This window comes from Sebastes umbrosus, chromosome 21 (genome assembly GCF_015220745.1).
Source record: "Sebastes umbrosus isolate fSebUmb1 chromosome 21, fSebUmb1.pri, whole genome shotgun sequence".
Classification (NCBI taxonomy): Eukaryota; Metazoa; Chordata; class Actinopteri; order Perciformes; family Sebastidae; genus Sebastes; species Sebastes umbrosus.
In genome coordinates this window covers 20625196-21200628 of record NC_051289.1, presented here as the reverse complement: position 1 = coordinate 21200628, position 575433 = coordinate 20625196, and the positions used below count along the sequence as shown (strand labels likewise).

The 575433-nt window shown below is 40.8% G+C and overlaps 13 protein-coding genes and 2 long non-coding RNA genes across 34 annotated transcripts; 8 read left to right on the top strand and 7 right to left on the bottom strand.

The window, feature by feature from the left end:
- Positions 1-104939: 104939 nt before the first annotated feature.
- On the top strand, positions 104940-106590 carry prmt6 (protein arginine methyltransferase 6). Its single transcript, XM_037756745.1, has one exon. The coding sequence runs from the start codon at positions 105230-105232 to the stop codon at positions 106298-106300; it is 1071 nt and encodes a 356-aa protein (XP_037612673.1). The 5' UTR covers positions 104940-105229; the 3' UTR covers positions 106301-106590.
- Positions 106591-107487: 897 nt separating this feature from the next.
- On the top strand, positions 107488-108862 carry LOC119480471. Its single transcript, XR_005204939.1, has 2 exons — positions 107488-107651; positions 107731-108862. It is a non-coding gene; the product is annotated as an uncharacterized LOC119480471 (long non-coding RNA).
- A 14176-nt stretch (positions 108863-123038) lies between these two features.
- ntng1a (netrin g1a) lies at positions 123039-251597 on the top strand. Of its 12 annotated transcripts, XM_037756744.1 has the most exons (10): positions 125331-126134; positions 135992-136645; positions 184251-184894; positions 213557-213729; positions 228818-228844; positions 233587-233631; positions 234727-234786; positions 236366-236533; positions 239527-239661; positions 249856-251597. In XM_037756744.1, the coding sequence occupies exons 2-10, from the start codon at positions 136397-136399 to the stop codon at positions 250110-250112; spliced, it is 1758 nt and encodes a 585-aa protein (XP_037612672.1). In that variant the 5' UTR covers positions 125331-126134; positions 135992-136396; the 3' UTR covers positions 250113-251597. The 12 variants fall into 12 exon arrangements, with proteins under 12 accessions (XP_037612663.1, XP_037612665.1, XP_037612662.1 ...); XM_037756735.1 differs by lacking the exons at positions 125331-126134; positions 236366-236533 and adding an exon at positions 123039-123540 and having other exon boundaries at positions 234730-234786; XM_037756737.1 differs by lacking the exons at positions 125331-126134; positions 236366-236533 and adding an exon at positions 123039-123540 and having other exon boundaries at positions 239554-239661.
- Positions 135239-148127, bottom strand: LOC119480473. Its single transcript, XR_005204940.1, has 2 exons — positions 148080-148127; positions 135239-135344 (listed from the first exon to the last, which is right to left on the bottom strand). It is a non-coding gene; the product is annotated as an uncharacterized LOC119480473 (long non-coding RNA).
- A 31711-nt stretch (positions 251598-283308) lies between the features above and the next one.
- LOC119480426 (guanine nucleotide exchange factor VAV3) lies at positions 283309-397131 on the bottom strand. 5 transcript variants are annotated; one of them, XM_037756616.1, is made up of 28 exons: positions 396679-397131; positions 376737-376853; positions 343130-343188; positions 342952-343017; positions 338775-338883; positions 337566-337667; positions 335133-335201; positions 334062-334165; positions 333849-333948; positions 333491-333586; positions 328908-328976; positions 327363-327449; positions 327153-327238; positions 326430-326562; positions 320904-321013; positions 315222-315323; positions 313555-313646; positions 311465-311487; positions 310231-310249; positions 307157-307287; positions 304283-304348; positions 303564-303598; positions 302375-302491; positions 300149-300236; positions 299408-299537; positions 292027-292107; positions 289650-289801; positions 283309-287367 (listed from the first exon to the last, which is right to left on the bottom strand). In XM_037756616.1, exons 1-28 carry the CDS (start codon positions 396883-396885, stop codon positions 287323-287325), a joined length of 2595 nt encoding a protein of 864 aa, XP_037612544.1. In that variant the 5' UTR covers positions 396886-397131; the 3' UTR covers positions 283309-287322. The 5 variants fall into 5 exon arrangements, with proteins under 5 accessions (XP_037612544.1, XP_037612545.1, XP_037612546.1 ...); XM_037756617.1 differs by having other exon boundaries at positions 337566-337658; XM_037756618.1 differs by having other exon boundaries at positions 337566-337655.
- A 12790-nt stretch (positions 397132-409921) lies between these two features.
- On the top strand, positions 409922-418439 carry LOC119480160 (crystallin J1B-like). The gene is made up of 10 exons (XM_037756182.1): positions 409922-409998; positions 410561-410627; positions 411505-411684; positions 413015-413113; positions 413679-413771; positions 413862-414018; positions 414109-414224; positions 416240-416317; positions 416635-416774; positions 418033-418439. Exons 2-10 carry the CDS (start codon positions 410561-410563, stop codon positions 418135-418137), a joined length of 1035 nt encoding a protein of 344 aa, XP_037612110.1. The 5' UTR covers positions 409922-409998; the 3' UTR covers positions 418138-418439.
- A 2982-nt stretch (positions 418440-421421) lies between these two features.
- On the top strand, positions 421422-434964 carry sh3glb1a (SH3-domain GRB2-like endophilin B1a). Its single transcript, XM_037757108.1, has 9 exons — positions 421422-421613; positions 421896-422037; positions 423847-423975; positions 424881-425014; positions 425983-426075; positions 430480-430569; positions 430887-430987; positions 431594-431828; positions 433677-434964. The coding sequence occupies exons 1-9, from the start codon at positions 421551-421553 to the stop codon at positions 433782-433784; spliced, it is 1095 nt and encodes a 364-aa protein (XP_037613036.1). The 5' UTR covers positions 421422-421550; the 3' UTR covers positions 433785-434964.
- Positions 434965-439059: 4095 nt separating this feature from the next.
- Positions 439060-445081, bottom strand: nrros (negative regulator of reactive oxygen species). The gene is made up of 3 exons (XM_037757320.1): positions 444667-445081; positions 442952-443066; positions 439060-441109 (listed from the first exon to the last, which is right to left on the bottom strand). Exons 2-3 carry the CDS (start codon positions 443051-443053, stop codon positions 439151-439153), a joined length of 2061 nt encoding a protein of 686 aa, XP_037613248.1. The 5' UTR covers positions 443054-443066; positions 444667-445081; the 3' UTR covers positions 439060-439150.
- Positions 445082-451285: 6204 nt separating this feature from the next.
- Positions 451286-454572, bottom strand: fbxo45 (F-box protein 45). The gene is made up of 3 exons (XM_037757326.1): positions 453847-454572; positions 452454-452810; positions 451286-452320 (listed from the first exon to the last, which is right to left on the bottom strand). The coding sequence occupies exons 1-3, from the start codon at positions 454177-454179 to the stop codon at positions 452135-452137; spliced, it is 876 nt and encodes a 291-aa protein (XP_037613254.1). The 5' UTR covers positions 454180-454572; the 3' UTR covers positions 451286-452134.
- Positions 454573-454845: 273 nt separating this feature from the next.
- fam168b (family with sequence similarity 168 member B) lies at positions 454846-460718 on the top strand. Of its 2 annotated transcripts, none has more exons than XM_037757328.1 (7): positions 454846-455020; positions 456929-457020; positions 457125-457199; positions 457449-457591; positions 457745-457943; positions 458409-458527; positions 460084-460718. In XM_037757328.1, exons 2-6 carry the CDS (start codon positions 456951-456953, stop codon positions 458513-458515), a joined length of 594 nt encoding a protein of 197 aa, XP_037613256.1. In that variant the 5' UTR covers positions 454846-455020; positions 456929-456950; the 3' UTR covers positions 458516-458527; positions 460084-460718. The 2 variants fall into 2 exon arrangements, with proteins under 2 accessions (XP_037613256.1, XP_037613255.1); XM_037757327.1 differs by having other exon boundaries at positions 454860-455020; positions 459252-460718.
- A 1174-nt stretch (positions 460719-461892) lies between these two features.
- Positions 461893-470873, top strand: rbbp8 (retinoblastoma binding protein 8). Of its 3 annotated transcripts, none has more exons than XM_037757321.1 (19): positions 461893-462094; positions 463072-463224; positions 463365-463407; positions 463534-463629; positions 463712-463803; positions 465122-465194; positions 465550-465731; positions 465815-465910; positions 466804-466877; positions 467022-467089; positions 467325-467616; positions 467859-468030; positions 468189-468277; positions 469565-469706; positions 469828-469974; positions 470095-470149; positions 470303-470390; positions 470473-470614; positions 470769-470873. In XM_037757321.1, exons 2-19 carry the CDS (start codon positions 463125-463127, stop codon positions 470864-470866), a joined length of 2049 nt encoding a protein of 682 aa, XP_037613249.1. In that variant the 5' UTR covers positions 461893-462094; positions 463072-463124; the 3' UTR covers positions 470867-470873. The 3 variants fall into 3 exon arrangements, with proteins under 3 accessions (XP_037613249.1, XP_037613252.1, XP_037613250.1); XM_037757324.1 differs by having other exon boundaries at positions 461906-462094; positions 463076-463224; XM_037757322.1 differs by having other exon boundaries at positions 461906-462094; positions 463058-463224.
- Positions 470874-471500: 627 nt separating this feature from the next.
- LOC119480767 (transmembrane protein 241) lies at positions 471501-478334 on the bottom strand. Its single transcript, XM_037757325.1, has 15 exons — positions 478110-478334; positions 477346-477392; positions 476385-476462; positions 476199-476280; positions 476007-476084; positions 475763-475788; positions 474618-474669; positions 474461-474509; positions 474244-474289; positions 473500-473535; positions 473096-473130; positions 472894-472963; positions 472438-472531; positions 471826-471890; positions 471501-471727 (listed from the first exon to the last, which is right to left on the bottom strand). Exons 1-15 carry the CDS (start codon positions 478179-478181, stop codon positions 471661-471663), a joined length of 897 nt encoding a protein of 298 aa, XP_037613253.1. The 5' UTR covers positions 478182-478334; the 3' UTR covers positions 471501-471660.
- A 2143-nt stretch (positions 478335-480477) lies between these two features.
- Positions 480478-503952, top strand: nsmaf (neutral sphingomyelinase (N-SMase) activation associated factor). 2 transcript variants are annotated; one of them, XM_037757318.1, is made up of 31 exons: positions 480478-480647; positions 485189-485275; positions 486220-486298; positions 486667-486728; positions 487316-487352; positions 487576-487626; positions 488174-488245; positions 488430-488477; positions 489281-489333; positions 489491-489620; positions 489708-489779; positions 489868-489976; positions 490276-490452; positions 490924-491003; positions 491185-491275; positions 492065-492128; positions 492461-492512; positions 494193-494313; positions 494436-494567; positions 494648-494690; positions 494802-494968; positions 496009-496120; positions 496551-496609; positions 497841-497908; positions 497997-498064; positions 498153-498276; positions 498992-499075; positions 499219-499369; positions 500114-500216; positions 501425-501534; positions 503356-503952. In XM_037757318.1, the coding sequence occupies exons 1-31, from the start codon at positions 480610-480612 to the stop codon at positions 503448-503450; spliced, it is 2739 nt and encodes a 912-aa protein (XP_037613246.1). In that variant the 5' UTR covers positions 480478-480609; the 3' UTR covers positions 503451-503952. The 2 variants fall into 2 exon arrangements, with proteins under 2 accessions (XP_037613246.1, XP_037613247.1); XM_037757319.1 differs by lacking the exon at positions 480478-480647 and adding an exon at positions 480951-481094.
- Positions 503953-504216: 264 nt separating this feature from the next.
- cngb3.1 (cyclic nucleotide gated channel subunit beta 3, tandem duplicate 1) lies at positions 504217-516572 on the bottom strand. Its single transcript, XM_037757609.1, has 17 exons — positions 516569-516572; positions 516010-516157; positions 512923-513083; positions 512525-512821; positions 512231-512439; positions 512079-512129; positions 510918-511004; positions 510752-510816; positions 510270-510392; positions 506519-506660; positions 506224-506383; positions 505926-506023; positions 505721-505804; positions 505474-505592; positions 505012-505164; positions 504719-504862; positions 504217-504512 (listed from the first exon to the last, which is right to left on the bottom strand). The coding sequence occupies exons 1-17, from the start codon at positions 516570-516572 to the stop codon at positions 504485-504487; spliced, it is 2073 nt and encodes a 690-aa protein (XP_037613537.1). The 3' UTR covers positions 504217-504484.
- A 3183-nt stretch (positions 516573-519755) lies between these two features.
- Positions 519756-563104, bottom strand: LOC119480952 (cyclic nucleotide-gated cation channel beta-3-like). The gene is made up of 19 exons (XM_037757608.1): positions 563042-563104; positions 562664-562888; positions 554413-554589; positions 535825-535879; positions 532442-532583; positions 528338-528498; positions 526592-527115; positions 526452-526502; positions 526286-526376; positions 526131-526191; positions 525119-525241; positions 523344-523485; positions 522854-523013; positions 522187-522284; positions 522013-522096; positions 521315-521433; positions 521036-521188; positions 520358-520499; positions 519756-520265 (listed from the first exon to the last, which is right to left on the bottom strand). The coding sequence occupies exons 1-19, from the start codon at positions 563102-563104 to the stop codon at positions 520239-520241; spliced, it is 2598 nt and encodes an 865-aa protein (XP_037613536.1). The 3' UTR covers positions 519756-520238.
- Positions 563105-575433: the final 12329 nt, after the last annotated feature.

Genomic DNA, 575433 nt, shown 5'->3' with positions numbered 1-575433 from the left:
CTTTACCTTCGGTTTTGATATTCCTGCGCAATTAAACATCAAATTAAATGAGACAACCTTGAACCCAGCCGGCTATATATAGACAAACTACTTTTGCAGTTACTGAGATAGGAAGTGAAAGACAACACAGCGTAATCCTGGTTTTTCATAATATATTCATTATCATTTGTAAGTGATAGCTGCTTAGGCTGGAACTAGATTCATTGTGATGCCTTGGGAACGCAAGAAAATCTGTTTAGATTAGAGAATGCAAACAGAGGCTCAATTTGAAAACTGAAGAAGTGAGCGAGTTTCATCTAAGCGGGGTGTGGAAAAGTGCTCAGAAAACAAAATATTCAATGTATATTTACAGATTGGAGACTAATGAAGTTTCAAACACCAGCAATTCACCTCTAAAATATTTTTAGATGATGTATATAATCTCTTTTCTACGTGCCCTCATTTATCCGACCAATATTTTACCTTTACTCAGCACCATCCAAAAGTAGCACACACACACACCCTCGCCCGTCGTCTTGAAATTCGGAAGGACAGACATCATGAATGTTGAATAAAGTTGCCCACCTGTCTGGCTCGGAGGTGTCGCGTTTAATGTCAGGGCAGCGAGCGCCAGTGTACAGACGAACCCCCGAGAGTTCATGAAAGAGGCAGCCGGAGCAGCAGCTCATTACACATGCAGCGCCTGCCGAGGGGAAGCTAACGCCCCATATGCACACCAAGCCAGAGTCATTATGGAAATACATTTTGTCTGTGCCGGCTGCATTTTTATGTAACAAGACAAAAAGAAATTTACATTTTATATTCTCTCTATTCCTCCCTGTTTAGAGGCCTCTAGAGATGGTCTTTGTGCTGTGTGTTGGATCATCCCCCTGGCATGTTGTGACTGCATGTGTAAATACACAGCCGCCGCTGTGTGTGTTTTGTTTAACTGAGTTGAGTGTGTGTGTGTGTTAATGCGGGCTATGTGATTTTGCCTGTACAGTATGAGTTCATGAATGAAGGAGTGTAAGGGAGGGCCTGCACTTGAATATAGCAGTAGTGTGTGAATTTGCAGATGTGCATGCTTGGAAGGGTGTTTGTTAGGGCTGGAACGATTCGCCTATCTCCCGATTCGATATGATTCTTGGGTGCCGATTCGATAGGTATTATGATTTTAGGTATAGGTATTGTGATTTTAAAAGCATTGCGATTCGATATTACGATTTATTGCGATTTTTGTTAACTTTTTTAACACTAGACCATGGGAAAAAGTTGAATCATATGCTTCAAGGGACTTTTACTTTGGGAAATATTTAAATAGATAAAGTGAAAATGTTTGATTCTCAGCATGTATGTAGTCAGAGATGTCCTAAAGTCAAATATATCAGTCAGTCATATATCAGAATTATTACATTTTTTCCAGCAACCCAAAAATCCAAGGAAAAAAGACATTTCCCTCAAAATGTAGTGGTATTTTTTAAAATTTCTAAGGGACATGTAATGTTTGATACATCTGGTGAATATAATCCAATCAATCTTATTTTCCGTATATGTATTTTGTATATACAGTTCCCTTTGTTCACACCTTATTTTGAAAACCGGACGTAGACACACGTGTCTACTTCCTCTAACTTCTCCAAGGTGGTCTCTAGCTCTCCCGTCAGCTCCGTTCTCTTTATCCATCCATGTTCAGCTCCATCGGGGCTATTTGAATGCATTTAACATAAATGTCAATATATGGGTGCTCTACAGTTGTAGCGTCCGCCGATTTGACCACGGAGATGAGAGTGGCGGCTGGCTTGACCGCACGTTACCGCAAAACGATAACATTACCTGTCCATGACAGAGTTAGCATGCAGCTTTAGCCATCATGTCTAGCTCTGCTCTTCCTGTATGTGTAGTGTTTATCACGTTGGATTTATAATGTGAGGTTGCAGGTCGTATCCATGCAGACCCTCTGCCGTTTTCTGCTTTGTCGTCGGTTTGTTTTGGTTGACGGATACGGAACAAATATGACGTCACGTTACTCAGACCACAAAGATAAAAGTGGTAACTTCCTTCTACCTCTGCATAGACTCAAATGAAGCCAATATATTGATTTTGGCAAAAATCGATTTCAAAATCGCAATACACTGGTGAATCGATTTTTTTTCCCACGCCTAGTGTTTGTGCATGTACTTGTGTGTGTGTTCCTCTTTGTACTTTTCTCTAGTACTTACTGTGTTGCGGTGCAGTGGAACAGAGTCAGTGCTGCACTGTTGTCTGGCGCTACCCAAGTGTCGTCCCCTGTCTGCTGACCCAACCACATCAGGACACCCCCGCCCGCTCCCGCTGAGTGATTTGCGAGGCACTGCTGTCCTTCAACAATTGGTTGCGTCTGCGACTGGAAGCATTTATTTCCCCCAGCCTATCAAGCCACTACTGGCCTCAGCCTGCTGTAATTGTGCTGACCACAGGACATGTTGCTGAAAAAATGCACCGGCTGCAAGGAGGAGAAAAAAAAAAAAAAAAAAAAAAAGACACTGAAGTCAAATATCTTTTTTTTCTCTTCCTGAACGGCTCGGCTGCAGGATGCTCAGATCTACAGAAACCACTATGAGACTTGTGAGGCAAAAAAGAAAAGGCACTTTCATGGATTTTGCTTCTTCTGCATGAAAGTCAAAATGCAAACCCTATAATAATTAAAAGGTGCAGTGAGTACATTTTGACTAGTCTGTAGCACAAATTGGCCATAAAATAATGATAATCATTTGGGGCCAGATGCTGAGATTTTTTCACTCTCTGGCTCACACTCAAACCAAAAGACAGTATTATTATTCCAGTATTATAGCATAACCATACAAAATATTACTTATCCAGAGAGCAAGCTGGACTGACCATCAGGCCCTTTAGCTTTTTTTCATACATGAAAATTATTCTGTTATTTAGCATATGAATTTTAATAATTTTGGTGATGCTTAAACTTCATCATCAGGTCAAATTTTCAATCTGTCCAATCCTTTGATTAATAAATAAATACCTGCAAAACTAATGACATTCCCATCAGCCTCAGCTAATGCTAATTAACAAATGTCATCATGCTAATATGCTAAACTAACATGGAAAGCATTATACACAAGCATGTTAGCATAGTCACTGTTAGAATGCTGATTTTATCATTTAGTACAGCAGCAGAGAGGAGACGAGTGTAGCTGCAGTCTCTCAGACTTCCCACTTCACTACACAACACCCCCCTGAGATCTTTCTCTAACCTTAACCTCAGCTACTGTGTGTCTGCAGATAGACCTACTTGCCACAGTGCATGGCTGGATAGACTCTTAGCTTTGTGTTTTTATTTTTTTAACAGGCAGCATTTGATATACAGCAAACACATACAGTGAGTGTGTAGGGAGCAGATGTAGTTTGTGTAATTTCACCACACCCAGAGATAATGCGGTGGTAATGACTTGTTTTAGGGCTGCTCGATTATGGCAAAAATCATAATCATGATTATTTTAGTCAATATTGAGATCACTATTATTTAACACGATTACTCATTGACTTTGGAACTAGGGATGCTAATTATGAAAAATGTTCTTAACCGATAACCGACCCTCATTAACCGATTATTAACCGTTAACCGACAAGATGCAGTGTATGAGCACAACAGACAACTGAGTCCCCAGTTCACCCATACGGGAGCGTTAACTTAGCAGCCGCGATGCTTTGTGTAGTGTCGCAGACATGCAGACACTTTCCCAATAGCAGACAGTGTGTGTACAGTTTATTTGTCGGTGAATAAATGCTATGAGGCTACAACTCCTCCTCTCAAGCGAGCTAGAGACGGGAGCCAACTTCCTGTATCTGTAACGCCGGCTCAGACTCTCTTAGGTGGGCTCTTAAGGTGGACCAGCTTTTCTCCTTTAAGTGACGAATTTTTCGCAGCTTTTTAATTAATTATCAACATTTCTTTTAACCGTTTTAACCGATAGCGTTAATCGGTTAAAATGCTTAATGTCGGTTAACGGTTAAACGGTTAAATGGTTAATTATTAACATCCCTATTTGGAACCATCATGCATTTAGAAGAACATTTTGCAGCCTACATTTTAAAGTTAAATGCATCAATGTGGTGAACTTTGAGAGCAAAATTAAGACGCTAGATCTCTGAAGAACTTTGTGCTCTTGTAAACAATTTAATCCTAAACACACTGGTTTTATAGATATGAATGGTGATGACACCAAAAAAAGTTGCACCCAGAAAGCATGATCAACGAGACGGGGTCCGCGTTTCAAGATAGGTTGGATGGGCTTGCCAACATCGCCGCACTGAGGACAGTCCAACCCGGTTGACAGTCGAACAGGTAGCCCCAGGCGAGGGGTGCTGTAAGGCGCCATCTTCTTCCCGGGCCTTTCCAGGCCAACCTAGAGCCGGTCGTGGGGCACCACTACAGAGGAAATACGCCCAACCAGCGCCAGGGAGAGTTCCCACGAGGGGATTCGCCAACATGGCTGTCTCTGGCCCCCCAAGCGGGGCAGAAGTGCACCGCTGTAAAGGAAAGGTGTGAGCTGGATTTATAACACTAGACAAAAAAGCGTCATTGCGAAACGGAATGCTGCACAATCATTTTTTATGTTGATTATCCTGTTTTCATAATCGTTGGAAGCCAAAATCATATCTGTAATTGAAATATGATTAATCGCACAGCCCTAACATGTTTGATGGAAGACGAAAGAACCACACTCCATATTAACAGCAAGTGTTTGGCACAGTCAACCCAAGTGACCAAAAACCTTTTCCAAAATATCTTTTTTAGAAAAAAATGTTTTTCATTTTAATGTGGCACTATTTTTTCACTGCTATCCCCAAACACTGCAGAGGGTAACATTTTTAATACCCAGAATAACAGAACAACAAAAATCAGATGTTCTTTTATGTTTGCAGTGTCTCACCTAACAATTGTATCTGCTGTTTTAGTTGGCCTCTGTGCCTCTGTTGACTGCAGCCTGCTCATGGGCTGTTGTTTGCCAACCACCCGGGCAGTAAACTTTTGACTTTCACAGCCAAAGGTTGCATAAAGGCAACAAACCATGAACCAAATGTCAAATATAAATATCAAAATCCACTTGAAAAGGCCTGTGAAAAAAAAAACATCCACTGATACTTTCTAGCCAGGAAAACACTGGCAAAACAATGAGCTGGCAGCGAGTGCTGCCTGGGTGTTAGCAGGGGAGAACATGCTAATGAAAATTATAGAGAGGTCACCATGTGGAGCAGTACCCCTTTCTGCACACATCTTTGTGACTATAATACCGGCACAAATCAAATCCCTCCACCACCATATTGAACCTGGATAATTGCAGACAGGGGTCTGATAAGCCCTTGTAATGGAACTCTGTCAATCAATTCATGCCATATACCCTCTCTCTCCTGGGTGTTTGCTCAAATTGAATGAAGAAATCCAGGAGCCACTGACATTTAGGTCTACTGCACTGCTGATTGTGAGAAGAATGTTCTAGTTTATCTTCATTAACTGGGGGAAAGTAAAAGCAAATTTGCCGTATGAAAAGCAATTATGGCGCCGCTGACTGGAGCTTTTATGCTGGGAAAAGGTCCTCCTCTCATTGTCTGGCTAAGTGAGAAGAGTTCCCACGATTTACCGCATGAGGTATTTATCATGCAAGTAAAACACAGGCCTCATGGTGGGTAATTATTTGGCCTCGAGGTCAGTGTAATCCAAACTGGCTTTCATGATAACTCTGCAACTCATCAATTGTTTTTCATTTAGTTGAAGTTGTTTAGATGATGTGTTGCCTCTGGTGTTCATGTGACACTTGCAGAATGACAAACACATGAAAGCAATGGCATGCATTTGTGCCCCGGTGGCCACGGTTTATCAGACACTGGACTACAGATTCATACTCGATTACAAATAAACAACTAGGACGGCAATAAAAGAAGACATTAAAGCTGAAGTAGGCGAGATTGGAGCAAATATGATTAAAAAAAGTTTTTTTTTATAAAACGGTTGCTCTATCGTGACAGTAGGACATGAAACAGGTAACCTGAAAAAAATCATGTGCCCCGTGTCCTCTGGTGTCCTCCGGTGTCCTCCTAACGGCATCTGCAAGATTTCCCAGACCGGAGGAAAACAAGCAGTAAGAGCTGATCTGAGGTCTGCCGTCTATGAGAGCCGGCTGTCATTCACCCGCAAACGGTCAAACTAGTCAGCACTGATCAAATATGAATCAATATTATGTTACGTTAATGCCTATTTATCTCCTCAAATGTTTTCAGAATCATCTTGTAGTGTACGGTTTAGCTGTAAAATGACAAATTTTGTAACGCCGCCGCCATTGTGAAATCTGGTGAAAGAATGCCAAGGACCGGTCACATGACCGGAGCACAGCCAATAGGAACGCTCTCTCAATGAAATGACCTGTGATTGGTCAAAGTCTCCCGTCACAGGCTCGATTTTCTAAAGCCTGAAAAGAAGTCAAGTTATCTCTCAGAACACTTGAATTACAATATGCTGAAAGGTTATTATGGAATTTTTGCCCAATGATGCCAAAAATATACTGCCTACTGCCACTTTAAGCAAAACAAAAACATGGATTCAGTACCGTTACAAATGAAAAAATGTTAACAAAACATTTTGTAAAACCTATACAGAGAATAAATGTAAATTTAGATATTTTAAATGAAAGAAAATAATACCCTTATTTATTAGAAATGAAGTGTATTACCAAGATAAATAATGCAGTCTATTTAACTTCTGTTCAGGAGGTAGAATCTTGAACAGGATCAAACAACTTTATTAGATGAGTGGATGTGTGCCTGATTATAGTTTAATAAAGCGGGAAGTACAGTTTGTCTCACCGTGTAGTACAACAAGAATAAAAGCATCAATTGATGTTGGAAAATTGTTTTTTTTAACTTAAATGACACAAAGAAAGACAGAATATAGCATTTTGTTTTTGTTTTTTACTGATACAAATATTGCAAGCGTAGTGAAAAACGGGTGTAAGAAAATATCGATACACATGAGTATTGTGATATTATGTTTTGTGATACTGTATCAATTCTCCAAAACGCTGTATACATTTCTTTATTATCCTCTGAAAAATCCAACGGCCCACTGGCAGACCCAGCCGCTATTCTGTCTTTCGGAGGTTGTAGCGGGCTCGGTTTTAAAGCTAGAGTGAAGGAATTGGCATAATATGAAACTAAAAAACCTAATCCATTGGTACCAACCATGTCATATGTGCCAAGGAGGCTAAATAATGCTCCAAAGTTACATTACATTTTGGCGAGGAAAAACTGGCATTGCCATTTTCAAAAGGGTTCTTTGACCTCTGACCTCAGTATATGTGATATATACTGTATATATAATACTGTAACTGTGTAATTCAATGCAGTGAAAGGGTAAAAACCATGTAGTTTTTTGCATGCCGTACAAATGTGTTATTTTTGCCTCTTCTAAAATGGTGTATTAGAAAATGTCTGTACACTCGGATCTCTAAACAGTCTTAGAATTGCATAAATTGGGTATGACTGGAAAGCTGAGACTCTTGTGGATCTTATGAGTCTAATTGTATTCTTGTGAAATCGTTAGTCCCCATAGTAACCATTTCATATAGTGACTTTTTCTAATGTGTTTATGTGGTGTGTCTTATATACAGTTTTCCTAAATTAGATTTGAAAATATCGCAATATAATACTGAATCGTTACCCCTTTATCATGATGCGTATTGTATCGCCACGTTCTTGCCAATACACAGCCCTAGTGAAAAAGCATTTACACTCTTTTACTGTAGCTGCTCCTTTATTGAAACCTGCAGTTGATCATCATTTGTAACCACAGCAGCCTTACTAATCACACTGAATTTATAGACTAAATTGTCATCTATTTCCATGAGCTATTAAATAATTGAATATCTGATGTATGCATGCATGCATGTAGATGATTAAAGATGATTAAAGAAAGCAGACCGGGAAGAAAGAAAAAGTGAGCCAGGAGTGGAAGTAGCTTGACGTAACGGATAAGACTTCACATTTTTAAAATGACAAATCATGGAAATGGAAAAAAAGAATCTTTGAAAGTCTCACGTGATATGCGACACAACAGCTCTCTTTCTAAAAGCGGTACTTCACGGGGAATAGATGACCATTATTCCCAAATGAGTATAAATGAGAGTGTCATTACCACCCTGTGGTACAGCTGTTCATTAACAGATTCTTTGATTGTAGGGGGGGGGGGGGGGGGGGGGGTGGGGATGCGTCACAGTACACATGTGACACCTGAACACTATCACACATTATGAATCTTCACTTGAAGAGGCCTAATAGCTGATGGAAGCCAGAGACTAAAGCAGAAACCAGGTAGACAAGAGTGAGCGTTTAATAATGAGGTTTTTTGGAAAGATGCTATTAAGTCAAACACCTCCTTTGGACACCCTGATGTAGACGCAGCAGACAGGAATCCTTTTCTGTTGGCTGCTGCTAAAACACGCTCTTAGGTGTTCAACACAGAACTAATTGAAGTCATGCAGTATCCTCACTATCACAAAAGCCATTTTATGTCCTGAAAACTGAAGAGATTTAAAACATGCGGGGGATGATAAATACCCATATTGTAAGATTATTTGTGTTAGTATTGACTAGATGCCAGACCCAGTCCCAGAGCAGGCAAATGTGCAGAACGCTGACAACCTGATAATGATCCCCAACATTAGTGTTACATGATTAATTACAGCACAGTGTTTTGATAGTTAATTAGTTAATTTATCAGTCAACCTCAACATTTTTTTTTCAGTTGTGCAGTTTTGTGTAACACCTGTGTAGCTGTTGAAAGGCCAAAATGACTGTGGTGGTGATGATGATTGAACGTCTGTTCTGGTTGGGGTGGTGTTGCAGATCATCTGCATGTTTACTCACTCACTCACTCACTCACTCATCTTCAACCGCTTATCCGGGTTCGGGTCGCGGGGGCAACAGCTCCAGCAGGGGACCCCAAGCTTCACTTTCCCGGGCCACATTAACCAGCTCTGACTGGGGGATCCCGAGGTGTTCCCAGGCCAGTGTGGAGATATAATCTCTCCACCGAGTCCTGAGTCTTCCCCGTGGCCTCCTCCCAGCTGGTCGTGCCTGGAACACCTTCTAATGGGGATGCCCGAACCACCTCAACTGGTTCCTTCCAACGCAAAGGAGTAGCGGCTCTACTCCGAGTCCCTCACCGATGACTGAGCTTCTCACCCTATCTCTAAGGGAGACGCCAGACACCCTCCTGAGAAAACCCATTTCAGCCGCTTGTACCCGCAAATCTAGTTCTTTCAGTCATGACCCAGCCCTCAAGACCATAGGTGAGAGTAGGAACAATACTGCCACCCGACCCCAGCGGTTCCTCCAGCAGGTGGTGAGCCCACTGGATGGAGAGGAGGGGGGTGCCACGTCGCTTCTTCGGGGTGTCCCCAGAGGGGCTCAGTGGCCGGCCCGGCCACCAGGCGCTCGCTGACGGGCCCTCCCTCTGGGCCGGGCTTCCTCCGGCCGGGTAACGCCTCCTCTGCCTCATTGTATCATAGGGGTTTTATGAACCATTCTTAATCTGGCCCCTTGCCTGAGACCATTTTGCCATAGGAGACCCTACCATGAGCACCAGGCTCAGACAACACTGCCCTCAGGGTCACAGGGACACACAAACCTCTCCACCACGTTAAGGTGATGGTTCCATGAGAGGATTCAAAGAATAGTAATATCAATGCACGCACACACTCACACACAGATTTGTTATTGGGCTAACGATGGTCGGTAGGAACATTTTAACATATCGCCCAACCCTAATATATATATTCCCTTTTCCACCAAATCATGACATACTGTAGACTGTCAAAGTGAATGTTATGTATATTGCTGAACTCTGTCTGAAAACCTTTGTCTGTCTGATTTGAGGCGTAGGTCTTTAAATTTAAACATCCCGTTAGAATTCATTAGATGGTATAAAAAGTAACAAGTATGCAGACAAATCCAATAGATTTGCTGAGGAGGAATGCTAAGCTGATTAAACTCCGCTCAGACAGCTCACCATTGCCAGAATCAGAGCATTTACTTGAATCTGCAGCATCTTAGTTTCAAGTAAAGCGCTTCTAATACCAACCCGCCACCCCTGTGATACCCCCCGCAACCACCTACCACACACATACACACGCACATTCATTCGCTTTGCTTCTGAAAATATGAACAATTGTAGGGGCCACAGGCCACTGCACTTTAAACAAACCCACAACAAAACCGTGAAGTGAGATGAGACGTATAAACTTACAGAAAGAGTGCTGAAAAATCAATCATGGCCTTTATATCCACAGCTTCAACTCCAAAGTATCCTGCTGCTTGAGTGCCATGGGCTGTTCTCTCCTTTCTTCCCGTGAACATGCCCCCTCCGAGGTGGTAGAATAGACTGAGTGCATGGTAGAGGTCACTACCTACCCACCTGTATTTCTATCAGAGTCACAACAGCTCCGGCAACTCTTACTGGTCTGAGAGAACACTGGATTAAAACCTGTTGCTCACACAGAGAGCTATCAGCACATATAGGTGAAAGAGAGGGACCAGGAACGTCTGAATGGCTCCCTGTGGCTGCACTGTGTCCAGGGGAAATATGTTGCACTGAGCGGGCTATGTGAGAACCATCAGGGTGCGGATATGTTTTTATACTTTCCTAAATGTTCTGGAGACTGAGAGGAATCAGTAGCAGACAGGTTACGGCAAACTGGTAACGGCAACGTCTTTATTTCACTGATGGCACCGTAATGATAACTCGTATCACTAGAAATGATTCTAAATCATGCACAAGATCATAGGATTCATGTTAAAAAACATCTATTGACAATGTGGGCTATATCTTTTAGACATATTCACACAAAACACACAATTGGTGGAAACCAGGCTGATGCAACCAAATGCTTACATTATGTAGGTGTGTGCATTCGACATTTCGAGATTTTGTGTTGTCTGAATTATGACAGAAAATGTTTCCATCCAGATGAGCCTGCCTACATTCAGGAAGTCAAAAGCAAAGGCACACAGAGGTTTCTAATTATACGTCACATACAGGGTCTGAAATAAACTTTTTTCACTTCCTGCCACTGTGGTAGGCACGTTTTTTTTTTCTTTTTCTGCCACTCAGAAATGGTATCTGCCACTTTGGAAATCTTTGCGCTAAATGAAGGAATAACATTTTAGATCTGATGTCATTCAATGTTCAATATATTTTACATAAAAAACATTATATGCATGGTAAATTACAGTGTTCGTATTACACCATGGCTTCCGGTGAAGCCCTATTTTTTGGGGCAGGGAGGGTAGTGCACACAGTACTGTAGTGTACTTTGCTATTGTCATCTATATTGGTTGTTTGCATAAAAACACACAATTCAAATGATTATTTAAATATTTGCTTTGATTAAAAGATATTGGCAAGCTGCTTAGAGCTAGTGTTAGGAAGTTAAACAGGTCATAATTCTCTCTCTAATATCTATTTTATATTGATGTGAAAACAACTGGTTTTATTCAAGTTTCTCACCAAAAACTTAATTTAACTAGATTACATTTAATGATAACGTTGTAATTTACCTTTGCCCAATAATCATTTGTCCTTAGCAGAGTTTGAACGCCTCATAATAATAACTCAATGGCACCTCCGTTAACATTAGTTGCTCCATTATTTAACCAAGCAGGACTGTGCTGCTCATTACTAACTCTCCCGCTGCTAATTTCAACACGGGTTTGTTGTTCACAGTGTAGCATTGTCTTGGAAAAAATAGGGTGCGCCCCTCAGGTTTAGTAGAACCACGCTGTTGGGCGCTTTTTTTTCTCTCCACCGTGGCTCCGGTCCCAAACAAAGTGGTGGATGGCCTGACGATTTTACTGCCAACAATTTGCCCACATTTGGCATGTGCTAATTTCAGTCCTTGGTCATATATAATTTAAAACATTCTGAGGCGTAAGTATAGTTATTGAAAATTGCAGCATGTAGTGACAGCTACACTGCTGGTTTGTAACCACTTAGAGAGCCCACACAGTCTTCAAAATCCATTCATGTTCCAGCATTGTGTGTCTGCTTGTTCTGTAGTGATCACAGTGAGGGTCATGTTTAGCTAAAACATTAACTACACCTCCGTGACCCGAGCCCCCGTACCATCACGATAGTGAATACATCGTAGTTCAGCAGCTTTCCCTCTCCGCTCCTCTTATTTTCTCTCCCACAGATTGATTTAGCCACTATTATCGCTCCCTTTATTCAGAAATATGCAAACCGCCAGCTCTCACAGAGTTCCCAGAGCTGAGAGCAGTTGCACCAGTCAGATGTCTCACATGTTCAAATAGTCGTCTTTAAATAAAGAGTGTCGATAAAAATGCTTTAAATGTGGAGAAATTCTGGAATTTATAGGTCTAGATAAGCAGCCACTGTCTGTTGTGGAGGACACTGACTTCAAACATTACATTTTGAAAGGAAAGTTAACATGAAAAGAGCTATAGCGCCAACTTAGTCTTTTGATAACACCAATTACACTTCAACAGAATCTTTTTTTGTTTTTAATTTTTAACTACAGTGCTGGTAACCTGCGGCGAGCGCGGTGCAGATTTTTAGCTTTATGGAATGAAACAGCAGCAGAATATTTCACAGGGGTAAATTGGAAACAGGTCCCAGTGAGAGGCCCTTGGGGCCAAACTCTGCCAGGTTGCTGGTCTCAGCACAGGCCATCCGGCTCGCCAAGCCTGTCTCATTAGTAACACAGGGAAATGTCACAGGACGGCTCGTTGGGTAAAGAGGTTGACCTGGCTCACCAGTGGAACTGTTCTGGGGACCTGCAGCTAGAATAAAGCAATGGGGGGAGGGCTCTGAATATTGTTTCACACTTTGTTCAAGTAGCCAAGTGGGGCTTTTGTATTTCTGTTCTTTTGCTCACAGTTGCATTTAGGAATTACGCAGGAGAGACCAACATAAGTCGGTGGTGCTTGTGTGGGGCTGGGTGGGATGAGGAGGAAGTAAGGGCAGGGAAAAAGTCCTTGAGAAGGATTCTAGTAATATTGCATCACTCTCTCTGTTCTAATTGTGCTTCGTGAAACACAATGAGGGGAGATGAGAATTCAAAGTGGTCCACGGCGAATGATGAGAGAATGATAAAACGATGCCCCGTGCATTCTGACAGAGGTTGAAATGAGATGCGGTAGCGCCGGGACACAGACGAACCTCCAGGGAGATGCCGCAGGAAACTTAAATGAATTCTTATTTTACAAGGCTGTCTATTGCGTCTCTCATGTCACTTGACAGGTGCACTAGTCACTATTTTGATGCAATCGCGTGAATTGACGCAATCTGTCACGCCATAGGGGGAGGAAAACAAGCCCTTTGTCACACAAAGAGATGGAATCAAGCTTGATGGAGTTTGTGAGTCCTCTGCTATCGTTTATGGACTGATGTGTTGTCAACAGATCTATTGAGCAATAAGCAGCAGTGGAGAGTGCTTCAGTATCTTCATGTAGTTGCTGCAGTGAGAAGCAGAGAATAACAGACAATATTGAACAATAACTAAATGACATAGGTCATATTTGCATTATTAAAAGCATTGCCCGCACCTGTCATTTCAGCTGAAAGTTTCACCTATAGACAGACTTGCCAGATATCCAATTTTGAAAACCGTGTTTGAGATAACATGTAGATATTATTGCGACACCCTAATTGAACTCCTATATTTTTGCACTAAATGCCACACTGCCCATCTTTCCTTTACTTTAAAACTCATGAGTTAAATGAGCCGAACGATGGTTTCTGTCATTTTAGGTAATTCTTATCACGCTGATGTATGTTCAGGTGTTAATTTTTCTGATAAGTTTGGTTTTAATCAGTTATTTGAAGCTATAAAATGGGGTGAGATGTCATGATTGACAGCTGTAAGTCTCGGCTCGAGATTGGTTCGGGCGGGTGACCTTGATATCGCGGCTCCACCCGCAGGCTCCAAATGACGTTAAAATCTCAAGATGGCAACTCCTGTATCCGGGATATTTTGGCTTCACTTCTGTACAGTGAAGGAAGTAGAGATGCATTTTTCATCTTTATATACAGTCTATGATTCAGACAGATAGTCTGTCGTTTTACAGAATGGACAGATATTTTACAGGGTAAAAAAGAAAAATAGATGATGTTTCGCAGGCGAAGAAGACAACGCGCTCAGCTGACGGTAATTAAAAGAAAATATGACCAAGTAGGGCAGCGCTGAATATTTCAAAGGTTCATTCATAACGTTGACATTCAAATTATTATTATTAATAACTTACAGAAACATAACCTTCCACCTAAAGTCCAAAAGTCAAATTGTTTTTTTAAAAAAATGGAAATAATCATTTCCAAAATTCCATATCTAAAAATGTTTTTATGTTGTTTTTATTCTGCTTCAGTATATTTGTTGCCATTTAGCCTTTCAAAAACAACATTTTCACTATGGTCAAATACTGTTCACCTTCCCCGACTCACCTGTATGAACGGGGTGGTCTAGCAGCAATCTAACAGCACCATAAATTACATTTATATAACAACAAGTTTAAGTAGAAGTGAGGGCTTGGATTTTTTCTTCCTCCAAAGGGGCGAATGGAAGAAACATTTGAGAACCACTGGTTTACACTATATGGATGTTCCAGTTGTTCCAGATTTTTTATAGACTGACCATATAAGGCTACTTTTTCTCTGATGGCACTCTTTTTGATCTGTTTGGCTTGTTGTGAGGTCCTGAGGTGGTGATACTATGGGAGAAGACAGCTAGCCAGCTTCAGAGGGCAAAGAGCCCAGTCAGATAAAAACACTGCATAAATCCCATTCAGCAAATGGCTGCTGCACACAGCTTCAACCAAGAGACAAATCCTCTTAAATGCTAGTCACAACACAGTGCTATAAGAGGTCAAAGTGCAACTCAGAAAAATGGACCGTGCCTCTTCAACAATCAATCAGATGTCACAGTGTATAGACGGCTCTTAAGGTAAAATTACTGGTGTCGCGTTGCAGCGGAAATGGCATATATAATAAGTTCAAGGCAACTGATTATTACAAAGATCTCAATGCCAGAATTCTGCCATGTGTGATTGCTATCATTAGTGTTCATTTGTCATTAGTTTTGAGAGCAGCTGACAATAATATGTTGATTTCTGGCGATGGCTCATGGGTCTTTTGAAAAGCAGTGAAGGCAGGTGGAAAGAAATTAGACATTAGCTGCCTGAATGGGGCTCTGTATTCATTCATACCAATGGAAATTACGTTTTATAATATAGTCAATCTCTTTGACCACTTTTACAAATAAAAAGTGCAATTGATTTGACCAGAAGGCTATTATTTTCAGCCAAGACTTTTTCACAAAGAGTCGAGCACATTTTTAAAAATCAGTTTAATGGTAGCTGATGCAGATAGCTCTGACATTTTCCGAGCTTCATTATTAAATCTTTTCCTTAGTATATGCACCACTGCTTTACAGTAAAAGGGAGTTAAAGGAATTGCAGTGAAACATATAAAATTACTTCGGCTTATGGAGGTGCAAAATGTACTCTACTCTACTATTTTTAACGTAAAGATCACTATTTTTGAAGCTTTGGCCTCCTGCTTTCTAGTTTAAGGTTTGCATCTGTGGCATGTGCAGACAGATTGGTTCAAATACCATTATCCCTGATATAATTGCCACCAGTGCTAGATTGAGCAGTCCTGCAAGCAATTAAACCTGTCAATAGCAAGCACGTCGTGAGATGGGTGAACTTGCTGCCATAATGAACGTGGAGAAGTTAGAGTGAGAGTTAAAGTGACCAATAGTGGGACCAAAGGAGGGGAGGGTTTATGAGATGGAAATGCACCTTCCACAGTTCTGTAGAGAATTCAGAAGACTAAAAATATAAGCAGTGTCAGCAGTTCTGACTGCTATATGATGTTTTTGGACAGATGGGTGTTTAAGACGGAGTCAGCAGCTGCTCTAAAGTGTCTAAAAGTCACATCTGGGAGACAATTGTGAGTTAGAGCTGATGTTCCGCTGTCTGGGGGTGAGATCACAGATGACGAGCATCATAGGAGACAATGCAGGGTAGACGGAAGGAATATCAGAATTACAGAGACCACACGACTCTGTTGTTGAAGGCTTGATAGGAAATTGGGAAGTTTTGTAGAATGTTCAAGGTTGATAAGATTGATAAAATGTTTTTGGTCTTAAAGGAACAGTGTGTAGGATCTGGCCGTATCTAAGGTTGCAGATTACTAACTTCTCCCGTGTGCCAAGCGTGTAGGATTGCTACGGTGGCCGACAAGTAAACGCAAATGGCCCTCTCTAGAGCCAGGTAAGAGTAGAGTTGCTTAGAGCATGTGTGTACGTGGGAAGTGAGTGGTGAAGCAAGAGAGAGAGAGAGAGCAGCGGCGACGGGAGCGAGTATGGACTCCAGCCCAAACAGGAAAAGTTAACAGAGTTTGGTTTGTTCGTTCTGGGCTACTGTAGAAACACGGCGGGTTCCGTGGAGAGGACCGGCTCCCTACGTAGATATAACCGGCTCATTCTAAGGAAACGAAAGCTCAATGACTCTTATTTTCAGGTGATTATACACTACAGAAAACATACTTATTTATATTATATTCAATTTCTGCCAATAGATCCCCCTAATTGTTACACACTGGTCCTTTACACCTAAAAGCATTATCAAAATATTCCTTTTGACTCGGCGTTGAAACTTTAGTCCTCTGTTAAAATCTGTTGCCTTAAATCCGTGTGCTCCAGAATACTTTGGACCAAATCTCTGATCTCTCTCCTGATTACCAATCACGTGTAACTCTGAGATGAGTGTTAAGATAAGTTGTCTGCGTGGGGTCTACAGCTGCTCACACACATACTTGATAGACATAAAAGATGTAGGACCCGCACAGGAAAGGATTAGAACCAGCAGGAAAAACAGCATGTGTAGATATCTCAAACTAAACTTTATGATCAGCTGTGCTGAAGACAAATAGGAAGTATCCCAACATTTTAAAATATAATACACTCGAATGTCAACTTTTAGGCAATTGAGGGTTGTAGGACATGTACTTCCATCTGTCCATTATCTATGTCCACTTATCCTTTCACATTTTTTCAATGACATCTATTAATGCAGGTTTGAGGCTTCGCACCCATTTCATGAAGTTTTTTTCAAATGACTTCTAATGTCATTGTTAATGTCTATTGTCTTTTATCAGCTTAACCGGCAGAGAACAAAAGGTCAGATCTTCATGGGTGGTGGCAGGTGATTGTGGTTATGGGATGTGTGTGTGTGTGTGTGTGTGTGGCAAAATGTATGATGTGAGGATTAAAAGCACAGTCTATATAAAACTCAGAGGAGTTAAAAAAAAAAAAAAAAAATCCCTCCCTTCTGCTAATCCACTCATCTGATGTGACCAGATGATGTGATGTTGCAAAGTCACTTTAATCAGTTCTAATGAAGTTTGAATAGAAAGGATGCAGCCCAAGCATCCACCGCCTCTCCAGCTGTGTGTCCCAGCTCACATCAATAAGAACTCAACGCGTCCGCGCTGCTGATTCATCCAATCAGAGACTTAACTTTCACTTTGGTCACTCGGGTTAGTTTCAGTGTACGAATAGAGGTAATTAAGGCTGTTTCTCCACAAGAGGAAACCGGTATCCTACCTTGAGCAGACATATTGCCTCTGGCTGTCTTCCCCGAACACTTTCAAACGGATTAGGAGGAAATCATGATCAAAGGTGGGGGGGATTATATTGGACGTTTGGGGCCGATGGGTAGGGGCAACATGTGGGCCTCAGCATACCTATGCTTCACAGTCAGGTCTTGACCTAGATATAGAAGGTCAGTTGAGGAGAGAGCCACCAGAGAAAGCAGCAATAATTGTGCCAAAAATATGGGAAGTGGCAATGAGAAAATGGATCACTCATGACTTCTCCAAGATCATGTGTGGGCGTGTCAAAAAATATGACACACATTAATGAAATTGGCGTTTGATGCCAGAAGCTTCAACACAAAGAATAATTGAACTGTGGCCTTGACAGACCTCCAGGGCTGTGCCAGCTTCCTTAAATAAAGTGAGTGGGCGACATGTCAGGTCAGCGTGACACAATTTAATCGTCTTCAATGTCGGATACAGGCTTTTACTGTAATTCAAAATCAAAGGAATAGCTTTGTCGCGTGGCCCGAAGCTTAGAGGAAGATTTCCCTGTAAAGCTCTGACAAACATTAAAACAATGTTGCTACTGTACCATCTCCAAATTAAAATGTTACTGCCCCGACTATCCTTTCATCCCCCTTGTATGGGGAGGGATTAACTCGGCAGAGAAGATTCAGACCATAACTCACCTCAGACAAACCCCATTCCATCAGTGAAGGACAGGACAAGTATAATACTATTGTTACATTTCATTAAATAAAGTACATTGCTGCATTTGATTAGTATTTACCTCAATAAAATAAACATCAACCATTCGACTACTGTGAATGAGAATACTGCTGACTCGAATTAGCAAAAAATCACCAGCACAGCACAGTGAGAGCTATTCAGCAAAAGAGGGTTGCACAGATTTTAGGGCATAAATTAGGATGGAAGGTTGTGATGAAAAGAAAAACTCTGTCGCTTTTTCGATTTATATAGTGCCATAGACCACAATAGTTTCATTAGCTGCTATAAAATCCAAAGTACTGAAGCACTGACCATGTAAAATGACAAAACAGGATTTAATAATATTAAACATTTAGCTAAATATCAAGTATCTAACCAAGAGTTTTAGCTCTTTAAATGTTGATCTTTGAATTTAAGTTCTAAAAGAAAAAGTTTGACATTTTAGTTTCAAGCCTGCTGACCTGTTTTGTCAAAAGATAACAAAGTCCAAACAAAAGCAGCACCTCTAAAGCTCACTATTTCTTACATTACATCTTAAACAAAGTGTTAAAATGTCAGGTAGTGGTTTTAAAGGGCTCTATGTGCTGGATTATTTCATGGCCAGGAGCGGGGACTTCCTGAAGTCTTTGACAGCGAGGTTGCCAGGCAACCAACGGAGACTTTTAACGCTCGGCAAGCGATAAGTGTCCTCCCCAAAATGTTAAACTATTGCTTTAAGTATTCAGTTATCAAACACTTAAATCAATCTGATAAAGGATTGTGAAAGGATTCAGATTTAATAAGTGGATCCCATACTGGATTTGAATTTAATAAAACGCTTTCAGACCTCACTCCTGTTGTGGCATGTGCACCTCCCACAACAGCGGTAAGAAAGTAGATATAGAGTCTGCTCCATTCTCTCCATTCATGCCTGAAGGCAGCAGAATAGATTAATTCACAAGTTAACCACAATCGTGGCTTGTGCCTTGACCGTGGTGGATGAGAGGCGGCTCATCACAATGCAATATTTAACAGTCAGCTGAAGACTGAGGCCTTTGTGTTTCCAGAGAACTCACACGGGGCATTCGCTGCAAAGTGCAGCACCACAACATCAATAAAATATGGGCTGTGCACGAGACAGTGGCAGACTCCTTCTGGAGGTTGCCACAGTATTGTCAGATGATTCCCTAAATATTAAATCAATTCAAATAATGGAACATAGGAAGGTTCAGTATTGGCAATTACATGGCCCTCAAATATCTGCAAAAAAATGGATGCTCTTTTTCCTTCTTAGCTTTATGTATTGTTATTATTAGGGCTGGCAATCAATTAACATATTTAATGTATATGTAATGTATATATTTATTACTGGAAATCAATTAACAACACAAAACAATGACAAATATTGTCCAGAAACCCTCACAGGTACTGCATTTACCATAACAAAATATGCTCAAATCAAAACATGGCAAACTGCAGCCCAACAGGCAACAACAGCTTTCAGTGTGTCAGTGTGCTGACTTGACTATGACTTGCCCCAAACTGCATGTGATTATCATAAAGTGGGCATGTCTGTAAAGGGGAGACTCGTGGGTACCCATAGAACCCATTTTCATTCACATATCTTGAGGTCAGAGGTCAAGGGACCCCTTTGAAAATGGCCATGCCAGTTTTTCCTCGCCAAAATGTAGCGCAAGTTTGGAGCGTTATTTAACCTCTTTCTCGACAAGCCAGTATGATATGGTTGGTACCAATGGGTTCTTTAGATTTTTATAGTCTCAGATCGATTGTGTTAATGTGTTAAAGCGTTGTTATCACGTTAACGTTGACAGCCCTAATTATTATTAAATTAAATAACATGAGAAGCACCATTAGCAAATGACCTTTTGCTTTGTGTCTTCTTGGCTTTAGCTGCCAGCTTTGCATCTCTTGATTTGGGATGCGTCTCCCTTTCTTCCCTGCAGAGCCTCTCAGGCTTTATCAAAGTGGAAGAGTGTCTGAGAGTGGTGATCCCTAGGTTTAGGTGAAGGATGTTTAGTCTAAATCACTGCAGTATTTTCCTGTCTGTGTGCTTCAGGTTATGAATCAGGGTTGTGCATGTTTTGGAACATTTGAGGACTTCGCTATATTTGACTGTTTGTCATTTCCCCATTCCTGACGTTTCCAATTGCATACCACTGAGTAGCATCCCCCACTAAATTATACTCCCCCCACCTTGCTTCGCCTGCAGGGTGGTATTACCTCGATGATTTGCCAGACTTGCATTCAGGCCACAGAGTTCAGTTCCTCTCTCCTCAGACCAGAGAACTCATTTGCCATTTTGCAGTCTCCAGACAGAATGTCACATGCTAGTTTTTTTATTTATGTTTTTTTTGTTCAGGAGTTGTCTCTGTCTAGCCACAACAGAATAAAGGCCAGATTGATGGATTGCTGCAGTGATGCTTGTCTTTGTGGAAGGTTTACTCATGTCTGCAGAGAAACTCTGAGGCTCTCAGTTCTTGGTCACCTCCCTGACCAAGGCCCCCGTTGCCTGGTTACAGAGTTTGGCCAGACTGGCTTTTAACATCTAATGTTTCACAAAGATGTGGCTTTCTGGACCCCTGAAAACATAAAATGTGTCAGCAATATATCCTTCCCCTTCCCCATATCTATAGTATATCACAACAATTTCAACTTGGAGGTCTATGGTAAAGTCCGTGGATGTGCTGTCTTTGCTTTTGGTCTGACCTACTCTGTGGGCTGTATGACCTTACATGAACAGGTGTGTACCAACCAAAGGCCTGGACACACCAGGATTTTAAAGGGCCAAATGTCAATCAATTCAGAATCAATTCATTCAATGGAATCGCCATGATCAGAGGAGATGAAATTAAAAGGTAACTTTGGTATTTTTCAACCTGGACCCTCTTTTCCCATGTTTTTGTGTCTAAATGACATTGGAGCTTGGCAACGTAACGAATACTCGCAGGGCTAGTCGGGGAACTGCTGTAGCTGGTCAGCTAACCGTGTACTTGGTAGCCAGTCATTCACAACAGCCCATGGAACTTGTCTCTATTTTCTCTATGCTGTTCTGTTTATACTATATGTATTAGTTAAATGTATCAATATGGTGCACTTTGAGAGACAACTTAAGAGGCTAGATCTATGAAGAACATTGTTCTCTAGTGAACAATTGAATCATAAACGTATTGGTTGTATAGTTATGAATGGTGATGACAAAGCCAAAAAGTCACACTGACAAAGCATGGTAAACAAGACAGGGTTTCAAGGCGGGTCGGGTGAGTTGCACTATTTTTGATCCAGACTATTTCAAATGCTTAAAAATAGCAATGTTATGTGATCAAAAAGTGGTGGTGAAAAAAACACGTTTTTTCTCCCCCTGAAGCCTGGAGCACACAGCGCGCTTCATGCTCGCGTGACGGCAACGTCGCGTGTTGTTTTTTATTTCGGCGTCCATGTTAACAGGTTAGAGTGGACACACTGCCCGCATGAGACGCACGTCAGACGCACGTCTATTTTATAGAATAGAAGGCTCGCCTATTTTACACGCTAGCCGCTTACCTCTCGGCTGCGTCTCCCAGCAGCAACAGACAGTGAAGGTGATCTATTGACAGTATATGAACATCATACCAGCAAGATTACTACAGTTTCCATGTCTAGACATCTGTAGAATATGTCACTGACCATCAATATTTTACACTTCCTATCTAGATTTCAAAATAAAAGGCCTCTAGCGTTTTTAGTGCACAGAATCATTCATTCATTAACACAATGCTTTTATTCTGAAATACTCTAAATAAAGCAGTTGTCTGCTTGCAGGTTTCCATCAAGTTAATATAGTACAGGCTTTTAATTTTGTAAACACTGTAGTAGTCATAGCAGAAACCCTACATATGCTATAAATATAATAGACTGGGTTAATAGGTTATAAGAACATCAGGTGATGGGCAGTATTTTTCCAATGCGCTCTCTCTCTCGCTCTCTCTCTCTCTCTCCCTCTCTCTCTCTCTCTCTCTCTCTCAACAAACACCACGTAACTTTATTGTTCTTTCTTTTAGAGGTGTTATTTAATTTTTTTAAAGATATTTAATAATAATTTTCGTTTTCTAAAGGTTAACAAATAACGAAACTGTTTATTTTGCTTTGTTTTATAATAATAAAAAAAAACCCACTTTACTTATATTTATCATTCTGAAATACTTCAGGTGTTTTTCTCCATCAAGGCGCAGTTCAGCAACAAGGTGGTGAAAAGCTCCAAGTTGCCTGAGATGTCGGAACATCAGCATTTATAATGTAAATTGCTGTCCCGCCCCAGATGTAAATTAAGTCGTTTTCGATAAAAGCCGCAACCTGGAATGCTGTAGAACAGGAACCCGAAACCCCCTGGAAATGTTGTTTAAAACTGTGCCAGTCAAAGTGAAGAGGGATTGCTGTAGGCTCTCTCTTACTACTAATGTATTTATTTATTTTTTTGTATTAATATATAGCCCACAGAAATCCCTCTTCACTGTCAATGAAGAGGGATTTATATATATATATATATATATATATAGCCCATAGAAATCCCTCTTCACTGTCAGTGAAGAGGGATTTATTTATATATATATATATATATATATATAGCCCATAGAAATCCCTCTTCACTGTCAATGAAGAGGGATTTATATGGGCTATATATTAATATTTATGTATGAATTTATTTGCTTGTTTTTAATAATATTTACAAATTACCCTTTTTTGTCTTAAATAAATATAAATCACATTTATTATGAAGTTAAATGGCCATTAAAAGGCAAACTCTATGTAGAAAGAAAGGGCTGTCAGCAACAGCAAAAACACAGCTGACAGGTAGCTGAGACGCTCCCGAGACGTGGGTAACTCGCGTCTAGTGTGAACACCCTAGGTGGGCATGACGTGGCCACGACGTGACGCTGCCGTCAGGCGAGCCTGAAGTGCGCTGTGTGGCCCGGGCGTAAGTCTAATAGTGGGGGTGTAGCTTCTCTGCTCGCTCAGTGCAAATGCAGAGGTGGAACAAAGAAGAGGGATTCTGTGTTTGGGTGTCAGTATCTCTGAGTCAAAGAGAAAGGGACACGTAAGAGCTGCCAATTGCTCTGGCGTTCAGAAATCACAAATTCACTGCAGAAGTAGACGTGCCATTATCTCCACCGGAATTGGCACAAACGGAACATTATGCAAAATACTTCCACTTGGGATTATTCTCTATTATACTTAGTTACCATGGGCCCTTTTTCACAGCAAACATCGGCCCATTTTGTGTCCACTCTAATCACCGGTCCCTCGTAGACTTAAACTGACGTCACCCGCATTATGTGCCTGAGTTAAGAGGGTGCAAGAGCTGTAAACGCTGTATGAGGAATGGGACAGAGCTTTGTCAATTTGCGAATTTGCACTTTACTGGCCATGGAAATGCTCAGGCAATGTGTGAATTTACAGTTTGTTGCTCACTGTCTGACTATAGCCTATTAAAAGTAGGGGAATCTATAAGGATGGATATCGGGACTGGGCCATTTTCTCGTTGGAGAAAAAGCACGTACTTCACAAAGATGTCCTCACTCCGTAGGATAAAGGCCGCAAACTTCCCTTCTCTCCTCTCCCTCTCTTTGTTATCTTCCGCGTGGTTGCTTTGTGACTGGCACGTGCTCTGATGCCACAGCACATGCCACATTTTTCTTTACACCTACATGTGTAAAGAAAGATGTCATTGGAAAGTCTGTTCCTCACCTCTCTGTTCTTCACCTCTCTGTTTACCAGCCTCCTGTCATTAGGACACTGCACATGAAAGCTATGACGGATATAAAGAAAAAACCTCTGAAATAGAAGATTGAGTTTACCTTCCTCCCCCGTTACCCTTTTGTTTGCCTTCCATTCCTCAAAAGTCAGCGTAATATCCATCTGCCTCTCTCTCACCTCAGCTGCATCTTCTTCCATCTCGCAGCTTAAAAGACAGAACAAGAAATGATTACCTTTGCCCAGAGATATCGGGCCCTGACTCAAATGTAAACTCATTTGGAAAGCAGATGCCCATACATCATATTTCACTCACCAGAATACAAATGTGATTACCATGACACCAGCTGAACCACAAGTGGCAAACTTAGTTTGAGGACTTCCTACTTTGTTGATGAACCGGCACACTATAGTGTTTTTCTACCTCGAGTACTGTGCAATCTCGGTCTATCTGTGAGGACAGGACATTACACTGGCGCTCATATATTCCACAGAAGTATGAGTTTCTCAATTCGAAAAGTCGCTTATAGCAGTGGCTGTTTCCACAGACTAATATAAGATTTCCCTCAAGGCTGGTTCATGAAACTGTCACTGGCAGCCTCTCTACAGTGTTTTATATGCCGGGGAAACACTTACATTTCTGAAGCAATTTACAGAAAATGTTAATAATTTTGACAGTAAGGAAGTTGTAATAATTTATTAATTATTGAGAATGAAGACCTACTGTTATACTACTGAAACAATGTGTTTATAATGATTATGTACATATAAAGACAAACTACTGTATATCCATGGTTTCAAATGTCATTTTCACAGTGTAATCCCCTTTAGGTCAAAGATGACATATTTAAAATGATGGCTATCTAAGGTAACTTTTGGATCCAAATCCATAGAACGGTTTGTCGGCTTGTACGGTTAAAGTAAAAATCTGAGCGGCTTGGAGGAGCGGCCCGTCACTTTAAAGAGAAAAGCTGGTCCAATTTAGCAGTCCACCTTAAGAGGCGGAGTCGGAGTTGCAGGATACAGGAAGTTGGCTCTTGTCTCTCGAGCTCGCTTGAGCGGAGCGGAGGAGTTATAGCATTTATTCAACAACAAATAAACTGTACACACACTGCTACACTTACGTTCACAGCTATAACGCCACCAACAACCTAACACTCACCGCCACACACACGGTCTGTCGGACACTCATTAAAGTTACGCCGTGCTGACGGTGCACCGGGCACCAGTTAAGAACATTTTTCAAAATTGGCATCCCTCGTTGTGTTGTAGGAAATGTTATTTTTTGCCTCTTGTCTCCTGTATATGCCACCACACATTATTTTCTTTCAGAGGCCCTGTGCCCCTGAGCTACAGTCCACTTGGGCAAATTCACAAAAGGATTGCACGGCTTTTGCGGCCGCTAAACCTGCGCAAATAGGACAAAAAGAAACCGTGTCATTCTCAAAGCACCCGCAAAGGGTGAAATGCACCCCTACTGTGCCGCCAAGCGAAAAGCATCTTGGTGGTCCTGTGCTATTTGCACGCAATGTTGGCCCCTTTCTATAAGGGATGTAAGAAAATATCAAATATCGCAATATTATGTATTGTGATACTGTATTTGATTCTCAAAAACGCTGCATCGATCTATTATTTAATTAATACTTTACATGCAAAGATTAACTCAGTCAATACTTATTTAATTTGCAAAGAGATGCGCCCTCTCAGTGTATGCACCCTCTCAAAATAGTGCTATGATGGATGTTACAGGGACTGTGATAAATGCAAATACTGTTCTGATTGCATAAAAAAGTAAAAAAAATGTTACTCAGATATTAATGCATATAGTGTTGTGTTCTTTATACTTTGACAGTTCTCCTAAAATTAGATTTAAAAAAATTGCAATATATCACCTTGCTTACTGTATCGCAGTATATTGAATCGTAACTCCTGTATCGTGATACGTATTGACAGATTCTTGCCAATACACAGCCCTACTTTCTATGCAAATGAGACTCATTGCAGACAGTCCAATTCACAAAGATCGGTCTTAATAGCCATATACAGTTACAGTGAAATTATTAGCTTCTTCAGAGAGTTGATGGAAGTTCATTTCTAAGTCACGCCCAGACTTGATCATGGCAGCATTGAATAATGTTTTTTCTGCTGTCCTCTGCCTCAAATCCTGCCATATTCTTTTATAGTCTGAAGGTGTGCGTTTGGAAACACCAACAGAACTGACAGACTGGGATATTAAATCTGAAATACGATTTCTCTCTGTCACATTTAAATTCCTTGCCTGAAGTTTTGAGGAATGCCTCTGCACCTTGTCGGTCAGGACCTGCAGCTCGCGGTCTGAAAATTTAATTTTTCTTTTTTTCTCCTCCATTGATCTGCCTTCTGTGCTCTTGGCGTAAAGGCAACATTTATACTTTGTCACATGGATAATTACAATCAGATGTAAAAACAGGGCAAATTGCACTCAGCTGCAAAACTTTATGGGCGTTTTTGTGCTGTAATATCATTAGCGCAATATCTTTTGTGAATCGGATCTTGAGATGGAGCAGATAGCGGTTGCAAGTGATGCATAGTTCACGGTGCTATCAGCGGCCGCAATCTATATCTTTGTGAATTTTTCCGTCATTGTTTACGTTGCAACTGAGTGTTGCCCGTCAGAAGAATCCTATTTGTATTGACCTTGTTGAAGTTTTCATATCACCATCCTTGTTTTGGCAGGACTCGACCCCGTCTTAGCCCAGTGTTCATGGATAGATTCATCAATCGTCCCCCAGGAAGTTGCAGGCCCTGATTGTTCCAATAATCAAATTTTGCTGTGTGGGGTGTTTTTTTCCAGTTGGTAGTGAAGAGAGCATTACAGTGCTTTGAATGGACATGCTTTTTATACCTCCGCACCGGCTACAACTGTTGTTTTCGGGTTGTCCATCGTCCGTCCGTCCGTCCGTCCGTCCGTACGTACGTCTGTGCTTACGTCCTGTCCATTCTTGTGAACGCAATATCTCAGGAACGCCTTGAGGGAATTTCTTCGAATTTAGCACAAACATCCACTTGGACTCAGGGAAGTGCTAAATTAGATTTTGGTGGTCAAAGGTCAAGGTCACTGTGACTTCATGTCCTTCACCTTCTCGTGAACACGATATCTCAGGAACGCCTTGTGGGAATTTCTTCAAATTTGGTACAAATGTCCACTTGGACTCAAGGATGAACTGATTAGAATTTGATGGTCAAAAGTCACTGTGACCTCACAAAACACGTTTTTGGCCATAACTCAAGATTTCATATGCTAATTATGATAATTTTACACAAACGTTTAATAGGATGAGATGATGAAGTGATGATATTTTGGACAGACATGGATGTAAACTGCCACTTGACTGGTTGGCGGAGGCATAGAACCGCAAGGTGGTATTTCTAGTTTCTTTGTGATTTGGCTGAGGAACAGCACCATGTTGACTCTGTGGGTGGTGGCGAAGAGGGCCATGAATGCTTTTCTGTGGCGGGGCTCGCTGCTGGTCAGTGGTGAGGTCTGTTTATTCCACATGGCCAAACTGTAGTTTGATGAGCAGCACAATTTACTTTTGCCTTGGCTTGAACATTTGCAGGATTGAAGTATCTTGCTAGTGTTGTCATTTTACTTTTCAGAGTAAATTAACAGCATGCTGAAAAGCTGAGCCCAGCATCACTAATGTGTGTGACTGAGTGTGGACAGATATCACTGGACAAAGGTGAGAAGTCAAACCACTGGAGGTCAGAAAAAACAAAATGTCCAGCTGTGGTTAAGTTGATCTTTATTGATGTTTTTTTTTTCCTCATCTCATTTTTGTTCTTTGGCCTTTGTTTTGAAGTTTTTGATGTGCCAAAGGCTGATCTCTGAGTGACCTGAGGCCTGTACTACGAAGCAGGATTTGCGGTTAGCGAGGTAACTTCAGGGTAAACTCTGGGTTTTCCGTCCTACGAAGGTGGATCACTTCTTACGGGGGAAGATCACCATGGTAACTTATGCTGAACAGCTAACCTGCTCCGGAGCAGGTCACGTTCCAGATAAGAGATCAAATCGTATAAAAGCATCGCCTACTGACCAATCAGAGCTCGGTGCAGTGATTGTATGGTAATATTACACACATATGAAGAAGTTTAAGTCATAATCCAGACTAAAAACAACACAGTTTAAACTGACAAATGTAGGAAGGACAGTTGGATTTATGCTGTGGGTGTTTACCGCTTTGAATTATGTTTTTATATTTATTTATTTTACTTGCTCTTGAGTCTATTTCACACCCCCAGAGAGTTGAAATAGTCACACGCCTCAACCTTGTCAAACGGCATAATGAAGTGTAATCTACACATCCATTACACTTCTAAAAGCTAGACGACTATATCTGACATTTGAGTATTCCGTTAAATGAATAAGTCTGTTAGTTTATGCGTTCACACATCAGGAGTTTTTTCTTAAAGCAGCTGTCCTTCCTGCATTTGGCAGCTTTAACTGTGTTAATTTTAGTCTGGATTATGTGTTTAACTTCTTTGTATTTGTCTAATATAGTTCGCTCTTCCTTTGTAAGATGTGCCGCTCTGCCTGTCTGTCTGCAAGTCTGTAGACTTGTCCATGTTTGTGATTGGTCAGATGCTGCAAACACCGCCCCGTTCATGTGAACACGCTCACAGCCAGATTGAGAAAACCTGGGTTGATTCACCTTCGTAGGACCGTTTAGCGGGATCTCGTTTGTCAGGGTTAGTTAAACAAGATAACGAGAAGATACCCTGGGTATGTTGAACTCACTTCGTAGTACAGGCCTCTGATATAAACTACCTGTTTGTATTTTTCTAGCTCATAATAATTAGCCTATGCATTTAAGAACATGACGAGCCAGAGCCACATTCTCTTGTGGGGTAATGTATTTAGTCCACTAGATCCCAACAGGCTTGGGATTGTGAGTCAGTGTGACAGAAGGCTTAAGGCTGTGCAGTGACAGCAGAGCATACATAGTAACAGGCATTCATCAACACTAGGTTTGATATGATGAAGCTTACAGACACACTGGAGTTAATCTGACATGCTATATAAAAAATCAATCATAATGTCAGGAATCCTTTGTATATTATCACCGAAACAAATGATTCAGCATTTCTAAACAAATAACTCGAGCAATGTCTTATATCAATGTAATTTAATTGCTTCGATAACATTATTGTGAATTTTACCCCGATTCCAACAATACAGTTTTTCAGGAGCAGAGACTCAGATTTGTATTTGTTGGATGATATATGGTAGTGTTTTGATATTAATTTGATTCCATTGCTGCTTGTGGCTTTGTGTAATATTTAGCGTGATTGCTGTCACATTGCTGCCGTTAGGGCATCGCTGCGAGCTTTGTCCTCAGACTGTGAGGGCAGCCTTCTCCTTAGGAAACATGCATCCACAGAGGGGACTTATTCATAAGGCCAAACATGGAAGGTCATATACGTGTTGGCAAATACAGCGGTACATGTTAGTCTAGTGAAATGCACTGCAATGTCATTCATGGAGGCCGTAGGGTACCCACATACATTACAGCTCAACATAGTGCAGCTATGAAGGATCAGTGCTGTAGTTCGTATCACTTTCACCAGTCCAGTTCAATTATTAGACCAGTTTCAAAGTCAATGCTGAGGCTAGATGTCAAATAACGTCATGGGAGACTTTAAACCAAAAAGAAAAATCTGTTTTTTTCTAAATACAAACTTAAAGATGAAAAGAGATGTGAATTCTGTGTTACAACTAATCCATACATACATAGGTACAGATTTGATAGGCCACTGTAAAATGAGGGTATTACGTCATCAGGTTTCCACAGGGGACATCCTTAAAGTCAAACTGATTTTTCAGTCAGTAGCGTGTATTTTCCTATGTTCAACAAGCCCACACAACACTGGCTATGTACTAGGGATGGGTCATGATTTTAGAATTTTGAATTTTGAAGTCATTAAATTATAAAAAAAATCAAATAATTTGTGCGATTATCGTTTTGTCTCAAGAAAATATATTTCCCCTTGTTTTACTTTATGCACCTTTAGCACTTTAAGCCGTCCCTTTACAGCATTGATCATTTGGGAGACCCCATTGTATATGGTTGACTTAGTATGCCACTCGGAAAGTAGAAGCTGCTGTAGCAAGCCAGGCTAATTACTTGCTAACTTTTCAGTCATGTTATATCAACCAAGGATGGAAATTAGCACCCGCCACTGGCCAAATGCGAGTGAATTTTGCCTATGGCGGGTGACTTACCAGCCATAGTGACAGGTAAACAAAAGGGGCATTTAGCAAACGATAAGCGGTGTTATAGTGTTGTTATTTACTAGCCTGTGCAGATGCTGTCAGCCAAACGTTAGCTACGTCTCCTCCTGTATCTTCTCGACCAATCAGAGTAAGGCTCTTCTTCTTGGTGTTTGTTGGCTGAATCGCAACAGCAAACCAACTTTACCGCCGTTGGCGGATCGCAATCAACACCTGCTGAGTCCAAACGATGGGGGTTCTATCTAGAGTCAGCTGTCTCTTAGAAACATTGTCAGTCAAACAAAAAATTCAAGTTTGAACTCTACATTTTGAAAATAAGCCCAATGTAAGATTCCCTAAACTCAGACAGTGCAAGACATGGACAAGCTCTAAATACTTTGTCTTTATGAAAGAATTGCAAACATTCACTGTAACTAAGAGCAAAGGGAGGCAAATAATGTGTGTCATTGCCACAAATGTGCCATGGGACTGTGCAGTAGTTGCACTTCCTCTTTAGCGTGCTCGTAAATTGTAATTATCATTATCATGGTGTTTCTGAGTTACTACTTTCTTCCCGTGATACATTTCTTCACTAATTGCAATGTCTTCCAGGATGACAACACTTTTATCTACAAGGCGTAAGTGGAGTGAACTGAACAGCATGATAATGATGTTGAAAATATACCAATTTATTCTCTCTAACCAGGCATCCAGGCTGGGGTTTAGAGACTGCTGTACATCTCCCACAATATTTATGACACACATTGTTTTACTGACAATGTCCAACAGAGGTAAAGTGACCGGATTCTTGTGTGATGGGGTAAAAAGGGTAGGGAACGTTTAAGGTGGAAAATGTCTTATTAGCCACCTCAGTTCTTTGATGAAAAATGTTTTTGTTGAATTGGAAAAGTGAACATAATCAGTAATCATCAATGACCTGCTCGCCTGGCACTGGTAAACATAATTCTGTCAGCTTTTGTTTGAAAGAAAAGAAATATGAAATATCAAAGCTCCAGCAACAAACCGAGCTTGACTGAAAGGCTGTTGCTCTGCATTAAAATTTTAACGTCATCTTAAATTTGTTAACACGTGTCGTGTGAATCTGCTGTCACCATACGGGCGTGTTCACGACGCACATTTGTCTCTTGAATCTGCAGTCATTCCCACCAGATGTTAGGAGAGGTTTACACAAGCCATAAAGTTTTAATAGTCTGGAAATACACTGTGTGAAAATGCCTCGACAGACAGAAGAGTGTTCCAGTCATTTTGTCAATAATCTCTAAAATGTGATTCAACATCGTCGTGGTTTTGTTGAGATGTGCGCTCTCGGGAGCTTCAATGGCGGGGACAATTTAACCACTGTGCCGCTTATTAGTAAAGGCAGATCGACTGACATTAAAAAAAAGACAGTATATCAGCAGTTTAAAGACAAAGTTTAGAAAACTTTGCTGGAGCCTCTGTTCAGCCGTCCTTGTCTCTTTCTGTCTCTCAGGCTCTGTTAAGGAGAATTAAGGGGAATCAGGTGCTCTTTGTAGTCACAAACTAACTTCTCTCCAATCCAGTACCAAAGCTCAGCTTCACCCCTGCTTGCCCCAAACGCCCACCAGCTGAAGTGGGCTCCTAATCTGTGCAGAACATTAGACCAAAGGGATACCATTAAACCATTCATTTTAACTACCCATTTCAAATGTGGAGGTCACAATGCAACCCGCCGTATACAGTGTTGAGCATCATTTTAGTGGTGTTTCATTGATGTTTACGTTGAGACTGACTTATGCTCACATTAAATTCCAGCAGAGCCGCGGGTTTCTTTTAGATGTTGACAGAGAGAGTGAAATACAAGAAACATAGAAGAAGTGAGAGGCCCACACCGCCTGAGAGAGGACACTGTGAATGCAGCAGCATTCAAACGTCTGAAAAGCAGCAATTTATAGCATTTCTTTGCATCATGAAAAAGCTCGGAGAAGTACGTTTTAGTGTGTGTAATCATACTGCAGGTAGAAGGCACAGGATAACGATATGTGTGGTCATGGTGGAGATCTTTGGCCCCTACGGTCTTTTGCTACAGGCATAACTCAGGAGGCAGCACACACAAACACTGAAACAATTTAGCTGATGCTGAGTGAGAGAGGAAGATAAAAAGAGGAGAGCGGGATGTAAATGTAAAGAAAAGACAACAAAATGATTGAAAGGACAGAGAGACTTGGAAAGAATGGCACTAAAATTATATAGAAACTAGGGGTGGGGAAAAAATTGATACAGCGTAATATCGCGATATTTTGCTTGTCAATATTGTATCGATACACGGACGTCAAGTATCAATCTTTGATTATATATACTATTAACCTTTTAACAATCTGCTATTCTGTTTTTCAGAGGTTCTAGCGGGCTCAGTCTGAAAGCTAGAGTGAAGGTATATATCACTAGTTAGAAAGCCTAAGAAATCAATTGGTACCAACCATGTCATGTTAGCTTGTAGGGCTGTGTATTGGCAAGAATCTGGTGATACGAATTGTATCATGATACAGGGGTAACGATTCAATATATTGCGATATATTGCGATACTGTAAGCAAGGCGATATATTGTGATTGTTTTTTTTTTTTTAAATCAAATTTTAGAAAAACTATCATAGTATAAAGACACACCACCATATGTATAAAATCAATGTAAAAAAAGTCACTGTGATAATAGCTACTATGGGGAGTAACATTGTTAAACATGAATACGATTGGACTCATTGGATCCACAAGAGTCTCAGCTTTCCGGTTATATCCGATTTATGCAATTCTAAGACTGTTTAGGGACCCCAGTATGCAAAAATATTAAAACACACTATTTTAGAATAGGTGAAAATAACACATTTGTACTGCATGCAAAAAACGACATGGTCTTTGCCCAAAACTGCATGAAATTAGCATAAAGTGGGCATGTCTGTATATTGAGGTGAGAGTTCAAGGAACCCCCTTCAAAAATGGCCATGATAGTTTTTCCACACCAAAATTTTGCATAACTTCGAAGCGTTGTTTAGCTTCCTTTGTTCCTTTCATATGATACCAGTATCTTCACTCTAGCTTTAAGACTGAGCCCGCTACAACCTCCGAAAGACAGAATAGGGGCCGGAGGATTTTTTTAGAAGTTAATTAAAAATCAATACAGCATTTTGGAGAATCGATACAGATATCGATAATATACATATAAATTATATCGCGATACTCGTGTATTGATATTTTCTTGCACCCCTATTAGCTTGTGGGAACGAGTGCTAAATAACGCTCCAAAGTTACGCAAAACTTTCGGCGAGGGAAAAATGGCGTGGCCATTTTCAAAGGGGTCCCTTGACCTCTGACCTCAAGATATGTGAATGAAAACTATGAACTCTTATTAGATAAAAAAGATGTTGACAAACATAATTTGCTGTTGAAAAAAAGTAATAATTCGCAAATACTAAATCATGAAATGTTTAAAATTGCAATAAGATCGTATCATGACTTAAGTATCGTAATGATATGGTATCGTGGGGCCTCTGGTGATTCTAAGCCCTAATAGAAACTGTTAAACTTAGTGTCCCTTGAACCAGCTGGAAATAAATGAATCTAAAAGGTTATACAATCACTGACAGATGGTTAGGCCATGATATGATGGAATTGGTATTAGGAAAAGGTAATGTGCCTCACCAATCCCCCTATGCTGGTCAAATCATTTCACTGATAGTCACTTATCTAATCTGTATTCTATATTTTCCATGCATGGCTAACTGCTATTAAACAGAGCATGGCTTACTGCAGGACAGCCCAGTCACAACTGTTTCCTCTAGTGATGGTTCCAATAAGCTCTGCACTTTCTAACTTTAACTGCACCCACAAGGTCACACACCGAGGACCTCTTTTGTCAGTCGCAGAGCTGTTGGTGAAAAAAAAAAAAAGAAAAAGAAATTGTGGATAGAGAGTTGTTATGAATAAGAAATGATAAATTCATGAAAGATTTAGCACTGTCTATACTGAGATTTTCGTTTCTGACTTTGTGTCACTTGCAATGTACCGTAGCCTCAGTGATGACTTCAGGTTTGGTGGCCTGGCAGCTCAGACTTTTTTCTTTTTGCGCCGTAAGCAAATGTCGTGGTACGTCAGTGGGCAAGCAGGACAAGCTGACGGGGTGAAGGTGTGTCGCTGACTCGTAGCTGAACCGTCACTGTGAAAGTAAGCCCTTCTCTCAGAAAGCCTATGGCTCATTCATGATTTCCAGTGGACTGTCTCCTATTTGACATTTTTTGGGAATTCAATTGTAACTGATGCAGATATGATAAAGCACTGACATCAGTCTGCTGGGGGGAAAAAACAGTCCTCGGATCAAACAGTGAGCAATGCCAGGGGTTTAGATCAAAAATAGTGATTGAAGTGCTTCCAGTTATAATAGGAGGACAAGTCAAGTCAAGGTTAATGTATACTGCTTTCCAAAAGTTTTGAATTAGTTGTATTTTAGGAAAAATATCAAATACCATCCATTTTTGTAGTTGGTTGAACCCATGGTTAGGTCTGTTTTACCAGAGAAACTTAAAACAAGGCTTCATACTTAAAGCTGAAGTAGGTGAGATTGGAACAAATATGATTAAAAAAAAAGTTATTTTTATAAAACGGTCACTATATCGTGACAGTAGTACATGAAACAGGTAACCTGAAAAAAATCATGTGCCTCTGTGTCCTCCGGTGTCCTCCGGTGTCCTCCGGTGTCCTCCGGTGCTCCTAATGGTATCTGCAAGATTTCATAGACCGTAGGAAAACAAGCAGTCAGAGCTGATCTGAGGTCTGCTGTCCATCTGCCGTCTATGAGAGCTGGCTGTCAATCACTTGCGAACTCCGACCAAACGGTCAAACTAGGCAGCGCTGATCAAATATGAATCAATATTATGTTAGTTTAATGCCTATTTCTCTCCTCAAATGTTTTCAGAATCATCTTGTAGTGCACGGTTTAGCTGTAAAATGAGAATGTTTGAGAAAGGGCGTCTTCTGGTCAAAGAGGTTGACATCTGTCCTCAAGATATGTGAATGAATAATGACAATATTTGTCATAATTTTGTGTTATTAATTGATTTCCAATAATACATATTTACATACATACATACATACATATACATATACAATCTCCCTTTAAGGTACATTTTGAACATAAAAAATGTGCGATTGATTTGCGATCAATCATGGACAATCATGCGATTAATCACGATTAAATATTTGAATTGATTGACAGCCCTACTAACAACATTTCTAATATTCTGACAGACGGACAGAAGCATCGGTGTGATGACATAACCTGCTGTAAAGCGCTTTGAGTGGTCGGAAGACTAGAAAGTCCATTTACGACATATCATGATGAGTGGATGGAATCTCAACCCTAATTGTTTATAGGGGTATTATCATTATCATCATAAAGGCTGTTGGAAAATCACAGCTAACAGCATGTTGAAAGCTCACTATCAAAAGAAGATATTTGCCATCTGCTAAATGTGCCACTTACTGACAGAATGGCTGCTTTCATGAAAAATGCATTCATTAGTGAATAGAAACTATCTTGAGTCATGTATTTACTAAATTAGAACTCTTCAGAGGATGCAGTGAGAAATGAAGACACACTCTTTTGTAGTTAAGCTTTTCCTTTTATATTCTCTCCAATGTAATGTTTCCATAAATGTCGCATTATGTTTATCACAGTTGACATACCGGCGCACACCTCCATGTTGTAGGGATGACACATGTTGATGCCTAACATTCCTGAGCCTTCACCTTCTCAGGAGGTGTTTATTTTCTTTAATTATAATCATGCGGATATGAAGTGAATAGAATTGAATAAACAAAGCCTTGAGCCAAAGCGTGGATTCTATTTACAGTGGATAATTGGTATGGGTATGTCTAGACTCTAGCCTATTAGACACAGCTTAGCCGACCACGCTGCCGCTGATACCATTGCTCGTATTAATCTGAGCAAATAATGAAACGGAGAATGAAAAATGCACCTGAGGCAAATCTGTGGATTCTCTCTGAGAATAATAAGCGGAAAACAAAGATGACAAGCACACTGCAGCGATGCATCAAGGAAGTGAGCGTGGGTCACACACCGATATTCATCACATCTGTTAAAAGATAGATGGATCCTTCATCTCTCTCTCATCTCTGTCTCTGTGTTTGTGAGAAGGACATACGGTGCGTGGCATACATACACAAGTGTTTGTTGTGTCGTTATGTAAGCTTTGTGGTCGGGTGTATCTGTCCTGTTTACACCCACATCTGCCCGTAATCTTCCCACATGTTTCCTATATTTATTGTTTCTTTAATAGGTTTGATGAGGTGCTGAAAACTCTTAACTGAATAGCTCGTGCACATGAGCTGCTGTCATGTGAAAATATAATTTTATCATTGATTCCATAAGCGATTGGATGTGTTAAATTCAGATGCAAAAAATTGTGTAAACCTTGGTCTTATGAAACAGGATTTACATAAACTCATATGGTGGTCGAGCTGAAAGTCGGTTTTAAAGCTTCTGAAAAGCTGGCATTGAAGACATGCAAGGTTTTTCCTTTACATTAACATATCTCTATAAAAGCTAGAGAACCAAGCCAGCAGACATTTTCGCATTAAATAGATATTGATGCATTTGCTTGAACTTGCATAGAAAAAAAACAGTGTGAACCAAAATAGAGTCAACATCTGTCTCTCTGTCTGACTGGCTGTACTGGCTGTGTGGCTATATCCATTGTTTTTGTGAAATCATCTCCTAATTGACCCTCCGCTAAAGCCCCCTCCAAACAGCAATTCAATTTAAGCCTTAGCAACCGTAACCAGGCATTACACGCCTGTGAAGCTTTGGATTTTTTTGCATGCCAAAGTGGAGTGCATGGGGCTGTAGTATGACTGATGTTCAACATTTAAAGGCCCCGTATTGTAAAAAGTCAGATTTCACGTCTTTTTTTTAATTATATTTTTATTGACACTTTGCAACAAACATACATAACATCATTTACAGATCCTGTATACATACACCACCCAACCATGTCTGTCTAAAGTGCCATATTTTAAGATTTTCTTATACACAAAAAAACAAACATTGAAAACAACAGTATGAACAGATAGGGTGTTATGATTTAGTTCCAAAAAAACGTGGACTCAAATGCAGCACACAACACGAGAGTTTTAAAGTATGAATCAAAAAGAATAATTTATTTTAACTACAGGGTTCCAGGTTGAGTAAGATCCGAGAGCAGGAGTGAGCAGGCAGGTTTGGAAGCAGCCACAGCTTGGCAGGAGAACAGACCTGCACACAGAGCAACAAAAACGAGGTTTAGTCCAAACCATCAAAAAACACAAGAGCAACCGCAAAGACTAGCAAAATTCCAGGGAGCCTGATATAGTATCTATCTCTGTGGGTGACGGAACGATCTGGCGAAGAGCAGCAGGAAAACCGGGGTATATATACTGCAGGTGTGGTGATTGGTGGCAGCTGCTCCAGCCGAGCCCGCCCAGAGGAGGAGGAGGAGGAAGGCCACACCTCCCGACACACTGACAAACTAGACAAACCAGGGGAAAACACACAAGAGACAAAAGGACAGAGAAACATAGGAAACAAAAGGAACTTCTAGACTAAAGGTAATGAACATGACAGGGAGTGATCTTTTCATTATCATACAATCATAGATTTGTAAAAATAAAATCTGGCCTGTTGGGTCTTACATAGTTGACCCAGTTGTCCCAGCGTGACACAAATAATTCCAGTTTATGGTTAGCATATGCTGTTATCCTCTCCATTTTATAAATGTCCATTGTAATGTCCATCCATGTATTCAGAGTTGAGCTCTCCTGTGATAACCACTTCCTCGTAAGAGCATTTTTACCAGCTACCAGCAATATATTTAATAAATATTTGTCTCTTTTCAACCATTCTTGAGGCATAAGTCCAAAAAAATTAAGTTTTACACTCCATGGGAACATGACATCTGAAAATATCTTGTAAGGCATCATGAATCTCTCTCCAATAATCTTGAACGACAGGACGATTTTCATGTCTTTTATATTATAAAGCAGGTTTAAGTGCTTTATAAATACTGTTAAACTATCAAAATGCTCAATATACACACAACCTACACACTTGAGTTCTTCCTTAAAGGAGTTTGCTACTTGTATAACACATTTTAGTTTTAAAAATTCTTAAAAATACATAGCTCCTCGATGCTTAGACACTCATTGTTTAGTCTTCATTCTTCAATTCTTTCTCTTCTAACTTTTAAAGTGAAAATGTACGATTGCGATACAAAGTATGTACGGTGAGCGGCTAAGCAGAGTTATGTTAGACTGAAAGAACAGTTCTCTGTCTCATGTTAAAGCCTTTCCAACAGTTTCTCTGTTGAAGGTGAGAAGTGTGTGAAAGCTTGTAGGCTGTCACAGCCTCAGCTTGGACCTCCCAGAGGGCAAACGCCAGTGCCGGTGACGTGGCTTCACAACGAGTGTGGGACTCCGCCTATTGATCCGGTATATCTCAGTGGGCTTTAACATGTTGGTTTTGAATGGCGTTGCTTAAAGTTTCTGCTGCCTGCAGGCTGGCTGAGTGAACACAAAGCTGGTTCATTTGGGAAAGGTTTCATATTTAACTGTAGATGGACTGGTAGGATGAGTTTAAATGATCACAATTTAGTTTATTTTCTATTTCTCGTGGGTTTTTAGAAATAAATATGGCAGAATTCTATATATTTTCTGGAAAATAAGATTTGCAATAAAGCTGCAAAACATCTAAATTTAAATTTTCATCAACCCTCCGTCGTGTCCTTTTCATTGAATATTTGACTCTCCTCCAAAACAGCATACTTAACATTGCACAGAAAGGATTCTTCAAAACACCACATGAAAATCTGTCCTATGATATACGGTACACTCTATTTCCCTAGAAACCCACAGCAGCGGTGGCTGTTTTTTCTTTGCCTCCAAGGGTCCGGTAACATAAGCAGTCACTTGGAGGGGATGAGGAAGCTGTTTTTAATGATCCCCAGAGACGAACCAATATATTTACCATAATCCCAAGCCTGAAGGAGCATCAACTTCTAATCACCTCCATCTCCCCTCCCCACTGCAGATAGAGATCAGGGCCCATTATAAAGCTCATAAAGCACCAGGCTTTAAGATGAATCTCTCTTTCTCTCTCCGCACTCAATGGCTTATACATACCGAAGGAAACACTGCTTTGTAGCTCGGTGTGTTTGATTACTGTTTTTCACACTATGTGTTTTCAGAGACATGATGTGATGGTAATGAGTTTGGGAAAACAATATTTTTTACATGTTGCTACATGTAGCATTAAAATATGTTTGTCAAATGAAATGTAATATATTATACTAAGCAAATGAAAACATCTTCTAAAATCTGTCTTGTGGCAAAGATACTGCTGCTTCATTTTCAGTCATGCACTTATTTTCACTTGAATAACAACAGTCCCTTCCTGTTTTGTGCCGCTGATGAAACCATCCACATATTTTATGCACATTTTGAAGTATCGCGTTAGAAAAGCTGTATAGAAATGGCAAAATTTGATAAAACTCAATTGCGTAAACACATTTTTACACTCGCTTGAGGTGGTTTTTGCCTTTAGCGAAAAAGAGTTGATGCGCTAAATGGATTGTGGATACGCTGAATATATTCTGATATAGTGGACATTTAACTCACATGACCGATCTGCTGTTTCTGCTGTCTGCGTCTTCTCAGATATTCCCATTGCAGCTTCAACGATTAATGGATTAAAGTTGTTACATTAATTGGCAACTATTTTCACAATTGATTAATTGGTTTGAAAAAAATTCAAAATTCTTTGATTGCAGTTTCTTAAATGTGAATATTTCCTGGTTTCTTTACTCCTCTATGACAGCAAACTGAATATGTTTGAGTTGTGGGTAAAACAAGACATTTGAGGACGTCATCTTGGGCTTTGGGAAACACTGATCGACAATTTTTCACCATTTTCTGACATTTTATAGACAATACAACAATAATTGATTAATCAAGAAAATAATCAACAGGTTAATTTCCAGTGAAAATAATCATTAGGTGCAGCCCTAATTCCCCGAATGCTTGTCTTCGTCTCTGGACAACATGAAAAATTGCAAATATTAGTTCACATGAAATGACAAAACTTGCCCAATTGAAACAAATTCCTGAATTTGTCTCTTGTACATGGGTTAGATGCAGGTTAGGTGGCCAAGCTGACTTGTTTTGTTTCCAGTTCACAACCTCCGCTTCTTCTACTGTGCTTACTGGCGGATTACAGCGGTGCATAACCTATAGCTTACTATATAAACTACGCTGTAGCAGAGTTTATTTGCTCGGTTATTCCAAACCATTTGATGGAATTTAGTCCAAGTTTTAGTTTACATCAACCTGCATAGCTGCATCGATCTCATAATTCTTATGCCTTTGCGCCTGCAACAGCCGTGGCCGGAGGCATTCTGTCTTCAAATTCGTCACAAACGTACACTTGGCTTCAAAGATCAACTGATTCGATTTTTGGTGGTCAAACATCAAGGTCACTGCGACTTCACATATTTTCCATTCTCATGATATCTCAGGAAAAGGCTTGAGTGAGCTTCTTAAAATTTGGCACAAACGTCCACTTGTATTCAAGGATGACCTGATTCGATTTTGGTCAAGGTCACTGTGACCTCACAAAGCATGTTTTTGGCCACAACTCAAGAATTCACATCCCAATTATGACAATTTCACACAAATGTCTAACAGGATAAAATGATGAAGTGATGATATTTTGGACAGGCATGGATGCAAACTGCAACTTGACTGGTTGGCGGAGGCATACAACCGCAAAGCACTAATTCCATTTGTGCCGTAGGAAGATCACGTCCCCAGTCTTATTCAGGCCTACAACACTCTGATTGGCTTGTTTTCACAACCATAGAAACCAGTTAGAAATGATCCAGAAACCAATTAGCTAGTACGATTGATAATGACTGTGTTCAACATGTGTGACATAGGTCTAGACAAATAAAAATGCCCACCTTGACAAAGATCTATTGTTCCATTAGGAAGATATCAAGGAGTCAAGCGGCACATGTTTGGGGTGTTTTCTGCCTCACCCTCCTATATCCAAATCTAGAAATGTGGCTTTGCTATAAACCCAAACGTCAGGCTTCAGATTGCTCCCTCAGAAGCTTGTGGGTGTGGCTATGTCCATGGTTCTCTGCTGTCTCATTCCTTCGAGCAGTAAATTGCTGTTTCTGTCATAAATAAACCCAACAGAAGATGTAGCACAACATCATGGTGTCTGATAGTCTCTGGAGGGTTTCTTCACGCAGTAACGAAACACATCTTTCAAAGCTGATGTCATAATAATTTGCTGACGATAAAATGCTACACATAGTACTTTTAATAAAACCATTCTCGCCTGCAAAGTGGATTTTAGTTAGTTCTCCATTTTTGAGTTTAGGAACTACTTTTTGAAATTATCATCTTTCATTTTTTTTTTTCTTTTCTTCCACTTTCCTGCGTTTAACATTAACATTTGTATTCAGGCTTTCACTTCCACTTTTGACATGAGTCATTCATCATTATGTCATTTCCATCTACCTTACAGCGATGACTGAATGCCAGCCACTGTCTGCTCTGACGGACCACTCGGGTTGTACCGCCTCACTTCCGTGCTCAATTAGTGTGACCTCACTTTACATAATTGCATGTGTGATACAGTAATTACCTAGCTCATTCAGACTATTAGAAAGTGTTCTCCACTTCCTGTACTGTACATATACGCTTTGATCGTCATATGCTTTGTGAACGGTTACATATTGTGTGGCCGGGGCATTTCAACAGGTGACAGATTGTGGGCGGATGGAGTGGAATAGTACCAGGTCAGGGCCAGCCATCAAAACATGATGTGGCCAAATTAAGTTTCTTCAGAGAATAGTAATTGGGTTATACTTCGGTTTGTACAAGGAGGAGAACATTTCACTTCCTGGGGGGAAAATTGTTGGTCCACCATATTGGCAGATCAAGCAAATTAATCCCTTCTTTATTCTTAATCCCTTTCCTTATCATAAGATTATGAAAATCCAGATCCCTCCCTCCTCTCAGATATTAAATTGCACCCACAATATAACTCCTGGCTTAAAGAGAAAAAGAGGACGTAAAAAAAAATATAAAAAATAAAAACACAGCCCAGGCCTTCAGCCGTTGCAGATCGTGGCTCAAGTGCTCTTTGTTTTGAATTTCTTTCAGTAACTTCTAATTCCTCCACTCTATGAGCCTGGTCCACTGCGCCATGAATAATGTCAGGGGGCAGCCAGGCTTTGGTATTCAGTAGTTGACAATCTGCTTAAACAGAAGCAAATTGGGAAAAAATTGCTTTCAAATGCACTTTCATTCCTGTGTGTGGGGGAGAGGTTTAGGCAGGGTTATTTTCTCAGTAGAGGGCGTTTTTACTCTGACAAGACGTCAGCCTCTCTTCCTCTAGCCACTCTGTGTGTGTGTGTGTGTGTGTGTGTGTGTGTTTCTAAGAACTACTCATTGCAAGTTAATTTAGACATTGCAAATATTTAATGTCAACTGTGGCCTTGCTTTTTTTGGTCACACACAAACACAGCATCTTGTCATACATGTGATCGGGGTTTATGCCAGACTTTTCGATATGGCTGTTAATATTCCAGAATTCTGGCCATAAAATATCTATATACTAACGACTGGACATTTATTTGGAATAGCCATATTGACATAATTTGAAAATAAGTTAAATGAGGATGGTTGGTCCGAATTCCACGTTTGTCAAATTCAAAATAGTGTGGCTCTGAATAGTTTGAAGCTTCATTCATAACGTTGACATTCAAATTGTTATCAGTAATAACTTACTCAAACATTGCTAGAGTATTTCACCTTCTCTTCCCCTCTCCCTGTCGCTCTCAAACACGCACACGCTCACAGTAAGCGGTTTATTCGTCTCAAGTCAAAATTTATTGAAAATAAAATATTTTTATATTATATATATATTTTATCAAACGAAAATATTGTGCTTCAATCCAAATTTGTTGCCGTTTAGCCTTTCGAAAACAACATTTTCACTGCGGTCAAAAAAACGTCATAAAATATGACGACAGACATTCAAAGCTTCATTCAAAAACCTCAATAGAAGCTTTGATTGCAAAAAAAAAAATAAAAATATATTCTGTACTTAGTGGCTTGGTCCGAGCCACTTTGTTTGTTTCCCATGTACACAGCCAGGGCTGTGTATGAACACCGACTATTTTTTCAGAGCACACACAGAACGGACCGCTAGCAGACCGTGAGGAGATATTTGCAAAATTTGACAAAAAGTGTGATTGGATTAGAAGCACAGCGGAGGCATGTAAATGTTTGCATAATACAAGTTTTTATTTAAGTTGTCTGGGCAACAAATCTTATAGGTTGCGCAATATTGGGCTATTTAATATGCTATTAATTAATTTATTTGGCATATTTCCCAACTAACATTTTGGCCGTAGATAATTTCATCTGCCGGACAACTACACGTGATATTGGCAAAAAGCTGGCATATGCCGGCTAATGTAAACCCTGCGTGTGATGTCTTGTCATGTTTGTCATTTTATCTCCCCTGACATCTTTCTCTATAAGTATTCTGTTGATGAAGTTAGTCTTAGTAAAAGTGGCGATCTTTTCTTTGTCTTTTCAGTTTATTAGTTTGTTAGTTTTGTGCCGTGTCATTTTTGTTAAAACATGTCAGCTGCCACACGGAGATGTTAAATTCTACTTTCTAATTTCTAGTCCCTCCAGCTATATGTGAACTAATAACATTTTTAGAATAAGATTGTTGCACTAAAATTACTGGAGAAAATCAAGCACACAACCGTCACAATGACATGGACACTAGCTTTCAATGGAACTGAACTGAATAAAAAATGCATGTCACCACCAGTGGCTTTTACTGTAGACAGACTGTTGGCACCCTAGTGACAGGAAAAACAGGCTGTATGTCAAATCACATGAGCACATTCTCTGCCGCCTTTTGTCTTGGGTTAACTTGGACATTAATTACGTCTTTGACTCTTTACAGAGGGCAAACAGGAGAAAGCTGCAGTACCTGTCATCGGTGGCATGGGGCAACTCTATGAAAATACTGCATCATTAGCACATTATCGCTGTGTCTAAATGTCACGCAGCCACGGAGGGGACACCGAACCACTGGGAAACAGCCTTCATACACAAACCCAGCTCTTATTTTGTGTCGGAGTCCGCTTTGACCTCTCAGAAAGTCACACCAGAGATCCTTATTAACCTTCTGCAGAGGGTGGCAGGAAGTGGAGTCTGCATGTTTCTGTGTGCATGTGGGTGTTCATATTTTCTTTTTTTTGTGTTGCTCATGTGTATGCACAATGAGACTGGAAGAGAGAGAGGGGGACACCCAGAGAGAGAGAGAGAGAGGGGAGGGATAAAAAGAAATGGAGTGTACTCATAAATCAAGTCAAGGTCCAGCCAGTTGCCGCCGCCACTGCGTTTTTTTTTTCTCCTCCGTGTTTCCCGACATTTGACGCTTCCATCCTCTCCTCTTTTAATCTCATCAAACCTCAACAAGTGCAGGGGGAGGAGAGGGGGGGGGCTCTGCGGCGAGCTGTCCGCTGTGTCAGATGAGGTCTGTCGATATCTCTCATCAAACAGGAGCTGATCAAAGGTCTGCCTGTGCCCATGCAGGCGGAAGGATTAAGCCACATCATGCACAACCTCCTTGACAAAAAAAGCCTCTCCACACGAATAAAGAGATTAAGTCGAGAGTGAAATCTAATTCAAGGGGAATTGTTAAAGGGAGGCCTCCAAGTCGCGCTCTACACCTGACTACGTCTGTGTGACTGTGATGCATTTGTAAGCTTTGTCGCACGTTAATAGTTGCAAGCTGATGTTTTCTCAATGGATGAACTCACTAGATATAACGAGATCAATTTTGTTTTCAGCTATTGTGGTGATTTAACAATACGTCGTCAACACCAAATGCATTTCTGTCCTGAAGGAAATATTCAAATTAAAGATACTAAATATTGACACAGAACTCCAAGTAATTAGGACTTATTTAATATAAGTGTGTCAAACATTATATTGATGGAACCCCTATTTTCACATTATTTATTATCTGCAGTAATGCAAAAAAATAAATGTGTCCTGCATCAACAAGGTTAAAGCAGCAGTAGATTGGAGATTGGAGCAAATATGATTAAAAAATATATATATATATTTTTATATATCGGTCACTATATCCTGACAGCAGTGCATGAGACAGGTGATCTGAAAAAAATCATGTGCCTCTGGGTCCTCCCGTGCTCCTAACAGCATCTGCAAGATTTCACAGACCAGAGGAAAACAACCAATCAGGGTCGAGCTGGAGAATGCCATCTCTGAGCAGCTGTCAATCACTGGCAAACTCCGATGAAACGGTCAACCAATAGGAAAGCTCTCTCTCAGAAATGACCTGTGATACACCAAAGTCTCCCGTCACAGACTAGATTTTTTAAAAGCCTGAAAATAAAGCCATGAGGAGGAGCAGAAGTCTCTCAGAACACTTGAATTACAATATGCTGAAAGGTTATTATGGGATTTTTGCCCAAATGATGCCAAAAAGATTCTGCCGACTGCCGCTTTAAAAGAGGCATTGCATATTTAAGTTGTGATGTAGGAAGTCGTCCTTGGAGCCCTTCCAGTAGTGGCAGACCATGGCTCTCTGAGGACCAATCAAAACATTATCATTAAAGGGGCCAATCAGCAGGTGGGATTAGTGAGGCTTTGATCCGACGACCGGGCTTTGCTTCCTCTGATCCACTCCCCACAAAGTATTTACAGGCTTTGAATTGCCAATCATGTTCTTGTACAATACCACCCCAACGTTGTAGTACAATGCCTTTCACAGAGTAGCTTGATTGCAACAATCGAGTGCTTCTATAGACCCACCAGACCGAACTATTATACTGGAGACATGGTCGAGAGACCACGCTCTGGTGTAGGCTCTAACTGGTGATCAGTATTTGTATACATTTGTTCCACAAATGTATTATTCTTTTTTAATGCCATAGATAAACACAGGCAATAGCCGGGAATGTAGTGGGGAGTAAACTCACTTTACCACAATGCACTTATCTTATTGATTTGTTAAATAGACATTTAACACCATAGACACAGAATTCATAGCATACATCACAGTCAGAGGTATCCAGTTCCTATAAGGGGGAAGAGATCATACATTAATACTCTCTGTTTTTGTCATGACAATCACCTGGTCACAGCCCATCATACAGGCTGACTGGAGCACATCAGAGACATCTGAGAGATAATAAGCGGAAGATGACCAGGGTCAGAACTTTCCTCACAGAGGCTGAGCTCATTGGATGGGAGGCGGCTTTGAAGCCAGCGCTCTTTGATGGGAACAAAATACATGAACGTCAAAAGCACGTTTGTTTAATTAGGTTAACAAAGAGCAGATAGCTTTGATTTGCCTTTATGGAGTGATATGATGCAGGGCTCGACAATAACCTGGACCCGTGGGCCACAAAAAGTTACTTGTGGTCACCAAATATCCCCTGTAGGTGGCCCCCGGTAGCCCCAAGTTTTTAAGAGATTACGGTGTGTGTGTGTGTCCTAACCATAGACTGTTTTCTGAATGTGACGTGAGCGAGCATCAGCAACACAATCTGTTTGATTACACTGTTTTCTATTGGAGTGTTCTAACTGGCTGCGAGTGACGCAGCGCTTTACAGAGCGACTGAACTTTTGTCGGACGCCCCATTTCTATTTATACCTTGCTTTGAAAGTGTCGCAATTGAAAAGGAACGGCTGATTTGTGAAATTGAAATGAGGATTTACCTTCAGGGATGTGATCGGGAGATCGGCATTACTGCTTTCTAGACGGCGTTAGCTGTTAGCAGCTGGTGGGCAGCACAGTCCTGCTTGGCTAACAGCTAACGTTAACGGAGGTTCCATTGAGATTCTTTATGAAAAAATGAGTATTGCGCAGAAGGTAAATTATAAGGGCATCATGATATGTTCAAATGTAATGTTGTAAAATGAAGTTTTTGGTGAGAAACCTGAATAAATCCAGTTGTTTGAAGGAGATATTTTCACAACAATAAAATAGATAATAGAGAGTGAATTATGACCTGTTTAACTTCCTAACACTAGCTGTAAGTAGCTTGTAATGCATAATTAAAACTACTAATGCCAATATTTTTTTTTTTAATGAAAGCAAATATTTGCATAATAGTACAATAATTGTTTCCTATCCTATTCAGTAATTTGAATTGTGTGTTGTTATGCAAACAAAGATAAACTGTATCTTTTGTAAAGTGTGCACTAAGAAGCTGTGAGAGAGCAAATACCTTGAGTTTTCAATCTAAATAAATGATTACATATTTTCATTCTGCTTATGTCACAGTTAAGGAAGGCTGTGTTAAGATGTGAGTTCTCTGTACCATGCTCCGTGCGGCCAGTGCTTCAAAAATATTAGCGTCTATCACTGTGATGTCATCTCTGTTTAACAGAATAAATGAAACACTACAGCTCTTATACATGTTTTGACATGGTTTTAGAATTGCTGTTTTTGTTATACATGATATTCATTATTAGGCTAAATATAGTATCCTGATAGCACCGCGAGATCCCAAAGTTTGCTCCCCAGTTTACGGTTTAGAAACGCGTTTAAAACACAACAGCGTTCATAAGTTTCATAACTGGATGGAACTTTTTGGATACTATTAAAATCAGAAAGAGTATCTAAAACTGTGATATCTAAAAGAAACATATGACATTGTGTATAATGATTGACCATTTGTTTTGAGGTACAGGGCAATTAGTAGGCAGTGTAGGTGTTCTTTTATGTGCCAAACCTATCCAAAAACACTCCAAAATGGCTTTTCAATATTTTCAGAAATACATTTTTTCAAACATAAAATCTGTTGGAGTTAATGACAAAAATATGTACAAGTACTAACCACAAAAAATAAGTAGTTTTAACTTCATATAGAAAATGGAGGTAGATATGTATGTCTTGAAAAACCTATACAAAATGTATCCAAACCTCTCTCTTCCTACCATCTGTAACATATGACTTTGTTTCTTCGGGTGACTTTACAGCTATTTAAAGTTGACATCAACTGCCTGGCATAGCTGAAATGGAGATCAGCAGTCCTCTGCAGATCATGCCACTCTGTGGAGCAGAGACGATCTGGGATTATCCAGTGTACATTATTTATTATGTGTGCGACACATAAAACCTGCACTTGAAGATTGTTCCGTTTTTTTCTTCTTCAAGGCAAGCTGGCGAACACGGTATTTCCTGTCAGTTGTCGCCTTGTCCCAAATATCTGAGGCGCTCACCTCAGTTACAGGCTCAGGAAAACATCCATCAGACCTCTTTTCAACAGCCTCCACCTGTGGCATTGAACAAAACAGAAAATTCTGTCACATTCCGGCACCAAAACCAACACAAATATCACACTGAAAAAGTTGTCAGTTAAGTCACAAGCCACAGAATCCTTTCTCCGGATACTTTTTGCTTTCAAATTAGGATTGCACATTTATTCCGTAGTTTCAGGGAGTTTTGGTCAGCAGAAAAACAGTGTTGATACACAAAAATTCATAATTCCATCACTAGGAATGACATTAGTTTTGCAGATATTTGGCCATCTCAATCAGGAGAGATTTCATTTCTTTGAGTGAAAAGTATTTAATTGACATGTTTACATAAGATGAGAAATGTGAATAGCCTTTGGCGATTAGACCCCATCAAAACATCACATATTTAAGGGGGTGATGAAGCCGTAAGTAGAATACGAAATCAGTTACAAATGTTGCCCCGATGGCACTAGATGAGCTAGAATCCATCCTTCTTGAAAATGTGAATTTCTGTACCACATTTCCTGCCAATCCATCCAAAAGGTGTCAAGAAGACATTTCATTTATAAAAGAGGAAATGTCAGGGGATCACCACGATCATTAAGCTTCATCCTCTGTGGACCGTGAATGTCTGTATTAAAATACATGGCAGTACAGTCGTTGTTGAGATATTTCAATCTGGATCAAAGCGGTGGACCGAACCACCCTACAGCGTTCAACAGTCAGACAGACCGACGATATCATTTGCTGGCGGCTGTAGCTCACTGGTTAGAGCGGGTCGTCCTTTAACCACAAGGTTGGCTGTTTGATCCCCGGTTCCTACTGTCTGCATGTCAAAGTGTCCTTGAGCGAGACACTGAACCCCGAGTTGCGCTTTACAGCAGCCCACAGCTGGGACGATTGAAATAAACATAAATAAATAAATGATAACATAAAGATCATTAAATCCTTGTGTTGGGACCTGCACAAATGATATCTAAGTTGTGAGTATCTGGCGTCACATGTAAAGTCAGAAATGGAAGTTAGAGCGTCTTTAGTTTCTGTACTGGGAGTATTCCCCAGTGAAACAGAATATTTGAGCGATGTACAGTTATAAGAGGGATTTCAGTCAAATCCTTTGCATTTGATTGGACGGGCTTAGAATGTAGAGTGATATGAGCTACAGAGGACTGCCCTATTGATTGATAGAAGGATGTCATTATATTGGTTGAAATTGGTTGGTACTAGCTTACCTAAGCACACGTCATATTTTGTTTCACAGGAAGAAAAGATGATTCAATTTTTATGTAAAATTCCGAAGTAATTTATTTTTTTTATTTATAAAAAAGGCATATATTGTTAAATAGGTGCATATTATGACCGGGGATGTGATCTAAAAGGGTTAGAAAGACTTTTCATCTTGGCTTTAAGTGCGACTCTTTGTCCTTATTGTACTTATAGCAGAGATACAAACATGTATTTCTGAAGCCACTAGATCCTCACACACCAACAAATTAAGATTCATCACAACATCACATTCTTCTTGGTAGACCTATTAAATAATGTACAAAAAACATTTTGACCTACACACAAGACTTTACATCAAAGAAGTGTACACAACAGTCTGCACACAACCCGTATTCTAGTATTCCCAAAATGTTGGCTTGGCTCCTGGCTACAATTTGTCAAACATTTGTGCTGAGATGTTCTCCGTTCTTCTCGGGTATCTTTTACAGCAGCACTTTACCATTTTTTCTTCTGATTTTATCTTTTTTCACTCATCTTTCTATTTTAGCCCTGCCATGCAATTACAGCGCCCATTAATGTCTCCATTCTCTCCCTTGCCCTCGACAAAATGCCCCAGATCAGTGTCAAATGGGGGGGGGTGTGGGGGGGGACTGAAATAGTCTCCCTGTGACACGCATGTAATACACCGGCCTTGAAGGATGATTCAATATTTATTCACAAATGTTGGAAAGCAGCGGATTGGAAGACTAGTAATGTTTCAAATGTCTTCTTTAGTTACACACAGGACAAGGTTAGCTGCACTTTAACCACTTTGTAAGGTTCAATATATTATTCAGCAGAAATCAGGGGGCAGGACAGTTACAATACCTGGCAGAAGGATTAGATATTTTGTCAATGCGAGTGAACACGCTTTATTAATCCGTCATTATATAGGGCCATTTTTGCGTCTTTATTCTTTGCCGTTGCAAGATGTCGTCTCTTTCATCATGCCTCATTTTTTTGACCTTCAAAGGCGCCTCGGCATAAAGAATGTGTACATGATAGGATGTTTACCAGAGATGACAGTACATGCTGAGGTGTTTGTGCACGATATCGCCACGGTAGAAAACTGAGTAATCATCCTGTTGTCATGTGTGGGCGACGACTCACCGGCAGAAGAAAAGGAACCGGAGTCCGTGATAGTGATGCATCGCACCAATACTACACATGAGATAGAAAAAGGGACTCGGCACCGCTGGCAATATGTCAAACTTGCACCAGTAGACACAATCTGAGGTTATGATCCATCCAGACCACAGTGGAGACTGGTGTGTCCTCAGCTGAGCGGATTTTTGCAAATGCTGTCACATAAAACTGTGATAAAGTTTTTTCATGTCGTGCCCAAGAGAGACTAGCGTGAAAGTGAAAGACACCTTAAAGGATAACCATAAATAACTGGGAAAAGGAAAGCTTTTAAACACAGCAGGTATATTATTTCCTCTCGACAGTACAGAGTGTGAAACAATCAGCTCACTCAATATATTGTCCACAGAAGCCGCTATGCATTAGGACAGCGGGCCTACATGAATACCAATCAAGCCTGAATGATCTTAGTGCAGGGATAAAAACACCACAGGGAGAGGAAATATCAACCCGCGAGCTGTAATAACCTCAGAATCCACAGGATCAGAGATTACTACACATAAAAATGAGACGTATACAGCACAACCTGATCTACATGCATGCGCGGTACGCTTCCGTACTTGATAGTCTTGGCATACCACCTCTGTAAGCATTGCTAAAGTACTGTACCAGCATGAAAAGGTGATGGAGTATGTAAAACATACAGTGTCCTCCTGTATTGTGTTTTATGAAAAGGAACATGTTTCGCTAGTTCGTGACCGCTGTAGATAAGAGCATCAACTAAAATCCTCTGTAACGTAACGTTCATCAGACTTTTTTTTTTGAATGAAGAAGGCTCATCATGGAAGTCCATCCTTTCCGAGGGGTGGCTGACACTAATGAGCAGTCATCCATCACTGTAATAAAACCAGCGGGAAGATTATTCCTGCAACTTTCTGTACTGCTGGTGAATGTCCGGTCATCAGCATGAGGTATGGACGACTCTCAGGTGGGGTTATGGGCTGCACTGCGTTCTCTTCAGTGTATAGCCTTTCATTTCAGGATAGCAGATTGTTGGCTCTATTTTTAGACTAGAAGTTAACCTCTGTATTTTACTGTAGCTATTAGAGGTCTTAACCAGACGCTAGGGGCCGCAAGGGATCAACAGTTGCTTCACTAAACTATCGTTTAGCAAATGTCAAACTGAACCGAGTGCTGACTACAACTGAGTCTTCTTATGTCGGTAGCATAAACTCGATGACTCTTTGAAGCCTCGAGTTTGGCATTTTTGCCTTCACCATCTTGGTTTTTGGCCATCGCCATCTTGATTTTTTGCAAAATTGCAAATTTTTATGTGACCAAAATGTTACAATTCATTTTCATGAACTCAAAACTTATTAGGTTTAGACAAAAATAACTACAGCTTCTTTAGGTTTCGGCAATAAAACCACTTGGTTAAGTTTAAGGAAAGACATTGTGTTTTGGTTTAAGATAACTACACTGTAGTGTACTAAGTGAAAGTCAAACTTAACACTTGTGAACACAAAGACGCTGTCATGTTCATCTATACCTTTGTTCGTTGATCTACCATGTGAATAGAGGATAAAACCTAATACTAGATGTAGTAGGCCCCTACTGACCCACATCTATAGTGCTTATAGCGACCGATAACACCTATTTAATAGCCTGACAACAGTCTAATCGGCTGACTGAGTGCACCTTTTTAGTTCTTTTTCATTCTTTCTGATATTGTACATTTTACTGCCGCTTATCTCAACACAAATCTTTCATCATCACTGTATATACAAGTCGAGGCTAACGTCTGATGTAAATGTAGAGGATTTTATCAGCATTCTTGCCCACTGCCACGCAAACATCAGAAAATACAGATAAACAGATGGTTATAATTCATGACAGGACCAATTTTTCAAAGACAGCCTGTTCAAAAATGTGCACGTTCTGTACAGTACATGCATGCACGTAAACATTCTGTGGAGTTTCAGGTGCCTCTGAACACTCGCACAGTGGGGGAAACATTTCCTCATCAAAGTCACTCGTCTCTCCATATCTGTCAAGGAAACCCAGTGGGATCCTGGGAAAGAGCAATGGCGGTGCTCTCGAGTGAGGGCCCATGCTGCTGCCTGGCTTTCACAATGAAAAGGAAAGCGTTCATAGTTTCTGGCCTGAGCTTTTCTCGCTGTCTTATGGAAATGCCATTGTGTTTCAAGTTCTTTGTTTTGGATAAACAAAAACAGTAGATGGAAATGAGAGTTTAAGATAAATGGTGGAGCCTAGTAGCTATGCCTCAGGGAGTGTTTTCAAACATGAACCCATTGAAATAAATGTCATTTTTACAGCTTTTATTGTAGAACAAACTGTTCCCTGATGAGCCCATTAAAGTATGTATTTTTTCATGTAAAGATGAACTAAATACTTCCCCCGTGTTGGCGTTGATGAATATAAAGGCTCATTGTTTTTAGTACCTTTTTGTTCTTTTGTCTCTGTTGTCTTCCTTTTGAAGTTCAAAAACTCTGCTGTGAAGTGGGAACTATCTTTTTAATGTTTTTCTGTAATAAATCCAGTGGGGGGGAAAAATACTTATTTTTCTTTTATCAATCTGCTTGCTGATCTTTTTGTGCGTGGGCCAGTGAATCCAATCAGAATGCAGCCCCCTAAGCTCTTTGATTCCACCAACAAAAGTTGATGGTCCCCCAGCTTGTAAGCTGCCTATCAGATAATAAGGGGGGACTTGAATACCAGCCGGTGTTCTCCGATCAGGGTGGTCCTGGTGTTTTCTACCTGACGTCCAACGTGTGTCTTTGCCGACCCTGTCTCTATGTTCTCTCCAGGGAAATCTCCCGAGAGCAGCTGTCCTTATCAATGTGCCGGCTCCCCGCTCACTGGATGCCTGTGCCGCATTCTCCATGGCAGCGGCACTGAGGTAGCGGTAATCTGCCAACACTTCAACAAAATTAAACCGCCAACCAGGCCACCGGGGGGGACGCAATGGGGAAAGATTTCCTGCTCACCATGATATGGCAACAGAGGCCACAGACGTTAATATGGCTTTGCATCTGCAAGAAATAAGCACTGCTAAGCGTACAAATCTGGAGCCCTTAGTGCTCCTACTGTCGCTTTCCGATTAAAGGGTCAGTTCACCAAAATACAGTAAAACCCTTTTTCTTTTTCCTTGTCTGTCCATCCAGATATCGTTGCTATGATTTGATTGGCTCTGTCTGTATAATGGGGCTCAATGCAATTTGGTTTGTTGTGTGCAAAGGATCAAAACTCAAGAAAATGCGATGTCTTTCCTGCAGCATCTTAATGTGAACAGTTTTACTGAGAACTTTGTAGAAAGAGACATCGCTTTTGGGTTCTTCTAATACAATGTGTTGGCACTTTAAACACCACAAATCAGTGAGCTGTTTCACGCTGGTGTGTTGGCAGACACTAATACAGCAGAGCAGACATCTCCAACCCTTGTCAAATCAAACTGAAACTACCTGGATAGACAGATAGTAGTTGTAAAAGCTAAAGATAAATGTTGTCATATCTTGCATGAATTGATCCTTTAAAGCAAATGTGAAGTGCTGAACAAGGGGTGCAGTCACAGGCACAGCTAGGCGGCAACCTCCGGCTCTGAAAGGTGAAGCCAATGCTGAAGTGCCTTAAACTTACATTCTTTCTAACAGCCAGCAGGGGGCGACTCCTCTGGTTGCTAAAACAAGTCTGATTGTATAGAAGTCTATGAGAAAATGAGCCTACTTCTCACTTGATTTATTACCTCAGTAAACATTGTAAACATGATTTTATGGTCTCAATCGCTAGTTTCAAGTCTTCTTCAATACAGCGTGATGTTCATTTAGTAAATTATGGTCCCATTTAGAGTCAAATAGACCATAAAGCAGGGGATGTTTGGGCGTGGATACCTTGTGATTGACAGGTCGCTACCACGGCGTTGTTCGGTCTGGAAGTTGTCCCTGTTTTGGTCTTACAACTTTAACCCTTTCACAGCTACTTTAATGCACCATTAGATGGAGAATAGTACACATTACCAACAAAACACACTGTTGTATTCATTTATCAAGTTTTGTTCTGTTGTTTTATATGTGCTCCCTAACATACACGAAAATCCCTAATATTTGGTGTTTTACACGCCTCATGTCAGATTAAGTCCTCTGGCTCACAAGAGATGATGTGCTTCATTTTTCATTTGTTTGGAATAAACAGAGGCGCTGCAGCAGCAGTAGCTCCTATGACTGAACAGATGGAGAAAAGAGCACCACCTACAGAAACTTTACACTTTAACATCAGTGTACTGTTGGCTGCATGATCCAATGCAGAAGACGAGAGGAGACAGGTGTCTTTTTTCATTTCTTTACAGATTGCAGATAGATTTTACGAATACTTTTTGAAACATTAACCCCCAAGACAACATATTATTCTGCAGATTGCAGTCACTGTGAGTTTCTTTCCATAAGCATCTATCCTGCGTTTATTGTGTAAGTTTTCATTCTTCCATCTGCTGCAGTTTTACTTGAGTCACCTTAGAATAATCATTACTGTTAACCTGCCAATTTAAAATAACTGATGTTTGTATGAAACTCACCAACAGGAAAGCTGAACCAAAAATGATTACCAAAGTACTAAGACCCAGAGAGGTAAAAATATCACCCAGTAGGGTCTTTTATAGCTCAATTGTACAATTTTTTTTAATAGTACTGTTGCAATATTTGATATGTTTTAATAGTTCAGGATACGACAATATTAATTGCAATATCTCATATGTTAACTGCAGAGAAATTGATTGAATTAGTCAAGAAACTTGAAAAGAAATTTACCCGCCAGTATGCTGAGGTGATTGAAAAGAATTTTATTTATCTGCTTATATTTTTAAAAATGTTTTAATGGAAAATAATCGCAAGAAGCAGCCAATGGGTGAGGGAGGTGGGGTGGCTATCAAAACCACTGGGAAGAATTAGAGAGGGCGAACTGTGAGCTTTGACGAAATTCCTCCACTGACAGATATAAAACATGCAATGTATCCGTACGCTAAGAAAACCGACACAACGCAGAACAACGGGGTCCAAACACAGAGCGGTGATATTGCGTGATACCATGCTGAGACACACTACATGGTGTGTTTTTGCTGAAGCGCTTGTGCCATTTTCAAGCTTTTTCTCAAGCCTTTTGTTCCGCTCCCATCCTGCTTGTTGAACCTCCTCGCCATGTCGTCAACATTATGAGCGGTTCAGGGTTGATATATTATTGCATATGAAACCAAATTCTCCTTATTTGAGGTATCTTGGGAAAGCAGTGCAGCTCATTGAGGGCTAAAACAAGGAGGGAAGAGAGGCATGAGGATTAGATAAAGTCTGGCACACACTGAGACGATAATAAGCCATGCAGGAAAGTGAGGGGAACGAGAGGGAAATGGAGAGAGAGAGAGAGAGAGAGAGAGAGAGAAAGACAAAAACAGATGAAAACAGAGAGGGGGTGGTTATAAAATGATTAAGGGCCATGCTATATAGAATTTCATGATTTGAAAAACACAAACAGGTCTGTCAGATGGCTCTGCCTCGCCGTCTGTCCTCTGCTGCCGAAATGTACAGCGGGGAAAGATTTGTGACGCTTCACCGTTTTAAACTCTGAACCTAAATAGCACTCTGATCCAGAACTACTGAGATATAAGGTAAATGTAGGACTTGTTCCCTTATGACATCAAATATGTATATTTATGTTCAGGCTGTTCTCATAAACCATTCGTAGCTATACCTACAAAATGGAAATGCAGTGTAATTTGTCTTTATCCCATGAAATCAATTCATATTTAAATCCACGAAATTGTGAAGCAGGAAGTATAAAAGGTGACAAGTAGGGAGGAGGTCGGGGTGGGTGGATGGCTGGGTCAAAAACATCGGACTTTCGCTCAGGAGATCGGTGTTTTTTGTCCCGTATGAAACCAGAAATCAACATTGATTTATTTGTCACGTAACTTCCATACTTAAGTTACGCCACTCCCAGAGTTATTTAAACCCACATCACGATCTTTTCCTAAACCAAAACATCTGACTTTTGCCCAGGAGACTGGTGTTCGTGTCCCGTATGAAACCAAAAGTCAACGTTGATTTATCTATCACGTAACTTCCGTGCTTAAGTTATGCCACTTACAGAGTTATTTTAACACAAACCACGATCTTTTCCTAAACCTTTTTGTCACAGAACATCTTCTACTTAAGTTACGCCAAGTCCGGTGTGGCGTAACTTAAGCACAATTTTTTTCCTAAACCTAACTAAGTAGTTTTGTTGCCTAAACCTAACTAAGTTGTTTCCTGTGAAGACACTTGATGCCGGACATAAATTGAGGCTGGATATTTGTAGGAAAATGCACGAAACATGGGGAATAACTTTTCGGAAGATATCATACGAACCGTTGTATGACAGTATCAACAGTATACAGCATCACCATGCAGGAAACAAAGCTGTAAACTGTATTGAGAGCTTGACAGCTAACTGTTATCATACACCGTTGAATGAAGGGTTAACGGCGTACAGGCTGTAAATACTCATCTGGTATTTTTGCTTCATGAAGCCTCTGGCCCCTTCCTGTCCGGAGCCTGTGAGTCTGGACACAAAGACTAAAGGGCCAAAGTGCTTCTGGCTCGCTAATGCTGCATGGACACACACACACACACACACACACACACATGCACACACACACACACACGCATAAACACTAAAAGAGGGACATCTCTTTCGCAAAACCCCCTGGCATGTAAAGTGCACTTGGTTTGATCACATATACTGTATACAGTACAAGAGGAGAACCCGATATTGACTCACAGTATCATTTAAAAACTATTGATTTTCTTTCTTTTTTTTAACTTTTCATAAGAGGACGGTGCATTATAGTAATATGATGCCTGCTCATCTCTGCAACATGATGAATGGCTGCGGAGAACTCCGAAAGCATTTGAGCTTCTTGCTTACTCTTAATGTGCACCGCCTCAGAGGTAATGGTGTGTTTATTTAAGGCTCTACGTGTAGCATTTGAACGTAAATGAATTATTATCATGGTCATTGTGATCCATCAGTTTGAAACAAGGGACCGTGAATGAGGCTCATTACTCATTGTGTGACACTAGATTCAGATTTGGAGGGAAATCTGCTCAACAGCTTTACAACACAAAACAGGAAAATGGCACAGGGGTTTCAGATTCGCTGGCACAGATACAAACAACATTGGACTTATTGCAGTAGTAGAGTAGGATAAAGCCAGACTAATGCTACACCCCATGTTGAAACTGGGCACCTTGAAGTTAGGGACCGTCTCAAAAGTGCAAGCGAAGTGGCTGAGAGACCTTTTAGGATTTTTGTTAATGGCTCTCTTTGGTCCAAAATTGGACCATTAACAATTACACAGCTTTTATTTAGACTCGGTTTAGTTTGACTTTTTTTTGGAGGTGGGTTTCAAAGACAAATCATGCTCTATTATATGATTAATTTAGGTACGTTGTTAGCAATCCATGTCCACTTCTGTTATACATTTGGACAAAGATATTATCGTGAAATAAACGGATAACAGTTTGAACAGAACTGTCGGTTTCATGCTATTCTGCCGATCATTTGGTGGTGATAACCGCCAAGAAACACGCCAAATTGACAAAATAGGCAGTGAAGAAGAAAACTGCTAGTAAGCAAACATGGATGTAAACAAGACAGCATTTAAAATATTTAAATAATTCACTTTACAGAGGTTTTTTGTATTTTTGTTCATTATTGTTCATGCATTCGACATGTTTGAGAGCTTTTCCGGCCTTGTTTGACATAGCCGGGTCGGCCGCGCGTGCTTTTAGTGTATGCTTGTGCATGTGAGCGTGCCCCACTTGCTAGCTCGCAGCCGCCACTCTGCACTGCTCTCATACGGAGGTTACAGATGATGACGCCCTCCCGACCGGCGCCGTTGTTGCGGAAGCATAGGACCCCCCCTTCGGTTCCCTCTCAGGTTAACACTGTTTGCTCTGTCAGCACTTTCGCTGTTGTTTCCACTGTTAGCGCTCTTAACACGGTCAGCTGCGAGCCACCGGCTTGCCTTAGCCATGTTGAGAGCCGTTGAGAGGCAATAGAAATGCTCCCAATCCCGTGTTTAGCACCGTTAATACTGTTGTGGAGTGTCCCATCGGTGCCTTTATTTCCCATATATTTCCTGAAAAAACTAAAAGCACCATAAAAAGGAAATAACCACAGAGACATATAATCAAATATATGATTCCTCAGTAAAACTAAATTAATTATTATTCACATTTCCCAAACACAACTAAGATTATAGGAAATTGCATTCTAAGCAGCACTGCAGATCAACAAAAAAGGGATCTACATAATCAGGCTATGACTGTTTAAGAAGAAGGCTCTTACTCAGCAGTATTAGTTTATAAGAAGTTATAATGGCTGACATAAAAAGGAGAGGGGGAATGACTGTGCCCATCATATTACAAGGGCTATTCCGATGCTGTTTTACCTTCATAGTCCTCCTGGATGATTACAACGGCAGCACAGTGGGAGGTGAAATAAAGCTGCACGGCTGGCTCTATAGCTAGCATCAGATGACTTAATCAGGCCATAAAGAAGGCCTCACTTACAGATGCTGTGTTGCCCCTGCGCTCCGCATTTCATCAGCCCCAGGGAAGGGTGAAATATGCTCCCTCTGAAGGTAATGTGCCCTATCTCTGTCCAAGCGGTGACAAATTTATCGCCGCCGCGACTATTTACAATCCATCCGAGCCGTGATGATCTGGCTTGTGTTATTTAAGCTGCAGAGGTACAGCCATGTTGATAATACTGCTGTTGTGCGGTGCCAACAAAGGGGCACAGCAAAAACGAGGGGAAAAGTCAAAAAATATATTTGTATCATGTGTGAGGTTTTTGTAGTCCCCACATGAGCCACCTTAGCTGGTTTACCATGACATGATTAAACCAAAAAACGCCGAGCATTAAAGAGCTGCATTCAAAGAAGTATTGCAGCTTGAATCATAAAAGCAGATGTATTGCAGTCGGTGTGCCTTACATCTCAAAGAACCCAGGGTGGGATAATCTCATGTTTCTACCACATTGTCATGGTCTTCTAGAGCCAAATCCTGCCAAGCCAACACTGCAAAGTGGGTGTAATATGTACAAGTCTTTTCCATTGGACAGTACTATGAATTGAACTACTATATAGTACTACTGAATTGAAAGTTAGAATATTTTTTAATTTAATTTTGGTATGAATCTGCACACTTGTATATATATATTTATATATTAGGGCTGTCAATCGATTAAAATATTTTATCGCGATTAATCGCATGATTGTCCATAGTTTATCGTGATTACTCACAAATTAATCGCACATTTTGTATCTGTTCAAAATGTACCTTAAAGGGAGATTTGTCAAGTATTTAATACTCTTATCAACATGGGAGTGGACAAATATGATTGTTTTATGCAAATGTATGTATATATTTATTATTGGACATCAATTAATAACACAAAACAATGACAAATATTGTCCAGAAACCCTCACAGATACTGCGTTTAACATAAAAAATATGCTCAAATCCTAACATGGCAAACTGAAGCAGTGCAGTGCAGTCAGTGTGCTGACTTGACTATGACTTGCCCCAAACTGCATGAGATTATCATAAAGTGGGCATGTCTGTAAAGGGGAGACTCGTGGGTACCCATAGAACCTATTTTCATGAGGTCAGAGGTCAAGGGACCCCTTTGAAAATGGCCATGCCAGTTTTTCCTCGCCAAAATTTAGCGTAACTTGGATCGTTATTAAGCCTCCTTTACGACTAGCTAGTGTGACATGGTTGGTACCAATGGATCCCTTAAAATTCATTTATAAAATCGTAAGCTGCCTTAAAATAATTAGTGGCGTAAAAAATTCATTTGCATTTGACAGCCCTTATATATACAGTATATATACTGTATATACATTTGGTTGAATACAAAGCTGATCAATTTACATCTCTTTTCTCTTGTATCCAGATCCTCTAATTTGATCTGGAAAAATAGGTTTAACAACTAAATAATAATGACAATATTTCATGTGCTCACTGTGTGACTACCTTGGTTAAATAGACCAAGTTTCCAGAAAGCAATTACAATGAAACCAGAGGCAGCGGATATTTCTCTCAAACACAACACTAATTAGCTACTCACATTTAATGAACCTAATTAGGCCCACTCCAAACTACTATTCACAACAGTATTAAAATATTGATTTACTAATGTGTCTAAGATGTATACAACCACAATCAATAAAAGATAATTTGCACTTGCTAAATTATGAATGATCTGTGATGGCTACAATGAATAGCCAACAATATTCTCATATAATGGAACACATCTCATGAGATCAAACTACTACTACTTAAATTGAACTGTTCAATCTGCCTTATTACAAAAAATATGCCCCCCGAAAAAATGTTTAGAAGGACTCGAGAGGACATGTCATGTCTTTTTGACTCATTTATACGTTAGAGGTTTGCACAAGAATCAAATAGCAAAATTTGCATTAAATAAAGTTCATAAGAAGAACGGTATCATTCAGTTCTACCTGCACACACAGAACACATCCTTTATGAACCATCAAACTAATTATCCACCTCAGCCAGTGTGCAGACTCATCACTAAATGTGCTCCATTATGCTGAACAGCCCCAGTTTGCATGTTAGCACAACACAACCTCCCGGACAGACCATAAATAGGAACTCCAGGTCGCTGAGAGGGCTGAACGGCTATTTGAGCAATTCTACTGTACATTTAACATGAACACAGTGCCGTGAGATGGTATAATTACAATTACCCACACACACACACACACACACACACACACACACACACACACACACAGTGCTACATTACTCTCCTGTACCTATATAGTAAATAGGGAGTGATTTTGGACAAAGCCCAAATGTTTATATTCAATCCCTTTGAATGCTAATGCATAGGGACTCTCAATCATATACACTTTGCTACAATAAGTCTGCTGATAAGTGAGTATGTAGTGGAGGGGAAGCCTGACAAAACTAGTGGGCAACCTCTGGTTCTGAAAAGTGAAGCCATTGCTGAAGTGCCTTAAACTTGCATTCTTTCTAACGGCCAGCAGGGGGCGACTCCTCTGGTTGCAAAAAGAAGTCTGATTGTATAGAAGTCTATGAGAAAATGAGCCGACTTCTCACTTGATTTATTACCTCAGTAAACATCGTAAACATGAGTTTATGGTCTCAGTCGCTAGTTTCAAGTCTTCTTCAATACAGCATGATATTCATTTAGTAAATTATGGTCCCATTTAGGATGTCACGGTGACTACGTCCACTTCTTATATACAGTCTATGGGCAAAACAAAGTTTTTGTTCACCATTGTAGCCGTGAATGCAGTGAAGCCTGCTTGCTACTGTTCTCAAACAACTTGTCTAGACAGACTAGACAGCTCAGATCTTTATCATGACTCCTACTGAACTGAGCTTTAAGTGTACGCTCAGGTGGAGTGATGAGGTCAGAGCCTCCTCACCAAATACCAGCTTTCTACATTCTCTCTGTCTAATCTGTGCCCCTCTGGCTGATTGAGCTGTTCATCAGATCAATTTAATGAGGGAATATCTGGTACTTTACATCAGTGACCAGAAGAATGGACTGAAGTCTTGATTCAAGACACCAGACACCAAACCTTTATCAAGTATGAGACCCTGCAGAGACTATGGTGACTGCTAAACTTCCCCTAGATGGCTCTTTGGGTCTGTTACTTTGGAAACTGTTATCAGATCTGCAGTTTAAACTGTACTCCCATATCTTCAAAGCTGTCTTATCTCAAATCCCTCATTCTTTTAATGTAACAGGATGCTAGCTGGATATCTGCCACGGGGTCATATTGTTGGGCTCGAATGCGAGAACACTGCAGTGTTAGCACAACTAGAAGCAATAATATTCTTCTTCTAAAGAGCAATACGTCTCTGATGGAGACCTCATGGTATAGGGCAGTTAAGTCTTCAAGAGTAAACAAGGATATCTCACTGCTGATGCTGATAACCAGACAAACAGATGATGATGAGGATGCTGGGAACAGCCACGTTATTACAACGCCTAAATGAAAGTTTAGATGTTCCTAAATATCTTTCTTACATATTTTAAACTACATTTTAATCAACCATCATACTGGATAATCTATCCAAATCTGAGTACTTTGGATAGACCCGAGCCTGTACATCATTATCACTTGGCTGTCTCCATACTGTGTGTGTACATGCTTACTGCCAACACCCATGTTCACATATTGTGGGATCATTTTGTTTTCCTCTACTGAAATGTACTGTGCAGGTGTGATTGTCACTGTAATTATAATTACCAGAGGTTCCGTTTCATTGGTCATTATAATTCTGGACACTTTCCTTTGAGGAAATCCTCACAGCCATTCACAGTATGTTTCATTATTCTGTCCAAGAGCAGCCCTTCAAGGCCTGAGGGACTGAGCCCATTCACTTACACACAATATTGTAAAACTCATTGCCCTATGTAATGATTGTCCTCATTATTATCACTTATCAGGCCATCTTAACAATTAGTTAGGTTTAGCCTTCCATTCAAAGACACTCATTTCTGCATTTGTGTGAAACTCAATAACGTTTTTGCTTTTTTTCTCCTTAGTTTTTTTTTGGATGGCTCTGTACAAGCAGACCGTGTCACCTGACCTGCTAGTTTGACTTTAGTTTCTACACATAATCGCTGCCCAGCCCATAGACTTGTCTCTGGGAGATTTGTTTTCAGTTAGTGATTTCCTGCATTGTTCAGGATGCCTTTTGACATCCCGTGGAGAACTGACCTTGAGCTTGTTGCATCACCTGTGGGTTATATACTCGATGTACTGGTACATGTTCCCCATCTGGCCAAAGAAAGACTGCCCTAAATGATACTAAATCAACAAACAAGGAGGTGATGCTTATTCTTTAGACTAAGTTCAACAAATACAAACCATAGCATGAAGAATCCCAGTGAACAGAGAACAAGGTGTGGTTACAGTAGTTTCTCGTCAAACAAGAGTACAGGCAAATTGTGTTTCTGTTCAATTTGTTTAGGACAACGTAAGATCTACATCTGCCTTGTTTGCACTTTTTGTTTGATTGTGAAGATGATGATTCATGGAAAATTATTTCAAAACATTTGACAGTGGATTTTTATTGGGATTGTGTCCTATTAAGCAATATATCAATTTGATATCTGAAGTTTGATCGGACTTGACTGTATAGTTTCGACACCATGCAGTCAGAAACTCCCCCATTCTCTAAAGCATTTCATAGTGACATTGATAAGCTGCTGGAGATGATGGATGTCCAGCTTATATTTGATTTTTTAGAATAAATTGATCTGGGTTTTTGTGGTCAGATTAAGCTTGTCAGTGGCATGTTAATGCACAACACTGCATAATGTTGATTTGATAAGTCAAGTCCAAGTCCCTTACAACTTCTTCACTACTTGGCCTCACAGTAAAGTTTAATATAGTTAAGCAAAGTAGTGGGATTTCTTAAACTTTATAGTGGTAAAGTCTGATAAACTAGCCATCATCACACTAAAGTATGGTGTTACATTTCTTGACAAATCCCAGCCATATTATCCCAGCATGACGATAGAATTAGAACATGTCACGTAGGGCTGTGTATTGGCAAGAATTCGGCGATATGATACTGTACGTATCACGATACAGGGGTTACCATTCAATATCTTGCGATACTGTAAACAAGGTGATATATTGTGATTTCTTAAAATAAAATTTGAGGAAAAATTTCATACTATAAAGAACACACCACCATATGCATAAAATCTAAGTAAAAAACTTTACTTTTTTATGAAATCAGGTACTGACTGAGTCAATCTTTGCATTAAACTATTAATAAAAAAATCAATACACTGTTTTCGAGAATCGATACAGTATCACAAAACATAATATCAGGATACTCGATATTTTCTATATTTTCTTACACCCCTAATGTCATGTGATGTTGTCCGTCAGTACTTGAGCTCTCATTTGTTTTTTAAGTATCTTTGCATATATTGATCTCTCAATAAAATGACACCGTTATGGGTGCATAAAGGGCTGGTGTTGGAGAGGAATTCTCATCAACCACCCCAGAGACCCGCAGTTTGATCTATAATGGCGATACCTCCGGTTCCAACTAACACAATTGGCCATTTGAGTGGGTGTGAAGCCAGTGAGGGTTCTTGTCCTTGTCACTGCACTAGCCGACCCTGCAGGTCGGTTGTGGTGTTAGAACAGGGGGGACAGTGTGAACCTCTCACGTATCACACATGCCCAATGACGCTCCTCACTGGCAGGTAATAAGGAGCAGCTCGATACCTTGTGTGATGGAGGAAGCACATTGCCGTGTACACCCTCAACAGTAGAGTTAGCAGTGTCAAGGACTTTGCAGTGCAAAGTGAATTGTGCATTCTAAATTGGGGTAAAAAAAACACTGACAACATTACCTCCAGTGGGTGCCAATCACATTTTCCTTCCTCTACAAACCAGGCCCAACATGATAGGCGCGAGGATAGCCAACATGTTCCACTGTGCACACACGCCCGTCAAACTGCCACAAAAATAAAATGAATAAATTTAAAAATCAATGGCTGGCCCTCAGTAGAATGTACCAATGTTTTAACGTCCCCTGTTGGATTGTCAGCCTCTCTCAACACGTGGGTTCCCAACATCCTTCGCCTCTTCCCTGTGTCAATACGATTCCCTTCCACTTGTCCTGCTTGCCAACTTCTCTCAGCAGTGGCTTAGAAATTATGATTGCTTATTGTACTGTGACTTTCCCAGCCACTGCCTCTCAGTCACCTACACACACAGTTTACTTCCTCTATTGTAGCCTCAGGTCCCTTGCCTCCCTCGCTCTCTCCATCCACACCCTCCCAATTCTCTGCTTCCTCTTGCTCTTCCTCTCCATCCTCCACTCACTTCAGTGCCTTTGTGATCGGAGTGACAGGCTTTACAATATGTCACTGCGGATCTACCTCACCTTTAATATTTCAATAAAATGCCAATGCAGGGTGGTGTAGGACCCTGGGGAATGACTGGCGGAAGCCTGTTCTGTCTTTCTCTCCCTCTCTGGGTCTCATTCTCTCTCATCTACCCTTTTCAGTCAAGACAAAAGGCTAAACAAACAGCCACAACCAGTAATTATCATAGAAAATATAGAGGAGAAATGGATCCGTGTTCAGTCACAAAAAAACAGCAGACCCTGCCAGCTGAGCTGTTGTTGAGAAAGCTAATAAAGAGAGGTAGTGAATAAAAATAAAACCTTTGAGAACCTTTTTATAGGTTGTGTCTGAAGTGTTGATAATTGTGTAAATAAGCCGTTAACTGGAGGTGATGAATTTGAAGTGAAAGCCACATCTATTACAAATAAAGTATAAATATCAACTGCAAATGCAACAAGTCACTTGCATGATGAATGAAATCCAAAAAAGCATAACAAAAAGGTAGATTGCAATATTCCATTCTACTTATATCACTGTTTCAGCCACGCTAGCAGCACGGCTCTATTGATGGCAATGTTGGGCAGTCGGAGGGTCGGACGGTCGGAGTCGGACGGTCGGTCCACCACTTTGGTTTAGACTGAAATATCTCAACGACCATTGTATGGATTGACATGAGATTTAGTACAGACATTCAGGGTCCCAACAGAATGAAGTCTATTGACTTTGTCGATCACTTTTCTTTTAGAGCCACCATGAGATCGATACTTGTGGTTCAGAGTGAAATATCTCACAAGATTTTGAACAGGCATTCATGGTTCCCAGACGATGAATCTGAATAACTCGGGTGATCCCCTGCTTTTTCTTGTAGCCGTCACCGGCAGCTTGACATTTTAGGTACAGAGTGAAATGTCTGGAAAACTATGGGATGTATTGCCATGGGATTTGGTACAAATATCCATGTTTCCCATAGGATTTCCTCTAGGGGCCAGCATGAGGTTGACTTTTTTTTATTGAAAGATCTCGGCAACTATTGGATTGATTATCATGGAATGTGGTACATTCATGTTTCCCTAAGATTGAATTTTTATGACTTTCGTGATCCCCTGACTTTTCCTCTAGCGCCATCATCAGGTCAAAATTGAAATGTGTCCAATACATTGATTTATGACGAAATACCTGCAAAACTAATGACACTCCCATCAGCCTCAACTGTACCCTATGCTTAGTGCTAATTAGCCAATGTTATCATGCTAATACGCTAAAGTAAGATGGTGAACATGGTAAACATTATACCTGCTTATCATCAGCATGTTAGCATTTAGCTCAAAGCACTGCTGTGTGTAGCCTCACGGCGCCGCTATCGTGGCTCTAGACTTGTTTGACCAAGAATTCTCTTTGAGATCGGCTATAAGAGCAGCATAACTGTCTAATACATCAAACAAAAGCACAACACTGCAACCTGAAACATAATCAAAATACCCCCAAGTGCAAAGCCATAATTTGTTCTAAATGCCCCCAAAAGGCAGTAGTTCAATAGCAGAGCAACCTATTAGCTTAGCTTTCACTTCTACTGCCAACAAAAAAAAGCAAACCACGGCCACATTTCGCATATCCTTGAACTGATGCCAATTACACAGCAAAATGAATATTTATTAAGGTCTTATCTGAGGCATCTTTGGGCTAAATGTGGTTAAATCTCCCCGGGTAAACTCCTTCTAACAGATGATATCTTTGCACCGTGACTAAAGAGCACATTTACTTTTTTCATCATTATCTTCCATCAGCATGTCTTATTATTGGGTTACTGTACAAATCTCTATTTATTTGCCTGACATAGATCTTATTTTTTTATTCAAGGATGTCAATTTAAGATTTAAACAGTCATTTCTTGTAGTGGGTGTGCCTGGGATACAGAGGGATGATGCCTGACAGAGTTTCCACGTCCCTGAGCTGGAGGATTTGTCTCCAGCATAATAACCACAGTGAAAAAGACCTCCTGCACAGGGATTCAGGATCAGTCCACAGACATCATTAGGGCACAATATCCTAACAGAGATCTAGAGAGAGAGAGAGAGAGACAGGATATGTGAGAGAGACAATGCTTCAGTCTCCAATATTAGAACATGGCCTGGGGATAATGGTTCGCACTGGGGCCTTTGAATTCTTAATCCAGAAGACAAGAGGCATGGATTAATCATGGAGGAAATCTATCTCAGCGACAGGTCAAGTATGTTTGATAGGCATTAGCAGGGGGCACAGTGTTAATACGCAAGGTTAGAGAAGCTACCGATGTGATCGCTTTAGCAGACGACGAGGCATTTTTAAAATGCATCCACTGGGCTTTCATGGTTGTGGAGTAAACAAAGGCATTTTAAAGTGTTTGTTGGGTGCTAGTATGAAACAGGAAACACAGTGTCTGAGGGTAAATGGCACCTTAGCCTGTTGAAAATGACACAAACTAAAGCATTCAAATGAATACACTTTGGGAATCAAAATTGACAACTTACAGTTGGAGTAATGACATGCATATTAATAATCATAATCACCAGTCCTTTACATGGAACAATTTAGTTAAACACTTCTGTTTTATCTATAGATTCTTATCATGAAATGTCATGATGAGTGCATATTTAGTGGACTACACACACTTCATGTGTTCTAGCTGCACAAAGTACGTGAAACAACTCATCAAACCTCAAACGGAAGTGAATAGGGGGAGACAATAATATGTCCTCATTCATATCACCATGTCACCCATACACACTGGTCAACGGCACCGAAGAGACCGTTGGTCTCACCATCTTGAAACTAGTGGCTTAACTACATTTTCAATGAGCTTAGAATAACATCTTAAAAGTTATAATCCTTAAGACTTTCATGAAGTTACTACATTTACTACAGTTACTACATTTCAAAAACCAAGATGGAGAAGTCCAAAATGCGGAACTCGAGGCTTCAAAACGGCAGTCCACAAACCAATGAGACAACACATGAAATAGAACATTTTTTTTGATGAAGCAAACATGGGGTATTAGGTTTGGATTTTATTCAGCTGTTCAGCTTTATTTCTCTGTAAAAGTCAACTTTCTTTGCACTCTCTGCATCTTCATGAATTTTCGATGAAGCTTTTTCATCATCAGCCCAACCTCCATGCTGTTGGGACCTCTCTCCTACAGACATGCAGTGAGTCTAGAGTCTGTGGAGAACTCTGGAGGAGAAAGGCGATACCTCTGTCGCCTTTCCCTCAGTTCATTCAGACGTGGAGTTGATCAATGCTTTGGCTCTGTATGGACTGGGACTGGTGTTCCTAGGCGTCACTGCACTCGTTTGTGTAGACTACCCTCCAGCCCACCTAACCCCCTTCAGTCCAATCACACTTCTGAGACTTTGAAAAGGAGCATAGTAGTAGTGGTTTAATGGACTCCCTGATTCCTGATAATGATATGCTACCACTATTTTAGCTGCTCCTTTTAGCTGTTTTCTTGTATCCTGTTTTCTTCCACACTCACTCCCAGCGATCCGTTCTGCTCCACTCCGTGTGACCTTAATGACAAGATAAGCAGCAGCTAGATCACCGGCCTCAGTCAGTCAATTGTTCAGTGATCAAGCATCGAGGCGACATCATTATGCGCCGAAATATTAGCCGAGCCCGGCTTTATCTGCCCGGTCCCACATTCCTGTCCCTTCTCCCTGGCCCCCCTTTTTTGCATATTCATCGGCGGTGCGATCTCCTTGACGTGTACCCGGGGGAATCGGGGATAACCTGAAGTGTTCATCTGGGCCCGTGTTTATCTGGGCCGCGGCACGGGGGGTGGGTGTAAAGGTGCAGAGCGGGCGAGCCGGGGCTCAACTGGGTGTGTGCATACATGATTTATGTGGCTTACACACAGAAAGGGGAGATAGAGACGACCTTCCTTGCAGTTGCAGCCAAAGCTCTCTCCCTATACATGTTAGAATGCACTTGATCATTGTAGGCATGACGATATTAGAAATGTCACATTACAACATATAAGGTGGGAGATGTATTGCTTTAAAGATTCAATCAGGGTTTCTCTTTTATAGCTTCTACTCTTGGGTTTTATGTCTGGACTTGGAAGTGGTTTTGCTTTAAGAAAAGGTTTGCAACTTCTTTATGTTAAAAAAAAATGTCCATTTTGCTGCTGTTTGTTGTTGACTGACACAATAGTGATTCAGCTCACAGCCAGTTCAAGGTTTTACTTTTACTCCACTAACCCTCTGCTGTAAACAACATGAGGCATTTTATATTTCAGGAAGCAAGAACATCCTTTCAGAGTAAACATCAAAGCTAGAAAAAAAGCTCATCAAGAAAGGCAGACACTGTAGTGAAAGCCACATGTTTAGAATAGAACATAGTTTTAAATATCACATATCAGGGCAGGAATTTCATGAGGGCCATGGCCGCCGTGCCCCTTCAGTTTGGCCTTCTGCCCCTCAAAATTCGATATGCCCTGCGGCCACAGTGGCCGTGATGCCCCGCCCTTACTGCCCCAGCTGATTTTGACGTTTCCACCCCCCCCGCCTCTTTCCTGTCATCCCGGTGTCTTTTGTTGTGATTCTCAATTCCAGCAGCATCAAGTGAAAGTCTTCACACATAACCAGTGTTGGGTTTGATTTCAAGCCTGGTATGAACCCCTGGAAACCCCGTCTATTTATGACACAAATGTTACCCCTTGATACCACTGGGCGCAGTCAGAGTTGATTGCGGCCACTCCAGATGATGCCTGTTTCCACCAGAAACGCTGCAGCGCGTTTCAGAAGCTCCACAAAAAATATGCACCTATTTTTGACGGAGCCGCGACGCAATGCACACACTGTCTCCTTAGCTGCTTGAGGGGATGCACCCAAAACTGTCTCCTTATCCTTCTACCCCACCCTCTTTCAATTCTCCTCCTTTTTACAGCCACTGTTATGAGGGTGACTGTATTTTCGGCAACTAAAACACAACCACAAGTTTTTGATCCATGTCGTTTCTAACTGGACTTTCAACGGTGTTAACTTTGTCTGTAAGCTAGAGCACAACAAACAACAACAAATACAGTTAAAACAGACACAAAACAAATCTAATGAACTACATATACTTAGCCTACTTAGGCTGTGGTAGATTGTTGTAGATTTGTTGATATTGACCAAATCAACAAAATCAGGCAGGCAAAACGATTATCGTTTTATTATTTTGTCAAATAAACCACTTTTTTAAAATGATTTATTTAACTGATAATATCACTGATATATTATATATTCACTGGTTATATTATGTTTTTAAAATAAAATCATCCTCAGCCCTTAAGTTAAATTCATTATTTCCGTGGACTTCAAATCGTTGCTTTATTTGATGGCCTTTGTGCTTTTAAAAACCTGACAACACCAAAGGCCAAGTAGCCTTGTCCCTCAAATAATGAAATTCCATGCCTGATCATAATGCACTAAGTGTTTTATGTGGTTTGGTGGAGGATGGCTGAAAGAACGAAGAGTAATTAAATGTCTATACTTGCATCAGAACACCCCCTAACCACATCTATTAAACTACATGTGAGCCTGTAATGGGGCCGCTAATGCCTGCAGCGCTCGCGTGTGGTTTTACAAAATGAACATGTTGCCAGTTGCTCCCTTTGCCCTTCGCTTCACTTTGACTACTCAATCCGAAATCAATCATCGTGTGCTTGACCGTGAGGACTTTTTAACCCATGTCAAAACACGGCATCGTGTGGGGGAAATGTTGCATTCAATTGTTGCGGTTGAAACCTTGTACACGTGAGTTCACAGTGTCATGATTGCAAACGGGACCTTGCATTGATTTGTGTTTTCAATCTGACACACGGGCCACTACAAAGCATGTCGAACTTGTCGCCTGACAAGCTTTAGATTACTCTGCTGCGTCTGAGCAGGCATATAAAGTAGCCCCAAATGTCTTTCCACTTGGCCTATTTGCATGTATGTGTGAGAGAATTTAGTCGTCTCCTTTTACTGCATTCAGATCAGCTGTTAATTCACTTTGCTGTTGTCATATTATGTTCCTTTAATTTCCCTGAACATTTGCTTGAATCTTATCAAATACATAAAACTGCAATTTCACTTGAATGTGGATGACAGCTTGTTAGTGCAGATTAAAGCCCTCCTGCTTGTTGACTGTACGTTTAAGGAGAAAAGGAAACCATTTACCTGTCCTTATTCACACAGAACCAATCACCCGCTGCTTATGAAATACATTGGATACGCTGTATCATATGTAGTTGTTTATGTGACAGCTCTGTCACAGCTGTCAAATATGGGTCATGTAAAACCCCAAACAGAATGAGAACGCAGGCAGCATGTTTCCTCAGACGAGATTGCTCCGCGGAGGAAGTAGGTGACATGTTTATCCTTAATTTATGGGTGAAATGTGTGTCTGTGTGTGTTCATTTACCTATCCTGCTGAGAAACTGTCGGTGTAAGTAGCGCTATACTGTACAGAGACAGCGTGTGACTTCACTTTTTTTCCGAAGGCTTAGTCTCGGAAGAGGACTTATGTTAGGCAGCGCCGTTTCGGGACAATTTTCAGCTTTTCATTTCCAAATAATTTAATCATATTTTAGTTTATTCCACTTCAGTCAACTTCTTGTCTGTGTCATGTCATAAACATGACAGACTAGTCTGTCAATGGGTACGTTTTAGGGCAGTCAAAGTTAACGCCATATTAACGCGTTAACACAAATTTGTTTTAACGCCACTATTTTCTGTAACGCATTAATGCAACTTGCGATTTTTAGGTTGTAGCGGGCTCAGTTTTAAAGCTGGACTCCAAAGTTACGCAAAATTTTGGCGAAGAAAAACGGGCATGGTCCCTTGACCTGAAAATGGGTTCTATGGGTACTCATGAGACAGCTGTTGTTGCCGGTTGGGCTGCAGTTTGCCATGTTATGATTTGAGCATATTTTTTTTATGCTAAGTGCAGTACCTGTGAGGGTTTCTGAACAATATTTGTCAGTGTTTTGTGTTGTTGTTGATTTCCAATAATACATATATACATAAAATTGCATAAAGTAGCATATTTGCCCACTCCAATGTTGATAAGAGTATTACATTCTTGACAAATCTCCCTTTAAGGTACATTTTGAGAAGATAAAATGTATGATTAATTTGCGATTCATCGCGATTAATCATGGACAGTCATGCGATTAAATATAAATACTTTAATCGATGACAGCCATAGTACATTTACATGAACAATAATGTCCCTGTTTATAATCCAGTCCATTCTCATTCCCAGGGCGTCAAATACCGATGCTTTGTCACGGCCGTCGGCGTTAGATACCGATGCACCCTTCAGGGTCGGTATGAGACGCACCAAGCTTTCCATTAACTACAATGTCAATCCATCTGCGTCGATATTAAACGCTCAGGGAAAGTGCACCAGGAGTATGGTGACGTAGCTTTAGAAGTAAAAGACACACATTGCGTGGGTGGGAGTTGAGGTGGATACGTCCAACAAACACAAGGCTTTCACCCAGGAGACCGCTGTTTGTGTCCCCTGTTTACAACATTCATCTTCATTTTCAGTGTACAAACGTAGTCGTTTTAAGCCCAACTATGTTGTTTTTTTCCTAAACCTAACTATAATGGTTTTATTGCCTGAACCTAAGCAAGTTTTTGTTTACTTCACAACATTAAGCATGTGTTCACTGCGACAAAAAATAGTGATGCCGAGGGGTCTGACAAAGCATCAGTAAAAGAACGTGAGAAACCTTTTTATTCGTATTCCTTATCCAGGTTACTGACTGTCTGTGACTTCTCAACACTTCCTCTTTAACTTCTTTCTGTACTGAGGTACCTGCTCCTCATTATCTGCCATCATTGTTTTAGGATCTTTCTCTTTACATTGCACAATTTACAGTACACACTTAGCCTACAATAGGCCTGCATTAAAATGAATAAAGCAATTTACATATGTGGGCTGAAAAGCTCTGCATGAAGAAAATTGAACCTGCATCACATCTTTTCTTTGATGGTTTCCTATAGTATTTTGCATAGTGTGACATAAATTATATAATATTTTGCATAATATCCCTAGAGGACGTCCGATCTGGACGAGATGTACTAGACTCCCTGCAGAGCAAACATCTGGCTTTATAGCCAATACTTAGGTTTAAATTTTAGGGTGTAGATCATTACAACTTTTATCATAATAGCGCTCCGCGAGTCCATCTGTCCGTCCTTCCGTCGGTCCTTCCGTCCTTCCGTCCTTCAGTCCGTTCACGTGTCACACTTTAGTTTCCGGAGCAAAACTCAAAAAATATTTAACTTAGGAACTTCACATTTGGTATGATGGTTAACAGTGTGGTTTAGTTTTGCCTTTCGGGGTAAGAGGTCCAGGTTGCCCAATTTTTTTTTTATTTTGGCCAAAAAAACGTGTTTTTTTTCGACTTACATTTCGTTTCCGGATCAGAACTCGAAAACTATTTAACTGAGGAACTTCAAATTTGGTTTGATGGTTGACAGTGTGGTCTAGTTGTGCCTTTTGGGGGTTAGAAGTCCAGGGTACCCACAAAGATCAGAAACTTTTCCACAAGGGCAAAACCTTTGGCCCTACTTTAGCAGGGGTCAAGCAGTGAGCGGGGGTATGTGAGCCATGCTCACTATTTCCTTGTATTTTTCAGTTAACTGATTAATGACTTGAGAGGAGGTCACACCTGCGCACATGTGTACGATACAGTTCGTACATTATCCTGATAATGAGTCTTATTCAGGATTTGATTATTTTTAGAATATAATGTTTGTATGGAACATAAGTAGCCTGATTTGATTATTCATGTTGCTGAATCTTACGCAGCGGTGAGAGCAAATAAACTGCATGGATCACAAAATATGCAACAGCCAGCAATTTCAAGTAATCATATGACAGCGAGTGTCATCCCCCAGTAGAGTGTCCACATATAGTCTGCGAATAGACTCCTCTAAAAATCAGGTGTATGTAGTGTTACCATTGGGTTTATTTAACAAGGTCATATATGCATAGGCATGATTGGGACAGGCTTTTTAAAGTAGATTGAAATAAATTACAAAAAATTGTCGACAAATGATATATCCTAATGTACTGTATAAAAACAAGCTGACATATGTGTCTATACTTCAAGGTTCTACTCCTGTGTGCACTTGTATGAATCCCTATGCATTCTCATGCCTATGCACTCACGCCAGTGCCTCGCATCCCCTGCTGCTACTCTCTGTTAAGCTGTAGAGTCCTAACAGGAGAATTTAATGTGATGCAAAGTCATGTTCCTGAGACCTTTTTGCCTTTCTAAATGGCTTCTCATCCTTATTTATACACCGCTGTCCCGCTGGCAGCACCTGCCCATGTCCACGCACCACGTCAATCTAATAAGGCACGCACCAACAGCCTGCTATTATTCAGCAGCGTGAGACTGACTACATGTAAGCGTGTTCATGATTTAGATTCGTGGTCACACTCAGGGCCTAAAGGCTTTTCTACAATGTCGGTCATATGGGTTGGCAGTGTGAAACTTTGGTTAGGGAGGCTGTCAAGTAGCCGAGAGGTTTCTGCAACAGCAAGGGTGTCTCGACTACTTACTGTAAGATACTGTATTTGAGACTATCCCTTTGGGATCACCACAAAATGTGTCACAGTATGCACATGCATAAGTATCTATATTCTGAATGTTCCTAAACAAGGACAAACAGATTAGTTCAGTAAAGTACCAGTTTTGTTTTTAGCAGATTTGATAAGAAAACAACAGCAGGAACGTCGTGAGACACGCAGCGAGTCCGGGGTGCACAGAGCTCTAACAAGGAGTTTCTTACAGTGGCTTGTTTTCTCACATCCATCTCTTCTTGCTTTACATCTGACAGCATGAGCAGCAGTAATTACTGGGGCTAAGAGAGGGAGAGTCCCATATGTAGGGAACTACGAGCAGTTTCAGATTTGTGCACAAAAACCAAAACAATTGCATTCTGCCAGTTCAGGTTTGAATATCAGAAGCTGGTTTTGGATTGAAGCTCGTTGCATTTGAATATAATACATTTAAAGCTAAAAAAACACAACAGACAAGGATGCTCTCTCCCAAACCTGTATTATTGTCAGTGTGAATAAGCCTCTGAGACCAAGACACGAGACAGTCAAACCCTCCATTGAAACTAATTAAGTTCGACTTTGGATGCTCTTTAAGGGGCAGGTCTGTTCATTTTTAGTAATAAAACCTTCCTCTTCCCCCTTCAGGGAGAACTGTGATCATAGGCCAAAAGTTTGACTCAGTCCCAGAGACAGAATTGCCGTCTCCAGCAGGATCAGATCACAATAGCAGCTTTGGCTGGACACTAATTTGACATGTTCCCCGTCGGTGGCAGTTGGCATCTAGGATTTAAACCTGGTAATTTTAAAGTAAAATGAGCACCTTTTTTTTGGGACTGTGCCTAAATGAAATCTCAAGTGTGAAGATGTTTTAGTTTTGCAGGTATTTCATTTCAATTTATTGCAGCCCACAATACAGCAGGTAGAGAAAATCCTCCATCACAAGTCTAAGGCAGAGGGAGTTTAGAGTGCCAGTGTCAAATTATATGAAAATAACCTTGTTGAGGGTGAGAAGGGGGCATGGCATTGAAAGTCTTGTTAAATAGAGAATAATTACAGTCTTCATGAGGCATAAGTACGTTTTTGATAAAGAAATAAAATCACTTCTGGGATCTTGACTCACTGATTTCTTTTTGGTACTGTAAAGGACAGCATCAGAGTAGCATCTGAGCGATCTGGGCTCTCCATGTGACCCGACTCAGCTGGAAGCCCCCGTTCATGCTGTGGCTCAAACCTTTTCCCTGTGATCACAGCACTGTCCAAGGGGGACACACTAGGACAGGGGTATTCAATTAAAATTCAAAGAGGTCTAGTTGCAAAAAAATCCTTCCAGCAAAAGTTTTGAATCTCATAATGTCTAAATTGCGTCCTATAGTTATACCCTACATCTATCTAATAAAATCAGCAACGTGCATTACCATATCATTTCAACAAAAGTAGAATACTTTAACATGCAGACACGTTGAACTTGTACGGAATACAATAGAGCAGGGCTTCCCAAAGTATGGTTCGATTTGGCCCCGCCAGATGTTACCGAGTTTTTCTTTTTTAATTATAAGACCTGCGGGATCGCCAGCCAACTGTACTGTCTTTCTGAGGCTGTAGCTTGGGAACCGAACCCAATTAATTTAAGGGGTTAGCTATGTAAAAGCTAAAAGAATATTCAATTAGGGGAACTTGGGATCCTAGTACCATTTTGCATCTTAACAATACATTACAATTGGTGTTTGCCTTTAGCCCATGGCCCACTATTAAGTTCCAGTTTTGGCCCTCAAAGGGAAAAGGTTTGGGCACCCCTGCAAAAGAGACATAGTCTGTAGCCAGAGAGTAGCAGGTCAGTTGCTTCATGCAGTCAACTCTCTCTTACGCCGTTGTTCTCTCCAGTGAACTGTCTATGCACGGTAAACAATCGATTTGATTGGGCTCAATTGAGTGAAACTATTGAAGTATTCACTGGATTAGCTGCACCCGCGGTCTATAGCCAAAAAAAACCCACAGCGCTCCGTGAAGATTATTTATTCTCATTCATTTATCAGAAATTGGTCACAGGTCTGGATAGAACCGTCATTCCGTCCGGGTCTGGACAGCGGTCCACCATTCGGTGATGCGGTGATCTCCCCCTCACCATATTGGCTGATCATTGATATACTGTATAGTTTTTATTTAAAGGTCAACATCAGCAAACATTTTCTCTCTCAATGCTAAACCACCTCACACGCCAGTATACAATATTCAATTTATAGGGTATTGAGTATATTTTTCTTTTCCTTTTTCTCAAACACCACTGCTGACATATCTGCTCCAACATCCCATCATTAATAGAGAAATATTCCCAGTTCCCACCACACCGCTGGTTCCAACAGGCCTCCATCCCCTCACGGCTGAGTGAATAGGGAACAGGAGCATAAAGAGTGCCGAGAGGCCGTGGAGGATTATCCATATAGACCCGCTTTTCTTCAGGCTATATTAAATCACCTGGCGTTCTGTAGCCAGCGCTTGAAGCCGCTCACAGGGCCACGGGCAACTCATAATGGCATGAGCTCTCTGGCTGAAACCTCCAGCCTGACGGTGCTTTAATAAGCTGCGGGCTGACACTTAGACTGAGGCAGAGGAACTCCAGCGCTCTCTCTGGGAACGACACCTCGTCGCGTGGTTATGAAAAGCGCTGCAGAAACATGCTGGACGAGGTGAAATCATAAGATTTTAAATGAGACGTCAAGAGTCATGCAGATGAGTCTGAGAGTAACAGACGGGTAATAGTGTAGTTACACACAATAATTGCAGAATTCTGAATAACAATTGTTTGACATTGTGAATGATCAAGCTGTGTGATAAATCTTAAAGTAGTTTACTTCAGTATTACCTCCCCATTTTACAATGGTGTGTCATACACAGTGATCATAGCCTCAAGCGAAACTAATCCCATGATGGGGGGGATAAATAAAATAGTAGATCTACATTCAAGTCACCTGCAAGTATCAGGAAGCCCTTTATTACTTGAGTCGGGGCGATAAGAATGCAGAACTATTACAGTCTCTGCGACGAACATGAAGAGAAATGGAACAAATCAAGGCGAGGCTTTCCTAATTGCAAGCGGGAGAGGCTGCGAGGACTGTAAATCCTGCCAGGGAATTACCTGGCTGTATGCATCTCATGAGCAGGACATATTTAATATCCTCTCCCTGAAGAGAGAGAGTATTCCAATGATCCAAGGTTTATCAACAACTGCTCTTATTCATCAGACTTTTACAGCCCATTTCCATTCTGGATTGTTATTACCGAGGCTCTTCCCTCAGGGCGCTGGAGTGAATCTCCTGTACATCAATGAAAAATGCAAGTGCTACTGCATCAAATTTGTAAATATGCTGGTAAGCAGTCTGATATGTTGGGTCTCCAGGCGAGCGGTGTCCTGAGACTTCCTGTCCTGCCGTGCACAGTGACCTAATGGTCTGCAGAGCTGTAACTGGAGCACAGATATTGTTTCCAGCTCGCCCTTCCTCACCTCCGTGTTTAAAAAGTTGCCTATATGCGACACTCTTGAATTGACTCGCTTCCCCCGGCTGCTGCCTCTTTATCCCCTCCAGATGAACAACTGTTGCAGCACTGGCCCGCGGAGCTCGGAAATAAATGACCCCCGTTTAAAGATTATCATCCTATCTTCATCCTATCAGCCATCCGTGCATTGACTGAGCTCCTCGCCATGTAAAAGAATGCCACTGCCTGTCCCCGATTAGAGCCCTATCGCACTGCGTTTCCATTGCAGGGTAATAAAATGTAATATACCGAGCTGTCACTCACAGGCTACATCCTGCTAAGAGAATATGGAACTGGCAGTTTTAAGGCAGAGAGATAAGCAAGCTGTAATATTGCAGGTGTGGCCCCTTCAGTAGCAGGTGTTGGAAAAGCTGTCCCTTGTAAAGGATGTCTCCAGCATTGAACATGATCTAACTGGACTGCAGAAGTTTTGAGGGATAACAAGAGACAAGTCGTTCTCCATTATCCATTTACATTACTTAATACCTTGTTTTTTTATACGTGGACTTTTTTTTACATTTATATACAAAATAAGGTCGGGGAGAAATTTGACTACTACATGTATACGCAGGTTTACAGTAACCAGGTTACACGGCATGTAAATAGACAAACTTACGTGCATAACCTGAATTCTCTGAGTAGCCACCCAACACAGTCCTGAGGAGAGGTGTGAGCAGACTATGGGTGTGTAGGGATTTAAAATTAAAGTACCCACACTGAAATTAGACCTCCCTTAAAGACAAGCTCTGTTAGTGACATTTTGACCAAGGCCAAAGGGGAAGAAGAGGAAGATCAACCTTGGATGTTGAATGTTATCAGCCAATTGATTGGGCGTTATCAGTGGTTATCAGCCTCATAGATATGGGTTAGAAGGGGCCTGTGCACCTACTAGTAGGTTCAGAAGGCTGTTATCATTTATTCACTTGGTTGATTACTGATATGAATACAAGAACACAACGGCGACCTCTAGTGGCTATAGTAAGTATGACGGTAGCAAAGGAGGAGGTCAAGTGGCATCGTATAAAGAGCAACAAAAGTCCACAAAAAGGGGGGGTGTTAGGGTGGATGGATGGATCAAACAAACACAGAACTTTGACCCAGGAGACTGCTGTTTGTGTCCCGTGTTAAACCAAAAGTCTATACTGACTTATTTTACCGTACTTTTGTTACACAACGTACAGGCTACGTAACTAACACCACAAAGGCTACGTAAGTTAAGTAACATAAGTAGTAATTTTAACGCAATATTGTCTATAAAAGCTAAATTCATTGAGGGAATTTAAGTGTGCAGGTACCCTTCTTTTTATTTCAGCGACCTTTGCATGAGTTTTTTTTCTCCACACTTTTGCATACACTATGTTGAATAATGCTAGGCAGTTGTTTTACATAAGATGACTGACCTTTAAGTATCCTTATCAAGTGCTCCTTATGCATTATGGCCTGTGGATATACCAATTATAAAACTGAGATACCATTACCTCAATATAGCTTATGTAGCCAATGGTGCTTCTTAAGAATCCAACTTTTCCTCTCTATATATAGTATAATATGTGTAGTTATTTCACTCAGATGACCTGATACTTCTCAGGATGTTTAATACAAAATACTTTTGACTGCGTTTGGTGGTTCAAAGGCTGGCGACCTACAGTAGGCTACTGTAGCAAGCATTCTCATTCAGATCTTTTCATCACCCAGAGCTTTTGTCAGGTATGAGAAACTGGAACATTCTCTGTCAAATTTTAAAGTACCACGCCACCCAAAATCAATCTTTTAACATCAAATACTTGGCCCTGAAGGCTTAAGAAGGTGGCTGTAGAAAGTTGGTAGTTTCATTCTTCTTAAAGAACAGCAGCTGTGGTCAGCTTGAAGTCATGTCAGCTGGATCACTGTTACAGCTACATTTAAAGCTTACAAGGGGGAGACTATCTGATACTAAAAAGAACACTAGAAGGACAAAAAAGTACTTTGGAGAAAGAGTGTTGTGAAAGCCTAAAACCTAGGGAACAGTACATTACAATAATGAAGACATCATGTGTTTCAAACTAAGACATAAGTGTCTTCCTGCTTGGTTTTAGTTCGAGTTAGATTCCCCGACAGTAAACAATGGCGTTCACCCAATTAAGTAGCATGCCAGCTCAGCCAAGCTGGTTCTGGAGAACTGTAATTACCGGTAGCCACAATTTGGCTGATACAGTAAGTGAAACGATTTAAACACCCCACTGGAGCATCTAATACAGGGAGCACTTTACCTCTCCTCTTTGCACAAATCATGCAGAAACACTGGGTCCAAATAATTATCCAAATAAGCTATACACTGTCAAAACAAATGTCCAATTAGCTATGATACACCACCTTATCACAAAATGTGATTTTAGTTTTTGACATAAAACTAACAAATCATCCTCGCAGAGGATTTGCTGACTGTGAGAGTTAAGTTGACATGAATAATGAAATACAGAAATAATGCTTCCTAGCCATTTAATGTCATTGTCTACTAATACAGCAGAGGAAACAAGTGGTACCCCGTAGCATATAAAGTATTTTAGATCATCTCAAAGAGCCACGTCTCCGCCAACTTTATACTTATTCCTACAGGGTCATGCGAGGCAAATCCATGCAATCTCAAAGTTCAATATGAGCAATTATCTGTTAGCTCAACGCTCATAGAAATGTAGCCTTCAAAATGTTACCTGCAATGTACTTAACCTATATACAAGACCATAGACAAGGCATTTCAAAGGATGAGCATGAATGTATGAAAAGGTAGCACTGAAGCTAACTGACACCAATGATCTACAGTGCAGCCGGTATCTTGTAACATTCATTTTATCAGATAATCGACATCCGTAAAACAGAATGATTACAATATATATTTGGGATGTGGCTCAGCACTAAGAATGAAAGCTGCCAGACATGAAACTCCCAGTGCTTTACAAATGCAAAGATAAAAAAGATTTGCTTGCTTGCCATGCAGGTCATTACCACAGACCACGGACCCCTCTGTTTCCCATGGGGAGCACACTATGCGTGGCGCACAGGAATCTCCCTGAATGCAGATGAGAGAGGGACAAAGAACTGTAAGCTGGCATTTTCATTTGTTAATAAGGCTCTTTATTGAACTGCTTTGGGGAATTTAATATTACATTTGTTCTATTACAAATTTGCAGTCGTGACTATTGAAGTTGTTTTTTTTTACCATTTGAAACATCTTTAACATGAATTATAGGTGGTTAGTGTCATTTTAAAAATATTAATTGGTTTTTATGAGATACAGTCACCGTGACGTCACCCATTGGTTTGTGGACTACTGTTTTGAAGCCTCGATTTTGGCATTTTGGCCATCGCAATCTTGGTTTTTGGCCGTCGCCATCTTGTTTTTTTGCAACCAGAAGTGACAGGAGAGGGTGGAGCTAAGTACAACTGAATGCTGAATAAGACACTTTTAGGGGACCTTTCACGAACCGAAAACACACTGTTAAAGGGTTAAAGTTGTAAGACGCAAACACAGACAACTCCCAACGCCGTGGTAGCGACCTGTCAATCACAAGGTAGCCCCGTCCTAAAGCATCCCCTGCTTTATGGTCTATTTGACTCTAAATGGGACCATAATTTACTAAATGAACATCATGCTGTATTGAAGAAGACTTGAAACTAGCGGTTGAGACCATAAACTCATGTTTACAATGTTTCCTGAGGTAATAAATCAAGTGAGAAGTAGGCTCATTTTCTCATAGACTTCTATAAAACCTGACTTCTTTTGCAACCAGAGGAGTCGAGGTTAGAAAGAATGCACGTTTAAGGCACTTCAGCATTGGCTTCCCTTCTCAGTACCAGAGTTTGTCGCTTGGACATACAACAAAGGTGAATATTAATCACACATATTTTGCATCATTCTACACTACATGGCAGCTTGAAATGAATACAATAGTAGTTATTAAAGCTGCTCGCATCCAATTTGATGTATGTGTACACCTCTTAAAGATACCGTTCTGAGTTTTTGACCACTAGTAGTGCTACTGAGCAATGTTTTTATGAGTGGGCTCCCATTTAGTTTGTTCTGATGCACATGCACAAGGAGGCAAATGAAACATGGACATAAACAATGCAGGATTTAAAATTCATCAAAATAAAATCATCTTTGCAAATGTTTTATGAGGAAGGAAATACACTCGACGTGTTTGTTCGGCATCAACGAGACACACAATGCCTTCGGTGAGAAAAAGTGAACGTAAACAGAAACTTTGTTTACCAGAAAACTCTGAGCTGTTCACTTCTCCGTGACCTCAGTTTGGATTTGACTAACTGCCACCTCATATTTTGTCTCTTTTCAAACAGAGAATGCTGGAAGTGCAGTAATGCATGTAGGGAAGATAAGATGAGATGTACAGCACAGTGCAGTACATGCAGTACTGCAGTGTTACATTTTCATTTGAGCGTGTAATTTCTTGAGCTCTGAAGGACACATTCTGGTCACATGCACACATGTTCTTATCGTAACTGCCACACATACTGTAACAGGACTGATACCGGTCTAGGTACCTTGAAGAAATCAGAATTACCATCGAATATAGTGGATAATGTTGTTAAAATCGGTTTTAAAATTCCAGGGGTCGCACCAAACCCATCTGCACAAGCATTTTACAGCACTTCGATGTATTGTCTCAGAACCTGTTTGTGCACAGTGACCCTCAGTCACACGAGGATCTCTTTACAGCTCACTTCACATTTCATCTGAGAGTCGGGAACATAAACCAGACCGCTACACTTGCTCTGTTTGCTGCGACTGCTGAGGCAAAGGGACAGGAAATCATTGGCATCAAAACAACTCTGGCAAAGGTCAGTCAAATCAGGGAAATTAAATTAGTCACCTTGAAGAAAAGCAGAGACCCTGTAACAGATGTGGAGGATAGGACAGGGAGGCGGCGACGAGCGGTAAACTCTACATGATGGAATGGATTTGTTTGTGGCTGAGTGTGTGTGTGAGTGTGTGTGTGTTTACTTGCTAATTAAGGTGTGTAATTGGGCCATCCCCATTTGTTAATTAACATGACACTAAAAAGGGATTAAAATGATTAAATACGGTTGATAGCCTACATTCGGAAGTAGATAAAAAAGACAAATCAACCCATCTACACTTTTGTTGCATTACACACATCACTATTAAGCACTGCAGGAATTTCTACAGCTTTTTTTTGAGTATGCTCTTTTCTAGCAAAGCGTTATATACATATTTTTTAGGGCTGTCAATTGATTAAAATGTTTAATTAATGACAAATTAATTGCACATTCTTTTATCCATTCAAAATGTACCTTAAAAGGGAGCTTTGTCAAGTATTTAATACTCTAATTAACACTGGAGTGAGCAATTATGATTGCTATATGCAAATGTATGTATATATTTATTATTGGAAATCAATTTACAACACAAAACAATGAAAAATATTGTCCAGAAACCCTCACATAACACTTCATTTAGCATAAAAAATATGCTCAAATCATAACATGGCAAAGTCAAGCCCAACAGCTGTAAGTGTGTCAGTGTGCTGACTTGACTATGACTCCTTTTACCTTGCCAAGATTTTGCATAAATTTGGAGCAACAAGCTAGTATGACATGGTTTTCTTATTTCATATGTTGCCAGTATCTTCCCTCTAGCTTTAAAACTGAGCCCGCTACAACTTCCGAAGATCGATTGCGTTGACTTACGTTAACGCATTATTATCACGTTAACTTTGACATCCCTAATTTTTTTCACATCGGCTCCGAAGAGAAGGTGATGCCAAATGAGCTGCTCGGAGCTGAAGGCTGCAAAGACTTAGCATGGGCGATATCTTTTAATAGCAGATGCATTTAATTTACCGACAACAGTGTGCAATCTCATCTTGCAGAAAGGTCTTGTTCATGCTATCGCAGGGAAATATGAGGAAAGGTTGAAAAGGTCGCGACTGTCAAATTTGTTCCTATTGTGGGAGACACAGAGGAGCTGCTGGCTCTTTTCAGAGAGAGGGGGATTCGTTAGACGAGCAATTAATTTGGTTGTTAGCGACGTCTCATTATGTCAGATGCACAAAGGCTGCGGCTGTATTCATAGAGTCATCAGGCATGTTTGCACTTGTCATACACCACAGGAGGTATGAAATAACTCACATGCATAGTGGAGCACTGGACTTTATTGAAAATGTGGTCAGCTATTTTTCTATAATATCAAATACTCCACACTGAATGCAAAACAGTCATTGTTCTTATTTATTAAGAGTTTAACACTCCATAGATAAAACCCATACGTTAGTTAATTGGTTTTAAATGATGCAGTTTGTGAATATGATGTTTATTATAGGTGGGTCAAACACAAGAGGACAATATGATTACATTATTTCCCAGGATTAAATTGGATCTAATGACTTCACATGGGAGTCCGCTTTTACATTTGGATTTCAGCAAGTCTGCTGTATTGGAGAGAATACATGAGCTTTTCTTATTTCAAAATAAATGATTCCCAAGTGCGAAATCATCACTATGTATTAAAAGCCAGTTGTGTTGCTGGATGTGATGGTGTTTTTATGAATGCTGGTGCTGACAGCTGCATATGACCCAGAGTATGAAATTAAATTCAATTGGTCTGAACCAATTTTACATAACAATTTAAACATTTAAAGGTGCTAAGTGCAGCACTTTGTGTTTCTTAAAAACTAAAACCACATTCCAGTCGCCTCTTGTTAAAGGAGGGTGTTGCTACTCGTCCGCCTCCTGCTCCGAAGCATCACTCTGTTTAATTTCAAGAGCCAGAGGAAGGGTAAGATAAGAGACAAGATGCATTTGACCAGATAAACTGATCTCAAGTGGAAACCAAGCAGTTAACATAGTGTAATTGCAATAAAGTTGGTTATTATCTAAAGTAAAGCAGAAACTGTTTTGTGCCATAAAGCAATAGGTTGTATTCAGGGTCTGAAATCATCAGGACATCTACCACTTTGGCAGGCAGGGAAAACGCTGGTGATGGGAATAGTGAACCATAGTTGTCCGCTTTCATCTCATGACTATCGATTCCTCTTACTGATGCTTTCCGACAGTTACGCTACACAAAGACGCATACGCACGCTGTATCATGTTTTCAGTTTCAGTCTGCAGTGGTCAGGACCTACCAAAAGTGGTCCAAGGAAGGAAAACCAGTGAACCGGAGACAGGGTCAGACCCCAGGCTCATTGATGCACGTGGGGAGCGAAGGCTGGCCCGTGTTGTCCGATCCAATAGAAGAGCTACTGTAGCTCAAATTGCTGAAAAAGTTAATGCTGGTTCTGTTAGAAAGGTGTCAGAACACACAGAGCATCGCAGTTTGTTGCGTATGGGGCTGCGTAGCCGCAGACCGGTCAGGGTGCCCGTGTTGACCCGTGTCCACCGCCAAAAGCGCCTACAATGGGCACGTGAGCATCAGAACTGGACCACGGAGCGATGGAAGAAAGTGGCCCGGTCTGATGAATCACGTTTTCTTTTACATCATGTTGATGGCAACGAGTTCGAGGTGTTGACTCGGCCTCCAAATTCTCCAGATCTCAATCCAATCGAGCATCTGTGGGATGTACTGGACAAACAAGTCCGATCCACGGAGGCCCCACCTCGCAACTTACAGGACTTAAAGGATCTGCTACTGACGGCTTGGTGCCAGATACCACAGCAGACCTTCAGAGGTCTAGTGGAGTCCTTGCCTCGACGGGTCAGGGCTGTTTTGGCGGTAAAAGGGGGATCTACTCAATATTAGGCAGGAGGTCATAATGTTATGGCTGATCGGTGTATACAGTATATATGACAATAAAAGAGGTGAATGAAGAGGACTCTTCATTTGTTTTCTGTTATGTGTTTCATGGGAATGTGGATCTTTCAGATCAATCTGAGGAGTGCTATGGTTAGCATGTTCCAAATTTTATCACAAGTGTGTCATGCAGTGTGGGACTCGCACTGGCCTTGTCTTTGTCTTGACTCGGTCTTGATACTCTCTGATCTTGGTCTGGGTTTACGTGGTCTCGACTACAACACTGCTGATTGGGGTGCTGTAGTTAAACACAGCACACATCCAGCTTTCCTTTAATTAGATTAATTAGATCCTAATAAGATTAGGAAACTATTATTGAAGCTGTATTAATTGATTTTATTTGGCTGCATGGGGGCAACAAGCTGTAAACACAACGCTGATATATTATCACGTCATAAAGCTGTCATGCAAATGTGTTAGCAAACAATTGTGTATTTTTACGTCCAGCAGATGCCGAACAACATTAGCAATAATTTGGAGTTGTGTTCCTGGTCCAATATGTGTTCCTGGTCCAATATTCACTCTCCTTTTAGCTCTGTATTGACTAAATGCTCCACTATGTTTACCAGCTAGTAGTGAACTTTGTGTGTTTGCCGTTTGGTGCTGGGCAGGTAGTGAACAGTCATTTATCAGAGAACAGCTGCCTGCTGCTGCTGACAATGACACCAATGAGAGCGGTGAGAGTGAACCAAAACAGTAAAGTTGCAGCACATAAAACAAAAACAGTGAGCTGAAGGACACTAAATTGCTCCGTAGCGCTGAGGGAAAGCGCAGAGTCGGATGATAATTATCTGTGGGTTCGTGTTCAAGCAACTCCGGTCACATTACATATAATCATTTGAACCATTGTTGATTCAAAAATCGATTATTGCAGCTATAAATATCCAAACTGCAAACTCAAACGTTATACCTAAAAAAAACACATTTGTGGTCGTAAGTAACACGTTCTAATAACCGTCATTTATAAATGGTAAATTGATCGTTCATTCAAATTTAGTTAATAGTTATTTTACTGTTAACAAACCATGAAATTATAATTAATAATATTTACTAATTATTAGTAATGCAATAACTTATGTTATTTTAACGGTTTATTGTTGCATTCATCATAACATTTTATATATAATATCAAGTTTTTGTTTATGATTATGAAATTATTTGTAAACCTTTGAGAAATTGTTTGTAAAACATCTATAAACATTATTTAGATAGATAATTAATAATTTATCAATGGTTAATATTTGGTTTCTGGTCCATCTGTCTATGGAATGTTTATAAATGCTTTACAAAAAAAATCTTGAAAGTTTACAAACCATTTAGTAATCACTAACAAATACTTAATAAAGTGTATACAATATTATAATGTGTATAACAATAAACTGAATATAAATAATTTACTAATGTAATCAGATTGTAATTGTTATTGTCTCCTATCAGCTATGATACAATATAAAATGTATAAACTAATTATTTCATATTACACAAAATACTGACAAGACAACAGAAATTATAGCATTAATTAGTAAACATCCTTAGTTATCATTTAATTTTTTAACAGTCAAATAATTAATTAACTAAGTTTAATTAACTATAACTTAATTTACCAATTATAAATGGTTATTATAAAGTACTACTGATGCATCTTTTTGCTGATTGTAAATTTGGTTTTACTGAATCTACCAAGCAATGGTTATGATAGTGAAAATAAAAACATCCGACAACTATCATTTTCCACAGAATACCAAACTTTAACAGAAATAACCTTCAAAGCCTTCAAAATATCACATCACAGGTATGGCAGACGATTCTGACTTCCCCTCGTCCCTGTTATGATATTTTCGAAAAGGAAAAAGCCAGCATGAATTCATATTGATTTATCGCAAAAACAAAGGTTCACTGAGAGTGTGCTGAAGTCCTGTTGTCTGTAATTTACAACCATGTTATGTTAAGGTAATGCTGCAAAACAAGGGATGCTCCTGGAGGGACCCATTCCCCATGCTGTTAAAAAAAAAGCTTGATCCAACTGAATATTTTCTTATTATGCCAGAAAGAATAGCGAGAAAAACAGAAGCGCAGACGATTATTTACAGCTTATTAGCCAGATGCAGTGGGGCATTACTTAGCTCCATGCTGTGCGGCATGCCATCTTGACTGCATCCAGGGACCTCACAGCGGAATCCTGTCATCTACAGCACATTGTACGTCTTTGCACTTTCTTCCCCGGCAATGTGGCAAACTCTTTACCGGCTCTCCAGGGAACGGCAGAATGACCAACTTTAACTAAATGTCCTGTGCAGTGGCCCAGAGTAGTCATTTAGGAATGCAGTGTAATGTCCCCTCTGGCGCATACTGCCTCGCCAATTAGAGGTCAGAATGGAGGTACTTGTGCAGAGCAGCGCTTTAGATAGACGATGTCATTGTTTGGGGGGGATGAACACAAAGCAAAATGAAGAGTCATGGCTCACTGGATCCCCAAGTGCAACTTTTTTTAGAGAGATCAAAGTAAAGCCAAATGCTTTTTCCCAACAGTTCACTTTTAGAAGCGCTACATCACACCCAAAGTGTTGTTATTAGGCAGCTATAGACAAGTCGAACTTTGAGGAAGGAAACCAGGCGATTCCCCTGCTGGGACACAGTGCACGCCGTGTTCACATGCCACAAAAATAAGAAACATTACATTTAATATGTGGCTTTAAACCAAACAGACAGACGCCGTGAGGTTTCTTTACATGTGAAAACAAGTGTGTTTGGGGGTGGACAGTAGCGCGTTGTTTACTCTGCCTGAGGACACTGGCTATATTTGCCCGGGGCCCACATAGTCACCATGACAGGTTCAAATAAGGACATCAAAAGCACCCAAGGCAAGACTGTACATTTTACTTTGGGTCAGCTTTTGTGTAACAAAAAGCCCACATGCCGGGTTAACATCACTGCAGCACACACACCACACTGCAGAGGAAAAGGGAAGGTTTAGGCTCTATATTAATACGACTTGTCACTGATAATGCTAACATTTCATTAGACTGAGTGATGCACTCCGATTAGAGTTCTTTAAGAATATTACTAAAGGGTCACAGCACTGTGTGAATGTTTTCATAGACCTCTTTCATTATTAAACAGGGAAAAAAGGTCCAGGTGGTTTAGTTAATATTTCAAAGCACAGTATAGGTTAATTGCCTGACTTAAGGTTTGAAATCACTTTTTTAATTTGATGTCATTTTAATTTAACCACTTCACAATCAATTCTCCATCAACACAAATTGATTTTTTTTTGCTACAACATTTAATATGGAAATTTGACTTTGTGTGTCATTATAGCAGTCTGAAAAGACGCAGTGTGGTGTGACTGCCACTGGACTTGCGTGGTGTTGCAAAGAATCGGTGGGGCAACACATAGCGTGTGTAGGGTTGTAATCATAAACTGCTACAATATTATTGCACAAAGTTGTAAATTATTCAGCTTCTTATCTTATTAACACTTAACTCTCAGTACTTTCCATCATGATCTTTCCCTAAATCTGAACAAGTCTTTTTTGTGCCATCACCTAACTAAAGTCAGTTTGCAACTGGAAGTGAATATGGGTGTTTTCACATCTAGTCCTCTTTAAACGAACCAAACTCAGTCCTCTTAAAGTGGACCAAAAAGGGGACCGACAGAAAAGGGGCTCAGTTATTTTTGCGTTCACATTGTCAGTTCATTTGAAAGAGGACTCAGTTCACTCTAATGGGGCCTCAGTCCTCTCTCTGTTCATACTATAGTTCCTCTGGAGCTCGGACTTTATACTTGCAGTCTCATATGAAATAAATTCATGAAGCCCATAAACATCTGAGTGGTGTATATGGAAATTGCAGCGCTTTGGTCGAGTTGCTGCCACCGGTGTTTTGCGGTGTTTTAGGATGTCCTTCCTGTGAAATCAGTGCAATTATTAATGTGTTTTGTCATTAATTATTACAATCATAACGAGCATTTGGGAGCAGGACTGATGCAGATTCAGTTCTTTTGGGGTGTTCACATGTACGCAAAAAATGCCGACTAATCGCTCTGAGTCAGTTTGGAGGGCTGAAAGGGACCGAGTGTGAAAACACCCTACAGTATGTCTCACCCATAATCTCTACAAAAGGATTGAGTCTAGAAGGTCATCCGCAAATTGTGAAAACTTGCAAAAATGTGCAAAAAGTCTCACGAGACTTGCTGCCCGATGACCTTTCCTAACCTTAACTATTCAAGGTCAATACCTTACTTAACTATTCAAGGTCAATGCCTAACCTTAACTATTCAAGGTCAATGCCTAACCTTAACTATTCAAGGTCAATGCCTAACCTTAACTATTCAAGGTCAATACCTTACTTAACTATTCAAGGTCAATGCCTAACCTTAACTATTCAAGGTCAATGCCTAACCTTAACTATTCAAGGTCAATACCTTACTTAACTATTCAAGGTCAATACCTAACCTTAACTATTCAAGGTCAATGCCTAACCTTAATTATTCAAGGTCAATACCTAAGCTTAACTATTCAAGGTAAATGCCTAACCTTAACTAGTCAAGGTAAATGCCTAACCTTAACTAGTCAAGGTAAATGCCTAACCTTAACTAGTCAAGGTAAATGCCTAACCTTAACCAAGAGTTTCCCAACGGTACAGGAGCTGCCATCTTGAGATTTTGACGTCATTTGGAGCCAGAGTCTGTGCATTAGTGATCGGGGGGGCTGGAGCCGCGGAATTGATGTCCCGCCCACACACCCGCATGAGCCAATCATGAGCCGAGCACGGCCGCAGCTTGCAAACGTGAGCCACCTAGCTGCTACGTTAGCACCACGCTAGCTGTTTGGCTAGAAAGACACGACAATTAACCATAATATCTCTATAACTACATTTATGATCAAATGGACACATGTTTTTATGACACAGACCCGTGATGGTTATGGAAAGTTAAAGTTAACATCTCCTCTCACGTACAATTTCCGAGCCTCCGGCTCCACGACTACTTCACTCAGAGCAGCTGTCAATCATGACGTCTTAGTCCCTTTTTATAGCATCAAATAACTAATTAAAACCAAACTAATCAGAAAAATGAACCCTTGAACATACATCTGTGTGATAAGAACTACCTAAAATGACAGAAACCATCTTTGAGAAAATGTATTTGACGTGTTATTTGACATTTTAGTTTGTCCCATCCACTAACATGGAGGGGGCGGGATTTATGACCTATACTGCAGCCAGCCACCAGGGGGCGATTGAGATGTTCTGGCTTCACTTTTGTTGAGCTGTTATGTCAGCCATCTTTATATACAGTCTATGGTCTCACCCTTTTCTGTATAGCAATGAATGGGAGGCGAAATCTGGCCTGACCACACCATTATGGTTTATCTGCCTTGATTGACAGGTCCCTTCCTGTCAAATTCAAGTATTTTTGTTTGACTCTTTGCTTCTTCCAGGTGTTAACCCGATGCAGACATTGTGATTTTTCTGGCTCTAAACAATGGAACGTTTGTCTCACGGTAAATTTTCACAAGCTTTAACATGCATGATGGGCGATTCCACAGATGTTATGCAATGTTGCAGTTACAGTTTAAGGTGAGCACAAGCAACTCAAACTTCACAATACTGTTGACAGTACAGCGGAACAGCAGCATCGGACCACATAGTTCCAAACCCTTGAATTAAAAATGAAAATGAGATCAGTGAGGCTGGATTAACAAATTAGTTCCAGAGAATTTTTTGGCTGCATTTGGACGGTGGATTTGACTTTTTCCAATAAGGTTAGAGAACAGGAAGGTTTTAAATTACACACGCATAGCGCAGGAGTGATTTGATTATGCTGAGTTTAAAATCTGAATAAAACCCACTACTGGCCTTTACATTCAGGCTTTATTGCGACTATTTCTGTTCATCATATCTGAATCATGTGGCTGAACGTGGCACAAAATCCTTTATCTGTCCACTTAGGGTCTTTAATTTCACAATTCCATTTCAACTGGAGGAGGTTGTGGACAGATCAATGTGTGCAATAAGACACACAGAGTCTAGCAATTAGCAGTTGTGCTAATGTGCTTGAATGGATTTTCTGATTTGGTTGGAGGAAAGCAATACTGTAGAGCTAAATCTCTCGCCACCTGTCCTCAGTCAGCGTCTCCATGACAGTACAGTCAGAGCACCTCTGCCTCACTACAGCAGTACACCTTTAAGCACGTTTGATTGTTCCTGCAGAGGTACAGCAGCAGTGTATATTTAAACTGGCATGTAAATCATTTTGCAGTTTTTCAAAGCTCACTTGTTTGTTGTTTTTTACAGTGTAGCCTAAATATACTGGAGAAACATTTTTTGGCAATGAAGGCTTGAGAAATGCTGAACTCAAAGTTTCTTCTGTATTACCAATCTGTCTTTAGCTCAGTGCAAATTAATTAGATAGCTTAAAAATATGAAATGTTCAATTAAAAAAAAAAAGATTTCCAAAGCACACAAAAGGCACGGGAGAGAAAAAAAAACTGCTGAGTTAGGGAGTTTGTTTTGACGCATTATTTCCTGCAGGCAGCGAAGTGGTGATACCCATCAATAGACTTTAATTTGAGCTAATAGAGATAATAAGTGGGATCAAACTACTGTGCACAGGATGCCCCAAATTATGATTTAGAGCCAATACAGTAGTTTACTTAAATTAACGCCTTAACAGCTTTTGAACGGAGACGGCTAACAATATCAAACATGTATTTATATTTATGTCACATTTGAGAAACCTGTTTTTACAGCCCACCTCTTCTCCTCTTCACCCAATTCTTTTGAATTAGTACTGCATCCCTTTTATCAGTGTTTTCACTATGGCTTTTTAAGGCATGTGCTGATATATATTTTTAGGGCTGTTAATCAATTAAAATATTTAATCACCATTAATTGCATGATGGTCCATAGTTAATGTGATTAATCGCAAATTAATCACACATTTTTTTATCTGTTCAAAATGTACCTTAAAAGGAAGATTTGTCAAGTATTTATTACTCTTATCAACATGGGAGTGGGCAAATATGCTGCTTTATGCAAATATATGTATATATTTATTATTGGAGATCAATTAACAACACAAAACAATGACAAATATTGTCCAGAAACCCTCACAGGTATTGCATTTAGCATAACAAATATGCTCAAATCATAACATGGCAAACTGCAGCGCAACAGGCAACAACAGTTGTCAGTGTGTCAGTGTACTGACTTGACTATGACTTGCCCCAAACTGCATGTGATCATCATAAACTGGGCATGTCTGTAAAGGGGAGACTCGTGGGTACCCATAGAACCCATTTTCATTCACATATCATGAGGTCAGACATCATAGAACCCTTTTGAAAATGGCCATGCCAGTTTTTCCTGGCCAGTTTGGAGCGTTATTTAGCCTCATTCACGATAAGCTAGTATGACATGGTTGGTTCCGATGGATTCCTTATATTTTTTTGTTTTACATGATGCAAATTCACTCTAGCTTTAAAACTGAGCCCGCTACAACCTCCAAAAAACAAAATAGTGACCGGATCTGTCGTCGGATTTTTAAGAGGTTGAATAAAAGAAAGAAATTAGTTGCGTAAAAACAAATTTCCGTTATCGCGCTATTATCGTACTATTATCGCGCTATTATTGCTTTAACTTTGACAGCCCTAATATTTTTTTGTATTCACAGCATTATGGGATGCCAAAAGTCTCTTTTAGTATTTAAACCTTCAGCTTTGAAGACATTTGAAGCAGCTATTGCGGTTCTTTTGTGTGCATTAGCAGCTCCATAAGGCAGAGGGAGGCAGCTTTTATTTGAGATAGATGAAGCTAACTGTTTAATACCTGACTTTAAACTGAATGCCACTATTGGTGAGCTATCCTCTAACCCTATCCTTTAATGTCTATGCCAGTGTCTCTGTGTGTATGTGTCTGTGTCTATCTGTTCAGATAAACCCTCCGCTGACACGCACTAACTAACACCTCAGGTTTTCTCTTCCCCTGTCTTGCCTTCTGTGGAAGATGCACGGTACCTTAACAGAAAGTGAATACTGCCTTCTGTCCTCCTGAAAGAGCATCGATTTTTACTTTGCAGCACCCAAGGTCAGCGCGAAGAACAAGCCGGGAGGATCTTATCACCTCAGAAGTACAGGCCTCTCTCTCAGTCTATTTATTGAAGGGAAAATAAACACAAATGAAGTTGAGAACACAGCTGACTTATTGTGACCTTGCATAATGGAAAAACGACAAACGGCTAAACTGTGAGGCGTTTCAAATTAATAGAAAATTGAACAATGCATTATGGTGTTACATATCTTTTCATTTTATGGCTTCTGCTGTAAGCTATGTTTTCAAATTTCTCTCTGGCTGTTTATCTACTCTTTCTCTGTCAAAAATGTAAATCATAACCTCAGACTTAGCGTTTCCTTGGCTGTTTGTGATATCATACTTAGGCTACAAAAGGCAACACACACTGCCTCGGAGGCAGTAAACAAGTAATGGGACTAATCATGGCAGGTGACAGCGTTTCCAAATTAATTCTTTCCCAGTGAATGACTTTAACTTGGCCCAAAGTACATGAGCAGAATTCAAACTGACAGCAGAACACAGGAGGTAACGTTGCGTCAAAGAGGGAATGAAGACTGTGCAAATTTTCCGAACACAAACATTACTCATTACATGATTGTGCTGTTGTTATTATGGAAATCCCCCTGACACATACAGTACCACTATGTAATGGATCACATTTTGAAAAACACCTGATTTACTTAATCTTTTTTGTAGTAAAATCATGAATAACATGCTCACGATGGATTCCACAAATTATTACACGTTGTTTTTTTCACTCACAATGAATATGATTCTTTGCATTTTGTCATTTGACAGTTGACAAGTTGACAGTCAGTTGTCAACGATTCATACAATACATACTGTATATAGTATTTTTCATAATTTAATAAACGTATGATCACATTTGATCGCTGTAAAAACAGAACCTTTAAGGCTACATGTGTTAAATCTAGGGCTGTCAAAGATAACGCGATAATAATCCGTTAACACAAATTTGTTTTAACGCATTCACGCAACTTGCGATTTTTAATTTACCTCTTAAAAAACCACGGGCCGCTGATCTTTTGGAGGTGGCAGCAGGCTCATATCAACCATGTCATACTAGCTTGTCGCAAAGGAGTCTAAATAACGCTCCAAACTTAAGCTACATTTTGGCAAAGAAAAACTGTCATGGCCATTTTCAAAGGGGTCCCTTGACCTCTGACCTCAAGATATGTGAATGAAAATGGGTTCTACGGGTACCCACGAGTCTCCCCTTTACAGACATGCCCACTTTATGATAATCACATGTGTGGGGCAAGTCATAGTCAAGTCAGCACACTGACACACTGACAGCTGTTGTTGCCTGTTGAGCTGCAGTTTTCGATGTTACAAGTTGAGCATATTTTTTTTATGCTAAATGCAGTATCTGTGAGGGTTTCTGGACAATATTTGTCATTGTTTTGTGTTGTTAATTGATTTCCAATAATAAATATATACAAATATTTGCATTAAGCAAGTTCAATGATAGCTGGAATTAAATAGTTTGTGAAAAAAAAAAAAATTGTACTACCAGTGCTGCTAAAAGGAAAAATAGAAATGAAACGCATAATTTTTCAAAATTTTGTCTAAATCTGATATATTGGTACAGATGTAATCACATCACATTAAAGAGGTGCTGGCAGGTGGATTTCTTTACATTTGGATAGAGCCAGGCTAGCTGTTTCCCCCTGTCTCCAGTCTTTATACTAAGCTAAGCTAACCGGCTGCTGGCTGTAGCTTCGTATTTAGCATATCAATCTTATCATGGAACTATTGGAATGTGAATACGCCTTTTTTCAAAGTGTCGAACTATTCCTTTAATCGAGTTTACTGGTAAATATGTCCTAATAGCTCGTGTTAATCCGTTGGCAACACTTGGCTCCTTCCATCGCTATCCCCACAGCGAGGGAGAAAGAGCTCTTATAGCTGTAACTTCCTCATCATGAGAAAGTGTGTGAAAGCTGCAAGAAGCATTACACAAAATGTCATCCTCTTTTGCCAAATGGATTGATCCTCTCATGGCAAACACATCATGCATTTGCATGAAGTTGACTGAATATTCAACTCATCTCTTGCCCTTTCCCTCAGGTTGCGTGCTTGCTTTGCACCGCTGGTGAATTACTTGCTTCTCATAGAAAGAAAATGGATGCGGAATTGATTTCTTAGTGGTCTGCAGTAGGTTTGGCTCGCTGGTGATCCATAGTCCTCGTCCTGATGTTATTGTAGAAGTAGAAGAAGAGTCAAAGTCTCACGTACGAAACAGGATTATCAGGTAATCCTGCCTTGTACAGAGAACAACTGGTTCCAGAGCAGAAAGTCCCAGATACCTAAATACAGACCTTTGTCTGCATATATTAGTACCACCAGGATTCACCCATTTTGAATGTTACCAGACCATTAAATGTCCGTTTTCAGTTGGGGCAAACTGCATTTAACTGCACGCTGTGAAAGTGAAACTGTCACAGTTTTAAACATGTGTTTAACTTTTTGTATTGAAACAAAACTACTTGGTTATGTATTAGCATACAGACATGAGACTGGGATTGAACTCTCTGCAAGACAGCAAATAAGTATAATTCCCAAAATGTCAAACTATTCCTTTAAGGACGTAAAGTGTTTTACAGACCTTTTTCATTATTTACTGGATTTACTGAAATAAGTTAACGTATATTTGAATGTAATTTGGTGATAATAAACCTTGTTTCATGTCTGTAAGCAAGCAGCACAATTACCGCAGACTTTGGGAATGTTATTTGCAGGATCCTGATGGGACTATTACAGTATCTCCTCATGTCTGTACTTATCAAATAACCTCCATTAACAAGCAGACAATATTTCCATTTTACAAATTGCGCAGTGGGTTTGTCGTGGAGTCAGCATAATACCCCCCTGACGCTGCCATAACGGCTGTCACATGCAGGTTGTTCTTAGTAATTTAATCTAATTGCAGTGTAATGTAACTGATACTGGGGTGGCATGAGGGAAGTGAGTCTGCAGGGAAAGGGATGTAATTAATGAATTGATTACCGGGGCTCTGGATTGACGGGCCAAGATCCTGTAAAGTGATTGGTTGGGGCAATTGAAAGGAGGTAGGCTTGGGAGTGGTGTTTGTGTGTGTGTGTGTGTGTGTGTGTGTCAGTGGCGGTTCATGGACTGTACAAACAAGGGGAATGAAAACGCCTGGGGCAGGAAATTTTGCTCTGGCCGTTGTTATAACTTTCCCACTGATAAGTACTGGCACACACTGTGTCCATATAGGGAGATGTCAAAGCATGAAACTAGATAACACACACTTGGAAAAAGGCATCCAGATGGATCCATGCGTGAAACAGTCTTTTGGGTGAGATGAATTATGTTTGCTGTAAGAAACAGGTGAATAAGGAGGCGCATAAGAGATGGGAAGTGTGTTATGACACACCAGCATTCACAGATGTGGGCTCTCTCTCTCTCTGGGAGTGAGATATCAAAGTAGCCCGGTATCGATCCCCGAGAACAATCAATATGAAGCCATTGCACCTTTGTATTTGTTGCTCAGCAGTCTGCCTTCCTCTGAAATGGGTGATCATGACACCAAAACCTGGTGGCTGTGTGTGCACGTATACATTATGTACAGTATGTGCATTTGAGAAACATGCCACTGCGGGTTGACGTGTCTTTAGGTGGCCTCTGCATGCTGTTTGTGCAGGTTGCTATGCATGCGTGTATACATATCTGAGTATGCGAGGTTGGGTTATTGTGGGTGTGTGTTTGTTGCAGCAGCTGACAGGTCCAGTAATACTGACAGGACGCAGGCAGTTCCCATGAGGCTGTGCATGCTGACAGCAGCTGGCCAAGAAGAAGAGCAGCTGCTGATGGGCTTCTAGTACAAAGAGCCCACACTGCGCTTCTCTTTATCTCCCTCCTCTCTTTAGACATCTACTCACTTATTGTTTATTTCATATTCTTTGTTTTATTACTGATATAGCCTCCCACATAGTGTCTTCACAATATGAAAACATTCCTTCTCTCCATTTAAGACACACACACACACACATGGCATGAATTCTTCATACAGCTTTTGGAGCTGGAGATGGGGAAAAAAATGAAAGCTGGTTATCGATTTTTCCACGACACCCCTCATTGACCAAAGCGATTGGGCTTCCGCCCGTCCCGCCATGCTCGACCAACCCTTTCCTGCGCCGCTTTCTCCGTCATCTCCCCCGCCTTCATCTTTATCTCTGGATATACAGTACACAACGTGTTTCATGCACAAATAGGGCACCGACACACATCCACGCTCAAGCACTCCTCTGCCCTTCCTTAGACCTCATCGTAATCCCCATCAGTTGTATGTGGGACTATGATTTGGATGTGCAAACAGGAATTGGCCCAAGTTTAATTAAAGAGGATGAGCTGTGCAAATATGTGGCTTTTTTAAAATCTCCCACTCATTTGAGAATGGGGAGCTATTCAGATTTTACAGGCAGTGTTTGGGACTCGATGGTAGTATAAGGTTAGGAGGTGTGTGTGTACATGTGTGTCTATTTTTGTGTTTCAGTTCATGTATATATAAAAAGACATACTGTTCAACAGCACTGTGCAAAAAACAGTAGGTATACTATGCTGGACAATTCCACACCTTATGATTTACGTCTTATACAAATGGGCTGTGCCAATGCAGAAAGTAGTGTGGTCTTTATCTAGTGAGGCGGAAAGTGAGTGTGTGGTGGTTGAGGTGCTGGATGAGGTGTAGCAAGTCTAACTTCCATGTAAAAGATCGAAGTTCACGTCCCTTCACAGACCTGCGATTAACATTCCCATTTTTATGAACTATAACCACAGTGTTTTCCTAACCAAGTGTTTTACTTTCACAACCTTTACCATACCGTAACCATAGTCTATATGCCATAACCAGGATCTTCCCCTAACCTTCACCTTACCGTATTTGCCATGTGCAGATGTTGTAGACACATTAGAATATAGATACTGAGAATTTTAAGGATTTACTTTGTTGAACCTGGCTCAACTTTTGCCATACTGCAATGCAACTAATCCGCCATAGCTCTACGCTGGCCAATCAAATACGTGCAAGCGTACGTTTCTCATAGATTACTTTGTAACAGACACAGATATTGGAATTGTTTTCTTTATTTTTTGTCAGAGCATTTGATTTATTGATTGCTGTCGGGATGTAAGGAGAATTTCAACAAATATAACCAAAAATGTTTTTGAAGAACACTACCAACCCTAGCTTATCAATGAAGTGCAAATAAAAACCACACTGAATTAAAGATAGGAATTTCAACATTTTCCGGAGTTCATTTCAAGCTCTTGTGGCAGCATACATGAAAACATCCTTCATAAGGTCTGTGAGTTCTAGAAACTGAAGCGACTAACTAGGCTGCATGTTGAAAATTAAAAAAGGATATACTGTAAGGAGGAGAGCAAAACGCCAATAATGTAGTCTCATAAGTAAAACTGTACTAAAAAAATCAATGTACGATTGGTCAAGGATAGCTAGTTTACCTCAGCATACAAGGTGCACCGATTCACTGCAGCCTTTTCGTGCAGAGAGGGATGCTGTGCCATTGTGAAATGTTTAATATGAGAAAAACGTCTTAACCTGGTTTCCCATAATCAGAGTATGATCTCACCGGGTTATTCCGACCCGACGTGCTGACCTAAACCAGGGTCAGCTGTAACAGCTCGTTGGATAGCAGACTTTTCTCTGCATGAATACAGACGTATTACTTACTTTAAGGATGAAGGTAAAGCGTGCCAGGCATCTCAGTGGGAGCTGGGTGTTGGCTGTGTCTGGGCCTGGCAGCACTTCTACCTGAAGCTTGAGAGGAGGAGAGGACAACACGGCCAACAGCTGCTTGTCTGTCTGTTATGTCTACCGGCTACATCGCCTCTTGCCAAGTGCATAGACTCACAATCTGAATTCCACTGTCTGCATTCCACGGTTCAGTAATCTACACTATTGTATATTTCCATTCCTCCTTTGCACTTGGTCCAATTTTGCTTTTGACCGGTCGGCGGTGGGTGTTCAGCTCTGATATTTAGCTCACTTTAGGATTACACTGCCTCTTTAGATAATGTTTGGCGTTATTGTGTTTCTGGTTTAACATAAATCAAATATATCCAAAAGGGAAAACTGGAGCTTTGAATATCAAGTCGGTGTTTACTACAAAGGTATGGCTCATTTCCCCTTGATGGTTGCTGTTTCCATTACTCAAGCTGAAAGCACATCAGTTCATGCAGAATTATTCCCCTGCTTTATTCTCTATATAATTTTTAAAAAGACTGAATTATTAAATGCACACATTTTCCCAGGAGTGTCTGTGCTTGAAAGGCAGCATTGGATCCAAATTTAGAAGAATCATGTAAATGTGAATGCACACACATACACCCACCTACCCAGCAATGTTTTCTTCTTATTTAGTAACGCTATTATTTCCCATTTCCTGCACTATACTGATCTGTCTTCTTGCTTCAAAAAAAGTCTTGAAAACAACAAAAAATACCTAGCGTCCCGCTGTATTTCTCCTCTCAAACTGCTGCTTCCTTCTCTCTTTTTCTCATCTTTATGAAATGGGATACAGCTCCCGCTCATTTGTCCAGCATCTTTTGCCAAAGATCTCTGAAACAGAGTGCAGCGGGTCCCTTAGGACCGTCTAGAAGAGAGGAGAGCTGAGCCACGAGCAGCTGTGTTCTCCCTGCCAGAACTTTGGGGAGAGCTCAGAGCCGGTAATGGCCATGCTGTGTTGTGCAGCTTGTTAGGAGATAGACACACAATAGATGTACTACAGATGATTGGAGCCTATATTCATTATAGAGAGTGAAGTGCTGAAGAGAATGCAGTGCTTCTGTTGTGCAAATTATTGCCTGGAAATTAAATCTGGCTTCTTAATGTTGAAGTTGCACTATACAGTGCTATTAACATGAAATGATTTTGCATATTGGCAAGCCCAAATGGAAGTCAAAACTAAAATATCTTCTTTTTTAGCATGTGGTGATGAAGAGGCTCAGGTGATGGAGCACTTACTTGTAGGCTTGTAAGTAACATCTCAGTCATTATAAACAACAAGGTATGAGATGGTGAAAGTCAGTTTTTGCATATTCACAGGCCTGCTTTATGATTCTAAAATTGCTTATATGTATGATGGTATATACACATTGAAATGGCTATAGCTCCTGAACCACCCTGACTCTTAACAGGTACTTGTCAGAAAGAAAACCTTTCAGAGTTTCTCAGGAAACCCTCTTTAATGTTACTGAACAGAGCAATGAGGGTTTAGTGAAAATATAAACTTACTGTCAAAATGGTCTTTTTAGCGTAAATCATCAGAGACACACTGGAGCTAAAAGTGCCAAAAAACTGCTTCCTTAAATGTTACCAATTGTAGCAGAAAGTATGATAATTAAATACTGTTTTAAAAGAGTCATATCTCTGAAAATAGTTGATACTGAATAACCAAATATTATTCTGTCATCCCCCTCTCTCCCGTTCCAAACAGCTGTGAATGCTTAACTGAGGCAAATGACTTATTAACACTTGAATAAGAATAAAATATAAAAAACTAAATATAAAGTATTAAATTATTCATTTTTAAAAAATACATAAAAGCGGAGGTAAATTAATTCTCAGGTTAATATTATTTAATTCACTTTCAGCTGGATATCACCTGAACTTCAGGTAGTAATAGTTATTCTAGCCATTCTTTTCATCCTTCTCCTCCTCTGAGGGACAAGCTCTTTATAAAGAGTGCATATTGTTTCTATCACTGTCATATTTTGTCCAATAATAAACAGTAGTCTCATGAAAATAAACGCAAATGGACAATAATGAATATTACATTCATAAAGGCTCATAATAATGAAACAAACACATACATAAAGGGAGTTTCTCAATGTCCAATTGGTGTTGAGGAATTTCAACATAGGTGTATTGTTCTCAAAGAAAAAGCAACACTACCGGGGTTATTTGTGCCAATAATTGTCGTACTATGAGGATGTTACAGGTGGCTTTATTAGCCCCCAGAAAAACCTAATTAAAGTTGATCTATTATGCCTATTTTCAGGTGTTTGTTTGTTTGTTTGTTTGGCGAGCCAAACTAGCCGCTAGGTAGGTATTATGCAAATGTGTTACTTGGTGACATCGCAACGTTACAGAAGAAAAGGCAGGACTTCAAGCGAGGCGTTTCATGCAGTTTAGGAGCAGGCCAGAGTTGCCAAGTCCGCTTATTATAAGCGACTTTGGGCTTAATACATTACAAATATTGGTAGTCGCGGGTTGCGTTCTTTTGGGCTTGTTTCTAAATTGTAGTTGATTATTTGGGCTTGCTCCTCCTGTCTCTCTCCAACGATTCAAAGGCAGTTTGCCGTAATTGTAAGATTGATATACAAGCACATCATGCCAATCTGGTTCAACATATTAGCACTGAAAAACACAAATAAAAACGCAGCACCGTTCTCTTTATTGAGGCTTACTGACATTGGATTCACAGTCTTTGCAAAAATACAAAAATGAAACGAAATGCAAAAATGTAATTAAATGTTCAACTTGTTAGATAACAAGAAAAAATTGTAAAGTTACAAGCTAAAAATGGATGCAAAAATGACATGAAACATTCAAGTTCTTTAAGTATAGTTGAAAAGAAAAATGTAAAGTTACAAGCTAAAAAATAATTCAAAAAAAGAAATAAAATGTTCTACTACTTTAAGGTTAGTTGACAAGAAAAATGTAAAGTTACAAGCAAAAAATGGATGCAAAAATGCAATGAAATGCATGCAATCCAAAATAAATTCATACATATGAAGTGATCAAGTTCCCGCCCCTCTCTCTCTCATATTGTGGTAGGTTGGTAAGGTCGCTTAGTTTGGGCTTTTCTTAAAGGTCCCATATCGTGCTCATTTTCAAGTTCACACTTGTATTTTGTGTTTCTACTAGAACATGTTTACATGCTGTATTTTTTTTTTAAAATCACGTTATTTTCATCATACTGTCTGCTTGAATATACCTGTATTGACGCTCTGTCTGAAATACTCCGTTTTAGTGCATTTCAACGGAATTGCAACAGAATTGCGTTGTCTGGCAACAGCTTGAGTCCATGTTTACTTCCTGTTAGCTGATGTCATTCACATACACTGCAACAGTATTTTGAGCGTTCGATACTTTCACAGTATTTATAAAACACTTAAAGGGACTGTTTGTAACTTTCAAATGCTTGTTAACAGTGACACCTGCGGCCGTTAAGTCAACGAAAGTCAGCGTTGGGCTCGAGCTTGCTCACTCTAAATAGACATGAACGAGCATCGCTCAACACAGTGAGGCGACACACGTCAGCTAAAACCACAATATCAATGTTAGCTGACCAGACGAAGGTCTCTCTATGAATCACTGCTGATCCTAGTGTTGGCTTTTCCTGCCTCAGCCTCAGGGGCTGAAGCAGGAAGAGAAACGTTATCGTCTCCTGAATGTGCCCGCAGGGAGACACCGGCAGCCGGTTGGAGCAATAACGTTTCTCGCTGCGGAGCCCCGTCACTTCACAAGACACGGGAAACCTCTGTTGGTCTGGAGGAGCTGCAGCATTTATTTCTGCACAAACGTCCACTCTACATTCACTAGATATTCTCAGAGCTACTAAATCTCCTGCAGTGTGTAGTGAGTGCACGTTCACGTCAAGAGGTGGAGCGAGACAGCGAGAACGCGCGCTGTGTGAGTGAAGGCAAGCAGGCAGAGGATGAGAGACTCCGGCCACACGCGAACGCGCATGGGACCCCGACCTGTAAAAAGTTACAAGCAGTCCCTTTAAAACTGCTTTATAATATAAAAGACATGAAAATTGTACATTTTATAATATGGGACCTTTAAACTGAGATTGCAAGCTATAGAGAAAGAAGAGAGAGGCGCTTGCTTCTGTACCAAGGAGAAGCTATATTTACCATCTCCCCCCCTGACAGTGAATGCAGCACTCCGACCTCTGCGTCATTGTCGTTTGATTGTGGGAGTTGTAGTCTATTTAACTAGATATCTCTCGTATTGTGTGCGGTGTGAAACTACAAGTCCCAGATCCCCACAATGCGGAAGGAAGTAGCGCAACAAAAACACAGTGAGGCTTGCAGCAGCAGCACCAAGAGAGAGCCGAGAAGATGTCTCATGTCCTTAAGAAAAGAAAACTGGATAAAACCCGACAGGAGCGCCTGTACTTCGACAGCTACACCGATGTGACCATCCACGAGGAGATGATAGCGGACCAGGTGCGCACCAACGCGTACCGCATGGCCATCCTGAGGAACAGCGAGTCCATACGGGGTAAAGTGGTGCTGGACGTCGGAGCCGGAACCGGCGTGCTGAGCATGTTCTGTGTTCAAGCCGGAGCGAAGAAGGTGTACGCCGTGGAGGCTTGTTCCATAGCGGAGCAGGCGGTGAGCATAGTGAAGCACAACGACATGGAGGACCGGATAGAGGTGATTAGAGGCACGGTGGAGACGGTGGACCTACCGGAGATGGTGGAGGTGATAGTGAGCGAGTGGATGGGCTATGCTCTGCTCCATGAGTCCATGCTCAACTCGGTGCTCTACGCCCGGGACAAGTGGCTGAAGCCCGGCGGTGTTATCCTGCCAAGCAAAGCCGAGCTGTACGTCGCTCCCATCAGCGACCCGGTGGTGGAGGACCGCTTAAACTTCTGGTACACTGTCAAAGACCAGTACGGTGTGGACATGTCCTGCATGTCCGATTTTGCCAGAAGGTGCATCATGAACTCGGACATCACGGTGAACTCGGTGACCGTGGAGGATGTGCTCTCACACCCGGCCCGCTTCGCAGAGCTCGACCTGTACTCGGTCACCGTGGAGGAGCTGCGGTCCGTGAAGGGGAAGTTCCGGTGCGAGTCGTTCGGCTCGGCGGCCGTGAACGCGTTTTGTGTCTACTTCACGGTCACCTTCCCGTGTCCTCCTGGGGACAAGCCGCAGCCGCAGTCCCCGGTGGTGCTGTCCACGTCCCCGTTCAAGCCGGAGACGCACTGGAAGCAGGCGGTGCTCTACCTCGACTCCCCGGTGGACGTGGTGCAAGACACGGTGGTTACCGGAGAGATCAGCATGTTCCCCTCGGAGCAGAGCGCCAGACATATATGTATTCATGTAGACTACACGATAGGAGAGCACAAGAGACAGTCCAAGACTTTCTCCATCCCTGACTGGAGCAGTGAAGCTCACTCATAGTCTTAATCACCATGAAAACACACTCAAAGGCCTGAACCCCTGTGTTATTATTACCTGCTCACTGTGAGGTCTGGAGGGAGTGGAGCAATGACTGTATTTGTGACCAGTGTGGTAAATAATCCAGATCTAAACATACATACATGCTCATACAAAGTTAGGTTTGGACCCATCTCTCTAGGTCAGAGGTCAGCAACCTGCAGCTCCGGAGCCACATGCGGCTCTTTTTAGCCCCTCTCCAGTGGCTCCCTGTGGATTTATAAAAATGGAAATGAATAAATGTTTTTTGTTTATATTTTCATTTTTATTTATCATTGTTGTAGGTCTATGGTACAGCGGTACGACGGAGTATTAGGGCCACGTAGAGGGGGAAAATAAATCTGATATTTTGAGAATAAAGTCATAATATTATGAGAATAAAGTCATGATATTTTGAGAATAAAGTCATATGTTTAAGAGAAAAAAAGTCGTAGTATTATGAGAATAAAGTCATGATATTTTGAGAATAAAGTCATATGTTTAAGAGAAAAAAAGTCGTATTATGAGAATAAAGTCATGATATTATGAGAATAAAGTCATAATATTATGAGAATAAAGTCATGATATTTTGAGAATAAAGTCATATGTTTAAGAGAAAAAAAGTCGTAGTATTATGAGAATAAAGTCATGATATTATGAGAATAAAGTCATGATATTTTGAGAATAAAGTCATATGTTTAAGAGAAAAAACGTCGTAGTATTATGAGAATAAAGTCATCAAATTATGAGAATAAAGTCATATTATGAGAATAAAGTCATAATATTATGAGAATAAAGTCATAATATTTTGAGAATAAAGTCATAATATTATGAGAATAAAGTCATATGTTTAAGAGAAAAAAAGTCGTAGTATGAGAATAAAGTCATCATATTATGACAAAGTCATATGAGAATAAAGTCATAATATTTTGAGAATAAAGTCATAATATGAGAATAAAGTCATAATATTATGAGAATAAAGTCATAGGTTTAAGAGAAAAAAAGTCGTAGTATTATGAGAATAAAGTCATAATAATATAAAGTTGTAATTTTACGTGTTATTTTATTTTTTTCTCTAAATTTGTGACTTAATTCTCGTTATATTACAACTTTTTTTCTCGTAAAGTTATGACTTTATTCTCGTAATATTATGACTTTCTTTCTCGTAAAGTTATGCCTTTATTCTGGAAATCTCATATGTTCTTTCCCTCAATGTGGCCCTAATACTCCGTCGTACATTTGAACTTGGGCCCTCACATCATTAGACTAAAACTATAAACTGTATTACCTTCATCACAATGCTCAAATGTTTTGCAGCTCCAGACAGATTTTTTTTGTTTGTTTTGTCTAAAATGGCTCTTTTGATAGTAAAGGTTGCTGACCCCTGCTCTAGGCTAAAGTCTCAAAATATTTAGTGCATTTTTTGAGCACACAGTGGTTACTACTAATCAGTAGGTCAACTGCAGTGCATGTTCTTAATTTGGAGTTATGTTGTTTTTATGCTTGTTTTTACACCGAATAAATAATTTGACACCTAAATTAGAACTGAAAAAATGCATGTCCTCAACATCTTTTTTTTTTATAATTCTTTTTATTAACCACCCTCAACCAGATCAATATGTGTTTGTGAAAGCCAACACTGATATGACCCATATTTTGCAGCAGTTCTGAGTACAGCTGTAACTAACCATTCATTTGGTCTATACAATGTCATTAAATAGAAAAAAAACAGCCCAAAACCCACAGATTGTTGATTTACTATCACTAATACTGTACTTACTACTGTACTATTACAGACAGCAAATCCTTACAGTAGAAGCTGTAACTATAGTTCAGAATAAAACAGAAAAAAAATAGTTGCTGATTGATTTTCTGATTTGAATCAATTAATTGACAAATCATTTCAGCTCTATTATTTAGGTTTTGACAGTTTTATTGTTATCAGATTGGAAAATCATTTGGAACTATATTCAACCATCAAAAGAAACTCTCCTCTTCACTAATGAATAGTTTTAGGTGGGTCTCTGTGGGGCATCTGAGGTTTTACAAATTGTTGAATAAATTCCACACCACGCTGCAGACATCTGATACTTTAATACATTTAATCATGCATATTGTGTGGAATCTGATCAAAACGCTGCATTCAAATGAGGATTAGACTGATATATTGACTTGGACTGGCTGCAGTCAGGCAGGAGGTGTTTCACATTGGCTGGCTTTCAGTTTTTAATAACAAACTAAATTGGCTCATTATTTTTTGGTTTAAAGCTAGCACACACACACACACTGTCATCTGTTGCCTGAAACCACTGACTTTAATTTGCCACTCGTCATTTATTGATCAAAGATATGTTTTCTGGTCACTGATCAGTCATTGATTCACTTTGTATGCTCTTTAAGAGTCGGTGGACAATAAGTGGGTTTGGATTTTGGCGGGTGATATTGCAGGGAGTTTGATGAACTGACAACTGTGTTTCAAGGAAAATTGTTTACCAGTTCATTATTGAACAAATGGGAACTAGACTCTTAATAAACAGTTTGACTGTTTCATGTGTGACGAGTCCTGACTGAAAACATCGCAGCGAACTACAGAAAGAAGCCTGAGCATGTGTCAACATCACTATTTAGTACAGCTTCATTCATACATCCAGAACTGGCCACAAGGAATCTGCAGGTTTCAACATCCATATTAAATGACTCTTTCAGGAGAACACATTAATTATTACTTTATTATATATTTTATATATAGGTTAATTATAGGTCTATATATAGGTTAATTATTACTTTAAAAAAAGAACAGTTTTTAGCATCTATAACTGTGAGATATAGTGATTTAATTTTGGAACAAGATACCAATACATATATTTTTATGTGGCATTATTATAAATACTGATAGTTATTATAAAAATGTGAAATGTGAAGGGCCACCATGACATCTTTACTGCTAAATGAATATAAATACATTTAAACAAACTACAAAATATAAATATTATAAACTTTTATAAGATTTCTACCTATTACGTAAAAGTCATAACTAATGTTAGAAAAAAAGTACGTAAAAGAAAAGTGACATTACGTTAAAAGGAATGAATAATACTAGTTATATTTATATTAATTAATATATATTTTTTCGTTAATATGATTAGCATTTCAGTATTGGCATTGACCTGCTAAACTATGCTGCTCTTTAGCAGTATTTCTAACTCTAAAATGTCTTACTATTTTTTCCAACAATCGCTATTTCTGCATTATTATTTTATTTCTTTGAATATCATGTTACTCCCAGGTCAAACCAAGGACAATGTGTTGATTAAACCTTTATGTAACTAAAGTAGACACTGTGGACTGTGCTGATTAAGTCTGCCTCAGTGTGCATTGAATTCAAGCCATAAGATGTGAATGAGTCTTAAAGCCTGAAGTACATTTGCTGCATTTTAATTATACAGCTGTTAATAAATACACATAGATCCCTGAAAACGTTAGATGATAATTCCTCTTTCACACCCCATCATCATTTGAAATATGGTGTTCATTTGTTTCCGTGTCATCAGTACTTGTGAAGCCACTCTGTAATGAACACATTGGGAATTAATCACAAGCTATACAGTAGTGTAGTGTCTACAAATCAAGGGCATTGTCTGTCTGTTTGGGAAAGAGTGAATAATGGCCGAATCACATGTTGAACTGCAGCCTCTGGTTTCCACTTGGATGAACTATGTTGCAAGATTTGGAACTCAGGAAGAGTAAAATAATTCTTCTAAATATTGTGTGTGAATCAGCAGAAATCTGCCTTTTGAGGATGACATAAAACAAGCTGATTAACTATTAGTTATGGTCATAAAGAAGAGGGAAAAGGAGACTAAACTTATCCAAACCTCAAATCAAACCCTCTTGGAACAATCTGAAGTTTAAACCTGGCCTTCAGCTGGTTTTCTTGACCCTTATCTTTTTCTTAAGGTGGAAGATTTGACACTTTAACTCCATTAATCCTCCATCTGATACGATGGTGATGTTTGTGTGAGACGTTATAGTTCCATACTGAAACGTGAAGCAAAGACACTAAAAACATGGAGACATGCTCAAAACGTTTTATGGGGGAAATCAATCATCACTGCCTCAACACTGATGACTAATTGAACTGCAACTGCACATGATAAACAGTACAGCTACAAAGTAGAAGTAGGAAGTTGTCAAGAAGAGAGCAGTTCTCCGTGAAGTCTCTCGTGTCACAGCACGCTGAAGACGAGTGTTTCTGTAGTGAGCTTCAGCTCCCTGTATGGAGCTAACGGACTAGACATTTAGTTACATATTGTTTCATATGTAACTAACGGGCATTACTTGAGCCTTCGGAGCACATTTTATGTAAATCAAGTACTTTTGATGGTCAATAAAAGCAGTGTGTGTTAGGACGTCTATGGAATACCAGATTTCAAATCTTCGCTTTGTGCGAGATGTAGGGTTGTCAAAGTTAACATGATAATAAAATGTTAACGCAAATTTTTTTTTATGCATTAAAGCAACTTACAATTTTTAGGTTGTAGGGGGCTTATTGGCATCATTTGAAACTAGAAAAAAACTTAAGGAATCCATCGGTACCAATCATGTCATATTAGCTCTTCGTAAAGGAGGCTAAATAACGCTCCAAACTTACGCTATATTTTGGTGAGGAAAAACTGGCATGGCCATTTTCAAAGGGGTCCCTTGACCTCTGACCTCAAGATATGTGAATGAAAATGGGTTCTATGGGTACCCACGAGCAGGGTCTGAAATTAGCACCTGCCAAATGCGGGTAAATTGTTGGCGGTGGCAGATAAAATCATCAGGCCACCCGCCACTTTAGCAGGCAGGGAAAACACTAAGGACGTCCTGTTGTCCCGGGGCCGAAAAAAAAGATGATCGGAGAGGATGAAAATTAATTTTGGGACGAATTTGGGTTGAGTATAATATATATATATGTATGTATGTATAATATACTTAAATCAATAGTGATATATCATCATTTATTGGTTGAGTTTTTCTATTGTAATATTAATCTGAAGTAACTAAAGCTGTCAGATAAATGTACTCTAGTGGAGTAAAAAGTACAATATATCCCTCTGAGATGTAATGGAGTATAAGTATAAACTGCATAAAATGGAAATACTCAAGTAAAGTACCTCAAAATTGTACTCAAGTATAGTACTTGAGTAAATGTACTTGGTTACATTCCACTGTAGCTTCTAGTGTCATTGCAATAGATGTGATTGCTGGTAAAACGTGCAGTATTTTAAAACATTTTTTTGGACACTTTTATGAAACTAAATGTTCTAAAATCGCATTCAAGCATGTTTGAAATCCAGAGCTGAGAGATGTTGCAGTCACAGCTGCTCTACTGTGTGTAACAGAGGTGTACTGACTCTTTCAAAAGTCAAGCAGTCAGAGCGACTTTTAAAGCCCTGGTTGTGACCACGTCTGACCAAGGTCAGATCCTTGTTGTCAGATGTCAAACAGGATCTTTCTCCTGGGTCATTGCTCTGTTGTGAAAGAACTGTACAGTATGAGGTGGGTCTTTCAGTCTCATTGTTGCCCAAGAAGCACTTTGGTGTCAGAGAGGCAGAAATAAATGAAATTCTACACTTGCAGCTGGCCTAATGTGCACGTACAGTGGCTGAAATGTCTCCTTCTACAGGTGCCGGCAAAAAAAAAAAAAACACCCGCAGACAGCACAAAGGAAGGTGTCCGGAGAATGGAAATGTCAAATGCAGCGCAGGCAGCCACTGTTAAGCCCCGAATCACGCTCATGCATGCGTGGCCACTCTCGGCTGCTAAATGCTAAACTAATTGTGATCCATTCCTGCCTGGAATGGTTTGGAAACCATTAGAAACAAGTGTAGAAACTTGAAATGGGATTATTTGTCTTGTATCGCGCAGCAATTTAGGAGCCAATCAATAGACAATGTGCTTAATCTAACTGATTTCAAGACTTATCGTTCAATGCGGGACTGGCGAACGAGACCGAGAGACAGCACGGTCCTGGACTCGGTGAACTGGAGTCACAATATATGTAGCTGTCTTTAGAGGCTGTGTTTCAACATTTGGACTATGGAAGTCATGATTAGTGGGTAGAAATAAGCACTTTTTGACTTTCTCCCATTCTTCCTTTTAGATTTGTTCAACCTCATTTAAGTTGGACAGAAAACGTCCTTGAACCACTTTAAATTATAACACACATTTTCACTTTTTGCTCAAAGACCTCCACATCCTTTTCCCGTTGATCCGTTTTGCAGCTATTCCACTGTTGACTTGGCCAGCCTTTATGCCTGAGGTCTCGTTGGAACACCCAGTCTGAGGTCTTTGGCATTCTGCGGCAGTTTCTATTTATTGTTTTCTCTGCTGCTTTGATGCTGAGCACTTTGCATTATGCCTGAAGTTCAGTTTAGGTTTCATCCGACCACAAAATGAGACAACAGCATCATGTTTACGTACGCGTGTCTTTTAATAGACTGTTTCCCTTCCGTCAAAATCTCCTTCTCATATCGAAGGAAGTTCAGTCAGAGTGGTCCATGATCACAATATTCCTGATCTACTTCCTGACATAGACATAGACATAGACATACCGAGTGCATTCTAAATTGGCAGGCGCGTGCCTGCCATTTTCAATCAGCATACAGCCATGCCTCCATATATCTATATAACGAAATACAATTGCCTAGAGTTTTATCATGGAGAAAGCGGTGAAGTTGTAGCATGGCCCCTGAAGCAAAAAAAAATAAAAGAATTTCACGACTGAACATTAGCTACTGTAAATATGCGCAATTTCATGGCACTAGAAATTGGTGAGTAGCTGATCATTATAGGCCAATTCAATAAAAACAATGAGAAACTTGCATTTCAATGTGTACATTCTCATAGTTAAATATTTTAACGATGACAATAATTGATGGGGATGAAAGGGTGTCAATTTCTTCTATTTAAAGGTACTATTGATAACATTGATAACATTCAGACTTTAGATGTCTCATTCCCCCCGTTCCATCGTATTTACTTCACAACAAGTCATTGCCACTTATCATCAATCTATCCTTTTTTTTCCACACTAACTGACGACACAGAGATACTACGCGATACCAACATTGTTTTACTATTGGCTCACAAGCCTTGTTAGAAGTGAGAACCAAATGTCAGATATCATTTTGGACCCGCCAACATTTTTAAAAAGATTAATTCACAATCTTAATCATTTTTTTTTTCAGGAAAAGCCATATTTTTAATTGGCACCTTTCTAAATGCTCTGTGGATGTATTCTTTTTTTTTAAGTATTTGTTTACTTTATTTTTATTTATTATGCTATGCATTTAGTTAAAAGGTGTGTGTTTACATTTTAAGACAGCCGGGCCGGATATCATTTGTGCGTACAAGTTGTCTGAGGCAGTTCTAAATTTGTTCACAGAGTACGAACAAATTCGGGTAGGAAACTATTGATGAATCCCAGATGTGTGAGTAAAGCGTTTGTACACACGGTTTAAGCACAGATTTGTACGCACTCACTGTTTGTGAATGACGCCCAATGTTTCCATCCTACGTGACGTCTGCAGAACACTGTGAGAACGCAGGCCATTGGCTTTTATTTCATATTTTATGTACACGGCTGAGGAGGAACCAGCCCAAGGAGAGATTCATCTATAATAACCACTGAGAGCATCTAAGCACACACAGCGTTAGTCACTCAGCTGAAGCATACAAATACAATAGTGTGCAATATAACCATAGCAGTAACAAAAGGCGAAGCACAGTAGTACACAGTGTCCAACATGTGTAGACACTGTGCAGGTGCATTCATATAGAGCAGAGCAGGAATGAAGAAGAGAGCTGCTAATAGGGTTTCGTCATTTACATACAGGTACATCCATGAAATTTAACCTCTGCATTTAACCCATCCTTAGGAAGAGTGAGCTGTTGTAAAGCGCCCGGGGAGCAACTTGTGGTTCAGTGTCTCGCTCAAGGACACCTCGACATGCAGACAGTCGGAACCGGGGATCAAACCACCACAGCGGTTAGAGGATGACCCGCTCTACCCACTGAGCCACAGCCGCCCAGGAATGAAGTAACTCACTAAAGACGTAAGTGACAATGTAATACTCAAGTCACAAGTCCAAGAGATATAGTCAGCCTCTAGAAAGATGGGAACACAGAGTACAGCTCCTCACATCTGTGTTTTGTTGACCACAGCCGTTCAGCTTGTTTTACAAGCATCCCACCGTATTGCCCTGGAAATTAGAATATTTTGTTCAATGTCTGTCTTAACAGCACTACATTCACAAACTAGAATGGCACTCGGAGAGCACAGACCTCCGCTAAGGTGCCTGCCTTTAAAAACAGATCACAGCTCACAGCTGGAGGTACCGTGAGGTGGTTGGCTTGTTATTAACACGGTGTGTTTCCGTGTAACGTATCGGCGGATGCCTCTCTCATTCAGCAGCCTTGTTATGTCTGTATAACGTTACAGTACATTGTCTCTCATCCCGTCATCTACTGTTTATTTCTTTCTCACCGTCGACGGCCAGCAGCTCCTGCACACACGTCCACACACGTATCTCTCTGCTCGAAGAAGGAGGCGGGGTCACGCGTCATCAACGCGTCATCAGTTATGGTTGCGCATGTGTTATACCCTGTGGTCATAATGTTGTGGCTGATCAGAATCCGTAAAAGAATTCCTGAATCGGGATCATGATCCGGATTGCCACCAAAATCGAATGGATTGTTCATTGTGCCACACCTCACCCCTCCAAAGAAATTAATTAAAAATCCATCGCAAACTTTTGGAGTAATCCTGCTAACAGATAAACAAACAAACAAAAAAAACAACGCCGGTGAAAACATAATAACAGCACTGACGTCACTGTAACACACCAACAACCTGACTATAGTAAAAAGTACATTACTGAGCTTTTTACTATATTACAAAAATGGAAATATGTGAACCAGTTCACACATCACTGGTGCCTTAAGTTGATGGATCTCAGAGTCTTTCACCTCCACATTCAATAACTCACTGTCTCAATTTGCTCAAATCAAATAGTGCCCTCTGTGACAAGAGTTATGAATTATGTATTCTAAAGTTAAAATAGGAAACATGTAAATCTCCATAATGTATTTTGGTTTGATTTGAGATCATTGTCAGTAGTGTTGGAAGCCCATTAAATTCCTGCAGTAATTTCTTCCTTTTGATTTTTGTAGTGACCATATTAAAGGGGAAATTTACCACCTTTTATTGACAGAGAAAGCTGGAAATCTGTTGTTCTTCCTGCATCCAGCACCGTCATTTCATGTGACAAATTGTGCTTGAAGTGGAGAAAAATAAGTGCCAGTACTCCCCTGCGTGTTTATCGGCCGGTATCAGCAATCTCTTGTGACTTATTCTTATTTATTCATTATTTCTTTAAGCATGTTATACTGTGTCAGTCATAATCAGCTGTGGTTTTATTGCTATATTATTATTATTATATTCGGGCTACGTAACTTCTATTGTTGGCCTATAATACTCCAATAATATTCACACTGGAACATTATAGGGTTGTGGTGGTGTGTTTATATATATATATATATTCCTGTGTTATTTGTAGCCTGTAGTAGAGTATCATTCAGTCCCAGTCAGGATGTTCCTACATATTATGCAGCAGGATAAAGAGACGCATTCTCGATGTCTACAGTGAATAAAAGGTACGAGGAGATATTGGGTTTGTGGATCCTTCCCAAAGAATTTATTTTTTACTTAAAACTCTGCAATTTTACATCTTTTTGCAAGTTAAATAGCTATTTTATTATTCATCACAACCTTCCTCTGAACATTCAATTCTTCTGGAAATGTTTTCCCTGTAAAATCATATTCTATAAATCAAAAGACCACTTCGAGCACTGCGTGGCGGTGACGTAGTTGGATGCGTAGCTGAATTCTCTGGGTAGCCGAGGGGTGAGCTCTAGATGCTCAAAAACAGAACTTCCTTGTTCTCTTTGCTTGTATTGCAAACTAGCTACGTTTCCGACAGCAAAGATAGCATCCCTAAATATGAGTGCAGAGGAAGTTATGGATGAGGATACATTTTACAGTATTTTGGCTGACTCTGATATTAAGCCGCATTTATTCAGGCCAGAGTATACGGCCTAAGAAACGCAGCGGAGAGAGGCCGAGGCTGCATTAGCCGTGGAAGAGGATATGACCGGCGGGAACCCTGGGCGTCAGAAGCTTGTGTGCAATGCATCCTGGTGCATGTAGGCGCTGCCGGCACGGCTCGGCGAGCTGGAGAACTCAGCTTTCTCGGTCAATATAGCACGCACTGAGGAATTTATTGCTCCAATTTGCTACTTTACCATCAACACTGATTGGATGTCTACATAAAATGTGGCGAATTTCCCCTTTACCATGCATATAAAAACTCTATGGTCCATACAGTATGATTCCTAAGCTTCACCCTTCACATTAAAACTGGTGCGAACTCATTGAACGTGTGTCTACAGAGCTCATTTTCGATCGCCGCTGAAATCCGACTGGACTCCGGTGGTGCACAGTATCTAATCACGGCCGCTCATTCATCCTTGTATGCTAATGACACCGTGAATAAGCCAATAGGATTCAATTCCCACACTCGGTTACAGTAACCAATATTTCTGTCAGCATATCCTGTGAGGACAATTTGGGAACGTGCTATTGACAAAAGCTAATTTGGTGACCAACCCCCTGAGAGATGGACCTCATTTTTCTGCGGCCCAGCAGGCCAGACCATTTGTCATCATTATCGTTAGCAACAGGAGCTGACCCTTGTGCCTGCTGCTAAACCCCAAAATAACTCTGTCCCACTGTATGTTCCTATATTTCTTCTCAACAGTAATAAAACTGTACACTTATTTAAATGAGGAGCAGTGTTTATTCTAGCCCTGAGCTGCAAATCTCGGCCCAGAAAAAAAAAAAAAAAACACCACCACTGCCTATCACGAATGCATCCAGCTGAAGGCACCGAGGCGTGACTTCATGGACGGACACACACCGCACAACAAGGACAGATCTGGACGGCGCCTGTTAAGAAAGTAAATCCCAAATCACTCGCAGGGGCACGTAAATCTGAACGGGATGGCCCCGATTCACAATCAGCCCGAGGCAGACGGCTCTCAGCCTGTGAGCAAAGTACAAATCCACCAAACCGTGTGGCCACATCCAACCCTCCCCCTCTCCTCCCCGCTAATCCTTTTTCAATCATGCACTTTTTGGATTATGCCTCTATGTAATTCTTCTCAGGTATTGTTTTATAACTTAATATGATATTTCAATGTTGGTGAGTTGGGTTATGGGTTTAGGACACCGTGCAGGATTGGATAAGCAGCAGAGGTCTGCAGGCAGCAGATTGGAGGCTGATAGAAGCGCGATAAACCTTTGACACAATGTCCAAATGGAGCAGGTGCACAAAGGTGCTGAGACTGACCTCATTCAGTCCTTCCGAGGCATATTGCAACGTGAACCCTGTATCTGTCCCGACTCTTACTAAATGTCTCACCTCCCGAGAGAAGTTAGGATGCTTTGCATAGTCAGGCAGTTTATGAAAGAAGCAAATATCAGCTCTGAAACCATTATCTCAATTCACCGTGTCCATGTCGGGATGCATCGATCCCACTTTTTTAATACTGACAGCGATACCTAGGCTTGCTTAATTAATAAGCTGTATGCGTCACTGTGTGGAAGTGACTTGGATCACTCTTTTATGTGTAAGGCAACATCAGGCTTGACTTAAACATTGCTTTCTTAACTTTGTAAAACAAAATGTAACAAACACAGATATAAATTTACTGAATTTTTATTTATTATTCAAATAATAAATCTTGGTAATTACAATTCAAGTGTAAACCTTTTTAATGCAGCAGCTAATTGGTCAAAACTTAAATAGGAGTTAAAATGACAGTATATAATGTATATATAGTGTATAATTGAGTTGAATGGATCGGCCCCATTTGTCACCGATACCAGATCCAGCTATTTGAGTCAGTATCGGCCCGATATTTGATCCGGTATCTGTATCGGTGCATCCCTAGTGTCCACATCAGATAAGCAGGAATTCAAAAGCTCACACAGTCAAAGTTGCATCAAGGTGATTACAAAGAAAACACATCCCTTCCATTTGTCTCCTCAGCTCTCTGCAGGTTTCACTTGCACAAAATATAGCCTCACTAAATCTACACAAGACTGAAAACTCTGCTCTAAAATGTGGAGATTCAAACTCTTAAATGCAATCCAATATTTTTGACTCAAACTTTATTCTATATATACAGTATATATACTTTATAATTTAGCTATTTTGTTATTACCGCCATTATTGCATATGAGAAGTTTGTACCAGCTGATATATTTGTCCAGGTCAGAAGTCATCAGTGAGCAGTTAATACAGCTTAATTTAACATGCAGATTGTACAATCAGTATTAGTAGATTAAACTAGCTAAAATTAGACCAGTTATAACATTAAACTTCTTACTAGGGCTGTCAATCGATTCATATATTGAATCGCGATTAATTGCAAATTAATCACACATTTTTGATCTGTTCAAAATGTACCTTAAAGGGAAATTTGTCAAGTATTTTATTCTCTTATCAACATGGAGTGGGCAAATATGCTGCTTTATGCAAATGTATGTATATATTTATTATTGGAAATCAATTAACAACACAAATCAATGACAAATATTGTCCAGAAACCCTCACAGGTACTGCATTTAGTATTAAAAATATGCTCAAATCATAACATGGCAAACTGCAGCCCAACAGGCAACAACAGCTGTCAGTGTGTCAGTGTGCTGACTTGACTATGACTTGCCCCAAACTGCATGTGATTATCATAAAGTGGGCATGTCTGTAAAGAGGAGACTTGCTGGTACCCATAGAACCCATTTTCATTCACATATCTTGAGGTCAGAGGTCAAGGAACCCCTTTGAAAATTACCATGGCAGATTTTCCTCACCAAAATTTTGCACAAGTTTGGAGCGTTATTTATCCTCCTTCATTACAAGCTATGACATGGTTGGTACCAATGGATCCCTTCGGTTTTATAGTTTCATATGATGCCAGTATCTTCACTCTAGCTTTAAAACTGAGCCCACTACAACCTAAAAATTGCAAGTTGCGTTAATGCGTTAAATAAATGAATGGCGTTAAAATGAATTTGCGTTAATGCGTTGTTAGTGCATTAACTTTGACAGCCCTACTTCTTACACATGTATGCATCAGTAGGGGAGCGATATGAATAAAATATTCTTTCACTAATTGTATATCATGATATATGTACTATCTATCACAATGTAGTGAATCTTTTAATTGAGATTACATTGAAAAAACGTATATAGATATAATGGCCAGATCAGAGTGTCCATCTCACTGGCTAATCCAGTCAATTAAAAATAGGGTCGACGATGTTGGAAAGCTAGCATCATTTTAAAGAGCACAAGCAGGGAGGCATGTGATTGGTTCTTTCCAAGCGGACCGCGAGGCAGTGATTGGTAGACGTTTTTACAGGATTACAGCAGCTACAGATGACGGCTCCTTTCCAGTCCTTTTTTCAGAGCTCATCAGTAATGGATCGCTGTAAGGGTGTAAAGACCATTTTCAACCAATATAACAAATAATGTAGACAGGATAACATCGTCAACCCTGCCTTTAAACATGAATGATCAAGAGACTTCAATGGATGGGTGCCAAAAACTCCATAAATCTAGTAACACCAGTCCCACTGAATCATTTGCAACATTGCTTGCAATGGTCTAATAAAGATAATTGCATAAATACGACAGTCTGGCATCTTCATCATATTGCTCAAACATATACATCAGTAAATACTCCATAATACTTGCAGTACATTTCCCACACACTTTATTAAATTTCTGAATGCAAGACATGTAATAGAGTATTTTCCATTGTCGTATTGATACTTGTATACTTCTTTCACTACTGGAGGTCACCGCTGTGTGTTCTGCAGATTTGCCTGAACTTGCATTTGTCTGCTCCCTTGCACTCTCCGATTTAGGTTGATGACACAGCTGTATCTCACCACATAAAAGTGTATCGAGCACAAGCTTAAACACAATATTCCTTTATGAATAACCCGCCCTCCCCTCCTCCTCCTCCCTCCACCCCCACACACTCCTCCGGATGAAGGCAACATTACCCTTCATTGAACAGGCGTAAAAATCCAATAGCTCTGTGCCTGGCGTCCGCCAGACAGGGATGTGCACAAAACAGCTTCACCCATCAATTTTCTAATAACCATCGTGAAATATGACAAGAATAAAAAAAAAAAAAAAGAAAGTTAACAACACACAAGGGTGGAGGTGAGACACTGGAACCCGGGGGCCACGTGATTATCGGCCTCTCAAGTAAAGAGCCATCTATTGAACCCACTGATGGATTTGAAGACACATGGCTCTTGTGTGTGTGTCTGTGAATAATCCTCCACATTCAAACATCCTTTCATCCTGACCTCTAGCACATCTTGTTTGACACAGTCATAATGTGTTAATATATACAAGATATCTATTGGTGTTTGAGCACCTTAACCTTTTGTTGGTGCCGGCTTCATTTACAAAGAGAGCCACTGTGCCTGAGCTCAGAGTTTTTAGGCCTTGAAGAAGAACTGCTTAACAGTCTGCACATGAGCTTCAAAAATGTATTGTGAGTGAACACATTATACTGTGTCATTGTCTTGAGTCAATAAGAGGGAATAAATGTGGTAGCTTTCCACTGTGCTCTCCTCTTTCTGGTCGCTGAGTGAATTAGAAAAAGAAGTTCATGTGAAGGCAAGTTGCCCTTGGGCTCTCAGAGAGAGGAGAGAGGAGGAGGAGGAGGAGGAGGGAGGCAGCTGTGTGAAGATGAGCTGCCTCCACAGCTGATATAGCCTTAACCTGTCCTGTTTCACTAACAAAGTCTAGGTAGACCTGAACAGCCCCACAAACCAGGAGGACCGTGTCCCTGTACTTTATATCTGTGGGGGGTTGCTTGGCTTTATGGATTAATATGCCAGTGACTCAACTCAATTTGGCTTGTTGTTGAGATTTCTATTGAATTTCTCCAACAGGTCTGATTTTCTGCTTTAAACCCTCTATTGTGGTGATGTTTTGTCCTTTACCGACTGCTGTACACTTTACCAGAGATCTGCCAATGTTTCATTATCTAGACCGGGGTTCTCCAACTTTTCGGACCCCTTACAGGAGAGAACATTTTCCACGGACCCCCTCTTAATCAGATTATATCCTCACTACCATTTGTACTCTTAGATGTAATTGGAACTATTTGTATTATAAAACTTTTCAACCTAAATACTTCAGAGCTGTTTCATAGTGAAACAGAAACACATTTCAATTTGATTCATGATAAGATGAGATCATCCTTTATTAAACATCTTAGTAGTGTACTGTTTCGCTGTAAAATGAGATCAGTCAAGGAAATACTAAGCACCGCCCACCAGCCGGAGCACAGCCAATAGGAACGCTCTCTCTCTCTCTGAAATGACCTGTGATTGGTCAAAGTCTCCCGTCACAGGCTAGATTTCTTAAAGCCTGAAAACAGAGCCATGAGGAGGAGCAGAAGTCTAATTATCTCTCAGAACACTTGAATTACAATATGCTGAAAGGCTATTATGGATTTTTTGCCCAATGATGCCAAAAATATACTGACTACTGAAACTTTAATCGTAATTATATGCTTACTACCATTTGAACTCTATTGAACTATTTGTATTATAAAACTTTCCAACCTTAATACTCCAGACCTGTTTCATAGTGAAACAGAAACATATATCAATTTGAATCATGATTAGATAAAGATGAGATCATCCTTTATTAGTCCCCAGTGGGGAAATTAGCAATATTGTTCAACATTAATACCACTTCTATACATTTAAACAAAGGGTGATTTTGTTCAAATTGCATTTGGACTCAACTTTTATAGCATTTATAGGCTACATTTCAAGTAATTGATCTTAAAATCTTTCAGAAAATGAACAGTATATACCAAGACTGGCATATTCCTAATACCGCACCAGTTTAAAGCTGAATTTCAATAAGTGCTTCAACTTTATACTAATGAACTTATTGCTGTGCATGTGTCACAATCATATCAGAGTTTCTATTGGCCCAAAGCTAACATGGGTGGGAGTAACGGACACAATGTGCTTGTATGAATGGAGTAAATGGTCCCCATCTGCACTGTTTACTGGTACAGCACAATTTTATTATTTGTAGCTAATTACTTCGCTCACCCCACATTGAGAATCGCTGATCTAGATGTCGATCATAAATATCCTCATGTGACTGTTTGCAGCATGATGTGTAGCAGTTTTAAAATATTGCTGTTAAATCAACTGTTACAGCTCTGAATAGTGACTCTAAACAGCAGTCCTATAATCCAGGAGAGTGGCAGTCCACAGTATATGGCAGCGGTTGCTCAAAATGTTACCATCATAACCCCCTCTGCTCTCTGTGTATGTGGTTTCAGTCCATCATTAGGAAGTTATTAGGTTTTCCTGAAAGCTTTCTCTGGTTTGTGCAATAAAGCAATTTCCCCCTTTATGCCATAAAGCAATCCCACAAATTCCTGCCCACTAATGCTGATGATCAGATCTGCCTGCAGTGCTCTCTCAGTGACTTGTTGTCACAATAAAAATATGTTTCAGTGGTAAAAAAAAAAAAAATATAAAAATATAACTGAAGGATTTATAAAAAAAATATAGGTGCTCCTCCAGTTCCAGATGTTTCTGTTCACACACTCAGCTGGCTGTCTCAACATCATCAGGCTTCAGCAAAAGGAGTAAAGTTGAGGTGAAAGTCAGCTGTCAGAGGCTCAGAGGCTCATTGTGTGTGAGAGCAGAGAGTCTGCTCACTGTTGCCTCTCAGGCTCTTTCTGAGGACACACCAAGAGTCTGATTTTATATCATTTCACTTTTTTTCTTATTTGAAATCGTTACAATCAGCGTGGAGGATTTTTTCTCCCCGTCGTCTCCTCCTCAGTTTGTCCGGCTCTAGAAGTGACGTTGCTGCCGGTACACCGGGAAGCTCTCTCCCTCCATTCACCGGGAGCGGCGGAGACGAGCTGGTCGCTTCTTCCTCCACGGAGAGAGAAGATAACATGTCCCGGTTTAAAGCGGATTTATTGGGCTGCAACAGGCGACACGGAGCGGCTGTCCTCGGCGGTATGAAGAAGCACTGAAGAGCAGCAAGGTGAGAGACTCATTTCTTTTCCTCCAATTCATTCCATCTCCAAACCGGAGCTCCGGAGCGCGTAAACTTTTGAAGCTCCAGCAGCGACGCGCGCCGAGTGGGTGGCCAAAAAACACAATGTGCGTCGTGATTAGAGAGAGAAAGTATAAGCCTATAAGACTATTTTGGGAACAGATGCTAATTTTTTTTTCTGGTTATCTTTTCTCTGCTTTCATTCAGTATTCTGCCTTTTTTTTTTCTCTGTGCGTGGGAATGTCCCCACTTCATCAGCGTTTGGTGCGATAACAAAAAAAAAAAGAAATCAGGTGAAGCTTAAATATAGTCTCCACTCTGTGAAGGAACGAGCTGGTTTTGTTTCTCAGACTAAACTCCTGCACTCTTACTATTATAACTCCTCACCTGTATGTATGTATATATATATATGTGAGGCTATAAAGGACACAGTGAGCGCACTGCATCTCCACATCTCACTCATTAGAGATGAATCAGTCATGCTCTGTGCAGATAATAACACATGATTCACAGTCATTTGGAGATAACACGGAGACAACGCGCTCCTGTCATCCAATTGACTGTTTTTTCTGTCACGCTGGATCACCACCTTTTTTTTTTATCTTTATCTCATCTTTTAAGAACAATCTGTGTCTTTGACGCACGTTTTCTGTGGCTTTCTTTCTGATGAATGTTAAAAGCAGCAGCAGCAGCAGCAGCACAGGTGATGGTGATGGTGATGGTGATGTGTGATTAGGGCCTCTCTCCGGGCCTATAGAGGCTGCATGCAGACACATTGAGCTGTGTAGGAGGTTAACCTGTGCACCCAGTGTCATGACCTGACTCCTGATAACACTCCTCTCTCTCTCTCACACACTCTTTGTGCTAGTCAGTTAAGGTTTGAGAAGAAAAAGAAGAAGAAGAAAAAGAAGAAGAAGGTGCACTCCTCTAGGATTGATCAAGTTATTCTCCTTAGCAATTTTATTGTAGAGTGAAGCAAAAAAAAAGTCGCCTCTATAGTCAGTTAGAAAACACATCACAGCAGGTCTGTGATGTGACATTATAATAATTGCAAGATTTACTTTATTTATTACCCAATCATCTGCGGCTTATTTATTTTTTAGAATGACACCTCAGCTCTGGAGTAACACCTCTTTTTTTATAGAGTTATTTCATTCAGACCATTTATTTGGAGTTTAAACAACTTATTGAATGAGGCGAGGATAGTAAAACTACATAAACCCAGCTGGGTACGCTCCTTTTTTTGTATTCACATAATAGAGTTAAACCACTTTTTTTGGAGACAATTACGCACCATTCTGAAGTGTTACACGTCAAATATGACATTTACTTTATAATATACATATAATGATTAGTAATAAAGCAGTAGGGTGTGCCATTTGGAGCCGTGCAGAACAGATTGTGCATCTGAAGAGACAGAAACACAAATGCTGTTAATAAATATCTTAGATTTTTTTTGTGCACGCTGTTGGTTGGCTGCCCAGTAATAATAATAATAATAATAATAATAATAATAATCGCCTATACTGAGAGTCAGAGATTTTTATCCTGCCTCTTATTTTACCCGGATGCAATAATTCCGTAGAGACCATTATAACGCGCGCATTTGTTGGATAATTGAACTCCACCAGAGAGAGGTTCAACTCCAGCTGATCCTCCGGAGTCTCACACGGGTCCCCACAGAGGATGGTGCGCGTGTGTGTGTGGATGTGTGATGGGTGTGGGTGGGTGGAGCTGGAGGCGAGGTGGAGGAGACGGGGCTAGAAGGGTGGAGGGAGAGAAACCATAGGTGTGCGTGTGTGTGGGGGGTGAAACCAGCTGAGTGCGCGTCTCCTCTAATAGAGCCTCGGAGCGCATCATCATCATCATCATCATCATCCCACCGTCAGCTCCAGTCTGTCTGGGCGGTCGGTGCCGTGCCGTGCCGTGCCGTGCCGAGGAGCAGAAGAAAGATGCGAGCGGATATTCTCTCAGCCGCCGAGTCTAATTGGTGTGATCCATGTCCCCGTTGAGTGGCTGAAACCTCTTCACAGCGAGGAGAGAGATGCGCGCAGAGAGAGATCCGGACTGTTTGGAAATGAAGGAATTATAAAAACAGGAGGGTGAAAGTTTCTTTTTGCAGAAGTGTGTTTTTTTTCTTCCTTTTTTTCTGCGGACATCACCAGATTGACGCTGTGATGGAATGACACTTGGAGAGAGAGCGAGAGAGAGAGAGAGAGAGGATGATGATGATGATGGACACTTTGGCACCGGAGCTCCGTTTCCAGCCGGCGCGGTGCTGACCGAGCCCTCAGGACGACGATCACTCATTTGTTTTGAAGTGGCAGGAAAATCCTCCTCTTGATCGTTTTCTATCCCCTCCCCCCCCCCCCTTTACAACAAGAAACCAGAGTGAGAGATGGAGAGATGGTGCGCACAGCGATTCCTCAGAGACTGACGTGCGCACTCATCACATTCCCGTTAAGGAGCGCGTCTTAAAGAGCTTCTTTCTCTTCATTCATGTTCATTCCGATGCTCTGAACTTGTTGAGTGGTGTTTTAATGGGCAGGGGGGAACAGGGAGTTACCTCGTACGAGAAATAAGTAAGTTCTTTATTCCTTTTGCTTGTAAACTTTACTTGTTGTTGTGTGTTGGAGCTGTTGAAGTATAGCTGCTTATTGGTGTTGGAAGTTGGTAAGGAGTGGGCATAGAGTTGTGGGTGTTTTCCTTTCTTAACAGCATAAACAACTTTTTAAAACAAACAAAAACAAAGGAAGACTTATTCATATTTACAAACGAGGCGACCTTGAACGCATCCAAAACTTAACAGCAGGTCATTTTTTTTTTTTTTTTTTAGAGGCGCCCCCTTGTGGAACTTATTACCTGATCGTTGCCTATCTATCTATCTATCCATCCATCACCCGTAATTACATTATTGTGTCATGCTGCAGCCAGTTGGCCTACCTGCTAATACGTCACTATATGAACAGCCTGTTACAGATCTGCTCTGGTACATGCTTTCATTCTTTAGCTTCTCATTTAGTGCCAATGCTCTTTTGTGCTTTAGATAGATAGATAGATAGATAGATAGATAGATAGATAGATAGATGTACTTTATTGATCCCAAATGGGGAAATTATTGTGTTACAGCAGCAGGTTATCCAAGCAATGCACAGGATCAGTACATGTCAACACTAAAGAAATATATCCAAGAATATATAAAGACTATTGGAATAAAGTAGCCCCGTTGGTATGACTTAAGGCTGATACTATTGCCCAAAAGTCTTCAGTTATGATATTATTCATAATAGTTATAATCTGCACTTGATTTTACCTTGGTTTTGTATTGGATAACACCAATTATTACTTGCTCATATCATAAAACATGCTGTCTTGAGGCACATACTGACTGGATGTGAACACACTGTGCATTTTGAAGTTTCAGCATTCAGAAAACTGTTGCAACTCTCATTTGTTTGATTATTATTTGACTCATCCTGTGAAATACTGACAGGTAATAATGAGTCATCTTCTGCGTGGCTGTTAGCAGCTGTCTCTTTAAACGCCGTGGCTATCCCCCCTGCTGTATATATATATATATATTTCCAGCGTGAGAGAGGAGAGCTACCTGGGAGGGCGAGCACATTTGTTCTCGAGCTAAAGTGGACATTTTGAGTATCCAGACATGTCACTGTGGTTGCAGAATAATGTGCTAGCAGCCTTTTAGGAAAAGTGTCTTTAATAATGCATAAGGTGCTCCTGTGTCGCAAAGAGAGGCATGCTTGGTGGCAAGGAGAGGAGAGGGAGAGAGAGGGGGGGGTGTAGATGGAGATGGAGATGGAGATGGAGGGAGGCGTGATCTTGTCTCACTGTCTCATTGGGCGCCCCGTGCACTCACTGCTGTATATGTGGCGCTGGAGTAACTGACGCCCGAGGGTGTTCAAGCTCCACTTGGGTCAGCATCGGCACAGTCACCCTGTCAGAAGTGCTGCTCTCGCACACACGGAGTGCATGTGGCAGGCAGCTCAGGGGAGGGGGTGGCGGCGGTGGTGGTGGTGGTGGATGGCGTTAGAAGGGACAGAGGGAGTGACGGAGGCGGAGGCAGCTGGTGGAGGCCGAGTGGAGCACGTCTTCGCCAGTCAGGGACTTGCCTTGGCCTTCAGAGGCCTGACCTGTCTGGCTCCAGCAGACGCTGGATTTGAGCAGAAGCTGCAGCCACATCCTGTTAAAGGAATGATTACCTCAGCAGGGTTCAAGCAAGGCTTTTTGATCGCCAGCACTAATAAAGCCCTTTCAGTCACTCTCCCAAATCTGTCTTGTGAGGGAAGGGAAAAGCCTCTCAAAATAAAAACTCCAAACTAATGAAATTCTTTCTCTTGTTATGGCTCCTATTTGTATTGCACAGACAGGTCGTAGTTTATCATATCAGAGGTAGAAAACAAGCCTGAATACAAGCTGGCTGTTTGTGTAACCCCCAGAGCAGAGCCACACAGCTTTGATTCCTCCTGAAGCTGCTGCCCACCCATCCCCAAAGCGCAGTCACTTAACCAGCTGTCAGCACTCCAGCCATTCGCTATACCTGCCGTCATTATTAAAAGATCATAAGCCTGCCGATTGAAGGCGGCGACATTTTAAGAAGTGGAAGAGAAGCGCTAAGTGATGGGCTGACTCGGAGGCGAGCCCCGGGGATGCATTATAGGCGTGCTCGCTGTTCCACGCTAAGGCTGGCTGTCATGTTTGCGGGGCCATGCTCCACTCTCCATATGTTTATTCATGAGGGCAGCGGCCCTATTGGCAGGTTGTTAACAGGCAAGATTAGGGATTCTGGAAAGGCAGGCAGAGAAATCTGGTGAGTGGAGCACAGAGAGCAGGCAGGAGGTTGGGTTTTTTTTTTTTCTGAAGCCGGGCCAGCTTCTATCTTTCTTTCATCTGTTTCTGACTGTCTGCCCTCCTGTCTTCCTGCCCTTCTCTCTCCTGCACTCTTGTTTCCCTTTTAGAGAGGCACTGGTGGGGAATATGAAACAGGTACAGTCAGGAAAGATGAAAGTAGGTAGAGACAGGACAGAAGCAGGGTCAGAAATTGCCCTTGAAAGTGCATAAAATGCGTGAAATTAAAAATGAAAGGGGGGGAATAGCGAGGATATCAGTGGTAACCTTGTAATTATTCCACCTTAGTCTGAGCCGAGCACACCCTTCAGAGCTAAAGTGGACGTTTTTGTCAATTTTGGAACATTTATTATCACGTAATTTGTCGAATTATTAAATAGACAGGCAGGTGTGTAAGTACTGCCCCCTGTGGGCCACCGTAGGTGATTCCTGTGAGATTATGACCTGACAGTTTATTCCAGTGTGTCCGGGGTGATGACAAAATGGGCCTTTTTGAATGCAGTCTGGAGCAGTTTACAATGTTGGCACCGCACAGCCAGCAGCAGGAGGAAATGCTGAACCCACACAAACCGCTGGTCAATAAAGAATAAAATGATCAATAATTGAAAAGTGGAGGGATGGGAGATGAAGTGGTCGGGGGACAGGAGGAGGAAAACGCTGTTGGTCCAAATCAACAAACTGTTGCTGTGCTTATTTGCCTATTTGAAATGTAAAAGTCAGATTTTGCAGTTTGATCAAATTGCCACCGAAAGGGTTCCAAATATCCTCCGAGTGAGAAGTTAATTACCTGGTTGACACTTGCAGACGTTTTAGGGATAAAGCGAGTAAGAGCTGGAAAAAGGGCAGAAATGAGGGACGTGCTCCTTCGGCTGTTCATTTGATGATATGCATGATTTACTATAGTGACTCCCACCAGTAGTAAAGAGCGGCTCTGGGGACGTGCATGCGTGTAACTTTTCCCCTGTGATTTGGAGAAACACTCCGTCACGCTCGAGTGGCCCCGGGGATGGAATAGAAGCGGACACCAAAGGGCTGTTTCTCAGCCCCAGAGACGGGGGAGTGGTCGGGTTCATGGTGGGGGATGGGGGGCTGTTTGGGTGCATGGGTGGGTGGCATGAACCCAACGGCCGAACAAATCCTCTCCCTTGTGAAAGATTCATATATTTAGATATAAAATTGAGCTTGCTGTTTGCAGCGCTGGCGGTTTGGTACCTTCAGTCCCCCCTGTCGTGTCGGGCAGGCTGTGATTGCAAACTGGTCTACTGTATGTGGTTTACTAGCACTGTGCACAGTGGAGGCTAAAGTTGATATATTTGGCCTGAAGCTGACAATCATTTTTTTTTTACCCTATTTGGATGTTAAATTTGATCATTTTCAAGCAGAAAAACATGCAAATATGCAGTTTTTCCACCATACATATTATTTATATGAATGAGACACTTAACTCTCCACTGAATTTATTATTTAGAATATTTTAATGGTTTATAACCTGCATAGGAGGATAACATTTTGGCTACTTTAACTTTCCTTCATAGTGTTAAAACCCTCCTTTTTGTGAATATCTTTAGTTGAAACCACTTTTACTTCCCTCTTTGTTACATCTTAAAATTCCTGCTTTAACTTTTTTATATTTCATGTTTTTTTATATTTACATTTTTCATATCTTTTTCATATTTTATTCATAAGTCCCCCCTCCACTCAAAAATGCGTATTGTTCCTTCACGGTGATGTTTGAGCTTCACTGTGCAGACTGATGTATGTGCAGTCTGACAAGAGAAGGCTGTTAAAGTTTCTCAGAGTTTAACATGTACTGTACTGTACTGTATGTACATGTTATGTATGTTACTGTTATGGTCCAGTATGCAACTTATACAAATGTGATGTGGAAACTTGAGAGGAGTTAAATTAGTCATGTGTCCAGTATTCAAACTTTTGAAATGGAAAAAAAAATATTTTCATATTCATAGATTCTGCATTTCCAACGAGGGAGAAGGAGTAGCTGTAATTTTAAGAATTTTTATGCAAGGTTATTATGGAAAAATCATTTCAACACACATTATTATTTAAAGCAGAGTGTTTTTATTGGTCTTAAAACGTGTCTGGAGGGGATCTTTAGTGGTTCTCATGGTTTAACACCCACATACATTTTTACATTTGAATGTGAATAACATTTTGGTTTACTCAACCCATATTTCCCTTTTTGCTACACACAAATTTTCAGCTTTTATTTTTATATATTTAAATATTTTATACCTCCATTTTTCATATGGGCCTTTCTCACATATTTTATGTTGTTTCTAAAACACGACAGGTAATGCCGTCGATAAAATGTGCTGGATAAATAAGTTGTGATCGGCTTCATTAATGTACATTATAAGCATTTTATTTATTACAAAAATAGTTTTGTGTGGCGGTCACACCGGGCGACCTCCCACTGTTACTGTAAGTGTTTACCGCTCCGTGCCTACGGTGCGTATATATTCCTGTACATGGAAGAATCTCAGACATCCTGTGAGCGTGCCTCCTCTGATGTCCTCGGACCTTGATCGATGGTTGGGGGAAGCGACCTGCCCTAAAATAAACCCTTTTCTCACTTAAAATGCACATCCGCACTTCTTCCATCTGCTCTCCTTTCCTCTCCCTCACCTCTTCTCCTCGGGGCGACGGAGGGTTATAAGCAGGGAGTAATGAGAGGAAGGGGCCGCCGCGGTGTCCGGGACGCCGTGGAGTGATAATGACCCCTGCTTTTGTGATCTCTATTGCTTGTTACCGAAGCTTTGCCACCGCTTGTTGTCTCATTACCCAGGACTTGAACCCCTCTTTATCCGGGGGTTGCACGTAGGGCGCACACACTTTTACACACACACAGACACTTAGCGGCCATCTCTTTAGTCTCCTCCGTAACACGGTAATATTATGTCTCTTAATGGGAACAGGGAGCTCGGTGCCAGAGTTCCTCTGGATAATTGGCTGCTTCCTCACCTGCTGACATCTCCCCCATTGACATTCTTGCATTTTACATTTAAGGCGCTTCATTTCTTTTCCCCCTTAACTTCTTCTTCTTCCTCCTTCCTCCGTCCTCTGACTTGCAATACCGGCTCTTGTATTTTTTTTTTATTTTGTACTGATTTTACAGTCTTTCTCCATCCTCTTGTGACAAATTGAATCCCAGTTTACAGCCATATCTGTCGATAATGCTTATTTCTATCGATGTGATGGATCGTTTTTTTCAGTTTGCATCCACTTTTAAGAGAATCTTTTTCATCTTATCGTGCCACGTCTTGAATACCTCACCTTTACCAAGTTTTTCTGCCGACACCATCTTGTTTCCAGTAGTATCAAAGGATGTTTTCCCTTTGCTGCTTTGCCTATGACATATTTGTATTAGGGCTGCAAATCGATTAAAATATTTAATCGCGTTTAATAGCATCATTGTCGATAGTTAATCGCGATTAATTGAAAATTAATCGCACATTTGTTATCTGTTCAAAATGTACCGTAAAGGGAGATTTGTCAAGTATTTAATACTCTTATCAACATGGGAGTGGGCAAATATGCTGCTTTATGAAAATGTCTGTTTATATTTATTATTGGAAATCAGTTAACAACACAAACAATGACAAATTAATTCAAAATATGCTCAATTCATAACATGGCAAACTGCAGCCCAACAGGCAACAACAGCTGTCAGTGTGTCAGTGTGCTGACTTTGACTATGACTTGCCCCAAACTGCATGTGATTATCATAAAGTGGGCATGTCTGTAAAGGGGAGACTCGTGGGTACCCATAGAACCCATTTACATTCACATATATTGAGGTCAAAGGTCAAGGGACCCCTTTGAAAACGGCCATGACAGTTTTTCCTCACCAAAATGTAGCATAAGTTTGGAGCGTTATTTAGCCTCCTTCAGGACAAGCTAGTATGACATGGTTGGTACCAATGGATTCCTTGGGTTTTGTAGTTTCATATGATATCTTCTATTTAGCTTTAAAACTGAAATTTTCGTTAATATGTTAAAGAAATTAGTGGCGTTAAAACAAATTTGCATTACCGCGTTATTATGGCGTTATCTTTGCCAGCCCTAGTTCGTCTGCTACTGAGCCTCGGCCCCTTCCTTAAAATGATGATTCACATCCCATCAGATTGAAACGGCTCTGAATGGCACACAGTTTCGGACACAGACTCAGCTCTAGATCTACTTGGTACAACACAAATTTACACTTTGAAGAGGCAAATGTAATTATTACTATCATCACATCCCTATATAGAGGCTACACACATGGAACTGCAGTACTGCAAATGATCCTTCATATTGTCGTTTTTCTTCTGTACGTCAAATCTCCACGTCTGTGCCTCTTATCACCGTCTCCAGAATCAAGTGAATCATCTGGAAGGTGTGTCTTCAGGCTTCGGGTAGACCGTTAAATGTGAACACAACTCCTGTACTGTACATACAGTATATTATTTTTCACTTATTGTCTTTCTCACACTCTCACGTTACACAGGTCACCTCCTCGCCATTCTGTCACAGCTTGTACTCGACTGATAGTGCTGCTTTTTTTTGCACATTTTGTACACGCTGAAATCCATACATTTTATACATCTCTATAAACTGTAATCTGTTTTTAGTATGCTAATATAATCCAATTTGCCCCCCCTTTTTTTCTACTAATACACTATTCTTTAATTTAATTTAATGCTGCTGTGACCTAGTGTCTAATCTAATCTAATGTTAAATTAAAATTGGAATTAATTAGCAATGTGTAACAGCATCTTTCAATAAACAAACCCTCTGTAGCTTCTAATTGATCGCTGATGACTGACTGGAGGGTGTATTGGTCAGCACACACACACACACACACACACACACACACAAACATACACTGACTCAGCCGACTGATTAAGCAGCACTAAAATGTCTACCGGTCTGTCCATCGACTCTACTCTCCATCAATCACCTGCTGTTTGAAGGCAGGAAACATACCACATACCCGTATCCGCGGGCTCGGCCAACTGGCTCACTGCTGCGTTTCTGGCTAGAGAGACATCAAGGTAAGGGCAGGTTGCAGACAGCCTCATTTAAAAGACTTTTTAAGGTCAATTCAAAAGCAGAATAAAGAAAAGGAAGAACGTTTTCTAAAAATAGGCATATATCTGATTATACTTATACACATTGTAGTCAATGGAAGGAGCAGTAGGAGGGAAAGAATAACAGACAGCAGAGGTATATGTTTGCCTGATGCTCAGCTACAAAAACTTGAGACAAAAGGAAAAAGTGAGGCCACCGCTCACAGCGGTTGGCAGATATAAATGGGTGCTATGTAGCCTGGGAAGTACAGTAAATCACTGTATGTGATAGAGTGCAGTGGCTCCTGCTACGGGCAGCTCCACCACTTAAGAGAAGAGACTTGAAAGCAGCACTATAGTCACAAGATGTTAACATATGACCGTTTTATCCTAGGCTGCAAAATGGGACTAAGAGTGGACACTTTATCCTGTTTAAATGAAAGTCTGATGTTGGTATTTTCATTTGTTCACTCTTGTAAAAAAGTAAATTAAAGCTGCTATAATCAATGTTTGTACATGAACTGTGGATCAGATCAGCCCGGTCGCACAGCAGTTCATGAAATAGTCACAAATTTAATGTATTGATTCATGTACATAGACATGAATTTAATTTTTTTTCGTGATAGTCAGCATGAAATCAATTTTGTATGTAATCCACGTAATTGTGAAGCGTGAAGTATAAAGTATCAGGGTCAAAAATCACAGAGCCGACCGCTGTTCGTGTCCCGTGTGAAACCAGAAGAAATCAACGTTAATTTATTTGTCACATAACTTCCGTACTTACGTTATGCCACTTCCGGTGTTATTTAAACCCAAACTGTGATCTTTTTCTCAACCTAACTAAGTAGTTTTGTTGCCTAAACCTTACCAAGTCGGTCTTTTCCTAAACCTAACTAAGTAGTTTTTATTTTGTAAAGACTGGAAATTGACATGTGCGTCACGTGTTGCTGGACATTCGTAGGAAAAGGCACGAAAAATACGTTATTGAAAGTCATGCTGTGTGCATCTATGTACACAAATAAAAAAAATTCAATTTCATGACTATTTCACAAACTGATGTGAGACAGTGTTGATCAGTTGACTGTGTGTAATGTGAAAGGTGTTGCTCATAGTGACAAACTCTCTGACAAATTTGCTCAGTGGAAACAGAATGCAGGTTGAAGTACATTTAGTCAAGTTCATGAGCTGAAATATAAAAATATCAATGACCTGATATTTTCATTTTTTGACACTTTATTTATGACGTACTAATTACTCCAGAGCAACAGGTTGTTTTTATACTGTGATAATAATTCAATGCCATTAACATCCCACACCCATTGATGACAACACAGTCATAATTATAAGTCATCCAGGAGTCTCTGGTGGACCGCTGACTCCAGTGCTCCATTATAGCACTTGATCTGAGTGATGGTAGTCCACTAAATGATCATGATCTGCTATTGCTGGTGGTGTCGCCAAGTTTTATTTTGTGAACCATTTCAGACACATTCATTTCCATTCACTGCTATATAGTCTCCCTTTCCACAGAACTCCTTTGGTTATAAACAATAATTTTTAATAGTAATAATATTCTTTAAGTTTTGTCATAGAACTAGTAGATTGAAATTCAATTTGGCATTCAATTTACAACATTAAATGAGCAGTGTGTAAGATTTTTCGGGAAACTATTAGCAGAAATGGAATATACTATTCATAACTATGTTTTCATTAGTGTATAATCCCTACAAAATAAGAATTGTTGTGTTTTCGTTCGCTTAGAATGAGCCCTTCATAGCTACATAGGGAGCGGGTCCTCATCAGGGAGTCCGCCATGCTGCTACGCCATGTTTCTGCTGTAGCCCAGAACGGACAAACCTAAACACTTTAACATTTCTACGTTACCTGAAGGCCACCGTAGTTCTCCGACGCGCTTGCGAAACTGCGGTAACGTGAGCGGCGAGTGAGTGCAAAACCGTGGTACTGCCAGCTGCCGTTTGACTTCAGTTGGTTGCAATCTGCAACCACACCGCTAGATAACACCAAATCCTACACACTGCCCCTTTAAGTGGAGCACCTCAAAGTACTGCTCATGATCAAGACGGCACCGTCAGATCTTAGATGACCAGGATGGCATAAAACAAAAAGTTTCTCCATCTTTTGTGATCTTGATCTCTACTCTTTATCATTGCAGCTCATACAGTGTGGGGTGTGGAGGGGGGGGGTGTGTGTATGGCAGCTGTATGTAACCCTGTAGGCTTGATACGGCTGAGTGAGATGAGGGTTCGGCGTGAAAGCAGCAGGATCCAATTTACCCTGATGGCCTCGCTGACTGATTTCCTGTGTTTTGATGGACAACAAACGCCAACATGGCACCCCTATCTCGCACCCATCCAACTTTCTGTTCACACATACACCTCTCACCGGTGCCACGGCGCCGGCTAATGTTCTCTCAGTGTCAAATTCTGCTCCCTTAAGGGAGGTATATTCACCCCCCACCCCTCTCTTCTTCTGTTTCTCCGCAGCACCAGATCGCCACGCAGGAAGAGGACCATGATTGACAGCCGGGCTAGCTGAGAAGACCTGCCACTCATCTTCCTATCAGCGTGTCAGAGGGCTATCTCCTTCTCGCCTTCCCCCCCCTCTTCCTCCTCCTTCCTTCTCCTCCCTCCCTCAGTCCTCTCCTCTTATCTTCTCAATGGGCTGGTAACCTCGCCATCCCTCGTAGTTATCCACCACTCCAGAAACCTGAGAGAGACAGAAATACTAAAGAAAAAATACTTCGAAAAAAACAAACTCTCGCTCCAACTGAGGGGAGTTTGGCATGCCTCCTCACTCCAGTTGAGTTGCAGTAAGCGGAAGAAGTAGAAGAGGGATCTCTTGTTAGCACCCCTTCTCCTTCTTGAGAAGGAGCAGAGAGAGGACCAGCCATGCGTTTCCATTTGGCGTTGGCGCTGCAGGCGCTGTGGACCAGTGTTTGCCAGGCGGGCATTCAGCACTACCCCGCAGCGTGGGGCCACTACGACGTGTGTAAGTCCCAGATTTACTCAGACGAAGGCTTAACCTGGGACTACATGGCCTGCCAGCCAGAAGCAGCAGACATGACCCAGTACCTGAAGGTTACTCTGGATCCTCCCAACATCACCTGTGGAGACCCTCCGGAGACATACTGTGCCCTGGTGAGTACATGCAAAAGTGAAGAAACCCCCAAATGTTCGCTTTAATTATACACACACACACACGCAATCCCAAGGCAGCTCTCTTATCTGTGTATCTCCTCGGCTTGTTCTGACCCCACAGCCGTGACAGACACTTTGAAAGCCTGTGTGACTCAGATACGTTGCCGGGGCTGTAGAAATAGAGGCTTGTGCCCATTGACGTCATGTTCTGCTGTTTAGAAAGCTGCTTCCGAGTGTGCACTGCAAACACTGTCTCATGGGCTGTTCACTTGCCGAAAACACAGCATAATGTGACTCTACCAATGAACACACACATCAGAGTCACATAAAAACACAGTTCACCTCAGTTCTTCGTGATTTCGGCTTCTCTGTTAGCGTCAGTGCGTGTGTGTTTTCGCCGAGCTGGATGAGTGGGTGGCCTAAAAATTCAAACAGTCTCTGGGTGAAATAGTGCACAGGTGGACTAAAAATACAACAGCATGTATGAGAACTTAAGTGGAGCACTATTTTAAGCTCCAGTACACCAATGTTTTTTTGTTTTTCTTACATTTAGCAGCACCTTTGCACATGCAGAGCTATAAGTGTTCATTCCTTTGTTTTGTTTTTTACTCAAACCCAAGTGGCCCAGCATTCACCGTCAGCATTCATTATTGGTCATGGTATGGTCATTTTTCACCTTTAAAGGGATAGTTTGGGTGTTTTGAAGTGGGGTTGTATGAGGTACTTATCCATAGTCAGTGTATTACCTACAGTAGATGATGGTCGGCCGCCTCCACCTTGGGGAAACAGGAGTACCAGCACGGGAGCAAAGCAATATAGTGCTGTGGACGGGGCCGGCTACAAAACTTATTTTAGACACCTAGACATCGTGTTTAGAATATTTTCACCGCTTTACCTTGCCGTCAGACAGCCCTTTCCGACCGGGAACCAAAGCCGTTATCTATGCTCTTGCCAAATCACCCAGACTCCGTGTTGAAACAAACAGTCATTTTACCTCGCAGAACACAGGAGTTGTTGGTCTACCGCTGACTTGATAGGTTAGTTTGTTTGTGTTATTTTGTGTCTTAGGTTAGTTCGGATTCACCAAAGTCACACAATAGCACAAACAAACTAACCGATCGAGGCAGCGGTAGACCAGCGACCCCTGTGTTATTTCAGGTAAAATTACAGTTTTTTTCAATGGAGTCTGGTGGAGCTTTGGTTAAAGCATAGATGGATACAACGGCTTCAGTTCCTCGTTGGAAAGGGCTGTCTGATGGCAGGTAAAATGGTGAAAATATTCTAAACATAGCATGCACTTAAACTGGTATCAATTTTTTTAAGTGGGCTTTTCTTTTAGGTGCATAAAAATACGTTTTGCTGCTGCCCCCGTCCACAGCAGTTCATTGCTTTGGTTCTGTTCAGTAACTCTTCTCTGTTTCTCCAAGCTGGGGGCGTGCCGACCGTCATCTACTGTAGGTAATACACCGACTATGGATAAGTACTTCATACAACCCCACTTCAAAACACCTGAACTATCCCTTTAAAAGGTTTATTTGGGGGATCCAGTGCCACCTTTTGACTGTTGCTTTCGGCATATTTGCCTTCCTGTGAGAAATGACTGTGTCTGTCTATGTCAGACTTTCTGGTATGGTGTTGTACTTTGACATAAAGTAGGAGGATTATCTCTTCAGCCTCAGTGGTTGTCAGCGCCCCTGCTGTCAACTCAGATCTATTTTGTGTTTAGTGCTAATTAGCAAATGTTAGCATTCTAACACGCCAAACTAAGATGGTTTGAACATGGTTAACGTTATACATGCATGTTAGCATTGTCACTGTGAGCATGTTAGCTTGCTGACGTTAGCTTTTAGCTCAACTGTGAGTGAGTTCAGCCTCACAGAGCCGGTAGCGTGGCTGTATAGACTCTTAATCCACATCCCAAAGGGGTTGTTGAGTCACTGAACAAATTTGCCATGATCGACCTGTTGATGAAGGGGTTCCACATTGCTGCACACTAGTTTCATGGTAACGACTCAAAAGTGATGTTTTGGAGGACGAGAGAGAGTTCGCATTCAAACGGCACTATAAAAAGCAGTGATTGGTTGATTGCTTTACCCTTTGAAGTTCATGTGGTGCTGTTGATTCTGCAAATTACATCGCAATCATGAAAATCACAAATTCCCCAGTGGAGCTGAAAATAAAATGAGCAAAAGATGCATATTAGGTCAAGTATTTAATTAGCAAACCGCCCTCCTCCTTATTCCGGGTCCTTTTCACTTTGAAGCTCACAGCTGGTCGCCTCAGATTAACGCTAAATGATGAATCCATTTTGGGCCGTCGTGTGTTACCAAGTCATCAAAGATTCTCTCAGAACAAATGCACTCCTCAACAGCTTCAAGAGCTCTTTAGATAAATAGCAAGATGTTCCAGGAAAAAGTAGTAACTTGAGGAGTATAAATAGACAGTCGCCATCAGCGGAAAGTCAGCTGAGAGGAGACACAGAGGAACAGAGAGGGATTAACAAAATACAGATGACAGAGACAGCGAGAGAATGATCAAGAGGGAAGCGAGACGGAGCGAACATGGGGGAGACAGACTCAGAGGACTATGTGCAAAGCATACGGCGACTGAAGAACTAATATCTCCTGCGTGGGGCGGGATGGAGGCTCTGAAATGTGAATAATTCAACATGTTTTGTAGCTAATGTGTTTTATTCATAGGACACATTATTCAGCCCGACATCTCTCAGGCACTTTTGAAAAATGCTGACTCCCCGTGATCGGCCAAGGTTGGTTGAAGGCGAAGGAGGTTGGAAGGGGGGAGTAGGAAGCCATATCTGGGAGGTCATCGTCAAAATGGGATCACCCTCCGATCTCCCTCTGGGCGGCCCCGTGACCTCCGATTGATCCGCGATTGAACCCGTAGTGTGTCTGGTATTTGCTGCTCGGCGGCCGTGTTGTGGATAAACTGGATGATGAACAGCGGTCATCCGTGTGTGACGCTCCAGTGGAGCCGTTCTATTTCTGGACGCACAGTTGAAACAGAGTTTATTATTATTATTGCCAGCCTTTTAACAGTCTGATGAGCGCTTATTGAATTAGTGGGGGAGTTTTCGCCGCGCTGTCGCCCTCGTGTCTCCGCCAGTCAGTGTGATAGGAGGGCTTCAATTAAACAGGCAGTGGTTAGCTCCCACATAACCATTTCCTCTCTCTGTTGTACTGTACTCATCGCGAATCACACAGACATCAGTGAAATGTGACCCCTGCCGCTTGCCATAGAGTCCAATTCTCTGCAATTGGTTTATGTTTACCCCCGGGCAGTAACGTGGCTCCGAATCAACATCAGAACAATTATCATTGATATTCCAGCTACTCCGGCTGCCAATACGCTGCTGCAATGCCAATAGTGGTTTGTATCGTAAGTCAGATCATTGCAGATTCGGGGCAATTATCATTAGGCCGCGTTATCGGAGAATTTCATCTCTCTGGTAATTGATTCTGCGCTCGTAGAGGCGGGTGTATTTTAAAGCCTCGCGTCTGCTTCCTGGAGCGCTGAAGGTAACAGACACCGAAGCCTGACGAGAGGAGAGGGAGACATTGAGAGATGCAGCTCGAGGGTGTGGTGCTTATATGAGCATGGTTACCTCAGGTTGCGGCCTTCATCCCCCCACACACACACACACATGCACACACGTACATTCACTCATACACACACCACGCTCCCCAGCAAAGGCTTTTTATTCTGCTTCTAGCCCGGTGACCTTTTCGATAGCAATAAGCTGGCATTCACTGAACTCTGGCACACAAATCTGCCATCATATGAGATTTCACTGTCCCCTCCAGTTTGACTCAGGCTGGCCTTTAAAAGCCTGGACAGGTCGCAGAGCCTAGACCAGTCGATGATTGACTTTGTGCCGGATTCAGGAGAGCAGATCTGACTTCATACAAAAATCATGTCCCGTTGCAGAATGATTCTCGTGAAACCAACTCGTCCAAACACAAATTGACCGATTATTGTGTTCTCAAAACCTCCATACTTGAAAAGTTACAAAATAGTAAATGCAAATACTTGTGTTACATTTCAACACAGTCTCACGTCAGTTCGTGAAATAGAAACAAAATTGTATCTATTTGATTCGTGTAGATAGACACGAATTTCCCTTTTTTTTTTTGGTGACGCTCAGCACAACTTTCAACAACCTTTTCAGGCTTTTTCCTACGAATGTCCAGCGACGCTTGCGGCAATTTCTGCTCCAGTCTTTTCAAAATAAAAGTACTTAGTTAAGCTTGGGAAAAGATTGCGGTTTTGGTTTAAATAACACTGGAAGTGCCGTAACTTAAGTACGGAAGTTATGTGACAAAAACTACTTGGATAGCTTTAGGAAAAGATCGTGGTTTGGTTTAAAATAACTCCTAAAGTGCCAGAACTTAAGTACGGATGTTACCTGACAAATAAATCAACTTTGACTTCTGGTTTCGTAGTGACACGAACACCGGTCTCCTGGGTGAAAGTCCAATATTTTTTGACCCACCCATCCATCCCGACCTCCCTACGCAGCATTCGCCGCTCTTTATACTTCCTGGTTCACAATTACGTGGATTACATACAAATTGATTTTGTGCTGACCATCACAAAAAAATGTGAAATTCTTGTCTATGTGCACGAATCAATACATTATATTGAGTGACTATTCCACGCACCACTGTGCGACTGTGCTGTACATTAAGACTAGTCTGTGCTGGCTAGTACAGGTTGATTAAATCGAGTAGTAGCCGTGCGTTCTTCATGTCTAGCTCCTGTACCATATATAGAAGGACTCTCAAGGGAATTATCAGTGGTTCATTTATTCTACCGCAGAGGTTTGAACTGAAGTAACATCCACTCAGTTATTCCAACACTCCAACACACAATTTATCAACCAGCATAACCTTGCATGTGTTGGTTCTTTCTTTGATGCACATGGCATTAAACATAGAAGAAGCCCTTTTCTAGGTAGAACTCCATAATTTATACTAACTATGCTTGTGTGCGTGTGGATGTCCTCATGCATTCCTGTGAAAGCACTGTGTGTCTCTATTTGTGCCATCAATTTACAACCAGGAAATGCTGATGAATGCTGAAACCTGAGTCCCGGCAGGCCGGTGCATTTCATAGCCAATCAAATCTAAATGAGGAAACCAAGGAGATTATTAAAAAGGTGCTGGAGCACAGTAGTGTTTCTTTTTTACCCCTGATGAAAGGTCATTAAATCTGTGCCATGATAAGAGAAGGTAGCTCACATATAGTGTCTTAATTATTCTGCTTAGCTATTGAGATCAGTAACATGATGCACTGATTTAAGCTTTGGAGCATGTGGCGAGCATGGTAACTGTGCACATTGTGTCTGTGTGTACGTGTTTGAATCCCTGAGTTTGACTTACACTGCCATTTACTGATGTTGGGAATGTTTTGGGTCATATCTGTGTACCATTTGCTGATGCAGAAAATGCTACAGTATAGTATATATGGTTGATGGATAGTGCAGTATACCTGTGAGCTAAATAAAATACAGCACACAAGTACTGCAGGAAGATATAGCAAAGATAAATCGACAAGTTCAAAAATTTATTCGGATTTTTTAAAACGGCTGTTTTGTACGACGGAGTATTAGGTCCATTGTAGGTAAAAAAATTATAATTACGGAGCCGACGGAGGGGGTTAACATTACGAGAAAAAGACGTGGAATTTTTTAGTTTAAAGTCGTAAATTTACGAGAAAAACTTGGATATTCTCTGATATTAACGTGGCAAATTTACAAGAAAAAACTCACAAGATTATTAAGTCGTAAATTTACAAGAAAAGAATTCGGGAAAATTCCATTACCGCGGTAAGTGTGTTCAGAGTCCCATCAACAGTTGATTTTTAGTGTAACTGTGCTGAAATAAAAGTTTGTCTCTACTCTCCTATAATTTCTACAATACTTTTGGCCATCAAGTGACACGAGAGGGTGGAGCTAAGTACAACCGAATGCTGAATAAGACAACTAGGGTCATTTTCTCATAGATGGTGGCTGGAGTTACCACGGATTTGCACTCCTCTATTTTTAAACATTTTTTCTTGGAAATTTATGACTTCATATTCTCAGAATTTTTCTGAATATTACCCCCTCCCCCTGGCTCAGTAATGATTTTTTTAGGTCCAACATTATCAGGGTTTTTTTAAGTGTTACATGATTAATTTTAGCACTGTGTTTTGTCAGGTAAACCAGTTAATTTATCAGTGATAACAAAGAAAACAGTGTGGTTCAAGTGGTGTAGTTTCTTCAGTGAGGTGCTAAAAAAGTTAAAAATACTGTGATGAAGATCAGGTGTGAGGTGTGTTTTTTGTCATCTGCTCATCTAGTGATGTTGGAAACAGGTGTGTATCGTTCTAGTCCCTCAGCAGGGGCTGGGCTCTGTCAAGTGTAGGAATGGTAAAACTGTTAAACAGTAGATGACACTCTTGTGTCCCATTGTGTGTGCTTATAGCTAACGATAGATGTCAGAAATATTGAAGTATCTTAAGTCTTTATTTAGTTATTAGTTATTTTACAGTTTTTGAATACTACCTGTTTAACTCACCCCTGTGCCTACCGGAGCAGATGGTATATTCCAGTTGAAATCAGGCTGAGATGCTAACGTGCTACTCACTTCTCTGCAGTGGGATGGAAGGTTGCAGCTATATGTAGAACTCTAGGTTTTGTTTGTTAGTTTGATGTTTTGTCAGCTTTAAGGTGTTGAACTTGGCAAGAGTTTAATTTTTTGCCCTTTGTCTAGTTTAATTTTTATTAATAAAACTCCCCCCTTTTTTTGCAGAAGTCATTAGATATTGCATTGTTCATGAGCCCTTTCAAAGATTCCCAATGCCCAAAGGTAACCCCAAACCTTTATATAGGGTGTTGCATGTAACAGCTGGTAAAGTCCAACGAAAAACGATTGTAGCTCACAAGGGCTTGTATGCTTCAATATTTTTTGCACTTTCACTAAGTAGATAAGCAACACTCATGATTGTAATGAATTAGAGCCACAACATGTTCAATATGCTGTCTCCATGATCAGCATAATATCAGAGAAGCCATCCAAGCACCATACAGGGGATTTTCTGGCCAATAAATGCAAGGCGTGGGGTGCCGTGGGCTCCCGTGGATTTACATTGCGATATACAAATCGGACCTTTTCCTAAGCTGATCCTGATTAGAGGATTCAGACAGATAAAGCGTCTGAACTCCCCCCTGTGCTCCGCCCGCCCCGCACTCTCAACAGGCTCCGCGCTGACATTTCCTTGAGAAACGAGTGCGCTGTCAGCAGCAATATGTCTCATTTCATATTGTAACAGTCAGTGCAAGGGTTAGAGGAGGTGCGAGAGTGAGAGAAAAGAGACGGTGGCTTTTTTGCAGTCCTACAGTCTTGTCTGTGACATTCTGTCTCATACACCTGTTTGGCTATTAAGAAGACGAAACTGCAAACACAAGCACAAAGGTGGCTTTCCAGACCTTCTGGCTGACTTTAAAAAAAAAAAGGTCAGAGTCAGGAATGTTGTAGCAAGTAACCAGCAGTGAAAAACTAATTATTCATTCAATAGAACTGCTTAGCATTAGAGGATTGAGTCAACTCGATTCATTTTATGTGTCGTCTTTCATCTTTACCAGACCAAACCAAATCAAAGGTTTATTGAAATTTGCGGCACAGGATAAGGACCAAAACAAGCTGAAAGGAAAGATGTGTGTAATTCACTAATTCTTGCAGCATAAGTCATTGTTCTTTGTTTGATTAGAGATGGCTATCTGGAGTGCAAAACAAGGCTGGAGTTCTTGTTTCTGCATAATTCACCAACAGGCAGCGTTTGAGACTTGACTGAATTGTTCACAGATGATCTTAATCTGGGCTCAAGGGAATTCTGCCTCTTTTTATGTGATTTAATTAGTCTAATCAACCCTCAACAAACAATTTCAATTTGAAGTTGATGTAGCAAACACTACACTGTTTCATTATTGCACTTGACGGATAACACGCTCCTTTATGGATAGAGCACTTTCATCATCTGAGGGAGCCATAAAATACACTGTAGTATTTCAACAAGACCAAAAGCTGGTTTTTGTCCGAAAAATTCACACGGAACCTCAGCAACCAAATAAAGGACAATGTATGGCTTGGTAATGTAGCTGATTTTATGTTATGGTCTTGGGTTAGCATCAAACTTAGGGTCCAATTAGTTTATATATTGTGTAGTTAACATTAGCCTCTTCAACCTGGTCTCACAGGAAGGTGTATGAATAGCATGACATTTCACTGACATTACACGTGTCATGAGGAAGCATTTTAGTCTTTTGTACACCACGCAACAAAACTATGGTAATGTCCGCAGTTAGGTTGAAGCAACAAAACCACTTAGTAAGGTTTTGGAAAAATGTCAAGGTTGGCCTTTAAATATGTACTTAAACTAAATAAAATATGTATAGAAACAGCATAACATAAGCACCGAAAATATGTCACAAACGTCACAAAAAAACACGTGACAAACGTCACTGATGTAACTTACAAAACACAACACCAGTCTTGAACACCTGTCTCTAGGGGTGTAAAAGTTTGAATACGATACTATACATATTGTTTGGACAACGATACAATTTAGATTCAATCCAGCATCGACATCAGACCTTGCCAGCAGCATTTGATGTTTGGTCAGCAAATAATGTGACAGTATGAAAACAGCATACCTTTTACTCACTGGGTGTGGCTACACATTTTGACAAATAATTGCATGTCTCAATTAGATGCGTTTATTTGACCTAGATTCTCCACAATTCAATTGTTGAGTTAATTTTACAAATGAATGATTCGTAATTGATATTTGATTCAAAAGCCTATTTCATTATAGATGCAATTCTCATACTGCTAAATAAACAATGTGATAGTATTTCCCATATTTGCTGAGACTGAGTTTTGTGCGAAAGGAACTAAGGCTTGTCCCATATAGACGGCTTTCCCAAATATACACCGGTTGAGTTAAGTGATTGAAGCAAATAAAAGCCTGGCTATTAATTGCAGTTTTACGTTAATTAAGAAATGTAGGCTGGTTTAGTCCTCAGTATAACTACACTGAGAGTTTTCACTCATGACAGAAGTGCTGCTGTTGGTTGAAAGCTGCATTTGAACTTTAATTTATTCTTGCTAGAGAGGCTGTGTGAAACCGGTCCAAACCTTCCTGCTGCAACAGATCAATGGGCCTACAGACAAATTACTACAGGACACTAAACAAAATACTATTAGGAAACCATCTGGAAAGCTCACGCTGCTCGTGATAATTAGGGCGATGTGTCTGCGTGGAATCTCCTCAGGATTCCACACAGAAGTGATTGATGGTGCATCAATCAACACTGGTCAGTGAAAACGTTCCTCAATGCGTGTGATGGATGCATTGCGGGCAGGCATTGCGCCCCAATGCCATTCATCGTAGTCCAAAGGAAAATACCATGCAATGCAGTAATATTAAAGTGACAGGAGGCAATATATTTTTGGGCAAAAATTCCATAATAACCTTTCAGCATATTGTAATTCAAATGTTCTGAGAGATAACTAGATTTCTGCTCCTCCTCATGGCTCTGTTTTCAGGCTTTAACAAATCTAACCCGTGAAGGGAGACTTTGGCCAATCACAGGTCATTTCAGAGAAAGAACATTCCTATTGGCTGTGCTGGGGTCATGTGACCGGTGCTTGGCGTTCCTTCAAGAGAATTCAACATGGCTGCCGGGTCACAAATTTTCTCATTTTACAGCTAAACCGTGCACTACAAGATGATTCTGAAAACATTTGAGGCGAGAAATAGGCATTAACGTAACATAATATTGATTCATATTTGATCAGCGCTGCCTAGTTTGACCGTTTGGTCGGAGTTTGCGAGTGATTGACAGCCGGCTCTCATAGACAGCAGATAAACAGCGGACTTCAGATCAGCTCTTACTGCTTGTTTTCCTCCAGTCTGTGAAATCTTGCAGATGCCGTTAGGAGCACCAGAGGACACAGAGGAACATGATTTTTTTCAGGTTAACTGTTTCATGTACTACTGTCACAATATAGCAACCGTTTTATAAAAATAACTTTTTAAAATCATATTTTCTCCAATCTCACCTACTTCAGCTTTAAATGATGCACTCATGCTGGTTTTCCTAACATGTAACTGAAACATGAATATATAATGTTATCCCCCCTCCATGCGGTTCCCCTAATCTGAACCCATAACAAGCTTTTATCTTGTAGCTTGATACGTTCAGCTGAAACACGACCAGTACAGTGAGAATAGGTCGGATATTGTCTAACACAGCAGAGAACTGTCAGACTGTATCTCTCCGCCCAATGTGAAGGTTATACACACCGCCGGTCACGGGAGGATCTCATCACATTCTCCCCGACCCATCCTGTGCCATAAACTTTGCATGAGCGTCGGGGCGCTGTCTGAATTTTTATCATTTTCTTATTTCCTCCAACCGCTCGTTCTTCCCGGTCTTCAGGCGCTAACACAGAGTTGTCAGCCTGCCCAGGCGAAGCTCAAGAGAAGTCCATTAAACAGGTGTTGGCAAAAGAAAACCACACTTCCTGTTATGGGCATGTTGTGGCCCAGCCTTGCATAGTCTAGTTTGGGTAAGACTGAGTGAGGGAACAGTATTCTTATACCACATTCATCTGTTTTTAATGTTGAACGGATTCCAGGAGGGTTTTGTTTCCATCTACTTCATTAATGGTGTAGCAACAGTAACTAAGGCGGGTGAGGTTTAGCATTGCCGTAGTGAATATTGCTTTTACCTGCTTCGTTCTCTATTTCCTATGCTATTATCATCATCATCGACAGCAGCATTATCACCTTTAACACGACCACCACATGAATATTTTGTGATGTTCATGGTTTAAAGCACCAGTGTGTAACAATTAGGGGGATCTATTGGCACAAATGGATTATAATATTAATAAGTATATTTTCTTTAGTGTCTAATAAGAATCGTTGTGTTTTCGGTAGCTTAGAAGGAGCCGTTTATATCTACATTGGGAGCGAGTCGTCTTCGCATAGTCCGCCATATTACACTGCAATGTTTCTACAGTAGCCCAGAACGGACAAACCAAACACTGTTACCTTTTCCTGCTTGGGCCAGAGTCGATACCGTTACTCGCTCCCTTCGCCGCTGCTCTCTCTCTCTTGCTTCATCACTCACTTCCCACATATACACTCACTGGCTCTGCTCCAAATGGATCCAGAGAGAGCCATTTGCGTTTTTGTGTCGGCCACCGTAGCTTGCTGGTTGGTCGCAATCTCCTCACCTCACCACTAGATACCGCCAGATCCTACACACTGGACATTTAAAGGATCAATGTGTAGGACGAGTAGAGTGTGTTTGTGGGATTTATTTGCAGAAATGGGATATAATAATCATAACTGTCTGACAAACCAAATACTGGCTCTAGAGAGCGTTTTTACATTACCTGAAGGCCACCGTAGTGGCAGACACGCTTGTGCAGAGTGTAAAACCTTGGTACCGCCAGCCACCCTCTGACCTCCGTTTCTCCTCAATAAGTGTTATGATGTTAAGGATGGCCTCTGAGCGAGGCCAACGGTGTTACCATGATTTTGCTCTCAGTGGCTCACATTACCGCAGTCTTGGAAAGGTAAGGGTGAGCGGAGGTGTACTCAGTTGGTTGCAATCTGCAACCACACCACTAGATGCCGACAAATCCTACACACTGCACCTTTAAGTATGAATGGAAATGAGAAAGTATTGTTTTAAAAAGTGCAAACAGGAGGAAATGTTTATTTCCAGGGAGAAAAGTTTTGCAAAAAGTAAAGTTGGAAAGCAGACAACATCAGGTGTTGCTGTGATGTTGTGTGAGTGTGTGTGTGACTCGTCTATCTGGGCTCCATCAAGGCGTTCAGTGTTGCCTCACCGTTTACGCTGCCATAACAAGATAACAGGGGGCCTCCTTGACTCCAGCATCCCGCAGGGTTTTCTGTTGACTCTTTTTTTTCAAAGTTTGGAGCAAAACATTTCCTCCTTTGCCATAAAGTATGGAGAGGAGAGCTTGGAGAAGCTGAAGAATAGATGTTTTTTCCCCCCTGTATTTAGATGTAAAACTCTAGACTGTGAAAGTGAAAAAATATTCTCTCGCACGTATGAGAATGACGTCAATAGGAGAAGGGCTAACGTTTCATTTTGGGAAACAAAAACATTGTATTTCACTGTCATTCAGCTTCGGTTTCCAGATACTGACATGATGAATTCCCAGAAAATCAGTATTGAATATAAGTCAAGGGAGGAATGATCTCTCATAGCTCAGATTTAGCCTCTAAATATCTTAAAGGCTCTCGCTATTGACTTCTAGTCACCCAGAAATATCACATTGTCTCATTGTTAAACGCTCACTGCGCTCACTGGATTTGAAGACCGGTGCATAATATGAACCGAGCATACGGGACTTCACAGTGTGAATTATATGACACAGGCATTTTTTTTTTTCTTTCTCTCGTGTATTTTATTTGACGAAGGCATTTTTACTCCGCCTTTTCTCTTCGATTGCTCTGTGGGCTTCAAATCCCTCTTCCAGTAATGGGGGCTTTTGTTGCATTTCACAGTTCATCACTCATGGAAAATTATGGTGTGGAACCCCCTGTGTCATCCCCCCCCCCTGTACTCCTTCCACCGCGGTGCACGAGGCTCTGAGAATAGGTGGAGAAACTCAGTACTCGGCTGCCGGAGAGATCCGTTGACTTTTAATTGCTCTTTGAACCTCTGGGGTGGATTTCCCCTCTGAGCTCACTTGCTAGAACACTGATTTTCACAACACCCCCATTCCCTCTGTGGGACGCGGATAACAAATGGCAAGCTCACACACACACGCGGGCCAACACAGACGAGCTTACGGAGCCCAAAGCATGACATACGGTGGCATTCATATTTAGAGGCACTCATGTTTTCATTTATTTGTGTTGGGGGGGCTTTTAATGTTAATTGCAGCAGATAAGTGGGAGTGTTGTGAATGGAGCCATCCCAGTGATCCCATCTCTCATTTATATCCATGGTGGTGGTGGTGGTGGGGGTTAAATGCTCCCACAGCCCTGGCAGACCATCCTGTCCCTTATCAGCACAATAAAGCCCTTTATTTTGTGGAGTGGCTGGTGTATGCGGCATGCATGCGTGTCTGTTTCTATTTGTGTCTGTATCTACAGCCACACCACAGGCTTTCATGAATTCTGAACTGCAGCACACACCGTGCTCTTTCAGATGACTGTTCGCATCTATTTCAGGATGTAACCTACTGTATACGCCGTACTAACGTGAACCGCTATGATGTGGAGAAAACAACGATGTTCACAATAACAAAATGTGCCTTCAAATTCTGCCTGCTTATTTTCACCTATCTTGTTTCTTTAAATCCATCGGCTTCAGCCAAACTGCCATTGTACCAATGTTCTAATAGTTGTCTCAGGTGAGCAACATATTGGCCGCATGCCCCTGGGATCAGTTTTGTATGATTGAAAATTGCAGCTTTTTTGTATTTCGTATCGACATCATCAGTTCTGTATCAGAAGAAAGGGAAACATTAAGAAGTGTTACACCCTCAGCTGCAGTATCAACACAACCTTTTGAAAGTGCAGGGTAAGAGATTTAATGCATAATTTCTTCAAGTCAAAACTAGACCATTTGCAAACAGAGGTAGAGAAAACCTGCTGAGGAAACCTCAAATAACAACTCAGCCTCATGGGAAGGTGTATAAATAGCACGACATTAGAAGGACATTCTGTGAGTCATGACGACGCATTTTAGGCTTTTCAAAAGCTTGTCATTTGTACAGCCACGCAACAAAACTACGGTAACGTTCGCAGTTAGGTTTATGCAACAAAACCCCTTAGTTAGGTTTATGAAAAAACGTCATGGTTGGCCTTAAAATAAGGATGTAAACTAAGTAAAATATGCATGGAAACAACGTTACAGAAGTACGGAAAGCACGTCACAAACTTCTCACTAAAAAACAATACTAAACATAACTTACAAAACACCAGTCTCCTGGTTGAAAGTCCTGTGTTTGTTGGACCCATCCCCCTTGTCTTCTACCCGCTCTAAGCAGTATGTCTCGCTTTTTATTCTTAGTCACTAGCTCTGAGCGTAGCATATTTACGCGGATGCGTTTACATTGCATTCAGTACAGACTACATGGTGTACACATGACACGTGAAAACCAAGAAAGGCGCTCTTATTGCATGCTAAATGCCTCTCGCATTATCGTGTCATTCATACGCATTTTTCTCTGAACAGGCTGCAAATAATTGACTGTTTTAAAATGCGGTATGACCTCATATTAAATGCTATATTTGTTGTTGTTGGCCCAAAGCATTAATTAGTGCCCATTTAACTCGGAGAAGTAAAGGGAAATAAAGTGGAAGCCACTTTCACAGGAGTTTGTTTTTCTTGTCTGTTTGGTCTGGCTGTGTTTCCTCTGAGGAGCGTTCCTCTCCTCTCAGACAGCTTTTAGGTCCGTTCTGTCGTCCTGCTTGTTTGAGGGAAATGTGAAGCTGTACTCTTCACCCTGACAGGCTCCGACGAAGACTCCTGGATTACCTTGACTGACAGCTCCCAAACCCCAGAATCTGTTGTGTCTGGCCCACACCGAGCATAGGGCAAACTCTGAATCAATAGCAACGCTATCAGTGATGGAAATTGAATGCTGAATGTGAACGCTGAGTACCAGCTCATGAACTGCATAAGAGCATTTTTTTTTTCCATCGCCCGTCTCAGGTATTTCTCTCTCTCCCTGGCAGATACGAGTACAGCCGCACAGCGTAGAGAAAGTGTAAAGTTTGTTGGGACGTGCACCTTTTTTTGGAGCATCAGAAATAGAACGCGGGGAGATGAGAGGCCACGGATGGAATTGTCTTCAAAGTACAGAGTCGGCAGTCTTTTAAAGTGATATTACGCTCTCGTAGAACAGTTCCATTTGCCTGTGCGCTCGGCTTGATCTGACACTGAGAGGTAATTTGACATTTGCTGCCATGTATCATTTTGGATGACTACTCATTGACAGTTGCAAACAGGCTGAATTACTAGTTCAAAAAAGGCAGCGGAGAACAAAACATGTAGAATAAAGTGACATTTCTGCTCTCCTATCAAACCCATACAGAAATATAGGAAGTGGGATTTTCAGCCGTGTGAACATTTGGGAGAGCACTGAAATGGCTCCTCCGTGCGCCGTCCCACACATGGCCGAGTTGCTTTGTAAGCTAACATCTGCTCAGCCGAGGGAACCGGAGCGGTCAGCGAGCGAGACGAAGGCCTTGGAAAATGTGCTCGCTTAATTAAAGAAGGGGAGTGCAGCTATTTACACCTAATTCTGACATAAATCTGCAGTTATCGCACTGGCGAGACTGTCCTCTCCCCCCAATTTAGGAAGCACCCGAGAGCTTCTCCTTAATAAGCAATCCTCCTGATTAACCCTAGGCAGGAGTTACGGTCTCTTTCTGTGGGAGAGAAAAAGGACAAGAGAAGCTGAATCTAACTAGAGGGGAGGTAGTTAGCAAAGTGCCGTCACGGATATTGAGATTGTTAGCATTTTATTAACCCCAGTCAGGACAGAGAGAGTAATTGGTAAATTGGGTGTAGACTTGCGGTGTCTGCAGGACGTTGGCCTAAGGGTGCTGGCATATAGACACTTGGCATTTCAACCTCTCCATCTCCCGAGTCATCCACTCAGGCAATACTGTCTGCCTCGGCCCATTGCTCCCCTAATTAGCAAGTTGTTTTATTTCCTGTGGCTGCTAAACTACTTTCAGTCAGTCTGCAACGAGAGGACACGCAGTGAAAGTATCTCCCGCAAGGTGCCAGCCACTTGTCAGAGACGTATCATGTGACAAGGGTGCAAACGGTAATCTGTTCATTATGTTCGCAAGGACAGCGAGCGATTGAGAGGCTTGGCGTGGAAATGCATTTTACATCCCCCCTCTGTCTGCACATCAGAGGCTCTAAATGAAATGATTTAGTTAGAGGTGCCAGGCATTAGCTGTTACTGCGGGGCGCGCATTGTTGTCACGTTGAAGGCTCTCTTTCAACGACATTCAGCACGGCTTCAGACTATTCCCCCACCGTAAACACGGGGGAGATACGCCAAGCTGCAGACACGGTGTGGCAGGGAGCGTTGGCGTTTGATATGAGTCTGCTACCCCTCTCCTCGCCTCAATTCCCTTGGATCTCATCAAGGGCTTTCTTCTACACGTATTATTAGCTGGCTGGCTTTCTTGCCATCACCCTTACTGCTTTGGAGAATATGAGAGAAACACTGAGCAGCAGACAATTACACATCAGTTGAGGATTATATATATGTATGAACACCTGGTTTTATATGGTTGATAGATTTCTCTTTGACCTGCCCTTTTAGAATGTCATGTCATCATATCAGAGTTTTTCCATCTTTCTTATGTGACTTTGCACTTTAATAGTGACTGTATGCCAGCACTAACTTCATGCTGCGTAAGGTGTAGGGGGGTCACTGTGAGGAAATCTTCACACCGGTTAATAAACCTGTGACAATACCGATGGTCCCGATTACACCGGACATTTTACAAGAAAAGACGGCGCTCTATATCTGTAGGGCGCCGTCGACGGCTGTGTGTCTGGTCTCTCCTGTCCAGCTTTCGCTGTGAGGCCGCAGGTTTCCACCTGGAGCCGCTGCACCGCGCACACCGGCTGGGTACGCTTCAAGGCAATTGCCTCATTAACGTTACGGTTCGCTTATGGCGTCGGGTTTAAATCCAAAGTATTGCCAAAGAGGTGCTTTTGCTTTTCGCTTTGACACCAAATCCTGCGCCATCATCTTGTCTGTCAACTCTCTCTCATCCCGTGGGTGAAATCTGACTCCTGCCACTCTGAGCTGAGATACTTTAACTTTGAGATTGTAGTGTCTGTCGTTCGACTACGTATTGATAACGCTGCGCTGATAAGCCAAAATGAACTAAATGATAAAATTATTGTTGGCTTCAATCCATTTAGGTGAGCCGGTTCCAGGACTCTGGTATTGTCAGTGCTCACTCAGTGACATGGCTTTACTGGAACTCACTGAATGGAATGGAGCCGTCGTTAATGTTTTTAATTCCACCTGTGCTTTCCCTGCATTGATGAGCCAAAATGTCTGCTGGGAGAAGGGCCTGTGATTATAGACCTAAGCTGTGTTAATCCTGTAAGATCATTGTTTATCGTGTCTGAGCTGCTGATTAGTCTTTACAAAACTTCACACGTCATTTCGAATCACACGTGCAACAGGTTCTCTTCCCAACTCGTCACACTCTCACGCTTTGTCAGACCCCTCTGTGTAATTTTGTATTCGCAGTAAACATGTGCTTGATGTTGTGAATTATACAACAATACTTGCATAGGTGCAGGCAATAAAACCACTATAGTTAGGTTTAGGAAAAAAACAACATGGTTGGGCTTAAAACGACTACGTTTGTACGGTGAAAATGATGCTGAACGTTGTGAACACATACGAACAGCTGATTGTAACATGACACGAACAGCGGTCTCTTGGATGAAAGCCCTGTGTTTGTTGGACCCATCCACCTCCCCTCTCGCCACCCTGTGTGTCTCTTTTGCCCTTTAAACTATGTCACAGCACTCTCGTTGCACTTTCCCAGAGCGTTTAATATTCACGTGGATGAGTTTATGAATGTAGTTAATGGAAAGCCTGGTGCCTCTCATACTCACGCTAAAGGGTGCCTTAAGTGTCGGTATCTAACGCCGACGGCCGTGGCAAAGCCTCGGTATTTGACACCTTGGTAATGAGAACGGGCTGATACATGACATCACTGGCGTCGCTGAATCCCTCCGAGGTCAGGCATGTAGCAACTTCTCACATACATATCTACATACTGGCTCTAAAAAAGAAGTGGATGTGCACTTTGGCTGTCAGTAATTCTGAACTCATTTACAGCAATTTGCTTTAGTCCCAGCTGAATAAAATACGTCCTGCTAATAATCCTAATTAGCTCCACTAATGTACTCCCCCCTCCTCCTCTAAATACTCCCTCTGGTGTGAGGTTGGAGCCCATTCAGCCCTGCCACTACCGCTCAGCCGCCACTATGGAAGGTGAAACCGCCGTTACTGTTGGAGGCTTTAGTTTAGTTTTTTCATCCATGGAAGGTCAACAGAGCAGCCATCCAAACACTAGAGATGATTTTTACCACACTGCCTCTCTGCTTTCGCTTCTGTACGTTTTGTAATCAGCATTTCATATGTCATGCTAGTTGGATATTTGGTCTTCATGCAGGATGTGAAAGTTGCCCATTTCAACCAGTTCTTCTACCTGTCACTGAGCTTCTTGCTCAGCTGCCCCCATCATTTTTGAATAATAAAAAAAACAAATATCTTTGTTCACTATGATGCAGATTATCTATGAGTTTACAAAGAGACAACACAGCCAGATTTAGATCAGATAACAAAAAGCAAGAGGAAACAACCACACTTGCATCTTGTACCATGATATAACGGAGCGAAACCTGGCTCCAGCCCCTGATTCATTGCTACTGACTCCTTTGAACCTGCGGAAGTGCTTTTGGGGAACAGATCATAAGAGCCAACGTGTGTCTATATGTGTGTGTGTGTGTGTGACTGTGTGTGTGACTGTGTCTCGCTGTGTATCCGGGTGCCATGTGGCACCGAGCGACTCGGCTTTGCTCTGCCAAGAGATAAGAACACAGGGTAAGCCGCTCGCTGCGCCAGCCTACTGGATTTCACCTCTGAATCGTCTTTGTTGGAAGTCGTAGGGCTGCTCTATTTCTAAAGTGACAATTCTTGCAGAGCGCCATATTGACTTTATATGCTGTACATGCTGAATGTGAGAACCTATTTGAAATAGATTATCAATGGCAAAGCACTTGAGAGAGAATAAAAAAAAAAAAAAAGTTAAATCCTGCAAGTGCTGGAAACCTTGTTCACGGAGATGGTTTCACATGGTGATTAGGGGATATTACCATGTAATAGGCTGGTCTAATTGTTTTGATTATGTAAGTACTCTAATCTTAAGCACTTTATATTATCATAGCGCCACAAAGATTATGTGAGAGATGCCGTTTAATCCGCTGTGCTATTGCAGATGAGTGCACAGTGAAATAAAGGTGTCGGACTGTTGTGCTGACTGGATGCACGTCTTGCAGAAGATTCCTGCCAGTGAAGCGTTGGCAGCAGTCAGCAAACAGGTCTGCAAGAAGAGGGCAGAGCCTGCTGGGAAGTGTAGGCGGAGGCTGGCATATGGCTGACGGTGCTCACAGGCTTTTGCCTCATCAGTGTTTACCCTTGTTAGGCTGCCTTTTTAGCTTGTTTCAAGTGTGCAGAAATGAGAGATTTCAATCCCCTTAGTGGTATTTCAGCGTCTTATATTGTTGGAAAAAAAGGGGTCAGTGACCACACAGTGTCATGACACAGAACAGTGTCCTCTTAATGTCTTACTGTCCTGCTGCCAAATTCCAGACAAGAGAAGATTCAAGTTGATAAAGATGCTGATACTCACCTGAGTCGCCTTCAGTTATTACTGTGTGCTCAAAGCTATTAGCATTTGCAAGGACTTTTTTTTGCCCCGATTGTCACCTCTCAGATGGTTATTGGGTAGGGCTGGGACGATACACGATCTCACGATTCGATACTATCACGGTACTTGGGTGCCGATTCGATATGTATTGCGATTCTACAAGTATTGCGATTCAATATTCCGATTTATTGCGATAACATTTAATTTCACGATAATGTGTGAAACCCAAAGTGTCTCCATATTTTACTGCATGTGTAGTGTTTACCACATTTAAAGTAGGAGGGTGCAGGTCCAATCTGTTTTGGTCCATTGCTGCTTTACCTGTGTTGTCTTGGTAACGTGCATATCAAGGGTGAGATGACTAATTGGCAAATCCAACAGTTCTGTTAGACTTTGTGTTTCCTCCAGACACAACAGCTGTCTGACCTCTGTGGATTGGTATCTGTGGTTGAAGGAGCACACTGTGAGACCACAAACAAACAGGCTTCTCACTTTGGTTCATTGGCGAAGCTCATTATCCGATTGCTTTAACTCCCTCGCTCCAGTCCTGGTTAAAAGCTTACTTATAGGCTATCACATTTCAAATTCATTACTTCCTCTTCAGTTGATTTGGAAAGTGTTCTCTTGGTGGTGTTTGAAGGATGGATATTTTAGGCGTTTGATTTTGTCATACTGCAACGTTCTGTTGGAAAGAGTAATGTGAATGTTGTTCTAAACAGTCCTTCATGCTGCCATGATATCTATGGTACCCTTGCCCTTGTGTTAAGCTTAAAGTATTTAGTCATAACAGACCCAGTGTTTCCTCTCTTACCGCCGCAGCTGCCACCCTGAAGCAATTATAGTAACTGTGAAAATTAAAACTTGCCCTGTTTGCAGCTACTGTACGCTGAACCAGTGTTTACCTTTGTTATATAATTGCCCGTGGCGTACTTCTTGTTTTTACCATTTTTTCGGGGCCGTTTTAAGTTCCACCTCATGAATATTCAGCACAGAAACTTTTACATAAAGGCCTGGTAGAAATACGATATATGTTTGAGTGACAGCCACTAAACATCCTCCCTCTTCCCAAACCTTGTCTTTTCAAATCCCTTCTGGACACCGCCTGGCTGCCTCCAGCATAACAATTTAAATCCCACCTGATAATACCTCCTTGTCACACTGACAGCTGTCATCAAGTCAGCCGTGTTCGCTGTTTAGTTTGCTTTTCAAATTAGCGAGTGGATATTCTCACAATGGTCTTTGTTTTTCCTCTTCTGAAAGAGGAAGAATACACCCTCAGGGACTGCAACCAGGCATAGAGTGAGTTTTGTTCATGTTGCTGAGAATTGACGTGCGGTTTGATTTGACATTTGCTGCAGTTTGCTGCCGCAATTATTGAAGTTCTGAGCGTTTCAGTTTGGATTTGTCTGGTGTGCTTTTGTTGTACACTGTACGGTACAAACTGCCTGCTGCCATATCTGAATTCATCCATTTCATTATAGAAACTATAAAGCTCCCAATGTCATTCTGAAACACCACTCAGTGAGATGTTGACAAGATAGTGCTGGGAAAGTCCAGAGAGCACAAAGTTCTCAGAGACAAAAGTTTTATTTCTGAATTTCTACGAAACAACTTCATGAAAATGTCCTCCTCTGATACCAGAACTGAAATTGGGCAAAATGTGTGAATTTTACAAGGTCTGATCAGAAGGCTTACTTTGATTTAGGTCAGTAAGACAGGTGTAGTTTTGCATCCCCCAGCAGTATTTGGAACCAAGTTGAGTCGTCATATCAGCATCTGTTTAGCATCACAATACTCGCAGGGAAGTATCATACCTCAGCTGCACGTAAAATTGCAAAACAATCATTACGTTGAATTACGCCAGCATTATGGCAATGATTTAAGCTCATTGTCGGCCATAAAACACTGCGTAAGTGGAGCCTGTGGAGTAATCAGCTAATGTTCTGAAAGCAGCAAACAATAATATTTAATCGGCTGACAGAGCTGGAGGGCTGAGGCGGTGCCAACCCACAATCACTCAACTCTCCGATTACCCCCAACCAGGCTTGCAGTATTCGAGCTGCAACAGCAGCCGTGACCTGTGTCGTTGGTTGTTCCCGTGGACGGTGTAAAGGCTAACTGGATGTACTGTGTGTCACCTCGCCTGGCGATGGTGCAGTACACGAGCCCAAGCTGGGCATTTGGAAGTGTTCTGGCTTGCGTGAAGCAGGCGGAGGTGAGGAGCAGACCGGCCTGAATTATTGAGATCCAGCCTGGCTGCTGATCACACCCTTCCTCCTCCCCTGGTTGAGAGATCCCGCTGTGACGAGAAGTAAACACACCAGGATTTCTCAGTAGCGCTCCTGTCCGACTCTTTCTTTCTCTGCATCTCTTTTGTTGTTGTTGCTCATAGAGAGCTATTACCTCTTTTGATTTTTATTCAGTTTTATTCAGCCTTTACACAAGGAGCTTCTATTTTCAGCAGAATTTTAGGGAAGTAGCAGTGCTTCGACCCCCACTTGTATATCCAGGCTCACACATGCATTTCTAAATAAGCGTACACAGCTCTGAAGCTCCCCTCTCAGTCTATCCTTGCTCTTTCCCACCTTTTATCTGTCTTTCTTTCCTCCACATCTGAATTCCTCCAGAGCACAAACACGCAACCTTTTGTTACCAAGCTGAACAACACACCGCCTCTCGCTGGAGAGCTAAGCCCTCGGAATCCAATCAGGTCGTCTCTTCGACCTGTTTCAGCACTACAAGGCAAATTGAAAGAGAAGAGTGTACTAATTATCTTTTGTAATTTGGAAGAAATCCTACCATATTGTATATGTTTGTAAAGGATGAACCTTATATTTTTAGACTTAAATAGGCTGTATTTATTGGACATAATTAGACTACAAAGGCTCATAGTCAGAGAGCAGGATTTGTAATCTTGGTTCAGCTTGGAGAATGTGATTGGAGGCAGCCTTACAGTTGTAGTTGTGCTGACCACATTTGTTCCAGAGCAGCTATAATGGTATATAATGCTTTATGCTGATGATATACCACTCTACAAAAACATGCCTCTGCTCAGCGTTCACTTTCCCCATCCTTTCGTAATAGGTTTTAAGGAGCAGTGTGAAGAATCTGGCGGTATCTAGCGGTGAGGTTGCAGATTGAAACCATCTGTAGCCTCTCTCGTGTAGGAGAACCACGGTCGACGCGAATGGCCCTTTCTAGAACTCAGTTGTTGTAAGAGTAGCGTAGGTCATCTGGAGCAGAGCCAGTGCTTAAAGTGTGTGTCTACGTAGGAAGTGAGTGGGGAAGCAAGAGAAAGAGAGCGGCGGCGTCAGGAGCGAGTAACATTATCAACTCTGGCACAAGCAGGAAAAGTTAACAGTGTTTGGCGGGTCCGTTCTGGGCTACTGTAGAAACATGGCGGCCAGCTCCCTGAAGAGGGCCCATTCATACACTAAATAAAACATACTTGTTAATATTGTGTAACATGTCCTGTCGGGTCCAGCAACGCGCTCATTGTGAACTACCATATTTCATTTGTGTTCCCCTGGACTGCAGTGTTAGGGGGTACAAAAAGGAGTATACTTTATTTTTTAGGTTGTTGTTGGTATTGGGGGGAAGGGCAGGTGGATGCTGTTCTTTCTCTTCTACTATTTTGTACTGTATAATACTCTGCTGCAATGATATCGTTTTGTTTCTTTTGCACTCATTCAATTGGTTGCTTATTAAGTTAAAGAAATGTACTTATTCGCTCTTAAAAAGGCGTCTGCTAAATGTCCAGTTTAATTGTCATCTGAAAGAACTGCTTCATCGTGGTCTAACTGTTCAGCTCCCCCAGTTGCATTTCAATTGACTGTTCAGTCAGTCAGTCAATGGTCGCCTATATATATATATATATAAATATGATGAGCAAGTATTTGTTATTTGACTTCAAGGCCTTGACACTAAATTGAAAATGGCTGATACACCACCTGTATATAGTAGCCGGTATTCCTTCCACATGAAAGTGCTCGGCTGCGTTTGAAGCCATTCAAGTTCTTCTACAGAGCTCAGGCCCAAGGTCAATGCACAGCATACTTCTCATCCTCTATTCAAGAAAGCTTCAGAAGAAACTCCACAATGGGAGCTTACCAAATGCCCTCTCGCTTGAAACCGCAGAGTGCAAAACTCAGCTTAACAATTGTTAAGCCTGCAAAGCTTCAACCTAATGGATTGGTTGTTTTCTGTTTGTTTACTCTGCCTTAATGGTTTAATTGTAAGAGGAAATACTCGATAAATGGCATGCTGACATACTTGGAAAGCTTGGAGGTCTGAGCATTTTGCCAGTACTTGGAACACAACTAAAACATAATTACACATTAAACACATTTGGTCAGACTTGTTTACATTGACAGTACTACTAGAACTGTACTGTAGCACTTACTGTATGGCAGTAGAACCTACTGACAGCTTCCAATTCTGTCACATTTCCACACAGCACCACGGCGTGTTTTCAGGGGTTTATTGATATTTAGGAGGTTTATTAATTCAGGTAGATTGGCTGTCATATGCCCATTAAGAAGTTAAAACTGGGAGGAGGTTTGGCAATGCTGTTCCATATCGCTGCCAACAGACTCCCTCCAAGGATTTCAGTCTAAGTGTGTGTGTGTGTGTGTGTGTGTGTGTGTGTGTGTGTGTGTGTGTGCCTGCAGTGCCACGGTGTAGAGTCAGTGAAACGAGACTGCTTTCACTGTGTGTCTGTGCACGTAGCCTCGTGTGCTCAGGCATTGTTTTGTGAATTAGTGGAGTAATATTACAACCCAACATTGTCAGTGAATCGTCAATGAATGTCCATTTAGCTAATTTGTATCACTTAGTGCTAAAAGGCGAATGATTCAATAGTCCACATTTTCTAGTCTTAAAGCTGAGGTAGGCGAGATTGGACCAAATATGATTAGAAATATATATTTTTATAAAACGGTCACTATATCGTGACAGTAGTACATGAAACAGGTAACCTGACAAAAATCATGTGTCTCTGTGTCCTCCGGTGCTCCTAACGGCATCTGCAAGATTTCACAGACCGGAGGAAAACAAGCAGTAAGAGCTGATCTGAAGTCCGCTGTCCATCTGCTGTCTATGAGAGCCGGCTGTCAATTACTCGCGAACTCCAACCAAACGGTCAAACTAGGCAGCACTGATCAAATATGAATCAATATTATGTTACGTTAATGCCTATTTCTCGCCTCAAATGTTTTCAGAATCATCTTGTAGTGCACGGTTTAGCTGTAAAATGAGAAAATTTGTGATGCGGTCGCCATTGTAAAATCTGGTGAAGGAACGCCAAGTTCCAGTCACATGGCCAATAGGAAGGCTCTCTCAATGAACTGACCTGTGATTGGTCAAAGTCTCCCATCACAGGCTATATTTTTTTAAAGCCTGAAAACAGAGCCATGAGGAGGTGCTGAAGTCTAGTTATCTTTCTTAACACTTGAATTACAATACGTTGAAAGGTAATTATGGAATTGTTGCCCAATGATGCCAAAAATAAACTGCCTACTGCCACTTTAATATCTGGGAAACATTTGTTGACGCAGAAGAAGTGAGAAAAAAAATTACAAATACAAAGCTATGTTGACATAGCATTTATTTCAGAACTGTGACATTGCGTCCGTAATATGACCGTATCTTTAGGCCTGAATCTGTGCATGTCAGTCAAATTCCTCTGCACCAAATCAGATGGCTACCTCTGGTTCTGAAAAGTGAAGCCAATGCGGAAGTGCCTTAAACTTGCATTCTTTCCAATAGCCAGCAGGGGGCGACTCCTCTGGTTGCAAAAAGAAGTCTGATTGTATAGAAGAAAATGAACCTACTTCTCACTTGATTTATTACCTCAGTAAACATTGTAAACATGAGTTTATGGTCTCAATCACTAGTTTCAAGTCTTCTTCAATACAGCATGATGTTCATTTAGTAAATTATGGTCCCATTTAGAGTCAAATAGACCATAAAGCAGGGGATGCTTTAGGGCGTGGCTAACTTGTGATTGATAGGTTGCTACCACGGCGTTGTCCGGTCTGGGAGTTGTCCATGTTTTTGTCTTAGAACTTTAACCCTTTCACAGTGTGTTTTCAGTTCATGAAAGTTAATTATAACCTTTATGGTCGCCTAAAAATATCTTATTCAGCGTTCGGTTGTACTTAGCTCCACCCTCTCGTGTCACTTCTGGTTGCAAAAAAACAAGATGGCGACGGCAAAAATGCTGAACTCGAGGCTTCTAAACGGCAGTCCACAAAACCAATGGGTGACGTCCCGGTGACTACGTCCACTTCTTCTTATTATTTTCCCAAACTGCTGCCAAAAAGTTGGAAGCGTACTATTGTCTAAAATATTATTGTACGCTCTTGTCATTAACATTTCCTTTAATTGAAGCTAAGGGCCCTACAGTAGCCCAAATCGTGAAAAACTGCCCCAGACCAAAGGAACACAAATGTTTATGGGCACAACCCTCCCGATCCAAGATCAACGTTCTTTTTGTTTATCAGTGCACCATTTAATCCTACAACTGGAGCTAAAACATTGTCCTTACCTAAATTTGAATTACACGTGATCTGCATACACACACAGTGATTTTACAAACCCAGTCAGTGGTGTGATAATGCCTCAGAGATTAGATCTATAAGGAAGGCTGAATTACAGCCAGCCCTCATTTCTGCCGATGCTGTTGAGTCAGAGGAAAGATTGAAGTTTGATACTCCGCAGTGATATGCATTAGGCTAACTTTATTTTTTTTCCGCCACCGCTTCAGTGACTCCGTATTTACATTAAAATGAAACAGCAGTTTGAGTGCTATTGACATTGTTGATCCTGGCTGTTCATCATAAAAAGCTGCTGTTTATTTCCTCTCCGTTCTGATAATGTGTCTTGTTTGTAGATGGTGTTTTAGTGTTGTACTCCAAACATACAAAAGGGGCCTGTTTAACCAAATACTGAACCGTGTTGACTTTGTTTATGCATCATTTGAACCAGGAATGTTTCCCTTCGGCATCCAGCGCTCACCTTTCCTCCCCCTTTTCCTTGCCACCACTTCCCCGCCAGCGAGCTCTCCCTCCCCAGCATCAGAACTAGGCCAGCTGAACAGGGTAGGCACACAACAGTTTGCCAGCGTAGTTGAAATGAGAGATAAAGGCTGAAGTCAAACAGGCGGCGGCGAGGCAGAGCACCGTCGCCGATTTCCCGAGTTGCATCCGAGGAGCTGTCGAGGCGTACGCTTCCTGCCATGTTTAGCGTGGTGACAGAGCATTTGTAACACCTCCCGCCCGTGGCTTCCACAACTCTGTCACGTCAGATGAAATCAACTTTCAGAGAGGGGAGGTAAAGGAAGAGGCGGCGGAGGGGAGGCGGTGGAGAGGCACGTACAGGAGTAAGAGAGAGATCTTTTTCTGCTCAGCGAGAAGGGGTTTTAAGACTTTGTTGGGGCTGGAAACAGAGGCGCTGCACCCTCGTTTCACTACGCGTTGTTATTGTTGTCAGTCACAGGCAAGAAAGCCTCGCCTGGTGGTGCGTGGACACGGGGGTGATACAGAATAGCTGAACAGGAAGCCAAGGGTGAGATTAAACGGAAATAGCACATTGAATGGTGAAACTATGTTCCTGGATGGAGCGCCTGGGAGTTAAACAACCTTGGTGTTCATATACATATACTGTCCTGAATGAAGACCAGCAGACTATCCTTAATGGTGAAAACAACTGGAGAAGAGGGCTCTCATTTAGCAAAGATTGTGTAAAACAAGTTGGAAATGTGTGTGTATGAGCAAGATAGTTTTGGTTTATCACAGATGTGCACGTACACCTTCACAAGATGTAACTCTCCACACCAGCAGGTATTTGTAATCTCTATTCGTCATTCAAAAAGGGAAACAGGGAGACCGAAGACTGCGGATATGCAAGCTGTTGTTATGATACGTACATGAAACAAAGCGGCGTTTGCCGACCATTTTCACACCGCTCTCACTCACCACTTGGCTTCATTCCAGACGGCTATGTCGATGTGAAGATATCAGTGTGTTGGAACGATCAGATGAGATGAAGATTTTATTTTTATTTATTAATATATTTAACAGGGACAGTACATGTAGGCATTGTTACACTTAATTAAAGTGCAACCGATGCAGTGTATATAGCACTTCTAGCCGTAGCTAATTTGCAGACCTTGTCCCTGGTTAGGCTTTTAATAAAAAAAAATAAAAAATGCATAATACCACATCACACATAAAATCACATATACGACATTGTACATTACAATCAATTTACATGATGTGTGTACCCAATCAATAATCAGTGATCACAGGTTTGGTTTAGTTTCAGCCAATGTTTCGCCTTTTCATTAAACGTTTTCAGGTCAGGTTGTGTTTTTATTTCCGTTGGTATAGTAGGGCGTTCCAAATATGGATTCCTGATGATAAAAGAAGATGAAAAATGAGAAGATCCTTCTGTGTTTTTCCTCTAGACTTTACTCGTTAGCTTGCTTTTCTCACTCCTGTTTCTGTTCTCGTGCGCTGATTCGTTTAAGCTGAACCACCAATCAGAGTGATTTCTCTCACCGACGGGCTCGACCGCCGATTCAACGTGCTGAATCATCTGAAAAAGATCAGATACAGGCAGACTAGAGCCGGCGGTGCGTTGACACACCGCAAAAACTAAGCCGACGGACGCTCACCGACGGCCCCGAACTGTTCGGCAGCCGACCGTCGACTCGGTCTGTCAGGGCCTTAAAGACCAACAAATGTGGCAAACTCCAAAGAAAATGCTCCTCTTTGCACAAAGATTTCCCAGCATCTTCTTCTATAAGCAAACCTTCCTTTGGAATTTGAAATGCAAGGTGAAATCTCACTGTGTTTGCACAAATTCGGTTTTGATTGCACATATCTCTGTAGGAGTTCATAAATAGTCAAGTACCAAAATAGGACACGGGGAACCTGCAGTCAGCACTGTTCATTTTACAAAAACTCGACTTCTAACACCTCTACAAACAAGGAAAAGTAGATCCAGGGGATATTACTTTACTTTCTGTCCCAGATCACACTGTACACTGTAATGTGCAGCTACTGTATATGTAATAAAAGCTGAAAAATGGCTGGTGATGGTACATTCCCAGGACATCCATCTTTAAAAAAGAGATTATCCTTGAATGCGGCAAGTCTTAATGTTTCTGTTTTTTTAGCTGTGAAATAGTAAAAAAGCCAAATGATATTTGTCACGTCGTTTCCCCAGAGTCACCCACTATAAAAACACACTTGAATAAGCCGTTCTGATTTTGTTCTAGTGTCTGTCAGGACATTAGACGTGCCTGAAATCTACCAATCAGCTCTAACTTAGTGTGACTGTCCTTTTGTGTGGCTCCCCAGCAACAACAAAATGGACTGTTCACTTGTGCTGCAGATGAAACAAACACCTTTCATCTTTTACTTCATGATCCCCAAAGGTACTTTTTATTCAGCCATGTTAAAATGATTCAGTATGTCTATATGCAAATGAATACAAATACAATATTTGGATATGAAGAGATAATGTGCTCTAAACAGCATCATTGTCACCTGACTGAGGAATAGCGGTTTGACATCTGAGGCAAATTGTGTCAGATTCATAAATCAAAACACACAGACATCACACACGCGCACCGCTACAATCAGTGAGTGACACTTCACTCTTTACGGCGGTGAAAGGATCTCTGATAATCTGTCGAGGATAGACACGCAAAAAGCCTTTTATCAGACGCAGATGTATCAAAAGTGTGAACAGAGACTCCAAAGCAGCATGACTTCTCATGATGTGGATTTGCCCAAAGGTAAAGAAATAGGAGCTAAAACACACAGTTGTAGATTGTTAGTGTTAAGATTTATATTCAGACATTTAACGAGGTTCATCCTTCATTCAACGTTATCCTGCACCGCTCATCAAATCTGGTGAAAACGGATTAAAAGTCATGATGTTGCACAGGTGTTATTTTTACTTAATGACCCCATATATTGGAGCCTGACACCGTGTAGGTGTTGACAGGAGAAATGAGATTGCATGCTGGTACAACCTGCTCTGTTAAAATGATGCAATATGACCCAATACGCTATTATGGCTATTTTTGTATCAATATGTTTTGTCTTTTTCAGACTCTTCATATAACTTTAACTGGTCCAATGCAATCCTGACTTAGTTTTTTAACCTCTAACTAAATTGTCCTGTTCTATTTCCATTATTTGTTACCACCTGGACCATAAACAGTTACAAAGCTTTTATTAAGGTTGTGTTTATGCTTTCTTATTTGATTAATTAAGTTACATGCTTTAAATGTTACGTTCATTTTAGGGCTGTCAAAGTTAATAACGCGTTAACACAAATTTGTTTAAACGCCACTCATTTCTTTAACGCATAAACGCAACTTGTAATTTTTTGGTTGCTGCGGGCTCAGTTTTAAAGTTAGAGTGAAGATACTGGTATCATATGAAACAAAAAAAATTAAGGAATCCATTGGTATTACTAGCTTGTTGCGAAGGAGGCTAAATAACACTCAAAATTACCTTAGATTTTGGCGAGGAAAAACTGAAATGGCCATTTTCAAAGGGGTCCCTTGACCTCTGACCTCCAGATATGTGAATGTAAATGGGTTCTATGGGTACCCACGAGTCTCCCCTTTACAGACATGCCCACTTTATGATAATCACATGCAGTTTGGGGCAAGTCATAGTCAAGTCAGCACACTGACACACTGACAGCTGTTGTTGCCTGTTGGGCTGCAGTTTGCCATGTTATGATTTCAGCATATTTTCTATGCTAAATGTAGTACCTGTGAGGGTTTCTGGTCAATATTTGTCATTGTTTTGTGTTGTTAATTGATATCCAGTAATAAATATAAACATACATTTGCATAAAGCAGCATATTTGTCCACTCCCATGTTGAGAAGAGTATTAAATCTCCCTTTAAGATACATTTTGAACAGATAAAAAGTGTGCGATTAATCGTGATTAAATATTTTTAATCGATTGACAGCCCTAGTTATTTTGTATATTTTGTCAGATCAGCTTTAACACGTTATATGTAATATAAATGGAAGTAAAAAAAAAAAATTTAACACAGAAAATGAGCTGTCAAGGTTATAATCGGCAACTTCTGATGTGTGCTTCGCCCACTACTGGTATAACTCTGAATACAGATACAAATACTTTTTTGTAAAATAAATATGGTAGGATTGCATAACATCCCTAATATACATATTTAGATTTAGATTTACTTGAAAAAAATAGAACATAAAATCATGAAAGTTCATGAAACACAGTCATCGTGCTTCTTTCTCTTCTTCTCCTCCTCGTCCTCCTACTGAACACATGAGCACCTGCTGCTGCTAACTGCACCACTAACTTCCTGAATGAGCCTTCCTTTATTATAGGCAAAATATGAACATTTAATGTGAAATCTCACTTTAAAATGGTTTCATATTGTTATAGTCCTGAGTGTAAACAAAGAGGTTCTCCTCCCTCCACCAATTGCACATATCCCTTTATTTCAGCTATTTTAAGCTTATGTGTTGACTGCTTAATGAGCACAGCCTGCGTGCAGCGATCACAAGATCAACCACTGCATCTAATCCCTCTCTAAAGTGGGTTGCAGCCTGAAACCGGTGTGTTTTCTGCAGCGTTTGGAGCCAGAAATGTACACTAAAGTTTTTACAGGCCACCCTACTGTCACACACACACACACACACACACACACACACACACACACTGCTCTGTGTGGTCTCATTAGTTTGAATCTCTTGGTTTAATTAATCACTAACAGAGTGCTTAATTCATCTATAATTTCAGCTGAGTGGAGTTGATTAGTGTAGTATTTCCCTCTGGCCCTGTTAAAGTTTTTGATTTCCTTTTCTGTATTTTTTTTTTCTGCCCCCCCCCCCCCACACACACCAACCCTTCACTTTTCTCTCATCTTTTCTAATGGCGGCTCATCAAGAGCTCAGAGACAATCAGCTGGCAGAGCACCCTTGACTCCCTTTTGAGGATTTTTGATTACGATGGCGGCGGAGATGCTTGAAGTTATTGTCGTGGAATCAAGTGGATCCACTCATGTTTCCTTGTTGCTGGCTGAGCTATTAAGAGTCTTCCTTTTTAGTTTTTATTTTATGGACTGCTGCCTTTTTTAAGCCCGATGATGAAGGGGAAGACTGCGCCGGGCTTTCAGACGATCAATGTTTCAAGTGTCTCTTGCTTTGGTGCTCTGTTGCCGGCGGTATTGACGAGTTTAATGATGCGTGATGACGGAGATTTACACATTTCAGAATTATTCACAGGCTTTTTGATGGCTGCCTTTGTATTTAATGTTGTAGCGACTGTTCACAAGTGTTTTCTATTATAGCTTTTAAACTAAAGAGAAAATTTGTCATGTTATCATGATGATACTACTCTCTCTCTTTTTAATCCCTTGACAATAGTTAGATGTGGTGACTGCACTCAAATATTTCCTGCTGTTACTGCTCATGATGCTGAGTTATTAAGCTCTTTTACTGTAAAATGCCCTCCAAAAAAGCTAAAAAAGCTAAGTTTAGGGGTTTCATTCATTTTTGTAAATATACTAGGGCTGTCAATCGCTGAAAATATTCAATATTTAATTGTCCATAGCTAAAAGTGATTAGTCACAAATTAATCTCACATTTTTTTATCTGTTCAAAATGTACCTTAAAGGGAGATTTGTCAAGTATTTAATACTCTTATCAACATGGGAGTGGGCAAATATGCTGCTTAATGCAAATGTATGTATATATTTATTATTGGATATCAATTAACAACACAAAACAATGACAAATATTGTCCAGAAACCCTCACAGGTACTGCATTTAGCATACAACAATATGCTCAAATCATAACATAGCAAACTGCAGCCCAACAGGCAACAACAGCTGTCAGTGTGTCAGTGTGCTGACTTGACTATGACTTGCTCCAAACTGCATGTGATTATCATAAAGTAGGCATGTCTGTAAAGGGGAGACTCGTGGGTAACCATAGAACCCATTTACATTCACATATCTTGAGGTCAGAGGTCAAGGGGGATGGTTGGTACCGATCGATTGCGTTAATGCGTTAAGGAAAGGACGTACGCATTATTATCGAGGAAACTTTTGCAGCCCTAAAATATACTAAGCAGTCAAGGATCGTAGGAATAGTGCCAAGTCGATGTGTGTGTGTGTGTGTGTGTGTGTGTGTGTGTGTGTGTGTGTGTGTGTGTGTGTGTGTGTGTGTGTGTGTGTGTGTGTGTGTGTGTGTGTGTGTGTGTGTGTATTTGTCCTTATTTTTCTTAAGGCTTCTGTGTGACTCGCCTTTGAAATGAATTTGTGTGTGTCTGTGCGCGTCCACTTTGCCTGTCAGTGTGTTTGAGTGTCATGATCCTGGGAGCTCGCAGGGAGGAAAAAGGCCCGAGCTCTTTTTCCCAGGAGTCATCTGCCAATCATTTCCTCTCAGATTCAGCGGTAAGAAGGAATGGAGGGGAGGGAAGGAGACAGAGAAAGAAGAATAAAGGGGAAAGAGAAAAAGAAGAAAGTCTCCCTGTAGAATGACTAAATAGACCTTCAGTGATCTGACAGAGAGGCCTGGAGCTGAATCCCAACTACGCTCTGCACAGTTAAATATCCACACTGGGAATGCCGCGCTTTACCACACTATTGATTTTAATCATCTCTTAAAAGCTCCGACTTTAAAAAAATAAATAAATAAATAAGAGACCCTAAAGACCGGAGTAAAGAAAATACAAATCCTGTGAATCCAGAAGATGACGACTGATTGGATTTTTTTTTTTTTTTTACATCCTCCGCACCCTCAGCTCCCCCACCTCATCCCGCGGACCCCTTTGAGATAATTATAAGGTGCTAAATTTACCCCCTGCTCTGGCCACCGCTGACCGAGTCACAGAAGCGCTCATTAACAGGAATAGATTCTCCATGTTCTCACGGCAGTCTGTAGAGCCACTAATGAGGGGTGAAGTTCGATGACGGGAGCTTGATTGAAAAAGCATCGCCGGGAGTGAAATGTGAGGGCACTTATACTGTATGACTGTGAGAGCGTTCGGAGCAAAAGTTGTGCAAAAGTCTGCTTATTCTTCAGGCAAGATGAGAAGTCATTTCTCCTGATTTATTTTCATCAGTAAAAGGTGTATCTGTTTCTTCCAAATCGGAACCTGTGGCAATCCTCCAAAAAACAATACTGTATCTCTCTATTGGCCTGAAGGTCGGAGCAGCGAGGGAATCAAATAATGGTTAAAGTAAAACACTCAATAGGCCTGATTTTCCTTACAGTCATTAAACCCACCCATAGAAACATGATCCTTATAGTCTTCTCTTCTCATCAGGAACCTCAATGTCTGGCTTAGCCTCTCTATATAAAGTTCCAAACCTGCTCATATACACTTGTGTGAAAGTTTGTAACTTGGAAGTGTGAACAGGGTGTTCCTGGAAGAAAACAAGACTAACACTGACTACGCAGGAAGCGTTGCAGCACATTTAGCAGAGCAGCAGCAGCATCAGTCCTCTTGCTAATTAGAAATAAACACAAAGAACAGCTGAGGCTGATGGGAATGTTATTTGTTTTGCAGGTAGTTGGTCATAAACCAAAGTATTGGAGAATTACAGTTTTGAGCTGATGGTGACGCTAGATGAAACATTAAGGGATTACCGAATTTGTTCAAATTTATCCTAAGGGAGACATGAATGTGTGCACCAAAATACTCAACAATCTATTCAGTACTTGCTGAGACAAAATCCTCAACCTCATTCCTCCATCTGGCACAAGAAGAAAAGTCAGGGAATCACCAAAGTTATTAGGATTCATCATATATTTCAGTCCGGAGCAAAGTAGTGGACGGACTGACCGACACTGACATCAATAGAGCCACGCTGCTATCGTGACTAAAAGGTATCTGGTTAAATGAACGTTAAATATAGAGCAATGACTGATTGCTGATTCAGATTTTTTGGTCAACAGGATAAATAATTGGCAATAATTGTTTATTTCAAACATTAGTAATCCAATTTATCCCCATGCTTAACATGTTTACTTAAGGATATGAAACCGATTGTGTCAGATTTACACCATTATTTAACTAGCTCCACAGACAGATGGTCTTGGATCTACATATTTGCTAGTTGGGGGTAGGGTGAAACTGAAAAGAAAAGTGCAACCTGATGAATGTATATTAATATAAAAAACAACATAACATAACATAACGCAGATGAGCTAATTTTAATAAAAAATGCACATACTCTTGTGGAAAAATAGGTGTGATGAAAATAAACCAATATATACAGACAAAGTCACCACAGGTCTTCACAGAGCACGTGGATTGTAAACTGACATCTACATGGCTGAATGGCTCTGTTTGAAATTGCATACTAACACACTGCATACTACATACTGCATACTACTAACTCAGTCAGTATGTACTGCATACTGCCTACTAAATGAACAGTTGAGTATGATTTAACCAGCAGACTGTTCACACTGAAGTATTCTCAGGCAAGACGTATCACGTCTGATGGCCGGGGCGGTCTCAAGGCTCCCCGCCGGCAGCTCTGTCCTGTGTCCAAAAACATCGCAGCAAATTTAAAAGCAGGCGTTATTTGAATAAACTGACCACATATTTGGAAAAAAAAAATGATATGCCAACTGCCAAAAACCAAGATGGCGACAGCCAAAAAGCCAAACTCTAGGCTTCAAAAGGGCAGTTCACAAAGTGATGGGTGATGTCAAGGTGACAATGTCCACTTCTTATACACAGTCTATTTTCATACTCCATACTCAGAAATCCTTGCTAATGTAGTGCACACATGCAGTGTGCACGCACTACGTACTCAATTTTACATCATACCTATTATGAAGAGTATGTTAGAATGCAATTTCGAACACAGACAATTTCTCTAGGACTCTGAACACCTACTTCCTAAAGACGATCATATGAGAATGATTAGAGAAATTATAACATTTCACCACGAGGAGGTGCTAAACACAAGCAACAACAAATTGGAACCGGACAGGAGGTGTAATTGCACCATTTGTATCTTCTTTTTTATTGCTCCCATTATTTGTGTTCTCGTCTTTCTATTTCTTTCCACTACATTTTTATTGCTTATGATTGCTTATTTCAGTTAGAAGTATTCAACCCTGCTACATTTACAGCTACAACAAAGCTGTTTCCCCATCAGAATCAAAGGATAGATGCATATGTAGTTCATTTTTAACATTGTAGTGTTGTAATGTCTTATGACGAAACAAAAACTGTACTTATTAAGGGTAAGGCATGGTTAGTCCTACACTTTGCCATACCAATTATAGCTCAAATATCCCTTTGTGGTGTACTTCTTTCCCCACTGACAACAGGACAGCAAATGATCTAGCACTAATTTGTAAGGGAGCCATATTGTTGCAGGCAGGTCGGGGTTTATATCCATGGGGAAGAAGCCGGGGCAGCTCCCTGCGCTGGGGTTAGCCTCTTAGCTCGGTCAAGGTGACAGTGATCCATGTCTCTCTGGAGGGCTTCTGTACAGGATATGTAGCGTTATTATACCATTAAAAACACCCGTGAATTAAAGGATGGTGTGAGAGGGAGAGGAATGGCGATGGGGGGGATGGAGCGGTAGTGAGAGTGTGATATAGCCTTTCTGCCTCATGATTTCAGCTCCTCAGCTAAAAGATGAGGGCTGCTCATGGCTACAGGCTTGTTTTCAAGTCGTAATGTAGAGTGAAAAATTCTCCATGTTATCTGACCAGACAGTTTGATTGAGAGATGTAGCAATGCAGCAGCCAGCAGATCGATTATGCCCCGGTGTATTGGCTCACTGCAGATATGTCATCTAAATAAACGATGAATGACACTTGTCTTGAAAATGGTGGAAAATAACAGTGATCCATTCCTGATTCGATGGGGGGGGGGCAGCAATGTAGCCGAAACTACAAAGAACTATATCTATTGTATATCTGGAAGCTGCGCAGTTTTCATCGCATGAGTCACAATTTTATATAACAAGCATAATGCATAATCCAAATGTCCATTTCCAGACAGCACTCAACCAGAACTTATTACTGTACTTTCTAACTTCTCTTGTTTAAATCACTCGTACATTAATAATGATCCGTTTTTCTTTTGTAGATTGGAATAAATGATTAGGCTTTGATTTGAAGCGGTACATACTTTTTCTCTTTCTATTTTAATGCGCTGCCGCTACCACTGGGTATTCTTTAAGTACTTGTCACAGATAATTCACTATTCTTATAGATCTTCTGTATTAAGACACCATCTTCTAAATCAGTGGTTCCCAATCAAGCCTACTACCCCGAGGGGTTACACTTGAAATTGCCTGCGGGTGGAACAGTTATAGCATCGCTTGACTAATTTGAAAACATTTAAATTCTGTTTTTTATTTATTTTTTAATGAATATATCCACATATCGATTCAGTTCAGCTGTAACAACTGAACACTACTGTTCATGTTGCGATTGGGAGTGTGTGCAATGTATTTAGCAAGCGAGTAGAGAAGTCTACAAAATTAGCTAATGGATAATTCGTCAAAATAAATAGCTAAAAGTAATGGATATGTGGTTGTAGTAGATACAGAAGAATAGAAGTAAGGCCTAAACAGTTGAAATAGTCAATAAATAAATGGATAAACAGTTGAAATAGCTAAAAAGAAATAGATAAATAGTTGAAATAGTGAGCTAAAAAATTAATAAAGAGTGGAAATAGTATAGTTAGCTAAAAAGAAAATGAATAAATAGTTGAAATAGTTAGCTAGAAATTATGAGGTTCTTTTTTACATTGAGATCATGAGGTCTTTCCACACACACAACTTATTTTACCCTAAAGAAAACAGTAAGATTGCATAAATAAGGATGCAGTGAATCGTACACGTTGGCACTTTAACTCGAAGTTAAGGAAACATATTCACGCAGCACAAAGTGCTGTGCCCATGTACTGTACCGTACCATTAACCGGTCAAGTTAACTGCCTGTGTTAACGGTATACTTGCAGCCATCAAACAACCCTCGGCTGTAAATCTCGATGTACTTGCGTTGCTCTCACAAATATACCATGTCTTAAGCAGCGGATACCGTCCTGTCCTCCAAACTATATCGCAGTGGCACCCGGTGGGTCCTGCACTGCCATATAAAAGATAATGGAATATAAAATTGTTTTTATATCCTCTGAATGTGCAGAGGCTGCATACCGAAGGCTTTCCCCACCATTGTTTTAAGGCTCATGAATCTTCTAAATCGCCAGCACTGATCGTGATGAACGCAACGCGAGGACATTTACACATCGTCTGGCCTCATAACCTGCCCTCAGCCGATTGGACGGCCCGCTCTGTGGTGCTTAAGGTGGTTGAACGGTGCAGCGTGTTGCCTTAGATCACTATTGGATTTCCCCCACCGGTGCCACAAAACAGCATATTTCATTTGCTGGACCCTTTGAGCTGTCGGCCTGCGGACCACTTCAAGCTGCTAAGGGATGGTGGAGCACCAATACTCTTTGTTTAGGTGTGTTTGAGTACAGGAGGTGTGCAACACATCGTTTCATTCTAACTTCATCATGGATTATATTTTGTTTCGTCTAACCAACAGCCCAATTATTCCATTTAAAAAAGAGAAAAATAACAAATCCTCTCATTGGAGATTACTTTAACAATTAATGATCAAAATTGTTGATTGTCGACCAAATTAATTCAATATTAATGTAAAAGATGAGGATCCATTATCAATGTTGCAACCTAATGTAAAGATGAGTATGTACAGTAAGAGAGTGTGTGTTCAAAGGCTGTGATTTATATTAATCTTTAACCCATGTCTTTGGCTCATTATAATATAATAATTTATGTTCTGCGCTTTGACTGGTTTGACCTAAAACTTACTGTAAAAATAACTAGTTTTGTCCAAAAGCGTATTTAAATCTATTAATCTATCTGTGCTAAAACCATGCCTTGCCACAGTTGGCAGCCTGGTGTGTGTTGGTGTGTGCATGTGTGTGCGTTTGTGTGTGTGCGTGTGTGTGTGTGTGATTTCAGGTCCCCCGTCGCCTTGTTGACCACGGTCCAGGCCGGTTGACCTCCGGCCGACCCTGAGCCATTTGAAAATATGATTGTAATCCTTGTGAGGATTTGGCCTGGGTGTCTATTACCACTGTAATCTGTCACACTGGCATCCAATATTCATTCCACGTCCAGGTTAAGCCCCTCTTTCTGTCTGCACCACCCATCACCATGTGTGAGAGAGCGAGAGAGAGAGGGAATCCAGTAAAGGTGTTGGCATGACTGGAGAGAGAGAGAGAGAGAGAGAGAGAGAGAGAGAGAGAGAGAGAGAGAGAGAGGTTTTGAAATTGAGAGAGCTCTGCTTCAATCAAGCCCCTGGGTCGGGGTGAAGAAATCTATTGTGGAACACAAGGTCTCATTAATGCAGCAGGGATAGCTTTAACCCCCACCCCCCATCTTACTCACATGCACACACACACACACACACACACACACCTCGCTGAGGAAAGAGAGGTAAAGACATGGAAGAGAAATGGATAGATGTAAGGAAAGAGATTATGAATGTCTGGGGAAAAGGCGGGAGAAAATCTATACTGTTGATGCAATGACACACACGTGGTACAAAGTTGTAATAGAAGCATATGTGCTAGAAAATACAGTATTTATGAGGGCTGTCAAAGTTTTAAAGCCACTAATTTATCTAACGCATTAATGCAATCGATCTTTTCGGAGGTTGCTCAGTTTTCAAGCCGTGAACATATATAGATAGATGAAGATGCTGGCATCATATGAAACTAGAGAACCTCAGGAATTCATTGGTACCAACCATGGCGTACTAGCTTGTCGCAAAGGAGGGTAAATGACACTCAAAACGTGTGCTGCATTTCGGCGAGGAAAAACTGCCATGGCAATTAGTCATCCCACCCTTGATATGCACGTTACCAAGACAACACAGGTATAGCAGCTATGGACCAACACATATATTTATATTCCATTTAATTGTGTTGAAAGCTGTCATCATTAGGAGAATATTACCTGTAAAATAGGGCTGTCAAGGTTTACGCAATAATAAAGCGTTAAAAGAAATTTAGGCTTTGTTTTTAAAGAGTGAAGATACTAGAAAAACCTCAGGAATCCGTTGGTACCAACCATGTCATTCTAGGTTATCGCGAAGGAGGCTAAATAACGCCCCAAACTTCCGCTAAATTTTGGCGAGGAAAAACTGGCAAGGCCATTTTCAAAGGGGTCCCTTGACCTCTGACCTCAAGATATGTGAATGTAAATGGGTTCTATGGGTACCCACGAGTCTCCCCTTTACAGACATGCCCACTTTATGATAATCACATGCAGTTTGGGGCAAGTCATAGTCAAGTCAGCACACTGACACACTGACAGCTGTTGTTGCCTGTAGGGCTGCAGTTTGCCATGTTATGATTTCAGCATATGTTTTTATGCTAAATGCAGTACCTGTGAGGGTTTCTGGACAATATCTGTCATTGTTCTGTTTTGTTAATTGATTTCCAATAATAAATATATACATACATTTGCGTAAAGCAGCATATTTGCCCACTCCCATGTTGATAAGAGTATTAAATACTTGACAAATCCCCCTTTAAGGTACATTTTGATATAACGATAACAACATGTGTGATTTATTTGTAATTAATCCCGAATAATCATGCGATTAATCGCAATTCAATATTTGAATCGATTGGCAGCCCTAGTATTTATGCATTCGCTTGTGTTGTGAATTCCTTTTTAGCAGTTTTTACTTACCTATACTCTAAGTTTATATTGGTGAATTGATATTTATCAATTTTGATATGTTGGTAAATGATGGGTAGCCCTACAAGAGGCCGCTGACCTGTCCAGGGTGGAGTGTGCGTCTTGTCCAGTGCATGCTGGGAGAGGCTCCAGCCCTCTATGACCTTGGACAGAATAGAAGATGGATGGCTGGATGGATGGATGGATGGAAGTTTAATTACAGTAAACCAATGAGATTTTGGTATCATTCAATATTTGGGTACAATACAGTATCTCATACCAGTATTATTATTGACCGTTTCTCTTAGGAATAAGTCTAACAGAAAAATGATATTTCCATCTTTTACTGGAAGGAACTGAAAGCTAAAAATAATTTAAAACTTTTATACACTCTCTCTGTTTTGTGCCACGAAGCATTATTCCTTTGTGAGAGTCTCCTTTAAATGATTGTTGTAATGATTTATGGATCATCCAACTGCAGCACATGATCTTTAATCTCTTTTTTAATCTCTGTGACAATTCAAAAACACTCCTCCTAACAGACAATTGAATCTTTAAAGACAGCCGTTGAAGATGCAAAGCAAAGAATAAGAGTGGGAGTGTGATTTAGAAATGTATTTCTAATAAACTATCGCGTGGAGAGTGTTTCTTACTAAACCTGTGAAGGCTGGAGGATGTGGTGAGGAAGCAATTTGTTGCTCTCATTAGGCGTTCCTGGGCTCTGGTATTGATATGTGTTTAGAGATAAACTCCTCCGATCACTCTCCATCTGTCTTTGTCTCTCTGTGCTACAATAACAGCAAAGACAGGATTGCGTGCGTGCGTTGGTTGCGTGTGGGTGTTGTTGGTTGGCTGGATGGATGTTTGTCTGCCTGCATTGTGTGGGTCCAGATGGCGTTTGAATAAACAAAACATAATATCCCTTTGAAATATCTTGAATCAGAAGGAACAATATTAGTGGCAGACCAGCCGTTCTACTAACAATAGCCAGTGCTTGAAGCTGACATGATTGACAATTTACTTCATATTGTAAATGACAATATTGATGTCAGTATCATAAATTGTATACGATATGGGATCAGGGTTGAAAACAAGGCAGGAAACATCTGTTTTTCAAATAACTATATTGTAAAATATCCACATTATTCAGCCCAGTTTGGTAATATTCATCATCACCAGGGGAACTGCTTCACATGTCAGTGTGTGCAGAATTATTATAAATCAGATGGGCAAAGAAGCTCATCGAAGCCACAGACTGTATATAAGAAGTGTACATAGTCATGATGTCACCCATTAGTTTGTCGACTGCCGTTTTGAAGCCTTGAGTTTGCATTTTGGTCGTCGCCATCTTTGTTTTTTTGCAATCAGAAGGAGAGAGTGGAGCTAAGTACACCTGAACGCTGAATAAGACATTTTTATGCGACCAAAAAGGTTCTAATTAACCATCCTGAACTGAAAACACACTGTGAAAGAGTTAAAGTTCTAAGACGAAAACACAGACAACTCCCAGACCGGACAACGCCGTGGTATTGACCTGTCAATCACAAGGTAGCCACGCCCTAAAGCATACCCTGCTTTATGGTCTATTTGACCTTTAAATGGGACCATAGTTTTCTAAATGAACATCATGCTGTATTGAAGAAGACTTGAAACTAGCATTGAGACCATAAATTCATGTTGTTGTAGACTTCTATACAATCAGACTTCTTTTTTCAACCAGAGGAGTCGCCCCCTGCTGGCTGTTAGAAATAATGCAGGTTTAAGGCACCTAAACATTGACTTCACTTTTCAGACCCAGAGTTGCTGATTGAAGCTTAAAGTGTAATTTTCATGGCAGTCACATTCATTTAGGTGACACTTTTCAAAATAGTTTAAAAGTTTGATTCATTTTCAGTCTGTTTGCCTCTCGTGTTACATTCACAGATTTAAAAGTTCTAAAGTGGTCAAACTTTAAAATGGGCCAGTACTGATTTTAGGTACTTTTACAATGTGAATCTTGATGCCAGCGCTCTTTTATCCAGAATGCACTGCAGGTCCAACATTTTCTAAAAGGTTAGGAGGTCCGATGAGTGAAAAAAACAGCTGATGAATAGCACTAAAATAACTAAAGTTTATTTTTTGAACAACACTTCACAACCCTTTTATATTTTATATTGTAGGGTTTTTTTCCCAGTCAAAAACAAGATTGAATCACATGTATAGATTAATTTGTTCTTCTTTAGGCGCACTGATCCCTTTTGAAATGAAATCTATTTTTGCAAGAAATAAAGAGGAGGAAGAAAAGAGAAGGAAAAACAGAAAAGGGGAATAGATGGAGGGTGGATTCAATTTGCTATCTGGGTTATAAGTCCAAGACATCTGTCAAACAAACGGGCTGGTTTGATTGGTGGGAGCCCATCTATCTAGATGGCTTGTCGGCAGTTAGTAAATTTATATTCCCCCAAGTCCCATCCTCCATCAGCGGTTACGGTGTGTCCGGGCCAAGACTGTCAGCCACCGCGCTCATATCTTATTTTAAAACTAGACACGGCAACTCATCTGCTCTACACTTCCTTTTGTATATGTAGACTCATATCTGCTTTTCATGGATCACATCTTTGACCTCTGCATCTGATTGTTGGTGCAAACACAATGATGAAAATTACACAAACACTCCCCACCCCCTTTGTCAGGGTTTTCTTTTTTTTTGTTAAGGTAAAGGTTGAATCGTATAAGATGAAACACCTCTTGTCTTAGAGTCTATATAGAGCCACTGTGAGAAAAACACGTGAATGGAGAACAAAAAAGAAAAAAAAAGAATCAATGCAGCATGGTAGGTTTGCCAGGAATGTACAGTAGTTATTCACATATTTAAGTCTAGTAATAAATCTTAAAAATGTGAGAATTTGCATAAAAGTAGGAAGAATTTCTCAGTGGGTAAAGTCCAGGTGCCTTATGTTATTTCATTCTAATGGATAACTAAAGAAGGTGCAGCAGAGGAGCCTGTTTCTAACTTTAAATTGAATTATTGTTCATTAAACTGTAGCAGGTCCAGAGGCACAATGAAAGATCTCAACACTGAACGTGTTAGATTGCTTCAGACAAGTGATATGAAGGCAAATTGTTCTATCTGCAACATGTCTAAAAGCCTTGGTTGGTAAAGCAAGGGAAAACCACTTCCACACAAACAGCGCTGGTCTGTGGAGTGCTGCTGAATGGAATTAATCTAATTTATTATCCTCTGCGTTGCTGCATTGTTGATTTTTATTACTCCAGTCGGCTGGTAAAATTAGCCTGAACAGTTTGACAATAATGGGGACAACACCAAAGGAATTTAGAGCAGCTTCCTGATGATTTGTGAAATCCACCCACATGTTGGTACACATGAACACCCACCTGCACACACACACACACACGCGCGCGCGCTAGCCCTCTCACTCTATCTCACTGCATCACAATGCTAATAATCGGATTAAGCCGCTGTGTTTTGGGTGGATCGACGCCATCTCTATTAGCACCAATTTAGCGTGACCTATCCGCTCCGGCAACCTCGGCGCTGGCTTTGTGATCTGCGATGGCTGTCCCCCTCCATCCTGACCACTTATCATCACGCTGGGATTAATAGAAACATCTTCTGTAATTACAGAAATGCTGCGTTGCCATGCCGGCCGCTGTCAACGATTTTAATGTGTGCCAAGCCATTAATCGGCTAACAGAGCCCTCAGCGGTGCCCTACGGTAAAACACAGATATCTGCCATTGATTTTCACGAGGCCGTACTCAGCATTTTATCGCCTTTCTCTTCTGACCGGTGAGGTTATTGATCTTCATAAAGGCAGTATTTTGTCATGAGGCGAGAAGCGGAGGAGACAGTAATGAAAGGTTTTTAACCTGTGTGTTCGGTGGGGAGCGCTGGACGACTGGCCGAGGTTGCCAGGTGCTACACGCAGCACATTTTCAGCTGCTCGGCCACACAGGGATCGATAGGGATACATCTTTGTCTGATTACAGAGGTGTGCTGTGAGGATGGCAGCTTGTGTGTGTGTGGGTGTTACACTAATAGCTGATCACTGGATCTGCCTGATTGAGACATAATGGAACAAAAAGCTTGATCTCAGATATGATAAAACTGCCCTCGTAAAGACCCCCTATGTAGTGTTTGCTTACTTTTACTCTTCAAGCCAAAGGTAAAGGCTACAGCTCGACTTTTTGTGGCTTAGGTTTTGGCGTATTATGGGTCGATGGTGGCATAAATGCATCACCTATTTTTTAGCTGTTGTGGAGAGTAACCAAGAGTATTTACTTAAGTAAGTACTTAAGAAATTTTGAGGTTATTGTACTTTACTTGAGTATTTACATTTTTGCTACTTTATACATCAACTCTACTACATTTATCTGACAGCTACAGTTATGGAATAATATTTTACATACAAAACCTGTGAACATTTAATCCAGTGGTTAGCCTCTTGGTCTGAAAAGTGAAGCCAATGCTGAAGTGCATTAAACTTGCATTCTTTCTAATATCCAGCAGGGGGCGACTCCTCTGGTTGCAAAAAGAAGTCTGATTGTATAGAAGTCTATGAGAAAATGAGCCTACTTCTCACTTGATTTATTACCTCAGTAAACATTGTAAACATCAGTTTATGGTCTCAATCGCTAGTTTCAATTCTTCTTCAATACAGCATGATGTTCATTTAGTAAATTATGGTCCCATTTAGAGTCAAATAGACCATAAAGCAGGGGATGCTTTGACAGGTCGCTACCACGGTGTTGTCCGGTCTGGGAGTTGTCCGTGTTTTCATCTTAGAACTTTAACCCTTTCACAGTGTGTTTTCAGCCTTTTTGGTCAACTAAAAATGTCTTAATCAGCGTTTGGTTGTACTTAGCACCACCCTCTTGTGTAACGTCTGGTTGCAAAAAAACAAGATGGCGACGGCCAAAATGCCGAACTCGAGGCTTCAAAACGGCAATCAACCAACCAATGGGTGATGTCACGGAGACTACATCCACTTCTTATATACAATCTATGATTAATTCTGATAAAATGTGTAACTCTAACTTCCCTATCAGTATATAAAGTAATTCAAATGAGCTCCACCTGAACTTGCAACAATTTTAAAATGCTCCATATGTATTTATGCATCAGTAAGAACAATTCAATTATATTTGATACAACAATATAAAACTGACAGGCATCATTCTGCTGTTAAGTATTTTTACTTTCAATACTTTAAGTAATTTTTGCTGATAATACTGACTGTCCCTAAAGAGTAACACCAGGCTGGAAAGCAGTGTTTCGTCTCCTCTGTGGTTGGAAAGGTGTGATTGGTTCAGTTGGCAAGGAAAGGTGAGAAGTCAAACCACTGGAGGTCAACAAAGACAAGACTTTCAGGGGCTGTTAAGTTACTCCTTAAGTAAGATTTTGTATGGATGACTTTAACTTGTAGTGGAGTATTTTTACATCGAGGTATTCCTATTTTTACTCAAATAAAGGATCTGAGTACTCCACTATTATAAGTAAGAATGAAGCAAACTTACAATAGAAACGTCTGAGGGTTATAAAAATAGAATATTGTGTAACTGAACTTGATTTCAAGGCAGAGATTTAATTAAAATATAAATGTCTCTCACAATGTTTAATAGGATTTCAAGCAGAGAAAGGCACCGTTTCAGAGGGGAAGTGCTAACCACAAAAAAAGCATGCAAGTAAGAGTACTTCTTCTGTTCAGAAATACAGTAGAATTAACAATAATTAATGGGGTCAATAAAAGGAACATGTTCTCCTCTCTCCTCCCCGGTCTACACCTGTGCTCCGAGCGGAGCGCTCCACCGTCGTTGAATAACAGTTTTAGGTCTCCCTCGATGGATGCACATTTCCAACAAGCCACAGCGACACAGTCAGCCATCCTGCATGCCAAGTGTGTTTTTTAGAGACTGTGCACACCCCCTAAGCAGGCATAACTGTCGCATATGAGTTATCACACATCTGTCTGTGGGATACACGGCGCACCAGATGCTGCAGTTAATGGCACACCTAACCTCCCACCATGAGATGGTACACTAAAACCTTAGTGGAATTTTCCACTGCCAGTCTTCCTCAGCCACGGCCGCCGTTGTCCAGCGTTAGGAGAAGCCTGTAGGGGACAGTCCCCCAGACAGGATATTAATGGGGCCCTCCAACAGACGGAAGGCCTGACATCAGAGCCCTGTTTCATTGTCACCTTGCCTTGGAGGACGAGGAAAAACTTGCAAAGCTTATTAGCCGAATGGAGCTGTTTCTCCCTCGATCTTTGCCTCAACGCTTCATTAGACTGCCTTACATCAGAGGCCTGCTCCTCTCCCTGTATCCTCACCACATCGCCACACACACACACGCACGCACACACACAGGCTACACGCACAGGGTGACATCTCCCACCTAATCAAGTAGTGGATTATCTTGTCCTGATAAATTGGAGCTTGTAGCACTTGAAAGGTCCTCGTGGAGGAGTGCCTCCTCCCCCTGACAGCTAGATGGAGCCCCCAGGGAGCAGGGAGAGAACATCGCCTGGTAATGATTTGTGGTAAATCGGACAAATGTTTTTGGAAAGACCTCTTTCAAGCAAAGGGGACGTGATGAATTTAAAGCTTGCGAAGAAATTCTAAAAAACCACAAGTCAAATTCAGACACGAGGGATAAAAATAAAACATCTCTACGAGTGAAGTTATTACGAACTGATTAAATGGTCCAAAAGATTCGAGTGAAGTCGGATGCACGGCGTGTTTTGAATGCGCTCAGTGTTAATGAGTCAAGTTGGGAAGTATAAATAAGGTAGCAATGAGCTCACTCAGTCTACAAATGTGTTCCTCTGGGCCACTTGATACATACAGCGCACTAGTCTTGTGATTCCAACACTGTAGAGCAGGAGAAAAACAGACTCCTTAATTCCAGGACTGGGAATGACGTGACAGTTGTAGTGACATGATGTAACAATGCAACAGAGAGGAAGCAAATGCGCTGAGATGACAAGAGTCAACAGAGGTGTTGGGAGACTCTTAAAAGATAAATGTGCAACATAAAGCGACCAGGCTTCAAATATTCATATATACGACTGCACACTACGCCCAGCAGAGCATGTGCATTCACACGATGCCCTCATTGAGATTCATCTTACAGCTTCACAGATCCCTATTTCCATTCTTGCATTGAGTTCTCTTCATAATCAACTCTGAAAATGACCTGATTCGTTATTTCTCGCCAAGACTAACAACCTTCCATTACTTTGTCTTCCTCCTCCTCTGTTTATTTCCCTCTCTGTGTAGGAGAACCCCTACATGTGTAATAATGAATGTGACGCCACCACAGAGGAACTCGCCCACCCTCCGGAGCTCATGTTTGACATCGAGGGCCGCAACCCCACGACCTTCTGGCAGTCCACGTCTTGGAAGAAGTACCCGAAGGCCCTCCTGGTCAACATCACGCTATCTTGGAACAAGACCATCGAGCTGACCGACGACATCGTCCTCACCTTTGAGTCCGGCCGGCCCGAGCAGATGGTGCTGGAAAAGTCGCTGGACTATGGCCGAAGCTGGCAGCCCTACCAGTTCTACGCCACCGACTGCCTGGACGCCTTCACCATGGAGCCCAAGACGGTGCAGGACCTGACTCAGCACACCCTGCTGGACATCATCTGCACTGAGGACTACTCGCGAGGTTACGTGTGGAAGTATGATAAAACGGTGCGCTTTGAGATCAAGGACCGCTTTGCGCTGTTTGCTGGGCCTCGGCTCCACAATATGGCTTCGCTTTACGGCCAGCTGGACACTACCAAGAACCTGCGGGACTTCTTCACCATCACAGACCTGAGAGTCCGTCTGCTCCGACCAGCAACGGGAGCTACGATGGTGGACGAGAACAACCTGTCCAGATACTTCTATGCCATCTCTGACATCAAAGTCCAGGGCAGGTAAGACCTGAATTCTTCTGGAAACATGTCATGTGCAAAGATACCTTCAGACCCCAAAAGTCCCAGGTGTGCATGTCAATTGGTTTTGGTAATCTGAATTCCAAATTGTTAAGTGAATTTGCATCAATCAACTAAAGTAGGACAAAGTGGGACATTTTTGCTCTGGGTTGTCCTGCCAGGTTAATCCAGCTGATTCCCCTGAAGGAACACGTTTAGGACTACCTCAGTGGTTTTTCTGTGGTTTTATTGCAGCGACAGTACAGCTACCCAATAGTGAAGAAAAATGTGTGCACCGCTACCATTCTTTCCAATAAGGCAGCGGATCCATAATGATGTGCGGAGTTCACCGGTTGTCAGCATGTCTTAATTAAGCGAGCTGCTCACGGCTTGCTGAAGCACTCCGTTTTGGACGCCAAATTCACTCAGCTGTCTAGTAGCCCGTGGAAGACATCTGAGGTAGCATTTCAGCCGTCAGGTCACTGCACGCCGTAATTAGCGCTTGATTTACGGAATCCACAAGAGGGTCATATAACATGAAAACAAGACGCCATTAGGCCGTTAGAGGAAAAGGCCAACAAAAAGCCTCCTTGGCGCTACCACAGGAGCCACTGGGGCATAAGACTTAAGTGGATCTGTTTTACACTGTGTGGTTTTTCAATTTAACAGATGTGAATATGGCTGTAGGGGTGAAGGGATGAAGATTTAATTACTCTTGTTTTGCTTTTCACACACGAGAGGCTCGCAATACAGCGGCGGAACGTCGCAACAATTCAAAGTTGGGTGAGATGACATGCTCAGTCACAGTCGCTCTAACTGATGTGGTTGTGAGAAAAAAAAGAAGTTTTCTCAGCTGAGGATTTAAATGTGTTTAGAGAGCTCTGTTCTCATGCTACGCCAGTTATAGTCGCGCTGTAATAATATGTTTGCTGCTGTGACATTATTTACATTAACATTGTCAAACGCCTTCAAGCTATTTAATGAATCTCTAATTTGTTGATTTCCTTAATATGCCATTAAAATGGAGTAGAGCCACACCAGAGCACGCATAGCTCTGTAACCCGGGCAGGTACCCTTGAGCGCAATAACTATGATAATGAATGCCTCGCTCAGAAATTGAATTTTTGACTTTTCCCGTGATTGAGAAGGTCATTCAGCGAAAATAACTGGAGGGAATTTACTAACACAAAAGAGCCGGACGGGTTATCCATTCAACACTCGCTGGAATGAAAGGGGCTGTCACGAGCGCAGATTATTTATTCTATCTGACTAATCATGACCAAACTCATACATCCCTGTGGGGCTGTAGATTTGAGCAATGGCTGAGCGCCACCGCCGGGCCGCCGTCGTTTACCAGCCTGCTGCTTTTAGAGTGACGCTCGCCTGAGAAATGTCCCCCACTGTTTACCAAAGGTAACGCACAGTTCAGCCATAATGAGATACACTCTACACAGAGAGGCTTCACTCTTCTTTTCCCCACCAACCCCCCCTCCCATGGCGAATCACTGCTCAGCCCCTTTCTCCATGCGTCGTACACGAGACATAAGCTCCTTAACCCCCGGAATACAGTTCTGTGAGACTCGGCGGGAGCGATTTTGCAGGGGCAGTGAGGTTGAAGCTGGCATATTTCACTGAGCTGGACTCGGCTGCCTTCCCCCCGGATCGGGAGCGAGAGGGGGAGCGGAGGGAAATACAGTAGGAGAGCTCGCAGATTTTCTGCCCTTGCCACAACAGTGTGAGAAACAAAGAAAGGAGCCTAAGCTCTTTTGCCAAAGTAGGTCAACCTAGAAAAAGATAGAAACGGAAAGGCAACTTCTGCAGAAGTAGACCTCTTTGCATCTGTAACATGCAGCTGAAGTTGTGCCAGGGAAGCCAGAGGTGTCACGCATGGACATTCGATTATGGTTGATTACGAGGGAGGGCCGCACCAAAGGCACCGGGGAGGAAAGAAATCGATGTAAAGAATTTCAAATCAAACGGAGCATGGAGCCGTGAGATGGATGTGAACAATGCATACTGCCCGGTGACTTAAATGAATTTGACACCCTCGCTGTTGTATTGTATCAGCGGGGCTAAATGGGTGTGTGGAGAGAGACAGTGGGTCGAGTTGGGAGGATTTTCTAATTATCTACTGTATGACTTTGGCATAATTGCTCTGGTTTTTTGACGTGCTTTACAGTAGCCACAGCCTGCAATTTGGTCAACTGTCTCCCCTCTCCGCTCGATCTCCCCCCTTCCTCTTCTGTGATCAATACGGTGTAATTAAAGCTGGAGAAGATTCAGGCTACTAAAGGATCTCTTTCTGGCTCTCGGTTTCTCTCGTTCGGCCTCTGTCCCCCCGCTCCCTGTCTCGCTCTGTTTCTCCTGTAAAGAGTAGACTTGTCTCTGAAGGGGCTCTGTGTCCTTGCCTTGAATTATATACGAAGACCCATCCCCATTCTATTCCTGTAAATGTGGGATAAACAGCAGCTACATATCTGCGGAAAACACAAACCAAAGAATACACCTAAGAGTAAGAGCTGTAGGTGGCGCTACTTTTATGCCATGCCACCATCGTGGCTTTTAATTGCCAAAATCTGCAATCCTTTTTATAAGCCAAAGATTTAAATAACCCTCCAATCTGGCAACAGACTTGTTCTATTAGTTCCAAACCTGTTTCTCCGCTGTCAGTGCATAAAGAATTATGTAAGCCCCATATCTTGAACTAAATTTCCAGCTTGTTTCTACCCTTGTTTGCTTACAACAAAAAAGAAGATGGGGAAAGGAAAGTTTGTTTCACCAATTTACTCTCGCGCCTGTGGGACTTGTGATTCCATTTCCAAAGCATATATGTGGCGCGGGGCATTATCAGGGAAGGTCAGAAACAACCTCAAGGGTTCACAGCCACTTTGACTGCAGGGGTAGACTGGAAATTCACTTGAAGGGGCGAATTGGTCATTAGATGCACCAACCTCTCTCTGGTCTGGATTCCCCATCAGCCTCATGGGAAGAGAATCCTGCTCAGTGACTGTGAATCCCCATGCTGACCGTGTAGCCCGCAACATCTCAGGATATTGCCGTGGACAACTCCCAGTCTGGTTTTAATTCTCCCCGGGTCGGCTATGGTTGAGCTCACATGCACTGTAACTTTTGCAATTTAAAAACTCTTGTAAAGATCATTTGGATGTTAAACAAAGTGAGGAGTGGGCTCAACTCATTGCATTTAGATTCAGTCTCTTGAAATGCTTTAGTGTGCTACCAAAAATAGTTACCCAAACATTTTTCTTTTTATTAAATCATTGGCAACAGTCCACTACACACACAAAATTTCCCAACTCTAAATCAATTGACAATACAATGCCAATAGCAGGAAATAGCATATTTGTACTCAGCTGATATCGGTGAATATGTAGAGACCGTCACAGTTGTGGCTGTAGGTTTATTTTCATTGTACTCTGACTGCACTTTGTCAAAACAACCCTTTAATGCAGATTCATTATTAATATTTTCTTCATAAAGCGGTTGCACAGCGCTTGGGCTTTATTCTTAAATTCATCATCACTACAACAGATTCTTCTGATTCTACGTAACTGGCTGTATAGATAAGTTCTACAGTCAAAAAGATTATTTCTGTCAGTGGGTTCACAGTAAACAGATGTTTGCCACTGCTCATCTCTGCTTGAGGTTAGCCGCTCGAGGCTACATTAGCCACTACTAAAACTAGGGCTGGGCATCGTTTAGAAAATGACGATGCCAGTAGCAATACCAGTACCCTTAAAAGTGACATCAATACCAATACAGTACTTCATTCGATACCCATCATGTGAATGGAAGCTGTGTGTGTGACCCACTGGCTTGCTAATTGCCGCCGTACTGCACGGCACTCATACAGCGGTTGACAGCGGCGTCCCCCGACCCACGGTTACGTGAGAAGTGAGCCCAATGGGAGTATGAGTCATAAGAGTGTCTGATCATAGTTTTCACTTCTGCCATGGTTATCTCCTCAACTGCAGTTGACAACTACAGAATTATAATATCTAACAACCAAAATCGTTTCAGATGGAGGTCCCTCCTGTAGCGAAATCTTATCAAATGGGGGTCCGTGAGCTAATCTGTATCAATTTAGGGGTACCGGACATGACAAAGGTTGAGAACCACCGCCTTAAAGGTATCAAGTACCGATACCCAGCCCGAACTATAACACACCTAAATCTACGACTGAGCTGTTAGCGGTCAAGTTGCATTATGTGTAATTTAGGTGACAGGTTTTTGACGAGGAAGAAGAATGCATGGAATGAAAAAGACTCTTCTAAGTTTACATTGACTTTTAATAAGCAACAAATGTGGACATTTCTACATATAAGCTAATCTGCTACTTTGTGAAACCATTTGGATGCTACATCGAGGAAATTGTTTGGATTTTTAAAACACTGTCTGGTTTGAGAAACATTCTCAAAATGTATTAAATAATATCTCAAAATGTATAGAAATATGTACTATAAATGGTATGGAATCCATCTGTTGCAATCATATTGCTATGCCACCGCCCACAGAATGTAAATATGTCATCACACTTTAGTCATCATTGCCACTAGCAGTAGGTGATATGTTAACCTACCATCCCCCTCCTCTCTATCCCCCTAGTAGCAGAGCGAGAGAGAGCAGAGGCAGAGGGGTTGTTTAGTTGAATATGTTAGTCTAGCCTGCCTGGCTCATTGATCCTGTATCTGACTGAGGTTTGAGCAAGTTACAATCTATGGCCGGGACCACGGCTCTGAAACGTCGGCAGCCTGACTGTGCTGTGTATTGATGCATCCACAGCGCTGTCCGTGGTGCTGAAGTAGCAGACGGATATGTAATTGGGACTTTTTCTCTGGCCAAAAGAGTCATTCATGCAGCACATTAAACATCATTGGGAATTAGATATCATTACTTAAAGGAATAGTTCAATAGAGAGTATTTATTCACTTACTTGCCGAGAGTCAGATGGGAGGATTGATACATCTCTCATGTTTGAGAGTGGTATTGATCTCCTCATCCGACCCTTGGCAAGAAAGCAAATAAGCATGTTTCCCAAAACTATTTCCTTAAGCACTCTCACTGCTCTGTTATATTAGTGTCGACTTATTCCAATCATATCCAAAAGTACCATAAAGCAAAGCTTCCGTCTGAGGAATACACAAATATAACAGATGTGAAAGATTAGACAGTTCCTCCCTCCCACGGCGCATGGGTCATACTATTGTGCATTCTAATTGGCGTGCAGTTCAGTGCATGTGTGCTTTGGATACAGCTGTTTCAACTACAGATCAGCAATTTGGTGAGTGATGGCTCTATCGGATCTCCCCTAAGGGAGGAACAAACAAGAAGTCAATCTGCTTTTTTCCCCTCTCCCTCTGCCTCTCCCTCCACAGTGCTTGGCTTGCTCTTCGGCCTGCCTGTAGTCGACAGATAATCTATTTGTGCTAATTTCATGTTTCTCCCTGCCCACTTCTCCCTTGAATAAGTCATTTCACTTGTCTACCCTCCTTAGTCTCTCTCTCTCTCGCTCTCTCTCTGTGCCACCTTAAGCATCTATTTACCTTCCGCTGTGCTCTGCATTTCCTTTTTTTTTAATCAGCAGTCTGCATTAGTCATTGTGTGGGAGAATGCCGCGTTTGTTGGACACGGCCGAGTCGAGACGTCCGGATATCTTTGGACCATCTGTTAACATCCACGCCACATGTTGTTTTTTATGGCAGTAATCAAATGACCCCACAGCCTTTTGTTAGACCAGCAAAAATGAGTTAAGTCAGGTATTAGAAACTTCAGATAGGCTATAAAAGTGTCTAATGTGTGTCTCTGTCATATTTACTGTAGAATGATGGGAGTGGAAGCGGAGCATCCAAGGATGACTCATGGTTGCCACTCAAAGGCCAGAGATGTAAAGTGGTTGTAATCATACACCCGATTCATTCTGCCCCCATTCATCAATCTGTCACTTTGCTGTCCACACTGACACTTTTTCCAAAAAACTCTTCCGGCTCATGCAAAGATGACATTGCCATTATTAGACCATTATGACCCAGACCACTCTGTGTACAGTTTTGTGCCATAAAGTAATGTCACTTTGTGCAGTAAAGCAATGCAGCAGATTGTCCATTAACGAATGTGAATGGGACGAATGTGTGATTATCAAATAGCATTTCACTGTTGTAGCTGATCGAGGTGGAGCTAATTTTAACTTTATACATAAATTAAACTTTATTTTTATCGTCACTGAAATTACATACATGAAATTCAACCTCTGCATTGAACTAGTGTTCAAATCCGGGTCTGAAAAGCCTTTAAAGTGCTTTAAACTTGCATTCTTTCGAACAGCCAGCAGGGGGCGACTGTTCTGGTTGCAAAAAGAAGTCTGATTGTATAGAAGTCTATGAAAAAATGACTATACTTCTGTCTTGATTTATTACCTCAGTAAACATTGCAAACATGAGTTTATGGTCTCAATCACTAGTTTCAAGTCTTCTTCAATACAGCATGATGTTCATTTAGTAAATTATGGTCCCATTTAGAGTCAAATAGACCATAAAGCAGGGGATGCTTTAGGCTACGTCCACTTCTTATATACAGTCTACTGTACACATTTAACCCATCCTAAGCATTTAGGAGCAGTGGGCCGACCTCGGTGTCTAAAGTGTCACAAGAGAAATATAGGAGGTTGTGAGTAAAATAACTAGAAGCCATAGCTGTCAAATAAATTTAGTGAAGTGTAGAGTAAAATATTTTCATCGAAAAAGTAGTGGAGTAGAAGTATAACATAGCTTTAAATGGGAATCCTCAAGTAAAGTACCTCAAAAGTGTACGTCGTTTGTTTCCATCTGCTTTTTAGAACACACAGTACTGAAACATAGTTTCTTTATGGTGTTTATATCTTCGCTTCATACTGTTGTAGTGATACTTATTCACTTTGTGATTAGATAACAAACACACATTGTAAAAAATAAATTAAATCCTCTGACCTGCGCTTGCCTTCTCCCCTCCGTGCTCTTGTTTATCCACCTTCTCACTTCAAAGTGTGCACAGAAATGTTTCTCTCTTTTATTTGTTTCTGCTGCGTTATGATTCGGTTGGGTTTGAAGCTGTGAGCTGCCTTCCTACACGCGTGAGTCCGCCGGGAGAGGAAGCGTAGGATGTTTTATTAACTGGTGACCTCTAGTTTGCAACTGAAATACCATCACTCCTCTCATTGGAGGTTCGCGGTTACCTGTCGAGATTTTGTATCTTTGTTTTTGAAGATTGCATTCAGCTCTGAATTTTACTTGGACTCGGATTTACTTGGAACTATTGTCATTTTTTGACCTGTTATGAACCTTCAATTCACTTCTTGCATCTGTGATAGTTGTTCCTGACAGAGCTCAATCAGTCAGTCTCTGACTCAGAGGCTACCAAGCAGTCCCAGCTGCCTCTATTCCCTTTTGTCTGCTTCTTCCTTCTTCCATCAACACCTACATCACCTGTCGCTCCTGACTTCCGTCCAGCCCATCTCTCCACCTCTCCACCTTTGATCCTCCTCCCTCGGATCGTCTCTAGCCGGCGCCCTCCCTGCTTGAGTCTGCCAGGTTGAGGAGCTCAAAAGAAATTTTTATCAGTTGGGGCAGAAACTTTCTACTCACCCTGTTCCTCTGGAAGTATGCTTGGGTGTTTGGACAACAGAGCGTTAGACAGTTTTGGGACCAACCTCCAGCTGCAGAGAAGCAGGGGCAAACATAAATCCTAATATGATGTATTAGTTCCATTTGTCCTTGTAGAGTTTTAACCAGTCTCAACACCTGCAGTCCCCTTTTTGTCCTCATGCAGCTCCTGCTGTGACCTCTCTCCTTTTGAAATTCTTAATGTAGATAATGAGAACAATAATGTGGAATTTGTTTCCAGCAGTTTACTTGTGTTGAGCGTTTACCAGTCACAATCATTTACTCAAGCATTTCCCCCCGTCTAGAGGCAGCTGTGGTGGGTGTGTTCCTGTGTGAGGCGGTATTAATATAGAAGCTGGTCCGCCTGTCCAATTAATTGGATATTCCCAGCTGCAAAAACCTCCCCAAGCGGTACACATGTGAACCGTGAAGGTAAAAAAGAAAGACTATGGGGAGAGGGCGGATTTGAAAAATGCGATAGGCGGAGGCAGAATATGAGTTTCATGGCGTTGGCGGCAGCAGAGCGTAGTAGTGCGCCATATCTAGGGGCCACAGCTGCCTGTGCACACTCATCTGCATAAGGCTGCTGGCAATAATCGGGCCATCGCTGCCACGTCTGTGTCCTCTATGGCAGTGGACAAAAATGGGGCATATTCCTGGATGGTGGGACAAAAATATTCTGCGTGATGATGTTTTTCCTGTCAATCAGGCCTTGGTTCAGATGCTTAATTAGCTCTCATTAAGGAGAGGGGCCATATTTTTAACCATGCCAGCAGCGTTGCTCTGTGGATGGCAATGTGGGGCCTGTCAGCCTGTTGGTCCACCACTTTGATCACTTTTCAATGGATTATCATAACATTTTGTACAGATATCCATGGAAAACTAATGACATTCCCTTCAGTGGCCAATTACCAAATGTTATCATGCTAACAGGCTGAATTGAAGTGGCCACGGTTAGTATTATACCTGCTCAACATCAGCATGTTAGCATCGTCATTGTGAGCATGTAAGCATGCTAATGTTACAGCAGTGCTTTGCGCTAAATGCTAAGTATACCCCAGATCTGCTAGCATGGCTGTAGACTGTAGATACTACAGTGGTGCAGGCTTATTACAACCATGTTCAACCATCATATAAATAGTGAGGGTAATATGAAGGTCTTTACGCAGCCATCCTTTGACAGGATTAGTCAATTAAAACAGGGCCAGCCCTAGGCATAGGCGGTATAGGCGAATGCTAGGGGTGGCCCAAATGAGGGGAGAATTTTTTTTCTAAATTCACAACTTTTACTATGTTTTACTTATACTATTTTAATACTATTATTTTGAAATATTACCCCAAAACCCAACAACAACATAACTACATAGCCTATTAAATAGGACCTATTTTTTCCTAAGGATTGGTGGTGGAATTAGCTGCGATGCAAGAGACACCAGCTATTTTGCCTAGGAAACCAAATTGGCACCAAAGAACAACATTTAGCAAAATCTACACTAACTTTATATGTAGAATAATTAGGGCTGTCAATTGATTCAAATATTTAATCGGGATTAATCGCATGATTGTCCAGGATTATTTGCGATTAATCGCACATTTTGTATCTGTTCAAAATGTACCTCAAAGGCAGATTTGTCAAGTATTTAATACTCTTATCAACATGGGAGTGGGCAAATATGCTGCTTTATACAAATGTATATATATATATTTATTATTGTAAATCAATTAACAACACAAAACAATGACAAATATTGTCCAGAAACCCTCACAGGTACTGCCTTTAGCATAAAAAATATGCTCAAATCATAACATGGCAAACTGCAGCCCTACAGGCAACAACAGCTGTCAGTGTGTCAGTGTGCTGACTTGACTATGACTTGCCCCAAACTGCATGTGATTATCATAAAGTGGGCATGTCTGTACAGGGGAGACTCGTGGGTACCCAGAGAACCCATTGCCCCGTCACATTCACATATCTTGAGGTCAGAGGTCAAGAGACCCCTTTGAAAATGGCTCTGACAGTTTTTCCTCGCCAAAATTTAGCACGTTTAGAGCGTTATTTTACCTCCTTCGTGACAAGCTAGTATGACATAGTTGGTACCAATGCATTCCTTATTTCTAGTTTCATATGATGCCAGTATCTTACCAGCCCGATACCTCCTCCAAATTGTGTTAGAGAAATTAGTGGCGTTATTTTCTTGTTAACTTTGACAGCCCCAAGAATAATATAATGTGTGACATGGTACAGGGACTTACTGAATAGTAGCTGTTGACCACATTTAGAAATACTCAAGACTACATGAAATGTATTTCTTGTTCCACAAACTGCTATTACCTTCCAACAGTGATTTTAATTAGGTCCTTGTAACTTTTCTTTTTAGCCACTGACCAGGTTTGCTGTTGAGCTGTTAAACTCCCACAGGGTCACATCAAAGCCATTTACATCAGCGGGTCTTGTTGAATTACAGTGATTTAATACCATATAAATAGCAGCACATGATTTCATGAAAGACGTTGCCATGTACCTGCCAAAGCAGCTGACAGGTACATGGCAATTCGTCTGAAATGTGACACAGTATTCTGCAACCTGTTCGTATACTTTGAATTGAAATGCCTGTTTAAGATGTGATTTTCAAAGTGGTATGTCATTATCTGTGCACTTTTTGTTGTAACATACACAATAAAAATGGAGCTTAAGAAGTGAATCTCGTCTAACCCAAGGCGTAAACAGCACACATAACGAAATTAATCAGGCGAGTTAAAGTAGGCATTTCATTTTCTTCACCGAGATAGTACCGCGTCTCACGGAGGAGCAATGAAATCAGGCACTTTTGTCGAATTTAGTTGAAAATCAATATGCTATTTCTAAGTACTGCAATCCTTTTAATTTGGAGAAAACTCACACGGGGTTCACACTCATTATTAAAAGATGCACATGCATTAAAGAGATAAAAGTCCCATAGAGCACCAATTGAGATTCATTTCATATCTCTCATATCGATAACTACAATGTGGACAGAAACGTGGAATAAAGGGAAAAACGTATATCCATACCTCCCTGGTCTTTGTGAAGGAAAACAAGTGTTCTGGGTGTTGCTGCAGTTATGAGAAAAATGTGTTTTGTTGCAGCAAACAAAACCGTTATTCTCATCGTTCAAGGCCATCTGTCTGAGCAGCACATTGTATTTACCCTGCGTGCCTTTAGAAGGTGAATATGAGTGCGAGTGCTAAGGTGGACTTCTGAGTCCCAGACTATTCCCATGTATGAACTACCTTTTTTCCAAGCGCAGATCCTTCTGGCTGCCTTTTTTAAAATCTCCTCTGTCTTTCCCCACGCTGACTACCACTCTCACATACAAATGGCAGGATGAAAGAAGGATGGATTTTGACTGCTTAGTCTCTGTTTGCTGAATTGCTCCTTTTCCAAAGACAATCCAGCTTAAACCTATTGTACTGTACTTTCATAAGTCCCGTGATATTTCATTTTTTTTAATATTCATAATACAAAAAGCGGAGTGTTTGCTTTGAGCTGTTTCCCGTCTGAATGAAGTTGCTGCATGCATTGATAAAGGAGGCCGCCTATAGAAACCCCTGAAGGTGTACAGTGGTTTATGTGAGGAAAGGCAACCAGGTGACATTGGCAGGCTTTGCTTTTGATATAGTGCTATAAAATAAAAAATAAAATATCCCTTATTTCTTATAATAGCAGTATTAAGTACTTCTCAAAGCCTAAAATTAACAGCTATTTAAACCATCACAATTTTATAAAACAAATTTCAAATACAGCTGGTAATGCTTGTAATAAAATCTTTACATTTTTTTAATTTTTGTTTGATATTTTCAGGGGGAGAATCAGATAAAAGAAACATTCAGTGTCATTTGTAAGTAATACAAATAACATTACTGCAAAATTATTAATTATAGTATTAAATATGACATGAAAAAAGCACTATGACATTATCACAAAAGGTTGCACTAAATGATATAGAAATGTGCATTTTTGTTAAAAGCTTAGTAAAGGAAAACCTGTAGCCTTTACTTGTAAACGAATAAAAGCAATTTTTATATTCTGTGATTCTTACCAAACGTCTAACAAACATGTTGTTACTCAAAAGATTTGCAAAGCCAATTTTTTATATCTATGTTTGCAAGCTCATAGTGTTTCACACGTAGACTTTGTATATAGATGGACGACTCGTCTCCACTTCCTCCCACTGTACAAAGGTGAAGCCAAAATATCCCGGAGCTGCCATCTTTAGATTTTGACGTCATTTGGAGCCAGAGTCTGCACAGTAGTGATCGGAGGGCTGGAGCTGCAATGTCGAGATCCCGCCCACGAACCCACCCTAGCCGAGCACAGCTGCAGCTTGCTAGTGTGAGCCACCTAGCTGCTACATTAGCACCACGGTAGCTGTTTGGCTAGAAAGACACAACAATTAACCACAACATCCCTATAACTACATTTATGATCAAATGGACTCATGCTCTATTACACAGACTGGTGACGGTTATGGAAAGTTAAAGTTGTATCTCACTCAGAGCAGCTGTCAATCTTGACGTCTCAGCCCCTTTTTATAGCATCAAATAACTAATGAAAACCAAACTTATCAGACAAATGAACACTTGAACATACATCAGCTTGATAAGAACTACCTAAAATGACAGAAACCATCTTTGGAAAATATATATATGACCTGTACTTTGACTTTTCAGTTTGGCCATGTCACGTCCACTAACATGGAGGGGGCGGGATTTATGACCTATACTGCAGCCATCCACCAGGGGGCAATCCAGATGTTTTGGCTTCACTTTTTGGAAGCTGTCATGTCGTATATACAGTCTGTTGTTTCTCGTCATTGCCTTTGTCAGCGCATTGCTATGCTTCTTCGGACCATTACCGCCACCAACTATTGTTCGGCGGAATAGCGCGACACTGTTTATCATAACACACTTAATGGCAACCCGGTCATAAAAACCACAGGGTCCACTCAAAAAGAGGATTTTATGGTGCCGTCTCTTACTAGAAACAGCTCATGTCGGTATTTCACAGGGACGATCAAGATGAAAGACAAATCCTTGCCACAGTGTAAATGGCACAGGACAGCTCAGTTGTGAGATAAAATCAAGTACACGGAGAGCTTTATGTACAAATGAAATCCAGTGATGAGCCGCCATGTCGCTGACATTGAACCCCGCAGAAGGTGTACAAGCCAATCCCGTGCTATTTATCACAGGCCAGAGGAATCGACCGAGTCCAAAGATATGAGGAGCAAAGCTACAAGTGAGAATGAAGATTTTATCAGCGGAGCAGAGGACAGGAGGCGCGTCGCCTCGACAAATCCCTCTCCCCGTTCTCAGGGATGAAGCAACATTCATTTCTCACCTCAGAAGCCGGAGTTTACTCTTCGACTTGATACATTTGTTTTCTCATGGAGTGCTGCATTGCTGATAATACACATCTTATATTTTGCGCATTGATTTCTCTCCCGATGGGTTTAACATTATTAGCGGCAGCGCAGACAACAGATTGGAATTATGTCGTGGACTGGAAGACTGCACTGCCGATGCGTCTCGCATGACGAGACAAGTCACGCTTCACTGGTATATATGGGCTGTGGTGGCATTGTATACAGTATTTCCACAACTACGGCTAGTGTGTGTGTAAATGGGCTGTCTCTGTGTGTGTGTGTGCATATCCTCCAGGCAATATCCATCCCATATTTGTTCCATAAATCCAAATCTAGTTCAGCAAGAATTCAATCTAAAATCCCCACACACACACACATATAAAGATAACGCAGGCAGCATCTTTGATTCCTGTCATGATCCATACATTAATACCCCCATACAAACCAAATGATTAATTACAAACTGTTTACCATGGAGTTGCTTTAAAATCATGACAATCTCAGAGGATACAATGAGCAATTTTCCAATCTGATTTCTCATAAAGCCTCTTTATCTCCAAGTTAGGGTGGCCAATTCTCCTCTATTGTGCAAGAAAGGGGTCTCGGACGCCGAAAGCAGCCATATCGGAGGCATTTCCTCTTCCTCGCTGTCGACAGAGCACATTCAACATTCATGTGGTGACCCATTTCATTAATGGAGAGGCCTTTTTGCGACGTGTCTTCCCCCCCATCTTTGTCGGCTACTGCCGCCCTCATAATGGGCCCTCCTGTCAGGGTTTCATGACTAATCCCCTCATTGACCTCTCCTTCACTCGCAGCCACCACCACCACCACCACACTGATGATTTGGTAACTGGTAGAGAGTGGGGGAGATGTTGGCAACACTCGCAGAGTCAATGCCATCTGGAAAAAACATAAAACACTCCACTCAGAAACACTTTAAACATGCTTCTATTTTTAACTCATTATGTATTGTGAGCTTGTGAATACGGTTATATCAGTGGAATATTTTCATCTGAAAAGTTACAGTACATTTTTAAAACAATCTACCAATTCAGATTGAGATATGATTTTAGGTGTGATAAATACAGAGATGAGTGGGAACCTCTACAGTGCCAATGTTTCTCCAAATTATACACTGTTAAATGTTATTTTTCCATTGACCCTTCCACCATCTGCCATCAGCTCATTGTTTGGGTTTTGCGGCCTGCAAATTCACTGTTTTGGTTCACCATTATTGTTCTCATAGTGTTGTTTTCAGCCGCAGCAGGCAGTTGTTTTCTGTGAAAAAGCTCTTAAAACTCCACTGTCGGCTTCCTGCCCAGCACCAAAGAGCAGACAGACAAAGCTGGCAGCTAGCTGGTGAACATAGTGGAGCGTTTAGTTGCTAAAGAGACCAATATTTTCCTCAGACATCTGAGGTCGAAAAACAGAGCTAAAAGGAGAGTGAACATTGGACTTACATCCCCCAGGTGGCCAGAGACACGACTCCAAATGAATGCTAATATTGCTCTGTAACTGCTGGATGTGTAAATACACAACTGCCTGCTAACAAGTTCCCCCAAATAAGCGGCCAGAAAAGATCTAAAAAAAAGAATCCCTTGCCATACTGCCCTCTTTTCCGCTGAGAACATGATGGTAGAAGTATATGATGTCCATTCCCATGCTCACTTACAGTATGTCTTATAAGTTGTTGCAGCAATTTAACCATTTTTAACCACTCAATAATTGATATAAATTGTCAAAAATCCCTCGAAAATACCACATTAAGACACCAAGACCTTGAGGAACATCATAGAATAAGCCATGCTGTGATTTGGTTTGAAAAACTTTTAAATTGCATTTTTCGGTGATTGGATGGCGAGCACTTCTGTTGAGTAAGCTGCTCATTGTTAATCTAGCTGGGAAAGCCATCCATCCTCTGAATGCTCTAAGTCTCTAGTTTGTGGCTGTAAAGTTTCATGAGGCTGTGATTATCCTAGAGGTCACCACAGGTCATTTTATACATTGAGGTCAAATTTAAAAAACTATATGTAATGGCTACTATGGGTAACATCATCACACATGCAATTGGACTCATTAAATCCACATGAGTCTCAGATTTCCTTTCATACCCCACTTATGTAATTTTCAGAGTGTTTAGGGACCCAAGTATGCAGACATATTCAAACATATAATTTTTAGAATAGGAGAAAATAACATATTTGTAATGCATTCATATAACTAAATTTTTTTTTACCCCAAACTGCATGTGATTATCATAAAGTGGGCATGTCTGTAAAGGGGAGACTCGTGGGTACCCATAGAACCCATTTTCATTCACATATCTTGAGGTCAGAGGTCAAGGGACCCACGTACCTCACCAAAATTTAGCGTAACTCCGTAGTGTTATTTAGTGTTCTTCCCGACATGCTAGCGTGGTTGATACCGATGGATCCCTTAGGTTTCCATAGTTTTATATGATACCAGTATCTTCACTTCAGCTTGAAAATTGAGCCCACTGCAAACTCTGAAAGAATAGGGGCTGGGCGTGCCAGCAGGCTGTCTGAGTTTTAAGGGGTTAACCAAGTATGTACATAACCATATTTTATTTGCCATAAACACAATCTTTCCCTAACCATATCATTTTTATGATATCTACAAGTTAGATCTTGTAGAAAGCAAAAATTTAACATCTTGGCATTGGATGTAAAAAAAAGAAAGAAAGAAAGAGAGAAAGAAAATCGTTGTTGTGGAAAATAATCTAGGATTTTGCCGAATCATATAATATTGGCATTCTTGTCTGGCATTAGGGTTGTCTGTTTTGTGCCATAAAGCAATCTCTTTCCTTGCAATAAAGTAATAGAGTAGATTAAAAAGGCCATAAAAAGATGACATGAGTTCTTATCTATGATCACATAACGGTACTTGTGTCTAAAATGACTTATCGATGTGATAATAGCATATGTAAGACCTGATAACTCATGTGCTAATGAACTCAAAACGTCAAGGGTACTTGAAAGGCTCACCTTGACCGAAGGGAAAGAAAGTGGTGATGAGTTGTAAAGTAGTACATAATCAAAAATGCCAAAAGGAGTTGGCCACCCTCTCATGAGTCAGACATCCCACTGAGCTAGCCATATCGGCATGGGTGACATTAGAAGAGAGCTACGTCAGTGAAGAAAACACCATATGGCAGTATTTCCCCCTCATAAGCTGAAGCAGATATTTCTAACAGAGGGAGAAGTGTTGACAGCGTCATCATACTGTTCCTGTTTGTCTAATTTGCCTCGTGTGCACACACACGGTGACGGCGCCGACGTGTTAAGATCCCCAAACCTCCCCAAGCGAGATATTTGATTCTGATCTGAAGACGACGGGGAGTGATGAATAAAAACTGCTTGATAATGGGATCATTGAGTCATGAAAAGCGATTCTGAGCGAGTTATCTTTTGGGGAGGCCAATGAATGCAGACGCTCATTATGTATGGCCATCCGACGGTGCTTTAGCCTTCAAGCAGAACAGCAGCATACAATAGAGCTGCACCTGACAAAGGACGGGAAAATAACAATCAAACAAAGAAAAGGTGCTGTACTGAATTTTCCAGACCTTTGCTCTCTTAGCAAAGTAATGTAAGTTACTGGAGCACGATGGCTCCGTGGTGATGTTGGGTGGTGATGACTGAGATGATGGTGATTATGATGCTAGATGATGGTGATTGGAGGTCTAAGCAAAAAATCATAGGTTTGACTCACTAAGTGGTCAACAAACTATCACAAGAGCCGCATATATTAACGTCACTGCTGGTTTTGTAGTATTAACTGACACTGCTGTACAGCAGGTGAGTTCATTTGAATGTACAGACAATAAATAAGACCTTATGGGCTATTTCAAGTTATTATACTTAAGATTTGGTTAATTTGGCACCAGTGTTTAATGGTGGTAAAATAGGAGTCCCAGAGTTTTGTCATTATGGGACGAATCCACACAAATTATGTGCAATGTCACTCTTGTCTTCTGAATCTCAGTGACTTACTGTAATCAAAGAATACAGTAAATGCATGTTGCATTTTCTGTGAATCCCTGGTGCATGTGCACGCCATTTGAATCCAGCATGTGAATGGCGGACTCCGCCACTGAAAATGAATGAAACCTCCTGTAAACAGAGGTTACTAATGATCATACATACTTTTACATGTAATGGCTGTATAGCAGATTAAATGCCAACCATAAGTAGTATCAAATGACAGTTTTAAGGATTGTAACCAACGGAATCAATTCGTTAGTAATCAATGTAATTGTGAACAAGGAAGTATGAAGAGCGACAAACGCCTCGTAGGGAGGAGGTCGGGGAGGATGTGTGGGTCAAAAAACACCAGACTTTTGCCCAGGAGACCGCTGTTCATACCCCGTGTGAAAGCAGAAATCAACGTTGATTTATTTGTCACGTCACTTCCGTGCTTAAGTTACGCCACTTCCGGTATTATTTTAACTCGAACCAGGATCTTATCCTCAACCTAAATAAGTCATTTTGTTGCCTAAACCTAACTAAGTTGTTTCCTGTGAGGACGGACGTTTATTTTGAGAAGACTGGAGCGTAAATTGACACATGCTGGACATTCGTAGGAAAATGCACGAAAAATGAGGAATAACTTTTCGTAAGATATCATACGAACCGTTGTATGAGGACACGTTGAATTTTAAAATGTTTTGTCCATATTTGGGAGGAAGCTGAGTGAAATAATGCTTTCTGCTGCGGACATTGAAATGTTGGTTAAAAAAACAATGTTGTGGAATTTCAATCACACATGCTTAGTGCAAGAAGGAAGGCTGTGGGAAGGAAAGCCTTTTTTCTGTATTCTTTATGCAATTAAGTGCCTGTATTTATGCACATATTTATAATGTAAAATCATCTCACATTTCTATATTCAGCGGCTCCCCCTCTTTTTTCTTTGTGTAAATCACTGACCTGTTTTTGGGAAGCCTTTTTCTACTGTACTGTTGAATAGCACTCAGGAAAAAGGTCAGTGATTTAGTTGAAAAGGCTTCCTTGAATTACAAAACAAATACATTTTTGTGATAGCTACATTTTTTGGATTTTTTTAGACTACGTGTTTGTGTCGCTGGTTTGACGAAATTCTGCTGCAAAAAGGCAAATCAGACTGCTCTGCTGGTCTTTTGGCTTGTGGTGCTGAACGGACAGCTCCTGTAAATTACACTTTAACTGCATCTTCTACTGCAATATTCTGTCTCTCAGATAGTTTTCATTGCAATATAGCTGGTTTATATAACTGAAGCATCGATGATGAGAAACTCTCTAATCTCTTTCTCTCTTTCTGCTCAATAAAACCACTATATGCCGCAAATTTTACGCCTGCGTTTCCCAGATGTTGAATCACAAATACATCTGCAATGATAAAACAATTCCAATCACCATTAGTATAAATTTCCCCCTCTCATATTTTGCAATCATACTTGAAAACGTCCTCCAATATTGGATTACATCGATGCAAACATGCAATTTTTAGCAGCGCTGCTTCTTTGTCATTTTGCCAGCTAAAGGGTTTAGTGTGACCGCATACTGAATATCATATATATGCTCATTACAGCCTTGGCTGAGGACCCTCTTGAAAACAAGATGAAGCATCTCAAGGGGGTTTATCCTCAAATAAAATCCTAATTTTTCACTATTTTATTAGAATGCATTGTTGGTCTGTTGGCTTGTGTTGCAGTTTGGTGGTGCTGAACGGACAGCTCCCGTAAAGTGCACTTAGTATGTTCCTTTTACTTTGCTACAATACTCGCTGTTTCTGTCATTTAATTTGCAATGTAATATAGCTGGTATGCGTCCGTTTTCTTCCTCTCTTCCTCTAAGTCTAGTCTCTATCTCGTGTCTTCTCTGGTTGCTCAATAACATAACTATGCCGCAAATTTTGCACCTACTTTTCACGGATTTTAAATCATAAACACATTTCGCCTGCTGAAGTGGTCAATCTGCAAAAATAAATCAGTTTCAGTGACCGTTTGTATACATTTTAATTTTTTTCCTCATATTTTGCAGTTGGTACGAAAACCTTCCAGTACAGATTACATTAAATCTAACATGCAATTTTTAGTGGTGACACTTTTCTGTCATTTTGGCTACACTAAAGTTTTGGGTGGCCCCATATTAAATATATACTCTTACTGACTCATTAGAGCCTAAAAACTGCCACAAATACAGAACCTATGGCCCAGATTTAAAACACACACAAACCCGATCTCTCCCGTCTTCTCTCACACACCTGCAGTCACTCCGTCAAGCAATTCTTGACATCCCGTTGCCGTTCTCATTAATCACCAGAGGCCATGCAGCTTCTCATTTAATTTAGTGGAAAACGTTGCCCCCTCTGGTCTATCAGAGGCTCTTATTTTCAACACAACAGTGAACACTGTCACCACCCCCAGCTACTGTACTAATGACCCCTCGCCCGGGGTTTAAGAGGGAAAAGAGATGGTAAGAGTTAGCCCCTCTTCTAGCTGGGAAAGTGCCAACATATTCTGTAATTACACCTGCTCTTTGGGTCCTACCCTGGTTTCAGATTCTGGCCCCTGGTGGGCGTAGCAATGGGGAAATGTCTGCCCCAGACATCGGTATTATGTAACAAGGAAGAAGGTTGCCAAAGTTTAATGGCTGGTGACATTAGCAAGCAGCAACGAGATAACAGAAGACAATTAAAAACAAATTACTTTTATTATTTTCCTACTATTGAGTAAATTTAATGGTGTTATTTCACTGCTCCTCCCTGAGATTGCTTGTCAGTCAAATGTTGACACCAGTAATGTACTCTACTATAGTTTTATTCCATACAAATTTTAAACATAACATTAAAAAAAAAGTTAAATAAATTGGTGATACTCGGCAAAAAAATATTAATATTTATTTGTACAAAAAGGTTAGAATATTAATGAGAAAATGTGTGCCTGTGGATGAGGCAAATGTTTAATGCTGCTGCGTTACACTTTGTTTCTTTCTACACTTACACACTCTCTCTCTCTCTCTCTCTCACACACACACACACAGAGGTCAAATGCAGTCTAACCTCTCGCAGTCTGCGGACTAGCTACCGACCCAAACGGATCAATGCAGCAGGATCTTTGGGGAGTTACTTCCTTTAAGGGCTCCAGTCAGTGATGTCGCTTATGAAATGACAAGATCGCTTAATATCTCTTCTCCACCTGGCCTCGCCTCGAATCTGCACGGCACCATCCTCCCACCGATGTAGCTCTCTCTCTCCCTCCCTCCTCCGCAGTGCATCTTCTGTCGCCGGGTCCACAGCCAATAGTCTTTAGCTGAGAGCAGTATCAGTGAGGCCCAGCATGTCGATTCTATTGAACTGGCTTGGCATGTCACAGGCAGTAAAGACCTCCTGATTGACTCCTGCTTGGATAGCATGTCCAACTGCATACATTAGTAATGCTGAGGATTCGATAGATGGATGGCCCGGACGGATTGATGCAGGCAGACGGCACATTTACCCCCAATGCAGGGAACCGGAGATGGACTGAACTGACAGTGCAAGGATCACAAAATAAATTGTTCTGTTATCTCGGCTGCTTATAAATAGTTTATATTTGTTATGACATTATATCTTGGCAATATTTTGATTTATAATGAATTATTTTGTGGAACGTACAACAGAACCGCTCATCAGCTCACCAAAACCATCATTAAAATAAGTTAAAGTGCTGCAATTTGGAAGCTAGCTGCCGTAGTTCAGCAGCTGGGTCACTATTCTGCGTGTCCCTCCAAGGCTTACGCTTAATTGGCTACTTAAGCAGCGGATCACTTTTCCAATATGTACTGTTGTTAATATGAGCACAGGCCAGACAGTGCAACTAAGCAGTTATGACTGTAGCTTCTGTATAGATTCAATTCCCATGCGTTAAGTAATTTGTTCACGTATGCTGCATTTAAACAGACTCTAATGAAAACAGTGCACCTGACTAAAACTATAATCGAAAAGAGCTTGGCTGCTGATAATCTTTCTTACTTTTTCTTTGACTTCAAGTATTTTTTCTGCGATCAGTTCCAGCTGTTACACACAGTCTTACCAGTCCAAAATGTGGAAGTTACAAATGATGGAGATGTTCTCGTATGATTGCTAAATACTCAAGAGGATCTGAAGCATTTTCTTCTGTGAGAAAGCTGTGTATTCTGTACTGCATACTTCAAATTAACTGTGTTCAGACAGAACGCAAAGCAAATTGTCTGCCTTGCGTCATTCGATTTGACCACTTGTGTTTATTTGCCCCAAACAGAAAACCGAAAACAGAACCCCCCGTTCAGTGTTCTCATACATTGTTCGTATAGCTATACCTACGAGAAGTAATGCAAGGCAATTCGTATATATCCCACGAAATCAGTTCACATTTAGTCTATGTAGTTTTGAACCAGGAAGTATAAACGCTGTGTAGGGAAGAGATCGGGGTGGATAGGTGGGTCAGAAAACACCAGACTTTCACCCAGGAGACTGCTGTTCGTAACCCGTGTGAAACCAGAAGTCAACGTTCATTTTTTTGTTAAGCCACTTCTGGTGTTATTTTAACCAAAACCACGATTGCAAGCTATCTTTTCCAAAACCTAACTAAGTCGTTTTATTGCCTAAACCTAACCAAGGTGAGCTTTTCCCAAACCTAAGTAGTTTTTGTCATGTAACACATAGCACACATCTGTAATTAAGTTACACCACTTACGATGTTATTTTAACTCAAACGACGATCTTTTCGTAAACCTAAGTAGTTTTGTTGCCTAAACCTAACCAAGTCGATCTTTTTCCAAACCTAACTAAGTTGTTTTGTTGCCTAAACCTAATGAAGTCGACTTTTTCCTAAACCTAATTAAGTTGTTTTGTTGCCTAAACCTAAGTCCTTTTGTTTCCTAAACCTAACCAAGTTAACCTTTTTCCCAAACCAAACTAAGTTGTTTTGTTGCTTTAACCTAACCAAATCAACCTCTCCTAAACCTAACTAAGTCGTTTTGTTGCCTAAACCTAACCAAATCAACCTTTTCCTAAACCTAACTGAGTAGTTTTGCTGCCTAAACCCAACCAAGTTGTCTCTTGTGAAGACGGAAGTTTATTTTGAGAAGACTGGAGTTCTCCTGTTGCTGGACATTCGTAGGAAAACGCACAAAAAATGAGGAATAACTTTTTGTAACATATCATATGAACCGTTGTATGAGACTACGTTTCCTAGTTTCTCCCCTTTGTTCACTAGTCTGCAGATAAATGAAGCAGATGTATTCATCCCCGTGTACATTCTGCAGCAATATCTGTAATGTTAGATAGGTTAAACTGCGTATGTATATACCGAACAGGCCTATAATGTCTCTTCAGGCAGCGGCTCAGTAAATGCGTTTTTCTCCAGCCAATAAATTGAACAAAACATTCAAGAGAGGAGTAATGCAGAGAATGTGCCATGAATTCTTTTCTCACAGCCTCCACTTTTCTCTAACTGCCCACTTTCTAGTGAGAGGAGAAGGAGGGCTGGCGAAGAAGGATATAATTAGGGGGAGGCTGGGGTCTGAGGTCCATCCCAGGAGAGTTGCTGCTGATATCTCACTCCTTCCCCTTCCCACAATGCACTGCAGGCCAGGGGGGAAAGAGGTAGAGGAGGCAATTAGCAGGTAACACGTTAGCAGACAGGCTGATCTGTTTTAAGCCAATACAGACGTGCACCTGCAAGCTATATGTCAATTGCTATATCGCTACAGAGGCGTGTGTGTGTTTGGGGAGATCAGGTGGGACAAATATATAGTACAGTAAATTCTATTGTGTGTGTGTGTGTGTGTGTTGTGCAATTATCCATCCAATGACAACAAATTGCCTATACACACACACCTCAAGGCCTTTTTAACAGCCACTCCTGTGTTTCTATTTCATTTTCATCATTAAGCCGGAGTGTTCTCTGAACCACCCCCCCAACAGCTTAAAAAAAGTGTTTATTAACAAAGTGTTTGACCCAATTGGCTCGCGTATGAAAACACCTGGGCGTTAGATTGAAATTTAATTGCTTCACTTAGTTAACCCACTTAAGGACCATGTTGAGTTGAGTCTGCTCAATTTGTTGGGATCAGCAGCTTTGTGCGTCGGGGATGTTGTAGGCTTGGATTATGGATAATTACTATCAATTAGTGGCTGATACTTTTGGCTTTGAAGCCGCGACGAGCAAAAATGGAGCAGTGTCGGGGAATGAACTTGGCTGAATGTAATTATGTAGATAATGGCTGAAGCGATAGTGAAAGGAAATGCCATTTTTCCCTCGGAAACGGGGCATTGTGTCGCTCTGTTTTTGTTTGTCGTTGCCGGCATCATCAGTGGGGACGGCAGCAATATGTCGTCCGCACCCACGGTGTCAATCAGAATCCCATTACTGCAGAGGTCATAGACACACTGCTCCAGGTGAGCTAAAGTCTCAACGGGCTCGCATTTCCACCAGGATAAAGAAAAATAATACAACAATATCTTCTGTCTCCCACATTTTCAAGGAGAACTTTAAACTGTTGTCAGATATGAGAATATGTTTGCTGTTTTTCCCTCAGACACAATGGAATCAAAACTTCAGTCAAGTTTTTTTTCCCTCTTTATTCTTTTTTTTTTTGCCCGTCTAGCAATTTGAGCTCATAGCCTCATGGGTAATTTTATGAATACATATCAGGACCTTTAGCTCACAGGCGGTGGCTGGCACTCTCAATAATGCCTCAAGCAATATCACTTTGAGAGCACCACACAAAAACAAAGATGCCTTAGCTCCATGAATATTTATTAACAGGAGATGCTGGAGTTAACAATGACAGACTAATAGGTGGATGGAGAAGAGAGATGTGAAGAGGAGGATACAAAGACTGATAAAAGTCAGGAAGAGACAACCCACAGAGCTTTCAAAGTGAAACGGGCCCAATAGGAAATGAAGACACAACAGTGTACGCACACGGGGAACCCTGGAGCAAATGTGCTATTAAAATGCTGTTAAATACACGTTTACTCGGCTCCTTCTTTGAAGCTGCTGTCGCTTGCGCGGCCTCCCCTGGTAGCCACATTCAGGAGCCACTGTTGATTGGCAGCACAACAACGCTGGTGGGTACGAGACCCTAAGGTCCCTCTCTGGCGCTCTCCGTCGTTGTGCCGACGGCGCTATCATTCCTGGACGCTGATTAAAATGTTGGCGATGTTAAAAGAAGCTGAAGGTTAAACCACAAAGGGCTCCGTGTGAACTCGTTTCACGCCGCATCCTCTACCCACTCCTCTCACACACACACGCACACTAACTAGGCAGACTTTTAGAACAGAGGAGGAGAGAAGAGCAATGAGCAGGGCTGTGTGGGATTCTGATCTTGGCTTGATTTAAGCAACTAATGGACACTGACTCAACTCAAAGTACTTTTTCTCAATCAATCTCACTACAGTACGTCTCACTGCATATTACTATGATAGCTGCTGAACATTTAATCCAGTGTTATAAAAGGATGTCACAGTTGAGCTCCTCAAAGCGGACTCCTTGAGAGGCTCCAATGATTTACAGTTTCTGCTCTTATTTCTTCAAAAATACTACTAGCAGATACGAAGGCCATTATTTTGTTTTGATTATTTCAGCCTCGGATTCCTGTGTGCTTCGTGTCTGCTGTTGTGCTTTGGTATGTTTTTCTTTGTGATGTTATTTGTCCCCGTTTGTACTTGTATATGAAACTCTTTCCTTGCTGCCCATCTTGACCAGGACTCTCTGGCAGAAGAGATATTGTATCTCAATGGTACTTTTCCGGTTAAATAAAGGATAAATCAAATTATAGTGGTATAACTATAAATGTATAGGTTTTTTTACCGCCACGCCGGCGACCGGAGGCATTATGTTTTCGGGTTGTTCTTCCGTCCTCCGTCATGTACGTATGTACGGTCCATTCTTGTGGACGCGATATCTCAGGAACACCTGAAGCGAACTTCTTCAAATTTGGCACAAACATTCAATCAGACTCAATAATTAACTGTTTAGATTTTGGTGGTCAAAGGTCAAGGTCATTGTGTCCGTTCCCTTCTTGGGATATCTCAGGAACGCCTGGAGCGAAATTCTTCAAATTTGGCACAAGCATCCACTTGTTTTTCTCCATAACTCGAGAGTTCATATGCTAATTATGACAATTTCACACGAATGTCTAAACGCTGGCCCGAACTAAAAGATTTTTCAAATATTAACAGATTTTGAAACTGTGAGAGACGCCACACATAACGACATGTTTGTGGTGAGCAATGATTTCGGCAAAACAGCAACAACACCACAAACTAACAGATCCCATTCATGAACAACAAGAGTCACGACTAAAAACAAAAAGGAAATCTCGCAAAATTTCTCGCAATCAAACTTGACTTAGGTGTAAACAAACATGGCAGAGGACAACAATGTTTGTTTTTGCACTACTTTGTACGGAAAATTCACAAAGAAAAAAATATGGATGAAGTCATGGAACACGTTAAATAAACACTTGTGTTGTTGTCAGAAATCAACAAGTTGGTCCTCCATTTCTCAGGTCCTTCTTACTACTACTTTATTCTTTGCATTTTGCATTAGCTCATGCAGTAGCTATTGCCACCATGACGGCAGTGGTTGTCCTTCTTTCTTCAGTCAGCTTGGTTCCCAGTTGGCTATCGTTCTTTCCCACGTGACTGCATCATCGGCCATCCTCGGAACAGGATATCCCATCGTAAATACTGAACATGTTTAATATTTACGATTTGAAATCGGTACGGTCCAGGATGGACTTCCATGCAGATCGGGAATATAAAAACAATCTTAACATAACTCACACCAGAGGAATATCTGGAAAGATAATCTGACCATTATTGGAAGGGGGGGGAATCAGGTCCAAAATCGGCTTGATTCTTGTGTAGTGTGTGCCGCGCATAATACAATTAAATGATGAAGTGATGACATTTTGGACAGACATGGACGTAAACTCGACTGGTTGGCTGAGGCATACAACCGCGAGGCAGCGATTCTAGTTTTTACCTGGGATGCTCAGTACCTAATTTAGGCAACAGAAAGCTGCCAGAGAAATGCCATCACATGAGCAAACAATGATCACTTATTATAGAGGGTCAGTGCAACCACACAAATATGGACAATTGAAATAAATAGGGCAGTCTGGATTGCATTTTATCAAATCTAAATCCTTTAGAATCCCTCATCTGATTGATTCAGGGTCGGCCTTCAACATTTGTAACCAGAGTTAAAAATAAAACTTAAAGATTATAGTGAGGTATGTGAGAAGACAGAAACACTACAGCTGTGAGTGTCAGCCTTATTACTGTTCACATCCTGTCGCTACAGCCTGGAAATGACATGGGCAGCATGAGATATGAAATGCTGATTAAAAATGTATCCGACATTAATAACAGGTGTAGCCTACTTACTTTTGCACACCTTATATTTCATGAGCTACTTACTCCCAATACTGCATGCCCCAAATCAGAACTAATGCGCTGATAAGGTTAATAAAAATAAAATGATATGCATGAAATGACTGTTACAATGATTGTGACTACTGAAATGGATGTAACTCTGTTGGTGCTGCTGAATTGCAAAAAGCACACAGGGCATCCGTGATCATAGAGTATTAAGACTTTTTTATTTCGTCGACCTGGAACAAGATCTAAAACGTAACCAGGTATCAGACCCGAGTGAGCTGTTGAACTGTTGAATTTGGTGCGAATAACAGAGATGTTGAGGGTCATGGTGAAGGAGTGGTGAGTGGTTTAAGACTGTGCTTTTCCTCCAAATTGTTATATTTCTGTGAGGATCAAGCTGAGCTGTGGTGAAGCAGAATGGGCAGGGTGAGGTTGGCGAACATAGTGGGGCTATCTGTGTCATCTCCTCGACACCTTTTCTTTTTCTCTCTCATGCCTGAGGAACGGATGGAATCCTGCCTTACACCTGACTCCTAGTTAACAACATTTTTTTGAAAATAGTCAAATGAAAGGGCACTTTCAAAGGAGGAAGACAGGCTGTATTTCATGTTAATTAAATGGCAAAACAGCGGTTCTTTCTATGGTAACAATTTGTACTTATATGGCAAAATCAGCAGTTTTAATATCATTCTAACATAATAAAGTTCTGTCCTATTAATTACGGTTAAATTCTGGCAACCACAGCAGCCAGTTTTTTACGTAACAACAACAGTGTATTTGTGTACAGTATTTTGTCTGCCTCTGAGCATTTTATCCTGAAATAAACAAACACAGCTACCGTTCCATAATTTTAGGATGAGTCATTGCGTGTTGGAAGTCAGATTTCCAGTTTTTATTTAAAGTTACAGCCAGTGTTGGCACCGGCACTGTTCCGTGACTCACGGTGCGCTTTGGAAACTGTAAGGTTATCTTTGAGAATCAAGCATCCTGGCATGGGGCTGATGTTTTGGAAGTGCATCGTGTCGCATTTCAGCATTAGATGTCAAGCAGGCAGTGTTTCCAGCTCGATCCTTATCTAAACTCTCTAATAGTAGGACACCAACAAAACAGCAAATAGACAAGGGGTAGACATTATATGGGAAACATTTTGACGTAACTTAATCACAGTTACAAAGAAAAACACCTACTGAACATACAAGATGTAGAAATTTAGATTTAATCCTCCTGTTTATGTGCTGAGAATATTATCCTATTTCTAATGTTAAATAAACCATTTGAAAACCCACTGGATGATCTTGAAATGCATTGTCACAAAGCTTCATCAAAACCTTTACTGTACGTAGAAGATTTTACAACACTCACTCATGTTGCTCACTATTGCAAAGTTCTTCAAAAATAGGTCTCACAATTCCCCATATTCCTCCGAGTACTTCATGCTGCATGAGGATCATAAATTAATTCAACAGATATAGCCCCTCAATGCTCATCTAGCCACAGCAGAAAATGAATTTGCTGAGTTTATTGTTAAATGAAGGTTCTGGTGAGCAGGATGTGAGTGAGGATTTAGTGCACCTTAAGGGAGTCCCTCTTCCAAAACTAAAAATATGCTTCTGAGGTCTCATCTCATATTAATTTGTCATAGCGAACGTACTTATAGCTGTTGCTCCATGCCGCCCTCTGGCTAACTCTGAGCTATTCATCGCCTCACGGAGCTACAAGCCGTCTGGTGGCTTGTTCCGCAATTTCACTTGGCTTGTTTTCCTCAGCCTCCCCTCGCACCTCTTTGTCCCCCTCTCCCTCCTGATCTTCCCTCGCCCGTCGACTGTGACCTTACCACAATTATGCATCCTCCAGTGGGACAATTAAAACTGAGCTACCTTCCCCGAGTGGAGGGGGTGGAGGGGAAGAAAGAAAAGGGAGGAAATAATGATGCCAGATTTGTTCGTGCCTCCCTTGAACTAGCTCCTATTGAAGTTGAAGAAGCAACTGTTTTAGCCGTTCTGACTGTGTTCCAATGCCACCGCCAGTCAAGGACGCGCTGCCCTTCAGCCGCATTGTCCGACCAAATAAAAGCTGTCTGTTGTTCATTCAGCGCCAGAAAATTCACTCATGTTGACGTGGTTGTCCTCTTTCAACTCCACCCCACCACCACCCCCTCCCTCCTCCCGACCACCCTTCTCCCTCTCTGACAGGTGCAAGTGCAACCTTCACGCCAACAGCTGTGTATTTGACAAAGAGAAGTTGAGCTGCGAGTGTGAACACAACACCACTGGGCCTGACTGTGGCCGCTGTAAGAAGAATTACCAGGGGCGAGCGTGGAGTGCTGGCTCCTACCTGCCCATCCCCAAGGGCACAGCTAATATCTGTGAGTACACATACACACACACATACATGCACACACACCACAGACATGTTGAGTAATTAAAAGAACTAGTGCAGTGCCCGTCCGGAGTGTGTGCCTGTCCGGAATGGGCCGATTTGCTTGGCCTCTGCATGCAGCGTTTTCAAGAACATCTGCTTCTACCTGCCAGATAATACTTCTTTTATAGTTAGATGATGTTGCTACAGTGCCACCTATTGGCCAAATAGCACCAAATTGGCACGGTCACTAAAAACAACATATCTTCACGTCCACCAAATGTGGTCACAATAGCACAAAGTGCTCAGGAGATATGAAATTTTTTGTAATTTAAGCCCCGTCCACAGCATTTGAGTTAACTTTCAGGGCCAGCTATAGCAAAACTGTACGAAACATACAACAATCCAAAAGAGTAACTTTTTCCAGCTTGGTCCAGAGATGTTCTCTACCAAATTTGGTAACGATTGTTCAAAAATTTGTAGGAGGAGTAGCAAAAAATCTGATTTGGAAACAATTCAAAATGGTGGAAAGCCCATCTATTAACAAATGGGCGTGGCTTATATCGATCGATTCGTCTGGATAAAACCCCCAGGAAGAGCTCCAGGCTTTGAAGCACATTTTTCGTACTGGCCAAACAGCAGTACTACAACTTCCATGTCCGTCACGTGATGCCATTGGGCCCAAAAAACTTTTTCCCATACACTTATTGGGAAGCACACGTCCCTAAATCAGCGGGTATTTTTTTGAGGTACATCAACTTCCCAGTTCAACCACTTGAATAGCCCTTATTTAAATCATTAGGTCCTAAAAGTTGTAAAATGCACTAATAGCTGAATCCAGAGTTATTTCCCTTCCTCCGTTTATGTGAATGAGACCTGAAGCGAGGGCTGGGAGGCGGGGTTAAATGAAACGCTACTACGTCTGCTCTATGGGCCCAATGGATGCGGAAGATCGCCGGATGATCTGGGTATTTTATCACTCGACAGTCGAGCGATTTTTGCTTCATGCGCCACTGAGCAACTCTCATAGGAATGAACGGGAGTCCGCCTCCAACGCTTTATCCGCTTCTCTTAATACGTCCATGGTCTGGACTCAGAATACAGGAAAATTAGCAGTTTCTGAGAGTTAAAGTTCATAAGTTAAAGACCAAAACATCAACAGATTCATTGTTATAGCGCCACCATCTGGCCAAATTGCACCACATTTGACACTGCACTCCCTTGGGTCCCCAGCAATACCCCCGCCAAGTGTGAAGTAGATCGGATGAGCAGTACTCGGATTATGTAAAGGACATACAGATAGACAGACATATAGATTCCTCGCTTTATAGTTAGATGGGTCACATGACACAGCAGGTATTGGTATAGGTCTTACAAGCGTCAGACAAAATAATGAAGATTTCTCATGAAATGTTTTAATCAAAATAACAAAAGGCATCCATCACAGACGGGTGATAAAAGTTGAATCCCAATTAGCAGCATCCTGTACGCCATCTACGAGACTTCTGACAATCACCACGTTAATAGTGAGACATTGAGTTGTGAGGTTTCAAAGCAACCTGAAGCAATTAACAATGTTTTAATGAGATAAAAGGTTGAGAAGCGAAGACACTGGGAAGACTTTTTTTACTCCCGTGGAAACAAATGTGTCTAAGATGTAAATGCAGTCTAGTCGTGTATACAGTATATACTATGTTCTTCTCTGTTCTGTAGCCCCATGTTGTGATTTAGCCTTGTGAAACAGGGATATTTTGATGTGAAAATTGTCTCAAGAGTAGCTGAAATACAATGTCATGTCAAATTATGCTAAATATGGGCATTGGCAAAGAGAGCAGTGTTGGCAGGTCATACTGTAAGTCACTAATAGGGAAACAACTCACTTACAACAACAGCAGAGTCACTAAATATATCAAAACTATACACAGAATCATTCAAACGTGCACTGAAGCAGTCAAACATGAGGGAAATCCCCGCTCCATATCGGCAACTTAATATGCAGAAAAACTGCTAATTTATTAGTAGTGAATGTTGCAGTGTACAGTTGGTGCAATGCACGTATTGCATCTGTAAGACACCGAGTCCTCCTACCTGACCTCCACGTCAACACAAATGTAAGAAAAGGCTGCCCAGCAGCAGCAGCAGCAGCAGCAGCAGCTGCCCTGTGTCTGACTTCACTCTTCGTTACCGTCTTCCTATCCTTTACAAAACACCCACGACATCAAGTCAGCGCTTTGACTGAAAAGACCATGCACGCTCTCTCCTCGGTATGTACAAACTGAGTGTGAAGGCTCAGGGTTTAAGTTCACTTTAAGTTACAAGGTTTTTTAACTGTATTTAAAGGAAAGAAGAAATAAGCATTGATTTGACTTTTGGCTCAACTTTAATAACTGAGAACAGTGTTTTAAGAGGTATAATAAACAAAGTAATGATTATATATGAATACATTTGAATATGAATAATTTGTAGTTTTAGTGATTTCCCCCTATTCTCCTGACTCAATCTTCTGTATTACAATCCTGAACGTTTGTGGTGGAACTAACTCAAATTTAGTTTGAATAACAACCAACATGCATGTAAACTGTGATGGACAGTGTGGTGCAAACGATATGGTGCACTTTTGTCCCAATTTTTAATTATTGTTTTCCGTTGTTGTTTTTTGGAATGCCAGCTATAAGGTGGAACAGTAAAATAAGAGATCATTCAAATGATCTTAAGTCTTCATTTCTTTTAAGGAAAATACTGTGCTTAGTTGTGCTGTTTTTTTTGTTCATATTTTCATCTACAAATTTCTTGGTATTTCAGAAATGTAGGTGGATGACTCAGCCAGTGCATGACTTTTAGATAAAAGTGGCTGAGTCATGACTTAGAAACACAAACACATTAGCAGAAGGCTTCCCCATGTTGCCCAATTTCTGGCTTCCACTCTTGACTCCAAGGTCTTTTCATGGAAGAATGGCATCGACAAACAGGATGTTATAAATAACAGTGCAGCAGGTTTCCAATCGTCATCATTGGGAACACTCTAATCCGTAATAAACCTAAAATAAACACACTTCACTACATCAATGTGCAGCTATAGTGGCCGATTACCATGCTTCCATGTATGATCCATTCATTCAGCAGACCGCATCATTATTAGGATGAAGTGCTTGTTGATGTAGGGACACAAGCATTGCTTTACACTGATACACTAACTGTATTAGGGTTAATAAATAATGTTCTCCAGCTGCAGCTGCAGTGCTAATGTAGGATAGAACCGGTTATTTATTCCTGCTTGAGCTGAAGAAAGTAGGCCGTCTTTACATTAGCCTTTGTGTCTAATGTTTTGTGTCGACATCACATCATATGATGATTTGTTATTGTCTTCTTCTTGAGCTTAGGTTGTGTTCATGCAGGCCTATTAAACCCAATGAGACAGCGGGCCTCATGCAAGAACCACACGTATGAACAGATTTGTTCTTAAGTGGTACATGCGGGTCATAAACCTGTATTAGTAATTGTTTTAGGTCCAATAATATGATTACTGACACTGCTGAATATGTTCCATTTGTGTCTGCTGATTTCTGATTTGAAGCTCTGCAGTGTGAATTCATTCTTTGTACTTGTACTTTTGTACTTTTTTTTTGTGAATGAAACTCTTATGTGTTATCAGAGGGGCAGTTATGCTAACGATCTGAGCACCCACTCATGAACAGTTGGCTTTAGTCAAGTTGAAACGAGCAATTCAACTTTTATACAGTTAAGAGAGAGTGCTAAATCTGACTCATCCTGTGTATGAGCAAACTTCATGGAAAAAAAGGAAGATTTAAGATAAAAAAAATCTAAGAATGTTCTTGCATGAGGCCGTTCCTTTGTGATATTAAGCTATACAGATAAACTTGCCTTGACTAGAGGAAGCCATGCAACTTTTGGCATATATTATAATTTCCATTCCTCCTTTTACTAAAGATTTTCTCTCCAATACATACCCAAACTCTTGCTGTTTATTATTTATTTGGATCCCCAACAGAAAAAGCAACAGCTGCTCTTCCTGGGGTGTACGAACAAAACAAGGACACAGTGTCACACAGTACTCCCTACACACAGTAGTTTAGTGGCACTGGAGTGAGGAGCTGAGCTATAATCCAGGTCCTCATGTGTAGACGTTTTCAATGACTTAATGGCCACCGGGGGGGCAGATAAACTGTTAGTGAATGAATGGATGATGGACCTGTGAGTAGATATAGCATTCACATTTCGCATAATAGCAGTCAACATCATCCCATTCTTGTTATCCTCTCCAGTTTGTCTGCCATACATCAGCTAAAACAGACACTCTGGTCTCATTCCCAGCTCGTCAAATACTGACGCTGTGTCACGCCCCTCTGTGTCTGGATGGATGGGTCAAACAGACGCAGGACTTTCACTCAGGAGACTGTTGTTTGTGTCCTGTGTGAAACCAAAAGACAACTTTGTCTTATTTTTAAGTTACGTACGTAACATACTTAACTTCTGTCATATACGTAATGCATTTAACTTCCGTCACGTACGTCACTTTCTTAACTTCCGTCATGTACGCAACACACTTAACTACCATCATGTATGTAACACACTTAACTTCCGTCACATATGTAACATAATTAATTTCCGTCACGTACGTCACACACTTAACTTCAATCACATACGTCATACACTTAAGTTCTGTAACGTACGTAACACACTTAACTTCCGTCATGTACGTAACACACTTAACTTCTGTCACATATGAAACATACTGTACTTAACTTCTGTAACGTATGTAACACACTTAACTTCCTTCACATATGTAACACACTTAACTTCTGTCACATACCTAACACACTTAACTTCCATGACATATGTAACACACTTAACTTCCGTCACATACGTAACATAATTAATTTCCGTCACGTACGTCACACACTTAACTTCAATCACATACGTCATACACTTAAGTTCTGTAACGTACGTAACACACTTAACTTCTGTCACATACCTAACACACGTAACTTCCATGACATATGTAACACACTTAACTTCAATCACATACGTCATACACTTAAGTTCTGTAACGTACGTAACACACTTAACTTCCTTCACATATGTAACACACTTAACTTCTGTCACATACCTAACACACTTAACTTCCATGACATATGTAACACACTTAACTTCTGTCACATACCTAATTTAACTTCTGGAACGTACGTAACACACTTAACTTATGTACGTAACTTAAGTTATGTAACAAACTTTTTTTGACCCAAACCATGATCTTTTCCTAAACCTAAGTGATGCTCCTGACCAAGCGTCCATATGTGAAGAGTTGGTTAATGAGGCAGGGTTGCAGCAGCAGCAGCAGGGAGAAGAGGAGCAGTGCTATAAGTTTGAGTGTGCCAGCATTCATTTGAAAGCCCAAGTTTTATCCCGCCCTGTGCCCTTATTGCATCCGCTGTGATTTCTGCCTTCCTCTGCGGTGCTCGAGGACTCTCGGCCACAGGCTGATGACTTATTCTCCCTCCCGGAGGATCTGTGTTATGAGACTTAGGGAGGGTTAGTGAAATGGCCATTCCCAGAGCCCAGATTGACAGCACATTATTAAAGAAAGGTGACACACACACACACACAGGTGCTCATCCAGACCTCCACTCCTCAAAGCATTCACACACACACATTCATAACTACTACACAAGGACACACACATTCCCTTTGCCCTGCAAGTGATGAAAAACAGTCTTAGTATAAAGTGCATTATTATACTTTGTCTTGGAGGGGAAGAAATCCATAATGTAATAACGCAGTGAAAAATCTATAGGAATGCAAGCCTATCCCTCCTGAATAGAAAAAAAATGCACAAGGCTGACAGAAAAATGCACCTTGTGCTGTTTTGTAATTTTCAAGTCCATTCAACTCCAATTCCAAAAGTCTCCTTCCCTCTCAATGTTTTCCCCCAAACCCAGTGAGCATATGGCAGCTCTTCGGAGACAAATTTGTCAAAGATGAAAATTTAATTAAGATTTAATTTCTTTTTACTATGCCCATCAAGACGTCTGATGCGATAAGGAGATCGATGAATCATCATCCGGAGGGGGTGTGGAGTCAGGGAGGCCGATATTTCGTCTTACAATGGCACGAAGAAGAAGAAGAGGATTTAAAAAGTGATGAAGAGAGAAAAGATGGTGGAGATAGAAGGAGGGGAAGTGGGCATCACTCTCTGTCACAGCTAACTCAGCCTTCTGGGGTGGCTCTGTCTCTCTCGCTTTCCCTCTCTCCATCTATGTCTCTCGCCCACCCCCCACCCCACCCGTCTCTCACTTCTCGCTTTCTCCCTCTGTGGAGACAGAAGGAGAGGGATCAGTTTGAGAATTAACCATGGCAGTTCATTTCACTGTAGGGCTGAGGATACTGAGGGAGATAGAAGCCGACGGTGGAGGGGGGGCAGTAACGGGTGGCCTTTGAAAAGTTGATTTCAAGTAGTAAAAATGTATCCTGAATGTTACATTGAAGGGAAAATCCTTAAATGCACTTTAAACTGATAACTGGATTTGGAGAATTGTACGTTTTTTTCCCTGCATGCAGTATGTAGTATGTTGAAAGAAGAGATTAACTTAGCTTAGCTTAGCTTAAGTGTTGGATGTCTGTAGGATCAGCAGCAACTCTGCTTAAAGTTAAGGTTTCAAGTAGCTTCAATCCAAACAAGTACAGCCATGTGCACACACGCAGACTCACATACAGAATGTGTACATACACTAATGGCCACTGAACAGAACAGATACTGGAAAGCAGTGACAGGCACGTAGCTAATATGCTGCAATCCTCTAAATTGAAACACGTTAATGATAGGAAATGCATCTGGATTTGCATAAAAGTTGTATTAACGGTCACATCAACCGATCAGTTCTTTCTAACTAATTTTATTGAAATATGTTATGTAGTTATTAGATAACAAATGGGACTTTAAAGAGAAGGTCCTTGGTGGAGGATAATAAAGCCGAAGATTATAAAACTGCTTTTGGAATACTTAAACATTTTGGAAAATACATATTTGTTTTCTTGCCTCGATACCACCACACTGTCTGTACGCTTAATATTAAGCTACAACAAGGTGACGGCTATGTTTCATTTATCACAAAGACTGGAAATAGGGGATAATAGATAACCTGGACCTATCCAAAGGTAAAAAGAAATGCCTACCAGTACCTCTAAAGTTCACTAATTAACACGTTGTTTCTCATTTGTGTTAAAAGGACAAGTTATGTTATCTTAAGGGAGATTATTTGCTGTTCTATTTCATGGCTGGGAGCAGTGACTTCCTGGAGACTAAAGGTCCCAGACACACCAAACCCACATCAGAGAACTAGCGGCAACGAAAGGCCAGATGTTGAGCTGCCTCACGTCACCTGTATCTTGGCCAAAAAGTTTAGTTCGAACACACTGCAAAGACTACGGCCAATAGCCAACTACCACGTACGTTCTGCGCCTGCATGAGAGGAAATAACTCTCCTTATAATATAATGTTGTGCGTCAACATGCTGAATCTGCCAAGAAGCCTCCGATGCGGGCAGACTATTGCCAACGGGGCAGGATACACCGCAAAAACTAGGCTGACAGATGCTCACCGGTGGCCCGAAATTGGCCGACCGCTGACCGTCTCCTGGATGTTGCTTAATATCTAGCATACAGAGATAGGGCTGGGCAATATGATGATATATATCGTCAAAACAATATAAGAATGTCTAGCGTATATATTTTTCTATATCGTTTCTATCGTGATATAGGCTAGGCCTATATTTAATCGTTTTTTTCTCTATAATTCCACTTAAAACTAATGTTCATTTTGTACTCAAGTTCTTAAAATGAGAAAATACTTTCCATTTGTTAAGACTTTAATTCACACAGGAGTAGGCTATATGAAATTATATATTATTATTGAGATATAAAATGGCCTATATCGTGATTGAAGATTTTGGCCCTAAAGAAATGTGTGCTTGGCAACAAAACAAATACATTTTCCAAAATGTAAAAAATTCCCCCAAAAGACGTGAGGTGCTGTTTCACATCTGGAATCATCAGAAGGCTAATCCAGAAACAGGTTGGCTTCATAGTTCCAAACCATAGCGTTGCTGATTTCTAATGAAAATGTTAATTTGAAAAATGCACAGAAACATATACATTATTCATCAAGAATTTTCAAATCCCTCTGCAGATGACCAACTTTATACTTATTCATCCAATTAAAGATGCATGCTGACCTCACCTAGGGTAAAGGTTTATATATATGCGGAAAAAAATTGTCACCAGTGAAAGACAAGCTGAGACTGTTGGAAAGGACAAGCTGCTGAAGGTTGTGACTCGTCTCTACTTGGTGACATAAGCTGTTATAGTTCTAAGTTATGTAAGAGGAGGGCGACCTTGCTGCATGGTGACAGCCCTGTAAATGTTCAAGAGTTGAGTTGGATGTCGACTATACTAAAAGATCCCACCAATCACCAGCAGCTATTAACGTTTTCTGATGATCACACACAAATTGAGTGTTTTTATGCATTATTTCAGAAACTTTTTAGAGATTAAGTCTTCATTTGTTCCGTCTGCAGCTCGATAGCATGAATAGATATCCTTGTCAGGACAGGATTAGGAGACACTTGTTCAGATTTAGCCGAAGCCAGCCTCGGAGTTTACGGATCTCCTTTGATCAAAGCAGTGAAAGGCGTGGACATGCAGTGGATTTCACTGTAATGATTCATCCCCCTGCCCTGGAGAGAAGATCCACATTAGCCCTCCACCATCTGACTGAAAACCCTGCAGCTCTAAGTCCCGCATGAAAATGAAAAGAAACGCCGTAATATCTCGATTTGACAGTCACAATAACAAATATTTTTTATGACGTACTGTACACATTTTTCTACCGTTGTTCTCTAATTAGTGTAGTTAAAGCTACCAGATGCTACAGCCTTATTATCAGTCCTCTAAGTCCAACTGGGAGGTGCTGATCATGGAAATGTGACCAAACACGCACACACACACACTAATTTGCGCAGACATATATACACACATTTAGACTTTCCTGATTCATCTTCCTTCTTGTGCATATAGGAAGTAGCTTTCTATACATATTTCAATGACAAAATCCAACAGGAGCTGAATTCCCCTGTGGAATAAATCTCATTCTTTTGTGAGTGAAGACAAACAACCATGACTGCATATGGGTCTCCCAGATGTGATATGGGACTGAAAATTGTGTGGTTTGCACAAGCATAGCAAACTGCATTCAAGAATGAGTTTTTTAAATATTTAGTATAGGCATTAAAGTGGTTTAAAGAGCCCTGGGTCGCACATTACTAACTAATGCATTAGTGTAATCAGAGTACTTTACTAATGAAGCACTCATGTAGTCACATGTAACAATACATGGGTTCCGGGTAGAATTTCAACAAAATGAATGTTTGATTTTGATCTTTTTTACTATTTTCTTAATAAAAAATAAAGTATTCATTGTAATTTGAGTGCCATTGCTCTTTAAATCTAAATGCAGACAGACTGCTCTGTGTTTTTTCATCAGGCTCACAGCTCTACTGTGTATTCATTTAGCGCCACGCGTGTATGCATCCACACACATAAACACGTTAGCTGCGCACACACAGCTTCACTTCCATCCTCTGCCTCTCTCGCACACGCAACACCCACTCATTTATGCCTTTATTCCTTTTGCCACAGCTATTTGAATTTCCATTTTACCCCCGTCCACTTTCTTTTTTCTCTGTAAAACTCATCGCCTGTTGTTTTTGCATCCCCTCGTTCTTTTTGCCCTTTCTTCCCCACCACCACCTTCTTCTTCTTCTTCTTCTTCTTCTGCCTCCGCCTGTTCTCGCTCCATCTCTTGGTGTTGTTTCATGCTCGCGTTTTCTCTCTCTCTCTCCCCCACAACACCCCCAACCACCCCAGAGACCGAGCTTGTTTACTCTGTCTTTTCCACATCTCGGCTCTGTGCAGCTGTGACGGTAATCTTTCTTTCAAATATTTGTTTCTTCCATCTCCAGATTTTTTTATTTTTTTTTTATATTCCTTCCCCCATAGCTACCACCTCCGACGTACACCTCATTCCTTCCCTGAAATCTTAAACTGTTCTTCTTCCAACTTGGCTCCTGGGCACTTTAAGACTTGCCACCTTCAATTCCGATCTACACATTGAGAGGGAGCGAGCGAGCCGGGCGATCCGGCCGAGGCAAGTCGTAATTTTGCTCCTGAGGAATTCAATCAGGTTGCATGCCCGGCGCTTGTGTTTTGGCAGGCTTTCCGCTGCTAACCAGTTAGCAATGCCTGTCGCCATCACTGGGTTCTATACAGCCAAACAGATGATGATGGATTGCTATAAAATGATGGCAGCCAGGGAAAGTAATTACCAACTTTGCCTGCGGTGGAAATTCAGCAGATAAGCCCCTTTCCAGAGTAGTCCAGGTAGCGCCAAGGCAAACAGGTGAAGCACATCGAAGGTCAAAGCGGAATGGATACTGACAGAAACAATGTAATGACTCACACACACACACACACGCCAACAAATAAATGTGCTCTTGACAGTAGAATCTTGTACATGCAAGGTTGAATAAATGACAGATTAGCTTGTTCACCAAAGAAATAGGATGTACGCCAAAGATTTAGAGCCCATAGACCCATGGGAGAACATTTTATTATTGGTTTCTGATAATCCATTAGCAAGGTTACGGTGATGGGCTTGGATGGGTGACAACATAACTGGAACTGAACCAGTGAAGGATGAACATCAAGCACTGGGACTCTCTGATGTGAGGCTTATTGTAAATCAGTTGAAGCCCCACATGACTCAGACTCTCTACTGTCTTTTTAATGCCCACATTTGTGTGTGTGTTGCATGTGCCGAACCCACATGCGCGCAGATCGTGTTCAGTGAATCGCACACCCCGCGGAGATCATGTTCACCGCCCAGTGGCTCGCGACCGTGGATCCCTGCACAACTCATAAAAATCAATGGAGCACACCGTCAACATAAGCAGCTCCTAATGCTCTTCCTGTGCGATAGGACAAAATTAGATTGGTCTGTAATGGCGGGGGCCGGGCAGGTGAAGGGGATTGGAAATGACTGTGATTGAAAATTAATCGAATGACCCGACATGGGATCCTGGACATCTGCTCGAACCCCACAGGTTGTTCATAAAGCGGCGAATAATTGCACCGACAGGCCACTGGTGTTCCAAATCATGACCTGGAAGAAAAGGTTATTTGGCCCTGAACTAGACCAATTGGCAAAGGGGTTATTTGTCAAATGAGTAGTCAATTAGACTTTGTAACATCACTTTTCTTACAGATGGGTTCAACACTTCCTGTCTCTGACATTTAGCTGAAAGCAAACAGCAGTTATTTACAGTCGGTACAGAGCAACACAGTGTACTTTCTCTTAATAAACACCGTTATGAAGTATTTTCTCAGCTCAAACGGTGAATTTGCAGTCTGGTGATGCACACTAATGGAAGTCACCTCTCTCTCTCTCTCTCTTTTTCTCTCTGGTTTTATATTTATATCCCTCTCCATTTAATGTGGGTCCCTTGCTAATCTGCCAGACTAGATGTAGATAGCGCCTGTGTATTATTGCACTGTCAGCTACTTAACCGGGCCCTTTTTAGCACTGCGCTACTGTTTTTTTCCTCTTTTTTTTTCACAGTTCAGTTAAAGAGCTCAAACACTTGCATTCTCACATTTCTGACTTTGTGAGAAACCGGAGGGACCTTGTATACTGCAGTGCATGCATACATAGAGTTTGCAGTAGCCTGCATGTGTTAATAGATGATACAGATGTCAATATCTGATATAATAATGCAAACTCATTTGTTACATATTTTACTGTAGAAATTGCATATTATTCAATTCAATTCAAATTTATATAGTGTCAAATCATAACAGACTTCATGATTTGATATTACATATATACATATACATAATTAACTGTTTGCTAAGCCATGCCCCCCCCCCCCCCCTAGTTACTTTTTAACTGCTTAGCTTAGGCTACTTGTTCATAACAGTGCGTTTTCACTTTTTAAAGTTACTAGAAAACAGGCTTTTAGAATGAAGAGAGAGAAGTAATGCTTGGTTAGGCTACTGACAACATTTGCAGCTTCTAAGCCTTACGTTATATATCTGATAAACAAACTGTTAAATCCATTCACAGCACTTGGTTTTGTGTTTCTGGTTTTAGAAATGCTTCAAGAAAGACACAACCGCTTGGACAACCCTGTCTCCTACAAAATTGCATTCCCATACAACTAAAGTGCATTCTCTATCACGTTTCGAGTAATTGAAGAAAAGTATTTTCTCCTTGATTACGGTCGCAGTTTTAAACAGTTTTAAACAGTTTTAAATACGTGGTTAACCTGAATTCAAACAAAACAAAAACACAACAAAAGTTAAAAAAAACATCATGGTTTGGCTTAAAATGACTATTTTTATCAGCTACGGACATAAATTAAAATAAGTGAACGTTGACTTGGTTTCACACGGGACATGAACAGCGGTCACCTGGGTGTGTTTGTTTGTCCCACCCCCTCACCCGACCTCCTTCCTCCTCGGACTTCCGCGGATTATCAGACCTACAAACATGATTGAACATGATGATGATTGTGAATTGCATATTACATAGATATATATTTTACAGTGAAATGTATAGCGTATATATGAATAGCTGTATACAATGGGCACTTTACTTGCATCTAAATTCATTTAAAGTATAAATTTAACTTGATTACAGAAACAGGCATGAATGTGGTTACTTCCTAATTAGCAGTATTAGTAGAAATACTAACCAGATAAAGCTTCTAATAGACCCGCCTGTCCACCAGAGGATAGCGTGTCAGTGTTACCTCACATGGATATTACTTGTGTGTATTAACGTGCAGTACCGGCAGGGAGCAACAAAGCCACTTCCTTAGGTTTAGGAAACAAAACGTTAGGTTTAAGAAAAAGTCATGGTTGGCCTTAAAATAAGTACGTAACATAATAAACGTATAATACGTACGTAACAAACTTCACCAACATAACTTAAACACCGGTCTGGAACACAGGTCTCCTGGTTGAAAGTCCTGTGTTTGTTCCCCTTTTTATTCTACCCCATTACATAACAGTCAGTACATGGCGTGAAAATGACACGCCTAAGGCAAGAACGTCGTTCTTATTGCACGCTTTTGCCTATTATCGTGTCATTCACACGCCTTTTTGTGCGACCTGGCTGTAAATACATATATTAATATTTATATTATCTTGTTTTTTCGACACCTTTTTCAGAGTTGGTTCAGCTAACTCATTCCAGCTAATATTGGTATTATATATTGGTGTTGTCCTTCACATCCCTTAATAATCAAACACTATGTCATGTTAAATTGAGGTAGAATGATATTTACTTTCCAGTTTTCACTGTTCCGTTGTATCAATATTGTGACACTCCAATGCTGCCAAATCAAACTGTACTTGGGGAATATGGTGATTGTGATTGTCCTTGCCCTTGTCCTTCCTGTCTCCTGGTTAACATCTGCCCACCCCCTTGAGGTTTGACATCCATTACGCTCCTCCTCCATATGTCAGCGTAGCCTCCTGCACTTCACAGCTCTCAGACATGTCACAGATTTGGCTCCTAAATACAGCTTGCAGGCAGAGATCAGAGGAGGAGTGATTGAATGACAGGAGTTTGATCAAAGTCCACGTACGCAAACACACACTCAGGAAATCCTCATGTTCCCCCCTGAGTACTTGGAGATATTTTGTGACGGCTCCATTAGATGAAAGGCCCCACCAAAAAACCCTGCACAGATTCCTCCTTGCCTCCTCGGCTTCCTCAGCCGAAGGTGCGCTGGTGAGCGGATGACGGGGAGAGAGACGGGAGCGAGAGAGGAAGAAAGCAGCCTTTTCATTTAATTTCTTCCTCTCTGGTTTACGTGGGCGCATTCCTCCTATTGCCCAGCATGCTTCCCCTTCCCGTGGCGAGGGGGTTGTTTGTTTTTGTGGGCAGGCTGCCTTATTGAGGGCAGGGGGTAGAGCGAACAGGAGGGAGGGCCTCCGTTCAAACAGATGATTAGAAAAAGTGGAGCTGGCGTCGACGTCCTGAAAGCAAATTCGTCTGAAAACGAATGGCGACCAAAAATACACCGCCGGTGTGCTCACGTTCCTTTGAAGCATACAGATGCAAACAGAGAGAAATGGCTTTCTGACGCCCGCCTGCGCTTCACGGCGTCTGACGCCGCCACCGCCGCCGTCCTAATTAATTCCCAAACCAAGACATCGGTGGTTGGATCAGATGGAGGAATGATCGGCGTAAGAAGCCAATGGACGTCTCAATCTCCTCAGATCTGCAGCCAGCCAGCGTCCTGGTGTGGGAGAGATCTGGTCACCATGGGGATGAGACAGACTATATTATCTGCTCAGTGGCTGTCTGGCACAAGGGATTGCATGATGGAAGGAAGGACAGGCAGGCAGCAGGATGAGACATGTCCTCCTATGGCATCAGAGGCAGAGTTTGCCATCTATGATGTCATTTGATATGTTATGTGTGTAATTGTGTTTCTGCGGTCATGTCTCGCGTCTTCGTCGACACATGTTTTAAAGGCCGATGTGCCGGGAAGTGTCTTAAAGCGGTATGCAACTTCAAAATAACTCAAATATTAGTTTGTCTGTGAGCCTGTGGTGTTGGCTGAAATTGGTTTTTCAGTGACGTTGGGGCATTCTCAGGCGTGTACCTTTTGCTGTGGGAGAGGGCAGCAATGACCTTTTCTGGCAACAACAGGGACATCAAAGCAGAAATAATGGAGGAAACCAGGAGAAACCAAAGAAGCGTGAAGCTAAACGTGCAGCAGACAACACTTTCCAGTCACGGCGAAGGCTAGCATTGCTTTAGATGCCAGACTGTGTGTCATTCCAAGTGTATACAGCTCATCAAGATGAACGGCGAGTATTGGGTTGAGACCTCAATCAACAGCGAGGGAGGATGGCGGGACTAACAATACCGTCTCAAGGAGAAATGTTGCAGTTGTTGCCTAAAAGCCAATTTTATACCCTAATTTCAGTTTTCTCTTTCTCTCTTGCAGGTATTCCTAATAACATTGGTCCAGTTAGTAAGTACACGTTACAAAGGAACTATATGAATGCTTGATGCTTTGCTTTGCCTATTGTGCCACCCTTACAACCACCACACAACCCTCAACTTGCTGCCAAGTGTTCATTTCTGATTCCAATCTTCCCCATGAAGGATCACCCAACAACTGTTGACTAGCCTTGTTTTTTTTGGGAAGACAGGAAAGCAATAGCTGGGGGCTATACTGTCATGATGTGGGCATATTAATTTACTTTATCCAGACTCAACTCAACCAGATAACACTTGCCTGGCTCTGCATGCAGAATGTCATTTTTATTTTTTTTTTCCTTCTCTCCCATGCATTATAAATAAATGGCATCTAGACTTTATTAAAGTGCCAAGACCTCTCTGGCAGTATAATGTCACAGGAGGTCATTTTAATATGAGCCGCAAGCGCCTCGGCTGGTATTATCTTCGTCAACCAGTAGCCCCTTAGGAGGGGGAGGAAGACGAGAGGTGCCATGTCTCAAGTTACCGCTGCCTGGAAGGCTGTGTGATGCAGCAACCATAGGATTGTATTGAACAAGTCAAAGTGCATTCACAGCCTGGCTCAATTCTCTTTATCTTTTTCCTCATTGCTCTGTTCTTAGTGAGTATCCTCTGTTCCCAGAGTAGTAGATTGATTAGCAAACTGCCCCCTCCCCATCTGATCCTGGACCCACATAGACTGAAGGTTAAAGAGACATGCAAGTTTTTGATGAATTGGCCCCAATGATCAACTTACCTGTTAAATGATGATGAAGACACAATGACACAAGTCATCTCTACTGTAGCTGCAATATTGTTGGCTCTGATGCTCCATGCTAACACTTTAGCATACACTGGAATGAGATATGAAGTATATTATGTTCATTAAAAGTAAGACAATTGACCTTCAGTAGTGAGACGTTGTTAGTGGCTTTCATGAAATTGTCTGTAGATTTAGCGACCCTGTCTCCTACAAAATTACGTTCCCTTACAACTAAACTGCGTTCTCAACTACGTTTCGAACATATTTTCTCCTGCATTATGGTTGCAGTTTTAAACAGTTTTAAACACGTGGTTAACATTGTAAACAAAACAAAAAACACAACAACCCTACTTAGTTAGGTTTCGGCAACAAAACTACAGGATTAGGTTTAGTAAAAAAAACCATCATGGTTTGGCTAAATGACTACGCACGTGAACGTAGCGTTCTTTCTCACTTGTTATACTCATTATTATTCCACATAACTTTCTTTAACAGTCACACGATATACTACATCACACTGTTCGTTTTACTACATATCTTGCTGCAGCCGTCCACGGCGCGGGTCCGCGAACCATCATTACAAACCAGTGCGCAGCCTCCGGGTCTGAAAAGTGAAGCCAATGCTGAAGTGCCTTAAACTTGCATTCTTTCTAATAGCCAGCAGGGGGCAACTCCTCTGGTTGCAAAAAGAAGTCTGATTGAAAATGAGCCTACTTCTCACTTGATTTATTACCTCAGCAAACATTGTAAACATGAGTTTATGGTCTCAATCCCTAGTTTAAAGTCTTCTTCAATGCAGCATGATGTTCATTTAGTACATTATGGTCCCATTTAGAGTCAAATAGACCATAAAGCAGGGGATGCTTTAGGGCGTGGGTACCTTGTGATTGACAGGCCACTACCACAGCGTTATCCAGTCTGGGAGTTGTCCGCGTTTTCGTTGTAGAACTTTAACCCTTTCACAGTGTGTTTTCAGTTCATGAAAGTCAATTATAACATTTTGGTCAGCGTTCGGTTATACTTAGCTCCACCCTCTCTTTTCACTTCTGGTAGCAAAAAACAAAGATGGCGACGGCCAAAATGCCAACTTAAGGCTTCAAAACGGCAATCCACAAACCAATAGGTGACGTCGCGATGACTACGACCACTTCTTATATACAGTCGATGTTATAAACTTATTTCTGATGTGTCAAAGACAAACGTAATCCATTTCCTTCCAAACGTAATTGAGAATGCAGTTAAGTTGTATGGTAACGTAATTTCAGGAGACAGATTAGATATATGTGTAAAAAAGAAGATACAAGTTCAACTTAATTACCACTTAGCTTAAAGGAATAGTCAGTTCAACATTCTCAAAATGTTGAACTATTTTAAAGCTCTGTTATCAGTGCTCATTTTCAGATTTTCAATATAATATTAGTGGCTTACTTCCAATCAATATCTATTTAAGTGTTATCAAGCCAAGTTCTACACACCAAGGGACACATGGACGACACATGCACACTTGTTTTCATCATTTAAGGGCTAAGATGATCGCTGGGCAAGTTTCCCAAAACGTGCTGTGTGAGACACAGATTATTCCCAGGTGGTTTTTAATCAGGCTTTAGAGCGGAAGTGAACACTGGTTGTAAAGTCTGATGCTATGTCATGAGTCAGAAATGGACATGTGGCCAAGAAGACCAAACACCCTCCCCCCTCCCAATCTTCTACAGCTTACCTCCCTCACCACCTCCAGAAATGAGCTTCCCCTCCATGCATGGCCTGACGAGAGCTCAGTGTGTGTGTGCATGCTCCTCATACATGCTGTATACACATGCATACATATTCACGTCAGTCCTCTCCGTCCCATCCAAACGCCAGGCCGGACCACATCCAAAGGCTGACCTCAAATCCTTCACGGGGAGAGTGTGCATGCCGATAAGTGTGCGTGTGCGTGTGCGTGTGCGCGTGCGCGTGCGTGTGTGTGAGCGTGTGTTTTGGGGGAGGGGTGGGTTGATGTAGAGAGGACACTCTGACAAACCAAAGTCTTCACTTCTCATCCAGATTGGCCCACAGGGATTTAGAGTTCTCACGAATGGCTGTCTTGTCACAGCAGCAGCCTCCCAAAGAACCGGCACAACACTAAAAACCTAATACACTTAAGAGGAGGATTTTCAGTGCAAACACAAACCAATTTGATGTCTGCGTTATTAATAAAGTAAGGATAGAGTGGACAAAAAAAAAAGGTTAGGAGGTCCTTGAGGTTCTTAAATGGACTGGAAGCAAAGCCGTTGTGGAAAAAGAAAGAAAGCACAGCACTTTTCATGTTGTTGTTTGAAGGTAATTGAATTCCTTATTGACTTTTCTCAATTCTATTTCAAGTTGATTAAGCCGGGCAGAATTGCCTAATGCGCACCATTAAAGTGAAATTAATATTTTAAAAAACAATTCTGGCTCTGCAAGATTGCATTCCATTACGGGTATGGCATTGATTAAAATCCGTCACCACTCATTTACCTGAATATTCTCCGTAACAAAATAATTAATGGAACCCAGATGTGTGTTACATCCAATCAATAGCCGACACAGAATCATTAAAAATGAACTTACTTTACCAATTAGACGTTATGGATCCGGACAGTGCAGTTTGCTCATGCGTGTTTTTAATTTTTTTTCTCCAGATTAGGCATACTTTGTGTCGTCGTCTTAGATTAATTGCTCGCGTCCTCGCGAGTCAGGTTTGTTTTTGAGCAAACAGCTTCACCGCTGAACGCTTAACAGAGGATCTAAATTCAGATAAAGAACAAGGGGACTTGACAATTTACAAGAGATAAGACCTGAGTTTGAGCGGTGATGTTTTGTGCCCTTTTTCTCTTTATTTGCTAATCTGTCATTTTCAAAGAGCCTCTCATGGAGCGACTCGAGTGACTTTAACCCGCCGGAGATGTCGCAGTCGTCACCGATGCCAGAATCCCCCAGCAGGATCCATTGTGAAACATTTTTTGGGGAGATAAAAAAATGAAAGAACAGGATGAGACAGGAGATAGTGCATGATAGTCTTTTGTTCGTGGCGTTTTGAAATCAATGATGTTAAAAGTGATTGTCACGGTGTGTAGACATGCCAAACTCAAAGCTAATGTATTATTTAATTCCAATGCAGTAGTAAAAAAAACGTCTAAAATGTTTTAAAGGATTCGGCCCGAACAGCAGCCGTGTGCTCGACTCACACATAGTTGGGTTAACAGGCGTCTTGCCAAGACACCGCTGGATGTTAATTACCCAAGATTGCATGATTCATGGAGTCAATAGGGAAAGGACAGAAAGATCAAGTGAAGAGATGAAGGGGGCACGACGAGGAAACTTATCCGTATTCCTCCCTTTGCTTGACTCCTCTCCATTTCCAACCGCAGAGTATTTCCCTGACACGGAAATACGGACTTGTATGTAATTATGAGGTTATGCTACCCACAGCAGTCCGTCATTCCAAGTCCCAACACCTGCCATTATTTATTCATTGTTATTCCTCCACCAGAAATACACTGTAATTAGATATTGATTGCATAGTCAATGTGATGAATTAAACAAAATGCCCCCTAACTTCTCCATTTGCTATACATAGTTTAGACCCGCTTGCATAAATCACGACTTAATGAGCTTAAGCTTAAGAGGGTTTTTTATCTTTTTTCTCTTCTTCAGTTTTTTCACTCATCATCGCCATGAACATACACATACACAGCCAAGCCCATGGAAGTCACACGAATTACATACAACGTCTCTCCAATGTCTCTTTAGCGGGTCTTTGGATGCATTTTGCTCGTCCATGTCAGCCCTGCCCCCATTGTATTTGCTGTTTCCCTGATTTTACTGATTCAAGTCATGCTGGACATGTCCATGTCTCCAGTTGTGTGTGTACACTACCACGTAGTCCCCCACCACCCCCCTCTAGAATATCTGTAAAGTGCACCACACAAAGTGCACATGAATAACTCCTGGTTTCTCTCAATTGCACGCAGTTCGGCCGAATGTGTCATCCCTAGGTGTCGCTAACCGAAAAGAAGGTAGGCATCTAAGAATATGCAACAATTATGTTTTTTCACAGATTCATTTGTTTGCATAGAAGCAAAAAAAATAAAAAAAATACTCTTAGAGATAAGTATTTGTGGGTAGTATCTTCCCCCGTTTCCTATCTTGGTTATTTTCCTAACAAACCACAAAAAAAAAAAAGCATCCTCAGCCTGCTTGTCTTGTTCATGATAAAGGGTTTTGGCTCCTTCAGCGGAGGCTTGTGCATTCACGGGGCACTCATGTTGCAACACGTTGCAGCGCCGTACATTATCCTCTCAATGTGTGCACTGTACATTTATACACACACACTCGATTTTAATTAGGTGCGGAGCTTCCAGGGATTCTCGTCCCCATCTTAGCGCATCGGGAAGAAAAGCAGGACAGGTTTCACTGTGAGGTTTTTTTTTTTTTTTTATGCAGATTGATGTTAGGCTCATCTCAGCTTAATCCAACGTGCAGATGTGATGTGCAGCCACCTCGCGAGCAACTAGCGCACAACCGCTCGGCTCTGTGTTTCCATGACTGCAGCCAAGCGCACACGGTGTATGTGTCAGGGGCTTATGTCACGCAGTACAATGGCAGAGGCTGGGCCCTATTATTTCTTTTTTTCCCTACTGTTTGTTTTATGACCGGAAAGGAATCGAGGGATTGATGTGTTCACTGCTAGCCAGTTTCCCTGCCCACGCTCCTGTGCACAAATTTATAGGGTGAGAATTCTTGGCTGGCCTCCACCGAGGTGGAGAGTAGTTTGTCAGGGGATAGTTTCTGTCTGGGGAAACATCCACAGAGGCTTTTGAATTATACAAAGCACTTGTTAATGAAATGAAGCATAAAAGAAGCACCATAATATTTGAATTGTTCGGCATCTTAGGCGTTTGTAACAGATTCTGCTACACGCAGCCAACTTCACTTTGGCAATGTCACTCCTTATTTCCCAAAGCCATCATTCATCCCTTTTTTTACAGTTACATTTATTATTATTAAGCATGATGCTCAGTATTCTTAATTCTCTGACATTACATGCTTTACGTTTAATTGCAATATCATGTTTTTTTTGTTTTGTTTGTTTCTTCTTTTAATTTGTCTAGTAGCTCCTCAGGTTGCTTTGTCCACTGCCCCTTCTGTCCACGTTGCAAACAGCAAGCGAGGTAGGAGCTGGAATTCATACATTGCCCACCCCAACCCCCAACCCCTAACCCCAGATGACACCCGAGCCTTCTCACTGTATGTTTCTGTTTAACTGTAAGCTCCCCTAACCCTTGCAGCACTAACCCCAACGCTAGGGCACGGTGTATCCATATCTCCAGCCCAGATCTGGACTGATGGGTTTCACCGTACATTGAGGATTCATTCGTCTATGGAATCGTTTCTAAACACTATAAAAGTCCCTTGGAATCCTGTTCCGGTGCAAATAAAGTGGGTGCTTGAGACAACAACTATTTTTGGGAAAACGTGTTTCCGAGACGCAAGAATTTTTATTCCCCGTGCGTGCATGATTTATGACCTTAGCCTGTTTCTGGAAAGGAGAGATTATTTGTCTTCTGAGAGTATGTTTGCGAGAGTGAGGCATCTAATGTAGGAGATCTTAGCTTACACTCGGACAAGACTTTCTGCATCAGGTGAAAGGTAGAGTGGAGTAGTCTTGCTGCTCCTTCATTTCCAAGCCTTGTCGGGTTGTTAGTGGCCGGACGGAGAGACCTGACCTCAATACAGATCCTTAATAACCACAATCCCTTGGACGAAAGCCCCGTCCGCCACCCCCCTACTCCCGATCCGTGGGCTTTCTGTCCAAGCGGCTGCCAGTGAGGCTTATGGGTCACATCTGTCTGCGCTGTGACACGTGGTGTCAGTGGTCACTCAGCGTGGCAGACTGATCCTCACTCGGAGAGAGCAGAGCTGGGACTGCACCCCTCCCATCCTGCACCCCCTTTAGGCCAGAGCTGCCAGGGAGTAGTCACAGACTGCAGCATGAGGTTTTACAGTCCAGCTCCAACTCCAGATATATCTAATTTAGCATGACATAACACTGCCTAGCAGGCGATGACACACTCTCTACCAGCGCTACTCAGCATACGCTCACTTGCCATATTGACTGCTTTCAGTACAAGTCCTAATAAGCCTTCAAAAACAACTATCCAGCCAGTTTTGGACATATTCGTTGGATGACAAATTTTTATAATTCATCATGCATTTCATCACAGAGGGTTTGCGATATGTAGCGCCATTGAAGGTTTCATCCCAAAACCATATCGACCATTCAAGAGATCAATCAGACGACAGTTTCAAAACTCCCCCAACACCATTCCCTGAGTTGAAGGATCCATTTCATCCATGGTTTGACGCTGCCTTTCGCTGTGTGGTGTTCCCGATGTGACCGTGTGTCTCTGTGTCATCATTTCCGGAGCCTCGTGTTGTGGTGTGCTTGACGTGATGTGACCTCTTCGAGTCCTAACGCCGTGCTTCTTTGTGTGATGTCTTCTAACTCTGGCTGTGCCCATGTCAGACTAATCATGAGTTCCCTCCCATCACTTCCCCGACATCGCCTCCCTCACAACGCAGTCTCCATATTTTTTAACCTTGCATGCAATGGCGTCTCGCTCAAATTCTTGCTAACCCCAACCGCCGTCGCACTCGCAGCAACAGCAACAATGCCAACACTCCCTACCGCGTCTCTCTCTCTCTCTTTCTTTCTTTCTTTCTCTCTTCCCTTCACACTCTCTTTGAAAGACTGCGAATGCTTCGGCCACTCCAACCGATGCAGCTACATCGAGCTGCTAAACACCGTCATTTGCGTGAGCTGTAAGCACAACACTAGGGGCCAGCACTGCCAGCTATGCAAGCTGGGCTACTACCGCAATACCTCGGCAGAACTGGACGATGAAAATGTGTGCATAGGTTAGTCCCCCTCCCGGCCCCTTTCACTGCTTTCACACAAACACTTTTCTGCCTCACCTCCTGTCTTTGACTCGTCACCAGAGAAAGTGTCATTTTTCATTTTCATCTTCATCATCCCTACACCCTCCTGCCTCCATGTCTTTCAGTGGTCTCCACATATTCCTGTTTTGCTTCTTCTTCTGCTTTCGAACAATGGTGGAGTGTTTTATGGAGGATGCTCGCCATTCAGCTTTAGTCAGACACGCACTATCATAATGCTCGAGTGATTTTCAGTCATTCCTTCCAGGCATGGTTTAAATAACTGTACACTGATTTGGGCTTGATACAATATTATGTTTAGCTAGATGCTAGCTTGTGTTTATTGATGTAGTGCACTTCAAGTGGTTTCTATAGCTGCCAGCTTGTATTTATTGATGTATTATGTTACAGTTGCATGATTCCAGCAGCTAGTATTTAAGGGGCATAAAGTGAGCCGAGCATTGATTAAAAGCTAGAATGATGTGATTTGCAGATAGATATAGAAAAATAAAGCATGTGCACAAACTAATGGAAACACCTAAAACTGTCTCATGTTTGTAGGTTAAACATGAAGCCAGAGCCAGCAGCAGGTTAGCATAGCTTTGCAAAGACTGGAAACAAGGGGAAACAGCTAGCCTGGGTCTGTCCAAACACTGGTGCTCCAATGTCCGAACAAACCGCAGCAAAAGTTCCCTCTTTGGTAGATAAAACATGATAAAGTGCCCTCTAGGGCGCACTTTCAGTATAGAAAAGATGATGAAGTGCTCTCAAGGGTGCCCTTCCAGTAGAGACAAGATGATGAAATTCCCTCAAGGGTGCCCTTCCAGTAGAGAAAACATGATGAAGTGCCCTCTGGGTGCCTTCTAGTGGAGAAAAGATGATGAAATGCCATCTAGGGTGCCCTTCCAATAGAGAAAACATTCTGAAGTGCCCTCTAGGGCACCCTTCTAGTGGACAAAACATGATGAAGTGCCATGTAGGGCGCCCTTCCAGTAGAGAAAATGTGATGAGGTTCCCTTCCAATGAAGAAAACATGATGAAGTACCCTCAAGGGTGCCCTTCCAGTAGAGAAAAGACGATGAAATGCCCTTTAGGGTGCCCTTCCAATAGAGAAAATATGATGAAGTGCCCTCTAGGGTGCCCTTCCAGTAGAGAAAAGACGATGAAATGCCCTTTAGGGTGCCCTTCCAATAGAGAAAAGACAATGAAATGCCCTCTAGGGCGCCCTTCCAATGGAGAAAACAGTGTCCTCTTGGGCAGTGGTTCCCAAAGTGGTGTCTGGGCTTCCAGGGGTCCCCACCAAAAAGAGGAATAATTTATTTTCACTATAATTCCATTCATCAAGTAACACAGTGGCCAAATGTATGACTATTTTGGTCATGGGTTTCATACATTTTCTGTAATAAAACATCTCAAAGGGAGGACCCTGGACAAATTCTTATCAAATTGGGCATAGCTGTTTCCTTCTGTTTCCCATCTTCATGCTAATATTTCCCAAAATGCCATCCTTAGTAACTACAGTATATCATTTGTGAGCAAGGGACATGTAATTTTATTATTCAGCTTGTAACCTCATCAATATGACTCACCTGTGAAGACGGATCACCTTTGTGATGTCAAAGTTAAAAAAGGCCATTTTCATCTGGTGTTTCTGTTATTTTGTCCATGACCTTTAAGCAGGCATTCATACACTGCATCATCTGTTTTTCTTATGTGTAAGAATGTGTGAAAATTGCATTTCACATAGTTCCTAAGGCAATAATTTGGTTCCCTATTGGATTCTTTAGCAAGCATGTGGAGTGTGAGTTCTCGGTGCTCAGTGCCAGGTGCATTTGTGAGTCCTGAGGGGGGGGGGAATCTGACAAGCGACAAGAGTTCTGAGAGAAATGTCGCAGGGAAGTCACACCGCCAGTCAGAGGTGTCACGCAAGTGCATATGTCATATACATGAAATGGCCTCAAGAGTAGCAGCTGAAAGCCGTCACAAGGCGGTAAGAGTCACCGAGGCGTTACCTTGTGCCAAGCTCGCCGTCACCCTGCCTCTCTCTCGCTGACCCCCCCGTTTGTCACTTGCCGTCACCTCTCCTCCTCTTGCCTGACCCCCGGATGTCACTCGGGTGCAGCCACGTGCAGCCAGCGCAGCCACAGAAGGTGCAATGTGATGGTCAGGGACTGTCAAAATAGGTGTCACTTTGACTGCAGAGTGCTCCGGCCCGCTGTGGAGAGCTGGAAGGTCAGTTGAGCGTAGGACACCAGAGACTTGACAGGTTGTTTTCAGAAAGAAGAGAAGGTTTTTAAGGATATTCCAAATCGAATTGTGACTACTTCTGTTAATGATAGAGGCATTTGAAGATGCCAAATTCTTAGATAACATTCACATCCGTTGAAGAGAGAATTAAAGAACATATTACAACAATGCCCATTTCAATGTGCTGTACTCTCATTCCTCTAAAAACCGTCACATTCACTCTGTCTTTATTTCTTGCCATTATCCATCTGATACCCTCTCATCACATTTCCTCTCTCCTCTTTCCATCTTTTTTCTATCTCTACCTATATGAATGACTCAGATTTTGGAAAAAGCATGTGCAGATTAGCCCACTTTGTTCATCTTAAATCAAAGCTACTGATAATGCTTTGCATATTTGCTCATTGCACGTTGTATAGCTACAGTATGTAACAGTAAAGAAGTTTCTATAAGACATACATATACGTAATATTACAAATATGCCGTCAGTCATTCTTTTCTCATTCTGTTTCCATTACTGTTGAAATGGTAGCATTTTTTCCTGTATGAGTCTTTAAATCTATTTGAATTTTTTTTGCCAGTTATAAATAATCAAGCACCTTCTTGTGAGCTTATTCGAGGAATGTGGTCCGCGCTGTGAAAATCCTAGACCGTGTGCCGGGAAGTCAAAGCACCACCCTGTTTCCAGCCTCTGTGTGTGTGTGTGTGTGTGTGTCTTGTTTTTCCAGAGTGTAATTGTAATCCCTCTGGCTCAGTCAGTGATCGCTGTAATGGCACAGGATTTTGTATATGTAAGGAGGGCACTACAGGGCCTAAGTGTCAGCAGTGTCTACCCGGCTATTTGTGGGACGATGGCTGCAAATGTAAGTAGAACCACAAACCTCCCCACGCAGCACACCTCTGTTCTCCACCTTCAGCTCTGCTATCTCTCTCTGATTTCCTCTTCTTCTCTCTCTGTGTGTGATTCCTGCTTTGCCTGGAAGAATGTGCTGCACATGCGCAGGACGGCCAAGCTGACAAATACAGACCTGTAACCCATAACCCGAGCTAACTCGATACACCCAAGCCGTTTGATTCACCTGCATTTCACACTTTCTTGCGGCTGCGTTAACACGATGTAATATCAGCAGGTGCCCTGTGTGGCTCAAATAGAGAGAGAAAAGCAACGGCATGGCGGGACGCATGCTGCTCGGTAACTCGGTTATCCAGCCATGTCGCACCACCAACAAAAACAACAGCTGAGTCAATATTGACTGCTTGACAGGCTGCCTGTGATCTGTTTGAGTAGCCATCGCCCCCTCGCCAGTCCACAGCAGGACAATGTCATCCAACACTAACATTTTTCAAAGGAGAATGCAGGTCATTTTGAGTTCCTGCCCATTTATTACTGTCCACCGTTTATATTTCCCCCGGCCATTTGGCAATGCATGCCGTGTGTAGTCATTTGTTTTCAAATGTCACCAATTTTTCATTGTTTTTTCAAGTCAAACTTCTGTGACAAACCTACAGGAGGTAGCCATAATAAAGTACACACCTCGTGAGGAAGGATTTCAGCTCTTTGGCAGTTAAAGAAAGAACTTTGAGATGCTAAGTCACCATTACAAACACTGTTTATGCTGCATATGTTTTTGACTAATGCACTTGCAGTTTTTGGTAGATGATTTGGCCTCTTTGGAGCAATCTTACTCGCCTTGTGCCGGTTGCAAAACTCACATCAGACCAGCTAATAATTGCCGCTAATTAGCATTTGACCATCGTTGTGTCAACTGTGATTAAGTTACTTCAGATTTATAGACCTTCTCCACAAGGTGGTGACATCTATTTGCCTCCCTCCTGTAGCTCAACATTAATCTCTGTCCGGGCTAACAAAGGCGTCCTAAATACGGCGCCTCAACATTGTGAGGTGACATGATTTTGAGGGATTCATTTCTAGTGGCGGCCTCTATTTCTTCCTATGGATGTAAGGGGATATAGGCAGTGTTATATTATCGTGGAAAATGTCAGCAATTGGTGAGAAGTTTATCACGTATCCATCCAATCACAGAGCCTGAAATGTTATCTGATCCAATCAGAGGTACACCCCAAACACCCAACTCAGGCACTCAAGCACAAGAAATGCACAACATAAACTCTGAGAAAAGATAAATGACGGCTTCATCCGTTTTGTGATGAATCATTTAAACACACAGAGAAAGGTATTGAGGGAAAATGATTTTTATTTCAAAGTATAGCAGGAAGAATGTAAAGAAGAGGAACCACTTGGCTATTGGCTCAAAAAATCAGTTTTTTTTGTATGAATATTGAAAAAAAGGAGGGCTTCCATAATTTAGTTAGAAGATTTCTCAATTTTAACAATACAATACCACAAAGGCTTTTTATTTAATGCTACATGCTATTGGTGTTCAACAGTATAAGGAGAAATCCATCATCAAAAAGGCCAGAGTTTTCTGCAGCCACAATACACCACATTAATGCACTATACAAAGCAGTATATGCCGCCTGACACTAACTTATTTAGAAATAATACTAGTCTTCAACTATCTGGCCTTTGTTAGTCTGCAACATGTAAATAGTGCTCTAAAGTCAGGTGCATATTTTAGCACATCCTGACACAGATGGATATTCATTAAGATGCACTGTTTTTGACTAATATATTCAGTGTGTATAGTGTGAGTAGAAACTGTCAGCACACACATCTGTTTCTACACAAAAGGTGGAGGTGATGGCATACAATAGGTTGGTATGGCTCATCACATCACGTGCTGTCATATGATAAATGGCTAACACTTTATAATAACCATCACTTAGCCTATGAATGTTAAGTCAAGAGTTATTTTACGGTTTAACTAACAATAAAATGATAATAATATTTAAAAATTATTAGTATTGCTATAATTTCTGTTTTATCATTAGTTTCTCTAATATGAAATAATTACTTTATGAATTATGTATTTTATCATAGCTGATAGCAATTACATTCTGATTACATTAGTACTCTATCATTTATTGTTGCACACATAACATTGTATATACTATATTAAGTATTTGTTAATAATTATCTGTTAATAATTTATCAATCATAATATTTAATTGCAATTAATTGCATTTTATGTGTTCAAAATGTACTTTAAAGGGAGATTTGTCAAGTATTTAATACTCTTATCAACATGGGAGTGGGCAAATATACTGCTTTATGTAAATGTATGTATATATTTATTATTGGTAATCAATTAACAACACAAAAATATGACAAATATTGTCCAGAAACCCCCACAGGTACTGCATTTAGCATAAACATATGCTCAAATTATAACATGGCAAACTCAACAGCTGTCAGTGTGTCAGTGTGCTGACTTGACTATAACTTGCCCCAAACTGCATGTGATTATCATAAAGTGGGCATGTCTGTAAAGGGGAGACTCGTGGGTACCCATAGAACCCATTTTCATTCACATATCTTGAGGTCAGAGGTCAAGGGACCCCTTTGAAAATGGCCATGCCAGTTTTTCCTCGCCAAAATGTAGCGTATGTTTGGAGTGTTATTTAGCCTCCATTGCAACAAGCTAGTTGGCACGAATGGATTCCTTAGGTTCTAGTTTTCTAGTTTCATATGAAGTCATCTTCGCTGTAGCTTTAAACACTGAGCAGGCTACAATCTCAAAATTGCAAATTGCATTAAAGGAATTAGTGGCGTTAAAATGAATATGCGTTAACGTGTTATTATCACGTTAACTCTGACTTGCCTAATAATTACCAAATGTGTTTTGTATTTTATAAACCTTTAAGAAATAATAAACATTACATAGATAGATGGACCAGAAACCAAGTATTAACAAGAAACCTTGATTATCAAGTTTTGACTATCTATCTAAATAATGTTTATAGTTGCTTTACAGAGTATTCTTTAACAATTTAACAAGGTATAATAATCATCAAATGCAACTTTATAATGAAAATAATGTTTATTGACAATTTACAAACCAATTATTAACCATCAACAAAGTGTTAAAAATATCTGGTCCATCTATCTATGTAATGTTTATTGATGTTTTACAAACTATTTCTTAAAAATTTACAAATAATTTAATGAGCAATAACAAATACTGACGTGTATAGTATATGAAATGTTATAATGTGTACAACAATAAAACTGTTAAAATTAGTAAACATTAATTATCATTTCATTGTATGATAACAGTAAAATAACTAATAACTAAGTTTAGTTAACTATTAATTTAACCATTTATAAATGATGGTTATTATAAATGCATATACACACTCACTACTCGGTGGCGTTCTGACTGCTGAGCTGTGCAACAGCAGTAATCAAGGTAACAAGAAAAGCAAAAAAGAAAAAGTGCAAAGAAAACATGTTGTTTTTACGCAGGGCCGAGTCCAACAGATGGGAAGTCACGGAGCACAGAGTGGATCAGTAGTTTTATTTGTCAGATTAGCTATGAAGCTGTGTTTAGAAAATCAAACAAACATTATTGTGTGAAGTATTTGAATGTTCTCAAAACTTCTAAGCCTCAAACTCCCACTCTTCCTACGATGAGACTGAAGAGGTTTAAGAAATACTGCAGAACTTGATGATGTGCAAAATATAGAAATGCAACATGGGGACGTTTTATTTACATGAGTAGAGATTCCTCAATTTATTTTTATTTCAGTTAGCATGTTTTACTACATTTCCCAGAATGCCTTTCAGGGAAAGGAATGTGTTCTTTGTGCTGCACATGTGTGATAGTGATCGCCATATCAGAAAGAGAAAAAGGAGATCACTGCGTACTGTAGTGTTATATTTGGCCCTAGTGAAGAGTACTCTGGGTTTTGCACTCTACTATACTGACAACCTGCAAAGATTAAAGCCCTGACTGCATTGCATTCTGGTCTACTGAGGCCACGGTGGAGAAATGAATATTTCTGCACGAGCTATGGATTCTTCCATGTATTGTTGTTGATGTAGCTAAAATAAATCCCTCACTGCTCTGGCAATAACTTAAAAAGCCAGTTTTCCACAGGAATTAGGGAAAAGAACTGGGACCAGAGTGGTAAATACACACAGGTGTTTAAGGTGAATTTGTTCTCACGTTGGCTGCACGAAATGTTTTCCACAAAATGGGAAACCCCTGAAATAATGCCCCAAGGAGCTCTCGTTATTCCTCGACAGAAATAGTTTGAAAACTTTTCCGTCTTGACCTCCCATTGCTTCCCCGCCGCTGCAGTATTTATGTGCATGGACAAGACTCGATCTGCATGCAGACTGAAGAATGCAATTAAAACTCAAATCTCTCATCAAACACATCGCAGTCCCAGACAGGCACACCTAGTTCATCGGCCCCCTCTCTAAATATTATCACTCATATCAAAAGCAAACGCTACAAATCTTGTCATTTACTGCCTGCGCCGGCTCTGTTGACATGCCGAGAAACGGTTAATGGGAGAGATTGAAGAGAGATAAAGGTGCAGAGCTCTCAGAAGAATTCATCTTAACATCAATTCTTCACTCATCTTTAGTGTATTAAAAACATAATGCTCTATGCTGGTACTGTCTGTGCCCTCAGGTTCTGCTCTCCCCTTCACCGTGTTATACCTTTAATCTCATTCACCCTGTTATACATCTTTGACAAACTTGCTACAGTTGTTTTTAAAAATCTATACCTCTGTTTCATTTTGGACTTCAGCATCGCTTAATTGGCAGCAAATGAAGCGCTTTGCCTGCAGGTGTCCGCCATTACCTGAACTTTGCTTTGAAGTCAACTGAACTTGCTATGCAGTGTTGAGCGTCATGCACAATTCATATTTAAAGTAGTGGTTGGGTTTGCCTTAGAAATGAAAATTCACTCTCAATATCGATATGTAAAACATAATAGAGTAATGCAGGGATGACGTATTTCTGTAGGCCAACCAGGAAGTTAGCATCGCCCTGGGTTCACTCCACAAAAAGCCAATGGGATTTTTGGATTATTGCAGAAAATAATCTCTGTGTCAAACACACATTTATGATACTTACACGTTGTGTTCATCAAGATAATCTTCACAAATGAACACCGCTTTTATGAGTATTGAAGTGTGGATGCAATCGGCAGAAGTAAAATGTTAGGCTATCAACGAACTACACCACGGTCACGGTCACATTAGTGCATGTACAATCAACGAGGCTGTGAAGGTGGACGAGTCAGCGTGAGGACCTTTAGTAGTCTCATTTAGCCACTTGTTAGCAACCGCCTTTTTGAAAACATGCAAAAGCTTCAAAATTCACAAGTGGGATATTTACCGACTTATTTTATATCATAGAACAAAACGTTAAAATCTCTCAAGCTTGTGTTAACTACAGACCTCATTTCAGGCATCTACCCAAAAACCCATTCAAAAAAACCCATTAACTTCCATACGAGGGAACCGGAAGTGCTAAAACGCTAACTCATTTCTGGATTTTAGGACTCATTCCTGCACCACTATATACACATCAGGCTAGCAAGGACTGCTTCCCCTTATTGGAAACTGACAACGTTTTCATTCCTGAATGACCCATGCCTTTAAAACTACCTCCCTACTTCTAAAAGAAATGAGCCATTTTCACCACTTCATATATTGCCGTATTTGGGCTTAGCCTACTTTCTGGAAGACAGTGAACCAGTTCTAAATTGAGGCTAAATGCAACCTGAGGAGAGTGTCCATGCTGCTGAAGATAGCTTGTAGCAGTCAGCCATTATAGCTATTGTTAGCTAACAGTTACTTCTAAACTAACTCAATTCAATGTCACTGAATTGATAATCACTGACATAATGCACTTGTCTGACACTGGAGTAATATTGTTTGTTGGCTATACCAGCTCTAGTTTGCGGTCATTTCTAGAAGGTAACCCGCATATTGCAGCTTGCAAAACTTGTAAAAATGTGCAAAAAACCCTTGCGAGACTCTCTGCCCCACAAACTATCCTAACCTTAACCATTCAAGGTCAATACCTAACCTTAACCATCTTGTGAAAGTTTCCCAAATTGTGGGTCACCTTCCCTTAATTCACGAAAACTTGCAAAAACTCTTGTTAGACTCTCTGCCCAACGACCTATCCTAACCTTAACCATTCAAGGTCAATGAGTAACCTTAACCAAGCAAGAGTTTCCCAAATTGTGGGTTACCTTCTAGACACGACCCTAGTTAGCAATAGGTGGTTTTAGCTAGGTAAGACTGCTGCTAAAAGTAGTTAAAGCTTGTTTGACCCTGGAGTCTTATTGTTTGTTGGCTAATAGCTCAAGATAGCAATACTGTAGGTGAAAAGACTGTTGCTGAAAGCAGTTTGCAATTAAACTTAAATAATACAACCAACTTGATTTGGAGATCACCAAGTTACTTAAACATTTCTGTTATTTATTACCAAACAATATGGACTAGCATCATTATTTAAAGCTACTCTTCAAGTTTAAATAAACAAGTCAGGGTCGAATTGTCTTCCAATAAGGAAATGCCATCCTGAGCATGGTGGAAATCAAATATTTTGCATATTACATTATGTTGTTGCGAAGCTCTTTTTGTGTCACAAAAAAATTCTGCGTTCGAATTTTGCGCTTTGACAACTATGCACAACGGGTCCGGTGCGAATTATCTGCGTTGCCGTGTTCCATTTTAATCGATGAGGTCCAATGAATTTCCTCCTTAATAGTACCGTGTCCAGTCCAAACAACAGAAACCTATCCAGACAGAGAATGTCTAAGGGGCTAACGTTACACAATACATAAACTAATCGGACCCCAATTTTGATGCTAACGCTAGCTGTTGAGGCCAGCCTCGCTCCGTGACCAACAAATAACGTTAGCAAGTGCATATCAGCTACATTACCATCTTAATCAGCTGCTGGGCGATCTCAAGCCATATATTGGCCTTTATTTGGTTGTTGAGGTAGTAGTGTTTGTCGCACATTGTTTGGTGTTGAGGAGAAGGGGACAGCCCAGTGTTATTCCGAAACACCAATAGTCCCATTGGAACGAGAAAAGCCCATTTGTCCGACAGTCCGTTACCCCAAAAAACAAACGCCCATTGTTCCAAAATTACATACTCTCCATGATACAAACATAAGCGCATGGCTACTTATTATGCGGAGTGACTGCGATCAGTTGGAACAAAGGATTTCATTGGTCAAACATATATTTCTGCTGGCATAAATCCACTGAAATCGAGGTCCATCCAAATATTTTCATTCATAAGAGCCCACAAAAACAGTTTTTATAAATTTCCGTGCAAATTTTTCTGATGAAAATCCGTGCTTGGTGTGAAACGGCTTGAAAGTTGCACATTTTAACGCTGCCATCATTTTGCATCTCTTATCAAAATATAGCATACCTTTTGCATAGCTTCCAGGTCCCTCATGCTCAAGCCTGTTGCACATGGTTGACCTTGGGCTGGCTTTACTTTGAAAAGCACAGACAATGCTGTCTTGCACATCATTTCAACTGTTTTTATGATACATTTGGAGCACAGGAAGAATACAAACCACTTTGAACATCCTTAGAAATACACGGCAGGTTAACATTTCATCATGAAAGCAAGGAGAGATAAGATGGACAAGATGAAAGGTCATTGTCTAATTAAAGGAGTCTCTCCCGTGTGCTGATCATATCAAGGCCTCTTTGGGAAAAACAGGATTCTTTAATACATTGCTCTTCCTTGTCATCTTGAAGGAGACATTTTATTACCAAGTTTAGCTGCCTCATCATCAGGAGAAAGAAACGATGGCTTTCCAAAGAGAGAAGCGGTGATTGTAGTTTTATATATTGACACATTACTCTAGTTTCTGCTGAGTGGCTGAATTGGTCATGAAATTGATATGTCAGCTGGAGAGAAAAAAAGGAGAACGATAGAGTTCAGATGTCTTATTTGGACCTAGTTGTGCATGGTAATTGGTGAGCGGTGGCCTGAAGCAGAATTTACAGAGCCAAACAGCAGGTCGCTTTACTCCTACAGAACAGACGTGGCACAAATAGGACTCGCAGAGTCAGTGCTTCTTAACAAGCCTCCCATCAAAGCCCTATTTGGCTTTTCCCTTGGAGACAGCATGCATCCAATCCTGAGTATTAGGAGAGAGGCCTGATATTTGTTATTGTGATATTTATGTCCCATAGAGTTCATAGATTGCTCACCACATTGTTTTCCACTCCCATAAAGGACTGAAATGGGCAGAAGTGGCCCCTGTGTTTATCACTGTTTATTTGTCTCTGTTGGTTTATTAGTTTGTGCGGCGCTGCTTTGTTTGCCTCCAGCTTGCTTGACAGCTTGCCTCCTCTGGGAATAGAGTGGCCTCGGCGTCCCAGCTCTAAATATACACCAATTTTCACCTGACGTTCAGTTTGTCTGAAGACAGTGCTGTTCGGGGGGGAAGCCTGTCAGCCTTTGAGGATTTCTGTGCAGTAACACGGCTGATGGGACGGGGCTTTAATCAACTTTGATATTAAAGAAATGTAAATGATTAAAAGGGAATTTGCTCGCACTGCAGACAGAATGATGACGTTTACATTACAAATGATGATCATTCTTCTTTTTTTATAACTTTTAAAGGTGCCATAATGTGCAATTGTCCTCTTATTATAGGAGGATGTGGAATTGTGTAGAGGTTTTATTTTTTGTTTCAAGGAAAAATCTGCACTATAAAAATGTGAAAATATGCAAGCTGGTATTAAATTCTTGAAGGGAAGTTTAAAATATAGACCTTAAAACTAGAATACTAAATGTGAAAAAGAGATCCCTTTAAACCCACTATGTGTATATGTTTGATGTATTTACGCCATCTTTAAAATTATTGAGTTTTTTATTGTAGAAAATGAGACAATCCTTGAATAAATTCTCCAAAAAATGTATTTTCTTTTTTAAACGACCACAGGGGGCGCCACAGGTAGACATTTTCAAATTGTACGCATGGTGGCTTTAACATGATTGCTTTTACCCTCAGATTTATACTAACATTACTAACCTGATGTAGTCAAATTACTGATGTAATTAGGATGAATGCTCGGCAGAGTTAACCTTTAAGAATAATATTTATTTCATATCAGGGATTTATTTTTTCAAATCCAGTGTATTGCATAATGAAATATTGAAGCATTTTTGGAATTCAGCTTATTTTCTTTCTTGCAGAGAGTAAGATGAGAATATTGATTCCACCCTTACATCTGTACAGTAAATATGAAGCTGGAGGCAGCAGACGATTAGTGTATAAAATGCCGATTTGATGTTTTACAGAGGTTTATGAGCCCATTTGTGACTGTTTCTTGGCTACGAGAAGTTACCAAGCAACCAGCAGAGATTCCGGTTTGGAATTACGGATTGAACAAAAGAGTTTAGAGCTGCAACGATTAATCGATTAGTTGTCAACTATTAAATTAATCCGCACTATTTTGATAATCAGTTTGAGTAATTTTTTTAGAAAAAAAGTAAAAATTCTCTAAATGCAGCTTGTTAAATGTGAATATTTTCTGGTTTCTTTTGAGGACGTCATCTTGGCCTTTGGGAAATCAGATCGACATTTTTCACTATTTTCTAGACATTTTCTAGACCGAACAACTAATCGATTAATCGAGAAAATAATCAACAGATTAATCAACACTGAAAATAATCGTTAGTTGCAACTCTAGAATAGTTATAAACTAAACTGAGCTAACCGGCTGCTGTCTCCATGTTTACCGTACAGGTGTGAGAGTGGTGGCGTTCTTCATGTCTAACGTGCGGGAAGAAAACAAACAGGCTTATTTCCTAAAATGTCAAACTATTCCTGTAAAAGTTGAGCTAAATCAAATCTGGAATGAAATGTGGTAACACTTTACTTGAAGAAATCATTTTGTGAGTTTTTGATTTGTTAGAATTAGAGCATGAGAGAATTCCTAATTTCCCCGCAGGGATCATTTTCATTTTAATGGAGCATCTGAATAGATAATGTAATGATATGTAATTAATTTGATTTGATTACGATATGCTTTTATACACTTCAAGTAAAGTGTTATCCAAAACTCTGTTGCGTGCTTGATTTCTCACTCCTCTCTCCTGTCTTTACATTGCTCCCGCCGCAGCCCGGGTGTGCGACAACGAGCTCCTGCGCTGCCAAAATGGCGGGGTGTGCGTCAACAACGTCCGCTGCAGCTGTCCCTCGGACTACTCGGGCCTGCTGTGCGAGAACTCCCGCTGCGAGTCGGAGCTGGGGGGCTGCGGGGGCCCCGACTCGGGCCAGGCCTCGCTGACGCCTCCATCTTCCTCCAGGCTGCTGCTGCTGCTGCTGCTGGGCTCGGCACTGCTGAGAGAGGCCTCCTGCTGGCCCGCCGTGCTCTAAAGAGACCCGTGACCTGGTGGGAGCAACAAACTCCCCGCCGCCTCCACTTTAACCCCCCCCCCCCCCACATAACCCCCTTTCAAATAATCAACAACCATTAAAACAAGAACAACCATGAGCTTTCTGGACTGTACTGTACTGAGCTTCTCCGCCGCCAGACTCAATGGACTCGCGATAAAGGGAATGTGCCAGAGTGCAAAAACTTTTCATTTAATTTCAAAGAATATATCGAAATAAAAAAAAAAAAACATATACTTCTAAAAATGCCAGATATTATAAGAAATAAAAAAGAGCCTAATAAGAGTAAAATGTGCAAAGAACAATGAGAGCCCCCCCCCTCCCCTTCTAAGCCATACCAGGTACTCGAGCTCCTTCCAGTTTGAGAAGGGATAACTGAAGATGACAGACTCGTTCACTTCCCCTCTTATTGCCACGGCAACAACAGCTGCGACCAATCAGCTCTCGAACGAGCCGGTAGTGGCCGCCGATCCCCCCGGGACGCTTCTTGCGAGTTAATGTTGGCTGGACTGACGCTGAAGAAATCTCAAAGACACCGTCCCCTGCTGAATGGCTGAGTGACTGGCCTCTGAAACATAACCGTTATGCTTCAATACAGCGACAAACAACAGGAGGAGGAAACACAGGAAGCATTCTTTGCTGTCAGTGCATTGTGGATAGAAGGAAATCTGTCCGGACTGCCACTTTGTGACACAAAAGCCTCGCCCACGTCGATCCCTCTCTAGCTTTCTGTCTCTCCTTCGAGCTCATCCTCCCTCCTGTTCATCCTCCCTCCCTCCCTCCCTCTCCTGCCTCCTATCCTCCCTCCCTCGCCATGCTGCCACAGACCTGTGCTTTCGTGAACGTTACTCTGTAAACCCTTGTTGGTTGAAAGATTCTTTTGTCCGATGTTAGTGATGCACATGTGTAAGAAGCCCCTTCCCCCTCCCTCCTCCTTTCCTCTCTTGCAAAAAGATACTCCAATAAAGCTGTCTGATTCTTTTTTTTTCCTATCTTAAAGGCCACCACGCTCCCTAACCGATCATGGTCCGAGGATAGTTTTCACCCGAGCAGACGAGAAGTGCATAGAAAACCATCGGTGTATTTGCAAGTTCTTTTCTCGACAGAGCAAACAAAAAAAAAGAGTCATGTAGTCCTTTTGTATCTTTGCCGAACTGTGATTGAAAAAAGGCAACCTTTAATGTACCTATTTAAAACATCCAAAATGCAGAAGCAATCGTTCATGGGTTTTTCTTTTCTTTTGTTTTTTTTCATTTTTCTTTCATTCACTTATTTTATTTGTTAATATTACTTTTAGTTGTGCAGTTGATTTTCCTTTGTATTGGCAACGTGCTGGCATCAAAGAATATCAGTTTACATATACAGTATTAATAAAAGTGTAATAAAATCCCACCAAAGGACATTATAAATGTTTTGTTCTTGCTTTAACACTTGAGAATTTAAGTGAATAAAAGTTTAAAAATTAAACCGTGTTGATCATTTGTTGATCGCAGGTAGGTGCGTAATTAAGTTGTTATTGAACTGAGATGTGAATTTTGAATTTTGAATTTTAACACTGTAAGATCATAGATGGAAGTCGGGATGTCCTGATTGTATTGCTTTGCTCCTGATCCTGATTAGGTTCTTTGATTTACAATCATTTGTTTTTTAAATTTCCTAACCATTTCCTCAAAAGAATTATGTAAAATCGTACCAGCTAAAGTGAAACTAAGACAGTGTTGGTGCTAGGAGAGAGATTTAGCTGGAACAAAAATGTAAAATTGTCTACAGGCACCATATAATTCAACATATAGAAAATAAAATTTAAAATAATAAATAAACTGTATTTTACTAGGGTTTTAATGCAGCTTTTCTCCCTATAATGCATTCCAAATGAAATTAGTTCATTCCCGGAAACGTCTTGCAAATTATTAGAAAATTACATACCTTTGAAATAATGCATTACCTTTAATCTAGAAAACATCATACAGGAATTTAGTGGAATTAATTCATGTTTTGTCATTAACTTTTCTCAAATATATAAGTTTGAGAACATTCCAAAGGAAAACTAATCTGACTGTAACATTAGTCGGCGTGACAGTTATTGATTTAACTTAATATCTTGAGTTTACTGAACTTGTTTTCTCGAGTTTGTTGAACTTACATTTTCACAACTGATTTTTATTTATTGATTTCATTGAATATGTATTTAATCAGGCTGTCTCATTGAGATTAACATTTCTTTTCCAAGAGAGTCCTGAAAACAAGAACACAATCAGCAAAACAGAAATCACACAACACAATAAACAGGAATTAAGAAACGACATGACTTTGAACTAATTATTCAAATTTAGTTCAGTTAAGCTTTTTAATTTTTTTAATTGAACCAGTTTAAAATGTTTTACAGTGTATGTTTTTGTTTACTTTAGCTACATTAACATTTTATTATAATACAGTAAAAAATAGTAAAGGAGTAGAAGCTGCATCTCAGGCTTTCTTTGATGGTTTACTACAATACTTTGTATAGTTTGCTGTAGTATTGTGTATCATATCGGTGCAGAGGAGGATCTGTGTGGATCTCGTCCTCTGTGATGTGAACTAAATACTGAAGTTCAGCTGCGGTTTTAAAACGAACATCAGCACCTGAGAGTTCAGGCTCACCTTCAAAATGTCATTGAAAGACAGTCTGGGGCCTTTTATATGTAGGTGCTCGGGGACCCATAATCTCAAAGTCTGTACATGTATAAGATATTGGAGTATTCATTAATTTCTCTTGATATATTGCTAACTAGAAATCTTAGTTTATGACTTTTATAAAAAACATTCAAGGTACATAGAGAGCCTTTCCTTATTGTATTGTCATCTAATTTATATCTGCACACATAATATGCGACAAACACTTGAGGTGCTGCTTAAGAAGTGCTGACACGTTGGATAAACCAACATGCGATCCGTGGAACAGAAACCACCCCAACAAGGCCAAACTGACAAAACGACAGCATAAAAATCTGTGTATCAGCTTTGGTGATATTTCCGTGCTATTTATCTCGAATTCAATCTGGTAAAGATTTGTTTCAGTGGCATGCATTGTCGGAGGCACTGAATTAAATATTTACAACTATCGATGTCTCCCGGAGAGCCTGTGTTCAAAGTTTATATAGTGGGTCTTGTCAGACACTCGACAGTTCATCCATAACCTGAAATATTCAAGCCGCAGCTCCGGCTAAACAGACTCCATGCTTTTGTTTTTTTTAAAGTTTGACTCAGAGGAAATGAAGGAACTTGGGAGCGTTTGTTACGCTAAAAGCTAATATGTTTTTTTATATATGTGGTCTTTTCTTCTCAATAGGGCAGTATTAAGAAATGAGATCGCACTTTTCCCCCTAATGTACCCAGTCCTAGTTTCATATAGAGAATCCAATGACAGCTCAGCTTTTTATGCTTAGACAACCACTCTTATATGGCAGAAAAACTAAATAAAGATTTTTGTTTCCCAGTATATTGTATCTTCTATGCCAAATTTATTGATTCAGATTTTTCATATCCTTGTTTGTGTCTGATCCAGAGTCACCAAATCCAAATCCCCAAAACAAATTAAATTCAAAACCTCTTATTTTGAAAAATCTTTAGTGTAATGTAGCAGCTTTAAAGAAATGAAAATAAAATTCCCTCTTTATTTGACTGGATTTAGATTGTGCTGGGGTTACGTACAAAAGTTATTTCAAAAATATAATTTTCCCTTAATATTTTCCTGAATTTCTTTTTATTTTAGTGAATTTAACGAAGATATTTAGTGTATTCTCTGCTTCTATAATGCTTAGCAGTAGTCTGAATAATAAAGAAAAAAGTCTCTATTACTATGAATCATAAAGATGATAATATTAATTCATTTCATAGCATACATTTCTCAAGCAAAAATCTTCAGAAACGTACAATTTCTGCTATATAAACGCAGCCACTTACCATTTATAATGCGTTCCATGTAAGTACATTTTAAAACAGGAAATGACTACTGAACACAAATTTAAACAAAGCTCTGTTTTCCTCCTCCACTGTTGTGTGTGTGAGAAGTGTCTGACTCCGGGGACGGCCTGATAAATTCAGTCAAAGTCACTTGTTTGTCAAGGTCCCCTGCAGTGGCCCTAATTTTAACCATGTGTTCAGCCCAGGTGTCAATGCACCATGCTGCGTGGAGAATTAAAATAGAGTTGACGTCGTTCGGGGAGAGGACTTCATCCCAGATATCTCACCTCGAGCAGCTGTTGGCTGACCCAACCACCAAGCATCACCGAAATACCTCAGAGCAAACCGTCCGCTGCCACTGGATTATCTCCTCCCCGTAATGTGCTTTGTGGAACTTCTTTATTTTTTGTTTTATTTCTGCCCTGTGGCAAAAACAGTGTGGAATCTAATCTGTGGGGAATCAAAGACTCAACAAAGGCATTTCGGCTTCAGAGGCAATGGATGTTTCCTTGGATCTATGCTGTAATTAGCTCGTATTCTCCTGGAACGTAACAACGGTTTGCGTCACTCACAAGCCACCGTAGCTCAAGGGGATGAGTCTCTTTGTCAGATAAAAGGTGATTGAGTCAAATCCAGGAACTCAAAACTTGTTGAGGACTTCTCTTGTCTTAAAGAGAACAAACGTCTAAAGAAATCACTCTTTGAGGTGGACTGTGTTGTTAATGAAGATGCAAAGTTGTCCATGTTTCTCATCTACTTCATCCAGTTCTGTACAGTAAACCTAAAGCTTCACTCATGCAGGGGCTTTTGAGGCTTTTCCCATTTGCTAATGAGCCAAATTGCCATCTGATGCATCCTTGGTTCTCTTTATCCGTCCGCCATCCTTGCATTCTTTTATTTTGGAGTCTGTCGGATATTATTCCAAACGCATCACAGAGGACACGAGAACGCACAGCAAGACATTTTGAGATTAATAAAAAATATTTGGATGGAAAAAAAAAAACCTGGATACAATTCATGTGTTACCTAAACACAAGGAGCAGCCTTTATGCTAAGCTAAGCTGACCATCTCCTGGCTTTAGCATAGCCTATTTAGCGTGAGTTGCTATAAAGCTCTGTAGAGATGAGGGGGTTGCAGGGTTGGGTGATAATTCTCAGTCGGTTCTCATCACATAGACTGTATATAAAGATGGACGACACGTCTCCACTTCCACCAGAAGTGCAAAAGTGAAGCCAAAATATCCCGGTTAAAGGAGCTGCCATTTCGAGATTTTTACTTCATTTGGAGCCAGAGTCTTCACAGTAGTGATCGGGGGGGGCTGGAGCCACTGTATCAAGGTCCCGCCCACACACCCAACTGAGCCAATCACGAGCCGAGCAAAGCTGCGGCTTGTTAGCGTGAGCCACCTAGCTGCTACACTAGCACAACTGTAGCTGTTTTGCTAGAAAGACACAACAACTAACCATAATATCTCTTTAATTACATTTAAGACCAAATTGCCACATGTTCTATTACACAGACTTGTGACGGTTATGGTACAATTCCCGAGCCTGTCGATCACAGCTGTCAATCATGACGTCTCAGCCCCTTTTTATAGCATCAAATAACTAATTAAAACTAAACTTATCAGAAAAATGGACACTTGAACATACATCTGTGTGATAAGAACTACCTAAAATGACAGAAACCATCTTTAGGAAAAATGTTTTTGACGTGTACTTTAATTTTTTTAGTTTGGCCCATGTCCAATCCGCTAACATGGAGGGGGCGAGATTTATGAGTCATACTGCAGCCAGCCACTAGGGGGAGATCCAGATATTTTGGCTTCACTTTTGGGGAGCTGTCATGTCGTCCATCTTTATATACAGTCTTTGGTTCATCACTATAAGTGACCCTTTCATGTAACAATATTGATTATAGCCAATTAAGACATACAGACCCAATCTGATACTACTGTGATATAGACAGTTCTACAGACTGTTTGTGGTACATGACTCTCTCACCGTGAATATCCAGACTTGGTCAGGCAAGTCATCATACGATGTGTCCTCGTTTATGTCCTGGATCTTTATCTTTGTCTGTTTTCTATCCCTGAGATTCTTTGAAAAACTACTGTCTGCAGATATCATGAAGGACACACAAATACTTCACTAATCTGAAAACTCTTCCTTGGCATTGGACTGCACAGATGTGGTTTTAAAGAGAGCTGTGTATCGAAGAGTCATATCCTCCAATAAAATATCACATCATTCTTTTCCCTCGGCTATCTTAGGATGTGTCATGATGTGAATTAACAGTAATTCACGATGTCATTGACTGTCGTGAAGGCGTCGAAGGATTCATTCACGCTGCATTCTCGGTCGCTAAAATTCTTTCACTCTGCATGTCTTGACAATTGACAGTTGACAGTCTGCCAACGTCATGCAATATAATCAGCATATTTCTTTTAAGAATTAAACTTTTGTGTTGAACATTCAGTGTTATATTGAGTTTCAGATGCTGACAGAGGGCAAGTGAAAACAAGCCTAAGCAGACTTACATTTGGTCGGGTTGAGAGGTATTGACCTTGCCCCAGCACTCTTATTCCCGCTATGGTTGTGATGTGTTTGTTTGTGTGATGATCAATGCACTTATTGAACCGCACACAGCAGTTATTGATCAGTGTTTCTTTTTCCTACAGTGGGCGCTGAGTGGTTTCTCCACACTGAAACTAGACATACAGTATGTCCATTAATGGACACTAAAGCTGCTACTCAGCTAGAAGCCTTCACGGGGCTTCACTGAAAATGTTCGACTTTCCTTTTAGAAATGGTTCTTTTGAGAAGCTAAAAAATCTTTTTTTTTCTTTTTTTTCCGGTCTGCCCCACATCTTTCCTTTTAAATCACACTAGCATTAGCAGGGTAATCTCAATGCTTGGCTAACTAATGAATACTTTCAAGGCTCCATTTTTCAAAAGGTACAGATACCTTCGGAGACCGGGACTCCTGAGAGTTTCCACGGTGATGTTACCGGGGTAATACGTCTCCCTGCTGGTGATTAAGTATTTCATGTCTAGGGTCCTTACCTGGCTGGAACATATCGGTGTTGTATCCTTTTCTTTCATGGGGGAAATGTCAAATAATCGGTTCCTGTAGTGTTTGGAAATACGGGTTATTCTAAAAGGGAGACAGCCTTTTGTTGCCATGAAGAAGAAATATTCAGGGTGTGATATTATGTGTTTAGTGAGCTTGATATGTATTCAAAAGGCACTTTACGATATAAATCTAATTCAACAATGCCACAAAAGTACGGTCTCAGAAAAGAGTATTTTGGCTTCACAAAGGCAGTATTTGTTGCAGCGTTATTGGATTCCACATATCCTCATACATTGGCTCGTATGATATCTTACAAAAAGTTATTCCTAATTTTCCATGCGTTTTGTCCAGCAACACGTGACACATGTTCATTTCTGCTCCAGTCTTTTCAACATAAACTACCATCTTCACAGGAAACAACTTGGTTAGGTTTAGGCAACAAAACTGCTTGGTTAGGTTTAGGCAACAAAACTGCTTGGTTAGGTTTAGGAAATTGTGGTTTGGGTTAAAAAAAACTACGGAAGTGGCGTAACTTAAGTACAGAAGTTACGTGACAAATAAATCGCAACGATGACTTCTGGTGTCACACGGGGTACGAACATCGGGGAATCGGAGCGATTCGGGGGAAACAACTCAGAAGGAATCGGATGTCCTTCGCGGGGGAAAGAAGACTGTTGTATAAACGTTGTAAAAAAACATGCAGGCTCACTGGAAACTCCTTCAGATCACTTCATCTCCGGCAGTGACCAGCCCGCCGCGAGCCGACTCAGATCCGGCTTCCAGGCAGTCGGAGCTTCGGTAGGAGGTACAGAGTTCGGCGCCAGGCAGAAGCGGCTCCTCCTCCAGCCAGGATCAGAGCTTCGCCTCGCTGCTCCGATAGTCCCCGCTGGGAGCCATCACGCTGCTGGAGGCCCAGGCCGTATTGCTGGGCCCGCAGGAGGGAAGGGAGGCACGAGAGAACCTGAACCAGGACTGAGCAGGGCAGACTGTCAGACCCTGCTGCAGTAAAATAAAAAATAGCTTTTTCTAAAGGGACTCTGGTGCTCGGAAACAATACAGCTTTTATCCGTAGGGACCGCCAAAATCAACACAAAATGAACATGAAATGAAATGAAATGAAAATGAAGATAATAAAAAATAACCTTGAACTTGATTCATGACTTCATTACATTATACAAGAACTAAAATCTAAAATAAATTACACATTAAAAATGTCACACAGAATTGCAAATGCAACCTTCCTACAAGTGTAGAGATGCAGGATGCCTGCAGAAGGAAATACATGAACACAAACTCTCACACTCTCAATTTTCTCGATTTTCACACAAGACGGATCCTTTCAAGCCATAACCCATCCGTCCCGACCGCCTTTATACTTCCTGGTTCACAATAACGTGTATTGTGAATTGATTTTGTGAGATACGATTTACAGTGCATTACTTTTCGAAGGTATAGCTACGAACATTGTCTGACAGCCTGTTGTATTGAATGTTTCTTTTCTGTACGCAGGACAATAGCTGTGAAGACTTGGAAAAATAGACTTCTTCATCATCTTGTGATTCCCATAATATCAGCACGATGTGTTTACCCGGCGCTGGGCCCCATCACATCAGCAGAGTGAGACAACACATGGGAGACAAAGTGATTGAGAAGTGAGACTGAGAGGTGACATCTTGCTGAAGTGAAAATATCGCGCTGCGGTACAGAGTTAAGCAATCGGGACTCCAGCTTTATCATGCCAGTAACTTTAAAATACTTGACACTCATGATGATTTTCCAGCTGTGAGCAGGGAATGTTTGAAATGTAAAGCGAGTAAATTCCATCGTGGCTCAACACGGTTGACGGATGTCAAATGCTGCTCTCATGCCAGCGAGAGTCGGGAGTGAAGGGGAGCCGACACCAGCCACCGTCACACGGGTAGAGAAAGTTTGATGTGACAGTTTGGCAACGACAACCTTTTCCTGGGCCATCAAATGCTGTAACTGGGAACCGCAGCCAAATGTAACTGGTAATCATTATTAAGATAACTTAACATTAGATATGATTTGATATTATGGTATATACTTACTGTGCAGTCCCAAATCTGGAGATATAAGACATAAATAATTGTTGTTTTTGAGGGACGATCCTGATATGGACCATTCAATCCTCTACAAAGACTTGAATGATCATGCACTGAGATCTGCCAAATATTTAAGCAGACGTGTTCCATAGCACAATGATGTTCTATGATTTAAGGCAGTGTATCTTAAAGTGTATTAGTGCAATATTGTGTCAGGTAAAACCTCAAGAATTAGATCTGTAATGTTTATATTGTAGACTAGAACTAACAGACTGTATGCAGTCTATGAGAACTATCTGTAATATTTGTAGGCTACTAAGTGTATTGAGCCTCTCTGACTGATAAAAGTCACTATCTGCCACAAAGCATTTATTCTGTTAGCAAAATAAAACTTCGTAATGCAAAATCCGACTAATAAAATCAAAATCTCACAGAGCTAGAGGGGGAAAAGATTGATGGTTGGGGAAAAAAAATATTTACTTTTGCAAAATATTGCAAAACCTCTGTGAGATCTCACAATTGATTTTTCAATTTAGGTCAATATATATATATATTAAAAAAAAAACAGGTCAATGTACTTTCGGCAGTCAAATCAGTGCAATGGAAACAACCACAATAATGGAGCGCACACAAGGTCCATCTCCACCGGAGCTAGGTGAGTTAATGTAGCTTGCAAATTCCTGTCACATATGTTGTCTGATAAACATCAAATTCATCAAATTCAATGCCTCTTATTACTATTTTCCAAGCTACTACTAGCTGTCATAGTAAATAATTATAAATTCCTGTCATGGTAGCTAAATGGAAAAGTTTTGCAGGAGAATGCATACGGTTTTTTTTCTCCATAAAATCTTATTTTTAGCCATCATTCATTTCAATATTTACACCTGTGCTTTTTACTGTGACATGTCTAAATGTCGACTCATTTTAAGTGTGACTTGAAAGACTCTTACAACAGGAAGGTTAATTGACACGTTTTTAATGGATTTATGTTAATCTATGAGGTTTGAACCAAGACTATACTATGTAATACAACTGTATGTTGATAATAAATTGATTTGGATTTCATTTTGGACTGTGTGGTTTCGTTTGTTGCACCAGGTCCATCTTACCAATCAACCTAATCTCTGCTAATGCCAGCCAGATGTGTTTGCAACAGGAGAGAGAGGACGATGTCAGTGTGGACACGCCCACATGGTGCTGATCAGGTAAAAGTGGAAACACCTGAGTGGGTGGAGCAGAGGTGAGCAGCAGAGCCTTCAAAAAGCCCAGAAGTCATCTCAAACAGACCTTTTGATGCGTGTGTCACAGTAAAGCAGAGCTCTATGGAGTTGGTTGTTTTCAGGGGTGGAATATGATGGGATGTTGTCCCAGTCTCACGTCACACTTCACTCAGTGCTCATGTCAAAGTCAAAAATAAAACAAATGACTGAATATAGAAGTGCTGAGATTTGAAGCAACAGATTGTGTTTGTTTTCTGTGTCACCGCAGTGTGTGTGTGTATAGTATCAACCTGAGTACACACTGGCCGTTTTCCACCGATGTAGTGTGTGCTGTGGACAAACGGCGTGTGCGACCGCAGTGTCAACACTCTGATATACTGATAGACTGAACAAACGCAGGGGTCAAATAAAAAGTCACAAAGCTCACGTCCCAAAAATAAAAAAAAATCCTGTGAAGCTAGATTTTGTTTTCTATCTTTAGTTTCTTCCTCATCTTGTCTTTTTTTCTGTTTCGCATCTAAAATAGGTGTAATCCTCTTATCTCCGAATTGTTGTCGTGTAGCTAATTAAATGAATCAAAGGTGTAAGTGAAAGTCATCTGTCATATTAACATCACAGAGGGTGGGTTTGTTTAGACAGTAATTTGTCAGCGCACCAGGTATTCATTCACATGTCTCCGTTTAAAGGCAGTTCTATCGGCGTTCACTGTTGTCTGTGTTGCACTAATAAGACCAGAGACAGCTGTCTCGTCAGAAATAGAAGTGATTCTTTGCCATGCCCGTGGCAAAACATCTGATGTGCAAAAACGGTTTCAGACATGTGAGACTTACAGCTCTGGCTTCTGTAAACCACTCTGGGAAAAGACAACAGCGCCTGGACTGGTTGTTTGAATGACAAATTAAAAATTAGTCAGTGATGGAGCTTGATGTTTTCATATGTAGGAGGTAAATAATCCGCTCCTTTTGAAAGCTGTTTTGCACCAGTGCAATGTGAAAATGCAGAGCGGGAATGCGGAAAATCCACGTACAAATTTTCTGCATGGCAACTAAGTACACCGGTTCCTTTGCAATTTATGTGTTGCCGTGTTCCATTTTTGTCAATGAGGCCAAATGAGTTTCCTCCTAAATCGAGAACCTATCAACAAAAACCTATCCAGACAGAGAACGTCTGAGGGGCTAACGTTAACTACACAATACATAAACTAATCGGACCCCAAATTTGATGCTAACACTGTTGTGGCAACCATTTAACAATGATTGGTTTAGTCATGTTGGTGGTAAACTGCGGCTGAATGCATCCTCAAGATATTCACCTACATTTTCCACCATGATTAACCCTTTTCATCGACCAGACCATACCAAAATTAAAAAATCCCAATTTTAAAGTCTACTGAATCTTCACCTCTTTCAACACTATCTCCTAAAAAATGACAATCCCAGACAACCAACTGCATTCTCAATTATGTTTTGAGGGAAACATATTTTCTCCTGGATTACGATTGCACGTGGTTAATGTTGTAAATTAAAAAAAAAAAAAAAAAAAAATACTTGATTATGTTTAGTTAAAAAAAAAAATCATGGTTTTTCTCAAAATGACTAAAAGCTATGGATGTAAATTAAGTAAGAGATAATGGGGGTTTCTTTCACAAGAATGACCCGCTAGCTGTACATTATCCCGCTTATTACACGGCTACTTAATTAAGAAATCAATAATTTGACACAAAAATGGTCCTCCAGATTCCGACATCAGAACTGTGCCCATAGCAACGGTCTGTTATACATAGCAACGGTCTGTTATAAAGAAATAACATACCGTAGAACGCTGTGATTGACCAATCAGAATAAAGTATTCAACAAAGCCGTGTAAAAAAAAAATAAGTTAATGTTGACTTTTAGTTTCACTTGGGACACAAACAGCGATCTCCTGGATGAAAGACATGATTTGTCACATTTTATATACCAAATAAAATTGTCAGCAAAGAAGTCAAAGGTTGATGAAACAGTTTCCATTAATAAGTTTGTAACACATTGAACATTTCCTCATTTTTGAACCCCGTTCCATGAGCAACATAGAACTTTAGCAAGTACATATTAGCTACATTACCATCTTCACTGTATCCCAGCTGCTGGACAATCTCAAGCCATATTTAGTCCTCTATTTGCTTGTTGAGGTCGTAGTGTTTGTCGTACATTATTGGGTGTTGAGAAGTGGACGGCCCATTGTTATTCGGAAAAAACACTAGTGCAAAAAATGTCCCATTGCACCGAAAGATTTGTCCAACAGTCCCCGAAAGCAAATGCCCATTGTTCCAAAGCCCATTGACTGTGCAAAAACTGAAGCACATGGCTAATTATTATGCAGAATGACAGTGATATGTATCTTAATGACATCAGTTGAAACAAAGGATTCCATTGGTCAAACATATTTCCGCAGGCGGAAGCCCGCTGAGGTCTTTCTGAAAATTGTTTCTCTCGCACGAATGTTCTGCAAGGGAGTGGAAGCATTCATAAGAACCCACAAAATCAGTTTTTATAATTTTTTTCGGACATAAATCTGTGGTTGGTGTGAAATGGCTTTTAGGCCTACTGTTTGCTTTCTCTCATTTTTTTTTCCTGAGAAAAATGAGGCCACATTTGACAGTCAGTGATATGTTCATTTGAAGTTTCTCTCACTTTAAAGAGACGGAGACGGAGGTTAGAGATATAGCATCAGCGTACATTGTTCACCTTCAAAGAGGCGGGCTAATTCCTGCTATCTTTGATGTTCCTGCAGGTACACCGTGTAGTGGGAGATGGGAGTAAAAGGGTGACGGTCTGAGGGAGAGAATGATGCCTCGTGCTGCCTGCTAACTACAAATGAGGACCAAGATGGTCATCCGTGCCATCATTAGCCAACATTCCTGTATCCTCCCTTTTATTGGGAGAACAAAAGAGCATCTCTGGGTGCAATAAATACAGTTTGCTCCACTGCTGGCATCCCTGCAGCTTTAATAAGGATGGGATAATCAGCCGTATTGTGGTCCAGCCCTTCTAATGGGAATAACTAAGCAAAGTCTCTGGCAGAGACTCAAACAAAAGGCGTTTTATTGGATGTTAAAGAGACAAATATGGCTAAAAGTCCTCCGGCCTGGCAACTTGACCACTGGGCAACCTCCAGGGTTTGGATAGCACATTGTGTTGGTTGGCAGCTCAGCAGCAATAACCGGGGAAAGTAAATGAAGACCTCCATTTGCTTCTCATCTACTGGAATCAGTAGATCAGTGCCCCTGAGCAAGCCACATCCAACCTGCTTCAGTGCGTCTGGTCAAATGCTGAAAAAGATGCATGAATAAAAATGGTTCCATATACGAAGATTAAAAACATTTTTAAGAGAGACACAGTGCAGGAAGTACTGACACCGGAGTAACATTTATATCTTTGAAGCCCACGGTGAAATAGGATAATGAGAGAATACGGGTTTGTTTCCTGAAAGTCGTGTCCAACCAGCTTAGAATCCCTCCTCTATCTGATTTGCGCTGATGAGCAAATGCAGTCGCTAACCCAGATTGTTGCCTAGGAAGACCTTCATTAAGGAGCCGTCACCGAGCATCAGAAAATACCTTTTTTGCTTTTGCGTATCCCCAAGGACACAAACAGGTGTGTGAATGAAATAATTATGCATGGCATGTTTGCTCTAAAGCCTTCTGCACAGCTTTGGTTTGCTGCGACTTCAGTGATGAAGATATAAATATATTTGCGCTTGCCATGATGGTGGTTATCGTTTCCTGTTTTAAAGCAGTGTCAAAATGAAACGTATGAACCCAGTGTGTAGGCTTGTGTGCTGGAAACTATCTCAATTCTGGTTTGGTCATGTTGGTGGTAAACTGCGGCTGAATGCATCCTTTAGCAGCTCAAGATATTCACCTACATTTTTCACCGAGACTAACCATTTTCATCGATCAGACCATCAACATTCAAAAATCCCAATTTTAAAGTCCGCTGAATCTTCAACTCTTTCAACACTGTCTCCGAAAAAATTACGATCCCAGACAACCAACTGCATTTTCAATAATGTTTTGAAGGAATTTTCTCCCGGATTATGATTGTGGGTAATCTTGAATTTTCAGCTTGGCATGCGCTTCTTTCAGTTGCCTCTGCAACTTTTCATTTCGTCGTAAATTTTTGGTCACCTCCTGCCGTAGGAATCCTGCCTTCCTTTCAGTTGACCGCTGCACCTTCACCATCCTGACCATCGTGCTTGAAGCCAGTGATCCGGCATCCACCATACGCCGGTAAAGGAGGTCCCTGCTTACCGCTGGATCCAGACATGAATACTGCAACACACATAACAAATAAAACACTTTATTATACAACCTTAGGGCTAACTACAGTAAACATGACACATGTTACCATAACCATAAATAAAATAAAGCACTCAAAACTTACACTTGCCAGCTGTAAAGCATTGGAGACCGCCACAACATCCTCCTGGTCGATAATGGAAAATTGGCTAGGCGATTTGAGAGCCATGTTCTGTGAACAGAAAGATTACAAAGTTAAACATATAAAATTCATTCACTTCATTAATCAATATACTGTATGTACCTTGCAAACATATATATTTAGTTACCTTATAAACTAGCAACAAACTTCATTCTCACAGAAAAAAACATCACAAAAATGATTTGTATAATAACCACTGTACTCTTCTACTTACTTTAGTTGTGGCAATTGCAGGAGAACAGAAAGACAGATGTAAAGCTGTGTAGCTGGGCATTCTGTTTCACCTCATCTTCACACCACATTTATACAAGAAACCAAGAAGCCCCTCCTTCAAGATGCTAATTACACTGGGTAACGTTGTAAATTGCAACAAAACCACTTGGTTAGGTTTAGTTAAAAAAAAACCCATCATGGTTTGGCTTAACATTACTACTTTTGTGACGTTATTTAAGCTACGGCTGTAAATTTAAATAAATTGTTTTTAGAGTCACACAGGACACAAACAGCAGTCTCCTGGGTGAGAGTCCTGTGTTTGATTGACCCACCCCAGCTTCCTCCATACACAGACTTCTGCGGACTCTCATACACATTTTTTTTTATGATATATCAAAAACAAACGTAATCTTTGACCAACATACATTTCCCTCCAACTCTTACGGATTCACTGTGACACTCACGTAATTGACACTTTTCACACGCTCTCCCGCCAAACATCCATTTTCTGATGGCTCATGGACAGAAAAGACGGAGCAATCAACCTAATCCCTGCTAATGCCAGCCACCTGTGTGTGCAACAGGAGAGAGAGGAAGATGTCAGTGTGGACACGCCCACACAGTGCTGGGAACAGGTCTAATCAGGTAAAAGTGGAAACACCTGAGTGGGTGGAGCAGAGGTGAGCAGCAGAGCCTTCAAAAAGCCCAGAAGTCATTTCAGACAGACCTTTTGATGCGTGTGTCACAGTAAAGCAGAGCTCTATGGAGTGTGATGTTTTCAGGGGTCTCACGTCACACTTCACTCAATGCTCATATCAAAGTCAAAAATAAAACAACTGAATGAATATAGAAGTGCTGAGACTTTCAGAATGAATTTAAAAGTTGTCAGCCCTGCCTATAGTACAGCCATTTGGCCATGCAGGAGTTAAAGCAGCTGTAAATGTGGCGGCAGAATGAAAAGAGACTCAGTTCTCAAATCCTGTCAATTAAACCAATACCAAAAGACATCTGGACTTCTCATTATCTCATACCCTCTTGTTTGGGTCAGGTTGACCTTTTTGGCAGGTCAAATGATGTTTGTGCTCACTTCTCTGGGAAATGTTTTGTATTTCGTCACAGTTTTCCTGGCATGATTTTTAACTAATGTTTCCCAGAGATACTCTATCACAATACTCTTTATCTTCTCACACTGATATCTTTTAAACATGTACTCATATCCTGCTTAATTTTCCTGCCATGGCTTTATTAAACAGATCTCACAGCTGCTTCTCTGGGAACAGTTGGTTTCCCACATCCCTGGGAGATGTTTTTTATGAAACCAGATATCCTGGGTTCAAAATGACAGATTATATGAGGTCACGCTTATTCTTCAACATATTCACACTCAACAGTTTTCCATGCTGACACACCGGTGACATAATCAATACTCCACCCACACATCTCATTCTGCTTCGCTTCACCCTGTATCATCTCTAATACATGGATTTCTCTTTTCACTAAGTTACTTGTCACCCATTGATATGGGATGCACAACTTTATTTTGTTGTTTGCCAATTCATATTCTAGTACTGTCATGGGTTCAGGATCACCATTATGCACTCATACTAGTTCATAAGTCATTCGGACTCCCTGTGAAGTGTCAATGTTTTTTATTTCCACATGTACATAATAAACATAATTTGGGTTCCACAGTCGGCTCATTCTGACCTCAACGTCAAGCTGATCTCCTGCCATTATGGTAATTAAACACTGAGCCAATCCCACTTTAACCCTTGCTTACCTGTACTATGCCCGCACAGCTTTGTCCCCTCTTTTTTCGTGTATTAGATACGTACATGATACCCAACATTGGGCGGCAATTATGTGGTGGCAGAATTAAAGGGACTATTTGTAACTTTCAGAATTGCTTGTTAACAGCGACACCTGTGGCCGTTAAGTCAACGAAAGTCAGCGTCGTGTTCGCGCTTGCTCGCTCTAAATATACCTGATCGAGCATCGCTCAAAACAGTGAGGCGACACACGTCAGCTAAAACCACAATATCACTCTATATTTCAGCTGCTTGGCAGTAATGTTAGCTGACCAGACGAAGGTCTCTCCATGAACATGATTTAGATCTGGTCCTAGTGTTGGCTTTTCCTGCCTCAGCGCAGGCTGAGGCAGCGGGGCTCTGCAGCGAGAAACGTCTCGTCTCCGCCCGCAGCCGGAGAGAACAGAGGAGACACCGGCACCCGGTCGGTAACGAGACGACAACGTTTCTCTCTGCAGAGCCCCGTCACTTCACAAGACACGGGAAACCTCTGTTGGTCTGGAGGAGCTGCAGCATTTATTTTTGCACAAACGTCCACTGTACATTCACTAGATATTCTCAGAGCTAAACTAACTCTTCTGCAGTGTGGAGTGAGCGCGCGTTCACGTCTAGAGGTGGAGCGAGCTGAGCAAGAATGCGCGCTCTGTCTGAGTGAAGGCAAGCAGGCAGCAGAGGAGAGGCAGCGGCAACACGCGAACGCATGTCCTGACCCGGTACATTTATACGCTTAAAAAATGTTACAAACAGTCCCTTTAAGAGGAGATACTCAGTTCTGGAGTTGCAACCAGCGAGGAACCATTTATTCTTATGCTCACAATGACAAGTTCACAACAGATCCAAAATGTCAGAGTTCTTACGTCTGACTTTTATACCTTATAGTTCTAGCACCATACGTCGCCTTCCACCAATCAAATCCCGTCGATTGAACCAAAAACAAAACCCATCTGGTCTTCTCATTATCTCATGCCCTCTTCATCAGGGTTTACATTTATGGCAGGTCAAATTATATTTGTGCTCAACTTTTCTGGGAAATGTTTTCGTATTTTGTCCCAATTTTCCTGGCATGATTTTTAACTAATGTTTCCCATAGGTACTCTATCACAATACTCTGTTTATCTTGTCACGCTCATCTCTTATAAACATGTACTCATACCCTGCTTAATTTTCCTGGCATGGCTTTATTAAACACCTCTCACAGTGGCTTCTCTGGAAACAGTTAGTTCAATGACAGATTATATGAGGTCACTACGCAACATTAGTCCATTAGCTGGACTTCCCGTGTTTGTCTTTATGTCCAAAAATCACAGAATTATTCATCTAACGTGAGTCATAGTGACAGTTAACTGTTTACTTGTCATCAGCACCATCATCAATGTGGTAAACATTATAGGAGAGATGGAGCACTAGGAGCTACTGCCCTGCCCCTTTAGGAGGCTAGCAGCATGTCCTGTTAACTCCAATGGGAGAAGTGAACGTGAACACAGATTAGAACTGATTCTTTCACCCTGTAGTCACCAAAGTAAATATTGGACCCATTTTTCACAAGCAGAACATTCTGGCAATAAAATTAAATTTTTCAGACAAACAGATCAGGAGAAAATTAACTTTCTCAGTCTCAGCAACACACTCTTGCGAACATCCTCGTAACTAATTTTTGTAATGCTAAATATAGCTGTTAGCTGTGTAAATATTTAATGTCAGCAAAAAAAATATAAATACATTATGCACCTATAAGCCAAACTGATTTCATCCATCCACATGACGCCACAACACTTCCAAACAAGGAGGGGGATATGGGGAGAGGCAACCCGCCATGACCACGCCGGAGACAGGAAGTGTATACCATTTCAAACATGGATGGATAAAGAGAACTGGATACAGCGTTGGAGGCGGGCTCCCGTTCATTCCTATGAGAGTTGCTCAGTGATGCCAAAATGGCCCGACCGCCGAGTGATAAAGTACCCAGATCATCCGGCGATCTTTCGCATCCATTGGGCCCATAGAGTAAGCACACTATGCAAGCGTTTCCTTTAACCCCGCCTCCCAGCCCGCGGTCCAGCCTCGGTTTGGGGCTCATTCACAAGAACGGAAGAATGGAAATAACTCTATTTAGCTTTCAGTGCATTTTACAACTTTTAGGACCTAATAATTTAAATAAGGACTGTTCAAGTGTTCGTAATGGGGAGTTGATTCACCTCAAAAAATTATCTGCTGATTTACAAACATCTCTTTCCCAATGTAAGTCTATGCGAAAAGAGTATTTTTGGGCGCAATGGCATCACATGACGGACACGGAAGTTGTAATTCCTTCGACTGGCCACTCCGAAAATTTGCTTCAAAGCCCGGCGCTCTTTCTGCGGGCTTGATTTCAAACCAGTGGCGGAGCTTGAAGTGCGTCATCTTTGTTATAGAGTATCTTTGATTATACCTGCTAAACTTAAGCCATGTTAGCATTAGTCATTGTGAGCTTAGCATTTAGCTCAAAGCAGTGCTAGTGCAGGTTCAGAGAGCCAGTAGCATGGCTGTAGAATCCCAAACAGCAACGGCTCAATTTAAGAAATTTAACAGAGTATATTGCTTGCTTGGCATTTTATACTTTACATATATTTGTATCAATGCACATACAGTACATTTCACTTTGCCATGTGACTGGAAATGCAATGTCAACGAGGTCACAATCCTTTTGATGACTCGTAAAAAGTAAAGTATATTTGATCTGTAGAAAGGAAAGTGAAAATGCACCATATGGCCCTGAAGAGATCCTGACAACATTGACAAAGGAGAGATGTACTGGGAACAAGTCAGACAAAGAACACCTATAGAAACTCCTCTCACTCACTCGCTCATACACACAGCAACATAACAGTACAGTACTAACGCTATAGCGCTGAGCCAATGTGTGCATTGTTATCCTTGTGATGAAACCCTATTACCTGCTTTACTAAAAAAATGCCTCCATTTATTCTCTATAACCTTGGACATAGAAAGCATTAGATGTTTAAAATAAAAACACATTCATCCTCTGGGAACTGCAGAGCAAAAACAACAATGACCGCTTAGCACCAAGGATTATATATATATTAAAAAAAATACATAGAACTCACATTAGCACTTGAAAGAATTTAAGACGGTAAGAAATCGTTTGGCTCATTTGCATATGACCTTGTGGAGTGTTTTGGTGTGAGACAGAAAGGTGCTCCTCCGTGCACGCATCTAATCAGACAGCTTGATTAAACCCGTGCAGACCCCCTGTTGCACGAGGGCTTTGCAGCTCACGTGTGTGAGCGTACACTCATTTAAGAATCACTTCTCCTGGTAAATGAGTGTCAGTTAGGAGATGATACACTGCATAGGTATCAGTCACAGTGTCTTTTCATTAATCCTTCCACCTTAAAGCTGTAGTAGGCAGAATGTTTGGAGCATCATTGGGCAAAAATTCTATAATAACCTTTCAGCATATTGTTATTCAAGTGTTGTGACTTCTGCACCTCCTCATGGCTCTGTTTTCAGGCTTTAAAAAATAAAGCCTGTGACGGGAGACTTTTCAGAGAGAGAGTTCCTATTGAACGTTCCTATTGGCTGTGCTCCGGCTGGTGGGCGGTGCTTGTTATTTCCTCAACTTATCTCAACATGGCTGCCGGGTCACAAACCTTCTCATTTTACAGCTTAACAGTACACTACTAAGATGTTTCTGAAAACATCTGAGGTGAAAAATAGACATTAGGCATTACAATATTCTTCAATTCAATATTCTGTTAATTCATATTTGATCAGCGCTGCCTGGTTTGATCGGAGTTTGCAAGTGACTGACAGGTGGCTCATAGGCAGCAGCTGACTGGTTGTTTTCCTACCTTATTACCTGTCTCATGCACTATTGTTAGGATAGAGTGACCCTTTTATAAAAATAACTTTTTTAAATCATATTTGCTCCATTTTTACTCACTGCTGCTTTAGGTTTTCCCACAATGTTCTGTGTCATGGTGGACATTTAGGCAGAACATGAAGTGTTATATTATAGTGGTATTTTTTCGAGGTTCCCTGAAATAAAAATAATGTTTTTTTTTAATGGAAAATGTAATATATTTGTCAAATGTTTGGACCCCATTGTTGAATAGATGTTTATGATGATATGAAGAATTAGCTAATGGGCTGAAAAAGTGTTTTTTCCATTTCACTGTGTCACTAATGCTTCGGATCAGCCCCCAGTGTACACAATATCTGCTAATTAACTTCCCTTTCTGGCCTCACTCGTGCTCCCACTCCCTGTCAGTCTGTCTCTTTTTTCCTCTCTCTTTTCTCCCACCAACACCACCTCGACCACCTCTCTCTCTCTGCTATCTCACTCTCTGTCTTCCTGTTTCGCTCGCGTTTTCCATCTTTGGTAATTTGGCCCAAGTTCATCTTGTCACCTAACGGATTCCTCTGCAAAGTGAAAAATGACATTTTGGGTCGGGGACTTCAAGGATGGTCAAGTTAATGAATGGCCACCAGATGGCCCTTATTAGGCTAATGTGTTCCCCCTCTCTGCTGCCCCAGCTCTCGCCTGGGGACTTAACTCGCTGGCAGCCTGTGCGTGTGTGTGTGTGTGTCTCTGTCTATGCTTGTGTGTAGTGTAGAAAGAAGGGGTTTAACATCCTAACTGTGTGTGTGTGTGTGTGTGTGTGTGTGTGTGTGTGTGTGTGTGTGTGTTGTTGTTGAGTTAAATCGGGTTAACCTGGGAGGATGGAAGGACGCCGCATCTCCACTTTAACTCAGCTGCTCTGTGTTTTGATGGGGTCAACTGTCCACTGCTGTCCCGGTCACTCCGGCACCCAGCTGACCCTCAGCCCTCCCTCCCCATCTGACAGCCTGACACCAGCCGCCGCCGCCACTGCACTCAAGTCTGAAGTTTACATGCAAAAAAAAGAAGCTGGTATTCAGAGAATGAGCAGCGAGGCTTTTTCCCCTCCAATCTGACAGCGTGTTAATTGCCTCATTTATAATCCCTGCTCATCAAAATGAATAATTGTTGTAATGCATACATCTATACCACAAAGACCTTTGTTAAACTCCGGAATTATGCTAAACATGGCAATTAATTGAGTTTAATTTATTAGATCGTCATCAGCGTAACGCTGCCGCCGGGCCTTTGTGTTTCCGTAGGTGGATGTTGTAGCTACGAGGGGATGAGAGCGGAGCTGTCAGAGCTGTTTCAAATGAGACGGCTCAACAAGTTACTGGAGGCCTCAACGTCTTCTCTCACCACCTGATGGGATCTTTCATTATGTGACAAGCCTCTCATACCAATCACATATCTTGTTTTGTGGGCAGAATTTAAGCAGTTAAAGATAGAAAACAATGTCTTCTGGGAGACATTTATTGAAATTTAATTCAATATTGTAGCCTGTTTATAAAAAAGGTTTTCTTACATGTTATCTGTCACAATAAGTTTGTGTTGCAGTCGTTACAAACTTTACTGTGTTTCACCTCAAGGCTCTTTGGGCCTCAGTTGTATGTCATCCTCCTCCCTTATGCTATTGGCTGATGAATCTGAGAACCAATCATTGATCATTGGGTGTATAAAAATAGCTAAGGAGCTGCACTTCTGGGCCTCTTGGCCGTTTTCTGCTGTCTACATTTTAAGGCCAGAGTATTTGTATAGTGAGCCAGTTGTGTCAGGACTTTGTGTGGAATAAAGTGAAGGCTTTGTAAAGCCAGGATTTGAAAATTCACGCCGTTGACCAATAGCAAGCGTTCTTGACAGTGCTGACCTTTGAGGGGACAGAGAGCCAGAGAGTCCGAAATAGAGGAAGCTATCGTAGCTTATTAGTTGCACCATTCACTTTCATTGAAAGCGGGAGTAGGCAGTATATTTTTGGCATCATTTAGCATAAATTCCATAATAACCTTTCAGCATATTGTGATTCATGTGTTCTGAGTGAAAACTACACTTCTGCACCTCCTCGTGGCTCTGTTTTCAGGATTTAATAAAAATCCAGCCTGTGACGGAAGACTTTGGCCAATCACAGGTCATTTCAGAGAGAGAGAGCATTCCTATTGGCTGTGCTCCGACTGGTGGGCGGTGCTTGGTATTTCCTCAACTGATCTCAACATGGCTGCCGGGTCACAAACTTTCTCATTTTACAGCTAAACAGTTCACTACAAGATGTTTCTGAGAACATTTGAGGAGAGAAATAGGCATTACAGTAGCAGAATATTGATTAATATTTGATCAGCGCTGCCTAGTTTGACATTTTGATCGGACTTTGTGAGTGATTGACAGCTGCTCAGACGGCAGACTCCAGCTCGGCTCTGATTGGTTGTTTTCCTCCGGTCATGAGAAATTTTGCAGATGCCATTAGGAGCACCGGAGGACACAGAGGCACATGATTTCTTTCATATTACCGGTCTCATGCAATACTGTCTGGATATAGTGTCATTTTATATAAACAACTTTTTTAAATCATATTTGCTCCATTTCTACCCACTGAAGCTTTGAAAACAGACTGACTAGCGAGTTCACCAACTAGCCCTGTGAGTAGTCACTACGTCACCAAGCTTCTAGCTCCATCTATCTACAAGCGGATGTTAGGCTACTTTGTGGTGTGACTGCTGCTTTGGTCCATAGCCAGTTGTTGTAGCCAGCTTGCTGCTGTTACAGTTAATTAAGTTGTGATTATAGTCCATTTAGGAGTAGGTCAATTAATTGGAAACACTTTGGGGAAGAGCTTCCAATTTTGATTCCTTGTCTTTCTGTTTTTTTTTTTTTTGTAGTTGAGGAGTTGGGGGCTAGTTCGTTTGTTATTTCAGCGTGAACTCTCCCTGAAGTCCCACTTAATCTTTCATATTTGGCAATAAAAAAATCACAAAATGTACAAACTGACTCCTCTTTCTTCATGTGGTTTTATTTTACCCCCCTAGACCAACTTGGGGTTGTAACACAACACAAACCTAGTTTAGATACAGCAGCAAAACATACTCCAGCTACAGGTAGCCTGAAGATTGAACAGTTGATATATATTACTCATGGTGCAGATGAAAGCAGCCTTTAACATGAATGAACTTCAAGACTGTACAAAATTGTCTTTTGGTCTATTGAAAAGTGAGGTATTTTGAGTTGTTAGGCATTTGATTCATGCCTTTTTACAGCTTGAAAATTACAGTTATGTCACACAAATGTTGCGAAAATGCTGACTCAATAAGAGCTTTTTCACACAAGACATCTTGACATGTCACAGTAGGAGTAACACTAAATAACAGGGGGGCTGAAGAAGTCAAATTGTTTTTGTGTGAAAAAGGCCTATTGTGCTGTAAGTTGCACTTACTGTACCGGTCTCTTCCAGTCAAACGTTACACTCCTACTCAGTTATAATGTTGGCATGCACCAATCACTAATAACAAGAAAACGGGTTATCAGTTTAAAGGGAAATCTGTGCAGCAAATTGAGCGTTGGCGTTGAATGTATACCGCTGTAGCTAACAGATCTATGAGAAGTCAGCCAGCACATAAATGAAATGCAACTGAATGAGCGGTTGATGCGTGAGCGTGGTTGCCACGGCAGGCTAAATAGGGCAACAACATCATCATTATCCATCACGCTGAAGGTATAAAACTGTAATAAGGGAGTAGGGTGACCTCAGGCGGGGCTGAAACTCCTCGTAGTGGTGGTGTGGTGCCATCAGTGGAGGTTGGGACATAACTGCTGACGCCACCACATTCCCAGGAATGACAAATGGGAGCTGAATACATCTGGAGGTGCTTCAGGGGACACTGGGGAATGGGCACATTGCGAATGGCACGATTGCCAGTTGAGGTTAGGAGGGAAAGAGAGAGGCAAAGCAAAGAGTGAGCTCGACTCAAAGACCCCAAAATAGAAGCTCTGCCTCCCACATCTCCATCATCCCTCTGCTACGCGGGAGGAAATAGGGGTCTGCATACATAATGTAGAGAACTGTATACTATCAGCTGAACTCCCTCTAGCCACAGTTATGCTTTGAGCCGTAAAGTATAATCAATGGCTGCAGCTGCGTGTTAAATAAGACACAGCCACACATTTCATACCGCTAATAGTGGATTTAAGCTTGTGTTAAGATCATCAGCACATTACTGTCCTTGTTGTTTTCATGTACTGCTTTTATACAGTAACATATTCAGCAAACTACTGTACATCGCCCTACAAAGCCAAAACACTGAAACTACATATTTGGTCAAAATTAGTTAAGACCAAAAAAATACTTTTTTTTATCTGTGTTACCATATAAGAAATATACCGTGCCATAGGAATGTGGAACAGTATGTAAAAAACAAACCAGCTGGTGAGATAGCCTTAGCTAAAGCTAATTTACCCACTTTTTCCTGTAATTGAAAAATTAAATTGGATGCTCCAATCCTTGTAGTAATTGAATTTGTTAAACAGTAAATAAGAAGACAGTAGCTAATAATGAGAAAAAGAAAATGAAGTAGCCGTCCTGCTAACTATCCTAGCTTAGCAGTACAGTAAATGCTATCTATGCAGCCTCTGACGGACCTCTGTAGTACATTTCAATCACATGTAATGAATTAAAGATACATTTATTAAAAATGGCTAATTACTTCCAAATCATAATAATTACTTGGACAACAAAGCTGAGGAAGAAATAAACAGTTTGTAGATCAGGCGGCAACCTCCAGGTCTGAAAAGTGAAGCCGATGCTGAAGTGTCTTAAACTTGCATTCTTTCTAATAGCCAGCAGGGGGCGACTCCTCTGGTTGCAAAAACAAGTCTGATTGTATAGAAGTCTATGAGAAAATGAGCCGACTTCTCACTTGATTTATTACCTCAGTAAACATTGTAAACATGAGTTTATGGTCTCAATCGCTAGTTTCAAGTCTTCTTCAATACAGCATGATGTTCATTTAGTAAATTATGGTCCCATTTAGAGTCAAATAGACCATAAAGCAGGGGATGCTTTAGGGCGTGGCTACCTTGTGATTGACAGGTCACTACCATGGTGTTGTCCGTCTCGTGTCACTTCAGGTTGCACTCTCTCCTTTTTTTTTAAAGGATTTATGTAAGCTGTGACAATGATTATAATCAGCCTAAAAAGAAAAAAAAAAAGTTTATAGCCTATAACTTATCTGTTAAATAGTTTGACTTTAAACCCTTCTTCTGCCTTTGCAGAGAGGCTGCAGCACAGTGCTCCAGATTTAAACACACATGCACACAAACATACTGTAAACTGCAATTTCTATGCATTGCACAAACAGTCCAGATAAATAATGGATGTGAAGCTTCCCAGCAGCACCTAAAATATAATTATGATTAAAACTAACGATTAAACAAGATGCACTGGGGAATGGTCGCATGGACAGGACCAAACCAAATGGGGCAAAAACAAGAGCAGACATTCAGGCAGTTAAAATGCCAAATTAGAAATGTGATAGTCGTGTAGATAATTGATATGTCTAGCCAATGATGTGTCATATTGTCTGCATGTGAAGATTCTGTGACACGGGAACTGCGTGATGCTGGAAAGTCCTTCCGGCCCCACGTCAGTAACACAAGGCATGATGAGCTAATGCATTTGGAACAGAGATGCAAATGAAATGTAACCGAGACAGCAGCTTACCATACAGAGTGATAGTTCCCTCATTTCCTCTGCTATATTGGAGTGGATCGGTGTGAGCTCCAGACTCCCGTACGAACCACAGGGGAGGGAAGACTTCCAGGAAGCACCTCGGCTGTGTTGAAATGTGTTCACTTGAGCACAAGTCAAAATACTGGAGTAAAAATAAGAGGACATCTGAAGTTCATTTACCCAGTTTAGACTTCATGTTATCGATAATTATCTTAAATTTCACCTTAGGTTGCTTCAAAATCAAACAACACATTTCAACATTGTTATCCAAATGTCTGTGCTAAATACAGTTGTCATACCAAGCTACTAAAAGACCTCAAAAGCAAAAGTTACAGTTCTGTGTTCTAAATAAACACACAGCGCAGTTTTTCTCCTTACTTATTAACACTGCTGGACATTTTTGCTGTTTTCAAAACCAAACATAAATCCTGCTGTCAAAATAGCCTCGTGGATGAACAAGGAAACTAGTAGCCTTAAAAGAACTTGCAGAAAAATTGAAAGCAGATAGAAGTCCAGTAAATTGCAGCCTCATTACTTGTACTGCATCAGACTTATTTACTGGGTATTTATATGCAAAATTGATTGCTATATGTATACATACAGGAATATCTTGACTTTTAGATGGGTTTCTTTTCTCTTATTGTTTGGCAATAATGAAAATGTTCTTTTTTTTTTAAAGTGTTACCACCACAAATATGTTACCTCTTCAAAAGGCTTGGAGCCAGCTGTTCCGCTTTACAGGATTGCATCATTACTGAATGCAACGTGCAAATGTTTTGGCTCATGTCTTCTGAATTTTGTCCAGTGCATGTATGCATTGTTTCCCATGAATCCATTGTGCATGTGCACACCATTTGAATCCAGTGTGGGAATGGCGGACCCCGCCACTGAAAATGCAAACTACTATATAGATAAGTAACTAATGCATAAATGCATCATTGTATGCCAGCATCTACTAATGATGTACATGCCAGTGCACAAATTATCTCTGTCATATAATGTGAAGAGTATTTTGTAATAATATGCTGTCCTTTAAGTAACCATGGTGACTGATACTGTATGTCAACCCATTGGAATAATTCAACAGATATTGGTGTGGGAACAAATTGTATAATAATGCAAAAACTGTAATAATAAAGCATAATACAACCTCACATTATGTATCATTGCACTTCCAGTATGACTAGGTCACAGGTGTGATACACACACCTACACTCTCCCAGTTTTTTTTCCCAGAGTGTGCAACATACAAGGTGTCATCACACCCAAGTATTTATTTACAGCACAAACTGAATGTGAGACTGAGGTATCAACTATACATGTGACTCTGTTGAGGTGCTTTTGTCAAGTCTGTTGTGTATTTCAGACTGAAATGTACATGTTTCTGTGCAGCAGGTTTGCTGCAGGAACCTGTTGACCTTGAGGGTGAATTTGGAAGGACATCGCCGTAAAGTCTTTACGTCCCCTCTCAAGAAGATACGAGCAGAATGTGTTAAATATTGCAAGTATAATGTGGCTAAATAAAACAGCTTTTCAGCACATTAAAGGATACATTTTGAACTCTTTTATGATGCTGATTGTTATTGAAGGCGATGTTTGTGCCACCATCTGTTACCAAAGTGTGCGTGTGTGTGTGTGAGGGAGACACATTCTGTACAGCTCGCGTGTGTTTGTTTGTATGTGCGAATTAAAAAAAACTGCAGCTCTGTAAAGTGCACTATAGTATGCATGAGTGCATGCCTTCGTTTCATGCCGGTGCCAGTTGGAATAAATGCAATCACCCTGCACACACTTTGCTGCTGAGAAATGCCGAGCCATGTCAACATGCACGCAGGGCTGCAGAGGACATACGCTCACTTGAATCAACACTTCGCGACTGCATAACTATGTATGAGAATAAACTAAAGTCAGGAATAATGTAGCTGCAACCTGTAAGGAAACATGCCGATACAGGACTGTGTTTCTGAACGGGCAAGCGTGTGTGTATGTATGTGTGTGTTTTATGGTGATGAGCTGTCTGAGTGTGTTCCGTAGACAGCACCTCGGTGTTTATGCAGTGCTGATAGTCTCCAGGAAAACAAGGGGGAACGAGTGCTGCTTGATATTTACACACAGCAGCAGCCATACCGTCTGGCAATGATGATGGCTCCCTCATGGCCCCAAAAGACAGCAATAAACCCGGAGAAAGCACGAGCGAGACGGAGGGAGAAATAGACCGGGATATATGGAGCGCAGTCGGAGAAGTCAAAACATGACAGATTAGATGAGATGCAGGGATTTGGGAGAGGGAGATGGAGGGAAAAGTAGACAAATGACTGCAGTGTTAAACTGAAACAAGAGAGATGTTCAGTTCATTGAGCAGGTCATTTAGTTTCAGTGGTCCTCGCTGGTGTTTTGGAATGATCTAGACAGTTAACTACAGAATGAATCATATTTACATCAGGATTGACAGTTTTCAATAGGATGCCGTGCACGCTGCCAGGCACCCTTAACCCATCATATTATATTTAGTATGATAAGGAAAAATGCCACAGCATTTGTTCTGATTGGTCAAAAGTATTGCAATTTGGTATGGGCATACTTTGCATAAGTATCTTATAGTACAATTTTAAAAATGTTAAAATCACATGAAAAATCACACTTTTATTGATAGTCAAAAACAGGAGGAAGACAGGGCAAAGTCAGGATTTTTGAAAAATGAAGAAAAATGCTAACATTGTCTTTATTAAATGTTTTTTGTATTAAATATATATTTTGTACACTGCACATGTGTGTATATCCTTGATATCCAACTTGTTATGAGTCCATAGATACCAAATACTTGATTGTGCTCCTTGTAGTTTCTGAGATACAGCCATTTTCTTTTTCATACTTTATCTAGTATTTGGTTGTCCCATGTGCCCAAATACTATATACAGTAGTATGATAAGGAAAACTCACTTTTCAGCCAAACGGTTTGACCGATTTTGAAAATGTATTCACGTTTGTGCTTAGGCAAGCCCAGAGAACTTAAAACATTTCAGTTGTGGGCAGAAATGGGTTAAGACAGAAAGAAAATCTGCTTCCAGTGGCTTAAAATTTGACAGAAATAGAAAACAGACAGTTTCTTTTGAGTCATTGCATGTGGCGTTCCAGTTGAGAACATGAACCATCCCCTCCGTGTCGATACTTACAAGGAACTATCTGAGAGTTAAGAGCCATGTGCCTGATTTTCACACCATTTCATGATCTCACAGGTTTCAGGACCGTCTTGGTGATACAGGCTCAATAGATGTGGGTCAGTAGGGGCCTACTACGTGGTAAAAGTGAAAGCGAAACTTAAAAGCAACACATTCTAAGATATTTTTTTTAGGGTAAATCATTGTGTTTTGTCCTGGGTGAAAACCCTGTGCTTTGTGTCCCATCCATCACCAACAACCACAAATCTATAACCTCCGACCTCCACCTTGTATGGAGTTTCACACTGTCTACACCACAGCGCCTGACTACTGCTTCTGCTCCTGTAATATTTACTACGGTCGCTAGAAGTTGCTGTTTTCTTTTATACCTTCTTTTGCTGATCTACCATGTGAATAGATGGTTAAACCTACTATTGGGTGTAGTAGGCCCCTATTGACCCACATCTATGGTGCTTATAGCGACTGAAAACGCCTATTTAATAGCCTGACAACAGTCTAATCGGCTGCTCTGGAGCAGGTGCAACTCGATGTTTACAACTGTAACTAGCTTGTTAAGCAACCCCTTGACTGTGATGTGTTTTGTCGTGTTGGCTCGAGGAATGACGGGACGGGAAGCTTGCGTCTATTTCTGTGCTGTCATTTATTATCTGGATAGGAACAGAATAAATATATATCACAAACGGGCCATCTTTTCACAGCAACCAGCAGCATTAAGCTACTGGGAGATGGCGCTCATGAGCCACTAAACCTCCACTGCAGAATCTGTCACAAAGTTTGAGTGTGTACTTTGACGTGTGGGGGCCACACACTGTGTCTGGGATTCTCTGATTTGAAAACAACCTCACTATAACGTATCAGCCACCCCTGCTCTTATACTATCAGTGACAAGAGCTTCTCGTTCTACCGGTCTCAACAACACATCTTCAAAAATCCATTTCCTATCAGAGCGGACTGCAGCAGTCCAAGAAAGTTGCTCCTAACAGTCTGTGAGTGCTGTGAAGAGGGCTGATGTCACCGGCTCTCACCAGCCATCTGTCACACTGGTGGTCCGGCCTCAGCTGGAAGTGGACCGGTGCTAGATCCAGTCTGGCCCCGGCCAAGGCCTGGTGGTTATTTAGTGCGGCGTCTCTCCTCACCCCTGCAGTGCAAGCAGCACCGACTGCTACGGCCCGCCACCACTGATCCTTTCGCTGCCCGAGCCTCGGTCTAGCTTCAGCAGCGGCAGGTAACCGGGCACCAGATGGCCGAAGAGACCACCACCCACACAAACACACACACGCGACCTGCGCATGCATCATTTTTTTTTATACCAGAAACAAACAGTAAGCACCAACATATGGTCTGCTTCTTGCACACACTTGTTCAACTATTCCCTGCATGTTTTCACACACCCACGGTACTGTTAGCGTTCACCTTTTTTTTTGCATTCGTTTTAACTCGCTATATTTAGAATAACTCGGGCCCATTATTGTCGGCAAGATAGCGGCAACAAGACCCGCCGTTTATCCCCACATTCATTCACACCTATTAGCCAATAAGCTGGTGAGAAACAGCACCCCACTGGCTGCAGGTTATTTAAGTCCTGTGGAGGGAACAGCAACAAAACACGGCAGTAACACCGCAGCAGCCATTTAATGAGCACTACTATACTTCAAGGACTCCTAATTTTAGCCAGGAAGTCACTTCTGAGTCCGCTGAGCAGACAGAGAGGAGACTGACCACGAACAAGGCCACAGACTCAATTACACTCTTCTGGGTTTGCTGACAAGAGTTGGCAGCTATGAGCAGTGTGCTTCCTGTTGCTGCTTAGCTGATGACGACAATATTAAAAAATCACAATCGTGAAATTATTCATTCTTAGTCCATCTTACTAAAGAGCTATTTAGAGGTTGCTCTCGAGTTTGAAAATGTATAATTATGGTTATGAATGAAAGGGGTTTATTCATTTGAATATGCCATTTGAAATTTGGATTTACTCAATAACTCAAAGTGATTCATTACTCTGACTCATCATTAAATATTTCACCCAGCACAATATGCTTCTGCATGTCCAGTGACTGAATTATTATTCAAAATCCTTGTGTATGAAATACATAAACTGACATTTTGGAAATTAAATAAATGTTATGCTGAGTGAATGGTTCATGTTATTTGTTATTTGTCAGGTTTGTAGTGATGGAGTATTCAGATACTACTAAAGGTTAAAGTAGTAATACCACACAATAAAAGTACTACGTTACAAGTAAAGATACAAGTAAAATAGTCAAGTCAATTTTACCCTGATTTTCAGTGGTGGAATGTAATAAGTACATTTACTCAAGTACTGTATTTAAGTATTTTGATGTACTTGTACTTTACTTAGTATTTCTTACGTAGCCCAATACCACAAATCACAAATTTGCCTCTTTATAATCCGTACAGGATACAACACCCTCTGTCCTTGGAAATGTCCTCAAAGTATGAAGAGTAAAACTCAGTAGCGGGAAATTGGTCCGTGTCTGAGTTATATTATTATTCATAATATTATTACAGAAGCATGTTATCTTGTATCAGGTGGAGCTCATTTTAACTACATTACATACTGTAGTTGCAATGCCTTATTTTTATAGATGTCCCTCTCCATTCAAAAATGTGTTTTGCTTATTGTTTCTTCATCTTTGAGCTTCACTGTGCAGAATAATAATGTATGTGTTTACATATTCATACATTCTGGGGTTTTCAATGAGGGAAAAGGAATAAATGCAATTTTAAGATATTTAACCAGTTAATTTAATTTTTATCGATATCGGAAAGATATCGGATAGAGAATTATTATTCAAAGCAGTTTATTCATATACGGTCTGAGGGGGAATTTTAATCTGTAAAGTCACTACAAACTACAGCTGTTTCATAAATGTACAACTTTTATATTATAAATATTTGTTTGAATAGTGGTGTAAGTGTATAGTAGCAGAAAGTGGTAATATTTGTAGAGTACAGGTACCTCAAATTTGTACTTAAAGGTACAATTGATAACATTCAGCCACTAGATGTCCCATTCTCCCTCCCCCTTTCCACTGCATTTACTTCACAACAAGTCGTTGCCAGACACTTACTGTCCACATCCGTTTGTCCACACTAACTGGTGGCCCAGAGATACCCCATGATACTAACATCATTTTACTATTCGCTCACAAGCCTTGTTAGAAGTAGGAACCAAACATCAGATATCTTCCACGGAGATAAACAAAACATTAAATTTGAACACGCCAACATTTTTACAAACCTAATTTTTTTTTCTCACAAAAAGCCTTAATTTTATTTGGCACCTTTCTAAAAGCTCTATAAATGTGTGTTGTTTTTAATTTTTTTTTTTTATATTTGTCTACATAAAAATGTTATCATAAGACCTTTAAGTAATTAACACATGTAGGAAGGTTTGAATGTCTAAACCTAAAACTACTCAACAGACGCAACATAATTCATAAGTTAAGGTGTCATAAAGTTTAAAAACAGACATTCTACATGATCTTCTGTTTGTTTTTCAGTGAATATTACTCATTTGAACACTGCTGATAACACAGTTTACGTTGGTTGCAAATCAAATATAACAAAACATTACAAGAAGCAATGTATATCTTTATTATGTGCTATGTACATATTTTACAGTATGGTACAGCAACAATACACGGTAATGCTACACAGTCGAGATTGCACGGTTTTAGAGTTAGGCCACAGCGGTCGGGTACCGTGGTTATGAGACGACGACAACAACACTGAGAGTGTACAGTAAGTACAGCATACATCTTTGGCTTCATAGGGATAACAGAGCGAGAACACAGTGAGCAATATAACACAGAGACGGAGGGGGGGATGATTTGTCAATGGATTAAGGATCGATTTTCAGCCCCAGAGTCAAACAAGTATTATATGACATATTTCCTTCATGTATGGCTGGTATTATGTTTCTGTTCAGGTTCCTGCAGAACTGTCCTCTCATGTCGGTTAAGAAGATTGGATCCTGAAACCCCCTACTGGGCTAAGACTTGCCCGGCCCTAAATCCTGTCAGAATGTTTCTCCACACGTACACGGTGTGTGCCTCTGCATATGGACATAATCTGTGCAGGCGCTCTATATGTGTAGAGAACAGAGCTGATTCTAATTCATCCTCTAATTGGGATCATCTCTCTCCCAGTCTATGAATTTGTGTTCAAATTAAACCAGTTCTCATTTTTGTGGTTGTTTATAGAGAATCAGACCGCCTCTCTCTCTCCCTCCTTCTCTCTGAATCGTCTCCTCCCGCCAACATACAGTTACAGCCTACAGAGCGTCGGGGGTGAGGGACAGAATACAGAGAGAAGACAGAGATTGGATGAAAGATAGATGGAGAAGGAGAGCAGTAAAGAGAGAGAGAGAGAGAGAGAAGGGAAGTGACAAGGTGAGATAGAGCGAGAGAGAGAGGAGCCGACAGAGAGATGGATGCAGCGGGGTCGCCGGGGTGAGGAGATGGTGTAATGATTAGATCACAGATACCCTTGAGCCTTCCTCCCCGTCCCTCCTGCACACACACAACACACACACACAAAAAAATCTGGAAGCGCACTCGGAGTGGAGGAAGGCCTCCAGTTGTAAATGGCCCCGCTGTCAGAGTTCATCTGGGCAGAGGAGGAGCGCGGGAGTGGATTACCGGAGTCTGCGATTAGAGAAGCCTACTCTCCAGTTCTCCCAAGACGGGAAAAAGCGCTTGAGCCGCCTCACCCAAGATTTCCCAAAGATGTTATAAATGTGATGTTTGAGTGTTCGGAGACTGCAGACATTTTGGGAAGCAGGAGGTGGAGGAGAAATATCATCCTCAGGGTTCCTACTGGACACACAATCCCTGGAATATCAGGACATTTTGAAAGAACGTCTGGTAGAAGTCTACCTGCATTACTAATGACTGTTCACTTCTTTAGAAAACTTCAATCTTGTGTGATTTGATACTTGTCTATTCGTATCCTCTCACTCACAGCAACAAGTCTGGAGCTGATGCTACATGCTTCCTAATCAGATGATGTCATCTCCAAACTTAAGGCTCGGAGAGGAGGAGGAGGAGAAGATGTGTTTAGGATGCTTCCATCTAGTGGTCACTTAATGACACTGTTGATAATTTGGAGACACATATGACACATTTCTCCAGTCATTTCTCCAGTCCAGTATTAAACAATATGACTGAGAAGAAAAACATATTCTTCCATACATATTATAATGGCATTGAGTGGCAGGGCTGGCAGGGGGTTATTAAGGAGTTTCAACCATAATGGCTCCATTAAGCGCATACAAAAGCATATCTTTACAATAAATTAGATTCCCAATGGCATGGCTACAATGAGGTGCATGGCAGGGGAGGATGACGGCTTTGAATGGGGGCTGTTACCAGAAGGCAGGCTCCACTAGTTAGCCACATGACAGCTGGTTAAACTTCTCTATTAGCGTTGAAACTTCTGACTTCATTCAATGTCTGATACATGTTTTCACTTAAGTTGTCAACTAGAGAATGAGTCCTCTTTGTAAACTATCCCAACATTGTGTTTTATGTACATTATTAGTTTCCCTTAACAGGAAAGAGATGGATGCTTTTTGTAAAATGTCACGCGTAGGCGTGTGTGAAAGTATTTGAAGAGCGAGGGGGAACAAAAAGAAGACAAATAGCCAAAGAAAGAGCAAAGACATTTTAAGGACGAGTTCAAAGAGTTTTCTTGCTTTCTGCCTGTTGTGTGAACAGAAACCATGAATTAAATAAAAAAATCTCAATATGTACATATTTCAAACACAGAAGTATGGTTTGTATCAACACCGTGGCTGAGATTAAAACATCGCTGCACAAAGCCAACAGCTGGGGATTTTCTGGTCTCACCTCCAGACATAAGTTGATCACTATTTGGATTCTGTGTACGCTGCCTCCATACTCCGTCTGTGACGGCACGCTGGTGTGTGTTAACACCACGAGTGTGTTGCGCGGCGTGTTTTGCTGTAAAGGTATTTATTCCCTCAAATGTGGGAAAATCCTCTTTCACTGTGGATTAAGGAGACAGTGTGCATAATGTATACAGGGGGTGAGGGTGGGACACAGAAAAGGAGAGGGGGTGAGAGGGAGGACATTTAGCAGGAAGATATAAGCTGCGGGAAAAAAGGTTTCTGAGAGCCGATATCAGTCCTTTTGGATTGAAGTGTTAATACTTAAATACCTTTTTTTAAGTTTGATGTTTTTCTCGCCGGAATAAATCCCCTAAATTGCGCGTGTTTCTGCACAAACTTGAGTAAAACCAGCCTCTAAAATAGCAGTTATAGGAGAAGACCCGGTCTCAACTAACACTTTGATGAACGTTTCGATGCATAATCTGGTGAAAATGTTGCAAAAGTACAAATCTGGCTAGATTCCACTGCAGTACTGCTCATTTCGCAAGAATGCAATCAATCGAACTGCTTCGTATCCATCATATCTGTAGATGATGACTAATCAATTCGAGACCTGCTGAGCAAAGCAAAGAAAATGAGACGGAAAATGAGAAAAAAAAAAGAAACAAAAAGAGGAACAAAGTTTGTGTTTCATCTGCTTTTCTTTTTATGTGAAGGGGACAGGTGGCTTCTAGGTAGTGTGGCTTGTTCCCCGACTAATGCCTCCGATAAGATAAACCCTCGGCGAATGGGCTCCTGTCGACAGAGCTGCCACCGATAAGAGCGGAGGATCGCTAACGGCCAAGACAACTGAAAAACATGAGAGGCTGGGCTGCAGATAAAGAATGTAGGAGGTGGGAGGAAAATAGGAACAACAGCGATCAATTGCTGGCACGGTGCAGCGATGCTATCCGACGCCATCCCTCTCTTACATCTCTCTGTAAGAGCGCGCGTGTGTGAGGCGATCGTAATCTGAAGGGGGAGGAGAGGTGGGTGGTGTGTGTGTGTGAATCTGGGTCATCAAGTCATCAATAACCACCTGCATTAGTGGAAGAAACGCACAGGCAAGGTCAAAACTGACTGAAATCCCTTCAGAGAGAGAAGGGGATGAAAGAAAAACAGGATACAGTGTGGGTCTTTGTCGGATCAGATGTCTCTATTCTCACAGGGGGGTGGTAGGGAGGATAGATGGATGGATGGATGGATGGATGGATAGGTGAGTGCATGAATGGAGGAACGCTGTTTGAGTATCTACTCTTGACAGTCTGGCGACGGCCGACTTGGCCGGCAGAAACAGGTGGGAGTTGAGGGCTGGCTGGTGCAGAGAGAGGAAGGGAGCGCGGGGTGAATTATGGATGGATGAATTCAGGAAGGGAGGAGGGGGGTGTCTGGCGAGGGCTTGTGCCCCGCTGACAAGCAAGCTGCTAGTTGGTGGAGTCACTTAGCCACACAGAGTCAACCAGAAATGATGGGGCATCTTCGCATCCGCGACGTACTGCGGACCTTTTTCTCTCCCAAAGGCCTTCGTCGGCGACAGGACTCCATCGAGGAGAGCGAAGCCGCCCGCTCTGCTCGGAAAAGTAACACTGGGGCAAGCAGCGGTGCAGAAGCTGTTTGTTACTGTTCACAGTTTGATTACTCCACTGCTGCTGCCGGTCTTCCTTCATTTGACTATTCTTCCCAAGTCGGACCTTTCACTCCTCACCCTCCTCTACGTATGTGGACGGGAACCAGCCGACCTGAGGAAGAAAAAAAATAGGAATAAGAAATCACACAGGCGTAATTAATGGTGTACTCCCTTTCCCTCATTTTTGCTTTTTCTACTTCAGATAGTGATTTCATACATTTACCAGAATGCCTTTTGGCAACCTACAGGGGGAGAGCAGTAGTAACAAAAACATCTTTTACATGCTACTGTTGGCGATACTAAAGGCATCAGAATAGTGAGCCTCAAATAAAATTAAGCCATTTGTCTTGCTGAGGTCCAACGGGACATTTATTATCTCCGCCAGGAGGATCGCGGTCCGCGACTAATCTCGCATACTGCTGAACCAAACGGCCTAATATTTTGGGGTCATTTACGGCTGCATGCTCAAGGACCTCTCATGGTTGCAGTGACTCACACGTCCTCAAAACACCTTTTATTGCCTGCTTGATACTGCCATTGATTGCCTGCTGACACCGCAAGAGACACAGTGGGGGGGGGGAAACAGTTTGCTCAGTAGACTTTAAGCCTAAATATACGCTTCAAGTCGTGGTTACACCCATGATGGTACATGTCTAGGGGCGTTTTTTTTATCGTGAGGGATCACCTGGTTTCCCAGCATTGGACGCGTGATGGGCTACCACTGGACACAAGGCGCCTGATTGGATGAACGCTTTCCCTCCGTTGGCTGCTGCTCCCAGCTTCCAAACCGGAACCAACATGGCGGCTTGTTTGGAAACTTTCTTCTCTTATATTATGAAAACAGTTCACCGAAATGTGTTTCTGACTTATTTTAGATCGACAACGTTTAGTTTAAAAGTTTCTAGGGAGTTTCCAGAGGCGGCGAATCGCGCCAGACGCCCCTGATTTGCATAAAGTAGCCTAAACCTCAACTTTATGCAAATGAGGAGCGGGCGACATGACGGTCCGTCTCTCGAATCGCGCCGCCACGCTACCAGAATGCATTGCACGGCTGCTTACATAGACAATGAATGGGAAGCGTGGAAAGGACGGTGCCTGTGGACATGTACCATGAGACGGAGGTGGGACGCGTGCATGTACAGAGCCATAGATTAAATGTGTCTGTTGCGTGAGACGTGCAAGTGGAAAACGCGTCTTGCAGTCTAGACGGGGGGGGTTAGCCAAATGTGGGCTGTATTCATTCAATCAAACATTACAGCAGTGGTCATCGCAGATACACCTGGTGGAGATCTGCACTCTACTGAGTGCACTTTTCTAGTTAATGACTGCTTTTAATGATAAACATACACGCTGGCAGTCATTTCGTACATTCAGAAAAAGCCAAATTATTATAGGCTTCACATATTTGGAGAGATCTTGTGCCAGTACGATAACTACACGATGAGAGCCTGATAGTACATAATACTAATTGAAAGGTTATAGTGATATAACCCTAAAGTGTTTTTCAATTGACAGATTCAGCCAGCTCTTTCCCAGCCAGCCCAGCAGCAGCACCGATTGTTTTCACTGGTTGAAGGCTCTAAAGAGAGTCTAACAGCTCTCGACAGACTCTAGTTTAGTTTTCACCAGAGCAGCATCGACACACACACACACACATCAGGCTTAGTAAACGAGAAAAGCTTCTTCATTTACAACAGCTGTTCACAAAACACACTCGCGGCACAGACACACTGCTGAGGGCTGCAGCACACACACACACACACAAACAAACACAGGCTGAATTTGTCACTCAGTCTCTCCTCCGCCGAGCTAAAACGCAGCGCATGTGAGTGGGAGTCGGTACATACATTTCACTGCATTTAGAAGCAGGATTTTGTCAACGCTGCACGGCTGATTATAAAGCGCTCTTGGTATTGGATGGGAAAAATTCATGCATTTAAGACACACAAGAGCAGCAAATGAACTCTTCCAAGCGATGATATTGGGAAACAGAAATGTTGGAGAGGTGTACATGACAGACTAAAGATAAAACAGGCTAAATCTGAAGAGTCCCTTCCAGGTACCTGTAGACAAGAATATCTGCCAAATCTTACTTCTTCAAAGAGACAGTTTTTAGCGCTACCTAAAATTGGATTTAAGGATTTAACAGCCAGGATGAATAAACAAAACTATCTGAGTGAACACAGCTAATGGAAGTTCTGAAACTTTTCTGCCCTGATTAAACATCACTTAATTTAAACATAAATGCAGTGCAAAGCTCCATCAAATGGAAACTAATGAAAAAGGGCACAACAACCTGCAAGCCAATACCAGCCCTCAGAGAAGATTAGTTTCCCCATTTGTATTTGGTGACGGGAGGCTGTGTTTTATTGGCATCTTAAGGCCGCCACTTACCCTGCCATTGACCTCGCCCCTCCACCAGCCGTTGGCTCCCGACTTCGTATAGATCTTAACCACGTCGCCCTCCTGCAGCGAGAGCTCCCGGGTGTCTCGTGAGCTGAAGTCGTACCGCGCGATCGCCACACCGATCACTTTCGGAGTAAACACTGGAAAGAGAGAGAAAGAGAGGCGGGTGTTAAAGAAATATATATAGGACATTTAGTCCATTCAAGGTTCGAGATGCGTTTGAAAGACATTTAAAAACAGTTTCAGTGTTGACATATGTACACACACACAGATGTAGATGGTTGATATTTTTTCATTCACCCTGAAAAAACTCTCACTATCATCCTCCTCTCCTTTCTCACTTTTCCTTAAGAAATGTGAAAACATCTGCCAACTTATAGTACTAGTAGTAGTGAAAAGTGAAGCCAATGCTGAAGTGCCTTAAACCTGCATTCTTTCCAGCAGGGGGCGACTCCTCTGGTTGCAAAAAGAAGTCTGATTGTATAGAAGTCTATGAGAAAATGAGCCTACTTCTCACTTGATTTATTACCTCAGTAAACATTGTAAACATGAGTTTATGGTCTCAATCACTAGTTTCAAGTCTTCTTCAATACAGCGTGATGTTCGTTTAGTAAATTATGGTCCCATTTAGAGAAAAGTAGACTCTAAAGCAGGGGATGCTTTAGGGCGTGGCTACCTTGTGATTGACAGGTCGCTACCACGGCGCTGTCCGGTCAGGGAGTTGTCCTTGTTTTCGTCTTACAACTTTAACCCTTTCACAGTATTTTTTCAGATCATGAAAGTTAATATTAACATTTTAGTCGCCTAAAAATGTCTTATTCAGCGTTCGGTTGTACTTAGCTCCACCCTCTCGTGTCAAGTCTGGTTGCAAAAAAACAAGATGGCGACGACCAAAATGCCGAACTTGAGGCTTCAAACCGTAGAGTCCACAAACCAATGGGTGACGTCACGGTGACTACGTCCACTTCTTATATACAGTCTATGAGTAGTAGTAGAATTTATCTGATACATTTTTAAAAAGTCTACTTCCGTTAGCATACTGTAAATTAGAATATAAATGTCAGTATTCAAATATTCAGTCAGTATTCAATATTAGCCTTAGCCCAGATATAACTTAAGCGTTTACTATAGAGGAGATTTACACATCACTAAATAAAAAAATGGGGTTGCACCACGCAAACTAGTTCCTACGTAGAGATTAGCTAGTTGTTGCCAAATGTTTCCACCCGGTAACTGCCAGGTGTCACTGTTGCGTAGCCAGTTCAACTGACAAAGCTAACGTTAGCTTGCTAACATATGAAATATAAGACTAAAGAGTAAGAGATAATATGGAATGTGGTTGACACGTGACCTGACGCCAGATAAAATACTGTTTGCTAGCCTGAGCGTTTCGCCATGACTTCGGCCCTCTATTTCGTTTCCCTCCTGACATTCTTCTCTTTGGAAGTTGTGCTGCAGCGTGTAACGCTATACAGTGACTTCCTGTGTATTACCTAACATTAGTTGATTGCTTTTAATTGTACGGCTCTACAAATGTCTAGTAGAAACTTAAAGTTACTAAAGTCTTCACTAGCTAAGACGTTTCCTCAGTTTTAATGGTGTAACCTGATTGAGTAAGTCATCGGTTTGAAACTCGACAGGACTAACTGATAGAGAAGTGTGGCCCGCAAGTCCTTGTAGCTGTGTAGTGCATTGCTTTAGTTGAGCCGAGTGTGCTGACAGCCGTGTGTGTGTGCGACTAGACATCCTGTCGAGGAGACGGCAGTGTGAGAGACAGCTGTGGAGACGGTTAGCTAGTTACCTCTGCTCCATCCCACCCTGCCGGCTTCCTACCTCCTTCAGACACTGACTGGTGGGTCGGACTGGGCTAAGCTGACAGGTCGAAATGGAATGTCAGACCTCTACAACCTGGCCGTGGGGAGAGAATATCTAATATAGAGGAGCTGTGTGTATTTGGACACCTCCACCTTTACTTTGACGGACAGACACACACAAGCAAACACAACCCGAACTCCGAAAACACCTCCTTTCTCAACAGCTTCTGCCTCACGCTCTGATATTTACATGCACACACAAATTAACATGCATTAGTAAAACAAACAAGTCCCTATTCTCCACACAGAATGGCATGTATGTGCACACCACTATGGAAGAGGTGAAATGGTGCAACGGGAAGCTGGACGGCAGATGTAAAGGCAGAGATTCAGAAGATGATGTGAATGCAACTGAGCTACAGCCAGCATGCTAAGCAGCCTTCAACATGAAAGGAAAGAGAGAGAGAGAGATAGTGTTAGAGAGAGAGTCAGACAGACAGACAGACAGACAGACAGACTGAGAGAGAGAGAGAGAGAAGCAATACCTGTACCTGACCAGAAGGGAGCAGAGGAAGGAGGTACAAAGCTGTAGCCGGCAGGAGTTACAAAAGAGAGGCCGCAGAGCAATGGGGCTATGGCGGGGCAGGCCAGGCAGGGAGCGCAGAGATGCGAGAGAGAGAGGGGAGAGAGGGCAGGGATGGGGGGAGGATGGTAGAAGGAGAGAGAAGCAAAGGAGAAAAAATAAAACATGTTTTTTAAAATCCCAACTCGGAGGTATAAAGAACACAGTTGCATCTCTGATAAAAAATAAATGACGACAGGCACAGGACGAGCTCCAGCGAGGTGTATGCCTTATCTACACAGCCACTGGTAGCGGTTCTTTCTCTGATGGTTAAAGGTGCTATTGATAACATTCAGCCACTAGATGTCACATTCTCCCTCCCCCGTTCCATTGCATTCACTTCACAACAAGTCGTTGCCAGTTGTTAGTTGTTCCACACTAACCGACGACCCAGAGACACCATGTGATACCAACGTCGTTTTATTATTCGCTCACAAGCCTTATTAGAAGTGGGGACCGAACGTCAGATATCTTCCACAGATATAAACGAAACATTAATTTTGGACCCGCCAAAAATTTAAAAATGATTAATTCACAATCATATACATTTGTTTCAGGAAAATCCATACTTTCATTCAGCACCTTTCTACCGGCTTTTTAGATATATGATGTTTATTTTTTTTTACATTTGTCTACAATAATGTTATCAATAAGACCTTTAATTGTAAAAGTATTTACATTGTTTGTCCTAATTGTGTAATTGCGTAATTGTGTAATTAAATTTAATTTAATTTAACTTGAATATGAGGGATCAAACTCTTGGTCTGGATTGAAATTTCATTGCTTGTGTTTAACAAAGACAAAAAAAAGGATTGAAAGGCTCTTACTTCTGAAACTGAAACACAAAATCCACAAAACCTGGCTTTTATAAATTTACATAATACACTTGCAGGAATGAAGAGGTGCTCTAAATTAAATAAGTTTTAATAATGTTTGTGACATTTCAAAATCTGCAGTTTGGAGTGCACTTTTTGTGTTTTGGTGTTGGAAAATTGACAGATCGTCTTGACTGTTTTGGACCTTCAATGTTTTCACCTTAATTCAAATACACATCACTGCTGAGATTTTGTTGAAATATAAAGTGATGTCACATCTTGTTTCCAATTCGCCAAAGGGATGTCTGCATCATTAATGGGCGACGACAGCTTCACTTGTGCATTTAATTGGGAGGAACATGCGGTGCACTCACAATTACAGCGTAGGGAATACATTTCTATTTGCATATTTATAAAGATAATCATCCAGCTGTAATACAGCCACAACTGCAGATACACATCTTCCCAAATGTCCACTGACAGATACATTTAACTTGACATCTTGTCAGACAATAGCGTTGCTGTATTTTGTATTTATAATTGATTTCTTTATGTGGTCTTTCTGAAGCTCACATGTCCACAGTGCAGATTTCTCTACTTTTGAAGGACTAACTGTGGCTTTACCTGGCAATCAACTTGAGCAATAACCCACGTTTGTATTTCTATCTCTCCTCCAGGCATTGATCTGGTTCCAACAATGTGAGTTGGCAGTGTCAGGGACTCTGGGGAATAGAAGTATTAGTGCCTTGGTCTTTATGGATAAATTTGAGTCCACTGGGTTATTTTGGAATGTCAACATATGGCGCAAGTACAGTCAGGAGAAAATGCTGATGCTACAAAGGTTTTCCTCAGTAGAAACAGTATAAATTCAATAGAAGTAGTTGGCTAAATGGAAGCCAAGGAATGTTTTTTTGTCCAGAAAAGTTTAACTGGGGTGAACAAAACATCCCAGTCCTGATGCAGGAATTATTTACACTGTCCGGGCAACGGAAAAGTCTCATTCAAAATACATTATATAGAGTCTAGACAGATGCAAGAAGTTAGAAGGTGATAGTTGGCTTATAAGTATCATGGATGGATAATCAAATGAGCCTACTAGGCACGGAGCCTCAGTATGAACATTTGTTGTTGGCAAATAAATTAAACAAATACAAAAAGAGACACAAAATGACTACAAGGACATAAAACGAACACAAAGAGAAGCAAAACAGCTACAAGGGAATGTAAAATGACTTCATAACAATGCAAAATGACCACAAAGAGATGCAAAGCAACCAATGAGAGAAGCAAAAAAACCACAAAGTGACATAAAATGACTACAAGTAGAATCAAAATGACTACAAAGAGACACCAAACGATTACAAAGACACTAAAAACAACTACAAAGAGATGCAAAATAACCACAAAGAAATGCAAAACAACCAATGAGAGAAGCAAAACAACTGCAAAGAGACAGAAAATCACTACAAAGACACTCAAAACAACCACAAAGAGACACTAGACAACCTCAAAGACACAAAATTACTTCAAAACGATACAAAACAGCCAATGAGAGAAGCAAAACAACTACAAAGAGACACAAAATGACTATAACTACAAGCAAAACAACTATAAAGAGATGCAAAACGACTACAAAGACACTCAAAACAACCACAAAGAGATGCAAAAGGACTTCCAAACGATTCAAAATGACCGCAAAGAGATGCAAAATGACTACAAGGAAATGCAAAACAACTACAAAGATGTAGGGAGGCCTTTCACATGTCACTGTCCAGGAGCCCATTGTCTCATAATCCGTCCACGGCTATAGGCTATATGGAGTTACAAATAGCAGCTATTAATTGGTATATTTAATTTCAGAATATTTAAAGTTGTTTATTTTTACATTAATGTATTACACTGAATAAACCATGTTAATTATTAATAATGTACAGTTTACTACTCTGCGAAGAACCTGGGCTCTGAATCTGAGTTGTAACACATTTTTTATTTCTGCCACTGGGAATATGAAATCTAATCCCCAATATGGCAGATGAACGCCCAAACTTTATGAAAAATGTGCCGCTTCCAACAATACTGCTGGCAAGTTAACTGGCCTGGGTTATTGATATGCTGTAAGGAGAGCAGAGCTCCAGCGGTTTTTAAAATGAATACTAATCAGCACACTGAGAGACAGCTCAGCAACCCCTAATGGTGTCTAGGTACGAGCAATATGAAGAGGGATCGCCCTCCACTTCAAACAGCCACCAAAACACCAGCTGCATTTTACATGCTTCATTTTTGCACAATCTGATTTGTGGAACACACTGGAATACACAATGTGGGCTGGCTGACTAATAGAGGAGACCACACACATACACACGCATCCTATCATTTCACAAGAGAGTGAGGGTGAGCTCAAATCCAATCAGCAGCCCAGAGTCCCACACACGCTGTCAGCTGAGATTGTTCCATGGACACATATTCATTTTTGGGTTAACAGTGTTGCTGCTGTAGTTGGCGTATTGGTTAAAAAACAACTATCAATCAATCAGTTTTGCCTTCTGCAAAGCTGTCCAAAAAACATAAAACAAAGCATAAACATTAATTAGCAGTCTTCCAGCAGTGCTTCAAGGAGGATGGAAATCAAAACAAAAGAGTCATTTAGACGTGGAAGAGAGAAAATGAATTGTGCACGACAGGAGGAGGCTGCCTACAAGATAGAAGACCACACCGGAGCAAAACTAATTTGGATTGAAGCTGTCTCGACTTGTGTTTTGAAGCGGAGTTTGAACAACAGGCCTCCTCTAGAACAACCAAACAGCTCTGTACAATCTGTTCACATTTCTCCTGCTTGGAACGCGATCGTCAGCAAGCCAGGACTTTTTTTTCTTTTTTTCCCATTGCACGCGGTGGCAAACGGGGTTCAAATGAAATCCCATTTTGCCACTGATTGCGATAAGTCATACAGTTTCCATTAACCAACTGATGGGCAATGTTGCTTTGCCAGGCTCACACACTGTTTAATACCTTTTTCTTCTGGCATTGCTTGAAAAATTCAGCTTGTGTGGGGTGATCATGGGTGCTTTACAGGGCGAACAACACTTTCAACTTCAGTGTTTAACCCTCTCTTGATGGTTTTCAAACTTATTCCCACCTGGCGTTATCAGACAAGCCAATAAAACAAAGTATAATAGTGATTTTATACAGAATTTCTTTTCCCCCAAATAACTCTAGTCTTTGTACTCTTTAAAAAACAATTTTCATCCCCAAACTACACTAGAAAAACTATAGTTTTTGTCACAGCAATGTCCACATTCACTCCTGAGTTGGCACTTTGACAGTGCTGTGCTGTTTTATGTGTTGCTTCACTGCAAACCCAAATATCATCTCATTAAAATCCCGGTTCAAAGTTACACACCCTACATCTGTTACATTCCAAGTCAGAGAGGAAAAACATCTCGCTGGATGTCGTGTTCTCTCTCATTCAGCCCTGATAAATAACATCTCCAACACCTGAATGCTGAGAGGAATCAGGTTAGTAAGGGTAATGACTGACAAAGCAGCAGCTGCATGCATAAATAATCATCGGTGCGGTTTTGCTCCTCGGAAAAAAAAAGTTGGTGACAACAGCTGCTTTGTCTTGAGGTGTTGCCAGAACAAACAGCTCATTATTACACAGGTAAGAAATATCAAACAGCTCAAATCTTCACCCCGACGACTGCCAGACAGCACACCACAACATTCACAAGGACAAAACTTCTTGAGGCGCGGTTGCTAACAAATTTAGGGCTGTCTGAAGTTTAAAATGATGCTTGCAGCAGTTGACGGCTGAAATATAACAATCTGCTGGTGAGCTTCACTTTCAATATCACAACACTTGTCAGGGAAAGGTTAATTGATTAATGATTGATGGTTTAAACTAGGGATGCTAATTTTGAAAATGTTTTATTAACCGATAACCGACACTCGTTAACCGATTACTAACCGTTAACTGACAAGATTTGTCAGCGGTGCGCCAGCTGCAGTTTATGAGCAAAACAGACAACTGAGTCCCCAGTTCACCATCAGGAGAGCTACTGTAACAGCCACGGTGCTGCGTTCACTGTCTCCAGTTCTCCGTCCGGGAGCGTTAGCAGCCAATTTTTATGTTGGCCCATGTCCCATCCGCTAACATGGAGGGGGCGGGCTTTATGACCTATACTGCAACCAACCAACAGGGGACGATCCAGATGTTTTGGCTTCACTTTTGGGGCGCTGTCATGTTGTCCATCTTTATATACAGTCTATGGATTAAATCACTCTATACTAACTATTAATGGATGATATTATCTTTTGACTTTCCTGTAACACCCACTAGGTAAATAAGACCACATCTCAGATTATAAATGGTCTTGACGTTAACTCATTGAAGGCTCTACCGGATTATCTCTCTCTTCTGAAACTCAAATCGATTTGATCTTCAGTAAACGTCCAGAGAGTATCAAAACTAATAACATGCTCAGTGGATTCTCCAACCACCATTTGACAGTTCGGTCAAAAACAATTAACGTCAGACCGGACTGTTTTTAACAACAAATAGCTACCTGGCTCTTTTAAGGCTGTGAAGATGCTGCCAAGTAAATTAAAGCAGTGTTTGTGAGAGGATGATAGATAAAGAAAACAGAACAGGCGACTGGAGTAGTGGTTTGGAGGAATCAGCAGAGCCGGTGACAGCAGCATGTTGCAGGTTGAAACAAAAACTATCAACAATGAAAAGGAGCATGACTGATCAGCGGAGTGACGTTGTCAGATCACACAGACTGCTCTACTGACTTAAATATCTCACAAGTCTGCGACGTTTCTCTCAGCTTCATAGATGTAGAGGATTTGCTGCTTTTCTCAGTTTTATATGATGTTGACACCCAGGTATTTAAAGATGTCCACCCTCTCCACCGCTGTGCCATTGATGGTGACTGGGGGGGAGTTCAAACCCCCCCTCCTGTAATCCACGATGACCTCCTTGGTCTTTGAGACGTTCAGGGGAGAAGTGGTTGTTCTGACACCACTGTTCCAGGGCGGTCACTTCCTCCCTGTAGGCCGTCTCGTCGCCATGGGAGATCAACCTGCTGTGTCGTCCGCGAACTTCACGATGGTGTTTGAAGCCCCTTGTTGCCACACAGTCGTGGGTGTAGAGGGAGTACAGGAGGGGGCTGAGAACACAGCCCTGTGGCGCTCCCGTGCTGAGAGTCAGTGAAGAGGATGTGAGGTTGTCCAGTCTCACTACCTGGGGGGCGTTCCGTCAGAAAGTCCAGGATCTAGTCACACAGTGGTGCGTTCAGGCCCAGATCCTTTAGCTTAGTGACAAGCTTGGAGGGCACTATGGTGTGTAGTAGTCCACGAACAGCATCCTCACATAGGTGTCCCTTCCTTCCAGGTGGGAGAGGGCGGTGTGTAGGACGTGGGCGATGGCGTCCTCCATGCCTCTGTTTGGGCGGTATGCAAATTGCAGGGGTCGAGGGTGGGGGGGAAGCATGGGGCAGATGAGGGATTTAACCAGCTTCTCAAAACACTTGCTGGCTATGGGGGTGAGGGCTATGGGGCACCGGTTGATTAAGCTGGTCACTTTCTGTTGTTTGGGGATGGGGATGATGGTGGTGGATTTGAAGCAGGTGGGGACAGTCCAGAGAGAGAGCGACAAGTTGAAAATTGTATTGGGAACAGGTGTGGGGAGCCACACACCTAGAGCTGATCTCCTCATCAGGGGAGAATTAAGGAGTGAGCAGAGTCTATTTTAGTGTGGCATGCTGTGAGTGAGGGCTCCCTAGATCTCCAGGTTTAACTTTGGTTATTTGTTGAACCTGTAAGTCGGCTAGCGGCCTGGCTAAGCTAGTTTTTTTTTATTTGCCAGTTAAGGCGTTAGGGTTCCTGAAGGAGTTAGATTTTCTGTTGTTTTGGTGGGACTTTGAGTTAGAGTAAACAAAACCCCTTTTTGACCACTAATCTGACTCTGATTGCTCCATTTCCACTATTTTCCCTGTCCGCCTCCCAGTCCTGTTACACAGCGTTTAGCCATGGCCGAATAAAGATACCAAAAACTTAAAGATACCCTCTGAATGTAAACATTACGTAATTTGTTTATTAGAGTACTTCACTGTGCATGAGATACAAACAGAAGGGGGACCCGCTCAATAAAAACATCGCTCCATGGGGGTGAAAAACTCCACAGAGTGCCTTTAATGGCCGCAAGTCAACAACTGCCAAGTTTGTAATTTAGCTCCTTTCCAAGGAGATGATCTTTAGCATGAAAATCATTATGTAACATAAAATATCAGAGTCTGAAGTGCTACGTATCATCAGCTCAAAATATACATATACTGATTCCTCTGTTAAACTTTAAATATCGGCACTGAAGTTGTCTTTAATCCTTTGTCAGTAGTTTTGACATTGTTGCATTATCAGTCGCTACCATTACTGCATTAAAGTGTTTCAGTGGTGGACAGTTTCTATTCAGAGTGACTCTTCAGATCTACTCACTGTTGCTCCCCGACCGGTTGTGGCGGTGCATAGCAGCGTTCTCCGGTTCCCGGTACGGAAACTTCAGTGTTGTGTCCAGACTCCTAAAACCTTCTCTCAACGAGTGGTGTTTGTAGTACTCAATCAGCTCCTGGAACGCACACACAGACACAACAAATATACATAAAAAAATAAGTAAGTAAACTAATAGATATGCAGTCATTTGCATTTGTGTTTACTACATGTCACATTTATTGTGAAAATCAGTTTGTAAAACAAGATGATTCACCCATGTTTGTGTTTTTTCTGCTCTTACGACGACAGAAACATATGTAGCATTTACATATCTGTCAAATCATGAAGCGTCTGCTTGAAAACTGAATCTTATTATTGCCACTATTGCTTTTAACCTGCTGTAGATGTCAAATAGCCAACTAATACTCGACAGAATTTTTGATCAGGGTTTCTGCCTCTATGAAATGCAGTGAAATTACAAAAAACATTACACTCCAAAACCTGATATTAGCAAATCTGAGAAAATACAATGATGGCACAAAGAAAAGAGCCTTTCCAATATGCACTGGACTTATCTATAATGCTGAAGCCCTCCGGCCAGTATAAACACGTCTCTAATCACGGCTATTTTTGTGCACACTGCTAAAATAAAATTCACTTTCTGACACTTCATTAAGCGTGCACAATGATTTATTTATGAATTGCAGTGGTGGAATTTAAAAAATAAAAGAAGCTGAAAGGACTCACTAATATGCTCCTGAACTTCTTGTTCTCTGCGATGTGGAAACAGCCCTCTCTGGTCAGGATCTTTATGTGCTTCACGTCGTTGTTGTACCTGTGGGCCATTGAATAAGTTATGAGTCTAATTTCCGTCTCTGATCACCGCCATCGATCGGTGGCCCGCCCCTGGCCCCTGTGGGGTGCGCGGCCGTTGCTGTAATGCATAGTTTCCCAAAGGTCTGTGACACATGAATGATGGGTGGTCAGGAAAAAATGTGTGTGTAACCGCTCCCCCCCCACGCCCACCCACCCACGTACATGTGTTGGCATTAACAGGGTGGCTGATGGGGCTTTGAGGCTGGAGGAGTAAAAGCTGTGGTCGGGGTGTGCGGAAATCTAGGATGTCTGTCATGAGAATTTCATAGTGATGCTTTATAAGTAATTATTCAACTGATAAAGGGCCAACTGCATCAATCTGCTTGTTCCCTGTTTCCAAAGTTTGTAAATTGTCACCTTGAACTTGTGGAAAACGTACTTAAACCTACTTGCATAAACTACTTTTAGAAAGGACCTGAGGATAATTAGACCCAATTCCAAATTGCGATCGACCCAAACGTACCAGACTGTTAATTACTGTTTAGAAGCCTTGAGATCGGCATTTTGGCCGTCGCCATCTTGGTTATTTGCAACCAGAAGTGACACGAGAGGGTGGAGCTAAGTACAACCGAACGCAAAATGAGACAATTTTAAGCGACCCAAAATGTTATAATTAACTTTCATGAACTGAAAACCCAGTGTGAAAGGGTTAAAGCTCTAAGACGAAAACACGGACAACTCCCAGACCGGACAACGCTGTGGTAGCGACTTGTCAATCACAAGATAGACACGCCCTAAAGCATCCCCTGTTTTATGGTCTATTTGACTCTAAATGGGACCATAATTCACTAAATGAACATCATGTTGTATTGAAGAAGACTTGAAACTATCGACTGAGACCATAAACTGATGTTTACAATGTTTACTGAGGTAATAAATCAAGTGAGAAGTAGGCTTATTTTCTCATAGACTTCTATACAATCAGACTTCTTTTTGCAACCAGAGGAGTCGCCCCCTGCTGGCTATTAGAAAGAATGCAGGTTTAAGGCACTTCCACATTGGCTTCACTTTTCAGAGCCGTAGTTGCCCACTGATTTCAAATCTTTGTTAGAGATTTAAGGTGCCAGATATACTCTCTACTATGGGTGGCCAGAACTATCCAAGAAGCTGCCTTTAGAGTTAAGAGCTTAATTCATACAGAACGGAGGTCTCTCTTGGCTATTCTAACACACAATCATCACAAATGCTCCACCGGCTCTACTCTGAGAAACAGAAAACGAAGGAGTCGACGTTTTAATAACCTTGAACAGTCTCACAGCTGTTCCTTGCTCTGTTCAGACCGCCGCGTCTGAGCACACGAGCAATTAAGACTTCAGCGTAGAAGAAGGCACCGAAAGCGCTCCATTCTCCAGAAAAGAAAAAGATGCTAAAAAAAAGTTACACGAATTTAAAGGAATGTTTCCGTCGCTCACTGGCAAAGTGTTCTTTTCCCTGCCTGCGTTTTCACTGAAGCTATTTATTTACTTATGCATAGAGTTACAAACAACACTAGCACCCCAAGCTTCTGAAATGTGCTTTGTTAATTTCTCATTACCGAGATTAACATGGCTGTGTGACTCTAATTATAAACTAATATGATTGTTTTTGTGGATTTTGAGGTCAAACCATAATGAATACTGCTACGTGCCTTAACTCCCTTAGATCCTGCTCCATGATTAGCATCTGGTTTGGTCAGTTTCACATACATCACTGTGGTTAACCGCAGACTCAAAGCACATCCCCCTGCAGAGGAACTATAAATGGGTCCATCAAATTGTGTTGTATAGCCGGGAGTTACGTCTGGTCAATACTGTGGTTTGGCTAAAGGCAGCCAGAGCAGCCGAGAGTGAAGAGAAACAATAAAATCTGATGATTGCTGATAGCTGGACCCGAGACAAGCCCATAGTTATTACTCAATAAAATGTGTATGTTTGTTGTCACTACTTACATTTGTGTCATTAAACACATATTACCTTTAAAGAGCACTCCTAATATGAGTACACATTGTGTATCATTTTCATTCCTGATAATATCATCATTAAATCCAAGGTTGTAATCAGAGGTGGCAACACTGACACTGTCTGTATATGAATGACTTGATAGGAATGTCAGACGTACTTTATACTGATGGCGTACTCTGTGTATTCTCTGCTGCGATGGCGGACCAGGTAGGTGCTGTTGACCCGGTTGATGAGTTCTGCCTCTGCCTGGAGCCGCTCCATGGGCCCCGCGAACCTACAGCACAACGGCCAAAAAGAAAAGACGTCACTGACTGTTTGCGTACTGTTAATTTACTGTGTATTGTCCTTTACTGTACAATCTGTGTGGCAGCTGTTTAATTTGCTCACACTTCCGGGTCAGAGTTGCATAGTGTAACTGCTTTGATTTGTGTGTGGAATTCAAATAAATTAATATTTTGTCATTATCTGAGCCAAATGACCTATTACTAAGACTGTCAATCGAATCTAAAAATATATCTAAAATATTTCATCGCGGTGATTGTCCATGATTAATCATAATTCATTTATCAGACATTCTTTATCTGTTCAAAATGTACCTTAAAGGGAGATTTGTCAAATATTTAATACTCTTATCAACATCGGAGTGGGCAAATATGCTGCTTTATGCAAATGTATGTATATATTTATTATTGGAAATCAATTAACAACACAAAACAATGACAGAGATTGTCCAGAAACCCTCACAGGTACTGCATTTAGCATAAAAAATATGCTCAAATCATAACATGGCAATCTGCAGCCCTACAGGCAACAACAGCTGTCAGTGTGTCAGTGTGCTGACTTGACTATGACTTGCCCCAAAACTGCATGTGATTATTAGAAAGTGGGCATGTCTGTAAAGGGGAGACTCGTGGGTACCCATAGAACCCATTTACATTCACATATCTTGAGGTCAGAGGTCAAGGGACCCCTTTGATAATGGCCATGCCAGTTTTTCCTCGCCAAAATTTAGCGTAAGCTTGGAGTGTTATTTAGCCTCTTTTGCGACAATGACATGGTTGGTATCAATGGATAACTTAGGTTTTGTAGTTTCATATGATGCCAGTGTCTTTTTCACTAGAGCGATTACGTTAAAGCGAAATTAGTGGCGTTAAAACAAATTTGTGTTAACGCGTTATTATCCCATTAACTTTGACAGCCCTACTTATTACTTATCAGCCTGTACTGTAGCTGTTTTGTGTGATCTGATCTTCCCTACATCAGGACGATGCTTTTCAGCATGAGTAAAGACTTTAACCCTCTTTGTGTAACCCGTTCAGACTGAGGCGGCTGTTTTGTGAACATACCAAGCTTGAGAGGAGTAATCGACGGGCTTCGGGACCTGGAGCAAAGAGCAAAAGTGGACATGTGTTGTTGTTATTTTCATGAAGCTTGAACTCATACAACCTAAAAACAACGTACAGTACACCACAACAGTAAAGTACTTGGTGCCAGTTCCACAGTAAGCTGATGTTTTTCCTTCCATAAAACACAATACAACCCCCAATAAAACAGCTTAATGCTCTTCTTATCTTTACAGAAGTGTAGATAAAAACAGTGATAAGAGTTTATCTGCAGGACGGCTCGTATTCCTGAAGCAGCTGGACATAGTGTGAATTTCAGTTTATCGGACGGAACATGACAATCCAGCGGTGGGGAGATTTATAGAAGGGAGGACGAAAACAAGCAATTTAAGTCAGTGAAGCCAATACACACCATGATTCCTCCCGAACAGCTTTCCAGTTCAGTTTGCACAATATAAAGTATTGCTCGTTGCTTATAAGACATTGTTTTCTTCTTTGCCTCTTATTGATGAAGTGAATTAGACAGTAAACCACTTTTGTGCTCAGAACATGAAAACCCCGTGGGCTGTTTTTCTTCTCGTGCCAGGTAAAATAGCTTACCTCCCCTCACAAATCCCCAACCACCCTCACATCACTGGCCTGCTAGTAAGCACATGTAGCCAAACAAGAGCTGCTACAACAGGCCCTAATGTAGCCGTGGAATAGAAGGAAATGCTGCTTACGCATGGACAAGGCTTCACAGCGTCGCTTGGAAAGAAGCCAACCTCTTTCGTCGTCATGATTTTGCCCTGAAACCACAGAGAGATAATTGCGTTATGTGCATATGGCTGACTCCGTCTCCATTATTCAGAAACAATTAGCTTGCAACACAGAGCAGTGTAAATTTACAGCCCCAGTTAACTATTGTTGAAATAATGGCTGGCAGGAAGAGGGAAAGAGGAAGAGTTCCTTATTCCTCCCGTGGCGATGTCTCTTTAAGCTCAGTGCCTTGATTTATCAACACAGTCCGTATAAATAGGGAGGCCGTAGTGTAGTTATCGTCTCCTGACTGGCTCAGGCGCTGTGGGATGATGATGCTGCTTTTGTTCTGTGCACTGACAAAATATTTATATGGGACAATAATCCAGTCATGGATTCCACAGCTGAAAATGAAAACTGAGGCTAAAAAATTATGAATATGCATATTGCTGTTACACTTCTTAATTGAGCCGGAGTAAACACACAGGAACCTGCAGCATGCACGCCGTGTTTGTCTCTCTACACTCAGAGTACATCTGTTGTTGCTAATTTACCGCCGTCATATCTTCGCTTTACATGGTCTACATCCATAATTACTTTTCCTACACCATACATGAATTCTGCCATTTCATATGTCCAAATTTGAATGCAAAGCAAACGTTTCCCTTTGCTGGATGTGTAATTAAGCATTACGTAAAACGCTTGTTTTTTTTTGTTTTGTTTTTATCTCCGGTCTTGCACAAGTCCAGTTTTGCAAATCCCAACGCCACACCTGCAAAGCTCGACAGTTACTGGCAACTCAGTTATCTCTAAATCAATTCTAGTGTTAAGGTTTAATGATTGACCCTGTTAACTGGATGTATTAGGAGATCTGGATACAGCATCACCAGACTGCCAATTTGTCCCAATTATTACTCTGTTATGAATTTTTAATAGATTTTTTAAGTTAATTATTTAATTTTTGTACAGCTCTTTTGCAAGCACTTTAAATGTAGCCAATTGGACTTTAAAGAGGACCTATTATGCTCATTTTCAGGTGCATACTTGTATTTTGGGTTTCTATTAGAACTTGTTTACATGCTTTAATGTTCAAAAAACACTTTATTTTTCTCATGCCGGCTGTGTTGCAGCACCCCTTTTCATCCTCTGTCTGAAACACTCTGTTTGAGCTCTGCCCCTCCCCCCCTTAAAAGTCTGCTCTGATTGGTCAGCTGGCCCACACTGTTGTGATTGGTCAACCAAATCAAACTCACTTCAGACTCCTATGCAGCTCCGCTCTAACTAGCTTTGTTTGAGGGCGTGCCAAACTAGTCGCTAGGCAGGTATTATGCAAATGTGTTACTTAGTGACATCATCACGTTACAGAAAAAAAAGGTAGGACTTCAAGCGAGGCGTAACTCTCTTTGGCGTGGGCTTTGTAACTTTGCAGACCTTTTACATGCATTAAAAACGATATAACTCACTAAAGGAAAGGGAAAAAGCACAAAAGCATGATAGATCCTCTTTAAATACATAAATTATGCTTTTTGCAAATATGAAGAGAACTTTAAATGTAATATTTTGTTTATGTTTACTGTATAGTTTGCAGAACTATAACCACGGCAGCAGCTGCAGCACCAATAGGCTATATATACGCTGCCTGTTCACTGTCAGACTGTTTTCATTTGAAAATGTGATTTTGATGTTTTCAGGGATTCTAAGGGGTTAATTAGGGGGTCCGAGACCGCCCACACTTTGCACTCCAGGATGTTACATCACAGAGAATCATGAAAGAGGGATAGATTGGTGTGTTTTCAGACAGACATAATCTGAGAGGCACAAGTAGCACACTACCAGCTAAGCCTGTTTTGATGGTTTTGCGGCCGTGGTCCGTCACATCCCTGCTGCCACCTCAGGACATTTTATCAGTCCTTGTGGAAAGCCTCGCTTTCTGCTGCATCCTCGCTAACAGTGTGATCATGATTATAGCTGGTACCGCTGACAGAGTAAACAGATGGCTGCTGTTGAATGAAATGAAATTACAGTGATCGATTCCATTTCTTTCACGCATCCCCAGAACAGAAATGATTACGGTGTGCCGGCTATGAGGTGATGGATATTGAATGTTTGCTGACTGTGGGGCTGTAGCGGCCTCCAGTTAAGCTTCTACACAGGGTTAATTGAATTCTTTATCTGTTTCATCTGTTTTGTATTAAGTGTTATGAGACTGGTCGGTTTCCTCATTACATGTCTGATTATAATACAATAGCACAGTTTATGTCGATACAATGTCGTTTTCAGGCCTCAGGGAAGATCTCATTATAATTATTATGATGACTTTGATTCAGCCTTTGAAAGCATCACATTTCCAAGAAACGGCTCATCTTTCCTCCTTCCAGTGAGGTTAAAATCACATGTTGTCATATGACAGTAATGGCTTGTATAAAACAAACAAACATTTTCTAGCGTGTGTGAGTTTTACTTCCTTATAAGAAGTGCTCTGTTGATCTGAGGGTGTAAACACATTTCTAAGATGTGTTTTTCACATGCAGCTTGTTTGCAAGAACAGACCGAACTACCTGTGCTATCTTTAGCCAGAAATACTGGAATGCTGTTTTGACTACAGGTTTAAAATGTCCAACTTACAGTCTGATGTCTACATGAACATATCTTTAACTGATGGGGAAGTTGATACACAGGACATTAGCACAAAATCCATTTGATAAAAAGTGGACCAGATCTGACTCATAATAAAACGTCAGTATGAGGTCAGTGCGAGGGTTAGATGGTCTGACAGTGTAGGAAATGAGAGATTTAAATACAGTAGGTCCATTTTTTTACTGTTGTAAAATATAGTGATTAAGGGTGTGACCTCTGACCTGCCACCATGGGCTGTGAAGGTCGGCGCAGATTAATTCGATGATGTCACCCGTCTGGATGCTGAGCGCCGGGCCAGAAGTGGGGCACGGCGTGCCAAAGTAGTTCCTGATTACCAGCATCTTGGGCAGACCTGCAAGAGGGACATGGTCAGTTCCTGCAGACTGTTCTGGGCTTCAAACAAATCTGTCTCGTCAATATTCACTGTACCAAAAAACAAAAACAAAAAACGTTTTCCTTTTATGAATTTACAATTTTGATCCTTATTTTCTACACAGGGTTAATTGGATGATGTTATTGGATGATGAATGCATGATGAATGCATGGCTGCATATGAGACCGTCTACGTGTGTGTATAAGCATGCATGTACTATACTGAATGACCTCAGGTCTAAAAGGGCATGTTTGCCATTCTAAAAGTGCGTCTTCTTTGCTCCACTAAACTATTCATGGCCCCATTATAGGTGGTAATGAGAGGGGAGTAGACATGTGTACACACACATACTCACTCAAACACACCCCTTGTCACCAGTGTACTGCCCTTGCAAATCATTTGGACCCATTATCATATTACAGATATGCACTCTGGTGCGTGGCTGCTTATCAGGCTCGTAGATAAAAGATAAGCAGGAGTGACGCCGTTTACTGCTGCACCGTGTATTCTGGCCTCCCGGGGGGAATTTACGAGGAAAATTCAATCAAAGTCAACATTTTTTTTCCATTATTGAGATTTAATAAGAACTACTCCTAATCACATTTACAATAAAGAAATAAAGGAAAATCATTCTCTTGATTTTTACTATGCTTGGTAATGGTATTGTCACCATTTTCCAGCTTTTTCTTGTCTACATTCAAGTATGCATAACTTACCAAACACTAATTGAAGCATACTACTTCACAGGTAATATATTACATAGTAGTAAGGGTTTACACTGGCACTTTAAAGAAGTGCATTTTAATCAGGCTGAATTTGTTTGTTGAAATGACCTCAGTCAGCACTATTTGATTGTGCACAACGGCCAACTCTGATCCCATCATTCACCCAGAAATCATTGAAATTGAATTATAACAACGTCTGTTATGAAGCACCCACCCATGCCAAACAAATCCCGAGCTCATATCTCATGTGGGTGAATGAAAAGTACATATCGTTCTCTGCATTGTGTGACGATAGTGTTGTGTGCAGGAATACAATGCTAGAAGAAGAAAATTCAAGTGAGAGCATGACGAAACAAAAAGGGTAAAAGCTTAAGGCGAATAATAGAGACGTCAACAACATTGTATTGAAAGCTCATGCGTCTATATCTGGCTTTACTCCTCTTTCAGGGTCTGTTCAAGCGCTGTAGCGCCGAGGCTGGCAGCCTGACATGTGCTAGCCTGCCTGAATAGGACTTCTAAAGACACAGGGCCGTGGAGAATTGAGTCTTGGGGGCATGAATTGCATTCCTATTCGCACAAGGACAAGCCAAGTGTTAGCGCACCTTTGAAAACAGACAAAGAGAGCAGCGTCGAAATATTATGAAAACGCCGAGGGCCGGGGCAATCAAATGCCTATTGATTTTAATGCGTCTTCAGTCAGAAATGATTTTCTGCAGCATAATGGATGGAGGGGTGGAAAAATGAGTGTTGAAGCCAGGTTTATGAGAGATTAAAGGCCCTCGGTGTGGTGTAAGCACACACACATATACACACACACACAAAGGATGCTGCATGTTATTCATATTCTACTGGAGAAAGATTGAGAGACAGAAAGCCGCAGAAGGAGAGAGAGGCAGAAATACAATAGCTATACAGTATTTACTGCATTTACTTCATACACCTAGTAACATTCGTTATGTTTCATTCCACTTATACTGTTTACATGAGCCTGTCATAGTCATAGATTGAGTCTCAGCTGCAATGATAATATCAGTTCATAGCTATCAGGTTATCTCTGGTACAAGGAAAAAAATTGTTTAATTATGACACCATGCCAGTGGCAATTCATGCAAACCTGTTGCCAAGCCAGACAAACAACCCGATAGAGGGAAGTGTGTAGCATTTTTCCATTTGATCTTGCTTGATATTGTATGTGCAGTGGGTTGAAACCAAAAGAAAAAAAAGGACTACAGATAAAACTGCACCTGCGGTACCACAATAACAACAGAAAGACTTGATGTTAATCCTACTGCAACATGTAAAAGGTCCAGAGCTGAAACAAATCAATTGCCAACTACTGAATTAATCACCAACTGTTTTGATAATGGATTAATCGTTTTAGTAATTTTTTTTTTAAGAAAAACAGGTCAAAATTCTCTGATTCCAGCTTCTTAAATGTGAATATTTTCTGGTTTCTTTCCTCCTCTATGACAGTAAACTGAATATCTTTGAGTTGTTGACAAAACAAGACATTTAAGTACGTCATCTTTGGCTTTGGGAAACATTTTTCACTATTTTCTGGCATTTTATAGACCAAACCACGAATCAATTTCTAGAAAATATACTCAACATATTGATCAACGATGAAAACAATCGTTATTTTCAGCCCTAGTTCAGACAAAATAAGCAATGCAAAAAGGCCACCTGTGGCTCTTTGTACATGTGAGAGGCTTTTTCACTATTTTCTAAAATGTATATTTTAAAAAATGAATTGATTGAAAGATATCCATCAGATTAATCAATAATGAAAATAAGTGTTAGTTGCAGCCCTAAAAAGGTGTAATAGCTTAAAGTATGTTTAAGCCCATCATAATTATAACATGAAGCCAATTAGATAGTTGGGTTAAGTGAAAATCATCGAGAGAAAAAAAAAGACTTTCCTCGTCATTTTTTTGCAGGGAAAAAAATCAGCGTTTTCAAAGCTGACATTGCTGATACTTGCAGCATGCTGACATACAGCCTTAGTGCATATCAATAGTGGATTACTGGATTACGATACAAAATCTGCTTGTTTGTTTTAGAAGCAGCTGTCTCTCTCTTTATGCACATAAACATTGAGCAAGTTTGCAAAAAGAGAAACTACAGTGGAGGAAGAGAAGTCTGTGTGCGAGGTGGGAGGATGTCTGTCTGGTGTGCTGGTGTGCTTTGAATTTCTCACCTGCATCTCGATCTTTGCCCTGAAAAAAACACACAGCGAGAGAGAGGGAGTTACACACTGAAACAGGCACAGGCAGAGTATTCATGAACACACAAATGTTTTTCTTCACAAGTTCATCCATCGGTTTCTCCATCACGAACACGCACAAAATCACTGCCTCGGTGAAACTGAATACCTTAAACATCTCAAGTCATCGTGCAACTTTTACTCCCTTAGTCAATTATTAGCTATACAGCCTGTGAGGTAAATATGTTCAGACTAATGCTTCCAGTACACCACCCCCACTGCTGCACACATACAATTAATATTCCAACCCAGCCTGCTGCCTCCCCCTGTACAGGCCACATGCAGCGGGCCTGGCACACTACATAACATATTAAAACCCATATCACATGCACTGATGCCACAGGCAGACTTCTGTGTGTCCTGCCGCAGCAGGAATATTTCAAAGTTGCAGAGAGCGGTTACACTCATGTGATTTTTATGAGCAAATAGACATATTTTTTGCAGATATATTTTTGATTGATTTGTGTTTCTGACAGATTTTGTTTTTAAAATTTTGGCGAAGGTGGCAAAACTGCATGAAGCCCATGGGACATTGTACAACAACAACAACAACAACAACAACAATACAACACAATGTGTTCATGCATAATTTTGTGTGCGTTGCATCAGAGCAGTTGGTCCAAAAGTTTCTGCTGTTTCAAAAAAGTTTGGATCTTGCATTTTGAATTTGTGTTTTCTGCTCAAAGAATACTTCTCATTACGATACAGAACCTGACGGCAGAAATAAAATCAGAGCGATATAGGAACGCTTGATAATTTCACCCAAATTTTGTGTTATGCTGACGACATGGGATCGTTTTTGCCTAAAAATCTTACCTGCATAATGCAGTTTTAGCTACAGTTATTTGCATAATTGTCTAATTTCCTACTTGTGGATACTTTTTGAGCATTGTAGCTGTGAAGCACACAGCAGTTTCAGAAACAGCAGAGGCAACTCAGGTTTAAAAATCTGCACAAAAAAAAAAACATTTCTGGCGTCAGGAAAGGCTTCAGCAAGTGAAGTCAATTGGAGTCTCCTTGGCAAATAGCTGCAGGAGGGAGCAGTCTTCAAAGTGCAGCAAAGCTTTTGGAGAGGAGGCGAACGGCAGACAGTACACACATCAACACGGACACACACACACACACACGCACGGCACGGCACACAGCAGCAGCAGCGGCAGCAGCTCACCTGAGTTCCGACGGAGCCGGGATCTGAAAGAAGTTTGAGAACAGGCATAGTGAATGACGGGTTAGCAGGTGCACGCAAACACTTGCACACACTCATCGGCACAAGGCAACACTCCCTCATTAGTGGAGAAGGCGGACGCTTCGTGTCTGACCGCGGTTCGCTTTGTTTTGCTGCGCTGCCACTACCTGACAGCCGGGATAGAGGAGGTAACGAGGCGGGGGGTGGAGAGGGAGGAGGAGGGTTGAGGGTTGAAGGGGGGGGCAGACCTGAGGTTTTTGCTCCACCAGTTTCTTTCATTGGCTCCCTGAGGGACGGGTTACACCCCCTAGACACACACCAACACACACCTTTACACACACACACACACTCGTGCTCCTCTACCTGTACAAACAGAGCAATTACATAAACACACACATGCCTTCATACACACTCACACACACAGACACTATAGCAGGCAGAAAGCCACACATATATGCACTGTACCTAAAGTACACACACACACACACACACACACACACACACACACACACACACACACACACACACACACTTCTGTCAGCAGGGCCTGTTGTTCCTCACGTGAACTTTGACCTGTTGCGCAAACACCTGGCGAGGCAGCTGATAACAGAGACACATTCAGGTAAACAATGGCTTATCTCTGACACACACACACACACACACACACACACACTGTGATGCTGTGATTGTGCAGCGCTGCTTGTGCAGACGTTGTGCGGTGGCTTTCGGAGCATTAGAGCGGAAAAAAGTTTCATGTTGTGGCAGCAAGAAAATGGTGCAACCAACAAATTAAAATGCCTCCCATCACTATGAGGAGTTTTTTTGTACTTCTACTTTTAGGAGACTTCTTAAAAAACTTTTTCTTTAGTATCTTACTACACATTTCCCTGCACCAGCAGAGGGGTGGGGACACGGTGTGGAGTAATGAGAGGGGGAATTCAAACCGACATCCCAGTCTTCACCGTGCTCTCCCGCCGCCGGTGTCGCCCAAATCTACTCAGGTACACTCTGTGCCCAGGTGGGCCTGGCAGCAGTGGCGTTATTGCCTCTGCGACCTGCTGGCACCGTGACAGAAGCCGGGTCCAACAGGAGCTGGCAGCTTGCCACGGGGAATACAGACAAACACACGGCATTTGTTGACACGCAGCGTTACGGGGTTGTAACAGCAAAAACCTGCGTGGTTTTAAAAAAAACATTGTGTGCAGAGTTTCGGCACCGTGAGAACACAAGCATGCACTTTCAAGACCTAAAAGAAGTTCCACAAACAAAAAGTGCGAATTTTCACCTCTTCACACTCTCTCTCTCTCTCTCTCTCTCTCTCTTTCTCTCTCTCTCTCACACACACACACACACACACACACACAGGACATGCTAAGCTGGTTTCTGAAGGCCTTCTTTTCATTCCGCATGTCTGAAGTTTTCCCACCATTACTTTCAGAGCTGTCAGTGCTCCTGCACAGGGAGCTGAGTGACAGATACACAACAGGGGCATAATAAAAAAGTCAGGAGTTTCATAAAACTCCTCAGTAAAACTACTATTAAGCTTTTGGGGATCGGTGCAATGATACACAGTGACATTGCCTTTAAGGTGCTCTGAAGTGTCAAAACCACCCAGGGAACCGGGGATGGGGGTGGGGGGGGGCTGGGGGGGGGGTTGGGGGGCTTTTGAACGAATATCTGCAATTCTGATCGAACACTTGGATGACCTTGGCTGGTAGAAATAAGGGCACTTATGAAAGTTCTTATTTATTTAGAGCAAATGACTCCCACTATTCTACTTCCCTTCCAGAATGTCACTGTGCAGCTTTTTTAGGTCACCGCGCAAACAAACTTACCCATAATTAGTCACACGAGACACTCAAACATCAGGTTTTATGTGTGTCACCTGTCACTGCTACAGTGTAAACGTGCAGTTGTTTTCACACAATTAAATTTAATGCGTCCCTTGGAATCATTTTGTTCAGTGACAAATTGCTGACTGCAGAATTATAGATGTGACTGAGATGAGGTTGTGCAATAAAGACTTTGGTTTTTATTTGCGTGAGTGTGTAAAGCAGTAGTTAGTGTGTTACCTGTTTTTCCGCAGCTGCCAAAGCGGCTCAGGCATTCTTTATGGGCGCCTAAACCACACTTGGAGCACAGGTAGCCCTGGTTAAAGATGCCCCTGCAGATAAAAACGAACAGAGAAAGGCATCACATGGATTGTTTGATAGTATACAAACAGTTGTAACAGTATATCAATGCAAAGAATAGCAACGTTACTGTAATGCTTACTGTGTTTCTAGCCAACACTTTCTACCAAAGCCACAACAGGTGTGGAAGGTAGACGGTATACAGAAGTTAATTTTCACTTTAAAATATTCAAGACCAAAAGAAACTGCATCAGTTCACATCTAATAAATATTGAAAAGAAGATATTCTTGGTGTAAATGATGTGTGTGCGCACACACGCTGAGCTTGAAGCAGCAACAGTGTGTACTTCTGTTTTCATTCGCCATCTCAGAGGCCCTAATTAAAATGACATGAAAGTCTGCTTTGCTCTGCTCTCCAGCTAATTGTCTGTTTAAACTCTTTGAGAAAACTAGCATGGAGTTCACGTGCAGGTACACTATTAGATTATTTCTGCGCGGTTCAGAACCGCGGGGTGTGCGTTGCATTGGGGGAAGAAGTCGGAGCAGTGAATTCAAACCATTAGGACGCCGCGCTTATGAAAACCTTCACAATTCTTATGAAATCACATGAAAGGAAGTCTTTTTTTCTTTTTTTTTTTAGGTTATTTGCATTTCAAATTAAACCTTAAAAGAAAACTTCTACAGGACACATTCCTCTTTTTTGAATTAACGACACAATACATCAGCAAGGCCTGTGTTCTTATATATTATCATAAAACATTAGAAGTCTTCTGAGAACCGGTAAATCTCAGATTTGTGCTGTAGATTTTATAAAATAATGCCATACGCATCTTAAAATCACAGAATAACACTTGACTCCTTAGACTCATGAGTCATCCAGTCATGTGCTATTTGGTGCCTGTTAGATAAGAGGTTACATTTCTATTGTGTCTCTTCAAGTTGATTCTTCTACAAGCACTGCAAACAAAGAGCTCCAGCACAATAGTCCTAATGAAACAGTCCAAAGGCCCGATCGTTATGTAAAGAAGAAAAGAAAAAACTCAAGAAATAATCAAGAAAACAATGACACACTTCAGATGCTTCTCCCGACCCTCCCTGCGTTATTCTTGTTTTCCTCACATCTTATCCTGAGAAAACGTTGCTGCGCCCGGCTCTGTGTATTCACAGTGCAATAATCTTGTCCCCTTTCCCCGTCCATCGCCTTGAAGAAGTGCTGAAGTGTGACAGACATTTTTCTTTTTTTTCTATACCGTCCTCCTCGGTAGGTGAAACCACTCAGTCGTTCCCGCTGTGAGAGAGGCCGTGAGGCTGCGGTCCTCTGGGTGCCGATACCATTCAGCAAAATTCAAAAGAAACTTTGTGTAACTGAGGCACATGTGCAGAGGAAGAGACGGAGTAAAAGGAAAAGTGACGAATAGATTGTTAGGGTACACTGGAGAGGAACAGGAGGAGCGGAGGTCTTTCAAAGGAGTCCTGACAGTTGTTTGAAGGAAAAAGGGTCTGCGTCTCGTCCTCAGTCTTTATGCCTGACGATGGCCTTGAAGAGGGTTTTGTGCTGCTTCCACTGTGTGCATATGCGTGTGCGTGAATAATAACCAGCCTCTTACCTCAGCAGCATGTGGCAGGAGTTGCAGGAGGTGATCCTTTCAAAGGTGTGCATGTTGAACTCGTGGAAGTTGTTAGTGGCGTTCTCAGGGCGAATGTTGGATCTAAACAAGACACAGCAAACATTAGATATCGATGGGTTACGATGTCCAGAAAAGATCTATATGTTTTGCATTCATGGTCATTTATATTTCTCATAAATATGTAAGTATCCATTAAGAGTAAACATGACAGCTTGAAAAAAAAGTATGTAAAAAGAAAAGATAATGTTGTTTGGTGTATTTAGTATCTAGAGTGATCTATATGTCACATGGCTCATACTACTGTAGATCACCATGTTTGGTGAGGTGAATAAAGCAAACAAAAAATCAACAGGCAGGAAATTGATAAGTAGTTTATTACAGTAAAGTACCTTTAGGTTGATTCATTTGACAAACTATAACAGATCAGAGACAAATACATACTGTATACATTGAAAATATCGAGGATAACACAATAAAGTTAAAGGATAATTTATTTCCATTGCAGTCTGACATCCATTTTTTGAAAGCGAGCTGCCAAAAAGAATCGCATTCTCCAACTAAGATGTCAGAAAATCAAATCCAGAGGACAAAACGGTAAACAAAGAGCTTCAAAAGAATTATGCTAATCTACTAGTTTCTTGCATTCAAAATGCAGCGTCAGCTAAATTCGCAAGAGTTGGAGCGTCCTTGAATGCACCGCTGAGTTTTTCAATATAGTCTCTCTGCTCAGGTACCTGCCTCACTACATGATGATAATAATATAACTTGTGGTATGAAATAAAGAAAATCATTACATGATGTCTCCATATCTAGAGTTCAGGTTACACTCTGAGCTGCAGTGGGCACAAATGGAGCAAATATGATTAAAAAATATATATTTTTATAAAACGGTCACTATATCCTGACAGTAGTGCATGAGACAGGTAATCTGAAAAAAATCATCTGCCTCTGTGTCCTCCGGTGCCCCTAATGGCATCTGCAAGATTTCAAAGACCGGAGGAAAACAACCAATCAGCTGGAGCCTTGCCGTCTCTGAGCAGCTGTCAATCACTCGCGAACTCCGATCAAACGGTCAAATATGAATCAATATTCTGTTACTGTAATGCCTATTTCTCGCCTCAAATGTTTTCAGAAACATCTTGTAGTGTACTGTTTAGCTTTAAAATGAGAAAAGTTAATGACCCGGCAGCCATGTTGAGATCAGTTGAGGAAATACCAAGCACCACCCACCAGCCGGAGCACAGCCAATAGGAACGTTCTCTCTCTGAAATGACCTGTGATTACCCAAAGTCTCCCGTAACGGGCTAGATTTTTTAAAGCCTGAAAACAGAGTCTACTTTTCTCTCAGAACACTTGAATTACGATATGCTGAACGGTTATTGATTTGGCCCAATGATGCCAAAAACATTCTACCTATTGCAGGTTTTTATGTTGTGAATTAAACAAAAACACTTGCTTCGGATTAGGCAACAAAACCACTTAGTTAGTGTGACGCCCCTCCCCCTGTCTTGGCCAACCTCAGCAGGAGGGAGCCCCGTCAGCTTGATTGGGCTCACCTGGACCTTCCAGGCTATAAAAGCTGCTCCATGTGCTCACTGTCTCACCTACAGCCACATCCACCTTGCAGCACCTTCTTTTGGTTCTGCACCTCCACAGCCACACATTCATGCACTTCTTTAATTTTGCTGACATTACTGCTCTACACACTCTATTGTTTATTTGAGTTAACCTTAGTTTAATAAATGATGTTTGGTTTTACATATAACCTTGCGTGGACTCCTGATTTCCTGAGCCAGTTTGTGACATTTAGGTTTAGGGAAAAACAACATAGTTGGGCTTAAAAACTACTACGTTTGTTAAGTTAAAATGTGACTGAATGGTGTGAACACAAAACACAAATAAAATGTAACACACGGGACACAAACAGCGGTCTCCTGGAAATCATAACATGGCAAACTGCAACCCAACAGGCAACAACAGCTGTCAGTGTGTCAGTGTGCTGACTTGACTATGACTTGCCCCAAACTGCATGTAATCATCATAAAGTGGGCATGTCTGTAAAAGCGAGACCCGTGGGTACCCATAGAACTCATTTACATTCACATATCTTGAGGTCAGAGGTCAAGGGACCCCTTTGAAAATGGCTGTGCCATTTTTTCCCTTGCCAAAATTTTGCGTAACTTTGGAGCGTTATTTAACCTCCTTCTTGATAAGCTGGTATGACATGGTTGGTACCGATGGATTCCTTAGATTTTCATATAGTTTCATGTGGTACCAGTATCTTCACTCCAGCTTCAAGGCTGAGCCCGCTACTACTTAAAAATCACAAGTTGCGTTAACGCGTTAAAGAAATTAAAACAAATTTGCGTTAACTTATCATTATAACTTTGACGGTTAGGACTCAATTTCAGAACAAGCAGCCGGACCAAACTGCATAATAAACACTACTGCTACTGTAGGTTGTACTACAAGTTACAGATGAGCCCAAATGAATGAATGAAAATTAGTCTTATTACACTTTTCAAACCGCTTCGCTCTTTGATGAAAGCGTGAATTTCAAAGCAAAAAAAAATAAAAAAAGGTTCACTTATAATTGCAGCCAACAGACTCTTCCAAGGCAACAGTAACATTTCACTGATACGCTTCTTTGAAGTGGGAAGGAGAGAATTGCAAATAGACAGGCAAGGTCTGCTTGAAGTGAACACACAGACGTATGCTTGGCCCCTTGGGACATGGATGAATGTATGTGTGTGTGTGTGTGAGAACGGAAAGAGACAGGATTTGCCCAAGTTTGCCTGCAGCATAAAGGCCTGTTTATTTCAAATTGAAGAGGTCTTTCCTTTGTTTTGCCGGTGTTACGATAGCCAGACATGATGACATTGTTGCGTAAGCGTTTCGCTTAATATGCACAGGTGCTGCTTTTCAAATAATTAGTCAAACCATAGTGCTACAACACGCTCGCTGAGAAAATGCGAGCGAGATGGAAGAAAGTGTTAAAGAAGAAAAAGAGACCTTCAGCGGCGTCCTCTCCTCTCTGCCGGGGTCAACCAATATATCCGCTTTGCAGGGAAGATTGTTGTTAACTATAAATTGCATACCGCTGACAAGAAAGCATTTTTACTATAAAAATAATCACACTGAAAGATATTGAATATGTTGCTATGGCATTACGACAAAAACTCATAAAACCCCCTGAGCTTCCTTTTTCTTCCGACTTGACTTTGAGAGGATGTCTGGCCTCTTCCAGCTCCGCTATTTCTCTGAAGCTTTTAAAGATGTCCGACGCCGCTTTTGTACAGTCTGCTGAGAGGTAGCCGCTTGAATTTTAAGGACTTCGTCTTCTTCTGACTTTCAAGGATGGAGTGCTCGCTCCGAGCAACAGTTTTGATTCCTCTGCTTTCTGTCCGTGGAGCAGTGTGTGTCTACCTGCCCCCTCATGTCTGCTGAGTCTTAGTCAAGCAGCAAACAGTGGGACATAAAAGGCGGCACACGAGAAAACAACTATTCACAGATCAGCTATTAAGCAGCGCTGTGGGAGCGTGTGATTGTCTGGCAACGCCTTTCTATTCTCGCAGCTCGTTAATTCAGCCCCAAAAGTTAATCAACCAGAGCCCCCTGTTTTCTCAGTCTCAAATCACACCACGCCTCATCCTCCTAATCCTCTTCTTCACTTCCTGTTAAGGCCTGTTGCTTTGCTTTGTAGCCTGAAAATGTTCTTTCACAGATTTTTCATTTCTTTTCATCATTCTCTTTTTTTCTCAGCTTTTATTTTTGTATTTAATTGCAACCTGCTTGAAAGCCCCACTGCTCTTGAATAATTGTCACTTCTGTCACTGGCGGTTCATCCTGGGATCCAATAGCAGGTATTCAGCTTTAGGCTAAATGAGACGCAGGCTTTTGTTCGCTGATATAGTCTGTTTTTGGAAATCTATGTCTATTCATTGTCATCCGCGTCACACACGATGGATAGGATATGGTTCTTCTCATGAAAGAGATACATTTTAAAAAGAATAGTCAAAATCGAAGCAGCAGAGGCCGAGATATCCTGACTTTTAGAATAAAATACTTGATCCTACAATTCCCATAATGCAACTTGTGTCTGGCAAACGTTCACATTTTTATATACAGACTGTATATAAGAAGTGGACGTAGTCACCGTGACCTCACCCATTGGTTTGTGGACTGCCATTTTGAAGCCTCGAGTTCGGCATTTTGGCGGAGCTAAGTACAAACGAATGCTGAATAAGACATTTTTCAGGCGACCAAAAAGGCTATAATTAACTTTCATGAACTGAAAACAGACTGTGAAAGAGTTAAAGCTCTAAGACGAAAACACGGACAACTCCCAGACCGGACAACGCCGTGGTAACGACCTGTCAATCACAAGGTAGCCCCGTCCTAAAGCATCCCCTGCTTTATGGTCTACTTGACTCTAAATGGGACCATAATTTACTAAACAAATGTCATGTTGTATTGAAGAGGACTTGAAACTAGCAATTTAGACCATAAACTCATGTTTACAATGTTTACTGAGGTAATAAATCAAGTGAGAAGTAGGCTCATTTTCTCATAGACTTCTATACAATCAGACATATTTTTTCAACCAGAGGAGTCGCCCCTGCTGGCTGTTGGAAAGAATGCAAGTTTAACGCACTTCGGCATTGGCTTCACTTTTCAGACCCGGATGTTGCCCACTGTTAAAATATTGCAGTCACTGGGACCAAACTGGTGTAACCGTGACAACATCACTATGACATCATTAGGTTTAGACTTTACAAAGCTTCTCCAGAGCCCCAGAGGAGATAATACAGCTGTCCTCAACTGTCTGCTATACTGCACCTGTTGTACAATTTGTAAGCACAAGACAAATTCCTGCACACGTCTCGGTCGTGATGAACGCAGCGTTTCTAATCTCATTGAATTGCAGCTTTATTTCATGGTTTGAAATGAGTGAATTGCATCCTGTCTGACTCCTGACCCCCTAATGTAGATCAACCAGCAGCTTCATACAACAATTCAGCTAACAAGTCACATCTTCACACACCTTCCTGTGCTATAAGATCTTCACTCTTCTGTTTTTTACACTCATTACAACCACACTTTTGTCCAATGTTGTATGAATTGTGCTTTTTAGTTACTGTAGTAAAATTAATATCTAGCTATCTACTGCAATGTTACTGTACACCCAATACAACTTGTTTGGCCTGTATGTGTCAACACTGTGAAAGATCCCCTTTCTTGGCTCTAAAAGTGAAATACTACAGCTCCATTTGTCACTCTTGGCACCAGTTTGACAGTCACTTTAGGCGAATTTGGATCCAGTTCAGGACTCGGACTGGTTGATGCAGTTTAACTGCATACACCTGCAATTAAACGTAACTGCTTTTGTTCTCTGAGTATAAAGTGCTAATAAAATACTGGAATCCAAATATCGTTTTTGTGCATTTTCAGTCTTTTTCTGCTTTTAAAAGTTAAGTGTGCAACTTCTAATCTGCTCATCTTTCTGTCACAGTGTCGCGTGCCTCATAAATCATCGAGTAGCCTAACTTGAACAACAGGACGGGCGACGTGTGCTTTTTGATGCTGTGACAAAGAGACCCACACACTTATCGCGCTGTGACGCATGAACACACACAAAAAAAAAAAAAAAAACACACTCACATGGCCATGCCAAACTGCTCCAGCCACTTCTTTTTCAGCTCTTTGGTCTTGAAGAAGAATTCAAAGCCGCTCTGGCCCTGGTTGTGAGTGAGGTAGAATCCGTAGGACCACTGCGACAGGAAAGATAAACACACACACATTTCAGACGGAGAATAAAACAACGGCGAATAAAATAAATTGAGGTTTTTCAAGTGAAAGACAAATGGAGCAGGAGGGGGCAGAAGCTGACGGAGATGGGATGCAGGGAGACAGATGGAGACAAAGGGATGCAAAATGAAAGAGGGATGCCTCGGGGAGAGCAAACACAAAGGCTGAAGGGTTGGAGGGCGGCAGAACTGACAGACAGCGACAAAACAGGAGAGGAAGAGCATGAGGGAGAACAGGAAAGGAGTGTGAGGTAGCTGTGCCATATAACTGCTGGGCATCAGACAGCATGCACACACCCAAGTAGTGAGTGGGCTTGTAATCAGCCACCGTTACCCACTTCAAAGGCTAAATATTACTCTATTAGCCTCTGTGTCAACACATGCCTCTGTTCTTTTATACGGCATCACTAAACAGATGCTGTGAGATGCACTTTTTTATGACTCCTAGGTGGGGTTTTTGAACTTCTAGCACTCAACTCTGAAGGCTAAAAACATGCCAAGCTCACAGCGCTGTCAGGGAAGCGCAAAGGCTCGTCTTCACTATTGAAAGAAAAGAGAAAAGGAAAGCAGCGCTCTACAGAGGCATTCCCAGTGGACACCAAGATATCTCTAGCAACCAATTTGTACAGAGAAGGAGAAGGTGTTTGTCTGTCAGTTTAGGTCTTTTTTTGTTTGTTTGCTGTGTCTTTGGAATTTAAAAGGATAGCACATCCACACTGATAATGTGAAGGATGTCTTTGTTGATCTTCCTAATATATAATGAATCCAACCCTTTGTCATGCGTTTCACCATGTGGGTCAATGTGCCCAAGTGAATCCGTCAATAACACGTTTTTTGGCCAATTGGGGTCAGCAGAAACATGTTGCCAACACAACATTGACATATTATCCCCTATTAAGTTGATACGGTGAAACTTGTTAGCATACAGCTGCCTATGTACACATCCAGCAGACACTGAATAACATTCATTTTGAGTCATGTTTCTATTCACCAGGTGAATGTAAGTCTAATATTCATTCTCTTTTTAGCTCTGCTTTTGGTCTCCACCAACTCCTGAGGGAAATATCTGGCTCTTTAGCTGCTAAATAGAGTCCTAAAACATGGAAATTAGTTAGCATTTTAGCACTTCCAGTTTCCTCGTCTGGAAGTCAATAGGTGTTTTTGAATGGGTTTTTAGTCAGATGCCTGAAATAAGTCTGTGGTTAACACAAGCTGAAGAGATTTTAATGTTTTGTAGGCTACTACGACATAAAATACGCCAGTAGACACCCCACTCGTGAATTTTGAAGCTTTTACTTGTCTTAAAAAAGTGGCTAAACTAACTAAATGTTAGTCATCACGCCAAACACTAGTCCGCCTTTAGCTCAGTAGCGGTGACGTGAAGTCATGCGACCGTGGTGTAGTTTGTTTATAGCCTAACGTTAGCTTTTTACTTCTGCCGATTGCATTCAAAAATCCTAAAAGTTTTGTTCATTCGTTAAGATTATCTTGCAGAACAAATCGTGCAAGTATCATAAACATTTTGCCACAGAGCTTATTTTCTGCAATAATCCAAAATCCAATGGAAAAATCCCATTAGCGTTTTGTTGAAGGAACCAGGGCGTTGCTAACTTCATCCCTGCAGCACTCTCTGCATGTTTGCTAGCTAGTCGCTAACTTTGTCTGGTATCTACAGGTATCATACTGTGAGTTTTTAGAGCATTTTTTTTGCTGTAAACGAGTGCTGCCTAAAACACCACTATAAGAGCAGTGAGATTGAACCAAAAACAAAGTAAAGTTGCGGGCCGGAGAACCAAAACAATGAGCTGAAAGAAGCTAAAATGCTCAATTTAGCCAAGGGGAACTGCAGAGTCGGGTGATGGTTATCTGTTGGATTGTCACTACAAGCGACACCTTACACATAACAGTGTGATCTTTCGTTATTATAAAAAAATAGTGATTATTGCAACTTTAACAGCTGAAATACATACAAGTACGATATCAGAGTTTCACTAAACGATTATCAGAGCCAAAAGAATTCACAATAACGATATTATCGTAATATCCATGGAAAATGTGAAAAAATACAAAATCTTTAACTTTGTTTATTGTGCGTTTTGTCTCTTTTTTCGCGAATGAATTACACTCAAAATACAAGTGTAGCGAGGTGGAGAAAGAGTCTGTAACCGTAACTGTAAAAAAGCGAGATTTAAGATGCGTTGGATTATTTACACTATATTTCCATATGTGTATTATTAACATGATATCAATATTACATATTTTAAACAATCACTTTTATCGTCAATACCGGTATATTGCGACACCCCTAATGTGAAGCTTTCATTCCACCACTTCCTGCTGCAAAATCTCAAACCATCAGCTTTAGCATGAAAAATGTCTTCAGTCCAATGGTGGCACAAAAGTTTCTACTGCTGTGTACAACGATTCGACTTTAAGGTTATTAGGTTTTACGACTTGAATGTAAATGTGATTCTTTTGCTCCTACGATGAAGGCTCTTATTGCTGCTTCCCTCCGACAGCCACTGTCATCATTGGCATTTCCATAACAAATATGTAATCAAACAAACTGCATCATATCCATCATGTCAGAGGTGAATGATACTGAGGTAGCTGAGGTTTCATAAAATAACTATATAAGCCCATATGGGTCTAAGCCCACTAATGTCTGCTATTTACAACATCATTATTACCCAAATCATTGTTTCCTGGCACGCCTTGGATATCATTCCTCATTATGATTGGCAATATTTTTCACCGCTTGGCACTTAGTATTCACTGTGTGTGTGTGTGTGTGTGTGTGTGTGTGTGTAGTCAGGCCCAAAGCGAGGTTTAATGATAACACCATCTGGGAGGAGGCAGACTGCTCTAGTCTGACACTTTCAGTATTACGCTGGTGAACGAACAAGACAATGTAAAACATGTGCTGGAACAAGCACGCACCAAATTATTTAAGACTCTTTTCTGGTGATTATTTTGCTGTTTGTGTTATGAGCCAGAAAGGTTTTTGCATGTAGTTCATTTTAGCAGCACATTAAGGGGATCCGGGGGCAAAAAAAAAAAAGGCATCAGCGGGGTGTAGATGGTTGGTACAGGTGCTTATAAAATACAGTTTATTTTTACTCAGTTTTTATGAACCTGCGTTTATCTGACAAATTGTTATGGCTGCTCATTATGCTGAAGTAGCGGCGTTAATTGGTTTGTCAGGAGTCCAACGCGGTTTCCGAGCTTTGCTGACTCAGTCATAAAGAGGCAATAATGGACTCAACAGTGCGAGACTTCCCTCCATTATAGCTGATTGGTTGTTATATGAGATGCTTGTTTTGTTCTTTTTATAATACAGAATGTTAAGAAGTGTGTACTGCTATTATTTCTTCACTTTTACGTGCTGCAACTGTGAAAGAGTGTTCTAGCGGCTATCAGGATGGATATGGCATACAGCCCTGGGTTAAATTACATGTCATCAAAAGCTGTTTTAGCCGGTATAAAATCCCTGTAAATCACCTCTTAAAGTGGGTTATTGCTTTTTGAAAATGGTGATAACACAGTGTAAAATTAAAAGCTTAATGCTCAAGACATGTTTTCTTTTTCAGTCAGTGACCTGAATCAGTGTGGATGACCAACAAACCGAAGCTTCCTTATTCTGCGTAAAACAAAACAATAAAATTAGACGTGTGCTTCACACTTTCCTCTCAGCTGTGATGTAGCATGTTAGCTGTAAAAATAAACCACTCGGCTGCCAGAATTACTGGGACATTTTGTCGTTGGATTAAAATTCAAGACCATGTGTCATTGCTGAAAGTCCTTATTTCAGTAGAGAAATGTGTTTCAATATTTTGTGTAAATATGAGCAATAAATGTGGTCTGCAATCCTGGCAGAAAAAAAAAACACTTCTTCTTTGGTTTTGACTTCAGATTTTATTTAATTGAGGCTAATGTTGCTGCATGTCTGAGGTAAAAACATCATCACTGTGGCCTCGCCAAAAGTGGAATTGAGTTACTCTCTTGGAACCGAAAGGGAAAATGCTCACAAAGAGATGTGTTGCTGCCAAAAAAAAAAACAGGAAAGAAAATAAGCTGAAATGACTGAAGGATGTGCCTATATCTTTTTCAAGGTGATGGCCAGATCTGAAACATGAAAAGCATGAACATGCTGGAGGGGAAAGTCACCTGGGAGACGCAGTCTGTGGGGGATCTGAACCTGGCCATGTTGTATAATACTAATAATGAACACCTAGACTACATAGCTTTCCTTAACAAAATCAGACACAAAGTGTATTTTTGTTTGTTTTGATGTCATACATCTCCTGTCTGGAATACATCTCTCTATACACCATGATGACCTGCAAAATCCTGCTATGTGTGTGAGAAACATTGCTGATAATCATGCTGCTGGTATCCATTACCGTGGATATTTCGAACACTTACACAGGTAACTTATGCATAAATTAGTGGTGGCTGCAATCAGTGGTTGCAGAAACAGTTAAATATAACAGAGCCATGTCTACGAAGATTCTTACTAGGGCTGTCAAAGTTACCGCGATAATAACGTGTTAACGCACATTTGTTTTAACGGCACTAATTTCTTTATTTTTAGGTTGTATCGGGCTCAGTTTTAAAGCTAGAGTGAAGATACTGGCATCATATGAAACTAGAAAACCTAAAGAATCCATTGTCCATGTCATACTAGGAAAACCTGCCATGGCAATTTTCAAAGGGGTCCCTTGACCTCTGACCTCAAGATATGTGAATGAAAATGGGTTCTATGGGTACCCATGAGGCTCCCCTTTACAGACATGCCCACTTTATGATAATCACATGCAGTTTGGGGCAAGTCATAGTCAAGTCAGCACACTGACACACTGACAGTTGTTGTTGCCTGTTGAGCTTGGTTTGCCATGTTATGATTTGAGTATATATTTTATGCTAAATGCAGTACCTGTGAGGGTTTCTGGACAATATTTGTCATTGATTTGTGTTGTTAATTGATCTACAATAATAAATATACACATATATTTGCATAAAGCAGCATATTTGCCCACTCCCATGTTGATAAGAGTATTAAATACTTGACAAATCTCCCTTTAAGGTACATTTTGAACAGATAAAAAATGTGTGATTGATGTCTGTAGTGACTATAAAAGTCTACTGACAGCCTCATGGTCAATCCTTCTCCCTTCAATATGTATTCTTGTTGGGGTAGAAACAAGATAGTGAAGCAACATTGTAAAGAAATTCTCTAACACCTAAAGATGACCCACCACACCGTATTCTTTGTTAGGGGATATTCCTCCTGGAGAGAAAGAGTGATCTCCTTTAAGATGCCACAGTAAAACAAGTAAACAGGGCTGTGTCTGAGTAGAAACCATATCTGTGTGCAGACCTTTCGGTTCTCCTTGTCCGACGTGGGGTTGTTGGTGATCTTGAAGAGGTGCAGGTCGATCACTTCCTTCATCTCGTAGTTGTCTCCTCGCCGCTTGCAAACAATCACCGCCGCGTCGAACAGGAAGATGTGCCTGCGGTTCAGAGAGCATCTGTGTCTTATTACTGACGCCGAAAAGATCGCAGGTGCTTTCAAAGATTATTTAGTGACATCTGTTCAAGAACTAGTGTCTAACTTTGATAATCCCTCGTATCCTCCACCTGTTTCTTCTACTACATCCCTTCAGCTCTCTTTCTCTGAGATCACACAGGATTAACTGTCTCTTTGAAATGCTTGTGATATGTGTAGTTTAAATATGCATTTTTTTTAAAGAATGTCAGCCTTATGTCTCTTCTCCACCATCTGATCAATCTCTGGATCAGGCTTTCTATCTTTCCCTCCTGCTGGAAAACTGCTCAAATCACCCCCCGTTTTAAAATCCAACTCTTGTTTCAAACTACAGTTATTCTCCCAGTAATACCAAAATTAAAGGAAAAAATCCCTTGTACTTCACTTCATTCTGTTCTTCAGCTACAAGACACACAGGTTTAGTTTCTAACAGCACTTTGGCTTAAAGCAATACATACTCTGGCAGTTTTCCAACCCAAGCACCTGATTAAGCTTCAGACAGACAGTCAGTCAGTCGGCGTTTGAGCCAACCAGCGTGTCAACCTGACATCTCACCTGTCCTGTTTAGCTCGTTTGTCCACCGAGGACACCCGTACCTCGCCGTCACCTTTGGGTCTCCCGTAGTTACTCAGAGCCTGATTCTGCAGAGAAAAAGAAGGAGACAGACAGAGATTGGGTGTGTGATCTGACAGGAATAAAAGGCATTTCCAAAGAACGCACAGTGTAAAATGAGATCTAATTATTTGGAAGAAGCAGGTGGCTTACCAGGTTTTCGATGGATTTCTGATACTGATCTATTTCTCGCAACGTCTCATTGTCTCGCTTGACTTCGTTGACGTACTGAGCCAAGTCCTGCAAAGAAATAATCAGAAAACAGTCTTTCATTTTCCCTTTTCCAATTTTTAAGGTATTCTTTCTTTTTGTGCTGTTTTTTTTTCTCTCTCCTATAAAAGGACTTATTGCTGGTGTGGGCTTGTAAACCCCAATGATACACTGTATGTGATATTAGGCAGCTGAGCAGCCTTTGAGGGCTACAAAATGAGCAGGACTTATAGATGGTGCATTTAGTGGAAGACTCGACATGACTTGCAATGAAGTGCAATATCTTTTAGTCTCTTTTCGGACAGGATCATGCTAGTTTGTAAGCTAACACAAGCTTCCATAGCAGACTGAGAACATGTCAGTAGGGAGAGGGAAAATATAATTTAACACAGATGTTAATGATCCTGGTTATTCGGGTTAATGATAAACAGCGCTTAAATGAATGTATGACTTCAGTAGTAAGTTAACCAACAATCCAACAAGCAATAATGATTCATTTAAAGGCCCTAAAAACTAATTTCCTATATGTCCTTTATGATCACAATTGTCTGTGTTCTTCTCACTAGTTTATAGATTTGCATGCACCAAGGAGGATTTAGCTAGCTTTAGATTTTAGCAACATTTGTGGGGCTGTTTGCTGAAGTTGCCAGTCCACTGTCACCACACCAGTGGGCAACATCCGGGTCTGAAAAGTGAAGCCAAGTGCCTTAAACTTGCATTCTTACTAATAGCCAGCAGGGGGTGACTCCTCTGGTTGCAAAAAGAAGTCTGATTGTATAGAAGTCTATGAGAAGGTGAGCCTACTTCTCACTTGATTTATTACCTCAGTAACATTGTAAACATGAGTTTATGGTCTCAATCGCTAGTTTCAAGTCTTCTTCAATACAGCATGATGTTCATTTAGTAAATTATGGTCCCGTTTAGAGTCAAATAGACCATAAAGCAGGTGATGCTTTTAGGGCGTGGCTACCTTGTGATCGACAGGTCGCTACCGCGGCGTTGTCCGGTCTGGGGGTTGTCTGCGTTTTCGTCTTAGAACTTTAACCCTTTCACAGTGTGTTTTCAGTTCATGAAAGTTAATTGTAACATTTTGGTCGCCTAAAAATGTTATACAGTGTTCGTTTGCACTTAGCTCCACCCTCTTTGTGTCACTTCTGGTTGCAAAAAAACAAGATGGTGACGGCCAAATTGCCAAACTCAAGGCTTCAAAACGGCAGTCCGCAAACCAACGGTTGGCGTCACGGTGACTACGTCCACTTCATATATACAGTCTACGCACCACGCACACACAGTCTCAATGAATCAAATGATCACGTTTTCAAGGGCTTTAAGGGAATGTAACGTCAATTGTGCACTCTGAAGGATTCATACTGGAAGAGTGACTATGAATATGTTTCTGTATGTAGCTTTGGGATGGACCTTCCACTCGGTGCATGCTGTGATAAAAGTGTGCGGAATTGAAACAAAGTGGATAAAATGATGACGTACCTTCATGGCATCCAGTGCCGTCCGCAGATTAGTCTTGTCTGTAGAATCAAGAGTGTGTTTCACCAGCTCCTATTAGACAGAAACGAATCACACACACACAAAATGAGCAAGTGCCCCGCGATGACAACGCGTTCATATCGTAAAACTGATTTAAAGCATTAACGACTAGCTAACTTTAATTATATCCCCAAAGTTAGAAATGGAAGGATTGATCTGCCAATCACAAAATGAAAAATAAAAACATGTAACAAACATTGTTATCCAGCTGCTAACACACACTACAGGCACATTCCACACATGAGAACGTGATGCTTTGGCTCTAGATATGAAATGAAAAAGGTTACTGCGAAAAGAATCCTGTCCTGAAATAAATCAGATATTGTGTTTGTGTGCACTGTGTGTGTGTGTGTGTGTGTGTGTGTGTGTGTGTGTGTGCGTGTGTGCGTGTGTGTGTGTGTGTGTGTGCACAAGTGTGTATCTGAAATTGCTTGCCAGTGCCTGACTGCAGCGTAAACAAGACATCTAGACATCAGCAGTGGAGGATAAGGAAGGATGCCATGCATGTCCTTCATACAGGCCCATACAAACTGTGTCCCCACACACACACACACACACACACAGGTACACAGGCACACACTGAGCCGCTAAGGGAGATATATGTGTCTGCTTGGCACTGCTCAAATCCCCGGTGTCAGTCAAGCTCAACCTGGGCATTATTATCACTAGCAAGACGACAGAGTCCTATTTATCAAGCGTTGCTCCCACCTCCACACATCCACAGAGATACAGGGGGAAGGGAGTGGTCACGCCGATAGCCGCGACCATACATGATGGACTCATTGAGGGAATCGTGTTGCGGTGTGTTCAGGAAGGGGGGATGGGGGGAGGACGGGGAAGAGAAATGATGAGCGGGAGGCGGTGAGGAAGAAAGAGAGAAAGATTGATGACCAAAAAAAGAGAGAAAGAAAGAAGCGGCGAGAGAGAGGAACTCGAGGAGCGAGAGGAAGTGACTCGACATTTGTTGTACAGATTCTGGCTGTCACCATGTGGGATAGTAACCCAGGTTGTTTTTTTTTCTTTTGGTGGGACATTTTTGCTGCATGCAAATATGAAGCATCACAAGGTTTCAGAGAGCCTAAATTAGGGATTTATATTGAGAACTCTGGTGGAATCAGCTGATTTGTGACTTAATGTTACAAAGAAAAGCTGAAAAACTATGAAAGAATACAACATGCATGGCAGGGCTGTTCCCTCTTAGTCGATTAGTCCCCTAATCGATCAATTCGGTCTTAGTCGACTAAGATTTCTTTAGTCGATTAGTCATTTTTTATACTTTTTTCATTCTGAATGACTTATTTCCAAGAAATTTATGAGCACATCTCTGGTGCTTTTGTGTGATCTTTGTGGAGAAACTCAGTTTTACAGATCTATCGATTAAATCAACGAATCACTTAGTCGACAAAATCGTATGAGTGTTAGTCGACGAAGAATTTCTTTGGTCGAGGACAGCCCTAATGCACGGTCACTATTCAAAGGCATGTAAACTGTTCTGTTACGTACTGAAGGTCTGGGCGATAATTCAAAATGATAATTTATTGTCTTTTAATGGAATCGTATTGTGATTAAATCATAAATCGAGACATCGTGATACACAATTATGTCGTCTAAACTGATAATAATAAGCACAGACTAACTCAAATTTCTCAGAAAATCTGATGCAAAATATTTTGGGGGAATATAATTTGAAGAGTTTCTTTTTACATCCCACTTGTGATCAACAAACTGTGTATACATAGAAGTATTTATTTATTTTTTTCTCTATAATTTCACTTGAAACTGTTGTTAATAAAATGACAAAATACTTAGCCCTTTTTATTAGTCAAGTATTTAATTCACACAGAAGTATACAAAAATAGGCTTTACCATGTGGTTATTTCATATAGACTATTTAGTTATTGAATTACCAAAAAACATGCTATATTGTGATATTATTGAGATATGAATTACTTATATCGTGGTAGGCCATATGGGCCAGCTCTACTGCAAACCAAACTTGTGCCTCACTAACAGGTATATACAGTTATGGAAGCAAAGAAAGGCCATAAGAAGCAGAGCGTTTCAGACAGAGGGTGAAAAGAGATGCTGCAGCACAGCCGGTATGAGAAAAGTAAAGCGTCTTTTGACATTAGATGGACATGTTCCATCGGTAACCAAGAATAAAAGCATGCACCTGAAAATAAGCATGATAGGTCCTCTTTAAGATTGCACAACCTGAAATTACCAACTGGAAATAAATAAAATCAGATGGATGGCTCTCCAAGTAAAATATTTATATCATTAAAATTCTACCATAAAGCATTCAGTAGAAATCAAATTTGAAAATGAGGTGTTCAGGTGCTTTTGACATTCAAATCCTTTTGTTTTTGCCTTTTTTTGCTTCCATTTAAGGCCTCCTAAATCAGACCATCCTGTTCTCATTATCATACACAATTAGCGAAAAAATAAAATTGTAAAACAAAACACACTAAGCCCTCCATCCTATGGATGATGAGGAGGATGATGTGCTCCTGTCACCTCCACACTCACCCACGCACACACATCTATTCATCAAGAGAAATGCTGCTGCTTCTCTTTACAGTAATGTACTATACATCACAGCAAACCCACATGTATTTCATACACAGAACACCTTCAACCTCTATACTGTGGGATCAATGTACAGTGTGTCTATGTGTGTGTGTGTGTGCATTAGACTGAAAGAAAAGGCCTTGCTCACTACTGACACGCATACATACACATGATTTACTCTGAGGAGATGTAGCTTTAGTACGTAGATATAATACAAATGCATGTTCAACATTTTAATCATGAAAACATAATATAACATCTTAGAATATTGCATGTAGTCAATTCAAAAGTCCTCTGAGACATTTTGGATCATTACAATGTTTCCATTTTCAGTGATGCGTCAGTAACTTCCCCCTGACTTTGTCCTACGTTTCCACGGCCCTCAGTTCAGCTTCAGATTCTCACCACTTCAAAAATACTTCACCCCTCCATCTGTCTCTCTTTTAGTTGTTTGTCTTCTTCTGTCTGCCGCTGTCTCTTTCAGTCCTCACTTCACTTTATCTATTTTCTCGCTCCTACTTCTTGATTGTCTCGATGAGATGACAATTATGCGCGGGTCATTTCAGACTGAGAGTCATAAAGAAGCTACAGAAATAGACGAGAGGAGTCTCAGAGCCTGAAGGACGCAGGCAGGTGACAGGGGGGACCCAAACGTGGTCAACAGCACCACCTAGTGACGCAGAGTCCTCTTGCTCATAAAGTCTGATTGGCAACGGTGGAGCCTTTGATCAATCCAAAACTCCCTGATGGGGCTCTGCCACTTACCGACAGTCATCTATGAAGTCAGTGAAGACTTTTAACTTTAAGTGTCTGTCCAGCTTTGATCATTTCATGACATTATATATACAGCTGTGTGAGTTTGGATGGAAATATAAGGTGATGGATAAGTATAGACAGCTTATTACACAGCTGCTAATACAATTCCTGCTTATCAAAAGGACAGAAGTATCATCAACAAATACACTTAAGTATATTAAGTATAACTTAAGTATGCATTATGCTGAATCGCACCTTTCAATGTATTATATTACTATATATATTTTATATATATATATAGATATAGATATGTGCCTAGATATGTAGAAAGTACATTTTTCTACACATACAGATAATGTATATACATTTATCTTTGGCAAAATTAAGGTGGAACAGATGTCATTTTTTCATTTTTCAATGTTACTGAGAAGGCAACATTGCCACATGCTCATTCTCATGTTTTCACCGAGAACATGAAGCAAAACCAGGAGGTGATGACAGCAGCACATCTGCATTAATCTGGAGTGTAGATTAATTTTGGTTAATGTTTTCCGTCTTTTTATGCACTCATTTTTGTTTTGGTCTACACCTTTTTAAACTGTCCCTTACCCCACATGCACGGTATCCTTTTACCGCACAAACTCAACTATATGTCTGACTTATCATTTTGTCAATTTAACAAAGTATAAAGCGGCCAAAATGACAAAAATTCAAGAAAAAGTGCCTATAGAAATGTACAAATCTTAAGTGATAATCACTCAAAATATTACTGTATAGGGATGAGAGAGTAACAAACAGGAACAAAGAATCTCACTGCCATGTCAATGTGTATGTGATCAATAAACTAAACTTGAAAGTCCATGTATGCCTGTAAATCACTGAAAATACTAATAATTCAATAAGTAATTCAGTTTAAAAAGAATATGGTCTACAGACATAAATTAAATATTGTGTGATTTTTTTTTTTTGTCTCTAAATGTTATATAAAGTCATGTTACTATAAATAAACTAGTTCTCGGTGTATACAAAGATGAGTAGTTGGACTCCAGAGGGTTTGATTGAGCAGAAAAACATGCCAATCTGAGTTCCCTGGTTCTCCCACATTCACAGCACTAATTGGAAAGCTGTGTTTTTACACCGTGATGACATTATGAATACATTAGAATAGAAACAGTATAGTATAGGTTGTAGTTATGTACCTGCAAGAGGAGGTGATACTTTAAGACCCGCTGCATAGGAACCACCAACAGATCCCTCAGTGTGAACTTGCCGTAGTTGGCTCTCTTTGAACATTCCTGTGAGAAAACAACAAAGAGCTAAATTCAACTTTCACTTTCTAGGTTTGATTACAGTGAAAGTAGGAGTCTCAAGGAGCAAGCTATTAGAGCTTAATAGAAATCTTTACAGTCGTTCAGGCTGTCTGCTATGGTGTCATCACCTGCAATGCCTCAGATACACACTTGAGGGCATTATCTGACCGTTCTGAGGTGATGAGAGATGAACACTTGTCACTGTGGCTCTAGATATTCATTCACTGACACTATAAAAAGGTTTTACCTCTAGCTTCATGCGTACGTCCTCTCTGTCTTTGCAGATGTCATCCAGAGAGGCGATGGCTGTTTCCACATGGCTGCAGTATTTCCCGTAGATCAACAACCTGCAGCAACAACAACAGCATAAAGGACAGTTAATAACGTCTTATATGCACAGAATCTATCGTAAGAGCTTTACAGAAAATGTACACACTAGAAGAGAATACATAGAGGTTACCTCTCTTTGAAAGTGATGAAGATCTGGTAAAGGTTCAGGGCACTTCTGTGGTGGACTGAGTCTTGGATTTCCACCAGTAAACATTTGTGAACTTTAACCAGTTCCTGAAACACGACAGCAAAGACCCTTTAATGTTGATGCACATCAAATTCTTTTTCAAACTAATGATTATTTTTATTTTATTTTTATAACTGATACTCATTTTAGCTCAACTTTCATTTGAAACTAAACATTTTAAAGAGGACTGAGCTGGCCGACTCTGTTATGATTGGTCAACCGAACCAAACTCTTTGGACTCCGGTCCAGCGCCGCTCTAACTAGCTTTGTCTGAGGCCGTGCCAAAGTAGCCGCTAAATGTGTTACTTGGTGACATCACAACGTTACAGAAGAAAAAGTGGGACTTCAAGCGAGGCGTTTCAGGCAGTTCAGGAGCAGTGTTTCTGTGGGGGAGAGGAACTCCCTTTGGTCTGGACTTTGGGCTTTGTAACTTTGCACACCTTTTACACGCACAAAAAACTATATAACACACTAAAGTAAAGGTAAACAAAATATATTATATATCCTAATAAACAATATTAAGCACAAGAGCATTATAGGTCCTCTTTAATGGTTGCATACTGTATGATATGACACATTAAATTCATATTGTGGTTCTATTTTAACAGTAATGTGTAGCTACTCATTTTAAGAGGCGAACAATACGCTTTTTCATAGTGAGCATGTTAGCATGCTGACATTAACATTTCCTTTAAAGCACCGCTAAGCCTAAGGTTGACGTTACAGCCTCACAGAGGTGCTAGCATGTCTATAGACTCTCGTCATTGTATTACTAATGACAATGTATTTAATACACATTTAATGCAGTTTGAACAGTTGCGTTTCAAGTTGGAAAATAAAAAAATAAACATGACAGTGTGAGAAATTGACTGTGGAATTCATTAATTTGATTATTTATACCTACTTTTTCCTCCTGTGACATGTCAACAGTGAAAAAGGAACCTCAATATAGAATTTTGTGACCCCGAGGTAACCACCCAGTCGGATCATTACATTGTAAAGACAATGACTTACCGGGATATTCACAAACACCTTTTCCATCTCGACCATGGATAGAAACATGTTGAGGGGCGTCATAAAGTGCTGCAGCAGAGAGAGAGAGAGAGAGAGAGAGAGAATGAAGCTCGTCCCCTCCAGAGTACGAGTGGGAAAGTCATTTTGTGAGAAGCTATTATATTATGGGGGCCAAGTTGCAAAGAGCTGCAGTCAGCAAAAACAAGGAGGACCGTCTGGGTCACGACAATAATCTAATTTTCAGAGTTTGCAATTTAATGATTTCCTCTCAGAAAAACTCCCGCCGCATAGTCACCTCTACATCTCAAAGGAGTGGGCGGCGAGCACAAACTAACTTCCACCAGCCACTTCATATCGAAAGTCATCTACTCAGTGCTCCGCTGGGAGAGCAGGCGGGGTCTTTTTCCAGACGTGAACGTACACGAGAGGGAGAAGACAAGTAGCTGTGGCTGGGGGGTGAGAGACGGCGGGCCTCCCTCCCACAGTCCTGTAAAAGTGCAGGGTAAAGTGGAAAACATCCACGACAAAGGGGCCTTTCTCACAGTTTGTTCTTAGCAGTGCTGGGAATACTCATTACCCACTGCTAATTTCAAAAATAAAAATATATTCTTTCTTTCCCTCATTTCTCTCTGGGAGTACAGATTTGTTACACTGCTCATTATTTTTTCCATTATACCCCAAATTACAGTCAGTCAGTTTCACAGTTTCTCGTAGGGCAAGTGATAAGGAGGCCAAATTGATTTCTAGAGCTCTTGTCACGCTTTCACTTTATGAAATCAATGGAGTGGGACTATTTCTACAATAAGAAAGTTAACTTTACTTTCATTTTTGACCCACTGTAGTTGAGTGTGGGCTCACATTAACTTAGAGAATGAAGAATGAGTCCGTTTAGGTCAGATATTTGGTTGGAAATACAATTTTGATTGGTAATTTGTACTATCTCTGAAATGATGTATTTATAATGTGTGCAGTTATTATTGTAACTCTGTCCTCAGTTTGGACAAACTATCAGGAGAGCTGGTAAAACAAATTATGCAGTAATACATTGTTATTTTTTCTCATTTAGAATAAGTCTTTATGTTCGTACATATCACTCCTGTTAATTTAAACACACCACACTCACAGTGTAGGTCAATTTATTGTAGTTTGACAACTGCAGAGACACCCACTTAGTAAAACTAGTCTCAAATCCTGTCATCTCTAATGGGGTTAGGGGATAAATCTAAGGAGGTGCGTCATTATTAATGTGACAGGTGAGGGGAAAAATATCGTTCTGCTACTCTAATTTAGATCCTTTTTTTCCGACTTCTCTAATTTCTTTTTCTCCATGGGAAGTATTGAATAGTTTTGCCTCTTCGGGCCTCTATCAGTCATTGAAATTATCAATCTCAGAGAATTACTCTTTAGTTTAGCGGCTCACAACTTATTCAAGCTGTGACCAGGGGGTTGCATGCACACGTTTTATTTTATGGGCTCATCACCCAAAAAGGTTGGGACCAGTGGGCAACTCTGGGGTCTGAAAAGTGAAGACAATGCTGAAGTGCCTCAAACTTGCATTCTTTCTAATAGCCAGCAGGGGGTGACTCCTTTGGTTGCAAACATAAGTCTGATTGTATAGAAGTCTATGAGAAAATGAGCCTACTTCTCACTTGATTTATTACCTCAGTAAACATTGTAAACATGAGTTTATGGTCTCAATCGCTAGTTTCAAGCTTTCTTCAATACAGCATGATGTTCATTTAGTAAATTATGGTCCCATTTAGAGTCAAATAGACCATAAAGCAGGGGATGCTTTAGGACGTAGCTACCTTTTGATCGATAGGTCGCTACCACGACGTTGTCTGGTCTGGGTGTTGTCCACTTTAACCCTTTCACAGTGTGTTTTCTGTTCATGAAAGTTAATTCTAATCTTTTTAGTGGCATAAAAATGTCTTACCCAGTGTTCGGTTGTACTTAACTCCACCTTCTCGTTTCACTTCTGGTTGCAAAGGACCAACATGGCGATGGCCAAATACCAAGATGGCGACGGCCAAAACGCCTAACTTAAGGCTTCAAAGCGGCAGCCCACAAACCAACGGGTGACGTCACGGTGACTACGTCTACCTCTTATATACAGTCTATGGTTGGGACCCACTGATCTAAGTAACATTATTTGTTAGATTTAACAGCAAATCTACAAACCACACTTGACAACACGCCAGTGACTTTGTTTTCCCCAACAACCTGTTACCTAAAATCTAAACTCTTCATGCAACATCAGTGGAAAACAGTACACAGATGTTTGCATTCTCTACATTATAATGTATGTGTATAATATACTAATAAAATAATTTGCATAAATACACAGCAAAAATGCTCAGCACAAAGCATTGTATTTTGAACCCCGGTGTCATTATAAAGTGCTGATAACGAGCCCTGTTAGTAGGTCAGTACCTTTTCTATGGACTCCAGGGTCTCAGTGTATTTCTCCTCTGTCTGCCTGATCTCTGTTAAACAGCAACTCCTGATGTCCGTCTCTGCTTGCTTCTGGAACGCCTACACACACACACACACACACACACACACACTGTTACTATGTGTCAGCGCTGTGGGCTGACAAACTGTTGAGTCTTCAACCAGATGTAGTCTGTACAACCCTTTGAGCTGAGGTCAGAGAGTCACACATGCTGGCTAGATTGTCTGCCAATTATGATATGAATATGAGATACCATCATTTTTTATTGAACAAAGCATTTATAATGTGAGTAAATGTACAAATTAACTCTATACAGTCTGATCATTCCGAAAATATCAAATGTGGAATTTCATTGTGTATAAAAAAAAAAACTAAATTAAAGTATAAGCTTAAATCTATAGAATTTTAGGAGTTAAAGGTGCAGTGTGTAGGATTTGACGGCTAGCGGTGAGGTTGCAAATTGCAACCAACTGAAACTTCTGCCGTGTGCCAAGTGTGTAGTAGAACTACGGTGGCCAACACAAAACATGCTCGAGCCAGTGTTTGGTTTGTCCGTTCTGGGCTACTGTAGAAACATGGAACCCGGCTCCATGAAGAGGACACGCTCCGTATGTAGATATACAGGTAAACGGCTCATTGTAAGGTAACGAAAACAGGTGATTAGGCTATACACTAAAGAAAACAGACTTATTTATAATATATTCCATTTTGTTCCTTTAATTAGCATTTCAAAGGGACTTCAATGCCCAGATTTAGCCAAGAGACTGTATACGCTCAATAGGAAGCTACAGCCAGCAGCTGATTAGCTTAGCTTAGCACAAAGATTGAAAGGCAGGGGGGGAAAAAAAGCTATAGCCTGGCTCTGTTGAAAGGTATCCACCTACCAGCACCTCTAAAGCTCAGTAATTAACACGTTACATCTTGTTTGATTAATGAGAACAAAAACTAAATGGTAAGAATGACAAGTTGTAGTTTTATGGGGGGCTTATCGCCGTTGGTTACCTGCAACTTCACAGGTAACCTACGACATGACTTAGGAAGTCACTGCGCCCGACCAAGAAATAGTCTAGCTAGCATAACCCCACGTAAAAGCAGAACTTGTAATTTTTCAGTTTTGGCAGATTAAACAAACAAGGTATACTGTATTTTATTAATTGAGAAATGACGTTAAAGAGAGGACGACTAACCGGAGGAGGGATAGCTTCTGTCTTCATCAAGTCCTCGTAGATCTCTCCTCCATCTTCATCGTCATACACGCAGTCGTACAGATCCTCCTCATCCTCCACCTCGTTCTCACTGCAGCACACATGGCAGAATACTATGGTTACTGACATTACATCACACATCTGTTTGATCCGGAGTCTTACTGTGAGTGGGTAATGGTTTTTACTTCCACATGACAGCCGCATGAAAGGTTCACGCAAAAACACACAGGTTTTACAGAAGTGGATTTTAATACTATACTACAAAATCTTGTTAGCCGGGGACAACACTTAATCCATGGCTGTGAAAGTGGCTCAGAAACACACACATACACACACACACACACATGCACGCACAGGCAAAGACTGTTATGTGTGACGCCACAGGCCTGTTCTGACTGCTCACATCTGAGCCAATTACTGTACATGTACCTTTGCAACTGGGCTAACATGACATGACTCAGTGCTTGTGTGTGCTCTTGTACTTTCTGTATGCGTGCCTTAAACCAAAAGTCCTCAAGAGGAAAGAAACATGAGAGGGGTCTCTACATAGAGCGTGTAAAGCACTAAGACTTGTCAGTGTGCAGGTATAATAGGGTGAAGAATAGGGGGTGAGGATTAAGCATGGACTGTGTGGGTAAATTGTGTGCAGATTCATGACATTTACATTAATATCTGATACAAAGATAACATGCTATTTTGAAGAGCAGGGACTTACTGTATATTCTTATTTACATAGAAGGACAAAGTATACGATAGGTCAGTGGTTCCCAAACTTTTTCACGTCAAGGACCCCTAAACTGTCACCAATTAGACAAGATTTTTGTTCCATTTTTTGTTTTAGATGTTTGATCACAGAAAGTGTATGAAACCAATTACCAAAATAGTCATACATTCTGTTATTGTGTTACTTATGGATGGAATTATAGTGAAAATAAATGATTCCCCTTTTTTTGCTGGGGACCCCCTGGAACACCCTCAACGACCCCTGGGGGTCCCCTGACCCCACTTTGAAAACCACTGTTATAGGTAACTGCAAGCATTGTACAAGTGGAGAAATACCCCAGAAATAAATTATAGAACAAACTCGGCTACAAAGATATTTCAAGAGAAAAAGTGAAAATATGTATTTGCATTTTCTAAATTAAAATCCTGTGTCCCTGTGTTAATTGTGCAGTTATCTCTTGTTATAATGAGTTACATCAATACAGTATTTTTATACATTAATTTACCCAATCATATAAAACTGTAGTAGACCGTTAGCTTGTGGGGTTGTAGCTGCATGAGCAATGTCATTGTAGGAGGTGTGTGTGTTTGGGTCTTAGTTGGAAGAAACTTTGTCTACATTTCCAAAAGAGCATGGTTGTGGTCTTATTTATTACTTTCTCTCTCATCTTCAACCTCCTGATCTAACAGTGATGGAGGCTGAGGGAGGTTGAGTTTAAAGGTCCTGGAAATTCTTAATTCACTTCTTACTATGAGTGAGGTGGGTCCTACATAAAAGTGTGAACTGTTTTGGTTATTTCACATGACACATTTCTGTTTTTCTCTCTGCAAATCTCACCGGTTTGAAGTGGGCGGGCCTCCAGTTGGAAAAAGGTGATGTCATGTACTGACATGCACCAATCAGTATGTGATGACCGTTGATGGGTTGTCGTAAATTATTGTTATATAATAATGTCTAAATAGGTTGGGTTTTTTTGCATTGGTTGTTGCTTATTTATTTAGTCATTCATTTCTATTTATTTTTTTATGAAATTTGAAGTTTTTTTGGGGCTTTAAAATCTTTGATAAGTACTTTTACAGGTACTAAATGTGACCACACAACACAAAACACTATTAGCCAGGGTCAATTTCCCACAGTGAATGTAAATGTACACGAGAGAAAAGCTGAATTATTTAATAAAATTTCCACTTTTTAATAAAATTTCCTCATACATGTACACCTATTCCAGCCACCCAGTGGAAGTTTGGATGCATCTGCTAAATATTAGATTTTCTCAAAGGATTCAAAAGCAGCTTGTCCCTGAGCTGCTGTTACATCAAAGTGGATTAAGCCAATGACAGACCAAAAACAAGAATGTCAGAATATGCTCTTTATCCAATTTAATTTCTTTATCCAATTTAATCTTTGCTCTGTTAAACACATAATGGGTCTTAAAAACGTATATTTTGGTCGTGACTTTTGGCAGTGTTAGAGTTTAGACAGTTGGCTCTAGTGGAGCTCTCCTGTTGACTGAATGTTTCTGTACACATTGTGTCCATTTGCTGCTGGACACTGAGCAGATGGGAGTTGAGAGGTGAACACGGCTCTGTTCAGTGTGATCCAGACTGCCACTTCCACCTCCCATCCACTGCTGGCTGCTGTCAGCCTGCTGTTTTCCTCTGTCACTACTGACTAGTGGGCTGCCTCCTACTCCTGGAGCTGTCAGTGCTGAACATAGACCAGAGCACCGTGTCAGTGTGAGCCATTTTCACTGTAAGATTATCTGTCTCCACTGACTTCTATTACCACACAAGTTACAGTAGCTCTGCCCTTCCAATGCAACTCAAAACCAATCCCATAGTTTTCCATATTTGTTAGTGGTTTCTGCTCAGATCCAGGAAATTACATTTAACTCTAGGCCAACAATAGACCAATATAAGCCTCATTAATCAAAAGGCGACTACACTGGCTGACTAAAGGAAGCTACTCACTTAAACTTCACTGCAATATTTTGATAAGCATTACTGTGAACAGAAAAAACGGTGAAAGGAAAAATAAAATATAATTTGTGCGTAGACTAACAGCTTCATTACCTTCATTAAATCTTTTAGATTCAACATTTATTGCTGCACCGCATCTAGATAAAGGGCTTTGTAGGGGGACTAGGATTTTGTTCCTTGTTCACTTTCAAAAGTGAAAAATGCAAATGTTCTTTTGATAAAGTTACTTTAAAATGAAGTTGTAGGACTCTAGCAGGCTGCAGGAATGCATGTTAAAATAATTTAGTATTGGAAAAAAAACTATTTCAGCTAATTTATCTGGTTAATCTGATGTCCAAAAGATTTAGTGGAATGTAGTGGTGAGGTTGCAGATTGCTACCAATACCCCTCCCTCAAAATGCTCTCTTTATAGCCAGTGTTTGTTTTGTCCATTCTGGGCTACTGTAGAAATATGGCGATGCAACATGGTGGACTCAGGCCTCCAGGAAGAGCACCGGGCTTTGAAGCACATTTTTGTAATGGCCAAACCGTGGTACTACAACTTCCATGTCCATGTGAAGCCATTGGGCCCAAAAATACTTTTTCCCATAGACTTACATTGGGAAAGAGACGTCTGTAACTCGGCAAATATTTTTTATTTGGGGTAAATCAACTTGAATATCCCTTATTTAAATCATTAGGTCCTAAAAGTTGTAAAATGCACTAATAGCAGAATCCAGAGTTATTTCCCTTCCTCTGTTAATGTGAAGGAGACCCAGACTGAGTGCTGGGAGGCGGAGTTAAAGGAAACGCTACTGTGCCTGCTCTATGTGCCCAATGGATGCGGAAGATCGCCTGATGATCTGGGTATTTTATCACTCGCAAGTCGAGCCATTTTGGCTTCATGCGCCACTGAGCAACTATCATAGGAATGAACGGGATCCCGCCTCCGACGCTGTATCCAGTTCTCTTAATACATCCATGGGCAGACTCCGTGAAGAGAAGCCGCTCCCGCTATGTAGATTTGAAAGGCTCATTCTAAGCTAACGAAAACACAACGATTACATATTACAAAACATAGTTATGAATATTATATTACATTTCTGCCAATAGATCCAACTACATCCTACACACTGGCCCTTTTAAAATTATTTGTATATGTGAAAATTTGCAATGCTTTCATAATGTGTATGGGGAATAGGGTGCGAAAAACAAAAACAATAAAGCCCACACGACTTGTGGTTCACTAAGAAAAGAGTGGGGCGAGCTCACGCTGAAAGCCTTGGAGGAGGTGGCTACCTTCCAGTCAACACCCAGGGAACAAATGTTGCCCGCGCCCACAAAACAGCCTGCAGATTTTGAATTGGTAGAGACACTAGGGACTAAAACAAATAACTTTTTAAAACAACAAAGTTCTTGTCAAACTCCTCACAAGAGAGAGCTATGTGTTATGCACATAAGAGGAGAGGAGACATACTCTATAAGGTCCTCCAGGTGGTTGTAGATATCCTCGTCTTCAACACTCTCCTCCGATGGATAGGGCCTTTGAAGGGAAACGGAGAGCATTCTATGTCAGGCTCATCTTTATGTACTCTGCCATAAGATACATTGTGTAGTCAATTGTGTCACATATAAGTTTGTATTGTGCCACGTACCTGATTCCAGTTTGTTGTGCAATCGCTGTGTGTGAAAGTTTGGAGAGTGTGTCCATAACCTGCAATGGAAACAAAGGATATCAATATTAATTACTTTATAAAGAACATATACAGTCTGGAAAAGCAAGCACTTGTGACTGATGGGGTTTGTTGTTTTGGTCTTGGTGTTGCTGCATTTCTAAGCGGAGGCACATGAGGGCAGCATTCTCAAACACTCCACCACTGCTACAGACACATACTGTAACTGTGCCATTTATTTGTGTGCAGACAAACAGCTACATTGCATGGGAGCTAATTCAATCGCTAATTCAATCGCACAATCCAGCTTTTATTCTGAAATATAACATATGTAGACCTATAATGAGAGAGGTGTTAAATGAGAGCACTGCATAATGACTCATTGGACACAGAGTCAACAGTACAGTAGCATCACAGCAGAGTCACATGAACTGATCGGTAATTGATCGCGCTGTGAAGTTAACCGCATGCTCTCGTGGGCTGACATGATTGCTATTAGTATGACATGCAATTTCACGCTCCTTTGCTCAGTCCTGCCGGTGCCCTTGACCCTCGCTCCGTGTGTGTGTGTGTGTGTGTTTGTGACCTGCTCGACTAATAACTATAATGAATGATACAGTTTTAGTGTCTGAATCGACGCTCGACAGGGAGCCCTGCTCGCTCACGTTTTGCAACCTGACAGACAACCTCTTTTTGGGGGTCATCTGTCCGCTGACATGAGGCGCAGACATGCCGATAAAAACATGCTCGCATTCACACATCACAGATGTAACCGTAGATACATCTGGCCTGGAGCAGAAGCTCTCAGAGATCAATACTGATCACACAACTGGCCTTTCCCTCCCCCCCACCACCAGTAAACAGAATAACAGTGGAACACAAAGGACAGAGAGCGGCAGAAACTGCTGATGTCCTTTAAGCTATAAACTGTGCACCACCGGAACTAATAACTGATTGAAAATTAATGTTCATCCAATGTAGGATGCTGAAGATTGATGGACTGTTTTTAACCACTAATTTAAGGATCTCTAATAGATAAGCAGACTAGTTTTGATCAATATGTGATAAATCAAACAGTATCACATCCATCAACTATAGAAGGTGGATGACACTGACTGACCATTAATCTGTCAGCGTCTGACTTTTGACGAAGCATTTTATCATCACAGACATCAGAGGCATCAGTGCATTAATAACACCATGAAACACAAAGTCAAGCCGGGTTTATCAGCCGTAGCTGTGATCAAAGGGAGATGTTGGTGGTGAGCAGCTGAACAGTGGGAGGGAGCAGAGGGAGCCGTGTTTGTGACAGAGATACATGGAGCTCGGCAGCAGTGATTACACATCATGAGAGGAGAGGAGGTAGCGCTAATGTTTCAGACCTGCATTGATATACATTTAAGTCAATCTAACAAATAGGAATTGGCTGATTGGCATAATAACTTACTGAGCCTAAGTTTTCTTGATGGATGACGTACAGTACTTTATAATGATGCATCATTTAGGAGGAAATATACAGGTTAAATATGTTTTTTACCCAAAAACAGGAGTTAGCAGTACTTTTTTCAGCCTTAGGTAGTAAATGGTAAATGGACTTGCATTTATATAGTGCCTTTCTAGTCTTCCGACCACTCAAAGCGCTTAGTAGTAATGTCTGCAGGTCCCATACAGCCCCACAACCTCCACCAATTAGGTACAGCAGGCTGTCCGACAAAAGTATGCAAAGCAGCCGCTGCTGTTTGTTTACAGGTGTTGGGGAGATCTACTGCATAATGTGAAGAAAGGTGTATAAAAACTTTTATTTAGCTCTGTGAAATCTGCCAAATTGCCTCAAGTGATGTCACTTGAGTCAGCATACAGGTTTGAAAATGAAAAGGAATCTAGGGGTGTGGAGTTAGAAAGAAGTGAGGCTACCTGTCCTCTGTAGCTTGCTCCTTATCTCTGCTTGAGACTACATTAGCTGATACTGTAACAGCATAGCCAAAGAAACAGACAAATGAAAATGGTTATTGTTGTTAGTTGTCATGGTGACAACAGAACACGCGTCAGTGGGGCGATAAAGTGTTGTTGCAGCTCGACTGGGAGGAGAACAGACGGAGCTCCCCGAGCAATGTGCTTTCCTCTGCTGTGACAAGAGTGTGAGGATGATGAAGCATTATGTTGTTAAATTTTACTAATTTACTCCGGCGCTCTGTGATTCATAACATCACGACTCCACTGCTCGTTTAATCGTTACTGCAAAACCTTCACCTCAGTGAGTCCACGACTTGCTGCAAGTCAGCCCGCTACAGCGGTCGATATGGCAACGGAACACATAAAAATGGGCGCTGCTCTGACCATCCTGCTACGTTGATTTGAATGGGAATGTCCATTCCACTCCTATTCCAATTCTATGAGCATAACACACCCCAATCTCAGATCAAACTGTTTGCAGTCACGCTGCATTGTGGGTAATGTAGGCGCCAGGTTTCAACAAGGAAGAAGAATATCCATCCATCCATTATCTGTAACCGCTTATCCTATTCATGGTCGCGGGGGGGCTGGAGCTGATCCCAGCTGACGTTGGGCGATGGCGGGGTACACCCTGGACAGGTCTCCAGACTATCACAGGGCTGACACATAGAGACAGACAACGCTCACATTCACACCTACGGGCAATTTAGAGTCACCAATTAACCTGCATGGACAATCTTTGGACTGTGGGAGGAAACCAGAGAACCGGAAGAAAACCCACGCTGACACGGGCAGAACATGCAAACGGAAGAAGAATTTGTAAATAAAAAAATACAGTATCTGGTTCCACTGCATCAACTTTGAATTTGATTTTTGTTAACACCGCTCATTGTGAGTCCAACAGTGTTATAGGAGTGCAATGCTAAATCGACGGAGTACTATTTTAAACCTGTTGCTCAGAGCACACAGTAATAATTGAAGGCAGGTGAGCAACATTTTTATCCACTTAGATCTTCTCTCGTCTGGATCGTGGCAGCTTGACATGACCCAGAGGAAAATAGTAAGAGAGAGTTTTGTAAGAAAATCCACCTGAAAAAAGCCACCAAAAAGTGTAGGCACATGCCCTCCCACTGCCAGTGTAAACGATGCCCTTGACAATCAGTGTCTCAGTCCACGTACGATTTATGCTTATTCATGCTGCAAAGTGTTTCTTGTATTGTATTCTTTTGATCAGAATGTGCACTTCAGTTCTCAAACCAAACAAACGGCTTTTTCAAAATTACTGTGCCCTAAGTTTACCTAAGAGTGTTAAGCCTTGCTGTACAGTATAGAAACTTTTTTTCAACATGTCGCAAACAAGAACCAAAAGTAACACCTACTGTATAAAGCCTATTTAAGCGCAGTAGTCCTGTAACAGAGGCCTGGAGGTGAGACAACGTCTGCAATCAAAGTGCCCTTCAGCAAGCAAAGAAAGAAGACTCGCAACACGTCAACATTGCATTAACAATCAACTCAACACACAGTGTGTGCTTAGTTATGTTGGGTTAAAAAGTGACAACGCATCTCGATGTCAGTGTTGCAATCCAAACACAGACATGAATGAATGAAGTGCACCGAGGGCATCATCTAAAACCCAAAGACAATCCTCCTCCTTCCAGTTATTAATCTCCACACATAGTTATCAGACAGAGTCGATAGAGTTCTCCTTCCAATAATAAATGAAGGGCATGACATCCGGAGGCCAGTTGGCAGGTACAGAATGTCCAAAAAGCTGAAGATCCACTGCGTGCTGCTGAACAGAGCTTTGGAGGCTTTCCAGTTTTAGCTGGCAGGCGATTTTGGGGGACGAGTCGTGTGCTTTTTGGCTTCGCTGAATACATGAGTCACACTCATTCGCAACAAAACTGACCATCTGTACAGAGCCAAGAGGAGTCTCTGAAGACATCCACCGTTAATAGAACTGTCACAAAAAACGACCACAACACGAAAATAAGAGGTTTTAATTCCAAGAGGCAATTATTTTAGCTGCGAAGCAAAAATATAGATGATTGCTACTGTTCGTATAAAGCTTCAAAAACACATCATGATTCAACTGTCAAAAGGACTCCAATGCAAGAATGGCACATGATCTGTTCTTTAAAGACGCAACTGTGTCATCATGAAACAGCAACAAGCTGCAGTAAGACATCATCTTACAAATTAAAAAGCTCAAAGGTCATGCAATGCATAAGCTCTGGTGTCAAGTGTGTGCACATAAAGCAGAGGTCAGCAGCCATGTAGCAGTGTTAATGCAGGGGGTCACCGGCCCCCTGATGGAGGCTATAAACATGCCCTGTCCGACATCGGCTGCACTGCTGGATCTAATGATTCACACCAGAGCAATTAAAGCAGGATGACGGATGTGTCTGCCCAGAAGAGAGGGAGACGAGTACACGGTGTGTTTGCATGTGGATGGATCAACCCAGTCTCACGGATACAAGGAGTATCAATGGCACAACATTACGCGGAATTTTCGCGGACATTTCGCGTGTCAATTGTACGCCACGCAACAAAACTACAGTAACGTCCGCAGTTAAGTTGAGGCAACAAAACCTCTTAGTTAGGTTTAGGAAAAACATTTTAAAAGTACGTAAACTTAGTAAAATACATACAGAAACAACGTTACATAAGTACGGAAAACATGTGACAAATGTTACCAACGTAGCTTACATGCACCGGTCTTGAAACACTGGTCTCTTGGTTAAAAGGCGGATGCAGGTGCGTGTCAGTAGCACTATGCTTTCAGTGAATTTCAAAAACAACACTCACTTCACACTGTAATTATTTATTTCTACATTGATAGACAGTGCACGTTTAAGTAAAAAATTGCATAGTTTTATGTCATCATAATCTTATACTTTGACAAGTATACTACATAATACTAAACCTCTCCATTGAAATCCCAGAAAATATACTGTACATAAAATGTTCTTTCATACTTAATTTTACAATCAATATTCTCACACTTCAAAGCCACTGATCGGATTTTAAATGGAAACTAGAAAATTTCCCCAGAAATTCTGTAAGTGTGCCTGATACTTGGTGCGTATCCCACATCCTGAGCTTCCTGTTAAGAGACAGTTACTCTATGCTGCTTTTATTTTGAAAAACAAGCCATGGAAAACATCCATGTTTGAAGGTAACTGTATCTCAAGAGGAAGCTCAGGTACAGTTACCTTCTGGGGCTTTTATTTTGAAGGGGGTAGTGGAGGAGAGAGACATAATCAGACTGTCTGATGTCCATAGGGAGGTTGTTCCAGAAGTGGAAGCTGATATATAATGTTTACATACTCATCAAACATGGATTCACAGAAACATCAATATTGGCCCCTGACAGTACATCTGTCCACGTAGAACATTTTATCCGCAGGAAGCAAGCAAATGCAATTTATATTATCTGACCACCTCCTCTTTATCTATTCTGAGACTCGGTGTCTCGTGGTAGAGGGCACCGCAAGAAAATGGGTGATGCATTTTAGATGTATGACATGCCAACAGCTCTGTTGGTTTCACACACACAAGCCAGCGCGCTGCCCCAGTTTCCTCCTCTCCGCTTTCTTTCCTCCTTTCTGTTGCTTCGCCTTCCAAACCGAGAAAAAGAACACTTTATTCCCGTTTACAGATTGTAATTGAGGTCACCTACCCCGCTTCTGAAATCAGTGCTGAAAATGGTGCTTTAACTGCAGCGTTTCACAGGAAAACAAACTGAACTGCAGTGTGTCGAAAATGACAAAGACCCACTTAGCTTTATTACCTCGTTGGGGACATTTTGTGAATCATAAATAAAAAAGCAATATTGTCATTTAGAAGCGCAATCTTGGCTCTGAATTCTGATGAAAGCTGCAGCCAATAGTCACTCTGTGTCCCTGTGCCGTTTTACACATAATGAATGTAATGAAAACAAACCACTCAGGCGGCCCGTGACTATCTAACTGAGGCTGACCAGGGATCAGCTGTTTGCTTCAGGGTTATCTCACCACCACAGATGAGATAAACTAAGACGGTGGAGGTTGAGCCAACCACACCGAACACGCAGGTGTGAGAGCACCTTCACATGGTGTTACCATCATCCTCAGCCCTCGCTGACCGTTATTTCAGGGGACTTTCCCACCTTGACGCTTCAGAGTAGAGCAGTTATTTCAAAGACTGCAGCACTTCCTCACACTTAGCATGCCGTTTATTTAAAGTCTGGAGAGTTTGCCGCTTTAGTTTTCTGCACGAGGCACGAGGCTGAGTGTCAAGGGTGTCAAATTCAAGGATGCTCCATGTTGGCTAACTTGAAAGAAAGTCCTTGCGGCACCAGTGAAGAAACTAAACGCTCCAATTTGGCTTTTGCCAGTTTGAAAACGCCTTTAAAAGACTACAGAGTAGTATAAAGGTTTGTTAGGGTTGAAAATGTCATCTGTAAATGTCATTTTTCATTTTTCATTCATATCAATCAACATGCATTGAAACTAACCTTTTAATGACACTGTGTCTATTTTTTTTGTTTGCGTGCCACGCTTGTTAAAACATTTATGAAAAGCAGGAAAGGAAGTCAGTAAAATGGTGTTTGTGTTTCAGGGAGAAAAACCAAAAGGCTCTCCTTTCACTTTTCACATCAAACGTTTTTGCTTTTTGAAACAGTTTGGAACTAAAGGACAGGCGAGTATTTAACAGCCTCCTCTCTCTTTCTCTGTTATTGTCCCTCGTGGCAAACAATGGATGTTAAATTCACATAAAAAATACACAAAGGAGAGAGAAAACACAAAAGCAGGTTGGTATAAAATGTGTGTGCCACTTCAGCTTGTTTCCTGTGTGTCTGCTGTTGCACGTGAGATTGATTATTTGTGTACCTATATACACACAAGAATGTGTGTGTACGTCAGTTTGACAGATGCAGCCGGTGTATAAAATTCAATCCACATACTGAGGGGCCAATAAAAGCCCGATTGGCTCAGAGAGAGGGACTAGCTAATGTTTGGCAATCAGTGCCGCGGCTCATTAACGCCCATAATACATAATTAGTGTGTTTGCATTATACAGACGTGTAGCTGATTGGAATGCGACACACGTTTGCCACTTTCTCCTCAATGCCTGCATCATTTAGTCCACCGCGGCGCTCTCCTCATCAAACACTGCTTCACTTGCATTAACTCCACAGTCATGCTTGTGGTGAGGACGGCGGAGCTTCCTAGAAAACAGTTTACCTCAGAGCGAGTCCATAAAAATCTATTTCTCTGGTCCTCCGACTAAAACTGTAAACGTGTTTTAGTGTGGATGAGAAAAACTGGACTTTTGTCCGCTCACATTTATGGTGCCTTCAAATGAAACCTGTGAGCTCGTGTTTACAACATTGGAAGTCGTATACATGATATGCGTGGCGTTCAAATGGTCAAGTCGTGAGAACACCGCTGCTAAGCAACGGCTATATTAACGTTACTGTCGGCGTCTAGAAGCCACAGAGGCTAACAAGTTAGCAAGCTAGCAAGTGGGTAACATAATGCAGGAAATGCAAAGGCATAATGACAAAGGAGAAAGATGAGGCCGTTGGGAATATAAACATTTTCCTTTATAAAATTACGAAGAAAAACAATATACGACTAAAATTGCAATATATTCACTTATTATGTACCGAAAAATTACCTTCCAAGGCCTCCGCCATTTCTGGCAACGTCAACAAACACGTCGCAACTCGTGAACTCGGAGCTTTCAGAAACTTTCAACTTACGAGGTCATGAATAGGACATGAGGGGGGCGTTCATATGGCCTCATCTCGTAAACACGGTAAACACCACCTCATTTGAAGGCACCAAAAGTCACAGACTTTCTTTCACCTCGAACTTTCTCTGTGATTACTCATTTTCAATGCTGACAGACCAATACATATGTTCTCATTCAACCTGATTGTTGTCATTCAACGTAACACATTCTCATTCTCGTTACATGCATAATGTCCTTCAAAATAAACTTCCCTTTTCACAGGAATTTAGGATTAGGCAACACAACCACTTAGTTAGGATTAGGAAACGGTCATGGTTGACGTTATCTGTCCCCAGAGGGCGCCTCCGTGCGTCGCTTTCCGATGCTGAGCCCAATCGACGGTATTTGACGAGCAGGGAATGAGAATGTGTTGCGTCATTCATTAATCTGTATTTATGTTGTCATGGGACATATTTGACATCATCGGCCAGAAACGAGAGGCCTGCTTTAGTTTATTTCTTTGTGAAAAAGACTATTTTTTATTTGAAGTAATGCTCACAGCTGTCCATGGCTGCTGGCAGCTATGGGGGTTTCTTGTTCGCGGATGACACAGCAGACCTGCATATTTATAAAACATAAAGTCAAAATGTGCCACAAACTACTTGCTATTTGATAACTGGATCATAATTAAGAGTTTTTCTGCGCTTAGTGATTCAGCTGCTGCATAATTCGTGTTCCAGCACAAGCTTTGGAACAGAATCTGTCCCAGTGGAGGACACTCCCAATCCTCTAACTATGTCACACTCTTACTCCATCTCTTGAACTTTATTTCAGTGAATGCTTTCAGTCTGATCCTTTATCTCTTTCCCTCCTAATAACTCCATCTCAACAGGGTAAGGTCAAAAGCAAGGGCATCGTTGCTGTCCAGGTAAATCACATCAACCTCCACAGACCCTGAGGACACACACACACACACATTCCCACTCGCCCGCCCCAGTAATCTAAGCTGATCTCCTTCACTGCTCCCTGAATGCTTTATGTTCACATTAATAGGGCAGCATATCAACCAAGTGATCGCACATTAATTATTTGTATGGTTTTCACACACAAACACACACAAACACTACACAAGCATACTGATGTTCCCACGCGACGCGGGGCCTTGATGCACAAACACATCGGATCTGAAAAATCCTCACGGTGCTGACAGATGAGGTAACTCCAGCTGAATTTCACACTGTCTGAATCAGCAGGCTGCTCACAACTGACCAGTCATGCTGTACCAACACACACATAAACACACACTCTGCTGTATGGACAAGATAAAACATATGTGACATACAGTATATATACTGTAAACAGCAAAGTAGGAATTAACCACTGTGGCTATCAGCAGGCTTTCTTTGCTTATTTTATTTGTACTTATGAGCAAAAACACAAAAGAGTAACAATAATGCAATCAACCCCAAACTATTGTGCTACTATATTATATGAATGTTTATGTTTGTGCAGGAATACAAGTTATAAAAGCAAAGTTAATCTTAATTTGTTATGGCTTTTTACCAAAAAAACATGCAACGTTTTAAAGGGGCATTCTAGTAATTCAACATTGTACTCTCATTAGTGCTTGCTGGGGACTCAAAAGAGACAGAATTTTTTTTAAAGTAAAGTTGAAACGATTAGTTGCTTAATCGACTAGTAAATCAACACAGAAATAATCTGCTAGTGTTTCAATAATCGAGTCATTATTAAAGTCTTTTTTCAAGCAAAAATTCCAAACCCTGCCTTGTTTAAGCCTCTAAATTGTACGGATTTGTGTCTTTTTCTTCCTCTTATGTAAGGATAAACTGAATTTCTTCATGTTTTGGAGTGTTGTTCGGACAAAGCATGCAATTTGATCAACAGCAATGGTCAAAATTAAAGCAGCAGAGGAAGAGATATCCTGACTTTTAGCCCCTCGTACGGGTCTAGCCCAAAATACACTCCTACAGTTCCCATAATGCAACTCAATAGCCTTTCATTCACACCTCCCTGCCTGGTGAATGCCAACATCTATCAAACTCCACATCTGGAGTTCATAACACAGGCTTTCTGTCTCAAGCCCATGGTAACCCTGATGACATCACTATGACGTCATCAGGGTTACTTTCTCAGACTTGAGCACACTAACTTCAGAACCACACAGGACATTATACAGCTACTTTCACAGCTTAAATAGTAAACTGATCTTCATGTGTAACATAGGAGTGCCCCATAGAAAGATCAACTTAAGATGACTGTTAACCATATTTCTACCGTAAACAGAATCCCAACGCTGCAAGAACAGGTTACATTATGCTTTCAGGAGGGTACAAAAGAAAGTGAAGAGAAAAACTTCAAAACACGGCTATAGACTACAAATTTGTGTGGCTTGTGAGGATCAATGATGATATTCTGTGGAGAATCCTCCACTCAGAGATAGCATAAGGCATCCCACAGCTTCTTGCTATTGCGTTCACTGCTGGTATTATCATTGAATCCATTGTGGCAGCCATGCTAAAGACATAACCTCATCCCTCCACCCACTCCCAAACCAATCGACAATACAATCTCCATTGTTTCATCCCGTTGACATGACGATCTCATTCCCCCGCCGCTGAAACACTATCCTGCAGTTAACTGAGGATGAAATGAAGCAAACGGGGGGGAAAAGCGGTCTCCCAGAGGGGTGTTTCAGTTTGAAAATATAAACTCTGTTTTTAAGACAACCGCTGTAGTGAAGTTATCAGGATGCTGTTTAAAAGCTGCACATTTCAGCTCCTTGTAGACTCATTTGGGGAAGCCAAGACTTGAAAGACTCGCCAAAACCGTAACCGAGTGTAAGAGCGAGTTTGAGTGGGTTGTCTGCATTGTAAACGATGTCCTAAGGCGGTCAGTGAAAATCCATATGGACATTCCTCCGGATTTTTTTTTTTTCTACCCGAAGCCTTTGATGCTGCGGTGTCAGTCATGGACCCCTACACTTCGGTTTTAGTCGACCCTGCCTCACCCCGTGGGACCTTAGGATTCACAAGAGGGGACAACCAAATGCTGAAATCAGCTATGGGGATTTACTCCTCAACAGCATGGCATCAGTGAGAGGAAGTACAGGAGCTATAGCCAAATTCTATACTTAGTAAATCTAGGCAGGCTTTAAATATGTTGTGTGTTAAACCTAAGTATACTCAAAGGTGTCAATATGTGTAATAAATCCACTTTTTTTCAAATCCACGATTTTTGCAACCAAAAAAAAAATAGATAAACTGTGAGTGGTGGTGAGAGAGCTCCACAAAAGGGCTACAGCTATCTTTGGACACATTTTTTGATTTTTCTATGTGAAGTTGAATTGGCATCAGCCTTCAAAAGTCACAGGCTGTATTAGAAAACCACATATTATACTAATAGTATATACTTGACCAAAATGTAGTATGCAAAATGAAAACAAAAGCATAATCTCCAGTATCTCAAAAATACCCGGATGCCATACTGATTTGGAAAAAATCTCCAGGATGCATCCGATACTGTATCCCACAATGCAAAACATTGGAATGGCACAGTCTATGATCAGCTGCCAAAAACAAGTTGTTGTTTTTTTTACATTTTACATATGCTATTTCATCACTAAATTCACTTTTGAGTATTTTTGAGCTGAGAAATCAACTGTGTAGATTTTGAATATTGTCAGTTTTTTGAAAAATGATGACAAATGTTTTCGGAGTTGAGAAGCTAAAGTGCCGTGACAGCAAGCCAGTGCCTGCCGGGGTTGCTACCTAGCCGGCCGGGCAGTCATGCTCACAGACCCCGCTAATGGTAAACTTAATCGTAAACTTTTGACTACTTATGATTACGTGAAATAATTTTGAAAACAGCTTCATAATGACACTGACGCCATTTGAATCACAAAACAAGGGAATAATTCTCTGCAGCCTTCCTTGAGGTCCTGCCTTTTCTTCCGTAACCTGATGATGTCACCAAGTAACATATTTGCATTAATACCTGCCTAGCGAATAGTGTGGCATGCCCTCAAACAAAGCTAGTAAGTGCTGGAGCTGGGGCGGAGATGGAAGAGTTTGGTTCGGTTGACCAATCACAACAGAGTGAGCCAGCGGACCAATCAGAGCAGACTGGACTTTTTGGGGGGCGGGGCAGGAGCTCAAACGGAGCATTTCAGACGGAGGGTGAAAAGAGTTGCTGTTTTTAGTAAACTGTGTACAGGTAACATGGTGTGGCTTCCTCTGTGTGCTTTGTGTAAACATTTGTAGCTTTAGTTTAAGTAGTATTATCTTTGTAAATATACCTGACTTTAAAATCTTGTTGTATAGACCTCGGCGTCTAACAAAAGTTGTATACATTATCTTTGTAAATATATCAGATTTTATTCATGAAGCTGTAGGGGTGAACCGCCAGTTGATTTAATTTGTTTTCTCCTGTTTTAAGTTAAGGAGAGGTTTAACCCATGTATTTTTGTTTGTTTCTTTTGTTATAGGGCTTAGTTAGAACTTGGTTGGGAAGCTGTTTTGTTTGTTATATCTGGCCTTTGGTTCACCCTGAGCGTGTGCTTCCTTTGTTTTGTATTTGTAAATAGATACTTGATTATTGTGTGCAGCAATAAATATTAATTGTTGCAATTCATTCGCCGTTTCACCTTGTATTTATGTTGCCCTTCCACACCCCTAGACTGGGGCGTAACATAACATTAAAGCATGTAAACATGTTCTAGAAGAAAACCAAAATACGCACCTGAAAATGAGCATAATAGGTCCTCTTTAACATACATTTTTGGAGGCAAAATTAAGTAAATCTTAGTGAAAACATAATTTTAAACTCTTTGTATGAAGTTGTACTATAATAATACTTATAAAAGATGAATTATTTAAAGGGTTTCTTCTTGATCCAACAGTGGGGGCGGAGTTTAAATTCTCTTTTAAAAACTCTGCTGGCTTTCACTGCAGCCATCTAATCAGGAGCTGATGTACACCTGGGACGCCAGGTGAATGTAATCAACTCGTTGGAAGGATAGAAAAGCCAGGAGGTCTGCAGTGTTCGCGAGAGCCAAGACTGAAAAGCACTCTGTAGGGACACTGCACTTAAGCTGAGTGAAGAACTGTTGCACTGCTTTTCACATAAAATAAATCTCTATCAGTTAAACCTGTTGCTTAAATTAGGGAGAAACCAACTTATCTAATGCATTTAGATAAGAGCCTCACCATTTATGAGCCCCAGCAGCTCAAACTTAGCAGTTTTCTGGCCAGCAGAAGACACTTCCAGCATCTCTGGCTCTGTTGTACTTACAGTGTGATTTACAACCACACTGGCTGTATAGGTAAACAAAGGCTGAATCAGGGTTATCCATCTTGTGGCACCTCGCCACCGCTATTCATCATGGTAGTTTACATGTCAGCCATTTTATTGCTTTCCTCTGTCAATGCTGGATTATAGTGTTGACCAGAGCCATAACAGGCGAATACTCAAAGAGACGGTGCCATAAATCTAAATCTCCATGGAGAAAAAAGTAAACACAATGTCATCCGTATTACTGGCCGAAGACATTTAAAGGCTGGAAAGTAAATGAAGAAGTCCAATATTCCAATCCTTTAAATCCTGGCTGTCAGTCTAGTATGCTCCTTTAAATTTGAGGCCAACTATCATCTTTATTGGTCATTTTTATTATCTGCTTTAGTGTATTAAAGATACAGTAGTCAGGATTAATATGTAAAAAGCTGCTGCTCTAATCACATGTACAACAGAGACGAGCGCCCACTCTATGATGTTCAGTTAAAATTCTGATGTAAGTTATAGTAAGTTCTGGAAATCTTCTTGATGAACATAACTTGACACATCAGAAACAAGTGATGAAATCGCAAACTGGCTACAAAACAGCAGCGAAGAAGCACAGAGTGAAACCGACTAACCAAATAACGCCTGCAACAAATGTGTTTTTCCCACTTCTGTGCTGCTAAAGCTCTGGCCACAAATAGCCAGCTTGTCATATCTATATGGCGTAAGTGGGTTAGCTTCACTTAGCATACCCCGAGGAGTTCCCCTTTATAATCATGAACAATTAAATACGCACTGTTTCAATCTCACTCTGCAGATTCTTCACATTAGTCATGCGGCTGTGTGCAGTGTCGTTGTGGTATTTCTCAGTGACTTTTCGCTTCAATAATTTAATATCACGGAGTTAAAATATGGCACTTTGGAAGCGTTTTGTATCCATTAAGTAAAGCGTAGTGTAACATGAGACCAAAGCGTGTAATAGCTGTTGATTGTTTCACCAACTGGGGGAAAGTGTTTAACTTTAGGTTGGGTCTTTTTGATCACAACATGGACTCCACATGTTTTAAAATCATATGGAAACTAAGAAGGAAGGAAGCATTGATCTCAGTGTTTCATTCCAATGATATGATATAATCTTTCTTGGGGCTCATGTCCATGCACACTCTAGTAAGTAATTACACACTGGATGAATTCACTCCTCATGGTTTACATCCAGTGCCAGTGTAGAGAGCAGTGTGCCCTGTATATGTAGCGAGGTAGAAAGTATGGGTGTGGATGGGTGTCATGCAGAGTTTATGTTTGTCCAGCCCGTTTTCATTCCCAGGGCGTAAAATAGCATTGCTTTGTCACGCCACCCAAGTGTGCTATATCGACACACAAGGCACCCTTTAGCGCACCAGGCTTTCAAGTAACTACAATGTAAACCCATCCGCGTCAATATTAAACACTCAGAGAAAGTGCTGTGGTGACGCAGTTTAAAGAGCCAATGCGTTTTCATTCCAACTCGTCACTTGTTTTCGGCATCAAAACCACTATTGTTCCCCTTGGCGTCACTTTAAGCAACAAAACCACTTCAGTTAGGTTTAGTAAAGAAATACATTTTGGCGTAAAACTACTACGTTTGTACAGTGAAAATGACACAACACGGGATACAAAATAACAGTTGATTATAATGTGACGCACGAGACACAAACAGCGGTCTCCTGGATGAAAGCCTTGCGTTTGTAGGACCCAATGGGATTTTTCCATTGGATTTTGAATTATTGCAGAAAATAAACTCTGTGGCAAATAAACATTTATGATACTTATATGTTTTGTTCAGCCAGAAAATCTTCACAAATTTGAACGCCACTTTTATTTTTTTTTATTTTTGAAGTGTGAATGCAATCGCCAGAAGTAAAAAGCTAACATTAGGCTATATACGAACCACACCACGGTCGCATGACTTCACGTCGCCACCACTAAGCTAACTAGTGTTTTAGTAGTCTTGTTAGCAATCGCCTTTTTTAAGACACGTAAAAGCTTAAAAATTGGGGTATTTTGTCTCATAACAAAACGTAAAAATCCTTATTTCAGGCATCCAACCAAAAATCCATTAAAAAAACCCATTGATTTACAGACGAGGGAACCAGAAGCACTAAAATGCTAACTCATTTCTGGGTTTTAAGACTCATTCCTACACCACTCTATCTGCAAAAGGCAAAAGAAACCAAACTTATGCCATTACAGCATTTAAAGATGAAATGTATCACATAATAATTTTACGCATGGCAGCTTTGAATTTCAGAATTGCCTGTGTTTTCTTATTTTACTGTGTTTCTGGGTGTCAACTAGGGTTGGGCGATTGACCAATATATTGGCTATCGGCGATTGGCTGAGTACATTACGGGTTGTTTTTTTTGGGGAGCTATTTTTTGGCAATGTTTGTCATTTTATTTTGCACGCGCTGACACACACAGCTTTGTGTATATATCGGCAATTGACGGTTTTTGGGCTGACAATGGCAGTTAGGAACCCTAGCGTCAACCTCTATAAAAACGCAACAAAGGGTCAGATCACAAGCATGCATCCAAGAGGAAACTACAAAAATGGCGGACACAGTGCACACAAAATGCAACTATAGTGAGGCGAAACGGCAAGCGGACAACGCCCGTTAAAAAACTAGAGTGAATCTGGGGTTGGCTTTCATCTGCTGTAAAGCACCGTAACCCTCGTTGAGCCAGGGAGGAGGGGCCAACTTTGAATGTTGTGTTTCCAAACTGCAAAAGACAAATCCTACTCATTGTGCCTTTAATATATTATTTTTATTAAATTGGGGATAAATTGCTTTGTTATAAAACTCAAAACTTGATTACAGTAATCGAATACTAGCAAAGATTAGCGTGAACATGACGCTGACATGAACATAGCCTACCAGAGCAGCAGCACAGAACAACACTGCTGTATAAACCTAATATTCGATATTACACTTGAGGCCAGATGGAGAGATTAGTATTGATTAACACTTCCCTGAAGACATGAGCTGTAATGGATCACACGCATTATCTGCCATCAAAGATTGCGTCTTAAGAGAGACATTAGAAGTCCTTTCATGAGGCTCATGAAAATAATGACAAACTGTGGTCTGTTATGTTTTCATATATTGAATCTGCTGTATCCATTTAGGTCTGTTTCCATGTCCTGTTAAAATGATAATGATAATTTCTCACTATGCCTTAAATTCATGTCAACACTCCAGGAACAAGCAGACTGATCTCATTGTAGCTGTTTCTCTTGTTAAAGTATACAGTGACCAGTTGTGGGTTATTTCTCATTAACTCAAGACAATGATAAATGCTGCAGCGCTGTAATCCTCGTCTCGTATTCGTCCAGAGAGTTCTAAACCGCAGCTCCTCCACCGTGTATTATTTCATCCTCTGCATGACTCCAAACTTTTTTTCCCCTTCAACAACCCATGTGATTTCAGCATAACTGCATCTTTTTGGATATTATATAACACATAGCAGTTGGTATATTGTGAGGTGGGATCAGATTTACCAAGCAGAGTGCGGAGGATGGAGATTAGCTTTTAGAAACGCCCCCACGTTGAATGACAGCGCATCCGCCCACACCACCTCCACCTCTGGGAAGCCATACAGAGAAGAAAAGACCCCCAACCCCCCGTCATAGTCGGAGCCTTGAGCATCTGGAAAAAGCATCGTTGACATACATTCAGTCCTCCGCGTGGCTTCTGCAGGATCTTTATACTACAGAAAAACATCTCGGCGAGATCAGAAGAACATAAATGTCCCTGTGAAATCCCATTCGTCGCTGTTAGCTCAGATACGTTGGAGAGATGACAGATGCTGCCTCCGGCACCTCATGAAAGATTTAGAAAAAAAAGTTTTTAAAGATGTGTCAGACAGGGATTGCACTTGTTGAAAAATAAAATCTCCCTCATTCCTCCTCTTTTTAGATGAAGCCTGCAGGTGCCTAAGGGAGCCTTGCCTCGCCGCGGGGAGATAGTGGACTGAAGAGAGAGAAATAAACATGCAGAGTCTAAACATTACTCCGTCTAAGTGCATGGTTGCCCATCTGGAAGACAACACTGACCGTGGGCAATTCATGTTCTGAATCTAAATGCACCTCGTACACTCATCTGCAAGCAGATCAAAGTTTTACAGCTCGAGTTCTGTCAGACTGAACTACATAGTGAGGTTCGTCTGCTGTGTTTTTTGAATTCCAATAGCTGCTTTAAAGATATCTGATTTATTATTGTCAGCGGGCTGAAAAACTGTGCAGTTAGTAGAACTTTACTGACATTTTGGAGGCTGTTACTTTTGAATTGAAGTAGCTCTGATCCAGGACTCTATACAACGTATCGGGGTCCTACAAAGATATCTCCTGGGACACGAACATTTCAGTCACAGATCCACAAATTTGCTGCAAGAAGAATATTGAACATACAAACTCACCACAAAATCTTCTTAGTTACCCACTAACTTGGGAAATCCGATGATGATGATTATGATTTATTCTGATAAAGGGGAGTCTCCTCTTAAAGGAATAGTTTGACATTTTGGTTGCCGAGAGTAGAGATGTAGCTACCGCCAGCAGCCTGTTAGCTTAGTTTAGTACAAAGATTGGAAATGGGGGAAACAGTTACATTTTGTTAGGCTATGGTAGAAGCACAAATATCCAGGAATAATGACAAAATCTACAAAATCTGGAAGTGAACAAATTTGGGCAGGCAAAACGCTTGGCTTCTGAAACGTAGATACCAATAAATGATTTTATTTATTTCACTGATAGTTCTACTATGTATTAAAAATAAAGTCATCAATAACCCTTAATAAATTCCTTAAATTCATTATTTCCGTGTACTTAAAGTCATTGCTTTATCTGATGGCCTTGCTGCCCTGGCATTTGGCCTTTGTGGCCTCAAAAAACTGACAACACCAAAGGTCAAGTGGCCGTGTCCCTAAATGATGAAGTTCCAGACCTGTCCAAAGGTAAGGGAATCAGCCTTTTAGCACATTTTAAACCTCACGAATTAACGAGTTATATCTTGTTTGCTTAATCTATACAAAAAACAGTGTAAAAACAACACGTTGCAGAGGTACGGGGGGTTTCGTGCTGGACTATTTCTCGGCCAAGTGTTGTTTTATCACTTTGATTTTACACGATTTGTATTGACTTTTATGTAAGGGCACTTTCACAAGCCATAGTCCGTTTGGCTTATCCGAATCGGAGTGAAACTGATACTTTTGGATCGTTTTCCATTTAGTCTGGTTCGGTTTCAGAGTGCACAAATTAAAGCGGACCAAATTAATAAATGAAGTTGCTGAGTGGCGTTGATGAAGGAGCATATTTATCTTTTCCGTCTCGAAGGCTGCCACCTCTATGCAGGAAATCACAGACTTTGATATATTGCTGTCAGCAAGTTTTTCCACTTTGACTCGACACTGATCTACTGTGTGTACGAATCCCTTCTCCTCCAGTTTATCTCAGATGACTTTATAAACGTCACTGTTTTTGTGGACTTTATTTAGCATATTCTGTATGTTCTCTTCGGCCCAGATGTCAAGCAAACATCGGACTTCTGCAGAAGTCCAGGTCAGCCCTCTCCCAGTCATGTTAACCTGTCGTTTAACTGAGTCCATCTCAACAAAGACAGCCTGTGTTTTGGTTCGGTTCCTCCAATTGGGTCGGATTATTTTCTCACTGCAATCGAACCGCACTAGGGTTTGCTCAGAAACTTGGTTCTTTTGGTCCGCACCAGAGTACGATTACTGTGTTCAACTGCCCAAACGAACAGCACAGAGTTCAATTAAAACGGACTAAATGTTGGCTTGTGAAAGCGCCCTAAGAGACCTCTCTCTATCGGAATAAATCATGTTTTTTATTCACTCTACAGCCACCTAATTTTATTTCCAAGTTTATAGGTACAGAAAAATGCCCACCATCCAGTGAGTTTGCATGTTCAACGGATCTTCAACTTACGAGTTCTGAGAGATATCCATGTAGGATTGTGACATGTATATGGTCCTGGAGCAGGGCTATAATTGAAGCAGCGGGAAACAAATATTTAGCCGATATTGCAAGGACTGTTCAAGCCGCCATGTTTTCTTCTTGTCAGAGTGGAAAAGCCTCCAAAATAACATTAAGACCATAAAAATACCAGTAACAATAAACCTGCAATGCTATATTGACACATATTTCAGTGGAATCCAATTTGTTGTTACATTTAAAGGAGTTCAGTTTTAGGTCATCCCATAGACAAATATTGTAGAAGTGCTGCATTATTTGATGATAGATTGGTGTGTTTTCTCTTACATGAATCAAACAGCATCATATCTGTCAACAACACAGATCCCATTTTTAATAGGTTCATTATCAGCCTTGCAAACCAATAGATCAACCTAACCCTATTCTTAATGTTTTAGTCACAGTGAGATATAGGTCTGTAGTTCCAGGTGGCTCAGTTTCGAAGCTGGGGGGAAAAAAGCTGTCAGAAAGTAGGGCAGCGAGGGGAGGAGGGCTCGTTCGCAGACCTGCACTTCAGTCTTTGATCCTGACCATGGTGGCTTATAGCTTCACGTGCTTCACTCTGGCTGGCCCAGACTCAGCAGTGGTCTATAAATACCTGGCACGTCTGCAGCGCGGCCAGGTAACCTCAATACCAAGCAACACCCTGAGGTGCAAAGCCTTCACACTAAGGTCCCTGCATCACGGTTAACTTTACACTATCTACTAGTGCTGTCAATCAATAACGCAGCAGGACAGCAGAGTTTGTATCGCATCTCAAATGAGAGTTATAAAAACACTAGGGCTGTCAAACGATTATGATATCTAATCACAACTAATCGCAAATTAATTGCGATTGCATCGCATTTTTTATTTGTTCAAAATGTACCTTAAAAGGAGATTTGTAAAGTATTTAATACTCTTATCAACATGGGAGTGGGCAAATATGCTTGCTTTGTGCAAATATATGTATATATTTATTATTGGAAATCAATTGGCAACACAAAACAATGACAAATATTGTCCAGAAACCCTCACAGGTACTGCATTTAGCATGAAAAATATGCTCAAATCATAACATGGCAAACTGCAGCCCAGCAGGCAACAACAGCTGTCAGTGTGTCAGTGTGCTGACTTGACTAGGACTTGCCCCAAACTGCATGTGATTATCATAAAGTGGGCATGTCTGTAAAGGGGAGACTCATGGGTACCCATAGAACCCATTTTCACTTACATATCTCTCTCTGAGCCACACAGAGAGACTGATGCACGCTTTTATAACCAGCAGTCTTGACTATTTTAACGCTTTCCTTTCTGGTCTACCAAAGAATACAATAAATCAGCTACAATTAATTAAAAATTCTGCCACACAAGTGCTGACTAACACCAAAAGGAGAGCACTATTTTAGTGTAAGTCTTTACACTGGTTACCTGTTAGTTTTCGTATTGATTTTAAAATTATTTTATTAGTTTATAAGGCACTACATACATGGCCTTGCACCAGACTACCTCACAGAAATGATTTTGGTTTATGAACCTGGAAGGCCCCTCAGATCCTCCGGTTCTTCTGTTTTAGTTGTTCCACAAAGCAGAACAAAAACATTTGGTGATGCTGCTTTCAGCCAGTGGAACAGCCTTCCAGAGGAACTGAGAGGATATTTTTTAAAAGTAAACTAAAACCCCATCTATTTAGTCTGGCTTTTATGTCGTGTTTTATGATTTTATGGTTTTATTGTTTATACTTATTTTATTTATCATCACCATTTTAGTGTTTATTTCACTCTATTTCATTTCATCAACATTTTAATGCTGATCATTATTATCTCTTTTATTCTATTTTATTTTATCAATATTTCATTATTTTAATACAATCTGCTTATTTTGTGTAGTTTCATAATTTTATTTATTTAATTTTCCTTGTTATTTTTATTCCTTTTATTATCTTAAATACCCATATCTTATTGCTTTCTTATTCAATGAACTTTTATCTTGGGTGTGCATTAGTCTCTAAATCCATTTTTAACAAAAACATTTTGTCAATCGTCTGTACAGCACTTTGAATTGCATTTGACTTGTTTGAAAGGTGCTATAGGTGCTACAAGTTTGGATCGTTATTTAGCCTAAGTATGACGTGTTTGGCACTGACGGATTCATTAGCTTTTCTAGTTTCCTATGATGCCAGTATCTTCACTCTAGCTTTAAAACTGGGCCCGCTACAACCACCGAAAAATAGAATAGCGGTCGAGGTTAATTAAACATCGCAAGTTGCTTTAATGCGTTAAAGAAATTAGTGGCGTTAAAATTAATTTGGGTTATCGCGTCAACTTTTGACAACCCTAAAAAAGACATAATCCATTATGAAACTACTTTGTTCTGTATTTCTGTTTATTTTTCTCTATTATCTTCAGTTGAAAGGACTCATTTACATTTTTAAAACGAGGAACATTTTCCTTTTGAGTCTTTTCGCTGCAGGACTACCTGCGGTGTTTATGTGTTACAAACTCTATGGGAGGCTTCTTTTGAACTGGTATGGGGCGAGGATGTTGTGCACACACTGTTTCTCTCTCACAAAAGTAGACCACAAAAGTGGCAAGCATTAATTTCCCATCCAGTTTTCCACTATGAGCACCCTTTAGCCTCTCTGTTTCTTTCTATGTCTACACACACACACGTCCACTTCCAGGGGCCGGGGCCCGGTCACAGGAAGAGCGGGCACTTGATAGAGCCTCTGACAGGACGACACAGAGACAAGCTCAGGAAATTAGGGGAAGTCCAATTGTCTTGGTCACACACAGTTGCACACACACAGTAAAAAACTATAGTTCTTGACAGGCGTTTTGTCCCCGGGAGGCCTCGGTGAGAAATACAACACACCAGGGGAGGTAGTTTTGATTTTGACAGCATGAGAAGGAATGCAACACCTACACACATACACACAAATACTGCTTTCACTTGTGTAAATGCACCATGACACCTGAAGCTGAATTTTAATACATCCACACACTCATACAGAGAGAAACAACTCCAGAGGGGCTCTGTGGTGACCGTTTCCTCTTCCTGTTTCCTGCTGCTTACTGAGACTTGAGATGAGTCAGTCCTCAGGGGAGTCACTGCTAGCTCACACACACACATGCAAACACTAGCACGTAGCCACTCACAGACACACTCATATTCAAACATCTTATTCCTGCATTTAAAAGGTCCATGTGGCATTGTAAATGTCAGAGAATCCCCGTCAGAGGAAACAATATACCTTTTTGTACGACGTGTAAACACAAAGGGAAATGACATGTGGCCTCGGTCTCCCTCCAGCTGTACTGGTGGCAATATTTCTCCAATTTCAGTTAATTTCCCAGAAGCCCTGTTACAGTAGGGAGAGGTTGTTGCTGAACGCTTCAATTCTTGTCTCATGCGGGTACACACTACACTACACGATATTCTGTTGTGTGTGGTGAACCCCGAAGACAGCCGATGACGCAGTCACGTGGCAACAACGCAAGTGTTTATTTAACATGTCTCCATGACTTCATCCATATTTTTTTCTTTGTGAATTTTCAGTACAAATTAGTGCAAAAACTAACATCGCTAATTCTTCCTGCCCGTTGTCCGCCATGCTTGTTAATACTAAAGTCACGATTTGCGTTGTTGAGACAATCTCACACTGTTTTGGCCAAATCATTGCTTATTATTATTGTTAAATTTATCATAACATGTCGTGATGTGTGAGGTCTCTCACATTTTCAACACCTGTTAAGATTTGAAAAATCTTTTAGTGTGGGCAAGCCGTTAATCTCTTTTCCCAGTCGTACAGTCCTCTATGTGACATCACAAAGACGGGTGCTTTCACACTTTTTGTTAACCTGGGTGCAACAGAGAAAACATCCATGAATGAGGTGGTCTGAAAACCGTTCCATGGGCAGTTAGACCACAGTCTGAACCTCTACTGGAAGGACATTCTTCTAAAGCCTTAACCTCATTAGTTAACTTGCGTTGTTAGCAAGAAAATATGAGATAAAATGCCTCGCTGATGTATCAACATCTAGTATCATGCGAGCCCAACCTGAAGTTGAACGGTTGTTATTTTTAATTTCTTTGTGGCCCATAAATGTGGTCCAAACAGACATGCTAACATTTCACTCACCCTTACACTAGGGCTGCTTGATCATGGCAAAACATCACAATCACAATTATTTTGGTCAATGTTTAGATCCTGATTATTTAACACAATTGACGACTTAACGACTCATGAATCATGTATTTAGAAAGAACATTTTGCAGCTTACATTTTAAAGTTGAATGCATCAATCTGGTGCACTTTGAGAGCAAAATTAAGAGGCTATGAAGAACTTTGTGGTTGGTTGTGTAGACATGAATGATGATGACACGGCAAAAAAAGGCACACCCACAGAGCATGGTAAACGAGACGGGCTCCGTGTTTCAAGGAGGGTCATGTGGGTTACTGACATCGCCGCTCTGAGGACAGTCTGCCTCACAGGAAGCACTAAGTCCGGGCGAAGGGTGCTGTAAAGCGACAATTTTACCCTGGGCCTTTCGAAGCTGACCTACATCCGGTCACGATGCACCACCACGGAGGAAATACGCCCCGCCGAGCAAGGCAAACGTGCACCGCTGTAAAAGAAAGGGGTGCGCTGCATTTATAACACAAGACAAAACGAGAGCGTCATTGCGAAATGGAATGCTGCACAATAGTTGTTTTATGTTGATTATCTTGTTTCTATTATCTTTGGAAGCCAAAATTGCAATTGTGATTGAAATTTGATTAATTGCACAGCCCTACCTTACACTGCCGTACATTAAAATGGATGCTAGGGACGAATGATTCATTGATGTTATATCACAAATTGCGATTTTAAAAAGCTGTAGCAAGTAAGAGTTTATGCCACTGACCGTTGATTTCATCAATGGCTTTGTCGGCAGAGTTGACTGCATAAAATCCTAAGCTCTATTGCTGCTGAACATCAACTTTGCCCACCGTTGTGCTGCAGTAAAATCAAGAAGATTCTCAGAAAAATTTAACCTATAACAATGTAAAATACAGTTCAGAGGCCTGTCAAAGCGACGAACGCCTTTAAAACAACATAGTTGTCTGCATAAATCACAATGTTGGAGAGGAATTGGCTGTTATATTCATAACCAAACCCACATGCCAAGCATACTTTTCTGCCTTTGTCGGAGTATCTGTGTGTGTACACAGAGCAGAACCTTTACTTTCCAGATGAAATACCCCTATTAGAAACCTATATGTGGTGGTTGCCACAGCTAAGACATCCAGCGTGCTCACACAGGGATCAAACACATGTCCGCAATCATCAAAGAAGTTTCCCTCCAACACCCTGAGACAATCAAAGAGACAATCCATCTCAGCTGCAGCTGGAAAGCAGGGCGGCACAGAGCTCTCGGGCCGAGCAATCTTCAGCCAGCGAGGGGTTGGGCGTGTGTGTGTGTGTTTTTGCACACGTGTGCGTGCATTCACGCTCGAGGAAAGCCAGTTGAAGTGAAAAGTGGGATTCCAGTGAAAGCTGATGTCATGCAGTCAGTCACTGGGAGTCCATGGATTATACATAGAGCTTTCAGCACAACGGCTTTAGAGCAGGTTCCGTCAAATTGCTTTGGACTCGACAATAACTCCAAATGCACTGGTTGGAAGTAAGTGAAGCATGGGAGCTTTTTTCAGACGCAGCATGAACATTGGAAGTCGAGGTGAATGCACTGTGATTTTTAAAGCAAACATTTCTACAGTCACCACACATTGGAGATTTTTCTCTACAGTGCCAACTGAACTCAGGTTATAATTTAGTTTGTGTTGAATCACAGTGAGAAGTATGCAGGTTTGATTCTGAGCTTTGAAACCTTTTTACCTCAGTTTCTTCTCACAGTCAAATAATGCAAGTCAAGGTGGATTACAGACTCTAACCCTACAAAACCATGGCTGTTCTCATACACCATTCGTAGCTATACCTACAAAAAGTAATGCACTGTAATTTGTTAATATCCCATGAAATTGTTTCGTATTTAATCCACGTAATTGTGAACCAGGAAGTATAAAGAGTGACAAATGCCGCACAGGAGGAGGTCGAGGTGGATGGATGGGTCAAAAAACACCAGACTTTCACCCAGGAGGCCGGTGTTCGTACCCCGTGTGAAACCAGAAGTCAACGTTGATTTATTTGTCACCTAACTTTCGTACTTAAGTTACAGCACTTCCGGTGTTATTTTATAAATACATAAAGTAGTTTTGTTGCTTAAACCTAACTTGAGTAGTTTTGTTGCCTAAATTTAACCAAGTATTTCAAAAGTAGTTATTTAACCCTCCTTTTCCTAAATGGAAATTGACACATGGTGCTGGACATTCGTAGGAAAACGCATGAAAAATGAGGAGTAACATTTCGTAGGATATCATATGAACAGTTGTATGAGGATACATTGCAAACCCCCACATACATAAAGCGACTTCCTCGGTCAAGCTAAACATGTTTGCAGACAACACCTTTGTATTGCTGATACAAACTATTATCCCAGCTACCAGAAACCCTCCACACTGCCAGCTACACGGAGGCAGAAGAGGTGTAATTGATAACATTAATGATGGCTCCGTCCAGTTTAGGTATGCCAGTGAGCCAGCACCCACAACATAATTGGAATGAAGCTATTATAATGTTACTGCTTACACCTGCAATTGACTACATATGGGTCACAGAAAGGTCTGTCGTACAGCTGTGTGCCAATAAAAAACAAACAAATTGTTTTTGCGTCTGTTCAGCCAAGCAAACAAACCTGCTATGCACAGCTGGAGAAGTTTCCACCGATATGGGTTTTTTAAGGCCACATTTGTGTGCCCAAAACACAACAGACTTACCCAATTTCAGTGTTTCCTGTGTATTTGTAACTTTTGTTGTATTCTCTCAAAATAGAAAAGCAATTGAGACAGCATTTAGACCGTGATGGGAAAGAAAGGCTCTGCACTACAAGCCAGACTAATGAATCTGCAGCAGGTGGGTTCACGGCTCCTTAAGGCTGACGGTTTAATTGCAGGTTTAACCGACTGACACCTACGAAGCTATGAAGTAAAGACCTCCTACACCACACTAGAAAGACTTCTCCGGTAATCCACTTGAGGATAGCACTGGTCTGGGAGGAACCTCCACAGGCCAATATGTGATTTTTAATAGAAGACCAATATCATCCCAATATATTGACCATCCACTACACTGGTTTAGTCCTAATGGCAGCTATCAAAATCCTGTCTCCAAAGCAATTGTGGACCAGCGTTCCTGCAGCTTAGCCATGCAGTACAAAGATACACTCCAAGTATCCATTAGCACGTAGCAGACATTTGATATCTGACCACACAGATCTGCTCAGCTGAAGGACAAAAGAACAGAGACAAAGAGGGAGATGATGAGGGGGGGTTGTTCAGGAGATGCATCAGCCTTTAGTGGGTTTCTGTTGTTAAATTTATCACAGTCAACTGAGGAGGAAGACACTAATCAATAAACCCTCTCTGTCTGTCTCCCTCTTCCTTTCCATCTCTGCTTCCCCCTCCCCCGGGGTTGTCATTTCCCACCCCCCACCAAAATAATCAGCATCTTCATCCACCTAAAAATGCTAGACAGCCGGTGGTACAAGATGGTAATCTAGGAAAGCCCACTGGGGCTGAGCTGACACTGTCTTTATATGCAGAGGTCAATAGAGAGTAATGTGTGAGGCTTTTCAACATCCTCGGGAGTGCTGCGTTGAACTTCTCTAAATAATATGCAATTGTGTTGTCAGCACTCCCGTTATTGACGGGACTAAGAATGCAACTTGTCAACTACAGCAAAAAACCTCACAAAAATATTAAAACATTGATTTTTCCCACCAATGAACAACAGTTTGACTTACGTAGGGACTGAGTGTACAAGGTTTACTGTAACAAACCAAGTGTGGACTGGGAGGAACATTTGATCCTTCATCTGTGTCTAATTACTGAAACTACCACACCGTATCTACAGTAAAACGCGGGGTGATTTCACTGCAGATGGACGAATAGGATGCAGCTGCAAAAACAAGCGCATGCCGCATCAATCTCTTATTGCCAGATTATTTACATATTATGCGGCTAAACACATGCAGGTGTGGCATCTCCTGGCCCACTTGAAGGAAGTTGCGGTGCAGCAAAATTTGCATAGTCTACACAGAATGGAACAAAGCAGATGATCTGAGGTTACTTTACCATGTAGGAATCAGCCCACATGAAGTCCACAGTGTTCATCAATCATCCAGATGTGCTTTGTTTCTCCATGGCCTGTCTTTAAGATTTTAAGTAGGGTTTTTAATCAATGTTTTCATGTCAATTTCAGTATTTTTTTTTTTCAGTATATAAAATGGACATGACAGTTTCTCGTCGCCAATATTTGAAGTTTGGAGCGTTATTTAGCCTCCGTTGCGACACGTATGACATGGTTGGTGCCAATGGATTCCTTAGGTTTGATATGCCACTAGTATCTTCACTATAGCTTTCAAACTGAGCCCGCAACAACCTAAAAAACGCAAGTTGCGTTAATGCGGTAAAGAAATTAGTGGCGTTAAAACAAATATGCGTTAACGCGCTATTATTGCGTTAACATTGACAGCCCTAATAAAAAATAATTCCAATAGTGATATATAATGCATGTAGTAATTTTAAATCAGTATTAGTAATAGAAATTTGTATTAATAAATACCAGGTTTAGGAAATGAGCATACATCAATTTTGAGATCCAAAAAGACACATGTTGTAACGGCCCCTATTAGTGGCACACTTTGGAGATTCCAATGAGTCACTTTAACAAGTGGTTCTGTGGTCAGCGAGCACATCTTACAGTCAGCTGAGTGAATGACAGATGTGCTACTGCTGCTGCTGGTCTCAGTGTTGTTCCTAAATTAAAGTATGCTGCATTATTTAATAGGTCAGTCCACGATGCTCACTGTTTCCAAGTACTAAGCGACTGTCCATCATGTGACTGAGCATGGAAAGCTCCCGTCAGCACTCTGATTCTATTTTTGAAAGGAGCTGATACGAGATGACTGGAATTCGCAATAAAATAGAAGTGAGACAGTTAGTCATTCACTCAGGAAAGATGATGGAAGCATGTATTTTCAATTGTGTCACAACCAAGGATACATGACGTTTTTTACACATCAGAGGGCACTAGGGTTATGTCAGCGAAGCTATGCTCTATTTACTGTATGTACATTGTGTCTCATATAGTAAAACTAGTAATGCTTATGGGGAAATCCACAGTTTTATGTTTCATCTCCTTCATTATTTGCCACCAAATGCCTCTAAATATAAAAATAGACTTGAAACAGCAAGAGGATATTGTTCATACCACCATACCACTTCATACCATCATATCTCTCTCTCTCTCTCTCTCTCTCTATCTGCCAGGTGTGTATCAGTGTGTGTGCATGCCCTGTGCAACCAAGTTTCTGTTCTCCCTACAGAGCCCACAACCCTCCATGTGTCTACAAGACAGATGTGCGAACCAGATGTTCCTGCACTGAGGGAAAAGGGCTACAGACAGACCTGCTGTATGTCAGTTACTAGTACTATTGCTGCAGTGTTGTGCGGCCACAGTTTGAGTCTACAGACACCAACAAGTCAAAAGCAGTTTGTCAGATGAATCAGTGTTATCGCAAATTCAAACGCACAATCTCCTTTTGAGTCTGGTCATGTTTTCTGAGGCCTGGATCTCATCAGGGACTCGTCCTTTTACTGCTGGATGCCTTCCCAGCTTTTAAGGTGGAGGAGTCAAGAAGAATTTTTCAGGCTGTATGGTTAAAGGGTTGTCTCATGTGAGTTCAGTTCAATACATGTCCGGTATAACGGCAGGAAAATACCTTCAGATTACGACTGTTGAAGCCCAGAGAGAGAGATATCCATGTGCTTCCAAAAAAAAACAACTTTAAAATAAACAGGCAAGGTTGATGTTTTATTCAGTAGCAGTCCGGCAGCTATTTTTAAAACAACACCAAAAAAATAAAAAAGCTAGAAGTGCAGGTGAGTGGCAGCTTCTCCCATTCCCTCCTCTCCTCACTCCATTAGCCTCTGCAGAGCCAGCCAGGCGAGGATTACGGGGCCTGCTTGCTGTCTGATTTCAGAGATGTTAAATTCTCTCTGGGCAATGTGGGATCCACTCAAGAGAGTCATCAAAGTGTTGCGCTCGAACAAACTGGAATCACTGAGGGAAATGAGAAAGAAATCGGACATCGCGAAAAAAATGAAAATGAGTCTGTGCTTGATAAAGACTTTATCGTCTCATCTGAGAGTGGTCAGGGAGAATGCGGGAAATTGGATACAGAGGCATTTACTGTCAAGTTATGATAAGAGCTATCTGAGGAAGGATCGAGTTCAACCTGGCCTCACTGGAAGGTGTATAAATAGCACAAAATTACAACGTCATTCCGTATCTCAGGAGGACACATTTTAGGCTTTTTGTGTGTCATTTATACGCCACGCAACAAAACTACAATAGCGTCCACAGTTTAGGTTTAGACACACTTAGTTATGTTTAGGAAATAGCAAGTAAGCAAGTATGTAAATGAAGTAAAACAAGTACAGTAACAATGTAACATAAGTACAGAAAACATGCCACAAACGTCACTAACGTAACTTGTATAGAAAAACACCAGTCTCAAACACTGGTCTCCTAGTTGAAAGTCCTGGGCTGGTCTGTTAAATAGGAAGCTACAGCCAGCAGCCTCTTAGCTTAGCTTAGCATACCTGAAACAGCTGGCTCTGCCTAAACAAAATCTGCATTCAAGCATCTCTAAAGTTCACACAAGAAACACATTATATTTAGTTTGTTTAAAAAGCTAGCCAAAATATAGTCTTGCAGAAAACTCCCATGTAAAATGGCTAATAGCTGTTTTTTTCACTTAGCTAAGCTAACCGGCTGTAGCTCCATAGTGTACAGTAGGATACCTCCGGTTCTGAAAAGTGAAGCCAATGCAGAAGTGCCTTAAGCTTGCATTCTTTCTAACAGCCAGCAGGGGGCGACTCCTCTGGTTGCAAAAAGAAGTCTGATTGTATAGAAGTCTATGAGAAAATGAGCCTACTTCTCACTTGATTTATTACCTCAGTAAACATTGTAAACATGACTTTATGGTCTCAATCGCTGTTCTCCGTTGTCCGGTCTGGGAGTGGTCCATGTTTTCGTCTCAGAACTTTAACGCTTTCAAAGTGTGTTTTCAGTTCATGAAAGTTATTTGTAACATTTCGCCTAAAATGTCTTATTCAGCTTTCGGTTGTACTTAGCTCCACCCTTGTGTAACTTCTGCAAAAAACCAAGATGGTGACAGCCAAAATGCAGAGTCTTCATATTAAGGCAAACCAATGGGTGACGTCACGGTGACTATGTTTATTAACATTTACTAACTCTCAGCAATAAAAAAAACATTTGTTAATTGGGTTTAATGTTTGGGAAGTTCCTCAGACTGATCAGAAATCAATGAGTACTACCTTGTTAAATAAATAATTTAGGAAAAATAAAAGATATGCTGTTTTTGTGACTATGTTTTAATATATATGGGCTTTTCCAGTAGTAGCTTAAGCCTATAAAACCCCCTGTTTCATAGACAGTTTGTTTCTTTAAAATGCTTACAGCGGCTGAAATTTGAATAGAAATGCACATGAATGTAAAATCATAAGGATGAGCAAATCTACAAAGCCCCTAACAGTGGCATTTTGGGGTTTTTCAGGAGTAAGGATAAAGATTTGTATTGCCTACAGTAATTCACTGAGCCACTATTGGTTCTTCTGTAGGTTTTCTCTGAAAATATTTCCCTTTAAGGGTGAAGAAAGGAACTTGCCAGCGGTCCAAATGTGTTTTAATTATAGATGACTTAATGAATAGATGACTTAATTCTCTCAGCTACTTAATTCAGCTCGGCACGCCAGCATAGATGAGCGTTCGAGTAGGGATAGAAAGGTGCTGTTGACCATATCTAAAGCCTCTCTCATTTTCCATTCTCTATTCTTAGAGATATTTTTTTCATAAGATCTGTAGTGCGTAGTACTGTAAATGGCTTTTTTTTCATACACATTACATCATGAAGAGTTCATCCAAGGGACTGTATTAACATATCATTTGTAAGTCAAAGCCTTCATTAAGTGAATGTTTTTCTGTGGATATTAGCTGAGTTTTTTACATTTTCAGTTATGAGAACATAAACGCCGAAATTACCAAGAGTCAACCTCTACAGGGAACACATGGATGATTTTGCCAGTTATGTTCTAATCAATGCACATATAGGTTGAAAAGTTCAAATGAGCATATGGTTTATGTTGAGAGGACAAGGTGGCCAGTTGACACTTATTAAAACAAAAGTTTGTCACTCTTAAAGGTACAGTGTGTAGGATTTGGTAGCATCTAGTGGTGTGGTTGCAGATTACAACCAACTGAATACTCCTCCGCTCACTCCTCCCTTTCCAAGACCACGGTAACGTGAGCCGCTAAGTGCAAAACCATGGTAACGCCGTTCGCCTCGCTCAGAGGCCATCCTTACCGTAATAACATTACTTTAGGAGCAACGGTAGTCAGAGGTCGGCTGCCGGTACCACAGTTTTGCACTCACGTTACTGCAGTTTCACAAGTAGTAGTGGAAAGTAACTAAGTCCTTTTACTCAGGTACTCAAGTACAATTTTGTGGTATGTGTACTTACTTGAGTATTTTCATTTTATGCTTCTTTATACTTCTACTCCACTACAGAGGGAAATATTGTACTTCTTACTCCACTACATTTATTTGACAGATATAGTAACTTGTCATAAAAAAAGCAATCAGCTTATTTTTTTCAGATAGTTTCATTCAATTACTACTTGAATCCCAAAGAGATCAAATTCTCCAAAATTTCACTAAAAATCAAAGATAAGAGAAAAGTCCAAAATATTAATAGAAATTTGTATAGCAGAACTTTGTGTTTTCTTTTCTACCCGTTTAATCATCTCACAACCCCTCAGATTTATTTGACCCTGTGGAGTCTGACCCCATGGTTGGGAACCACTGAACTAAACTACTGATATAATATAAATACAATAATATATAATTTGCAAAACAAGTACTTTTTGATTATAATAGTTCTGTACTTTTACTTAAGTACGATTTTAAATGACTTTTACTTGTAATGGAGTACTTATACATCGTGGTATTGGTACTTTTACTTAAGTTAAAGATCCGTGTACTTCTTCTACAAGCGTGTTGGTGAACTACGGTGGCCTTCAGGTAGCGTAAAAACTTGAAAGGCTCTCTCTAGAGCCAGTGTTTGGTTTGTCCGTTCTGGGCTACTGTAGAAACATAGCGGAGCAACATGGTGGACTCCATGAAGAGGACCCGCTCCCTATGTAGATATGAACGGTTCATTCTAAGCTAACGAAAACACAAGGATTCTTAGTTTCAGGTGATTATACACTAATGAAAACATATAAATATTATATTCCATTTCTGCTAATGGATCAACGAAATGCTTCACACTGTCCCTTTAAGTTCTGCGGCCATTTCACGTCTTTATTTCACAAACTGTCACCTTTCGTAAACGTTTCTCTAAGAATGCTGCTCCCTGATGTGTGTGTTTGCCAAGAAAAGGGAAGTTCAATAGACATATGTTTAGAGGTATTTTTCCATTCATCATAAAATACATAAAGTATGAGTCAATTTACCTTAAGTGATGGTTGGTAATTTTTTTCATAATAGAGGATGTGGTTTCGTATTGATGATTTGTCTTCTCATAAAAACCACATAAAAAAAAACACTGTTCCTTTTTATTAGAAATGCGCTATTACAGGTTGTGTTTCACTTCTGATATGATTAGTATGATGAAAATATTAATCTGCACCACTGTGGGGCTGATTAAATACATGCTGTGTATTATTTTCATCTCAGCTGATTATTAATCAGTGATGTTATTATAGCCGTTGGTGTCACTGGAGTATTTTTAGCGTCCCATGACGCTCTAAATGCCACTTCTTCAAAGATTTTATCAGGATTAAATGGAGGACGATGGCAGCTTGTCCGTCAATATGTCCACGTGTCTTCCTGTGTTTCTCCCACTGACACATAACATGCATACATTTTAAGTTAGGATACCCGGCCCTGTTGCCTCATAAACTCCTAACATCATGCTCACCGGGGTCCGGCAGCGTGCTCTCTCTCTCTCTCTGATTTCTAAGTGAACCTCCTGGGGACTTCAAGAGGGCAGCAGCAGGGCTGTCAAAGAGCCGCAGACAGCTTCACAGCACTACGAGCAGAGCCCTATCAAAGTAACGAACCCGAGGCCAGACTTTTAACCCCGTCGTAAAGTCTGCACGCTGAGCCGTATTCGCTCTAATGAGAGGAAGCGATTAAACTGCTGGGTCATGTTGCTGACTTCAGCTTTAGCTTGGAGTGTGAGGAAAGCAGCTCTTTCACTTGAAGTTTGACTAAGTTCCATAAATTCCACACGAGGACAAGAGTAGGCATAAAAAAAATGTAAAAAAGCACATTCGACTAATTCAGTTTGGTCTTTAGGGACAGCTGTCGTCACCGAGAGCCCAGCCTCCGGCTCATTCTGTGTCACCTAACAAATCTGCCTTACCTTTCCAAAGTCCCTGACGTCGAAAAGGTCAAAGGCCTCGAACAGCTCGCTCTTCCTCATGCCGAATACCTCGCTGCATGCTGCCAGGAACGTCCTGATGTTCTTCAGACACAGGAACTGTTGGAAAGACAGATATCTATGAGTGAGTCGTCTATAAATGTACACGACATGCACAAATTATATTTTCATTTTCATTTTCAGAGAGCTACTACGTGTGTACTTTTTTAAATGCCACAGATAGTGCTACTTCTCTGTTCTGCCCGCTACAGTAGCTTTCACTCTAATCAGGGCGTGCTAGACACACTGGAGGACAGACACAGCTCTGAAAGATAGATGAATCAGTGCTTATAGGCACCATGAGAACATCTTGTTTCATTAACATGATGTATTTCCTGTTGAAATAGGACAGTGGAGTGGCGCATAATTAGAAAGAGATAATGCAACAGAGAAGGGAGAGAGAGAGAGGCAGAGATCTTATCTTTTCAAGATCTTATTTACTCCTACTGGTACTGTATGATGTAACCACTACGATCAGATCCCTCCTTATATTGGCAGTCTCACAGTGCAGTACAAATGTAATTTACTCCCACTGTGTTCTTTCATTATTCCATACTTCTCTGTTCACTGATTGCCACAAATATTCAATTTGTTCACGATGTTCTAATTAAAGAGGACCTATTATGGTTATTTTTAGGTGCGTACTTGTATTTTGGGTTTCTATTAGAACATGTTTACATGCTTTAATGTTTGAAAAAAGCTTTAATTTTCTCATACCGGCTGTGCTGCAACACGTCTTTTCAGCCTCTGTCTGAAACACTCTGTTTGAGCTGCTGCCCCGCCCTCCCAAAAAAAAAAAACACTCTGCTCTGATTGGTCAATCAATCTGTTGTGATTGGTCAATTGAACCAAACTCTTTGGACTCCGCTCCAGCTCCGCTCTAACTGGCTTTGTTTGAGGTCGTACCTAACTAGCCGTTATACAAATGTGTTACTTGGTGACATCACCACGTTACGGAAGAAAAGGCAGGACTTGAAGCAAGGCCTTTCAGGCAGTTCAGGAGCAGTGTTTCTGTGGGGAGAGTAACTCCCTTTGGCGTGGACTTTGGGCTTTGTAACTTTGCAGAACTTTTACATGCAGAAAAAAACTATATAGCACACTAACGAAAAGGGAAAAAGCACAAACACAAGTGCTCTTTAACATTGAATTCAGCATTGACAAAAGCACAACAGTCCCATTGAGACAAAAAGCAGCAACTACTGCAATACTCTTTGTTATTTTTGGTTTCAAGAGCTAAATGATATTGTGCTGCACTCAATCAATCAGTCAATATGCGATGTATTTTTCCTTTGATTTTCTGTTGATGAAGTTTCTGCAGAAACTCTTTTCTTTGTTTGTTCAGCCATGTTGGCAATCACTTCTCATTCCTGTTGCTCTGTTCTAATCATGTTACCATTGTCATTGTGTGCATGTTAGCATGTTGACGTTAGCATTAAGCTCAAAGCATCACTGTGTACAGCCTCCAGGAGCCCCTAACATGGCTGTAGACTTAGTCTTGTTTAAACAATTGTCATCAAGATATGCACTGAGCGGGACATATTACAGTTAAAAAAATGTCTCTAAATACCCAACATATGCTGTACACAAGCTAAGATAATTTAGTTTTGTAGTGTTTTGTTTGTCTGGAAACAGAAAATATACTACTTCTGATACATCACAGTATTTTTCCCAGGAAAGACCAAACTGCGAATGCTAATGCTTTCATAATCAATAAAGGAAATTCTGTTGTCTGTTGCGGTGAATTATGTGTCTAAATTCATCATGGTGTTATGACAGTTCAATCTGAGTCATGGACTAATTTCCATCGAAGTTGTCGCCAACAATGAAGTAGCATTGTGCACAAAAGGTCATGAACCTCTTCCTCAGCTCATTTTTATAGACTGTGAGCTTAATTACAGCTGAGGGTGCACTTTGACCCCGAGAAAATTAAATCAAACAATCAATACGCAACTCCTCTAATAAACAAGGTCATTTACTGACTGTGTTTTCTGCCTCGTCTGCAACCTAAATCTAAATCTCACTAATGATGTTAATGGAGCCTCATCCAGAAACGATTTATCCAAATTATGCGGCAGTTAGCGCTGAATGCTGCCCGACAACACCAATGAAACTGGGGGGGAACCACAGGATGACGTAAGGTTTTCTGAGGTGGTTCGTTCTCTTTATGAAGAGTGGCAGGCAGCGAGTGAAGGGGAAGGTGTCAACATATGGTAGTTAGCCAACGGGCAGTATCTGTGGCTTATTAACCTTCCTGTAGTTAACACAGAATGGAACAAAAAAGGGTGCGGGTGAAAGGGATGTTTTAGAGAGGGGTGATTTTTTTTTGCCACATCATGGTCCACCAAAGTGATGGGATCAGGTTTAACAGATGACCTCACCTGTAAATGTGCATTTTACTGCATTAATATGACAGTGAAAACTGTCTTATCTCTACATTGTTGAGCATTGTTGTACATTTTCAATGTTTGAGGGATTAGAAGCTGCTGTGTTTTACCATAACATGCAAATATAATGTTCACCTGTCACTGGCAGATCACTACACATGGGTAATGTGGCTTCATGAAGTCAATTTAAGACAAGTATATTTATATAGCACGTTAAATTGGAGATGACCAAAGCGCGGTACAAGATAAAGTGAACAGCGAGTAGAATTTCATCAACAAAAGTAACAAAACAACAATACGTTGCAATGAAAAAATACAAGGCAATATTATAATATGCAAGGCCAGCTCTGGCCGTTTTGGTGCCATAGGCGAAATTCAAATTTAGAGGCCACCACCCTGCTCTATAGTTAAGGTTAGGGATTTTTATTTTCATAAATAACTGTATCTATTATGATATAAATAAATAATCGGTCCCTGATATTGTTGGCTTAAAAATGTTCAGTCAGTTTCACTACAATTTACACTTTTATTAACATATAATTGCGGCCGGGCAGATGGAAAAAATTTGACAAAGAAAGTTACAGGGGTGAAACGTGTATTTATTTATTTATTTATTCATTTATTCATTTATTCATTTATTTATTTATTTATTCCACCGGAATTATTTTCTTCATTATTGTTTTTAATTTTTTTTAAGGGCAACCAGCACCCCCCCAAAAGGTGGTGCCCTATAGGCGACCGCTGATATGGCCTATGCCTTAAACCGGCCCTGATAATATGTGCACAGATCGAAAACCGAAATAGAATAAAACTTGTAAGAGCCATTTAGAACAATAAAAGTTTATAAAATACTAATACATTTAATAGAAAGCGGTAGGCTATTCCAAGTGATGCTTGCATGATGGAACTGGTACGGAGTAACATCAGTGTCGATATTGACACTGCAGGGTACAAAGACAACAGCATATCACAGCCAACACACATAGGCCCACATTCCTGTGTGGTTGTGGCTTTATTGCATTTGAGCGGTGAGGCGTTATGGCTGCACCAGTACAAGGGCCAGGCGTCTGAAATGAACAAAGGCAACTGAAAACACTTGATTGCTGTACATACACACAGCAGACTCGAACAGCGCAAGAAAAAGGACTTTGAAGAATCAAAGCTGCAGTTAAATTGGCAGCTCGGTAGGCAAGCTTCCCTGATCTGAAAGCCTATATATCAGCTTCAAAAATGTCACAATATTATGTGAATCATTAAAAAAAGATAAATTATTCAAGGTCAGAGTCAGTTTTAGTTGCGTCACAGGAGGAATTCAGCAGCTGCTCAAAAGGAAACATCCTTCTGTTGTTAAATTTTTAGCATTTTGTCCACAACTTAAACTGACATTTAGTTACTGCATCTAGCACTCACTATCTAACCTTTCTCCAGAGATATGTTTCCATATTGCAATGCTTCACCATCATCACCTCCTTCTTCTTTTTCTTCTGCTTGGGTAACAGGTTTTACAGGAAGTGGATTTCATTAGCGAATTTCCTGTTTCTTAAAAAGAGCATGCCCCACTGTTAATGTGGAGTCCATCCTCAAAGGCCTGACCGTAATCATGTTTGACAACCTCAACTTAACAACCTTCAATAATTCAGTCAGTGTCATCATGAAAAGCTCGGGAGAAGAAGCAGCGGGACGTATTCTGTTGTTCATAACACACCTTCGCCCTCTTGGGTACAAAGCAAAATCAGATTTGTCTTGCATGTCCATGCATCAAATATGAAATGCCTCTCTCCACTCCGATTGAATTATGCTTTACAGATGGCTTCACAATAGAGAGAGAAGCCCCCAGCCAGAGAGCTCCAGATAAGAGGCAGCGTACAGTAAAGCAGCGAGCGAGCGAGCAGCGAGTGAATAATATTGAATGTTTACACTTGTACACATCACTTTCTTTTATCAGACAAGCACATCTTGTCTGCCTGGAGTCTCTGGAGAGTCCCAAAGGACCTCGGCATATTATCTGAGGGAAGCAGCTTCACGGAGCGCATATGAAAGACGGCGTCTCTGCTGCACTGAGCTGAAGACAGCAGAGGGGGAATTGTATTAACAAGAGTGTAGCAGCATGAGGCAACCAGTTACTGTTCCACTGGCAGCTTTTCTTCTGCATTAGTGACTCTCGGGGGCTCAGGAAGTGAATGGGCTTGTGTGTATGTGTGTGTGTGTGTGTGTGTGTTTGCACATCTGTATGTGCATGCATGTGTTGTATCCTTGTACATGTGTAAGCCAATGTTGTAAAGTAAAATTAAAGCTAGGGTTGGTAATCTTCATCAAAAACATTTTATGGTATATATTTGTTGAAAATCTCTTCACATCCCGACAGCAATCAATAAATCAAATGCTCTGACAAAAAAACAGAAAAAAAAAAGTCTGGTATGTGTTTACGTTCATTATGGTGTGTTTACGTCCATAATGATATATTTGGGGGAGTGGCTTTGGAGGGAGGCCTGAAGGGACGGACTGTCAGTGTTGCAGACTTTCTCTCTAGATTTAGTGACTTTTGGAGCTAGTGCTGCTACCATCATTGGAAAAGAGTTGGCAACACTGGGCTGGGTTTTTTGGTTGGATTAATTTTAAAATCTAGCGTATTCTTGCTAATTTCTTAATAATACCGACCCTAGCTTTAAAAAAAAAAAAATGTTTGTTTGAATTTTGCTCATTATATTATAGCTTTTAAAGGATTATTTTGCCATTTTGTGAAACTTATTCTTACTTATTTACTTCAGATGACAAGATCAATACCACACTCATGTCTATGCACTCAATATAAAGCCGCAGACAGTTAGCTTAGCTTAGCACAAAGACTGGAAGTAAAACAATCTAAACAGTCTACCAGATCCTCTAACGCTCAATAATTAACACCTCATATCTTGTCTGCTCTACAAACTTTATTTAGACGGGGACGCGTCACTGAGAGCATTGCTCTATTTTTATAATAGCTATTGTCTATTTCTAGGCTGTAAAGGTTAAACAAACAATATATAACATGTTCATTTGTTGTATCTTGAACCAGGCAGATGTTTCCCCCAGTTTCCAGTCTTTATGCTAAGCTAAGATAACTGGCTGTAGATTCATGTTTAGCGTACAGACAGCAGAGTGCTTTTAATCTTTCCATCATCTATCTCTCCTTATAGAGTTAATAAGCAACTCCAATTGGTCCCTAACTACCCTAACTAATCCTTTAAAGCTGAAACAAAACATCAAAATGTTGCGCATGAAAGCCCAAAAAAGAAAAAAATACCATCCACTAGGGAAGACCATGATGATGCTGTTGATAGGCCAGGTAGTAGGTGGACCTCTAGTTAAGACTTTTGGGGTCAAAAAGCACTTGAAAGCTATAGAAATAAAAAAAACAATTACTACAACTATCATAACTAACATTGAGCAATACATTGGCTGATATAAGCTTATCACAGATATACAGAGGTATTTGCATATACATTATGTCAGTGGGTAATGAACAAGAAATTGCAGTATGGAAATCCCAAAGATATGTTTTAAGTAATTAAGAGACTACATATTTTGGGGACAATTCTTTTAAAAAATGAATTTAGTGTTTATGAAATAATATCAGCCTGTCAGATTTGTTTTTACTTTAAAATATCAGCCTCAAAAAACAGTATTGGTTGGGCTCTTATTATAACCGTGATATATATAAATGTACCAAGTGAAGCTGTACCAAATCCAAGGCAAATATAACCTACAGTGTTAGTATACCTATTTCTGCATTTCAATGAAACCTGCAAATAACCTCACAGTGTAGAATGAGGAATTAAGGATAGATTATGCTGCAACATCTGAGCAGGAAGCTCCAAAACACACGTCGACACAGTTAGGATGAAAATGCAAAGCTTCTACACACGACCAGCGTATGGAGGGTTTAAAATCCCACCAGACCAACCATCTGGAATATGAGGGGGGGATATTCCTGTAAGACAAGCCATCTCGTTGCTCTGCTTTTGATATGAGCCAGGTCGTGCTCTGTATCCACAATAAGTATCCAGTTTCTGCTTATGTATTCCTTCATACAAGTCAAAGCTCCATAGCAACAAGCCGGAGCCTTTTATGGCTCCCGTGCGCATTGTGGAGCTTAATGAAATCCTGCTCTCGTTCTCTCGTACATCTACGCAGTGAAAGACAGTCGGAGTTTGGCCGTCTTACTGCTTAAACCTTGTTGAGCATCAATTAATGGCAATCAAATGGATGAGTCTGTTGCAGAGGGAATCAAGGCTTGTGTATAGAATCTAATTAGGTTTAGCTCTGACTCTCTTATATGTTTATTGACAGCAGTGTGGGAAAGTAAAGAGGCAAGGAAACCATGTTTAAGCAATGCAAAGGGGGGAAAAAGTGATAATAAGACATATATGTCTGTCAGTTTTAAACCCCTGCTGGATTACGTCGCTGTGTCCGGAGCGAATGACATCATGTGCACAGGTCTGTGAGGCGCTTTTGTCAAGACTCTGTAAGCCATAACCAGCGGGTGACATATCACAATCCAAGCCAGGAGGTCACATCCATGTCAGCATGTTTGGAGCTTTCGTCAGCTGTGTAACCAGGAAATGGGAGGTGGAAACGTAGGCGAAGGTCTGCTGGGCGCTGACGAAAGCGCTGCTGCTCTCTCTCCGACCGAGGTCGGGGTCATCGCAGCAGACGGCTCGGCCAGACACCCATCGGCTTACGCATCTTAATGGATTAATGCGAACGTTAACAGCAGTCAGCACCTTTTTATTCCGGCAATAAATTGCGGTAACTGATTTCATAGCTCCTAATCTCTGGGTTAAGGTGTGCTAAACCGTGAAATGAGCTGCTTGTTTGAATGCAAACCCACAGACTTGGTTTACAACCGTCACATGACTGAAAAACACCGACAGGACATGCAGATGGTCTTTCCACTCATTTTTTCCAGTCACTTTCGTGACTGTGAATATCCCCTGCTAGTTAGTGACAGCCTCTTTATCTGCTCATGTTTCCGGTAAGGGGCTACTCTGTTTTGTCAGGAGTTTGGCTCGTTGGTCACATCCTACTTTAGGTGAGGAGAGGATTGGCATTAGAGTCATCTGTGTTTCCAGGAGATAACTCTGTGGTGAGGCTCCTGCTAATCCTTCCATTCAGAATGTTGAGTAATTGTGGGCAACACACATTGTCCTGAAGTGAGGAGGAAAATGTGTTTTTTTTAAGAAAGCTGCGCTAATAAAAATGTTTATATTAACAACGGATCCCATCACTATGTGTAATGTGAAAGCTGTCAACCGTAGTGACAAACCCACATATAATTATCACCCGACTCTGCGGTTCCCCTCAGCTCTACAGAGCGTTTTAGCATCTTTCAGCTCATTATTTTGGTTTTACAGCCACCAGTGAATTGGATTTATTTGTACAGATTAAACTAATGTGATATAACGTATTAATTAGTGAGCTTTAAAGGTGAATTTTGTTAGCCTTGGACAGCGCTAGGTTAGCTGTTTCCTTGTTTCCAGTCTTTATGCTAAGCTACGCTAACCGGCTGCTGGCTTTAGCCTTCAATTTAATGGACAGATGTGAGAGTGGTATCGTTCTCCGCATCTACCTCTCCACCGGAAAGCTTATAAGCATATTTTCCAAAACTTCGAAACTATTGCTTTAATGTCCTTACAACAGTCTGACGCCATGTCCACAAGAGTCAAGTTCTTTTAATAATCTTTTAAAGTCCTTTGTTTTTTATTGGCAGCAGACTACACAGAAGCTCCAAGCCACAGAGCTATATCCTCTTATAAAAGCCACAATTGAAAACTTCAAGACAACCATGTAATGTTGCCCAAATACAGTTTTAAAAAGATTACTACACACACCAAAATACAACAGCAGGTAAACCACTAAACCTCTAAGGCTGCATTCACACCAGATTCAGCGGTGCGGCGAAAAAAGTCCTCCCATTCATTTTGAATGGAGGTAGTGCGTTTGTGCTGCTGCGGTCGCAGAGGGGGGCCGAAAAAAAGTAGAAACAGAATCAACTTTTGGAGAAACGCAGCCCGATGTCACGTTGCGGTGGCCAATCACGTAACTGGCGATCCAGAGCTGTATAACCCAGCCATGAGGTAACAAAAGACGTTAATCGTCGCAGATAATGGGCCATTAGGTGACTCTCCCACACCGCCGCACAAGGTTGCGGCGAATCGCCACAAAGCCTGATCTGGTGTGAATGCAGACTTACTATGGCTTTGGCAAACAACAAAACTGCATTACAGCCATTGTCAGTACAATTTAGAATGTGTTACCAAACATACAATGCAGGTGTTGTCATTAACATATTACTAGAGACCATCTTGCGATAGGATAAAACCAGCGCCAAAGTTGGGGGGTCAATGGCCCCTTCCCTACTTCCTATCCATCTCTTCCAGCGCCCTTGCTCGGACCCCAACCATCTTCAAGCTCGGCCTTCATTCTGATCTCAACTACACACATGTAAAGTCTTATAACTGCATCGTGCACCGTGACGCTATCGTGTTGACAAATTCTGTCCACATACAGACAGACAGAAATATTATAAGCACATGGCAAAGAACTCAAAACCTCTTCTGTGGTAGTTCCCGCTACAGTGGGAGTCTCCAAGACCACATATTACCATGAAGACACAGACTCACAGGGTGGAAACAATACCAGCGTCGCTGTCTCGGCTGGTAATAATTACCGTAGTAGATCACATCCCTTCTTTATGTCCTCAAAGACGTCTGACAACATTAACATAAATAAAGGTTACCCATATTGCGTGATCAGCCATAGTGGCATTTAAAATGAACAATCACAGAAAGAATTGAAGATGACAGAAAACTAGCCTCCTGATATTTCTGCCTCGCAGCACCCGAACACATAGGTTTTGGAAAAGCTTTGATTTACCCATCCCCGCTACAGGACCGGCCTTATCTCTCTGAAGAAGACAGACAAAGGCATACAGTTCTTTCATGTAATGACAATAAGGCAATAAGGGAAAACCCAACTCCCTCCAATCCCCCTCCACCCCCCCTACCCTTCCACCTCGGTACCTCCCCCACAACACCAATGAGTGTCTCAGAAGCCATTTTCCATTAAATCCTGGTTTTAACCCCAATGACCCCCACTTATACACACAGCTCACTCCATCCCCCCACTCGATAAGGGAATTGAATTAGTGTTACTGCGCGAGATATGAACCCTCTTGGCTGCAGAAACCCAGGTCAAATAGTTTCAGCTCAACTGTGTGTGAGTGGCTCAAAAGGAGGTTTATAAAGAAGAGTATAAGGGTGGAGGAGATTGGAGGATTGAATGTCATATAAACTGTGCGGTGCGCTAAATAAAATGTACACACTGACTGCACAAACACTGAAGCGTGAATGGTGAGCAGACAGCATCCCTCCGCCTCTTCCGTCTACTCCCCCTGATTTATACCTCTTGGAAGATTGTGTTAAAAAAGTGTGAATAATGCTCTGCTGTGCTGTTTGAAAGAGCCTGGTCTACTGCTGTCTGACCCATATGTGTGTGTGTGTGTGTGTGTGTGTGTGTGTGTGTGTGTGTGTGTGTGTGTGTGTGTGTGTGTGTGCGTGTGTTCATTCAGGTGTTGGGTTTGACCGCTGTGGCTGATACGGTATCAGTGCTGTTATTTATCATTTACACTGCTAAAAGTCAAACGTTGCTGATAAAATTCGTCAGTTTTCTTGCCAAAATGTTTCCACATATTTTTATTTCTGGCAAGTTAAAGCCTCCACGGAAACTGTGTACCATAAAATTGTATTATACTGTATTGGTAATAACTAGTGCTTGAAGTGGAAAAAATTAGTTCTCCCCTTATTCACATGTTGACGTGTGTGTCGGCCGGTATCAGCAGTCTCTTGCAACTTATTCCTATTTATTCATGGTTTCTTTAAGCATGTTATATTGTGTCAGTCATAATCAACTGTGATTTTATTGCTATATCCTTATATGTGGGCTATTCATCTTCTATAGTTGGCTTATAATACTCCAATAATATTCCAACTGGAGCATTATAGGGTTGTGGTGGTGTGTTTGTATGTAGTGTTTAATACTTAAAGTGCTTTCCTGTGTTATTTATAGTATCACTCTATAATATATTATAGGATGTCTATAGCCTGGAATCAACCGCTGCCAGACAGACAGGGAGGTACACATGCAGAGCTGAGGTGTGTGAGTTGTTCATTCAGGTTTTAGGAGCAGAGTCCCAGTCAGGATGCTCCTACATAAATACAGAGACACATTATGAATTTCAACAGTGAATAAAAGATACTAGGAGTTATTGGGGTTTGGGGTGTCCACCCTCAAGAAAATTTCAAAAGGTTTTTGACTTCAATTTTACATCATTTTTACATCATTATTATAACTAATTAAATTATTTCACAGCCTGAACATTCATTTCTTCTGGAAATGGTTTCACTGTTAAATCATATTCTATAAATCAAAAGAGCAGATTCCGAAAACTTTTAAATAATTTTTCATCAATTATATATTTTACAAAAAGGACGTGAACATTGTATTGATAAATTACGGCACCCTTGTTCTCACCCCGCCTGCACCGTGCCGTGCGTCGGCTCGTCTAGATGCTCCCGACATAGTTTTTATGTTCGTACGGTATGAGGCGCTGCACTGTTATGAATCGCCATTATAAGTCTAACAGAGAACCTTACATGGAGAGGCCAGAGAAGAGCTTGTGAGAAGTTCCGGTACCCAAGAAAAAGTCACGGTACGCCAAGGAGTAAAAGGAAGACACTGCGTACCGGTAAATACCGGTCCGCAAGCACTGGTAATAACAACAATATATAGACTCGCACGTGGCCCTATCCCTTCTCTTTATCCCCTGTGTGTGCTCTGTCGTACATGTATGGAGCCGCTACTATTTCTACTGCATTCTTTCCCTCTCTGTTTCCATTACACATATAAGGACATTCCTATTTCCAATAGACAACAGTGATCCATCACTTCCACCTTGAGTCGTTCAGAGCAGGACGCCTTATACATACAGTAGCTGTCCCTGCTGGAAAAAGTGTTATAGCCTATATATACCCATGCTGGGTCCACATACTTGCACATACACAAAATGCATAGGTATAAAGGTACATTCTAGTCTGTTTAGGCGTTATACTGAGGTTTTAGTGAGCTCTGTAGAGCTTGTATCCATGTGCTCTCCACCTCGCTTGGCTCCTGGTTTCCACTACAGTGAACCTGACAGTAAAAGGTTGCACACACACCGCTGCTGGCTATGACCATGGTTGTACGTTGGTATCATCTGGATCTAAATCTACAATTCCTGACTGCTCACTGTCTTCCAGATAGCATCTTGACATTTCCATCGAGCTAAAACAAAGTTCAAAACCGCTGTTAATGTTATAAACTTTCATAATTCTACTGTATGCTGAGAAGTCTCCTCTGATGTGTGTGAGCACCTGACTACACTTAAAATGTCTCTTGTGATGATGATTGTTTGCCAGTAAAGACGACAGACAGTATTGGCTTACTCTGAGCTTTCAGAGCACTCAACAGTGATTAACTGAACCATCCCACGGCCGAATTGAGTAACATCATAAACATCGATTGCAGGTACATTCTCCACCGCTGAATATCTCCTAATAAAATCAGCATATACATTATCCATACTTTAATGTGCACTATACACCATAGCCTTTACCGGTCGGCTGTGGTGCAGGCTTGTTACCTTGGTGACGGAATGAAAGGTCAGTCCGCTCTGCGCACGTGTGCGTGCACAAGCGAGGTGCAACATAATCGTGTCTTTGCAGATATGTGCGTCCACGTCGCCGTACATGAGGCAGCACATGAATATGCATGTCATCGCTATGACACGGCTGCATTACGCTGCACTGGAATAGTAAATGGGAGGCTGTGCTCTGACGTGGCATGCATGGCTGCAGTAATGTGGTGTTTACACACCGACAGGTGCAATCCTTTTCTTCTAAATGAATCAACGAAGGCAGCCAAGCCACAGTAACTCAGGGGTAGTCATCAGGGGACTCAGAAGCTGTGTCCAAATGCTCCCATAGGGCATACTGATAGCATGCAATGTGTAGTGTGTGCAATATCTGCATGCACATTGAGTAGGTTAAAGGTATGAGTATGCATACAATATAGATGAGAATGTAAACGGTCACTGAAATCTGAGCCACAATTCTTCCAACGCCTTCTTGCTCCCAGAGAACTGACCCAGAAGGGGACATTTTCTACACAAGATGACGGACAACGAAAGCAGCAAATTCATGCTCCAATGCAAAGTTTGAACATTTTATGATATAATAAAGTCTGACTGCATGCAGAAAGTGCTACAGACTGTATTCTGGTATGTGGTGTTCAGTTCAGAAGCTGAGCTGTAGACTGCACTAAAAACTTCAGACGTTCCACTGTGGTTTGTCACCACCACAAAGAGAAATATTTACCAAAAAGGATACCATGTCTGTCTACCATGGCTAAATATGAAGTTGTAGCCAACTGGCTAGCTTTGCTTAGCATAAAAAGATTTGCTTTCTTGCAGAGAGTTAGATGAGAATATTGATACCACTCTCATGTCTGTCCGTTAAGACTGTTAGATTAGCTTAGCATAAAGTGGAAACGGGTGGGAGGGTTCGAAAATGAACAAAATCTGTCAACCAACACCTTTAAAGATCACAAATTAACACCAGGCGGCTCCCTCCGGTTCTGAAAAGTGAAGCCAATGCGGAGCTGTCTTAAATCTGCATTCTTTCCAACAGCCAGCAGGGGGCGACTCCTCTGGTTGCAAAAAGACGTCTGATTGTATAGAAGTCTATGAGAAAATGAGCCTACTTCTCACTTGATTTATTACCTCAGTAAACATTGTAAACATGAGTTTATGGTCTCAATCGTTAGTCTCCGTTGTCCAGTCTGGGAGTTGTTTGTGTTTTCGTCTTAGAACTTTAACCCTTTCACAGTGTGTTTTCAATGCATGAATGTAACATTTTGGTTACCTAAAAATGTCTTATTTAGTTTTCGGTTGTACTTAGCTCCACCCTCTCGTGTCACTTCTGGTTCCAAAAACCAAGATGGCGAGGGCCAAAATGCTGAACTCGGGGTTTCAAAACGACAGTCCACAAACCAATGGGTGGCGTCACGGTGACTACGTCCACTTCTTATATACAGTCTAACATCTAATCTGAGACTGATTTACACTTCGAACACCAGTTGAGTGCAATCAATCAGCTGGTTATCAGACTGGGCGTTGGGAGCTGCAACTACTACTGATAAAAACTTGTTGAAAAGTAGACATACAGTGCATCTTGTTCTGGTGTGGATATGGATTAGAGAGAAGGGAGAATCAATGTGTGTGATGAGTCTGTGTTGTTCACACACTCACGTACAGAAATACATAAACTATTAATAACCTCTTTTAACATTTCGCGTGGTTAGACCTCACTTATCTATGACCTTATTCTGCTTTAATACAGAGTACCTTACAGTTACCATGACAATCCCACAATAGCCTTTATTCTTCTCTAATTACACTTACCTGAACCCTAACACTACCAACAAATGCACAATAAAATGTTTTTATGTGCTAACATTTGTGACGTCTTATTGAAAGTTTTTACACAGAATCTGTTATGTTTCCTGAGCCCATTGACTTGGTCTTTATATTCTGCACTAACCAAAGGAAAATCAAGACATTCTCTCTGTCTTTCTCATTCTCCCACGCTCTCTCTATCTCTCTCTAACTTTTGTCTTAGCGAGTGAAGAGCGAGCCTCGCAGCCTTTGAAGCCTGCTGTATGTGGAGTGTTGGTGCGTGAAGCTTTGCAGCTTTTCTCTTCATTGTCTGAATCACAGAATTTTGGTTTGGGCTTGACAAAACATACACCATGTATAATGTATAATAGCATTCTCTAAGTGCACCATATGCAAATATAGTAGGCCTGGAAAAAGGTCTCTGTAGCATACCTGTCAAAATAAAATCATAAAAGGTGAATTAATTGTGCTATTTATTGAGCTGTCACCTTCTCTCATGGTGACAGTTATTCATGTATGTGCTTTAAAATAATAATAAATCCATCAAATGTATCAGCAGTGGTTCTCTGTATGTATATATGACCTAAGCTATGCCTGCTAGTCTAACATTATACTGCATTCTGTATAGAATAAACGGATAATTCATGCATGAATGTGTTGATTAAGTCTTCATGGCATCTCTATGTTGGTTTTGACTCTGTGTAAAATCTATGAAGTCTTTTCTCTCTTGTTCTTTGGTGCATGATGTACTTTCTTGACTCTTGTTAAAATTAGAACCTGACTCTTACTTATTCTCTGTCTTTCTCACACTTTCACTTTCCAAAAATGAAGTGAAGTCTTTGATGTCGGCTTTGTGAAGAGCAAAGTGGGGTTTTTTCTGTTGTTTTTGTTGTGTGAAGACAGCGGCGGCTTTTCTCTTCATTGTGTCTGACATCGCAGTGCTTTGGTCTGAGCTTGATCGAGGGCATGTTTAGTTTCACTTCCTTCCTCTATTCCATTTCCTGATTTCCTGTGCATGTTGAGGCTCACGGCGGCTGGTGTGTGTGTGAGAGGCTTTCAGCTGCCGGTGGGTTGGCGACAATGTTCGCACTCTGAATCTGCAGCCTATAATCCTGTGTCATGGAGAACAAGGCAACAGTAGGCTTAACAAGTTAGGGGCAAATTTCTAGATTTAAATTTCAATCAAATCACATAAGCTCAGTTTTGTGTATTTTAGCAGTTGTTTGAACTGACTATATCAACGGAGGCCTCATTCTACCAGCCTGTTAGCTAGTTTGTTTTTAGCACATGCCTTTGCTAGCTGCATTATGGCCATAGACAGTATATCAGAAGTGGACCTAGTCATCGTGATGTCACCCATTGGTTTGTGGGCTGCTGTTTTGAAGCCTCTAGGCTGTCGCCATCTTGGTTTTTGGTCGTCGCCATCTTGGTTTTTTGCAACCAGATGCGACACTAAGCCCCCCAGGAAGAGCACCGGGCTTTGAAGCAAATGTTCATAGTGGCCAAATGGCGGTACGACAACTTCCATGTCTGTAGGGTGATCAAGTGTCCATCATTTTGATTGGCCCTCAAAAGTATTTTTTTAAGTTAGATAGACATTATATAAAATTTTAGACAACCTCTCGGTTTTGGTAACATGTCCCAAATCGTCCCACAAAAGCATACTCTTTGTCCTACATTTGGTTTGTTAGGATTCTGGTCACCCTGTGTGTCCGTCATGCGATGCCATTGGGTCCACAAATACTTTTACCCATAGACTTACATTGGCAAAGAGACGTCTGTAACTCTTCAGATAATTCTGTTTTTTAGGTAAATCAACTCCCCAGTATGAACACTTGAATAGTCCTAATTTAAATCATTAGGTCCTAAAAGTTGTAAAATGCACTAATAGCTGAATCCAGAGTTATTTTCCTTCCTCCGTTCATGTGAATGAGCTCCAGACCGAGGCTGGACCTCGGGCTGAGAGGCGGGGTTAAAGGAAAACGCTACTGCGCCTGCTCTATGGGCCCAATGGATGCGGAAGATCGACGGAAGATCCGGGTACTTTATCATCGGCAGTCGAGCCATAATGGCTTCATGCGCCACTGAGCAACAAACGGGAGCCCGCCTCCAACGCTGTATCCAGTTCTCTTTATACATCCATGAGTGACAGAACGAGGGTGGAGCTAAGTTCAATCAAACAATGAATAAGGCATTTTTAGGCACTGATTATGACAGAAAAAAAAAACACACACACACACACACAAGGAGATTAATGTCCTTCCTACCAATTCATACAAGCAGCGTTTGGAATATATTTGCAGTCTTCTCAGCAAAAAACTGAGATTCAGCAGAACTTGGACCCAAATGTTTCAAGAAACAGAAGGATGGAAAGACTGCATGCTGCCTGTTTGACCACATGGTCGGCTCGTTGTGCCACGACAAGCAATCCATAGTTCCTCTTAACGCTAAACCACTGATTTTCACTGAGTGAGACAAAAAACAACTACTGATTATGTGGCGTGTTTTTTTCTGGTAGGAAAGCAGAATGCAGCAGCTTGCTGTGGTCGCGCTGCGTCTAGACTATGTAATTGGTTCATTACAGCCCTGTAAAATATGATCAAAGAGCGTGAACATTTTGCTTTACGCTGACCTTAACTGGAACTTTGAGCTCTTCATTTTAAACCTTGTCATGCACACATGCACAGAGAACACATACACTCATTTTTTCATTTTTCACCACAAGAGCACAGATCATTTAATCAGTAAATAGACTGATCCAAGCTACATATTTTACTTCTTTTTCCTGCCTAGATTGCTGGCTGTCTGCTGCCCTTACATGAACAGAACTGACTCAATATACAGCCCATGCAAATCTCCCCAAACACAATTAATGTTGCAGAATGAGAAGCAGCCCGCCCTGATGCCAACATCACACATGTGAACCCTCCAGAGCTTCCAATGCATTGTGCTTTAATTACGCAGCTAACACCAGCACAGCGGGGCTAGCCCTTCAGGGCCCTTTATGTCCTCAGAGATGCATCTACGGAGGCCAGGCAGACTCTTTGTAGCTCTGTCCCTCCACTGCCTTTGTCTTTTCCATCGCATGGGTCCCACGGGTGAGTCCACAGCGGCGTCCCATGTGTTATTATTGGCCAATGACAAAGTAGCTGCCACGGCCCTCATGAATTATGCAGGATAAAAAGGGAAGCGACTCCACCCTCGGTTATGTAAATTTAACTTTGAGGAGACGGAGGGAGGAAAGTTGCTGGGCGGGGGGATGTTGACACCCATTTTTAGTTGAACTGTGCTCATAGCGGGATCCAGCATCACATGGTGTGAATGTGTGTGAAAGGGGAAGCCACGAGTCATGATCTACTGACACACATATGAAGTCCCAGGACAATTACTTTCAAAATTAAAATTCGCAAAGTTTCGAAATGTACATTTTGCCACTCTTTATCACAACAATAACGCCTGGTAGGTTATTCTCAGTAAAAGTCCTATATGGTGAACAGGAAGTGATGCACTTTCTGGTTTTTTTGCAAAAAACAAAAGACGAACTACAGTAAGTGGTTTTCATGAGAAGTTACAACCACAGTGGTACATCAAGCAAAGAAACAAGCACCATCTCAAAAACCTCAAACTTTTAACAAGTAAATATTATGTTAGTTAATTGACAGATGGCCTCTGAGATGCGGTTCAAAAACATTGTAGTAACAAGCACCAAAAGTAGTAGTGGTGAACGTGAACTTGTAAATATATGAAACAGCGCCTAAACCTACAACTAATGCTAATTCACCCCTGGATGTAGCTCCATCACCGCCTTGTGTGAGTAAGCCATCCAACCATGCATAAAACAAACTCGGCCTATAAATAACCCAGTCTACTCTGGGCCAGGCCGGGCGCTGAGCGCCAGTATGGTTCACAACCTCTCCACGCTTGGCAGCTCCGTTGCATGTTATTATGTCATGACTGACAGCAAACACTGACCTATTGATGCCTCTCAGTAATTGTATTGGTGCAAACAGTAAATGGACCAATCAGCTTCTCCTCTTACAATCCCAATCTAGTTTTCTCTAAAATCTCTGAGTAAAAGGATCCTTTGACGGTTGATTTCCATTTCCATTGATGACATTAAAATCCTCTATGCTTTTTGAAATTGTGCACTTGACCTGCGCGCTCAAGTTGAACAGCGGACGCCCAATTAGATTGCGACAGAACAGTAACTGCATATCCTATTAACCATCCCGCTGTGACATTGAGTTTATGTGCTTTTTCCAGGAAAACAAAGCCTAATCCCCTTCTCCCCGTCGCTTGTGCAGTACATCCATACTGATATTCAAACCTTAATCAACTGTTTTCAGATGAGAGCATTAGGACATCCATTGCATGGTAATACTGAAGTCTTCGTGTGTGTTAGTGGTACAGTCTAATTTTTCTAGAGCAGGTCTGCAGGCCCAGTAGGTGAGTGTCTACCTCACTGTGTGTTGACACCGAGCCAGACACCCAGATTCACTGTTATGAAGGCGAATATTAATCTCTCTGGCTGTCCTGTTATTGAAGCAGATGGTATCTGACAAACAGGAGCCACGTGGCCACAGCTCACTCTCCTATCTATCTATCTATATCTATCTATCTATCTATCTAGTAGGGCTGTGTATTGGCAAGAATCTGGACATACGATACGTATCACTATGCAGGGGTAACGATTCAATATATTGTGACACTGTAAACAAGGCGATATATTGCGATTTTTTTATCTAATTTTGGGAAAACTGTTATAGTGTAAAGAACACACTACTATATGCATAAAACCTGAGTAAAAAAAAGCTGACTTTTTATGCAGTCAGAACAGTGGGATCTGCATTTGCATTAATCACACTCCCTGTAACATCCAACATCAAAGCACAACTTTGAGAGGATGCATATCTTTGCAAATTAAATACAATATTGTGAACTATTAATTAAAAATCAATACAGAGTTTTCAGAATCGATGCAGTTTGACAAAACATAATATCGCAATATTTGTTTTTTTCTACATTTTCTTACACCCCTACTATCTATCTATCTATATATATATCAGGAAATTGTAATTGCCTTTGTTCCTTCATATTACCAAGCAAGACAAACAAATATCTTATTTACTTTGAGTTCTCAATAAAAAAGGTATATTGTCATAAAATACCTGATTATTCATAGGCTACATGTTAATCCTATGAGATAAATTCACTTCTCTGATTAGGATAGTCCACAACAAAGCTTCATCACCACTTGACCTTTCTCCCCAGTGTATCTGCATCACCTATAGAGGGCAGATTGAGGACTTCTGTGTACATGTATTATAACGGTTCAGTGTTGACCAACACTGTCCATGAGTTACTTGAAGTAACTTATACTACAGAGTTAAGTCAAAGAATCAAAGAAAGTCATGGTTTTGTGCTTTTCGCTCACATTATGACTTTTATGAAGCACTAAATTGGCCCCAAAGATGGCAACCAAATCCCATTCAATTATTTGGCAATTTAGTGTTTCCTTGCTTACTGTCAAAGATATTAGCGTCATAAAGCATAAATTAAGAGCTCCCCACAGTGGCAAGGGTCATCTTTTTTCTTCGGCATATATTCCACACGCTATCATGTACTACAGTGAATATAATCCCAACTAATGTGATTTGTCGACTTCTTATTTGCGCTGTATTCTGCGACCAAAATATGCAGTGGGGGCGTTAGCGAGCGGTGTAACCAAAATGTTAAAAAGTTGAAATTTACTTGAAATCAAGTGCTAATTTGTGGATTATATTACGCCGATTCGATAGAGAGCTATTTCCATTCATAATAAACTTCATTGTGTTCTTACAGATGTGTTATTTTTGCTCCGAAGCGAGAAAACATTAAAACTAGCATAACTCCAATGAAGTCTGGTTGCGCTCTCGACGGAGAGTTTGGGGACGGAGCGAGCGGTCAGATATTAGGCAGTCCAGTTTCTTACCTGTGACATCTGCGGCCGGAGGTTGATCTCCTTCAGGTTGATGGACTGGGGTCTCAGGTTGTTGAGCAGATGGCAGAGCAAGACCCCATCCCGGAGGGTCTGGGCCAGGTCGAATACCTGAGCAGACTCCCATGTCACCCGGTGGTTCGCTGGAAGCACCTTGCAGTTGATCAACCACAGCGCGCATTGCCTCCAATACTCCATCATTATGGGGACTTCAGCCGGACAAAGCTTTGGAGGAGAATTTCTTTTTGTAGCAAGTGGAACTGCTGACGGCTCGGTGGTGCGTGTTAAATTGTAGCCATGCTATAGATCCGACAACTGTAGAAGAAGCCGATGAAAAGGGAACTGGAGGAGTGGACCAACAGCAGAGAAAGAGAGAGAGAGCTGGTGGAGGATGACAGGCAGGCAGTCCGGTGTGCTGAGGCTGTGGATGGAGCGCACCCTGCACTCTTCCTCTCTTCCTCTCTCTCTCTCTCTCACACACTCTCTCTCTCTCTAAATGTCTCTCTTCCCTCCCCCTCACCCAGCTCTTTACCTCTTCCGCTTACCACCCATAGGCTCCTTGTGTACTGTGTGAAATTACAGTATAACATAATAGGCTATACAAGCACCTATTTATTAAAACTTAGACTGTAGTGGAAAAAAAACATGCATTTCTTTTATTTCTTTACTTTTTTAAAGGGACTGTTTGTAAGAATCAGAAATGCTTGTTAACAGCGACACCTGTGGCCGTTAAGTCAACGAAAGTCAGCGTCGGGCTCGCGCTTTGCTCGCTCTAAATAGTGAGGCGACACACGTCAGCTAAAACCACAATATCACTATATTTCACCTGCTTGGCAGTAATGTTAGCTGACCAGACAAAGGTCTCTCCGTGAATCAATGCCTAGTGTTGGCTTTTCCTGCTTCAGCCTCCGGGGCTGAAGAAGCGGGGCTCCGCAGCGAGTAACGTTATCGTCCCCGACCGCGGCCGGAGTGAACAGGGGAGACACCGGCACCCAGTCGGAGACGATAACGTTTCTCGCTGCGGAGCCCCGTCACTTCACAAGACACGGGAAACCTCTGTTGGTCTGGAGGAGCTGCAGCAGTTATTTCTGCACAAACGTACACTGTACATTCATTAGATATTCTCAGAGCTACGAAGTCTTCTGCAGTGTGGAGTTTGCGCGCATGAACGGGAGGTGGAGCGAGAACGAGCGCATTGTTTGAGTGAAGACAAACAGGCAGCGGAGCGGTCTGAACAGTGTAGCCATATGCGAGCGCGCATATGCGAGCGCGCATATGCATATGCGAGCGTGCATATGCGAGCGCGCATATGCGAGCACGCATATGCGAGCACGCATGGGATCCCGACCCGGTAGATTTATACATGTAAAAAGTTACAAACAGTCCCTTTAAAATACTTTTATGAAGTTAATTTTTACAGCCCATATCATCGTCATGTCCAAGTTCCTTTCTGTATGCAAATATTCCAGCTGCACTAAGAGTATAATGATAGGCCTTGACTGTCGATTAATGATTAAACAAACCAAATAAGTGCATCTCTCTCTGAGATATCTTTATAGTTATGATTAAGACTTTTATTAGACACACATACACTCTCTCTCTCTCTCTAAATGTCTCTCTTCCTTCCCCCTGACCCAGCTCTTCACCTCTTCCGCTTGCCACCCATAGGCTCCTTGTGTACTGTATGAAATTACAGTATAACATAATAGGCTATACAACCACCTATTTATTAAAACTTAGACTGTAGTGGGAAAAAAACATGCATTTCTTTTATTTCTTTACTTTTTTAAAGGGACTGTTTGTAAGAATCAGAAATGCTTGTTAACAGCGACACCTGTGGCCGTTAAGTCAACGAAAGTCAGCGTCGGGCTCGCGCTTTGCTCGCTCTAAATAGTGAGGCGACACACGTCAGCTAAAACCACAATATCACTATATTTCACCTGCTTGGCAGTAATGTTAGCTGACCAGACAAAGGTCTCTCCGTGAATCAATGCCTAGTGTTGGCTTTTCCTGCTTCAGCCTCCGGGGCTGAAGAAGCGGGGCTCCGCAGCGAGTAACGTTATCGTCCCCGACCGCGGCTGGAGTGAACAGGGAAGACACCGGCACCCAGTCGGAGACGATAACGTTTCTCGCTGCGGAGCCCCGTCACTTCACAAGACACGGGAAACCTCTGTTGGTCTGGAGGAGCTGCAGCAGTTATTTCTGCACAAACATACACTGTACATTCATTAGATATTCTCAGAGCTACGAAGTCTTCTGCAGTGTGGAGTTTGCACGCATGAACGGGAGGTGGAGCGAGAACGAGCGCATTGTTTGAGTGAAGACAAACAGGCAGCGGAGCGGTCTGAACAGTGTAGCCATATGCGAGCGCGCATTTGCGAGCGCGCATATGCATATGCGAGCGTGCATATGCGAGCGCGCATATGCGAGCGCACATGGGATCCCGACCCGGTAGATTTATACATGTAAAAAATTACAAACAGTCCCTTTAAAATACTTTTATGAAGTTAATTTTTACAGCCCATATCATCGTCATGTCCAAGTTCCTTTCTGTATGCAAATATTCCAGCTGCACTAAGAGTATAATGATAGGCCTTGACTGTCGATTAATGATTAAACAAACCAAATAAGTGCATCTCTCTCTGAGATATCTTTATAGTTATGATTAAGACTTTTATTAGACACACATACACTCTCTCTCTCTCTCTAAATGTCTCTCTTCCTTCCCCCTCACCCAGCTCTTCACCTCTTCCGCTTGCCACCCATAGGCTCCTTGTGTACTGTATGAAATTACAGTATAACATAATAGGCTATACAACCACCTATTTATTAAAACTTAGACTGTAGTGGGAAAAAAACATGCATTTCTTTTATTTCTTTACTTTTTTAAAGGGACTGTTTGTAAGAATCAGAAATGCTTGTTAACAGCGACACCTGTGGCCGTTAAGTCAACGAAAGTCAGCGTCGGGCTCGCGCTTTGCTCGCTCTAAATAGTGAGGCGACACACGTCAGCTAAAACCACAATATCACTATATTTCACCTGCTTGGCAGTAATGTTAGCTGACCAGACAAAGGTCTCTCCGTGAATCAATGCCTAGTGTTGGCTTTTCCTGCTTCAGCCTCCGGGGCTGAAGAAGCGGGGCTCCGCAGCGAGTAACGTTATCGTCCCCGACCGCGGCCGGAGTGAACAGGGAAGACACCGGCACCCAGTCGGAGACGATAACGTTTCTCGCTGCGGAGCCCCGTCACTTCACAAGACACGGGAAACCTCTGTTGGTCTGGAGGAGCTGCAGCAGTTATTTCTGCACAAACGTACACTGTACATTCATTAGATATTCTCAGAGCTACGAAGTCTTCTGCAGTGTGGAGTTTGCGCGCATGAACGGGAGGTGGAGCGAGAACGAGCGCATTGTTTGAGTGAAGACAAACAGGCAGCGGAGCGGTCTGAACAGTGTAGCCATATGCAAGCGCGCATATGCAAGCGCGCATATGCGAGCGCGCATATGCGAGCGCGCATATGCATATGCGAGCGTGCATATGCGAGCGCGCATATGCGAGCGCGCATATGCGAGCGCACATGGGATCCCAACCCGGTAGATTTATACATGTAAAAAGTTACAAACAGTCCCTTTAAAATACTTTTATGAAGTTAATTTTTACAGCCCATATCATCGTCATGTCCAAGTTCCTTTCTGTATGCAAATATTCCAGCTGCACTAAGAGTATAATGATAGGCCTTGACTGTCGATTAATGATTAAACAAACCAAATAAGTGCATCTCTCTCTGAGATATCTTTATAGTTATGATTAAGACTTTTATTAGACACACATACACTCTCTCTCTCTCTCTAAATGTCTCTCTTCCTTCCCCCTCACCCAGCTCTTCACCTCTTCCGCTTGCCACCCATAGGCTCCTTGTGTACTGTATGAAATTACAGTATAACATAATAGGCTATACAACCACACTGAATAATAGCCTACTTATTAAAACATAGACTGCAGTGGGAAAAAAAACATGCATTTCTTTTATTTCTTTACTTTTTAAGTATTTAAGTTACTTTTATGAAGTACATTTTTATCATCATCATGTCCAACTTCCTCTCTGCATGCAAATATTCCAGCTGCACTTAGAGTATAATGATAGGCCTTGACTGTCATGTAATGATTAAACAAACCAAATAAGTGCATCTCTCTTTAGTAGATATCTTTATAGTTATGATTAAGACTTTTATATTAGATGCAGTTCATGGTTTATGACTCATAAACCGACTGAAACTCTTCATGTGACATTATACGGTGAGTTCAAATTAGTCTATAAACTATAACTTGATAGCAGTCTGTATCGCATTAAGCAAAAGGCTATACAGTACTGTATGATTTTACACATAATGTGAAGGGGAGACTCGTGGGTACCCCTACAACCCATTTTCATTCACATATCGTGAGGTCAGAGGTTAAGGGACCCCTTTGAAAAATGGCCATGCCAGTTTTTTTATTTTGCCTCCTTTAGGACGAGTTAGTATTACATGGTTGGTACCAGTGGATTCCTTAGGTTGTGATGCCAGTATCTTCACTTAGCTTTAAAACTGAGCCCGCTACAACCTCCGAAAGATTGATTGCAGCTAATTTAACTTTGACAGCTAAGTTATTATAGTGAGGATGGTCCTCAGAGCGAGGCCACTGGCGTTATCACGATTTTGTATGGCTCACGTTACCGCAGTCTTGGAAAGGGAGGAGTGAGCGGAGGGGTACTCAGTTGGTTGCAATCTGCAACCACACCACTAGATGCCGCCAAATCCTACACACTGAACCTTTAAGAATGGCAAACTTTTGTTGAATATGCATCAACCGGCCGCGTTGTCCTTAAAGCGCTTTGAGTGGTCGGAAGACTAGAAAAGCGCTATATAACTGCAAGTCCATTTACCAAGATAAACCATGTGCTCATGTGCTTGAACTTTCAACTTATGCTATTCATTGATGAGAACGTAATCGGCAAAAAAGATCCGTGTGTCCCCAGTAGCGGTCGACTCTTGATCATTTTGGCGTTTGTGTTCTCATAACTGAATATGAAAAAACTGAGCCGGCTCACAGCTAACAGTGCCAACAGTGAATTCTTCTCCTGTCACAGACAAACAATAAGTCCTCTGATTTGCTTCTTTATTTAGTTAACTCAGTGAAATGGAATTTTCAGCGCATCATGCTTCCTTATTTTTAAATCCCAAAAAAAGGATGTCGGACATTTACATGCTATCGGTTTAATTGCATTTACCAACTGGATTGTTCCAGTAAATTTATTAACACAATGACATAGAAGTCCTCTTTCCTTACTCCTTATTCCTCCCCCATCTGCGTCAGCCTATTGTCTCCTTCAAATTAATATTATCCCTTTTTACAATGACACACCAATTAAATGTGTTTCCTTTGTTTAATAAAGCCATTTCTAGTTTATGATTACCAGCCCGGCCTTTGTTTTCTCTGTTTTGGAGAAAGTACTTCTGTTTTTGCTACTTCCATTCATTCATTCAATATCAAACATTAACAGATGTGACATTTAGATTTGTGCCCAACGCAAACATCTAACAAAGAGGCCATATATCGCCATGCGTTTTATTGTAATAATACAGTAATATACCGTTCAAATAATACAGATTTTTTGCTTTTATGGTTGGAGACCAAAATGATTTTTTTTAATGACTGTATTTTTGTAGGAATGCCTCCAGAAAGAGGCAAATATGTGTTAAAACATACTTTTTCTACAAAGCATTAACCATCTTGCAAATGCATAACGTGCTTATCATCTCGCTAAGAGCATGATTGGCGTGACTGAGCCAATATATGGTCTAACTGAAGCTGGGTTTATCTCTTATTGCTTCTGTGTGAATAAATGAGGAACTCTGCTGTATGCCGACTGCTCTGCTTCGAATTATGAGCATCAAATTAAATGTGTTAAATTGCTCCGTAATGGGAATGGAAAGGAAGTAGGGTCATGACAGTATGCACAAGCTGCCTTTGCTCCATCTGTACCATGTGCCAGTAGACTTATTTGTCCCAGACATACATAGAATTTGGCCAAGAATGTGAAATAGTAGAAGTCTCTCATCTGTCACTGTCAAGTTGCTCCTGAGCCCCAACTGATCGCAGCAAAGTAATAAGAGTAGAAGACTGCAGTGAATGTGAAGCAAGAGAGTGCACCTGCAATACCATTCAGACTGATACACGTTTTTATTGATCCCTGCTGGGCTTTTAGCACAACAAAAAGCAATAGGCTACATAAAGGCTGTAGAGTAAATGGGATTAAATAAATAAACATCTGAATCAGGATGTGCAAAAAGGGGATTTTAAAGTGGCAGTAGGCAGAATGTTTTTGGCATCATTGGGCAAGAAATTCACCTTTCAGATTATTGTAATTCAAGTGTTCTGAGAGAAAACTAGACTTCTGCACCTCCTCATGGCTCTGTTTTCAGGCTTTAAAAAAGCTATCCCATGACGGGAGACTTTGGCCAATCACAGGTCATTTCAGAGAGAGCGTTCCTATTGGCTGTGCTCCAGCTGGTGGGCGGTGCTTGGTATTTCCTCAACTGATCTCAACATAGCTGCAAACTTTCTCATTTTACAGCTAAACAGTACACTACAAGGTGTTTCTGAAAACATTTTACATGAGAGATAGGCATTACACTAACAGAATATTGATTCATATTTGATCAGCGCTGCCTAGTTTGACCATTTGATCGGAGTTTGCGAGTGATTGACAGCTGCTCAGAGACGGCAAGGCTCCAGCTCGGCTCTGATTGGTTGTTTTGAAATCTTGCAGATGCCATTAGGAGCCCCGGAGGACACATGTTTTTTTTTCAGATTACCTGTCTCATGCACTACTGTCAGGATATAGAGACCGTTTTATAAAAACAACTTTTTTTTTAATCACATTTGCTCCATTTCTACCCACTGCAGCTTTAAGCATACCAGAAAGACAAGATAAATTTAGCATTCTAAATGTGTTACAAAAAATGTGTGCATTACATAACAAAGACAGGAATTGGAGAGGATGAGAAATCCAATATGTGAGAACACAACTCTCTATATGGCGCAGGGTGAGCTGGTAATCACATTAACATGAGGCTGCTCTTACGGTATGTGCAGGAACGATGGAAGATAAGAAGAGAAGTGCTGCACACCTACAAGATTAATTTCCTCTTACAGATAGAAATGAGATTCACAGAGACGTTAAGATTTGCAGAGGGAGGACCCTGACAGAAAAACGACGCTACGCAGAAGAAGAAGAATGTATGTCGATGACTACATTTACATACAGAGGCTGAACACAGGCCTGTGCAAACAATGCTGCCAAGAATAGCCTCCAGCATTTGCAGTTGTAAACACTTCTGTGGTCTTCATATTCGTGCAGATGATTTGAATGAATGTGAGAGAAATGACAGGGCTCCTACTCTTTTGTTTGTCCACATTGTATTCAAATCAAGACTGATGTGAGGAGTGCAGGGAGTTTGTGTTGCTGAGCATCCAGCTTTGTCTCCCGCTGGCCTGCACACGTACTGGATGCCATGGCTGGCATAGCGCAGATGACGGGAGAGGTGGCGAGAGGCCGGATGCTGGCATACCTCTTGGCACCCTTCTCCTGTTTCAGCTTCCTCTCCCGGACGAGAAGGACAGCCACGCAGCCAGGCAATTATCAGCATTCCTCTGATTAATGCTGTACAAGGCCGGAGGGGAAACACAAAAGTGTAACGCAATCATATGGGAAATTGCAGTAATCCCAGTTCTTTGTCAAATCGCACATACATAAAATTGCCATAACCCAATAATCCCAACAGTTTATGATGTTTTTGTGGCATTTGCATCCAAATGTGTTATCATTCCTTTACATTTTTCATCAATGCACAGATGAATGCTTTGCCTATTTCTGGGTTATTTCACCTGGAATATGACCAGAATTAGAAGGTAATGACTAACCGTGTGAGCTTCCAAGAAACAGCATGATTATGTCTGGGCACATATGGCAGATGTGATCTGACTGCCAGGGCTTCTTTTCTTTTTTTTTCCAGCATCACAGCACATAATTAAAGTGCTTCAATAATCTAATAAGAGATGAAATGTTCATTGAGTCACTGGAGATACGCAAAAACAAGGAGATGGCGCACGATAAGAGGGATGTAATAGAGGATATCACAAAGTAAAAGATATCACATAAAAGCAAGTATATGAACTAATTATAATAAGGAGAGTGTATACAGCCAGCAGCTCTAGCAGTGTCATCCCTGGAGCCCTGTCTGCTAGCATACTAGCAATCTTAATTCTAAACTATGTAGCAAGGTTCCTATAGTTTAACCGCTTCAGTCTCTGGCCAAAAACAGTGTTTCTGTCCTACTTCCAAAATAACTTTTATTCAGGTTTTACTCCAAAACATGCCACAAACTTTATTGACTTCATAGGGGTCAAGGGTCAACACCTAGAATGTGAATAACAACCAAACTTTGATGTGCCCACATTACTTGGATCACCATAACAACATGTACAGTAAGAAGGGGTTCAAACCAAGTTTGACAGCTCATTTTGCTCCAAAGGACCGGAGCTGTTGATATGTTGATTGACAACGAAGTGTACCAATCAGTTCATGTGCAAGTCTCACTGAAAGAGTGGGAAGAACGCTGGCTTTCCTTTGGCATTGGTTAAAGGGTCTGCTACCAGCAGGTTTACATTTGGGGGTTTTAGTGAAACAAATATGGGATGGATTACCCAAAACGTTCTCAATTCCAACTCGTCACATACAGAAGCTTGGTCAGGAACCCTAAGTGTCACTAAGGGTTTAGGCAACAAAACCACTTGGTTAGGTTTAAAGGGACTATTTGTAACTTTGTACGCGCATAAATGTAGCGGGTCGTCACACATGCGCGCTCGCATATGCGCGTTCGCGTGTAGCCGCTGTACCCTCCTCCTCTGCCTGCTCGCCTTCACTCAGACAGCTCAGCTCGCTCCACCTCTAGACGTGAACGCGCGCTCACTCCACACTGCAGAAGAGTTACTTTAGCTCTGAGAATATCTAGTGAATGTACAGGGGACGTTTGTGCAGAAATAACTGCTGCAGCTCCTCCAGACCAACGGAGGTTTTCCGTGTCTTGTGAAGTGACGGAGCTCTACAGAGATTTACGTTGTCTTCTCGTTACCGACCGGGTGCCGGTGTCTCCTCTGCTCTCTCTGGCTGCGGGCGGAGAGAGTAGGGAGACACGCTGGAGAGCCCCGCTGCATCAGCCTGCACTTAGGCAGGAAAAGCCAACACTAGGATCAGATCTAAATCATGTTCATGGAGAGACCTTCGTCTGGTCAGCTAACATTACTGCCAAGCAGCTGAAATAGAGTGATATTGTGGTTTTAGCTGACTTATGTCGCCTCACTGTTTTGAGTGATGCTCGTTCAGGTATTTTGAGAGCGAGCAAGCGCGAGCCCGACGCTGACTTTCGTTGATTTCACGGCCACAGGTGTCGCTGTTAAGAAGCATTTCTGAAAGTTACAAATAGTCCCTTTAAAACAAGATTTTGGTTTGGGTTAAAATAAGTATGTTTATTACGTATAACTTCAGTTACAGAGCCTATGTTACATACATGGCGTAAGTTAAGTACTTTAATACGTAACATACTTACGTAACTTAATATAATTCAACGTTGTCTTTTTGTTTCACACGGAACAGGAACTGTGGTCTCCTTGGTGAACGTCCTGTGTTTGTTAAAGACCTCTTGCCTATGTGGACTTTGTTGCTCTTTATACAACGTCACCTGACTTGAGCAGTTGCTCAGAGCATCTAACATTGCAGCGAATGGGTTTACATCGGAGTTACTTGAAAGCCTGGTGTGTCTCACACAGACGCTAAAAGGTGCCTTGTGCTTCGGTATCAGACACTGAGGAGCTTGACAAAACGTCTGTATTTAACGCCTTTGGGAATGAGACCGGGCCAGATTGCCATGATATTTTGTACATATAATATACATGTTTTCCAGAGGATGAATCCTCATGGTTTTCAGTGGCCCCATGTGGCCACCCCATATAAAAAATGTCTAAGGGTGCCACTGCCGCCAGCAGATTAAAGATTTTACTTACATCTATTTGATGGATTGGCTCAAAGTTTTGCAAACATGCATGGTCCCCAGTGGATGAAGACTACTGACTTTGGTGATCCCCTGACTTTTCATCAAATGCCGTCATCAGGTCAAAGGTTAAATGTTTCCAATACTTTGTTTTATGACCAAATACCTGCAAAACTAATGACATTCCCATCAGCCTCAGCTGTACTTTGTGTTTAGTGCTAATTAGCAAATGGTAGTACGCTAGTATAGCATACTAAATGGTGAACATGGTAGATAATTATACCTGCTTAGCATCAGCATGTTAGCATTGGCATTGTGAGTATGTTAGTATACTGAGGTTAGCATTTAACACAAGACACCACTGTGCCTCACAGAGCTGCTGGCATTGCTGTAGACGCCTAGTCTTGATAATTTATTTTTCTGGTTATAGTTTTTCTGGTCATATTTTTTTGCATTTCATCAAGCTGGAGTCTGACGGAGAAAAATACCCCAAAAAGATAAAACAAAACAAAAAAAAAAAAACATGAAGATGTACATGAAAGTGTTACAGTGCAAGCCATAAGATGAACCACAGCATTGTGTCCATGTCAACATACGGTACATGCCCTCTTTGTTGTCACTTTGCAAGATCTGGCATCAAGTAACCGAGGGGCATCCCCTCCACTCCCCCACTGTCCTGCCAGATGATCTTAGCCCCACAAAGCTCAGCAACCCCGCGAACATGCGGGCACTGCCACATTGTCCGCGCTCCGTCAATATCTTCTTGCAAATTCTGCCAGGCTGTAATTTATATAGCTTCGCCCTGCTCATTGTGTCACTTGATCTGGTGACAGTGGAGGATCTATTTGTGCACAGCTCTTTTATCCCCTCTGTGAAGGGCAAGTTATCTCGCTGCCAGAGAAAGCAAATGCTCTCCATTTCCTGTATATTTACCCTGGAAGATTTTTTTTTTCAGAACCCTTGAACTCTGTCCTTTCATACTCTCCTCATTCATATTTTTCTTCTATATTGATATTAAATTTCAGTAAGTGCGTCTTGAGCAGGATTTTGGTACACATAGCAAGTTTAAGCATACAGTAGCATGAATACCTTCAGTTTTCTTCCAGAATGACATTCACAATCATGACACAGAGGTAACAGTGAAGGCGACCATACCAGCTTTTGTTCATTGTTTTCTAACTGCTATCGATTACCTGACCCTACTCATACCACTCTATTTTGCTGGTTTAGGAGGCCAGAATAGAAATCAATGGCCTGGGATACCCATGAGAGGCCGGGGATAAGTGGAGCCTAGCCAGGCCTTGCAGGGTTTCATCAGAGCTGGAAGAACAGGGGGATCAGCTGGGGATGGACGCGATGGAGTGGAAGATATACAGAGAGAGCGTGACAAATCCAAATGACAAAGAGAGTCTTTGAAAGCTATTTCAACGTATAGTAATTTGCCCTCTGGCGTCGCAGTAGAGTTCGTCAAGTGCAAATTAACTGATAAATGAAGTGTTTAACCTTTGAGGAATTTAAAGAAGGCGTTAATGGTTTTATTAAAACCATCTTGAGTTGAGTTGACCCTGGGGGTCAGGCACTGAAACAGTCCATATGGCTGGAGCCCCAAGCTCAGTGGGTGAGCGGGGTTGACCCCCAGTGTTTTGTCTGCTCAGGGCCTCAAAAATCCAGCAAAGCAGAACTGTCGCTCCAGCTTCAGACAGCATCTCCAAAAGCATTTTTATTGCACTGTCAGTAGTATAGCAAAATGCAACACAAGCTGAGTTAGATTGGTAGGCTTTCAAGTTAGCTGTGTTCTCTTCCTCTTAAAGTTTCTCCATGACTACTGGATGGATTGTCCTGAAATTTGGTTCCGACATGCATGGTCTCCTCAGGGTGAATTGTGAAAATTTGGCACTAGATTTCATTGAGCACCATCGTCTGCTCAGAAATTGAAGTTGTCCAATACTTTAGTTTATGACAAAATACCTGCAAATCAGCTGTACTTTGTGTTTAATGCTAATTAGCCAAGATGGTGAACATGGTAAATTTGACTTAGCATGTAACATGTAACTGCATGTTAGCATATGGACGTTAGCATTTAGCTCAAAGCACTGATGTGCCTTTCCTGCTTTACTCAATTTGACTGTTATCAGGCCATTAAATGTGTGTTATCAGTTGTTATAAGAATCATAGACGTGGGTCAGTAGGGGCCTACTACACCTACTACGTGGTAAAAGTAAAACGTTCTAACACATTAAACGTTACATTTTGAACACAAACAAAAAGGCTTCTTTAGGTTTAGGCAAGAAAAATACTTTGTTAAGTTTTGGGAAAAACATCAGGATTTGGCTTAAAATAACTATATTTCAAAAGTGAACATGAAACCTAACCCTTATGAACACAAAGACAACTCACCTAGGATGCATCCCAGTCTCCTGAGTGAAATCCCTGTCTTTTGTGTCCCATCTATCGCCCCCAACCTTCACCCCATAAGTTTAACACTGTCTATAATACAGCGCCTCACTTCCGCTTTTGCTCCCGTCATAATTACTACGGTTGCTAGAGGTCGCAGTTGTCTTCTTTTATTCCTTTTTTTCGACAATCGAGCACTGATAGATGTTAAAACCTACTAGAGGGTATGGCCACTTCTGATCCACATCTATGAGGCTTATAACCACTGATAATGCAAATGCAATGGCCTGATAACTGTCTAATTGGCGACTCTGTAGACTCTAGTCTTTATGAATAAAGATTATAAAAAATATTGAATAGCCTACAAGTAAGAATTATGCCAACTCCCCAAAACAGCCGCTGTTGCATAAATACTGTAAGTTCCCAAAGTTAGAGTTAGAACACCCCCAACCTTGAGCCTAGCAACACAACAGTATACAAATAGCTATCTGAAGTTCATGCTGCTTTCTGAATGTTAAAAGTAAAATGTTAAAAAGTATCTCATGACAATATCAAGAGCAACCCTCATATACTATAGAAAACCTGCTTTTTGCATACTATTGATGTTATTTGAACCTGACATAACAACTCTAGTCCCGTGTTTTAATCTCTATCTTATCACCTTTTTGGCCTCCCTCCAGTACGATACCAATCTGTTTTTCTTGGGTTGTCATTGGTGTATGCTTATCACTAATCTAATGGGAACCTCCCCGTGTCAGAAAACTAACACTGAGACAACGTCTTTCAACACTTCGAGTGGTCTGCTAAGAGGTGAAGACGAGGCTCTGAGGTAAGGATAAACAAGTCTGTATTTGTTATTGACGTCAAATATAATTTAGCACTTCATTATGATGCACCATGTTGTTTCAAGGACTTCTGGGGTATTCAATGAAGACATGCACACATTAATATTCTAATCCTATTACAAAATAACCCAACCAAATTCCAAAGTGTGTTCTCTCTAAGGTTATGAGCATAAGAATAACTCTCTAATCTTTTTGCTGTGATGCCTATGTTTACATGCTAACTTTTTTTTTTCTACCAAAATAAGTGGTGGCATGAAGGCAAGCTTGATTCACCAAAAAAATAATAAAAAATACGACTTCTGCATCTGGATATATTGAATGTTGCTTTCATCAGTTAAAACATTGAATTAAAACTGAATGTGTAAAAGTATTTTAGTTATTGCCACATTAGACCCTTTCGAACAACAATAGTGAGCTGTATTTCTATTTCATTAAATCAGATTACAGGTATTCATGTCAGTCTTTTTAAAGGTTATGTTTTAATATATAATGAGACCCTCACATTATTCCTTGTGTGTACTGTGTGTGTGTCTGAAATGCAAGCAGATGGCCACGACTTTGGCAGATAGAGCCATTGGGGCCATTATTGGGGCAGCAGCGGCAGATGCAGCAGGTAAGATAAACTGTGTGATACTGGTACTGAGACTTGGGAGTACTTGGGAGTACTGGGAGTTAATTACAACAACTGGGCTTTCCACATTACAAACCCAATCTGCTTCCTACACTTCCCATATATACCTCAATAATTCATACTCCTCCGACATGTTATGATGCTTTCATAGAGCTTGTACCGTTTCATGTTATATATACATGTTTATTACAGTACAGTACATAGTTTATACATCACACTTGTTTGGATCACACTATTAGTAGTTAAATATCTTTCTTGTTAGGTGTTACACGATATGAAATTTCAAATACAGATTAGTTGTTGTCTGAGAAGAAGCAACATCTGTACATGCTGATAAAGTACAGGGGCGGTTCCTTAACTTGTGTAAGTCATGTTGACGTTACACATGATGTTATGAAAGCACAGTTTATGCAATAGCTGCAATGCTAAACCTTAACTAGCCAAAATCATCATTTATTATTATGTGTGTGTTTCATTTGCACTTTATCTTGAAGCTTTTTATGCTTTTAACTGCCTTGTTGCTGAGATGAGCTATATCAATAAACTTGCCTTTTACAACCACATCATTCATAACTCACCATATAATGATGCATACTAAGTGGAGTAATCTCAAATGTTAGTTCCTGCTCGGTGACTGCTCAACATGCAGTTCTTGGTTAGATTCAGGATCCTCTTGCTCCAATACAACACACACATCTATTTCCCTTTCCGTGCTATCTGTTATCAACAGACTGTATGTACAGTGGGTCGCGTCAAAAACAAAACTATTGAATGTTCCACTATTTTTCTCCCTCTTTCATGTGTGTGTGTGTGTGTGTGTGTGTGTGTGTGTGTGTGTGTGTTCCCCACACCCATACAGCCCAGCCCATGCATTGGATCTACAATCCAGAGAGGCTCAAAGAAGTTCTCTCTGATCTGGAGCCCTGTCCTGAGTTTCGGCCTCAGTCAGCGAATCCTTTCTACCGCAGGACGACTGGCGAGCAGACTTGCTATGGAGACCAGGCATACGTCCTGCTGGAGTCACTGAGCCAGTGTGGAGGTACTGAAGTTCATTCAAACAGGCAGCAACAATATTAACATGAGATTCTCAGTGTCTGCTAACGTGTTACAGTGTTTGATTGCCAATATATCATTATCAAAGTTGTGATGAGCTGGACTATTTTTCTCCAGGTGTACTTCCTGGGGTTACGTCTTACTATTTGGTACAGCACATAAATACACTTAACAGAGAAGATACATTTGTTAATCATAGATTGTATATAAGAAGTGGACGTAGTTATTGTGAAGTCACCCACTGGTTTGTGGACTGCCATTTTGAAACCTCGAGTTCGGCATTTTTGCCGTTGGTATCTTGGTTTTTGGCCATCGCCGTGTTGTTTTTTTTGTAACCTGAAATGACACGGGAGGGTGAAGCTAAGTACAACCGAACGCTGAATAAGACATTTTTTTGGCGACCAAAATGTTACAATTAACTTTCATGAACTGAAAACACACTGTTAAAGGGTTAAAGTTGTAAGACAAAAACATAGACAACTCCCAGACCGGATAACGCCGTGGTAGCGACCTGTCAATCACAAGGTAGCCACGCCCTAAAGCATCCCCTGCTTTATGGTCTATTTGACTCTAAATTTGACCATCATTTATTAAATGAACATCATGCTGTATTGAAGAAGACTTGAAACTAGTGATTGAGACCATAAACTCATGTTTACAATGTTTACTGAGGTAATAAATCAAGTGAGAAGTAGGCTCATTTTCTCATAGACCACTATACAATCAGACTTCTTTTTGCAACCAGAGGAGTCGCCTCCTGCTGGCTATTAGAAAGAATGTAGGTTTAAGGCACTTCATATTTAACATGAGAGTGGTATTAATCTTCTCATCTAACTCTGCAAAAAAGTGAATCTCTTTATGCTAAGCTAAGCAGCTGGCTGTAACTTCATGTTTATCTGGCATGGTATCGATCTTCTCCTGTAACATGTGGCAAAAAAAGTGTATTTCCCATATTGTTGAACTTTTCCTTTATTTTAGGTTACACACCACCTTTAAAGCTGCAGTTGGTTACTTTTATGAAAACAGTCAAGCCAAAACCAAGCACAGCCAAACCGACCGGCCATTACGAACACTAGGAGGATGCAGAGGAACCAGATTTCTTTCAAAGATTATCTGTCTCATGTACTACTGTCAGGATATAGTGACAGTTTGAGCATGAGTATGACAAAAAGACATTTTTATGAAAGTTACCAACAGCAGCTTTAACAGAAACTTGCTTTTTACTATGTACAGTGTGTAAGATGTCACATCGGTGTGTTTAATCGTGAACTAACATGATTTGATGGTGTTTTTTAATGTACGTCATGTGTTGGCAGGTGTTAATGTGGAAGATTTGACCCAGCGCACCTACAAGTTCTTTGGCCCAGGAACGGTGTACGACCTGCCTCTCAATGATCCTTACAGGAAGAAAGATGGTACTGTTCTGCTTTTATAACTGTCGATACCGTGATGTCCATAACGTATCAATCATCAACTTAACAGGCCTAAATGTGTGTGAGAGCCTCTGTTACTGTCTGATAACACCGTGCATAATGTTTTTCCTACCAGCTGATGGGGAATTCCCTTTCCATGAAAATATCCCATACAGTCAGACTTCTCTGTTCTTAGTTGGCGTTTAGAGTTTTGGATATTTTACTGTCAGGATGTCATATAAATACAGTGCTGCTGTAAATCATCATAACAGCACAGAGCACTTTTGGGTACAGTAAACTGCAGACAGCTTTATGTCTTAGAATAAGAGCCGTGTCATCATCCTGGGCAGTGATGGCCATGACTGAGCAGAAAAAGAAAAGAGCTCCACCTACAGAAACTTAAACTGCATCGACAGATGGTTCAAGGGAACTGTTTTTTTTCATCTCTCACTTGTTATGCCCCTTAGCCATACTTCTCTGATTCTATCTTATTAATGAGGATAAAGCTGTCAAATACATAAGGATATTCATTTTCCTATATAAAATAGCTGTTTGTTGCATTTGTTAGGTCCCAAAGCCGTCCTCCCCATCGATGGCCCGTGGAGAAACGGGAGCCTGAAAGCTTTCTTCAGAAACGTGGATGCTGGCAAAGAAGAAACTGGTAAATGTCACAGATCATAAGTGCATGAACTCCTCCCCAGGCTTGTTTTTAGTAGTGGTTGTAATGTCTGTTTGTGTTTTTGTTTCTGAGGCTGCGATAAGGACTGTCAGATGGACGGCGTCACTAAGCTGGCTCCGGTGGTGGCCATGTACGCTGGCCGTCCTGAGATGCTGGAGAAAGTGGAGACCGCCTTACGGGTGACCCAGAACAACGACATGTGTGTGGCCGGGACACTGGCTGCAGCGAGGTAAGAGGCAGTTCTGAAGAAGATGATACGGTATTTTGAAGTGGAGTGAAGGGAGGCTTAACCTTTGTTTTGTCTGTGTAACCTTGTAAGGTTTTTGGAGCATTTCATCGTGAATGGTCCAGATCCCAATGCCCTGGACGCAGTTCTGGCTCAGTTGAATGACCCGAAGAGACAGAACCCTCAGGAGCTGGACCGGGCTGTCATTGGTGAGGCTACATGTGTCTTTAAAGCTTCAGCCTCCTTTTGAGATTCAAAGAAATAATTTGACAGTATAACATCACACTATCTTTCCGGGAGTTAGATAAGAAGAGCACTCTAGTAAGTGTCTGTTAAATATGAAGCTATTGCCGGGAGTTGATTAGCTTAGCTTAGCATAAAGACTGGTAGCAGAGGGAAACAGTTAGCCTGGCTAAAGCTAGAACAAAAAGCTACCTCTCAGCACCTTTAAACTGAAAAGTTGAAGTTTTATTTATATTAATTTCAGAACCGATTAAACAAACAAGATATAGCATGTTAATTGGTGAGCTTTAGAGCAGAGGTTCTAAATTTCTTTACAGTCAAGGACACCTTACAAGACAGAGAATATACCGGGGACCCCCTCATGTGTCCCTTAGACGAAGGCATTATGTTTTCGGGTTGTCCGTCCGTCCGTCTGTATTCGTCGTGAACGCGATATCTTAAGAACGCCTTAAGGGAATTTCTTAAAATTTGGCACAAATGTCCACTTGGACTCAAGGATGAACTGATGAGATTTTGGTGGTCAAAGGTCATTGTGACCTTGCATCCGTCCCATCCGTGTGATACCTCAGGCCGTCTGGAGCGAATTTCTTCAAAAGTCCACCTGGAATCAAGAATGAACTGATAGATTTTGTAGGTCCAAGGTCACTGACCTCACCTCTGTTCCATTATCGTGAAAGCGATATCTCAGGAAAGCCTGGAGGGAATTTCATCACATCTGGCACAAATGTGTGGTTAGATTTTGGTGGTCAAATGTCAAAGTCACTGTGACGTCACAAAACGAGTTTTGGGCCATAACTCAAGAATTCATATGCTATTTATGACAATTTCACACAAATGTCTAATAGGATAAAATTATGAAGTCATGACATTTTGGAGAGACATGTAAACTGCAACTTGAGGCATGTAACGGTGAGGTGATAATTCTAGTTTACACTTCTATAGTCTTAGTGATGATGTGAAAGAACAACATAAGAGGAACACAACAAAAGATATTCAACATGTATTAAACAAAATTGCAGATTCTATGAGTTATAGATTTGTTGGCTTAGAACGGAATCTATGAATTATTAAAGATTTAGAAATTAGAATATTACTTTTACTATAAAGCCTTTTGTAAAGGAAATAAAATAAATATATCATGTTAATTTCAATTATTGATTCTGAAGACTTTTCACGGACCCCCTGGAAGAGTGCCACGTACAGAGCCAGGATAGCTGTTTCTTTATGCTAAGTTAAGCAAAAAGGCTTTCGGCTTCATATTTTAATTAATGGATAGATATTAGAGTGGATTCAACCTTCTCATCTAACTGTCTGCAAGAAAGTGATGCGTAATGCCCAAATTCTGAAATAACTTTCAGCACAATGATTAGTCAGAAAAAATGCCAATAAAAGTTAGATTAAGCTAATAACTCCTGGCTCGGACTTGAGAGATGGTGTCGGTCTTCTCATCTACCTCACGGCAAGAATGTGATAAAGATTCTTAAAATGTCTGACTTTTAATTAAGTGTAACTTCTGTGAGCAAGCAAAGCCTTTTCTGTGAAAACTTGCAGCTGCTAGCAGCCTGTATGTTGCATTTTATAACGCATTCCATCAGGATGGATTTGGTGTGAAATTGCTTGATGGTTCAGTAAGGATGAAGGATTTTCAGTATAAAGCAGGAACTCTTTTTTTTTTTGCTCTTCTCTCATCCTTTGTTAAAACAAGCAGAAGGAGGGATAGGCAAAACAGAACACAGATACAACGAGGTCTTGGGGGAAATGTGGTCAAAACTGCAAGAAACACAAAATGCTACACGCAGGAAACACGCCTTTAAAGACATCATAGCATTTGTCTTCCTGAATCAAAATATAATGTTACAGAAAAGATGTACGAGATACATAATGTGTGTTATGACAATAGGCGGCCACAGACAAAAAATGGGTTCCAATGTTTGAACACTAAACAATGCATTTTATCTCTCTTCCTGTATCTCTGCTGCAGCGCATATCCACCAGGTGAAGGACAACCTAGCCAAGACATCCCAACAGCTCGTACCTGCTGTGTTCACAAACACATGAGGTAAGCCAGTCGGTGGCAGCAGGATCCAGGTCTGTTGACTTGGCACGGCCTGCGTCCCCTCCCTGTCGGTATATCCGTTCGTAGGGTCTTCCAGCCTTTGATCTCCTGACTAATGGTCCTCCTTCCTTTTCATTTTCCCCTTCCCGCTGAGTCGAGTGTCTCGGGTTTTACGGGGCTGAAAGGTTAAGATGCTTAATGTACATGTGAAGTTCTGCAGGCCAGGTCTGTTCAAGGGCCTATATAGTACTTGTAATGATAATGTTACTGTATAATTTACCATGTCTCAATCCGCTACTAAATCTGTGTTTTGTGTCTAGCTTTGCCCGGTGCGTTCCAGGGAGCGCTTCATGGAGTCCTGAAGCTGAAACAGCTGGATGAGGCAGTCAGGGACACCATGCGCTGCGGGGGATGCACCGCCAGCCGGGCCTCCTTCATAGGAGCCTGTTTCGGGGCACAGGTACTGCAGGAATGTGGCTCTCAGGCATATTAAATAGTCATTAGTCACTGATACTGTTTTGAGTAGGAAATGCGTTCAGAAATGTGTTTTTAAACAACATTATTCTGTTTTTGTTCTAGTTCTATTTCTAAACACAGATTTGAGGAAAAGTTATTTAGATTTTTTTTGTTTTGCTATTAAAGGTACAGTGTGTAGGATTTGGCAACATCTAGTGGTCTGGTTGCAGATTGCAACCAACTGAATACCCCTCCGCTCACTCCTCCCTTTCCAAGACTGCTGTAACATGAGTCGCCAAGTCGCTTAGTGCAAAACCGCGTTAACGCCGTTCGCCTCGCTCAGAGGCCTTCCTTACCATAATAACTCTACTTTAGGAGCAACGAAAGTCAGACGGCGGCTGGCGGTACCACGGTTTTACACTCACATTACCGCAGTACGGTGGCCTTCAGGTGACGTAAAACATGAAAGGCTCTCTCTAGAGACAGCGTTTGGTTTGTCCGTTCTGGGCTACTGTAGAAACATGACGGAGCAACATGGCGAACTCCGTGAAGAGGACCCGTTCACGATGTAGACATGAAGGGCTCATTCTAAGCTAACAAAAACACAACGATTCTTAGTTTCAGGTGATTATACACAAATGAAAACATAGTTATGAAGATTATATTCCATTTCTGTTAATAGATTAAATGTAACACATTGTTCCTTTAAAGAAACATACATACATGCAAATAATGTGTAACAGCAAGGGCTGCCCTCTCTTAGTCGATTAGTCTACTAGTTAGTCTTTTTTCTTTAGTTGATTAGTCTTTTTTTCATGCTGAATGACTTATTTCTTAGAAACTTATGAGCACATCTATGGTAAACACAAGATTTAAAGTGGTGCTTTTGTGTGATTCTTTGTGGAGAAACTCAGTTTTACAGATCTGTCGACTGAATCAACTAATCGATTAGTCGACAAAATCATATGAGTGTTAGTCGACTAAGAATTTCTTTGGTCGAGGACAGCCCTAGTAACAACACAATAGTGATGGTAAGCTAAGTTTAACCTAGTCACAAAATCAATCAGCGATGGTGAAATAATCAGTCACAAGCAGGCAAGCACATTAACCATGTTTGTTTCATGGTTCAAATATATAATCCAGCATACTGTTGTCGTCTGTAATTGTGTAACTCTTGTGATGAGTTTGACAGAGAGCTCCGATGTTCTGAAAGCTTTGTGCTGCCTGCGATGCTTTCAGCTGTTATCTTGATGTGTTTTCAGACGGGTCTCCAGGGAGTCCCGGAGTCTTGGAGGAAGAGGACACTCAGATATCCTCTGCTGCTGGAGCTCGCCAAAAACGTGGTCCAAAAAAGTCAGCAATTGTAGTTCAGCTTTGATTTTTGCCCTGAATACAGTTGTTTTATCACCTATCAAGTATTTATGGAGCGTGGATAATCAAAGCTGTTTTAGAAGACTTTCTCGAGCTGCAGATGTACTTTGACATGACGATCCATGACAGTCGCATTCTAAAGTCTCGTACTGGATGAAACTCGAATCCTCTCGCTCTGCCAAAACTGCATCGTGTCACAAAGTGAAAGTCTGTTTATGCTGTGTTGAAGACATAAAATACATTTATCCTCAGCAGCTGCTTTGTAATAAATGTCTCAAATAAAGATGTCACTAGCATACATGTCTGCATTGTTACGTTACTTCTTTGCTGCAAAAGTGGACAGTTGGGATTTCCTAATCTCAGGAAACACGCTTTGCCTTGATGAGAAAGTAATTTTGCCTAAGTTTCAGCAAGTTTTCGTCTTCTCTTATACCCTCGAGCGCTTTCTGTTATTATGAAGTGAAAGAGCAGATACACACAGATTTACTACTGGAGCAACCAGACTGCAACCGATTCCTCCCTCGAAGGAGCTGTTGGGCCTTCCTGAAAGTGCTGACTTCCATATTCACGTGTTTAAAGCAACCGCCCCAACAAATCTGAAAGTTGGCCAAGCGGAAAGCAAAGCCAAAGCCTTAATATCTTTGACATAGTGTGGTTATAAAAAATGCAGTGTGTAGGCTACTGTTGGAGTCGCTGTTTTACAGCTTATACTTGTTCAAAAAATGATAAATAGGCAATAGCTCCAGCTTGTTCAAATGTGAAACATGTCAAGGTTAATGTTGTAAATCAATACTTAGAAACTCCTGTATGTGTGTGATGGGAAAAACCCACAGCGTTTTCAGTTGTGAAACCCGACATTGGAACAAACATGTGGATGAAGAAACCTTCGAGCCATCGTTAAGAAAGGGTGTAGCTGACGGTGCGCCGGTAGCCTACAGAGGGGAAGTCATTTGATTTCTCTCTCCGGCTGACTTCCTCCCACACAGCAGGTAGCAGGCCCTGTCTGGCATAATCACTTCCAGACCTGAGGAGTGTTTTTGTTTTCCCAAAAACTGCCAAAGTCCGCTTCCTCGAGACATTTTCTAAGAGCGAGGAGAGGGTTGCAGAAGAGATTACCCTGCGGAAATATTATCCTCATTGCAAATGACCTGCATGCGACGAACCTGCATCACGGTGGTATAAAACAGACATTATTCTAAAGGGGATGATCTAAATAATCTCTCCCTGTCTCCCACACTTGTGGTGCACACCACATTTGTCCTTTACTCTCATTAGAATTGCAAAGTTTGGAGTGCAGCCATGACTGCCGTTAATAAGAAAATGCATAACTTATGAGGACAGATGAGCCTCCCTCTCTACCCTTCCTCCGCCGCCGCCTCCTCCTCCTCCTTCTCTGCATAGAAGTAATGCATAATGAAATTAAATCTAGTGATGTTCCTGTTTATGGTGGGAGGGAGCAGCATCCAGGCTGGAGGCTTCAGGGAAAATATTCCTTGTCCTAATATATCTGATAGAATGGTGGTTTAACATTTGGATCTTGTATGCTACTTGACACACATGGTCAAAGGTGAATTATCATTCAGACCTCACAGCTGTTAATAATAGCCCACATGAAGAAATCAATGGTAAAGGGTCAATGAGGGGTGACAGGCAAAGGGTGTGATGTCGAGGGTTCAAGGCAAATGATTGTAAATGGGTTTAGCGCTGCTAAGGTGTTTTATTTTCCGTAGTTTGAATGTGGTTTATATTCTGATCACTGCAGTTGAGAGAACACCAGTATTTATATTTCCGTAGCCTACTAGGGACAGTACTAGGTCTATTCCTGACAAATAGCCAATGATTTTTTTCAATAAAAAAAGAAGAAGATAGGCCTACACTATTTGACATGCTGTAGCAGGATGTATTGTACACCAATTCTGTTTAAATGTCAGCAGAAGAAGAAAGCAGAACGCTGAGCCACAACAAGCACGCGCACACATTTGCGCAAGGGGTCTTCACCGTGTCCTTTGAATTTCCTTTAAGTTTCTAACTTATAAATATGAATTAGATCATTTTGGTTGGACTTGATAGCCTAACTCAGTGGTTTTCAAAGTGGGGTCCGAGGACCCCCAGGAGTCCTTAAGGGGGTAATAATAATTATATAATAATATTATGATATCATATTATTATTATTATATTATAATAATAATAAATAATAATTCATTTTCACTATTATTCCATTCATAAGTAACACAATGACAGAATGTATGTATACTTTGATAAAGGGTTTCATACGCCTTCTGTAATAAAACATCTAAAAGCAAAAATACTATCAGATGTGGGTCTAATTTGCATCAGTTTAGTGGTACTTGAAAAAGTTTGGGAACCAATGGCCTACCTAAAAATAGACTACTCTTTTGTTTCAAATATTTGTATTAGGAAGCATGTGCATGTCAGTGATACAGTCTTCTGTGGGGTGTGTATCATGCCTCATTTCTGATATATATCAACAAAAACAGACAATACTAGGAACTAAGGGCAAACAAAAATGGAGACAAGCAAATACAAAGAACATAAGTAGTTAAAGGAAAAAAACAAACAAACAAAAACAAAACAAAAAAAATAAAATAGATAAACAACTAAATAAATAAATAAATTACTAAATAAATAAATAGGCTACTCTTGTAAAATAGGCTACTCTTGTAAAAAAAGAGGCTACTCTTGTAAAAAAAATATAATATATATAATATAATATATATATATATATATATATATATATATATATATATATATATATATATAATAGCACCTGTATAAAATTTGGAATTGGTTTTGGTATTGGTATTATCCTATTTCCAAACGTTTATAAAATGTGTAACACATAATATTTAGTCCACAAAAGTCACATCTCGATTATGATGCTTTTGCGGAACATTGCGATTTTCCCCACTTTAGGCTACTTTCACCACTTGGTCCGCTTTACTTGTAATATGATTCCTATATTTCCGCATGACGTGAACGCAACACAAGTCTAATGTGTCAAACCATTGTCAAAGATTAGTCTGGGTCGTGATTTAACTTTCTCTACTCCTCCACCTCCACTCCACTGAAAACACCACACCGTTTGCGGGGCAGTAAATGAACAGCATTATTACTAAATAAAACTTGTAATGTATATAGTTTCAGTTCATTGACATTATCTTTATTGTTTCCTATATTTTGTCGTGTGTCAAGAGAGATATCCTCCCAGCTGTCAGACTCGGGTGGTGGTGGAGCAGTGAACTCTCTTGTGTGTGTATACTATCTTTGTGTGGCTCAACAGCTGGGTGGAGTTGCTTTAAAGACATTTATTATCTGTATTGATGTCAGTCTGACTGAGAGACCAGCTAGCTGTTCTATTAAGTGTTTATTCTCCCCCCGCTGCGGTGCCATGGACTTTAATGTGAAGCGGTTAGCTGCAGACGCCGGTACCTTCCTGAGCCGGGCGGTACAAGTGAGTTGGACCGTCTCTAGTTGGTGGAAGTTGTTGCTAACCAACGTTAGCTCAGTCAGCTAGCGTTAGCTCGCATGCTAACAGCTAACAGATAAACTGTGGCTGTTATTCTGCTATTTATCATCTGAGAGACATTTTTATAGCCTTAAAAGTTGGCTGCAGTTACAAGAGTGCTTTTAAACAGTCTCTATTCTAGCTAACACTTTGCAGTTGTTCAACATGACCATCAAAGCAGGCCTCACACACACATTATTATAACCGGATGTTTTCTTCTGTTTCCAGTTTACAGAAGAGAAACTTGGCCAGGCTGAGAAGACAGAGTTGGATGCTCATCTGGAGAACCTTCTGGTCAGAGCTGAGACCACCAAGCAATGGACAGAGAGGATCATGAAGCAGACAGAAGTCTTACTACAGCCCAACCCAAGTAAAGACCACTGATGTTGACTCTGTGTGTCTGTGATGATGAACTTGACTGGACTGACAGACTAAATGCTGACATACTAGGACCCCTTTTCAGAGCATTATAGGGCAGGTAGACACTCAATTCAATTCAATTCAATTTGCTTTATTGGCATGACTGTCAAGTGAACAATATTGCCAAAGCATCAGTTCAATAATAAATAAAAAGAAAAAAGAACAAAATAAAAACATATATATACATATATACAATTCATTAAATAAATTACAATACATAGATATTTAAAAAGAGCATGCATGTAAATGAAAGAAAACAATAAATAAGTAATTCATGTTTGTTGTGTCAATAAAACAAACAGATAAAAAACAATTAATACAAAATATTTTGCAATATCAAAGGATAAATGTAAAAAAACAACAAAAGGCAAACAAAAAAAAAACATGAAGTAGAGGAGTAAATAAAAGGCAGAGTGTGAGTTACACCTATTATGTGTTGTTGTTGTTGTTGTGGTTGTCTCTTAGGCTGTGACATGCACTGACATATCCTGCAGCTTCTATGGCGATGACACTATTTTCTCCAAGTAGATGTTGTATTTTGTTTTGGTCAGAGAGGGAATCAAAATCTTGGGAGTTTACATTTAAATTTTGTAAAGACATTTTTCCTAATTTCTTCATATGTGCTACATTGTAGCAGGAAATGTTGCTCTGTCTCCACCTGTCTCTGTGGACAGAGCTGACACAGCCTGTCTTCTCTAGGCAGCCAGGTCTAGGTAGCCACTCTATGTTCCTCTCTTTATGGGTCAACTTAAAGTGGAACTACACCCATTTTCAAAATTGATAAATGTTATACCTATGGTCTACGACAGTCCAAAAATATTAGTAAACACAAACAACTCTCTCCCAAATCCAAAAAACTATAGTGGTAAAACTCCAATTTGTGATGTCATTGGGTATAAAGTGTGTACAATGAATTGGGGGAGATGCTATTGATGAAACTGAGAGCACCCAGGGCAACACAAGTTTGAGACTTACTTCTCTGGTTTCTGGCTTTGAGAGAGAGTAGCTCATGTTCACAAAATATTGATTGATCTTTTCTAGGCCATGGAAATAACATATTGGAATTCTTAATTTGGATGGTGTTTCCATTTTAATGCCGCTCTAAATGCTCTGGTAGATTCATCATAATGGTGATCCACACACAGCTGCTTTACCTTTTGAACATTTGGAAATCAACTATTTGTGTAATATTATCAGAATAATATCAGTGTTGACTGTTGACAAATGATAGTAGCAGCCCTGAAGAGTAGCTCAATGATTCAGAAAAATGCCTGAATTTAGGAGATGTACACTTTTGCCAGTAAGAAGGGTCACATAGAAAAATGCCATCGCTGAGAGGGTGTTTGACATACATCAGTAGGTAGGGTGTCTGTGAAGTCTGTAAGCTCAGCTGTGCATCCTCCTCCTCCATTCACACCATGATGCCATACTGCTGTAGCACAACAAACACAAACAGACCAGCTGCGGATGGCAGTCTTGTGTAACAGTATTGGATATTGTAAACTGGATTTGTTCTACTTTTTCTCCATACAACATAACACTGACAGTCACAGTCGGCATATGTGTTAGTGTCAGTGTTCAGCCACGTGATGTGATAACATTTTCTCATCGTGGTTGTCATTACGAAAGCTTCTATTTTAGTTTACAAATGTAAGGCAGTGCTGTTTGGAGTCGCTGTCCTAAAGTCATCTGGCTACGTTTGGCTCCCTCACTGTAGTCTTGTGACTTTGTAATTAAGTTTTCTTGTTGCACTCTGCAGATGTCCGGTTAGAAGAGTTTGTGTACGAGAAACTGGAGAAAAAAGCCCCTACGCGAATGAACAACCATGATCTGCTGGGCCAGTCCATGATCGAGTCAGGAAATGAATTTGGTCCCGGCACTGCCTATGGTGAGTGATAACACTAAGTTGCCTGACATACTGGTAATTAAATGAACATTTAACTCCTGCTGTATTATGGTAAATTTTGCCCGTCATACCACATTTTTTTTAATCTGATTTCTGCACTTGTTGATAATCGTATTCCTCCCCTACAAAATTGCTTAATTCATGGAGCATAAAATGGTTGAAAGCTTCTAGCTATTAAGGTTTAGTTGTTGGGCAAGCTTGCATAAAATGGTAATCCAGTATTCTTTCTAGTAGGGCTGGGCAATTTGATGATATATATCATCAAAACAATATAAAAATGTCCATCATATGTTTGTTTCTATATCTTTTCTATCGTGATATAAGCTAGGTCTATAGTTATTTATTTATTCTTTATAATTTCACTTAAAACTTTATTCATTTTGCACTCAAGTTCTTAAAATGAGAAAATACTCAGTACTTTTCATTTATCATGTATTTAATTCATACAAAAACAGGCTTTAACATGTGGTTATTTCATATTTATTTACTGAATTACCAGAAAGCATGCAATATCATGATACTGTATATATATTGTGATTGTGATATGAAATGACCTGCATTGTGATAGAAGATTTTGGCCATATCGCCCAGCCCTACCGTCTAGTCTTTTGAAAATTTGTGAAGAACGTTTGAACACCACTCTTCTGTTATGATTTTAAACATCGGCTTCATCCCCTGCCGCAGTCTTTCGTAGTCATCGTCATTCCTCAGTCGCGGCCTTGGTTTCTTGCTGCCTTTGAACAGCAGTACTTTGTACGTGTCCACAGGCTTCTGTGTCATCTCAAGACGGAAGTATGTAATTAGGCCTTAGCTGAGACTGTGGTGCCACATTGTACAGTGTCCTTGTATTGGGAGTGAAGCTGTGTTTGTGCTGTTGGCCGTTACAGGAAATGCTCTGATAAAATGCGGTGAGACGGAGAAGCAGATCGGCGGGGCGGAACGGGAGTTAATCCATAGCGCTGCCATCAACTTCCTGACACCTTTCAGGAACTTTCTGGAGGGCGACTTCAAAACAATCCTGGTGAGTTGGACTGCTGGCTACAGATCTTAAATCACTTTCACTGAACTTTGAACTTTGAACTTTGATATGGACCTGACTCTCAGCACTAGTGGCTGTAGAGTGTAGATGAGTATTATAGTCTTGATGACCGTCCCTTTCTATTTTACAGCCTTGTTAATCAGATATCATATTGAACTCTGTCCATTATTTTCAATTCAGTTCGGAAGTTAGTCTAAAAGATATTTAATTCTACATTGTCAAAAGTTTGTAATTGTTTTTTGAAGTGAAAAAATTACCAAAAAATAAAAATTGGTTCAGATCTGGCGTCTATTTGGAGAAAATATAGAACTGCCCCAAACAGCACTATGGTAGGATTTCCTTCATTAGGTGATCCACAATACTTGTACTTGTTAGTGGGGCTCAGCAATATGATTCATAGTACTGTATGGTCAATACAATCATCACCATTTAAAGCTGCAGTTTTACTTAATGCAAACATAACACTTCCTGTCGCTCAGAGTTAAAAGGTTTTCTCTGGCTTTTTTTGAACAGCAATACAAATAGCCTTTAGTGAGTGAAGATGGCCAACCTAAAGATATATTAAAGACATTCAGATGTTTTTTTTGTTACCAGATGAGTTTTAAATATTACAGGGTGAAATGGTAAAAGGAGAAACGGCAACAGTGAAGTGGTTAGATGAGGAAACGTGCCTCAGATTTTTAGGAGTATCTTCTTCTGTATTTGACCCTGTGCACCTGTTTGAAACCGATGAAACGTGCACCATTAGACCTTTTAATAAATGCCTCCAAACATCCTGCACATTACACGTGCGGTTCTACTAAGAATCCTAACATTATCGTTCATTCTCCCATCTACCATAAAGTGAGTGACGACAGCAAATGCACATCTTATCTGCAAGAAAATTGTGACGGTACATGGTGCACAAACTTAAGAATTTTCTGAGGGTTTTATTGTGTTTTTGTGTCCAGAAAGAAAGGAAGCTACTGCAGGTCAAACGTTTGGATTTGGATGCAGCCAAAACCAGGCTAAAGAAAGCCAGGATGTCTGATGCCAAAGCTGTGGTAAGTACACGCACACTCACAGACACATCATCATCAGCAATGCAACCCTATATTTTATCGCATCTGGATGTTTTTCCGTCATTTTAATGCAGATTAATGAACAGTGTTAGTGAATTCTGCTTTCTCTAAAATCATTAGCCAATTTCCTTTGAGAGGAAGAAAAGCTGTATGGGCGTCTCCTACTGCCCCTTCTGTCTGAAGTCACACAAGTCATGACTACCACACTAAGTTACACAACATGGAGTTGATCATTTCATCTCTTGTGACTTGCATACAGTCACATGAGCAGCTATGGGAACTTCAGACTTCCCTTTTTCTGGACAGTTGGTTTTCTTGCTGTGTATCCCCTTTTTCTTCTGACATCTGGGTTGAATTTCTCTTTTTCTTTGCTGCTCCTCGCTTCCCTTTATGTTTTGGTACTAGTGTCCTTAAATGGAAAAATTTACTTTTTTTTTAAACATTTAGCAGAGTATTCATAAGATGCAGGCGCAAACTGACTTAACTAGGAGCTTACTAAAGAATCAGTAATTAATCATTGTGAAACATAAGGTGTACTTGGAACCTAACAAAGGAAAAGGACACATTGTGCTTCATGAATGCAACAAACAGCATGTGCAGCAAACAGCATCCCTTTTCAAACAACAGAGTCCACAAATTCTTTTTATGTTAGGCTCCAACCTCTTAGTGAACCAATTTATGTTAAGTGTAACTTAACTTTGTAAAGTTAGTAAAATTATAAATAACTAAAACTGAAGAGATCCAGTTGAAATGTGTAGGCTGAGAAGGCAGAAACTGTTTTGAGTAGCAGCCTAATTAATGAATGTTCACAACCTTTAGCTACAACCCCTAAATTACATTAGATGGAACTAAATTCACCCTTAAAGAAATGTTTGTGCCAAAATGCTCGACAAGTCAACATAGTAAAATTGATATCATACATAGCAGCAGAATATGTCAAATTTAATTAAATATGTATTTATTACACATTGAAATAACAGTAGCTTCTGACTTTGTCACACCATATTTTCCAAATGCTAAACATACTGCAGGTTCTTATGCAGAACTGAAAGTTGTTCTGCTCAATTTATGGATGTGATATGAAAGAAACTTTAACTGGGAGATACTGCCCTCACTCTGGTGGAGTTAGTACTATAAAAAGGGGATTGTACAGTGGTGTTACAGAGGGATGTTTCTTTGGCTGAGTACAGACACCTCGGCTTGCAGAAAGCACCGTCATCAGGTTAGTCGTTGAACTAACGTTAGTTAATGACAGCTAACCTGCGAAAGCGACAATCGGCGCCAGCTAAAAATGAGAAGCAGCTTCTTGAATGTTTTGTACACTCAGCTTTGCTAATAAGAGCAAATTCTTGTACTCTAAAGCCCAGTGAACATCTTTGGATTTGAGCTTTGTAAAGGAAACGGTTCATTTAAAGGAACAGTGTGTAACATTTCGGGGGATCTATTAGCAGAAATGGAATATAATATTCATAACTATGTTTTCATTAGTGTATAATTACCTGAAACTAAGAATCGTTGTGTTTTTGTTAGCTTAGAATGAGCCGTTCATATCTACATAGGGAGCGTGTCCTCTCTTCATGGACTCCACCATGTTGCACCGCCATGTTTCTACAGTAGCCCAGAACGGACAAACCAAACACTGGCTCTAGATAGGGCCATTCACGTTTTTGCGTCAGCCACCGTAGTTCTCCACATGCTTAGCACATAGGAGGTTTCAGTTGGTTGCAATCTGCAACCTTGCAGCTAGATGTCGCTAAATCCTACACACTGCACCTTTAATCCATGTGCTTGTGGTGTATCAATCACTACCAAATTGACCCAATAGAACATGATGATTCAGATCAGTATAAGGCCATCATCAAGTTGGGGCTTGCGGCCTTTAAACATTTTATGTATTCACTGATTGAGGCCTTTTGTTGTGTTGGAATATATTGATGCACAGATTTTTGTAGTGAAAAATCAGAGTTGTGCTGATCTGCAAGTTTTCATTTATATGTCTAGTTGCAAAACAAATCTTACATTTCATTCTAACCGGCACTTAAAGGTTCTTATTAACAGTCTGACTTTGTTCAAAGTTGCAGATTGTCTGTCACGACTCTCCCAGGCATGACTCTCTTACAGTTAACAGTGACTGAAGATGATATCTGTAATGACATCAGTATTTATTAACTGAGACAAGACTCGGCTCATTCATGTGCACCAAGAGTGGAGCGCGATGGATGTGCCAGTAAGAAGATAGATGAGACAAATACTCTACTAAGCTGCTGATATTCTATAACTACTAGAGGCAATATCACTATACAGCACAAAGTAATGTCAGACTCATGGATGGACATTAAGGCACTGGGCGATATCCCAGCAAAGCTCTTTGGCTGCAGTCTTCAGAGCATCTCGAGTAAATGAGCTGCTTTTGAGCACAATTTTCCACAAATGCTTAAAGTGCAATCCAGTTGAGACGCACTGAGCCTAATTTCCATCTATTACTTTATTCCTCTTGGAGCCAAGTCATCCCTGTGGCTTCTTAGCATGCTCATTTAATGAAGCTTCTCCAAATAGCAGGGTTGTCTAGTGGTCTATAGTGTGTTTAATCCATACAAATAAACATGTGTCCTGTCAACAATATCTGAGTGAATTTGTTAACTCATGAAAGAGAATACAGGAGGTGTAAATAGTAGTTTCTGCTGGTTAACACCACCACCCTTTAATCTTCGTTTGAAGGATGGTGCTCTTTCACACGGAGACACACAGATCACAGCGAGCCTGAGGTGGTTCAGTTGTGTGAAAGTTGAGGGGTGAGAAATATTTATGTGTGGTTTTTGTAAAAGCATGCCATCGCTTCGCCCTCGCACCAACACGCAGAGATTGACGATGTATTGCGTTGGCTGTGGCCATGCAGCAGCTGTAGCTCTAACTACTGTGTCACTGTTTTTGAAAACGCAAAGCAGCAGATGTGAGCAGAGGAAGTGACAGAGGTGAGTGGAATGTTGGAGCCATCTTTGAATTGAACACACACACGCACACACGCACACACCAAACCCCCTGATAGCGTTGTCAACAGCTGCCGTCTACAGCTTTCTCTATCTCCTCCATGACACATACTGTCGTACCTCCATGGGAATCTTTTGTAGACGAGACCTACAGGAACCAAAATCTGTAGATGTTCTCTCTGTGGCTCTAATGTAAGCTGTGGAGAGTTCAGAACAGTGAGGCCATTGTCCCTGTCAGTCTCAGCTCCGGACCATATGTTTATTGGACTTTTTTAGCAAGTCTCAACAAGCCATTGTTCCGCAGGTCTCATATTGAATCCTTTGGCTCAATATGAGGAAAGGGAAACGTTTCCCTCGGTACAGAAACATCGTGTTTAGTCGTTCAGTTGTTGTCTTTCCTTGATGTGCCTCTGACTTCCCTGTTCTTGACCCACTGAAGCCATATCATATCATATGCACATACAGTCTCTGGCATCGTTTTCTTTTGTGGTTGATTGAACTGTTCATTTTTATTTATTTTTAATACATTTTACGGACTAACTGGTGGTATATGTTGATATTCAACTTTAATTAATTTGATTCTTTTAATACCAAAGGGTTTAAACAATTGTATTTTATGTTTGTTTTTTTTTCAAATGCAGATAATATAGCATATCAGAGGTGGCAATACATACTGGCCTCCTTTTCAAAACGAGGATATCAGCAAACCAATTTGTTAGTCTGAGACATGTTCATTCACTCTTATCTTTTAAAGAGGACCTATCATGCTTTTGTGCTTTTCCCCTTTCCTTTACTGTGTTATATTTTTTGTGCACGTAAAAGGTCTGCAAAGTTACAAAGTCCAGGCCAAAAGGAGTTCCTCTCCCCCACAGAAACACTGCTCCTGAACTGCCTGAAACGCCTTGCTTGAAGTCCCGCCTTTTCTTCCGTAATGTGGTGATGTCACCAAGTAATACATTTGCATAACACCTGCCTGGCGGCTGGTTTGGCACGCCCTCAAACAAAGCTAGTTAGAGCGGAGCTGGAACGGAGTCCGAAGAGTTTAGTTCAGTTGGCCAATCACAACAGAGTGGGCCAGCTGACCAATCAGAGCAGACTGGGCTCAAACTGAGCGTTTCAGACAGAGGGTGAAAAGAGGTGCTGCAGCACAGCCGGTATGAGAAAAATAAAGCGTTTTTTGAAAATTAAAGCATGTAAACATGTTTGCACCTGAAAATATGCATAATACGTCCTCTTTAAGCCATACTGTCTGTGCTTTTGTCTGTAAAGTGCTCTGATTACAGCCATATATCAACTTGATTTTACTAGCATGGATCATCATCATTACTCCAACCTAGACACGTGTGTGTATATAGTGATGCTGTTGTGTAAATATCTGGTTTTGGTTCTTCACTCTCAGGCAGAGCAGGAGCTGAAGATGACCCAGAGCGAGTTTGACCGGCAGGCAGAGATCACCCGACTGCTGCTAGAAGGCGTCAGCAGCACCCACGTATGTAGCCCAGCACAGCACAGCACAGCACAGCACAGCACAGCACACACCTTTTGTTGAAAGGCCTTTCTTCTCTCAGGCTTCTGCTTTAATCATCATTCAATCATTAAACAACTAACATTAAGGGATATTATTGTAGTGCTACCATTTAAGATAATAAAATGCTTGTTATAGAAAGATGTGTATAGCTGCAAATCTAACTTTAAAACATCTAACAGCTAAGAAATCTATGAATTCTCCTTTTGTAAAACTTGAGTTTAGCATGTGGAAAGTTCGATAGAAGCTATTGGCTTACATCTCTCCCTGTGCATTACCAGGCACACCACCTACGCTGCTTGAATGACTTTGTGGAGGCCCAGACTACATACTACGCACAGTGTTACCAGTACATGGTGGATCTCCAAAAGCAGCTGGGCAGGTGAAATACCACACTCTCACCTTTCATTTCTTTTTGACCTGAAAAGCTCCGTACCGCACAAATAGTTCACTTCGAACTCTGGTATCATACTGACAGTGTTTCCAGGCAGTTTACACAACAGGTAACGTCACATAGAAGACTGAGATACAAGGGCAGCGCTCATATATTTGCAGAACCTACATTGCTCTTTTCAAACGTAATAGTTTTATATAATCTTACTGCAGGGAGCAGTATGTCATTACAGCCCCCCAGTTTCTTTCTGAATGGGTAAATAATTAGTAACCCTTCCTGTAACCAAAAGTATTGATGTTAAATGTTCTTTTCACCCCTTTTTTGGGATAAAATCAAAACAGTGCATGTTCATGTAGGGTTGCATAAGCTTTTCATCTTTCTGCTGAAAGAGGAAAATGACTAATACTTGCTTAATCAGATACGAGGTCACAGAGAAGCCAGCTTTATCTAATTCTTACAGGGAGAGAGAGCATAAAAATTGGACTGGTGAATAATATACTGTATCAGTGAAGAACACTTAATCACCCAGCTCTGCTTCAGGGTGGCACAGCAGTCTGCAGCCAGTGTTTATTATCTCCCCCTTCCTCCCACCAGTTTCCCCTCGTCATTCTCCAACAACAACCAATCGTCAGTGTCGGGCGCGGCCAGCATCTCGGTGCCCACCATCCCGGTGTCGGCCTCCCTGCCCAGTGTGTCCGCAGGCCACGGCAGCTCGACAGCATCGGGCGGATTCAATGAGTTGCGTAGCTCCAGTGGCAGCCGCAAAGCCAGAGTGCTTTACGACTACGATGCCGCCAGCAGCAGCGAGCTCTCCCTGCTGGCTGATGAGGTGAGTCTGACACGATCATTGCTCCATTCTATCTTGTTACTGTGGAGAAAAACTATCAAAATTTAAGGATTATTTTGATGATGACTTTCTTTCTCTAGATTTTTTTTGCACATTTTGCCATATTGCACAACTCTTATTTGTTGTTTACATTAATTGTAGTTTTTTAAATGTATTTTAATATAAGAATAAACATCTTAACTATCAAATTAGGAGTCTAAACTCAAACTGCAGTGGAGCAGTTCTTGCACAGTAGCGGAACATCAGCCACTCCCCTTCCTGGAAAAGCAATGAGCTGTCCATTACAAGCCTGTGGTTGACTAACAATGAACCAGCATTACCTCATTCGTTCTAATACTCACATTCAGGAATATTTTCCAGTCTGCCATTGCATTTGGTGAGCTAACTGTGTGTGGCCTGAACCGCCTTTGATAATAACAGGATTTATAACCAAGCATTTCATACATTTGGTGTCTTTTAACAAGCGGAAAACACTGTCTGTAAAGTTGATGTATGTGGAGGACGGAACCTGCCAAAATAAAAAATTAATAAATAAATAAATTACTCAATAAATAAGCCATTAGATGTACCAAAAATAAATGTAGGGATTAATTAATTGATAAAATGTGACACGAATTGTTTTAATAAATAAACTCCTCATTTATGTTTTGTTTGAAATGTGGAGGCTTTACCGGGGCTGGAGAGGCAGTCATAACGGGTGAGAAGAAAGCCAGGGCCCGTTGAGCATGTTGGAGGCTCCACATCTAGGGGTGCGTGGATAGCGGCCACTCAGCCGTGGGCACGGACCCCGCAGTTCTCCCGCCTTCCCTCTGGTTCTCCAACATGCTCTGCGGGTTCTTGCTTGACTCTCAGCTGCCTGGCTCTATCCCACAGCCCCCAAGCAGCCTCCAGCAAGCCCCACTGTGCTCTTCTCTGCTCCGCCAGAGAACCAGAGGGAGGTCGGCGGCTGGTAGTCTTGTACAGCTCCCAACTTTGGAGCAAATTCTTGATTCTCCATCAATTTTCAAAGAACTGCTAGTATCTATCTTCTCAGAAGTGAATGTACTGATGAAATAACATGTGAAAATTGTAAAAAAACAAAAAACAACTCACCGTTGTTCGGACCGGGTAGCCTACCTTCGGAATATGGGAACAAAAGCGCGCCAAAGACTGGATTTGATGAGCACAGCAGACAGTGTTAGTTAGCTAACTAACTAGCATATGGTTGATCTATGCACTCTGACCCCATGACACACGTTTGAATGACAGCCCCCTCATTTGCATAGTGATGCAGAAATGCATAAAGAAATGTAAAAACAAATGTATAAAGAAAAGAATACAGAAATAAATAATTTAGGGGAAATAAATAAGGGGGGAAATACTAAGGGAAAGTCATGCATAAATAAATAAATAAATAAATAAATAAATAAATACATACAATTTAATAATGAATGAATAAATTCAAAATAATAAAAAATAAATACAGGAATAAATATACATTTAAAAGTTAATAAAAAATGAATGAATTATAGGGAAAATAGAATAGAGTAGATAGGGTAATAAATACAAAGGCAAATAAAAACAGAAATAATAAATGTATGTCACATTTTCTCAATTAATTAATTAATGCCTACATTTATTTTCAATATTATTTTTGGTTCATTTAATGGCTTATTTATTTATTCAGAGTTATTTATTTATTATTTTTTTGATTTTGGCAGGTTCCATCCTCCATACATGTAAGCTTTTGCTATATCAGTAATTTGCCTTGGCAAATGAATGTTACATTGATAACGGAGGATACAGTGTACCAGTTAAATAGAAACTGAGACCGTGTCCCTGTCTTTGCAGGTGATCGTAGTCAGCAGCGTCCCAGGCATGGATTCAGACTGGCTGATGGGCGAGCGTGGCACCCAGAAGGGCAAAGTGCCGATCACTTACCTGGAGTTACTTAACTGAGACACCCCTCCCCGCCCCCCCTTTTACCGCCCCGTAACCAGCTGTGATCTCATATTTATATTGTGTTGCAGGGACAGGCCTCGCCTTCTCTTCCATTCAGTCATTTCAGAATGAGTTATATTTCTATGAAACGGAGTCTCAGTTTTAGCAGACTCGAGCTGGAATGAATACATTTTGAGTGAAGGGAAAGGAAACGGACTCCCCAATCCCTGATTGTGTTTGTATAATGTAACTGCAGTACATTTCTAAAAAGCCTGCTTCCATGCCTTTTGTGTTTGATGCCATGCAATCTGCAATATGTGCCAGAACATCTCCCAAACTGTAACTTAAAAAAAAAAAAAAAAAGTTTTTGTTTACATTCTATATATCTCAGATGGTGACCTAAATGCTTTTAATGGGAGGGTTTTATTTCTCTTCCCTTACTGCAAGTTTTTTCAAGTAGAGATACACATTTTTTAAATACAAAAATGCACTTCAGTTTGAAGTGGAGTGTGATGCCAATTATTAAGCCTTATTTTATAATTGATAATCTTATGGTGCAGTAGCTGTTATGATTATCCAAAGTATGAATCGTTTTTTTTAACATTAAGTATTGTGTGTCAGCTTTATTCACATGGCGCCATACTGGACAGCGAGTTTAACCCGTTGTTCCAGTACATTTAATTGATGAGCAAGGCGGAATAAGAGCAGTTGTAACCTGCTGATAACCAGGCAGTTGCCAGACATCATAAAGTGCCTATCACAGTGAACCGGCCTTTCTAAAACCATTTGCCTTGTCTGTAGCTACACCAGCAGTATTGAGACCATCAGTTCAGTCTCCTCTCGTAGTATTGAGCCCCTAAAACTTCTATTTAAGTTATTGACAATTGGAAACCAGCATTTCCGCGTTTCTGTTGGAAGTTCATCAAACAGAAGACGGCTGTTATCTCTGATTAAATTATTAATTTGTGTATTCATAAATACACAATTTGTGACACGTTTATCATCTTTAAAACGCCTTAAAGTAAAACATTTTATTTTACATTACTAACATCAGTTTCCCCTAAACAATCCTGTTGCATTCTGGGAGATACAAATATATTATTACATGGCTGCTTTTTGTTTTGTGTGTAACTGATAATATAGCATACATTTGTAAAAATAAGTATACAACATGATGCATTAAAATAAGAAAATATCACTGGTCTGTTTTTGATATTTCATTGTATTTATGCAAAAGGGTATTTTAAGTAGTTACGGAGCAAAAAGTGACATTCACAGCTGACTTCATTGTTGAATTTTCTTTATTCCTGGTGGACCCACTAGAGGGCAGAACAATCAACATGATCTGTTGGTGTACTGTGACATGTAACCGGTTGCACTGTAGTGGTATATACAACTGAAGACATGTTTGGACCGTGTAATTTGGCAGAATCATGTGAGATTGAGACACATGAGCTAGAGAAATTTCACCAGTTTGAGAAAAAATAATGTCTGTAATGCATGAACACCTTTTAAAAGCTGCCATACTAGTGGTAGTGCTAAATGACAGTACATTAAAGAGAAGTGTAAAATACACAAAAGACCAAATGTTTACATACAAATATATAGTGTACAATCAAAAGCCAGCAGGAAACTGTTTTCCAGAGGGAAATAAATCCCCTTTTGCAATCCTACAGATCAATTTCCAAAATCATTTTCTCCTCACTAGCTCTCAGTAAAGCACTTTTCATGTCAAACCTTCATAAATGTACTGTAGATCTATAATAATGTTGAGTTTAAAAGGGTCGCTACGCTAGTGGTGTGACACAATTCTGTGAAAGAGGTCAAATGATTTGAAAAACACAAGCACTTGATCCGAGGGCTACTTATTTTGACACTGAATGAAAGCGTATTCTGTTGATTTGTCCTACTTGTTGACGAACAATTTTTCTTTTTATCACCTAAGAATGACTTTATTTTAAAGAAAATCCTGAAATATATATTCTTAATGTTGATACATTCAAAGATAATTCGGCGAGTAAAGAGTAGATTCTCTCTACCCTGGTGTTATTTTTGGCTCTCTCCTGACCTGTTCCCCAGTGACTCCCACAACTCCCAGTGAAGCTCCATGCTGTAGTGCTAGCAGCTGTGGACCAGAAACATACAAATCCCCAGAAAATAACCAAACACTGACCCAGTTTGACAGAATGTATTCATTTGCAGAAGATTTAAAGGGAAGGGATAACCAAGGCATCCTGTACTGGACTTCTCTCTGACTGCAGCTTTATAAAATGAGCCTGTAAAACCTACAGTGAAATATATATTTGTTTTGCACATTCTGTCATTAGTCACTTTCAGCAGTGTTGAGGCAGCCACACAGTTAACACCTGATATTAAGAGTTTCCTGGCTGAACAATAAGTCCGGTGCAAAGCGCCTCGTCCTCGCTCCTCATAAGAGCAGGAAGGGTTAAGAGGAAGTGGAGTTTTGCAAACTGCCTGTTGACTAAGAAGCTGCCTGTACATCAGCTTACATGGGACAATGTTTTCTTTTTCCAGCACGCGCCCATCAGCGTCAGAGACAATCACGACTAACCTTTCACCTTAGTAGCCTGTGTTACCATTTAACAAAGAGTTTTTTTTATGAGTTTGATATTTAAAGCTAAAGCCTAAAAGCCCAGGTTTTTGATACAAATGGACACCACATTAAAATATAGAGTAAAGACTGAGATATCAAATATAAAACCTCAGCTGTGAGCATAACTTTGTACAGTATTCTGCATTCCGAAACCTGACTGACTATGTTTTTCTTATCTTTCACATCTTTATCTCTAAAAATATCCCTACTCACTCAGATAAAGTAAGCCTTAACCGGTTTTCAGATCAGATGAGTGATCCTGTGAAGAAACACTTCCTCTTTCATTGGTCCTTATTTTCTGTCACACGTTGCACAGAAAATACTTGTTGACATCTGCCATTTTAGGCCTCCTTAAAGTTCACTTGATGTGCAGGCAAAAAAAAGCAAAATGTCAGTCTTTTTTGCGATGTATCTCAAACTTTTTGTCATCAGGAGAGTGAAAAAGTGAAGTAAGAAGATAAACTGCTGCTTATCTGATGTGTTTGCTGAATAGGCTGGTTAACACTGTTATTGGATAACAAGTAGCCACCGTATTATCACTGTCAAAGACATTTTGTCACTACTAAGAAGGCTGTGTTTTTAGCCATGCTAGCAGCTAGACTCTATGAATGCCGGTTGAAACTGTTGGTGATTTATGCCCAATTACTTGTGGTATCGTACATAAAATGATATTTGTGTGTAATTATTAGCAAATGTCAGCATGCTAACACACTACACTAAGATGGTAAAAAACATATATGTATATTATACCTGCTTAAAGGAACAGTGTGTAACATTTCAGGGGATCTATTAGCAGAAATGGAATATAATATTCTCAACTATGTTTTAGTCGTAACCACCTGAAACTAAGAATCATGTTTTCGTTAGCTTAGAATGAGCCCTTCATATCTACATAGGGAGCGGGTCCTCTTCACGGAGTCCGCCATGTTTCTACAGTAGCCCAGAACAGACAAACCACTACATTTTGTACGTTACCTGAAGGCCACCGTAGTTCAGAGGTAACGTGAGTGCAAAACTGTGGTACCGCCAGCCGTTGTCTGACTTCCTAAAGTGGTGTTATTATGGTAAGGATGGCTACTAAGCGAGGCGAACGTCATTACCACGGGTTTGCACTTAGCGCCTCACGTTACTGTAGTCTTGGAAAGGGAGGGGTGGAGGGGACTAGTCAGAATGCAACTCGGAAGAATCTCATCTGACCACTAAAGCACAAATTTCACTTCTCCATTATACACAATTGCATTTATCTGTGAGAAACTGTGACCACTACATTGTTTCACTCAGCCACATCTCTTGTAAAGAGTATTGTATTGCGGTGTAACTCGCTTCAAGTGCGGACCCCATAACCACAGCTGGGTTGTTTTGCAAAGACAAATGAGCTGCATTGATGTGTGTGTAGCAAGTTTGCTGTGCTATGTATGTGCACACAATAAACTTGACTGGGCAGTGATATAATTCGTATAGTTTTTATGTGACAACTACCGAATATGGCTTGTGCAATCACATCTAATGCATTTATACACAAGTTAGCAACAAAGTTTGGCTGCAGTGTTGTGTGAATGTCCTCTAACCTATTTTCTGTAGTTGTCTTCTAACTTCTAATATAGCTGAGTAATCAAATTCAATTCCTCTTGGTCAACAATCTGTGACCAGTGACAAAGTGCCTTCCGCAAATGATGATTTCTTGACGGCAAGTCTTTCCCAATGTGATCAGACGCCGTTGTGTCAGAACAGTTACCGAGACGTCTTTACTTTATATCGCCTGCTCTTAATTTCCTGATAGAAACTGAAAACCTCATTTTTTGCACCCCTCGGCACAATATTTGCTGGTACTTTTGCTTTAAAGTAGACGTACACTGGTTTCTAGTTGCCATCCAATATGAATTAAGAAGTGCAGGATGAGTCATTGTTCACACTGCTTATTAATAACGTACAAAGATGGACAAAGATTGTCAAACAGAAATCTTCGAGTCACAAGCCTGTTTGTCTGTCTGTAGTCAACGGCTGCCCTGAGTTGAACCCAGGCGCAACACCAAAAAACATGTTTTGACTCTGATGACTTTACGTCATAAAAGATATGTAAAAATGATGGTGTTTCTAGGCTTTGACACAACTTCACTTTGGTTTCTCTTTTTTATGTTCCAACCACCATGACCCTGAGCATCACCACAGCGGTATTCTGGTTACTTTCTGGTTAGGCCTCCGGCACTGTGCACAGCTCCACACAGATCTACCAGCCTTCTGAACAACAACACACATACGCACAAAGGTAGAGAAATTATGCTCTCCTTTGTTTGTAAGGTTTATTATAACATCTGTACTGACACACTGGAATGTCATTTCTATGTTGCATCTGTGTCCCCCTGATGGGAAGGAAACCTCAAACCCCTCCTCGCTGAGATACTGAACTGTGCAGTTCCTGCACATCTTAGCAAAACAGGAAATTTCATGTTTCCTTTGCTGCTTATAGCAACAGCTTGCATCACACTACTTCTGCATATGTTCACGCACACACACACACACACACACACACATCAAGTCCCACAAGAACGCAGCCGCATTTTTACATCAGGGTATTAGGCTTAGGGTCTGGTTTTGAACCGCACTTCAACAGCATATCAATGTGAACTATGAATACCCTGTTTCTTAAATATCATAGAATTGTTCCTTCATTATTGTAGACAGTTTTACAATGAATTGAATTTATTGACAACATTACATTTCCCAATAATATACTGTACAAAATATGGTTTTGTTTAGGGTTTATAAAGTATCAGTAAGAAGTAGGCTTCAAACACCTCTTCTTGATTGACTTTTGTAGCATTTTGGGCTTGAAGCTGAGGAGAACAATAACCAAAATGCCCACGAAAGAAAGACAGATGGGAACGAAAAGCAGAATGTACCAGAGCATAGATTCCCTGCCTCTCTCCAAACAGTAGAATGACTGGAAGTGCTCCACTCTGTGTGTCGTTTGGATGAGATCCTCGCATTCAATGTATGATTGTCCGACCAAATTGATTGTCTTTGTTGTTTCGAATGTCCTGAACCATTCAGTTTGGCAGCAGTTGAACGGATTTCCTGTGAGGAAAACAGTGTGCAGTTTCGGGGCTAATGCGTTCGCTTGACCTGAGGGAATAGTGGACAGTCTGTTGTCCCTCAAATCCAGCACTTCCAGGTCAAGATCTAGAAGTGAAGGGGGAAGATGGGGAAGAGAGTTCCTTGAAATGTTTAAAAACTTCAGACTCTGGAAATGGGAGAAGTCAAAGTCTTGTGTGTGAGTGTTTCCTAAACCTAGATGCTGTAACGTTCTGCTGAGACTTTGTATTGATTCTTGGACAACGAGTCCAGGGTTGTCGGACAGTTCCAAGTGCGATAGAGACAACCCAGCGAATGCAGATGATGGAATTCTTTTAAGGTTGCATCCCTTAAGGTAAAGCTGCCTTAGGGATGCAATGTTTTTCCAATCCACACAAGCTGAGCTGGTGTCTTTACTGGTCTCAGCTTCCTCAGGAGGGCAAATGTCGAGGTTGTTATAACTGAGATCCACTGACCTGAGGCTTGGCAATGAGGAAAATAATCCCAAGGGTAACAACTGAAGATCGTTCAGGCTAAGGTTAAGGTACGTCAGATTGCCAAGAGCGGTCAGCGTACCTCCATCGGCTACGATCTGGTTCAGCCTGTTGTTGCTAACGTCCAACTCATACAAGCTCCCAGAAAACTGTTCCGACGTTAGATTTAAGGTTTCCAGACAGTTCGTGCACATTCGAAGTCTGGACAGGGCAGGCATTTTCTGGATGAATCCTTGAGGAAAATACTCCACCAGGTTCCCTCTTAGATCCAAAATCTCTAGAGAGGAGACGTCGCCGTGAAGGCTGTCGTCCCACAGCTGAGCCGTCACGTTGCCCGCGTACTTCTTCATATTGTAGAACTCAACAGTTGTAGTCGTGTTCGGGAATGTGCTGTTGTCTGCCAAGTGTTCGTAAAAGCTGACGCTGTTGTGGGACAGGTAAAGATTCTGCAAGTGACTGTGGCTGGGCAAGAAAGGAAAGAAGAGCAGTTTGTTATCTGACAGATCAAGTGTCTCTAGCTGGAAGGTGTCGTTAAGGTCTGGTCTGGAGATGAACCACTCGATGAAGTTGTGGCTGGCGTTGAGGACCACCAGTTGGGTCATGTGGAAGTCTGTCAGGCAAAGCAGGTAGTTGAAGGCCAAGTTGAGCCGCTGGAGCTTGGGATTGCTGTCGAAGGCGCCATCGATCTCGTACATGAGGTTTCTCTGTAGGTCAAGTTCTTTGAGTTGGTGAAGATCCCTGAACGAGGTCTCATCCAGTCTCTGCAAGAGGTTTCCGGAGAGATTGAGGTACTCCAGGGATGTCAGATTTTCAAGCAGAGTGGCCACCATTTCATCATCGAGCTCATTCTCAGAGAGATCCAGAGCTCTAAGCCTGGGTAGAGTCTTTAATGCGTGGCTGGTTTCTTGGTAGCCAATATGAAGATCGTTATTTGCTAAATTGAGGCTTTCTAACAATTTTGTGTCTTGAAAAGTGTTTGATTCTAATTTCTCCAAACTGTTACAAGCTAAGCTCAGGGTGTTTAATGAGGGGTAACGGAGAAGAGAGTCATCGTGTAGTGTTTGAATGTGATTGTGGTTGAGCTGAAGCTCCTCTAAGTTGTCTGGCAGTCCTGCAGGTACGGAGGAGAGCTTGTGATTGTTGCAGAGAGCCGTTCTTTGTATCTGTAAAAGAAATTATGCAAAGTTCAGGAACAAAAGTCACAAGGCTTCGGCACAAGATTTTACTCTTTTGTGGCTTTATATCAGCAAGCTTCCTTTTGGAAAGGATTGTTTAACCTCTCATATCACTTTATCTAACATCAGAAATTTTACTTTCTTAGTTTTTAGCCACACTAGCGGCATGTCCTTAGGGATGTCAGTCTGTCGGTCAGTTGGTCCACGACTTTGGTCCAGAGTGAAATAAATCAACAACTGCTGGATGGATTGATTGTGATGAAGTTTGCTACAAATACTTGAGGTCCCTTGAAGATGAATTCAGCTGACTTTGTTGCCCAATACTTTACTTTATGTCCAAACACCTGCAAAATGAATGACATTCCCATCAGCTTCAGTTGTGCTTTGTTTTTAGTGCTGATTAGCGTTAGGCTAAACTAAGATGGTGAACCTGGTAAATATTATGTGCATCAACATCAGCATGTTAGCATTGTTACTGTGAACATGGTAGTATGGCGATGTTAGAATTTAGCTCAAAGCACCACTCTACCTGAGTACAGCCTCACAGAGCAGGTAGCGTGGCTGTAGTACTTAGTTTTGTTGCCCTCGTGATAATTGACTTTGTACATTTTCATCACTTACTTGACAGGTTTTGAATTAGTTTACTTTTTAGAATTAGTTTTAAGTCACAGCGTTTGTTCCCCAAAAATATTTTAAACACACCTTTTAGGCACACATAGTCACACAGTAGTTGAACATATTATTATTATTATTATTATTATTATTATTATTATTATTATTATTATTATTATATTATTAACAGTCAGTTGACAGTTCATCAAAATGTTTCAGTTTTAATAAACCAGTTGAAATATTTGTTCTTCTGTGTGCCACTTTTCAGTTGCACTTAGATCACGTCAGAAAGAGTGACGGCTTTTGTTGCTTCATCTCTGAGGTGTTTTGACACATTTTATTTCTTTAATCATTTACATTTTAAAAATGTTAAATCAACCATAACAATCCACAGCAGACATTTCTCATTTCCTTCTTCCTTAATTGTGTACCACTTTCCGAAAGTTGTAACAACTGTCTTTATTAGTGTTTAGTAAATGAATATTTGCTGCTTAATATATCAGTAATAAATCATTAATACGTAAAATGTGGGGGTTGTCAGATTGTGAAAACTTTTTTTTTAGCTACTTAATTTATCAGGAAGATTGTCAACCGCTCACAACCAGTTACCATCTGGGAAACAGCTACAGCCTCCAGACCGAGCCCCAATTATTAAGAATTTATTCACTTGCTGACTTCATGGCTATTTAGAAAGTGATCAAGTCATTAATAAAGGGTACTTCCATTACAAAATCCACCCATTTAAATGTGAAGTTGTTAAATGACAGTGGCTTAATAGAAAGTGGACACTTTTAGTGTGAAAATGATTATAATAATTCTAACATTTAATACACAACTTTGATGAGTTAGTTAATAAATTACTCACTTTTCTTCCCCGATGAGACAAAGTGTGAAAAATCAGAGCACACAAAATATCCCCTCCAAATATGTAATTTCCTGCAGGATGTTCACATGAACATTTTTAGTCTCCGTTATCATGTTTACAGAACATCTGATACACACTGAATGCAGCATCAGAGTATGTATGTTGTAATGATAACATAAAAACAAAAAAGGCTATTTTCTTTTTTTATCAAAGTAGTACATCTGAGTTGAGGCACTTTTCTTCCTAAAACTAGAATAAGATCAGATATGCTGTATACTCCTACGCTACACTATGTTTGTGAGAACTCGGTTCATTTAGACATGTTCGAGCTGAGTAAAAGAGAGACATCTTACCAGCGGACATGGGCTGTTTTGTGGATGACTTGAGACCGGCGTAAGGATCCTCCATATGGGTAACAGGCAAAGCAGGATGGGAGTGAGCCCGTGGACGGGCATTTTAACATCCTCACTGTTGACAAGTACAAGGAGAGAGGGAGGAATGATGCTGCGTTAGCTTTACTCTTATTCAGTTTAAAATCATACTTAATATGATTTGCATGTGATGATGAGCATGGTATCATTTTGAAATGAGCACCATGTCTTAAAATGAAAATAATGTGCTCTGTGCATGCAAAATTGGGGGAAAATCAATCCCTCCACTAAAAGTGGATTATCAAACTGGGAGAGCGAGACAGCAGCTTGACATTAAAGTGTTGAGGCGGTGTGGAGGTTAGAGAAGTGGACGGGCAGATACAGTTCTCACGGCCTAGGCTCGATTACCGACTCATGCCAAAAACTTTCTTACTGTGAGTGAAGATTTTCACTCAACTTTTTAACTTTTTATTATTTTGTCATAACTAAAACATTCCTGTAGCCTTGAGCAAATTATTTTACCCATTGTATCCTAACCTTAAATGTTAGTTATAAATATGATTTGACAAACGTGAGAACGGTGTGTTCATATGTCTTTCATGTCGGTGTAATGTAATCCTCACATTCATTTTCTGTTGTGTCTGGTTGACCCTACACAATAAAAGAAGTTGAAGTTAAATAATATGATGTATATTCTCTATTCTCATATTTTTTCCCAGAAACCAGCAGCTGGACGTTTTGGTAAAATTTCCCTAATTTTGATTCAAACCACTGCGTGACGCATACTGAATATAGTGGTTTTGTGTTCCTTTTTGGCTTGCACGCATTTTATTCTTTTGTATTTTAATGGCATTAGGAAGTAGGCCTATGTTGTTTTAGGGGGCTGTTATCAATAAAACCCTTCACTGTTTTTTTTTTACTTTCATATGAACACTTTTTTTGTTTTCTATAACAACATTTTATCACTGTTCTTATCACTTTGCTGTTATTTTTTGTTCAAAAATAGTAATTATATATAGTTTATCTTCACCAATCTGCATGGCTGACTGTTAACTACATTGTTGTTTACAACACTGGCAATAATGCTACTCAATTTCTAAACTATATAATGTGTTCTGGAGGAGAGTTGCACACTTTTTTCAGAATACTATTTTCTCTTTTCTGGCCGTGATACAGGCAGTTTGTGAGAAACCACGCTAATATTGCATAAGGATTGCACAAAACTACAGCATACGGTCCCATTCATCAATATATTAATGATAAAATATGTGACCTGTTTATTTAACATTTATAAACTGAAACTAAAAATCTGTATTATTACATTGAAAAGACATTTGTTTTTTCAAACTTTTGAATTTGAATAGTGGCCAATCCAAAACTCAAGGGTCATTACTCAAATGCAATACCGATCAATTTGTTAACATGAATAACGACTCATTATGCAACATTGATAAACATATTGAAAACTAGATTTATATGCTGATATTTGTTGTAACAATAATGTTTATGACATCCTATGCAGCACAAGCAGGATTTCTAGCATGCACAAAAACAGATGATCGATATCTTGCTCAAATACAAAATGTTTAAATTCAACATTCTAATTTTAGACAAAGCATGCAGTTTCCTTCTTTTAGCGTACTGCAGTACTAAACTAGTGCAGCAGTACTAGAGTAGTGCACGGTGCATGTACTTACGCTGGTGGTTAGGTGTGGATTTCCCAAGCCACTGACGGTTGATCCTCTGACCATATCGCTGGTTGACTCGCAGTTGCAGAGTGTGTTCTCATGTGTGAGCTTCAGCGTGCCTTCCTCTGCTCTGACTGAAGCACCGATGCCTCTTTTTACTATTCGCGGAAGCAGGCGAGCAGCGGAAACCAAAGTCACATGGACACAAACTGCAATCAGAAAGAGGCTCTCGAGCCCGGGGCCACAGGAAGGCGAGTGCAGGGTTCTCAACCGGCACAGCACAAGTTTTTTTTTGTTTGAAATTTCCGTCACACACAAACACCACGACGAATAATGATGTTGTGCAGGCAAGTAGGGTTGGTAGCACAACTGCAACCACAAAAACCCAACGAGAACACACCCTTCACACCCTCGGCTTCTTCTGATCAGCCAAGCTACTAAAGAGGAAACCACTCAACACACACACCCTTCCTGCCTGATATTCGGCCTGTCACTGCAACAGACATTACAAAACACACAGAAACAGACACACTCAAGTCTGTGAATGCAAAGTAGTGTGTTAAAGGGTCACACAATGGTTCTGGGCCAGATACTACATAGCATAACATTGATGGACAGCAGCACAAACCATATCACTGCAGCATACTATAATGGAGAAGTCTTTGAATGCTTTACTTTCAATACTAATATGTTTGCAACATGGCTACTTTAGGTAACAACATGTGTTTCGTTCTCTTTCTTGAAGCCCAGCTACTGCGTCTAAGTCTTTTGTTACGCTTACTTTGTCAACTCCGCTAGTTAACTTGCATCTCCTTAGTAGTCACCCATGGGTGATAGAGAATAGGGAATTGGGAATCAGGAAGTGATGGTGCCTTGCGTCCTTGGAGAGTTCATATGTTAGATTCCTTCCTGTTTTCACACAGGACATCTCCAGCTCTCACTTCTGACTCTGTTGTAAGTTTGTGTGGCAACAGGATGTCCTAATCCATGACTCCATGTTGCGGTTGATTGACGCGGTTGTGTGACGCTCTCTTAAAATGTCCGTGATGAAGCGTATCAACTGGTCATACGATGTAAAAAAAAAAAGTAGCAGTTGAACTGACCTGTTTTTATTGTCGTGCTCCTGCATTTACTGTTTGTGTGTTCATATACAGCTAATCTTATTCTGAAACATCTAAAAAAGAGAGCAAAACCTTTGGGCCCACTAGAGCAGGCATTCTCAAATTGTTGGGCCCAGGGACCCCTTATGCAGGGGAGAACATTTTCCAAGGACCTTCTCATAATCGTAACACAGAATAAGCATATGCTTACTACCATTTGAACTATTGGTATTCTAAAACTTAGCAACCGAAATACTTCAGGTTTCATAGTGACCAACAGAAACACATTTTAATTTTTTTGCCGTGATATTCCGGGTGCTTTGTAATCAGATGTCGCTCTAGCATGGCCGGCTTCATGGCTTCGTTCGCTAGCACCAGAAGACACACGACCCATTTTGGTCTTGTGTTGCAGTTCTAAATAAAAAACCCAAAATTGAAAAGTAGAATTTTCTTAGGTGGTGCTAAATTCCAAATTCAAAGCATATCTATGATTGAGGGATTCCCTCCACGTGGCCCCTCAACATGGCGACGGCTGAGCCGGCGTCTAGCAGCTAACGGCAAAGAATGTATATTGCCAAGAAGTGAAAATCAATTGTTCGTTCCATTGCAACATCAGCGCTCAGCCGCAAAGCTACACTTCCGCCATTTTGGACTGAAAGCAACTACCAGGCGCCAGTAAAACGTCTGCCTAAAAAGTATAACAATATTATTTCTATTCTATGGTCATATTCTACCGAAATGCCCTGTGTTGAACAATAAAATATCATAAATATAATAAGTGTTTTCAGTCCAAAATGGCGGCAGCGACTGCTTTTATACTCTTTGTTAACGATGCTAACAGCACGAACAGTGCAAACAATGCCAACAGTGCTGAAAGAGACACTTTAGTGTTTACCTGAAGGGGAACCGGAGGGTGGGCGCTGTATGAACGCAGTGCACAGCGGTGGCCATTAGCTAGCCAGTGGGACACAAACAGGGACTCACTTGCGGCCGGACGTTTGCTGCTATACTAATTCTCTGAATTTCAAATTTAGCACATTTATAGTTTCCCTGTTATCATTATTTTTACCTGTAGTAGTGCTATGGAGCATAGTTTTTATGAGTGGGCACCCATTTTATTTGTTCTTGTGCACACACACACACACACACACACACATACACACACACACACACACACACACACTTTTGCTACTTCTGTGACCTTGCTGGCATCTTCATCCTGTTATTACGACATCCTCCCTGCACTCAGCAGAGACGGCTGAGACACAGACCCTCATGCTCTTTCTGCAAGCTTGTCTTAATAAACCTCATACTTTGATGAGTGACCACAGCAGACCTCTATTTGTCCATTTTAATATCACACTAGTAATCACTTTTTCAACAATGTGGCGACAAGTATTCTGGGTGAGTAAACCTTTAAGAATGCTCGCCTGATTGGTTTGTTTATTTCTGATTGAAGATATGACAATTATGAGCCTGTGATGTGAGTTATGGATTAAAGGGCACATACATACGTTTTATTGAGAATTTCAGGAGCTGCTGGAAGTCAAAAGTACAGTGTAAGAGTTTTACTAATCAGTTGTTACTCAAAAGTCATAAGCTGTGGTAAACAGTAGCTGTGGTGTCTGGTGTTGGGGTCAAGTAGAGAAACACTGAATGTAAACAACTTTGTTTACAAGAAAACTCCACATGACACCTTTAATTCTCACCCACGCTGCATAAACGAAATAATTTTAAAATGCATTTAGCAGTTGAATTTCTGTTAATCCCCCACCGTACACCTTTCTGACTTGTTGATAACAAACCTGCCTTCACAGTGGAGATACAGTGCTTTATATTTCAGCTGAATGACTGACCCTTCCCCTAGTGTTACACCAGCGAGGTCACTTTTAGTGGCTTTGTGTGTAAAATAGCGGTATAAAGCAACATTTCCACTTCCACAGTTGTAGCTCAGCATGCACTTGTCTCTCGTGTTATTCTTGTATTCTGAGCAGACGGATAGAAAGCATTTCTCACACTGAACACGTTGTGATGTAGTGTGAAAAACATGTGCAGCACAAGTGTGAATTCCGATCACTCTCATTTGTCTATTTGAGGACATATTAAGAAAAAGTACGGCATGAAAATTTGCATTCTATTTTTGAGAGCTGATGTGGCAGTTGGGGTGTGAAATCCCATGGGTGACATCTTGTGATGTGGGCAACTGTCACCCTGCAGTAAACAAACACCACAGCATTGAGGGTATAAAGAACATGGAGGCTTCTCAGAGTCTCAGAGTAAAATTTTCCTCTTCACCTGTTTTCTCAACCGTAGAGTAGATACAGATGTAATTCCCCTCTTGCTCCTAATATCTTTCTAACGTACATCATTTGTTTTGTAATATCTTAAGCTGTTGTTTAACCATAAAATTCACTCCACAATTAGCAAACGCCTGCTTGATTTATAATGAAAAATAAAGTGGAGAACCTCTATCCTCTTGAGATTTCATACTGCACATGACCAGGATTGTCTGTGGTTTATGGCTATTTTGCATAACATGCACAACATGATCACTGTCCTCTTGTGGAGACAGGATATATTGCACATTTGAAACTAGTATTGCAGGTGTAAGCCCATGGGATCATAGTTATTTCAGGGGATAGCATTAAAATGCCTATACATTTTGTTCTTGTTATATACAATTACAAATGAAAAATACAATAACCCCTACTAAATTATTATCTAAGTATAGTGTAGAGCTGCTGCAATCTTTCCAGATATTGAACAACAGACGAGGAATTTGAGCTGTTGTGCTCGCCTCCACATTTACATTGTTAGAGAGGTATGCTGATGGACAGCTACTGCAGCTAGAAACACAGTCAGGAGGAATTCAGCCCAAGAGGTAGAGCGACAGACCGGCAGTTAAAACCATCAAGGATGGAGACACTGACATTGATGAGGCAGTCTGGTAAACAGACGTTCAGGGTCAGAACAGGACGGAGTGGCGGGAAACTAGACATACTGTGTATTAGGAGATAGATACGCAGCCTCTGGGAAATTCAAAGACAAAGGGACAAATATAGGCAGAAAGCTCTTAGCATTGGCAGCACATATCCAATCAATCATTTATTGAAGTGGTAACCCTCTGAGGTCTCGCCGCAGCAGAACAGTGTGTCCAGTGCTCTGATGTCTTTTCCTTTTATTTCCTGTTGATGAAGGTTGAGCTTCTGTGGGTGCTGCACGTTGTTTTTCTCTATTAATCTAACATTTATGAGTCATGCTTATCTGGCTCTGTATCTTTCAAAACAAACTGCTGTTGCTTCTGAGTGAAATATTTTTTTCCCCCAGAACAGACGTACCAGACATTCTGTGTTTACAACAGTAAAAGTAAGAAGCTTAATTTATCTGAATATAGGGCCAGCTGGACTATACTGGCCTTCTGGAATATAAGGCCTACTGGTAAATCATTACTTTAATTTAGCTGAGCTGAATGTGTTGTTTAAAACCTCAGTGCTTGCAGTCATTTCTATGTGAAGCTTAACGTGTTCAGTTTTTGAGGAGACTGTCAGAGGTGTTGATTCGGGGTATTTTTAGGCCGTGGAAATATCCTGATGCAACCTTTTAGTTAGTGTTGCTGAGGGCAGATGGTTCTGTGCTGTCTGCTCATGCAGTTATCCTGTTTTTGGGCATAAATTGTTGTAATTTTGGTGGCATTTTCCTGTAGTTTTACTCAGTTTTGTAGTCTGTATGGTACTCCAGCAGCAGTTAACGCAGCCTCTCAAGTTCCCTTGCACTCATTAAAATGGTGATTGTCAGACTTGTATCAAAACTATTAGCCTACGTGTTGCTAATTGGTATTCGATTCAATGTGACTCACTAGTGTATCTGGCCTTATACTCTAGACAAACAAGACTATGAGTCACAGCCATGCTAGCAGCTCTGACAGGTTTTATTTAGGCAGCTGAGGCTAATGAGAAAGCCATTTGTTTTGAAAGTATTTGGTCATAAACCAAAGTATTGGGCAAATACATTTTGACCTGATGATGGCACTATGGGGATGCTTCTGTACAAAATGAGATGTAAATCTGTCAACTACAAATGTCAACCTCATGATGGCGCTTGAAAAAAATGTCAAGGGATCACAAAGTTGCCACTCCTTGAGCCATGCCTAGTGTGGCTAAACATGTGCATTTACAGGAGACTAAAAACTAATTTGTGCATAAATAGGCCTGTACATTGTAAATAAATGTGCCTTAGAATACACTGGTATTGTCTGTTATGAATGGAGCAAAAAGGGAACTTAAAACATTAGAACACATAGATGATATTAGGAGGTAGGTCAGGTATGAATCTCTTTATTCAAAATGCTGTCTGACTGTAACATCCTGTTCTCTACAATAAAAATGCCATCGGCCTCGATGTGGTTTTATTGTGCCCCTTAATAGCTGATGTCTCGAGCCATAACTGAAATATGTTTCCATTTCTACACTTCTATTGATCCAGGGAAACGATGACTGCTGAGCACAAATTAGTTTTCACTATAGCGCTGATCAGTTCAACACTTACAGTAAAAGCTGAATGGACTGCCTTAAAGGTCTTATTGATAACATATTTATGTAGCCGAATGTAATAATACATCTACAGAGCCTTTAGAAAGGTGCTGAATAGAAGTATGGCTTTTCCTGAAAATAATTATTATGATTGTGAATTAATCATTTTAAAAATGTTGGCAAGTCCAAAATGAATGTTTTGTTTATCTCTGTGGAAAATATCTGACATCTGGTTACTACTTCTAACAAGGCTTGTGAGCTAATAGTAAAACAACGTTGGTATCACGTGGTATCTCTGTGCCGTCAGTTAGCGTGGAAAAAAATGGATAAATGGCTGAGATTGATGGTAAGTACCTGGCAACGATTTTTAATGAAGTAAATGCGATGGAACGAGGGAGGGAGAATGCGACATCTAGTGACTGAATGTTATCAATGTTATTAATAGCACCTTTAACTTGATATGCTTTGTATGCGTACTGTATGTCACTCTATGTGGTGTATACTAGGAAGTAACCGCCTATGTTATTGCAAAATTCATTTATACCATTAGCAATCTATTTGTATGATGTATGGTTAATGTTGTGTATTGGATAGTGTGTCTTTTGCGTTCTTTACTTTATCCAACACAGACCAATAACCTACTAGCTATTGCAGCAGTTACCATACATGCACATCATATCGCTGTCCTGTGAAAACCATGTACTGGATCTCCAAAACTTCAACTTTCCATGAGCTAAAAAAAGTTAGGATTCTTCAGTTTGTGATTAATTTAAAATCACAAATTTTGAAGATACGTGGTTTTCACTGGACAGCAACAACATGCAGCATCTAGACTTTAAGCATCAATGATCCAGAGCTTTATTTAAGCGTACCACTCATCGTGCATCCTTGTGTTTCTAGCCTCCAAACATATAAATTCATGTGGCTGGTTAATATAGCAAGCATGTAGTGTAATTGGACAGCCGTGCATAAGCACACATCAAACATCAAACCATCTTCAAGAGTGGCACCATGTAGACTTTATTTTCAGGCCTTATTACTATACAGTATCTATAGTACCATAGATAAAACCAAGAAATAAATAGTGTGTAATACTACGGTAGCACATTTAAAAATGACACACATTAACATGATACAGCTATAGTTTCCACCATTACTGGATAGGTATATTAAAAAGGTTCAGATGTTATACTTTACACGCCAGTATCCATGCACATGCATGACGGTTGGTCCGCATGTCCTCTATGTTTTCCCATAGCAAAATATAACATCAGGTCACATTGATTTGGCATATAACTATTATAATCCAGTCGTCGATTCTAGTTAAACTGTGTAAATCCACGATGATCTGTTTCCATTAACTCATACAACAGATAGCTATCGGTAACAACTACTGTTTCACTTGTTAAAATTATGTCGTAAAGTATTTGCCACAGTTTTTAAGAGTTTTGGCCTCGTTTAAGCAGACATAAAATCTCAAGTAAATGTTCGCATGGAATTAAATAATGTTCCCCTATCCTGTAAATAAAATAGTCCAGCAGCTAAACTGTAAAAGTGGACACTTCCACGCTGATACAGAAACATGTTTATGACAGTCCCCACACATTTCTTCTCCCTGTAGTTTGTCCAGTCCAAAAAACTGTCTCCTTATGTCGAGCTGCAGTAGGAATGTGGACAGTTCTCTTTGTGTATGTGAATAGTTATTCTGTTTGGAAGGAACATGACCCCCTTGGCCTCCAAAACCTTTTGAAACGGTGCAACAAACAGAGTTGGCAGCCTGTTGACAGAAAAAGTCCCGCACTCGCCAGTGGCCTCTTAGTTTTATTGGTGGCACAGGTTACTTTGCTTCTAGCCGTCTAGAGGTTTTCCCAGGTACACCATGGTGACTTCAGTGTTGCCGTATACTGCAGAGACGGCAGGGAACAGGCAGGCTTTGGGCAGTCCACGAAACGCTATTCCAAGAAACTCAAAACCTCTCTCAAAGGCTAGCGTCTTGTCATCCATGTCTAGAATCACTCGTATTCTCTCTCCAATCTGTGGACAAACAAAATGAATGCCGAATAATTAATACATTTTTAAAAAAGACAACAAACATAGCTCCAAAATTCATTCCACACATTATTTTTGGATGATCTAAAATCCGATGAGGGTAAAACTATCCTCCTACCTGATATTTTGGTGCATTGTTACACTGGGGGAAGTTTCCATTGACCTCTCCGTTGTGAAGCAGGTTGTTGTCGACCAGGTTCCAACCCCAGCTCTGGTCATCGCTGCCCAGCAGGGCCACGTAGCCCTGGCACTGCATGGACGCCCGCTTCGTGGCGAGGCCTATCACCGCCACGGTGCCGAGAGGGCCTTCCCACCAGATCTCCCAGGCGTGCCTCCCTTCCAAAAAGCCAATTTTGCCTCGTGCACCATCCGTGCTCTGGGCAATAGGGTTGCGGTGCAGGGTGAAGCCGTTCTTCTTCACGTACACATTACGGGAGCAGTCGTGGGAGCTCAGAGCATGCTGGAAGGCTTTGAGCTGTAGAGGACAATCGGACAGGGACAACTGATATTGTGAATAGACATTAAGGTATGAAAGATGCTGTTATTAAATTCTGTATAATGGTGCAAAAAATGTTAAAATGGCATATTTCATAACATCATATTTTGAAAGTGTTGTAGTTAAAACAGTTAACAGACATAAAAAGGAAATAGCCATCTCATATTTGATGGTGAACTGAGATCTGGGAAACATATCCTATGTATAGATGCTTGCATAAACAAGGTGAGACATGGTCATGGACTTTAGCTTTTCTACCATGCAGGACATAATTGTTATGGCTACTATTGTAATTTGAGATAAATTAATCGATATTCTCCAATGAAAGACTAAATCTATATGGAGGAGATATTTAGCAGAATTACTTCAGCTATAATTTTTCCCTCAACTTCACTTCAGTTTTTATTTTGGATTTTGGCATTTTCAAGGGCAGCATGTGCAACTAAAGCTGGATCAGTGGTTCTCAAAATGAGGTCTAGGGACCTCCAGGGTTCCTTGAGGGGAAGTAACAATTTTGGGTCCCATGGAAAATTGAGAATAATATCATACACAGTCCCATTCAGAGACTTCTCTAAAAACAGGTTTCACTTTCAGTGTGCCTGGTATTTCCTTGTATTTGGTGCACAGAGTTATGCAACAATAAACAACAACAGTAACCTCAACATTGGGCCCTATAATAAAATAGGATTCCATGATTTTATGTGAGCTAATGACAACAAAACATGATTTAAATCCTTACACCAAACCCCATTTAAGAATCTGCCAATTTTTCAGATTTTCAGCAAACATACACATTTATTTTGTACATGACTTTGTTTTTGTTTTTAAAAGACTGGGCATGAATCACTAAGGTGTTCTGGCATACAGTATCGTAGCTTATAGGTTCATCCTGAAGACAGTGTGCAGTTTACCACACTATCAGTCACGTTACAGAGCAAAGGTAACACTAAACAGGCAGATTTTTTGAATGGAGTTAGTCAGTAATCACGGTACAGCAGTGTATTGGTAAACCTACTTTCCCCCTGTAGGTAGGCAGGTTGCACAGGATGTCAGATCGCATAGCTTCATCGCTCAAAGACCGGCTGCAGAGGCTGCGCCACACCTCGCTGTTTTCATCCGCCAGGATATTGTTCCAATGCCAGCAGACCAAAGCACAACGCATCAAGTCGGACAACTCCAAATACGAGAAAATGTGCTCCAGCACCCGAGCTGGCAGTCTCCCGGCCACCCCTGCGCCTCCTCCGGCTGCAGCAGCGTAGGGAGAGCCGGCGGAGCTGCAACTGGCTGCCGCTGCTGCGCCCTGACAGGAGGAGCCTCCTCCTCCACCACCACCGGCCGCTCCAGACATTATAGCCCTGCTGCTCTTCACCGACGACACCAGGCGACCGAGTAGTTTCACCTTAAACCACAGAATGATTCCTAATATAAGTGAAATAGCAACATTTTACCTTTTAAAATCCACATATAGGTCGCACTAAAAACCACAACAGTATGGACCCTACTCTTCCCAGTTCAATGGCTGAATGGAAACGATGCGTCAAGGTCCTTGAAGAGCAAAGTACATTGTTTGTACTCCTGTTAAAGAAACGTCGACATTTATTTGTTGAAGTCTTGTTGACATTACGTATTGTGCAAAAGTTGATAAATCTAGTATTGATGAGTTGTCACATGTACGGAAGCTTTTACCGAAATGAAATATATTTTACAACCTGCCAGGACCGTGGAGCAGATAATGAGCTCACAGAGAATTGCAACAATGTTGCGGAGTGAGGATGTTGAACATAAACATTGTTGCACTTTGTGGCAATAAAAGCAGCATAAATAGATTTCACTAAATATACACTAAATAGCATTATTTAATAAAAAATATTTTTATCTGATTTATCTGTTACGTCATTTTAGTTGGATACGTCATCATAAAATTATGATTTTTTTTTTAAATTGAGAATAAAATGCTATAGTGTGTAAAGACTAAAACAAATACACATTATGAGAAAGAATTGGTTATAAAAAAATAAACTGTAATATTTTATTTTTGCACACCACATGACACTACACGGAAGTGACGCGGATGCTCAAAAGAGTTCAGCAGAAAAAAGCATCTGGGAGCAAAAACAGCAGCTAGCTTCAATAAATCCCACACCAGAAGACCAAAGGAGAAGACTACCAGTCGATCAGAAGAGTTAAAGGTACGTTTTTAGTCGGTTATTATCTAGATCAGAGGATGTTATGTGTAGTGTTGTAGAGGACAGCAGGCGCTTACTGCAACAACACAGCTGTCTGGCTGTCTGTCTGTGCTCTGCGGCCTGTTGACAAGCTGTCCCCATCTGGCTGCTGCTGTCCGGGGACAGTCCGCTGCTTTAACACGGTCAGACAGTCAGACAGCTGATCAGCAGGTCATGTCTGTACCTCGCTATACAACAATCATGTTAATCTAGCGGTGGGTTGTGTGGTTAATAAGGATTGTGAGCTAGGCGAGCTAATGATAACAAAGCCCTGCTGCGATCACCTTTCTGAATTCTTCCACTTAGAGGTTGCCATCTTTTTTTTTTTTTTTGCAGGCAACATACCTAACATGAAAATATACACCTCTTTATTATTATCAAGGCCGACTGAAAAACAAGCTTATATGCAACCACCAAGCAGCGATCTGTATAAAAACAACATGAAAATGGTCAACTTATTGAATTGCGTCACCCTCTTTTCGCTCCTTGTGGTGGAAGAAGATAATCAATACTAAAATGTTAAATATAGCCGGATCATTGTTGTTCATAGTATGGGATGCATTTTAAATTTTTAAAATGAGATGATAAAGATGTGTTAAATACAGCCAGGTTCTATTTTTTGCCCTGTGGTTTCCACTATAAAATAGATTTTTTTTTTTTTTTTACCATAACTGAATAAGCTGCAAATATTCTACTCACTAGAAATAGTGGTGTCCTTGTTTTTAGCTTTACATCAATATCAAATGAAGTGTTGAAGTAGTGCGTTTCCTTCACTGTTTAAATTGTCCTTGAATCAGCAGACCTGTAAAGTGATGTAATGGTATTTGGACCTCTAGAGGGCAGCACACAGGATTGTTTTTTTTTTCAACTAATGAGCATCACGTGGAGCAGAAGTCAAGGCTTCCTCTGGTATAATGGCATTTAGATGAGTTGTAAATCTGTAAAATGATTGAATAAATGTATAAGATTGTTTTATGTAATTTTTCAAAAATCCATGTGTGTGATATTTCAGCTTTTCTATACAATGTATAGTAAATTACACATTAATTACAATGAAAGTTATGCGGAAGAACACAAACAGTAAGCTGTTTATGGGATGGAAGTACTCGTACCTAGTTAAGACATGGAGAGAAATTTAAAACTAAAATGTAAAGTGGTGCAGAAGTGTTGAACGGCACTATGTTAAAGAGGACCTATTATGATTATTTTCAGGTGTATATTTGTATTTTGGGGTTCTACTAGAACATGTTTTACATGCTTTAATTTTCAAAAAACGCTTTATTTTTCTCATACCTGCTGTGCTGCAGCACCTCTTTTCACTATCTGTCTGAAACACTCTGTTTGAGTTCCCGAAAAGCCCAGTCTTCTCTGATCGGTCAGTCTTCTCTGCCAAACTAGCCGCTAGGCAGGTATTATGCAAATGTGTTACTTGATGACATCACCACATTACGGAATAAAAGGCAGGACTTTAAGCGAGGCGTTTCAGGCAGTTCATTAGCAGTGTCCTATATAACACACTAAAGGAAAGGGAAAAAGCATAATAGGTCCTCTTTAAATTATGCATATTATGTAAAGCAGTTCCCACAAAATGTTGGAATTCCAGGTATGAGTATGTGTGGACAACACTTGAAAGATAAAAAAATCTGTTGTGACTATGACCTCGCAAGGTCGACTCATATAAGCCACCAGCATTCCTCACTGTTCTCCTCACCTGATTATAACACCCCCAATAATTTTTTTTATATATAATAGGATGCTTTTGGAACCGCCTGCTAGGTGTACAGCTGTCCTTTGACTCATGAATGTTTTTTTGTTTTGTTAATTAAATGCTCTGAAATTGAATTCACATCTTCTATGCTTCTTTCATTGCAGCATCTGTCAGTAGGCATCCATCATGAATCCGGTCTACAGCCCTGGGTCAACAGGGGTCCCCTTTGCCAATACTAAGGGAATGGGCTACCCAGGTAATTTCATGTTTTATTGCGTAATGGTTTAAGCAAATATCCGAACCGCAAATAATATCCTGAAATCAAGATAATTGAGATGATTCTTGTTCTCTTTTTGGTAGCTGGATTCCCTGTTGGCTATGCAGCTGCTCCGGCATACTCTCCCAATATCTATGCAGGAGCGAACTTCCCCAGTGGTAAGAATGTTTTAAACTATGTGTTTGCATTGGCTAATGGAGATTTTACAAGTCAGTGCTGGAGCAAGGATTTCAACACCTCTTCAGGTTGTATGTAGGTCAACGTTTCAGTCAGACCTTTCTCAAGATGCAGTTATTAACCGCCAGTATGCAATACTTCTGCATATTTCTTCCTCCACACCCACTGACTGAAAGTGACATTACTGAATAATTAGCGGCACTAACTGAAAGTGTCTTCCTCCCACCCAGGCTATGCTCCAGGCACTCCTTTCAAAATGGCCTGCTCTCCCAACGCTGGGACTGTCCCACCATACTCCTCCTCACCCAACCCCTACCATGCTGCCGTTTACCCGGTCAGGAGCACCTACCCCCAACAGAACCCCTATGCACAGGTCAGTGTGTTTGAGTTGTTGAAGGATGGCAGATTTTGTCTCTTAGTTCTGCTATTAAAGTATTATCCAGATTGGCCTCAGGATGGCGCTATGATCCAGGGTCCAAATTTCGTTTTGAACTGTAACATGTTGTTTTGTTCTTCCGGCATCTAGGCATTAATACCTTCACAACAACAAGGCACTTACTACACACAGCCGCTGTATGCCGCGCCGCCTCATGTTATCCATCACACTACAGTGGTCCAGCCAAATGGGATGCCTGCGGCCATGTATGCCCCGCAAATGCAACCTCAACGCCACAACAGTGTTGCCATGGGGATGGTAGCCGGCACCACCATGGCCATGTCAGCTGGTGAGCATCGGTTTCTATTTTATTATTTATAAGTATCTATATTTTGTAGAGACGCAAAATTTTAAAGGTGCTAAATACGGGATTGGAAGCATTTCTATAGCCTCTCAACGGCTCTCAAAAACATACACTAAAAGCCTTACGCGGCCGGCCCGGCTGTGTCAACAAAGCAAGCAGAAACTTGGATTAAAACACACATAGAGGGAGAGCGACTTCATTCTCTGCTCAGGTAGCATTACTCCTCTATATCTTTACACAGCAAATAGTTGTTTGCTGCTATATTAATGCAATGGATATAGAATTTAGCACCTTTTTAAGTTATTCCTCCTTGTGTTAAAAGTAAAAGCCCAGTTTAATTTTACACTCCAAGTAAATCTGGGCCCCATTCTTTGTTGTGAAAGTGTATATTGTATCATACAGTACACTGCATCATACTTGTGTTCATTCTGTGGTCACTTTGCTTCTCAGGAACTTTGTTGACAACTCAATCACCAGCGTCTGTCGGCCCCCACCAAGTCACGATGCCCCAATATCGGCCTCCTGGCACACCCAGCTACACCTACCCACAGTGGTGAAGAGAGGGAAGCGTGAGTGTGATGTTTTGGTATTTCAGTAGCGAGTGACATGGGAACTGTGGCAAGCCCCCGAGTGGACATTCAGCTAGCTAACGTTCACTTGTTAGCTATGAGTCGTACTTCTTTTCAGTGTTCTCCATATGTTAGTTAGGTTTATAACACAAGAGATGTACAACCTCGGGATACCGAGGACACAAGGAGATAAAAGTTATTAATATCCAATATAAACGGTTGTAACCGTTAGCTGGAGCTGAGCTTGTAGCATACTTATTGCCTATTTTTTGGTAAATTATTTTACCTTTACCATGACCTAAATGCATTTCCTTGAATTCTAGCGATCTCAAAAGTATCCCCAAATGAATGGGCATCCCCAACTTAGTTGGAAATGATGCCTTAAATGTTTTCTACACTGTTTGGTTTCAAAATGAAGCGCTTTGAACATTAGACCCGGGGGAACTGACGGCCATCTTGGATTTGACCTCTCAGTGTCAAATCTGACTTCCCTCCACATCTGAAAATAACTGTTAGAAATGTCATGCTTTTCTCATAAAATGCAGAATTGTTATAATATGAGCACTTATCCACTGTGCTATATCAGTCTGATATGGGTTCAAGACTTTTATATTCCATTAACATGTGTTTTATATAAACATGTTACCCTTCTCACTTTATATTCTATTGTCTAAAACCTTCACTTCACACATATTTGAAGCTCGACATGTTGTTTTCTCTGCAGGTCAGAAGATGGTAGATATGCATTCACACTCTACTACAGTGTTTTTTGCTATTGGGGAAGACCTGCCCGGCCAGCGTCTGCAACCAGTTACTCTTCTTCCAGCATAATGTGAATCTAAAACCTAACTACATAGAAAGAGGCCCATTTTGGATAGAAGGGGGTGAAGAATAGGCCCATCCCCATGAAACCCCTCTTAATGGAATAAGGCTGCATTCCATGTCACCCCCCAGCGCCAGCACCTCTACAACCTGCTGCATATCTCACATCAAACAGCAATGCCTCCATGCAAACCTTTTTTTGTGGACTGTCATGCAGGTTTTTATAGCTTAAACTTTTAAGTGGTGAAAAGGGAGTTTGGAATAGTTTTTTGTTGTTTCTTTTAATTTGGGGGATACATATGATGTTGAATGCATGTGTATATATAGATATATGAAGTAATGCTAGCGCAATCTACCTGCTGTGACAGATGCAAAATCAAGAAAAGGCACACATCCAAAGGAATTAAAAAAAAAAAAAAGTAATAATCTGCAATGCTGAATCACCAGTGACCATGTTTTACATGTGACAGAAGATAAGACGAGAAACGTTTATTCATGCAAAAACATTACCTGCACAAACAAAATGCAGACCAAACTGTACTATTTTCATAGCTTTGTGTTTTGGTAAGTGGAGCTAGGTTTTTATTATTTCTCTCAGTGATGCAGTGTATGCATTTCGTCTTACCATTTTTTTGTATTTTAGGAAAGATCGGACTTTGAGTTTGTGCCTCTGACTGATGGCCATTCCAACACTTAATGTGTTTTATTTTTTTCTGCTCTGTCAAACCTTTTAGGAAACAAGTACCAACGATTCCAAAAGTGCAAAGCAGCTTTTGTTTCCTGCTTTTTTTGGGTGATATCAATGTTAAAACTATACACTTATTTTAGCCAGAAGCATTCTTTGTGGGGAACAAGTAGAGGAAGTTGTTGGGAACCATTTGCACCCATTTTAAGAGTTAAGAGAGTGGATGAGTAGGAACAGTGTTGTGTGTGAGTGTATGTGTGTGTATGTATGAACGAGTATTAATATAGAAACCATTCAAAATGGTGCCATAAAGTGCAACATGCCTAGAATATTCGACCTACATCTCACAATAATCAATTTCTTCTTAGGTAGGTCTGAAGCACTACATCATTAAATCACTGCTAACATGTTAGGAAAACATGAATTGTTAAACTCCATTTGTGAATAGCACTACTGAAAGAAGGCACTAATTCGAAACAGTAAAGATATCTGACCTTTTACATTGCTCGCTGTTTTACCTCAAGGTTCAAGGCTAACCCACCAATATCACTGTTTCAGACATGCTTTTTTATGTTGCCTCGGTCACCTCAGTTAAATAATCTGTTTTGTAAATGTTATTTTTGTGATTTGGTTCTTGTTTTGTATTCTAAAGAAAGACCAAAAATAAAACAAATATAAGAATAATCTTTGTTTCTCTTTATTGTGTCATTTTGTACTTCTTGGCCCTGAACAGTATAGGCCTACCTCGCAGATATTTATATAGTGTTAGAGTTTGACAATCATGAAAGATTGGGTATTGAGGAGAATGTAATTTCACAATCTCATTCTCCAAACTGTGTCTATTGTTGGCAAGACAGGCGATATGTAATCAAGCTGTAATCCTGTGCAGCTAGTAAGGCAAAAACGCCTTATATGCTCTACTGTACGGTAAACGGCTTTGACAGAATTATTATTATTATTATTATTATTTTCCATTATTTAACCAGGTTAGTCGCATTGAGATCAAAGATCTCTTTTACAAGGGAGACCTGGCCAAGATAGCAGCAAGTCAGTTATAGTAAAAGTAAAAGACAACACAAAAATTAACAACATTAAAACTTGCTCATACAAAACATTTGCACACAGACAACCTGGACTGCAGCGATTTCACCCTTAAACTCATTCAAGTTAACTAAATTACATTATTCCAAGCAGTAGGTGCTGAGAATCAGCTCTACATACTGTAAAAATACGTTATTAATCATCCATCCATCATTATTATGCCCAAATTGTTTAGAACCACTATAGTTGTAATCAGGGTCTAAAATTAAGTTTTTTCCTCACGTGCCACTGTGGCAGGTCACTGAACATTTCTACTAGCCACACAATTGTTTGTCTGCCAAGAATCTGGCGATAAGATACGTATCACAATACAGGGGTTATGATGCAATATATTGTGATATATTGCATATATTTTTTTTTAAATCTAATTTTAGGAAAACTATCATAGTATAAACAACACTGCTATATGCATAAAATCTGAGCATAAAAAGTTAACTTTTTTTTCATGCAATCAGAATAGTAGGATCTGCATTTGCATATCTTTGCAAATAAAGTAAAGTATTTCCTGAGTTAATCTTTGCATGTAAACTATTAATTAGAATTCAATACAGGGGTTTTGAGAATTAAAACAGTATCACAAAACACAATATTGCAATACTCAATATTTTCGTCCACCCATAGTAAACACTGAGTCAGTGGTAACAGACAGTAACCTTAATCCCTGACTATCCCTGAAATTGAATTTCCCCTCGGGGATTAATAAAGTGCCTTTCTTCTTGTTCTTGTTCTTCTTCATTCCCTGGCTGTAATGGTAGGTTTGAACAGCAGGGGGCGTAGAAGACTCCAGAATAACAGCAGAAGTAGAAGAAGACTTCCCAGCATGCATCTCGGCGCGCGAATTTGGATTTTGTTTTGAAGTTACAAACATGAGAGTATTTATACTACATTAACCTACAAACACAACTAAACCAACAAAACCAGCCTCTATAACACTCTACATGTGTCTAGGACTCATTGATGTAAGTATTGTTCGTAAGTTGTCGTGTAATTTAACGTTATCTAACGAGCGACCGTGCTGTAAGGTTAGTTTGTTTACAGTCAGTTACAGCAGCTAACGTTAGCTATGAGCTATGAGTTGTACTTGTTTTTAATGTTTCCATATATTCTAGTTAACTTAGGTTTATAATACAAAAGAGGTAGAAACTGGGGATACCAAGGATGGTAAATAGGTATGAAGGATATTGGCTGAAATCGTGTTAATGTCCAATATAAACTGTTGTAATGTAGATTCAGGATTCACTTTATAGTCATGTCACTGAGTATTTGCATACACAGAAGGAAATATTGTCTCCCAGCTCCTGTCAGTGCATTAAAAAGGATAGAATAAATAAGTATTAAAATTAACATACCTAAAAATAAAAATAAAAAAATAAATAAGTAAACTTTTCAGACACAATTTCACACAATTTGCAGTCATACACACAATTTGCAGTCATGCACACAATTTGCAGTCGTGAAAAGTGCATTTATGTCCTTAGTAAAGTGCTGTTTGCACTACTGTTCCAAAAATTGTCTTTGACAGGTGACTAGCTTTAAAAACTGTTTCTGTGTTGATGCTGGGGGGTTGGATGTGTGTGTGTGTGTGTGTGTGTGTGTGTGTGTGTGTGTGTGTGTGTGTGTGTGTGTGTGTGTGGGGAGGGGACACAGTCCATTTACAAGCCTAACCTCTTGTGGGAAGAAGCTGTTCAGCATCCTGCTGGACCTGCAGCAGGATGTTGCTGTACCTCTTCCCAGACAGCAGGAGGGAGAACAGGCCGTGAGAAGGGTAGTGAGGGTCCTTGATGAATGTAGTTAGCTAGCTGTATTGATAGGACTGAAATAAGGCTGAGCTTGTAGCATACTGTAGTAGTTAGTATTAAACATTGAGAGACCAACATGCTCGTACATTAAATCATGAATTAATACAGAAATATGTGATGAAGCTGTTTCTTTCCAGGTAGTGTTGGCAGGTGGAAGGAGGGCTGGCTGTGTTTCATCAGTAAATGGAGGATGAGCAGCCCAGGAGAGAGCAGCGGGACACCCAAACCAGCTGACCCCTTTGAAGATGTATGGAGGCAGCTCAGAGAGTGCCACCAGAATGCACTTCAAGGTAACTGACCCATGATGTATTGTATGTGTAGACATGAAGTGAACTTCCTCAATGGTTCATGAAGGTTATACTGAAGTCAGATACTTTTTCTTTGCATTGTGTTTCACACTCTTCAACACTGCATTTGTTGCTGTTTTTAGAACTGGAAGCAAAAGTGAACAAGTTGAAAAAGGCGCGCTATTTGTGAGTATATTGTGTCACTAACTTTTAAATATGATAATAACATGAGTATTTTTGACCCTGGCTTTAGAAACTCATTTGTGAATAGTTGAATATAGTCTACCTGTCATTGCATTTGTTTTTCCACAGAGATGCTCAGAGTCTTGAGGTGTTTCACATTCGCACCCAGCAGCAAAAGGAGCAAAACAAAACCCTGCAGGATACCATCTTTCGCCTGGAGGAAAGGTAACTTCCTCCACAACAGGTTAACTTTGTTAGAAACTATATGTAACAACAAAGACTAGCAATTTTTTTTCTCTGTTTCCAGGCTCTGTGCAGCTGAGTGTGATCAATGTGCCATCTTAAAGGAGAACCTAAAAAATAACCAGGATCAGAATGTGCGCCTCATCGCCAAACTGAGTGAGTTTAGTCATTATTTTTATTATTCCATTGTCGGATGGAGAAGTGATGAACTGCAGCTCAACACCCTTCCTGTTGTAAAAAAAAAAGAAAGTTCTGCTTACACACTTAGTATGGCTGCTTGAAGCGCTTGGTATGGTGCTGGTCTGAAGCAGTATCAGGTAGAAACCAAAGGAACCTTTCATATCATTTACTTTCCCAACATCAGCCCTTGACTTCAAAAGACCAACATAAAAAGTAATGATCTTCACCTTTTTGTTTACTTCAGTCATGGGATGATAAACAAATAGGAATACTGAAGTAATATTTGAGGTGAAACTGAAAATCATAGATTCATATCCATGTCCACACCCCATATACTCAGAAGTCTGCTGCTGCTCCTCAAGCGACAGCAACATGAAAACTTCATGAGATGTAAAGAAGTGTCTACCCTATAACATATTTAAAAAATGAAAAGAAAAAAAAAAGATTTAAGGACAAGAAATCACCTAATGTGCATACATACAGTATTTATTTTGGACTAAAAGTATTGAAATTGTAACCTTGTTTGTAAGCTTTCCGATGATCAGAAAACTGTACTGTTATGTTTATTTTTGAAGAAGATATTTGCGTCTTTACTTTTAACATGTAGCCTAAAACTTTTTCTCAGGCTTGCATTTTTTTAGTCATGCTAGCAGCATCACTCCAGCGATGGCAATGTCGGTTTGTTCTACCATTTTGATCCAGACTGAAATATCTCAACAGCTATGAGATGAAACAATTGAGATCCCTATGACTTTGGTTATCCCCTGACTTTTCCTGTAGCGCCACCAGCAAGTTAAATGTTTCACTTATCCTAAGAAATAGCTCAACATATTCTCCATGGATTGGCACAACATTTTAGACAGACCTTCATTTTGCCCAAACAATCTTAATAACTGGTGTTGCCTTAACTTTTCCTTTAGTGCCATAACAATTTCAATTGGTTCAATAATTTAGTTTATGACCCAATTCCCATCCTCTTCCCATTCCCAAAAGACATTCCCACCAGCCTCAGCTGTACTTTGTTTTTAGTCCTAAGTAGTAAATGTTAGTATGCTAGTACCTAAATAAAGCCCCACAGAGCTGCTAGTATGGCTGCAGATCCATGAACACAGTCTTCTTTGCATATAGACAAGCCTGTGTTCATGAGAATACATGGCATGTACTGCTGTAAATTATGAGTTTATATTGACTATACCAGTGTACCACAAAATATGGCTACTAGCATGTTGAAGAGCATATTGCTATTAATTGTGATGTAGCGTGTGTGAAACATTGTGTGTCGTTTGTTCTCCAGAGAATGAAAGAAACAACCTTGAGGATGAAAACAGAAAACTACATGCTGAACTGCAAAAATTCAAGATGTCCCGGTAAGCTCTTTAGTGTGTTACAGTCATGTTTTGTCAAGCTGTTCTCTTTGACATAAATATTAAAATTAATTAAATACTTCGAATTTTCTATATTTTATCAGCTGTTTCTCTTTAAAAGCTGCCCAAGATAACTATAAATATTGTAGGTCTTGAAGCCAAAACATACATCGTAGTGGTTTCACTTCTGCTTTGATTGCAAGTCAGGTTTCAAGTGTCCTCCATACACCTCTATGGAAGGACAGGTTTATAGCGCTAGTTTAGTGAGTTTCTAAGCTGTGGTGTTCTGCACTGGAATAAGCATTCACAGTCAAGTTTCAGTTCCCAGTTAAACATTGCAGGTGTTGTTTTTTATCAGCTCAGAGCCCCAGCAGGCCTCATCCCCGGAGCAAGAAGACGGCATCATCCCAGACTCGCCAATCCTGCAAAGCTCGCTGCCTGTGTTAAACAAACTGAGGAAACGGAGAGATGTCGACAAAATGAAGCACGTTCGCTATGCAGAGACGCCTCTACCTCGGTTTAACTACTCGCTCTTCAGCGGTCAGTCGGCTTTAAACTAACTTTCAGACCTTTTCTGTTTTCTGAATGCATTAAGTCGTCTAACGTGTGTTCTCTTTTTAAAGTACTGGATAAAGAGCCTGTTGACGCTACAAAGAATCCTGGAAGAGCACAAGTGCTTGTACCCAACACATGTGAACTGGACTCATCCCAAACCTCAAGTATGACTGTACTCTTACTATATCAGCATTATTTTAGAATTGAGAAATATAAAAACAGGAAGACTACTTCTGGTTTCTAAGGTTGCTTTCACACCTGTAGTTCGGTTCATTTGGTCCAAGGGGAAAAAAATACATTGTTGCATTTTAGTTCTGGTCCGGTCCCTGGTCACACTGACTGTTTACAAACAAACCAAGAGGAACATGAAGTTATACATACTGACAGGTAACTCACTGATTGGACATTTTTGGCGACTGTCATCCTGCATCATCCGGACTCACGTGGGGAAACCAAATTCTGGTGACTGCCAAAAGTTTATTGGTCTTCACCAGGGTTCGATTAATAGCTTTCACACCAGCCAAAACAAAGTGTACTAACTGAGCAAACGAACCTGAGTGTGTTTTAACCAAACCAAACGGGTTAGGTGTGAAAGCACCTTAAGAGAACAGGAATCGGAATCCATATTTATTTCCTTCCATCTGTCCGTTACTTGAAGCCCTCAATGAGCACTGGGCAATATTTATCTACACAAACACACCCATCATATCAGCCGAATTCACACGGTGGGGCTGCACAGAAAGAGGCGTCGCTGTAAATTCAACCTAAAGTGTCAGATTAAATCCTCTCTACTCAGAGGACTGATTAATGAAACCTCAAGTACAATACAAACTACTTCTTACATAGTAGTCCATGTGATATGAAGCATTATAGAATGGCAGGGATGGTAGACATGATAATACTTTTTGCAGTTTTTAATAATAAAAAAAAAAGACCTTGTCTGACGCGATTTCTGGGAATTGAAGTTTTAAGAAGATTGAAAGTTTTCAGTTGCCATGTGCAAAGTTGCTGATTGTGAGATGTGTAAAAATGTTGTTGGGTCTCTGTCTCGTTTCAGATGATGTGAATCTAGATCTGGAAGACGCCATAGCAGAAACCTGTGGCTTTGAATTTATTGACAAGCCTCACGTGGTATGTAGGCTTCAGACTGGTGTAAAGTCTGTATGAAAGAGATTTTGTGTGAACTGAATAATTATATTTTAGCACAATCATTCACACTAATTTAGCGCTTTGGATTGTATCTGTAATTTATTTTCTTGTTATCTTTTTTTTCAGAAAACTGAGCCAACTGCAGGCCAGCAGAGCAGCTCAAAATCTCCCTGGAAGTATGGTGCTGGTTTAAAGTGAGGATGACAACGATTGGGACATGTTAATTTGCTGAATACATGACCGTATCATGAGTTGTAAATTCAGACTTTGGCATCTTTGGCTTGTCAAAAAAAACAAAACACTGGCAGACAGCAATGCATGCTGCTAACCCCCACCTCTCAATTTAAACAAATTGTATTGAATTGTGTTTTTTATTCATGCAATCAAACAAAAAACATTCCAAAAACATATTTGTTTGCCTGTCTTCAGACCTTACCGCTCCTCCTCTATATCCACGCTGCTCCACAGTCCAGACTCCACCACAGAAAGGTCCCCATCGCTTCTCCCGAGTGTCAAAAGGTTTGCAGAGGATGGCTCCGTTAACAAAGCAAAGCGTAAGAAGGAGGAAAGTGAGCCGGAGGTGCAAGAGGAGGACAAACAACGAACCCAGGAAGGGGTGGACAAACATAAAGAAGGCAAACACATACAACCTGAACTGATCAAACGAACCTCCACACCTTTAAGCAATCAAAGCTTTAAGAAGCGGCTGTCGGACGGCAAGGTTAGAGATGTGTCCCAAAGGCTTATATGAATGTGTGTCTGTGTATCAGATTGCAAGAAAATTGCAACACTACTTTCAGACCAAATCTAGTGTCCTGGCTTTCATATAGCTACTTTATACTTTGTTCCACCATTTTTTAAAGATACTTCTTATATAGTAATGCATATCATTTCTAAGCATTGTAATTAGGATAGAATAATTCCTCCATGTTTTTAAAATGTCATTTATTTAACATTTAACAGGTTCAGTCAGAACTAAATGGGACTTCCAACCAAGGCCCAAATGTGTCCTTTAAAAGTCCTGCTTTCAAGAAGCCAAATGTTAAAGGAGGAGCAAACAAGGACGGTGTTGGGAAGAAAGGAAACCTCCGGCAGGATCTGAATACCTCACAGGACCAACATAAAGGAAAAGTTGGTGAGTTTTGTGTTCTGTTGCTGGCAGTTTGTTGTGTCTTACGGCCTTTGCAATGTACATAATTTTTTTCTGATTGTAGGCTGAATGTTGTACAATTTCAAGTATTTCTTAATAATCAGTTGAATTGAATGTGACCATGTGAACTCTGCTTTCCACAGCTGAAAGGAGGATCAAAGTGGAGCCCATGTGGAGCATTGACCCTGCGCTCGCCATGTCCATGTACGACAGTGAGTGCAGAGGAGACGAGGTACAGTCACGTGAACTGATATACACCAACAGTCGCCCTTTATTGTTGTGTGTCAGAAGTACGGAAGCCCTGAGAGGCAAGGGAGTCTGTCTAAGTCTGATCTAACTTGTTTTTTTCTGCTGTGTTTATGACTTAAGAACAGGTGAAAAAAGGTTTGCCATGATAATTTTTCTAAGGGTACTTTCACAAGCCATAGCCCATTTGGCTAGATCGAATCAGAGTGAAATTGTTACCTTTGGTTCGTTTTCTATTAAGTCTGGTTCGGTTTCACAGTGCACAAATTAAAGCCGACCAAATAAAAAGCTGAGGGGGATGTACGAAGGAGCGGATTTATCGTTTTCATCTCGAGAGCTTTCATCGGGCCGACTGCGCACAAATCCCTTTTCCTCCAGTTCATGACTTTATAAACGTTACTGCTTTTGCGGATTTCATTTAGCATATTCTGCGTGTTCTCTTCGGGCCAGATGTCAAGCAAACATCGGACTTCTGCAGAAGTCCAGGTCAGTCCTCTCCCACTCATGTTAACCTGTCGTTACCCGAGTACATCTCAACAAATGCCCACAAAGGCAGCCTGCGGTTTGGTTCACTTCTAAACAGTCTGAGACCACCTCTCACAAGCGGTCTCGGACCGGTTGTTTTGGTCCACAACTGCCCAAATGGACCGCACCAGAGGTTGAACCGCACCAGAGTTCGATTAAAGCGGACTAAATGTTGGCTTGTGAAAGCGTTTTTAATTGCTGGTTTTTCATTCATCTTTGAAAACAGTTGAAAAAAATGTTTGGCAGATGAGAAAAAAAAAAGTTTGTTGCTGTAATACTCATTTTGGCCAAAAGAGACTCAAGTGCACCACTACCCCATGTTCTAAATAGGACTAAAAGTATCCAAGTTTTCTTCCAGGTTAGACAAATGAGTATTACAACAACAAACATTCCTTACCCACCTGTGTCAGAGATGGAAAAAAAATTGGGAATTTTATTTTGGATTATCTTGGCAAAACCTTTTTTTTCACCTGTTAATTTTTTTCTCATTGCCTCTCAAAGCTTCCGTACAGAAGTGTTCATTTAGCAGATATCAGGCCAGTTGGAGAGCGTCTACCTGTGACCACTGATTGTGTTTGCTGTGATTTTCTGTGATTGACATATGTCATGATTTTTTTCAACTACTTATTAACATGAAACACATACAACAACAACAACAACAAATCTTTGGACATGTTCATATGGATATATTGGATAGATGGTGTCTCTTGCACCAGGCTGTTTATCTGTATCGCTGTTTGTATTCTAGCCAAAGGAAGAAGGAGAAGAAGAAGAAGAAGAAGAAGAGGAGTGTCATGGAGAGTTGGTGGATTCCGACCGCACTTGGGTCAGTCACAGTTTACTCCAATGCCGGGGAGAAAATGCCCCAAACAGAAGGGACAGTGTGTCTGGTGAATATAAACCTCAGCTTTTAGATTAAATGCTTACTGGAAGGTTTTGTTTGACACTGAGGTTATACACAAGCTGATGGGTCTTATCTGCACTGATTATATATCATATCTGCTTTTCTAGGACTAGCAGAGAAGGCAAATGACAGTTTGGATATGATGTTTGACACAACCGCTCAGGGGGAGTACAAGTCTTTCAACAACTCACACTTGGGCCAGAGCCAGCCCTGTGGTGATGATGATGATGATGATGAAGGAGAAGAGGACGATGGTAGGCTTTTAGATTTAGAGAAACTGTGTTTGTCATCAGGTAATTTGACCAGTATTTCTGTGTTTGACATTGGAGGTCAGTTCTTAAATTTAACTTCATGTGCTTGTTTTAATCTGCAAGATCAACAAGATCCTCATGAAAACACTATGAGCCAAAGTAACAGGCACAAAGCACGGTAAGAAACACTCCCATCAGCCGTACAGTCAGCAGGTTCTGTTTGCTTTTTCGATGATCAATATCTTTTTATGCAGAAAAATCAAAAGATAGATTTCCAGTCTCACAGGCATCGTCAAGTTCCCACAATGTACATTTTCTCTCTTTGGATTAGACGTCCGGCATTTGCACACATGGCTGTGATTCGCAAGAAAGATGAGAGAAGAAAACTGAAGGGCACTACCTGCAAGGAATGTGAAATTGTAAGTATCGTGATCATAAAGCCAAGTAATGCTGACATGTTTTTTTCACTGATGCTATTTTAACGATGTTTATTTCCAACAGTATTACGCCGATCTACCAGAGGGGGAAAAGCAGAAAAAGATGTCGGCCTGCTCGAGGCACCGGTTTCTGTATATTCCTCCCTGTACTCCTGAAAACTTCTGGGAAGTTGGATTCCCATCAACTCAAACATGCATCGATAGAGGTAATTCAACTTTTACTTTTCAGTTAAACCCCTCCATTATTAGCAGAATATTCCCCCTGCAAGAATCAATAAACTCATGTCATTCTTACATCCCATAATGACGTAAAACGCAATGAAAAATACATATAGATACTGAGATCTAATTTCCTCGTAGGTTATATCAAGGAAGACAAGAATCCCCAGGTGCGTACTCGGAGGAGACAACCATTCCATGCTTTATTCTCCCCGAAGCACAACCAGCAGGAGAGCTAAAAAAAAACGTGTCTTTTTCTCTGTTTGAATTTATAGAGAAGTTCTTTCTCTATAGACTGTTTGACTGGTTTGTGTTTAAAGGGGACATATCATGCTCATTTTCAGGTTCGTACTCGTATTTTGGGTTTCTACTAGAACATGTTTACATGCTTTACTGTTCAAGAAAACACATTTTTCTCACACTGTCTCTTTAAGACCCCCTCCCGAAAAAGCCCAGTCTGCTCTGATTGGCTTGCAAGAAATTTTAATTACCCTGCATGTGGCATTGGAAGGGGAGCCACATCTGAAGGGCTTGTTGAATCACGTTTTCTGATCTAGACAGCCCACAAAAACTGACTGGGTTGTCTTATTTCACAGTTTGTGGGTTGGTAGGTACTCCAGATACCCAAATGTATGTGCAAGAACTAAAAAGAAAGTGAGTTTTTCATGATATGTCCCCGTTAAGATTTTCTACATTGTGTAAATAAAAATGACTGCATGTCTATGGAGTGATGTCAATGACTCGAGTTATTTCAACAACAAAAAATCCACTTCGCTTTACCTCGTCAAATGTTGCAGCTCTTCATTCAGTGGGATTTAATAGGATCACAAATGTCACTGGGGTTTGCTAAAATTACAGCACACAGCAATTGCAATATTTACACAATAGATTATTTTATTTGGTCGGCAGATTGTCAGCGCACAGATGAGAAATTACAAAAATAATGTGCAAAAATAAAATACTTTTTTTTCCAAGAAAATAAATCTCTTTATGCAGTGCAAGTCGCGGGTTAATCCGGAGGGCTGCAATTATCTCATCCCGACTGAGAGTCTCTCTGAGAGTACAACAGCAGGGCCTCTCCAACGTGGCTGATGACCACACTGCAACCAAACAAGAGGAACACAAGTCGTAGAAATCATTAGTGGTTTGATATTAACCCATCTACACATTTCAGTACCTAAAACAGGGAGGTGCTTACCAAGTAAGAGATGAAGTATTAATGTCCATGTTGAAAATAAACGGAGAGAGGGACATGGCAGTAATCTGGAAGGAAAGAGTAGCAAAATAATCTGTACTTCTGGTAATCATTTCACTAATTACAATTCACTCAGTCTTTTGATTGAGTGAATTATGATGCTGTGGGTTTCTGTGTGCACTAGGGGTGGAGAGATATACCGGTATTGACATTGATAGCCGTGATATTTAAAAATGCAGTATTGATATCATGTTAATATTACACACAATAATATCATGTAAATAATCCAGTGCCGCTTAAATAATTTTATACACACAGTTATGGTTACAGACTTTCTCCACCTCCCTACAGTTGTATTTTGAGTAATTCATTTGCCAAAAAAGAGACAAAACGCACAATAAACAAAATTAAAAGATGAATTTGACGATCGCATTATTATTTTCAAATTTTCTATACATATTTCGATGATATGGTTACTGTGAATTCTTTTGGCCACGATAATCATGTAGAGATAATCTGATATTGTGTCAGCCCTTTAGTGCACTATGCTACTAATTCAACCATAAAATGCTATTAAACCTAAATTAAAATGTCAATATGATGTATTATAATCACCTTGGACAAAAAAATCCAGACCCCCAAGTGCTCGAGAGGCAATCCAGTTTTTAGTTTGACTGTGGCCAGCAGCAACAAAAACCCCAGCAGTGCACTGTGAAATGAGACGGAGGTGAGTTAAACTGAAAACAGACAATAAAACACAAAAATAAGTTTGTTTAGAGGAAGCTTTCCCTGCTGGAGCAATTTCTAACTTTAAAAGGATAATGGCTGATAGAAATACTTTGTCGACTTGTTGAAGCTGAAACACGCTACTAGGACTTTCTAACACAGATCTACTTATAACCATATATCTGTACAGGTTACACTGACAGTCTGGGCTCCGTGTCAAATGACATCTGACACCTAAAGCATGTTCTATTTTGACACTGTAATGTTTTCTATACTAGTGGTGCTTCTCACATTAACCAAGAAGATTATTTGTCTCAGCCAATGTTCATGATGACAAACTCTCACCTGGCACAGCAACCGCAGTGAAATGTGTGGGACTGAAGGGAGGGGAACTCCATGGCACCCATGAGGTCACCTGTAAAGGGACAAAGATCTGTTTGTGAGGTAGAAATGTAGATCGTAAAATCTGCATTGGGTAGTTGCAACTTTTATCGTAGCATTTACCAACATAAGTAATACGTAACATCTGCTCAGGGTCACTCATTACCTGTTGGGTGAGCGGCAATGGCCAGCAGCAGGACACTGTTATGTAAAGGCAGGAAAAGCTGAAATTAGTTAGTGAAGCTGCACTCTTATGATTGATTTTAATATACAAACATGAATCATACTGTGTCACTACAGCCTCCTTCTAGAGCTCCAGGGAATTAAATAAACATGAATGGACCATCTGTATGTTTCATCAAATTGTTTTGAGATGACAGTTTTGTAAACCTCTTTGAAAGGCAGTTGGTTTCTCAAATGAAATAAATAAATAATGAATTGAAAACAGCCACTGAGTAGGACATAAATGTTTAGATCATTTAATACATTGTAAAACCTTCCATCCTTAAATGAAACTGAATTGTCCTTATTATGTATCTGATCCAGTTATTCAGAATTATGTATTCTTACCTGAACAAGTAGTTGATGCACTGTTGCTCCAGGTCACTACAATGAAAACATCACAAAAATAGTGTCTTCAGTGAATTGGTTTTAAGTTAAAGGGGAACTACGCCCATTTTCAAAATTTATACATGTTATTCCTATGGTCTAAAAAATATGAGTAAACATGAACAACTCTCTCCCAAATCCAAAAGCTAGAGCACTAAAACTCAAACTTGTGATGTCATAGGGTATAAAGTGTGGAACTGCTCCATAGACAATGCATTGATGTTATAGATGACATTGACAGAGCACCCAGGGCAATGTTGTGAGTATAAAGGTACATTTTCTGATTCACAACTGAGAACACTACAATAGAATAAAGCTCATTTGGGTATAAAAAAATAATAAAAACTTTCTGTGGGACAACAAAATCTGTCTCCCATTCGTTGTCTATGGAGCAGCTCCAGACTTTATGACATCACAAGTTTGAGACTTACTTTTTTCTGGCTTTGAGAGAGAGTAGCTCATGTTCACAAACATTGATTGAACTTTCCTAGACCATGGAAATAATATATTGGAATTCTTAATTTGGGTGGTGTTCCCCTTTAAATGTGTAGAAAACAAGTCAGCAGAGTGGTTTAACAACTTTAAGATGAAAAGCGGCACTTTGTGTTAGATAAGGAACAGAGGCACAAACGAGACACACACTTTCAAGCAAAGTGTCTGTGTGTTCTGCTATTATCCACAGTGTGTCGTTGTGCTTCCACTTACCTCAAATTACTGGATTTGTAGTGAACTTGAAACACCCTGTATGCACCTGAAAGACGACATGATATTCTTACACTCGGCCTCTACTGATTATTACGATTCTTTCATTTATCTGTGGTGTCCCTCAGGGCTCATAACTCGGGCTGCTGTTCTTCCCTTAATGCAACTCCTGCGCTATTACAGTTAACAGTGTAGCATCTGTGTATATTCTTAAACTTACCGACACAGAGCAGATGACCAACAGCCCACAGGTAACCACTGTAGTCAAACTGTAAAATAAGCAAACGTGTAAACATGAGTAGATTTATTCTTCCTCCCGAGTAGGAATTCTAGTTTTGTAATAAGAAAACCACCATTAGATGATAATGAATTATTACCTGAGGATCATGGACGGGGAGGTTGATGGCTGAGAACAGCATGAGGGCTATGCTACAAGAGGAAGAAGCACATTTAAAGATGCAGTCATGTAGTATGGAATATTTCATCTTTGGGGTTTGTATTTTTTATTATAATGACACAAGAAAAGTGCTTTATTGGTTTATCTTTCACCTTTATCAACATCACCACCATTATCATTACTATTAAAGCAAGGGTAGGCAGTTTATTTTTGGCATCGCAAAATTACATTTATAGCCTTTCAACATATTGCAATTCAGGTGCTCTGAGAGATAACTAGACTTCTGTACCTCCTCATGGCTCTGTTTTCAGGCTTTAAAAAGTCTAACCGGTTAAGGGAGACTTTGGCCAATCACAGGTCATTTCAGAGAGAGAGCGTTCCTATTGGCTGCACATGCACATGCACATGCACGTCTCTCCCTTCAGATAGCGAAAGCCTGATTCCCTGCAAAGTAACCCCAAAAAGAAAAAAAGACTTATCAAAAAGAGTCAGACAATATTGGCGAAGCTTTTCAGAGATGGAGAGAAAATATTGCTAATAGTGAGCCTTCCACTCATGGCTGCGGCTGGCGCTGTGAGCTTACCTCACGGCTACAGTTGCTACGGCAGTAGGCCAGACTATTAGCAACACTATCTCTCCATCTCTGAAACGTTTCACTGATATTGCAGCTCGCTAGGGCCTCGAATCACAGTTAGTCATCTCAAAGGGCTTTACAGGTCCACACGTTTGCAAAGAAAACAGGACGGTAGTTCTCATCTGGATCACAATTATGATCGAGATGAGGTTTGAAATGAATGACCAGTACTTCTCCTGGTTACTGTATGAAGCATGTGCATGTGCATATGAGCTGCAGGATGAGGGCCGTATTTTCAAATTCTGGCTTTTTTTTTTTTACTTTTCCAGAAAACTGCCAAAATTAAACTGCATCCCTCTGCTTTAAGCATCTATGCTCCTTTCATGGGAGAACTAAAATGTAGCATATTTCCTCGTGTTGTCCCATCTCCTGCAACCTTTGTGTACTTGCCATAAGAGAAACTGTCAACAAATGTTTACTGTTGCATTCCATCTTGATGCAACTTACTGTACTACTGCTCGGGTGAAGGAGAAAGGAGGAAAACCACAAACCTGATCACTTTCAGCCATTGCATCTTCTGTCGATAAGAGAGACCAAAGCACATTTTACAGAGTGAGATACAGGATAATACATGCAGACTTGTACAGTATAGTGTGTGTATCCAAGGTCATAAAGCTAGTGGTGGCTCTGCCTCCTTTCTGCTTCATTTCCCTCCATTTGCTTCCAATCAATAAGCTGAGGGAGTGCTTAGCACATAATTGTAGATATTCACACACAGCAGCAGGCAGCACTTACCTCTCTATGGACGACCTTCGAGATTATGTAACTGACAACATGAGAGGAATTCTGAAGAGTGAAGAAAAAAGGAATGTCCTACAGAGAAAAAAGAAACAAGCATTTCAGAAATAAGGCAACAAGCTACTAAATTATTTATAATAAGTGTAATTGAAAAGCCACTACGTCTAAGTGGTAGGTTGGATGACGTACTATGCGCGATAAGGCCCTGGAACCAGCGTATATGTTCCCCACAAACAGGAGGGAGCCTGGAAGCCAGGAAAGAGCTGCTGATCTGTAACAAAGCATATGAAACAAAGCTTTTAATAATGCATGTGCTTATTGGCAGCTGGCAAAAAACACTCCAGCATGAATCTTATAATAGTTTATGAAAAGTACCTGGTGATGCGGCTCATTTCCACCCATCCAAACTTCCCAGAGAGTAGAAGCAGGACAGCCCCGATTAATGTCTGCCATCTAGAAATATGCATTATGTTAGTGAACATACACAAAGCAGGTTTTTTCGGGTGTGACGTGTGAAAATTTAAATTCTTTAAGCATTTGTTTTAAATTACACATTTTTAAGCTTTATGAACTGTACATGTATTTCTCTCAATACTTGGGATGGTCTTAAAGAAGAAGAAGAAGGGCACTTAAAAAAAACACCAACAACATTTTCCCCCAAAGCAACAGCCAACCATGACCTTCTAGAAATGTCATACAATAATAATATTAATCATAATAACACCACCTCATACAATAAAGTGGGAATAAGACAGACTAAAGGTTCATTAATCAGGTAAATTCATTTGTGATCACTGAACAGGCTTTCATGGTTCACAGTATAGAGCGGTGCATAATGGCTCTGGGTAACGACGCAAAGGCTGCTTTGGCGTTATAAGAACATGTTGCCAATATGGTATTGGTACTGGTGGCCAGACTTGAGTTGGATTTTTCTGAAATTCAATTTTTTCACTCTGTTATTTACACAGTACACACAGGCACAAACAGGACCTACATGCATTAATGGAGAGACAGGCACCCCGGGCAGTTGGGGCCTTGATGCCTTGCTCAAGGGCACCTCGGCAGTGCCCAAGAGGCGATGGCATCTCTCCAGCGACCAGTTCACACTCAGTACTTGGTCCATGCGGGGACTTGAACCGGCGACTCTCCGATTCCCAAGCCAAGTCCCTATAGACTGAGCTACTGCTGCCTATAAAGGTCAACTATTGACCTTTAAGGCCGTTTAAGTGTTAATTTACATTATTTGTTCAGCATTTTAAGTGCCTACACACACCCTGTAACGACCATGAAAGGATAAAACATGTTCAACATAAAGTATTTACCTTCAGCTACTCACCCTTGAAATAAGGTCGGATAAGTGAATTTTAACACTGACAGGACAAACTGGAAAAAAAGAGAAATATATATTTGATTTTGTTTATTTATTTTGCACAATTTAAGACTATACAACATAAAACAAAAAAAATGTAATAATATAAAGTGCAGGAAGAGGCAAAAAACCCACAGGGTTTATCTGAAGCCTCCACCTAGAGACAATATTAATATAAAGAAATAATATGACTACATGATAGTGATAACAAACAATTAGGATAAGATTATATATAATAACAGCAATAACAATACAGTAAATATATAATATAATTCAGGTCATGGGCTTATCATAAGCAAACCAGTGTGGTAACTTTTACACCTTATCTTTCTGACTCTAGGAGATGTTCCACCACTTGCACCAAACCTCTTTCAAAATTCTACCAATTCAGTTTGTCCACGATATCTGCAAAAGGCACTTATCTGGTATAACACAACTCTGAGTGTATTATCATGAGTGGGATTCACTCTTCAATTCGGCATATTGTACTTTTTTTTTTTACAACTTATTCATTTCCTGCAACTTTTTTCTACCAAAATAAGACTTGGGCATTTGTTGTTAGTAGTTTCTTTGATGTGTTCATGCATGATTAGTTACAGCAAAAGGATCTTGAATCATATGATAACTTCATGCTTTTTGCTGATGAGGAGGGTTACATTGCAATTTTCTGCAGTTTTCACAGTAATAAGTTCCATTCTTTACACTGGTCAACCACATCCTCTCACACTCACCTTATTAGTGAAATATGATACAACGAAAACGATACTAAAAGCGAGGCCAGTGATGTGTCTTCTCCACTGCATGTTGACCCGCAGACACTCTGCAGCAGGGACATGACTCCTAACACTACATAACACTAAAGTGAAGACATGATGTCGCCTGTTTCCAAGGTTTCAAACTATAGAGACATTTCAAGATCGGAAACTTCCCTCACTGTCTGCGAGAGGACACGTCAAGACGCTGGGAGGCAAAGATCGTCTATATGAGGGAGGATCGTTCACTGACCCCAAAAATGTGCGTCACGCAGCTTCATACAGGCGTTTTCTCATGTTGTGCAGGGTAAAAAAAAGTATACCAGTACTGTATGTATTGTGATATGTCGGTCATCTGTAGTTGGAAAGCATGGAAATATATACGAAATAAAAACAGAGCAAGTCCACTTTGTTATTGTATATGTCATTGCACACTTTAGACAAATTTAGGAAAACATAATTAGAGTATATGTATGGCTCAATAAGGAAGCTAGTTAATAATTAAGATAAGATAAGATAAGATAAGATGAACCTTTATTAATCCCCGGAGGTAAATTCAGGTGTCAAAGCAGCAACATCAGCAAACAGAGTGAATCACAGGAGAGGTAAAGGTATACAAACATGATAAAAACAATAATAGAGATATAAAAGATACAGAGTGAATGGGTGAACATATTGTGTACAGTCCGTCAATAAATACATGTATGTGCAATAAATAAATGTAATATGTACATATGTGCAGTCTATAAAGTGGTATATAGGATGTATAGTGTAAAGTAAGTGTAAAGTGTGCCAGTGGTTAGAGTCCAAGATGGTTGCAGATAGTGCATGTTTAAAGTTCTTAGAGTCCTTAATTAATAATTGACTTATGGAGAAGGGGATGGGATTAAATAAGTTTATACTTCTTCTCAGTCCTTTTTGAATATGTAAATCAAGGCATCAAGTGTTTGACAATTTATTTTTCTTATGTTTTTCATTGTATGTATATACTACTTGTTTCTGACTGTCCACTTGTTGGTATGATCAGTCTCTTTTTCTTTATTTATTCTTTATTTGTTTTTGTATTCTACATGTTCGAAATAAATGTTGAAATGAAATGAACACTTTGCTATTGTATGTTATTGTTATTTTCTGTTCATATTTTATATTTTCTGAGCTAGTTGTAGTAGTCTAGTATATCTATAGTGTATTCTAATATATTCTTTATATTTTGTGTATACTATAGATATTATCTCTAGTGTTGATATGTATATTTACTGTTCTGGTGCATTGCCTGGATAACCATCTATCTATCTATCTATCTATCTATCTATCTATCTGTCTATCAATACAGAAAATTAGTTGCCAGCTAGATTCATAAATTTTAGCTACTTTGATAAATCGTTTAAGTATTATTTCATGCAAATATGACGATTACTTTTATATAAATGTAAATGTTATAATAATAATCAACTTTTTTTGTATAGCACCTGTAATAGGCTACATAAAATGCAGCTAAAAGTGATTTACAAGTCAAAAAAGTAAAGCGCAGACAGTTTAAACAAGTTAAAGTATTATAATACATTTTAAAACAGGAAGAAAGTAAAATAACAAAAGCCTTTATAATAGTTATACATGTATTTGTATAATTTATTTGGGTTTTGAACTGTTGGCCGGACAAAGCAAGTCACTGTCAGACCTTGACATGCTTACAAACATTTTCCACTATTTTCTGACATTTTATAGAATTCGTCATATTAATCCATAATGATAATACTCATTAGTTACAGCCCTAAGAGAAACTGTTGCTTGTGGGAAGTTAATCTTGTTAGAAGTAAAATAAATAAATAAAAAAGTCAGGATATCTCAGCCTCTGCTGCGTTGATTTTGACCATTTTTTTTTATCTGTCCCTTATGAGTCCCCCAACTTCACAGAAGTGCAATGCTAAATAACTTGTGATATAATTAATAAGACATAATTTTGCACACATAAAAAAATGAATAAATAAATGCATTAAATGGGAAAAAATTAGACACTTGGCTTAAAAACATGTAACATCCTCTAGATGAAAATATGTCTGGGTATTTAGACAGTCACTCAATACACTACTACACCTTTCAAAACATTGTACCAATCATTATGTATTTTGTGATACACTGTATAGGCAACAACCAAAAGCATTTAACCATTTCTTAAAAAAAAAAAAAAAAAATGTCATAATGTAAAATAAAAATAAAAATGCTATCATGTCATTTTGTTATTGATAAAATAAGGGTACCTCAGCCTGGGCTAAATTATGTTACGTAGTTATGGTATCCCGAAATCGCGTCAGAGTGAGCCCTCTCTCTTGTCCTTTGTTAATGGATCATTTGTCTGAGGGTGAGTCACGTGGTGTGCAGCAGGTTTCCGTGTTGACAGAGATGAGAGCAGACAGACTGACTGAGACTGTGGACTGCTCGGCTGGTCTGCGTCCACTTCTCTAGAGGATGGTGTGCAGTCATGGCTTTTTTAAAGACGCAAGAGCGAACTAAAGAAAGGTTTGTGCTGCTCCTCTTGTTGTGAACGTCACATTGTTTGTCACTGTGTGGTTGTTTAGACGCAGCAGCAGCAGCAGACTGTGGATGCATCCCATTAGACCGTCAGGCCACTAATGAGCGCTCCTCTGTCAGCTGTGTGTGATGCACTCTGTTGTTATTGAAGGCTCAGTGAGTGGCCTGGTCTGAGGCTGTGTGCTGCTGCTGCTAACGCTATGAAGTGAAGTCTATTCATAGTAAACCGTTATAAAACCTCCATTATCTTCTCTATTTGAGCTCTATACAGTCTGTTTTAAACCCTGGTGTGACTTTCTATAACCTTAAACAGGCTATTTCTGACCTGACAGCAGCAACAACAACATCTAGGCTATATGAGTATCCCCCCACATTATGGATCATATAGCTGCTATTTTGAACAAATGGAAAAAGTAGTATCCTATTGAGTCCTTGGTGAGTTATATATGTTCCAAATTGACCACATGGGTCACCTCTTAAAGGCTTTTAAATGATGTTCCACGTGGCTCTGATATAAGATGAAGCATTGGGTTTCCAGACTACTCAGTGGAGTTGTACAAACCTTTACTTGGCCAGGAGGAAGAATTGAGGAGAAACTATTTCAGACCAGTGGTTAAATTGTCCATTTTGTGTGTTAGTATTAGTGTATAGGGCTGCATATCGAAATAAATGAGATTAGATTAGTTTTTGCTTCAGCCACCACAGGTTACAAGGTGTAAGAAAATATTGAAAATACAGAGTATTGCAATATTATGTTTTGTGATACTGTAGATTCTCAAAAACACTATAGATGTTTAATGAATAGTTAACATGCAAAGATTAACTCAGTCAATACTTTATTTAATTTGCAAAGATATGCGCCCTCTCAGTGTATGTGCACTCTCAAAGTAGTGCTATGATGCTGCATGTTACTGTGATAAATGCAGATCCCAGTGCTCTGATACACAGTCCTAGTTACAATTAGTGAACATTGAAATCTCCACTGATGTTACAGGATTTATTCCAACTTTTTCCTCTCCCAATACTAATTTCGATACGTCAACTTTATCTGATACCAGTGCTCTCTTTTTCCAAATTCAAAATCTGATGACCTCACTGCATGGAACTCCATTTGTGTGGAGGTAACATGGGGCCAGGGATTGCTGTGGCACTAAAAAACTGAATAGTGAAGACACTGAATTTAATGACGTTGACAAAGAAACTGTATTTTTTTTCTGTTTATTTTCAAACTGTGTCTTATTCTCATAATTGTGATCATTCTGTCAAACTAATGGGTCATGCTAACTTAAGGCTGTAACAACGATTATTTTTATTGTCAATTAATCTATCATTTATTTGCACGATTAATCGATTAGTTGTTTAGTCTATAAAATGTCAGAAAATGGTGAAAAATGTCGATCAGTGTTTCCCAAAGCCCAACATGTTTGTATTTTAGGATGCCTTCTGTAACACCATGACCAGGGACAACAGATGAAAAATAGCCTTTTGGGTAATTCTGGCATTTTTTATACCATATGTTTTTATTTATTTGCACTTGTCCCTTCTCAAATTAGCTAAACTAAATCAAAGATGATGTCCTCAAATGTCTTGTTTTGTCCACAACTCAAAGATATTCAGTTCACTGTCATAGAGGAGTAAAGAAACCAGAAAATAATCACATTGAAGAAGCTGGAATCAGAGAATTTTGAATTAAAAAAATCAAAAGATCTTCTCCTGGGCAACTTGGCAGCTAACTAAACAGCTGACTTCATCTGCACACACCGGTTTGTGTACATGCGAGTAAACATTAGAGCCATTTGGTGGTGGTGAGTGCAAAGGTAGCATGACCCATTAGTCAGAACGGCAACATGAGAATAAGACCAAGGTTGAAAAATACTGTAATATCCCTTTAATGTGGATCAATGGTTACGTCACGGCCAGTGGGTAACCTCCAGGTCTGAGAAGTGAGGCCAATGCGGAAGTGACATTGTAAACATGAGTTTATGGTCTCAATCGCTAGTTTCAAGTCTTCTTTAATACAGCATGATGTTCATTTAGTAAATTATGGTTAAATAGACTATATGGGTTCCCCCATCAATTTAAAGCACCGATTTCCCATGTGAGCATGACAAACATCAGAAAGAGAATTTTTTTGGGGGGAAATTCTTTTAATTCCTTTTTTTCCAAACATAGCATAACAAGCATAACAAAACATAATCATCAGAAAGAGAATTTAAAATATTTTCATTACCTATTCTGCACTGCCACAATTTATTAAGCTGTTATCTAAATATATCAGCAGTTAACATCTATTTACATTAGTTAACAGTGTGCTTACAATGCTATTCTGGTTCCTGAGGTGTATGCATTTATGTAAAGGAAGGAAGTGAGCATGTCACACACTGAAAACCACATGTGGTTTCAAAGCACTGTTACTAGTAAGCAGAATATTAAACACTGGAGAAAGATGCAGTACTGGCCAGAACTGGTTCTTCATTCATTGTTGGTATTGTGCAGCTTTAAAATTTGGTTTCGTGACATTATTAATTTTGCTGTTGACTTAGTTTCCATATCAACATATTAATAATGTTATATGTACTTGCATGCCGGTCTGACAAAAGATGCCCCATGCAGTTCCTTATGTAGTATGATAATACCAACAAATAGTCACCATACTTGTTGTATGGCAGCAGTTACCCCAATCATAAAATCCAGTCAGGGCTGCACGGTGGTGCAGTGGTTAGCACTGTCCAAGACAGACAAAGACAGGTTAGGTTAATTGTTGACTCTAATTGTCCCGTAGGTGTGAATGTGAGTGTGAATGGTTGTCTCTCTCTATGTGTCAGCCCTGTGATAGTCTGGAGACCTGTCCAGGGCGTACTCCGCCTTCACCCAATGTCAGCTGGGATCGGCTCCACCCCTCCGCGACCCTGAATAGGATAAGCAGTTACAGATGATGGATGGATAAAATCCAGTCAGCCTCAGTGTTGCACTTTATGTTATGTTTATTACCCTGGGGGGTTGGATTTGATGGGAAGAGGTTGATGTTTGTCATGTGTAAACAACTCCACCATTTAGGATTTCTAGAAATTGTGGATGGTGAAAGGCTAAAGGAAAAATCATGTCCAATAGGGTCCAGCAGGAAGTAAATGAAGCATATAGGTTTATGGGAAATGTAGTGTCAATATTGAGAAACACTAGCTTTGACAATAAAAGCAGAGTGAGATCCCATGCATGGTTTCTAGTAATAACTAGATTAACATTATTGTCACAATTAGTTTAACACTAATGATAGTGGTGCTTAAAATGTCTACATGTACAGTAGTATCAGATTCAGATATGATTGATATGTATTTTTCCAGTACAGAGATACTGTATGTCCAGGATGTGTTTGGCCTGCCTTAGACTGGAACTATAGGGAAACTGCGTAGTCCCGCAAAAATAAAAAAAAAAGTGCTTTCCAGCAGCTCCAAAATTTTGTATTTAAATGTTGAATGATGGGAAACAACCTGTGATCCAACCTGAAGTCCAGTATAGGGGAAACAATAGATTAACGATGCTTTGACGTTCAACATTGAACACAGGTATTTATTTATTTAAAGGCGCATTCCTTATTTTGTTTTGCCCACATACATTTTAGCTAAATTAACATGTGGAATTAAGAGTTTGTCTGAATGAATTCAAATTTACAGTTTGTGTTTTTCAACTGATCATTATGGATCATTATTGTTTTTTGTATTATTATTTTTTATATTAAGATGATTATTTATGTGTATGTGTGATCAACTTTAAGTTAATTATTTAAGTTATAGAAAGGGTTAGGACCATATAAGTGTTTACTCCTCTTACTCTTTTTCGGACATTTAATATTATATTATTATTATTATTATATATTATCATAATTTATTTAGTTCATTCAGAATTAGTACTTTATGATTTTAGAATTGGCTGAATATGTTAACTGTTCTTTTTAGTGGTTATTCTTGTTTTGATGTCTTATTATTTTAAACATGTTCAAAATACATAATGGAATGGAAAATATAGGCCTGTTCTAAAGCTGTATATACCAAATTACTGATGAAAACAAACTTTTGGCGTGGAGTACTCCACAGATTTAGCTTTGCACTCTATAACATTGACGCAATCGTGATTGACAGTTAAAAAAAAAGGAAAAATCTAAATTGATGCAGCAGAACCAGAGATTCCGTCCCACAATGCAACTGGAGCATATGATATCACTCAAGTGACACCTCTTGAGGCAATTTATCAGATTTCGGGCGGCTCCTCCTGGAGCCACACAATGCTTGATGCAACTTTTTTTCACATTATACAGTATTACTCCCCAAGACCTGTAAACAGACTATGATGTATAAAATCAGTGGAGTTCCCCTTTAATAACTTAGATTTAGTTGTTGTCTAGTGTTCGTCCCTGCATTTTCTTACTTTAGTGGTAGGTTGACCCTGTTGTTTACACGATGTCCAATACACTGCAGCTGTCATTTTACAGTAGTTTCACGTTATCTCACTCCTCTATTGTTGTTTCCCCCCAGATTTTCTCTCCTGTTGCTGGATTTGGAGGAATATTATTTTGAACAGCACACTGCATACCACATGACAACCAGTTCAAAAAAGGAGAGGTAATTTAGATAGATGACAATGCTTCATCTACAACTAGTAAAATCAGTCACTTCACCATATGTTACGTAGATGAATCTGTGAATTTTCAGCATTGGTTCACCGGTTGTTTTGTTTTTGTTTCAACCTTCCTGTCATAATATGTGATAATCCTGATCACCATGTTGTGATGCCAAACCCCAATAGTGTGTACCAAACCAGAGTAAATTGTAAACCTCTAGATATGCTTGAGGCACTTTTCTTGTACTTATCAGGGGTTTGCAGGTACTGATATTTAGTCAAAGCCTGTAAAGCTTGTGGCAGCTGTTCAAACAGCATCTTATCCTGTTAGGAGGGCTTGAGCAAACGAAAAAAAAGTCCCAAGCATCTCAGAACAAGATTATTCAGGCAATTTAGTTTTATTGTCTTATCAAAGCAGGTGGATTGTGTGTCCAATAAGGAGAAGGGACAGATTTATGTGAAGAAATTTATTGCCACTGATACGTGATATGAACCTTACAGTGATAATCTGTCTTTTGCCTCTTTATTTGGTGTCCTTAGTATAATTGTGCCAATCTCTACCAGTCAGCACACTGTATTTTATACTGTTTGTTACAATGCCAGATTAGCCTAGAAATCTGTTGGATTGCTTTACAGCACAAAGCAAGATGAGTGCCATACAAAACATGATTGCTTGCACAATTATTACACTTGGTAAATTGTAAATTCTGGTTTTATAAACTGTTGTTTGAATTCATTCTGGTTAGGAGAAAAAAACTTGAAAAAAAACAAAAAAGCTAGCATATAGTTAGCATTTCCCCCCGTGACTTTTCTAAAAGAAGGGTTCATTTCTTTATATTATATCTGTTTCCTTGTTATGCAAAATATGAATTCATATATCAGGTTATATTTGTGTTATTCTTTATTGCAAGCTAACGTTATTACGCTAACGCTATTTTCCTTCCAGAAAAGTCAGGGGCTCATTCAAGGTCTGTTCCAGATCTGTCATATTTGATCCAGAGGATCTAGCAGAGCCAATTTTAAAGGTTTGTTTTAATAATATTTGTATGCATACTGTAGTATGTTTCTCAACCAAACAGGAAATGAGATATAAAAAATAATGAATTTACCATAAATTAGAAATATTAGTATGAAAATCTAATAATCTTATCTTAGAAAGCTGAAGATATAAGAACTAACAGTAGATACATGCAGTTATAGAGGAATGAAAAAAAGGTTAACATACTGAAATTCAACCTTTAGTCATATTAAAGCCAGCTGTGTCAACCCAATATTCTATTGCATGTTTTGCATGGATGTTATATTGTGCACTGTGTGTCTGTTCTACACTAGATGCAGTTACCATACGTCATTATAAATCATGGTACATCATTATTTGTCTCTGTTTCGGCAGATTCCTCTTCGAGACTGTAAGAAGATTGAGTTTGTGGAGAGAGAGAACAACCCTTTCAATGAGTGAGTTCACATGCTGATGTTTATTCAGTTTGTCAAACTGGTCTGGTAACTTCAAAATGGCAAGCAAATGTTAAGACGGAATGAGAAGGATTTGTTGGTTGCGGTTTGTAAACACAACGTTCACTCTTGTTTTGGAATGAGCTTTGTCCGCTTGGTGTTGCTTGGCACTGTGTCCACCATTGTCGCAGTTTCCTCTTGGGTGTGTGCTTACGATCTGGTACCTGGTCGCTATGTTTTTATGTAAGAAAGTGAGAAAATGAGAGGGATTATTTTTGTATGAGTCTCATGCCCATTCTGCCTTTTAACTATACTTGGAAACCAATTTTGAAACCAACATCTACAAATAATTAAGCAGATTGTTCTCATTTAAAACAAACTGTGGTACTGGTTTCTGGATAACATACCCAGATTGTTTAGTTTGGAACACATGATGTTGGTTAATAAGCAAAATCCCAAAATTAGATTTAACTGTTTTAATTTTGAATGTAATTTTGGTTTGAATCTTGAACTTTCCCTTTTATAAAAAGTAATGTAAATAAAGTAATGAACTACATTGACATTTTAACTTATTTGTGTTTTTCTCATAGGCCCAGGCCATCTAGCATCTCTATTTTATGTGCACAGGTGAGTCACCATTAAAATATAGATATAATATTTTGTGCATATTGATCTTCAAAGATGAATCAGTCCCTGTGGCTTGTTACACTGTAATTAATAGTAATAGTTTGTTGTTTAATTTATCTTTGATTGTCCAGATTTATGATCTTTAGTTGTCCCAGCAGTGTATTATTTGTCATGGCAGCATTTAAAAGCAAAAACACTAATTTCATTTTCACTTTAATTTCAGGTTATTTACATCAAAGAGAGCAACGTCATAGCACCTTACAGAAATGAAAGGGTGAGTCAACTGAAATCCAACGGGTGTTCTCCTCTCATGTTAACATGCCAGGAGCTGTTTGCATAGACTTGACTGCGCTCTTTATGTGTCTGTTTGTAGTATGAAAATCCATTCATGCAAATCTGTGCATTTATCATGTTGTAGTCTGTTTTTAATTGCCTCTGCTTGGAAACATGCAAAGAGTAAAGGTCCTGTTGAGTTTTGATAGTGTGTGAAATTCTATCAGTCACACTTGAGTAGTCACAGCCTCAGATAAAATGTGGGTTTCAGCCATTTAGACTTTGCTGCAGTGTTATCCAGACATCACATTTGGCTACAAGGTTGGGTCTTCTGGGACCTACGTTGTCATACCATTTCTCACACGAAAACAGCAACATTTCGGCTATTAGGTCAACATTAAGATCCTTAAAGAAGTGGTTGAATCCATACAGAGGCATTTACCAAAAAAATTACTGCAGAAGAAGTTGTGTAGGGAACTCAGAAAATGCTCCAGTATTTGCTCATTTATTCAAATAAAACACTTTAACTTATTTCATCACTTTGGCAGGGGACAAAGAAAGTGACATTTCAGTTGGAAGGTTGGAGTAAAACAGAAGATGTCGTTCAGACGTTACTTCAGGTACGTAGCTACTCTCAAACAATAGCGGCTCCAGGATCGTGACGTTAATTTACATCCACTACAACCTCAGAGTCATGGAATTTGTTTTAATAAACCGAGCCGTTTGTTCGCTCTTGAAATTTGGCATTTGCTGTGGTGTGTGTTAGTGTTGCTCTGCTCATTTTTACTCTGGTGAATTTTGCAGCTCCACAGGGCGTCCTGTCTGGAAAAGCTTGGAGACCAGACTGCAATGGTGAGTCAATCAATACTTAAAGTTCAAGCACACAGTGTTCCTCTAAAGCCTGAAAGATGATGGAAAACCAGCATGAATAATCCATTCTGCTGCTTGTACTTTAGTCCACATAATCTTCCATCCTTCAGTGCATGATTATAGTTAAGTGTTAAAGGTCAAGGGTGTAGGATTTAGGGGGGGGGGATCTATTAGCAGAAATGGAATATAGTATTCATAACTTTGTTTTCATTAGTGTATAATCACCCAGAACTAAGAATAGTTAGAAGACCTATATGAGTTGGACAGAAAAAAAGTTGTGGCTAGTTGGAAATTCACAAGAGCAAAACTCTGATGTCTGAGTGCAAGTGAATGCAGCAAGAAATGATGCTGCCAGCTGCCGTCTAGTTTTAGTTTTACCGCAGCTTTCTGTGCAGCCTCTCCTGGTCCCGGCCGCACGCAATGACTGCTCATGACTTTTTTTTCTGCTAAATGTGTGTGTAGGGCTGCCAACTTTCTTTAGTAGAAATATACAACGGCCGCAGATGGATAGTGGCGGGTTGTTTTGCTTAGTAACAGTAACTTGTTTTAGTAAGGCTATAACTAAAAATTCACCCTGCATCTGATTTTGGGGTGTGCCAGCTGCCTCTTTGGTTGGCACAGGCACACCCTGGCCTGAAGGCCATCGTAGTTCTCCTACATGCTTGGAAAGGGAGGGGTGACCTCACCACCAGATGCCACTTAATCCTACACACTGGTCCTTTTAGTTGTTGGTAACCATCATATAATCATCTGTGATCAAACATACAGTTCTTGTGTATTTCTAGATTGCAGCCAATTTACAGTCCAGACTGGCGAGGTCATCTTTTGACAAAAACTGGTATGTTGACTTCAACACTTTGATTCACATTTCACTGTCTGTTACACCACTTTTTTAAAAATGTATTTTAATGATTGAAAAATGTATTGTTGTAGTATTAATAGTTTCTGTTGGAGTATGCAGCTGGATAAGACAATGTAGGTAATCTGATGTGAAGCTTTCAGAGCGTCGCTGAGAAGCCTCACATGGAGTGTGCGGTGGAGATGGTCATGCCTCTGGTGTCCAATCCGGGCCACGTCTGCATAACCGATGAAAGCCTCTACTTCCAGCCTCTCAATGGATATCCGGTGAGCCGCCGCATCCCGAGTGGATATGCTGAGTTCTGTTATTGAGCTGAGGTAATGATATCATCTTTATATGGCTTGTCATTTCAGGAACAGGTGATTCAAATCAAACTCCACAGCGTCAGGAGAATCTACAAAAGACGGCATGGACTCAGACCTCTGGTGAGTATAACAAGTCAGAGTGAGCAAACAAATAAGGCTCCAATAATTTCAAATCCTCATGTTTGTGTGCATGTCTCTCCTCACCCAGGGTCTCGAGGTGTTCTGTACTGAGAATGATTTCTGCTCCGACATCTACCTGAAGTTTTACAACACGGCTGACAGGGATGAAGTCTACTACTACATCGCTACTTTCCTTGGTGAGAAAACTCAAAGCCACTGTAGTGAATCTGTTCCAGAGTGTCTTGAGTTCCTAAACAAGATTAAGTCTTATGGATGTAAGTTACTGGCCTTCAAAGGTCAAAAACTTTTCAACTTGATGCAGATATAGAGCGATGTAACCAAGCTTTCCGAGAAGGGTTTTACACTCCCTTGATGACCTCAATGAGTATCAGCTGTCAGCATTGATCCAAGATATTGGCATTTGCCTTTTGAAACCAATATTGGTGAAACCCCATGACACTAACTTAACTCTGCTGTTTTCCTCCGTCTTGCTCAGAGAACCACGTGACGGAGCACACAGCAGAGAGTTACATGCTGCAGTGGCAGCGCGGCCATCTGAGCAACTACCAGTATCTTCTTCACCTCAACAACCTGGCTGACCGCAGCTGCAACGACCTCTCCCAGTATCCCATCTTCCCCTGGGTCATCGCTGACTACACCAGCGCGCTGTTGGGTGGGTCTACAGAAAAGCAATACACACAGATTTACATAACATGTTACTGCAGAGGGTGATCAGGATCAGTACCCATCCAGCTTCTGGTGTGTAATTACTGTACTTACCATCCAGCTGTTTTTATAACTGATCTTGATATTGGGCTGTAATCGGTACAATTTTCCCCTCCCCCCCTCTTTACCATTGACCCATTTTTGTCTTTTTAGGGGGGGGACAGGCTGTCTTTAGGGGGAGATAGCAGGTCAACTGTAGATGTCGCATAGACGTGGTGTACATCATCTGAAAGCTGGGAACCTGAAGATTGATTTGAAATGCAGCTCAGCACTGTGTGTCATGTTGTTCTAGTCATAAATCAGAAATAAAAAAGTTGGGCTCATTGGATCCCATTTTTAGAATAGGCAAAAATCACACATTTATACTGCATGCAAATAAAATGTTTTTGCTTCATTGGCTTCTCCCTATATTTCCCAGATATGACCAATGCTGCCACATTCAGGGACCTGAGCAAACCTGTGGGAGCTCTAAACAAAGAGCGACTCGACCGACTGCTGGTGAGACTCTGCTGCATCTGTGTTTTCTTTTACATATAATAACCCACTGACTACGTCTATGGATTTCATTTAACTTTCTGTTGGGCAAAAAGTCCAACTATAGTTATGTGTAGCTGAGTGTTTGTTACATGTTGTTTCTGTACTGTGAGTATGAGTAAACACAGAGTTGTCATGTTGACAGGCTCGTTACAGAGGCATGCCTGATCCTCGCTTCATTTACGGCAGTCACTACTCCTCTCCAGGCTACGTCCTCTTCTACCTGGTCAGAGTCGGTATGTCACACACTTCATCATTAAAGCTACAGCATGTATGGAAGCACAGTAAACACAGCAGTATACATTCAGGGTGTTTATTACCACTGCTCAACCACTGTTCCCGTTTTTGTCTGCATGCTTGTCTGTACTCTAAGAATACTGTCTCTGTTTGCTGTAGACGGATGTTTGTCAGGTGCAAAGCCTGTCACTTCATTAAGTAACACTAACATGTCAAGTTTATTTGTATAACACGTTTAAAAACAACTGGAGTTGACCAAAGTGCTGTACAAGTTAAATTGAACAGCGAGTAAAATATTAACAAAAGTAATAAAACAACAATAATTTGCAATGTAAAATACAAGGCAATATTATAATATGTGCACTAATTTAAATCTCCTCTAAACAGAAACTCAAATTCTTCTTTGTACATCAAAAACTACTACATGAACATGTTTTAGATGTAATACTATAGAGAGTATAATTCTTCTTGCAGCCTCATTATCAACCTCAGTACATATGGCATAGTTTTAGCCTGTAGGCAAACCAAAATAACAAACAAAACATAAATTAATAATAAATCAAATAGCATTTTCTTGCTTTCTTTTTTAATCTCTATGGAATGCCTTTCACAACAGCTGTAAAGGTGTTAAACTACAGCAATCTAGACACTAATTACACAAATAGGAGGTTAAGTCATTTCTATTGCAAATGTGTTCTGGGTCTGTTGATATGTAGCTGCTGTCTTTCTACTGAAAAATGAAGGTAATATTTTTGTCAATGCTTTGCTTACTGTCTTCTCCCCTGCAGCTCCAGAGCACATGCTGTGTCTCCAGAATGGCCGCTATGACCATGCAGATCGCATGTTTAATAGGTACATTACTTTCTACTTCAAATTTGGTAAACCATGAAATGTAGGATATCATCAGTCACAGATCAGCGATGCAATGCAGAATTTACAATTTGGAACAATTTAGCACTGAAAAATATAATACATGATGAAGATATTTCTTGATACTGTACAATTAGAGGTTTGTTTCTTACACAGTTTAAGAATATTATGGGGGAAAAAAACAAATGACATTGAATCCGTAAATTATTACACATTATTATAGTACTACTATTATATAATGTAGTATTTTGAGCTTTAAAAAAAAGTATGATTTTGAACGTTGGTATTTACTGACCTGCATTTATCTCTTACAGCATATGTGATACATGGAAAAACTGCTTAGAGGGGGCAACTGACTTCAAAGAGGTAAAATTTGACTCTACTGTGTGTTATGACAGGTAGACACTATTGTAATATTTTCCTAGAAGTGAAGAGTTTGCGCTATCAATACAGCCAAATCAGAGTTGTTCTGTTCACCAACATGAACATGGGCTTCGTCCAAAATCACATACTATGCACTACATAGTTAATATGTGTATTATCGTTCAACATATTTTTGTGATAAATAATCAGTAGTATGTATCTTTTGGGACGCACTGAGCAGTAATTTATGTCGTCACTTCCTGAGAGCCTCCTTGCCGGTTGGAAACGTGTAACCATGGTAACCCATGCCAACCTTATGTGACCAAAACAACCGTTTGTGAGAATCAAAGTCTGAATTAATTTTCTAATATCTGTTACGCCTAGTAAAGTGAAATCTTATACTTAAATTGACGTGTTATTGATGTTACAGAGCTTTCCGTAAATGTCTGTTATGAACGTTTTCATCACTACCGCATTGCTTTGTGGGATATTTATGCCGTCGTATTGTCCAGCGTTGCATACTGTAATATTTCACTGGAAATAGCATGCAAGTCACATACTACTGGTTTCATACTACTGGTTTCATACTAAGGTTTCGGTTATACTAAAAAGTCTCACATACTGTTTCAGCATAGTAAATAGCATCTTAGTGTTCAGTCGTCACCCCCTCTCTGTGGAACTCATTAATACCTACAGTAACCTCATCAAACATGCCCCCACATTGCCATTATTCAAAAAGGCCCTCGTGAAGGAGCTGGGAAGCATCATCCTCACTAAGGTGAAAAAAGACACACACTTACCCATTGACGGTGTAAAGTTCAACAAAACAGACTAATACAGGAACTTCATGTTATTATTTTTTGCTTTTATTTTGGGAAACTCCTCTGAGCATTCTCTGTGATGTCTACTTCTGGGAGCGTGTTTTCCTGGAGCACACAGGACTCAAACTGAGCTCAATTACCTTGTTAGGCTGAACCAATTAGCTGGAGAGGGAAGAGGGGGGACGGGAGAGGGGAGTGGGTTCTTTAAGTTGTCTTTTGTTTGATATTTCTTCAGTCTATTATACTTTTTGATTCATCTGTATAAGCCAATAGTCATGTTCATTTTGTATATAGTAATATTTTTATGGGTAAATTGTAAATTTATTGAGGGAGAGTTTATGTGCCCTTCACTGTTGGTATAGACTGCAGGTATCTATGCCGGGTGGGAAAGCAGTGTAGTGTGTCAGAGAGGGGTGTCAGGCTGAGTGTAACTTCAGCCACTGGAGTCTGCTACACCTGTGAAACTGTTTTGTTGTCCATTTGTCTTCTACCTGTTGGTGAGAGTTGTGGGATTTTTGTCACTTGTGTCTGATCACTGGATCAATCCCTGTCTGACTGTTGCTGCTCGTTTCTCCACCATGCTTTACTTCTTTCATCCTGTTTCACTACCTCAAAACCTTACAGCCCTCAAAACCCACCTCTTCAGACTTGTCTTCCCCAGCCATAACTGGGCATTATGGATTAGTCTGAAACAAGCAATTGATCCATTCAGTCAGTGATGAAGGGACTATCTGCTTGTACAGTGCTATTTTGGAGGTGCATGAACATACTGTATCTCCCTGTCAAAGCATGGTATCAGTCTTTATTTGGCCTCTGTAGAGAATGTGTTTCATGACTTCTGTATGTGTTTCCTATAATCCAGTTGACTCCAGAGTTTTATGGGAATGACTACAGCTTCCTGGAAAACAAACAAAGTCTTGAATTGGGCAGAAGGCAGAACGGAAGCTTAGTCGGCGAGGTTGTTCTCCCCCCGTGGGCTTCAGGTAACTTCCTCCCATCTGATCATGGTATGCATGTAAACTCTGTTGGACCCAGGTGTCATATCCTCCCTCACTCCACGCCAGCACCCACCTGACAACATAATGTCATACTCTTTTCCCCGCAGACAGCAGTGATTTTCTACAAAAGCACAAGACAGCACTGGAGAGTCAGTACGTGTCGGAGCACCTTCATGAGTGGATTGACCTGGTGTTTGGCTTTAAACAGAGAGGCAGTGAAGCTGTCGCAGCCCATAATGGTAAAATAACAGCAGCTGTTCTTCAACATCACCCCCACCAAAACTGGACAGAGTCTCATATTTATCTCATTCTCTTTCAGTGTTTCACCCACTGACCTATGAAGGAGGCATCGACTGCGATAGGTATCGAAGAAAATCACTCGTATATTATTATTATTATTATTATTATTATTATTATTATTGAAGATATTTAACATCACTTTATGGAACTAACTTTCCGTTTCTCTGAGAAAGCATCGAGGACCCTGACCAGAGAATCGCCATGCTGACACAGATCCTGGAGTTCGGCCAGACCCCCAAACAGCTGTTCACCATCCCTCACCCTCAGAGGATCACACCGAGGTTTCATAACATAACTCGAAGCCCCAGCAGCAACTCGCCAATCAGTGAACTGTCTCCAGGTAGGATTGCAGAAACACACACACACACAGTTAAAAAGAATCAAAACAACTTGTGTAAGAGGCTGCTCTTTCAAATTAAAGGTGCTCTATATGATATCCAGAGCATTAATATAGCAGCATAACTATTTGCTATGTAAAGATATAGAGAAGTAATGTCTACCTGAGAATAAAGTCTCTCTCCCTCTATGTGTGTTGTAATCCCAGCTTCTTCTTGCTTTGTTGACAAAGCCGGGGCGGCCGTGTGTGCTTTTAGTGCATCCTAGTTCATGTGAGAGTGCCCCACTGGCTAGCTCATGGCCACTGCTCTGCACTACGCTCATACGGCAGTTATATGTGATAAGGCTATACCCAAGGGCGGCTCCGTCGCAGAAGTGTAGCAACCACCCTTCGGTCCACGCCCACCAGGTTAACACTGTTGGCTCTGTCAGCACTGTTGCCGTTGTTTTCACGGTTAGCACCGTTAGCTGCGAGCTGCTGGCTCAGCCGTCGCCATGTTGAGAGACGTACAATGAAAATGCTCCCAATCTCGTATTTAGCACCTCTAAGGCCATGTTATAATAGTAAACTGCACAGTCATGCTTGACCCATGGTGCCAATGATGATTCATACCTCTTAAGTGGAGAAGACCAGTGGTCTGAGTTTTCTGTGAAGGCAGCACTTGCTTTGGGAGGCAATTTGTATTTCAGTGAATCATCCCTGTTAGAGTAGTGTGATCCTCTTCTTCAGAAGGTGGGTGTATTTACATACAATCCGTGAAATATTTCCATGAAGCACTTAATTTATAGACGAAAGTGTGTCCAATCGGAGGTGATTATTTTTTTCAACTGACCTAGATCATTTCTTTACCAATAAGAAATTAAATAAAGTAAAAAATGATGTAATAATCTGCTCATAACTGCTGGTTTATTTAATTTCAAGTGATTAATTGCATAATAGTACATTGCCATAAGCAGCATCCACCACCATCTAACACATAAACATATAATTTTTGCACTCCATGTGTCCCTACTGCAGTTTTCCCTGTGTTGTTTTTTTTGCAGCCTCTCAGAGTGAGGACTCATCCTTTGAAGACCTGACCGAGGAGAGCAGGAAGTTAGCCTGGGCGAACATGGGAAATCTGAAACCCATCTCCAGCCACAAGATCCATAAAGAGTGAGTCAGGAGGCAGACTGCATCGCTAGTCCACATATAACTGAAATGAAAGCTCTCGTTCCAGTAAGAGGAAGTGCATTTAAAGCTATAAGACGACAGGCAGCCGCAGAAAAGCAAATATAACTTGGTATAATGTATTGTGAGGGGGAACTGCTGAGGACAGGTGGCGGCTGTAAAACTACTTCCTCCAGTTTAGAGAAATGGGGGAAACATTTTTTTTTCAGCACTTCCTGAAAATGCGTTTTCTTACATTTCTAAACATTGCACTTATCAAACATTTCTAGTCCCCTTGAAACTGTATGTCTTTTCTAATTGTACTAATGTGACTGCTACATTAACCTAAGCACATCCTCCCTTCCACATTTTCTTTCTAGAAATGTTTGCACGTGTTGTGTTTTTGTGTAACTGAGTCGTTCTGTTGAATGTGCAGGGCTGTGACGGGCATCGCTGTGACTCGAGATGGAGCAGCTATTTTCTCCACATCCCAAGGTAAAAATATCTTTACATCTCAAATCAGAAACAAATAATGATTTAATGTAGAGGTGCAGAAAGGATCAAAAGACAGACACGGACTCTGTTAAGGAACTGCAGTGTAGAGTTACCTGAGATCCATTATGGTTACAGATTTCACCCAATAACAACCATGTTTGTGTAATGTTAACAACTTACCATCATCATTGGATAGCAAAGACAGAGCAGTGTCTGTTGAGCCACTTAATAGTCAGGCCTGTTTCATAATGCATGATGTGACATTATGTGATGTGATTTTATTAGGGCTGTCAAAGTTAACGCATTAATGCTAATTTGTTTTAACCCCACTAATTTCTTTAACGCATTAAGGCAACTTGTGAGTTTTAGGTTGTAGCGGACTCCATGTCATGCTGGCTTGTCGTGCTCCAAACTTACTCTAAATGTGGGGTCCCCTTGACCTCTGACCTCAAGATATGTGAATGAAAATGGGTTCTATGGGTACCCACGAGTCTCCCCTTTACAGACATGCCCACTTTATGATAATCACATGCAGTTTTTGGGGCAAGTCATAGTCAAGTCAGCACACTGACACACTGACAGCTGTTGTTGCCTGTTGGGCTGCAGTTTGCCATGTTATGATTTGAGCATATTTGTATGCTAAATGCAGTACCTGTGAGGGTTTCTGGACAATATTAGACATTGTTTTGTGTTATTAATTGATTTCCAATAATAAATATATACATAAATGTGCATAACGCAGCATATTGCCCACTCCCATGTTGATAAGAGTATTAAATACTTGACAAATCTCCCTTGTAAGGTACATTTTTAACAGATAAATAATGTAAAATTAATTTGCGATTAATCACGATTAACTATGGACAATCATGCGATTAATTGCGATTCAATATTTTAATCGATTGACAACACTAGATTTTATACAGTATTTGCTCAACAGTATGGCCACTTCTGCCTCTAGTGGCCCTCTGGGGTTCCTCTATTACCATAATGGTGCAAAGTGATGTCATCACAGTTTGAATTTCACACAAGAATTAAAGGAATAGCACAACACTAAAAGTTGGAATTAGTTTTCCCAGGTGAACAATTTTACAAGTAGAGAGGGCAGATTGGTTCAAAAGGTACTGATGACAGTTCAGTTTAAGCTGACATGTTCCTTCCCTGTAGTGTTGTTTTCTCATCGGTGGGAGTTGTACTCTGCATTACTGAGCTGTATCTCTCTTTATTCCAGACTCAACACTTAAAATGTTTTCCAAAGAGTTGACGGACTTCCAGAGAAGCATGTCCTTCTCTAACATGGTATGCAGCTGTATTTACTCTCCACTTGACCATCTCTCTAATCAATTACAACTCGCTCTAAACAATAAACTACTTTGCTATGTTTCAGGCATTATCATCATGTCTGATGCTGGCAGATGGTAAAACCGTGGTGTGTTCTTCCTGGGACAACAATGTGTATGTATAGTATACAGTATACAGAGTATATGATTTTCAAAATGATGTTCGTGACTTCACACTGACCCAAATGTTTCTCTTCTCTTAGTTATTTCTACTCCATCCCGTACGGCAGGCGGCAGGACACTCTGATGGGTCATGATGATGCCGTCAGTCAAATGTGTTGGTTTGATGACCGTCTGTACACAGCGTCCTGGGATTCCACCGTCAAGGTAAGAACTAAAGTACTTAAAGGAACAGTGTGTAACATTTCGGGGGATCTATTAGCAGATATAGAATATAATATTCATAACTGTTTTCATTAGTGTATAATCACCTGAAACTATCAATCGTTTTTTCCTTAGCTTAGAATGAGCCCTTCATATCTACATAGGAACGGGTCCTCTTCACGGAGTCCACCATGTTACTCCGTCCTGTTTCTACAGTAGCCCAGAAAGGACAAACCAAACACCGTCTCTAGCAAGAGCCTTAGGTGTTTTTATGTTACCTGAAGGCCTCCGTAGTTCTCCAACACGCTTGTGAAACTGCGGTAATGTGAATGCAGAGTGTAAAACCGTGGTATCGCCAGCCGCCGTCTGACTTACGTTGCTCCTAAAGCAGTTTTATTATGGTAAGGACGGCCTCTTAGCGAGGCGAATGGCGCTACCACTGGTTTGCACTCAGCAGCTCACATCACTGCAGTCTCAGTCACACCACTAGATGCCGCCAAATCCCACACACTGTACCTTTAATGATGTGATGCTATTCTATTATTATTTAACCATGAATTTATCTGGCATAGAAATGCTAAAAATACATGAACATGACATCATTGTTGCAGACAAATGTGGTGCATGTATTCATTTTTATTTTTCTTATGGGGTGTGTTGGTGTCCAACTGAGAGATGAGAGTTGCAGATGATGATGATGATGATGTGTATTTCACAGGTGTGGCAGTGCGCTTCTGATAGCTCATCCAGGAACAAGAGATCCCAGTTTCAGTTACTGGCTGAGTTGGAACATGACGCTGGGGTGAGTGTGGAGGCTAACTCTGCATTTAAAGCAGTTTATTTTTAATTGACTTCATTCATACAGAGGAAATGGATCCTGGTGGGGTCTGAGAGTGGAGCAGCATCACTCAAAACTAACATCACCCCTCTTTCACCTGTGTACAGGTGAACACCATTGGTCTGAGTCCAGCAGGGACTCTGCTGGCGTCTGGCTGTAAAGACGGGACCGTCACCATCTGGGACACTAGCAGCTACGGGACACTGCAGCAAATCCACTGCCACACTGGGACCATCCACCACATGGCATTTAGTCCTGGTAAGTGTCAAAGCAGCCTGTATGACACTTTTATTACCGGTCGGTGTTTAGTGGGACAAAGTTTGAAGTTCAGAAAAAGTAGAACATAATCCAACCTTATATGAAACTGGTAGGTTATATGTGTAATTTACGGTACACCATCTGTCCTCACAAAAAATGCTAGAGGTGAGGGGACCACACCACTAGATGCCGCCAAATCCTACACACTGTACCTTAAAGCTCCTTATTGTTTTTTATCTACAAACTAACTTTAACACACTGCATTGAAGTGGTCGGCAGCTGTTTTATTTGTGTTGCTGTGTGAGTCATAGAGATCTTTACTGCAAAAGAGAGGACAACTCTGTTATGAATGCCAAAATTACAGAAGTAGGCATTTTCTGGCAGCGCTGTTTGCTCCATTATGCCTCCTAGACCTTATTGTCCTGGCAATCTGTATTATATAAATTTGTCCTATAAAAACCTGCATATGTGACGGGTATACAGACGTAATGTATAGTAGTCGGCTATATTCTGTTTTTCTTTTTATCTCTCATTAAGCATCATTAGTTAGTAAAGCTCAACTGAGAAATTACATCACCATGACAATGACAACAAGTGCATTTTAAAGAACTGAACTAACTAATACATCAATCTTGTTTTGGAAGAGCAAAGATTGTCTCTGATACATCCCAAAACTGACGGTAAACACCTGAGTCACCTAGGAACCACGACTAAAGTATCGACTCTGATATTTTACATCCTCAGATAGTCGACACATCCTCAGCGTTGGTGCCGACTCCTGTATGAAGGTTATTGACGTCCAGACGGGAATGGTGATCTCGTCTGTGAAAGCTGAGGAGGAGCAGAGGTAGGAGCACACCATCTGCACAACAGGAAAGCAAGATTGTACCAAAAGCAAGAGGTCACAGCATTTGAAGCTCCTTAGGAAGCCTGAGAGTATAATTGAGAATTTGTTATAAATCTTATTTTAATCATTTTTGAAATGAGTTTCTTTGCCATACATTGTACATGTAAGCGATTAGTACTGTACTGAAACAGGTATTTATAGTCTATATGCCAACGTATAGAGCCCTATTGTGAACCCGGAAATGTTGAGTACACCAAAGTTTTATGTTTGAAATGTACAGTATGGGTCCCCAGCATTTAGAAACTGATGGATGCTAACTTGCATATGTTCGGCAATTCACATATTTAGCATAATTGGCATTAATTAGCATAATTGGACAATATTGGAGTGGTTTTGAAAGTTATTGAGGATGCGGAGTCCATTTCTGACATTTAACAATTTGAAATGACCGTTTAAAACCAGAGGTGGCCATATTTCAACTCCCATTTGGCCAATTTTTATGAGGTTTCAGTCGTTTTACAGGACGTTGAATCGATTGGATTGGACAGATAACTCATGTATTTGAAATGATATAAATAACTTCAACTCGGTTATAAATTGTAGGATATTTTTAAACACAGTTATCCAAATGATGCAGGACATCTACATTTCGGTTTACAGACCATGACACAATTGGGTATAAGAGGTAACATAGGCAAGTACCATACCAAACTAGAATAATATGACTTTGGCTAAATAATACAGAAAAAAACACTCCAATATTGGCCAAGCAGTTGCTGAAATATTGTCCATATAGTTGGTTATGCTAATTAATGCTAATTATGCTGATTATGCAAATTGCCCAATTCAACATTTAGTACAGTACTCAACATTTCCAGGTTCACATTGCTGGCAAATAGACTATTAGGTAAAAAAGACTGAATGTCTCTACATTCCTAAACTGACTTTTTCCAGTTCTGTGCATTTATAAATTGAAGTAGTTATGTGTAGTAGGAAATACATTATGATATGCTTTGTTTTCTATATGCTGTTGTGTTGAATTGGCTTTCTGCTTAGCGGGTGGTAGAATTTGTATTCCTAGCAAGTCCAGAACCTTTGACTTTGTTTGTCTGTGAACTCTTAACAACTCTCTGCCATTGAAAAGAAAAATGGATTGACCTAGCTGACTGATGCTGCAAGTCAAAAGGATTTAATGTCTGTGGGTCCAGGTGTTTCTGCTGGGACGGGAGCTCGGTGCTGTGTGGGGGACAGTCTGGTGTCCTCCTGCTGTGGGACCTGCTCAGCAATACAGTCACCCAGAGGATCCCTGCACACTCAGGTAATCTTCTCACATTACCTGTACTACGAAGCGAGTTATCGTCATTTTTCAACCCTATTTTCCCGTATTTTTGTGTCCAAATGTCTAATGGGGACAACAATTTTTTAAACTGGTCCAGTATTGCGGGAGAACGATGCAGCCAGCCAGCTGCTAAAAGGGCTTTAATGTAATCATTTGGGGCAACCTGGTACCATCAGTGTACGTTTACTAAAAGTGCTTGTTATGTGTCTGACAACATTATGGATAGGATTATATTTCTCCGCAGGATCCTTTCCATAATGTTGACAGACATCTGAGCCAGTGACAAAAACAAGATTTTTAAGGGAAGGTAAATGACGGTGCCAGGTTGCCCCAAATGATTACATTACAGCTTGTTTAGCGGCTGGCGGCTGCAACATTCTCCCTCAATACCGGACCAATTTCAAAAATGATTGTCCCAATTAATCACTTAGACACAAACATAGGAAAATAGGGTCCAGGTTGAAAAATACCAAAGTTACCCTTTAACTAACCCTAACAACAGCAATCACACTAAGTGGTCCTACAACGGTGGTTATCAACTGGGTGAATCGACCCAAGGTTTCTCAATCTGGCCATGAGCGCGTTCACATAAAAGAGGCGCTGTTTGCAGCATTTGACCAATCACAAACATGGACAAGTCTACTATGTCAGCAAACGAAGAGCATACTATAACATTTGACAAATACGAAGTTAAACATATAAATCCAGGCTAAATGCAACACTTGCAGCTACACCATCTAGGGCACGAGTATATCTGACTATTAATACATGTGTGTATTCCGTTAAATGAATGTGCTGCTTAGATGTATTTTTAAGGCGTGTATGACAATCTTTAGCCTTATTCTTTCAGCTGCAGAGAACATAATTCAAAGCAGTAAGCAGACTTTCTTTCATGTCTTATAATCACCCAAATAAAAGTACCGGCAGGAAAGTAACTCAAAGCAATGCATATAGTCTGCGGGACTGTAAACGCACAACTCAGACGTGTCTAAGGGCAATATACGGCTCAAGAAGCTGATTCAGATAAGAGACTGTATGATAAGACAACATATACTGATTTTGTGTTATTGTGGTTATATAAATGTAATTTATTAATTTTTTAATTGCTCCAAAGTCTGTTTCACACCACCGGGGTTTCAGCTGAAAGAATAAGGCTGAATATTGTCATGCACGCCATAAGAATACATCAAAGCAGCACATTAATTTAATGGAATACACATGCACTTATCGTCTACTGTCATTGTAGATCTACTCATGCTCTAGATGGGGCAGTGATGAAGCCTATTAGTTTATGCATTCACACAGTCTGCGATTTTTTTTTCCTTCTGCATATGGCAGTTTAAACTGTTGCTTTTAGTCTGGATTATGACTTCTTCGTATTTGTGTATTATTATTTTACGATCTGCGCACCGTGCTTTGATTGGTCAGTAGGCGCTTTAATAAGAGTTGATCTCTTATCTCGAAAATAATCTGCTCTGGAGCCGGTTCTGTGTCCAGCTTAAATAACGTTATGGCGATCTACCCCGGTAAGAAGTGAACCACTGTCGTAGAACTGAAAACCCAGAGTTAAAGCTGAAGTTACCTCGCTAACCACAAATCCTGCTTGGTAGTACAGATCTCTGGTTAAACATCTATTTGAATGTTTTGTTTGTTTCTTATATTCCAAGGTTGTGAAGTGTGCCTTTGTACCAATTTCTCTAGGTACTAATGCTACATGTAAATACCTGTTTTTTAAAAAAAGACATTGCAATAAACTAGAGTATACATAATGTTCATTTTTAAAATGATGTCTTTGCACAGGTGCTGTCACAGCTATGTGGATGAGTGAGCTGTGCTCCACGGTGATCACAGGCGGAGAGGACAGGCAGATTATCCTCTGGAAGCTCCAGAGTTAAAGGACTGTTTTTGCACAATCCATCTTCTGGGGAGACTCCCGGTGTATTATACTGGACAATACCGGCCAAGTATCCTGCTGACTACATGACCCAACTATCTGACTTTGAACAGAGACTCTAAACAAGTTACGAGGAGCCGAAAACGTACAGTATCGCAGAGCAGTTTGAGGGAGACGACTAGTTAAAAACTGTTTTCAATCCAAAATCAAACAAAAGGTCACATAGTCATGTTAGTTCATAGCTGTCTGCATATTGAGAGAAAAATGTCTAATTGCAGTTTTTTGCATGAGTGCAGGAAGCTACAACAGTGTACATGCCTTATTTTTCACTTCTGTTTTCAGCTTATCCTATATTTGTTATGCGTTATGTTACACTGCTTTTTTAATTGTGTTTCTATAGCTTTATGTGCTTTTTATTCTGTGAAGTGGACTTAAAATGTCTGTCAAAAGCTTCAGGCTGCTCCGGTGTTATCATTATCCAAATAACACTGATCTAAAAGCAATCTTACCCGTCTCCTGTGTGTTACCTTTTCTTAGGCCTCAGAGATATCTAGAAACTGTTAAAGGTGCTAAATTCAATATCCAGAGCATTAATATAGCAGCAAACAACTATTTGCTATGTAAAGACCAAGTGGCTACCTGAGCAGATAATGAAGTCACTCTCCCACACTTTCGCCGTTGTTTGCAGTGTTAGCTGCGAGACACCGGGACTGTTGTCATCACCCTTTAATTTTCTTTTTAAGAAGTTAAAATTCTAATGTTAAACATTAGGTGGTACTCTTTATTGTAAACATCTTAACTTTACCTTTCAAAAAATAACGCACACTTTACAATCAACATGAATTCTTTAAACATAACATTAACCTGCAGATTTGGCTGCTGGCACTGATTAGGTTAAATGTAACTATTAAGGAATCTACAAAAGTTAACAAGGTGAATATTATTGGATTATAATTACAGATTCTGTCTTCTTGTGAGTCTTTCAGTAGACAATGTGATATATAAAATGATACAGATTTGAAGTGGTGGCACTCCTCAGCATCCCACTCTCATTTCTACTCCTGTGGACATAAAAAAAAAAGACAACATTATGTCATTGTGTCTTTAGCAAAACCTGCAGTGTGTCTGTTTTAAGTTTGGTACCAGTTCTCCCATCATACATGGCTCGTAAACATTTTCTATAGTAGTGCAAGGCTATTTGTCACCTACCAAATCAAACTATCCCAGCTATCTCTATGAAGAATGTTGCATCACTGTAAAGACTTTACCTTTTTTGCCAAGGATCCTTTGCGGAATTTGGCCATGACTGACAGTAGCTTGGGTGTTGGTGGTTTTGGTCCAAACAGAGCTAGACCTTTCGGCTTTACCTCTTCGGTTTTAGCACCTGCAGGGCCTTTGGCTTTAATCAGTTTCCTTCACAATCACAAACAGAGACAATCCTTAATGGGCTGCATTTTAGAATTGAATTTGGAGGTTGGTGCTGATAAATTACTTATTAAAGTTGAGCCATAGCCACAATGAAATTGTGTATACCAAAGATGTCCTAACTGTAAATGACTCACCTTCCCTTCCTGGCCAACACTTTCTGAGACGCTGGGTAGTGGATGAGGATGTCAAACAAGTCTTTCTTCTCCAGGACAAAAAGGTTAGCGAAGCCATGCGCTTTCACGTTAGCTGTGCGCCTGTTTCCTCCATCTTTGGCAGACTGTAGTAAACTGTGACGGGGATGGATGCAAAAATATACCATGTGTCCATTTCAAATAGCATTGGTCTCTTGGGAAATCTATCTGTATCTCTACAGCCATGCACTATACTATACTATAATTTAGCTTTGTTTAAGGTAAGGAAACTGCACCAGATTTAACTGAAGCAAATATATTCTCCTTATGTATAGGAGACTTGTCATCAAGACACTTACTGGATAATAAGATGATGAAAAAGTAAGGATAACTGTGACTTGATTTCTTTTAGCTCTGTTATTGTATGTTCTAGTTGTCAAAGATCGCTACTAAATGCAGATAAACCTGATTTCCCCAAACACGCTGCCAGCCTTCAGTGTGACAAACACAATACTGTTGTCAGGTCCTCCCACCACCTGCACCGCTCCACCTTTGATGATGTACATCTCTTTACCGATGTCCCCCTGCGGAGGAGAGCGCAGGGCAAGAACGCAGAGGTCAGCATCACACTCGGATAAATTATTGGTTATTTGTTTCATGATGGTCGCCAAGGTTTATCATTACACACACACACACATTCTTCTTCACTCACTTTCTTCACAACAAAGTCTCCAGGTAGATAGATGATTGACTTGAGCCTCAGCAACATGTCCACCAACATCTGCTGGTCGCAGCCCTGGAAGAGACAACATCAGGTTGACAGGTGAGTTTTCAGTTGGATGTGCACGACTCCACAGTTTCCAAAACGCAATCTAATTGTCTCAAATTTTAGGAGGCCACAGTGACTGCGGAGTCACCTGAAACAGTGCAATCTTCTGGAAGGTTGACAGGTTGACGTCGACAGCGATGGCAGTTCTCATCACCAGAGGCATCTTGTCCAGCAGCTCAGACTCATCTGGAGAGGACATGGATACAATTTTGTTTTTATGTGGAGCATAAAAATGACAAATAAAGGAATCTTGATATCTTAACATCTCTGAAAATGTACTTTGTCAGTTCAATATTAGTCTGCTTTCAGTAGAGAGTTTGAGTGTCTCATCAGGTTTTTCACTCTAATAAGGATACATTCCTGGTATAAAGGTTTCTGAGACTCACCTAGCATGCCCTGAGCTGCCCAGGTGTAGTTGTACCAGGTCCGGATTCTGTTCTGGCAATATTTGGGGATCGAGTAGGTGTTCATGTAGTCAACACAGCCGTCCATCGATGCCCGGAAATATGTCTTTCCTGCTGTTGCTGCTCCTATGACATCTCTCATCTGAGAAAGAAAGACCGATGGATAGGGAGAGTATTGAATTACAATATACATCGTGAAGAAAAGCTTTTGATAAGATGTGCGATATATTGATAGTTATGAATAAAACTTCTGTCGAAAAAACCCTCCCCTACATACCTGTCCAATTAAACTGGAGAACACAAAGACACCAATGAAAAAGTTGGCCATCTGAAAGGTAATCTCAAAGGTGGTGACAGGCTCTGGAAGACCACCGATGTTGATTAGACTGCGGACGGCAAAGTAGTAACAACGAATGTACCTGTGGTAGCACAGGGTACATGTTAATTTAATTTCGAGTATAGTATTCCATGAAAAAAAAATCATAGTATAATGTATAATTTCACAGAAATAAAGATTATCATTAAGTGTCATAGTATAGTACGTCATAAAAAAGTTAAAGTATAGTATGCCATAAAACATTTTACAAACTAGAATTACTGCCTTATAGTATGTCGAAAAAATAAAAGTCATAGTATAGTATGTTGAAAAAATAAAAAATTCATAGTATAGTATGTCGAAAATCTTTTAAAAGTCATAGTATAGTATGTCGAAAAAAAGTCGTAGTGTAGCATGTCGAAAAAATCAAATTCATAGTATAGTATTTTGTAAAAAATAAGTCATAGTATAGTATGTCGAAAAAAAGTCATAGTATAGTATGTCAAAGAAATAAAAAAAATTCATAGTATAGTATGCCAAAAAAGAAAGCATAGTATAATATGTTGAAAAAATAAAAAAGCATAGTATAGTATTCTGGCGACCCCTGCTGTCGCTTGTATAGTAGGGTTTCTGTTAACCTTCCATAAGGGCTTTCTAGGAACACCTTGGCCCAGTGTTCACAGCCTATACATCCTAGGCTCATGACTCATTCTCTCTCTGTCTTTCTCTCTTTCCCTGCAGACACCATCACCGGGAATGTGGCAGACCTAAGTTCTCCTTAGTTAATCCTTTGCTTGTTTTATACATTTTACAACACGTTCACACCATTTACACTCTCCATGCACATCTTACATTACTGATACTACTGATATTTACACCCCATACCTTTTCGATCCTTTTGTTCTGCATAATTTCCTCTATTTTTGTTTAATAAATAAATTGATTTAATCGTTACCATGGTGTGTCTCCCTTTTTGTCATGGCCTTGAGTACCAAGTTGTGACAGGATGTTGAAAAAAGTCATAGTATAGTATGACGAAAAAAAACAAAAGTCATAGTATAGTATGTTGAAAAAATAAAAAAGTCATTGTATAGCTTATCAATAAAATTTAAAAAGTCATAGTATAGTATGTTGAAAAAATAAAAAAGTCATTGTATAGCTTATCAATAAAATTTAAAAAGTCATAGTATAGAATGGCGAATAAAGTCACAAAATGTCGAAAACTAATAAAAAGTCATTGTATAGTTTGTCGAAAAAAAGTCATTGTATAGTATGTCTAAAGAATAAAAAAGGTCATGGTATACTATTTTGGAAAAAAAAGCATAGTATAGTATGTCAAAAAAGACAAAGTATAGTATGTCGAAAAAATAAAAAAAAGTCATAGTATAGTTAATCGAAAAAATAAAAAAGGTCACAGTATAGTTTGTTGAAAAAAAGGTATAGTATAGTATGTCGGAAAAATAAAAAAGATATAGTATAGTATGTTGAAAAAAAGTCAGTATTGTATGTCGAAAGAATTTAAAAAGGCATAGTATAGTATGTTGAAAAAAAGGCATAGTATAGTTAATCGAAAAATATAAAAAAGGTCATAGTATATAGTATGTCAAAGAAAAGGTCACAGCATAGTATGTCGAAAAAATTTTAAAGTCATAGTATAGTATGTTGAAAAAAATTAAGAAGTCATAGAATAGTATTTTAAAAAAAAAGTATATTATAGTATGTCGAAAAAAATAAAACAAGTCATATTATATGTAAAAAAAAGTCGTAGTATAGTTTATCAAACAAATAAGCAAAAAAGGTGATAGTATAGTATGTCAAAAAAATAAAAAAATTCATAGTATAGTATGTCGAAATTTTTTAAAAGTTATATTATAGTAAGTCAGAAAAACGGTAAAGTATAGTATGTTAAAAAATTAAAAGTCACAGTATGGTATGTCAAAAAAAGTCATAGTATAGTATGTTGAAAAAAGACAGTATAGTATGTCGAAAAAATTAAAAAGGCATAGTATAGTATGTAAAAAAAAAAGCCATAGTATAGTATGTTGAAAATTTTTTAAGTCACAGTATAGTATGTCAAAAAAAAGGCACAGTATAGTACGTCGAACGAATTTAAAAAGTCATAGTATAGTATTTTGAAAAAAAGGCTTAGTATAGTATGTAGAAAATAAAAAAGTCACAGTGTAGTATGTAAAAAAATTAAAAAAGTCATAGCATAGTATGTTGAAAAAAAAAGTCACAGCATAGTATGTCGAAAAAATAAAAAAGTCATAGTATAGTATTTAAAAAAAAAAGTATATTATAGTATGTCGAAAAAATAAAACAAGTCATAGTATATGTCAAAAAAAGTCATAGTATGGTTTATCAAGAAAAATAAAAAAGTGTCATAGTATAGTATGTCTAAAAAAAGCATAGTATAGTATGTTGAAAGATTTTAAAAAGTCATAGTATAGTATGTCGAAAAAAGTCAGAGCATACTTTGTCGAAAAAATTAAAAAGTCATAGTATGGTATTGCCGAAAAAATTAAAAGTCATAGTATAGTATGTAGAAAAAAAGGCATAGTGTAGTATGTCGAAAGAATAAGGCACAGTATAGTACGTCGAATGAATTTAAAGTCATAGTATGTCAAAAAAGTCAGAGCATTTTTTGTCGAAAAAATTCATATTATAGTATGTCGAAAAAATAAAGAAAATTAATACTATGTCGAAAAAAGCCATAGTATAGTATGTAGAAAATATAAAAAAAGTCATACTATAGTATGTCGAAAAAAGACATAGTATATGTCGAAAAAATTAAAAAAGTCATACTATAGTATGTCGAAAAAAATAGAAAGTTCATAGTATAGTATGTCGAAAAAAATAAAAAGGTTATAGTATAGTAAGTCAGAAAAATTGTAAAGTATAGTACGTCGAAAAAATAAAAGTCATAGTATAGTATATCAAAAAAAGTCGTAGTATAGTATGTTGAAAAAAGACAGTTTAGTATGTCGAAAAAATAAAAAAGTCATAGTATAGTATGTAAAAAAAAAGTCATATTATAGTATGATAAACAGTATGTAAACTCTATAACGTGTGCTTCAGAATAATGTAGTGATTTCAGCTTTTTTTTTCTTAACGACCCTGTCTTTGAACGGTCTGAATGAGACAGCAGCGGAGAAGAGACAGCTGATCAGAGAGGGGGAAGGACGGGAGATGGGGAGACAGCCAGCGGCAGCTGGACTCGGAGGGCTCTTTTAGTGCCACGAGCCAGCGATGCAGTATGGTACTTTTGTTTTCTTCTGTGCTGTGTCTCCTCAGTCTCCGCCTTTCACGGTCTCTACCGTTGTATCTGTGTAACTCAACAGAGCCAACCATTCTCATTCGTCACAGGCTACAGTACAACAACATGACGGCGCTCTTGCCACGAAAGCTGCACGAAAGATTTTAAAAAAGCTTCTTTTTTCTTTTAATTGCTTACGTTTGTCATGTTTGTTATATAAATCATTAGAGTGGAAATCCATTTAGTTAACCAGTTTAAGTTGGTTGAATGATTCACTTCCACTTTAAACCAAAGTGGATCAGATTAGGGTTATTGCTGGGGTGTTGCTAAGTGGTTGGTATGAGACACAAAAGGGTTGGCTCTCAATATTTCAGCACCGCGGAAAGCCCCGACAACAACACTAACATCTAGAATCACAAACATCAGAAACAACGAGACAAAGTAAATAGTACTCACGCAGTGCCCATTCCATCATACACCCATGTGGTCGACTTAAGACCCTGGTGGATTGAGGCAATATAGTACGCACAGCTGTTGAGATGGAGGGCAAAGAGCAGGTACCCTGTGGTGCGAATCACTCTGCAATATCGTCAAGATGGGAAAACAACTATAAACTAAATGAATAACAGCATGTATATAGGCTGTGAAAACAGCAGAAGATGCATAGCTAATTTAAATTGCTGACTATGACAATTCAGTACAAAGTAAAATCTGTGCAGTGTGAACAGGGGGGTCGGGTGTTGTACAAACAATTTAGTTACAAAGACTAAATGACAAGCAATTGAAAAGTAAATGGTTCAGAAACTTTTAAACTGTCATCAGGCCTCTTTATCTGCTCACAGCCAACTCAACAGTAGAGTTCATCTAATGGCAGAAGTTTACACAGTGTATTAGGAACCGTATTGATTTGTTCCTGTCATTGTTCCAGGAGCATTTACCTCCAGATGTAGGCCTTGGCCATGATACTCTCAAGACGATCGCTGAATTCAAAGAAGGACTCGATCTAAAACACACAAGGAAACAAACTAGTGAGGGACTGGACAGGAAATATGAAGCCTGTTCTTCATTTATATCATCAGTAAAAACAATCAGTTTGCTGCCTACCCTGAAAAAGCGGTTGAGTCTGTATATGGAGGAGAATTCAAAGTGCAGGCACAGAAGGTCAAAGGGGAGGATGCTAAAGAGATCAATCTAAAAAGAGAGGGATAAAAACATTTTGTTAAATTCCACGATTTGGTCCACATAAAAGATTTACTTTGCTGTGACAGACACAGTGGTGGAAGAAGTATTAAGATCATTTACCAGTACAACATTGTGAAAATACTCAAATACATGTGAAGCTCCTTCATTTCAAATTTGACTTAAAGCAGCAGTAGGCAAGATTGGAGCACATACAGTATGATTAAAAGTTATTTTTATAAAATGGTCACTGTATCCTGACAGTAGTGCATGAGACAGGTAATCTGAAAAATAAATCATGTGCCTCTGTGTGCTCCGGTGCTCCTAATGGCATCTGCAAGATTTCACAGACCGGAGGAAAACAACCAATCAGAGCCGAGCTGGAGCCTTGCCGTCTCTGAGCAGCTGTCATTCACTCACAAACTCTGATCAAACGGTCAAACTAGGCAGCGCTGATCAAATATGAATCAATATTCTGTTACTGTAATGTCTATTTCTCGCCTCAAATGTTTTCAGAAACATCTTGTAGGGTACTGAGAAAGTTTGTGACCCGGCAGCCATGTTGAGATCTGTTGAGGAAATACCAAACACCGCATTTGCATTTGAAGTTTTACATCCAGTCACAGTGATGATGTTAACAAATATATCAGACAATAAACAGGCAATTTAGTGATATCCCCGCAGTCGTGGTCTTGACCGGTCTTGATATAAAAATCTGAGTGTCTTTGTTGACTCTTTGTCTGAGATCAAGACAAGACCGAGTGAAAATGCGGTCGATTCCGAGACGATAGCTTCAAAAAGTGGTATTGAGACCGATCTCTGGTTTTAGTATTTGTTAGCTAGTGGCTAAAATAGATCGGCACTGTTGTTGTCCCGGCTGCAAAAACACCTCCGGACTGCACACTCAGGCGTGTCTTTGTCCCCCCCCCCTTCCAGGGTGCCCATGTTGACACTTTTTGGCCTTTTTTTAATTTCCGGGGTTAATGCAATTCAGCTGAAACTCTGGGGTTTAGTTACTCTTTGAGTACAGTACTTGTAAATGTACTTAGCTACTTTCCACCACTGGACACATCATTACAGTCTCACCTTAAAACGCTGTGAACTCCGATAATGTGCCTTAGCCGTAGGTCCGTCTGTCTGCCGGGGAATTACACACAGTATTACAGTTCAGCTGGAAGAACATGATACAGATCAGATAGGTCACTATTAAAGATGCTTCATGATGCTTTGTGACTTACAACAACGTCTCCGCCTTTGACGAACTGTAGTCGGGGCGACCAAATGACGATGTCAATAACATTCACTAGGTCGCTAAGAACGTCACATAATATCCAGTAGGGGTTGTTGGTTTCGTTATGGTACGGGAAGACCATCCGGGCGGTGCAAAACCAAATGTTGTAGTTGAGCGCCACCGCTACCACGGAACACCAGGTGATATATCGACGATCTGTAGAGAGACGGACATGCAGATGTTTGTGTGTTTATGCTCATTTCATCTCTTCGGACATGTTCCCTGTGTGCACCACACCTACCTAAAGGATCGAAGGTGCTCCCCAGGACGGTGTCCATCTTGCTCTCGATTGGACGGAAGAGGATGTCGAAGAACGAGCAGCTGATGTCCGGGAGGAACTTCGCTTTCTTCCTGGCCTCCTCCGCCAGCCTCTCCTCCTCTTTTTTCGTCTCGCCCGCCAGCCTTTTCTCCTCGTCCTTTATCTTCTTCTCCTCTGCCTTTATGGCTGCCTGTTCTGCCTTCTTTTTATCCGCTTCTTCTTTTGCTATTCGCTCCTCTTCCTTCAGTCTGATGTAGTCCTCCTTCTTCAGAATAGGCGCTGAGCAGGCGAAAAGAGTGACGAAAAGTTAAATAGCGCTTTGACCGTGTTTGTTTGTTTCTTTTGTGTCTGCGTGTCGGTTCGTACACGTCCATACTTACTGACGGGCGGGGTGATCTCTGGCGAAGTGGCGTAAGGGTCTGTGGCTTTCTCTTTGAGGATCTCTGTCCGCTCTCTTAACTTCTTGATCACACTTCTGAGCGTGTCATCTGTGCAACGGAAGTAGACAACGGGTGGAGGAGGAGGAGTAGGGGCCTTCTCACTGAAAACAGGGAGCAAAAGCAAAAAAGAAAGATGAATAAAGGAACACCATAGAAAAGGTGACATTAAATCAGAGAGGAGGGGAGTGGGGGTGGGGGGCTGAATTGGAGAATAATATATAATGGTGAGCAGGAAGATTCTCAATAAATGGAACAAATAAGCAAGCGTGGCAGTTATAGTTCATATTATTATTGTCACTATTAATCTGACAGACATACACACAACCCTATATCCGCTCTGTAAACAGGTTACACTTCTTTTTCACTTTGATCTGAACCTGAAAATAGGATTTTCTTTATTTCAAATTAGGACTGTCAAAGTTAACACGATAATGCGTTCTCACAAATTAGTTTTAACGCCGCTAATTTCTTTAACGCATTAACGCAGCTTGCGATTTTAAGGTTGGAGCGAGCTCAAAGCTAGAGTAAAGGTGCTGGCACCATATGTAACCAGAAAACCTAAAGAACCCATCGGTACCAACCATGTCATACTAGCTTGTCGCAAAGGAGGCTAAATAACGCTCCAAACTAACGCTAAATTTTGGAGAGGAAAAACTGGCATGGCGATTTTCAAAGAGGTCCCTTGACCTCTGACCTCAAAATATGTGAATGAAAATGGGTTCTATGGGTACCCACGAGTCTCCTCTTTACAGACATGCCCACTTTATGATAATCACATGTTGGGCTTGAGTTTGCCATGTTAGGATTTGAGCATATTTGTTATGCTAAATGCAGTACCTGTGAGGGTTTCTGGACAATATCTGTCATTGTTTTGTGTTGTTAATTGATTTCCAATAATAAATATACAAACACTTGCATAAAGCAGCATATTGCCCACTTACATGTTGACAAAAGTATTAAATACTTGACAAATCTCCCTTTAAGGTACATATTGAACAGAAAAAAAAAAAATGTGTGATTGATTTTGCGATTAATCGCGATTAAATATTTTAATCGATTGCCAGCCCTAATTTTCATAAGACCATCCATGCTATTATCTCACTACGTCAGCTATTGATCATTTGTAAATCAAAAAAGAAAAAAAGAAAATAAATTCATTACATAGTGTATAAATCATCTGCAAAGAATAAAAATAATTCTTTGAAACTAATTCCCACTAGCATGGTGAACGCTATCCCTGATTGTTCTCTGTCACAAATACCACTAAGCTTCTAATCTCCTTTCCTACTTTGGGAGTCACAGGCTGCAGGTCACAGTGTGATCACGACTGCTGTTACTGCAGCTCACATACACAACGTCCACGGGACTTATTGTGAGGGAAGACGAAACAATGGAGGTGGAGCCGCTCAGAGTAAACGGTCCATCTGTACAGTCAGTTCTAAATGGTTAATGCATGTTTGGTGGGGGGGAGGGGGGTGTAAATATAACAAGTTTACATTTAAGTGGCATATGTTAATATTATTATTATTTTTTTTTTGTGAAGCAAGACATGGCAGGTGAGACTAGACAAGACGGAGCTTAATACGATGGGTTGAATGACAGGATTAACACAACGGGTCAAAACAAACAAAAGGACACAAATAAATTATGGTGTAACAGTTATGCCTTAAGTTTTGAAATTATGTAAATGCTGAATGCTACAAAGTCAAATCACTGTAAATTCAGCTGACACAGGTCTTATTGTTTACTCTGCTGTACTGAAGCGGATTCACTGATACCTGGAAACTTGAGACATGAGGAGGAGTTCCTGAAATGGACTGGGAGTCAAGCTCCGGGGTCAAGGTATTCTTAGTCCAGTCAAGTTCATTTGTAGAGCTACTAATCACTGCTTCCTGTCACTCTCTCCTCTAGCTCTCATATTTGTACAACAACGAACAAATAATAATAAGTCGTTGCTTAATGGATCTTTTAAATATTTTAACAAAAAAAACTTCTCTAGGACCTCATGCCAGAGACGACAACATTCTAAAAAGGACCTAAAAGCTTTGCTATAGTGAGTATCACAACATGTCTGCAGGTAGAAGTGTTCAGCACCAGCATTTTATCAACAATCGGCAACATCTCTCTCAGTCTTCCTCTTGCCCATCCTCTGTAACACTCACTCATACAGACACAAAGTACCACACTGTAAAGAATTCAAAAAGCCGTGTGCCACACTTCACATGTATACATCAGAAGCTCTCACACATATTCTTATTATCATTACACAGCTAGACACTTCAAAATGAGTAGGGTAGCTAATTAAAAGGGCCAGTGTAGCATTAAGGGGGATCTATTAGTAGGAATGGAATATAATATTCTTAAGTATGTTTTCATTAGTGTATAATCACCTGAAACTAAGAATCGTTGTGTTTTCGTCACCTTAGAATGAGCCGTTTATATCTACATCAGGAGCAGGTCCTCTCCACGGAAACTTGTACCACCATGTTTCTACAGTAGTCCAGAACGGACCTGCTTGGGCCGCAGTCGATAACATTACTCGCTCCCGTCGCCGCTCTCTCTCTTTCTCTCTCTCTCGCTTCACCACTCACTTCCCATGTCTGCACACATACTAAGCACTCTATTCTTATCACAACTGGCTCTAGAGAAGGCCATTCACATTTTTACATCGTGCATCCTCATTGCTATATACCGCCAGATCCTTCACACTGTTTGTTTAAGGGCAACAGAAACATCTAAATTAAATGTGGGATTGTGACTAAAAAAACAATGGTTTTCTCAAATTCCCATCTCAGAAAAAAAAAATCTGAATTCAACCCATGTAATGTATAGCATGTTAGCCTAAGGTACCATTTGAAAGATTCAAATGTCAGCGCTGATACGTGCATCCATCATAACCTCTGCAGGGTTGCAGGGGACGGAGCCTATCCAAACTCACACTAGGTGAGATGTGGGGCACACACAGTGTGCTTTATCTTTTTTATTATTTAACCTTTGTTTATCCATGATAATGTGATGCATTCTTACTCTTCAGCCCCCTCTGCAGGAGCAGCAGCAGCTGGAGCAGGAGCAGCAGCAGCTGGAGCAGGAGCAGCTGGAGCAGCAGCTGGAGCAGGAGCAGCAGCAGCCGGAGCAGCAACAGCTGGAGCAGTAGATGCTGGAGCAGGAGCTGGAGCTGGAAGAAAAATACAGCAGCACTCTTTAGTCAGTTTCTCACAGCTGAAAACAACATCACCACTATATTAAAGGTTGATCCTGCCCAGGTGAATAAGAAAGGACACCACAAAATCCTCCTCTTCTACTGTAACAGACTCCTCCTGTGACTTCTTGCAGATTTTAATCTGTGAAAACGAAATCATTTAGAAATATGTGAGGGAAATGTTTGGCTCCAGAATATGCACGAGGTTGAACTCTGCTAAATGGAGTATCAATTCAGATTAAAGTGTAAAATTCCAATAACAGAAACTTGCAGTTTAGCATGTTTTTTTTTTATAATGGACAAAAACAACTGCTTAAAAGCTCATACTGTAGTCTGTAGGAGGATATTGTTAAGTTTTAAACCACTAGAACTGGAATCAAATGTCACCCATAGATAGGCTGAGTGAGATTCATCATTTCACATTCACAAAAGTGGAGAAAAAAATTCAGTACAGTCCTATAGTTTCAAGTCGGTCTGTGTGTTTCTCATTATTTATTTATCCAAAAAGGAAGCAAGCAAACGAAAAAAAAAAAACAAGCAACCCTAAGCCCATCCAGGTGCATGCTGGTCCTACCTGCCTACCTAGAACCTGCCCACAATTTTACCCAATTCATAAACAAAGGAAAATAATACTAATTACACAAAAAGATAAATATACTAAACAAGAAAATTGTTCAACTAAACAAATAACTAGCAAAAGAGAACACTATCAAAAATTGAGTACAAATAAAGTAAACATCTAGAATATTATTATTATTAGTAGTAGTACCGGTAAAACAACTAAATACTAACAACAAATGAATAGCTCCTAGTGTCTCCTTCAGCTGTTTCACCATTTTCTGCATAAAAACAACAATCTGTCTGTCTGTGTTTTACAAAAAGCTTCAGCATATTATTTTCACAATCCGATCATGACATGATCATATGATAATTATCATTAATCATTAAAAGTATGCTCTCAAATATAATAGCTGAGTTCAGGTGCAATACAACAGCTTCAGCTTCCATAATCACTGCTCCACCTGGTGGAGAGATAAACCATTTCAACTGGTTTCCACATCCTATGGTGCCATTTAATTTAATTTAATTTAATTGCGAATCAGCCCTGTCTTCACAGTAGAGTACCTTGTGAAAAAAAAGCTCTATTTCATACACTTGCCACTACAATATGTCCAAGTCCCTGTGCATTTACTGTACTTGGCGAAAAACAGTGTTAGTGATGTAAATAATGTTGACGTTTTGGTCGCTAGTTGTGCGCCTGGCTCCCTGTAGAGGGCCTCCAGCGTCTCTTTGTCCTTTGTCACCAAAAAATTGCCAAAATGCCAAAACTTACCATCGGATATGTTAGTCCATTTATTTTCAAACTATTAGCTAACAAAAGTAGATAAATAAAACACCACCATCATTATCCTGACTTGCGTCCAAAACCCCTAGTCGTCCTCTCTGTGCGCCACACCTGGATCCAATTAGTCCACCTGATTAGACTACTGTAGCTGCCCACAGCGCCACTCAGTGGCCACCGCTGAAATGACACACTGGTCTTTACATGGTTGACTTTTTGTCCACTGTCCCTCAGCCACAGTAACATAACTCCTTTTTTTTTCTCAAGTAGAAAAGACAAGGAGACAGATGCTAATGATCACAACAGACTTCTCACCTGGTTGTGCCTCTTCTTTCTTGGGCTCTTCTTCTTTCTTTTCTTCCTCTGTCTTCTTCACTTCCTCTTCTTTCTTTTCCTCCTCTTTCTTTGGCTGCTCATTTTCATCCTTCTTTTCAGGAGGCTTTTCTTCCTGTAAACACACCACAGCGTGCAGACAAAAGTGGACCAACAACGTCTCGAGAAAAATAGGACACACACAGCCCGACCATCAGTTGTAAGACTCATCTATGGAGAGGAGGTCGTGTGGCTCTGGTTCCATCTGGAAGCTACTTGACATCTTCCTGGACCATCTTTTTTATATATGTTTACATTATATGTATACATTTTGTCATATGGAGTGTCTATGTTGTATTTTCATGTTGTTACTCTGTATACACAGCATCTATTGCACGTCTGTCCGTCCTGGGAGACTTATCCCTCATCTGCTGCTTTTCTTGAGGTTTCGTCCATTTTTCCGTTAAAAGGGTTTTTTCCTAATCCTATGCGGGTGTCGTAACTTTAAAAAGGACAGCGGGTGCTGTATCCTATACAGATTGTAAAACTCCCTGAGGCAAATTTGTGATATCGAGCTACATAAATCAAATTGTCTTGACTTGAATCTATTTAGCTGTAAGTGCATCGAGCATACCGTGGATCCAAAAATGTCAAAGTGCTAAATAGGCTTCAGTTTTTGATAACTCCTAACGATCATCACAACTACACTTGTAGTCCATCCTCAGTACTGTCCCCTTCCACAGGTTCAGGAAAAATATTGCCGACCCAGCATGCCACTTGAAAGAGCAACAGTAAATCCACCAGTGAGTGCCCAGACACCTTCCCAGTGCCAAGTTGCATCAGAGGCTTTCAGTGATCTCAGTCACCTGTCATGGTTTACCTTAAAAACAACTAGTACGTGACTCAGTGTGACAAACAGGTAGGTAAGTACAGAACCTGATTAATCTAACGTCTGGTTTAAATGGCGCACACGTGAAAACTGCTAAACGGCAACAAAGATAAAGAAATGTTTTCAATATACCTTTCTGGTCCAGGTTATATTGAAGGTTTTAGAGAAAGGCCAGGTCTTACCTTAGCTGGAGGAGGTGGGGTAGAAGGTGGGGTAGTAGGGGGAGGCTCAGGAGCCCCCATCCACTTTTTCAACCTGCTGAACATGGCGGTGCGTTGTGTCGGCTACAGGAAACAGGCCTGCCCATCCACTTCTCCCTCCTGGAGACGCTTTCCTGTGTGGCTCTCAGATCCTTGAAAGAGTCCCGGGACGCTCTGTAGTCCTCGTCTCACATCCAAACAACAGACTGAGGCAATTCAATTCTTAGAACCATTAATTCCCTCTGGGCACTCCCCTTTATCCTGCAGTCAACACCAGATCAACCATCAAAGCCGCCAATCTCTGCCAGGCAGTGTTGACTCCAATCCAGAGACCATTTAGAGGGCCTGATTACTTTATCATTTGTTGGCATCATAATAATTAATACAAGTGTGTCTTCTTAATAATCAGGGATCAGAAGAAAAGATGAAATACTGTGAGTCAAAGTAGGTTGGGGGATGGGATATATTTTCATTATTACAAACTGGTTACTAATAATAAAAACTCTTCTCAGTTTTGCCTCTGCATCTCACACAGAACTCAATGCATTTTTCAACATATTTAATCATGGGATGACACATGAACTACATGTAAAAGTAGCTGGTGTAAAATTAGACTGCTGGGGTTATCTCAGTCCACTCAGTCTGGCTACGGAGTTCACGGACACCACTTAGTGAATTAACCCCCGCATTGTCCCTGTCTGGCTAACGGGATTAGTTAGCACCTCTCTCTCTCTGAACAGCAACTCCTACTGTACAAACACACGGCCGACAGATGGATACGCAACAAGCAATCAAACAGGACAGGACACCGCTGTAAGTAAGCTGCAGTTAAGTCAGGGAATTGTTTATTTGAGCAGATATTAATGGAGATCAAATCAATCAAATGAGCATTATTTTTACCGATTGTTATGAGAGATAATCTCTGTTAGGCTTTTTCAACTACTGTGCGTTGGCAAAACAGAAAAAAATAGATATAGCCAATAAAAGCAGACAAACAAAACAAGGTGGATAGGAATATAAATATAGAACAAACCCACTAGTTGAGGTTCAAATACTGTACATCTCATCAGAATAGCTTTGAAATATGTGTTTAATACATCGTTTTGGTGTTCAAATCTGCTTGTTGTCTTAGTTATGTGGAGCATGTCATATAAAATGTTTGACCCTGGGAAATAACAGAAGCATCAGTTTTAAACAATATCTTAAAATGACAGGAAATACACACTCAGTACAAAAGAGTAGTAAGAGGCTGAAAACAAAAATGTACATTTACTCCCAAAAAGGAGTTATAAAAAAATAAGCTCACTACAATCCTCACTGGCCGCCGGCAGCAGCAGCAGCCTGGGGGGGGAAAACACAAAATATGGTATGTTTAGCATAACTGCAAAGGCTTTCATATTTCCACATACAGATAGAAATGTAAAAGTTGTTACCTTCAATTTTTTAAGAAAGTCCTTTCCACCGAAAGCACGCAGCATTTTGGGCGTGGGCGGTTTGGGTCCAAACAGCGCCATGCCTTTCTTCTTATCCACTTCTGCTTTAGCGGCTGCCGGACCCTTCGCCTTCATGAGTTTCCTGCACGGACACACAAACAGAGAAGCTGGCTAAAGAAATGTCCTCTGATACTGTGCTTTCCCCTGGTTGTATATAATCCTAAATTTAAAGGGCCAGTGTGTTATATTTCAGGGGATCTATAAGCAGAAATAGAAAGGGAGGAGTGAGCGGAGGGGTACTCAGTTGGTTGCAATCTGCCACCACACCACAAGATGCAGCCAAATCCTCCACACTGTACCTTTAAAGATTTTATAAAGGGTATTGAGAAGGTGAGCAATTATTATAATTATATAATAAATAATATAATTATTTGAGTCATTATTTTATAGGGTAAATAATAAATTGCAAAGATTAGAATAGGTAATTGATTTTGATTAGATTGCCCCTATAAAGATGGTCAATAAATATGTTTTTGGGAAAAGTGTGTGCATGTTTTGTTTTTATTTTCATTTACACTATTAATATTGCATCACCACCTTCTTGACTTGTGGCAGAGAGCGAAAGGTCACCCCAGTGAAGACATGAGTCAGTTGTTTGTCTCCAGGCCTCTGACTCACCTTCCCTTCCTAGCCAACACTTTCTGAGACTCTGGGTAGTGGACCAGGATGTCAAACAGGTCTTTCTTCTCCAGGACGAAAAGGTTGGCGAAGCCGTATGCTTTGACATTAGCTGTCCGCCTGTTCCCTCCATCTTTAGATGACTGCAACAGACTGAGAAAGATAAAACATTTTATGACTGAAAAATCCCAGAAAACTTGAATTTACAATCCTCTAAGATTCCTCTCTTCAGACTGTGTCTGAAGGTCTGACAGTGACAACGGCTGAACTATCTCTTACCTGATTTCTCCAAACACACAGCCGGCCTTCAGTGTGACAAACACAATACTGTTGTCAGGTCCTCCCACCACCTGCACCGCTCCACTTTTAATGATGTACATCTCTTTACCGATGTCCCCCTGCAGAGAGAGCAAAGTCATGCACATGTGCAGAAACAACAAATACTAGGGCTGACCTGAATGCTTTGAAGCTTCCACCGTGGTCATGCTATTTGACCTCCAAATCACGATTTAAATGCTTTGTTTTTTAAATCTTTTTAGTTTTTTATATATAAATATGTAATAATGTATACTCCCCAAATAGCCCATGAAATAAGGAATAATCCCATAACATTATTCATATTCAACATGAATCATTATTAGTTATTCTCAGACGAATATCAATGATTGTTGTGTGTACATTAGTGCGCCAATGGCACTGTCCCGGACTCTGAAACGGTTGAGATGGAGACGGACAGACAGAAAAACATGTCAGCCTGATGCGTCGCGTAGCTCCGCGAAGCTTTGAATACCTTCGAATATTACTCACCGAAGCTTTGAAGCCCAAAAAATGCTATTCGGGACAGCCCTAACAAATACTATACAGAAGAATAGACACTAGGTATGTACACAAAAGTTGTACTTGTAGGGTTTTGAAGGATGATACACATTCAAATATAAATCCAGGATGGTGATGATATAATAAGAATGTGAACTCACTTTCTTTACGACAAAGTCTCCTGGTAAATAGACGATAGACTTGAGCCTCAGTAACATGTCCACCAACATCTGCTGGTCACAGCCCTGTGGAGAAAAAGAAGTTATATAATTTAATTAATGTCCAAGCAGCAGTGTGTCTGTTTTACTGCGTTTGTGGTGTCTTGAAAAGGAAACCTTGAAAAGATCAATCTTCTGAAAGGTGGTCAGGTTGATGTCGACAGCGATGGCGGTTCTCATCACTAGAGGCATCTTATCCAGCAGCTCGGACTCATCTGAAAGCATCAAGGTGAAACAAGAAAAATGTATTCCGCTATCAAATAAGTCTGGAGCCACAGAGGGAAGTAGTACCACTTTTTTAAGTTGATATACTGTATGAGTGAAGGACTGATTCGTATAATTCAAGGCTTTAATCACCTATTTTATTGTATTGAATTTGTATAATTCTATTATATTTTGTTATTTTATTAATCACTTATTTTATTGTATTTAATTTGTATATTTTATTATATTTTATTATTATTTTATTAATCTAGTTTTTACTTCACCCTGTTTTACTACTATTACTGTTATTAAAGCTTTTAATTCTATTTTATTACCTTTTTATAATTTAAAGTCTTGCATGGATTGGTCTAATATGATGACATCGTTAAATTGTTGAATTGTTTTTATCTTTTCTGTCATTTTCACGGTCCACACTTGTTCTGTCTTACTTTTGGCTTGTCAGTGCACTTTGAAAAGCACTCACCTGTATGAAAGGTGTTATACAAATAAAGTTTGATTCATTGATTGATTCTGACATCCTGTAAAAACTGATCTGAGCCCTTTGTCCAATGTTACTGACCCAGCATGCCCTGAGCGTCCCAGGTGTAGGTGAACCAGGTGCGGACTCGGTTCTGCACCAAAGAGGGGATGTGGTTGGTCACCATGTAGTCCACGGTGCCGTCCATGGAGGACCGGAAGTAGGTCTGTCCTGCTGTGGCAGCACCGATGACGTCTCTCATCTGAGGCACGATGACGGTGAGAACAAATACATGAACTGAGGAAACCTTCGGTTAACTACTGTTGTCAATTAGACAGTTTCTGTTTGACAGTCAAGGGAACCAATGAACTACAGTTGGAGTGACGGTTGACGGGGTGTTATTGAAACTAGTATGGTGAGATGACTGTTTTTAACAGGACAGGTTTCATTCATCTGTCACTACATTACTATGTGAATGAGACAAGTGGAAAAAAGCTAATTTAGAGGTGCTAATTTCTATCAGGTTTCCAGAGGAACTGAGCATGCTGGGAGTTTGACTCATGCTACAGGGCAGAATGCGTCTCTCTGTTACCTGTCCAATCAAACTGGAGAACACGAAGACGCCCACGAAAAAGTTACTCATCTGAAAGGTAATCTCAAAGACGGTATGGGGCTCGCTAAGACCCCCGATGTTGATCAGACTGCGGACAGCGTGGTAGTAACAACGCAGGTACCTGTGGAGAGGGTGGAGGGGGGCGTTAGAGGGGCTGTCACAAACAGTACTATAAAGTATTGGCCTGTTTTTGTTTTGGACAGACTGATAGATGTATGTGTGTGCATGTGTTTGGGAGGAATCATTGTTATTTCTCCCATTTTTTTCCACGTTTGGTGCCCTTAATGTCTTGCTGCAAAATTAAAACAAAAATTAGAACAAAAAACTTAGACAAGGAATTTGCTAAAATTGCAAATTAAAAGAAATTAATTAAAAAAATAAAAAACAAACAAAAAAAACAGGTTAATTAAAATTTTTAAATAATAATAATAGTAAATAAAAAATTAAAGCAACAAAAGATAAAAAAAATAATAATATATATTACAAATAAACTACCTGGCCAAGAAAGATGGACATAAAGAAGGCCCCAAAAAGGTAGTTTGTCATCTGAAAGATCTGTCCGAACATGGTGTCTGGTAATGGCAACTCAGCGATCATCAGCAGGGACTTCTCCGCATAGAAGAAGCAGCTGAGGTAACTGCAGCAGCAGCAGAGATGGAACACACAAGACATTTTCAATGTGTGACTGTCTGTGGATGTCTCGGGGATGGAGACAACTGGAACTCTGTTTCAGTGCAGCAAGCATCGTAATGACTCTTAAAGCTCTGTGTTGTGTTGACACATTTTGTCACATATGGTATTGGACATATGGAGCTATTATTTCTGTGTTTTAAAGGGTAACTTCAGTATTTTTCAACCTGGACCCTATTTACCCATGTTTTTGTGTCTAACTGACTAATAAGGACAACAATTTCTGAAATTGGTCCATTATTGAGGGAGAGCGCCGCAGACGGCAGCTTCTCCACGGGCTGCAATATGGTGCTATTGGGGCAAGTTGGCAACGTCATTTACGTCCTCTAAAAAAGTGCTTGTTTTTGCCATGACACGCTCTGATATCTCTGTAGTGTCCTTTCCATAATGTTGCCACACTTATAATAACAATCTGAGCCTGTCAATTGCAAAACAAGCCATTTTAGTGGATGTAACGTTACATTGACGCTGCTCACTTGCCCTCACAGCTTGTTTTACAGCTGCCGGTTACAGCGTTCTCCCTTAACACCGGACCAATTTAAAACATTGTTGTCCCCAAAGTTACCCTTTAAACAGCCAAAGAGAAATTACTTTAAACTCTTTTTAAAAAATCTTTACTTTACATGGAGCTTTATTTAATAAATGAGCAAAAATAATTAATTTAAATGACAGTGTTGTAGTTAAAGTAACAAATGCTCTGATGGATATGGTGAAAGTTTTTCTTGTTGAACTGATGACACCATTCGCAAAGTCCTCACGCCTGTACTGTTTGCTAACGGTGTAATTACACTGTGCTTCACTAATCTGTTGACATAATTTCAATTATGTCTTCTTGAGCAGCTGTTAATGAGACAGAAGTATCAGGTTTCCTTTTTCAGTTGAGCTGGACAGCATGTGGTAACCTATTAATAGTGTTAATAGTAATAGTAGTTGTATTCTGATAGTAAATATAAGTCAGAAAGAGCACATTACAGACACTTAGATCAACTTTTTAGATGTGTGCAATCCAAACATGAATGCCATACACTCAAACACAAGCAGGAATATAAAGGTTCTGTACTTACGCGCTGCCCAGACCGGAGTAGACCCATTTAGTTTCCCCGATGCCCTGGTACTCTGAAGCCACGTAGTAGAAGCAGGCGTTGAGGTGGAGCATGAAGAGAAGATAGCCGATGGTCCGAATCACTCTAATGGAAAAGTAAAGATGTTAGTTTCTCCCCTCTGTTATCCGTCTCTGTTCATTATTTTCTCACATGCATTTTTATTAGGGCTGTCAAATTTAATGCGATAACGCCACTAATTTCTTTAACATAACTTGCAATTTTTAGGTTGTAGCAGGCTCAGTTTTAAAGCTAGAGTGAAGATACTGATATCATATGAAACTAGAAAACCTAAGAAATACATTGGTACCAACCATGTCATACTAGATCGTCGCCAACTGGAAAAACTGGAATGGCCATTTTCCAAGGTGTCCCTTGACCTCTGACCTCAAGATATGTGAATGAAAATGGGTTCTACGGGTACCCACGAGTCTCCCCTTTACAGACATGCCCACTTTATGATAATCACATGCAGTTTGGGGCAAGTCATAGTCAAGTCAGCACACTGACACACTGACAGCTGTTGTTGCCTGTTGGGCTGCAGTTTGCCATGTTATGATTTGAGCATATTTGTTTATGCTAAATGCAGTACCTGTGAGGGTTTCTGGACAATATCTGTCATTGTTTTGTGTTGTTAATTGATTTCCAATAATAAATATATACATACATTTGCATAAAGCAGCATATTTACCCACTCCCATGTTGATAAGAGTATTAAATACTTGACAAATCTCCCTTTAAGGTACATTTTGAAAAGATAGAAAATGTATAATTGCGTGATCGTCCACAGTTACGATTAATTTGCTATTAAATATTTTAATCTATTGACAGCCTTCATTTTTATATGTCTTAATGTAGTAAAAGGTGAGTTCCTGTTTTTGCCTTGATCGGATGACAAGTCAAACATACCCTGGCTTTCCTGAGCTTTCAGATCTTTGTCATTATTATAGTTGCATATTCATTTTATGTGACTGACCTCCAGATGTAAGCCTTGGCCATGAGGCTCTCTAGACGATCGCTGAACTCAAAAAATGTATCTGCCTGGAGAATAAGCACAAAAATGTCAGCAAAGGCAACCGCAGGAAGGAAAGAAAGTAACTCATCAATTGGCAAACAGACAGTGAGTTAAACTCACCTTCAGCAGGCGATTGGCTCTGAAAATGGATCTGAATCCGAACTGGACGTACAGCAAGTCGAATGGCATGAGGGATATCATGTCCAGCTGTTGGGGAGGGACAGATGTGTGAGGTCACCGAGACGAGTTCATCCTAATGTTAAAGAATTCAAGTTACGGTACCTTGAATCTCTCCGATTCTCTGTAGTTCTTCTTTGTCACCACTCTGTCTTTCTAAAAGAAAGAGAATCAGTTGTCATTTTGTTATATCTTTAATCCTTCTCAGTATCAGGCTCCATTGGTCGGGATTATATCAGACTTACTATGATGTCTCCAGCTTTGACGAACTGTTTGCGTGCCTGGAAGATGATGGAGTCTGTGAGGTAGATGAGGTCGGCCAACATGTCCATGGCGAACCAGTAAGGGATGGCCTCCTCATTGTGGTACGGGAAACACAGACGGGCCGTAACGAACCAGGTGTTGTAGTTGAAGGCCAAAGTCACCAAGCTCAGCCAGGCGATGTAGCGGCGGTCCGTAAAAGGGTCGATGGTGTTCCCCATCGCATTGTCCACCAGGTCCTCGACCGGCTTCAGCACAACGTCCACCGAGTACCAGGCGGCGTCTATAAACTTGGTCTTCATGTCCTTCTCCACCTTTACCCCATCTTTAGCCTCCAATTTCTTTTTCTCCTCGTCCTCTTTCTTCTTCTGCTCGGCCTCCTTCTTCTTCTTCTCCTGCTCCTCTTTCTTCTTCTTCTCAGCTTCTTCCTTCTTTATCCGGTCTTCCTCTTCTTGCCTTTTCCTCTCCTCTATGACTTTCGTGTAGTCGTCTCTGCGCAGCACAGGTGCTGAAAGGACAACGTTGAGACTGAGCATGCTGAAACGTACGCGATTTAACCCTTTAATGTTCTGCTCCACTGTTTGGTAGAGCACATTTTGAGTCACTATATCTTATTGAAAAATGGGTTGAACTTAACTCTACCTGATTGAGCCATCTCTACCACTCGGGTTTAGGTATGTAATTCTAAAAATATCCACTAGATGTCGCTGTGTCTTTAGATAGCATGCCTTTTCAGTCTGTCTCCTTACAGGAAGTTAGCAGCAAAAAAGTCACTTCAGACATGAGGGACTCAGTTTGGTCTCATTTTCAATAGTAGGCATATTTTTTTGACATATTACTTTCATGAGGCCTTATTGAACAGAATTATGTAACTGTATACTAAAATAAAAATCTAACAAGGGGCAAATCATTTTCTAAAAACATGCTCTACCAAACGGTTCAGTTGTCCTTTTATGGTAAAGTTGTTAAGCTAATAATAATGATAATTTTAAAATGCTAATAATGTAATTAAAATTACAACAAAATAAAATACTTCTGATCATTCATTGTTGTTAATATGATACATTTAATGTTATGCCATTATATATATGATGAAATAATTTAATAAAACATGCTCGACCAAACGGGTAAATTGTCAATTACTGGTAAAAGTAGTGATTCTAAGATCATAAATTTAAATTTTTTATGAGATAAAAAGACTTATGATCATTCACTGTTGTTAATATCATATGTTAATATCATAAATGTAATGTTATTATTACCATTATATATATTTGATGAAAAAATTATATCAGTAAAGTATCAGTAAGTAAATGTGGTAAATATCTAGAGTAAATACATGGAAATAATACCAGTAATGGCAATACTACTAATTCCATGGTAATAAATTGACATATGTTAGTATATTAACCTATTACTGCATAATAACAGTACATGGTTTGTATTTTTCATTTACCATAAATCAACATCTCAACCGTTTGGTAGAGGCCTATATTTAAAAAAACTGTAAGGTCTGTTTAAAAAAAAATGTTTTATTGTTATTATTGCCCAAAGGAAATAAATAATGCAAAGAGAAAATTTTTCCATTGCTTGTTTCTTAGTGAGGAAATTAAAGGGTTAAATATTTATAATTCGTGGCCTACAAAGCACCAATGATAATCACAAATATGAAGCTTTTTGGAGCTCTAACTCGTGTGCATACAGATGAATAACTCTGTGTTTGTACTCACTGATGGGAGGAGTGATCTCCGGAGACGAAGCATACTGATCGATCACTTTCTCCTTGTAGAGATTCAGCCTCTCTCTCATGCGATGGACTATGGATACGAGCTGATCGTCTGAATACTGGTTGATGACGATGGGACGAGGCGGAGGAGGGGCCGCCTCTTCTCTGAAGATGGAAAAAAGAAACATTAAAAAATGAGCCACACATCTTGTTTTTCAATCTAATAATAATGGTAGAGGGTGAATTGGCCAGTTTGTCATGTAATGAGGAGGGAGAGGCCACAACATTTGTAGCAAGACTAGTCTGAGGTGATGTGCCAAAGTAAAACACTTGATACCTAGTGACTGTAATCATTACTTTATAGATATTTGTCGACTGTAGTTTTCATCATATCTATTGAGCTTTAGCGTCTTTCAGCTCACTGTTTTGATTCACTCTCTCTACTCTCTTAGCAGCGCTATTCTATCTCTTTACCAATGTATTAATGATCAATGAAGTTTGTATGTATGAAGTTGGCTCCAGACGGTTGTCGGTGCTTGGTTTTGGCTTGACCTTTTTCAACATGGCGGCCGGGTCACAAACTTTCTCATTTTACAGCTAAACAGTACACTACAAGAGGTTTCTGAAAATATTTGAGGCGATAAAACAGACATTACAGTAACAGATTATTGATTCATATTTGATCAGCGCTGCCTAGTTTGACCGTTTGATCGGAGTTTGCGAGTTATTGACAGCTGCCTAGAGACTATTAGGCTCCAGCTCGGCTCTGATTGTTTTTTTAGATTTGAGCCCAGTAGAAACTTGCAAATGCTATTAGGAGCACTACATTTTTTTCACAGATTATCTGTCTTGTATACTTTTGAAAGAATATAGAGACAGATTTATAAAGATATTTTTATTTATATTTATTTATATTTTATCATATTTGCTTAAAGTGACTGACTTCAGCTTTAATGTGCAATATGACCTGTTGGTTTTTACTAACTGCTCGTCTGTTTTTTATGCTGCTGTGTCTTGTGTTTGGTGAGCCAGAGACAAATTTCCACCCTGGTAGACAATAACGATTAATTGTATTGTATTGTAGTCTTTTTGGCCAGAGGTGGCCCCTGTTTCAGTAAATAAAAGCTCCAAAAAAACACTGACTGTACTACTACTGCTACTACTACACTACCTGCTCAGCACCAAACAGCAGACAGACCCAGTAAGTGATTAGCTGGTGAACATAATGGAGCATTTAGCAGCTAAAGAACCAGATTTTTCCCCAAGGAGTTAAGTAGAGACCAAAAACAAATATAATATTGGACCTACATTCGCAAAGTTAGCCACTAACACAACTGGAACAAATGCAAATGTTGTTGTATCAGCTGGACGTGTAAATAGCCAACATCACAGCTTTTTTCCACTGCCCTCAAGTGGCAAAACAAATCAGTTATTGGAGGTTTAAATTGAAATGTAAGTAAAATACTTGAAAACCTACAAGTATAAATACAAAGCTACACTACTGTAGCACATGCATTTTTATTCCACCAAACTAACCATAGTACTGTGGCCAGAGCAAGCCAGTAAAACTAGCAACTGCGGTGTTAATCTGTAATTTCATGTCTACAGGAACTACTTTTTTTTACACATGGCTTAGCATAGCAATTGTAATTTGTAGTCAAATTAAGACATTTATACTGTGAAATGACATTGGAAGTGGAAAGGCTCAGCTGATAAAGACACAGCAAGTCCAGCCACAGCAGTACAGACAGAGGAGGACATCTGTGCTCACATGTCGCCCCCTAGTGGACACAATTCAGCATTACATCTAGCTGACAGGAGGAGCCAGGGAGGACTCATTTGTATCCAGTTATTACAAAGAAATCACCACTGACAGCACCGTAACTCCCTGAAGCTTACAAATCTATATCGAATGTCTAACTTAAGCACTTTCATCAAATCAAAGAAGATAAAATATTCTCAGGATAGTTTACAACAAGCCACAGAGGAAGGCACAAAGGTGACACCACACACAGTGTAGGATGTACTATGCTGATGTGGAGTACTGTCCTCCACAGTTGAATGCTCCATATTAGTTTGAGACGCAGAGTGAAAGAAAGTGACTTTGGAGGCCATTACTACTCAACTCAAAGCTGCAGCTGAGGCTCAGGCTACCCTCTGGTGGCAAAGAGTCGCAGCAGAGATGTAATCTACCCTGAAGGCTGAAGCTTTTTGTCCCACTAATGTGCCTCTTCAAGTAGAGGGCCACAAAACACAAGATACAGTCTGCAGTTTGTGGTGCTGTTGAAATGTACTGCGTTATACTGACTATTATTTTGTCCACCCCATTTATATCAATGAGGGTAGGCTAAATAACAGAAACGCGTCTCTGTATAACTCAATACAGTTCAACAGCACCAGGTGTACCTAATACGTTTTTTTGGTAGATAAGTAATACGTTTATTTATATAGACAAAAAGAAAACACCTACACACCTTGTCACTTGTAATTTGTGCTTTAAAGAGGACCTGTTATGCTTTTGTGCTTTCTCCCTTTCCTTTAGTGTGTTATATAGTTTTTTGTGCATGTAAAAGGTCTTCAAAGTCACAAAGCACAAAGTCCACACCAGAGGGAGTTACTTTCCCCCACAGAAACACTGCTCCTGAACTGCCTGAAACGCCTCGATTGAAGTCCAGTTCTTCAGTAACGTGATGATGTCACAAAGTAACACATTTGCAAAATACCTGCCTAGCGGCTAGTTTGGCACGCCATCAAACAAAGCTAGTTAGAGCCGAGCTGGAGCGGAGTCTGAAGAGTTTGGTTCGGTTGACCAATCATAACAGAGCGGGCCAGCTGACCAATCAGACCGCAGACTGGGCTTTTCAGGAGGGGGAGGAGGAGCGTTTCAGACAGAGGATGAAAAGAGGTGCTGCAGCACAACCGATATGAGAAAAATTAAGCTTTTTTTAACATTAAAACATGTAGTAAACATGTTCTAGTAGAAACGCCAAAAACAAGTATGCACCTGAAAATGAGCATAATAGGTCCCCTTTAAGCCGTGGCAAACTTTAGAGGTTTAGACATCCGCTTGTAAATCTTCACATTTATTAAGTTATGTCCATCAGAAATATAAATACATGTGTTGTTTTATAATCCAAGATCACGCAGATTTTTGCCGATTCAAATGTAGTTTTCAAAATAAAAGTCTGACCCAGATACCCCAAAATACGATTCCCAAATCCGGAGAGGCGTCTATCCTGCCGTCAGTTGGCCAACTAGTGTTACAACACGTATAAACAAATAGCATCTTGTTGGATGCAGTCAACAACCTGGAAACATTATATATCATATATAACCAAACACTGCGTCATGTTCATCGGAGGTACATGAGATCCTTTTACAACATGCCCATAATCTGCTCACACCACCCTGCTGGTGAGTCCAGTATATTAGCGTCACCTTTGAACTCCTCACGCCCATGTCATTCAAGCTGATGGCTGACACCTCTACTGTAACTCCACATAGAGCCCCTCGCTCTTACCGCCACTTCTTTATCATTCATTGATGAAACATTTACAACATGTCTCCTCATTTTGAAAAGCATGCAACATGCATTGGATCATCTGTCGCCTTTGTGGTTTTCATCGTGTGGCCAGAAGCAGCCCCGGTGAGCTTCTTAAACTTAAAAAGCTGAAAAGCTTTTAATCCACTTTCAGGTCATCCCTCCTCCTAATATGCATGTTGCACCAGGGGATAAAGATCTCACATGTTGCCTTCAACTCTGAAGGCTTTGTCTTCCTCTCTGTCATCTTGCCAGGGAATCTGATTAATTAGCGTCCATTGGGTGATTAATTTGATACTGGTTTGTGGTGTCAGTGTCTTTGGCAGGCGTGTGTTTCGGTAAGCTAAAGTGGAGTTTGGAAGCTCGAGGGATAAACACACAGCATCTACTCTCTTTAATTGCCTCATGCTTATGTTATACTTTCAATGCCATCTCCCCTGCAATTGAAATGCCAGCTAACAAATCAGGTAGAAAAAAAATGTGTGATGATGAAGGTGTGTTGACATCTCTGTGATTGTTGCTAAAACAATTGGAAACTACAGAAACTACCAAGGGTGCAGGTCTTACCCGTCAGCTCCAGCTTGATCAGGGTTAGCTGGAGCTGCTGTAGGGGCTGGTGCTGGGGCAGGGGCTGGAGCTGGAGCTGGAGCTGGAGCTGGAGCTGGACCAGGGACTGCTGCTGGGACTGCTGCTGGGGCCGGAGCTGATTCTGAGAAAAGGGAACAATCAGAATTACATTTCATCTCCTCCAGACTTGATTTTTGTAACACTTCTTTGCCTTGCGTTTGATCATTTTATCTTTTACATTTTATTGAATTTTCTGTTTTGTTTTACTTTTATTTGTTTCCCTGTAACTTTGTTTTTGCAAAGTTCTATCCAAATAACATCATTATTGTTATTGGTATTAGTTGAAGCATCTGGTTAAGTTTAGTTTCTAAGAGTTGTAAAACAATTCCCTCAGAGTGACACTATACAGTTCCCATGACCATAAAGTTTCCCAAGTCAGTATCAGTTATGTTGGAAGGAATTATAATAGAAATCACATTTCAAGAATGACAGAGTTCTATATGAAGCAATCGGGAAAAACACAGTTGTTTGATCTGTTTTTGGCATCTGCGCTGCACTGGTTGAATACAGTACAGACATGCTGTCTCGGAGAAAGGTTAAATAACGCTCCAAACTTACGCTAAATCTTGGGGAGGAAAAACTGGCATGGCCATTTTCAAAGGGGTCCCTTGACCTCTGACCTCAAGATATGTGAATGTAAATGGGTCTCCCCTTTACAGACATGCCCACTTTATGATAATCACATGCAGTTTGGGACAAGTCATAGTCAAGTCAGCACACTGACACACTGACAGCTGTTGTTGCCTGTTGGGCTGCAGTTTGCCATGTTATGATTTGAGGATATTTTTTTATGTTAAATGCAGTACCTGTGAGGGTTTCTGGACAATATCTGTCATTGTTTTGTGTTGTTAATTGATTTCTAATAATAAAATGTATACATATATTTGCATTAAGCAAGTATATTTGCCCACTCCCATGTTGATAAGAGTATTAAATACTTGACAAATCTCCCTTTAAGGTATATTTTGACCAGATAAAAAATGTGTGATTATTCACAGTTAACTATGGACAATCGTGATTAATCGCAATTAAATATTTTAAACGATTGACAGCCCTAGTTATAGTCAGAAGATTGTTTTTCTCAGGTTTCTCTGGTTTTCAGAGACATTAAGTGAGAGTCTAATCAGCTGTGTTGGGTGACACAGTGTGGAGCGATCCAGCTATGTGGACAGTGGCCAAGGCTGACCTCCTCAAGGCCTCACTGAACACTGATGCACAAAAATGGACAGCAATCTAAAAACAAGGAAAAAGACAAACTTTTGTGCCAAAGAACTATTTTTTCTAACTTAGACAGTTAGCACCTCTAGCTGACACCTGGCAGTTGCCACAGCAACGGCATCACACACTTGACTGCAGCATCCTCCTTGAAGACCCAGGGTGACCGATGCATTTCTGCGTCTCTCGCTTTTGATAACATCCTGTGACATTTGGGCCAACGGCTGCCGGGTGCAGCTGGCACTCTTTAAAACTTTCCACTGGTAGAACGCTCGGGTTGCGACCGACATCAAAGCATGTTGACCTTTATGCCTTATAATTGATTAAAAATAGTTATAGCTAGTTATAGAAATGTTTCAATTTTCTCATAAGATTGTCATACTGTAGCTATAGCATACATTTGTTAAGCCTTTAAATAATAAGAGATCATACAATCTGAATAAAAGTTCCTGGTTTTGGTCCCGTCTCTGAAAGCCGCCCACCACAGCCTCGACACTAACGGTGAGAAACCCCCCCGTGAGATAGGCTGAACATTTTTAGTATAATTTTGAGTACTAAATTGCTGCTATATTGCCAATTTACTTCTGAATTGTCAAATGCTGAATTAAACATCTTTGGTTTAAAAGGAATAATTACAGCTGAGTTTATGCTGAAGTAAATACTTAGCAGGTATTTGAACTGAATTAAATGTGTTCCAGCCTGAGGTGCTTGATTTAAATGAGATGTCTGTTACTTTTAAGTAGTTCAACTGAGTTGAGTGTTTAGCAGTTTTGAGCAATTGATTTGATTCTTTTTCATTTTGAACTTTTTTTTTTCCAGTTTGGGGTGTTTGAATTGAATTAAAACATTTGCAGCTTTAACTGCTTGCTTGCTAAATTAAATATTGTCCAAGTTAAATCTTTGATGCTAAATAAAACATCTTCAATTCGATGACTTGTTGCTGTTTTAAGCTTTTGCAGTTCAGTTACTTGATGCCAAATTGGGATGGACCTGTTTTGAATTGAATTTGAGTTTTTACTAAATTACTGACGTAGGGTTAGAAGAGGCTCGACGCTGCCTCAATAAACCGGGCGAGGCTTGTGACCCAGACAGGACGATATTTATACTTAGGAGGGGGTATATCGGCTAGGAACCATTACAACAGCACCTATATGTTATGATTTGAGGATATTTTTTAATGCTAAATGCAGTACCTGTGAGGGTTTCCGGACAATATTTGTCATTGTTTTGTGTTGTTAATTGATTTCCAATAATAAATATATACATACATTTGCATAAAGCAAGCATATTTGTCAACTCCCATGTTCATAAGAGTATTAAATACTTGACAAATCTCCCTTTAAGGTATATTTTGACTAGGTAAAAAAATGAGCGATTAGTTTGCAATTAATCACAGTTAGCTAAGGACAATCATGCGATTACATTTTTTCTTTCATTTTGAAGTTTATTTCCAATTTTTGGGTATTTGAATTGAATTAAAACACTTTTAGTTTTAATTGCTTGCTGCTAAATTGAATATTGTCCAAGTTAAATCATTTGATGCTAAATAAAACATCTTCAATTTGATTACTCGTTGCTGATTTAAGCTTTTGCAGATTTAGACACACCCCTTGTGCTTGATGCTAACAACACCAGCCTGTCTAAGCTGAGAGCAACACAATCAGCACGTCACTAAAATTCAATTTATCTTATAGACCTCCAGAAAGCGGGGACAACGATGTTTGGACAGACAAGAAAAGTTGAATGCTGTGAACTTTTCATATTGATAAGTTGTCAACAGTCAACGTGTGCGCCTCTCTGTTGTCAATGATTTGATTTTCTTCTTGATCAATATTTCAGCCTCACGAGTGCACACAAATCTGTTTACAGCCATTTGAAGCTCCGCGATACTCCAACTTTTGTTGTGAGAAATGACAGCATCAAAAAGTGCTTTGAGAACAACTGCAGACATTGTTGAGCTTGCAAGTAAGGTGCAAGAGAGGTAAAAGACAGCGAACTCAATTTGAAAGAGCACCCATCTGACACGGGGAAAAACAAAACGGGACATACAATAACTCACTCCGTTTCTAAATGTGCAGTTTCAGCCTCTCAAATGAATGATGACTTACCCTGCGGTTTGTCCACCTTCTCGGCCTCATTCTCCTTATCGGCTGGCTTCTCCTCCTACAAGACAAATCAACATTTCCCACAAAGTCAGATGCTCGGCTTCATTAGTCAAAACCGCGCTCATTAGAGGGACATTTTTATTGAGAGAGCCCTTTTAAAGCAAAGCGAATTCAGCATTTGACAAATTACTCCCTCGTCCGATAGACTCTTTTAAAAACAAGCTGTGTTCGAGATGAAATGAATTTAAAAGTGCCTGCTGGGTAATGAGTGATTTCAATGGGGGTCCGTGTAATGAAACAATTTTATTTGATTCTTTGTTGGCAAGAGTACTGAGCAATTGAATGGATGGGGGAGCAGATAAGAAGCCACTGCTGTGATCTTAAGGGGAAACAAATGTAACCAAACTTGCTGTATTACAGGCTGGTTGCAATACTTCATGCTTGATTTCAGTCTTGGCTGCTGCTGCTGTTACTGGCACATACTGAACAGTATGAAAGCTATTGCTTGTAGGAGCATCACAGAAGAATCCAATACCCGTTGAGACACTAGATATGAATAAAACAGTCTCACAGTTTATAAAGAACGCTATTTTCTACCTCCAAACAGGTCTTACCTTGGCTGGTTCTGGTGCTGGTGCTGGAGCTGGAGCTGGAGCTGGAGCTGGTGCTGGTGCTGGTGCTGGAGCTGGTGCCGTGGCCTCCGAAGCCGCAGGCACCTGCGGACCTCTGAGGAGACCCTTTAACTTGCCAAACATGTCTAGAAACCCAAAGGTGCATCCGCTTTGCCGTCTGCAAGTGACTACGAAGGGTACTGATTCCTAAGGAGCTGCTGAAAGATCCCCCTGCTGGATTAACCCCTCTCTTTCCTCCCCGTCTACCTTTTCTTCTCCCCTTCTTTTAAAGCAACACGCCCTCATAACTGCGCTGGCTCCGATGGTATTACTGCTTTTAGCACCACTAATACTCTTCCCCCACCATCAGTGGCATCTCATACAGTATAAGATCCCAATAGGCTTACAGGTGACCACTAAAGCAGGGCTTAGGACTGCATTTATGCTGTGACAACTGCTTCAACCCATGTCTTGTTGAACGCATTGCCGCACGTAATGTATGCAACTTTACTATAAGATTCAATTGGCTATAGGCAGCAAGAAATCTATCTATGCACAAGACACTTACAAAATATTGACAAAATGATCACTGTGCTTTTAGGGAGATATAATGTGACATCCACTTCATTGCTAGAGTAAAGTTTGAGATCAAAGTCCCACTGAAAGGTATTAAATTATATAATTGATGATAGCCCCAATATTTTATGTCTGCAAATGCAAGGAATGTGTTGTCTGTGTCTGTCAGTCGCCCAGTATAGGCCTTAAAAGGATAGTTTGGGTGTTTTGAAGTGTGGTTGTATGAGGTACTTATCCGTAGTCAGTATATTACCTAGAGTAGATGATGGTTGGCACGCCCCCAGTTTGGAGAAACAGGCAGGATTAACAGCACGGGAGCAAAGCAATGAACTGCTGTGGACGGGGCCGGCTGCGAAACGTATTTTAGCTACCTAAAAGAAAGGCTCACCTAAAAAAGTCAATATCAATTTAAATGTACTCTATATTTAGAATATTTTCACTGCTTTACCTTGCCGTCAGAAAGCCAACAGGGATCTGAAGTCATTATATCCACCTACAGTAAGCCCTCTTCAAAGCCACCAGACAAAAACAGTGATTTAACCTCGCAGAACTCAGGAGCTGCTGGTCTACCGCTGCCTCGATCGGTTAGTTTGTTTGTGTTACTGTGGGACTTTGGTGTTTTAAAGGGTTAGTTGGGATCCACCAAAGTCACACAATAGCACAAACAATCTAACAGATCAAAGCATTAATCGACCTGCAACTTCCGAGGTATAATCACTGTTTTTGTCAATGGAGTCTGGTGGCTTTGAAGAGAGCATAGGTGGATATAATGGCTTCAGTTCCCCGTCGAAAAGGACGATTTTGAAAAAATATCTAATTGTGATTATTTTGACTGATATTGCAATTGCGGTGATTTGCGATATTAGTGGGAATGATTTAAATCATTACTCTGATTTTCATTGGAAAACATAAAAAATGATTACGGTGTGATTTTTGCAGGGATCTGTACCGAACAAAGATGTTTTCTTAAGTGTGTAGAATATGATGTGTAGGTCACAACATCTCTGCAGCACCACAATATTCAATTTAAAATGGTATTTTTACACACACATATTGATTTTTTAGGTGAGCCTTTCTTTTAGATGGCTAAAATATGCTTTGCTGCCGGCCCCGTCCACTGCAGCGCATCGCTTTGCTTCCGTGTTGGTACTCCTGTCTGTTTACTCCAAACTGGGCGCATGCCGACTGTCACCTACTAGGTAATACACTGACTATGGATAAGTACCTCATACAACCCCACTTCAAAACAACCGAACAATCGCTTTAAGGTGGAACATTATTAAAGCTGAGATGGATTGACTTAAGTGGCTGAGTGTGATAAGACATTTCCATCAAGCACAGGTGCTCCAAATATAAGCCTCTAGACCTAACTGTCTTATTAATGAAACAATTTTCAAAAATGCCACCGCAGCACATTTGGATGTTTGATAGTTTTTCACTTCCTTCAATACAGTTGGGATTTTGTTGTAGCCAGCATCTACTTTTAAGATATTTCCGCCTTTTGGCTTCAACATGCTGAATGAGCAGCCTTACTGTCTTTAGAGCTCCTCACTCTGGGATCCGGCTGAAAGAAACCTTTGCTACGATAAGCTACTGTAATCAGGGCACAGTGAAGTGCTACAGATCTGAGAATTATAGAATAATAAGAGGAACAAAACTTGATGCAGTGTACAGTCCAGGATTTAAAATGTGATAGCAAGAGGAACGGCAACACTACTGTATACTCTGCTGTTGGATTTCCTCCTGAATAATGACTCCTGCCCTGTTGCAGACTGAGAAGCATTGCAGAGAAGCAGCAGACATCATTTCCCAAGTACTCATTCATGGCTGCAACATTTCAGTTTAGAATGATACAGTGCAGTCTGCTGTGACATTTTAAATCATATTTGTAGTTTATATAACAACTGTGGCTCAGACATACAGCAATACGAAATGACACAACAGTTCACTGACTGACAGCACTGTCCCATCCGTCCTCTTTCCACTGTGGAGAGCAACGGAGCAATTTAGCAGTAAAAAATGAAATGAAATGAAATTAATTGTTAATTATTATTATTTTCACATTGTCTGATTTTCTTCAAAAATGTAGTTTTTTTCCCACAAAAACATACAACATGTGTGTCTGTATATGTGTGTCCTCATTAAACAGAAAACTGATTTTTTAACTATTTTGAAACTTTGCATTGGTTATGTTTCAAATCTCATACTTTTTCTTTTTACTTTTATTACATACTGCAGCTGCTCTTACAAGGTACGTACTGTTGCATGCAATATGCATACAATTGGGACATTGTCTATCATTGCGTCTTGAACTTTGACCCACTTGCTTGTATATCCGCTGCGCAGAGGATTGTGGGTCAGAATAGCTAGAAAAGCATGCTGGCTTGCATACTGCAAAATGCGACCGGATGTAGTGGGACATACCTGGTATTTCTGGCATACTGCATTTGATATACATTATATTGGGTAGGGCTGTCCCGAATACCATTTTGTTGGGCTTCGAAGCTTCAGTGAGAAATATTCAAAGATATTCAAAGCTTCGGGACAGCGCCACTGCCGCACTACTGTACACACACGCACCTCTACACATAGTAAACAGCGATATGGGCTATTTTGGGATTTATAAATTATTATTACATATTTATACATATGAAAAAGCAAAAAACTAAGCATTCAAATACTGATTTGGAGGTCGATTACCATGGCAACAGCCAAAGCTTCGGCGCATTCGGGTCAGCCCTAGTATTGGGACATACTACATCTATTTCTGGCATACTAAATAGTATGGTAGTATGGGTATTGGAACGCACAGATTGTTTTCATCCATGTTAGCGAGCAGTATGGTCCTGGCACATTAGTGCCATCAACTGTCGATCAGAGGAATAACCTGGAACCTTTGGTGAATCGTGTCTATTGTATTAAGAAGAAAAAGTTCCCAAACTCTCTCCGAAACAAATTGAGTTGCGCCACCTGTGTGCCTGTGAACTTACATATTTGTCCTCGTGCACATGCTTGTTAGTAGCACAAGAAACAAACCAAATGGGGACCCACTCGTCAAAACGTTGCTCTATAGCGACACCGGTGGTCAAAAATGAAGTCTATCAAAATCTGAAATGTTTTCCTACATATTTCGCCTTTGTAGCAGCAGGCATCCTCCGGTTCTGAAAAGTGAAGCCAATGAGGAAGTGCCTTAAACTTGCATTCTTTCTAACAGCCACCAGGGGCGCAACTCCTCTGGTTGCAAAAAGAAATCTGATTGTATAAAAATGAGCCTACTTCTCACTTGATTTATTACCCCGGTAAACATTGTAAACATGAGTTTATGGTCTCAATCACTAGTTTCAAGTCTTCTTCAATACAACATGATATTCATTTAGTAAATTATGTTTTAGGGTGTGGCTACATTGTGATTGAAAGGTTGCTACTACGGCGTTGTCCGGTGTGGGAGTTGCAACTTTAACCCTTTCACAGTGTGTTTTCAGTTCATTAAAGTTAATTGTAACATTTTGGTGCCTAATAATGTCTTATTCAGTGTTCGGTTGCTCTTAGCTCCACCCTCTCGTGACACTTCTGGTTGCAAGGAATCAAGATAGCGAAAACCAGGATGGGGATGCCAAAATGCCGAACTTGAGGCTTCAAAAAGGCCTACCAGTACACATCAGCACTCTGCTACATGCACAGTGATCCACAGTATAGACTCCACATCACGAATGCATTAAGCCGGTTTCATAATCATCATGACACACGTAGGGGGAAAATATAAGTACGTCCATTTCCGCCCATAAATCGCTCTCCATTGTCATTTTCATTATCTTTGCATATTTCCCTGTTTTCATTTAGCCCTTATCTCAGTCAGACACTCATACGCTCGCTTGTCGTTAAGAATAAAATTACACCGCTATCGCCCACCCACTCAGCCCATATTCTGCTGCTCCATCCCTCTTGTCACCGCGGGGAACGACCGACGAAATGCCACAGCGATGCAGACGGGGCTTGACTCAGCCGTGGGCTTCGTGTAATGCATCTCCGAGCGTTCTCAAGGACCATTGACTCGTCTGGGGCAGAGAGGAGAGGAGAAGAGAGGAGAGGAGAGGAGAGGAGAGGAGAGGAGAGGAGAGGAGAGGAGAGGAGAGGAGAGGAGAGGAGAGGATGAGTGGAGGAGGAAGCAGGCGAGTGGCGGCGGCGATGCACTTTTTCATGCCTCTCCATCTTTCCGCTGTCCAGTGATGCGGGGAGATCAGGTCATTAGATCCTCCCCATCTCTGCCATTAATCTAATTAAGCCTCGGGGGTCGGGCCTGGCCCCTGACGTCGCTGTGAAAGAGCTCAGTACACGAAGAAGACCCTTCAATGTACTTGTTTTGTCATAGAATATTCAACACGTCATCCTGAGACGGTACATGACTCGTTCAAAACAGAATAGAAAGTGATTAAAGGAGATGAATGACTGCAATTGCAATATGACCTTTTACCTCCTCACACACACGCACACACTCCAGCACACCAGCATGTAGGCAATATATCAGTTTCACCTGTCAGTCAGCAGCAGAATGACAATAGACCTTGACAGTGTAACAGCTTGAGGTAAATTTATAGCACAAAGTGGAGGAGGCTGAATTCTCTCCGGTGGCCAGTGACATATGACTCACCGCTCTAATTGGTGTAATGCAGAGCTGCTCTCAACCAGGGGTCTAGAAATTATAAGAAGGTCTAACCAAGGGAGGCCAATTCATAGAGTAATCACTGTGGCAAATGCCACAATCATTACTTCTTTAACAATGCCATAAAAATCAAGCACTGTTCAGTTACTATGTGAGGGGGTCTCCCTTCAGTGAAGACAAGTAGGAGGAAGAGTGGCAGTGATTTTTTTTGTTGTTGTAGAAAAAGGCTGTTTGAAGGACTATTTCAGTTTACTGAAAGAGAACACTTATCCCAACTTTTTTTGTTGTTTATGTCTAGTGCTATTGGAAGTCGATGGGTCTGAACAACTTGATCATACAGAGTCTAAAAAGTCTAGAATATTTAAGGACAATGAGCTTTGACTTGTGAGGTGCGACCTCATATAATGTTGTTTTAGTTATGTTGGTTATATAGTTTCTTTCAAGTATTGTATGACAACCAGGGCTGAAACTGATGATTGCTTTCATTGTGGATTAATCTGTCGATTATTTTCTCGATTAATTGATTAGTTTTGTCTATAAAATGTCAGAAAATGGTGAAAAAACAGTGTTTCCCAAAGCCCGAGATGACTTCCTCAAATGTCTTGATTTGTCCACAACTCAAAGATATTCAGTGTACTGTCCTAGAGAAGTTAAGAAACCAGAAAATATTCACATTTGAGAAACTGGAATTAAAAAAAGAAAAACAAAATACTCAAAAATTATTAATCGATAATCAAAATAGTTGCCGATTAATTTAAAAGTTGAAACTAATCGTATAATCGATTAATCTTTGCAGCTCTACAACCCCTTCTTGTCTAATTTCAGCAGTGTTTTTGAATGTGGGGAAAATCAAAGGCCCTGAAAAACCTCAGGATTCTGGATCTCCGGTGCTTGACAGGTATGTACAGTGTACAGCGGGTTCATCTGAGATCTTTCATTACTTTTCTTACCCAGAGACGTGACCCAGAGAAGTCCACTGTAAGTTGTGAAACTTCACTGCTCGTCTATTAGTTTGGCTTTTTGGGTGCTAGAGTAAATTCGGAATCGTGATTCAGCCGAGTTGGAAGTTGTTAAAAATGTGTAAACTGAACATTATAATTCCTCTTTTTCACCGGTGCTGCTGGACAAGTATTACATGGTAAACCTCAAAGCAGGTCCACGAGGATTACAGTAATGATCCATGAAATCCTTGTAGGGGCTGTTTTGGCAATGTTGTTGCTGAGCATTCTGGTATTTTTACTTTTCTGTTGAGAAAGTTTTGACTTTCGTAGGTACAGTAAAACTGTTAATCTTATCAGCCACGGTGGCCCTCCCTGCTCATACTAAATATCAAGTTCTTCTCTATTACATTACATATTGCTATTTACTGCATAAACTTCTGTTAAAAAATGCTTGCCTGTAATGTGGTGGTTTAGGCCCTTATATTTGTTAAGGAAATACACATATATTTCTGCATAATATGGCACATTATACATCAATCTTTGTGTAATAATGTGCCTTAGATTCACAATCATGAAGTGATGTGCTGCCTTTTATATACTCTCTGACATATAAGTTAGACTTGGGTGATCAAACACTTTGCACACAAGGCGTGTTTAGCGCAGCTTGGGAATGGTACTAAATTTATCTTCAAAGGGAATATCTGACAAGTTGAAAAGGGGTGAGCGTCGGTGCTATACGAGGTCTCCGTCCTGATGAATATTGAGCGCTGCATTTCTGCCTGCCACCAAATGGGGGCAGGGCATCCTCTCGCATCTCTCCTCTCCTCTCCTCTCCTCCACATGATGAAACTGTTTTCATTAGAATTAGCCAGATGCTGTTGAGAATTACTGTGAGCTCTGAGAAAGCGAACCAGAGTCGACACCAGTGTGACTTATGAGCATTTTTAAACACAGCAACATCTGGTGGCACGTTAGAACTTGTCCCAAGAAAATAAAAAAGAGCCACAAATTCATCGGCAAACCCAAGAATTAATACTTAACATCTGATTCTTTTTGGATGAGGCATTTTGCGGGCAACGGTTGCGACTGTTGATACTCTGGGTGTCAAAAGCTTGGTTTTGAAACGGTATTTTGAAATGAATGATGACGTATTACGTGTAGGAGCTAAACAGAGGAGACATTTTCAGTGAAGTTTCCACTTTAATGCTTCCTTAGCATTAAAACCCTTTTGTTTCATCCAAGGTGTGTGTGCCTACTAGTGAATGCATTTCTTTGTTTGTAATCTTGGATCGCTTCTTTGTCTTTTATTTTCCACCAAACCTGATTCACAATATTTTCTGTCTCATGTCAAAGATTCCCTTATAATTTCCTGGATACCAACCAATAATATTAACAATGAAGAGCTGATCCTCCATCCCGAAGTGTGTGTTCAGCCGCTAGCTAAAGGCTGACGGAGGGTGAGATGAGGTAAGCGAGGCCATAACTGTGTTTTGATTGGAGAACTCCACCGTCGAGGTACATCTGACATTCCCATTGTTTCACTCTTTCCATTTCATCTTTCTTCCCAAGGTTGCAGAGTGCTGCTTTATTGGCTTTTCCTGGTGAAGATGATGTGTGTGTGTTTGTGTTTTGAGTGCATGTGCTTCATAGAGAGAGCATGACAAACCTGGGTGTGGGTTTGCAGAGTGTATTTCTGTGCGGCAGGTGCGCAGCAGAGAGCCACGGAGCACTGAGGTATGTCATTGAGAGGGCCTGTGGGGCTTAATGCCTGGCCGGTCGGCGTGCACATTAATCTGAATGAAGGCACAAAGTGACAGGCCTGTGATTTAGACTGCCCATTAAAGCTTACAGTCACATGTTTCCCACAGTCACAACAGAGGGGATTCGGGCTGGGAGGGACCGGCCAGCAGCTCAGGGGCTTTGGGTCGCCTACTGAGCAGAGGGGTTCTGGGTGGACAGGTAGCTGATAAGCAGGGACACGCTAACTCGTAGCATTTCACAGCAGGCCTTGAGATCTGTGTCCTGATGCTGAATGTCTCTTGTGACTGTAGTTATTCACATCTACAGTATGTCGGCATTATTTTTTCCACTAAGTCTATTTATGTTGCTCGTATACGTGCATTGTGGACAGATTCAGATCACACTGTAAACTGGGTGGAAAAGTTGACAAAGGAGGATGATGATGATGCTCGGATTGACCTCGGATCGACAGTTAAGACTGAAATGTAAAATTTGGAACATTCATTGTGAAGAAGGAAAAGAAAGGAAAAGGGAGGAGGGAGGGAGGGAGGGAGGAAAGGAAGGAAGGAAGGTAGGAAGGAAGAGAAGGAAAGGAACGGGAAGGGAAAAAAGGAAAAGGAAGGAAGCAAGTGAAAGAAGGAAGGAAGGAAGGAAGGGCGAGATGGGAGGGAGGGAGGCAGGGAGGGAAGGAAGGAAGGTAGGATGAGAAGGAAAGGAATGGGAAGGAATGGAAAAGAAAGGGAGGAAGGAAGGGAGGAATGTAGGGAGTGAGGGAGGAAAGAGGAGGAAAGGGAAGAAAGAAATAGGGAGGGAGGGAGAGTTTGGAGAGAAGGATGAAAGGAAGGAAGGAAGAAAGGAAGGAATGAAGAGAAGGAAAGGAATGGGAAGGAGTGGAAGAGAAAGAGGGAGGTATCGAGCAAGGGAGGGATGGAGGGAGTGAGAGAGGAAAAGAGGGAGGGAAGAAAGGAAATTGGACAGAGGGAGGGATAGAGGGAAGGAGGGAAGGAAGGGCAGAAGAGAAAGAAGGAAGAGAAGAAAAGGAATGGGAAGGGAAGGGAAGAAACAAAAAGGGAGGGTGCAAGTGAAAGAAGGAACGAAGGAAGGGTGTTAGGGTGTGAAGGAAGGGAGGGAGGGAGGGAGGTAGGGAGGAAAGGAAAGGAAAGGAAAGGAAAGGAAAGGAAGGAAGGAAGAGAAGAGAAGGAAAGGAACAAGTGAAAGCAGTGAAAGAAGAAAGCAAGGAAGAAGGGAGTGAAGGAAGGAAGGAAAATGTAAAGAAGGAAGGGATGGAGGGTGTAAAGAGAGAAAGAACAAAAGAGCGAGCGAGCGAGCGAGCGAGCAGATAGGATAGATCCACACATCACGGCTGAATAGAAGAGAGACGGCCAGTCAAATAGATCAGTGCTGTCTGGAGAGATGACAAGTTGATGCTCTCCCTTTGACATCGTGATCATTTCTCATGAATGTTAACAACCCAATTTTCTTTTTTCTCTTTTTCCTGTCAGCGTGTGACACCCCCCCTGGGACCAATCAAATCCTACATGACAAGGCTGTCAGCCGGCGTTAAGCTACAGGTCTCCTCATCACAACACTTCCAGCCTGACAAAGGTCAACTGTTGCTGAAAAATATTACCGCCTGGGTCAACGCTTCCTGAATTAGTTACATTGACTGAGGCAGATATGATGGGATGAAACATTAATGACCCGTGTGGGGGAGTGGACATTACAGCGGGAAACAACCGTAGGGTATATAATATCAATATTCTCTTGTGTCTATTGGCTTTTGTACTGAACTGAACGTAACATTGTACCAGCAACACCCTGAATGTACTACTGAATTGGTCTTAGGTATGATTTAAAGGTAAATTAAATTAAATCAAACGCCTATTACTTGTGATAAATCACCAAAGATGGAATGAAGCATCAACCTCCGGTGCCGAACAATGAAGCCGACGCGGAAGTGCCGAAAACTGCAGTTCCTTAAATGGCCACTTGAGGCTGGCTCCAAAAGCGAGTCAATCTCCATAGACCCCCATGTTAACATGGCCAACTTTACAGCAGAAATAAACAGGTTTACAGCCTGGTACAAAAAACAGTTTTGGTCTCTATAGCCATTATCTTCATTCATGACAACTGCACGAGGGTCAATTTTTATATAACTCACCAGTTTAAATTATATTAAGGCTTAAAGTTATACATAACTGAGGGCTTGGCTGCTTTGAGTGACAGCTGGTTGCCGTAGCTACCGGGTCGCTAGCTGCTAGCTGTCTGCTCTGCTGTGTCACCCGGGCCCTACTCAGCTCCTCCAACGATCCACCTCTTTGCTCATTTTTGGATTAGCCTGAAGTCAGGCTGTGACATCACTGCCAAGATGGCGATGGTCGGAGCCATCCACTTTGAGCTTCACATCGGCTCTTCAGAACCAGCGGGCAACCTCCGAGTCTAAGAAGTGAAGCCAATGCTAAAGTGCCTTAAACTGTCATTCTTTCTAATAGCCAGCAGGGGGCGACTCCTCTGGTTGCAAAAAGAAGTCTGATTGTATCGAAGTCTATGAGAAAATGAGCCTACTTCTCTCTTGATTTATTACCTCAGTAAACGTTGTAAACATGAGTTTATGGTCTAAATTGCTAGTTTGAAGTCTTTTTCAATACAGCATGATGTTCATTTAGTAAATTATGATCCCATTTAGTTGTCCATGTTTTTTCGTCTTACTACTTTAACCCTTTCACAGTGTGTTTTCAGTTCATGAAAGTTAATTATAGCCTTTTTGGTCACCTAAAAATGTCTTATTCAGGTTGTACTTAGCTCCACCCTCTCATGTCACTTCGGGTTGCAAACAAATGACATGGCAACTGCCAAATGCCAAGATGGTGACGGCCAAAATGCCGAACTCGAGGCTTCAAAGCAGCAGTCCACAAAGCAATGGGCGACGTCACGGTGACTACGTCCATATTTTATATACAGTCTACGGAGGGAACATATGCAAAAACTGAAAATGCTTCTGTGCTTGAAACATATAACAAATGAGCATGACACCACTGATGTAGATACACAGTAAAGATCAATCTTAAACGTCTGTATGACTAAGAGCCAGGTTTACACCCTTCTCACTCTCAGTAACTTTCCAGACGCTGCTCTGCCAGCGTTTTATCTGCCATCTGACCGCATAAACACAAACACGCACACACGCGAGAACAAGAGGAGGAAGGTGAAGGTTAATGAAAGGTGTGTCTCTCATCTTGTCTTGTGCCACCTTTCCACAGATGGAGACACTGATAACATCCTCCCTTTTCCTCTCCTTCATTCTGGCCCCCGGCTGCCTCCCCCCGCCGAGCTCCACTTCCTCTGGATAAGAGCTGTAGCACCGACTATCTTCACATCTAGGCTACGGATGCCAACTGTAATCTGTCAGGTCTGTGCGTGTGTGTTTTATATGTGAGGAATATAGGACAGCATTTCACTGCAGAGACCGTCTGTGCATGAAGTAACAAGAAGTATGGCTTTTTATGTATAAATGATCTCAAGATAAAGCAGCCATGTAGGAATAACAAAGGGAAGTTGACCCCAGCTTAAGGATACACACTGAGCTTCCAATTGGTGTTTTTAAAATGATAAAATGCTGTTTTGTTTATGATAGCGTTATCATGGTGCAACTTCTGAGGCCAATGCACAGCAGGTGGACGTGCACGTGAACAAACACTCCAGTAGCACTATTATTTCGTCTGACTGTTATTGCAATTCTTTTTATACTACTGTACTGAAAGAGATTAATTCACACAATCAATCTGCTATACATAACACGCAATGGGTTTCTCATGCTTATTAAAGTCGTTTCTCACCAGTGCGATGTGAAAATGCGATGCGGGAATGCGGAAAATCCACATTTGAATTTTCTGCAATGGTAACTATGCACATCGGGTCCAGTGAGTTGTGATGTTCCATTTTCATCAATGAGGCCCAAAGAGTTTCCTCCTAAATAGTGCCGTATCCACTCCATAACCAAAACCTATCCAGACAGAGAATGTTTAAGGGGTCAACATTAACTACACAATACATAAACTAATCGGACCCCAAAGGTTAGTGGTTGTGGCTAGCCCCGTTCCGTGACCAACATACTGTATAACGTTTGCAAATGCATATCAGCTACATTACCATCTTCATCCTATCCCAGCTGCTGGGCGATCTCAAGCCATCACACTGTCCCATCATACAGAGAAAAGCCCATTTGTCCGACAGTTCGTTACCCCGAAAACAAACGCCAATTGTTCCAAAAATACACATTCTCCATGCAACGAATAGAAGTGCATGGCTAATTATTATGCAGAATGACAGCGGTCAGTTGGAACAAAGGATTTCATTGGTTAAACATTCTGTAGGCGGTAGTACACTGAAAACAAGGTCTGTCCGAATAATTTTCCCGGCGTACAAATGTTCCGCAGGGGTGTGCAAGCATTTGTAAGAATCCACAAAATCATCTTTTTACAAATTTCCGTGTACATTTTTCAGACGAACATAAGTGCTTGGTGTGAAACGGCTTTTAGACTGCATGCAGACACCAGCAGAGACAGACCAAAAACACTGGCATTACCCTTTAAAAGTGGTAATCTTTGAGATCCTTTTCTCATCATATCGTCCTCACTTTTGCTGTTTTAATAATGCACTTCCAAGAGATCCCCTCAGTGGAACAATGTAATCAGGGCGTTCTCTGTGGGATTTCTTAAGATTATGTAGGTTTTGGTTTATCTTTAGTTTAGTCTTGGTAATCAACCATAGTTCTTTTTCCCGTTTATTTTAAAACAAACAAGAGACATAAACACACCCCACCCAGTGAATTAAAGGCCTTTTGTGTCGGAAGACATCGAATGCTTGGGCCACATCCACACTAATACGTTTTTGTTTTAAAATGCCGTCTCCGTCCAGATGAGCGTTTAAGAGCCATTTCAGAATGAATCTCCGTCCATACTACCACGCCTGAAAACATATCACATGAACATTCACATACACTAGGCATGCTGATGTAATTAGGAAGCAGCGCAGGACACAGGAATTGATTTAAAGTGCTCGAATAAAAGCTTGCCTCCTGCGCTTGTAGGCAGTAGTAGCATTATAAAATGCAGAATTTAATTGCACAACAGCTGCTGGCATAGACAACAAGGTCAGCAACGCTTGTCACTCGTTATCCATGTTGGAATTAACCACTGGTGGTAGAGGCTGATGTGGTTTGTTTTCTTCTTGAAAAGGTTCATGTGGTGGGGCGTGGCGAATCAGGGAAGGACACGTCATGACTGATAAGACCCCATCAGGAAGCAAACGTGGGTGTCTGTGTCACAGTTTTCAAAAGGTCTCCGTACTGTCCGTCCAGATTAAAATGCAACCCTGGAGATTTAAAACTAAAACAGGGTCAGCAACGTTTTCAAATGTCTCCGTTTTAGGGGTTCGAAAACGTCGGAGTAGTGTGGCCACTAGGGATGTCACAACAACCGATACTTCGGTAACAAGTCGATGCCAAAGCATACTTTTTTTCTACAGTACCGAAGGTACCGTACGATGCCTGTAACGGTCATTGGTAGGGATTTGACCGTGAGGAAAATGTTCCCACCGGTTAATAAACTTGTGACAACACCGGTGTTACCAATTACACTGGACATTTTACAAGAAAAGGTGACGGTCAATATGTGCAAAGCGCTGACTCTGATCTTTACCGTCGGGTGTCAGTGTGTCTGGCCTCTCCGGTAGCGTTTTGCTGCGGGGCTCCGCCGCGCAGGTTTACCTGGCGCCGCTGCTCCGTGCACACCGGCTGTGAAAGCTCCATCCGCCTCACGGCGATTACCTCATTAACGCTATGGTTCCCTTATAGCATTGGGATTAAACGTGAAATATTGCAGAATAGGTGCGTTTGCTATTCGCTTCGACAACTAATCCTCTGCCATTTCTTGGTCTGTCAACTCTCTCTCGTCCCGTGTGTAAAATATGACACTCGCTACTGCTGACGGACCAGATGCATTCACGGTCAGTATGTAGTGTCCGTCATCTGACTAGCGATTGATAACATGCTGCTGATACGCCACAATAAACTAAATCGGTCAATGCTTTTTATTTATTAGGCCTACTTAATGGCTACATGCTTCTGTTTTTTTTAATGTTCAAATGTTTTAAATCAAAGAGTGAGTGTTGAATTACATGGGATTTGTTTTTTGTTTTTTTTACCGTGGTATCAAATTGGGTATCGAGAATCGTGGAAATTCACTGGTATTGGTATCGACTACTAGATTTCTGGTATCGTGACATCCCTAGTGGACGCTAGGCATAAACATAGCAAAAGTTATGGATTGAGTGTGGAAGTAGAGTGACAAATGCAAACGTTTTCATGAGGTTAAATCACTGTTTCTTTGCGTTGTAGAGTGACAGAAGTAGAGGCATGAACATTCAATAATGTAAAACAAGTAAAATATGTATCTTAAGAAATGTAAATTACAGATTTAATGCAATAGACTTCTTCTTTGGTGGCAACAACCCGGCTATGCAGATTGGATTTCAACTAATGCTATTCAGATGTAGTTAAATGTTCGCTGGGAGTTGGACTGCAGTACCCAACATGCATTTTTTATGAATGTTATGATATAATTTCCATATGATGAAATGTTTATGACTGCAAATTTGTAACATTCTTGTAATTCAATTTAATGTCTTGTTGGGGAATTATGACGTGCCTTTGCTGTGTTGAAATGCTGTAGCTGACAAAGCTACAATTAAGCATAAAGTGGATGGATTTGAAACCGTTTGGGATAAAGTAGGACTGTCATCAACTGTCGGAGTTTTTATTGAATCAGGCCGACAACACCTCCAGAAGCCTTAACAGAGCCTCACTCCTCCTGCTCTCACACTTAGCAGCCATTACACCTACGTTCGCCCACTGCTGTACATTTCCTCCACCCTGCACCTACGCTTTGGCTCCCACTTAGCCCACAGCACCACAGAGGATCATTACTAACTCTGCCTTGGCCACGCTGACACTCATTTGTTTAGACTGGGAAGGCAGAGACTCTGGTGTTACCCAAAGTTTGTAGGACTGAGAAGAACAAGGTACTAAATATCAGATTATAGTGATGGCGGTATCTCTTCTTGTTTCAGTCAGCAAGAATGTGGATACTGTAGCTTTTGTATACTGTGTGCATACTATACTAAACAATCACAGGACTAAAAACCAGGCTTGGGGAGTAACAGAATACATGAAACAAAATTAGGATACAATAAAAAGGTAACTGTTTCCATTACTGAAAGAAAGATGTAATCTTATTACCGATATATTTAGTAAAAATTGGGATTATTAGCAGGATTCCAATTTAAAGGTGCTATTGATAACATTGATAACATTCAGCAACTAGATGTCGCATTCACCCGCCCCCATTCCACTGCATTTACTTCACAACAAGTTGTTGCCAGGCTGTAGGGGCGGCTGTGGCTCAGAGGGTAGAGCAGGTTGTCCATCAATCGGAAGGTCGGTGGTTCGATCCCTCACATGTCAATGTGTCCTTGAGCAAGACACTTAACCCCAAATTGCTTCCGAAGGCATACCCATCGGTATGTGAATGAGTATTTAGATTAGATCCTGATGGGCAAAGTTGGCACCTTAGCAGCCTCTGCCATCAGTGGGTGAATACTAACATTTAGTGTAAAGCGCTTTGAGTGGTCGGAAGACTAGAAAAGCGCTACATAAATGCAAGTCCATTTACCACATACCGTCGATCTCAGCGATTTATCCGTTTTTTTTCCACACTAACTGACGACCCAAGTACCCAATACCATGTGATACCAACGCCGTTTTACTATTGGCTCACAAGCCTTGTTAGAAGTGGGAACCAAACGTAAGATATATATATTCCACAGAAATAAACAAAACATTCGTTTTGGACCCGCCAAAAAAAAAAAGATTAATTCACAATCATATTTTTTTTCAGAAGAAGCCATACTTTTTTTCGGCACCTTTCTACAGGCTCTTTAGATGTATTATTTTTTCAAAAATATTCGCCCAAAAAAAACAAAAACTTTATCAATAAGACCTTTAAAATACATTTTTAAAATAAAGAATGATAAACTACCATGCACACACGCACACTTTACAACACTTCACGACACAAGTCTCACACAATGGCCTCTAACATAAAACATACATTCACCGGGTGGAAATGGAAATCCCCAGAAAAGGGGAACAACATCACAGTGCAAGTTATCGCAAAGCAAGATGGTTAGAAGCGCAGTTTCCAGTTCATCAAGATTATTCTGTCTGCTGAGAGGCATCTCAGCTTGAAAAGACGGTTCATAGCAAATGAGCAAACCCCTTCAAATTTCTGGTCCAGCAAACATAATACAGAACAAACTGGGAAATTTGCATGTAGATTAATTTCATTTATAAGGGTACTGCTGCTGGATGATGACAGCATTTTCACAGCTGGAAGGTTACTGTGATGTTCTTCCCCTTTTCTGCTTCACATACAAAATAAATGGCAAAATTTCAGTATTTTCAGCATTTTTCTCTTGTCGAAAAGTAATAAAGTTACTTTACTTGTGATACTTAACTACATTTTTTAACAAGTAATTAGGAATCGTATCTGACTACATTTTTAAAGTAACCCTCCCAACCCTGACTACTAAAACACATATACAAACAGACGACCACATTCACACTTACACACCTACGGGCAATTTACAGTCTCCAATTCACCTGACCTGCATGTTTTTGGTTTATGGGAGGAGACCCCAGAGGAAACCCACAGGCATGGGGAAATATGCTAACTCCACACAGAAACGCCCCGGCCAGCTGGTGCATTTGAGCCCAGGAACAGAGCACACCCCACGTACTATAAATCTAAGAATACACCGGACTCATCACCTCTATCTTCACTTGACAGGAAGAAGAAGACTTATATCTCCCTGACTTACATTATTCCGGTGTAGTGAAGCCCTTTAAAATCTTACAAGTTGTAACACTTCAAGATCTCACACTATGGGGCTGTCAAAGTGTGGAGCTGCCTTTTGCAACTTACTTTTATACGTGACTTTTAACACTCACATACACAGCAGCAGTGGTTTTGTGAACAAATTTATACAGTATATATAAAGTATATTAGGGATGGGAGGATTCAACTATCTCACAATTCGGTACTATCACATTACTTGGGCGCTGATTCGATATGTATTGCGATTCAATATTACGATTTATTGCTATTTTTGTTAACTTTTTTAACACTAGACCATGGGAAAAAGTTGAATCATACACTTCTAGGGACTTTTACTTTGGAAAATATCTAAATTAATAAAGAAAAAATGTTTGATTTTCAGCATGTATGTTGTCAGAGATGTCCTGAAGTCAGATATATCAGTCATTGCAAGGCTTCATTTATTAAATTTTTTCCAGCAACCCAAAAATACAAAGACAAAACAAAGCAAAAACAAAGAAATTTTCCTCACAAATTAGTGGTATTTTCTTTTTAATTCATAAGGGACATGTAATGTTTTATATTTCTGGTGAATATAATCCAATCAATCTTATTTACATATATGTATTTTATATATACAGTTCCCTTTGTTAACACCTTTTTTTGAGAACCGGACGTAGTCACACGTGTGTACTTCCGCTAACTTTGCCAAGTGCGTCTCTTGCTCTGCCGTCAGCTCTCTCTATCTATCTATCTATCTATCTATCTATCTATCTATCTATCTATCTATATTTGCGGGCATAGGTGTTGCTCAGGTATATTGTAACTCAAATGGATCACTTAACTTTTACAACAGACCTGCTGAAAGGCATTTATGGTGTGTGTGTGTGTGTGTGTGTGTGTGTGTGTGTGTGTGTGTATAGGTCTGTGTGTGCATATACAGTACTGCTGACCTTATATCACACCCAAGTGCATTGCAGTTCTTTCCACCTTGCCTGCTGCCTCGCCAGATTTTCACTTTCAGTTAGGCTGTGAGCAGATTCCAAGTAGTAGCATGTACACTCACACACACGCTTCCTGTGCCTTGTTCCCGTGAGAGCCTGACTCCGTGCCAGACAGGAATTGCATACATTGTCCCTCCCCCCCGTCATCCTGCTGGGACGCAGCACCTGCCCCGCCACCCCGACCGTGTCAGACGCTGCGTCTCTCTGGGACAGGATGGGATGGGTGTCCAGCCCCGGTGCTGTTGGGTAACGGCCAGAGGGACGGGAGCCCTTGATGCGTGAGCGGAACTCGCGGCCTGTTTTCTGAAGGAAAGACTTGCTTTGTCTTCACTTTCGCACTGTTTTTCTTTCCGATTTCATGTATTTATGTTTCTTTCTTTCTCTTAGTCTCCCTTTTCCAGTTCCATTTCCTCTTTCCAACCTTTCTAGCATTGTTCCAATAGGTGGATACAGAAGGAAAAATCACGGTTTCCCTTCCCTTCTGTCTCGTCATATGCTTATCTTCTGACTCCCACAAAAAATACCCAGATCACACTTCAATCACTGTACAGTAGTTTATAATAATAAAGGTTTTGCGATAAGAGAAAAACTGTGAAATGTGTCACAAAATGATCTCAAATCAAAGGTAGACTAAATAGCTTTTACTGACACACATTCCCAGGGTCATGAATGAACTCTCAGCTCAACTTAAAAATGGCAAGAAAACACAGAATAACTGCTGATGCACCAGTCCCTCAAAGTAAGAAAGAAAAGGAAAAAGATAGATTTTTTATTTTTTTAAATGAAAATGTAATCCTGTTTTAATATTTGAATGAACACCAATAATTTCCAATTTTTAAAAAATGTAAATAATGTACCCTATCTACTGGGGCTGTGTACAAGGATGCAGCTTAAAAGAAATTGCAGTGATTTGACAAAATGCGAGTCGACTCCGGGTCTTCTCCACTGATGACTCGGGGCAGTCCCACTATCTGCTATGCCAGCTCATTTCTCGCTGTATGCATGCAAGAGTATGAAAGATATAAAAAAAATAATAAAACTAGAAAACAATATTGTATCATAACAAATCTCAACACACCTAATGTAATACAACATTTACTTAAACAAAACTAAAAGTCTACAGCTATGTGGCTCTGTGAGGTGCAGACACAGCAATTCTTTGAGCTTAGCACGTTCATCATATTAGTTTTGCATGTCACTGTGGAATGATAACATTTGCTACAGGGCAACCTTTAGTCTGATTGTATAGAAGTCTATGAGCAAATGAGCCTACTTCTCACTTGATTTATTACCTCAGTAAACATTGTAAACATGACTTTACCAAAATGGCGATGGCCAAAATGCAAAACTTGAGGTTTCAAAACAGCAGTACACAAACCAACGGGTGACGTCACGGTGACTACGTCCACTATTTTTATACAGTCTACGTATGTGAGGTCACAGTAACCTTGACTTTTGACCACCAAAATCGAATCAGTTCATCCTTGAGTCCAAGTAAACGTTTGTGCCAAATTTGAAGAAATTCCCTTAAAGCTTCAGTAGGCAAAAATTTGTTGGCATCATTGGGAGAAAAATTCCATAATAACCTTTCAGCATATTGTAATTCAAGTGTTCTGAGAGATAACTAGACTTCTGCACCTCCTCATGGCTCTGTTTTCAGACTTTAAAAAATCTAGCCCTGGTCAAAGTCTGCCGTGATCACAGGTCATTTCAGAGATAGAGCGTTTCTATTGGCTGTGCTCCGGTCATGTGACCGGTATTTGGTATTCCTCAAGAAATCTCAACATAGCTGCCGGGTCACAAACTTTTTCATTTTACAGCTAAACCATAGGCATTAACGTAACATAATACTGATTCATATTTAATCAGCGCTGCCTAGTTTGACCGTTTGATCGGAGTTTGTGAGTGAATGCCAGCCGGCTCTTATAGACGGCAGCTGGACGGCAGACTCCAGATCAGCTCTTACTGCTTGTTTTCCTCCGGTCTGTGATATCTTGCAGATGCTGTTAGGAGCACCGGAGGACACAGAGACACAAGATTTTTTTCAGGTTACCTGTTTCATGTACTACTGTCACGATATAGCAACCGTTTTATAAAAATAACTTTTTTTTAAATCATATTTGCTCCAATCTCGCCTACTTCAGCTTTAAGGTATTCCTGAGATTTCGCGTTCATGAGAGGGGGTCAGGTACGGACATACGGATGTACAGACAACTCGAGAACATAACGCCTCCGGCCACGACTAACGCCGACGCGGAGGCACAAAAAAAAGCAATATTATCATTGAATGTCATCTTGTTTTTGTTTAACTCTGGTCCGACGCGTGAATAAAGCAGTACCGTGATCATTGTGCCTGAGGTGACCTACAGTAAGCGGCCTAATCGACGTCGCTGCCTCAGCAAAAGAACTGTACAAGAGCTGACGGAGAGGACAGAGAGGTGAGCAGCTCAGTATAACGTCAGTCACTCTGCTGTCTGGAAGCTGCTGCTACAAAATGTCACAACACTCTGAATGAGTGAAGACCTGTCAGGTGGGTAAAGAAATGATTACACAAATGGAAGCATGACAGACAGCCTGCTGTCTCCATGTTGTACACTGCAAGTACTGCCAGCAAAGACGAGCATGCCGCAGAAACACACACACACACACACTACACACAATTACTGCAGCTATTCATTTCCTGATTTTCTGCCTGCCCTGATGGCTCTGCTGTTTTTAATGCCATCTATTATCATTACCCATCTATTCGCCTCGACACCATTATCCAAGATCTTGTGTATTATATATTTAATCTTTATTAGAAAGTAATGGCAGGTGGCCCCACTTAGAGCAAACGGGGGATTCACGCAGCACTGGGGATCCATATTGGAGAGATGCAAGCTCGGGGAAAATCTGCAGCAGCAGCTGAAGCAACAAGGTATTTATTAACGGCCAATGGGATGAGCGCAATCAATAGGCACCATCATGTTAGAGTGGATATGGAAATGTGATAGCCTGCTCTGGCTTTGTGTCTGTGTTTGTTCACTGAACTAGAAGCTGTGATCAATATGCAGCAAGTCCTGAGGCATCAGACACAGTGACTCACGGTCTAAAAGCTAAGCTCATTGATGTGGCCGTGTATAACCTGGTTGCTGCCTCGTAACCGTACAAAGAGCGCAGGTCCTCAATCGGGGCTGTGATTAATTTAAAGAACCATTCTGCTCCAATATGACTCCAAGTTTGCTTGTAGCGCATTATGATGATGCAGAATTTTACATCACGTGGACTCGTGGACCCTCGCAGCAATGCGGATGAGGCAAACATGCATTGGCCTTAAGTAGTTAAAGGTGCAGTGTGTAGGATCTGGCGACATCTAGCGGTGAGGTTGCAGATTGCAACCAACTGAAAATTTGCCCATTTGCCAAGTGTGTAGGAGAACTACGATGGTAGACACAAAAGCGTGAATGGCCCTCTTTAGAGCAAGTGTTTGGTTGGTCCGTTCTAGGCTAGAAACATGGCGGCGGGCTCCGTGAAGACGACCTGCTCCCTATGTAGATATAAACGGCTCATTCTAAGGTAATGAAAACACAACGATTCTTATTTTCAGGTGATTGTAAACTGAAGAAAACATACTTGTTAATATTATATTACATTTCTGCCAATAGATTCCCCTGATTGTTACACACTGTTCCTTTAAAATCAGTTAAAGTTAAACAAATGTGATTCTACATTTTGTTGTTGGTATGTACAGGCCCTGACACACCAAGCCGACGGTCGGCCGTTGGACAGTTTGGGGTCGTCGGTGAGCGTCTGTCGAGTGAGAGTGGTGTGAAAATGGTCAGAAAACGCCGTTTTGTTTCATGTGCGTATCATTGGTTTGTATATCCGCAGTCCTCGGTCTTCCGGTTTCCCTTTCTGAATGACGAATGCAGACGAATGCAGACTACTGCCGCCTGCTGGTGTGGAGAGTTATTTCCTTTCACGCAGGTGCAGAACGTAGGTGCTAACTGGCCGTCAGCTGTAGTCTTTGCGGTATGTTCAAGTGCAACTTGTCGGCCAAGACAAAGACAAGACATCGCTAGTTCTTTGATATAGCTGCATGTATTCTGGGTAGGCTTCCCTCTACTGAAAATATTTCTTGCATGCATCGCTATTTCTCAGCAAACAACTTAGTGAGTATGTTATTATACTATAAAAATAAGACCCAGGTATATAAGTGTAATTATCCTTTAATTGAGATCCTTACACAAAGCATGCAGCTTTCCAGCTTCTCTGTTTTGCCTCTAAACTCTTCCCCGGGTTTTCCCAGAAACCAGACACCTCCAGGACCAGAGAGGTATGTTGAAGTATTTTATTGCGACTGTAAACATCCAAAGAAGCGATGCCAGAACTCTGGCCGGGACTGATGTCTTGTCTCATGAGCAAATGCTTTAACCACCCGTCTCTCTCTCTCTCTCTGCTCAACCTCAGCCCTGTTAATGTGGGCCGCGTGCTCGATGAATCAAACCAAGGGGGCTGCAGCATGTTTTCATAGCGTGATATACATCTAGTCTGATAGGTAGATTATGCTTTTTCACGCTGCACGGCTGTCTTTGCTAGACTTATGTGCAAGCGGTGGAAAAATGGTTTTAATGCAGTATAGTGTATGCATAGGTGAGGATGTGTGTCGGTGCAGTGATGGAGCAGATAGCTGTAAAGTGTCTGCCGGCACCTTGCCTGCCACAGGAATGATGGAGTGAACTACACTGAGAGGCAGAGAGTCGCTCTCCAATATGAGACAGGTGCTTGGAAGCAGCTCTGTAGCACCGAGGCCCGTCCAGTGATAAAACCCTCCTGCAGCTATACAGTACTGGAAATACAATATATCCCTCCAGATTACTTCCACCCCCATCATTTTCACCCTCCGGCTCTTACCTCATTTTATGCCCATCTCTTTCCCTCTCTTTTTTTATTTAAATGCGTCTGACACTGTGCCAGGAGGGGGAAAAAGAAGCAGGACATAAATATCACCCGGGCGCTCATCATGCCGTGGAAACGTCGACACCGAGAAAGCAGCGGAGAGACAGGAGTCGCTGAAGGAAGAAAGAAGGGAAGTTCCCCTCTCATCTGGCTCTGGCAGAGGAGGAGTGAGTCATCCTGTGGAGCGCCACAATGCTAAATGACTTTTCCTTCCCATCCCGCTCTTGAGGGTCAACCGAGGTAAGAGCGTCTTTCAGGACTAGTCAGGTGCACGGAAATCCTCAGTAGCTTACTGTCAGGCATGAAACGCTGCGTTTTATTTCAGTTTTCTAAGGCTAGGCATGTCATTTCAGGACTGAGTGAAAGGCCAGAGGAGGTAGCGGCGTCACTCATTACGAGTGCATGAACTCCTCACTCCACAATTGCCCATGGAGTGCCTCCAGTCTGGTGGTGAAACATGAGAGACTGAAAGTTCCCTGGGGCATAGGAAATTATAGAGCACAGCTCAGCTCAGTCACCTAACGAAAGAGAGGAATAGAGGAAGAAATAGAACATTCCAGGACACGTGAAATACAACACAAAGCTGGTGAAATCTGAATCTAAACGTGACAGCGTGATGATCACCTGAATGTACAGCATGTGATGTCATGTCTACGCTGCACTACACAGACATCACTGAGTATCAAGCTGGGGAAAAATCAGGCAATTGCTTAAGAGAGACAGCTTTGGCCAATGAGAAACATCATCTGTGAATGCCAAGTTCATCAATCCTGAGCGGAATTGCTCAGCTACATCAACATAAAGACACATTACTGGGTACAAGACGATGGGAGTTCATCTCTTCATGGAAGATGAGTGTCTGACTCAAAGACAGGAGTGGAAATGAACTCTGTGTCCGTAATAGACATACACAGATGTTGAGGGTAGAAATGGTCCCCAAGTCAAACACATGAAGTCATGGTGGTTGACTACTGGAACACCACAATATTTAATATTCGCAGCACGCTGTGTCTCAGGCGTCCTTTGCAAAAGGAAAAAAAAAGTTAAATCCAATTGTCAATATTAGGGCTGTCAATCAATTAAAATATTTAATCGCAGTTTAATCGTACATTTTTAATCTGTTCTAAATGTACCCTAAAGGGAGATTTGTCAAGTATTTAATACTCTTATCAATATGGGAGTGTATAAATATGCTGCTTTATGTAAATACATGTTTATATTTATTATTGGAAATCAATTAACAACACAAAACAATGACAAATATTGTCCAGAAACCCTCACAGGTACTGCATTTAACATAAAAAATATGCTCAAATCATAACATGGCAAACTGCAGCCCAACAGGCAACAACAGCTGTCAGTGTGTCAGTGTGCTGACTTGACTATGACTTGGCCCAAACTGCATGTGATTATCATAAAGTGGGCATGTCTGTAAAGGGGAGACTCGTGGGTACCCATAGAACCCATTTTCATTCACATATCTAGTGGTCAGAGCTCAAAGGAGCCATTTGAAAATGGCCATGCCAGTTTTTCCTCGCCAAATTGAAGCGTAAGTTTGGAGCATTATTTAGCCTCCTTCGTGACAAGCTAGTATGACATGGCTATATCTTCACATATCTTCACTCTAGTTTTAAAACTGAGCCCACTACAACCTAAAAATTGCAAGTTGCGATAAACAAATTTACGTTAACGCCAAAATCTTGTCCCGCTGCCTACAGATTCTAAATGTGAATGCAGAATCTGTTTCTAGAGATTACTTCAACACACACTCGAAAACAAGTAAAAAACTGGTCATAATTGGTCATACGTTGCATCATTTTTGGGCCCAATACACAGCCAACATCTTTATTATCACCTTTTCATACATCCTGTAGCTCTATTAGCAAATAACACCAGAGGAGTTTCTTCCTCAAGATGACACGCCCAGACAGCCAGAGAGAAATCAATCATATCTACCAGAAAGACGTTGGATATGTTATAGAGTTATCAAGATACCAACGTCTCCAATACCATTTTTTTGAGCTTCGAAGCTTCAGTGAGAAATATTCAAAGGTATTCGAAGCTTTGCAGAGCAGCGCGGCAAAGCAGGCTGACATTTTCATCTTATTTCATGGGCTATTTTTGGATTTATACATTATTATTACATACTTATACTTAAAAATAAAAAACAAAGCATTTGAATAGCGATTTGGAGGTCAAATACCATGGCAACGGTCAAGCTTCGAAGCATTCGGGTCAGCCCTACCACCAACACTCGCCTACATACGACTTCAAAGTGCAGTGTGTATGATTTGGCGCCATCTAGCAGTGAGGTTGGAGATTGCAACTAACTGAAGCTTCTCCCGTGAGCCAAGTGTATAGAAGAACTACGGTGGCCGACGCGAAAATGTAAAAATGCTAATAGTAGAAACATGGCGGCCGGCTCTGTGAAGAGGATCCGCTCTGTATGTAGATATAAACGGCTCATTGTAAGGTAACGAAAACACAACGACTCTTATATTCAGGTGATTACACACGAAAGAAAACAAACTAATTGATATTATATTCCATTTCTGCCAATAGATCCCCCTAAATGCTACACACTGTTCCTTTAATGAAATGGCATCTTCTTGGATCCGTAATCTGCTGCGAAGCACAATCAAACCCTTTTTGTAATTTTTTTGTAATTTGAAAAATCTGCAGAGCACCACCGTGGCATTGTGCTCCGACTGGGCACCTCTTTTTCTTGGCTGGAAAATGTTACCAGACCATTTCCATTATTTGATCCAAATCCACCACAGAGACAGTCCCAAAGCAATATAATTCTGAGCTTGATATATCACTTTGTGAGAATATTCTAGGGTGGACTGAGGTGTCATCCAACTTTCAAAGTCCAAGTTGGACACGGGCGCTTACAGCAGGCCAACGTGTGCAGATCTCCCCTAAATGAGAAAACTAAGGGGAATAACACCAAATTTTTCACTTGCATATTAATCTTCTGATATATTCTATATCATTTCGTCCACCTTTGGTCTGAACACAAATGTGATATGACAAAATAACAATAGTAGCAAACAATGTTTGTGTTTGCTGTTGTAAGATAAGGGCATATTTACTGTTTGTATTCAGTCTGAGATGTGTAGATTTGACGCGGTTTTAGCTATGTATCTTCAATACTTTAATTTCATGCTTGGTCAAAAGTATTGATACTAATGTTTGTTCTCAGAATCTGTTATATTATTTAGACTAGTGAAGGTTATCTCCCATTTTCTGGTGTCAGGGGGCCTGCTGCTGAAGATTGTAGTTTCTTTGCAAACACAAAAGAGAGAACAGCTATCTGATAGACACTTTTATTAAAAAGCGCTTGTTTTTTTTTTATCTTTCATCGTACTGTATGGGGCCGATGTTATTGCCAATAATAAAAAAACATATACTCTGGCTGTTAGGTAATATAATAGACCTGATCCATCTCATATTGGATTATCTTCTTGCCTTTCTCTCCGATCTCTCGCTGGCACTCGGATTGGCTTCTGCAGAGCCTCATTTCAGCTGAAATATTATCACTGTAATCTCTGTGGTGGATTTCTTTTTTGTCGAGACTCAATTCTTTCTGGCAAAGGTGGTACATAACCTCACATCCCACTGCCAGGTCTCTCTTCCAGCTTAAAGACAGCTGCTGCTGCTGCTGTTGCCGGGGGAAAACCTCATGAGAAAAAGAGTTTTTCTAAACACCCGTCCGCTGCTCATTTATTTCTTCTCTGTTCGGGTTGTTCTCATCCTCTGGCTCTCTATTTCTCTCACTTGTTAACAGTTGGAGGAGTCAGGGCATTAATCAAACCCAGCGTTCCAGTGGCTGAGTGTTGGGATTTGCTCCAGACTGGGTGCTGATGATGGTGGACATTGAGCCCTCTGGCTCTCAGTGCTCAGGCCTCGCCGGTGCTGCTGGCGTTTGGCTGAGGCTTCTAGAAAAGCACAGTTGTTAAGAGTGTGGGAAGAAGTTTCTGGGTAAGTTTTGTCTCCGTCTTTGCTGCACGGCACAAGTCACGCCTCCAGTCAAAGACGACATGAAACTGAAATAAGACGGGTCCTTTAAGGACAGCGGAGGACATTCGCCCTCCTCTTGAGATGTTTTTTATCCCCTTCTCTCCTCACAATGCATTATCTGGTGACATAGGCGTCCCAGGCCCTGCTCGCCGCGCCGTGATGGATGGTTCTCGGCGCTCCACAGTGGCCACAGCGATTGGCTGGTGCTGATAAAGCTCTAAATGGCTTTAGAGGGAATCTCATTGCCCCACAAACCCCCAAAGACATGACCAGGCTACAGCTTCCTCTGCAATCCCCTACTGCTGCTGAAATTGAAACTGAACCAGCCTTGCCTTTTTTTCCTCAGGAGCGACCTTCGACCCTTTCAAGTTCTTTCTGAAGAAAAGTACAGCAAAGGCAAGAAAAAGATATAAAAAATGGACAGTTGAGGCCATCACAGAAGCAATCAAAGTCTCCAGATCCCACTGATCAAGCCGGCGGAGGCCTTCCCCTGCTGTTATCACAGAGGGGAAAGCGGCACTTTGACTTCGAATGGAGTTCATCACTTTTCTCTTTTCAGCCCTTATCCTACTTTACCCAGTGTCTAGTCAGCGGGGCTTTTTGCTCCTTAACTAGGCTTAACTATGGCTCTGTCACTTGTCGGGTCACTAACAGCAGGTCTCTTTCTCATACTGATACCCTGGAAGCTACACAGCGTTGTTTGGGCATCGCCGGACCTGAAACTAATCTGATCCAACACCTCGACGACGCCCGGAGTGTTGGCCGTGAAAGCCTTTGATGCGATGACGCCCGCGGTAGCAGGATGTGTGGAGGTGGAATCGGCATCGGTGTGATTATTAATGATGACAGATTGATGACGGAGGACTGTAATCTTTTCCAACAGTGAAAGGCCACCAACACGCGCCTATAACTCCAGAGAATGAGATTATCCTCAGTTACACAGCAAGCTTTTATATCCAGGGAGTCTGCTGCTCCAACAGTTCTGATCATTCTCATGAAAGCACATGTGGCTGTCTTGCGGTTGCTCTGCCAACTTTTATGGCAACCAGGCAACAATTCAGAGCTTTGCTTTTATCTTTTATTAGTATGTTTCTAATCATCTTTGAAGGGAAATTGTTTTGTTTTTTAAGCCATATTGATGTTATTCGCTGTGATTTGGGTCTTTTCAGTACTTCATGTGCCAGTATACTTGTTTTATACACCGTGGTTAAAGAGTCTAATGGTAACATCACTGCCAACAATTTTCTATTACTGTCATTACCATGTGTCAGCTTCTGCTCTGTCCAAGGTATTTATTAGTGTAGTAATGCGGAGATGGTGTAAGCCTAACACTATTATGTTCTGTGCACTTTTACAAACATTCTGCCCTTTGAACAAAACTATTAAAAGAGATAATTGCCACTTTTTATGTGGATGTCCAATCAGTGTTGATGGTAAATGTACTCGATTGAAGCAATAAATTCCTCAGGGCGTGCTTTATTGACCGAGAAAGCTGCAGTTCCACAGCTGCAAAATCTGTTGTTCTCCTGACACATATCAGCTTTGGGAGCTGTGGAGCACAATGCCGCTCAAAAAACTTTGTTCTCTTTGCTTGTGTTACGTTTCCAACAGCCAAAATGGCATCCCAGCGCAGTGCAGAAGTTGTTATGGACAAGGATTTTTTACAGTGTACATTTTAAGGTGTCTTGGCTGACTCAGACATTCAGCCGGGGAAAGGCCGCTCGAGGCTGCAGCTGCAGCGGGGGGTATATGGCCGACAGGGACCCTCCAGAACCTGCGATGCCGAGAGCAAACACTGACTGGTGGTGCCTTTGCTAAAGTTGCCCTCCGATGCCAACAGAAACAGAATCCTTCTGCTGTAATGAATGTCAGCGTGGGCGGTTATAGTTGGATGCTGTCGCCGACGACAACCCAGAGAGAGCGAGCCGTGTGTGCGTTACTTTGTATTAAAGTTTTCCTCCTCACTCGGACAGACGTGTGCTGGAGACCTCCTTCAAGATCTCGAAGATAAACTGGAAAAGACAACCAAGACCGGCAGGCGATTTTGCGGCGATTTAGCTAACTTATTGGGCTGCCTCCGAAGAAGGAGTGAGAGCCGCTGCAGCGGGCGGCTCTGCAGCGGGAGGAATCAGCTTCCTCAGTCAATATAGCACGCTGGAATTTATTCCTTCAGTGGACTACATTTACCATCAGCACTGATTGGACATCCACATTAAAGGTGGCAAATTTTCCCTTAAACACCCAGCAGGTAACACTTGCTAGAAAGTTTTTGCACACCAGAAAGTCTTAGATAAACTTATAGAATAGGTGTGTCAGATCATAAAGTGTCATTGTGAAAGACCCAAAATGTCCACTTGAATAATCACTTTCAGCACGGCAAAGGTTTTGCACACTAAGGCCATGATCATACTGCAGGTCAGACGCAGAACACGAAGTAAAGTTAAAAGCATATATTTCCCTCTGAGACGTAGCCTAGTAGAGTAGAAGTAGGCTATAACGTTACATAAAATGGAAATACTCAAGTAAAGTACAGTACTTGAGTAGCCTAAATACACTGAGTTACATTCCACCATTGCCAAAGCACAAAACTGTTTACAAGAGGACAAAGGTCATCATAGATGTAGTCTCTTAATTTTGCTTACAAAATGCACCAGATTGATGCATTTAACTTTAAAATGTAAATTTTTCTTCTTGCCCCTGGACCCCACTAGTCTCAACCAAATTCTGTGACAAACACTGTATCTTATGCATCACAGTTGTACCAATAACTGTAGCACACTATCTTGGGTGTTATATTTTACTGTAGCAGTACGTTTCAAAGTCTCTTCAATCCATGAAAAAATAGTAGAAATGATGATTTGGTTAGAAATATGAGTGCTAGACAAAGAAATGGAAGTGGAAAAAGAAAAGGAAAAAGAAGGATTCAGCAGAGGATGATTGAAACAGAAAGCTGAAACAGACCGTCAAAGAAAGGGAGTGCAAGATGAAGACAAATGACAAAATGAAAGCGGACGGACTGTGTCAGCATCTGTTGGTGCAGGAGTTTAGATCATCCTCTCTTTTTGTGTCTCTGCCTCTTTACTACCATGTTTTCGTGAGTGACAAACTCTCCGGAGTACAGCAGAGACAGAAGCTGCACGGCTCTTCGCTCAGTACCGCACTGCTACAGCACATGGCTGACCCCCTCTGGCATAGGACACTGTCTGTCTCTCCATCACCCATACACCCCTGGCACACATACGCCCTGCACCCCACAAATTAATCTGCCATTCTGCTTACACAATTGTCCCTTTTCTGACTGCTCAGCTCCTTGTTGTGTGTGTGTGTGTGCGTATGCGTGCATCAAGGAGCTTCAAATCCTTGACACTGCAGAAAATGTTTTTTTCCCCCAATAATAATTCAAGTCCTCCCTGTACTCGCGATGATAAACTCTTCCACCAGTTAATTACAAATGTATGGAAGGATTAGAGGGGCCAATTATTATTATCACTGGAAAATTTATGATTAGTGTCACAGAGTGTTGTATGAAAATAGCAGTTGAAGCCTGAATTAATTAGAGATGTTTGTTTACTGTGAAAGCAGGATGAAGACCGAGCACTCCTCGTGGCCTAACCTTGAGGTTTTAAGAAATGCATCGCTTTGCTATTTTAGGGTTCTATTTATCCTCTGAACTGTGGAGCGCTAGTATTTAAATATTTTCAAAAACAAATAGGCCTATAGGGCTAGAGAAGGTCACTAGCTTTGCCTTAGAAATCCAAAAATCAAAAGGAATGACTAATAATGTAAATCCACCATGGCTTTTGAAGCAGCGAATTCAAAAAAGAAGCAAAAATTAAGTTTGACACAAAATGATGCTACTCGAAGATTCTACAGCCATGATAGCTGCTCTGTGAGGCTGTGCTTAGTGACAGCGGTGCTTTGAGCTAAATGCTAATGTGTTGATGTTTTGCAGGAATAGTGTTTACCATGTTCACCATCCGAGTTTAGCATATTAACATGCTAACATCTGCTAATTAGCACTAAACGCAAAGGTTTGCTGAGTTATTTGGTCCTATACCAAAGAGTTAGACATCGACAAAATTTAATGGTGGCACCATATGTGAAGTTAAAGGACCACTAAAGTTATTACAATTCGATCAAAACACTTTGGTTTATAACCAGATATCTTCAAAATAATGACATTACATCAGCCTCAGCTGAACTTTGTATTTACTGAAGTGCTAATAAGCAAATGTTTGCATGCTAACGAACAAAACTAAGATGGCAAACATGATATCTGCTAAACACCATATTAGCTTAGTCATTGTGAGCATGTTAGCATGCTGACATTCAGCTCAAAGCATCACTGTCCCCAAGTACAGTCACACTCACAGAGCTGCTAGCATGGCTATAGACACTTAGCAGGCGTTCAGATTCTGAACAGCTCTGCAAAACAAGGGTCTGACAATGAAATGTCCAGTGGGCAACTTCAGGGTCTGAAAAGTGAAGCAAATGGGAAGTGCCATAAACTTGCATTCTTTCTAATAGCCAGCAGGGGGCGACTCCTCTGGTTGCAAAAAGACGTCTGATTGTATAGAAGTCTATGAGAAAATGAGCCTACTTCTTGCTTGATTTATTACCTCAGTAAACATTGGAAACATGAGTTTATGGTCTCAACCGCTAGTTTCAAGTCTTCTTCAATACAGCATGATGTTCATTTAGTAAATTATGGTCCCATTTAGAGTCAAAAAGATAATAAAGCAGGGGAGGCTTGAGGACGCTACCTTGTGATTGACAGGTCGCTACAACGGCGTTGTCCGGTCTGGGAGTTGTTTGTGTTTTTGTCTTAAAACTTTAACCGTTTCAACCTGTGTTTTCAGTTCATGAAAGTAAATTGTAACATTTTGGTCGGCTAAAAATGTCTTATTTAGCGTTCGGTTGTACTTAGCTCCGCCCTCTAGTGTCACTTCTGGTTGCAAAAAACCAAGATGGCGACGGCCAAAATGCCGAACTCAAGGCTTCAAAACAGCAGTCCACAAACCAATGGTGACATCACGGTGACTACATCCACTTTTTATGTACGGTCTATGATCACACCCCAATACACTGCAGAGATGTTTGTAATACTCTGACACAGGATTTTAGTGTGGGAAGTTATCACAGTGGCAATTACTTCATCTTTTTTTGCGACAATCGTGAGGTAAACAATATCATTTCGGTGTTCACGCTACAAATAGCTGTCAGCTTTGCCGTGACAATTTTAGCATTTTAATTCTCAGATGTTGTAAATGTTTTGCTTGCTTACAGTAGGAGTGAAATATCAGCCACATATAAAAGATGATTTTAGGAGGTCTTACTTTGCTAACTATCCAGACAGGGATGGTTACAGCATGCTTTGTTTGTGCCTAAAGCCACTGCATCACTAAACCAAATCCACTTTTGAAGGCAGCACATGTACGGTATCATGCCGCTTGTGACGCCTGTAACTGTCAGAGAGGAAACACATTTAATTATCTGCAGGTCAGGGGTCGAGACTAAAGATGGCAGCAGAGAAAGGTGTGGAAGGAAACAAGGTCAGTGAATCAAGGTTGGTATAGTCGCAGAGATCTAATTAGTGAAGAGTCTTCATACAGCGCAGGGAGCACGGGGGACAATTCATGTTGTGTAGTTTAATGACTGAATATATTGTTTGTCACATGAGACCCTTTCCTATATATGCTGTTTTATATTTGCTTATACATAGTCTAGGTACTGTAGACCTATGCTTCTAGGTACACACAATGCCTGTTACGATTCCCAACTGTTCAGATCACTATGCAGGGAAGAAAATTAAATCCATGGTGTTTTTTTCCATTTCAGTGGTCAGAAAAAAACACATGTGGTCCCTCTGAGATTTCAAAAGAAAGGGAACCCCCTCCATAGTGACTATTGTTAAAACAGATCCAAACAGCACAGCTCAGCATAACGCTGCTGACTTTGGCTCCAGTATAACTGGCACACTGAGCTCATCCAGCCTCTTATGAGGTGCAATAACCATAAACTAATTATTACGTTATGCTTACAAATGCAATAGCGCCATCAGAGGGAAATCAAATGCAGATACCGCAGGCTGCTTATTCCCCATTGGCCTCAGTGTGACTGGATGTATAAGCATTGATTTAGCATGCAATCTCTTTGAACTTGTCTAGCGCTGAACCTCTGAAATAAGCCGGGAGCTATGAGGCAGAGCTCAGCAAAAGACATGCATGACTCGGTCGGAGAGGACAGAGGTCCTCGGTGTTGGAGGATTCATCATCGGCGAGCCATGCTCGGCTTGGCAGGTGGGTAAGCTGCAGGGTGGAAGGAAGAGCTCGCTGTCTTGACTTTTAAAATGTTGATCTGGAACTGCGGGACCAAAGTCTCATGAATCTTGTGAATAATATTTTGCTACCGAATGTCCCAATCAGAGATAGCGGATAAAACATTTCTAAATTGATTTCAAAATTCTTGCTTTCTGCAATATCTGCACATAGCAACTACCATATGGTTAATGTTAGGAAAAGACCAGTTATGACAAATACAAGGTACACTACCTCCTGTGTTGGCGCTGAACGCTGGCATGCAAACAGTGTCATAGCTTTCCTGTGATGTAAATCACTTTGTAGAGTTTGGTCATTGTTATGTAGATTATCTTATTATTTCTCATCAACAACATTTTTTCCGTCTCCAAACTCTGAGCAGGACTTGAGTGGAGCTGGCAGAGAAGACGCAGAAACAGGAAGTGATTCATATATATGCGTTGCTTGTCCTGTCAACTTGCCGCTCGCAGCTATGTTCTGTTTTTGTCTTTGGTGTGATAAATGTTTGAGATTCTGACATCTCCATCTTCAGCGTTGACAGCATTGTGACTCTCCATCAGTCCCTTGCTAAACAACATGAGTCATGCCAATGGCTGACTACAGAATGCCATGTCAACATGTGAAAGCATCAACTTCCGTTAAAAAAAGAAGGATTTAAAAGAGGCAGGTGTTCATGGTGACTGATTGGAAACAAGTGAAATGCATTTAGTTTGGTGGTTTGCATATAATAACTCACTGTTTTCAAAAAGAAAACAAAAGAATGAATTTGGCACAAATACTTACAAGTCCTTCTAGGCAGAACTTGGCAACAAAATTAAATCAATAGTGAAAATGAAGCAAAATTATGTGCCGACACAGTGTTTTTGTGCAACAGCTGTTTTTGTCAGGTAGTAAATGAAATGAAGATGTGTCTTACATCCACAAGATGTTATACTAAAGTTCTGGTTTGGTTTCCTGCATTCGCATTTACAATGAGATGAGATGAGGACGGTGTAAAGAAAGAAGAAAAATGTTGTTATGTGTGATGTGGCTTCTTTGTTACATTGCGAATACATCTCCGGAGTGGACAAACACAAGTTTCTGTAATCATATAGAGCGAGCCCGCACCCGTATGAGTAAATGAAAAAGCGTACACAATAACATCTCCCTCCGTCTCTGTTTGTCTCACGCACATAAACACACAGCGTCTAGTCTCCCAGCAGGCCTGCATTGTGGAGGTTTCTGTGATTGATGTCTCTGACCTATTCTGCGAGCAGACAGTCACATCGGCAACCTAATTACCCTATCATCATCACTGCTCTGTCTGCTGGAGCGAAACACACACGCACAAACACACACATATACATACACGTTCACAAACAAAATCACAGTAGCAGCAAGTTCCTGGTGACTTTTCCCAGCTACGTCGAAGTTGCAGGTTGCAATATGATCAAATCTAATTCAGTCATCTGACCTCAGAAAACCTCCCACTGAGCAGAATGTGATGTTTTCACATGAATCCCTGAGAGTATTTCACTGTACTGGAGAAACGGCTGCTTTTTTGGCAATGGGGTGTGCCATCCATTTCCTGTTTGGATCACTATAAATGCCTTCATTGTCTCCAGTGTGGGAGTTTTACAGAAACAGTGAACATGCCTTTTCTCTTTGTGTCTTTGTCTTTTTCTTTTGTACCATCTCTATGTACTTCACAGTTGGCTAGTCTAGTCTAAATTACACCAAAGGCATGTTTACACCAAGCAGTCCGGTTCAATTCAGTTCAGTTTGTTACACATTAGAACGGATATTTTTGCTGTATATAACTGTATATAAGTGGATGTAGTCATTGTGACATCACCTATTGGTTTGTGGACTGACGTTTTGAAGCCTCAAGTTCGACATTTTGTCCGTCGCCATCTTGGGTTTTTGCAACCAGAAGTGACACGAGAGGGTGGAGCTTAGTACAACCGAACACTGAATAAGGCATTTATAGGCAACCAAAAAGGTTCTAATTAACTTTCATGGACTGAAAACACACTGTGAAAGTGTTAAAGTTCACCAGAGGGAAGGTTTTACTAACTCCGGGGCTAACCGGCTCAACAGGTGGTCATTAAGACATGGGAACTTGGCTTGGGTCTTGAGGAGTTGTAGCATTTAATTCACCGACAAATAGCTATAATGCTACTGCTAACTTGCTGGCAGAAACCCTGACAGAGAATGCCAGGCAGACACACAGCTGACAACTTTGCAGCTAAACTGATGGAGACTTACTGAGAAAGTGGCTGCATGTGTCCACAACAATACACACAACACCACAGCTGCTACAGTAACTCTCAGACTGGTGAACTGGGAACACTGCAGCTGGTGATAGATGATGGATTCAACCTGTTTGTGGATCGGGTTATCGTTACAGCTGGGCGGCTTGTTAGGCACTTCAACCACAGCGCCCCTGCATGTAAGCCACTAATCTCATCTGTTAACAGTTAATGATCGGTTAAAGAGGGTCGGCGATCAGTAAGAAAAAAAAATCTAATTTAGCATCCCTGATCTACATACTCCTTTAAAATGAAATTCTTATTAGTTTCTCTAAATGCCTGATTTCTAGTCTCTTATGTATTAGATGTCACTTTAACGACCACTATAGCCACGATATAACCTGTTTGTTTGCTCAAAATTCTCATAGAGACAGAAGACGTGAGAAGACAGACAGGTAAGTTGGTCAGACAGACAGTCAGACAGACAGGCAGACAGGGAGGCGGGTTGACAGCTCTTCTGCTGTCTGTTTTCACAACTGCTGTACAGTCAAAGAAAGCTTTGATGTTATTGCTTTAGACAGCCCCATTCCCCGCCACCGCTCTCTATCACACTGAAGACACAAAAAACACATACAATCACCATGTATTATTCATTCTATTCACCAAAGCCATTTGAATACATCAAGCACGCAGGCCGTTCTGTCTGTGTGTCTATTAGAGTTAGCTGTAGGGAGGCAGGAGGCAAAACAAACAGGGAGAGTCTGTCTGCCTGCTCACGCCTGGACAATCATTAGACGTTTGAGCGCACACACTAATGCATATGTATGTAAGTAAACACACACACATGAATCATACCATCTCGAACCGCATTTTCTATAAGATGATTGAACACGAATATCAGGAGAGATGTCTTGACTGCCCCAAAGCAGTCCCATCTGCCTCTGTTTCTTTTAATTATTCAGTCTCCATCCATCCATCTATAATTCACTCTCCCTGCTCCTCAGCTGAAGGGCTCGTTCTCAGCGTAGCCTCGGCCAAATTAAGCATATTTGGAAACCCCCTTCTATGTGGTAGGGGCAGAAAGAGGAGGACGTGGAGAGAAAACAGGAAGAAAATATAGGAGAAGAAAGAAATGTAGAGGAAGGGAGGAAGAGACGGGGGGGAGAGGAGAAAGGAACGGAGAGGACGGGTGGGAGGTAAGTGGGAGAGGAATGACGGGAGATGAGAAGCACCACAGGGAATTTCACCACTTGCAAAAAGCTGTCAGCCATTTAGCCTCTGAAACAACTTGTCTCCACTGAAGCAGCAACAACCAACAAATGAAAGCATGAAAAGCAATCGTTCCTTTTTCCTGCTGCTAGCCTCTCTCTTTTCAATCAGATTATTTTGTCCCTCTGCAACTGAATTTTGATCAACATAAGGCTGGAACTAATGATTAGTTTCATTATTGATTAATTCATTATTTGTTTAGTCTGGAAAATTTCAGATACTATTCAAACTCGACAGAAACAAAATAAAACACACCAAAAACGTCTTGGTTAGTCCCTCCAACAATCACCAACTCTGGTTTAGTCAAAATAAAGCCTTATTTCGCCGAGTTAGATGTGAAAATATGCCGGCTCTACACACTGTTTCCCACCGCTGTATCTCTCTCTGCCCGCTGGCTCTTGTTCTTCGGAAGCGTACCATTAAATTAGCAAAATAAAATTATAAACATAGCTCAAAAAAACAACCGGTGATGTACACTGCCAATCACCGATAGCCGATATATTAGTCCAATCGTCCAGCTTTATCTTGGAAGCGGTGTTGTCAGGGGCGACAGCTCCTGGTTGGGTCTCTCAAGGCAAATTGGTCCAATGGGTGAAGGGCGAGACCATGAGTGGTTCAAAGTAGAGATGCACAGATGGCAATTTTCTTGGCTGATTCCGATTTCCCATTTTGTAATTGTTTGACTTGCCGATTCCCATTTTGGCCGATTACAAATTTGCTACAGGTCATATTACAGTATTACAATATACAGCATATTTCGTTTGGATATTCTGAATTAGGCCTCATTCCAAATGGAGCATTTTCAGATTAAGACATGTGGGCTATGCTGATATCATACAGGTTTTAGAAGCATTCTTTGGACATGTGTTCAACACATACAGAATATGCGTCTCAATTGGGGGTTTTACGACAGTTTGTGTCACACGGTCTCTGCGCGTTGTACACAAACCAACTAACAGACAGTTTGCAGAGATGCATGCCCAAAAGAAAAGCTTAAATTTCTGGTCGGAAGGAGAACCACTTATTTTTAAATGTTATGAAAGACTTGGATGTACTGTTTTTTGGATATGTGCAAATATCGCAAGATTTTCAAGAAGGTGGTTGAAGGAATGAAAGATGGAGGCTGTGTTTATATGGTCCAACAAGTCCGCCACTGGTTACATTACGGCTGCATGTTAACGGGAATATAAGTAGAATATTAATTTTCATTAGCTATGTAGACAGCTTAGTAGGAATATTGCCTTTTTTGGAGTAAGGGCAAAAAACGAAACTGCCACCACACACAATGGCAGGCATAGAGGTCAGGTGCGCAGCCACTAGAGTAGCAGACTGAGTAGTGGGCTGGACTATGTCTGCGGAAAACTAGTTCTAGGGAGGTGAAATATAATCTTTCTGGAGGAGAAGGAGCTGGTGCTAGTACGGGAGGTGGAAAGAAACTGAATTTCTAGATATTGCTGTTTTAAGAAGAAGAAGAAGACATACTTTATTGATCCATGAGGAAAAATTAATTTTTTTCACTCTGTTGTTATTTTTACACATTACACACACAGGCCCAAAATACATACACACATGCACAAACAGGACCTATACACATGCATTAATGGATGGATTAATGGATGTCAGAGCGAGGGGGTTGCCCATGGACAGGTTTGGTGCCTTGCTTAAGGGCACCTCGGCAGTGCCCAGGAGGAGAACTGGCACCTCCACCACCAGTCCACTCTCCGTACTTGGTCCATGCAGGGACTCGAACCAGCGACCCTGCGGTGCTAGGTCCCTACGAACTGAGCTACTGCCTTTCACCTCTACACACAGCACTGTTGCTGTAGCCAAACTCCTGGGGGGGCTCTACTCTCTCCAGAGACAGAAAATGGATGAATGGAGGATGATATATTGCATATATTGCAATCTATTTGTAAGATTAGATCCTTGATTGGAGCTTAATAGTAGTTCTGAGAACACAGCTTCCATTCTTTACCCTTTGCATATTCATGCCGTGCTTTCTAACAACAGGGGATGGCATGTCCGTGTCCAAACACTCAAAGAAATACATGTATAATATTTGTTAAAGAACAATGTAATGTGTGATAGAGGGGAATTGGGTGACTAGACAGGCATTAACGTGAACGTTCAATATTTCAAATGAGGCGAGGTGTGAGATGGAGGCAGGGATGAGACTCGGGGTTTAGAAGACAGTAATGGGCAGTGGGAATTTGTGTTTTCAGTTCACAAAACGACTGGCTGCCTGTGAGGTAACGATCGAGCTGGGAAGGTCGTTTCTCCATTGGGGAGTCATTGTTCTATAAGCTATGATTACATTGACTGATTAAATTATGGGCTATGGGTCTTTGGAAACCACCGAGCTAAATCAG

Excerpts from the sequence above, each read along its gene's own strand:
- prmt6 (XM_037756745.1), top strand. The coding sequence starts at position 105,230 with ATGTCTCATGTCCTTAAGAAAAGAAAACTGGATAAAACCCGACAGGAG.
- fbxo45 (XM_037757326.1), bottom strand. The coding sequence starts at position 454,179 with ATGTCTGGAGCGGCCGGTGGTGGTGGAGGAGGAGGCTCCTCCTGTCAG. Across the intron at positions 452,811-453,846 it reads TGCCTACCTACAGGGGGAAA|CTCAAAGCCTTCCAGCATGC; the intron begins GTAGGTTTACCA and ends TGTCCTCTACAG. Across the intron at positions 452,321-452,453 it reads ACAATGCACCAAAATATCAG|ATTGGAGAGAGAATACGAGT; the intron begins GTAGGAGGATAG and ends GTTTGTCCACAG.
- ntng1a (XM_037756744.1), top strand. The coding sequence starts at position 136,397 with ATGCGTTTCCATTTGGCGTTGGCGCTGCAGGCGCTGTGGACCAGTGTT. Across the intron at positions 184,895-213,556 it reads GACATCAAAGTCCAGGGCAG|GTGCAAGTGCAACCTTCACG; the intron begins GTAAGACCTGAA and ends CCTCTCTGACAG. Across the intron at positions 234,787-236,365 it reads CGTTGCAAACAGCAAGCGAG|ACTGCGAATGCTTCGGCCAC; the intron begins GTAGGAGCTGGA and ends TCTCTTTGAAAG.
- LOC119480426 (XM_037756616.1), bottom strand. The coding sequence starts at position 396,885 with ATGATGGAGTATTGGAGGCAATGCGCGCTGTGGTTGATCAACTGCAAG. Across the intron at positions 313,647-315,221 it reads TCCTGCCACATGCTGCTGAG|GGGCATCTTTAACCAGGGCT; the intron begins GTAAGAGGCTGG and ends TTTTATCTGCAG. Across the intron at positions 304,349-307,156 it reads TTCACAGCCCATGGTGGCAG|GGCAAAATCATGACGACGAA; the intron begins GTCAGAGGTCAC and ends CTGTGGTTTCAG.
- cngb3.1 (XM_037757609.1), bottom strand. Across the intron at positions 513,084-516,009 it reads CCTGCAGAGGGGGCTGAAGA|TGAGAAGGCCCCTACTCCTC; the intron begins GTAAGAATGCAT and ends CCCTGTTTTCAG. Across the intron at positions 504,863-505,011 it reads GTGTTGGCCAGGAAGGGAAG|GAAACTGATTAAAGCCAAAG; the intron begins GTGAGTCATTTA and ends GTGATTGTGAAG.
- sh3glb1a (XM_037757108.1), top strand. The coding sequence starts at position 421,551 with ATGGACTTTAATGTGAAGCGGTTAGCTGCAGACGCCGGTACCTTCCTG. Across the intron at positions 426,076-430,479 it reads TGTCTGATGCCAAAGCTGTG|GCAGAGCAGGAGCTGAAGAT; the intron begins GTAAGTACACGC and ends CTTCACTCTCAG. Across the intron at positions 430,988-431,593 it reads CTCCAAAAGCAGCTGGGCAG|TTTCCCCTCGTCATTCTCCA; the intron begins GTGAAATACCAC and ends TCCTCCCACCAG.
- nrros (XM_037757320.1), bottom strand. The coding sequence starts at position 443,053 with ATGCCCGTCCACGGGCTCACTCCCATCCTGCTTTGCCTGTTACCCATA. Across the intron at positions 441,110-442,951 it reads AAAACAGCCCATGTCCGCTG|ATACAAAGAACGGCTCTCTG; the intron begins GTAAGATGTCTC and ends TTTCTTTTACAG.
- rbbp8 (XM_037757321.1), top strand. The coding sequence starts at position 463,125 with ATGAGCAGCCCAGGAGAGAGCAGCGGGACACCCAAACCAGCTGACCCC. Across the intron at positions 465,195-465,549 it reads CAAAAATTCAAGATGTCCCG|CTCAGAGCCCCAGCAGGCCT; the intron begins GTAAGCTCTTTA and ends GTTTTTTATCAG. Across the intron at positions 467,090-467,324 it reads AAGTATGGTGCTGGTTTAAA|ACCTTACCGCTCCTCCTCTA; the intron begins GTGAGGATGACA and ends GCCTGTCTTCAG.
- LOC119480952 (XM_037757608.1), bottom strand. The coding sequence starts at position 563,104 with ATGTCCACCATCATCAGCACCCAGTCTGGAGCAAATCCCAACACTCAG. Across the intron at positions 532,584-535,824 it reads GAAGGTGGACAAACCGCAGG|AATCAGCTCCGGCCCCAGCA; the intron begins GTAAGTCATCAT and ends CCCTTTTCTCAG. Across the intron at positions 526,192-526,285 it reads CAATCGCCTGCTGAAGGTGA|ATACATTTTTTGAGTTCAGC; the intron begins GTTTAACTCACT and ends TTCTCCAGGCAG.
- nsmaf (XM_037757318.1), top strand. The coding sequence starts at position 480,610 with ATGGCTTTTTTAAAGACGCAAGAGCGAACTAAAGAAAG. Across the intron at positions 485,276-486,219 it reads ACCAGTTCAAAAAAGGAGAG|AAAAGTCAGGGGCTCATTCA; the intron begins GTAATTTAGATA and ends TTTTCCTTCCAG. Across the intron at positions 498,065-498,152 it reads TCTTCCTGGGACAACAATGT|TTATTTCTACTCCATCCCGT; the intron begins GTATGTATAGTA and ends CTCTTCTCTTAG.
- fam168b (XM_037757328.1), top strand. The coding sequence starts at position 456,951 with ATGAATCCGGTCTACAGCCCTGGGTCAACAGGGGTCCCCTTTGCCAAT. Across the intron at positions 457,021-457,124 it reads TAAGGGAATGGGCTACCCAG|CTGGATTCCCTGTTGGCTAT; the intron begins GTAATTTCATGT and ends TCTTTTTGGTAG. Across the intron at positions 457,592-457,744 it reads AACAGAACCCCTATGCACAG|GCATTAATACCTTCACAACA; the intron begins GTCAGTGTGTTT and ends TCCGGCATCTAG.
- LOC119480767 (XM_037757325.1), bottom strand. The coding sequence starts at position 478,181 with ATGCAGTGGAGAAGACACATCACTGGCCTCGCTTTTAGTATCGTTTTC. Across the intron at positions 476,085-476,198 it reads CCAGGGCCTTATCGCGCATA|GACATTCCTTTTTTCTTCAC; the intron begins GTACGTCATCCA and ends TTTTCTCTGTAG. Across the intron at positions 474,290-474,460 it reads TGGTCATCTGCTCTGTGTCG|GTGCATACAGGGTGTTTCAA; the intron begins GTAAGTTTAAGA and ends GTCGTCTTTCAG.